The sequence below is a fragment of the Alligator mississippiensis genome, chromosome 15, assembly GCF_030867095.1.
Source record: "Alligator mississippiensis isolate rAllMis1 chromosome 15, rAllMis1, whole genome shotgun sequence".
NCBI classification, from domain to species: domain Eukaryota; kingdom Metazoa; phylum Chordata; order Crocodylia; family Alligatoridae; genus Alligator; species Alligator mississippiensis.
This window is the reverse complement of record NC_081838.1, coordinates 12,830,855-13,368,957: the sequence shown is the minus strand read 5'-3', so window position 1 is coordinate 13,368,957 and position 538,103 is coordinate 12,830,855. Positions and strand designations below refer to the sequence as shown.

The 538,103-nt window shown below is 56.5% G+C and overlaps 42 protein-coding genes and 2 long non-coding RNA genes across 107 annotated transcripts; 19 read left to right on the top strand and 25 right to left on the bottom strand.

The window, feature by feature from the left end:
* Positions 1-32,278: 32,278 nt before the first annotated feature.
* On the bottom strand, positions 32,279-41,470 carry PGLYRP4 (peptidoglycan recognition protein 4). Its single transcript, XM_006278519.4, has 6 exons — positions 41,368-41,470; positions 40,865-41,194; positions 37,019-37,105; positions 36,041-36,251; positions 34,880-34,998; positions 32,279-33,687 (listed from the first exon to the last, which is right to left on the bottom strand). The coding sequence occupies exons 3-6, from the start codon at positions 37,068-37,070 to the stop codon at positions 33,509-33,511; spliced, it is 561 nt and encodes a 186-aa protein (XP_006278581.1). The 5' UTR covers positions 37,071-37,105; positions 40,865-41,194; positions 41,368-41,470; the 3' UTR covers positions 32,279-33,508.
* A 15,179-nt stretch (positions 41,471-56,649) lies between these two features.
* LOC102559056 (protein MRP-126) lies at positions 56,650-58,765 on the bottom strand. Its single transcript, XM_006278518.4, has 3 exons — positions 58,658-58,765; positions 57,891-58,043; positions 56,650-56,941 (listed from the first exon to the last, which is right to left on the bottom strand). The coding sequence occupies exons 1-3, from the start codon at positions 58,664-58,666 to the stop codon at positions 56,753-56,755; spliced, it is 351 nt and encodes a 116-aa protein (XP_006278580.2). The 5' UTR covers positions 58,667-58,765; the 3' UTR covers positions 56,650-56,752.
* A 14,659-nt stretch (positions 58,766-73,424) lies between these two features.
* On the bottom strand, positions 73,425-75,284 carry LOC106738243 (protein S100-A7). The gene is made up of 3 exons (XM_014595786.3): positions 75,199-75,284; positions 74,269-74,479; positions 73,425-73,733 (listed from the first exon to the last, which is right to left on the bottom strand). Exons 2-3 carry the CDS (start codon positions 74,458-74,460, stop codon positions 73,569-73,571), a joined length of 357 nt encoding a protein of 118 aa, XP_014451272.1. The 5' UTR covers positions 74,461-74,479; positions 75,199-75,284; the 3' UTR covers positions 73,425-73,568.
* Positions 75,285-78,541: 3,257 nt separating this feature from the next.
* LOC132243313 (protein S100-A7-like) lies at positions 78,542-80,670 on the bottom strand. Its single transcript, XM_059718037.1, has 3 exons — positions 80,554-80,670; positions 79,391-79,622; positions 78,542-78,851 (listed from the first exon to the last, which is right to left on the bottom strand). Exons 2-3 carry the CDS (start codon positions 79,601-79,603, stop codon positions 78,687-78,689), a joined length of 378 nt encoding a protein of 125 aa, XP_059574020.1. The 5' UTR covers positions 79,604-79,622; positions 80,554-80,670; the 3' UTR covers positions 78,542-78,686.
* A 7,211-nt stretch (positions 80,671-87,881) lies between these two features.
* Positions 87,882-89,211, bottom strand: LOC106738689 (protein S100-A9-like). The gene is made up of 3 exons (XM_014595783.2): positions 89,119-89,211; positions 88,523-88,696; positions 87,882-88,238 (listed from the first exon to the last, which is right to left on the bottom strand). The coding sequence occupies exons 1-3, from the start codon at positions 89,122-89,124 to the stop codon at positions 88,032-88,034; spliced, it is 387 nt and encodes a 128-aa protein (XP_014451269.2). The 5' UTR covers positions 89,125-89,211; the 3' UTR covers positions 87,882-88,031.
* Positions 89,212-103,566: 14,355 nt separating this feature from the next.
* Positions 103,567-105,977, bottom strand: S100A6 (S100 calcium binding protein A6). The gene is made up of 3 exons (XM_006264347.4): positions 105,877-105,977; positions 104,780-104,932; positions 103,567-103,791 (listed from the first exon to the last, which is right to left on the bottom strand). The coding sequence occupies exons 2-3, from the start codon at positions 104,915-104,917 to the stop codon at positions 103,648-103,650; spliced, it is 282 nt and encodes a 93-aa protein (XP_006264409.1). The 5' UTR covers positions 104,918-104,932; positions 105,877-105,977; the 3' UTR covers positions 103,567-103,647.
* A 90-nt stretch (positions 105,978-106,067) lies between these two features.
* On the bottom strand, positions 106,068-106,985 carry S100A5 (S100 calcium binding protein A5). The gene is made up of 2 exons (XM_019499482.2): positions 106,806-106,985; positions 106,068-106,625 (listed from the first exon to the last, which is right to left on the bottom strand). Exons 1-2 carry the CDS (start codon positions 106,941-106,943, stop codon positions 106,482-106,484), a joined length of 282 nt encoding a protein of 93 aa, XP_019355027.2. The 5' UTR covers positions 106,944-106,985; the 3' UTR covers positions 106,068-106,481.
* A 1,933-nt stretch (positions 106,986-108,918) lies between these two features.
* Positions 108,919-110,723, bottom strand: S100A4 (S100 calcium binding protein A4). The gene is made up of 3 exons (XM_006264344.4): positions 110,617-110,723; positions 109,531-109,685; positions 108,919-109,197 (listed from the first exon to the last, which is right to left on the bottom strand). Exons 2-3 carry the CDS (start codon positions 109,669-109,671, stop codon positions 109,033-109,035), a joined length of 306 nt encoding a protein of 101 aa, XP_006264406.1. The 5' UTR covers positions 109,672-109,685; positions 110,617-110,723; the 3' UTR covers positions 108,919-109,032.
* Positions 110,724-118,316: 7,593 nt separating this feature from the next.
* Positions 118,317-121,541, bottom strand: S100A16 (S100 calcium binding protein A16). Its single transcript, XM_014595782.3, has 3 exons — positions 121,300-121,541; positions 118,964-119,144; positions 118,317-118,721 (listed from the first exon to the last, which is right to left on the bottom strand). Exons 1-3 carry the CDS (start codon positions 121,302-121,304, stop codon positions 118,557-118,559), a joined length of 351 nt encoding a protein of 116 aa, XP_014451268.1. The 5' UTR covers positions 121,305-121,541; the 3' UTR covers positions 118,317-118,556.
* A 3,637-nt stretch (positions 121,542-125,178) lies between these two features.
* On the bottom strand, positions 125,179-128,061 carry S100A14 (S100 calcium binding protein A14). The gene is made up of 3 exons (XM_006264342.4): positions 127,761-128,061; positions 126,561-126,707; positions 125,179-126,257 (listed from the first exon to the last, which is right to left on the bottom strand). Exons 1-3 carry the CDS (start codon positions 127,788-127,790, stop codon positions 126,141-126,143), a joined length of 294 nt encoding a protein of 97 aa, XP_006264404.1. The 5' UTR covers positions 127,791-128,061; the 3' UTR covers positions 125,179-126,140.
* A 2,183-nt stretch (positions 128,062-130,244) lies between these two features.
* S100A13 (S100 calcium binding protein A13) lies at positions 130,245-131,783 on the bottom strand. The gene is made up of 3 exons (XM_006264341.4): positions 131,664-131,783; positions 130,896-131,111; positions 130,245-130,451 (listed from the first exon to the last, which is right to left on the bottom strand). The coding sequence occupies exons 2-3, from the start codon at positions 131,046-131,048 to the stop codon at positions 130,314-130,316; spliced, it is 291 nt and encodes a 96-aa protein (XP_006264403.1). The 5' UTR covers positions 131,049-131,111; positions 131,664-131,783; the 3' UTR covers positions 130,245-130,313.
* A 3,194-nt stretch (positions 131,784-134,977) lies between these two features.
* S100A1 (S100 calcium binding protein A1) lies at positions 134,978-138,153 on the top strand. Of its 3 annotated transcripts, none has more exons than XM_006264340.4 (3): positions 134,978-135,077; positions 137,576-137,725; positions 137,880-138,153. In XM_006264340.4, exons 2-3 carry the CDS (start codon positions 137,585-137,587, stop codon positions 138,021-138,023), a joined length of 285 nt encoding a protein of 94 aa, XP_006264402.2. In that variant the 5' UTR covers positions 134,978-135,077; positions 137,576-137,584; the 3' UTR covers positions 138,024-138,153. The 3 variants fall into 3 exon arrangements, with proteins under 3 accessions (XP_006264402.2, XP_019353429.1, XP_019353528.1); XM_019497884.2 differs by lacking the exon at positions 134,978-135,077 and adding an exon at positions 137,052-137,155; XM_019497983.2 differs by lacking the exon at positions 134,978-135,077 and adding an exon at positions 137,126-137,195.
* Positions 138,154-139,843: 1,690 nt separating this feature from the next.
* Positions 139,844-149,693, top strand: CHTOP (chromatin target of PRMT1). Of its 4 annotated transcripts, XM_006264339.4 has the most exons (7): positions 139,844-140,024; positions 140,922-141,003; positions 142,574-142,727; positions 145,992-146,178; positions 146,361-146,498; positions 148,297-148,532; positions 149,296-149,693. In XM_006264339.4, the coding sequence occupies exons 2-6, from the start codon at positions 140,939-140,941 to the stop codon at positions 148,497-148,499; spliced, it is 747 nt and encodes a 248-aa protein (XP_006264401.1). In that variant the 5' UTR covers positions 139,844-140,024; positions 140,922-140,938; the 3' UTR covers positions 148,500-148,532; positions 149,296-149,693. The 4 variants fall into 4 exon arrangements, with proteins under 4 accessions (XP_006264401.1, XP_019354556.1, XP_019354698.1 ...); XM_019499011.2 differs by having other exon boundaries at positions 148,297-149,693; XM_019499153.2 differs by having other exon boundaries at positions 139,846-140,024; positions 145,995-146,178; positions 148,297-149,693.
* Positions 149,694-151,305: 1,612 nt separating this feature from the next.
* Positions 151,306-157,407, top strand: LOC102572775 (mothers against decapentaplegic homolog 4). The gene is made up of 12 exons (XM_019498826.2): positions 151,306-151,385; positions 153,081-153,326; positions 154,728-154,902; positions 154,982-155,002; positions 155,245-155,454; positions 155,541-155,666; positions 155,747-155,899; positions 156,017-156,070; positions 156,156-156,339; positions 156,429-156,597; positions 156,684-156,822; positions 157,004-157,407. The coding sequence occupies exons 2-12, from the start codon at positions 153,090-153,092 to the stop codon at positions 157,213-157,215; spliced, it is 1,680 nt and encodes a 559-aa protein (XP_019354371.1). The 5' UTR covers positions 151,306-151,385; positions 153,081-153,089; the 3' UTR covers positions 157,216-157,407.
* Positions 157,408-157,539: 132 nt separating this feature from the next.
* On the top strand, positions 157,540-159,388 carry SNAPIN (SNAP associated protein). Its single transcript, XM_006264381.4, has 4 exons — positions 157,540-158,039; positions 158,173-158,219; positions 158,382-158,500; positions 158,956-159,388. Exons 1-4 carry the CDS (start codon positions 157,648-157,650, stop codon positions 159,055-159,057), a joined length of 660 nt encoding a protein of 219 aa, XP_006264443.2. The 5' UTR covers positions 157,540-157,647; the 3' UTR covers positions 159,058-159,388.
* A 279-nt stretch (positions 159,389-159,667) lies between these two features.
* On the bottom strand, positions 159,668-166,959 carry ILF2 (interleukin enhancer binding factor 2). The gene is made up of 15 exons (XM_006264338.4): positions 166,867-166,959; positions 166,554-166,610; positions 166,048-166,090; positions 164,825-164,929; positions 164,346-164,423; positions 164,014-164,116; positions 163,863-163,928; positions 163,456-163,572; positions 163,209-163,287; positions 162,306-162,393; positions 161,965-162,026; positions 161,545-161,659; positions 160,906-160,996; positions 160,157-160,326; positions 159,668-159,814 (listed from the first exon to the last, which is right to left on the bottom strand). Exons 1-14 carry the CDS (start codon positions 166,869-166,871, stop codon positions 160,166-160,168), a joined length of 1,170 nt encoding a protein of 389 aa, XP_006264400.1. The 5' UTR covers positions 166,872-166,959; the 3' UTR covers positions 159,668-159,814; positions 160,157-160,165.
* A 2,063-nt stretch (positions 166,960-169,022) lies between these two features.
* NPR1 (natriuretic peptide receptor 1) lies at positions 169,023-179,783 on the top strand. 3 transcript variants are annotated; one of them, XM_019498651.2, is made up of 22 exons: positions 169,024-169,837; positions 171,461-171,660; positions 172,452-172,565; positions 172,763-172,898; positions 173,463-173,554; positions 173,676-173,811; positions 173,944-174,028; positions 174,246-174,366; positions 174,451-174,525; positions 174,615-174,692; positions 175,149-175,253; positions 175,816-175,887; positions 175,983-176,142; positions 176,234-176,389; positions 176,479-176,647; positions 177,606-177,773; positions 177,876-177,999; positions 178,191-178,259; positions 178,458-178,632; positions 178,850-178,948; positions 179,077-179,168; positions 179,325-179,783. In XM_019498651.2, the coding sequence occupies exons 1-22, from the start codon at positions 169,141-169,143 to the stop codon at positions 179,385-179,387; spliced, it is 3,186 nt and encodes a 1,061-aa protein (XP_019354196.2). In that variant the 5' UTR covers positions 169,024-169,140; the 3' UTR covers positions 179,388-179,783. The 3 variants fall into 3 exon arrangements, with proteins under 3 accessions (XP_019354291.1, XP_019354196.2, XP_006264442.3); XM_006264380.4 differs by having other exon boundaries at positions 169,025-169,837; positions 177,627-177,773; XM_019498746.2 differs by lacking the exon at positions 171,461-171,660 and having other exon boundaries at positions 169,023-169,837; positions 172,779-172,898.
* Positions 179,784-180,787: 1,004 nt separating this feature from the next.
* INTS3 (integrator complex subunit 3) lies at positions 180,788-215,298 on the top strand. The gene is made up of 30 exons (XM_006264379.4): positions 180,788-180,998; positions 185,291-185,374; positions 185,938-186,021; positions 190,392-190,505; positions 190,804-190,888; positions 192,363-192,429; positions 195,729-195,873; positions 196,773-196,902; positions 199,440-199,537; positions 199,720-199,911; positions 200,368-200,455; positions 200,696-200,775; positions 201,695-201,786; positions 202,233-202,339; positions 202,889-203,008; positions 204,135-204,264; positions 205,078-205,132; positions 205,823-205,926; positions 206,371-206,415; positions 206,939-207,058; positions 207,248-207,401; positions 208,792-208,860; positions 209,998-210,073; positions 211,426-211,539; positions 211,651-211,699; positions 212,173-212,340; positions 213,401-213,501; positions 214,014-214,086; positions 214,447-214,603; positions 214,867-215,298. Exons 1-30 carry the CDS (start codon positions 180,915-180,917, stop codon positions 214,942-214,944), a joined length of 3,063 nt encoding a protein of 1,020 aa, XP_006264441.2. The 5' UTR covers positions 180,788-180,914; the 3' UTR covers positions 214,945-215,298.
* Positions 215,299-216,118: 820 nt separating this feature from the next.
* Positions 216,119-223,070, top strand: LOC106737194 (immunoglobulin superfamily DCC subclass member 3). Its single transcript, XM_059719065.1, has 12 exons — positions 216,119-216,188; positions 218,009-218,317; positions 218,471-218,615; positions 218,731-218,861; positions 218,990-219,127; positions 220,102-220,260; positions 220,910-221,075; positions 221,152-221,402; positions 222,054-222,218; positions 222,316-222,504; positions 222,575-222,679; positions 222,931-223,070. The coding sequence occupies exons 1-12, from the start codon at positions 216,119-216,121 to the stop codon at positions 223,068-223,070; spliced, it is 1,968 nt and encodes a 655-aa protein (XP_059575048.1).
* Positions 223,071-225,054: 1,984 nt separating this feature from the next.
* GATAD2B (GATA zinc finger domain containing 2B) lies at positions 225,055-283,881 on the bottom strand. 4 transcript variants are annotated; one of them, XM_059718848.1, is made up of 11 exons: positions 283,801-283,881; positions 247,382-247,711; positions 240,961-241,090; positions 240,565-240,696; positions 240,113-240,244; positions 237,369-237,539; positions 233,395-233,710; positions 232,331-232,533; positions 231,315-231,425; positions 230,440-230,557; positions 225,055-229,771 (listed from the first exon to the last, which is right to left on the bottom strand). In XM_059718848.1, the coding sequence occupies exons 2-11, from the start codon at positions 247,708-247,710 to the stop codon at positions 229,638-229,640; spliced, it is 1,776 nt and encodes a 591-aa protein (XP_059574831.1). In that variant the 5' UTR covers position 247,711; positions 283,801-283,881; the 3' UTR covers positions 225,055-229,637. The 4 variants fall into 4 exon arrangements, with proteins under 4 accessions (XP_059574831.1, XP_006264398.2, XP_019353978.1 ...); XM_006264336.4 differs by lacking the exon at positions 283,801-283,881 and adding an exon at positions 263,222-263,452; XM_019498433.2 differs by lacking the exon at positions 283,801-283,881 and adding an exon at positions 261,714-261,840.
* A 3,362-nt stretch (positions 283,882-287,243) lies between these two features.
* Positions 287,244-297,832, bottom strand: DENND4B (DENN domain containing 4B). 3 transcript variants are annotated; one of them, XM_059718023.1, is made up of 28 exons: positions 297,740-297,832; positions 296,266-296,585; positions 295,900-296,152; positions 295,701-295,770; positions 295,437-295,606; positions 295,111-295,352; positions 294,923-294,989; positions 294,739-294,797; positions 294,453-294,597; positions 294,189-294,364; positions 293,744-293,844; positions 293,362-293,577; positions 293,131-293,276; positions 292,829-292,968; positions 292,628-292,751; positions 292,220-292,426; positions 291,818-291,946; positions 291,466-291,604; positions 291,220-291,387; positions 290,666-291,141; positions 290,304-290,432; positions 290,047-290,222; positions 289,747-289,918; positions 289,296-289,541; positions 289,111-289,210; positions 288,804-288,972; positions 288,648-288,712; positions 287,244-288,468 (listed from the first exon to the last, which is right to left on the bottom strand). In XM_059718023.1, exons 2-28 carry the CDS (start codon positions 296,562-296,564, stop codon positions 288,320-288,322), a joined length of 4,533 nt encoding a protein of 1,510 aa, XP_059574006.1. In that variant the 5' UTR covers positions 296,565-296,585; positions 297,740-297,832; the 3' UTR covers positions 287,244-288,319. The 3 variants fall into 3 exon arrangements, with proteins under 3 accessions (XP_059574006.1, XP_059574004.1, XP_059574005.1); XM_059718021.1 differs by having other exon boundaries at positions 291,220-291,604; XM_059718022.1 differs by lacking the exon at positions 297,740-297,832 and having other exon boundaries at positions 291,220-291,604; positions 296,266-297,671.
* Positions 297,833-297,953: 121 nt separating this feature from the next.
* On the bottom strand, positions 297,954-311,076 carry CRTC2 (CREB regulated transcription coactivator 2). 3 transcript variants are annotated; one of them, XM_059718024.1, is made up of 14 exons: positions 310,876-311,076; positions 308,323-308,424; positions 307,717-307,833; positions 307,459-307,520; positions 305,034-305,102; positions 303,501-303,604; positions 303,092-303,121; positions 302,710-302,792; positions 302,314-302,363; positions 301,958-302,202; positions 300,651-301,336; positions 299,699-299,968; positions 299,306-299,510; positions 297,954-299,038 (listed from the first exon to the last, which is right to left on the bottom strand). In XM_059718024.1, the coding sequence occupies exons 1-14, from the start codon at positions 311,059-311,061 to the stop codon at positions 298,836-298,838; spliced, it is 2,412 nt and encodes an 803-aa protein (XP_059574007.1). In that variant the 5' UTR covers positions 311,062-311,076; the 3' UTR covers positions 297,954-298,835. The 3 variants fall into 3 exon arrangements, with proteins under 3 accessions (XP_059574007.1, XP_059574009.1, XP_059574008.1); XM_059718026.1 differs by having other exon boundaries at positions 300,897-301,336; XM_059718025.1 differs by lacking the exons at positions 297,954-299,038; positions 299,306-299,510 and having other exon boundaries at positions 299,902-301,336.
* A 537-nt stretch (positions 311,077-311,613) lies between these two features.
* Positions 311,614-316,920, bottom strand: SLC39A1 (solute carrier family 39 member 1). Of its 2 annotated transcripts, none has more exons than XM_006264334.4 (4): positions 316,763-316,920; positions 314,975-315,340; positions 313,908-314,038; positions 311,614-313,479 (listed from the first exon to the last, which is right to left on the bottom strand). In XM_006264334.4, the coding sequence occupies exons 2-4, from the start codon at positions 315,171-315,173 to the stop codon at positions 312,790-312,792; spliced, it is 1,020 nt and encodes a 339-aa protein (XP_006264396.1). In that variant the 5' UTR covers positions 315,174-315,340; positions 316,763-316,920; the 3' UTR covers positions 311,614-312,789. The 2 variants fall into 2 exon arrangements, with proteins under 2 accessions (XP_006264396.1, XP_014451262.1); XM_014595776.3 differs by lacking the exon at positions 316,763-316,920 and adding an exon at positions 316,437-316,711.
* Positions 316,921-316,992: 72 nt separating this feature from the next.
* Positions 316,993-321,396, top strand: CREB3L4 (cAMP responsive element binding protein 3 like 4). 4 transcript variants are annotated; one of them, XM_019494042.2, is made up of 10 exons: positions 316,994-317,584; positions 317,947-318,108; positions 318,354-318,633; positions 318,886-319,025; positions 319,238-319,333; positions 319,594-319,700; positions 319,926-319,994; positions 320,153-320,237; positions 320,539-320,632; positions 320,775-321,396. In XM_019494042.2, the coding sequence occupies exons 2-10, from the start codon at positions 317,950-317,952 to the stop codon at positions 321,023-321,025; spliced, it is 1,281 nt and encodes a 426-aa protein (XP_019349587.1). In that variant the 5' UTR covers positions 316,994-317,584; positions 317,947-317,949; the 3' UTR covers positions 321,026-321,396. The 4 variants fall into 4 exon arrangements, with proteins under 4 accessions (XP_059574012.1, XP_019349587.1, XP_059574011.1 ...); XM_059718028.1 differs by having other exon boundaries at positions 316,996-317,584; positions 318,381-318,633; XM_059718027.1 differs by having other exon boundaries at positions 316,996-317,584; positions 319,241-319,333.
* A 679-nt stretch (positions 321,397-322,075) lies between these two features.
* JTB (jumping translocation breakpoint) lies at positions 322,076-323,596 on the bottom strand. Its single transcript, XM_019494400.2, has 5 exons — positions 323,340-323,596; positions 323,206-323,246; positions 322,995-323,080; positions 322,787-322,866; positions 322,076-322,644 (listed from the first exon to the last, which is right to left on the bottom strand). The coding sequence occupies exons 1-5, from the start codon at positions 323,396-323,398 to the stop codon at positions 322,488-322,490; spliced, it is 423 nt and encodes a 140-aa protein (XP_019349945.1). The 5' UTR covers positions 323,399-323,596; the 3' UTR covers positions 322,076-322,487.
* Positions 323,597-323,702: 106 nt separating this feature from the next.
* Positions 323,703-327,423, bottom strand: RAB13 (RAB13, member RAS oncogene family). 2 transcript variants are annotated; one of them, XM_059718030.1, is made up of 9 exons: positions 327,319-327,423; positions 326,886-327,044; positions 325,577-325,637; positions 325,352-325,412; positions 325,094-325,171; positions 324,906-324,995; positions 324,636-324,701; positions 324,340-324,390; positions 323,703-324,073 (listed from the first exon to the last, which is right to left on the bottom strand). In XM_059718030.1, the coding sequence occupies exons 1-9, from the start codon at positions 327,404-327,406 to the stop codon at positions 323,999-324,001; spliced, it is 729 nt and encodes a 242-aa protein (XP_059574013.1). In that variant the 5' UTR covers positions 327,407-327,423; the 3' UTR covers positions 323,703-323,998. The 2 variants fall into 2 exon arrangements, with proteins under 2 accessions (XP_059574013.1, XP_006264395.1); XM_006264333.4 differs by lacking the exon at positions 327,319-327,423 and having other exon boundaries at positions 326,886-327,095.
* A 316-nt stretch (positions 327,424-327,739) lies between these two features.
* On the top strand, positions 327,740-329,693 carry RPS27 (ribosomal protein S27). Its single transcript, XM_006264332.4, has 4 exons — positions 327,740-327,849; positions 328,064-328,172; positions 328,621-328,731; positions 329,454-329,693. The coding sequence occupies exons 1-4, from the start codon at positions 327,844-327,846 to the stop codon at positions 329,480-329,482; spliced, it is 255 nt and encodes an 84-aa protein (XP_006264394.1). The 5' UTR covers positions 327,740-327,843; the 3' UTR covers positions 329,483-329,693.
* Positions 329,694-330,059: 366 nt separating this feature from the next.
* On the bottom strand, positions 330,060-365,013 carry NUP210L (nucleoporin 210 like). The gene is made up of 40 exons (XM_006264331.4): positions 364,783-365,013; positions 363,093-363,229; positions 362,414-362,545; positions 361,243-361,336; positions 360,414-360,564; positions 359,338-359,470; positions 358,621-358,779; positions 358,012-358,080; positions 356,524-356,630; positions 355,592-355,732; positions 353,904-354,041; positions 352,690-352,845; positions 351,706-351,904; positions 351,216-351,361; positions 349,345-349,566; positions 348,541-348,714; positions 347,897-348,089; positions 347,441-347,529; positions 346,987-347,091; positions 346,041-346,142; positions 344,300-344,428; positions 343,804-343,931; positions 342,977-343,109; positions 342,325-342,387; positions 341,925-342,104; positions 341,128-341,208; positions 340,006-340,137; positions 339,188-339,346; positions 338,617-338,708; positions 337,682-337,856; positions 336,711-336,886; positions 336,215-336,435; positions 334,340-334,476; positions 333,672-333,798; positions 333,357-333,506; positions 332,848-333,098; positions 332,241-332,445; positions 331,289-331,393; positions 330,439-330,513; positions 330,060-330,192 (listed from the first exon to the last, which is right to left on the bottom strand). Exons 1-40 carry the CDS (start codon positions 364,947-364,949, stop codon positions 330,113-330,115), a joined length of 5,613 nt encoding a protein of 1,870 aa, XP_006264393.3. The 5' UTR covers positions 364,950-365,013; the 3' UTR covers positions 330,060-330,112.
* Positions 338,658-339,736, top strand: LOC132245512 (uncharacterized). The gene is made up of 2 exons (XR_009457247.1): positions 338,658-338,776; positions 339,379-339,736. It is a non-coding gene; the product is annotated as an uncharacterized LOC132245512 (long non-coding RNA).
* Positions 344,804-359,506, top strand: LOC132245511 (uncharacterized). The gene is made up of 3 exons (XR_009457246.1): positions 344,804-345,056; positions 358,616-358,767; positions 359,385-359,506. It is a non-coding gene; the product is annotated as an uncharacterized LOC132245511 (long non-coding RNA).
* A 1,629-nt stretch (positions 365,014-366,642) lies between the features above and the next one.
* Positions 366,643-392,637, bottom strand: TPM3 (tropomyosin 3). Of its 17 annotated transcripts, none has more exons than XM_014595790.3 (10): positions 392,509-392,637; positions 391,440-391,565; positions 378,218-378,351; positions 377,952-378,069; positions 377,098-377,168; positions 376,359-376,434; positions 375,147-375,209; positions 374,886-374,955; positions 373,485-373,563; positions 367,769-367,858 (listed from the first exon to the last, which is right to left on the bottom strand). In XM_014595790.3, the coding sequence occupies exons 1-10, from the start codon at positions 392,620-392,622 to the stop codon at positions 367,855-367,857; spliced, it is 855 nt and encodes a 284-aa protein (XP_014451276.1). In that variant the 5' UTR covers positions 392,623-392,637; the 3' UTR covers positions 367,769-367,854. The 17 variants fall into 17 exon arrangements, with proteins under 17 accessions (XP_019348933.1, XP_019348986.1, XP_019349273.1 ...); XM_019493303.2 differs by lacking the exon at positions 367,769-367,858 and adding an exon at positions 369,605-372,425; XM_019493350.2 differs by lacking the exons at positions 367,769-367,858; positions 376,359-376,434 and adding exons at positions 369,605-372,425; positions 375,770-375,845.
* Positions 392,638-398,394: 5,757 nt separating this feature from the next.
* On the bottom strand, positions 398,395-400,814 carry CFAP141 (cilia and flagella associated protein 141). Its single transcript, XM_019493231.2, has 4 exons — positions 400,060-400,814; positions 399,495-399,535; positions 399,011-399,140; positions 398,395-398,895 (listed from the first exon to the last, which is right to left on the bottom strand). Exons 1-4 carry the CDS (start codon positions 400,150-400,152, stop codon positions 398,794-398,796), a joined length of 366 nt encoding a protein of 121 aa, XP_019348776.1. The 5' UTR covers positions 400,153-400,814; the 3' UTR covers positions 398,395-398,793.
* A 106-nt stretch (positions 400,815-400,920) lies between these two features.
* C15H1orf43 (chromosome 15 C1orf43 homolog) lies at positions 400,921-405,835 on the bottom strand. 2 transcript variants are annotated; one of them, XM_059717953.1, is made up of 7 exons: positions 405,695-405,835; positions 405,040-405,141; positions 404,344-404,461; positions 403,772-403,825; positions 402,747-402,895; positions 402,543-402,601; positions 400,921-402,112 (listed from the first exon to the last, which is right to left on the bottom strand). In XM_059717953.1, the coding sequence occupies exons 1-7, from the start codon at positions 405,761-405,763 to the stop codon at positions 401,914-401,916; spliced, it is 750 nt and encodes a 249-aa protein (XP_059573936.1). In that variant the 5' UTR covers positions 405,764-405,835; the 3' UTR covers positions 400,921-401,913. The 2 variants fall into 2 exon arrangements, with proteins under 2 accessions (XP_059573936.1, XP_006264375.1); XM_006264313.3 differs by having other exon boundaries at positions 402,747-402,913; positions 405,695-405,832.
* A 92-nt stretch (positions 405,836-405,927) lies between these two features.
* UBAP2L (ubiquitin associated protein 2 like) lies at positions 405,928-439,185 on the top strand. Of its 21 annotated transcripts, none has more exons than XM_014595799.3 (29): positions 405,928-406,022; positions 410,184-410,313; positions 410,904-410,981; positions 412,751-412,861; positions 415,706-415,874; positions 416,533-416,628; positions 417,356-417,401; positions 417,740-417,852; positions 419,640-419,699; positions 423,305-423,357; positions 424,809-424,894; positions 425,633-425,804; positions 426,040-426,241; positions 427,579-427,856; positions 428,258-428,430; positions 429,072-429,261; positions 429,599-429,653; positions 430,463-430,637; positions 431,141-431,213; positions 432,371-432,566; positions 432,648-432,736; positions 433,741-433,794; positions 434,395-434,476; positions 435,950-436,167; positions 436,253-436,358; positions 436,691-436,758; positions 437,104-437,301; positions 437,725-437,775; positions 438,371-439,185. In XM_014595799.3, the coding sequence occupies exons 2-29, from the start codon at positions 410,224-410,226 to the stop codon at positions 438,464-438,466; spliced, it is 3,378 nt and encodes a 1,125-aa protein (XP_014451285.1). In that variant the 5' UTR covers positions 405,928-406,022; positions 410,184-410,223; the 3' UTR covers positions 438,467-439,185. The 21 variants fall into 21 exon arrangements, with proteins under 21 accessions (XP_014451285.1, XP_019348183.1, XP_019348048.1 ...); XM_019492638.2 differs by having other exon boundaries at positions 419,640-419,714; XM_019492503.2 differs by having other exon boundaries at positions 415,706-415,901; positions 419,640-419,714.
* A 733-nt stretch (positions 439,186-439,918) lies between these two features.
* LOC102570239 (pro-interleukin-16) lies at positions 439,919-443,987 on the top strand. Of its 2 annotated transcripts, XM_059717950.1 has the most exons (7): positions 439,919-440,382; positions 441,071-442,263; positions 442,603-442,783; positions 442,869-442,967; positions 443,056-443,272; positions 443,357-443,482; positions 443,807-443,987. In XM_059717950.1, the coding sequence occupies exons 2-7, from the start codon at positions 441,242-441,244 to the stop codon at positions 443,962-443,964; spliced, it is 1,803 nt and encodes a 600-aa protein (XP_059573933.1). In that variant the 5' UTR covers positions 439,919-440,382; positions 441,071-441,241; the 3' UTR covers positions 443,965-443,987. The 2 variants fall into 2 exon arrangements, with proteins under 2 accessions (XP_059573933.1, XP_059573934.1); XM_059717951.1 differs by lacking the exons at positions 439,919-440,382; positions 441,071-442,263 and having other exon boundaries at positions 442,451-442,783.
* A 168-nt stretch (positions 443,988-444,155) lies between these two features.
* On the top strand, positions 444,156-447,497 carry HAX1 (HCLS1 associated protein X-1). Of its 2 annotated transcripts, XM_019494585.2 has the most exons (8): positions 444,159-444,331; positions 444,780-444,982; positions 445,418-445,611; positions 445,805-445,850; positions 446,092-446,207; positions 446,506-446,641; positions 446,758-446,880; positions 447,403-447,497. In XM_019494585.2, the coding sequence occupies exons 1-7, from the start codon at positions 444,288-444,290 to the stop codon at positions 446,871-446,873; spliced, it is 855 nt and encodes a 284-aa protein (XP_019350130.1). In that variant the 5' UTR covers positions 444,159-444,287; the 3' UTR covers positions 446,874-446,880; positions 447,403-447,497. The 2 variants fall into 2 exon arrangements, with proteins under 2 accessions (XP_019350167.1, XP_019350130.1); XM_019494622.2 differs by lacking the exon at positions 446,758-446,880 and having other exon boundaries at positions 444,156-444,331.
* Positions 447,498-448,218: 721 nt separating this feature from the next.
* AQP10 (aquaporin 10) lies at positions 448,219-451,578 on the top strand. Its single transcript, XM_019494465.2, has 6 exons — positions 448,219-448,411; positions 449,756-449,882; positions 450,143-450,280; positions 450,441-450,559; positions 450,862-451,091; positions 451,293-451,578. Exons 1-6 carry the CDS (start codon positions 448,307-448,309, stop codon positions 451,576-451,578), a joined length of 1,005 nt encoding a protein of 334 aa, XP_019350010.1. The 5' UTR covers positions 448,219-448,306.
* A 663-nt stretch (positions 451,579-452,241) lies between these two features.
* Positions 452,242-464,774, top strand: ATP8B2 (ATPase phospholipid transporting 8B2). Its single transcript, XM_059717944.1, has 28 exons — positions 452,242-452,475; positions 453,939-454,005; positions 454,438-454,496; positions 454,823-454,936; positions 455,118-455,216; positions 455,507-455,568; positions 455,698-455,770; positions 456,004-456,074; positions 456,306-456,385; positions 456,706-456,864; positions 457,048-457,136; positions 457,419-457,615; positions 458,325-458,533; positions 458,678-458,721; positions 459,003-459,168; positions 459,311-459,499; positions 459,862-459,977; positions 460,125-460,289; positions 460,366-460,477; positions 460,593-460,698; positions 460,848-460,992; positions 461,335-461,518; positions 461,651-461,874; positions 462,194-462,277; positions 462,671-462,916; positions 463,180-463,318; positions 463,594-463,724; positions 463,998-464,774. The coding sequence occupies exons 2-28, from the start codon at positions 453,975-453,977 to the stop codon at positions 464,283-464,285; spliced, it is 3,582 nt and encodes a 1,193-aa protein (XP_059573927.1). The 5' UTR covers positions 452,242-452,475; positions 453,939-453,974; the 3' UTR covers positions 464,286-464,774.
* Positions 464,775-465,960: 1,186 nt separating this feature from the next.
* IL6R (interleukin 6 receptor) lies at positions 465,961-470,223 on the top strand. Its single transcript, XM_059717952.1, has 9 exons — positions 465,961-466,434; positions 467,797-468,042; positions 468,145-468,265; positions 468,351-468,532; positions 468,629-468,789; positions 468,883-469,027; positions 469,121-469,228; positions 469,365-469,473; positions 469,584-470,223. The coding sequence occupies exons 1-9, from the start codon at positions 466,311-466,313 to the stop codon at positions 469,768-469,770; spliced, it is 1,383 nt and encodes a 460-aa protein (XP_059573935.1). The 5' UTR covers positions 465,961-466,310; the 3' UTR covers positions 469,771-470,223.
* Positions 470,224-472,452: 2,229 nt separating this feature from the next.
* Positions 472,453-477,447, bottom strand: SHE (Src homology 2 domain containing E). Its single transcript, XM_014604290.3, has 6 exons — positions 476,747-477,447; positions 476,538-476,664; positions 474,947-475,261; positions 474,693-474,834; positions 474,400-474,519; positions 472,453-473,547 (listed from the first exon to the last, which is right to left on the bottom strand). The coding sequence occupies exons 1-6, from the start codon at positions 477,182-477,184 to the stop codon at positions 473,361-473,363; spliced, it is 1,329 nt and encodes a 442-aa protein (XP_014459776.2). The 5' UTR covers positions 477,185-477,447; the 3' UTR covers positions 472,453-473,360.
* A 217-nt stretch (positions 477,448-477,664) lies between these two features.
* TDRD10 (tudor domain containing 10) lies at positions 477,665-483,447 on the top strand. Of its 2 annotated transcripts, none has more exons than XM_014608589.3 (12): positions 477,665-477,872; positions 478,149-478,222; positions 478,726-478,784; positions 479,239-479,309; positions 479,702-479,846; positions 480,336-480,378; positions 480,489-480,585; positions 481,111-481,258; positions 481,780-481,925; positions 482,045-482,199; positions 482,845-482,915; positions 483,248-483,447. In XM_014608589.3, exons 1-12 carry the CDS (start codon positions 477,751-477,753, stop codon positions 483,284-483,286), a joined length of 1,170 nt encoding a protein of 389 aa, XP_014464075.1. In that variant the 5' UTR covers positions 477,665-477,750; the 3' UTR covers positions 483,287-483,447. The 2 variants fall into 2 exon arrangements, with proteins under 2 accessions (XP_014464075.1, XP_019342018.1); XM_019486473.2 differs by having other exon boundaries at positions 479,116-479,309.
* A 4,256-nt stretch (positions 483,448-487,703) lies between these two features.
* On the bottom strand, positions 487,704-496,599 carry UBE2Q1 (ubiquitin conjugating enzyme E2 Q1). The gene is made up of 13 exons (XM_019486472.2): positions 496,300-496,599; positions 495,091-495,195; positions 494,641-494,745; positions 493,980-494,030; positions 492,239-492,379; positions 491,588-491,672; positions 491,019-491,079; positions 490,686-490,776; positions 490,544-490,602; positions 490,002-490,050; positions 489,238-489,333; positions 488,726-488,792; positions 487,704-488,124 (listed from the first exon to the last, which is right to left on the bottom strand). The coding sequence occupies exons 1-13, from the start codon at positions 496,597-496,599 to the stop codon at positions 488,093-488,095; spliced, it is 1,242 nt and encodes a 413-aa protein (XP_019342017.2). The 3' UTR covers positions 487,704-488,092.
* A 1,026-nt stretch (positions 496,600-497,625) lies between these two features.
* On the top strand, positions 497,626-504,060 carry CHRNB2 (cholinergic receptor nicotinic beta 2 subunit). Its single transcript, XM_019497731.2, has 6 exons — positions 497,626-497,814; positions 499,670-499,815; positions 500,141-500,185; positions 500,490-500,599; positions 500,943-501,924; positions 503,183-504,060. Exons 1-6 carry the CDS (start codon positions 497,751-497,753, stop codon positions 503,351-503,353), a joined length of 1,518 nt encoding a protein of 505 aa, XP_019353276.1. The 5' UTR covers positions 497,626-497,750; the 3' UTR covers positions 503,354-504,060.
* Positions 504,061-504,607: 547 nt separating this feature from the next.
* ADAR (adenosine deaminase RNA specific) lies at positions 504,608-530,157 on the bottom strand. Of its 5 annotated transcripts, none has more exons than XM_006264304.4 (15): positions 530,033-530,157; positions 517,996-519,626; positions 516,315-516,501; positions 515,230-515,387; positions 514,681-514,822; positions 514,300-514,517; positions 513,894-514,050; positions 512,794-512,965; positions 512,012-512,105; positions 509,638-509,766; positions 509,181-509,314; positions 508,250-508,432; positions 507,734-507,846; positions 506,989-507,116; positions 504,608-506,301 (listed from the first exon to the last, which is right to left on the bottom strand). In XM_006264304.4, the coding sequence occupies exons 2-15, from the start codon at positions 519,525-519,527 to the stop codon at positions 506,061-506,063; spliced, it is 3,588 nt and encodes a 1,195-aa protein (XP_006264366.1). In that variant the 5' UTR covers positions 519,528-519,626; positions 530,033-530,157; the 3' UTR covers positions 504,608-506,060. The 5 variants fall into 5 exon arrangements, with proteins under 5 accessions (XP_006264366.1, XP_014458886.1, XP_014458887.1 ...); XM_014603400.3 differs by having other exon boundaries at positions 517,996-519,422; positions 530,033-530,156; XM_014603401.3 differs by lacking the exon at positions 530,033-530,157 and adding an exon at positions 523,872-523,961 and having other exon boundaries at positions 517,996-519,422.
* Between the last annotated feature and the right edge of the window lie 7,946 nt (positions 530,158-538,103).

The following is a 538,103-nucleotide window of genomic DNA, read 5'->3' as shown; positions in this document are numbered from 1 at the left end:
GAGAAGGTTCAGAAGCACTGTTCTAGATACTCCATGACATAGAAAACACTTCAAGAAAAGCTTCATGGAGGAAAATCCTGACCAGTGAAACCCAATGATACTAAAACCAAGTTTTCTATCATTTACCTATTTCTTCCAGCAGTTCCTGACAAATGATGCTGGTTCGCAGGTATCTTAAGGCTAGGCCCACATGGATATTTAGGGCCACCCTCAAGGCCACACTGGCTGACTTCTTTTTATACTGAAAACCCTGGAGCTTAATCCCCCAGTGACAGTCCAGCCTGTCCCCTCCCCACCATAGCGCAATACTCCCCTGAACATCAAGCCTCCTCCCAGCCCATCAAGTCTCCTCAGGTCAATCCTAAACACCAGCGTAGGCATCCCCTACATATCATACTGGGATACAGAAACAAAGAGACAGGGGATAGGAAGAGACCCCTCTGCATCACCAAAGCTCAGCCCCTGCCAACTTAGATGGCAGCATCATATGATACCCCCCGAGCCATTTCCAACCGCTGGCCTTACAAATGAGTCAGTAGTTGTCCTCACTCCAAGAAGCCTGCCTTTTCCAACTACTGCTTGCCATCCACATGAGCTAGGGTTGCTAATGGACATCATCATCTTCATCATTATCATGTGGCATCAAAAGAGATGAGAAGCATGGCATTGCATGGCATCACACGCTTCACACGCTTCACATGGACTGACTGACATGAGTCATTGGTGGGGAGTCAACTGGGCACTAGTGTACCTCCAGGGCTCCATCTGGAAGTGGAAAAACAAATGTTTTCTTATCTGCCTCACATATCTAATGTCAGGATTAATCAGATAATACCTTTGATTGTGTGTAGTATTCTTTAATTAAAATATAATTGCTTCTGTTCAGCATCTCCCCATGAGTCAAACAGGGGATGTCGCATGCTGGGGACAGCAGACAGGCAGGAAGATGTTCAGTCAGTAAATAATTAAGTTTTCATTCCTAGTGGGTGCCTCATTAGCATGGAGAGGGCTCAGAACTGTATAAAAACCTTGTACCCCTGCAGTCTTCACACCACTCAGCTTCACGGCTGCTCACCTGTCCTCACTACTCAAACAGGTAAATCAAACAGGGTAATTTCTGGCTGGGTGGGTGGATTCCTGTGTTTATTATGTGCAGCTCTTTATTGAGATACACAATTGGCTACTTTACAAGAACTGAGAAGGGAAACCAGGGTGGTTTGCATGGAGAGGAGAGTTTTAATGAGATTGCTTCAGTGGGGACTGGTAGGATGCTCACTGAATGAAGAACCCCAATTCGATATGGCTGGGGAAAAGTATCCCTTTCTCATGGGATTTCCCATGAGAAATCCGTTCCCATGGAAAGCCGAGGAGTGGAGGTTAGGCACAGTCTGGTCTTCCTGAAATGGCCTCAAGAATTCCTGTTAGATTTAAGGTTTTCCAGTTAAGAACCACAAGCCTATGCACAAAAAGTGGAGGTGAAAATGCAAGTACCTACCCCTGCTGCCCTTTTCTTTTAGATTTCCAGCACTGCAAAATGACCTGCTCTTCTGGAAGGGAATCATACTTCAACTTGAACTCTACCTGGTACGACCCTTCAGGCTCTTGGCTGGAGAACCACCGCATCCCCTTATGCTACGCTGATGACTCCTGCTGCGGAGGGTGTAACCCTGATGTAAGAGGAGTGGGGGGGCACAACTACCGACCCTGTTGGTATCGGCGGTCAGTCTGCTCTGAGGCAGAGCGTGGGTCTTCAAGTGGATACTGTGGAAGTGAAGACTCTGGCTGTGCCAGGAGGCCAACACTCGGGTACTCGGATGGATGTGGGGGTTATAGAAGAGGACCAGACCGTTGCAATGGAGAGTGCTCATCTCATGAATTTGGGAGGAGACCAACCTACCATTATGCAGCAGACGTGTACCTTGCTAATGAACGCTTAGCCTGTTCCGAGGGGTGCCATGGGTCTTCAGGAGGATTTTATGGGTCTTCAGGAGGATGCCACAGAAGGCGCAGGTGTGGCGAGCCGTGCCACGGTTCTGGATCTTATGGGTCCTCGCGAGGATGCCACGGCAGGCGCAGGTCAGTGTGTGGTGAGCCGTGCCATGGTTCTGGATCTTCCGGCTACCTCCAGCCTGTGTGTGTGAAGCCAGAGCCATGCATACCAAGGTGCCCCCCAAGGCAAAAGTATGTCCGTTCAACACAAAGCTGCTGCATTCCAGTGCAAACCTACTGTGCTCCAGTGCAAGTCTACTGCCCTCCAGTAGGGAAGTACAGCTCAGGCAGACAGCAGTGCAAGCAGACCAGCAAGCTGCCAACACTGAAGGCCAAGTAAGAGATGAGCAAGAGCAGCACAGGGAAGACCACTGTTATGAATTTAAAGAGAGCCCTGTGAGACCACAGAGTTTTGCATGTGTTAAGTTCTTCCCAAGTTTCACCAGAGACTGTATCTTCTAGACCCCTATTAGATAAGGCTTGTAACGTGCTTTCAAGATGCCACCGCTGTTCAAGTATTGCTATTACTTCTCGGGCTATGCAATAGGAATTATTTTCTGCTGGGATCATTTTGGCTGCTACTTTTCTGCTTCAGTCTCTGGTTGTAGAAGTGGAAAAATAAACATTATTCAATCCATAAGACTTCCATGGTCTTGGTGTTCCCCATTGCATCTCTTCCCACTACCTGCCCCTCCCTCTGTATTGTTTTTCTCCTATTCTAGGATAATGGAAGTAGGCAAATCCACTTAGGCATCCAGGTTTGTGGTTTGACAGTGAAGTAAACCCTCACCCCTGTTAACTCACTGCAACAATCCCTTTTTACACAGCCCTGAAAATTGCTTGTCAACCTTCTCTAATCTCCCAGGAAGCAGTTTTTGTTCAGGAAAGATTAACTGTCCTGGCTAGAAACTTTGTATGCAAGCCAAGAATTAAGATGCTGCTATGAAGAGTCTGTGTCATTCATTAGACAAACGTTACTCAGGAAATCATTTCAGAAATGCTTATCTCAGTCCTAGTAAAAAAGGCTTCTCATTGTTCCCTTGTCCTCCAGACCTTTTCAATTCACTGTCAGAAGCATCCTGCTACAGGATGCAGCTCCCAAACAGTTTAAATGCAAACCCAGAGAAAAGAGAAGTAGTGGGGCACTGAGTGCAGAGCAAGGGTGAGACACATGCATCCCAGAAGTCCTATGTCCTGCAGCACTCAGCTGTGTCAAGACTTGGGTTTGCAGCTAGAAGGGTTAGGAAATTTGGCCACCTCTGGTTTATTGCCTCATGGCCAGATCCACATCTTACTGGCATCAGTGGTAGGATTCACACTCACTTCAGTGCAGTTGGACCTAAACACTCAGGATCTAAACAGATGTCTGCTCTGAGAGGAGGAGAAGCTATGGCACACAAAAAAGACCCCCAGGAGATTATCAGACAATCTAACTAGAACAAACTTTGGAGTTGCTGGACTACTGCAGACAGAGAAAGGGGTTCGGGCAATATTGCCCCATTGACTTCTGCTGTCAGAACCCAGCAAGGATCTGGCTGGCACAGTCTGTGTTTCCTCTGAGGCTCTCCAAAAACATACTGGAAAGAGGGATTTGGAAAGGGAACACCACAGACAGGGCAAAGCAAGTGGACTTTCAGTGTGAAAGTATGAGTGGGAGCACCCAAAGGAGAAATGCTCTGATCTACACTCCACAGCTCTGCAGTAAGATCTCTACCATCAGCAACTTCAGCTGATATTCAGCTATGCACACGGAGGACTATGCTTACCAAAATGCTTGGGCAGCAATAAAGAATCCTCTATCTTATCCAAGGCAGCCTGCTTGAAGAAATTAGGCAGCCCAGATGGCTATTGGTTAGATTAGCCAGAATCCTAGATGTAAAATAATCCTAAATTACAGGATTATACCATGCAGGGGTGTAGGTTGTAGTTGTGTTGGTCTAAGGACATAGGAAGACAAGGTTCCTTGGGTGAATTTGATATCTTTTATTAGACCAACCCAAATAGTTGGAGAATAGTTATTAAGCAAGCTTTCAGGTTCAAAAACCCTTCGTCAGGCTAAGGAAGTGTCAGCAGTTGGTGTGTGCTCTTCCTGGATGGATGAAAAGTAAAGAAGCCAGGGGCTTGGCTGGGCTGGGCTGGGGACCCAGTTGCCAGGCAGATTATAATGTATCAAAAATCCAATGTCTATATTTAGTCCATGATCTCTAGTATCCAGGAGGTTGATGAAATGGAGCTCATAGGCTCGTCTCTGGGAAGTGTTGTGTAGGTTTCCTTTGAGGATCAGGACTGAGAGATTGGAGAGAGAGTGGCCCTCCTGTGAGAAATGTGCCCCCACTGGTAATTGGGTATTTCTGTCTTTGATGGATTTCCGGTGTGCGTTCATTCTGGTGCGCCGTTGTTGTTTGGTCTCTCCTACATATTTTCCATCAGGGCATTTGGTGCATTGGATGAGATATATTACATTTCTGGAGGTGCAGCTGTGAGATCCTGGGATGCTGATGGCTCTGTTGTGGGGTGCAGTGATAGTGGGGGTGGTGGAGATGTGTTGGCAGGTTTTGCATTTCTTGTCCTGGCACGGTCTGGATCCTTTTGGTGTGTTCTGGGCTTGAGGGAGTTTGCTTCTGGTGATGAGGTTGGCCAGGTTCGGTGCTTGTCTGAAGGCTAGGATGGGTGGCTCTGGGAATATCTTTTTAAAAATAGGGTCTCTTTCTAGTATGGGTTGCAATTGTTTGAGGATTTTCCGTACAGGTTCAAGGGAGGGGTGATACATCATAACCAGCGGTGTGCGATTTGTGGTGGGTTTTTTTCTGTACTGCAGCAGTTCTTCACGTGGTATCCAGGTGGCTCTTTCAAACGTGCGATCTACCTCTCTGGAGGAGTGTCCTTGCTGGGTGAAAGCCTTTTTAAGATTGGCAAGGTGGCGATCCCGGGTGTTCTCTTCAGTACAGATGCGATGGTATCTGAGGGCTTGGCTGTATATCACAGCTTTTTTGGTGTGTTTCGGGTGATTGCTGGTTCTGTGCAGATATGTATGTTGGTCTGTGGGTTTCTTGTATACTGTGATCTGCATTTTACCCTTCTGGATACTGATCATCGTGTCTAAAAAGGAGATGTTGGTGCTGGAGTATTCTAGAGATAGTCGGATGGAGGGATGGGGATTGTTGAATTTCTGATGGAACTCAATCAGAGATTGCAGGTTTTAGTCCAAATGATGAAGATGTTATCGATGTATCTTAAGTATAGCAAGGGTTTGATGGTGTAGTTCTTGAGGAAGTCTTCTTCCAGGTGGCTTATAAAAAGGTTGGCATACCGTGGGGCCATTTTAGTGCCCATAGCTGTTCCCACCATGCAACTTTAAATAAAAAGAGCCTGATGGTGGTAGATCTTAGGGTTATATCTTACCAAACTTACAGCAACTCTGACAGCCCTGAGATGCTTTGATGAGTCATGGACTCCCTAGGGGAAAATGCCAGCTATCGAATCATCATAACCATCAGAGCAGTCCCCAGTGATCTCCCAGTCAGTTATCAAACCAGGTCTACCCTGCTTAGCCTGTTGGAGCTGGCGTCCAATAGACCCTGGTGATATAACATAATGCTGAGGATAGAAAATTCCCTTTTGGCACAATCCTGGAGAAGTAAAGCAGCAAATGGAAAAAGCAGCTTCCTAATCCCCTAATAAAATCCGTGTAGATTTTTATTTGACTGCAAATCTCCTCTGATCTGATGCATACCCAGGGTGTCTTTTTCTTTGTTACTAAGAGCTGTACAATCTAGGTGCAGACACCTAGCAGGCAGTGATGTGGCCTGGATTTTGCCCCATGGCAAATTTATTCCGCAACAAGAAGTAGATATCGCCATCCCAAACTGGATGCGTGCAGAAGACGCTATTACGGGGCCTGCCAGTAGGTGACAGGAGAAGCCGCTTGCATTGATCAGGCAGTGAGATCTGGACACAAGATATTGGGACATCGCTACATGGGTAAATTACAGTATACTATTCCATTTGCTATGGACTAAGTGGCCCATGTGTCTGCACCCAGGTCTCTGCCCTGTGTTTTTCTGGATCAGCCTTTGCAGCCCCCAAAACAGGCAAGGGAGGTGCTGTCATCACCCCCACCCCAGAGTTTTCAAAGCAGAGATGCTCACTGTACAACTCCTAATACACCTCCCATTTAGAGCCTACCACTTCAAACCACAAGCCCCTAAGAAGCTGGAAAGCAACTCCAGCTTGCTCTCCACTGGCTTCTTCTTTCATCCTTTCTTTCTAAGCCACTCTTTTGCTTCCTCCTGAATGCTGGGGGCTGGCCGAGGGGCTGGAGGGACTTCAGCTGCATGCTGTAAACCCTGCAGGGGCAATTTTGGGGAAAGACTCACTTCTAAGCTCTGCTGCTGCAGGCCAGCCAGGCAGACGGACCCTTTGTCCTGTCCTGAAGCTTCCCCAGGCAAAGCTTTAGCCTGGACTTCCCAAAGCCTTGTCTTTCCTAGAGAGGGGTCTGAGGCTAGCCCCTGCCCACCTGGGGCTGAAATGCAGCAGTCTGCTCCCCTCCCAGACCACAGCCAGAATGGGGTAAAATCATAGAAAATGAGGGTTGGAAGGGACCTCAGGAGGTCACATCTAGTCCAAACCCCTGATCAAAGCAGAACCAGCCCCAACTACATCACCCCAGGCAAGGCTTTGTCTAGCCAGTAGGGCGGTGTGAAACAGAACTGTTCTGTTTTGACTGGCGTTTCGACGTTTCGACAGAACGGTGTTTCATTTTGACTTTTGTTTTGAGTCGAAACGGCTGTTCTGTTCTGTTCTGTTCTGTTCTGTTCTGTTCTGTTCTGTTCCGTCGAAACGTTTTGCCGTTTCAACCATTTCGACATTTCGCCCATAGGATATAATGGGAAGGTCAAAGCAGGCTATAACGCTGTCATTTCTGGCCTGATTTGGATAAAACTTCAAGAATGGTAGCCCCTTCTAAGGGCATGAAGCATGCCAAGTTTCAAGAAGATAGATGCATGGGGAGCAGAGAAAATGCACCCCAAAATCTTGAGAGTAACACTCATGTCATGTGCATGTGTTAAGCCGCAGCGGGGGTCAAAACTGCAGGGGTGGTGGCCCCTGGTGAGGCCACAAAGCCTGCCAAGTTTCAAGGAGATAGGTGCAGGGGTTTGGGGAAACTGCACCTCAAGCTGCAGACAAGTAAAACTCATGACATGGGTGACCCTGTGTGTGTTAAGGCACAGCAGGGTGAAAGCTGCAGGGATGGTGGCCCCTGCTGTGGTCACGAAGCCTGCCAGTTGTTGAGGAGATCAGTGCAGGGGGGTTCTGGGGCTCTGCACCTCTAGCTGCTGACAGACAAAACTCACGACACGGGTGCTTGTGCAACTGCTGCCTCTCATCAGGCAGCAGGACTGAAGACCCCCCATCACCTGGCACCAAGACCTGGGGTTAATAAATGACCACAGTATGAACATGAGCAGGCTGTGCGATGCTGTAGCCAGCAGGGCCAACAGTACGCTGGCATGTATTAATTGATACATCTCCAGCAAAACCATTGCAAAGAAGTGATTCTCCTGCTCTACTCGGCTCTGCTCAGCACTGGTGAGACCATAGCTGGAGTACTGCATCCAGTTCTAGGCTCCGCACCTTAACAAGGAAGTGGTAAAGCTTGAGAGAGTCCAGAGAAGGGCTACCCATAGGGTCAGAGACTTGCACAGCAAGCCATATGAGAAAAGACTGAGAGACCTGGGACTCTTCAGCCTGAAAAAGAGAAGACTGAGAGGGGACTTGGTAGTGGCTTACCGCTACATCAGAAGTGTACATCTAGGGCTCAGTGAATAACTGTTCACCAGGGCACCCTTGGGGAAAACTAGGAGTAATGGTCACAAACTCCTGGAAGATCATTTAAGGCTCGTTTCAGGCTCAACATTAGGAAAAACGACTTCACAACTAGGGTGTCTAGACTGTGACCATTACTCCTAGTTTTCTTGCTTGGCACAGTTATTACAGCTTTGTACTAGTCCAGGAGGTTGAGCGGGCTGGCAAACTATGTGCAACGCTCCCTTGCTGCTGCTTTGGGGGCAGAAGGGAGGCTGCTGCTGGCGGATATCATCGCTCCATGCACATGGGTTGAGTTCATCCAATATTTAAATCCACTCAGTCTCATACCCGGGGTCAGCAAAGGGAAACACCAGATCCAGTGCATTTATAGACAGAGAAGACTGGGGAATAATATAAACCAAATAAATACTTGAATAAAGTGTAATACAAAACTCTAAAGCTCTTGGTTCAGAGGTGATACCTTTTATTAGACCAACTAGAAAATAGCAAAAAAAAAAAAATCTTTCTTAATGTTGTTGCTATTTTCTAGTTGGTTTAATAAAAGGTATCACCTCTAAACCAAGAGCTTTAGAGTTTTGTATTTCTCTTGGTCTCAGACCAACACAGCTACAAAATAGATCCCTGAATAAAGTGTCAAATTCTTTCAGATTTTTCCTCCTGAAAGCTGCAGAATGAAAATGATTCAAAAACAAAGGTTTCCAATCACTTCTCACTGTCCTGATTTCTATGGCAAGAAAAGCTGAGCACTTATCTGCCTTCTAACCCCACCGGAGAAACCTGCTTTTGTGCACAGCCAGGTAGAGAAGTGTTTGTGCATGCAGTGATCTGATCCACTGATTAATCAGATCTCCTCCTCCTGTTACTCTAATAAGCCTTGATATTCAAGCAATAGGGAATGTCATCAGTTAGCTGTCACAATAAGAGCCTTCCAAAGGAAATTGTTCAGGGCTTACTGAGCTATAATGAAAGGTTTGGGTGACACACCGCTCAATTATCTCAGTAGCCAAACCTCTGTCCTACTGAGGTCCTACCTGGGCTGGTAATGAGATGTTATCAAGTCATGGGACCAAATGTGCTCCTGCCTGTTAATTGCCTGTTGCATTAACTACCAGGTGGTTGGTCACAGGATGAAGCAGGAGGCACCTCTTGGTCTGGATCTAGCTTCCATAGTCCCTGGATCACCTATACACTGGATTTTCACTTGATTTTCAACTACAAAAAAAGTAAAGTAATTTTTTGTTATCCAAAAACCCAGAATGCCCACATCTGGTCAGAATGCTTTTAACACTGTGGATTCCTAGTTGAAATCTCTGGGTTTATCTTGTGAATCATGTTTGCAAACCTACCTGTGCTTAACCTTGTATGGCATTCAGCAGCACCCCTGAAACCATCTCAGAGCATCCCAAGTGCTGTAGCACCCTGGCTAAAAATTACACATCTAAATATTGTGTTAGGTGCTGTACAGATGTGTGGAAAAAACTGTAGTCCCTATCCCCACACTAGCTCGCAAATGGAGCAGGTTGGGAAATTGGGTTTTCATTCCACAGACACTTGAGTTTTTGGATAGTATGTAGTCTGAATAAGGCCAAAAGAACAAAACCTTGATGTTTTCCATAGAAGTGAAATCCTACAATATGCCATTTTAGAAACAGGGGTGCTAAAGGCTCTGGGGTCAAAGACAAAATGCTTTCCAAAAATGTGTCCAGGCTGCTCCATCCACCTGAGCTCATCTCGCTCCTACTTCAAATGATGCTTAGAAAAAATACAAGTCTTGTTTTGTCTTTTTAACATAAAGTAGCATTAAATAAAATCCCTGACATAGCCCCGCTCATTCAGGAAAAAATCTTCCACAAAATGCTTCACACAAGGAAATAAGAGCTCTGCCCCTGGACCATTCCACAAGTTTGGAAAAGATTTTGTCTACGACTTGTTAGATCTAACTCCTTCATTGCAAACTTGTCCCTCTTTTGACTTCCTGAATTTGCAGCTCAAAATGAATAGCTAAATCTGGGCAACAACCATGCAGGAAAATGTTTTATCAGCTTTTGGGGGGGGGGGAGGGGGGGGAGTGTTCCTTCTCTTCAGCAGTTGAATGAACCATGAGCTTTTTTCAGTAACAACTTTGAAAATGTTTGTATCTTTTTTTCAAAGACTCAGAAGTTTTAGATAGGCTTTCATGCTAAGACCTCAACCACAGCAATGAAGCAGCAGTCTAACTTTTCATATGAGAAGAGGCTGAGGGAACTGGGCTGATTTAGTCTGCAGAAGAGAAGATTGACGCAGGATTGAATATCAGCCTTCAACTCCCTGCATGGGAGTTGCAAAGGAGATGGAGCTGGACTGGTCTCAGTGGTGGCAGATGACAGAACAAGGAGCAACAGTCTCAAGTTGCAACAAGGGAAGTTTCGATTAAATATTAGGAAGAACTTTCTCACTAGGAGAGTGGTGAAGCACTGGAAGAGGTGGTGGCATCTGCATCCTTGGAGGTTTTAAAACCCAGCTTGACAAAGCCTTGCCTTGTATCGTAGTTGGGGCTGGTCCTGCTTGGCGCAGCGGGTTGGACCAGATGTGACCTCCTGAGGGCCCTTCCAATCCTTATTTTCTATGATTTGATGATTCGATGATTCTATATTGAATCTGCTCCAGGGCAGAAGGTTCACAGGTGCCTCCGGGCTGGATTTGCCAAGGTGCTAAAGATACGCAAAGATGTTTAGCAATAGTTTCATAAACTTCCACTGCAAGCAGGGTACCCAGCCCACTGGGGCAACCCGGCATCATTTGGCACCAGCAAACCTTGGGAGAGTTGCTGCAAAAGGCCCACTGCTCTGCAATCCCATATACCCCACACCATCCCTGGCCTCACAGCAGCACAGCAAACATCCAAGCCACCCACATTGTTCCCATCTCCACTGAGGAGAGGTGAAGCCAACAATTACATCTCTGTGCTGCTCAGGAAAGGCACCAGATACGTAGAGAAGATGTCTATCACAAGCAAACATGAATCATGGAGGCACTGGAAAGAGTGGGTGGTCAAGGGATGCAAGTAAATGATTAGGTCTCTGTGCCAGAGGGGTGTCTCATATCCAAGGAACAGGCTCAGGGCCTGTATAAAAGGGGTCCTGCCCCATGGATCTTCATTCAAGCCTCATCACTTCCCTCAACAAGCGCTCCTCCTCATTCAGGTAAGCCTGACTCTGCTGGCTCTCACTGCTCAAAGGACTTCACCCTCTACCAGGGAATGCAAGGACACTTCTACAGGGGGCAGCAGCTAGGGCAGGATGAAGCCTGCTGAAATAAGTCACTTAGCTCCTGATGGGAAAGCACTTGCTAGCACGCGCTTGTGTCTTGTGCATTGCCGTGGGCAGGGGCACTGCTGGAATTGAAATGCTCCCTGCAATAGGAATGTGTGGAGCTCAGTGCTTAGTTTCCTGAGACCCGTAGCAAACTATACTAGAGGGTGGTTGGGGCACTGCTGATCCGCAGATAGGTCTGACTGCTTCCCCAGGCCTTTTCTCCCACATGTTAAACCCACGAGCTGAAGTCTCATGGAGGTGGGAGATGCTAGAACATGGCTCTGCTTTAGCCTGGCTTGTCTTCTCCGGGGGTCTTCCAAAATCAGTCGCAAAGTTTTTGATGCAAGAGAACAGGAATCATAACTAGACTGAGCTGCTCCTGCCACCACAGCAAGTAAGTGCAGAAATCCTCTCTGATGCAAAAAGCAGGAACAGCAGGGCAAGAGGCACTCAGAACCACCTTGCAGAGCATGTCATGCGGGTTCAGTGGCAAACAGCTCATGAGACGCTAACAGTGGCAGCAGGAAGAACATGGGAATTGCAGAGAGGTTGCCCTTGTGTCTGCAGCCACTGAGAGTTTCCTTCTTTCTTCCAGGAGTCCCCAGCCATTGAGAGATGAGCCAGCAAAGCCAACAGGGCTCCGGCTGCCATGGGAGTGGAGGCTGCCACGGCACACGCAGTAGCAGTGGAGGCTGCCATGGTGGTGGAGGCTGCCACGGTGGTGGAGGCTGCCATGGTGGTGACAGTAGTGGTGGAGGCTGCCACGGTGGTGGCAGTAGCAGTGGAGGCTGCCACAGCGGTGCAGGCTGCCATGGCGGAAGATTTTCCCAAGTCATCGGTGGGGGACATTCCCAGGGTTCCCAACAGTGCAAGCAAATCTCCCAAGTGCCATCCCAAAAGCTGAAGTAACTAGGCCCCGAAGAGACCAACCTAGGAAACCCTTTAGAACAGAGCCCAGGCAACTCCCTTCTGCTTCCTCCTGGTATCCGCAAAGCTTTGCCAGCTCTTGTCGGCCCTTGTCGGGGCTGTTTGTGGCCAGTCCTGTCCCTGGAGCTATCAGTCCAGGGAGGGGAACAGGGTCTGTGCTTTTATTCTCTGATTCTTTGATGCATCCACTGCTGCTTTCATCTCCTGTGGCTGAGAGACAATAAAACTTGAAGTGCACAAGACCTGCATTCTCCTTGTGTTTCCTTTGTACAATACTGTTACCTCTCAACTCTGTGTTCTTGGGGAACCCTGGCACAGGACGCAGCCTGTCTGACTCACAAAGAATTCCCCCCCGCAAACAAAACTGATTAAGATGCAGTGGGAGACATACCTAAAGCCCTCCAGATAAGGGAGCAACTGCCCTAGGTCTCATTTGCATCCGAGATGGAACCAGATGACCATTCATTTACATGGGAGATGGAGAACAGAAAGCCCAAAGCAAAGACTACAGTGAATTCTGGGATCAAAGAAGCAGGGGAGCACTGCACGATGGAGAATCTGTGCTCCAAATGCTAATCAACCCACATTTACATACACCCAGCTCAGCATTTATCAGACCAATTCTAATCTGGATTTACAAAGGACTTTCCCCCCCCCCCCCCCCCACACACACACACACGCCTCTAAGCAGAAGTAAAGTTTAATAGGCATCTCGGGCCGTACATTCCCCAGTCCCACTACGGGAAGCCTATTTAAACTTGATTGACTAAAACTCGGTTGCTGGATTAGGGAATGCTGAGGCAAAAGACCAAGTCAGAGGGGGTATGGGCAACATTTGAACAATGGTAAAGGGTTCATCACAGCATCCAGCCCGTTGGAGCCCTAATCACAGGTGTTGTCATACTTTTCCTGGGATGACTGGTGGAAGTCCTCCCCACAAAAGGTTATGAAAACTACAATAATTGCCTTAAGTCTGTTAAAAGACTATAGTAAGATCTGGAAAAGTCATGCTAAGCTGAGGCTTGTTCACAAGTAAAAATCCAAAACCCTGATGCTGCAAGCTATCTATTGTTCCTGAAGAAACAATGAAGTGTCCCAGTGAGTATATCTGCTATCCATAGGAATTTCAAGCTGGCTCCTAAGTGTCTGGTTACTCCTTAACCTTATGTTTTTCCTGATTATCAATCAGTTTCTTGAGATGTTCCAAACCAGATAAACCCTTGTCAATAAAAAAGACAATTATTTACACTATTAAGAATGCTTTGAAGAAGCTGAACTGAGAGTATAAAAATCTGTAAAAAAAAAAAAAATAAAGCAGCCAAGTGTGTGTGTGCTTCAAGAAGAGAAGTCTCTCTGACACCATCTGCTGTTGTTCCCGAGAAGCTGGAAGAACAGATCATCTGCCTTCAAGGATCGTGCTATGAACTTTACCTGTCAGCATTGCAACCCGAGTGCCTTGGACTGATGAGATCCCAGCTCTCTCTCTCTCTCTCTTTTCTCTCTAGGTATGGATTTCTGAACCTGAACTGTATTAGTTAAGCTTGAGCTCAGGTTCCCCAAATACTTTGTGAAACCAGGGTAATACTGTAATTGTTTGTGTTTGTTTTTCCTTTGCATGTCTATTACTACTAGTACCATTATATATTTCATATACTTAGCAATAAATAACTTTTATAGTCAAACTGGTAGTAATTGGGTATATTTTTCCTTCTCTGCTTCTCTTTCCTCCCGTGCTCTGCAGCAATGCTTCTTTTCCCTATGCTAAAGATCCCTGTGAAGCCTAAATTATTGTGGGGTTTGCTCATCAAGAGACCAAAGATTGGGACGTGCTGAGTTTGAAACACATAAGGGGATCAGCTTGTACAGGCTGATTGACCCAGTTTGACTCAGACGTGCCCTTATGAACTGAATGTTGGCCCATGAGGGTGTCAGCTGGACACCCAGCCGGATTCAGAGGGATTCTGTTCACCGGTGTGCTTATGTCTGACTGCAGTGTATTGTTGCTCTGATGAACTAATTCTTGGCATATGAGGGTGTCAGCCTGTCCATGCTGATCAACCCGGCTGGGTCAGGCGTGTCACGTTAATCTGTGTGTGTTTGTGTGTATGACTGATTTGGTGACTGGAGAAACCCAGCCCCATTGAGATTGAGTCCTGCAAGATCGCTCCACTGGGGGTGAGGGCTTGCAGAAGGGAGAGACACAGCTCCGTATAGAAGCACAAGTAACACAAGCAGCACGTTGATAGAATTACAAAGATCCTAGAAATGTATCCCTAATAAATGAGCACACCCCAAAGTGATGGGCAAATCTGGTAACAAAACCTAGCAGGCACATGGAACAGACAGGCTTCCAGACATGGGCACATGCATGATATTTAGATATAAATCAAACTCTACCCCGACTCAAGGAAACATAGAACTCCAGGTGGGATTTTCAGGGGCTCAGCACCCTAACCTGTGGTGTTGTCTGAGAAGGTGCCTGGTCCCCAGCACACACCCAGCACTGAAATCATATCCCAATGCTGCCTAGGATGTGCTCTGTGCCCAGCAGGATCACACAGCCTTGCTGAATGAGTGCTTGCAATGCTGTGTTGGGAGTAAAAGAGTCAAAATCACAGAGATACTCTCAGGGCTTTTCTTTATTTTTTGCTCAATTTGAATGCTGATGAGACCTGGTCAGGCTCTGTGATTCATTCATTCATTCACGTGATGTACATGCAGCCCTACCCAACAGAGGCTCAGGGTGGTTCACAATAAGAAAATAGAATTATTTAAAAACAGGAGAACAACTGGAGCCCTAAATTACTGGGTGAAAATCCCCAGTCTACATCATAGAAGAGCTGGGCCAGAAGGGACCTCAGGAGGTCACATCTAGTCCAACCCCTGCTCAAAGCACGGTCCCTATGCAATGCTACAGTTGTCAATGCTGGCCCTAGCAACTCCAGAACACAAGTGTTCATTGAGTGTACCACTGTCCCTGGTAGAAATACTGGATTTTCTCACATACCACACACACACAAAAATAAGCCCCCCTCCCCCACCCCAAATTAAGCAAGGACCCTGCTTTTCTGCCTGTGATAGAAGCACTCTGCTTTGATCCTTGCTCCACAATGCAGTAGCTGTTGCCTTAGTATTCAAGCAGCTGAGGGAGTCCGTTGACTTAATGGCCCATTGTTCTTCATTACAGAGGTGTTAACAACTGCCTGTCCTTTCTAATGGTCTTGATGGTCCGCTAGTGAAGCTAAGTTTCCTTAGAGCAATTTTGCTGTCTGCTAGCTGGTCTCTCACTTGTGTCACTGCCTTACGGACTCCTTAGCTCTTTTCAGAATCACAGCTCCACCCATGGAGACCAGTCTTCAGCAGCATCCAGGTTTCAGCTTTAATTAAGCAGGAAAGGGAGGGCCAGTTGCCTGAAGGTTTGGCTCTGTCACTGCTCCGTGCAGCCATAACGCTGGAAAAATGTTTTGCTCATCATTCTGCCTTTGAAAAGCAAGGTGCTTATTATATTGCAGGTTGTATTGTGCATGAGAAAATGTGGTAGTTTGTGGCCCTAAGTCACATCGCCTTGTCTCCTAGTCCTCTGGGGGTTTACCTTGAAACCTTGGTCTTGTACTTAAACAAGGCACCAACCCACACTGATCCGTGCTGCATATCTTGGAATCTCATCTCATCCTATATGAGTCAAAGTGAGTAACCACATAGGCGTCTTCAATCCTATGTTACTGCCGCAGTTAGGAAAGCACGTGGCATCAGCCTTACCAGGCCTGTGACTGCCTTACCCTTGATCCTATGCTGATAGGGTAAAAGACTCCAGGGTGGGCAGAAAAGTCCCTTTGCACCACTCTGGTGATGACAATCAGGCTCTGGGTGGCCAGAAGAGAGCTGTGAGGCTGCTGCACATGGTGTATCAGAGCCTCATGGTCAAGGAGATTCAAGCCCCAATGCAGCTGTCCTGGCTTTCAGCACAGGTGGCATCTGTTTAAATGACAGGTACAAAAGCAGGTAGCCAGCAAGTTATAGCTGTGGGCACTTCAGGTGAAGCATACCTGGTTACAGCAAGTGTGTCCATGAATAGAAGTGAGCCTGGGCAGTGTGTGTGTGTGTGTGTGTGTGTGTGTGTGTGTGTGAGAGAGAGAGAGAGAGAGAGAGAGAGAGAGAGAGACAGGGAAGGAGAGGGAGCAGGCTGTCTCATAGTGGCCTTCCTAGGGAGGGTCAGATCAATGGTAAAACTTCCCTTCAGTTCAGTAGGCTTTGGATCCAAGCCTTATAATGTGTAAGTTCATATAACTGGAAGATTAAAGTGGGCCTTATGTGATGCTTTGGTCTCATCCACAGCACAGGACTCCATTCCAGCACTGCTGCCCAGTTCAAAGGGCTTCGTATTAGTGTGTGTAAAAATGTCAAGTGAATGGAAACTGTGAATAGGCTTCAGGATGGGAAAGGCAGAGCTGAAACACTGCAGGTCTGCACTGCAGTCTGAACTCAGGGGAAGAACTGGGAGTTAACCCTGCCCCACTCCCACACCTGCATTTGAAGACCAGGACTCTGCACCTCCGCATCAGAAGAATGGCCTCAATCTTAAGAGGTTTTGGGTTAAAGTCCAACGTTAATCTCATGAGGTTCAACAAGGACAAATGCAAAGTCCTGCACTTAGGAGGAAACAGTGCCATGCACCGGGACAGCCTGGGGGCTGACTGGCTGGGCAGCAGCTCTGCCGAAAAGGACCTGGGGGTGACAGAGGGCAAGAAGCTGAATAGGAGCCAACCGGGTGCCCCTGTTGCCAAGAAGGCTACATTGGTAGGAGCATTGCTAGCAGGTCGAGGACAGTGATTCTTCCCTCTATTCAGCACTGTGGAGGTCACATCTGGAGTCCAGCAGAAAACAACGAAAATGGTTCGGGGACTAGGACATAGCACTTATGAGGAGAGGCTGAGGAAACTGGGCTGATTTAGTCTGCAGAAGAGAAGACTGAGGAGGAATTGGATAGCAGCCTTCAACTCCCTTCAGGGGGGTTGCAAAGAGGATGAAGCTGTTGAACCATTCTCGTTCATAAAACTTCCAGACAGACATTGCCTCAGTTCAGCAAAGCACTGAAGTACGGGCATGAATTAGTCATTTTGCAGCAAAATTATAGAGCCTGTTTAACTTTAAGCACATGCTTTATAACCATGGAAGTGAGTGGGACTGGGGCACATGCCTTAATGCTAATCACAAGCTTGTGCCCTTGGCTAAATCAGGGCCTGAAAGTTGGCCATTGTATTTTAGAAGACATGGGGCTTGTTTTATTTTGCCTTGCTTTACTGGTTAGTGTTGGAAGTGTCCCAAACCAGACCTGCTTTGGCTTATAAACACAGATCAGCTAAAGGGAAACAGGCCGCATTCTCCACGATCTGTTTTTCAACCATACGCAAGCCAGGCTAATTACATGATGCCGAGCTAGCAAGGTTGGCAGGAGCTGTGTGGGAAGGCAACCAACAAGATCCAGCAGCAGGTTTTTAATGAATAGCTGCTGCAAACTGAGAACAGCCTGACCTGAATGCTTTCATCATCATAACACAGGCTCTGGGATGGGAAAGTGCAGCTCTGAAACCCTGCAGGTCTGCATTGCAACCGGATGGAGATATAACCTTGCCCTACTCCCACAACACGCATTCAGAGACCAGGGCTCTGCACCTTCACATCACAAGAATGGTCTAAAACTTGTGAAGTGTGGGACTGAGGTCAAACATTTGGGGGTGTTTTGCTTCCTCTTCTGCTTTCGTAGCCTGTAGGATGTATCTCTATCACCTTCCCAGCATGCTCACTGCAACCTTTTAATTTCATAAAGCCTCCCGCAGCAGAGGGCAGGAATCGTGGCCTTTCTTCCTGCCTAAGTGACATTTCTAAGCCCAACATACTAGGACTCAGCCCCTTGTATCTTTGGATTCTCAACCAAGTGACTCCAAATAATGATGAATATTTCATGTCTCCTAAGAACCGGACCCGGTGATTCTTATTCTGGAATAGCGTCAACCTCCAGCCATCGGAGGCTTTCTGCCCTGGATTTGACTTTTTCTGCCTTGGGCTACAGATGAAAAGAGCTGGCCAAGGACTTCTGTAGGCTTATGCTCATTATGGGATGAGAAATGGGGTATTTACTGTATTTAAAGTCATACAGTAAGTGCGCTTAGGGATGAAAGCACTGGACTGGAATTTGAGCATCCAGTCTTCAGTAGCTGGCTCTGTCACACTGGTCAAGAACAGTTGCTCTGTGCCTCAGCTTGCCCAGTGCTAACATGCAAATTATTAAACCGTTTGTTCCCCATCCACTTGCCCTTTGATTCTTTGTTCACACATGGGCTTCAGTCCAGTCCAGGGGTTCATCTTTGTAGTCACCAGATTCATACAGTTGTGTCTGTGTAAACTCTCAAGCATGAACAGCAAAGATGCAATTTCCACAGGGCCATTTCAGCCCCACCTACGATAAAATAGCATGAAACTTTCCAAAGATTGTCCGTGGCAATTTGTAGCTAGACAAACCATCTCAAGTAACTGATCCAAGCCCCTAATCACATGCTCAAAATTAGGGATGGGTATTTGATCAGTCAAATACAGTTTGGTCAATTGACCAGACAAATATCTGTCTAACATTGTAAAAAATTGCCAATAGGTTCAAAGAACACACCAAAAAAGCACAAAAGTTCCATTAAGAAATGTGTCAGAAGCCAATAAAAAAATTATATTTCTGTGAGAAAACTACAAAGAAAATGTAGGGTTTTTGTAAAATTTCTCTCACCTTTGACCAGTCAAAAAATATGCAGTCAATTGACTGGTTTGACCAGCCAATTGACCAGCTTGCCAACCCTCCTCAGAATTAAGCTGGTCAAGATCTGTACCTAGAACGGAGCAAAAACAATCTATCCCCTTTCTTGGTTCCTTTGCTTCCATGCTTTGGGATGTTTGGATGATCCACATAGTGTTGAGAATAGCTCCTTGAAATCATTTGCGTTTCATCAGGTGTCAGCCAGCTCTCCGGCTGCCATCACAGCCCAGCAATTAAACAGTAATCATGCTCCATCGTTCTGCTCGAGGAAGGAATGTTCATCGGTGCCTGAGGGCTGGTTTTGTACGGCATTAAAGACACAGGGATGGGCTTAGTAGCATTTCTATAAGCTTCCAGTGGGAGCTGGGCCCCAGCCCACTCAGGCCCCTTTGTAAACCCCACTCCTTGCTTACAGCCATCATTTGGTGCCTGCAGACCTGTGGGAAGCAGCTGGGCATGGGTTAGGAAGTGGCAGAAGATAAATCCTATTGCTTTGCAAAAGCACCCCTTGGTCCAGAGCCCCAGCATGTGGATCCCACATGTCCCTGATAGCATCTCAACATGACAAACATCCCAGCTACCCACCTTCCCTCAGTGCTTCAGCTAAGCACAGCTTTATCCATGGCACAGGACAGACATGGGAGGCTCAAGGAGGATCGCAATCACGAGCGAGCATGAATCATGCCATGGGTGTCCATTGTGGGTGGTCTGAGCCGGATTTAGATAATAAATGCCCTCAACTGCATCCCATGGCGATGTCTCATTTCCCGAAAGGGTCCCGGGACCTCCCTATAAAAGGACTTCCATCCCTCAGTTCCCCATTCGTGCATCCTCTCTTCCCTTCAGAAGCTGTCCTCGCCGTTCAGGTAAGGCAGCCTGTGCTGACTCTCTTTGCTCTGGGGCCTGGCTCCTTTGCTCCATGGGTGGATGGAAGCTTTTCCACTAATACTAGGGGTGTAGCAGGGCACTTGCTTAACCTGAAGCATGTGCTTAGGTGACTACTATGGGTTTCTGCCAGCGCTTATCTTCCTAAGCCCTCCAGCACTGAGCCAGGCTGGGGCCCTGCTTGACGAGGAGATACTGGAAAGGGCCTGGTGGAGAGCAGCAGAAATGGGCAGAGAGCTTGGAAATGGAACATAAAGGAAAAGCTGGAAGACTGGGGCTTACTGAGTCTGCAGAAGAGAAGACAGAGATGGGATTTGAGAACAAACTAAATACAAAAAAGACTTGTATGAAAAGGAGGGGGACAGGCATTTCTCGGTGGCTGCAGCAGGCAGGAAAGGAAAGGACAGTCTTACATTTTACCAAGGAAAATCTAGGTTGGGTATTAGGAAACTTTCTCACTGGTTTGGAGCAGGTTACCTCAGGAGCAGGGTTTTAAGAGCAGCTTAGACAAACACTGAGAGAAGATGGGACAGACAGGGACCCTCCTGCCGGGAGCAGGGGGATAGCCCTCTTCTCCTGGGACTTGGAAGCATTTTCTCAGCATTGTCTTGAACTGGGAAGCCCTGCCGAAGAGGAAACCTGGTGCCTCAATGCCTGCTCCACATAGCACCACACAACAGAAGCTGTTTCAGAGCAGGGAGGGTCCACAGCAAGCTCTGATGGTCATCATGGGCCTTTCTGCTGGTGCCAAACCCATTGGCTGCCCTTGCATCTGCAGCCACTGACTTTTCTTCTTTCTTCCAGGAGTCCCCAGCCGCTGAGAGATGAGCTGGCAAAACCAACAGGGCTCCGGCTGCTACAGGAGTGGAGGATGCCACAGCAGAGGCAGTAGTGGTGGAGGCTGCCACAGTGGTGGAGGCTGCCATGGTGGTGGCAGCAGCGGTGGAGGCTGTCACAGTGGTGGAGGCTGCCACAGTCGTGGCAGTAGCAGTGGAAGCTGCCATGGTGGTGGCAGCAGCAGTGGAGGCTGCCACAGTGGTGGCAGCATAGGTAGAGGCTACTATGGTGGTGGAGGCTGCCACGGTGGTGGCAGCATAGGTAGAGGCTACTATGGTGGTGGAGGCTGCCACGGTGGTGGTAGTATTGGTGGAGGCTGCCACAGCAGTGGAGGGTGCCACAGCGGTGGAGGATACTACGGCGGAAGATCTTTCCATGTCATCAGCGGGGGACATTCCCAGGGTTCCCAGCAGCACAAGCAGATCTCCCAAGTGCCGTCCCAAAAGCTGAAGTAACTGGACCCTGAAGGGACCAACCGAGAAACCCCTCGGAGCAGAGCCCAGCCGGCTCCCTGCCACTTCTTGCTGGATCCGCAAAGCTTTGCCGGCCTTTGTCAGGGCTGTAAAGGCCAATCCTGTCCCTAGGGCTGTCAGTCCAGGGAGGGAGACGGGGTCTGTGCTTAAATACTCTGATTCTTTGATGCATCCACTGCTGCTTCCATCTCCATTGGCTCATGGGAGACAATAAAACTTGAAGTGCATGAGAGTTGTGTTTCCTTTCCTGTTTGACCATGAGTTTGCAAACAAGCAGCCCAGACCCACCTGCCGGAATGGGCCCAGGTGTCACATGTATATGTACAGGGAGCCTCATCATTAATTCAGGGAGCATTTAAGACATGCTCTGGGCCCAGGTTCCAGCACTTGTCCCTGCCACCCGCCTGATGTCAAAGCCCTGTCCCCACGGTGCTCGTGCATCAGTCTCAGCTGAAGGAGGTGCGTTAATCCAGGCTGGAGGCTCCCAGGGCAGCTGAGCGAGGGAGGCAGGGGCCACTTGTGCAAGGTGGGAAGGGGAAATGCAAAGCACTGAGACCAAGCAGATTTCGTGGCTGCAGTCTGGCCCACATCACAGCTCAGGCCCCTGTGCAACAAGGGCTATAAGGGCAGGCACAGCTGGGAGCCCACTGGCAATACAGAGGCTTCTCTCCTGCTTCAGACTTGGGCCGTAACCCATAACAGCATAATTGCCATCTTTCATGGCCCGGAAACTGCTGACATCACAACAATTAGCTTTGGGTGTTGTCTGAGCGCCCTGGGTGTGCCAGGCCACACACAACCACACTCCTCTGGAGAATGTGTCAGCCCTGGAGTCCATCCCTTTGCTCCTGGGGCAGGGCTTGCCCTGGCCTCACAAAGGATTGCAGCTCTCCCTGCTGATGCACCAGGGAATTGCAGCAAGGTGGGGGGGGGAAGACCCAACCGCATTGCTGATCCCAGCCCCCGGTCACAAACAGGACATAACAGTGGCGCACGGGCCAAGTCCCAGAGGACTGGAAAAGGGCTAACGTGGTCCCCATTTTCAAAAAGGGGAGGAAGGAGGACCCGGGCAACTATAGGCCGGTCAGTCTCACCTCCATCCTTGGTAAAGTATTTGAAAAAATTATCAAGGCTCACATTTGTGAGAGCCCGGCAGGGCAAATTATGCTGAGGGGAAACCAGCATGGGTTTGTGGCGGGCAGATCGTGCCTGACCAACCTAGTCTCTTTCTATGACCAGGTTACGAAACGCCTGGACACAGGAGGAGGGGTGGATGTCGTATACCTGGACTTCAGGAAGGCCTTCGATACGGTATCCCACCCCATACTGGTGAACAAATTAAGAGGCTGTGATGTGGATGACTGCACAGTTCGGTGGGTGGCGAATTGGCTAGAGGGTCGCACCCAAAGAGTCGTGGTAGATGGGTCGGTCTCGACCTGGAAGGGTGTGGGCAGTGGGGTCCCGCAGGGTTCGGTCCTTGGACCGATACTCTTTAATGTCTTCATCAGCGACTTGGACGTGGGAGTGAAATGTACTCTGTCCAAGTTTGCAGATGACACAAAGCTATGGGGAGAAGTGGACACGCCGGAGGGCAGGGAACAGCTGCAGGCAGACCTGGATAGGCTGGACAAGTGGGCAGAAAACAACAGGATGCAGTTCAACAAGGAGAAATGCAAAGTGCTGCACCTAGGAAGGAAAAATGTCCAGCACACCTACAGCCTAGGGAATGACCTGCTGGGTGGCACGGAGGTGGAAAGGGATCTTGGAGTCCTAGTGGACTCCAAGATGAACATGAGCCGGCAGTGTGACGAAGCCATCAGAAAAGCCAATGGCACTTTATCGTGCATCAGCAGATGCATGACGAATAGGTCCAAGGAGGTGATACTTCCCCTCTATCGGGCGTTGGTCAGACCGCAGCTGGAGTACTGCGTGCAATTCTGGGCGCCGCAATTCAAGAGGGATGCGGATAACCTGGAGAGGGTACAGCGAAGGGCAACTCGTATGGTCAAGGGCCTGCAGACCAAGCCCTACGAGGAGAGACTAGAGAAACTGGACCTTTTCAGCCTCCGCAAGAGAAGGTTGAGAGGCGACCTTGTGGCTGCCTATAAGTTCATCACGGGGGCACAGAAGGGAATTGGTGAGGATTTATTCACCAAGGCGCCCCCGGGGGTTACAAGAAACAATGGCCACAAGCTAGCAGAGAGCAGATTTAGACTGGACATTAGGAAGAACTTCTTCACAGTTTGAGTGGCCAAGGTCTGGAACGGGCTCCCAAGGGAGGTGGTGCTCTCCCCTACCCTGGGGGTCTTCAAGAGGAGGTTAGATGAGTATCTAGCTGGGGTCATTTAGACCCAGCACTCTTTCCTGCTTATGCAGGGGGTCGGACTTGATGATCTATTGAGGTCCCTTCCGACCCTAACATCTATGAATCTATGAATCTACGAATCTATGAAGTTAGGCTGGGATTTGATCTTATGTGCCACAGCTTCTTCCCAGGGCTGCTGTTCTGCATCAGGTTTCTTTTGGATGTGGAGGTTGACTGGGGAAGGATGGGGGGTTTCTTTTGTGGTGCTGCCTTGTTTTAATGTTTTATTCTGTTTTCACCACTTTTTGTCTTTCATTGTACGCTGCCCTGACCCTTTTTTTGGGGGGGCAGGGGGGAGAAGGGTGATATACAAATATATAAAGATAAGTATAATAATTATTAGGGGTGCACAAAGAGGGCCCTATTCGATTTGGATTTGGATTCAGCATGAATCAGACATTGATTCGATTTGTTGATTTGGATCACTGTCCCTGATTCGATTCGGCCAAATCCGAATCTGAAGATTCAATGCTGATTCAGAGAATCAGCACTGGGGGGAGGCGGCGCCATGTGCTCGGCAGCCCCCCCACACCTCCCTGGCTCAGCGATCGGCCACAGGGGGACCCCAAGTGCCCCCCCAGACCCAGGAGGCACTAGTGACCAAGCCAGGGTGGTGCGGGGGGGCCCCCAGAGCGCTCCCCGGCAGACCCAGAAGCGGAAGCTGTCTCTGTGTCTGAATCTCCAGATCTTTCCGAATCTTTCTGAATCAATTCGGAGAGTTCCAATTCGACTCGAAGAGATTAAAGGGTCTCCTGATTCGATTCGGATTTGGAGATTTGGGCACTGAATCAGGCCGAATCTCTGCCAAATTGAATCAGCGACTGAAGCTTCACACAGCCCTACTGCCAAGTCCCCTCTCAGCCTTCTCTTTTTTTTTCAGGCTGAAGAGTCCCAGGTCCCTCAGCCTTTCCTCGTACAGCTTGTCTTGCAAGTCTCTGATCATACAGGTAGCTTTTCTCTGGACCCTCTCAAGTTTTTATGTCCTTGTTAAAGTGCGGCACCCAGAACTGGACACAGCACTCCAGCTGCGGTCTCACCAGTGCTGGGTACAGTGGAGGAATCACCTCCTTAGTTTTGCTGGAGATGCATCGATTGATACATATCAGAATATTATTTGCCCTGTTGGCTACAGCATCACACTGCCAGCTCACATTCATACTGTAGTCTATTATTACCCCCCGTCCTTTTCATTTGTAGTGCTGGTCAGATTGGCGGTGCCAAGCCTGTAGGTGTGTAGGGGATTGTTTGTCCCCAGGTGGAGCACCTTACATTTTTCAATGTTGAACTTCATCTGGTTCCGATCTGCCCAACTTGCCACCCTGGCTAGGTCCGCCTGTATATTCAAGCGTGACCCCACTCCCCATAACTTGGTGTCGTCTGTGAACTTGGTCAGTGAGCTCTTCACCCCCACATCCAAATCATTGATGAAGATGTTGAGTAGCACTGGACCAAGCACCAACTCCTGAGGGACACCACAGGCCACTTCTCACAAAGACGATACGGATATGTTCATTAGGACTTTCTGGGTCCTACCCTGCAGCCAGCTTTTTACCCACCTAACTGTCTCGCAGTTAAGCCCCCTCCAACTTTGTCATGAGAACATGGGATACCATATTGAAAGCTTTTTGGAAGTCAAGGTATACAATGTCAACTGTAATAAATATACAATAAAGTTAAATATAATAAATATACACATACTTGAAGAATAGCATATACATCCATTAAATAAATAAATTGTGTCAATTCAATATAGGATCATTAATGCCAGTCCCAAAAACTACTGTTTATTAAATCATAAGATTGTCTTAAAAAGCACAAGATTTTTATAAAATACTACATGTAGGCATTTCTTATTTGCTTTTTGGTTTCCTGGTGCCACATGATGGCATCTCTAAATGCTGCTCTAAGTTTCTGAGCTAGAAACTTACTGTTGAGAGGTAGAAACATTTTTTAACAGCAGCTTAAAATGTTATATAAAATGTTTAAGGTATGACGGGCACAATAATGAATAGTTGCATGTTATGTTATGTTATATTATATTATGTTATACAAAGAGGATGGAGCTGAACCGTTCTCAGTGGTGGCAGATGACAGAACAAGGAGCAATGGGCTCCACTTGCAGCAAGGCAGGTTTAGGTTGGATATTAGGAAAAACTTTTTCATGAGGAGGGTACTAAAACACTGGAACAGGTTACCAGAGTGGTGGTGGCAGCTCCATCCTTGGAGGTATTTAAGACCTGGCTTGACAAAGCTTTGCCTGGATGATGTAGTTTGGGCTGGTCCTGCTTTGAGCAGGGGGCTGGACTAGATGTGACCTCCTGAGGTCCCTTCCAACTCTCATTTTCTATTATTATATTATATTATATTATATTATATTATATTATATTATATTATATTAGTAACTTGCCCATTAAAAATGATGGGGGAAGGGGGACCAGTGGGGACTGAATCCCGCATCGAGCCCCGGACCCCCTTGCCCCGCCTTCAGGTCCAACCCCACTCCCACCCCTGATTTGGGTCTGACCCCCCCCCCACCCTGCTTCAGGTCCAACCCCACCCCCCAGTTCAGGTCCAACCCCCCTCCAGTTTGGGTCCAACCTCACTCCCCAACCTGTTTGGGGTCCAACCCCACCCAACCTCCCTCACCCCCAGCTTCGGGTATGACCCCACCCCCCCAGTTCAGGTCTGACCCCACTCCCCCACCTTTGGGTCCAACCCCACTCCCACCCCCCGCTTTGGGTCCAACCCTGCTCCTCCTCCCCCCCAGTTTGGATCGAACCCCACACCCGACTTCTCCCCCCCCGGCTTGGGTCCAACCCCACTCCCCGTCCTCTGCCCCTTCAGGTCCAACCCCGCTACAATGGAGGGGCTCCCGCTTTTCCTCAGCTGGCCCTGCCACTTGTAAAGTGCTCTTGCCAATTTATTTTTTTGTCATGTGTGGAAGTGGGGCAGAGGGTGCCACCGCATTGAAGGCTGCAGGAGGAAGCAGCACCAGAGGAGGGGCTCCTGTTTTAACCCAGCTGGCCCCGCCGCCGGCCACCCAGCCATGCAGCCAATCGGCGCACGTGCAGTTGGGCAAAAGCGTTACAGACAGACACACAGACAGACAGACTAAGCATTATATTATATTATATTATATTATATTATATTATATTATAGTCTGGCTTGACAGAGAGGTACTTTTTTAGTAATTACTTATTTAATAATTATTAAATATTTATGCTTCACGTTTTGATTTTAGATTGATTTCTTAAAAGAGATTTTCATTGAAAATACCCAGTTGGTTAGGAAGCAAAACAAATAAGAATAAAACTGTATAATATGGCTACTTCCATAGCAGATGCTTCACATTTAACAATTATTTTTTTATTCATCCATTGAGACCTGTAATTATTTGAGGCCCCTACTCTTAGAACACAATATCAAGAGTTGCTCCTAATATAGGAAGCCCTACCCCACATAGTAAAGAGTCTGCGTGATCAGGTATTGGCAGGAAACACACGCATGCTTCAATGATTTTGTAAATCTTTTTAATTATTTATTTATTTTACAATTTACAAATGTGCTTGTTATGTATCATACGTGTACTATGTATATTTTAAATGCAAACAGGTTTTTTTTTCTTCACACCCCCGTCATCTTTACAATAAGCAGGTTGTTCTACAATGAAAACAATGTATTTGTGCACTTATAAATGGAGGAGAATGGTTCCTATTCCATCCTAACCCATTCAGGCATTGATTGAATCACAGCTTTTTTTAACCTTTTGCCATACTTTCAAGTTGATTAAAAATGGTGATAACAAGGTAGGAAATAGTATTTTAAAATAAAGTCCAGCCTTCCTGTAATAAAAAAAACCCCCATGACATAACCTCCAAGTAAAGCCGATGATGCATTTCCAGGCTGTGTGCTTTTCCTGTTAGAAAATGCAGATATGTCAAAATCTAAACTTTCTGTGGCAATGTATCAATTTTGGTGAAATTTCAACTGAAAAGAAAAATGGGGGGACGAAGGGAAAGTGTTTCAACGAAGTTCAGTTTGTTCTGTTTCAGCCTTCACAGAAGAAAACCTCTAGCCAGGAACAGGGGCAAAATCCTGAACCCACTGAAGTCAATGGGAGCATTGCAGATGACTTCAGTAAAGCCAGGATTTCAGTGCAGGTATGTTCATCCCAGGCAAGATAAGCTTTGGTAGGATTTAGCCAGCTTAAATGTCAAAGGTGGGGAGGTGAGGGGCAGGGCACTGTCCTGTGTTTAATACAAAGTGAAGCATCTCAGTCTGCTCAGGTACCCTTAACATTATATCAAATATCTACCATCCAGCACGGTGGCTTTCAACATTTTTTCATTTGCAGACCCACAAAAAATGTTGCATGGAGGCACGGGCCCCTTTGTCTTGTAAGTGTGGTTATTTCCCTACTTCTGATGGATCATAGTCATCTTCTGTGGACCCCTTAGATATAGTCGCATGTGGCCCTGACACCCTGTTTTGCAGGTGTGCTTGTGATGGAGGAAAGAGCGCAAAACAGCATCCTTCGGGGCACGCGTGAGAACAGAAGAGACAATCCTGGAGGTGGATGTGGGGATGGGGGCAGGACGTAGGAGGATTCAGGGCTTGGCCGCAGCGGCTGGTCAGAAGGCAGATGCTCCCTGTTCTGGGTGAACGGGGCAGGGATCTGTTTGTATGGCAAACATGTCCACTTTGGGCGGGAACTTCAAAGCATGGCATCTTTGGGAAGTCTCCAAAATAGGCGAAGCTGGGATGTGAGTCTGCTCAGGAATTGCTGGTTCCTTGGTTCTTCATTCCCTCAAGAGTTCAGCAATCCTGTAGGAAGCATGAGAGACATAAGGGACTCTGCAGTGTCAAAAGCCTACAAAATTCAGTACGCTGGTGGAAATCCCTCTGATTCTCATGTTGCTCTAGAGAGCAAGGCCCTTCACCTTTTTGGACATGCAATGAGGGGTGTTCCCAAAAGGCAAAACTCCACCCTGTGCAATATGTACCACTTATTGCCCTTTTCAACCCTGTTTTGGGAACTAAGCCAGACCACACCAGTTAGGGATCAAGAGACACTGTCCTTGGCTCCAGCATCACGCACAGGCTTTGCTTTACCTTGTGCCTACACTCCACGACTGCAGCGATTGCCCAGGCTTCAGTACACACAGTGCTTCACTGTGCTGATTTTTTTGTGATTCACCAGTTCTGTCTCAGACTCTGGCAAGCTCTTGATGTGTCTGTACCGATAGCTGGGTGACAGCTGAAATAAGAAACAAGAACACGTGAGGACGCAGGTGGAGAAATTCCCGGTGGTTTCCCCAACCCGCCCACACAAAAAAAGAACGTCAAAAACAAGGGAAAACTCGTTGACATTTTCATTCTGATTAGAAACATCTTTGAATTTTAAAAAGCAGCCCCTGCTTAGCAGATGTGGGGTTAGGCGAGCCGGCTGAATCTTCATGCAACTAGAAAAAAAAACAATTCATGTGTGTCCCTTTGACCAGGAAAAAAATCTGATAAATTTGGCTTTTCAGAACTGCTGGTAGAGTAGGAAAAAAATCAGCTGCAAGCCCAGCTCTCAGCACCAGGCATCCCCACGAGCTCTGCTTTACCCCTGATTCAGCAGAGGCTGATGGTGCAGAGGGCTTGTGCCATCCCCAGAAGGTGGTTGTGGTTGTAACCAAACACATTGCTCCCCTCCTGTGGAAGGAGCATTACCCTGATGGGCGCAAGATCCTGCTGAACCAGTTTCTTAAATTCACTCCTGCAAAACATCTCAGCTTTGCCCTCCTTTCTGGAGTTTCCTTGGTTGCTGTCAATCAAGTTGGTGATGGCTTTGAGGAGTTTAGACATCTCTGAGGGATGGCGCAGGGGGTGCCTGAAAGAAAGGCTAGAGACGGGCCAAGTCAGTACTGCAAATTTATGAAGATCTTAGACCCAGGATTAAACCTGGGGCACTGCCATGGGCTCAGTGGTGGTGAAAATCCAGCCAGCTCCCAGCTGGTCCCTCTCAGACCCCAGAAACAGGCCTCACCAGGCCTCTCCACTGAGCACCAGGATGTCTCCGTATCACAGAGCATCTTGCACCCCAGGGGCATGAAGCTTTTATAACCTGGGTGTAAAATATTTGCAATGTATCAGCCAAGCACTGTGCTCACCACACCTTGCAATACAACGTGCACCTGGCCTGTCCCCTCCCCTAGCCCTGGCACTGCCCCTTCAGTTGTTAAATGTGCAATTCCTTTGTAACCGATAAGCCTGTGGGCAAGGGGGTTTGAGCAGGGGTTGGACTAGATGTGACCTCCTGAGGTCCCTTCCAGCCCTCATTTTCTATGATTTTCTGTCCCCAGCAGGACAACAGACCCACTGGAAGTGAAGTGACTTGCTCAAGGCCACACACCCAGTCAGTGTCAGAGGTGGGACCGGGACTTGGAGATCCCAACTTTCATCCCTCGGCCCTGCCCTATAGTGATCATGCTGCTGCCTCCCCCTGCCAGAAAGAATCAGTCTCCAACTGCCCCCGAAGTGAAACCCCAGGAGCAGACTTACCCCGTTCACCAGCAGTTGAGTCAACAGCGTCTCACTGGAGTGGTGAGAGCAACGCGGTGCAGACTCACTGCAAACTCTCTTTGCAAGTAGGTGGAGGACAAGTTTTTCTTCTGGTCAATCCTGCTTTCCCAACTGCTCCACTTTGCAATGCAACCCTCCTTTATTAGCACATATGAAAACAACGTTTATGGACAACAGCACCTAGGGAGAGGCACAAATAGGCCAGTGGCAGAAGGTGCCAGGGCACCCAGGGCAAGGACAGGAGAGGGAGGGAGGCTGCCCCAATGTGGGGGGTTGCACAGCATACATAGATCCCAGAGTTGGGGTAAAACAGTATTCCCAGGGCAGTGACCAAATCAAAACGTTATGGGGTGAAAATATCTAGTTTGGGTCACAACAAACCAGGACATTTTTCAATAAATAAAAAAGGGACAGGGGTCTGCTCAGAAGGTTTCATTTGACTCTAAAGCAAATGGTTTGCTACATTTATAGCTATTTGGCCAATATGAGCTTCTGGAGAAAAAAAAACGCATCACAAAGGGCCATTAAAAATGCTGAGATGGAAATTCCAAAATGGAGATATTTCAGTTAAAAATTGCAGACAGGCATTGTTTGATCAAAATGACTCGATGCCCCAAACGTGTGAATTATTTCACTGCTGAAAGGCTATTTTGGCAAGTGCATTAGTCATCACAAAGTGCCGCCTAGTGTTATTAAATCCCCCGTCGGCCAATACAGACATAGCCAGTGCCTTGGTGTTGTTCTAGCCCCCTGCACAGGGGTCAATCTCATCTCCAGGGAGTCGGACTGTGGTTTACTCCACTGGCTGCCTAGAAGAGAGAAATCCAGGGTCTATTCAGACTGAAACAACAGCAGCTTCTGATCTAAACATGAAGGCACTTGTACAAGCATGCCGAGGCCCATAACCATCGTGCCACTGGTTTGCTCGTGGTCCCAAGTGATTGCCGGAACTTGAGACATTATTTCACTTCCATGGGGTTTCACTTCGAAACCCTGCTAGATGCCATCGTCAGGGGCTTATGGGAGGATGAAATCACTTGCCTGTGGTGGCAGCAAAAAGCTGGAAACAGGGCACATCTACCCACGTGCTTTAATGCACAGTAGCCTATTTTAATGTGCATTAAAGCATCACTAAGAAAAAGTGCTATTTAGTTCATTTACATTAATATAGGCTAATGAGCATTAAATGTCACTTAAAAATCGTGTGCTCTAGTTAATGTGTATTGAGACAGGCTAATGCACATTTTCTTAGTAACTCCCAACGGAGGTACTAGATTTAATATGCATTAACTAAAGGGCGTTAATGCATGTGTAAATGCACCCACCCAGTCTCAAACACCAGTAGGCAAATACACTCCACCGTCACATTTCCATATGTTTTAAAACTCTTACAGCTCTGAAGCCAATCTTATGCTTCTTGCAGGACCTGGCTTGTGACACTGGGGGCCTTGTTACATGGGAACTGTAGACAACTTCTGGAGCTCTTAACTCGGACATAACAGTGATGCTGGGGTGGGTGGTGACCTCCCTGTCAAGTGGGTGGATGGGTGGATAGATGGATGGAGAGGTGAGTGAGAGAGAAAACATTGCCCATATTTTGGAGGTGTTCAAAGCTGAAACATGTTTTGTTTTGCAAAATATTCAGATCCCAGCTTGGATTTCATCTCATGCTGCCTTCCTCCTCCTTGGCCCTCCAGGTATCAGGGGTTTTCAGAGCAGAGATGCAGCAGGCCCTAGTGGAAAGGGTAGGGAAGGGACTCATGGAGACAGGTGCCAGTTCTGGTTGTGTAAGTGACCACGCTGAGAAATGGGGGGAAAGGGCTTTGCTTTGAGGCAACCAGAAAGGGTTTGTTGCTGTTGGAACAAAGCAAGCAAAATCCGCCATCTCAGGTCAGACAGGACACTACGTTTCATTGCCCTGCTTCCTATCCCTCATCTCAGGCAAGTCCAGCTACATTTCAAAATGAAAACTAAAACACATAAAGAAGTTGCACTATGGAAAGTGTCAAAACAAAGCATTTCTTCTCCTCCAAAGCCCCCCGATCCCGTCTCCCAGCTCTCCCCCATCTCCCCCAGCCCTTTGACCAGCATCTCCTCAAATTCAAGCAGTTTTAATCAACTTAAAACTGCTTTTGTGTGTGTGTGAATTAACCATTTCTCCCAACCAGTTCACCCTACCGTAGTGATGGCAAGAGGCTGATGATTTCAGCCCCAGGATTCAGAGACCAGGAGGAAAAGGAGACTCAGTTAGCCTCAGGACCATCCACCCAGGGAAGCCACATATGAAAACCAGACCCTTGAATGCTGGGAATAGGGTACAAATACTATCTTTTTATTTACAGCTCTTTATGGTTTGGGGCATCAGCTCCCTTTCATGGGCTGGGTATCTATTACAGCAGCTTAGCTCTTCTCCAGGCAGAATTCGTGATGATCTCAGAGCAATCCAAAGGCAAATACACAAGTCCCTGCTTCTAGTCTAGGGGATATGATTAGCAGGTGCCCAGCACCGACCCTCCCTGGGATTTAGAGTTTAGCGCAAAGGACTAAGGAACCAGGACACCTGGGCTCTATTCTTGCCCCTTTCGTCAGTTCTTGGCATGACATTGAGAAAGCCGATGACACTAAAATGACTCATCTATAAAATGGGCCTAATTAGCCCGACCTCCCAGAAAGGGTGAGGCTCAATTTAATTATCAGCTTCTAGATGTCTCAGAGATCAGAAGTTGCAAAGCAGGGTGAGCTTAGGTTTCACACAGGTTCCCCAGATACTCAGAGTACTGGTCTGATTTCTTAGCTGTGGATTTAGTAGAGGAAGGAAAGCTGGAGCCGCTCAGGGCCTGATCCACAATACTGGCAGTTCCCCCTTGGTTCCCACCGCCCCTGGGCCACCGCATAGGGCTCAGTTAGAGTCATCTTTTCACATCAATGTTTGCTATGAGCCTTTTCTATCATGTGGCAAGACACAGGACACCTTTCTGTAGCCCTTTCTCACCCTTTCATTCTCACACAGCCTCAGATCCAGGCTGGGCACATAAGTCAGAGCAGCCTCCAAACTGCTCTAAATCACCAAGCTGGCTAGGGTTTCTGGCCACCAAGGTGTGGGGGTGCACAGCTGCTATTCAGAAACCACAATTTCCAATGATTTCAGCGGGTTTCAGTGGAAGTCAGGCACCTAAATACCTTTGTGGATCTGGCCCTGAGTGTAGGAGTTCTGAAGGATACTAATTCCCCTAGGCTCCTGGAAAAACTTCACCCCATCCACCAGCTAAAAACTGTTGTAATCAACTCCCATCCCACCTACCCCTTCCTGATATGACCCCTCCTTCTCTCACTCTGGCCATTGCCATGGCCTGTTGCAACCACATTGCTTCCCCTCCCCATCTCCTCAGCTAGCAAGAGCATGGCTGAAGGATCCAGCCCCAGACCACAGAGTCCCAGCGGCTCTGTTGGTGAATCAGTCCTTTAGCACTGGGTCCTGGAGCCTGAGCCCCGGGCTTTCTGTGGTATCACAGGGCAGTGCTGCGCTTCTCCAGACCCGGCCTCAGTGTTTGTAATGTGGCCACATCTTGATGGTTTCACGGATGAGCTTCCCCGGGGAAATGGTGTTGCTGACATCGCTGTGAGCCATGAGCAAGTAGTCGGAAGCCAGGTACCCACTTTGGACAGCATAGGTGAGCAGGTTCTTCAGGGTTTTCCAGGCAGCTTCATTGGGAGACCGCTCTGCAAAGGGGAGGGATGATATTTGGCTTGGATGGTTTGCAAAGCTTTTCCCCACAAGCACAGAGCTCTGTGTCCCCCCCTACCCCCTGCCAGGACTCTACTAGGACAGGCTTCGTCCATCAGAGATCTCCGCAGCAGTGTCCTCCAACACCACTCCTCAACTGAGACCACAGGAGTCACCCACACAGCCTTTCAGGTGGGCTAATTAGCACTGCAGCAATCCTGTCCCATGCTAATTAACCCACGGAGGGTGCCAGGCATACATACAGCCTTGGTGCTTCCAGGTGAGGAAGCTTCCTGAGGTCGCTGACCTAGAGCGTGGTCAGAGTACCATGCAGATGTGGCCAAGCCTCACCTGCCTCTCCTGAGCCTGCCTTGCAAAGAGAGCCAGGAAGGAGGACACAAGACAGAGCCTCAGGTGTGTTTTGGTTGGTATGGCCAAGGACCAGCCCTTCTCCATCTTTCTGGGCCCAGAAGCCTACCCCAGCTAGGCTCCCTGTCCTGCTCCCAGAGCAAGGCAGGCTCATCCAGCAGGATTTCCAGGGGGCTCGTGAAGCTGCTTGAAAGTGCTGTGACCTGGAATATGTGACCTCCTGGCTGAACTGCCCAACAAAAGCACTGTCACTAAGGAGTGTCATATAACTAGCTGGTTCCTCCATCCCACAGAAAGCTAGAAATGAGTCAGCTGGAATCTAGGACAGGCACAAGGCAAATGGAAATGCCTGAATGGGTAGACGTCCAAAGAAAGTTGCCCCTAATGGATTTCTTGGCTTGCAGGGGCTTTCTGGATGTGGGACGTGGGTAGGAAAGAGCTCAGGTCAGGGCTAGGCCTGCAGACACTGCAGAGGGGACATCACTAAAGTCATCTCTGTGTTGGTGAAGCAGTCAGCACCAAAGACTCATAATCCACAACTGTAAATGCCCTCTATGCAACTAATTAACAAGAAGACAGGGCTGAATTCAGCCCACGTGTGCTAGGAAGCACCCCAGCCTCACCCTGTCTGTCTGTGCCAGGGCAAACATCACCATGAGGTCTGCCAAGTGCCCTGAGATCCTTGCAGAGAGACTCCAACATCCCTGCAGTAGATTCTTTACTGCCGTGGATAAATCCATCTCTGCAGCCAGCTCCTGGACTGAACTCCACTCCATATGCCCTGTGCTGGAGGAGGTGGGTGCTCTGCAAGGGTCTTACCTGTAAAGTTACCAATAAAGGCAATGCCCAGAGATAAATCATTATAGCCATAGGTGTGGGCGCCCTCCAAAAGCCAGCCTCGGCCTTCATACACATTCCCGTCTTCACCGATCAGGAAGCTGGAGGGATGTGAGAGGAAGTGCATGTAATCAATAACTTCCCTTAACTACTAGTAGCAAGGCAGAGTAGAGACAGGGATATACGATCCACAAGGCAATAATAATAATAATAAAAGCAATAATAATAAGGCATCACTTATACTGTGAGCAGACAAGGTTCTTTGCATAGATGTGATATCTTTTATTAGACCAACTAAATAGTTGAAAAAAAATGTTCTTTGCAAGCTTTCAGGTCATTTATACTGTTGCATTATGGCATCATCACTGATATTAAAAGGAAAACACTAGCAGCAGTAATAGCATCATCTCCATTATTATTGCTGTCATTGTAGCTTTATTGACAATATTCATTTTCTTTGCAAATTCTTTTGGGAAGTTTTCCGCATCACCTCAGGGTTGTTTAGCAAAGTCCTGGTGGCAGATCAAATGCCCTTTTTAATGGCAACTATGAAAAGAGTTGGACCTCTGATCCGATATGGATATTCACTCTATATTTTTGGTGACCGGAAAATCATATGCCCACTGTTGTCAAACCTGGGTGTCTGAAAGAGCTGCTCTACCTGCTTCCACATGGAGCTGAGCACCTCAGTCTAGGTAGACAGGTTTGACAGCGTTGGTTTATCTTATTCCAGTTTTTCAGGCTTGTTTTCTTCCTTTCATGAACAAGGAAAAGCAAGAGCTTCTGTACAAATGGGGCTTTGCAGGACTCAGCATGTGTGATCCCACGGCAGTCACTGTGCCTGTCGGGTTCAGCAGCCTTTGGACCCAAAGCTGAGCCTGGAGTTTGCCCAAGTTATAATGCACAGTCCTTTCAGTAGCCTGCATCCCTATCCCTGCTATCCAGAGGGTCCCCGCTGCTGTCAGGGTCAGAGGCACAGAAAATGAAGAGCTGTGACCAAGGTTGGTGTGTCTGAGAGCAGGGCGCTATGCCCTGGGCACTGAGGGGCCTCTCTCTAGAGGCCAGCAGCAGGGCTTGGGCCTGGCCCTGCGTGGACATAGCTTGACATGAATGTATGCACCCATGCTAGCCTGCATCTCTTACTTGTAGGAGATGTCGCACCACTCCTTCATGTCCCGGTGGAAAACCTGGATGTTGCGCAACAGCTCGCTGCATTCGGGCTGCGTGTGGCAAGCGCTGCCAGACGTGTGGATGATGATGACATTGCCAGGCGGGACTTTGGAGAGAGGGGCAGCGCACTTGGCAGGCCGGGACCCCCACTTGGCCGGGGAGATAATGGGTGGACATGCCAATTCTGGGGAGAGGGGAAAAAGGATGAGCTCAAGGATCCATCATGTTGTGCCACTCTGGGGGCAATCCCACCTGCACCCTCCGCTGAAACTCCCACCGTGCCCTGGCAAGGCAATTTCCCTTCACGCTGCAGCAATTCCTTATTATTTAGGGCCTTATTTAGACAGCAGAAGAGAAGACTGAGGGGGGACTGAATAGCAGTCTTCAACTCCCTGAGCAGGGTTTGAAAGAGGATGAAGCTGGACTGTTCTCAGTGGTGGCAGATGACAGAACAAGGAGCAATGGGCTCCAGCTGCCACAAGGGAAGTAGAGGTTGGATATTAGGAAAAACTTTGTCAGTAGGAGGGTAGTAAATAAAACACTGCAACAGCTAACTCAGAGAGGTGGTGGAGTCCCCATCCTTGGAAGTTTTGAAGACTCAGCTTGACAAAGGCCTGTCTGGGATGATGTAGTTGGGGTTGGTCCTGCTTTGAGCAGGGGGTTGGACTAGCTATGACCTCCTGAGGTCCCTTCCAGCCCTCATTTTCGATGACTCTATAATTGCCACGCTCGGAAGCCCCTCTTCTGCCACATCAAACAGTCCTTCGACAGACTGCCGAGTTACGATCCCCACTATAGCTACAGGGAATCAGAAACCAGAGAGGTGAATTCCCTGGGGTCAAATACTGAAATAATGGTACCCTGAGAAGAGCATGCATATCTCCTCACTCCCAGTGCGCTGCTCTCCACCATATCCCGAGTACGCAAAGGAAAGAGAAAGATGGGACTCACGACATGAAGAGGCACAGAGAGCTGAGAAAAGCACAGCCAGCCTAAGCATCATGTTGCACCTCTGGTTAAAATCACCAGTTCAACGACCTGGAAACAAATACTGTGTTTATGTCAGGAGCAGAAAACAATGGATGAAGTTTCAAGGAGCTAAACTGGTACAGTGAAAGAAAATGGCCATGTGCCCTGTGGTGCAAACACATGGACATAGTTTCATAGTTGTTAGGGTCAGAAGGGACCTAAGCAGATCATCTAGTCCGACCCCCTGCCATGGGCAGGAAAGGATGCTGGGGTCAAATGACCCCAGCTAGGTGGCTGCCTACCATCCTTTTGAAGACCCCCAGGGTAGGAGCGAGCACCACTTCCCTTGGAAGTTGATTCCAGCTCCTAGCCGCCCCGACAGTGAAGTAGTGCCTCCTGATGTCTAACCTGAATCTACTCTCCATCAGCATATGGCCATTATTCCTTGTTACCCCTGGTAGTGCTCGGGGGAACAGAGACACTACCATAGCCTGCTGGTCCCCCTTGGCAAGTTTATAGGCAGCCACCAGATCCCCTTTCAGCCTTCTCTTGTGGAGGTTGAACAGGTTCAGGTCCCTCAGCCTCTTCTCGTAGGGCCTGCCCTGCTGCCCCCTAATCATGCAGGTGGCCCTCCTCTGGACCCTCTCCATGTTGTCCACATCCCTCCTGAAGTGCGGCACCCAGAACTGGATGCAGTACTCCAACTGTGGCCTGACCAGTGTCTCACAGAGGGGGAGGATCACCTCCTTGGCCCTGCTCGTGATGCATTTATGGATGCATGACAAGGTGCGGTTAGCCTTCCTGACTGCGTCCCTACATTGGCAGCCCATGTTCATCTTGGAATCAATAACGACTCCGAGATCCTTCTCTGCCTCTGTGCTGATGAGAAGGGAGTTCCCCAGCCTAACAGCAGCAGTTCCACCAAGCTTGGACTCACCATTGCCTTTCACACGGGATCCTATCCTACACTTCTGGTGGGCACGTCACACTGTGCAAACAGGCAATGCAAGGCCCATGCACCACTTATAACCTTCCAGATAGGGGCTGAAGAGGTGTTAAGTGGCACACGAGCTCTCTGCCCAACAGGGGAAGTTTCTGAGTGCCCAAGCTGGTGCCAGTATTAAACCTGGTATTAATAATGGTATTAATGTGCTAAAGACAAAGGGAGGCTATGGGCATCTGCTAGCAGCAATGATGGCAGTGGGACCTCACTGTATTCCCAGGGCCACAGCAGAAAACTACACTAGAAACTCCAGAGCTGTCCCAGGTGTGTGCAGTGAATAAACAACCACCACCCACCCAAATTGGAGCGGGTGCAAACATCTCCCTGGTCTGGCTCAGCCAGAATGCACTGGGATGAACGTGGGATTGTTACGGATGATAAGCAAAGTGGCAGCACCCAAAGGGCAAGCATGGGGCATATAGCACAGCCTCTACCCCACATGGATCAGCTCCAGGGCATGAGCTGGAGCTCACTGAGGACAATGTAGACTTCATTGGGGTTTGGGGTCAGACCTACAGCCTCATCCCTGAAGACCCTTCTCTGCCTGCACAGACAGGAGGACACCTGGTGACCTGAAACCAGGGGATTCCTTCTGTCAGGGCTACGTGACCCCGCTAGCAACACATGCTGCTGTAACCACAAACTTGGACTGGAGCAGTGTCTCAGGGTTCAGAGTTTTCAACAGGGGAAAGGGTCAGAAGAAAGGCCTCAGGGTTATCTAGAGAGTCAGTGGGCACATCTACACATGTGCATTTACTGCATAGTAACTGAAATTATTGCGCAGTATGGGTGCGTGTCTACACATGCATGCCCATACAGTGTAGTAAATATAGTGACTTATACCAGCTTGGGCATAAATTTGATACTTGCATCATGCTGGTATCAAATGTATGCCTGATTAGTTACTGTGCAGTAACACACATGTAGACACCTTACTGCGCAGTAACACTGTGTGTGTGGACTGACTTGGGACTAGCTTTAATCCCAAGTCAGTCCACACAGTGTTAATGCACTTTAATGTCTGCACGTGTAGACACTAGTCTATTCCCACTTACTGTGCAGTAACTTTAAGCCGGAGTAAATGCATGTGTAGATATGCCCAATGTCTCCAACCCTCATGCCTTTTTTTATCACAGTCACCTCCCACCCTGCCTGGCTTGTCCCGGTTCATGCTGCAATTGGGGCATCAGACAAGGCATGAAGCAAGGTGGGTAGGAAGATGCACAAACCCAAGTCACTGAAAACAGATCCCCTGAGTTTGGCTGCAGCATTTTGAGGCGTTGTGCCCTGAACCCACGGCAGTCACTGTGCCTGTCGGGTTCAGCAGCCTTTGGACCCAAAGCTGAGCCTGGAGTTTGCCCAAGTTATAATGCACAGTCCTTTCAGTAGCCTGCATCCCTATCCCTGCTATCCAGAGGGTCCCCACTGCTGTCAGGGTCAGAGGCACAGCAAATGAAGAGCTGTGACCAAGGTTGGTGTGTCTGAGAGCAGGGCGCTATGCCCTGGGCACTGAGGGGCCTCTCTCTAGAGGCCAGCAGCAGGGCTTGGGCTTACAGAGCCAAGAGCAGGGGCTCCTGGGGCTTCAGGAAAGGGCTACCCATTTAGCAAGGAGCAGTAGCTGGTCTGTAAATCACGCCTAGCAGCCAGGCACAGGAAGGAGACAAGGAGCCTCCCTCTGGCCTGAGTAACACACACGTACACACACACCCTTCAATGATATGCTCAGGGAACCTCCCTCTGGCCTGAATAATACACACACATGCATGCACACACACAATGGCAACTGGTGCCGCCATAGTCAGAGGGGACACATACCCCCCTGCAACCAGTCCTGCTGACCAGAGTGGGGGGTCCCCCACGAGCAATCCTGTGGTCCTGGGGAGTGGGGCAAGGCCCCACAGGTGATCCTGCGGTCTGGTGGGGGGCTCCCCTGGGCAGTCCCACGATGGCCAATTGCTGCAGCTGATCATTGCACTCACTGCATCTGCTTCCGGGAGTGGCTGTGGCCGCTTCTGGGAGCGAGCACCAGCCGATTGCTGCAGCTGCTCCCAAAAGGGGCTGCAGCCAGTCGCAAAAGTGGCTGCAGTGAGCACAGCGATTGGCCACCGCTTGCAGGTGAGGCACTAGCATTCCCACCTGCCCCTTGCCCATTGCCTAAGCAGCGAGTGCAACCGTCAGGGGGTGCACCAGCGCTCTCAGAGAGTACACATGCACCCCCGTGCACCCCCTACGCATCGCCGCTGCACACACATGTCCTTCAGTGATGGATTCAAGGAAACTCTTGGCCTGAATAACACATGCGTGCACGCGCGCACACACACACACACACATCCTTCAATGATGTGCTTAGGAACCTCCCTGTGGCCTGAATAACACGCACACATACACACACACATACACACACACACATTCTTCAATGCTATACTCAGGGCACCTCCCGCTGGCCTGAGTCCTGCACACACACACACACATGCACACGCATACATACACACACACACATTCTTCAGTGCTATACTCAGGCCACCTCCCTCTGGCCTGAGTCCTGCACGCACACACGCACACACACATGCACACGCACACGCACACGCACACGTCCTTCAATGATATACTCAGAGAACCTCCCTCTGGCCTGAATAACACACCCCCCCCCCCCCACACACACACACACACACACTCTTCAATGCTATACTCAGGGCACCTCCCCCTAGCCCGAGCCCTGCACACACACACACACACACACTAAACAAGGACAGGGAGCCAGGAGGGGAGGGAATGAACAGCCAAGCCGCGAGGGAGCAGGGAAGGCCTCAGCATTCAGTTCTTACCTGTGTCACAGTCTCTCCTCTGCTCTGTTCTGGAGGCACCAGGCCCTCATCTCTTTTTATGCACTGGCAGAGAGTGTTAGAGAGGAGAAATCCCCTGCCAAGGAAGCGGCCTACCGCGTGGCGGGGAGGGTGTGGACTGGGAACAGAGCCTGTTTTGAAACACTGATACTCCCATAGGTGTGAAGCACACCGTCACTACAGGTGCAGAGCAGCTCCCGCCAGGACTTCCCGATGGGATTTCCAGGCCCAGCCAGAACCAGGAAACAGCCCGGGTTGCAATGAACACTCTGCTCATCCTGCACGATGCAGGGCATTCCTCGCACAATGTCCCTGCAGGATGAGGAAGAACATTTCAGCCAGGGGGAAGCGGGAAGCTGCGGTCCTTTCATGCAGGGACCTTCTGACACTCCCAGAAGGGATGGTAGGATGGGGCAGAGGGGCCAGATTGCCCCTCCGTGCACCTGATTTCAGCCAACCAAACTCCCCCAGGGGGAATCGCTCACCTCGCCAGTTGTTTTCACCCCCAGGAATTTGGGAGTGGACCTGGCATTGCTTTGTCCTGCTTGGCCCCGGAAGCTCCCAGCTCCTTGCACATCAGGCCATGCACCCATGTAATAAAGGAGGAGGCTTCTGCTGTTCATGGTTGTGATGGTCTCGCACCAGAAGGCGGCAGCAGAAACCCACAAAAATTTCCCTTCTCCAAGTGACTGCATTATGAGAGAGCTCGCACCCAGCCTTCACTGCCAGGACAGGACTCACCTGACTGGTCCAGCCAGCTGCCTCCCAGGGCCCACACCAGTTTGGCTGCAGAGGGTGGAAGTCTCCCCACCAGCAGAAAGATCCTGCCTGGAGGTAGGGGTTGCACTAGGTGGGTACTGGAGGGCCTGGACAGCCTTATTTTTGTCCAAGCCTGGATCTTAGACTCCAGGTCAGGTCTAGGTCTGAGACAAAACTGTCCAGCTGTTTCCAGTCGCAGTTCTGGCTCATCCCTGTGATATTGGGATAAGTCATTAAAGGGGGTGCCTTGCTCCTTGAGACTAAAAGTGTTCATATACAGAAGGGATGAGTGTGAGATAGATAGATAGATAGATAGATAGATAGATAGATAGATAGATAGATAGATAGATAGATAGATAGATCCTCCAAAGACCTGCTACTGTGGTCACCAGGGGCTGGCATAGCATCCCCAGGCATCGTGGTGGGCAGTGCTCTCTGGTTGCCTCAGAGGTCCCTTCTGGGTGGGCAAACAGAGGCCAAGAGACTCCAGGGTCTTGAATCCAGCACCTTTCAGGGTCCAAAGGATCCCAGTCCCTGGAGGACTCAGCCCCTTAGCTTGGAGAGCCCTGGTGCACTCAGCCGTGTGTGGGGAGGATGCGGGCTATGAAGTCTGCCCCAGGGGAGAGGATGGGCAGGATGTGGGAGGAGCTGAACCTAAGCAGTTACCAGGGAGCCTCTGATCTGAGCTGCTCAGCTCCAGGAAACGGGTCCAGCTTTCCCCAGCATGTTGCCCCTCCAAAGAGGGGCAAGAGGGAGGGGAACCATAGTGCGTAAGGCACTGACCCAACACTCAGAGGGCTCAAGCCTGCCACCAGCTGGTCACTTCCTAGCACTATGCTTCAGTTTCCCCAGTAGAGAAGAAGGGGAGGCTGGGAGGGGGAATTCATGCTGACTGCAGGACCCAGATGTCACAGGGATGGGGAACCTCCTCAGTCACTACTCCAAACCCACCTGCATGGCCACCTCAGTCTAAACAGTATCTCAGACAGGGAGTGGCAACCTCCATCCAGTAACGCAGCATTCCTTCCTACTGCAAACAGGATGGGCCCTGCCCTGGGAGATCCCCAGCCCTGCTGATGAACACTTCCCCAACCAGCACTGGTGCCAGCAAAGGGGCCAGCACTCCTCCACATGGCATGGCTTTGCAGAGCCCCCATCCCAACATGTGGCAGTGCAGCTGCCCCTTGAAGCCCCCTGTTCCCCAGCAAGTGTTGGGGGAACCTACGGTCCTCACCCCACATCACAGGGAGGCGCACTGTGCCCAGGAGGCAGACCAGAACCTGGAGATGGTGAATGATGCCACTGCAAGCTGTGGGGCAGTGCCCAGGTCAGGGGTCTCCCCATCCCGGCAGGGAAGTGGCTGTGATGGATTCCCCTGCAGACGCAGCAGCTGGAGGCTCTGACCCTGGTGTGCCCTCACTAGGGTGGCAGGGAGAGGCCGTCTGTCCTTCCCCCCCCCAAGAGCATCCCCTGGCACTAGGCTGGCCTCACCATTTGCCCCTGGATGGGTCTCAGCCTTCCCCGGCTGACATGGATAGCTGCATGGAGAAAATTAGTCGGGTCCAGCCTGGGCAGGTCAAGAAGCCTGGTTTATTGGTCTCGTGGGCAGTCTGCTGCCCGATCCAGCCCCACCTGCCAAGGCTCCACCTTATGACTGTGCAAGGGGAAGCATTCTGCCTCCGTTTACCAGGGTGACACCTCAGGCATCTCTTGCCACATTGTTCATCACTGGGTTTCCTCCAGTCCAGCCCAGTAAGGGTTAGTGTCTGCAAACCCCATGCTCCTCCCAGAGTGCTCTTCCTCTCTCTCTGTCACTCTCCAGTCGATAAGGGCCTCCAAATCAAGCTCCTCTCCCCCGTGGTGGCTTGGGCCAGACTGCTCTGCTCTGCTCTGCTCTGCTCTGCTCTGCTCTGCCTAGGGCTCATTTGGCCTTCATCCTTGCCCAGCTCTGTTGAAAGTCCTGCCCCAGTTCTGGATATGCAGACCTTGGAAACCTCAGTGCCCAAGGCTCATGCATGGGTTAGGAAACTCCTTCCCCCCTCACCAGTGCTGTCAGGAGCACAAGATCCACTCCAACAGCTGCAGAAGCTGGAGCTGCTGTGCCCATGAGGCATGCTGCTTAATTGTCAGCAGGTGGCTCTGCTTCACAGCCTGTCTACAGGTGGGGGTAAAAGCTCAGCTCTCAGGCAGGCCAGCTCCATAGCTCCCTCTCCTTTTCTCTGATGCTGCGTCTTTCAAGCAGATACTCCCCTTATGCCCTCAGAAGCAAGACCAGGGCAGCTGTGGCCAGAGCATGTGTTAGTCTCATTGCCTGCAGAGTTTTTCTGCAAGAAAACAGGGGCTCTTGAGTGCCTCTGGCAAGAGCTTGGTGGTTCCCAGAATAAAAGATCAAGACAGTTTGTTATTTTTGAGGCTTACCGAAGGAAAGGGCTGAGGGCAACCACTAGTCTAGCATATAGCTCTTAAACCATCCTACCAGCCCAGCAGGGAGAGGAAAGGGCAATGCTGTGAATTAAGGCTCAGCACAAGACTTGACTCCGGGGTCTGCTTCACATAGTGGCACATCATGCAGCACACGCACACATCAGTCCTACCCAATGCTACTGTACAAGGGCAGACTAGGAATTTTGAAAGGGGAGATGCAGGTGGTGAGGGGCATCATCACCTATAAAACAGCACACATTTTTCCCCCATTAAAAATAAACTAATAGCTTTGCCAGCATGCCTAGGGATGTACTGTTCAGTTTAAGATTGAAGCAGCAGCAAAGAGAACTTCATTGCAAAAAGTTCAAAACAATGTGCAGGGCCGTGAAACAGGAGCAGCTAAGGGAGACAAATTATATTTAGCAGCTATAGGAGCAGAAAAGAAAACTAATAAAAGTTAAATCATCCATTTTCTTGCATGTGGTAGGGGAAGAAGTGCTTGAGGTATACAACTTTATATTTGCTTCTGGCCCAAACATGAAGCTAAGTGAGATATTGAATAAATTTGAAGAATATTATGTGCCAAAATGAAATGAGACTTTTGAAAGACATACATTTTTCACATGCACACTAAAAACAGATAAAAGCATAGAGCACTATATCACAGAGTTAAAAAGGCTCAGCAAGACCTGTGTTTTGGGGGACATAATAGATTCTCTGATCATCGATAGAATCATTTGTGGCATTATAGACAATGTATTAAGAGAGAGGGGCTATGGGAGGGAGACCTATCCCTAGAAAAAACTATACAGATTTGTAGAGCAGCTGAAACTGTGAAGGCTTGGTCCAAAGAGCTGAATGCAGCTAAGGGTGTTGTCCATGCAGTAAGTAGTAAAGACAGTCAGAAAAGGCCAATTCAAATGGAGTTTGCTCTAACCACCACTACTATGACTAAGGGACAGATGGAGTACAGGCAAGCATGCAGCCGGTGTGGAAAGCAGCATGGCTCCACCAGTGTGCTGTATTAGGAAAGCTCTGTTTTAATTGTGGTAGGAATAATCATTTTGCCAAATGCTGCAAAGTGCAAAATCCATAAAGTCCAGGTGCATAGGGTTGAAGATACTCCAGAGGGAGAGTATTATATCAATACAGGAGTATTATATATATATATACAGCAGAATCAAGCAGAGCTACTGAGAAGGACTGGATCCTGCTACTAGAAGTGCATGGGATAATGATACCATTTAAACTGGATACAGGGGCTCAGGTGAACATTTTACCAGACAAAGATTATAAAAGGCTGAAAAGTAAACCAAAACTGAGGCCAACAAAAGTAACAATAACTGCCTATTCAAGAGCAAAGATACAAGTCAAAGAAAAGTGCCCAAGCCTGCATCAAACACAAAAGTGTGGTATACAATCTTGCATTCATTGCAGTACCTAAGGAGGTGACACCTATTTTGGGCCTAGCAGCTTGGGAAAGCTCAATTTGGTTAAACAGGCGCTTGCATTACAACACTCTGGCTCAGGTTACAAGGACGTTATCGTGGAATATCAAGATTTTTTTCAAGGCTTTGGTTGCTTACCAGGGGAACATACAATTCAGATAAATAAACAGGTCCCCCCAGTTATACACCCATGCAGAAAGGTGCCTTTTGCCCTCTGTGATAAAGGCAGAGTTAAAAAGGATGGAGGAAGCCCAGGTAATACAGAAAATTGAGGAGCCAACAGAGTGGGTGAATTCCCTAGTTATTGTGGAGAACAATAATGGACAGCTGAGAATATGCTTGGATCCAAGGGATCTCAATAAGGCCATAAAAAGAGAACATTTTAAGCTGCCCACCAGAGAAGAGATTATGGCTCAGTTTACGAATCTGCAATTCTTCAGTAAATTAGATGCTTCTTTGGGAGTCTGGAAGCTGAAGTTAACAGGGAAGTTCTAAATTATGCACATTCAATACTCCATTTGGAAGGCATTGATTTCTGCATTTACCTTCAGCTTCAGCTCCGGAGGTGGATCACAAAATTATACATATGCTTTATGAGCATATTCCTGGTGTAGAAACCTCTATGGATGATATCATCATCTGGGGCTTCACGAAAGAAAAGCATGATTGTAGGCCTCGAGAGGTGTTGGAAGCAACTAGGGCTGCAAATTTGAAACTAAATAGACAGAAATGTGTTTTTGGAGCTACAGAATTGATATTTCTGGGAAACATTATTTCTAGAGAAGGGGTGAAACCTGATGAGAAAAATATTCAGGCTATTGAAATGATGCCACACCCCCAGTCAAAAAAAAAAAGCCTTACAATGCTTTTTGGGAATGGTAAATTATCTGGGAAGGTTCATACCAAGCCTGTCTACAACAGCAGCACCTCTAAGGATGCTTTTTGAGAGTAAAAATGAATGGTGCTGGAATCCAGAACAGGAGGAAGCAAGGAAGGCGTTGAATTAACAATATGTTGAACCTGTATTAAAATTTTATAACCTTGGGAAACCAGTACAGATATCAACAGATGCTTTGTAGTTGGGATTAGGTGCTGTCTTGAGCAACTGGTTTCTCCTGATACCTGGGGGGGGAGGGGGGGGCACCAGTGGCTGATTGCCAACCAGGGGGGAGTCCCCCAGCAGCCGCTTGCCAAAACCAGAAGTGCCACCAGCACTTCTGTCAGCACCCCCACAATCTCAGGGGGGCACTAGCTGTTGCCCCCCCCCCCCACTCTCCACCTGGCAAGGGCCAATTTCAGGGGGGGCACATGCCCCCCCATGCCCCTGCTATGCATCGTCTATGGGTGCTGTGCTACTACAGAATTTTGACAACCTTTGGCAAGCCATTGCTTATGCATCTAAATCTCTGACTGAGGCAAAAAGCAGATATGCTCAGATTGAGATAGAGTTGTTAGGAATTTTGTTTGCATGCCAGAGATTCAGTCAATATATTTATGGGCAGAAAGTGGGTGTAGAAACAGACCACAAGCCCTTGACAGCACTGTTTCATAGAATTTTTTTTTTTTTTTTTCATAGACATTAGGTCCGGACCTCGGAAGATCATCGAGTCCAGCCGCCTGCCCAAGGGCAGGAAGTCAGCTGGGGTCATAGGATCCCAGCAAGATGAGCATCCAGTTTCATCTTGAAGGTGTTCAATGAAGGCGCTTGAACAACCTCTGGTGGCAGGCTGTTCCAGACCTTGGGGGCTCGGACAGTAAAGAAATTCTTCCTTATGTCCAGCCTGAAACGATCTTGTAGTAGTTTGTGACCATTTGACCTCGTCATCCCTTGGGGCGCTCTGGTGAACAAACGTTCCCCTAGATACTGGTGGTCACCCCTGATAAACTTGTAGGTGGCCATCAGATCACCCCTGAGCCTGCGCTTTTCCAGGCTAAAGAGCCCCAGGGCTCTCAGCCTGTCATTGTAGGGTCTGCTTCCCTGACCTCTGATCATGCGCGTGGCTCTTCTCTGGACTCTCTCAAGCTTCTCCACATCCTTTTTGAAGAAGCTTGAGAGAGTGTGGAACAGGGTGAGGCTTTAGAGGTTTTGCCTACTGGCAGGTTTCGCAAGCCTCTGAATGACTGTACCTTCAGGATAAAAAGAATGATGATTAAGCTGCAGAAGTATGACTTAGTTGTGAACTACACACCTGGTCAGTTTACAGCAGATGTGCTGTCCAGGGCAATAGCCTCTACTGGACAAGCAGAAAAGACCTCTGAGACAGAGATGCAAACCTGTGTTGACTTGGTTCTCAGCTCACTTCCGATCAGAGACAGGAGGGCACAACACATAAAAGAAGAAACTGAGAAGGACCACTTATTAGGGATCCTGAAAGAAATGATAATTTCTGGCTGTCCAGAGGACATAAGTACCTGTGACTTGAGCGTGTGGGACTACTGGAATTGCCAACATGAGCTTTCACTCATTGAAGGAGTTATTTTCAAAGACAGTAAAGTCATGGACCCTCCAAGGAGGAATGCTACAGAAGATCCATGAGGGGCACTTAGGTATTGAGAAATGCAAGAAGAGAGCAAGAGTGGTGATGTATTGGCCAAGGATCAATCAGGACATTGCTAATACAGTTGAAAACTGTTTCATTTGCTTGAAATTCAGACCCTGCCAGTAGGCAAAACCTCTAAAGCCTCACCCTGTTCCACACTGCCTATGAGAGGGTGGGCACCGATCTCTTTACGTGGGACTCCAAGGTGTATTTAATAGTTACTGATTAATACTCTTTGTGTCCAGAAAGCTATACACTGCAATGTATCAGCAGTCGCTCAGTGATAGCTTGCTTGAAGGCCATATTTGCAAGGCATGGACTTCCAGATGAAGGATTCAGTGATAACAGGCCACAGTTCTCCAGTGCAGAGTTCAGGCAATTTGCCATGGACTGGGATTTTCATCACAGCACGTCAAGTCCAAATTATCCCCAATCGAATGGCCTTGCAGAATGATCCCTTCAGACAGTGGAAAACCTAATGAAAAAAGCATTGGACAGTGGAGGTGATATATATAAAGCACTACTGGCTTATCGTAGCACTCCTCTGGACTGGTCTCCAGCACAGTTGTTAATGGGCTAGTGGGTACGGTCAAATCTGCCCTTTACTAACACCTAATTGGAAAATCCTAACACTGTAGCCGTAAGGAGAAAGAAAGATCAGAAGAAGAAACAGAAATACTACTTGGATACAAGAGCTCGTGAGCTTTCACTACTAAAGTGATAGAGTTTGTCTGAGGAATTACTTGTCAAGAACATGGGACCAGCAGGGTACAGTGAAACAGCTGGTGCACCCATGGTCCTATTTCACTCAGACAGACCAAGGGGACATGCTTTGACATAATGGAAGAGACCTACTGATTAAGCCTGTGTAGCTAGTATGCGCTTCGAATTCGGCCAATTCAGGGGACAGCGATTCAATTAGGTTCTGGTGATTTGAATCACTGTCCTGAATCGATTTGGTCAAATCTGATTCGGAGATTCGGCTGCTGCCGAATCTCCCAGGCCCACCCCCTGCTGGCTTTCCCAGCCCGGCAATGACTGATCTGCCTGCCCCGGCTCCCAGCACTTGGTGCAAAAAAGCCCCAACTCGCCAGGTGCTGCCAGGCAAGGGGCAATCCCCACTGCCCCACACTGCGTGGGGGGCTCTGTCATGAGCCCCCAACCCCCACCCGCTGTCCCAGCCCCCCCTGCCCATGGCTGCCCATCCTGCCCCGGCTCCCAGCCCTTTAAGGAAAAAAAGAAACAAAAAACCCAACACACTGGCTCCTGCCCAGTGGGGAGTCATACCCGCTGCCCCCACTGCCCTGCGCCACGTGGGGGGCTCTTCCATGAGCACACCGAAGCCCCGAGGCCACTGCAGAAACTGGTGAATCTGGGGTTTTTTCAGTTATTTTTTCTTAAAGGGCTTGTGGAAGAGCCCCCCACGTGGCACAGGGCAGTGGGGGGCAGCGGGGATCGCTCCCCACCGGGCAGAAGCCAGTGCGTCTGGGGTTTTTTGTTTCTTTTTTTCCTTAAAGGGCTGGGAGCTGGGGCAGGCAGGGCAGCCATGGGGGGGGCTGAGACAGCAGGGGGGATCAGGGGGCTTGTGCTGAGCCCCCCACACAACATGGGGCAGTAGGGGGCAGTAGGGATTGTCTCCCCCCGCCCGGCAGCACCTAGTGAGTAGGGGCTGGAGCTGGGGCAGGCGGGGCAGCCATGGGGGAGGCTGGGGGAGCAGGCAGGGGATGAGGCCTGGCAGAGGCCCCCCCAATGGTCCTCTGACCCCCCTACCCTGACCCCTACTTGCCAGCTCCAAGTTGGACTCCAGCTCCCTGTGGCAGTGGGTGGGGACTGCCTGAATGATCGAAGCTCTCCAAATCTTTTCAGATTTTCATAGACATCCAGGCTGGAAGGGACCCTGGAGGATTGTTGAGTCCAGCCCCCAGTTGGAGAGCCTTGAATCAATTCAGACCTTTTTATTGGTCCCCTGATTTGATTTAGATTTGGAGATTCGGCCATCAAATCAGGCTGAATCTCCTCCGAATCCAATCAGTACCCAAAGCTTCGCACAGCCCTACTACTCATGCTTCCACTTAGCTCTCGGGCATTGGCAGGAGATACGGACTTGGATCAATCCCTGTTAACAGTTCCTAGTTCCTCCTCCTCGTCATCCTCAGAAGGTGAAGGTACTAATGATCCAACAGAAAGACCCCAAAACTCCATTGAAGAGCAGATCCTCCGGAAATCCAGGAGACAGGGGAAACAGCCAGAAAGGCTCATAATGGTCTGTGAAAAAGTTAAAGGGACCTGAAGAATAGGAAAATGGGTGGTAAAGACTCACTCCAGAGTGAAGTGCTGGTAACTGGGGTGTGCAAAATAGCACCATTCTGTTTCGACTTCCGTTTTGATGTCTCAGTGGACCAGTGTTTCAATTTGATCTTCATTTCATTTCAAAATCTCTGTGCCATTCTGTTTCATCTGTTTTGATGCTGTTTTGATGTTTCACCCATAGGCTATAATGGGGAAGCATGAAACTGCCTACAACATTGTCATTTCTTGCCTGATTCAGATGAACCTTGCAGGAATAGTAGCCCCTTCTGAGGCCACGAAGCCTGCCAAGTTTGCAGGAGATATATGCAGGGGTTTCTGGGAAACTGCACCTCAGGCTGCTGACAAGCAAAACTCATGACATGGGTGACACTGTGTGTGTAAGGCACACCCTCACTGGCGCTGCAGCCTCTACGTGACATGGTGGTGTGCCCCAATGAGGTCTCCTCTCCCTTACAGCCTCATCCTGGTCCATCACTTTAAATGACAACAGGTATAAAATAACTTAGTGAGCACAAGCACAGTAGCATCAGCAGCATCTCAGGCAGCCAAACTGTAACAGAGCCTTTCTTTCCTCTCCTGCAGGAGCTTCTTTTCCAGCATGTGTCTTAAGGCACGTCCTTACTGTGTGACTGTGTGTGTGTGTTAAGGTGCGCCCTCACTGATGCTGGGGCCTCTATACAACACAGTAGTGTGCCCCAATGAGGTCTCCTCCTCCCCTACAGCTTCAGTCCAGTCCACCACTTTAAATGACAACAAGTAATAACTTAGTAAGAAGCACAGTAGCACCAGCATCATCTCAGGCAGCCAAACTGTCACAGACTAGAGCCTTTCTTTCCTTTCTTACAGGAGCTTCTTCCCCAGCAGCTGTCAAAGAACTCTCCTTGCCAGCCCCAGCCCTAGGGCTTAGTTGTGCCCAGGGCCCTGATTTCTTCCGGTCAGGTGGTAGGGGTGTTGGTCTAAGGATATGGTACTGGAAGACAAGGTCCTTTGGGTCAATCTAATCTGGCATCTTTTAGCAGACCAACTGAATAGTTAATTACAGAAATACATTTTAGCAAGCTTTCAGGTTGAAAAACCCTTTGTCAAGCTGAGGAAGCACCTGCACTTGTCAGACTGAGACACACCAACTGCAGGTGCCTCCTCAGCCTGACAAAGGGTTTTTCAGCCCAAAAGCTGGCATTCCAGGAAGCTAAGCTGAGCTTACCTGGAGCCTCACAACTCCACTGCAACCAGCAAGCCTCAGGCCTGTCAAAGATGTGATGGGTCTGGGCTTTCCCCAGCCAGGACTGTGTGCATGTATGCACTGTGTGCAGCTGGAGGTTATGGTGCCTCCTACCCGCCTTTCACTAGAGGGATCATCAGTCCTGGCATTTCCTGGGGCTGCCGCACTGCCAGTAGTCTCATCAGGCCTCCCTGACTCTGACAGAGTGCAGTTTTAGTGGTCATGCCCAGGACCTGGGGTCTCCTCCTTCCCCATAGCCCCAGCCCATACCTCCGAGTTTTTCCCTGGCATGAAAGCTCAGCAGGAACATGTTCTTCCCCTGCTGGCTGGCAATGCAGTGAGTGCCCCCTCCAGCTCTGAGAGCAGGGCATTAATGGCTTTTAAAAAATGAAAAAGGAAATAGGTGAGGACAGAGTGAGGAGAGTGGCACTCAATCCACCTGCAGGTGGAGCTTGGGGACCCCCAGCAGCAGGAGGTTCATCTTGAGGAACACCAGCTGCTCCACCAAAACAGGATCCAAGCAGGTGTGGTGGGGTGTCACTACATCCCCAGCAATGCTGAACACCCTCTCGCTAGGAACACTGGTCGGTGGACAGGACATGTGTTCATGGGCAACTATGGCCAAATCCGGCCACATCTGGCTGCGACTTACCCTGTAGGCCAAGGGATCACACAGCAGCAGCTCCATGTCCTCAGCAAGATAGGCAGCCACCAAGGCCTGAGTGCTACCTGCCTGATGGTAGGTTCTGGTGCCTCTGGACCCCACCATTGAAGCCATGTCCTTGGCCCACATTGGCAGCACCTATGGTGGAGGAGGATACTGGCTGGTGGATGGCATGGTGGCATGGGACAGTGGCTCCCCCTCTTCCACATGCCCCTGCCTCCACCATTCTGCCTCTCTGACTCTCTTCCCAGCACCTCCATCCACTGATTCACCCTCAGGTCACACATGGTGGCCAGCACATGGACTGTACTGGACTGCAAGGGATCAAGCCATTTCCTGATGCCCTCCTTCAGCTGCCTCACCATTGCCTGCATGTCTGGTGACAGCGGCTTACCCCATCCAGAAACGCTGATCCCCTGAAGGCTCTCCATTTGGCTCTGAAGTTCCCTCACTATGGGGATCACCTGGATAAGGAGGGCATCACCAGTGCTGAGGGTCTTGGTGGCCTCGAGGAAGGGCTTAAGGACCACCAAGATCTGGGAGATGGTAGCCTGCTCAGCTCTGTTAAGGCGGACGTTGATCCCAATCTCCCAGAGCAAGTTCATCTCATGGATGGCCTCCTGTTGCTCCACCAGCCTCTCGAGCATCAGGTATGAGGAGTTCCACCGAGTCTCCACATCCTGCATGATTTTGTGCTGTGGGATGCTCAGCTCTGCTTGTTTGTCCCACAACATCTTGCCCCCCTTGATGCTCCAGTGGAAGTAGCCTGCTACCTTCCTGCATTTGGAAATGAACTTGCTGGTGGTGCTGGCGCCATCGCCAGCAGCCCTGTCCCCCTCCAAGGCATCCATGACAACGAGGTGGAACTTGTGCGCCACACAACAGATGCCAACAAAGTTGACATCACAGACCTCCTTGATCATATTGACCCTATTGTCAGTGACCATGAACCCGCAGGTGAGCTCACCCTGCCCAACGAGCCACCCCTGCACCGAGTGGGTCATGGCCCCCATGATCTTGGTTGCTGTGTGGGACTCATCCATCACCTCGGCTTGAAGGAGAGCCCACCAATGGCCTACAGGGTCACACCAGTGCCCTGTGAGGGAGAAGTAGGCATGATCTCCACCCCGGCTGCTCCAGATGTCCGAGGTGAGTGTAAGGCCACCTGCAGACCTGCCTTGGGCAGCACCCCCCTCAAGTACTCCCTGCAAGCCCCATACAGGGAGGGCACCACCATCCTGCTGAAGGTGGTGTGTGCAGGCACTTGGTAGGATGGGGCCACGAGCACCATGAGCCGCCTGAACCCTGGCCACTCAACTAGGGAGAAGGGCTGGCCATTGACAGAAAGCATCTCCCCAGTGCCCTGGGTGATTTCACTCGCCCTTGCAACGTGCCCCCCTTTCTGTATGCCTTTCCCCCACTATTCCAGGGTGGCCTGTCTCTGCTTTGGGGGGACGGGGGCTTTGGAGCGAGAGGGGGACTTCCCTTCGGGCATGCTCCCACTGGTGCCAGGCTGAGGAGGAGCAAGGGCAAGGCGCTGGTGCTTGCAGAGATGCATCAGCATCCCTGTGGTGCTCATGTGTTTTATTCCTTTGCATCAGCTGATTTTGGCTCAGCAATGTAGGCAGATAGAGTATGTGGGATCATCTGCCAGCTCAAAATGATCCCAGACCACGCTACCCACTCACTTCTGAGGTGTGGGTACATGTGTGGATGCTGCAATTTCCCCCTCCTCAGCAGGCAGAGGCACAGCAACAGGAGGAGTGGACTCAGCTGAGCCACTTGCCTCCACAACCTTTACCTAAGCCTCCTCTGAAGCGCCTTCAGGGGAAGGAGACCTGGCTCTAGGGGAAACTTGAGAGGTGTGGAGCACAAACTCCCTCTCCTTCCCCAAAATTTCCCTTGCTAGGGCACTGAGATCCAGATCCAGTGCCAGCTCTTCCTCTGGCACTAGAAGGCTCAGCATGGGAAGTGAAATGGGGGTGGAGGAGATGTCATGTTGGCGCTGGTGCTGCTGCTTGTTGTCATGGCGGTGGCGGGGCAGGTTATGGCTGGTGCTCTTGGAGGGGATGCAGTCTCAGGCACAGGCAGTGGTACTGGCACTCCTCCCCTCTCCTTGCTGCTTCTGGAAGCCTCATCCCTGCTAGTTGTAGGAAAGAGTCTGCGTCTCAGTTTGGGGGAGGAACTTACACCTCTCCCTCTACCTTCTCTTCTGCCCCTCCCTAAAGGCTTGCCAGCTGCCCTTCCACCTTGCTTCATGGTGTGTTTTATAGTGTCTTGCTTTTATACAAATACGTAAATGTATCCGCGTTCCTATATAAATTCTCTAAGGTGTGTAGTCTTCTATGTCGCAAGGTATAAATGTATAGAAGTAAAATATAAATGTATCTCCCTTCCTATATGAATTAAATTCTATAGTGTAGTATCCTATACAATATAATTATAAAATTGAAAAGAATAAATCAATGAATATAATAATAAAATAAAAGGGTCTAGAAGAAAGAAAAAGGTATTCTGGAATCCCTCTTGCTACTAGGAAGTAAGAAATCGTTCAAATCAATGCTAATAGTAGCCTTCATTGTTTAACGCGCCTGTGCTGCTAAAAGACACAGCTCAATAACCGTCAGAGCCCGAGGCAGAAAGCAGGCCAGTTCAAACAATGCTGCCTTTTAGGCAGTTTTTCCATCCCTCCCCCAGAGCACTGGGATTGAAAGGGAAATTTCGCACAGCCCTACTGGTAACCTCTCCCCTGTAGGTTATGGATTTTCTGTTGTTGTGGTTGTTTTGTTTTGCATTGTTGTTGTATCTGGTGTGTTGTTGTTGTGGAGTTTTTTTGTTGGTGTACAGTGATGGTTATTTATATAAAAGGGGAAGATGTAGTGATAAGGGTTAGACTTTGGAGACAGTTCCTTACAAGGGAATGTCTTACAACATAAGGAATTTGAACATGATCCTGGGGGGGGTGGGGGGGGGGGTGGAATGAAGGAAAATGTGCTGTGATATCATTAAAGGTCTGTTCTTTTCCTCTAGCTGTGGTTGTTCACTGCAGGACTTAAAACTATTACATTCAGCGCTGCCTGACTAAACTTTGGGTGGAGCAAGAGTGAAAGGGGTGCCAGTGGATCCATCCCTGCTGAGTAAGAAGTGAAAGCTAAACCCTGGGGCTTACTTCCATGGGGCTTGTTTCCTTCTCTTTGGCAGTGGGATATGTGTGGATCCACAGACAGGAGGCAGATTAAACCCCGTCCTCAAACTTGTTGCAGTGCACTGGTTTGTCTGCACTGGCAGCTGAGAGCACAGCCCTGCCGTGCAGGGTGAAGCACGAGCAGAGGAGACAGGCCCAGGTTCAGGGAGATCGCAGCCTGAAGGCGCAGGATGAGGAGAGAAATGTTCTTGCAAAGAAAGGTCCTGCCCCGGGGAGGCCTGGGCAAAGCTGGGAGCCCTGTGAGACCTGCACCGTGATTCAGAGCCATCTCTCCTTCTATCCCGATGGTGGGAGAGAACTATCTGGAGGAACCAGGCAGGGGCAGAAGGAGGTTGCAGTCATCTGTGCACCCTCCTGTGGGCTCCCAGTGCTGCCTCACTGACATGGGCCCTGTCTCCAGCCTGTGTTCAGCCCCTGCCCCATCGCAGTCCTGGATCCTGACTTCAGGATCAGACCCTTGGACCCCAGCTGGAGCTGCTGAACCTACTTTGACTCCCTCCGTGGCTGGGCTGTGTCAGAGGCTCCAGGACTTCAGGGTATTTTCTCCCTGCCTGGATGTTCACTCTCCCTTGCCCCTTGCCCCCAGCCCTTGCTCCTCTGCCTCCTTGCCTGGATGTGAACTGAAACATTTGTGCCGTGAGCCACACAGACCCCATCAGTAGTGAGCGCTAACCCTGCGGGGACTTCTGTGTGCACGGCGCCTGAGCCAGACGGAGCTGCGGCCCTGCACAGAGCTCTTTGCATTCACCATCCTCAACACCTCCAGGGACCCCTGCACCCACTCATCATGACATCTGAATGGGAGGGGGGCTCAGGCAATGCCACACACTGAGTGTGGACCATGGAGCGTGGTCTTGCAGCTCCCTGGGGTGGCATGGACCATGGCTGGGGAGAAGGGGAGGCAGAAGGGCAAGGGGCTTACAGCATCTTAGTGATGTGGCAACAAGGAGAGGCAGGAAGGGGCATCAGAGGCAGACAGAGAGGGCCCCAGGCTTCTGCCAGGCCTCGCAGGGCAAAGAAATCTCCCTGAGATGGCTGCAGCTGCTGGAATTGGCTTATTCTCGGGGCCCTTCACGCTCCTCAGGGCTATCAAGCCAAGCTCTGTGAGTCCCAGGCTCCTGTTCTGCATGATGTTTCAGGGGGCCGGCTGGCCTAGTGTCTGGGCAAGCACAAATGGAGACTGGCATGCATGGGGTATTTGGAGCAAATCTTTATTATTTAGAGGCCAAATTGAACATCAGAGCCCATGAAGGGGAATCCCCCATGGGTTTGGGCCCCAGCTCATGATCCCCTCTGCTTTAGTGATGATGATGCTCATCCTGATGATGATGTTGGCCCTCTTCCTCTCCACAGTGGTGCAGGTGCTCATGGGTCGCGATGGTCACCCTGGTGATCAGGACCATGAACTCCCCAAAGCTCAGCTGCTTATCCTTATTCTTGTCCAGATCCTTGAACAGTGCATCAATTTCGCCGGGCTTGGTCTGGTTCTGCAGGAGGAGGAGAGGGGAAGGAGCAGCAGGATGAGTGAGTGGGCTCCTTGCACTCAAAGAAGCAATGAGAATGGGGTCAGACCGACAGCCTTCCCACCCCAACCTCAGACAGCCCAGGGAAGGGGACAGGCCACTGCAGACAGCCAGATAGGACCCAACCCCTTGGAGATCTATGGGTTAAAATCTTCCTTAGACACTAGGCAGACAAGTAATATCTTTTACTAGACCAACTAAGACTATCTTTTATTAAATGTGATAGCTTTTATTAGACCAACTAAATAGTTGAGAAATTGTTCTTTGCAAGTATTCAGGTACAAACACCCTTCTTCAGGCACACAAAGCATCCTTAGACACTAGGCACTTCTGGCCACTTGTCTCCTGGCTTCACCCCTCACTGCAGATGGGAACGAGTCTCCATCAGGTCTGTAGGTCAGGGTGCAAGGGAGGAGTCTTGAGCTCACTAGATGGGGATGCAGGAGAAGGAAATGCAGCCCTGGACACAATTAAGATGCTGTTCTAGCACTGGCTCACACCCAGCATTTGCTGCTGTGCTTTCTTTCTGCACTAGACCTTTCTGGGCATCATCTCCTCCAGAGCTGGGTTCTGGATTAGGACCTCGATCAGATTCCTGCACAAAAAATCACTTTCCATCTGGTGAGATGGGTGCTTTAAAAAAAAAGGAAAAGCAATCTCCCCCACGCCCCCTGTATCCTGCCCTGGGGGTTCCTATTTGGATTGCACGTCCCCTGGATCTCATAGTTCTCTGCAACCAGCTTGAGAGGCAATTCTGAGGGATTTGGGGTGGGGAGAGGAGGCAAGTGCAGGGGCAAAGCAAAGGGGACAGAACAGCTCCATTTCCTTGGGAGGGGGCTACACAGATTGACATTGCTGAGAATCTCCTCCCCACCAGGAAGCAAACAGCCAACCCCAAATGGATTTCACATACCTTCATGTAGTTTGGAAGCTGCTTTTCAATCAGTAGTTTCATCTCCATCTTGGTCAGGGTGTCAAAGTGCCCCACGCGCACTGAGTATTGATGGAAAATGTTAATGATCGTCTCAATGGCCTTTTCCAGCTCGGTCTGAGCATCAGGGCATTTCTGGCAAATAGCAAGGAAACAATTGAGCCAGATTAGCTATCAGCAGCAACCACCTCATTGCTCTGCAGGGAGGACTCATATGGCGGGGCAAACTTCTGCAGTCTGTACTCATGAAAGGTCTCTTGCTCTGAATGAGGAGAGCAGCTCTCTGCAGAGAGATGCATCAATTCCTCTCCAGGGCCCACAGATGTGCAGCACTGCAAGTCTGTTTCCAGATGCTGGGACAGAGCCTGAACTTGGCAAAGCACTGAGCACCCACTGTTTGGAAACGAGGCCCCTAAAAGGGGTTGCAAGCCGGGCAGCTAAAAACAGTGGTTCCCGAATACCAACGGGCTTCTCAAACCTCAGCCAAGGAACTCAAGCTGTAATCAGGCCTAGGCAGCTGTCAGAGCAGAGCACAGCAGGGCTTCTCGCTTCTCAGGGGGTGCAAAAATCAGCAATGCTATGTCTGAAACCAGCTCAGCAACAAATATCCTCCCTGCATAGCCCTGCTCATAGAGAGCCTGGAGAAGAAATGGGCAGGGAAGACCCCAGCCTCCCAGCTCCCCTGATGCTGCACACTCATGGCAAAGCCTTCACAAGAGACTGAGGAAGCCCAGATGGCTGGGACTCACCTTGCTCATCTTGGCAGAAGAGAGAGGTGCTGTAGTTGAGATGCAGTCTGGTCGGAGGGCTCCAGCGGAGATGCGGACTGCGTGGAGGGCTCCGGCTTTTATTGTATGTCCAGGGTCCCAGCCCTTTCCCTGATTATGCAATTTCCCCCCTTCCACCTGCCTGCAGCCCCGCCTCGCACATACCACTGCATTACTCAAGGCTTCAGGGCACTTCCTTAAAAAAAGTTTCCTGGCGCTTTTTTCCTCATCTCTTGGTTAGATTCTTCATGCTGCTCACGCCCACTCTGGGGCCCAGGCAGTGCAGTCCTACACCTCCAAGCTGTAAAACCACCTCATTGCGGTGGCTTCTTCCTGGTTGAGGACAAATGTTGCAATTGCTTTATATGTGGCAGGTCTATGGGGGGTATTGGCTCTGGATCATGCTGGCCTGGGCATGGGAAGCCAGGTGGGGAGGTCTGGGGAGATGTACATGCTCCTCTCTCACTTCCGGAAACCCCGGGGCTCAGTGTTACAAGGGCATCAGGTGTGAGCGGACAGGTTTGTACCCCTGGATAAATGCATGCCTGGATCATCAGGTGAACCTATGATTCTCAACCAGGGTGATGCACAATCCTTTCATGGGTGCCACGGGATGCCTGCCATGCCATAGTGGCACTGTGAGGTGTGCAAACCCCTATGGGGAGCTCACAAGAGAAACCCAGAGATGTCAAGTCGGAACCAGGGCGTCAAAAGCATCTGCCCTGCTGGGAGCTTGAGGAGCATTTTGCAAGAGGAGAATTCCTCATCTAGTGTTTTCCTGTAGACAAGAAGTGAGTGAAAGCCAAGAGCTGGCATTTCCCAAAGGGGCCTGGAATTGAACCAGGTTGGTTTCATTTCAGTAGGACTGAGATGCCCCGAGGCCCAGCCCTCCATGGGCACAATGGCATCTGCAATATGGGCAAATGTGGCAGTTAGCAGGGCAGAAGAGGGGTTCTAGCTGAGAGGGACTAGATGCAGCACCCCGGACTCAGGCCTTCCTCTGTGTCAGACGAAGTGCCTCTGTCAGACCCCGTCCTGGCTGCCAGCGGATCGGGGTGCTGTCCCCCACTGTAGGACACTGGCCAAGTCACCAAAGGCTGATTCTTTATTTCCCTGCCTTTAAATGAGGTTCGACTCTTTGCTTTACCAGCAGGACAGCATCTCTCTCGCTGCGAGCACAGGAAGTACCCAGCATAGTGTGTACGAACCTGAGCGCCGAAATGCTACAGAAATGCATGTAATTCCCATCTCTGAGCTGGCTGCCAGCAGCTCAAGCCAGTAATAACACTGTTCTCTCCATCCAAGCTGTTCCTGACCCTGGAGGAGCTGGGTGGAGCTATAAGGTTGGCTTTCATTATTTAAAAGGCATATCCATGCAGTTTGCCAGCTGTGGGCCAACCAGGGTTTGCAAAGAGGAGACCAGGATGCTCACTTGGATGGGCTTTGTATCGAAGAGGATAAAGGATTTTCGGGCTTCTCTCTCAGAATGGGGATCATCATGGTGAGGGGACTCAAGGACAGAACCCCAAAGGTATGGAGGTCTGAGTGAGTACCCCATCCCTGGTACCCAATGGCATAGAGTAAACACTATAACGGTGAAGCAATGCATGATCTCGCCTTGCAGCAGTGCTGACAGTTGACCCAGTGTGTGCTGCAATGGAAGTTTCCCAACTTCCTAGAGCCAGCATCCTCCTTTTAGAGACAGGGAAGTTGGAGATCACGTTCTGGCCACACCACTGCTCATGAAATAGCCTGCACTCTGCAACCTGCTTTTTTTGGTCTGAGCAGGATCCTGCCACTATTTAGCATCATCTGTTGGAAAGGAAACATCCCTTGGCACACCCGCAGCAGAAATCAACAGAGCCTTTCATAGAAAATGAGGGTGGGAAGGGACCTCAATAGGTCACATCTAGTCCAACCCCCTGCTCAAAGCAGGACCATCCCCAGCTAGATCATCCCAGTCTTGCATTGGTGCTTTCCTCCTTGAGCAGGAGCACTAGGGCAAGGATCACCATCCAGGAGTCTCTCTTGCCCCAACTCTGAAGGAAGCTGTAGGCATAGAGCTGGTTATTTGGTTTGGTGCTGGAGCATGGGGGTAGGAATGCATGCCCTAGCCTACATCAGCAATGGTCTACTGAAGCAACAGGTCAGCCCCCAGCAGGCAAGAAGCCCAGAGGTAATACTATTGGGCTCTTGGCAAACACCCCTGAGCAGCTGGGGATGAGGTTCAGTGCTGGCCTCTGTGCTATCAAAGCAGCACTGCACGCTGGCAGACAGCAGAGGGTCTATGCCATGTACTTGGACAGGCCATTTGGCATGGATGGGGCTCCTGATGCCAGAGATGTTCAGGACAGAGGGAGACTGGCACAGGCATCGGGACAAGCAGGTTTTGTCTCTCCCTCGGCTTAGTGACTGGAGCCGAAATAAGTCACAGACCTCCTCTCCTGGGGGCCTCTGTTTTCAGCCCCTTTCTGCAGGCCAGTGGGGCCAGGCAGTAATACCCCCTGCACCCAAAGTCAAGGCCTGGTTTTCCCAAGAGCTCAGTGCTTGTATGCACCCAGTGCCCACAGTCTCAGGATGACCTGGGATTTCTTTGCAATGCTTCCCCATGTAGGAATATGAGCACCTCCAGGCAGGGTCAGAGCCATGGCTGGGCTCTCCCAGCACCCTGCATTGAGCAGGGACTGGCCCTAGAGAGCGTGAGGAATGCTGTTCTCCCCTGCATGCCTCGTAGGCGTTGGCAGGCTCCGGTCCTTAACACCAGGGCGGTGCAAGGGCCCCAGCCCTGTCCTGAAGCGTGCGGCCCTATTGCACAAGGCAGCCCTGTTCCCTGCCATGCTGTCTGATAACCATTGCAGCAAGTGGTGCTTGGACTTTTCCACCTTTCAACGTGCCCTGGGTGGGTGGCGGAAGATTTTCTGGTGCAGCAGCATTCCTGGCAAGGCTGAACAGGCTGGACCCCGGCACGGCCAGCATGTCGGTCTCTCCACCCTCCCTGCAATTTTTCAAGCTCTTCCACTTGCAGTAGACATGATAAACACAGGGGAAGCTCCCCAGTGCTGAGGGGAGGCAGTTTGTCTCCTGCCAACTGCATCCCATGCCCACGCTCTCTTCCCCACCTATGGCGAGGCCGCAGCTGCAGGGCTTGGCACCCAAACGTGTCTCCAGCATGCTGCAGACTCGCCCCTGTGGGCAGCTGCACCCCAAGAAGGCCAGTGAGTCTGGACCGACCTCAAGGCTTCTCGCAGGCTGGCTGGTCTGGTGCCAGCTCCTTACAGGCTGGGTTTACAAGCACCTCAGCTTTCACCCCAGTCAAATCAGTCGTAATCAGTGGGCCCTGAGTGCAGGAACATCGGCCCCTGCACTCTGGTGCAAACCTGGCCTCTCTGGGGCCCCTCTCCTCATTCCCCCTGGCTCTGTCTTCATGCAGCAGCTGGCAGCTGGGGGTCCTGTCTGCAGACTAGCAGCAAGGCAGGATTGTTAAGAGCCGGAAATTAGCAACCTCTCCTAAATTCCCTGTGAGCTGCAGCCTTGGGAGGGTCTTCACAGCTATTCCAGGTCCTACAGAGGGGTTGGCAGCTCAGTGCCAGGGCTGCCTGCACACCTCTCAGGACCCACAAGCACAAGACAGGACCAGAGGAGCCCTTGCTGACTGGCCCATAGTCCTCCTCCATCCACCATGTCAGTGCTAGGACCACGAGCCAGGAAGGCTTTGAGGTTGAATTGTGGTGACAGACATCGGGGTTGCTTCCAAGAGCACTGTAACAGAGCACTATTACCAGGTCACCTCCCTAGTGTTAGCCTAAAACAAAGGCCTCTTGACATAAGTAGCTTGACTTTCCCAGCAACGAGCCTTGTTTCTGTAAAATGCAGCTTTTCTATGTCAGGGTGAATTAAGAATACTAAGAAATTGGTTAAAAACAGGAAAACAATGTATGGTCTTGGACAGAAAGGGACCATCTAAGGCAGGGCAAGCCATAGAGAACTGGCTGTTGAGTGAAGTGAACAACCATAGGCCATAAGTGAACAACCATAGGCAAATGATGTGTTCGGATAAGAAATGAAGTTCTATAAACAAGACAGGTATAAAATTGGGAAGTAGCTTGGATTCAATGGGCTGCCCACTCTGAAGACCCTCCACGCTGATCCTCGGACCGGGAGAGCCTACCTTGTGCAAGAGCCTAGACGTGAGAGCTGGGAACCCCCAGACAAGACCTCACAAGCTGATCAACCACTAATGTCCTGTTCATTATGTCTGAAGGAGGTGAGCGTGGATTTGTTGACTTGATTATATTGCAGTAGAAGTTATTCATAGTGCTATTTGTATTAGTTGCCCAGCTCTGGCCCAGACTTCCAGCTCCCTATAGCTGGTAGCAGCCCTGCAAGGAGCTCAGAAGTTGTCCAGGGGTTTCTAGAGCCAGGCAAGCTCTGCTCAGTGCAGACCACGCCACTGTTTTGCACAAGCCCAAGGATAATAAACTTAGCCTTTATGCTAAGCCTGATTGTCTGCAGACTTTCCTTACCTGGTAAAAGGCCCATGCATTGAGGAGAGTTGATCCTTTTTGTTTGATACACAGATGTAACACTAGGAAGGGCTCATGGGGAGAGAGGAAGGTCTAGAGAAGCCAAAGGAGAGTCTACAATCTGAAATCTACCCCTCTCACATTTTTAAGGATTAATTCATGGCTATTCTTTGACGGGCAATGAGCTTGTACTAGGGAAAGGGGATCTGTTGGTGCTGATTCTCAGCTGGCCCCAATCATCCTAGCTGTACCGTTGCCATTACCAACACTGAGAGGTCACAGCTGAGATCAGGGCCCCCGTTGTACTAGGCGCTGTATATACACCTAGGAAGAGTCTAGCCTCATCCCTGCCCCAAGGGGCTTCCAGGCTAAGCAGGCAAATAAAGGCAGAGAGAGAAGAAGCAACCAGCCTCAGATAGCCCATCGGGCCATTGGCAGCGAACCCAGGCGTCCTGCACCCCTGTCTCATTCGCTAGTCACTGAAACATGCGGCCTTATTAAAACAAAAATGAACCTTCCCTGGGAAGCAGAGCTGGGAGGGACAAGACAAGTAATGTACCCAGTGGAGCATGAGTGCTACAGGTTAATTATACATCAGAGGTGAGAGAAAGGACAGTCCTCTGCCTGAGCGTGTCTGTCGGCCCTCCTACATGCCTGGATCCCTAGAACAAATTGCCTGGTTGCATAAGCTGGGCCTCCACCACACATTTATGGTCTAGTTCCTTTTCTGCAGTGCGCCCTGCAGAGCCAGGGCCTGATCTCACAAGCCCCACACACGCAGATGTAGTAGCACATGCTGGAGGTTTCTGGAAAGGAGCCACATTTCCATCTTCCCACTTCCAGCGGGATTTCATATGCAAGAAGGAAAGAAATCTTTGCAAAAAAGGTCCAGCACCTGGGCAGCACACATTCACCACACAGCTGGCTTGGCTCTGAGCCTGCTGTCTTTTAAATCTCCGCTGCACCAGTTCATGCCCCATTCCAGAGACATGCATTGCTAATGAAAATCATAACACACCCAGTGCTGGCAATTCCTAACAACTGGACTCAGCCAGAAAAGTTTAACAGAACTTGAAGAGTTAAAGATTAAATGTATCCACCCAGTCCATCTCTGAACATTGCCCATCTCTATTCATTTCTCCCCCAGCTTTCCCAGCAGCCACTCCCCCAACCCTGCATTGGGCAGCTTTCCTGGAACGAGCCCTGGTGCTCGCACAAAGCTCCCCATTTTTAAGAAAGTCTTTATTATAAATGCCCAAATCAAGACCAGGCTAGATGAGAGACCCATGGATGTCTCTGGGCTAATGCTGTCTCCATGCTTGGTACTGGGGGGGCAATGTTCTGGGCAGCATTTGGTGCCTTTTCCTTGTTGTACAATCCTAGAAAATGTGGGTTGGAAGAAACCTCAGGAGGTCACATCTAGTCCAACCTCCTGGTCAAAGCAGGACCAGCCCCAATTATATCATCCCAGCCAAGCCTTTGTCTACCCGGGTCTTAAATACCTCCAAGGATGGATATCCCACCACTGCTTTGAGTTAATCCGTTCCAGTGCTTTACTACCCTTCTAGCGAGAGTTTTTCCTCACATCTATCCTAAACTTCCCTTGCTGCAACTGGAGCCCATTGCTCCTTGTTCTGTCATCTGCCACCACTGAGAACAGTCCAGCTCCATCCTCTTTGCAATGCCACTTAGGGAGTTGAAGACTGCTATTAAATTCCACCTCAGTCTTCTCTTCTGCAGACTAAATAAGCCCAGTGCCCTCAGCCTCTCCTCATATGTCATGTCCCCCAGCCCCTCAGCCATTTCCATTGCCCTCCACTGGACTATCTCCAATGTGTCCACATCCTTTCTGTAGTGGGGGGCCCACAACTGGACACGGGACTCCAGATATGGCCTCCCCAGTGCAGAATAGAGCTGATTCATCGGTATTCATTCTGCAGGTGACAGCAAAGGGTACAAATGCTTTGCCCAGCTATGGCCCATATGCCCTGCTCCATCAGAGATCTGCTCAGTGCAGACCACGTGCCATCTTTGCACAGCCCCAAAGACATGTAGGGACCAATTCATCCCCCAGCACAAGTGAGAGCAGCCTCAGGGCTGCTATAGCTGGGAGCAGCCCCGCAAGGAGCTCAGAAGTTGTCCAGGGGTTTCTAGAGCCAGGTATGCTCCAGTCCTTGCCTGGGACATCTGCCACAGCAAGACCTAGCCCTGCTTTCAGTTCATAGATATCATAGATTTCATAGACATTAGGGCTGGAAGGGACCTCAGAAGATCATCGAGTCCAGCCCTCTGCCTAAAGGGCAGGAAGTCAGCTGGGGTCATAGGATCCCAGCAAGATAAGCATCCAGTTTGCTCTTGAAGGTGTTCAATGAAGGCGCTTGAACCACCTCCGGTGGCAGGCTGTTCCAGACCTTGGGGGCTCGGACAGTAAAGAAATTCTTCCTTATGTCCAGCCTGAAACAGTCTTGTAGTAGTTTATGACCATTCAACCTAGTCATCATCCCTCGGGGCGCTGTGGTGAACAAACGTTCCCCCAGATACTGGTGGTCACCCCTGATAAACTTGTAGGTGGCCATCAGATCACCCCTGAGCCTGTGCTTTTCCAGGCTAAAGAGCCCCATGGCTCTCAGCCTGTCATCGTAGGGTCTGCTTCCCTGACCTCTGATCATGTGCGTGGCTCTTCTCTGGACTCTCTCAAGCTTCTCCACATCCTTTTTGAATTGTGGAGCCCAAAACTGGACGCAGTACTCCAGCTGCGGCCTCATCAAGGCCAAGTACAAGGGGAGAATGACGCCCCGGGATTTGCTTGAGAAGCATCTATGGATGCAAGCCAGTGTTTTGGTTGCTTTACTAGCCGCAGCATCGCATTGCAGGCTCACGTTCATCTTGTGGTCAATGATGACCCCCGAGTCTCTTTCTTCCATAGTGCTAGCCAGCATAGCACTGCCGAGCCTATAAGGATGCTGCGGGTTTTTCTTCCCAAGGTGGAGAACCTTGCATTTATCGGCATTGAACACCATCAGATTCTCGTCCGCCCACTTGCTGAGCCTGTCCAGGTCAGCCTGGATCACCCGCCTGTCTTCTGGTGTGGATGCTTTGCCCCAAAGTTTGGTGTCATCGGCAAACTTGGCCAGTCCGCTTCTGACTCCAGTGTCCACATCATTAATGAAGATGTTGAACAGTATGGGTCCAAGGACAGAGCCTTGGGGGACCCCACTGGTCACAGGACACCATGATGAGTGACTTCCATCAATTACTACCCTCTGGGTCCGACCCCGGAGCCAACTTTCCAGCCAGTGGATCATGGAGGACCCAAGGCGACAATTAGCCAGTTTCTCCAAGAGGCGATCATGGGAAACCAGATCGAAGGCTTTTTTGAAGTCAAGATATATGACATCAATCTCTTCTCCCTTGTCCAGGTGATAGGTCACCTGGTCGTAGAAGGAAATGAGATTGGTCAAGCAAGACCTACCCGCAACAAACCCGTGCTGGCTATCCCTTAAGATGTTGGCGTTGGCCAATCCATTAAGGATGGCCTCTTTAATAAACTTTTCTAAGATCTTCCCCGGGATAGAAGTCAGGCTAATGGGCCTATAGTTAGCCAGATCCACTTTCCTCCCTTTCTTGAAGATAGGCACCACATTGGCCTTCTTCCAGTCTTCGGGCACTACACCAGAGCACCAAGAGTTTTCAAAGATCCGTGCTAGAGGCTGGGCTATGATGCTCGCCAGCTCCTTGAGTACCCTGGGGTGTAGATTGTCAGGGCCGGCTGACTTGAAGGTATCCAGCTTCTCAAGATGTTCCTTCACGAAGTCCTCATTAATGGAGGCAAATTAAATCCATGCAAACTGTCACAACCCAAGGGTATGATTTTTGTTTGTGTGTGCTTCGGCACTGCTAAATTATTTCCCGCCACTCGTAGCTTTCTTTGCAGGGTGCATTTCTTAGTTGCAAAAGAGAAATGCACAGTGCAAGGAGTTCCCGCCATTCGTATACAAATTTGTGTCCCACTATTGGCCAGTTCTAAATTATTCCCACATGGCGGCTAGCGATTGGCTTGCTAGCCGTATAAGAGGCTTGAGCGGTTTCCGCCCAAGTTGGAGAACTCCGAGGAGAACCCCGCAAGGGAGGACTCCACAACCATCTGGAGGAGAACTTCATGTCTCGTGAAGATCTCTAAGCGCTGCGGAGCCTATCAGACCCAGCGTGTATCTCAAGAAGGCTATAGGGGTCTGATCAGCCTCTCGCCTCTCCCCGTCACCGCCTGATCCCTCGATGTATCCTTCCCTGCACGCAAGTTCCACGGAGCCTAGCAAACTTCGTGTGAGTGTATTCAGAGCTCTTTGCTTCGAGTTACTTTCTTCGGTTGACACGACGGGCTCGCGGTTTAGAGCTTTCAACCGGATGGGCTAGAAGGTTCACGGGAAGGAACTCTAGTCCGCCTCTCTTCTTTTCTGTCTGTAACTGCAACTCAAGCAGTTTTCCTGCCTGCACCGCGACCATCTTCGGTGTAAGTAAAATAATCTTAAATCAACCGCTAAGTGTCCGTGCCTAATTCTAGCGTGCCGCCTGCCTTCCCCGACCCGGCGTGTCCGGGCTGCTGGCCACAGCCCTCCGAGTGAAAAAAAAAACCCCGAGGGCCTCGGACAGCTCCCGGCCCGCACACAAACCACCGAACAATAACCCCACCATGTCCCAGACTCTGCAACGAGCCTGGGACATGGTGTACACCAATAACAGCCCCCAGGGCTGGGAGAGGCTGGGTAGGGCAGGGCCAGGCAACAAGTCCCAGCATGAAGCACTCCCTGGGTTTCTTGCTGTTGCCTGTGGATCCTGTTTGTTCAGTGTGTGCACGTGTGATGTCAAGAGGAAGCAAAGCTGTAAGAGGATTATAGGGGCCTGGCTGGAGCGGGAAGCCGGGGCCAAAGGCAAGGGCGGGGAGGACACAGAAGGAGGCAGTTGAATCGAAGGACATGGGATGCAGCAGCCCAGCTCCTACATCGGTCCCAGGCTGCATCGCCTGCAGCACAGCACAGATCCAGACCCACAGCATCCAGCACATCCTCAGACTCCCGGATGCTGGGGCCAGTTCTGTGGCAGTCCAGGCCCTGGAGCAGTGTAGCAAAGGCACTGGGAAGGATGAGCTCGAGCTCCTCCCAGCTCCCCCAGGCCAGGGGAGTTTCTACCCATGAGGCCCTGGAAAGAAGCTGTAGGGAGCCAAGAACCAGGCCTGCAGAGGAGGGGCCTAATCCTGCCGAAACCCAGGTCCCAGGCACATGACACAGGAGGTGCAGAAAAGCCTGGTTTTTGATTTTTCACAAAATCCACCCCTCTTTGATGCAGTCCCTAATCTGCCTGCGCTCCACTCCCTCCTGTGTGTACATACAGCCCCGAGCACAGTGAGGCGCTGGTCTCAGGCAGTACCACTCAAAGCCTCCCCAATGCAGGTAACACATAAGAGGCCTGATGCTAGCAGCTGGCTTCTCTCTGCCATTCAGTTGCTTTCAACTTTTCCCGGTGCAGCCACATCTTGCAGGTTGCCAGGCTTGGTGCTTTTGTCACACTCCTTGCTTGTGAAACTGCCCTTGTGTAACACTGCAGGGGGCTGTAAAAGCCCCCACTCCACCCAAAAGGCTACGGTCAGGACTTGAGCAACCTGCTGAAGACAGCTGGACACAAAATAGCCCTGGGTAGAGGGTGGAGAAGGATCTTAACTAGGCCCTGTCTAGCCAGCCAGCGTTGTAGCGCAGTCATTGTAATCCCAAAAGTGGTGTGACTCTTGGTTAAACTTCTAAGGGTGTGACTCATCCTCACTGGCGGGCATTAGCTAATCCACAAGCAGCCTTCCAAGATCTGGGTTGTTGCAACTGGACTTAAAAGATTAAACAAGAGCTATGACAAAGCTCTCTATAACACCAGGAAGCTGCTGCAACCGGCTTTCACAATGTGTTTACTAGGGTGTAATGCCAAGGATGGATACCGCAAGCAGGCCTACACAGTTGCACCGAGTCCAGACCAGGGGCAAGAGATTTGAGGCGTTAGAGCTGCAACTTTAACTTTGGGGCTGTCAGTTTTAATAAACCTGTTTAGTTTAGTGAGGATTAAACCCCCATCATATGTACAAGCGCCCTAAGGCTCCAACTCATTGGATTCCTTGCACTAAAGGATTTTACCCAGCCACACACCCTTTTGCCATGCCCGTATTCTAGCAAAGTGATGCAAAATCATTAGCTGTAGAAGTAATAAGCTCGGGGAAGAGGATTTGAAGGGATAGGGTGGATTCACTGAGAGCTTTCGAAATGATCCCACCAAGTGCAAGGTTTTGCATGGCCATCATTGAGAGACTTTCTGGCCTTGTGACAGAGGAAGCCAAAGCGGGGAGGTGTGTCTGCAAAATCTTCTTATTTTTATTACCTGTTTTCTAGAGAATAAAATCCATGTCTCAGCCAGCTCCCCCCATTGGCCTACACGCGGGGGCTCTGAATCGGCCTAAGCCCTGTTCCTCTGATGCCCTGCATTCGTGCTTAGGCTGCTCCAAGTCACTGGCATGACAATTCCTTCCATGCGTCCAGAAAAATCAGTGCAGGAGAAATTAGATGAACTTCCATGGATTTCCGTGGATTCACAAGTGAACCCAAGCGGCACCTGGTGGTGCAATAGTGGCAAAGCAGGGAAAATCATGTTTTCAGGCATAAGTCAGATCCACGTTACAAATTAAAAACGATAAAAATAACTCTCGTAGAAGAAATTCCAGAGCTAAAAATAAAACGTGTCAGAGGTGTTTTAAACTGCCACGGTAAAAAAAATCTAAAACGATAAAATCAGCAGATAACATGGATACACAGATGCTATTTAGCTAGCTTAATGGCGATTTTTGTCACGTGGACACAGGAAAAGCCTAACATGGAAACAGGAGAGGTGTTATGTGGACAAGCGCCCTATCTGACATTGCCCAGCAGAGCAGCTCATTCTGGCACATCTCAGAGGGCTGAGGGTGCATGGGGGGATAGAGGCAGAGGACAGATCCAGCCGTTTCAGCAAACTCCCTTCTGCCGGCAATTTGTTCAGATCCTTCCCGCTAAGCTCCATCCTGCACTCCTCGCAAAACTGATTCTGTTGGGAGCCTCGTTAGTGGAGCCAATCCAGGTTGGCAGATGGACAGCACTCACATCTGGGCAGCAGAGCACCATGCTATGGGGGTCCCTCAGCTGAGCCCCCGGCTCCTAGGCCATGGGGAGGGTGTTCGCAGGTAGCTGGGTGCATTTTATAGCCCTGGCAGGATGACACCACAAATATCCCTGGCCCAAAAACCCAACCGGACTTGTCCATGCAACCCAGCCAGAGACTGTCTCATAGTCACCCCCTCCCTGGCTCCAGCAGCGCACAGATAAAATGCGGCACCTGGCTCTAGTTACTCAGAGGACATTCGAGCAGTCCTAATCTCAGGCCTGGTGCCCCGCAGGCTGCCCATCCCCTGCGTCTCCCACAATGGCTGAAGCCGCGCCAGGAGGCTGAGATGGAAAGCATCAGTGGGGGCGTCTCATTCACCACCCCCAGGCAGGGAGCAGATGTCAGTGGTCAGCAGCACTGAGTCCTGCCAGGAGCCTGGCCACTGAGACCTGGGTGTGCAGCTGTCTCTGCCACAGACTGGTGCTGGGCCCCTGGGCATGCTCCTTCATCTTCCCTGTGCCTCAGCCTCCCCTCTCAGAAGCCCTTCCTTTCTCCCAATCAATTTAGACTAAATTCCTCAGGGAGGCAAATGTTTCCTGCTGTGGGTTTTTGCCGCATATGGAGAGAGGCTCTCAGCCAGGGTAGGGGCTTCCCTCACCCTAAGCATGTGCTGTACCAGACATTATACTCAACGGGGGTAAGAGGCAGAGGGAAGGTGAGCTACTCTCCATGCCCCTAGACCCCACAAGAAAGCCTGTCTGTCTTGTCTGATTTCCTGGTGCCGCTACACTAGACTGCCAGAGCCAGCTGCAGGTGCGGGGCTGCACACTCAGGGCTTGCATGCCAGGTCCCTCAGCCAGGAAGCAGCCCGCTGATGTGCACATTTCCTGACACAGGCCAGCGCTGCCTGCAGCTGAGCTGCTCCTCTCCCTCGCAGGCCTTGCTACACCGCTGTGCTCTGATTCAGGGAAGTCTCTGCTTTATCTGTGCAGAGATGACACACGGCACTGACTTCCCCTGGCCTGCCCGGAGTGGTCTCGATGGGGGAGAGCAGCATGGTGCTGCCCGCTTACCTTCTGTGCATCCGGTACCACAAGCCTGGGGACCCCCTGGTGCAGCCCAGCCAGGGGGGGCCTCCAGGTTTTCCCACAGTCCCAGGGGTCACACGAGCTGGGGTGCCAAATGCCACCCCCTTCCAGGGGGTTCCATGGCAGGGGCATTATTAAAGCCATGGATGCTGGTAGGATCGTGTCCTGCTCTCTCTCCAAGTGGCCGGGAGCTGCCCAAAGCAGTGAGCCCAGCGCTTCTGCATGGAGAGAGCAACTGGGCTATTGCTGCAGCTCAGGACTGGCTGTGCGGGATAGGGAGCTCTTAGCCCCCCTCTGCTTCCAGCCGGCCGAGCCTAGATCTGTGGTTTGTGGTGACACTGAGGTCCTTGGCATGCAAGTGCCTGGCATAAGCTATGCCCCCAGGGCCATGCAGACATTAGAGCAGCCTCCAGCGAGACAGTGTAGGCCTGGAGCTGAGCCATGCCCTCCAGCAGCAGACATCCTCAGGCCTGGGTGTCTTGGCCAACTGCAGCATACTGCAGACTACATACCCAGATGCTGCATTCGCCTTTCTGGTGCTGGGCCCAGGCCCATTGCTTCCACCAGGCAGCAGCAGCTGAACGTTGGGTCCTGGTGCGTTGCATCTCCCCAGGTATTTGCAGCCTGAAGTGGGGGAAGCAGCTTGCTGGGGTGAGAAGAAGGCTGTGAGCCTGCTGGGGCAACTCTGGGTGCTTTGCAGCAGAGCCCAGCAGGGGATGGAGGAAGCCTGGACAAAATGACCTCCCCTGCATGAGGGTACCCCTGCGGGGGTCCAGGCCTTGGAAGTGGGAGCAAATTGCACCAAACACAGGCAGAAGGACCTCACTCGAGGCAGCTGGGAGAGTGTCAGAATCCCTTAGGACTGGTCAAGGGTTTCCTCTTGATTACTTCCAAAATGGATGCACCCCTCCATTCCTTTTTGCTCCATATGTTAGGGGGTTTTAAGCCTTCGCCAAGGCACTGAGTGCTGGCTGCAGCCTAGGTTGGGGATTTGGACTGGGCAGTGCCAGTGCTCCTGCTGGGGCATAAACCCTCTTCCCCTCCACTCAGGGTCAAACCCACTCTGCATTTGGGGTCAGGAAGGAAATTCCCCCCCCCCCCTTCGGTCACATTGGTATAGATGGGGGAGGAGGAGTTTGCCTTCCTCTGTAGTGGGGTCACGGCCTCCTCTGGGGTGTATTAACAACCTTTAATAAAAGATGGACACTGGCTGCCTCAACCCCCCTGCTTTCCTGGTAGCAGGAGCAGGCGAGATGTCTTGTGCTGTGTCAGGGGTGACGGTCGGATTAAAGGATGGATTTGTCCGGGGTGGTTCGGACAGGACTGATCCTGCCTCAGGCAGAGGTCAGACTCAATGGGACCGCCACAAGTCCCTTCCAGGATCCTCTTTGATCCTGTGTTTTGCCCCCCACTCCCAGGAGATGCAGCCTTTGGTCTCAGCCTAGCTCTCAAGTATAGGCTCCAAGGGGCCCCAGGCTGCAGCTCAGCTTTGCCTCCCTGGCTGCATTGCCCTGTGATGGCATCAGATCTGTCCGGGCAGGAGCAGCTTTGTGATCACAGCTCTACCGACTGAGTTCACTCTCCGGGCTGTGGCTCCCTGCCACCGGCGAGTGGAAGCCATTGATGGCTGAGCATGGACCCATGCACTGCAAAAGGCCCCCTCACCCCAGTGCCCCCCACTCCCATGTAGCCCTATGCAGATCTTCAGCCCGTGCACTGGTCTCCTCTGCCCCACAGCCCATCTCACCACTCCTGCTATCCTGTGTGGGCTCACAGCCACCCGCTGCAGGGGCTGCCCAATGCCCCATGCCCCAAGGCTGCAGGCAGGGTGGGAGCAATGCCCTGCTCTGGACCCAGGGATTGACCAGGCCTCCTGGGCTAAGCTCCCCCCAGCCCCATTGCCCCGGGGCATGTAGCATGATCCAGCCATGCTGCAAGAGGGAGATGGGCAATAACAGCACAAGCAGGGGGTTTCAACAGCAGCTTTATTGTCTCACATCAGGCCCCTGTGGGCAGACAGGCACAGGGGCCACCGAGCATGGGAGATTTCTGCAGGGGGGGCAGAGTCATTGGGTCCAGGGTCTCGTCCAGGCCAAGGCTGCACTTGAGGCTTTAGTCTTGGTCTGGGCCGCAGCGGTCATCTCTGTGGCTGATGCGGTGGGCGTCGTCGGTCAGCATGGCCAGGATCTTAGTGAACTCCTCAAAGCTCAGCTTCCTGTCTTGATTCATGTCAGTGTCTCTGAAGAGCATTTTGATGTACCCAGGTTTGTCCCGATCCTGGAAGTGGGAAAAGCACCTGTGAATCACAGCTCCCCATGGGGGGTCGCCTAGGATAGCATGTGACCTCGCTCACTGGCAGCTGGCAGCTGGCAGCTGGGGGAAGGTAGGCACCATGGGGCTGGGCATTGGTCTTCATGGCAGAGGTCAAAGGCACCTGGTTTCCTTGGAGTTGGCAACTGGGGCCTGAAACCAGAGCATACCTGGGCCCCGTCCCCTGAGAGTAAACCCCAATCTGGCCTGAACCCAGACACACGGGGAGTATCCCTGCTGCCAACCTATCCCCCCACCCAGCCCACCTCTAGCTGCCACAGATGCTCTGATGAACCTGGGGGTCTTAGAATGGGCCAAAAGGGCATTTGGGTGAGAGGGAGATGCATGCAACTGTTTGAGATGCCAAGCAAAGATAAGTCATGTGGCCCAGGCTACATGGCACTGAGCCCCCACCCCTCTGCTATAACCCATGCACCCAGTCATTGCACCCTTGCACCCAGCCCTGCTGCCCTGCCCCAGCTGCCTGCCCCGTGCCACTCACGCAGGCTGCCAGGAAGGTGGGTGCCTGGCACTTTAGGAACTCATTCAGGTCCTTCAGACTGAGGAAGTCATCCTTGCCCTCCCTGGCGCTGTACCGGTGGTAGAGGTTCACGATCATTTCGAGGGCGCTTTTCAGGGTGCACCCATGGTGGTGCATGGACACTGCCGTGGAACTGTGTGTGTCCTCAGACATAGTTGGGTGCTCAGGAGACCTGGGAAGACCAGCAGGGAAAGGCACTTGAGCCTCTGGGCACCAGCCATGCTCCATGCCAGGGGCAAAGCCTGCACCCCAACCTCCCCTCCCCACACATAGGCCCATGCGGACTCCTCCTAACTGAGCCTCTGCCCAGCCATGGTTGGAGCAAACGGCTGTTAAGCATCTGCCTGCAGTTTCACCTCAAAAGGAAAGGACTCGGTAATACTGAACGTGCAGTGGTTCTCACAGGCACTGCATTGTACAACCCAGCCTTGCCTGGGTAATTTTAGCTTCCTCTAAGATGCGTCTCATGCTTATCCCCTCAGAGGCATTCAACCTGGCAGCTACACAATGCACCACTGCTCTGTTCTGTTCCCCGCTCCTGGGGCACTAGCTGCATTGATGGTCCAGGGGTGCAAAAAGGCCTGGGGTTTGTACGACTGCAATGCACATTACAATGATGATGTGCCAGGACCCCAGCCTCGCTGCCCCTTGCATTCCTCTGCTGATAGGAACCGTCACTTATTTTCCATGAAAGGAACCAAAACCTCCCCATGATTCCTCAAGAGCAAAGACCCTGTCCTACCCCCAGCCTCAGCTGCACACTCAGCTCTCTGTCCTCCAGCTACACCATGCACATGCACAACAGGTATTAAAAAGGACATGCCAGGCATCCTTCTTTCCACTTGCAAGGCAGAGAACAAGGGTAAAAGAGCTGATTAGAAACAGACTGACCTGGGTCTGGAAAGGATTCACACAGGTGAGCAGAGGTGCTGTAATGAGCCACCAAGCCCAGCCAAGCTTTTATAGGCACCTTGGGCTCCATTTCATCAGCGATTGTGACATCCTAGGTGCGTGCTGCAACCTGATTCAGTCCCCCACCAGCACAGGAAATCACCAAATTAGTTCCTGATTTGCTGGAAGCGGACGCTCCTCCTGGAATCACTTGATCCGCATCTCCCACAAGTTGCCAAGCAAGCCGTGATTTCCAGCTACACCCTTTCTGGGATCCCAGGACATGTTGCAGCTCTTTTAGAAATTGGCATCTTGAGAACATTCCAAACCAAGTGTTGAAACCAACCCACCCACGTCTCTGGGTGTATCCAAGCAGGGAGAAGACGGCATGGCCTCCTTGGGATGGGGGTCTTTTACTTACTGTTCTCTCAACCCCTTGCTAAAACGGCTTGTAGTTGACTTGAGTACTTGGGTGACTCCTTTCCAGTCAGCAGTGGAAAATCTATCCGACTGCACACCGGCATCTGCTTTCATGCACTGGATTCCTCTCCCAGCTGCCCAACGCTGAGAAACTCAGGTGTGCACTCACATATGGTGTGGAAGCACACACCTGCTACCCAGTGCCCAGTGAGCTGCTGCTGGGGGCATCGGCTGAGCTGAGATCCATGCAAGATTTGGGGGGCAGGGTCTGAAAGCTTCTGAATGGGTTTTTAACCTCTTTCATTTCAAGACAAATTAAAAAACCAGCGGCCTGTTTTTACCAAACCATCTGCAAACCGGATTACCAAACCATGTGTGTTCTCAAACGATGCTCCAGGCAAAACTGCATGATTCTGGGGGGAAGGAGCCGTCTGCCTTTGCCATTTTCAATTCAACAGTTTCCACAGCATGGAAGTGCCTGTCTGATCTAAGACATCCACCCAAATCTTTGGCCCCAGCCAACATCCACCCACAGATTTTTACAGGTGACCAAAATCTCCCCAAGAGGGAAGAATAATTCAAATGCTTATTGTGGTGGCTGGTTCTCTGGAGATCTTTTCTATGGACCTTGCTGGTCCAAGAGGGGCTAAAGATCAGTGTTTGCTTGGCTTGTGATTCTCTTTTGTTCTTCATACATGATGGTCATGCAGATTCTGGGGGATACAAGACTGAGCCATGAGTTTCATCTGTGTTCCCACAACTTGGATTGGGAAAACAAAGATCTAAACCAGACAGAAACATCTCATCCAGTTCATCAGTGATTTGGCCTTTCATTGGTGAATGTTTGGTAACCTCACGCTGGTTGACTCAGTTGTTTTCTCTCCTATGTGAGTGCTCCCAAGAAGACGCTATAATAAGATATAAATGTTCATTGTAGGTTCTAGGAAGAGGGCAGGGAACAAAAACAGCCCAAGTGTAACTCAGTCCTGCTTCAGGACATTTCACTGTGCACTGATCCCAGCACCAGGGAGCGGTTGTACCACATGGATTTGGGGCCTCCTGACTCATCCCATTGTGTCTTTGTCTTGTGTTGCAGCTGGGACAGCGATGTTGGTTACCTGACCCTACATCCTTGTTCCTGGGCCGGGCTTGGAAAGCAGGACCTGGCAATACAACGCTACCCCACTTACTGCCATTCATCCTGCCACCTTGCTGCATTGTCAGGCACAGACTCATCAGCTCCACCTCTTCTGCTGCAAGCACCTGCCCCTTTCCAAGGGCCCGATTCTCCAAGCGCCAGATGCAGGCTGGCATCCAGGGGTGGTAAAGGCCATCACTGCCTCTCAGAGCCATGCTCTGCACCCCAGTGCAGGGCGATCTTGTCACCAGGACTGTATGAGCCCCCCTCAAGCCTGAGTATGAGCTATTCAGACTGTCGCTGCTTTGGGATCCCTCAAATTCCCATGTGGATCCTGGCATCCTATAATGTTAGTGTTGTTCCTATTGACTTTGCCAAAGGCAGATGATGCTAAAGTGTATTGCAACTCTCTGGCCCAGTGGAAGGCAACGATGCCTGACTGGAAGTCTCTGGTGGATCTGACTCTCCGATCAGGAAAGGACTGGAGACAGGGGATGCTCCCACATGGGCTGTGGGAAATGATGGAAAGATGCGTCAGATGACATTAACCCTTCAGGAAACCTGGACACTCGCCCACCGCTGCACCAAGGGAGCACAGCCAGTAGCATATCCCAGTAGTGTGTTGGATGGACAAAGCAGAGGTCTAGTTTGACTGTGCAGTCAGACATTTTCCATGGGAAGATCCCTCTTGGCCAGCCCTCCCCAGCCCCCACTTCTCTTGTGCCTCATCCCCAGCTTCCCCTCACCGTGACAACCTTCCTTCCCAGCCCAAATTGTCCCTGTGTTTGTGCAATTTTGGGGGTAGTCGTGCTGCTTGTGAAGTGGGTTTTTAGAGAGCAAGCAGAACAGGCTGCCAGGCTCCACACATGGGATGCAGCTTTCTTGTGACCAGCTCGGGTTGATCTTCTATCCTTGCCCATGGACCTTCACAGCTCTGGGGTCCATCAGCCCCCAGTTTCCCTTGGGATGGCATCCCAGGCTCAGATGACTCTCAGAACATGAATCTCCCCAGAACGGAGAGGCTTGTTTGCAGTTAAAATTAATTACCTCTGGCAAAAAGCCTTTTTTTTTTCTCCTGACTTCGTGCCTACTGGAAGCCAGAGAGGACAAGCGTGTTGTGACCTGCCGATCTGTCACCCGAGGCAATCACAAATGATATGTTTATTGCATAAGCCGAATGTTAATTGCCTTTAATGAGCAAATATAATGATCCAAATTTGCATATCTACCTAACAATACCTCCTCCTCACCTCTGACACCGTTTGTTCTTTAACCACCCCATTTGAACCTGGACTAGTGCATCCCTTTTAGGGAGCTCTCAGTTCCCAATTGACAAGAGATGGGACCTTCATGGCTGGAGGAATCTCCCACGCTGGCTGACACACCAGCGGAGACCCACCTGCCGGCTTCTCCTGCATTGGTTTGAGCTGCTTATGCAGGCACCCTGGGGTCCGCTCATACCTGGGACTCCCACCTGCTGCCACGATGAGCTTGCTGATGTACAGCCTGCCCCTCCACGGGCTCTTGGGTCCCTGAGTGTCTTTCCCTTACCAAGAACCATCACGTGGGGCGCTTGTAGACTGTATAAAGGAAACCCCATGTGCTAGGCTAGAAATTAAATCCAGGGGGAATATGAACCCTCTCTTTCTAAGGTAGGGGCCCAATGCCTGCTTTTGGGGGCCAGGATCCCCCCAGCTCCCCTCGGGGTGCAACAGCTCCACTGCCCCCGCCGTGCACATGTCTGCACTGTGGGAAGGGGAAGGCAATAAGAGCACAAGCAGGGGGTGGGTTTCAACAGCAGCTTTATTGTCTCACATCAGGCCCCTGTGGGCAGACAGGCACAGGGGCCTCTGAGCATGGGAGATTTCTGCAGGGGGGGCAGAGTCATTGGGTCCAGGGTCTCGTCCAGGCCAAGGCTGCACTTGAGGCTTTAGTCTTGGTCTGGGCCACAACGGTCATCTCCATGGCTGATGCGGTGGGCGTCGTCGGTCAGCATGGCCAGGATCTTAGTGAACTCCTCAAAGCTCAGCTTCTTGTCTTTATTCATGTCAGTGTCTCTGAAGAGCGTTTTGATGTACCCAGGTTTGTCCCGATCCTGGAAGTGGGAAAAGCACCTGTGAATCACAGCTCCCCATGGGGGGTCGCCTAGGATAGCATGTGCCTTCGCTCACTGGCAGCTGGCAGCTGGGGGAAGGTAGGCACCATGGGGCTGGGCATTGGTCTTCATGGCAGAGGTCAAAGGCACCTGGTTTCCTTGGGGTTGGCAACTGGGGCCTGAAACCAGAGCATAACTGGGCCCCGTCCCCTGAGAGTAAACCCCAATCTGGCCTGAACCCAGACACACGGGCAGCACCCCTGCTGCCAGCCTATCCCCCCACCCAGCCCACCTCCAGCTGCCACAGATGCTCTGATGAACCCCGGGGTCTTGAACTGAGCCAAAAGGGCTTTTGGTTGGGAGGAAGGTGCATGCAGCTATTCCTGAGATGCCAAGCAAAATCAAGCTGCGTGGCCCAGACTAAGTGGCACTAAGCCCCCACTCCTCTGCTATAGCCCATTATAGCAGGGCTGGCAGCACTTGAGGCATGACCCAGAGCCCTGTGGCCATGCCCCAGCCCTCTGCCCCATGCCACTCACGCAGGCTTCCAGGAAGGTGGGTGCCTCTCTGTTCAGGAACAACTTCAGCTCCTGTTGGTTGAGGGTGTCGTTCCTGTTCACACTGCTGCTGTATCTGTGGTAAATTCTCACAATAAGTTCGAGGGCGGTCTGCAGGGTACAGTTGGGGTCGCACTCAGATGCAGGCCTGGGGCTGGGCCTGGGCATGGGTATAGTCACAGGCGATTCAGACATGGCTGGATGCTCGGGAGACCTGGAAAGATGAGCAGAGAAAGGAACTAGAGCATGTGAGGCATCTGAGCCTCAGGGTACCAGCCATGTCCCTGGGAAGCTGCAAAGCAGTTCCTGGCCCATGCAGTCGTCAATGAAATCGGAGAAGGCAGAGCTTGCACCCCCAACCTCCCCCATGCATAGGCCCACACGGGCCATGGCCGATGGCTATTAAGCATCTGCCTGTAGTTTTGCCCCAAGAAGAAAAGACTTGATAGCAGTAAACCTGCCACAGGTCTCGCAGGTGCTGCACTGCATAGCCCTGCCCCACCCCTGGTAATTTCAACCTCCTCTGAGACATTGTTCATGCTTATCCCCTCTGAGGCATTCGACCTGGCAGCTACACATAGCACCACCGCTGTGCTCCATTCCCCGCTCCTGGAGCACTAGTCACGGATGGTCCAGTGGTGGAGGGCTGGGCTTTATTCCCACTCTGCCACACACTCTCTGGCTCACCTTGGCCCCATCCCTTCATCTTCCTGGGCCTTAATCCTCTACCTGTGAAACAGAGATGAGACGCTTTTCCCTGCCTTGTTTAGTTTGGTGGTGAGCCCTTGGCGTCAGCCCTGTCTTTTATTATGAGAACTGCCCGGCATCATAGGACCTGTGGGTTTTATGGCTGCAATGCGCATTACAATGATGATGTGCCAGGACCCCAGCCTCACTGCCCAGCCTTGCATTCCTCTGGACAGGAACCATCACTTATTTGCCATGAAAGGAAACAGAGCCTCCCTGTGATTCCTCGGGAGCAAAGAGCCTTTCCCACCCCTGCCTCCGCTGCACGCTCTGCTCTCTGTCCTCCAGCTCAACCAAGCGCAGGCTCAACGGGTATTAAAAAGGATGTGCCGGGCACCCTTCTTTCCACCTGCAAGGCAGAGAACAAGGGTAAAAGAGCTGATTAGAAACAGACTGACCTGGGTCTGGGAAGGATTCACACAGGTGAGCAGAGATGCTGTAATGAGCCACCAAGCCCAGCCTAGCTTTTATAGGCACCTTGGGCTCCATTTCATCAGCGATTGTGACACCTCAGATGCATGAAGCGACCTGATTCAGTCACTCACCGCACAAGAAATCACCAAAATAGTTCCTGATTTGCTAGTAGAGGACACTCCTCCCAAAATCGCTTGTTCTGCATCTCCTATAAGTGGGCTGTGATTTCCAGCCACACCCTTTCTGGGATCCCAGGACATGTTGTAGCTCTTTTAAAAACTGATATCTTGAGCATGTTCCAACCCGAGTATTGAAACCAATCCGCCCACATCTCCAGGTGTATCGGAGCAGGGAGAGGAGGGCACGGTCTCCTTGGGATAGAATCACAGAATCATAGAAAATGAGGGTGGGAAGGGACCTCAGGAGGTCACATCTAATCCAACCCCCGGCTCAAAGCAGGGTCATCCCCAACTAGATCATTCCAGCCAGGATTTGTCGATCCAGGCCTTAAAAATCTTCAAGGATGGAGATTTCACCACCTCTCTAGATAACCCATTCCAGTGCTTCGTAATATCCAACCTAAACGTCTCTTGCCGCAACTTGAGCCTGTTGCTCCTTGTTCTGTCATCTGCCACCACTGAGAACAGTTCAGCTCCATCCTCTTTGGACCCACCTGCAGGGAGTTGAAAGCTGCTATCAGGATGGGGGTTCTTTACTCAAGTTTCTCTCAACCCCTTGCTAAAACAGCCCGTAGTTGAGCTGAGTGGTTGTATGACTCTTTCCAACCAGCAGTGTCTGTACTTGTGGCTCAGTGTGCACCATTGACAGAGCTAAGGCCTTTTCCCAGGGGCACTTCCACAGTCTGCTAAAATGTCTTGAATTCTGCTTCAGTAGAGGCCAGAGGTCCTGGGTGCATGCTCCTAGAGAACCGTAACATCATAGAGGGTTGGAAGAGACCTCAGGAGGTCACATCTAGACCAACCCCCTGCTCAAAGCAGGCCCAGCCCCAACTACATCATCCCAGCCAAGGCTTTGTCTAGCCAGGTTTCCAAAACCTCCAAGGATGGAGACTCCACCACAGTAGAGTTTCATAGTAGCTAGGGTCAGGAGGGACCTGAACAGATCATCTAGCCTGACCCCCTGCCACAGGCAGGAATGAATGCTGGGTTCACAAGACCCTAGACAGGTGATCGTCCAACCTCCTCTTGAATTTGCCCAAGGTAGGGGCGACCTCCCTGGGAAGTTGGTTCCAGAGTTGGTTCCTAGTGAGAAGGTTTTTCCTAACATCCAACATAACTTTCCCTGCAGCAGCTGGAGCCCGTTGCCCCTTGTTCTGTCATCTGCCACCACTGACAGCAGTCCAGCTCCATCCTCTCTGAAATCAAAGAATGCAAAAATGCAAAGGAATGAATGTAGTCATGATGGACATAGGAATGGGGCCGGAAGGCATCATCCCACCTAGCCCCACACTGGCGCAGGCAGCTGCATGGCATAAGCCCACATCACCAGGCAGGATCTTCTCCAGCTCTATTCTAAAGTAGATTATTACTGGCTGCATCCTACGCCCAGTGAGGTCTGTTGTCCCCACTGCTGTCATGGGAAGGCAGTTCCCAAATCAGTTTGCTCTAACAGCCAGGAACCTTCTCATCTCCAGCCTGAACTTCTTCCTGGCCCAGTAACCCCCTTTTGTGCTTGGGCTACCAGCTTTCTTTTGCTAATACAGCTCGTCCTTCTCCCAGGGGGTTACCCCCTTCCTCTACTTAATAGAGAGGAATTCTCTTTCTCAGCCTACCTTTGGTGGCCTAAGCAAGCTGCAGTTTTCTTGACACCTCTCCTGTGACAGGCTCTCCCTCTCATGCCCTGCAAAGAACATCCACCCTATTGCACACCAGCATCTGCTTTCATGCATTGGATTCCTCTTCCACCTGCCCAATGCTCAGAAACTCACGTGTGCACTCACATTGGGTGCAAAACGACATGATTCAGAGGGGAAAGGAGCCGTCTGTCTTTGCAATCTTCGGTTTGACAGTTCCTACAGTTCTGGTTTTCTAATATTGAAGTGCCTGTCTGATTTAAGACAACCACCCAAATTTCTGGCTAGAGCCAACCATCACCAACACATTTTTACAGGTGACCAAAATCTCCCCAAGAGGAAAGAATAATTCAAATGCTTATTGCAGTGGCTGGTTCTCTGAAGACCTTTTCTATGGACCTTGCTGGTCCAAGAGGAACTAAAGATCAACGTCCTGTTTGTTTGGCCTTTTGATTCTCCTTAATTCTTCATACATGATGGTGACACGTGTTACTTTTGGATTAGATTTGTGGTTAAGAGTGAGATTGACTGATCAGTGAGACCATTGCCATCACAACTGGAAAGCTTTATTAGGATATGTGATAACAAAAATGTATTGGTACTTATAAGGACAATGCTTGTGTAGCCTTGAGTTCAGGAAGGACAGGTCTGCTGGCTAGGCCTCTGCTCTCCTGTGGACTCTTGCCGAGTTGTTTTTTTCCTGCTGAGCTTCAGGAAAAGTCTCATTTGTTGCTTGCTCCAGGTCCAATATTTATAGGTGTTGATTTGACATGTTAACAATTGATCTCTGATTGGTTTTATTTAAATTTCTTTGTTTCACTGAGACTTCTGGAACTGGATGGAACCTAGTGGCCCTGGGAAAGGGGGCAAGGGATCATCTCAGCTAAGGCTCTTTATTTTTGTTAATCATCTGGTAATATTTACTTTAATCAAGATCTTGTTAATCATTTGAAATGTATATTTTTGAGATAGCAGAAGGACAGATTTCTTGCTTCTTTATGGCTTGCCTTTTTTGCCCTTGGTCAGGTATTTACTAACTGTGGCCTGACACAGTTGCTTCTCTCTTTCCATCCTCAAGGCTGCATTTGTGTCTATAATCATTTGAACATGTTAGCAAAAATAGATTAAATACAGCAAAATAGCTATTAATATATTTGGTTGCCTTAGTTATTAATGTTTTACGATGCAATTGTAATACAGAGTCTGTAGGATACAGGCCCTTGGTTTGCTGTTCAGTCATTTCTGCAGTTTTGATTTAGGTTTCCTGAAAATGGCCAGGCCCAATATCCACACTTTCGCTGTAATTTGGTTATGCTTTGATTATTATGTGTTTGATTCAAGTTATAGTGCTTTTTGTGACCCATAGCTCATGCTGCACAGGCCTATGCATGGCGACACCCAGATTCAGGGGAATGCACGATTGAGCCATGAGTTTCATCTGTGTTCTCACAACTTGGATTGGGAAAACAAAGATTTAAGCCAGACAGAAATGTCTCATCCAGTTCATCAGTGATTTGGCCTTTCATTGGTGAATGTTTGGTAACCTCACGCTGGTTGACTAAGTTGTTTTCTCTCCTGCGTGAGTAAGCCCAAGAAGACGCTATAATAAGATATAAATGTTCATTGTAGGTTCCAGGAAGAGCTCAGGAACAAAACCAGCCCAGGTGTAACTCAGTCCCGTTTCAGGACGTTCCACTGTGCGCTGATCCCAGCACCAGGGAGCGGTTGTACCACATGGATTTGGGGCCTCCTGACTCATCCCATTGTGTCTTTGTCTTGTGTTGCAGCTGGTACAGCGATGTTGGTTACCTGACCCTACATCCTTGTTCCTGGGCCAGGCTTGGAAAGCAGGACCTGCCAACACAACACTACCCCACTTACTGCCATTCATCCTGCCACCTTGCTGCATTTTCAGGCACAGACCCACCAACTCCATCTCTTCTGCTGCAAGCACCTGCCCCTTTCCAAAGGCCCAACACCAGATGCAGGCTGGCATCCAGGGGTGGTAAAGGCCATCACTGCCTCTCAGAGCCATGCTCTGCTCCCCAGTGCAAGGCAATCTTGTCACCAGGACTGTATGAGCCCCCCTCAAGCCTGAGTGTGAGCTATTCAGACTGTCTCTGCTCTGAGATCCCTCAAAGTCCCATGTGGATCCTGGCATCCTATAATGTTAGTGTTGTTCCTATTGACTTTGCCAAAGGCAGATGATGCTAAAGTTTATTGCAACTCTCTAGCCCAGTGGAAGGCAACGAGGCCTGACTGGAAGTCTCTGGTGGTTCTGATTCACAGGACATCCATCCCAGCCAGGAAAGTTCAGGAGACAGGTGGCATATCCCAGTAGCATATTGGATGGACAAACCAGAGACCTGTTTTTACCATGCCATCAGAGGTTTTCCTTGGGAAAATCCCTCTTGGCCAATCCTTCCCCATGGCCACAAGTCTTGCAACTCATCCCCATCTTCCCCTCACCATGACAACCTTCCTTCCTGGCCCAAATTGGTGCTGTGTTTGTGCAATGTTGTGGTGGGGAGGGTTTGTGCTGCTTGTGAAATGGGTGTTTAAAAACAAGCAGAACAGGATGCTGGGCTCCACACATGGGATGCAGCTTGCTTGTGACCACCCTTGGGTGATCTCCCATCCTTGCTCCTGTCCCTTTACAGCTGCAGGGTCAGTCTGCCCAGTTTCCCTTGGGATGGGATCCCAGATACAGATGGCACTAGAAATATGAATCTTAGAATCATAGAAAATGAGGGCTGGAAGGGACCTCAGGAGGTCACATCTAGTCCAACCCCCTGATCAAAGCAGGCCCAGCCCCAACTACACCATTCCAGCCAAGGCTTTCTCTAGCCAGGTCTTAAAACCCTCCAAGGATGGAGATCCCACCACCTCTCTGGGCAACCTGTTCCAGTGCTTCACTACCCTTGTAGCGAGAAAGTTTTTCCTAATATCCAACCTAAATCTCCCTTGCTGCAATTTGAGCCAATTTCTTCTTGTTCTGTCCTCTGCCACCACTGAAAAGAGTCATCTTTGCAACCACCCTGCAGGGAGTTGAAGGCTGCTGTCAAATCTCCTCTCAGTCTTCTCTTCTGCAGACTAAATCAGCCCAGTTCCCTCAGCCTCTTCTCAGAAGTCATGTCCCCCAGCCCCCAAACTATTTTTGTTGTCTTCCACTGGACTCTCTCCAACTTGTCCACATCCTTTCTGTAGTGAGGGCCCAAAACTGGACACAGGACTCCAGATGTGACCTCACCAGTGCAGAATAGAGGGAAAGAATCACTGCCCTCGATCTACTGGCAACACTCCTACCAATGCAGTCCAGGATGCCATTAGCCTTCATGGCAAGAAGGGCACACTGCTGGCTCATATCCATCTTCTTGTCCACTGTCACCCCCAGGTCCTTTTCTGCAGAGCTGCTGCCCAGCCAGTCAGCCCCCAGCCTGTACCAGTGCGTCGGATTGTTCTCTCCTAAGCGTAGGACTTTGCATTTGTCCTTGTTGAACTTCATGAGATGTCTTGTGGCCCAATCCTACAATTTATCTAGGTGAATCCTCGCCCTACCCTCCAGCATATGTACTACAAGACTGTGGGGCTTGGTTGCAGTTAAATGAATTACCTCTGCAAAATGCTTTCTTTTCTCCTGACTTCATCTCCTGGAAGCTCAAGAGGACAGGCGTGTTGTGACCTGAAGATCTGTCACCCGAAGCAATCACAGACTGATATATTCTCTGCACAAGCCTAATGCAAATTTCCTTTTATTAGTGAATATAACAATTGCAATTCACACATCTACCAAACAATACTTCTGCCTCATCTCTGCCTCTGCCCAGCTCTGGCAAATACAGCACCACTTGTTCCTTAACCACTGTGTTCAGACCTGGACCAGTGTATCCCTTTTAAGGAGCTTGCAGTTCCCAATTAACAGTAAATGGGACCTTCACAGCTGTAGGAATTTCCCACGCTGGCTGACACACCAGTGCAGACCCTCCCGCAGGCTCCTCCTGCATCAGTCTGAGCCACTTGTGCAGACACTCTGGTGTCTGCTCATGCCTGGGACTCCCACCGGCTGCCACGATGAACTTACTGATCTACAGCCTGCCCCTCCATGGGCTCTTAGGTCCCTGAGTGGCATTCCCTTACCGAAAAGATGCCTGTGGAAAGGCAGCCCCAGACCCATGTACTAGGCTAGAAATCAAATCCAGGAGGAATATGAACCCTCACATTCCAGGGCAGGAGCCCAAACGCTTGCTTTTGGGGGCTGGGGCAGGGAACGTAGGTCCCTCCTCTATTGCCACCCATTTTGAGGAGGCTGCTACTTTGCACTTGATGCCCTTCTCTGAAGCAGATGGGGCTGGCTGCAGCCTCAGACAAGCTCCTGGGCTTGGGGGGCTTCTTGGTCAGGTTCACCATTGCTAGCCTACACCAGAACTGGCTCTGTGGGTGTCAATAAAATGACACAAGTGTGAAAGTAGTGCCAAGGAGAGGCCTGGGAGTGCAATGTGGGGTCCCCCAGGCTGCAACATGTGACTTGCACATTGGATTCTGCCGGGAAGGGAGCACCCTGTCCGGGAACTGGGCAGCCCATCCGGGACCACTGTAGGGTTGGGTTCATGACTCATGGGGCCAGAAGGCATTGGCACGAGGGGCAGGGCTGGTCTCATGCCTGGGTGGAAGACATGGGACCTCTCCTCTGCACTAGGGATGGTGGTATGTTTTATCCAATAGCTGGGCCTGGGAAAAAACCTCCCCATCTCTCACACCAACGAAGTCAGCAAGGGAAGCTGGAGTTGAGCTCTGCTGAGTGAGATAGCCCAGCCAGAAAGGCTGGTGAGCCCTGAGGGGAAGGGAGGCAGTGGGGAGAGGCTGGCAGCCAGACAGGACAAGCCCAGCATGCCAGGCCAGTGAGAAATTGGCCCCTGGCAGCCAGAATGGCAGAGCCCCAAAGGGCCTGATGACACCCCCAGAAGCTCGTTGTTGTGGCGAGGGCGGTTTTGGAGCCTCCTCCTGTCCTGGCAGGAAGCACTGAGGGCTCAGGACCCCCAGTCTGAGCTGTTTGCATTGCAAAGAGCCCCCCTGCACTGTGCCCTCACTCAGGGGAGCAGAGCCCCTCAGCAGGTAGAACAGGAGGGGCTGAGGTCTTGCAGTGGCCTTGCAACAGAAGGGCACTAGTCTGCCACATTTGATCTACCCCCTGCCCAAACCAGCCCAACCTTTCCAGGCTCTCTAGCTGCCCCACGACCTCTGCAGTGTCTGAAAGATGCCAAGAGCTGCTAACGTGCCCATGTTTATCCAGCTGGACTTGGATGGTATCAGGAAAGGAACCCAGGAATTGCAAGTCTCCCAGACCCGGCAGTGGGTACCCTGACAGGGCAATGGGCACCCGCCCCCAAGCACAGCACCCTGTTTTCCAACCCCTGCTATTGCTATTCCAGGAGACCTTGTGTATTAGGGAAACTCTGCAGGTCCCATCACCTGCAAACAGACAGGACAGACACACAGAAGTACTTTGGAAGGAGTGTTTATTGCTACGTGGTCAGTCCACAGAGGCAGTTTGGTTACATCAAGTTTTGTAGTTTGGAGCTGAGAGGCTCTAATTCATGGCAGTGGCTGTTGCCAGGGGTCTGCAGGGAGCACAGCTGGGTCAGGGCCACATCAAGCGTCGTGTGAGTGCCCATGTCCATGCCCATCGTGGCTGTGACCGTGGCCATGGCCAGGCACATCCTTATGCGAGCTGTCGTGCGCGTCAATGGCGATTCTTGCCAGCGTGGTCAGGAACTCGGTGAATTTGATATGGCCATCATGATTCTTGTCGGCCTTCTCAAAGAGGAGCTCTAGGTACTGTTCCAGGGTCATCTTGGGCTATGGGGGGGAAGAGCAAGAGACAGGTTGCATGAACCCAGGGAGATGCAGGCTGGCGCTGCCTGCCCAACAGCCCCCCTGGATCCTCACACACTGTCCCAGAGGCAGTGAGGAGCTAAATCCCTGGATTAGGGAGGGATTATTCAAAGCTCAAAAGCCACTCAGGGCCCCAGGGCATCAGGTGGGATCCAGGGCCTGGCTAGGTGCCTGCCCCCCCTTGCCATGGGCACCTCCAAGCTCCAGCACTGCTGTACATCGAGCTGGCCCAGCCCAGACCCACTTACCGGCTTGGTGTTTCTCAGGAAGTCGGCGGCTTGTTCTTTGAGCAGCTTCTTGAACTCACCCTTCTGCAGGTAGTCGTCTATGGGGTTCCGGAAGGAGTACTGGTGGTAGATGTCGACGATGCATTGCAGCTCCTTCTCCAGCTGGGTCTTTGGCTTCATGTGTGCGTGGGAAACCTAGGAGCCAACAGAAAAATACTTAAGGCTGAAAAAAAAGGGACTAGAGGTGACTCCATCCTGCCAGCAATGTCCACCCACCCTGCGAATGGACCCGTTTCTGGCGCAACCCTGAAACAGAGGCACCTCGGTGCTGGGCACGGTACATGCACGGAGCAAGCAGTGCCTCCCACCCATCTCTCATCTGAGCAGGGAAGAGGCAGGAAGCATTTCATGTCCCCACAAGACACAGGCACATTCTCAAGCTGCAGCATCATTGCCTTGCCATAGTCCTGGGAGAGAGCAGGGGCCTGGTTCCCAACAGACCTGAAGGGTCCAGGCACCCTCCCCTCTCCTGCAGCACCGTGCACAGAGCAACTGCAAGAAAGCCAGATGCAAACACAGGTAAACTAGCAACCGCGGCTGCTTCTGGGCGTACTTACTTCCATATTGAAGGCTGGGCAGGCTGTGGAGGACCGGCTCAGGAGGTGTGGTGCCTGCCGCACCAGCCAGGGGCCTTTTATACCCTCCTGGAGCTGTGAGTCTTGCTCACTATGTGGCACAATCGGCTTCTCTTGGCGGCAACACAGGGTGGTTGCACAATACTCTCGGCACTGGCACACCCACCCAGGTGTTTTCTGGAACTCATACGGAAACAGACAGCTCCAGGGATAATTAAGAGGCCTTGCTGGGGAGTTTGCTGGCTGAGTCTTGAGGAGCTGGCTTGGGGGACACCAGGAAGCGATGGTCAGGAGGGCTGCAGGATGGGAGTTTGCAAACACACCCAGTTCTCGGCCTGCAGCAGAAAACGAGTACTGCAGAGGGACACTGAGCACCACATCAGCAGGTGCCCAGCTGCTGTTGAGATCTATGATGTTAAGTGAAAGTTTTGGGGGAGAAAGAGAACAGGAGTCCTGAGTGCAAAACAAGGGCCAGACCGGGGAATGGGGCAAAAGAAGGAGCTTGCTCCTTTCGGATCCCAGAGCTCTGGCTTCTCCCAGTGGGTTAGTCAATGGAGACAAGCATGGGCTCCATTCTTGAACAACTTGGTGCTGGTTGTGGGATTCCTGATTCTCATGCACGGGCATGGAGCTGGGGAACACAGGGCAGCAAAGGGCCCCTTGGTCTTCCCAGCCAGGCCTCGCATACACCAGCACCTGGGCAGTAAGCGTGCGCCGAACGGGTCACACCCATGGGCCTGTCTGGTGCAGCTCACGGGCCCAGCTAGCTTTCCCCTGTCATAGATGAGGGTTGGAAGAGACCTCTGGAGGTCACATCTAATCCAACTCCCTGCTCCAAGCAGGACCAGTCCCAACTGCATCATCCCAGCCAAGGCTTGTCCAGCCAGGCCTTAAAATCCTCCAAGGATGGAGACTCCACCACCTCTCTGAGAAGCTTGTTCCAGTGCTTCACCACCCTCCTAATGAGAGAGTTTTTCTAATATCCAACTTCAACTTCCCTTGCTGCAACTTGGGCCCATTGCTCCTTATTCTGTCATCTGCCCCCACTGAGAACAGTCCAGTTCCATCCTCTTTGGAGCCACCCTGCAGGTGAATGAATTGATGGATAAGTTTTTCACTACTCTACATACAGCAGCAATGGACATTTAATAGATGAGAGCTAGATCACAGGGCTGTGCAGATGAACTGAGGGGGCTGCACGCAGATAGAGGTGACAGCCGGTTGGGTGAATAGATTTAATAGATTTCATAGACATTAGGGCTGGAAGGGACCTCAGAAGATCATCAAGTCCAGCCCTCTGCCCCAGGGGCAGGAAGTCAGCTAGAGGATCCCAGCAAGATAGATGTCCACACTTTTGTTAAAAGAGTCCAGAGTAGGTGCTTGCACCTACTCCCGTCTATTCCAGGCCTTTGGGGCTCGGACAGTAAAGAAGTTTTTCCTTATGTCCAGCCTGAAATGGTCTTGGAGGAGTTTGTGACCATTTGACCTTGTCATCCCTTGGGGTGCTCTGGTGAACAGGCATTCCCCTAGATCCTGATGCACACCCATTGTATACTTATAGGCAGTCACCAGGTCCCCCCTGAGCCTGCGCTTCTCCAGGCTGAAGAGTCCCATGGCTCTCAGCCTTTCATCGCAGGGCCTGTTCTCCTGCCCTCTGATCATGTGCGTGGCTCACCTCTGGACTCTGTCAAGCTTTTCCACATCCTTTTTAAATTGTGGAGCCCAGAACTGGATGCAGTACCCCAGCTACAGCCTCACCAAGGCCAAGTACAGCAGGAGAATGACATCCTGGGATTTGCTCAAGAAGCATCTATGGATGCAAGCCAGAATTTTGCTCACTTTACCAGCTTCAACATCGCATTGGTGGCTCATATTCATCTTGTGGTCAATCATGACCCCAAGTCCCTTTCTTGCCCCACAACCAGGCTAGTCCCTGGTAGTAGCCTCTCTGCTTTTGGCTTTGTTACCATCTGACAGGCGACCTGTTGCACCTGCCGAGAGCAAACCAAGGCCTTGCTTGCTAAGACCTCATCCCCAACTGGATGCAGGAACCACTCAGGCTTTAAGGAAAGGTAAATCTCAGGCCATTAGTGCTGTCTTCAGGCCGGTCCCAGGTGGGTCACAGGTAGCCCAGCTTTCCAGGAGAGCAACACCCAGCCCTCTTGCCTCAGGCCCTGCCCAGTGTTGAGTAATGGCCTCCGTGCCCCATAGGAATGACAAGGTTACCAGGAAGAGCACAGAGGTACCCCACACCCTTGGCCTCCAGACAGCAGGGATTGTGTGGGGGAGTTTCATAGGCCAGAAGTGTTGCAGCTCGTCTGGCTTCAGCTGCCACTGCTCTGTGCCCACCTGGGTAGCTCCATGCCCAGCCTGCTTGGAGGCAGAGTGCCAGAGCCCCCCACAGCTCCCCTGGGTGATGATGGAGCATGGGCAGGGGACAGCTGAGTCTCCCAGACCAGGCTCTGAGGCTTTCTGGAGAAAGCCAAGGAAAATGATGCCCCAGCAAAAATCAGCAATGAGGGCTGCCTGGGCCCATTATCAGCTGGTGCCCTGGCAGGGAAGGTCTCACCAGCCTCCCTGCATCAGCTAGGGGTGGCCCCACGTGATGCCCTGAGTTACAGGATGAAGGAGCCATGTAGGAGATGGGAGAACACTTGTCCTTGGTCTCCACTGCAGCAAAAGGAGGTTGAGGGGGGTCTGTAAAGTCATGCAGGGCATGAACCAAGTGAAGAGGGACCTGTGATGCACTGAGTCCCAGACCACCAGAACCCCTGATGTGAGCAGGAGCCGGGTTTGAAACACCCCAGGGAGGTATTTCTTGAGGCAGCATATCGTTAACTTGTGGAACTCACTGCTGCGAGAGGCTGTCGAGGTAGAGTGCAGCCAAATATAGGCACATTCATGGGTGATAGAGCCATTACACCAAACAGCCAGGTATGGTCCAGCAGACTGGGGTGGTGGGTAGAGGGTCTGCCAAGGGATGCAGCACTCCAGATAGACCTTGTTCACATACAGCCTCTGCTGTGATGTTCTGCTGATATCAGTGCCCTGCCCTATGACTGCCGGTTCATGCCTGCTACAGACCTGGCACCAAACCCCCGGGCTGCAATTCCAGCATTAACTATGCAGAAGCATCTGCAGATCCTGCCCCATGTGGGAGCAGAGGGATTAGTCCCTGCTTCCTCATTCTCCCCACACCCTTTCCTAACCACAAAGCTCCAGCTCAGCTTTGCACTCCCTGTCCCTCAAGCCAGGCCTTTCTCAACCGCTCTCCAAAGGCACAGAGCTGCCTTGCCTACACAGACATGTCTATGCTGGGGCCTCGCAATGTGGGTGGCATGTCCTGGCATTGTTCATTGTGTCCCTAATTGCTGCACACCCAAGATACATTTAGGAATTATGTCCTTGACTTTGCCTTGCTGCTGGCACTGCTGCCTCTCCCAGGACCAGCCCCCCATCCTACTAGCTTGGCAGCCCCACGCATCCCCGTGCCCCAACCTTTTCCAGCAACCTCCATGTATCCTAAACCCTGCACAGCCTGCAGGGAGGAAGCCAAAGGTACACTGATGGTTGCTGGCTCACAGCTGGCTCTTGCAGCTGCAGTGTGTCCCTTGTCACCCACACCCCCTGCAACCATCCAAATCCTTCCACGTGCTTTCTGGGAAGCAAGGGTAAAGGGAGCCCACCTGTGGCCCTGCCAAAGCTCTGCATCAGGTGGAGACTTTACTGGCAGCACTTACTGTGGTTGCTACATCGTCCTAGGCTGTTTCGTAGTGCCAAAGTCTGATGCTGGTGCCAAGGGCCCCAACTGTGCTGTGAAGCCATTGCTGGATACCCTTGAGGTTCCCAAGCCCCGTTCCTAATTCAGCACTTGCTTCACGGGAGCAAAGACCGCTCCGCACAAATATCTGCAATCGGCTTCCCTCAGTTTGGAGATCAAAGCACTTCCCCAAGTCCTCACCCCTTTCTGGCCGTTGTACACCCCTTTGCCCCTGGTTTAATCCCCCAAACCTGCTGCCACATGCCCTTTCCACCCCAGTGGAAGAGGAGCCTTCACATGGGAAGGTAAATGCATGCCTCCTGCTCCAACATGGCCATTAGCCACCAACCTTCCTGCCTTGCTTGCTAGGTCCTGCTCCCTAGGTTTGAAGCCCAGGAGGGACCTGCTGCTCTAATCTGTCCCATGTCACAGGGGAAGGCCCTGAATTCATGGCTGAACAAGACTGCAGCTCCTGGAAAGGCCTCTACCTTGCAAATGCACCATCATAGGGGAAGCCATTGCAATGGTGAAGATGCCCATACTAGCCGAGGCTAATGAAGGGCTTTCTGTTCTGCACCTGGCATCCCTCCTCTCTCTCTTTTGTCCATTATAGCCTAATCACAGCTCCTGCTACAACGGTGCTAACAGGCCTATTGGAACAACAAGGACAGGGCCTCGGGGATGGTATAAAGCTGCCAGCAACCATGCTGTAAACTTGGCCTTGAGTTCTCCCCTGCCGGGGCAGCGGTTCTCCATCTTTCCCAGGCAGCCGCCCTGCTCCTGGGCCCCCCATCCTACTTCTACTGCAAGCCTGACTCTTCCAGCTGAGTTGCTATGTAACAGCTGCATCCCACCAGCCCATGTTGAGAGAGATGCGATTGTTTACCCTGTCACAGAAACATAGAAAATGAGAGTTGGGAGGGATCTCAGCAGGTCACATCTAGTCCAACCTCCTGCTGAAAGCAGGACCAGCCCCAACTACATCATCCCAGCTAAGGCTTTGTCTAGCTGGGTCTCTAAGGATGCAGCATCCACAACCTCTCTGGGTAGCCTCTTCTGCTGCTTTACTACCCTCCTTGTGAGAAAGTTCTTCCTAATATCTAACTGTAGCAGAAAGCCCCCTTTTCCTCTAATGTAGCAGAAAGCCCCCTTTTCCTCTTGCCTGCATTTGCTCTCCCCTCTTTGGATATGTTTCTCTTTTTCTACCTTTTCTTCCTTCCTCTCTCTTTCACTTTAAGATAAGGAATTGTATTTTAAAATTTGTATGTGTGCATTTTGTATCTCCCCTTGTAGTTCGGTATTTTTATCTATTTGTGTGCCATGGCATTTGTAGCTTGTATTTTATACTCCTCACCTATCAACTTTGAACTAAATGTGTTTTAGTAAGTTATACATTGTAGCATTGTTAACAAAGGCAGGACTCAAACTGCTCTTGGCTGTATCAGGCTGGCCTCTGAAAGAATGAGTGAATCAGTGATTGAATGTGTAACATGGAAGCAGGCAGCAATTATCACCTGGAAGCTGAACTCAATAGAAGACAGTGTAACAACCGGGAAATCTCTATACCTCACTGATCAAGGGCTAGAAGCCCTGGCCTGACTTAATCAACACCAGAGACCAACTTTTGGGCTGAATATCTCCAGATCGACCACTCCCAGAGCCCTATTCTAAATTCATCAACGGACTCCCAAACCTGCACGTACATGCGGACGACCCCTGGGGCTGACAGATGCTGTCCAGTAGCCACCGAGGGGGGGGAAGTCCCACGAAGGTCAATGACCCCTGGATTGGGCAAACCAGAAAACTGGGGAGTCACCAAAGTCTGCCAGGGACAGATAAAAGGCAGTGAAAAGTGACCCTCAGTGGCGCCCTCTTGATCTCCAACTCGACCAGACCTGTCCAGCCAGAAGGACCAGCCGGCGACCCCCTTCTGGAAGATAACACCACACTGAAAGAAGCCTCAACGACAGACTCCAGTGCTTGTAGGATAGGTATACCCGACTCTGTAGCCTGCTACTGTGTGTGTGTGTATGTGTGTGCATGTGTGCATGTGTGTGTGTGGACCAGCCCCAAGGTTTATGATTACAGTGTTTCAATCCGCCTAATAAACTAGAGTTTTAAGGATCCCAAGTTGGACATTTGTAGCCAACATTATTTGGTGGAGAACGCGGGCATTATTCTAGGATTATTAGCGGATTGGTAATTGGGGAGACTGTGTCTCCAGATAGAACCCACGTCCACGGAGGTGGGTGGGCAATAGTCACCCAAGGGGGTAGATTAGGATTTAGACTCACCCAAGGGGGTGGGCAGACTCAAGGAGGGTCTGGGTTTAGTAGTCACCCAAGGGGGTGGATTAGGATTTAGACTCACCCAAGGGGGTGGGCAGACTCAAGGAGGGTCTGGATTTAGTCACCCAAGGGGGTGGATTAGGATTAAGACTCACCCAAGGGGGTGGGCAGACTCAAGGAGGGGTCTGGATTTAGTTGTCACCCAAGGGGGTGAGCATATCTCAAGGAAGGGATTTGGTTATAGAACTGCAGGGGCAGAGTTGGTTAGGAGCGTGAGGACTCAAGGAAACTGAGAGGCTTGAGGCATGTTGAGGAAAATGTCTTTGTTTAGGAAAAAAGCCCCTAAGGTTGGAGCAGGAGGCCAAGAAGATAAGTGGGTACGGAGGGAGGAAATTCCCCCTCTCCATAGGGAGATTCTGAAGGGTGGACCCAGCCCATGGAGGGAGGATGTGTGCACCCCAGGCTTTTCCATAGGGGACATTGAATCTCAATTTGAAAGATTTTGCCTTTGTGAAAAACCCTCGGTTCAAAGGCAACACAGTGCCTTGGTCTGGCTGCTGTGGCATGCTGTAAAAACAGCAGTTGAGGAAAAAGCTCAGCGAGCCTCTGAAATTGAGGAAAAGGAGGAGCTAATCCAAATTCTAAAAGATAGATGTGTCCAATTGGAAACCAGTAATCAGACTCTAAAGGGGTTGTCTCGAAATCTGGAAAATGAAAATGAGCAATTGAGAAAAATAAATCAAGACAATGCCCAAAAATTGGAATTATTGGACCAAGAAAAGGCTAGCCGAGAAGCCTTGCAAAAATTGGTAAAAATAATGGCTAAAGACCAAGCTGAGAAGGGAGCCAAGGTCAAACATGGCCCCTGTCTAAATACCATTAACCGTTTAAAAAAGGAACTCCAGGAGCGCAGCCTGCAAGTAGCAGCTGTCATCCGGGGAGACCAAGCCAGGGATCCAGACATCCCCTTCAATCCAGGAGAGATTTGGGGTGGGGAGATATGGGGAGATCCAGAGGATGCAGGGGAGCCCTGTCCTGAAGACCCTAAGTCTGATCAGGAAAGGACCCTGGTGCCTGAGGTGAGCGCAATCACGCGGACCTCAGTCACTCGGGATGCTCAGGGAAAACCCACAGAAACCACACAGGTAACAGTCCCCCTCGGCGGAGCTGATCTAGCAGCCCTGGGCAAAACCCTGGGATCTGCTAACATTAGGAATTTGGGACAGTGGTTGCAGAAATCCCTGAATGTAGTGGAGTGTGAAACTCTGAGTGTCCGGGAATGGCACCGCTTACTAAGGGCTTGTGCCACCCCAGAGATCCAGGCAGCTATGAATCAGGAGGACAGCTTTGGGGGAGACAATATTCTCCGGAGCATAGTGGGTTTGGGGATCAGTTTGGGAAGAAAGACATTTAAGGGACTTTTTGGGGCTAGCCACCAGACACCTGGGGAACCTGTTAGAGACTATGTGATCCGGTGTGTTATGCTGGGATTGCTGTCAGGGACAGTTCTGCCCCTAGACAAGGAGAACAAAAGGACATCAGACATAAGAAGTATAGATTACCCTCCTGGGTTTTGGAAGGAGGTACAGGAAGGCATGCATCAGCCCATAATTGGACTGATGGGGCCGCTCCGAGAGACCGGGAGATATGTACTGGGAGAAGTCCTAGCCCGGGCCCAGGATGCAGAGAGGTTAATTGGACGTCAAGGGGGGGGCGATTGCAGCCACCCAGTTCAGAGAAAAGCTTAATGACATACCGAATTATGCGGTTACCTATTCTAATGAAAGTGCACACCCCAAAACTTGATAGAGGGGTTGGGGGTCCAAATTATTGCCCCAGCCCACACTGGGTTAACCCCAGGGTATCAAAGGAAAGAGAGGGGGAAAATGGGATTCGGTCAGCAGTTTGGAAGTTTTTAATGCAGCATGGGGAACCAAAAGGGAGATGGCATGGAAAGCCTCTAGCCGAGCTGCTTATCAGAATGGCAGAGCTGACTAGGGAGGGAGCAGCACCTCCCCTTTCTAACAGGGTAGCAGCCTCAGCCCCGGTCTCCGAGGAGCACTGATGGAGCCCCCATAATGGGACCCCTGAGCAAAGCCCTGGCTCATGGGAGAAATTGGGGACCCTCATTTGGGATCCAGGAGGGAGACCCCAAATACCTGTTACGGTGGGAACTCAAGGGTATACCAGTGCACTCCTGAACACCGGAGCTGCACTAAATGTATATGGGAGGAAATGGGACCTAAATCAGGAAAATGGGTACATGTGTCCCAAGAAACTGTTTAAGGGGGCAAAATAGATCTAACCCTGAATCTAGCCTTGTTAATAGGATTCTTTGTGTCCTGAGGAGAGCATCCCAGTAACCCAGCTTGAAGAAAAGAAAAAAAAAAATGAGCCACCAACCACCTAACCCTCGAGGAACAATCTCTTAACCCTGCTGGCCACCTTTCTTGGCTAGCAGGAAGGAACGGCTCTGAGCCGTTGGAAAATACGCATTGGACGGGCTGATCAGTGCCCACCACAATGTTGAGGCAGGAAAAGGCCAGAGAAGTCTTTGACTTGTGACGGCCACCCTCCTGTAGGTAACTGCTCCACTTTTTCCCAAAAAAAAATAAAAAAAAAAATGGAAAATGCTGTGTGCACTGCCACTGCACATGTCAGCATTGCACTTTGTAAATATGAATAATCAGCCGCTGCAAGGAGTTTTCCTTGGCAGGTTTGTGTGTGTTTGTTTTCTTTTGCAGAAACCACAGTGTAGTCAAAGGTGACCGACAAATCATGAGGCCTCACTACTATCAGCAGCATCTTCCTCATCACAGCCATGGCAAAAATTGTCTTGTCTGTTTGTGGTGTCTTGTTATATGTTTTGTGTTTGTTTGTCTGGTTTGTTTTAAATTGTCAGTTTAAATAGATATGATATCATAAAGATATAATATGGGTAATTGGTAATACCTCATCTAAAAATTGGACCTGTCTGTGGATCCCAGACCAGAACACTTCCGTCCGGTTGGACTGGAAAGCTGTTCTGATATTTGAAACAAGGGCAGCAATTCTCAAAAGGTTTTATATTCCACTTGGTTAGCAAAAGGATATTTATTAAGGGTCATGTGTACTTTGTTGGGTTTTTTTTTGGTTTTGTTTTTTCTCTGTACTTCTCTTAAGGATTTAAATGCTATTTAGAATATCAGTATAATAAGATGTGTGTGAAAAAAAAAACTGCATTCAAAGTCATATTTTAATAAGCAAAGAGACAACTATACCATTGTAACTGTTCAAATCAACCTCGTTATGTTATTTTCTCTCTCCCACCCCCCAAGGCTTTTCTCTGTCAATATCTTTTAACTGCCTAAGTTTTGTTTTAACTTCAAACCAGCTGAAGATGACATACCTCCTGTCTATATAGCTGAACAATGGTGTTCAAACAGTATAGTGACATCACCCTTGTGTAAGGCCGATGTCAAGGGGGGGAATAATGTAGCAGAAAGCCCCCTTTTCCTCTTGCCTGCATTTGCTTTCCCCTCTTTGGATGTTTCTCTTTTTCTACCTTTTCTTCCTTCCTCTCTCTTTCACTTTAAGATAAGGAATTGTATTTTAAAATTTGTATGTGTGCATTTTGTATCTCCCCTTGTAGTTCGGTATTTTTATCTATTTGTGTGCCATGGCATTTGTAGTTTATATTTTATACTCCTCACCTTTCAACTTTGAACTAAATGTGTTTTAGTAAGTTATACATTGTAACATTGTTAACAAAGGCAGGACTCAAACTGCTCTTGGCTGTATCAGGCTGGCCTCTGAAAGAATGAGTGAATCAGTGATTGAATGTGTAACATGGAAGCAGGCAGCAATTATCACCTGGAAGCTGAACTCAATAGAAGACAGTGTAACAACCGGGAAATCTCTATACCTCACTGATCAAGGGCTAGAAGCCCTGGCCTGACTTAATCAACACCAGAGACCAACTTTTGGGCTGAATATCTCCAGATCGACCACTCCCAGAGCCCTATTCTAAATTCATCAATGGACTCCCAAACCTGCACGTACATGCAGACGACCCCTGGGGCTGACAGATGCTGTCCAGTAGCCACCGAGGGGGGGGAAGTCCCACGAGGGTCAATGACCCCTGGATTGGGCAAACCAGAAAACTGGGGAGTCACCAAAGTCTGCCAGGGACAGATAAAAGGCAGTGAAAAGTGACCCTCAGTGGCGCCCTCTTGATCTCCAACTCGACCAGACCTGTCCAGCCAGAAGGACCAGCCAGCGACCCCCTTCTGGAAGATAACACCACACTGAAAGAAGCCTCAACGACAGACTCCAGCGCTTGTAGGATAGGTATACCCGACTCTGTAGCCTGCTACTGTGTGTGTGTGTATGTGTGTGCATGTGTGCATGTGTGTGTGTGGACCAGCCCCAAGGTTTATGATTACAGTGTTTCAATCTGCCTAATAAACTAGAATTTTAAGGATCCCAAGTTGGACATGTAGCCAACATAACCTAGGTTCAATAAGGACAAGTGAAAAGTCCTGCACTTAGAGTGGAACAATCCAATACACTGGGACAGGCTGGGGGCTAACTGGGTGGGCAGCAGGTCTGCAGAAAAGGACCTGGAGGTGACAGTGAACAAGAAGCTGAATAGGAGCCAGCAGTGTGCCCTTGTTACCAAGAAGGCTAATGGCATCCTGGGCTGCATTGGTAGAAGTGTTGCCAGCAGATCGAGGGCAGTGATTCTTCCCCTCTATTTAGCACTGGTGAGGCCATATCTGGAGTCCTGTGTCCAGTTTTGGGCCCCCCACTACAGAAAGGAAGTGTACATGCTGGAAAGAGTCCAGTGGAAGGCAATGAAAATGGCTGGGGGTACTGGGGGACAAGACTTGTGAGGAGAGGCTGAGGGAACTGGGTTTAATTAGTCTGCAGAAGAGAAGACTGAGGGGGGACTGAATAGCAGCTTTCAGCTCCCTGCAGGGTGATTGCAAAGAGGATGGAGCTGGACTGTTCTCAGTGGTGGCAGATGACAGAACAAGGAACAATGGGCTCAAGTTGCAGCAAGGGAAGTTATTAGGAAAAACTCTCTAGGAGGGTGGTGAAGCACTGGAACAGGTTACCCAAAGAGGTGGTGGGAGCTCCATCCTTGGCAGGTTTTAAGACCTGGCTAGATAAAACCTTGGCTGGAATGATGTACTTGGGGCTGGTCCTGCTTTGAGCAGGGGGTTGGACTAGATGTGACTTCTTGAGGTCCCTTCCAGCCCTCATTATCTACAATTCTATAAACCTCCCTTGCTGCAAGTGGAGCCCATTGCTCCTTGTTCTGTCATCTGCCCGCACTGAGACCAGTAAATGCTTCAAACCCATTGACCCAGGGAAGGTGCGTTGACTAGGAAGTGAACGCAGGACTCCTGCATGGATGGCAGGAATCTGCAACTGACCAACCAATACCTTAGACAGGTCCAAGGAGCAGCCTAGCTCACGGCATCCACAAGAACCTCCTGGCTTGCTGCAGAGGCACAGGGTCCAGGGATACCAGAGTAGCATAAGCCTCTATGCTGATATATGGAAACACTGGTGACTATCATGTCAGGCCTGCGGGCACATACACGGGGACCTGCTGAGCCCTTGTGACAGATACAGAGGGAAAATCCACCTGCAGAAGCCAATGGCCAATGGGGCCAGGGTGTTGCCTGCAGTCACTTCCCTCCCAGATCTCCTGGCTGTGAAATTCCTAACCAGAGCCAGGCAGCTGCCCTGGCAGGTGGGGATTCCAGGCGTCTTGGCTACAAACTCCCAGTTGCAATTGCAGTTCATTGTGTGATGAGCTGGCTTCACCTTGCTGTATCAGTGAATAACTCAGAAGAAGCCACAAACTGATGCGCAAGCATTATTCCTGTGAACAGTATATTGCAGCGGTGCACTGGAGCTCTGTGAATTGAAACTCTTGGTAGAGGTGATATATGTTATTAAACCAACTAGATAGTTGCAAAAAAAATCTTTATTTGAAAGTTTTCGGGCACACATGCAAAGTGTGAAAGCTTTCAGGTATAGGAGAGTACAAAGATTGTAAAATTTTGTCTAGGTGGAAATGAAAATTCATATTCATATGGGACTCTATTGTTCTTGGCACTGTACACCCCTAAGAAGAGACGATCTCTCCCCTCAACTCAGCAAAGTTCCTTCCAAACTAGAGCAAGGACAGGAGGGGAAACTGAGGCATAAGGCAGGAAAGGGTGTTTGCTAAGACCGCGGCAGAGGCAGGAGCCTGCAATCCTGGCCTGTCCCCTGCTTTCCTGGATCACTTAATCTCCCTAACAAACAAGGAGGAAGGGTTGAGGCCTGTTTCCCAATTGACAGACCATGAACTTGGCAGCACTTGACCCCAATTGTCAAGTTCAGCTTCGTTTGGCATCAAAAGGGCCTCATGAAGGATAAGGACTGCCCCCTCCTGGCCACAGGGAACAGATCCGCTCGGCCATGCTGGGATGTGATGAGAGATGCATGCATCAACCATAACTATTTGAGGAGGTCTAGTAAAAGACATCAGATTTACCTAAAGAACCTTGTCTACCCATGGCTACAATCCATCCCCCTGCACCAACCACAGGCAGCTCTGGCATCAGCCCTCCTCCCTCCTTCCATCACCACCTCCTGCTTCATCCAAGCATGCACAGGCCGCTGGCCGTTGTGAAGGCAGGGAAGCCTTAATGCACACACCAAGATGCGGCACATCAGCCTGGGCTGCCGGGAGGTTGGTGGTGACTCCTCCCATGGCCAAAAGCCAAGAGCTTCCCTGCCCCCTGGACAGGAGCTATCACCACAAAGACACAGCCTGACCCATGATGCAGGTAGGTTCTCCTGCTGTGTTTCTGACTGGGGTTTGACCTCCCCATGCCTACTGAGTGCATCTCTGGAGCTGAGACCCAGGCTTGGCATGGCACCTTTGGAGGCTTCCTGCAGCCTGTTCTCCTAAAAGACCCCCAGCTCCTCTGCTTCTGGGTCCCCTGGTCCATCACCCTGCGGCGAGCTGGAAAGGGAATTGCTAGGCTTGAGATACTGCAGGGAGCATGTCTCTGGACCTTGCACCCCAGTCCCTGCCCCAGCCAACCAGCAAAGCCAGAACCAAGGGTGCCTTGTACCCCCATACTGCCCGCAGAACAGGCATACACATGGCTTCCACCACTGGGCAGGTTGGTCTCGGTGCCTCAGTACTCCCTGGTCCAGTTATGGCTCTTGTCTGAGCACCATGGGTTGGCCAGCACCTTGGCTGAGCCTGGTCCCCATCCTACTGGCTCCCCATGAGCTGACCTGGTGCGTTGCCCCTCTGGACCCGTCGTCTCCAATTCCATACTGAGTTGCTTTCCTGTCATGCCAGACACCGGGACCCCTCTGTGCCCGGTGCTGGACCAGCCCAGGACCATGCAAAAGGTAAGACACAAGACCCAAAGCAGGCCCAAACAGAACAGTAATGCCCAAGGGGCGCACATGTGTCAGGGCCAACTCACTGCCACTGCCAATGTATTGCATGCCCAACAGACATCAAGTTACAGGCAGCAATGCAAAACAGAACAGAGAGGGAAAGAGAGAGAGGGATGGAGTGCGGGAGTGAGGGAGGGATGAGCTGCTCTGCCCCCAGGTTCATTGCACTGCACCGTGCCCTGGAGGCAGCCGTGGCCAGAGCTCCCCAGGCCACAAGCGCCCTCAGAAACCAGAGCATCTGCTATCAACCCTGGGATCTTACACCGGCATCATGGTCCAGCCTGGGAAACGCCGTGGCTTCTCAGGACCATGGTCACCAGATCCGGGATGATGTGGGCAGTTGGCCAGAGCCCGGCGTAGTGTGAGCCTCCTGCAGAGCCGCAGCTGTTGCTCATCACCCCCCTACTCCCCCAGCTGCTACAACATAGGGGCAGAGATGCAGAGGGCATCAGGGCGGCCAGGGCACCCTCTAGCCCAGCCCAGCCCAGCCCTACCCCCATACTGCAGCCCCAGCAGTCTCAGGCATGCCCCCTTGCATTGCCAGGTCTCGGCCCTCCAGCCTCCTATGTGTGCTCAGTGCCAGAACAGTGAGGGGCTGAGGTGAGCTGAGCCCCTCGGCCCCAGGATGACATGCATCTGTCCAGGCCCCAGGGACATCAGGCTGTAGGGACCTGAGCCCGAGCTGCCTCCAGCAGTGCTGGCAACTGGGGCTCTGTGTGCATTGACCCTGGGCCCCCATGCATTGACCCTGCTCCATGTGCGCTGACCCTGCCACAGCCCCCGCAAATCATCCCCATGTCCCAGCATGCGGCACGGCCCCCCTCAATGCCCCATCCTGTCTACTTCAGCCATGCCATGCCCAGCAGATTCCCAGCGGGCACTTGCTCTTGGAAGGCAACAGAACGGAGACGGAGCCCAGGGCAAGGCGTTACAAAAAAGCATTTATTTTCCAGCTTGGTGCCCAGGGCAGGCCCCTCCAGGTTGCCCCATCCCCAGCTATGGCTAGCACTTGTGCTTGGCCAGCTCTTCATGGTAGATCATGGCCAGGGCTGCCAAGAAGGTGACGTACTCCTGGAAGTTCACCTCCTGGTCCTTGTTGCGATCCAGGTCGGCCATGAGCTTGGTGACGTCAGCATCCTTCAGTTTCTGGAGCAGGGAGGAAGCATTAGGTGTGTTAACGTGTTCAGCGTGTGACCCTCGACAGGCATCGGCTGGCCTCACCCTCCAAAATGCAGAACCTGGTGAGCGCTGCTAAGGGGCTCACACCCCCTTTAAAAGGATAGGGCCCTCATTGCTATACTCTGCATGGGAGCAGCTGAGAAGCTGGGCTTCAAAAGAAACCCAAAACATCCAACCCAGGCTCCCCACCATGCCCCTGCAGAGTATAGGAATGAGGGGACTCTCCCTTTAAAGGGTGTGTGAGCTCTCTTGCCCAAAAAGCTTGCAAAGAACTTTTTTCCAACTATTTAGTTGGTCTAATAAAAAATATCACATCTACCCGAAGAACCTTGCCTGCCTGAGCCCTCTGGCGGCACTCACTGGGTTCTGCACTGGAGCAGGGCTGTGCACGTCCTAGGGTTGCTAAGCCAGGCCGTTAGTCACCACGCGGATTCTTTGCATTGCTGTCCTCTGCATCATGAATAGGTGTGGCAGCCCGCCGCCAAATGGGGAGTGGGCCCACTGTTCTGGCCTTGCACCCTCATGCACACATTCAGACAGGTATGCACATACATGCATGCACACAGTTGCACACACAACTTCCTGAGCCAGACACTGATAACCCCGGGGGGAGCCTCTGCTGGGTAGATTCTCCAGCTGGGCCATGAGCTAGGGGCAGTTGGGACACTACCAAATCCCCAAATCCTACTGCCCCCCACATCCCCAAGGGTGTGATGCCAAGCTGTTGGCTGGAGCCTTGGGAAAGCAGGGTTCCTTCCCAGCTCTGCTACTGACTTCCTAGGTGACCTTGGGCAAGTCCCCTCGCCACCCTCCCGTCTCTGCCCTCCTCCAGGCCAGGGCCATCTGCGCTTAGCACCAGGGGGGCTGATCTGGGCCCAGGTGACTGGGCCTCTGCAGGTGCCAGGCTTTGGCCTCTGGGATGCTACCAAACTCTGCTGCCCCCAGCCCCACTCACCGGGCCAAGGCTGAGCTCCTTCTGGATGAGTTCCTTCAGCTCCTGCTTGCTCAGTGTGTCCTTATTGCCTTCCTTCCCTGAGTACTTGTGGAAGACATACACCAAGGCCCCGATGGCCTGGTCCAGGGTGCACGACATGGTTGCGGGGTGGATCTGGGTGGGGGCAGAGATGCCTGTGAGCTGCAGCAGGGGCCGGGGGGGCTGGAGATGGGACGGAGCAAGGACAGGGAGACCGCACGGGTGCCCATGGCTCTCTGGCCTGGCTGATCCAGGGATATCCAGGGTCTGCTGTGCAACCTTGATGCTCCCAGGAAAAGCGGGGTGGGGGCTCCAAGACACCCTGGGGATGGGCACGGGGAAAGGACAGGAGAGAAGGGGTAGGGCCTGGCTCTGAGCAGAGATCCAGGGAGTGCCACATGGATCCCAAACCGGGGCACCCTGACTGGCCGCAGGCCTTTGCGGACCGCAGGAAAGGGAGCGAAGCAGGGTGGAGGCACTGGGGAGCGGGAAAGGCAGACCCGCCGCTCACCCCCCTGGTTGCTCTCAGGCTTAGTGGGGCCCAGGCATGAAGCACAGGGCAGGGTGGGGACCAAGCCCTGAACCCTGTAGCTCCACATTGAGAGACAGCCGGAGCCAGTGCCTTCTCGCCCACTGCCACAGGGTGTCAGCCGAGACCTACTGGGACAGCTGCCAGCTTGGCTGTTGTGCAAGAAGCCACACCCCACACCGGGGCATAGCAGTCCCCCCACATCGCCCAGGCCCCCCCCAGGTTTTTGGGACCCTGCTGCCCCCAGAAGCACCGTCTGTGCCTGGGAAACCCAGGTACAAAGCTCCCACAGGTATTGGGGACTACTAGGGGACCCTGCAAACCCAGCTGGAGAGAGCTGGGGGGAGGACGGGGTCCTTTGGGGCAGGAGCAATGGGGTCAGAGGTAGAGGAAGGGAGTCCTGGCCTCTCTGTCCAGATATGGTCCCTGGAGCCAGCTCCAGAACTGCTGCCAGGGAGGGAGTGGGGCAGGGGCACAACTGGAAGAGAGTGCAGCCACAGCTGGCGGGGCAATGGCAGCACTCTGGAGGAAAGGGAAAGCGCCAACTTACCAAATGAACCGGAGAGAAGCGAGGAGAGGAGAGCAGAGGAGAGCGTGGGATGAGGCTCCAGGCAGCAGGCAGCCTTTATAGATCGGGCTGGGTGCCCCCCACACACACACCTCCCAGGACGCTGGGGAAGCCCTGCCCCTCTGCACAAGCCCTGCCCCTACTGCCCCGGACACTACCCAGCACCATGGACCCTGCCCCACCGCACCCAGCCCCCCACCACACACCGGCCCCGTGCCAACTGGGCTCTGGGGCAGGGCAGAGGTGGGTCCCCATGGTGACACCCTTCCCAGGCCACAAGCTAGTGCTGCCACAGAGCCCCTGCCCCACCTGTAGCAGCAGGGCCCCAGGAGTCTTTGCAGGGGCTGTCTCACTTGCCCCCCCATGCATCCTCTCATGTGGGGCAGGGGCATCACCCCCTGCTCTATCTGCCCCTCCCCTGCACGGGGGTTTCCTCTGTGTCCCTCCCCATGGCTCGGAGCCAGAACCAGGCTGGAAAGGAACCAGAGTGGAAAAAACAACCTCAGGCGAGCAGCAGGCGGAAAGCTCTTTATTGAAGGCAGCTGCGCTGCAGCCCAGGCCAAGGGACCTGGGCGTGGGGGGCTCTGCTACTTGCCATCCTGCTGGAAGAAGTCGTTGTAAGCCATGCACAGGGCAGACAAGAAAGCCGAGTACTCCTTGAAGTCGATCTCGTCATCGCTGTTCTTGTCCAGAGTCTTCATCAGCTCGTCAATGTTGTGCTCCTTCATTTTCTGCAGAGCGGGGCCCAGCCGATCACACGCAGCCCCTGGGCTTGTGCCAGGGACAGGGAAACCCGGGGGGGGGGGGGGTATGGTGGGTATAGCAGGGAGGACTTCACCCTGCAGCGTTGGAAGGCCCCGATCCCGGACAGAGAGGGGCACACCCGCTGCAGCCCCTCACCCAGCTCTCACCTGGCCCAGCCCCAGCTCATTCTTCACCAGTGCCTTCAGCTCCCCCCGGCTCAAGGTGAACTTGTCACCCTCTTTCCCCGAGTACTTGTGGAAGGTGAGGACCAGGGTGGCCAGGGCTTTCTCCAGGGGGGTCTCCATGCCACCTGCAAGGGAGAAGGGGACGCGGGGAGCAGAAGCGCGACACCGGGGTGAAGACCCTTGGGGCTGCTCAGCTCAGGAAGAGCAGCAGGATGCGGGTTGTGGGGAATAAAGCCTAGAGAGACCCAGGGACATGGCCAAGGTCATTGAGGGGGCAGTGGCAGGGCAGGGGATTGAGCTCAGCTCCTGGCCTTCCACCCAATCTCTAGACAGCAGTAGAGGTTTCGCAGGGCCAGGCCCCCCACCCCCTCCAGCACGGCCATTGTGTGTGCAGCCCCTTGCACCACAGCCTTTGGCCTCGGTGGGTGCTTACAGCAACGGGCACCAGATCTCCTGGCCCAGCTCATCAAAGCCCAGGCCCATGCCCCTGAAATCCACCACGTGGGTCCTTCACCGTTAGCAACGTGGTGAGCAAACAGCAGATGCCCACAAACTGCTGGGCAGGGTGTGGCTCCACTGCCCTGGGGCACCTGACTCATTCACACCCGGACCAGGCGGGTCCTATTGAGGAGGCCTTTCAAAGAGGCTTAGGAGGGATTAGGTGCCTTTTTGCACCTGGGCTTCTCCGGTAACAGCCTTTGCCCCAGCTCAGTGGGACAAAAGAACGGGGGCTCACCTCCCCCCCCCCCCCGCCCTGCAAGGCTGGGGACACAGGAAAGAAGCCTCCAGGGTGCAGGGGGAGGTGGAATTAACCTCATGCCCGAGGCCCAGGCACCACTGGGCGCTGGGGACTCTGAATAGGTGGGGGGGTAGGAAAGGCACAGCTGCCCCATCTGCCCAGGACCCCCTGGGTCATGCGGTTACCATCCTGCTGGACCAGCAGCCCCATGCAGAAGCATTAGAGTCAGCAGCTGCTGCACGTCTGGAGAAGGCAGGACAGAGAAGTCCCCAAGCCAGCCTATCCCCCCATCTCACCAGCCCAGCTGATGGCATCGAACCCCCCAACCTACCAAAGAGGAGATCACGGGTGCAGAGAGTCCAGGGCAGGGCAGGCAGCTCCTCTTATACCCTCCTGGCTCAGGCACCAATGGAAAGTGGATGCAGTTGCCAGGATCCTGGCTCCCCAGGGTCACCGCCTGCCCATGCTTGTGGGGTGCAGTCAGGGCACGGCCTTGGAGCCAGATGGCCCCTGCACCCACTGCCCGGGGTGGCCTGGGGTTACCCCTCAGCTCACAGCTCCCCCAAAGCAAATCCAGAGCAGAATCTGGCCCCATGCAGAGGGGATGGGAGGGAAGGGGGCAGCTGGAGCATGATGTAGAGGATGTTCCCAAGGACATTGCTGTCTCCATGGCAGTGCCAGCTCCTGGCACCAGGGATTTCAGCAAGCAGGATGCTCCAGAGGGGCAGAGCCCTGTTGCTTAGCAATGCCCAGCTGGGGAGATGCAGAGCCGGAGGCAGGGGGTGGACAGCAAGGGCCCAGGACAGGTGCCCGGCAAGAGCCAAGGGTTTGCTGTGGGGGGCTGCTGGGACTGTCCAAGCCCCGTCATGCAGCAGCCATGGCTCCATCCGGTGGAGTTGGACCACAGGCACTGCTGCCTCTCTGTGGGTGACCCCAGGGCCACACAGCCAGCTGCCCTGGAGTGCTGTGGCCCAGCCCCTCACCCTGGTCTTGGGACCCCATGGTCACTGAGCTGTGGGGAAGGGGCTGCAGCAGGCTCTGGCTCTGCAATAAACTCACCCAGGTAGGAAAGGACTTATGGGGTCACCTGCCAAGATGGATCCCCCTGGAGCGGGGTAGAGCCTAGGAGGAGCTCCCCTTGCTGCCAGCAGTTGAGGGCTGCTATCCTGGAGTTGGAAGGAGCAAAGCCCCCGACCCCGGTTTGCTGCACTTTTCCCTGCGCCTGGATCAGACCCCTGCTCTTTTGGGCAAAGCTGGCAGAAACCCTTGAAGACCCCACAGGGAACTTTACCCACCCCTACGACTCCATGTGCAACACAGTCCGGGAACCAGTTACACAGTCGAAGACACACACGGGACTCTGGAAGTGACTTTATTGCACGGGCTCTCAACGGGCTCTCGAGGCAGTGGTGAGCAATGCAGCGGGGGTCCCAGGAGGAACCCACGCAGGACAGCCCAGGCCCAGGGCAATCACTTCCTCCGTGGCATCTTGTCGGGGCAGCCCTCAAAGATGTCGTTGCACATCATGGCAGCGCAGGCCAGGAAGGTGGCATACTCCTGGAAGTCCACCTCGTTGTCGCGGTTGCTATCCAGGTTGCTCAGCATCTTCTGGAAGCTGGCATCATCCGTCTTTTTCTGCCAGGGGGAAGGAGGTGGGAGCAGGGTTCAGCCTAGCCCAGAAATGCTCTGCACCCCTCCTGCAGCTCAGGGCATCACCCACCTCCCTCCACCCCATCATCCGCGTGTACCCGCCCCAGGCAGAACTGTTTGGGACAGGACGTGGGCACCTCCTGCCCCCCTCCCCTCTTCAAAGGGGCAGAATAGATTTATCTGAGAATAAATCCCAGAGCAGGAACCGAGCCCCCTCTGCAAGAGGCCACTGGACCCCTTCACAGGGGCAGACAGGTCTCCTGTGCCCAGGTCCCAGCACCGCCCCCAGTGCCTGGGGGTCCCAGTCCCCCCACTCACACTGATGAAGCTGGGCAGCTCCTTCAGCATCAGGTCCTTGAGCTCTGCCTTGTTGAGCTTCAACTTGTCGCCTTCCTTCCCCGAGTACTTGTGGAAGGTGGAGACAATCACTTGCAGTGCCTGCTCCAAGGGATGCGCCATGGCAGATCTGGGAGCTAGAGACGTGGGGAGGGGGCTGCTTAGAGCACGGCCCGAAGCACAGAGCTCCCTACCAAGCTGGGACCAGCTGGCCCAGGGGTTAAGGGTGCAGGGACGGAAGCAGATTTGAATATATTTGAGTGCCTTTGCATAGGAGGAGCACAGGCAAGGTACCCGGGTCCTGTCTTTTGTGGTGTGCCCAGCTCTCCCAGCATCCCCACCAAGCCCTCCGGTCACAGACCCTTCACCCAGGCCCATGGGACAAGTGCTAAGTGCCTATAGCCTGGCCCTGCCCAGCATCCCCAGAGGGAGGGCCCCCACCTGCTAATTGCACCAAGGCAGGAGGATGTGTCACTGTTTCCTGCCTGCTCCCAAGCCTCCCCTGAGGTCATGTTGGCAGCGCAGATGGGCGTTGGTAGCCAGCGCCAACTGCAATGACAGCCCAGGGGCTGGAGGCTTAGCAGGAGCACAGCTGGAGGGACCGAGCGATGACAGCCTGAGGGCTGGGGGCTTAGCAGAAGAATGGCTGTGGGGGGCAAGCAATGACAGCCTGGGGGCTGGGAGCATAATGGGAATACAACGGGGGGCACAAGTACTGCAGACCCCAGCCAGGCTGCTGCATAAGCCCAGACTCCAGAGGAGGCATCACCCTTTGCGTGGGTCCGGGGAGGCCCTTTGCAGCCCTGGCTGTGTCAGAGCAGAGCCCCAGACCTCCACTAACCCCAAAACTGCCTGGATGCAGAGGGCAGCTCTGAGACCCAGGCTAAGTGGGGAACCCGTGGCCGCCTTCACCACCCCAGCTCAGGATCATGTACATCTGCTGCAGCAAAGGCAGCGCCCCCTTCTCCCAAACCGCAGGGCTGGCTGTGTCCCCAGCCCCCCATGCACAAACCACCAGCAGCTGGAGCAGCTGAAGCCCCAAGCATCTCAATAAAACAAACCACTTACCAAGGCAGCGAGGCAGGAAATAGGCTGACAGATGCTGGCCGGACAAGCGGCTGAGCAAAAACCCTCAGTATTTATAGTCAGCGTACATGACTGGGGACACCCCCTCCGGCTCTGGAAATTAAAGCAAGGCCAATGAGCGGAGGAGCACCCAAACGTCCTGGCAGGCATTGGCTACAAGGGGCTGGGGAGCCCTGGGCCCCATGTCCTGCCCTCCCCTCAGGCCCAATTTTGGGCAGAGAAGAATGGGCGGATGCAGCCACTGCCCCGGTGGGTGCAAGGGGCACCGACTGGCACCGGGCCATGGGGTGTATCTGCAGGGGAGGGAGTGGAACAGCCTGGACAAGAGCAGGAAACAAAATGAGGGACGAACTGGGGGAGTCAGAGCTTAATGAGTCTTTGCAATCCCTGGTGGGAGAGAGGAGGGGGGGGCGGGGGGGATGAGCATGGGGTGGATGAACACATGCATGGACATGGGACAAGGCAGCGTGGGATGGCTGCTCAGGTGAGTCAATGGCCATCATCTGAGATCTCCCTTACCCCTCTCTGTCTAAAGCACCCCAAATTGGATAAACCTGCCATGTGTCCAGGTGGCTCCAGTCCACAGCCATACTCCTGCCTGCCCCCCCCCCTCCCCCCACACTTTGCCCCGAGATGCTTCAGGGAGAAAGGGCCCAGGAAGCATGAAACAGTGACAAGGGCTTCATCAAGCCAAGGCATCTATTCACGCGTCACCTACCCTGGTCACGCAGGGGAGGAAACCCTAGGACAGCTCAATCACAGCTGCATAGGAAATGCCTGCCCTACCCGGCACGGCCTGATCATGGACACGCATTTGCTCCGAGGGTTAATCCCAGCGAGCATGAAGCGATGGGAAGCATCCGCAGCTCCATGACGCACAGTGCCCGAGCTGCTGTTTCGGAGTGTTTTTCATTTTTTTTAACTGAAATTGGAGGCAGCTGCCTTGCGTTTCATAATGGTGGGAGGGCGGTGCCGCTGAGTTGTGTAACCAGATGCTGGTCTGGCCTGGGCTGTATTCTTCCACTAAGTGTCATAGGCCCCACGGTCCCGGTCACGTGCCAGAGCATCCCCCTGAGCTGGGTGGACCAGGCCAGTGGGGTTGGAGCAGGGGATACAGGCTTGATGCCCTGCCAAAGCCTGGGAAGGTCACATCCCTGCAGCAGGGAAGTCCCCACAGCAAGCCACACGGGGACCACCAAGTCTTGCCCACCCAGGCTTGTCTTTGCCATTAGCCCCATAGGCAGGTCTCTGGGGTCAAACCCTGATGGTGTCCACACTGGCCCAGCATGACCTTAATCTGCATCCTCCTTCCTGCAATGTGGCCAGCTCAGAGCATAGGTGCAAGCCAGGATGAGGCGAAGTTGCAATGCTTGGAGATGCCCCGGGTGGATCAGAGGCCACAGGGCAAACTGCAGGCATGAAAGCAAAGCTGCTGCAACCTGGAGGCATCTCCCAGCACCCCAGCATCCTTGGAGCCTGGGTCAAGGCAAACTCCAGAGCCAGGGGCAGGCAGGATCTCCCAGGAGACAGGGCTGGGAATGGGCCCAGAGCTGTACCAGCTCTGCAAGGCTAGCAGGGAAAGAGTTGGCTCCAGGCCTGATTACCCTGGGGGCACAGGGCTTGGTTGGCATGGAACTGGCTGCTAAGCTAGCCCAGAGCCAGGACCCTGGACGGCTCAGCCCCTCTGCCACAGGGGCCATGCGAAGCCTCTGCTGCCAGGGAGAGAAGAGGCATGGACCCTACATGAGATGGGAGGCCCTCAGCTCTCCTGGGCTGCAAGCCCAGACATGGGTGCCCGATGCTGGAGCATCTTGGGGAGTGCCAGGCTCTGCACCCCGACCCCCCTGCTCCAGGAAGGAGAGTGCAGAGCGCTGTCAGCTGCCACCTCCCTGAGAAAGGACCCAGGACCCACAGGGCAGGGCAGCCCAGATGCCCTCCCCCAGTCACACCTGGGCCTGGCTTGGTCTTAATGGGTTCAACCTGTGCAGAGGAGGTGGCAAGCCCTGCTGCCTCCTGGAACAGCCCCACTCAGCCCCATGCAGGCTGTGACTCACATGGAGCTGAGGAGGGAGGTTTCCGGGTAGGGGAAAGTCCTGCTGCTTCCGGCTGGAGGAGAGTGGGAGGAGGGCGTGGAGCTGGGCCAAGGCCTTGTGGGTACAGGGATCTGAGCTGCAAGGGCTCGGGGGTTGCTCAGAAGCAAAAGGGACTAGACCCCTGACTCCCTGGGAGGGGTCTGGGAGTGCATGGCTGCAAAGGCAGTGCCCAGCACCATGCCGTGGGGCTGGGGTCAGTGTCACCACCTCCCAGCTGGAGACCCCAGGTCCTGGCAGCAGTGCCGGTGGGCAGTGGGGATCCCGCTGCATGCCAGCTCGAGGGTCCCCATCCCCCAGCTCACCCATGCAGGGGTCCTCCCAGCTCACACCCTGCACAGCTGGAGGGGGCTCTGCACAGCTGGCTCCAGCCTGGCAGGTCCCAACACCCCCCAGCCAGCTGCAAACCCTGACATGCAATTAAATAAAAGTTGAGTGGGGAGGATGCCGCCATGCAGAAGGGAAGCGAGCGGCAGGGGGGAGGGGGAGCAAGCAGCTGCTTCTCACTGCACAGCCAGGCCTGTGGAGACCTGAATGTCGGTGCAAGTGCAGCCCCATTCTGCCTGGGGACCATGGCTCAGCCCACCCTGCTCCCCAGCTCACAAGGCCCCAGGAACAAGCCTGGTCTCATCCAGCTGACAGCGCCGAGGATGCGCCTTCCCGCATCCTGCCAGAGTGGGGGGGCAGCAGTGGCAGGTCGCAGCACAATGGGGCAGGGGTCTGAGCCCCTGGGGCTGCCCAAAGGGAGTCTCTCCAAGCCCCTAGTAGCTCCAGGGGTCCTCATTGCTGGCCCCTTCTCGAACTGCCCAGAGCTGGGCCATGGCCACCTGCCCGTGTCAGGGTACCTGGGGGCATGGAGGTGGGGGGTACTGGTGCAGAGCATGGGGTGGGAGAACAGCCCATGAGCCCAGCACCAGGGGCTCAGAGCCACTGCGGTCATGGCAGGACAGCACGGACAGCTCTCGGCTAGGCCTGGGAACCAGGGCACCCGGTAGCAATATGCACCACATTCACCCGCTCCTGAACCCGAGTCCACATTGGCAGCTCTCCATCCTCACTGCAGGCCCTACCCACCCTTCCCCAGGATCTGAGCACCCAGGACCAGTTTGGCAGGCAGGGCCGCGCAGCTCTGAACCTGGGGGGAGGCACAATTGTTTGCTCCTGTCCTGTTTGCACTGGCAGGGACCGGATCGGCTGTTTGATTAGGGGGCAGAGCCCAGATGGCTCCCAGGGCTGAGGGATGAACCCAGGTTGCTGGGTCAGGAGAATGATCAGAGCTGGTGCAAGGGTGCCCCAGGCCCCAAGTGGGCTGGGGGGATTGCTCCTGCCCTGCAGCAACCCCAGAGATGGGATGGGAGCAGGTTTGCATCTCCATTTCCCAGGGAAGCCGTGGGATTTGCCCACCGCTCTGCCACAAGCAGGCTTAAGTTGCCAGTGCCCCCCCATCCCCAGGCCCAAGGGACCCCCTGCCCTGACCAAGCCCCCCTGCACCAGGGGAATCCAGCAGTTTGCAATGAGATCCAGGCCTGGACCCTGAGGTTCACCCCTAGCCCTGAGCCCTTCTGGGATGGGGGCGATGGATGGAGGATGCCCAGCTGCAAATGCCAAGGACCAGGCTGCAGGAGAGGCAGGACACCTTTCCACCCCCCTGCAGCCCTTTGCAAGCCAGGAGGGAGCTGAGAGCAGCAGTGCAATGCTGTTGGGGGGCTGGGGGCAGTTCCCCATCCCCAGGGGCTTCCAGCCACCAGGGTCAGTGCACAAATGGCAGCACCATCAGCGCATGCAGCGAGCAGCCAGGGGCAGGTCTCAGGGGTTCTCCCATCACAGCCCCATCCAGAGCTGTCCTATCCCTATCCCCATCCCCTGTCCCAGGTGAAACCATTCCCACAGCAGCAGGCAGGTGCGCCTGGGCGTGGGACACCACAGGGACATGTCTGCAGGGCAGATTTATCCATCCAGCTTGATGCTGTGGCAGGTGCTGCGAGCATCAGGCCTGGCCCACAGGCAATCAGAGCACAGGCAATCAGACCCGGACCCTGTAGAGGCAGCCCCAGCTGGGCAAGAAGGGGGGCTGAGAAGGGTTGGAGCAATGCAAGCAGGGGGAGGAGAGGGGTGCTGGGGCATCCTGGAAAGTAGCAGAGGGGCAGGGGTCAGTGGTCCTGCATCAGGAGCAGCCGGAGAGGCCCCAGGGTCTCGGAGACATGAAAGGGGAGGATGCTCAGCCTTGAAAATCGAGGCCCCTGTGAGCTCAGAGCCCCCAGCCCCATATGGGCAGGCAAGAGCGGGGGCCCAGACCACACGGTAAGCAATGCACTCACACATTTGTTCATAAGCAGTGCCCTTGCACATCCCCTGAGCACATCAAGCGCGCTCACAGGCTCACCATGCACAGGTAGCACACTGGCACACTCACCATGTACAGACAAGGCACTCGCACACTCACCGGGGACATGCAAGACACACACCCCTCCCCACCATCCAGCACCCGGCCCAAAGCCACTTCCTGCTTCCCAGCTTCTCTGGCATCAGCCCGTGGCACGGTGCCCAGAGCAGAGCGGGGCACGAGAGCCTGACTCATCCCTTGGCTCTGGGCTGCAGAGGGAGGTCCACCGACAAGCAGGGAGTGGCCGGGCTGGGGCAGGGTCTCCCTCCCTCCAGATGTGCCCTGCCCAAGGCTGGAACCTGCCAGCCATGCCCTGCTCCCAGGCCGCACCCGGACACCTGGGTCCCACAGGGAGTTTGCAAGGACCAAGCCCCGTACAGGCTGCCCTGGCACCCCAAAGAGCCCAAGAGAACCCCTCATCCAGCCACACCCACTCCCTATACAGGGAAAAGGGTTGAGGCTTTGCAAACTCGGTTCACACCAGCCCCATACACACAACCCAGGAGCCAAGGAACCCCCCACCTGCCCAGTCCTGGGGCTGTTCTTTCCGGCACCAGGCTGTAGGGCTCTGTAACCGCAGCACTGTGAGTCACTGCAGCTCCCTCCCCAGTGGAAAATCCCCAGCGGGGGCTGCTGGGCAGCAGCCATGACGGGCTGAGCATCCCAGCGGGTCCCGGGGCTAAGCCAAGAGCCGCGGGAACAAAAGAGCTGGCTGTGCACAGACAGGCGCCAGCCTCCGCACTGCCCCACGAACCTACTGATGGGTCTGGGCTGGGCTCCCCATGGCCGCACTGGGGCTGAGGTCCAGCCAGGCGTTGGCCACATGCTCCAAGCCACCAGGCAAACAAAGGGCCCAGTGTCTGGCACTTCCCCTGCCCTTTGTGGCAGCAGCTCCCTGGGACAGGCTGCAGTGGGACAGGCAAGCGGTAGGGGCCCATCCAGGCAGGCTGGGGCAGGGCTGAGCCCCAGAGCTGGGGGGGCACGGCAGGGTCCCCCAGAGCAGCAGCATTCCCATGAGCTATGTGGGATGGACGACGATGCCAATGGAGCAGCCGAACCCTTGGCACGGTCCTCGGGGTCCCTGCAGTTCCCCGGGCAGCTGCCAGCTCTGTGCACACCAGGCCCTGGAGTCTTGCCCTCGCTCGCACAGGTGCGACATGAGCAGAAGAGCCTTGCCCACACCCTTTGCTCGCCAATGGGCACAGGGTGGAAACGGATCATCCAGCTGCTGCCAGGGGAGCACACGGGGGGAATCAGGCCCGGTGCCCAATGCAGTTATTCTTGGGGGTCCATTGCCCCCCTAGGGCTCGGTGCCTCACTACTGCCCCCGCTGCACAGTCCTGGGGTCAGTCCTGCTTACCCCCCTGCTCCCCACCAGCTGGGATCTACAGGGAGCTCCTGTTTACATGGGCGCCTGTTGCTGTTTACTGGCAGAACCGGAGAGAAGCCGCGGGTGAGTCACCGGCTGCACCCTGGCACCTGCCAGCACTTCCTCTCCCCTCCCCCTGCCCTGTGGGGGAGGGAGGGGGGCCAGAGGGGCTGCTGCGCTTCACACACCGGAAGGATGGAGCTGTGGACATGGGAGCCGTGCCAGGGAAGGAGAAGGGCCATCTCTTGGGGCGTGCACATGCATTCACACACATACACATGCGTTTACGCACAAGTCCTCGCATGCACACCCATTCACACGCATGTCCTCACAGGCACATGCATGCTCACATGCATTCACACACATGCACATGCATTCACACACATGCCCTCACATGTACACATTTATACACATGCATGTGCATTCACACATGTGTGTATGCACATGTATAGATACATGCATTCATACACATGCATGTGCGTTCCCATGCGCGTCCTCGCATGCACATGCATGCACATGTGCATTCATACACATGCACATGCCTTCACACGCATGCACACACATTTGCACACATGCACGTGCATCCACATACGTCCTCACACGCACACATATGCATGTGTGCATTTGCACGTGTCCTGGAATAGACTCCCTCCAGAGGTAGTGCAAGCATCTACTCTGGACTCTTAAGAAACGTCTGGATGCTTTGTCCTGCTGGGATCCTTTGACCCTAGCTGACTTCCTGCCCCTGGGGCGGGGGGCTGGACCCGATGATCCTCCAAGGTCCCTTCCAGCCCTAATGCCTATGAAATTTATACACACGCACATGCCTTCACATGCATATCCTCACGTACACACACGCACTCAAGCATGCACCAGTGCTGTGCCCCAGTTTGCAGCCTGCTGCCAGCCCAGCTCTGTTGATGCCCCTCGACCACCCCTCAACCCCTCCATGCCAGCAGGCAGCCCCCTGCTCTCCCCCCACTCCCTCATGGGGGCTGGGGGCACATCCTCCAGCAGATCCAGAGTGGGTGGCCGGACAATGCCCTGCCCTGCCCCCTAGAAGAACCACCCCCTCCCTGAGCTCCATCAACCTGGTGCCCCCAAACCAGCCCCCGGCCTCTGCCCCATGCTATGCTTGGAGCAGAGGCCCCACTGCCACTGCGGTGCCTGGGAGGGACAGGGCAGCCCCTGGCCATGCATGTGCACACGCACTCCTGCATACACTTTCTCCAGGGACAAGCCCAGCTGCAAGACCCTTGGGGTCTCTGCCTCAGGGCAGCTGCAGGTATTCTACTGCCAGCTCCCTGAAGGCAGTCGCTTCCCTGCACCGTGCCTCAGTTTCCCCAGCTGCACAAGAGGGGTCCACGGTGCTGTCCAGGGGGTAGAAGGGCACTGGGGTTTGTTGAACAGAGAGAGGCAGGAAACAGGGCCATGTGGACCACCCCCCCCCCCCCGCATTAGCCCCCGTGGGTGCTGGATGGGACCCCCCATGGCTCTGGGCTGGGGGGGGCCAAGGGGCTGAGCCAGCCCCAGGCAGGAGTGTTGGACGCTGCGATGCAGGGACCCATGTCCCCCCCACCCTGGTGTTTGCTGACACCGCGTGGCAGGACTGCGCCAGGGCAGGGCCTGGCCTGTGCCTCCCCAGCGTGCACGTGCATGTGCATGTGCATGTGTGTGAGCGCTGCCCTCTGCTGGAGGGAAACCAAACTGCCCTTCAGTGCCATCCTGACCTCTTCTTGCAACCATCCACCCCAGAGGGGTCTGCGCTGGAAAAGCTTCCCACACCCCAGCTTCACGCCCCCAGCAAGACCCTCATGTGTTGCAAGGAGCACAGACACGCTGGCCCTCCATCCTTTATTGCAGGGACAACTCAGTCTGGCCTGGGCACCAGCCATCCCAGGCTGCAAGGGACAAGTATGCATGACCCACGGGCCCCGTAGGACCCATGAGGCTGGTGGCACCAGGGGAGGATGGGAGGGCAGCTCCTGAGGGACTTGGGAAGGGGGTCACATATGGCCCAAGGGGACAAGATCAGAGACTCTGGGAGGGTCTGGGCTGTGGGGTGCCTTCTGGGGAGCCACTACTTGGAGAACTTGATGCTTTGTTCCTGCTGACGGATGAGGCCGGCAATGGGGCTGGCAATGCCCCCAATCAGGGTCCAGTACTCCTCGAAGCTGATGCGCCCATCCTTGTTCTCGTCTAGGTCACAGATCAGCTTGTCGGCCGCGCGCTTATTCCCGGTGTCCTGAGGAGACAGGGCAGAGCTGTTCGCACAGGACCCAGAACATGGCAGGGTTTGGGGTCCAGTGCCGCCTGGTGGGACCAAACCAAGACCCCCATCCCCAACCCAGGAAAGCTTCGGGTCTCCCCCACCCCCAGCCAGCCCAGCACCGGCTGCTTCTCACGTACTTGCAGTCACACATGTATGCACATGCATTGCCACAAGTGTCCTCACATGCACACAGTAGTTCTCCTGCCCAGCCTCACCGTCAGCATGTGGTTGAGCTCACGGGTGAGCATCTTGCGGAAGTCCTTCTTGCTGATGCGGCGCGGCTGCTTCCGGCAGCAGCAGCCTCCGCCACCCGCGTACTTCTCGAAGTTCTTCACCAGCATCTCCACGGCGCACTCCAGGTCCGTGTGCTGCTGTTGAACGTTCGTCATCCCGGCACTGAGGGGGCAAGAGACCATGTCACGAACGTCCCAGCCTGCCCAGGCGGGCACTGGGGCTGGCGGGCACTGTCCTGATGGTGCAGCAGAACCCAGAGGACATCATGGGGACTGTACAGGTCATGCTCACACACATGTGCAAAGGCATGTGTGCTCACCATGGGCTAGAGAGTGCACAGGCCTGTTGCTAGAGTAGTGCCGGGCAGTTCACAGGGTTGGGGCCAGCTCAGATCCAGGCCCGTATTCCATCCGTACAGACCTGCCTGCAGCCACCAGTGCTGCTGCCCAGTACAGATCAGCTCCCTTACTGAATAGGACTGGCCCTGGGTGCAATGGGGTCGTTACGGACCTGGAGACAGGATGCTTGACATGCATCCCCAGCTCCCGGAGTCCCAGGATCATGCCAGGCTCTGCTAGGAGCCCCCTTCAGTGCTGCCATGCCAGGACCCCCGCCCCCAGCAGCTCTCCACTGTGTTCCACCTCATCCTGACACCCACAGGGTGCTGACAGGAACAGTCATTATCCCACGGGGTGAGGCTACACCCTGGAGCAGTTCCCCATTCCCAGCGTTCATGGGGAGGGAACACAGTGGCTTCCCCGTGGCGCACAGGATGTGGGAGGCAGAAATGCATCCAGGGTGCAATTACCTGACCATGCGGCATCGTGACACCCCAGCTGCACACTCGGGCACTTCTGGTGGCACCCCCAGGGCAGAACAGAAGGGGCAACTGGGCCCCAGTGATGCCACCAGAGATGGAGACGTGGCCAGGACCCAGCGAGCGCCTCAGCACAGGGTCAGGGCACTGCTCCTTGGTGCCACTGGGGCTGGACTCTCACCCCCAGATCCTTCTGGGGGGTCCAAGTAGCAGCCGGCGTGGCCGTATATGAATGCAAGGGGAGCCCCTCTCTCCAGGCCCTGCCAGCCCTGCCTTTTGGGGGAAAGGCCCAAGCTCCCCACAATATCCGGTGCCTGGAGCTCCCACACCAAGCGGTGCCGGAGGCAGGCACCAGCAGCCAGCCAGGCATCTCTGCGTTGAACAGGATGCAAAGGACAGGGCAGCGTCTGCTCGGCTCTGCTCTTCCTGCCCACTTGGCTGCAGGCGGGGGGTCTGCTTGGTGCCACAGAGGGTGGCTGATTTAGCCACCGGGCCAGATCCAGCGCTGCCCCATGACCTCTCCGTGGAGGCACCCGATTCACACAGGGGAGACCAGAGCAGGATGGGCCTTGTAGCGCTCAGGTCCATGGCCCCTGCTGCAGACAGCACCAGTCCCTGCTGGCACTGGGGCCTGCCCAGGCCCTGCCCACATCTCGTCTCAGTGCCCCCAGACCCCTACCCTGCTGGAGAGTATCTCCAGACACCTCTTCTGCTCTGGTCCCCAGCTGCTGCTCCCCTGCACATCTGGGCACCCCACCACTTTTGCCCAGTGAGATGCGGGGATGTGGCTCTGGGGGCACCGGGGGGTTGGCGCAGGCGGCCATTAGCAGACCCCTCCACCAGCACAGGCCAGCAGGCCCGGCGGGGCCATGAGCGGTGGCAAAGCAACTTGGGCAGCAGTTGGGGGAGACCCCAAAGCATCATGCAACTGCTGTCTGGCCCTGCCCCCTCCCTTCCAGCAAAGCCCAGCTCTGCGGTGGGGCCCCCTGTGCCGGGAGCACCCGCGCATGTAGGGGAGATGCACCTGGGCCCGATGGGGCGGGGGCTGGCACAGGCGCACCGCCCGTGTGAATTCCCTGGTGTGGGCGTGAAATGCAGCAAGACAGGGCTCGCCGCTCCGCTCCCCGGGGGAAGGCAGACTGGTTCCCAGCCGTCAGCCCCGGCCCGCTTGGCCCCACCCTGCACCCCTGCGCTGGCCTCCATCCTGCCCAACTCTCGCTTTTCAACAGCTGGTCCTGGCCACTCAGCACCAGGGCGCCCAGGTGAGCCCCTCTCCTGCCCATCCCGGAGCTGCTCCTTCCCCTGCCAGCCACCAGCTCCCCTTGGAGGAGCAGACCACCCGGCAGCGGTGTGACGAGGCCTGTGCTGACACGTCTGGGTGCTCAGGACCCGGCATCTGGCTGCTGGGTTCGACCTGTCCCGTGCAAATCCAGAGCCCTGGGGTCCAGGGGTGAAGGGGCTGGGGAGGCTGGTGACTCCCCGAGCTGCATGGGCCCCTACCTCATCGGTGCGGTGGTGTTCTCTGTCTGTCTGTCTGTCTGTCTGCCTGTCCCGCGCTTGCTCCTCCCGGCTTGGCAGCAGAGGCGACTCCTACTTGCCTTCACCTTGCACCTGAATCACGAGGTCTCCTGGCTTTTAAAGAGTCACGGCCCTGCTGGCCCCACGCCAACGCTTTTGGGGCGTGCCTGCCACCGGCGTCTCGACAGGAACACCAGGCCAACCCGTTGCAACACGCGGCCCCCTTGGCTCTCCTCCTCCCCTTGGGTGCCCCGGGACATCTGTCCCCATCCCCGCTCTGGGGGGCTCCCTGGGCAGCCCCGAATTAATGGGGGGAGTGGCTGGGAGACGCATCCTGCTGCCCCTCCCAGCACCACCATCCGCCATGGCCCCCGCCACAGCCAGTGGAGAAAGGAAATGGCCTTGGCTCATGTTGGAGTCAACAGGAAACATGGAGTCCAGCTCAGGAAGCCAGAGCCAGAGGCCAGGTGCTCCTCTGCTCTGGGTAGACAAAGGGCAGAGATGGACATCGGACTAGACTCTGACTTCCTTACAGAGGCCGGAGACCGGGCCGCTCCGCTGCTTCCCATGGAGCTGGTCACAGCTCAACCCACTTCCACATGAACCCCGTGGGACTGGGGAGACCCAGGCCAAGGGAAACCAGGGTCCAGGCCTGCAGACTTTGGACCTGGGTTGTAGTAATAGGAGTGTCGTTTGCATATCAATGGAGAAGATTAATTCTTCCCCTCGGTTCAGCATGGGAGAGGCCTCACATGGAGACCTGTATTCAGTTTTGGGCCCCACACCGCAAGAAGGACCTGGGCAGTTTGGAAAGAGTCCAGTGCAGGGCAGCAGGAATGATTAGGGGCTTGGGAGGCAAGAAAGGATGTGGTTATTTAATCTGGAAAAGAGAAGGCCAATTGGGGTTGATCGCAGCCTTCAACTCCCTGAAGGGCCATTGCAGAGAGGACAGAGACGGGCTCATCCCTATGGCCATAGGGGACGGGACTAGGACCAATGGCCTGGAGCTGCAGTGGGGGAAATGTAAGTTGGAGGCGAGGAGGAGCTTTCTGACCATGAGGGTGCACGGCACAGGCCGTGGTGGAGTCTCCATCCTGGGAAACTTTCAAGAGCAGGACGGCCGGGCGGGAGAGTCAGGGCTGATCCTGCCTCGAGCAGGGGGCTGGACTGGATGGAATTGTTGTGATACATTGGGGAACACAAAAAAACTCAAATATATCGATCTAGACAAAGTCACAGACATATACAAGCACCCGATGTGACCTTGAGAGGTCCCTGCCAGACCCACTTGCCTACCAAACATCTGTATTGCGGCCTCGATACTGCAAGCCCAGATGGCCGCTAGCTACTCCTAGCTACCATTGGAGCAGCTGTTGAAGTGAGCTTCAGCTCACAAAAGCTTGTGCCATATAAATAGATAGATAATCTCTATATATATATATTTGTGTGTGTGTGTGTGTGTGTGTGTGTGTGTGTGTGTGTGTGTGTGTGTGTGTGTGTCTACTCTGGTTAGTCTATAAGATGCAAATCTTCCCTGCCTTCTACCTGACTTCAAATTGACACCGCAAACTACCCATTTCTTTCCTAGCTCCCAACCAGGCTCCTGGGCAGTTAGGCGGCTAAGCCCAATTACCCCAGTTAATTGCACCCTCCCGTCCTCCCTTTGAAATGTCAGAGAGATGAGACAGGGATTAGATGACAGCCATTCACCGGTGCGTGGGTGTTATAGGTCAGGAGCCATTTACTAGCCGAGCCCCCTGGCAAAGACCCTGGGGTTTTCACTGGGACAAACCCTCCATTTTTCTTGTCTGGCTGCTCAATGGGGGGGGTGGGGGTTGTAATCCCAGGGTCGAGGCACCTGGACCTGCTCCCAGCCTGGCCAGCCCCAGCCACGCATGGTGATATCAGGCCAGGGCAGGAATCCCTGCCTGCCCCCCATGGGCAAACAGCTCCCGCCCTGAATCACGGGGCTTGTTACTCCTGCGACTGGCAGGTGTCATCACCGCACTAGGCCTGTTTCTTTACAAGCCAGGCGGGGCATGCATGTTCCCGGTGTTTGTCATGAGCTTCCCATGTCGGTGCCCGTGGCTCTGCCTGCCACACCTGGGGAGTCATGTCCGTGGGCAGTCCAGGAAAGATGGGAAGCAGCTGTGGGCTGTCACCAGGCTGCAGGCTGGAGTCAGGCCCCAGGGTCAGTTAGCACTGCCCCAACTCAATGGAGACCGGGAGCAGATTTTCAAGGAGCTCGAGGACCCATGGCCACGAGACCTGGCTCTCACCGGCCCCCAGCCCTGTGGGTCCCTGAGCTCCTGGGTCACAGTATCTCCTTCCCCCTCCCCAGCACTGTTCAGTCCAGAATGGGCAGCTGCAATAGTTTTTCCCAGAGGCTGCCATCGGTGGCCAGAACCCTGGGGTTGGATGTGCAGGGTTAGGGTTACAGTTAAGGTTAGAGTTAGGGTTACAGTTAGGCCAAACCCATGGCCAAATCCATGGCATCTCCCTGGAGCATGGGTGCCCGGTGGGCCTGGCAAAGCAGGGTTTTGCCCACGTGCCCCTGCACACCCAACCCTGGGGTCCTGCCCACTGATTGCAGCCCCTGGGAAAAGATACTGCAGCTGACCGTGCTGTACTGAATGGTGCTGGGGACGGGGAAGGTGACAGCATGACCCAAAAGCTGCCTGCACCTTGACCGGGAGTGACTCAGGCTGATCTGCTGATTGCCTGTGACAGGCCGGAAACTTGCTTTTGGGATCTCCAAGCGTTCCACAAATATTTATCAGGATGCCTCATGCCTTTGCTATGATCGGGCAGTGCATGAGAGCCAGCCACATGTGGCCGCCAGGGAACAGCCTGATGGGAAGAGGGCACCGGGGGCCGGACTCCTGGCCTTGCCCGCTTCCGCGCCGCTCCTAGCATCATTTCTCCCTCCCCTGCTCTGGGAAGCAAACCCAGGAGTCCTGGCTTTCTGTCTCCCCGCTCCTGACACACACGGCACTCCCCATTACATCATATGATGGGAAGACAACCCAGGCATCGGGGCTGCCAGTCCTTGCATGGAATCACTTGACACATCCCAGGTCTGTGTAATTAAACCAACGCCACACCTTTCTGCTTTATTTTCCTTCTAGTTCATTCCCATGGCAGCAACAATAAATAGTCATGCCCATTGTGAAATGCAGCCCATGGAGAGCAGGAGATAGCCGGCAGCCCCAGGCAGCAGGCCGGGTCCCTGCGCCCCTGGCCAGGAGGTTATCGAGGTCCTGTTGTGGTCTTGGGAGGGGGGGGGTTTCTCCCCTCCAAAAAACACCCTCAAAGGGAAAAGTGACAGAGCAAACGCTCCAGGCTCTCCTGCATGCACTCCCCTTCTCCAAAATCACCACCCCTGATCTACCCCATCACGAACTCGGAGCTTGAGAACGTGCTGCAGAGGTTTTTTTGCCACGGGGTCACCCGTAGCCATAGACCCTGGCAACAACCGGATGGGTGTCTCCAGGCCCAGGGACCCAAACACCAGCCTCAGATGGCTTCAGCAACCCCCAAGTTGTAGCTAGGACCCCTCCCTGATGCTCCATATTGGATGGGCTTGGGGCTGAGCCAGGAACATGCTGCCAGGTGGTCTGGGGAGGAGCACCAGCATTGGGGCAGGCGGTTTATTCCCTTCATCCGCCATTTATGTCCCCCCTGGATGAACCCAGAGTGAAAGGTACCAGCAATGGGCACAGATGGCATCCCACCTTGTGACCTATGTGTACCAAGCTGCCCCATCCCTCCCTCCAGGGGCACATGCCCTTCTCCCCCCCACCCGCCGCCCGAGCCCCGCATCACCCAGGGGCACAGACAGACACCGGGGCCTGCGTGAGATTCGTTCCAATTTAAATTTTATTAATTTATACAAAAACTTTTGCAAGCAACTCAGGATGATAATGCACCGACACCCAGCCCCAGTCCCATGTCCCCACCCCGGACAGACAGCAGTGAGGCAGGGGAGGCATGGGAAGGCTCCTCTGTCCCCCATCCCCATCCCAGAGACAGCTCTGGGGAGTGGTAGCAAAAACACTAACACCTCCATGCATTCACGGCGTTCAAATCGGGTTGGCACCCTCAGTGCACACTGCTTGGGGGCTCCCATGCATGGGGGGCCCCAAGACAGGAAGCCCTGCACAGTCAGTGCAGCTCAGTGCAGCCCGGAAATGGCAGACGCCCTTTCAGCATGGAGCAGGGTCCCGGGGCAGCAGCTGGGCCCCGAATCCCACCCCAGAGCCCTCCCTTCCCACCGTCCCCAGCTCTTCCCCCAGCTGGGGATGCCCCCGCCGCCAGCAAAGCCTCCGCTACCCAGCCCTGAGCACAACCCCTCAGTGCCCAGGAGGAAGGGGTCACTGACCCATCCCAGAGCCCCTCGACCCACAGGTGCCAGAGGAAAAGAGCCAAACCATGGCAGGTTCACAGGTGGAAACCCAGAGCTGCCAAGGCCCTCAAGCCAAGGAGCCGGGGAGCACAGCAGGTGAGACCCCCCCTCAAGGAAATGGCTGGGGAAGGGCGCTGGAGGGGTCCTGGAGTGGAGGGAACCCCCCACCTCCCTCCCTCCCAAAAGCAGGAAGGGGTCGAGAGTGAGCAAGGGGAGGCAGGTTCTCGAGCGGCCCTGGACGGAGCGGGTTCTAGGCTGACGGGGGGAGGAGAATGGGTTCCAGAGCTGGGGGGAGGAGGGGAGCCCCAGGGAGATGTAACACTGCGTCCTCCTCCATGCTGCGGCCCCCAGTGATGGTCAGTCTCTGGCGCGCCGGGACGGGGGGGCCCTGCAGCATGGATCTAGGCTCGCCGGCGCCTCACTTCTGGCAGCCCTTGGCGGCATCGCCCATGATGTCCCAGTACTCGCCGAATTCAAGTCGGGCCTCATTGGGGTCGCCCAGGCACTCGATCTTCTCTTCCAAGGGGCCGACGCACTATTGAGGACACGGGGCGGTCAGGCGGCTCTGGCATAGCCTCCACAGAGGTCCCGGCCCCAATCCAGGGCTGTGCGCTGGGGTCATGACCCCTGACCCCTAGACTCCACCCCCTGGCCATGATCCAGGGCCCTGCACCTGGGCCCTGTCCCCTCACCCTGGACTCCACTCCCCCGGCCCTGACCCAAGGCCCTGCACCCAAGTCCTGTCCCTCCACCCCCAGCCCCAATCCAGGGTCCTGCCCCGGATCTCAGGGCGAGAAGCTGCCTCCTGCCCCAGAGCGGTGCCACGCGCTGCCCTTACATTCCCAAGATGCGGCAGCTTCTGCCCCACCAGCTCCTTGAGCTCATTGGGGGTGAGGTACTCCTTGCGCCCCTGCACTGCGTAGCAGTGGAACTGGTTGATCACAGTCTCGATGGCCTGCTCCACATTCGTCAGCTCCTGGGAGTCCTAGAGCCACAGGCAGAAGCGGGAGATGGTTACCGGGGGCGTAGGGAGGGGACCTGGCAGGGCTGGATGCCGAGAGCCGGTTCGCAGCCTGGGAGGGGAACCTGCCAGCCCCGTCCCACGCACGCTGAAACTGGGTAGGATCAACCCCCCTCCCTGCTCCTGTACAGGCTGGCACCAGGGTCTCATCTTCCAGGGAGTGGTACAATGGGCCTTGCCATGGTCCATGAGGACTGGGGCACCCCGCTGAGTTCACGTTCCTTCCTGACCCCTGGAGCTGACTGGCTCAGGCCCTGAAGCATGGTTATGAATGGCCCTGAGCCTCCTAATCTGCTTCAGGTCCCACAAGGAATACAGTGCCCAGCTTCTCCACTGGCCTGAGCCCCTTTTTGGAGGCTGAGGGACCTCCAGCATCCCACAGCATGTCTGCAGAGCCCCCAGCTGAAGGGGAAAGCTGTTGGCCTGGGCTGGCTCCCTGCACCTGGGTCCTCTGCATTAGGAGCAGCCCCCAAAAAATCAGCACCACCAGCCTCTCCGGGAAATGCTGCTTCCAGCTAGACCCCAGGAAAGGATCTCTCATTTGGGAATGGAAAGCAGTAGGCTCCCAGCTCCGTCTCCTATTCCCTTAGTGAAGGCACTCGTCACCACGAGACCTTTCAGGAGAGCCCTGGGCAGCAAGCACAAGACCAGGCAGAGCTGGCAAAGCCTCCCTGGGCTCCCAAGTGGCTCCTGAGTCCTGTCTGTGCCAGCCTCACTGCTCTCTCCTGCACCTGGCTTGCTTAAGGGGCCCTCGAGAGCACACAGGCTTGGAGGGAGGGCTGGATCCAGAGCCCAGGGAAGCCCAGGGCTGGTTTCATTGGGCTTTGGATAAGGCAGCCCATTTGCAAGCAGGCACCACATTCGGGTCTATCCTGGCGTCCCACGGAAGGACTCCGGCCGATCCGCCAGCCCCTGTCCCCAGGCCCAGGCAGGATCACCCTTCTCCATGGCCGCCAGCCCAAGCACAGTGGGCATCCGCAATGGGACAGAACAAAAGCAAATCTGGCATCCATTGACCTTGCGCTTCTTGCAGCAGCACTGGCCCATGCTGGCTGCCTCCGGCTCCGGGGTCTGGCTCCTGCTGTGGCTGTGCCTTCACGGGGCTGCAGGGAGTGGTGGGCGTCAGGCAGAGCTGTCCAGTGGTGGGTGCTGGGTGCTGGGTCGCGATGTCAGGGGCACTGCCGACAGCTGATTGTGTATCCCCCACAGGGCGTTCCTAGGGCAGGAGAGACAGGGCCTGGGTGAGGACGCGGCTCCCCAATGCGTTCCCGGCTCCCCCCAGCCAGCCCCGATGCTCCACGAGGGAGGCCGGGAGCTGCCGAGGCATGTCCCGCTTGGCGCAGCACCCCTCCCTCGCAACGTGTCAGGGCAAAGCTGAAGGGGCTGGGCTGGGCCAGGCTGGGGGGGCCGGAGGGCAGGTCAGATCCCCCCAGCCAGGGTCGGGGAAGTCCAAGAAAAGCCCAAGCCACTTACCTGCTCCCAAGGCTCTTTTGGGCTGGGGAGGGCCGTGTCCCCCGCTGGGATTTTATACCGCAGGGAGGGGTGAGTGGGAGACACCTCACGCAGATATGGTGCAAGGTGTCTCATTTCATTGCCTGGCACGGGTCCAGCGTGGGGCCGGGCGCCACCCACTTCCAAGCGGGTTGGCCGTTCCCAGGCCTTGCAGACGCCCGCGCGCACACGAGACAGTCCACACCGGCCTGCACCCGCATCCATGCCACGAAAGCTGAGCATCCCTGCCTTGCCCCTGTAGCAGCAGGGGCTGAGTGAGCACCAGCTCCCACTGGCTAAGCTGGGTCAGCTCCAGGAGGGGAGACACGTGTAAGACCCAGTTCAGGGCTTGGTGGTGCCCCCCCTGACCCCCAGCTGCCCCTGAACAGTGATGAAGGACAGTGCTGACCCCCTAGCCCAGCCTGGCAGCAGTGCTTCCCTGGGCAACGCTGCTGGTGCTTTTATGAGAAGTGTAAACCAGTGGCCTTGGCCTCCCTTGTGCATTAATCCTCCCCTAGCAAACCCTGCGTGGGGACCCTCACTGGGCCTTTGTGGGAGAAAGTGCCTTAATTTCCAGCCTTAAGAGGGTGTGTTACACTCGAGCTGCTGTCATGACCCCCCCACCGCCACATCCCAGCAGGAGTGGGCGGGTTGTCGAGCGAGTAGAGGAGCAGGGCGGGAGCTGGATCGTGGCTTCCGATATCGGGCTTTTCTCCTCAGCCTCTCCCTCCTGCCTGCCCTGCATCCTGGCTGGCCCCAGGCCTGGAGTGGCTGGGTGGAGACCACAGGCCAACAAGGCTGAGGAGGGGGCTGCTGTCCAGCCATTCCCCCTGCAGCGCTGAGCAGCACAGGGAAGGTCCTGGAGCACCTGACACCTGGGTTGTGCCCTGCCTCTGGTTGGAGCATGAGCTCCAGCACTCACCACAAAGGCTAAGATTAGGCATAGTGGCTTCTTAACCTGGCAGAGGAAATACCATGTATCTGTGTCCAAGAAGGCAGTTTTCCTGAACCGGCTTGCAAGAGAACTGCTCTTCTGGCGTGGTTCGGTACCCACCAAGGTGCCACAGCTTTAAGCCCAGTTTGTGGAAATGGGAGTCTCTTCCCTAGCTTGCTCTGAGGGCTTTATGGCTGAGGGCAAGCAAAACTCGGGGGCATCCGAACCACAAGCCTCCGGGCTGGGGCCTGCAAGTAGGATGCCCACCAAAGGTTTTTGGAAACATCTGAAGCCCCAGGTGTGGGTGGAAGATGTCTGCCAGTAGTAGAGCCACTTATGGTTCTGGACTCTTGGATTTGGAATTAGTTTTGGCTAATTTGGCCTCAGATACAAATTTAAAAAAAAAGTCCTGGCAGGGGAAACACCATGTATCTGGGTCCAAGAAGGCAGTTTTCCTTAAGCCTCCTGGGGATAACTGTTTTTCTGGTGTGGTTTAGTACCCACTGACGTGTTGGGGCTTAAAGCCCAATTTAGGGGAATGGGAGGCTCCTCCCTAGATCGCTCCTGAAGCCATATGGCTGAGGGCAGGCGAAACTTGGGGGGATCTGAACCCCAAGCCTCTGGGCTTGGGCCTGCACATAGGATGCCTGCCAAAAGACTTTGGAAATATCTGAAGCCCCTGGTGAGGGTGGAGGATGTTTACTGGTTGTACAGCCACTTATGGGTTTGGACTGACTCATGGGTTTGGACTTGATTTGGCTTGGAACATGAAAAATTTCTTAAAAAAAAAAAAAGTCCTATTCCCAGCTTGGGCAAGGTACTTCTGCCCTGTTCCTTGGTGTCCTGGGGGTGACGTGGGGCATGGGGCAGATGCCTGCCCCTGTCCCCTGCTTCCACCCTCCCAGCTACCTGCACCCCTCCCTTGCTCCCACCCTTCCAGCTGGAGGCCTCTGGGTGTTGGTTTCATCCTGCTGGGTGTGGACCCGGCTGGGGGGCTGGAGACAGCATGTGCAGGGGGTTGTGCATGAGCCAAGTGCCCTCTTTGCCATCCCCCAAGCACTGAGGCAACGCCAGACTCAGAAGGGAACCTTTATTCATGCCCCCAATGCTGGCCAGACCAGAGCGAGTACCCCAGGCCTGCCCCATCACTTCTTCTTGCTCGTTTTCTCCCTCTTGATGTCCCGGGCCAGCTCCCCAATGAGTCGCCAGTACTCGCTGAACTTGAGCTCCTCATCACGGTTCACATCCAGGCTGCTCATCTTCTCGTCCAGGGATCCAACGTCCTGGGAGAAACGGGGGCAGGGGGTCAACACAGTGCTACCCACCACCGGGCACATCTAGGAGCAGCGTGCTCCGTCTCCACATCTGGACACGGCTCCCTGCCCTCCAGCAGCCACAACCAAGGCACAGCCCCTCCCTGTGCCCTGCTCCTGAGAAGGCAGCATGCCTCATAGCTGGAGCAGCTGGGCAGGGGACCCTCTGCCATGGTATAAGATCTCCCCATGCTTGTATTATTATTACTATTATTATTATTATTATTATTATTATTATTGTTGTTGTTGTTGTTGTTTCTCTAAAGCAGTTCCCTGCACCAAAGCTGGAGAGGGATGGATCCAACCCCCTGCCCCAGCCACCTTCCCCCTGGCCTGGGGACACACAGCTCAGGCCAGCAGCCCCCGGCCAGCTCCCCAGCACCCATGCCCCGTGCCCCATTGCACCCCCTGCACCTTCATGAAGTTTGGCAGCTGGAGCCGCACCAACTCCTTGAACTCTCCAGCAGTCAGCGTGCCTGTCCGGCCCTCCCGGGCTGCGTAGGTGAAGAAGATAGAGACGATTTTCTCGATGGCCGTCTCCAACTCCGTCAGCTCCCCCGTGGCCATGGTGCCGGGGCGGGGAGCTGAGGGCTGGTGGCACAAGAGCCGAGCTGGAGGGAATACCAGAGGCTGCAGAGAAAGAGGAGTGCAAGGCTCAGATTGACGGACAGATGGACGGAGGGGTGGAGAAATCAATGGACAGACAGCCAGAGGGCTGGAGAGACAAAAAGTGGGACAAACAGACAAACAGCTCTTCCCTCCTGTCACCGGGGTCCTGGGTGCCCCAACCCCCCATTCTCCATGCAGAGAGTTTGGCAGGTTTCAGTTGGATCCACCCTGTTGCTCACAGCTGGACAGTGCGGAGCCACCCCGCCTTGCAAACACGCTCCCCTGGGCCAGCTGAGTGCTGAGATGGGGGCAGGTGATGGCAAGGGACAGGACCAGCCTAGAAAGCGCCCTCACCCTGCAGCCCACCCCTCTCCTGGCATGGCCTGGGCATGCGGGCGGGTGCAGGAGAGGCCGCTGGCACCCAGAGCTGGGCGGGTGCAGGGTGGGGTTGGGGTGAGGTCCTGATCCCCAGCCCTGCCCTTCCCTCTGCACCATTGCATGGCTGCAGGCCCCGGTGCCGTGGCTGCAAGCAGAAAGCCTGGCCCCGGGGCGAGGGGCCAGGCCAGCACTTACCCTGCTGTGCTGCGGGGCAGGAGGCGGAGGACAGGGTGGCCGTGTGCCCCCACAAGGGCTTTATACCCCAGCCCGGGTGGGGCAGAGCTCTCCCCACCGAAGCGGTGTAGGGTTTCCCTGACACCGCCTACCCCTTCACCCCCCCTCACCAGCCACCTCCCCAGCTCGATGCACGGCTGCCAGGTTTGGCACCGCCACGGCGGGCACCAGGGCTCAAAGGGCCGTCTGTGCAGCTCGGCTCAGCTCCCCTCGGGCGGATCCCAGCTCCAGCCCCGGTGGAAGCGATCCAGGAAACTCTGGTCTGAGCCAGGAAGGAGCAGGGCAGCTGCCAAGACTAACAGACATGTAGCCTCTGGCCCCCTTGCGCCTCACCACACTCGCAGCAAATGCAAGACACCCCCATAGTCCTGCCCAGCACCCCCCTTTCCCCATGGGCTGCATGGGGACCTTGGCTTTGGCTGCCCCTCATGTACCCCAGCTCTGGCCTCATAGGACTGGACAGGGGTGGACACCACTAGGGTTCGCAGTCGGCAGGGCAGAGTCCCCCTGAAGCCTGGCACAGGCCCCCCTTGGGCTGTAACGGGGTAACAGGGATGGGGCAGCTGAGTGAGGGACACAGGAGGAGCCTGCCAGGGGCAGGACAGCTTGGGGACAAGCCAGCCTGGGTGCATGCATGTATGTGCGTATGCATGCATGTGCATGTGTCTGCATGTGTACGCATGCACATGTACAGTGCAGGGACCCAGGGCATGCTCAGCCCTCTCCCCCCCAGTTCCCCCACCACACCACACAGCTCCAACCGCAGGAAATTTTCCAATGTTTGTCATCCCAAAATGGAGTACCCGGCCCCTCCCTGCCCTCACTGCACAGCTCTCCCCTGTGCCTACCCAAGGGAAGGGAACAGGCTGCTCCCCTCAGCCTGGCCACGCAGGGAAGGGACATCCCACGAAGGCCTGATCCTGCCCAGGATCCAGTCCTCCCATGGTGCCAGGTCTCCCCCAAACCTCCTGCCTTGTAACCAGCAGGAATTGGAGCATTGCAATAGGCCACAGGGCAAAAAACCCTCAATGGCATATAAATCTAAATAATAATAATAATAGTAATTGATATCCCTGTTAAGCCTCTTCCGAACTGACACTGCTGGTGTAGCTGAGCCCCAATGCACTCAGCCCCCTGGCAGGGTGGGGTAGCCCAGGCACACGCAGGGTGCACACCCCCACTCCAGGAGCTTGTTGCACCTTGGTTGCACCCTTTGCTAACGAGAAGAACAGGCCTAACATGGGCAAGCAGGGGCGACGCTGGGGAAGCCGCTGGCAGGGAGTCGGGCTCCTGCTGGCTGGGACAGGTTGTACTGTGAATCACGCTCCCCATTCAGGGGTTGGCCTGTGAGTCACAGCCTCCGTCCACTGGGTCCCATGTCCCCCGTGTGCGTGGGGTACGGGGAGGGGAAGTGACACGGTCCGCAGGATGGCGAGGAATGTGCCCCAGGCGAGAGAGCACCCTCCTCCTCCCCGGATGCTACGCAGGTGATCCCCGGTCCGCAGGGAACCCCCAGGCCCAGGTGGGGCCGGTGCTGGATGCGAGTTCCTCCGGGATGTGGTACCTCCTCTCCTGGTCCTCTGGGGTACCAGCCCTGCCCCTAAGCACAGAAAGGGGTTGCATCCTGGCCTGGTGGGTCCCTGGCATCAGCCGCAGCAGCCTCTGGGCTTTTCTAGTGCCACGGACCAGGCACCGGCTCCAAGTACTTGTCTGTGAGCCAGGGGGGTTCTGGGTCCCAGGATCGGCAGCAGGCTGCACTGTCTACACCTACCCTGCACCCCCGGGGCATACAGGAGTGAGGGGATACCAGGGACGTGGAGTCTCAGTGCTGGGGGGCAGTCGTGTGCCAGCGGACGGGAACCTGCGGTGCAATGACCCATGCACAGCCGCAGGGGTACACCAGAGACACCTGACGATGGCTGAGCTGGGGGCCGCCGCAGGATCTCTGTTTCTGCTGGGGGTCTGCATGAGAGCCCTTCTCTAACCACTAGGCCCCACTCCCCTCCCTGAGCTGGGGAGAGAATCCAGGTGTCCGGGCTCCCAGAACCCAGGGCTCTGGGGCAGGCAGGGCTCCCCGGGCTCCATCCTGCCTTGTCCCCAGTGTCCCATGCCCTGGCATTAGGGAGTCAGACCTCCCCATCATTCCCCAGCCCTCTTCCCCTGTGCACGGCTGGAGCCACCGTCCCCCCCACGCCGGGATCTCGCTGCATCAGCACCTGCAGAGGCTTCACTGGGGAGACAGTCCCGCCTGCCCCGGGCCCAGGAACCAGAGCGACTGGTTCCTCCAGGTCCAGGCTGGGAGACTGCGGCCTGCTCCGCGCTGCCGTGTGTAAACGGCTTGGCATGTCGGGGGCCACTCCCAGCAGCTCCCCTAGTAACGGCATGGCTAGGGACCTGCCGGTGCTCCAGGGCAGGACCCAGAGACCCCCTGGGAGCCCAGTGGAGTTTTGGCTGAGCTGGGACAGGGGCTGGAGCACAGGTGGGAGGTGGGGAAGACTCGTGCACTCTGCTACTGCCTGCCTCTGAGACCTGGTCATGTCACTTAGCCTCTTAGGGCCTCTCACCCCACCTGATAGTGCCTGAGGGTATGTGATGCTTGGCCCTGGGGTCGCGACAGCTGGTATAGCCGGCTCCCTGCCCCTGTGCCATCTGCGGTGCTGTGTCTACACAGGGAACCTGGACCTGGGCACCAGCGCTGTGTACCCAATAAGACTCCCTCAGCCCAGAAGGGGCAGGAACGATCAGCCCTGGCAAAGACCCCTCTGCCCGCAGGGCCAACCTGCCTTGGCAGCTTCCCCCTCCACAGCAGACTCCTCCGCACCAGGGCCAGGACCAGGGTGAGCTAAGTTTTAATCCTGCCCTGAGATTGTCTGCACCCTCAGGCAGGTCTTTGATCAGCCCCGTGCCTCAGTTTCTCCCCGTGCATGGGTCACACCACGGCCTTGCAGCATGCTCTGCTCCCAGGGGCCTGCTGGAGCTCTCCAGGTGCCCTGACACCTAGGTCCCTGGTTACAATTCATGCCCCTGCAGGACATGACAAGACCCCATGCTGAGGCCACAGGGTGCAAGGCCAGGGATGAGGCTGGGGGTGCAGGACATGGCCCCTGAGGGGGAAAGCTGCACCATCACACCACAGAAACACCTGGTACCAGGCTGGGCCCCGAGCGCAGCGGGGATCATGAGGGTGCGTCTTAGGAAAGAGAAAGAAACAGCTGCTCTGGTTGCCTGGCCGGCCTTCCCTGTGCCTGGGGCGGCTGCCAGGGGCCGTCCAGAGGGTGGGCGCTCGTACCCAGCTCGCACAGGCACACACCGGACAGCGGGGCGCAGCGGCTGCAGGCTCCAGCAACAGCTCCCCACGCACTCCTGCATTCACCCGTAAGTGGTGGCTTTGCCAGCTGCCCCCAGGGGTGGGGAACGAGCTGGGGTGGGGGCAGCCAGCCGGGATGGGCTCGATCCTGCTCCGGCCCATGCTGGCGACTCCGGGGGTTAGCCCACCCCTGCAGCCCAGGGGTCAGCTGGCTATCAGAGTCTGCTAATCGATGTGCTAATTGGAGGGGGCAGACAGCACCCGAGCTATGGGGGGCAAGTTGGGGCCCCGGGGGTGAGCTCTGGGGGGGCCGGAGGGAACTCAAGGGCCAGGGTCCCGGCATGGGGGCAGGCAGCTCTTGTCCCCGAGATGGGAGCTAGTCTGGTGCCTGGGGTGGCCACGGGCCCCACCCTGCCGCATGCCAGCCTGCCCACGCCAAAGCCGCCCAGCCTGAATGGGCTCTCTGTCCAGCTGCAAACAGTTGTAAACAGCCCCCCCACCCGGCCTGTGGCCACGCCAGGACTGGGGGCTGGGCAAGCTGCAGACTCGGGGCCACATCCTGCCTGGCGTTGAAGCCATCATGAGGCCTCCACTTGCACCCCCTGCCCTCTCTCAGTGGTGCCCCACCCCGCACCCGGCTGCTCCCAGGGGTGCCCCAGGGGCCTCTGCAGCCAGGATTAGCGCTGGTGACTCATTGTCAGGGCCCGGGGCCTAGCAGCTGCCCTTGGTGTGATAGTCACAAGGACAGGCCCCGGGCAGGCAGACAGGAAGCCTTGCGTCACCCGATTCTGCTGGGGCTGGACCCCCGGGGACCCGGCGCTGAGGTCCAGCGAGGCTCAGCACAGCCCCGGGAGCAGAAATGGCAGCTGCCTCTGGGGTGGGGCAGGGCACATTGTACAGTGGCCGGGCAGCGGAAGTGAGGCCAGATGCCGCCCGCGACATTGGAACAAGCACCCCGATGAGCACCTGAATCGGCATCTGGGACAACAGTGGAGCCACGCCCGGGCTCTTGCGCAAAGCTCTGGAATCGAGACCAGGATCGGGGCTGGGAGGGGGTACCGGGGCACAGCCAGGCAGGGCCCCCCAGCCCGCTCCCAGCTCCAGGCCCTCCTCTAGCTCCCTGCAGCCGGGGGCCATCAGTGCCCCCTGCCCAGCCCCCGGCCCAGGGGTCCCACCCGGTGCCCCCAGCCAAGCACAGCGGGGCGGGGAGCGGGGCCGAGAGGAGCCAGCGGGACCAGCTGATCCAGCAGCACAATGCGGTGCGGCTGGCAGCCCCGCCATGCCCCCCTGCCGTAACCGGAGCTGCACCACGCTGGCTTTATCAGCCCGGGCCAGCCTGGGAATCCAGTTTCCCGGCTCCGGCGTTACCGCAGCAACCTTTCACCGAGCGATTCTTCAGCAGGACAAGGGGCCTTTCTGTGGCCGCGCCGCAACAGGCCTGGCGGCCAGGGGGGGCTCGGATGCGTCACCCGATAGGGCCCCCCTGGCCACCTCCCTTTGTCCAGCGGGAGACACTCGATCGCACGAGCCTTATCAGCTCGCCGGGTGCATTACAGCCCATCCGGCTGGGTCTGGCACGGCTCAGAGTGCCCTGAGTGTGCCCAGCCCTCAGTCTGGTGCCGGCTGGGACATGGTCCTGGGGTCTGCACCCCATCCCAGCATCGAGGGGACAGTGGTGGGCATGGGGGTCCTGGCCTGGCACCAGCAGTGACTCCCGTACCCTAGCCACGGCATGGTGCAGAGTCCACACCCCACAAGGCCACAGTGCTGCCGAGCCGGGGGGGGTTTCCACGCATGGAGATGCCAGTGACCCCCGTCCAGTAGAGCTGGGGGTGCAGAGGCATCTCCGGGGGTGAGAGACAAGGGCATGTGCATGTGCACAGGGTACAAGCATGCAGGCAGCAAGCACCGTGTGCTTCACCAGCCCCAACGGGGACTAACGGGCCCCCCAGGGCATTTATGTCCCTTTAAATCAGGTGATCGCAGCCAGCAGTGCCAGCCAGCCCGTCTCACCGCGGGTATCAGATCCTCCCGCAGGGAAGGGGGGCTCGGGCTGATGTACTTAAAGTCACTGACCAGCCACATTGCTCATTCGCGGCTGTCGGAGCAGGTGGCTGTGCAGGCAGCCCAGGTGCAGGGAGCCCAGGTGAGCCCAGGGGCCAGGGTGCAGCCCAGGGAGAGCCCAGGTGAGGGCCCAGCCAGAGCTGATGGGCAGTGGGGAGCAGGGGTATGGGGTACAGGGGCCAGGGGACGCTTCCTCAGGGCCCCTGGGATGAGACAGAGCAGCAAGGAGCTCAGACCTGGCTGCTGCACTCTCCCTGGGGGGCCCTGATCCTGCCCGCGGCCACAGCTGCATGCACCCCAGTGCAAAGCACCCTGAGTCTCAGGCACCCAGCTGCCCCCCAGGGCAGAATGAGGCCCCTGGTTACCCCAAGGCAAGGAGGGAAGGAGCTGCTTGGTGGCCTGGAGGGGACCCATGGCCACAGCCGCAGCACGAGGGGGGGAGCGTAGCGCCCCTGGGAGACCCACAAAGTCTGCCCCCTTAACCCTTCGGGCGCCTCTCCAGGCCAGCAGGATGGAGTCGCAGCTGGAAAGCGCCATGATGACACTGATCACCATCTTCCACAAGTACTCGGGCAAGGAGGGCGACAAGTACAAGCTGAGCAAGAAGGAGCTGAAGGACCTGCTGCAGGGCGAGCTCAGCAGCTTCCTGGAGGTGGGGGCTGCTCCCAGGGCAGCCAGGAGCTCGCGGGGCAGAGCAGGGGGGACGGGGGAGTCAGGGACAAGACCTGGGGTTCCCCTGCCATGGGCTGCAGGGCACGGGGGTGGGTGGGCATCCCTAACCCGGCCTGGGGGTGTCCCTGCCACAGGTGCAGAAGGACACGAGTGCCATGGACAAGATCATGCAGGACCTGGATGAGGACAGGGATGGCGAGGTGGATTTCCAGGAGTACGTGGTGCTGGTGGCTGCCCTCACCGTGGCCTGCAACACTTTCTTCTGGGATGACTCTTGAGCCCAGGGCCAGGCCCCAGAGCCCCGTGGGAGTCGCACTCGCTGCCCCATCCCCACAGCCCCCAGCTTCCCGGCTCAGAGCCAGCCTAGACCCTGCTACGCAGAGCCGTGCATTAAAGCCTCCGACCAGCCACTGCGTCACGTCCCTTCCCGTGCGCCAGGGAGGGGGCACGGGGACCCCGGGGAGGGAGCAGGGGCTGGAGGTGCCATGTATGGTCATGCTGCACCACAGTGGGCACCTGCCTGGGCTGCACCAATCCTGGGGGTCAGCCCAGGGCCATCCTCATCCACAGGAAAAACCGTTTGATTGAATGTGAGATACTGCAAGGGTGGGAGCATGGGCACCTGACGCCTAGCCGACTGCAGTCTCAGGCCGGGAGCAGGTGCCGCACCCCAGCGCTGGCTGGAAGAACTCGTTCCTATTTCCCGTCCCAGTGGGAAGGAGCCAGCGGGGAATAAACAGCCTCCTCCTGGTTGGGGCTGAGCGGCACCGCACTCATGTCGGGAGTGCCCTCTGCTGGGCTGGGCTCAGGCATTGGCACCGCGCAGCAACCTGCACCACGGGCTGGGAGGAGGCCAAAGCGCCCGGCAGCGCACAGAGGCGAAGTCTTTGGCAACATCTTTTATTAGAGCAACTAAAGAGTTGCAAAAAAAGGTGTTGTTTGGACGCACACATCCTTCCCAGGCAAACAAAAGACATTTAAAAGGGTGAGAGATGAAAGAGGGTCACCAATCCCCAGGGCCAGGCTGGGGCAGAGCAGAGCTGATGGGAGCAGGGCTGGGCCCAGGGCAGGTCTGAGGTGAGTGGGGAGAGCTGGGGCCAGACCCTTCCCTGTCCCTCACTGCCCCCCGCCTGCCCCCTCCCAGAGGAGGGAATTGCCCCAGCAGGGAGGAGAGCATGGGCTTGGGGGCAGCTGCCTGGGCCACAGCCAGGCTAGGGCCCAATGCCGGGGTCTCCCCCAGGTAGACGGACCTCACACCACGGAGCCACAGCAGGCCCTAGCCCCGCAACCCCGCCCCAGGCCCCGCCCCTTGCCTGAGACCCCTCCAATTTTCATAGCCCCGCCCATTCCCGGGCCCGCATATCTCCGTTTAGCCCCGCCCATTCCCCCTACACACCCCTTCCATTCTCCTGGCCCCACCCGTTTCCCCCTACGCCCGCCCATTCCCTACCCCCACCTGTTTTCAAAGAAGATAACACCGCCCCGCCCCTTCCTCTGGCCCCGCCCATTCCTCGGGCGCGCCCGTTTCTCTTTAGTCCCGCCCATTCCCCTAGACACCCCTCCCGTTCTCCTGGCCCGACCTGTTTCCTTTAGCCCCGCCCATTCCTCAGAGACCTCTCCCGTTCCCCTGGCCCCGCCCACTTTCCTTTAGCCCCGCCTATTCCCACCTCCCTCTGCACCCCCCCAGACGTCACATGGTAGGGGAGGAAGGAAGGCGGTCACGTGTGTCAGGGGCTCCCCGCCAGTATGTCGTGTGTTCTAGGACAGTGTCACGTGGCGGGGGAAGCTGTCTCGTGCCTCAGGGGGCTTCCCGCGAGGGCACGTCACGTGCTGTGGGGATCGCGTGTGTACAACCTACACCCCTACACAAAACTAGGAATTCTTGCCATAGGGATAGCGTCACGTTCTGCCCGGGCGGCGCCTGCGCAGTGCGGCCCGTGAGGCTCCCGCCAGGGAGTGTCACGTGTCGCGGCGCTCCGGCGGCACCTGCGCACTCCAGCTTCCGAGGCTCCCGCCGGGGAGCATCACGTGGTGCCTGGACGGCGCCTGCGCGTTGTGGCTTCCGGCCGCCATTTTGCCCGGCTCGACGCGGTGAGCGGGCGGGGGAGGGGCAGTGAGCGTGAGGCGGTGGCGGCCATTTTACCTCGGGCGCCGGAGCGGGCGGAGGGGAGCCGCCCGCAAATACTCACCCACTCCGCCCTGCTCAGCCCAGCCCAGCCCAGCCCAGCCCCGGCTTCCTGCCCCAGCGCGGCCCGGAGGCCTGACCACCGGCTCCTTCGGTGAGAGCGGCGGGGCGCCACGCGGGAGGGCTCAGGAGGCCGCCATTGGCCTGCGGCGCGGGCTGTCGGGGGCGGCGGGGCGCCGTGTCCAGCTCTGGAGAAGCCGGGCTGGGCCGGGCCGCGCGCCCGTTCCCGCCATGGCGGGCTGGGCCCGAGCGCCTGGAGGGGGAGGGGTTGGCTCCGCGGGAAGCCGAGCCTGCAGATTATCGCCGACCGCAGCCGGCTTCCCTGCCCGGGGCCGGGGCCAGATGGCGTCTTCGTGAGGCCTGAACTCGTCCAAGCGGTAAATGCTGTGATCCCCGTCGGGGCAGCCGGGCGGGTTTAGGAGCCTCCTGGCAGGTGCCGTCTGCCTCAGACCTGGCGGACTCAGCAATCCCTGAGCTGCGTGCGTCTTCCCGACGTGCCGGTGTGGGAGTTGACCTCGGGTCAGGCCGCAGCCGCCTTAGGAGACAGATCGTCTCCGAGTAGGGGAAATGCGGCACCGAGCGCGCTGAAACGGGGCGCGTTGGGCTCCTCCGGCCCTGTGAAGATGGAGGAGCGGTGCCTGGACGCAGCCGTCCATCCAGGAACCGCCGCATGCCTGTGGGGGGTTCGGTGGTTAGTCAGGCGCGTGGGCACGATCGTGGCTGGTGCTGAAGCGTGCCGCTAATCGGCTGCATCGTGAGTCTCTCCATCCGTTACGGGGAGCAAGGCCGCGTGTTGAGAGGAGGCGACGCGCGTTTCTAGCATTGCGAAGCGCGAGTCGTTCGGGTGGTTTTTGTCACGTCCTCGTGCCAGCCCTTCTTGGGCTCGTGGCTGTCTCCGCAAAAGGGGCTGTGGCCGTGCGGCGAGGTATGTAGCGAAACAAGCGCGTGGTCTTGCGTCTTGCTGCTAAATCTGCCCCTCGTTGCTTTCCAGATTCTCTCACCCCGAAGATGGCTGCGCAGTCGGCGCCAAAGGTTGTGCTAAAGAGCACCACCAAGATGTCTCTGAACGAGCGGTGAGGAAGCCAACAGCAACTTCAGCTCATAAGAAATTTGTACTTAATTTGTCACTGTGTCCAGTGTCAAAAACCAGCGTGGTTTCTGCCCTGTTTTAACCTAACTAAAAACAAGTAATGGCTATGCACCTCTGTCTTAAGTCTCGACACATGTGGTACACGAGGTTAAAAGGGCAGTTATTTCGGAGGCTTGTGTCAGTAACTGTTAATAATTTGAGACATAACTATGGTGGGCTGTGTTGTACAAAGAAACCTCGCACACTCCCTTTTTCTTCCACATGTTTTTACATTATATAGTTGACGCTGCAGCATGGTAGCATGTTACCGGAGCTGCAGGAGGCTTGCTGCTTTGTCCGAGGTGGACACGCGTGTGGTGTCACCTGTAAGAGGCATGCAGCAGGCCACAAAACCAGCCCAAAGGCCCTTTAACAATGTTCTTGGACCTTGTAAGAGGCAAACGCTTCGCTTCATCTCCATCTCTCTCATTTCTTGGCTCTGCTTTCTTATTTCCTCTGTTCAATACTCTGCTGCTCTCTCTCTCTCTCTCTCTGTCTGCCATGAAGCTTTCGCCAATATAATATAATATGATGAACTAACAGCGAAGCTCCCAATCGCATTTCACTTCCTTACTAAATCACTCTTGGATTAAGTGTTAATATCATTAAGCCAAGGAGAAATGAAGTCATTTTTTATGCAGCTCCTGTTCTAGCAAGCACTGCGTGAGACGTAATCTGGGCCAGTGCTTGGGGCTGGCTAGCCAGAAAGTTGGCGCCATGCCTGCCTGCCTGTGGTGGCTGGGCTAGTCCATATCCATAATTCTGTAAAGTTTTAACTTCATCATCTTGTAGAGCTCTCTGAACACCATAGAAACCTGACCTCATACTGATAAGGAAGCTTACTTCCTGGCAGTATGTACCCTCCTGTATAATTTTTAAAGGTGGAAGATCCTTAATATGCCAGAGAATATCCTGGGGTCGGACTCAATGATCTATTGAGGTCCCTTCCGACCCTAACATCTATGAATCCTGAATGCAAAAGCAATCCTACTATAAACTAATATATTCAGATAGCGGCATCTGGCATCCTTAAAAGCGTTGTCCCCAAGGTTTGCTTTTCTGGTGTCAAGGTGACAGCACCAGCTCTACTTACGAGAGACGTCCAGTTAAACAAGTCAGTTTTCTCCCCTTCTTCCTCCCTCCTCCCCCAAACCAGTTGTCTTGGCTTTGCAGTCAGACTTTAGTGGGCTTTGCTGTTTCTTTGTAATGTCTTCTCCCATCTTTCATGGTCATCACTGCTTGTTGCTTGTTTTTTTTCATACCTTCTTCCACCTTTAAAAGCAGTAACTTTATCACTTTTAAATTAATGTGCTGCACTTTATCCATATCTAAGTTTCCGATTCTTGCACGTTTATGGAAAACAAGGATACGTAACTCGCATATGACATGATCTGAGTGTACCACTTCTTACTTAAGGTCATGGGATCTGGCGATCCAGTCTTGAGAGCCATGAAATGCCAATAATTGTTTTTATTAAAACTTTATTTAAACACCCATTTTGTTCGACCTTGAAGCTTTACTAATATGCTGAAGAACAAACAGCCGATGCCGGTGAATATTCGGGCAACCATGCAGCAGCAGCAGCAGCTAGCCAGTGCCAGAAACAGAAGACTGGCCCAGCAGATGGAGAATAGACCTTCTGTCCAAGCTGCCTTGAAACTTAAACAGGTGAGAGAGGGGGTCATATTCCACTGCAGACAGTTGGTGGTACCTGTCAGCAGCTGGTGACTTTTCAGGACGTGATGGATTTCAAAAGGTGTTCCTGAAAATGAGAACTGAAAATTTTGGGGGGACACGCGGAGAAGTTAGAACCTCCTACTGCCACTGAAGAGCAGTAATGCTTCCACAGCTTGTCACTAGCTAAAACCCCTGAGTGAAGCTGGCCTACCTGTCATGCCTTTACCTTGCTTATTGTTTAAATCTCCTCCTTGCTGTCTTTTTCTCTTTTCCCAGACAAGAGGGGGCTACTGCTGGGATTTACCTGCTTTCATTCCCTGCCCTCCCCCAGCAGAAATATTCTCATGCTGGTCTCTGGATCTGCTGAACCCTTCATTCCTTAAACTACATGTTCTTGTACTGCAGGGTGTGGCTTCCAGTTCTGGGTTACCCACTTGATGCTAAGTATCTGCCTTTTGTTTTCCTCAGTAGGTCCTGTTGCCAGCAGTTGTCTCGGTACGTTTTGTGGTGTTCGTTGCTCAGTAGACATGCCAGAGTAACAGAGGATCTGTTCTAGTTCCTGAAATTTAAGCACATTTGACCTGGTTAACCCAAAAAGTCATTTAAAATGTACCTTTCCACTGCTTTGTTTTAAAGCATGGGGTTTGCGAGATGTGAAGCCTTGCTAGGGTAGCAGTAAGTACACAGTGCACAGAAAGAAATTTAGCAGCACTGGTAACAGCTCATTTGAGATGGGTGAGAAACTATGTTAGTTAATGGTTGTGAGTGTATGTTGTCCCATGATGACTCTGTGTTAGAGCAAAGGGAGGCTTAGAGAGTTCCTCTTGAAGTGTGTATTCACGCGCACATAGTGCAAGGGTATAAGAGTATATTAAAACCTGGGCTTGCAGGGTGGTACCACATAGCTGTGTATTAGCTTTAAATGGCACCACTCTCTGACTCAACCAGAGCAGTAGTTTAAATATAATCCCTGGCATCATTTAGCACACTAGGAGAAAACCCTGGAAGGTTAGTGGTTGAGCGGCTCTGTCACATCGCTAGAATCTCTCTGGGGCATATGCTGGGGTTTAGGGCTTACATTCTTCTGCATGAAAAAGCAACTGCATAAGAAACAGCCTGTGAGCCATCTGTCCTGAAATCAGACCCAGGTGTTGGTTATGTTCATAAAATCATAGAAAACAAGGGTGGGAAGGGACCTCAGGAGGTCACATCTAGTCCAGCCCCCTGCTCAAAGCAGGACCAGCCCCAGATCATTCCTGGAGCTCCTAAACAGAAGCTGTACGAGCAGCTAGCTGAAGGCTCCAGCAGGACAGCCTTGGAGTATAATCTCATAAGGGTTTCCACCTGTGATACCTTGAACATTCCCTTTGTTACTGGCTGAATTGGGGACAGGAAACAGACAGTCTCATTGAGTGTCATCTGTTTACAGTCCAGCAAGTGTGCTTATCAGCTTTCAGGATGAAAGGCTGCTCTGAATCTTGCTCAGGTGTTTGAGCATAAAATGTAGGGTGAGGCTGTGGATGGAAGAAGCCAGTAGAATGCAGCTCCGTTTCAGTCGGCAGAAAACATGGCAGTCCAACGAAGCCTGTGGAGGCTGAGGGCAGAATCAGCCGATTAACTTCATGTTGAGTACCTCAGAAGGCATTCTGGAAATGCATGTAATCTAATGTGCAGGTGCAGCCAGAAGGTGGGTAGCTTGGCGTGCTGAGACTAGTCGTCTTCCCAGCTCATCTTAAAGATAAGGACAGCTGCATTTTTGTCCTACTGGGGAAACTTGAGCACACTCATAGTGCTGAATTGCTGCTCAGAGGTTATCACCCACTTTGACTCGGAAAGTTCAGGTATCTGGCATTCAGAGGAGCTTGGCTGGGCTCTGCCTGTGTTGAATGTCCTGGCCAGGATGCCCCCCCAGAACCATGAACAGCTTGGTAATTTCAATATTTCTTCAGGCCAGCCAAGAACAAATCTTAGAGGGAACTTCCATAGTCTTGGTACAGCCTGGCTGGGTGGTCCCAGGAGAAGTTCCACAAAGGGGATCTTGGTATCGTAGGATTCCATCTTGCGGGGATTGTCCTGTGTGCACTGTTGAACTGTTAGAGAAGCCACATCGTCATAGCTATGAACTGTCAAGTCCTCTTTGCTCAGAACAAATGTGGCCCTACTGCGTGCTCCCACCCCCAGGCTCCCCCGAGCAAGCAGCTTTGTGCTGTTGCAGAGCCCTGTCCCAGTGTGAGCAGTGGGGAAGTGCAGGCTGTGCGAAGGTGCACACATCCCATGCAGTTCTTATCTAATGGCTATTATTCTGGCTAAAACAATGAAATGGGAAAAACTTGTGCCTGTAACTGAAGACACCAGTGTACTTTCTCTGTCATCAGCTGATGTGGGATTGGACTGCTGTGACAGCTGCCCAGAGACATTCAGCCATGCAGGCCTTGCATTTGTTAACATATTTTTCCAAACACACAGAACCCAGGACAGGGTCAGATGCAAACGAACAGCAGAAGTAAGGCTGAAATGGATTGAGATGTCCAATATAATCTTAGTCCACGCATTCCTTGGACTCGTTGCGTTCAGAGTGAAGGAACAGTCTTTGTAGCTGTCTTTGTTTCTTGCCTCTTCTGCCTCCTAAGTGAGTGTGGTGGTGAGGGCAGAATCTTAGTTACGTAAGAACCCACAACCTTGTTTCGTGCCTGAGATGCAGGTGCACAATAGGCTTGTTGCACTGAGATCGCTGGAACAGAAACTCTCAAGTGTCTGACTACTAGAATGCAGCTGTACAAGTCTCGTGTGCTTCTAGAGCCCTGGCTTTTTCTGCTGCCAAAGCAACTTTGTGTCTCGAAGCACCCATGGGGCTCCTTGCTGGTATTAAGCCCCTGCCCCACGTGGAACGCAGCAGCTCATCTAAGTGATGAAGCATTGGCTTTGCTTGCAGCCGCAGTGGGAATGTCTGCACAATGAAGGTACATCTTGCCCTTGGAACTCCCAACTTTGAATCTTTTCACCTCTGTTGTCAGCAGGTAGTTTACAGTGCTCTGTGCTTTGCGAGCGCTCTCTCCCTGGCAAGAACTTTCTTTCTCTAGGAGCTGAACACACGCAGTGGATTTGTAGCCCTTCAGAAGATTGTTCCTCCTGTGCTTTTGGAGGTTCTTTTCCATCTACACCAGTTACCTTAGTCCCTGATAGCTACATGACTTTTGTCTCTCTTTTTTCTTTCTTTTTTTTTTTTTTTTTCTTTTAAAAATCCTTCCATTCTAGAAGAGCTTAAAGCAGCGTCTGGGTAAAAGTAATATTCAAGCACGATTAGGCCGGCCAGCAGGACCCCTCGCTCGAGGTGCTATGGGAGGAAGAGGGCTGTCTATGGGTCAGAGAGGCTTGCCGCGGGGAGCTATGCGTGGCGGACGTGGAGCAAGAGGATTGCTGAGAGGAGGCATCCCCCTCAGAGGTCAGTGCACTCCATGAGTCCAGGCATCCACTTTAGATGTTTGACAGCAAACGAGAGCACCCATGGGCATCGTGGGGTCTGGGGTGGGGAATAATCCTGACAGCTAAGCAAAGCTTTGTTGAGTTTTGATGCCTTTCTGCCTACTCATGCTTTCTTTTTATCATCCTCTTGCTGCATCAAAGGTGGGAGTTTACTTCGGGGAGGACGTGGTGTTTCCCCTAGAATGGGCCTGAGAAGAGGTGGCGTCAGAGGTCGTGGTGGACCTGGGAGAGGAGGCCTGGGCAGAGGAGCTATGGGTCGTGGAGGAATTGGTGGCAGAGGTGAGTGCATGTCATTTTGGAAGGGATGAGGGGTAAAACAAGCTGGAGCATCTTTTTGTTTTAATCTGGGTTAAATTATAATATGCATATGCAACTGCAAACTAGAATTCCCTTTGTACCCAGCATGCAGCCTCATGTTACATGCATCGCATTTCCATTTGCTGACATGTTAATAGTAGCAGTGTTGATGCTGATAAGATCCATGACAGTTTCATTGTTGCCTGCAGGGTTCTGAAAAGCAGCCATGAATTAGACCAGGGCCTCGTTAGTGTCATGCTGCCCATTGGGTAATGCTTCAAGTAGTGGCAATCATATTGGAGTAGAACCATAGATAATGAGGGTTGGAAGGGACCTTGGGAGGTCACTTCTAGTCCAATCCCCTGCTCAAAGCAGGTCCAGCCCCAACGACATCATCCCAGCTGCAGTAGCTTATCTACGTGATCTGGAAAAAGCTCTCCTATATCTGCCAGCTTTCCAGAACATGAAGGAAATGTAACCTTTGTAACTATAAGTGCTAAAACATCTGTGTTTAAAATAAGAGGCTAAAAACTTCATAAATGGGAGGCTTTAGTCCTACACCCAACTAATAAGTTTCTTAAGTTTCTGCTTACCTGGATTCTTTTTCTCTCGCGTGCCCCCTCCCCCCCTTGAAACTGAATCTGACTTTTAAATACTAGGTGCTGTTCACAGTGTGAAGTACTACATTAGGGAAGTCCCCAAATGAGAGAGACTGGTGCTGGAGCAAATATAGGATGTGACTCATGGAATGTCACTGAAAGTGAAACTCTAGTCATGGTTCAAGCAAGAATCAGTCAGTGGGACTTTGGATGTCTGTGGCTGGCCTTGTTACTTGGTGCTACACTGTGCAAGAACTTGAACTTCCTTGCTTTGTGAATTAACTTTGGGACATGAATGTACTTACTTGCCTAGTCCCTCTGGGTTCTAATGCTGAAACTGGATGTGCACTGGGTGGGGTGACCTAGGCTAGGCAGCAGCTGATTGCAATCCTTTGTCACATCTCGCTGCAAAAACCGACGTGGTTCTCTCATGGTTGATGTAACTAGTCAGCGCTGTGAAAGCCAACTAGCTGAACTACAGTGATACCATTACCGTGCTGTAACTACTGCTGGTTGGTTTCCTGTAGACAAGTTCTAGGCTTCTGTCTCAAATCAGACTATCCTTCGTACTGGCCAGTTGGTCTGATAGCCATACAGAAATCTGTATTACCTGTTGGCTCTGTTTGAACGGCTCTTGTTGCAGATCTCACTAAGTCTAGATTTCTAGACGTTGCAGTAGCAGAGTCTTGCACAACAGTAGATGCCTCGGATGTCTGGTTTAAGGGGAAAACCACTGCTTCGTGTCAGTCGCCACTATATTAAAAAATCAGCAAGATGCTCAAATAGCAAGTCTGCAGTTTTTGCAGTGCAGTCATGTGGCAGCATGCATTTAGAGTGGTAGACATGTGGTATTTGACAGTGCGTTACTGTGCCTTAGACAAACCTGGTGCACAGGGTGACAGCTGAGGAGTGTGAAAGTCTGGCAGGGAGACTATCAGAGGCTTCATGGGGGTGGATTTGAAGGAGGAAAGGACAGTACTTCTGGCTCAGGAAAGAGGCAGCCACTCCCAGCCCAGGGGCAGCACAGGAGACAATGCCCCATAGATTAGTGCAGTGAGCTTGATGGGGGGAGGAGGAGGCCGGGACTTGGCCAAGTTGAAGGCGCAGGAGCTAAACCAGCGGGATCCTTAATGTGCGTCTCTAGGTGCGATGCAGTATGTAACAGCTCTTGTCTCTCTCAGGTCGTGGCATGGCAGGCCGGGGACGAGGGGGCTTTGGTGGCCGGGGCAGAGGCCGAGGCCGAGGAAGAGGATCCACGCGCCCTGCGCTAACCAAGGAACAACTGGACAACCAATTAGATGCTTACATGTCTAAAACAAAAGGACACCTCGATGCCGAGCTGGATGCGTACATGGCTCAGACAGATCCAGAGACCAACGACTGAAGGGCCGTGTGAGAGACTCGTTGAAGTTGATGTGTATGTCAATACCCATAAGCTAAAAACGGAAACCCTGATTCCTGCTGGAAGGAGCTGCAGGAGGGGGGGCAGCCCTGTCCTACTGAGAGATCCAATTTTAGTGTGTTCCTTTTACATTTTGATACTCTGTGTTGTATGAAACCTTTTCCGGATTGTGGTTTTTTGGTTTTCTTGTTTTGTTTTGTTTTTATATACATATATATATTTCTTTTCCAAAGTCCTCTGAACATGAATGTGACAGACTTGCAGTCATCCACTGGATCCAGTGCTGGGGATGCTCGGCCTACCAGCCAGCACTGGCGCACACACTTCCTCAGTGCTCGTGGAGGGGGGTGGGGAAGCGCTGCACGTCTGCTGTGATGCATGCTTTTTAGGGGAAGTGCTCCCTGGTGCTGAACACAGGCTGCGGGATCCCATGGTTACGTGCCTCTTCCACTTGACGGTTCTGTTCAGGTTCAGAGTCAATCCTTTAGTGTGGCTCAAGTGGGAAATTTTCTTGACATTTGCCATTTTGTCTTTTTTTTAATTGCAATAACCCACCAAAGGTACCAAAATTCCTCCTCCCCTGTGCCTGTCACACTAGTCCAGTCCAGGCTTAAGGATGTAGTGCTCTCTAGACATGTCATGATTTAATTTTGTATCAAAACTCTTCCCTCCCTCCCCCCTTCTTCCCCAGCTATGGATTTGATTGCTGGGATTCTATTACTGACAGCACAGAGGACTGACTTTTTTTTTCTTCCTTTTTTTTTCATTTGGGGTATAGTTTGAATTTCTTTTCTATCATGCCTGAAGGGACAGCACTACTGGTTTCTACATACCGGAACCTAGAAGAAGACCTAGTTCGTGCATTAAGGATGTTGAAGCAGGTCCACGCACGGCACCTATGAAAGGAAATCATGGTAGAACCGTCTCGGAAACACTGGGTCCACAATTGGTTGGAGTGACAAGCGTAACCAAAACCAAGCTTTCGGTCCAGGTTGACTCCAGTGCCTCCTGGGCACTTTTGAGAATGCGGCTGGTTTTAGACGTTGAGAACGGGTTTGTTCTCCCCCCTCCTCCCCCCGAAGTTTTAATTTACCACCATTCTGTGAACTGTTCCGGTTTCAATGGAATCTTGTATTTCTGGTTCGTTGTAACAATGGAGAAACAATGACAAAAATCCCCGGGGCTCTGGAGCTTTTCTTTTGAGCGCGGTGAGGGGTAATCCTGAGGGGGTCAAGCACGGCTCATGCCATCCTTGCCCCAATACAGCTGAGTGCAGCTCTTGCGCTCTGCCTTGGGGGGTCAAGCTGCTTTCTAAGCAGTGGCGGCCTTTCCTGTGCTGAGCAGTCACTGCTGGAAACCACATTTATTGCTAGAAGGTGGGTCCAGCTACCCCTTCCTCTGCTGGCTGCTGGGTTGGGCTGGAGCTGCCCTCAAACTGAGAGTGGGGAGTTATGGGTGGAGGGTGCTCTCAGGGCCTCAAGAAGGTCCAAGCACTGTAGGCCAAGCACTGCTGCATGTGGGGAGAAAGAAGGGAACTGCCCTCCAGCACCATGGCTTTCCTGGCTCATGCCCTGCCTGGAGCTGCTGGTGCTAGTGGAAACTGTGAGGAGCTCCTGCTGCAGAGCTCGCCTGGTCACGTGGCAGCTGAGACCTGCAGGGGGCCAACGCAGGCTTCCTGATGCCAGCCTGGAATTTGCTGTCCTGAACCCCCCCAGCTCCTCTTTGCCACTTTTGGTCTCTTCTGCAGCTTGTGGTGATGGTGCTAACGAGTCTCATTCATTTGTTAACTGTGTGGCTTGAGTGAGCTTCGGCGGGTTTTCCAGCCTCCCTGTTTCGAGGTTCAGGGGTTCGGGTCTGGGACGCGGGGAGGTGTTGGTGCCGGTTGGAGGCCTTAAACTCCAGCTCGGGGCTGGACGGGCCCCCAAATCGCTTCCGTTGCTGGGATCTCTCTCCACCACGAGGTGGTGCTGCCGCCGCGTCATGCAAGGGGGGGGCCCGATCCTCACCCTCGCTCCCGGCGCTTTCCGCACAGCCGCCGTCCCGAGGTTCGTCACGGAAGCACCATCTTCGCCCTTCCCAAGGCCACGTCGTGCTGCAGCCTCCGGCTTGGTCCACAGCCCTGACAGGCTTCCCACGAAAGGGAGACGGCCGCTCCGGGCTGGGGGCTTCGGTCTGCTCTCGCCTTACCTTCTCCACGCCTGCCCAGCTCCCGTCTCCCCGAGGCGCGGAGCCCTGGGCCTCGATGGGCTTCAAGTGGGCCGGGCCCGTCCAGCCCAGGGCTCGCGCGCTGCTACGGCCAGCACCTTGCCTGCACCCCGCCCGTGTCCGACCCGCGGGCAGGGCTTGTGCGTGGGCCGGCGAGTCCAGCAGCAGAGAGGAGCATCCCTCTCCGGCCTGCCCGGAGCTTGGCCCCCGAGCCCTTCCGTCGGGGAAAAACGAGCTGCTTTTCACCCCCTGGGCCGGCTCCAGGCTCCTCGCCGCCCGCCCTGTGCAGAAGCACTGCAGCGCGGTGGCGCCTGCTGATAGTTTTGCTCCCCGCAGCCGTCCCGGCCCCCAGGCCACGGGCTCTCCCCGCGGCCAAGCGGCCCCAGAGCTGCCGCGGGGCAGCAAGACGCGGCCGCCAGCGGCCCGGCCCGGCCCGGGGCAGCGCCCCCCCCGCCCTCCCCCGCCACGTGCGGCGCCGGCCCCGCCCCCCAGGTGTCAGTCTGGGGCGCCGCCGGGCCCGCCCGCCCGCCCTGGGAGCGCGGCGGCGATTGGCCGCGGGCCGCGCCGCCGCCTGTGTCGGCGCCCGCCATTGGCCGCCGGCGCCCCAGTGCCTCACGCGCTCCGGCTTCGCCTTTTGTTATTGTAGCGGCGCGGGCGGCGGAGGTGAGTGCGGGCGGCGCGGCACCCCGGGGGCACCCCGCACCCCGGGCCTGCATCCCCGGCTCCCGTGGCACCCCTGGGTCCCGCACCCCGCTGCACCCACACTCCCGGGCCTGCACTCCGCACCCCCGGGTCCTGCGGCACCCCTGGGTTCTGCACCCCACTCCCCCGAGGCGGCACCCCCGGGCCTGCACCCCTCACTCCCGGGTCCTACGGCACCCCTAGGTCCTGCACCCGGCATTCTGCTGCACCCCGCACCCCCGGGTCCTGCACCCCACGGCATCCCAGAGCGACACCCCACACCCCCGGGTCTTCCTCTCCCAGCATCCCGCACCCTGGACCTGGCTGCACCCCGCAGCCGGCCTCAGCCCTGAGCTGCAACCCCCAGCACGGACCCTGCAGCCTGGCCGGGGGCTCCAGGAGTCTCTCCCAGGCACCCCCTGGGCTGGGGGACTGCCGGTGCTGCCCTGCCCCAGCCGGACGCCCCCGCCCCCTGGAGCCCAGTCCCTCCGGCGGGGACGAGACATGGGGCCGGGCTGGTGCCAGGCTTGTGGGTGGCAGGGATGCCCGTGGAGCTCATCTCCTCCGGCAGTGACCGCAGTGGGGTCCAGCCATGAAGACACCACCGGTTTTCACCCGCCACAGGGCGAGCTGGGGGTGGGAGACACAAGGGGACACGGTGCCTCCCTGCCCAGGCACGTGGTGGCAGACAGGGCAGGACGTGGGTTGTGAGCCAGGTCCCGGCATGAGCGGGATTGGGGCTGGCAGGGCCCTGCACACTGGAAAGTGGCTGCAGACGTGGAGGGGCCGGGCGGGGACTGGCAGGGCGCCGGCGCCGCTTGAGGCTGACGGTTTGTTATGTCTGCCGCGAGCCCAAGGATGTTTCCCAGGGCTGGAGCGGGGCCGTGGCGCCTGCCCTGACTCACCGCCCTGCCCCCACCAGAGCCAGGGCCACTGCACACGGAGCACACGTGTGCACAGATACGGCACATGCATGAAGCGAGTACATGCATGCAGGCCATGCTTCCACGTAGCTCATGTCCAGGCATATGTGGAACATGGACATGGCACATGTACACAGCCAAAGCACAGGACACACATGGTGCATGTGCACAAGGCACACGTACACACAGAACACGGGAATGCACATGTGCACATACGCACATATGCACACTGCACGTAGACACACCCTGCACACACACATGCATGCTGCACATGGACACATGAAGCCTGCACAAGGCATACACACATGCATACAGCACACGGGCACAGCACTAGCGTGCACAGGCCCATGGCATGCACATGCACAAAGCACACACATGCATACAGGAACACAAAGTGTGCACATGCGTGCCATTCTTTCCTGACATGGCAGGCAGCTGTGTCACGTGTCACTGCACCACGCAGGGGTGCAGGGCCCCAGAACCCTCCTTCCCTGTCACCCCTGGCCCCCATGCTTCCCTGTGACCCACTCATGACCCCACAGTGACCTGGTGGGGTCCCGCCAGTGGGGCTGGGGCCTCATGCTGCCTCCCAGAGCCGGGAGCACTCCCTCCCCACAGCTTCTCTCGGTCCCAGCCAGGAGGGAACCCAGGAGTCCAGGTGGTTCTGGGAAGGGCCTGGGGCTGCGGGTCAGGAGTGAGGGGCACCAGCTAACCCCTGGCTCAGGGCAGGGGTAACGCTGTGGCTCACCCACAGGGTCCGGCCATGTCGCTGGCAGCGCCCAGCAGCAGCGACGCCTGCCTGAGCATCGTGCACAGCCTGCTGTGCCACCGGCAGGGCGGTGAGAACGAGACCTTCGCCAAGCGTGCCATCGAGAGCTTGGTCAAGAAGCTGAAGGAGAAGAAGGACGAGCTGGACTCACTCATCACAGCCGTCACCACCGGCGGGGCCCACCCTAGCAAGTGTGTCACCATCCAGCGCACCCTGGACGGCCGCCTGCAGGTACCCCGTGGCCTCCTGCAGCTGGGGGTACCCGGGCGACCCCATGTCTATCCCGGAGCTGGGGGGAACCCAGGTGTTCAGGCCCTGCTAGACCCCCTGCCCCGTCCCTCCCAGAGCTGGGAGGGACCCAGCCATCCGGGCCTGCTACACCCCACGTCCCTCCTGGAGCTGGGGGGAACCCATGTGTCTGGACCTGGAGGAAACCCAGGCGTCCAGGCCCTGCTAGACCCGCCATGTCCCTCCCAGAGCTGGGAGAGAACCCAGGCAGGCGTCTGGGCTCCCAGCCCCACCTTCCTGAGCTCCAACCCAGAAATGCCCCACCCCTGCCAGCACTGGCAGAAAACCCAAGCATCCCAGCTCTGGCTCTCGCTGGCCAGGCCCCGCACCCTCCCGAAGCCGGGGTGGGACCCAGGCATCCAGGCGGCAGCTGGGGGGGCCAGGGGGGCTGACGTCAGCGTCTGGGACCGAGCTCCTGGGAGCTGCATTTTTGTGGCTGAACCTGGGGGGGGCCTGGGCCACAACCCCCTCTCCCTACCCCCCTGCAGGATGGGGCCAGGCCTGGGCCAGGCGCCCACTCCCCCTGCCCCCCCCACCCCCGCCTGCTCCACTCCCCCTACCCCTCCCCCCCCATGAGTCACCGTCTGGCAGCATCAAAAGGGCTTGTTATGTCTGGAGCCTGTGGCAGCAGCAGCCAAGGCTGGGGGGGGAAGGGGGGAGAAGGGCAGCCCCTGCCCCCACCTTCTGGCTCCAGGGCCCCCGGGTTCTGCCCCTGTCCCCTCCTGTGCCCTCCAGCTGCAGCCCTGGGGGGAGGAGCTGCAGGAGCTCCCCGGCAAGGGTTGTCCTGGTGCCTGGGGTGGGGGGGTCTAGCTGGGGGCAAATTTTGGGAGGGGGGCTTCTTCCATGTGTCTCGCAGTGGGGGTGGCGGGGCATGGAGCCTGCCCTGGTGCCCAGGCTCTGCCCTCCCCCTGGACACAGACCAGCCCAGGGGGGCCCTGGAAGGGGGCACCTGCCCCCCCCCCGCAGCAGCCCCACGCTCTACTCCCCTCCCAGGGCAGGGAGAGAACCCAGGCTCCCGGCCCCCTTGCTCTGACCCCTGGGCCCCTGCCCTGGAGCCCAGATGGGACCCAAGTGTCTAGACTCCCAGCCCCTTCTCTGACTACCAGATCCCATGCCCCTTCTTGAGCTAGGGAGGGAACCCAGGCATCCAGAATCCAGGTGTCTGGGCTCTCGGCCCCTTTGCACTGACCAGCAGGCCCCTTTGTGCTGACCACCAGGCTCCCCTGGAGCCTGGATGGGACCCAGGCCTCCAGCCCCCCAGCCCCTGCTCCCACCACTAGGCCCCACTCCCCTCCCCAAGCAGGCCAGAGAGATGACCCACGCGTCCGGGCCATCCCCCCACAGGTAGCCGGGCGCAAAGGCTTCCCTCACGTGATCTACGCCCGGCTCTGGCGCTGGCCCGACCTTCACAAGAACGAGCTGCGGCACCTCAAGTGCTGCCACTTCGGCTTCGACCTCAAGTACGACAGCGTCTGCGTGAACCCCTACCACTACCAGCGCCTCGCTGCGCCAGGCGCCGGTGAGCGGGGGGGCCGGAGGCAGGGTTGCGGGGGCTACTGGGGGGGGGGCTCCCGCTCACACTGCCTTTCTCCCTGCAGGTCTGAGCATCCAGAGCGCAGGTGAGACCCCCTCCATGGGGCATGCGGGGCCGCAAGCTTCTCCCAGCAGTGCCCTGCAAGGCAGGGGGCATCAGGGCGGGGGGTCCGGACACTTGGGTTCTCTCCCCTCTTCAGAGAGGGGAGCGGGGTCTAGTGGTCGGAGCAGGGCTGGGAGCCCAGACACCTAGCTTCTTTCCTCGCCCAGGGAGGGGGCAGAGCTGGGGGGTTGGAGGAGCAGGGTGGTGACCCAAGCTCTCCCCCAGCACCCCCCGCCCGCCTGGTGAAGGAGGAGCTGCCCCATGACTGCGTGCAGATGGAGGCACCCCTGGGGGGCTGCGGAGTGCCCCCCGACCCCAAGCCCCGCGGGGCCCCCCCCAGTGAAGCCTACGGCACCCCGCTGCCCCCCCTGCGTCTACCTGAGCCCCCCTGCGCCCCCCTGAGCCTCTACCCCACGCTGCCTATGTCACCCCCAGGTGAGTACACAGGGGAAGAGGGGGTCTTTGGTGGGGGGCACTTGAGCCCCGCCCAATGGCTTCATCATATGTCTCCTCCTCCCCAGCCGTGGCCCCCGGCCCCCCTCTTCTGCGCCTGCCCCCCGGCCCCGGCCTGCTGCAAGTGGCCCCCCCAGCCCCAGTGCCCCCCCCGCACAACGGCTGCCTGCCGCATCCCCCGCCACCATGCCACAGTGAGTACCAGGTCTGGGGGTATGAGGGGGGCTTGGGGGTGCCCCCCACTCTCTCTTTTTCTCTCTGTTTGCCCCCCCAGACACGACCGCCGGTTGGACAGGGAACACGGCCACCTACACCCCCAGCCTGGGAGGGCAGCCACCGCCACAGCCCCCCCCACCGCAGCCCCCTCCGCCGCCGCCCCGGGAACGGAGCCACCCGCAGCCCCCACTGCACCACCCTAACCACTGCTGTATGTCACTGGGGGGGCATTAGGGAGGGAGAGATCCCAGCCACGCGTCCTGGTCCCCAAATGCAGCTGCTTCTGGGGTGGACCCGAGCCCTGACCCAGCCCCTTCTCTGCCCTCAGGGCCCCAGCACCACAGCACAGCGCCGTACCCACAGCCTGTCTCCAGCCACCCGGGTAAGTGCCCCCCGCTTGCGTCTGCCCCCCCCCCCCCCATGACCTCTGCACCCTGTGACCTCTGCCCCCGACCTTTGCCCTCCAGGCCCTGAGTTCTGGTGCTCCATCGCCTACTTTGAGATGGATGTGCAGGTTGGGGAGATCTTCAAGGTACCATCCAGCTGTCCCGTGGTCACCGTGGATGGCTATGTGGACCCCTCAGGTGGCGACCGCTTCTGCCTGGGGCAGCTCTCCAATGTGCACCGCACTGATGCCAGCGAGCGTGCCAGGTTGGGGCCAGCGTGGGGCCAAGTGAAGGGCAGAGTGGGGAGATTTGGGGGCCCTGGTGGGCGCAGACTGAGCCATCTGTGCCCCACAGGCTGCACATCGGCAAGGGGGTGCAGCTGGAGTGCCGGGGCGAGGGCGACGTGTGGATGCGCTGCCTGAGCGACCATGCCGTCTTCGTGCAGAGCTACTACCTGGACCGCGAGGCTGGGCGTGCACCCGGTGACGCCGTGCACAAGATCTACCCCGGCGCCTACATCAAGGTAGGGGTGCGGGAGGACCCGAGGTGCCCAGTTTGGGGCTGAGCTCGCTGTGGCCCCCCCTCCCCAGCGCTGAGTCTCGTCCCCAGGTGTTCGATCTGCGGCAGTGCCACCGGCAGATGCAGCAGCAGGCAGCCACGGCGCAGGCAGCAGCTGCTGCTCAGGCAGCTGCCGTGGCTGGCAGCATCCCAGGGCCTGGCTCCGTGGGCGGTATCGCACCGGCAGTCGGTAGGTGCCAGGGCAGCGGGAAGGGCACGGCAGCCCAGTTTACAGGGGACTGTTCCTCAGTTTGTGGGAGCATTGGGGATGCTGGAGAGCCCCAGGGGATGGTGCAGGGAGCCCAAATACAGCTCTGGCCATGGGGTGGGGGCTGGGAGAGCCGTCTCCCCAGCAGCTGTGCCGTCCCCAGGGCTCTCGGCGGCGGCCGGCATCGGAGTGGACGACCTGCGGCGCCTCTGCATCCTGCGCCTGAGCTTCGTGAAGGGCTGGGGCCCCGACTACCCGCGCCAGAGCATCACGCACACGCCATGCTGGATCGAGCTGCACCTGCACCGCGCGCTGCAGCTGCTGGACGAGGTGCTGCACACCATGCCCGTGGCCGAGCCCGCGCCTGTCAACTAGCCCCGCGCCACTGCGGGCCCCCGGGGCTTTGGCCCAATTGTACGGAAAAGCCAAATAGCGGAAAGTACCAAAAATCCTGGCAAAGCAGGGGGGGCAGGGCGGGGTTTGTGCCCCCGGGCCCCCCCGGGAAACATGACCTTCGTTTGCTCCCGGTGGCTCTTAATCGTTATTTAAATGCTCTTGTGTTTTTTCCATGTGGCTCCTGCCTGGTCCTTCCCGCCGCGGCATCTGGGGGGCCGGTCGCCCGAGTGGGTCCTGGACTGGAGCCCCCTGATGGGAGGGGACAGATTGGGGGTCCGGGCTGTGCTCAGCGCTGTACTTTGGGGGCAGGGTAGTGCAAGTATTTCCCATAAGCCTTTGCGCCAGGCTCTCCCGTGATGCTTTGCAGCAAGAGCAGAACAGCGGCTCCCGCCAGCCCTTGCGCGCGCCAAGATGGCGTCTGTCTCGGGATGTCGTTGGACTACTTTTCCCATCTGCCCTTGCGCCAGATCCAAGATGGCGCCTCCCGGGACGTTTCGGGGGACTACATTTCCCGCCAGGCCTTGCTTGCGGCCCAAGACGGCGCCTCCCGTGATGCCCCGGGCTTCGCGCGGACTCCATCCCCCACAGGCCCTTGCGGCGGCGGTGCCGCCTGACTGCGCTTCCCGGCGTGCCCCGCACGGGCGCTCCCGGCAGGCGCTGCAGGTCATGGCGGCGCTGGCGGGCCCGGGCCCGGGCGGAGCGGGGACGCCGGTGTCGGGCGCTCGGGACGTGTTCGCCGAGGGGCTGCTCCGCTTCCTGCGCCCGGCCGTGCGCCAGCTGGATGCGCACGTGCACGCAGTGCGGTGGGCGTCTCGGGGGGCAGGGCCGAGGGTTCAGCCCCGCTGGCGCTGAGCCCCGGGGTGGGGGGCGGTGGGGCTGGGGGCAGATCCTGGGGGGTCCCCAGCGCCCGCCTGTGACCTGTTGCTATGCCCGCAGGGAGAGCCAGGTGGAGCTGCGTGAGCACATCGACAGCCTGGCCACGGGTGAGCCGCGGGGGTCGGGCGGGGTCTGTCTGGGGGGTGGGGACAGTGACTCCCTCGTGGGGGTGTGCTGCAAGGACCATCCTGCCCTGGTCCTGGAGGGGCCACCCAGGGAGGGGAAGGGGGTGGTCCTTGCAGGGTGCTGCAGCGCTGCTCCTCCCCCAGAGCTGTGCCGGATCAACGAGGACCAGAAGGTCGCTCTGGACCTGGACCCGTACGTGAAGAAGCTGCTGAACGCACGGCGCCGCGTGGTGCTGGTCAACAACATCCTGCAGAATGCACAGGTAGGTGCAGGACTGGCTGCCAGGCCTCTCTGGGCAGGGCTTGGGATTAAGGTGCCAGAGAGGGACTCCCTCCTGCTGGGAGCTGGGCTGCTCTGCTCCCTTGGTGCTGGTGACAGGGCTCAGGACAACAGCTGGCATTTGCACCCCTGGGTGAATCCCCCGCAGGGGCAGGGGAACTCTAGCAGTTATGGCTTCCCCCAGAGAGGATAGTGCGGGAAGATGGAACTGAAGAGTTCTCTCCTGCCTGAACAGCACTGGTGCTGTTGGCATCCTGGGCACCGTACATGCGCCTGCCTTGCCCCAAGCTCGGTCAGTCTCTGCCAGGCCAACAGCCTCAGCACGTCCCTGTGTGAGTCAGCTTCCAGAGCTGTCTGCTCTGCCAGGCAGCCCTTGCAGGGTCAGGCTTACAGCCCGTGTAGTTCTGCCTGCCCTGATGACCATGCTCTCACCTGCAGGAGCGGCTGCGGAGACTCAATCACAGCGTAGCCAAGGAGACGGCGCGCAGGAAGGCCATGCTGGAGTCAGGGGGCTACCCGCAGGGCTCCCCCAGCAAATGATGCTGCTGGGCCCAGGCTGCCGTGCTGGACTGAGTGGATTGCAGTGGGACCTCCAGCTCATACTTACTGCCCCAAGGGCTGGTCCAGGCCCACAAGCCAATGGCTGAGGAGAGTTGGCTCCCCCCAGCTCCTGCTGACATTAGTGCCAAGGATACCTGGGCCAGCAGCAGGCAGCTCCTTGCTCTGGGGCTTGCCCGCGTGGAGGGAAGGGGAGATGGTTCTGCGTACCTGCCCCCTGGGCCAGCCGAGACAGCACACACTAACCCCAGCTCCATGTACTGCACCTCTAGGCTCCAGGTGGCACAATAAAGTGACCCCCCCCGCTTGCAAACGCTGAGTGAATAGTGCCCTGCCTGCGCCCGCGCAGCCCCAGGGGCTGGCTCTGTCCCTGCAGCAGCACCCACCACTGCAAGACCACGTGGCCCCCAGGTCCGCTTCCCCCACAAGTGGCTGCACCGCACCCATGTCACAACCCCAGGCTCCTCTAGAAAGGACTGCACACCCCGCTCCAAGTCAGCCACAGGGGCCTGAGGCCAGACCCCCAAACCCTGGCTCCTGGAACACAGAACTGTTCCAGGGCCTGCTCCTGCACCCAGATGTCAGAGCCACATAAAAGGGCAGAACTTTTTAATGTTAAACTATAAAAACCACAACAAAATACAAGTGTTGGTTGAGGTGAGGTGATGCGGTGGGATCCGATGCTCGCTGCAGGGGAGGACAGCCTGGCCTCTGTTCCTGTCCACAGGCTGGACGTGCCCTGCAAGAGAAGCAGGCAAGTGCCCATTAGGGGAGCTGCAGGGCAGGCTGGTAGCTTCCCACTGCAGGAGGGAGGTGGTGGCTTGGAGGGGATGGGGTCGTCCTGGAGCTGGTGGGAGCCCAGCCACAGCCCCAAGGGACATCCCCCTCACCACAGCACAGGACTGAAACCAGGTTACCGAGTCTTGTCTTTGCCCCCAGGACGAGAGGAACTGCAGTGGAAATGGGGTGGGTATCTAATGCTTTCATGTACAGTGGCCTGGGGAGCCACAGGAGGGAAAGCTCTGTACCCAGCACCTCCATGACAAGGCTGTACTGCACCCATGCTTCAGTCAGGCTTTACCTGGATGGTTTATTCTTGAGTCTCCATGCTTTCCTCCTCTTCTCCTGCTGCTGTCTCTTCTTGGTTCTCCTCTTCCTCTTCTCCTTCCTTCTTCTCCGGGGGCTTCTCATATGCCTTCTCAGAAGGCGTCACTATCACGCCATCCCAAGTGGACATTTCCGAAGCCAGGTCTGCAAACAGAAGCAGCGTCAGCAGGTGGTGACCCATCAGCGTGGCCCCCATTGCCACGTGCATCCTCACAGCATTCACCAGAATAGGGAACTAACAAGCACTGCCAGGAAGGAAAATAGAAGGGCATAACCTACAGAACCAGGCTTCACTCCTGCTGGCAGGGCTCGCAAGGAGGAAGCTGAGGTGGCGCCCGAGCCAGCCACACATGCTCTGGGCAGCAAGCTTTTTGTGCCTGCCCACTTCCTTCCTGCCTCAGTGGCCAGCTCGAGTCACAAGGCAGCATTTACTGCAGAGCAGCAGCCTGCACCTAGCAGGAAACTTGTACTGATCCCTGGCTGCTTGCTCAGCCTCCTGGCTTGGCCCATCGGGGACGGCCTCTTCCGCCGCATGCTTGTGTTGAGCCTCTAGCCACAAACCCTTTGCGTGGAAGGGCTCATTTCTCCATCAGTCTAGTAAAGGAGCAGTGTGCTATTGTCCCCACCCCCCAAAAAACAGGGTGTGACACTCCCAGCAACAGCCCTCAGGGTCCCTGGCACACACTGGTCCTGCCGATCAGCAGTCATGACACACTAACTTACAGCTGGCATCGCCCTCCTGTCCCAGGATCTTCCTGTAGCCTCCATGCGAGAGGATCCGGACGAGCGTCTGTGCAGTGTAACACACCATGTCCTATGAGGGGTAAGTGGGAGAATCTGTGTGCTAGAGTCCGCGCACTGGTCTGGGACAGGTCTCACACAGTGTCACGGTCAGAGGCTGTGCTGCCCCAGATGTGTGTGTGGCCAAGACTCTAACCCATCCTGCAGAGGGTGGGTCTACTCCAGCCCTGGGAGGAGGCAGTAGCCCTCTAGCACTCTCTTCAGTAGACTAGTTCGTGAATCAGAAATGAGGGGCTGTGGAAATTTCTTATTCCAAGACAGTGGGTTCCACCAGTTCCTGCCCCATCCCAGCAATCAAAGCACCCTACTCCGAACCAACTACAGCAAAAGGTGCTCACGCCCTTGCGCCACTTCAGCTAAACTAGCCAAGAGGCCATCTAAGGCACCAGGTACGTTTCATACTGTAAATACATCCCCAAAGCCCCAGCAACCCCTAGTCTGTAAGAGAGGCAGGGTACAGACTGGGGTCTAGGCAGTTTTGTAGGGGTGCAGCACTAGCAAGCTGCATTGACCCTCCCCATACTGCTGCAGGGGGACTGCACAGGCACAGGCTTTCCTCACCTGCTGTTCAAGGGTCATGACTGTGTGGACTCTGAAGTTCCCACTCTCGCAGGGATCAGTGATTCCGACAGAGCCGGGGAGGAAGAGCCCGGCAGCCAGGATCTGAAGGCAGCGCCTACAGGACAATTAGAGATTAACAACAAGCGGGTCCATTTTAGACACCACACAACCCCATATATTGGCTCGGTGGTACAAGTCCACTCTGCTGCCCCAGCAAGTCACTGTCATGTTTGGTCCCTGCGTTGGGAGCTTGGGCAAGGGTAGCAGCTAGCTAGAAGCATCTGCTTTGGCAAGTAAATGTGTCAAAAGGCTCTGAGTTCTCTCAGCCTGGAGTATGCTCAAGGTGGGAAACTCAGAGCTCTAAGCAAATCCAGAGGAAAGTTTTGGTTTCTGCAAGGTACTGTGCTGTAGCTGCCATACCTGTAAGCCACATTGAGAGCCAGGGGCTGCCTGGTGGGATTGTTCATCACAGCGTAGTGCCCCTACGGGAAAGGGGAGAAGAACGTGGTTAGATACAAGGCTTTAATTTTAGGAAAGGACAAGTTTAAGCCTCCGCAGTCCTGTGGTGGCAGAAGTTATACGTCCCAGGGTTTATTCCAGACTGGGGCTGTGTCTTTCAGACTGGAGGAATTGACATGTTCTCTCCATATCCTCCACAGAATGGAAGCGCACCCCATGCTTGGCTGCACTGGCCAGGGAAGCCCAATCAGGTGTCAATCAGACACCTATCAGCACGCTAGTCCCCTCTTCTGCACACGTACCAGCAGGTCAAGGATCCATGGAGTGAGGGGCTCGAAACCAGGGAAGCGAATTCTCAAATCCTTCAACAGTCGAATCAAGACTTTCACGCTGGAAGAAGTTTTATAAGGACAACGTTTAGAGGCTGAACAGGACTGACATGGCTGCTAAAGCATGTCCTAGTGCACTAGGAATGACCTTGCTTTTGGGGCTGGAGTGAAGACATCTCCTGATGAAGCAAGTCAAAGGGGGCTGTGTAATCACCTCCCAGAGAACCAGCAGCTCGTTTCCCACCAGCCACCCCACAAATGAACAAGAGCTGACCCTGTAGGACCACACCACTCAAGCAGCAATAAGCTCCAAGTAAGTGTGAAAGAACCAGACAAGTGAGAAGTCAACAGTGCTTGTGAGGCACAGCAGCCCAGTATTTCATAGATTTCATAGACATTAGGGCAGAAAGGGACCTCGGAAGATCTTCGAGTCCAGCCCCCTACCCCAGGGGCAGGAAGTCAGCAGGGGTCATAGGATCCCAGCAAGATAAACATCCAAATGTCTCTTGAAGGTGTTCAAAGTAGGTGCTTGAACCACCTCCAGTTGCAGTCTATTCCAGACCTTGGGGGCTCGGACAGGAAAAAAGTTCTTCCTTATGTCCAGCCTGAAACGGTCATGGAGGAGTTTGTGACCATTCGATCTAGTCATCCCTTGGGGCACTTCGGTGAACAGACGTTCCCCCAGATCCTGGTGAGCAGCCCTGATAAACTTATAGATTCTTATTTGGCTGGCTAGAAAGGAAGCCCCCACGGCACTAACAAAAGGACTGTCAGACTGAAGGATCAGGGGTTAAGCTCCAAGGGGACACCCCCACACCTCATCGCATACAGCAAAGACTATTATTTTAGTGCGACCTCAGGGCTGCCATCACTTACGTGGACTGGGAAGCATTCTCCTCAAACCAGCGAGCATGCCTGATAGCAGCCAGGGCACTCTGCAGCACTTTGATATCCACTGAAAAAGGATCCAGAAAGACAAGATTTAGGCAGTCAGAACTTTTGAAGACAACCAGCCACCCAGGAGGGTCACTGATAGGGCAGGGGGGACAGAGTTAGCACAGGCATCAGTACAGACAAACCGCACGCACGCACGCACAGAGCCAGGCTTTATGAGACATCTTACAATGCAACTCTGGGTCCAGTTTGCGGAGGTTGGGTGGCACAGTTGTAATAAGGATCTTCACTGTAGCATCAGCTGAGCTAATCTCAAAACCAGTTTCGTTGGTTAGCATGGTCAGGACTGAGGGAACAAAAAACACCACAGCTACTTCAGTGGGGTGGGAGCAGGGACACTACCAACCCCCACAGGCAACCCCAGGACACAGAGTAAAAGGGGAGTGGATGATGCCAGACTCAGCTGTGGGGCTGCAGCACTAAGCTGAAGTCTCTTCCGCGACATCAGATTTGTCCTGAAAGTAGTAGTCCTGGCCAGAGGGACTGAATCTGTCCCTGTTTACTAGGAACAGGCATGTCACTCCACTACTTGTTCTACTCATCTCCATCCCCACTGCCCACAGCAAAGGGTCCAACCTTCAGTAGGATCCTGGGCTCTTAGACTTTCCACCACTTTGTTTCCCAAGGCAGCAACTGCTTCCACTAGAGACGGAAAGAGAAAAAAAATGAAGTGAGACATTGGAGTGGTTCTGACTGCCGCACCCGATCAGGAGCAGAGGACACTTACAGGTAGGCAGGATTTTCAGGATCACCACCAAATCAGCTACATTGTGCCCTGTCGTCATGGTGCCCTTCTTGTAGGATCCCACCTGGCGGACTTCTTCAATTTGCTATTTCAAGAGAACAAGCCAAAAAAGTTAATACAAGCCAAGAGCACACAACTCAACTTCACAGCCTCCCTCGAGAGGGAGCCTCTAAGGGCAGGAGCAAAGAAACCAACGCTGTAAAACTGATCTGCCTCATCAGGACAAGGAGACACCCAACCAGACTAAGGCAGCCTCCGAAGAGCTGCACCAACCCTGCAGACCTGGCACATCTCGGCAGACAAGACTGACTCACCACTTCAAAAGTTCCTGGCGCCACTATCAAGTTGTCAATCACGTTGTTTATTTTAGTCACCAGAGACAGGATGGATGCCTGAAAAATAAGAGAGCACGCGGTGATGGCAGCAGCAAGTGACCGTTTCAACTAAAGCTGAGATACAAATGCATGCCTTTGTCTCAAAGGCTGGGAAATTATGGGATTTGGATAATCCTGAGACATGCAGAGGAACAGACAAGTCAGGAAAAACAGATTTAAAACCACTTTCCAAGCAACATAGCCCTTTTCCATCCTACAGCAGGCTGGAATTAGCACCCAGCCATGGTTCTGTCCCTTGGTCAAGTCGAGAGACATGCAAAGCTAGGTCTCCCTTTGCAGGAAGATCATTTCTGGTGTTTGTTACAAAAGAGTCTACACTGAATTAAGAGTAACCTAGCACCAGTCTGAGTTCAGGAAAGTTTTCCATAGGAAGCACATGGGAAGCAAGCTTTATTAACCTGCTCGGCTGCAGTTGGAGCCAGATCCTGGTTTCTCTTCAGCAAGGCTTCACTGAATGCCGTCTCATCAGCTGCAGGCTTCACGCGAGGGAAGGCCATCTCACACTGCAACAGGAGCAAACGTTAAAGCAGCAGCTCCACAGTGATACAAGATCTTTGGTGCAGCACTTAAGAAGAAAACAAGCTTATCCTAGTTTTCCTCTCCACTTTCCCTAGTAGCTTCCAAATACATTTTCTTGCTTACAGCCTTTTGGACACGGCAACCAGGCTGCACATTCTATTTCTACTAGGTTCAGTGGAGTAAAAAGAACTTCCCTTCCTACCCACATCTTTACCGAGGCTCCAGCATCAGGAGCAGGTCTCTGAAAACTGCACCTTAGTTACCAGAACCTGCAGCAAGGCATTTATGCATGCTCTGCACAGAAGCTTTTTTAGTTTACAAGCAACAAAATGACATAGAGAGGTAGGACTTAAAAGGTATATCTCTAATGATGGATCCAGCTGAGTACTAAAAGGCAGTAAAGCATCTGAGACCTATTAGATGACATACCGAATTTCCTAATGAGACCCTGTAGTTACTCAAACCGCTTGAATTGTTGCAATGGGAACAAAGATCCTGGCCTTGTAAGGCAAGGAAATGGTTAACCCATTTTCCCTGAGAAAGCCACACCTGTGTGTCCCTACACCAGACAGGCTCAATGAAGGAAGGAAATGAGCTCCTCCTCTTCCTCCTCTATAAGAAGACAGAGAAGAAAGTCATTCCTGTTTAGGCCACACAGAAACCAAGACCTGGAGGAAGGCCAGACTCTACTGCTCTGGGAACCTGGCTAAGGTAATGCACACTTTGGGCTACTAGCTGCAGATCTGGGAGAGGATTTTCATTTCCTGTTCCACTCTTTAACAGTGGGATAGGTTGTGATGCATGTTAGTGATAAACACCAAGGCTTTCCATACTACACGTCTTCAACCCTCTGTCAAACGCTGCATGGACACTGCCTCAAAGACCTACTTGCCTCCCGCTCACTTGAGCAGGCCAAGAATCAGACGTACATTTTTGGTTTTGAAACTCACTATTTCCTATGGCCCCACAGGATGTTCTGCTATTACATTCCCTTTCTTAAAAGAAACAAGCAACTTTTTTTACTTCAACAAAGTGTTATTTCCACTACAACCCTGCTGCTGTTTTATACAGCCGGCACCAAGCACTGCGAGAGGTTACTTACCACATAGAAGTCAAAGGGAATGTGTGGCACGAAGGGCCTGAATCTAAAAGGAAAAAGTGGGAGAAAATGGAGGTGAGTTCTCATTATATGCAAAGGACAAGAATATTCCCCCCCCCCCTGCCTGGACAAACTTTTGAGAAGCTTTAAAATGGGTGACTAGACGCATCCCTCTCCCTAGGAACCTAGGCTGGAGAAAAATCAGAACTGCCTTTGACTGGGTCAGACCACAGGCCAGGTCCAAGCTGCGCAGCCTCCCGTCAGAGGGGCAGAGAGCGGAGCTGGAAGGGAGAGCGAGCTGCATCTGACCAGCGTTTTTACCGCTGCTCTCTCGCATGCAGCCTCCAGCACTGAAGGTCTAGGAAGCTTCGCTTCTCACAGAGGTTTAGGGCAGGAACAAGCTAGAGGCTGTTGGCCCTGCAGGGCCCCCTTGGCAGCCCCTCAAAGTGGGGTCCCAGGCTAGGGAGGCAGCGCTCCCACCAGCACCCTCTAACAGAGACGGCGCTCACCCGCTGCCAGGGCCCCTGGACCCGAAGCGCCCGCCACGGCCGCGACCTCGATCACCCCTGGGAGAGAGAAGAGGCAGTGAGTCACAGCTGAGCAAGGCCCCGAGCCCCTGCCCCTACGGCCAAGCCCTCTACCCCCTTCATCCTCCCCGCGAGGCGCCCCCACCCCCCTTCAGCCCTCCCTTGCATCCCCCGCACTCACCCCCTCGACTGCAACCCCTGTAGGGCACCCCGTCCTCCTTCCCCGCCCCGCCTGCGGGGTCCTCAGCCCCTCCCCACATCCCGACCCCCCCGGGCCTCCCTAGCCGCCGCTCACCTCATGGCGCCCGCTACCCCCGAACAATGGAACCCGCCGCCGCCGCCGCCGAGAAGAAGCCGCCGGCCAGCGCTGTCCACTCCGCAACAAGCGGCCCGGCGATTGGTTCTCGCACAGCCAACCGCGGGCTGGTATTTTCGCTCGCTGTTTGGCTACTGGGTTGCTTCCCCATCTATCTCAAACGAGCCAATCGGAGAGGGAGCGCTGGGCCAGTTACAGGCCCGGGGGGCGGGAACAAGAAGGCGGCCGTTGGCGAGCGGGCCCGTGCTACTGCGCATGCGTCTTGCAGGGCGCGAGCGGGGCCGCAAGGTGGCGCGGGACGTGCGTAGAATGGGTGCTGGGTGGCAGCTCATGGGCGTCTTCGCTGCGCATGCGTGAGTGGCTGGAGGTAGCCTTATATGGAGTCATCAGAGCTCTGAATTCAAGCAGCAGAGTGGCGCAGCGGAAGCGTGCTGGGCCCATAACCCAGAGGTCGATGGATCGAAACCATCCTCTGCTAGTTGTTTCTTTTTTGCTCCTTTTGGGTTAATTAAAAAGCTGGGTAATTAATTAATTAGCTGCTTTTCATTAGTACCGCCTGCCTGCTTTTTCCTGCTGTCCTATGCAGCCTGAGGGGCCTCCCCACACCTGGGGGGGGCACATCCAGGGAGCACGTGCTCTCCCATACCAGGGAGGGGGCAGAAACAACCCACTGTCCCAGGGCCTGCCCTGCCATCCCTGGTACCCCCATTCCTGGGGGTGCTGCTGCCCCAGGGCTAGGCCTGCTCCATGCCCCTGGGCTCCGGGAGGCCCTGCCTGGGCCTTGCCACCCTTGTAGCCCCCCAGCTCTGCCCCCCAGGTCATGGTGCCCAGGCCCCTGCTCTCCTGGGGGCAATGCCCTCCCTGACTTGTTTCTCATGACTGCCCTGTCTGCCCAGAGAAAGGGTGGGCAGGGGTCTCAGGACCCTGCCCCAAAGAGGCAGCGGGTGGCAGGGACCCCCTCCCCATGTGTCAGGGCCCCCACCTACCTGCCCTGCTCTTTACCTGGGTAATGGGCCCCATTAGTGCCCCGGTCACGGGAATGCCCGATTGTGGCAATCCCATGTCCTGCACTAATGAAGCTGCAAAAGCACCTCCACTTATCCCAGCTGCCAGGGGGCGTGACCCAGCAGCTCCCCTGCGGGAAAGCGGGCTGGCAGGATGTGCCCAGGTCAAGGGTGCAAACATGTCCCCCAAGAAGCTTGCCTGGGGTCAGCCGGCAGGGCAGGATCTGGGCTGTCAGGGGTGAGTGCATGACCGGCTGCTCATGGCACCCCCCCAGTGGGGCCCGATCCTTGGCCCAGGCCGCTGGGGTCCACCCTGAGCAGAGCAAGGGAGAGGGCTGGGGGCCACCTGTCATCCCCTGACTCAGGCAGCTGGCACTTGGTGGAGTGGCATAGAGCCTGGCAACACTGGACGGGGGAACATCTTGGGGCCCGGGGGCTGTTCCAGGATAGGGCAGGATCAGGCCCCCAGCTGCTGGGATCAGGTCCAGTGTGGTTGCGGGGGCGGGTGCTGCATGCTTGGTGTTTTTCACCCATCGGTGTTTTTCCAGCTGGATCAAACCCTTTCCCCTCCCCTCGTCCCCCCCCCGCCCCGGCTGGGGCAGGCACTGCCAGTGTGGGCCATGGTGGGTACCGAGGTCCCAAGGGGCTCAGGGGGGGTCAAGTGGGATACACCTGGGAACCCCCAACCATGTGCAGAATGAGCCCACTGCTCCCGCTCCACCCCGGCCCCCCAGCTGCCTCCTAGCTGCCAGGATGAAAGGGGGGAACAGATTCCCTCCCATGCAACCCCAGGGCTCCCCCAGCCTGCCCCATCCCCTCCCCCAGCCTGGGGGGCCAAAGGCACCCACTGTCCCATAGCCCCCACTACCCCCCACCCTCCTCTCCTCTAATTATGGCAGAATGCCCTGGGGGGGTAATGCATACAGCCTGCATCGCCCCCCTTTGTACCCCCCCCCACCCCATTAAGATGATAGATTTGCCCCTCGGGGGGCATCTCTTCCTGCCTCCCCCTGCGGGCACGGGGGCGGGGCAGGCCGGCAGCTGCAGGCAGCAAGGGGTTAAGGAGCCGTGCGATGATAACAGCCCTTTTGTCGTTGAATGAGGGGAAGGAAAAGCACTGCCTGCCCGGGAGATAATCAGTCGCTCGCTGGCGCGGCACCGAGAAGCAGCGCCGGGTGGCGGGGCCGTGGCAGGGCGCGGGGGCGCGATGCCACAGGCCTAGGGCAGGCGTGGGGACGGCAGCGACGCCATGCGGCGGGCACTCGTGGCACTGCTGGGCGCGCTGCTGAGCGCAGTGGGTGGGGCGCGAGGCCACGACGCCAACCTGACCATGGCCGTGGTGCTGCCACACCGCAACCTGAGCTACCCGTGGGCCTGGCCCCGGGTCGGCCCGGCCATTCAGCTGGCCATGGAGCGGGTGAACCAGCGCCCCGACCTGCTGCCGCGGCACCGGCTGCAATGGGTGTTCGGCAGCAGCGAGGACGAGCACGGCGTGTGCTCCGACTCGGCCGCACCACTGGCCGCCGTGGACCTCAAGTGGGCCACAAATCCCAGCGCCTTCCTGGGGCCCGGCTGCATCTACGCCTCAGCGCCTGTGGCCCGCTTCACACGGCACTGGCGCCTGCCCCTGGTGACGGCGGGCGCCGAGGCGCACGGCTTCGACGACAAGGCAGACGTCTATGCACTGACCACACGGGCTGGCCCCAGCCACCGCAAGCTGGGCGCCTTCGCTGTGGCCCTGCAGCGCCACTTCAACTGGACACGCCACGCCATGCTGGTGTACTGGGACGACAAGCTGGATGACCGGCCCTGCTACTTTGCCATCGAGGGCATCTACGTGCAGCTGCCCAGCTTCCACAACCTCACCGTGCTCGACATCCCCTTCAAGGACCAGGACAAGGCCAACTACACCTTCCTTGTGCAGGAGATCAAGAGCAAGACACGGAGTGAGTGCCCCCAACCCCTGCCCCATGTGCCCCACAGGCCCCAGGCCCACTCTGCGCAGTGAAGGTTTGCCCCAGCGCCCCAGGCCAGGCTGGCAGTAGGGGTCAGGGTACAGGTGAGAAGGGGACACATCTGCCGTGACCAGGGTTGGGGAGACCGTACTTCTGCCTTGCTCCTGGGGGGCTCGGGAAGAAGCAAAGCCCCACATGGGTCAGGGGGCAAGTGCATCCCCCTTCCCCGTTCCCATCCCTCCAGGGCGGGAGCTCCCAGCAGCTCCCCCAGCCTCCAGGATCGGGGAAGGGAGCAGCCTGAGGATTGGAGAAGGGGGCATCCTCAGGGAAGGGGTCAGCCCCCCAGTCCCAGCTGAGGTGGGGGGGCCAGGCACAGCCAGACGGGGGTGCACCCAGGGCTGGGCACCCCCATGGCTCCTCCTTTCCCCCCCGGACCCAATCCTGAGTTGTTGGCCAGCCCTTGGAACGTTTCCCCCGATGTCCCTGGGCTTTGGATCGAGCCCTAATGTGGTACAAGAGTGTGTGTGTGTGTGTGTGTGTGTGCGTGCATGCGTGCGCACGCACGTGTGTGCATGCACGCACAACAGTGCACACAAACAGACATGCCATGGCAGAGCCCTGTTGCACAAGCAAAATTGGTGCCAAGTCCCCTCCAGTCTCCATTACCCCTGGCATGTCTCGGGTGTCCTGGCAGAGGGTCCCAGCCCTGACATGAAGTGGGAAGCATGATGGAGCCACCCGGAGCCCTGGGGGGAAGCACAGAGCCATGATGGGTCCCCGGGGTCTTCTCGGGGTTGACCCCCCAGGGTCCTCTCACTAGCTGCTGTCACTGGGACCCTCCATTGCCCCACCCTGGGCACCCCCTCCCTGTCCACCCCCCACAGCTGAGAGCCCCATAAACAGCTGCAAAGCTGGGGCAGCTCCATGGCCACGGAGCCTCGCGCCCCTGGGTTTCCACTGGGCCCTGTGGAAGCCATGGTGGAGGGAAGGGCGAGCGCCCGCCCAGCCCATAAATCACGGCAGGATCTTGGCAGTGGGAGAAGGAAACAGAGTCCTCAAAACAGGACGTGGCAGCCACAGGGCGGGCAGGCAGGGCAGGGCAGGCCACGCCGCACGGACCGGCCCTGCTGCAGCCCCGGGGGGCACGTGGCCCCTCACCCAGCTGGGCAGGAACACGGCGTCCGCGCGGCAGGACAATAACAGGATGTTCCCTGCGTGCTGGGCTGGGCCAGGGGGGCAGGGACGGCTCTGCTCCCCTCTGTCCGGACACGGCCCTCAGCCGCCCACGCTGGCATGACCCTGAGATGCCCACAGCGGTTCCTGGCACATGTAAGGAGCAGCCCCCATGGCCACCGCTGTGGGGTTGCCCCCATCCGTGGGGGTTCTGTGGACCCCCACGCCTCTACAGTGCCTGTTGCTAAATGGGGCAGGTACCAGGTTGTGGGGAGCCTCCGCCACTGCTGAGGTGTGAGTCCCTGCCCCTGGCCCTGGGCCAGAGCTCAGCCTCATGCACCGTGCCCCTTCCCAGCCCTGGGGTAGGTGGCACCAGGGACCCCAGGGGTGGGACACAGCCAGGAAGGGGTGCCCCCAATAACCGTGCCCCCTGCCCCACAGTCGTGTACGTCTGCTGCTCCCCGGACACCTTCCGGCAGCTGATGCTGGAGGCGCGGCGCGAGGGGCTGACACGGGGCGACTATGTCTTCTTCTACATTGACATCTTCGGGGCCAGCTTGCAAGGCACCCGCTTCCCTGAGCCCCGGCAGCCCTGGCAACGCAGGGACAAGCACGATGCCAGCGCCAGGGAGGCCTACAAGGTATGGCCCACCCAGATGCCTGGGTTCTCCATCCAGGGAGCTTGGCAAAGTGCAGGGTGGCTGTGCCAGGAGGTGGCACGCAGTGCCCCAGGGCTCCTGGGGCTGGCCAGCATCCTGGGTTGGGGCGGCAGGTGCGACAATGAGGCCTTGTAGGAGTTGCTGAGCTCCCGCCAGCTTCCCTCAGGGCTCAGCGCCCAGGCGTGGGGGGGATGCTTTGTGGGGGCTGCACCAGCACTGGAATCTTTGCCCCTAGCAGGGGGCACGAAACCTAGGGTGGTTCATGGGTGTCATGAGCATACGGGGGCTCAGCCATATGCCTGGCCCCTGCAGGAGGGGGACATGCAGCCCTGGGCTCCCGTGGGGTTTTGCCAGCAGCTAACGAGGAGGAAGGAAGCCGGATCATTTTCCTGGGGCCGAGTGAACGCTATTAATAGCCCCGGAGCGGAAAGTCGCCCCCACCACCGCCGCCGCCGCCACTGTCCCTAGGGAGACCACAGCTTGGAGTGGCCAGAGCTCCCCGGCAGGGCCCGATCCTGGCTGGCGCAGGGACCAGTCCTGGTCCCTCACCCCCTGCCCTGGCTCTAGCACCTGGTGGCAGGTGCTGTGGCTGGAGCCTAAGGGCATCTCCAGCTGCCCCCAACTCCATCCGGGTACATGGGGTGAGGGCAGGAGATTTGCCCTCTGCCTCCCAGGGCTTTGGGGGGAGGGCATCTGGCTGCAGAGAGGGGCAGGTGACCTGCTCTGGGGGCATTAACCCCTGCCATGCCCCCTCCCCATCCCATGTGCCGCAGGCCGTGATGATCATCACCTACAAGGAGCCCGAGAACCCCGAGTACCAGCCCTTTGTGCAGGAGCTCAAGACTGCAGCTTGCACCCGCTTCAACTTCACCATGGAGGACAGCCTGGTAGGGGCCCGGAGTGGGGAGTGGTCTGGGGGGCAGCAGCCCTGCTTGGGGGGGAACAAGGTGCAAGGTAGATCAGAGCTGGCAAGGTGCAGCACAGCATGGACAGAGTGCAGTGCAGAGCATGCACGCACACGCAAACACGTATGTGCATGTAGCCTGGCACAGCCGGGGGCCCTGAGCCAGTGCACGCCTTACAGATGAACTACATCGCAGGCGCCTTCCATGACGCCGTGCTGCTGTATGCCCAGGCTGTGAACGAAACCCTGGAGCAAGGCGGTGATGTGGGTAATGCCACTGCCATCACGCGCCAGATGTGGAACCGCACCATCTACGGTGAGCGCTGGGCCGGGGGGGCGGGTTAGGGTCTCCCGCCCTGCCACGCCCTAAGCCGTGTGCCCTGCCCCTGTCCCTGGAGCTGCTGCCAGACTGGGAGGCAGGGGGTGACTCTGGCCAGGAGTCCCTTTTTCCAGGGTGCCCTGAGGACGAGGGCAGGGAGCCCCAGCCCTACCCTGCCCCACCAGCCGGATTCTTTCCCACGACGCTCCCAGGGCTGGTATTTTTAGTGGCACTGGCGCCATGTAGGACTGGAGCCACTGGGTGCAGATTTATAGCCGGCGGGGCCACAGGGTGGCGCGGCTCTCCCTGCTGGACCTGTCATGCACCCCCCGCACTGCCTGCCCTGGCAACCCCCCAGGCCCAGTAACATGCTGGCCAGAGGATCCCCTACAAACAGCTCCCATATCCCACGAAGGAGGCTGCATCCGCACAATGTGACATGGGCGAGGGGTCTCACTGGACCCTGACACCACCCCAGAAGCAGCCGCATCTGAGCCCGGGGTTCTCCAGCTGGGAGCCACAGGATCCGTCTGCCTGAGCCCAGCTCTCCCCTTCCCACAGGTGTTACTGGCTTAGTGAAGATCGATGAGAACGGGGACCGGGAGAGTGACTACGCGCTGTGGGATATGGACCCTGCGTGGGGCGAGTTCCAGGTCTGTGGGGGCACCAGGCCCTGCCCCATGGTGGGATCGGCCACCCAGGATGCGCTTTGGGGGGCGAGTGAGTTGGGACCCCAGACCCGCCTACCCTCCCATTTGCTCTCCCCCTCCTCAGATCGTGGCCAGCTATAATGGCACCAGCAAGAAGATCCGTGCAGTGCCAGGCCGGCACATCCACTGGCCTGGGAACGTGGTGCCCCCAGACGTCCCATTCTGCGGCTTTGACAACAGCAATCCCCTGTGCCACCAAGGTCAGTGCCAAATCCCTGCTGGCTTCCTATTGGCCCCGGGGCCCATGCCCAGTCCTGTCCCTGCAGCCCCTGGCCCAGGCTGGATCCAGCCCTGTGCACAGGGTGGGTCCTGACCCCAGCTTTGCCTTGCAGGCAGCTTCTCCACGCTGGAGATCCTGGCGCTCACGGTCAGCCTCATCTTCTTGGCCATTGCCATCGCCTCCTTCTTCGTCTACAGGTGCGGGGGCGGGCAGGGGGCTTCTTCTCCGGCCTACACCCCCCAACCCACTTGGCATGTGGCCTCCAGCATTAGGGTCTGGGGGGGGGGGTCTCCCAGCCCTGCTGTGGGGAGGGGGTGCAGGAGCAGGATAGGGGGAGCTGGGGGGGTGGGGATGCGGGGCAGCTCTGGGGGCACCTGACCTGACCCCTGACCCCACTCTGTCCCGGAGGCACAGGAAGCTGCGGCTGGAGAAGGAGCTGGCGGCCGAGCTGTGGCGCATCCGCTGGGAGGACGTGCAACTGAGTGGGCTGGAAAAGCACCTGCGCAGCGCCGGCAGCAAGCTCACGCTATCCTTGGTGAGCATCGCGGGGACCAGCCCCGGGGCTGGGGGGGCTGGGACAGTGCCGGTCCCGCGGCTGACGCCCCCTCATTCCCCGCAGAGAGGCTCCAACTACGGGTCCCTGATGACAACCGAGGGGCAGTTCCAGGTCTATGCCAAGACGGCCTACTACAAGGTGGGGGGCTGGGCTGTAGGGGGGAGAGGGGACCCCTGGGGGACCCCTGGGGGACCCCGACACAGAGCTTCTCTGCCATCTGCCCCCAGGGCAACATCGTGGCTGTGAAGCACCTGAACCGCAAGCGAATCGAGCTGACGCGCAAGGTGCTGTTCGAGCTCAAGCATGTAGGTACCAGGGGGTTGGGGGGAGGGAGGCACATCCCCCAGCTCCCCCCCCAGCTCATTTGCGTCCAATTATGCAGCTCTGGGGGGGAGGGGGCAGGCAGGCTGGGCTCCCGAGCTGGGAGTGGGGGCATTGGGGCAACCATGTGCCCGCTCCCTCCTGCCTGGACCACACCAAGGCAACACAATGGTTTCCATCCACAGCCCCCATAACAGGAGCACGGGGTCCCCTGCCTGGCCTCCCCCCCCCAGCCCCATTGACCCCTGTGGCCAGTGTGGGGGGCGGGGGTCCACAGGCCAAACAGCCCCACCCATCCCATGGCTGGTTCCAACAAGGCCTCGCTTCTGCAGCGCTGGCCAGGACACCGTGTCCCGGCATCAGCGCGAGGCCTGAGAAGGGACTGGGGGTGGGGGGATCACACGTGCACAAACAGCCCCCCTCCAAAAAACCCTCCGCAGATGAGGGACGTCCAGAACGAGCACCTGACTCGCTTTGTGGGCGCCTGCACTGACCCTCCCAACATCTGCATCCTGACCGAGTACTGCCCCCGCGGCAGCCTCCAGGTACAGGACGGGGGTGCAGGGTGCCCGAACTCCTGGTTCCTCCCTGGGGCTGGGGTGGAGTGGGGGGCAGTAGTTAGAACAGGGCCCCTGGGGAGCCCAAACTCCTGGGTTCCTCTCCAGGGTGGAAGGATTTATTCATTGAGAAGCGGGGGCGTGGGGGGAGGGGTGCGGCGGCCTCCCTCTCTGCCCCCCTCCCCCAGGGCTGCAGCCTTCCAGGGAGGAGCTGCTTGCCAGGGGGATGATTTATGGGGGGGCCTCTTCTCCTTCCCCGGCCCCCGCCAGCCCAACTCCTGGCGGCCTGCCCTGCAGCGCAGGCATTTCCTCTCCTGGAGGGGAGAGGGGGAAGGGAGGGCGGGAGCCAAGAGGTGTGAAAGTCCAGGGAGCGACAACCCCCCCTCCCCCCGCCCCAGCGAGGAGGGGGGGGAGCGGGCTCTGCCCTAGTGTAGATGCTGCCCTGGGGCCGGTCCCAGCCCAGGGCAGGATTATCCCCTTCTGAAATCCCATTGGGTTGTCAGGTGGGGGGAACAAGGGTCTCAGCTCCCTTGTGTTGCGCCCCCCACAGGACATCCTGGAGAATGAGAGTATCACTCTGGACTGGATGTTTCGCTACTCGCTCACTAATGACATCGTTAAGGTAGCTCCCCCACAGACTCCCCCTTTACCCCTCCCATGGAGCCCTCAAACCCGGGGTCCCAGGGGTCGCAGCACCTGACCCTGTGTGCCGTGCAGGGGATGCAGTTCCTGCACAACGGTGTGATCGTGTCCCACGGAAACCTCAAGTCATCCAACTGCGTAGTGGACAGCCGCTTCGTGCTCAAGATCACGGACTACGGGCTGGAGAGCTTCCGCACCGCGCCCGACTCCGACGACTCCCACGGCCTCTTCGCCAGTGAGCACTGTCGGGGCCTGGGCTGGGGGGCCAGGAGTCCCACTCCAGTGTAGGGTCCACCAGAGCCATGCTGACCCTTGCCCTCCCACAGAGAAGCTGTGGACGGCGCCTGAGCTGCTGCGCATGGAGGTGCCCCCGGCCCGTGGCACACAGAAGGGCGACGTGTACAGCTTTGGCATCATCCTGCAGGAGATCGCATTGCGTAATGGGGCCTTCTACGTGGAGGGGCTGGACCTCAGCCCCAAAGGTGTGGCTGGGGGATCCCATCCCTGGGGGGACAGCGTGGCGGAGCCGGGGGTCCTGGAGCCCTCCGGGCTGAGCCTGCCCTCTCTGCAGAGATCATCGAGCGGGTGAAGAGTGGCGAGTGCCCCTGCTTCCGGCCCACAGCCAGTGTGGGCTGCCACGTGGAGGAGCTGGGGCAGCTCATGCGGCGCTGCTGGGCCGAGGACCCACTGGAGCGCCCCGACTTCAACCAGATCAAGGTCCTGCTGCGCAAGTTCAACCGGTGAGGGCGGCCACGCGCCACATGACCCACCATGGGCAGACCCCATCTGCAATTGCAGTCAGACCCCCCCCATTGCAGCCAGATCCCTTCAGTCATCGTGGTCAGACCCCTCCATCCCTGCTAGACTCCCCCCATCCTGGCCAGACCCTATCAGCTATCCCTGCTAGAGCCCCCATCACAACCAGACCCCCCCATCATGTTCAGGACTCTCCCCATCATGACTGGACCCCCCCATAACAGCCAGGACCCATAAGCCATCACTACTAGACTCCATTGAATCCTGCCCAGACCCCATCCTCTATCACTTCTAGCCCCCTGCCATTACAACCAGACCCCATCAGTCATCTCAGTCAGACCTGCCCCCCCCCAAATCCCTGCTGGACTCCCCCCATCACGGCCAGATCCCCCATTACAGCCAGACCCCAGCTCTGACAGAAACACCTCCATCATAGCCAGATCCCATCAGTCATCATGGCCAGACCGCCCCCTGCCCCACTATACTCCCCAAATCCTGGCCAGAACCTATCCGCTATCACTGCTAGACTTGCCCATCACTGCCAGAACCCCACCCCCCATCATGGCTGGACCCCCCCCATACCAGCCAGACCCCATCAACTAACACTACTAGCCTCCTCCCCATCAGCACCAGAACACCGCCCCCATCATGTCCAGACCCCCCATCAGTCATCACAGCCAGATGCCCCCCATCCCTCCTACACTCCCCCTATCACAGCCAGACCCTATCAGCTATCCCCCACCATCATGGCCAGACCCCCATCAGCCACCCCCCAGGCTCTGCCCCCCGACCACCATCTGGCTCTGGAGGGTACACGGGTATCCCCAAGCGCCGTCCATGTGTAAGCAGGGCCATGCACCCCAGCCTCGGGGAGTCAGGGCAGTGGTTGGGAGCAGGGGGGATGTGAGCGAGAGTGGAGGTGTCCTCCACCCATTTGCCCAGCGCTGGCCCCATGCCTTGCAGGGAGAACAGCAGCAACATCCTAGACAACCTGCTGTCACGCATGGAGCAGTATGCCAACAACCTGGAGGAGCTGGTGGAGGAGCGGACACAGGCCTACCTGGAGGAGAAGCGCAAGGCCGAGGCTCTGCTCTACCAGATCCTGCCCCAGTGAGTGCCAGGGGGGTTTCTCTGGGCCCTGACTGCCCCCCACACCCTTCTCAAGCAGAGCAAGGGACTTGGCGGTACCCCCACTCACCCATTCCCTGCCAGCCCAGTGGCCGAGCAGCTGAAGCGCGGTGAGACGGTGCAAGCCGAGGCCTTCGACAGCGTCACCATCTACTTCAGTGACATCGTCGGCTTCACAGCGCTGTCGGCTGAGAGCACACCCATGCAGGTGGAGGGGCAGGGGAGCACCCTCAGGCAGGGAGCTGGGGGGTTGTTTGGTACAGGGGTCCTGGAGGCAGCCAGCTCTGGGGTGATGCAGGGAGGGCATAACACCCTGCCTCAATGCAAGGCAGGAAGGGTAGGGGGTCTTGGGCAGGTGAGGGGGTCTCACAGCTGCACCCCTTCCCCCCTTGGCGACAGGTGGTGACGCTGCTGAATGACCTGTACACCTGCTTCGATGCCATCATCGACAACTTCGATGTCTACAAGGTGAGGGGCGGAGAGCTAGGACACCTGGGTTCTCTGCCAAGGCACTCGGGACTCCTGGATTCAGTCCTCGGGGGCACCAAGGTCCTCACCAGGAAGTGCTGCCTGAGGGGCAGCCTGGAGGTGCCGAGGGCCGGACCCTGCAATGGGGCTGGGGAGAGCAAGGGGGGTCCTAGCAGTGTCCCCCTCGCCCACCCACAGGTGGAGACAATCGGCGATGCCTACATGGTGGTGTCGGGGCTGCCTGTGCGCAACGGGAAGCTGCACGCCCGCGAGGTCGCCCGCATGTCATTGGCGCTATTGGACACTGTGCGCTCCTTCCAGATCCGGCACCGCCCTGACCAACAACTCCGACTGCGCATCGGCCTCCACACTGGTGAGTGGGGTCAGCTCAGTGGGGATCCAGGGACCCCCACGATTCAGGGCAGCCCCGTCCCCATGTCTTTGGGTATAGCCTGGACCCTGGTGGGTCAGAGCTCTTTGCATGGGTCATGCACATGTATGAGCATGCAAAGCCCCGGGGAGGAAGGGAAGTGTTAGGAGCCCCGTGCCAGGACCCTACCCAGCACCCCTATCTGTGTTCCCCACCCCAGGGCCTGTGTGTGCGGGGGTGGTAGGCCTGAAGATGCCGCGTTACTGCCTCTTTGGGGACACGGTGAACACGGCCTCGCGCATGGAGTCCAACGGGGAAGGTAACAGGCCGGGGGAGAGAGCTGCAACCCAGACCTGGGGGGAGATGGGGGTTGTGGCATGGTACTAGGGTGGGAGGCAGGCCGGGCAAAGCCACCCCACGGTGCTGACGGACTGTGTCTGGGTCCAGCCCTGAAGATCCACCTGTCGGCGGCGACATGCGATGTGCTGGAGGAGTTTGGCTGCTTCCATCTGGAGCTGCGCGGAGATGTGGAGATGAAGGTGATGCTGGGCATTGCCCCCCAGCCCCACCCCCACCCCGGCCACTGCTGCCCATGAGGGGGTGCCCTGGGGTCCCCTGCCCCGCTCCAGGCTCCCTGGGGGGAGGGGCCCTGCGTGTGGGGGGTCTCTCCTGCCTGACCTAGGTGCTCCCCACAGGGCAAGGGCAAGGTGCGGACGTACTGGCTGCTGGGCGAGTACCTGAGCAGCACCCGAGGCTGAGCCCGCCGGGTCTAGGGGCTGCCTGGGACCCTCCAACAGGACCCCCTCCGCAACCCCAGGATCCCGGCCTGACCCAGCGGTGATGGGCACCCCATGGCCTCTGCGTCCCCTCCCTGGTGCCCAGGGCCCAGAGGCTGAATGCAGGCACCCTGGGGGAGTGCAGAGCCCCCAGCTTGGCCCGCGGCCCCGCCTGCCCCCCTCAGTGCGGAGCCTGCAACCCCTGCACCGAGCAGCGATGGCTCAGCCCTGTCCCCGGAGCCGGAGCTGTGCACGCAGGAGGAGGCGCGGTGCGTGGACGGAGCCGGCGGGGGGCAGCCCACCCCTGTCCCCCTGGGCGGCCACACAAGGACCTTATCTGTAGAGCTCTAATTTTTGTAATAAAGCCTGTGTATCGCACCCGCCTGCTCTTGTGGCTGGGGTGGGGGGCGCGGTGGAGCCCCTGCATGTGGGGAGATGCGGCTGGGGGTCCGGGCTGGCTCTGAGGATCCTCTCCGGGGGGTCCTGCGTCCCTTCCCGGCCAGGCCCTGCCCAAGCCAGGAAGCCGCGGCCCCTGCCAGGAATGCGCGGGAGGCAGGGGCCAGGCCGGCACGGCCCCCTGCTCCCGGCAGCGCTAGGCAGGGCCTTCCTGGGCCTCGTCCATCAACGTCAGGCCCAGTGGGGAGGGAGCGCCGCGGGGGGGGGGTGTTGGGGGTCACCCCAGACATGGGGGGAAGCTGGAGGGCAACAGATGGAAACCCCCAGCTCCTGGGCCAGGCCCATCCCAGGCCACCAGGTGTTCCCAAGCACTGACGCCCCCAGCCCAGGGTGCAAGGCCTGGCCTGCTGGGCCCAGTGTGCAGGGGCTGGTCTTGAACTGGGGGGATGCAGGGGGAGGGAAGGCAGGTTCCTTAGCACAAGGGCGTGTGTGCACACGCAGGGCGCGGCTGTGGTGTACACGTGTGCAACGAAGAGGCAGGGGCGGGTGCACGTGCAACGGCGAGAGCAGGTGGGCAGCGGTGCACGTGTGTGCACGGGGGATGGATGCCTGGACGCTGGCGCGTGATGCGGGGAGGCGTGCAAGCACTCGTGCAAAGCACTGGCACCCAGGGACTGGCGCAAGCGCGCGCAAAGGGCCGACAGCTAGGGCAAGGCGGGGGCCCACGGGGCAGCCGCGCCAGCCCCGCCCCACCCCCCGTCATTGGCTGCCCGTCGGCCCCGCCTCCCACCGCTAGGCCCCGCCCCCCGCCGCAGCCAGCCGTTGACACCCGCGCCCCGCCCCCTCCCGCCCCGCCTGTCCGTCAGCGCCAGTCCTGCGCCGCCATTGGCCCGCGCGCGTGGAGGGGGCGGTACTTCCTGTACTGGAGCCGCTTCCTTCCCCCCCACCTCCTTTCTCCCGCCCCTTGTTCCTGGGCACTTCCGGTCCGTCCGCGGCGCTGGGCGGTGCGAGGCCCCCGTGCCCCCCCGCACACCGCACCCCCCCGCACCCCCCTCCCGGCCCCGGGGCAGGCGCTGGGGGGGTTCCCGGGCGCGGGGCAGGGCCCCCCCCGCCATGGACATGCCCAAGGGCAAGGGGGGCGCGGGCGGGAAGCTGCTGCAGTCCACCATCCTCGACGCCAAGGACGAGCTCGAGGAGGTAGGTGCGGCCCTGCCTCAGTTTCCCCGGGCTGGGGGGGGTCGTCTCCACCCCCTGCCTCAGTTTCCCTATTGCAGGAGCACGAGGGTCCTCCTGGTGGACTTGTCTGCATCCCCTGCCTCAGTTTCCCTGTGGGGGGAGGGTCAGCCTGGTGCGAGGGCAGAGCTCAGGGGGGTCGTCTCTGCCCCGCTTCAGTTTCCCCCGTGGAGGGGGCGTGCGGGGCTGAGCCAGGGAGAAGGAGCAGGGGTCCGGGGCCGGATCCTGGTGTTCGGCTACAGCAGCTCGGCCGAGCCTCGGGCCCTTGGATGTGTGGCCTGTGGCTCCTCACAGCCTCTCTCCGTGCCACGCCTGGGTGCCCGCCCAGGGGCCATCACTGAAGACCGCTTGCGTGAAGCTGTAGGCAGGCAAAGGAGCGTCACTTCGGGCCCCACATGAGCCGCCCCCTTGCACCAGTGCCCGCGTGCCCCTCCCGCAGGCTGGAGCTGCCCCGACCCAGGGACGGATGCGTTCGGGGGCTCTTGGCTGCGGCGGGGGGGTTGGCAACAGAGGAAAGCAGGAGGCGGGAGAGGAATGACCTGTTCTTGGGGCCAGTCCCCTGGCGCTGGGCGCTGTCCTGTGCCACCAAGAGCAGGAGCCGAGTTCGCCTGGGCACGGGGCTGCCCGAGGTCCTCTCGCTGGGGAAGCATCAGAAACTGGAAGAGAACCCCGGAGTCGTGACACGCTGTGTTTGGCGTCAGTCCTCGGGCAGTCGCTTCTCGCACGTTTGTGCATTTTAAGTCACGGACGCGTTTTTGAAACCGCTGTCATCGACTTCAGCTTCGATCCATGTTGAGACATGGGTTCAGACTGTGCTTGGCCGCCCCCCTCCCGCTTTCCCCAGCTGCTCGGAGCACTCTGCCGGCCTGTTTTCCCATTTGCGTTCGCACTCCTGCGTGTGAGACCCGTGCAAACAGGAAGCGGGGGATCCAGGGGAAAGGGGACTGCGTGCACGGCCTGTTGAGTGACCAGAGTATGCGCTTCTTGGCTTGCAAGGAATTTCTTTCCCAGTCTTCACTGTTAACCATGCTACTTGCAGCGCAAGTACAGGCGAGGATGAGAGCCGGGCAGCCCGGCTGTGTCCCTTCGGAATATGTTGTGTCCAGTGTGAGAAACCAAAACTCCCCTGGTGAGCTCGCAGTGTGCAGGCCTCTGGTCAAGAAGACGCGCTTGTCTTTGGGCAGGTCACTTGGAAGCAGAGTTCAGGCTGGGAAGAAAGTGGCTTCCCTCACAGCTGCCATGCAGGGTGGTTCAGCTGGTGTTTCAGATGGCTGTGGGTTTTTGTATCTGAATGTCCCTCCCTGCGAAGAGTCGAGCAGGAGGAACCTGCTAACTCCATTCTGGGAGAGAGAGTGGGGTTGTTCATCACCAGGAAACTTAATGTATGTTCCCACACATGCGTGCAAGTGCTCACACACTAGTGGGCCCACAGGTGCACGAACATGCATGCAGTTCACATGCGGTTGGGCACACTGGTGCTCACACGCAGGCAGGCCCGTGGGTATGCATGCAGTTCACATGTGGGCAGACCTGCAGATACGGCGCACCAGTGCTTTCACATGGGCAGGCCCACAGGCACATGGAGAGTGTGTGTTTGTGTGCGCGCACGCGCAGTTCCTTCTGTCAAAAAATGACTGTTCTCATTCCCATCCTGCAGCTGCTCTTCCATATACCCTTGGTGCTCCATCACATCGCAGTTAACTGTGGGTTCGGGCCATAAAGTAGAACCGAGGCCACATTCTTGGATTTCCCCCCTAGTGTTAGGTGTGTGTGCAAGAAATGGCTCTCCAGGAGCTAAAACAGTCTCTAGGACTAATGGTAGATTTTAGCATCCTTAGGAAAGCTGTGGTCATGTCAGCTGACCCACAGTGCATGGAATTATTCTTCCTTTCCATGTAAGTGCCTCTGTCAGCCCAAGAACTCGTGGCCTTGTGAATATACACCAGTAACTCCTATGAGCCCTGGTGAGCAGGCATCTGGGTCACCTCTGACAGCTCCCCCTGACTGGGATCTGGCACAGCTATGGGAGCAGGATGGGGCCTGCTGATTTGTCCCAGGTGAAGCAACTGGCTGCTGGTGGTTGTCAAGTGTTTTGTCTCTTCAGCAGCAGTAGAAAAGGGGGAGTTGTTCCATCTGGGGCTTTGGCTCCTGTGGCATTTGTGGCACTTGGATCAGGCTGAGCTTAGCTGCAGCCCTGGGGTCATGTCTCCCTGGGCAGGGCATCACTTAGCCTGGCTTTTTGCCACAAGTTGCAGACCATGTAAATGAGCCCAGAATTAACCAGGAGCTCTGTGGGGGCTTTACACCCTGGCTGTGGCTGCAGGGACAAACTGGCAGACACATTCCCCCATGTGGCACCAGGGTGGAAGCAGTGGGGGTACAGGCTGGGCTGGGCCTCAGGCTGTGTCATCCTGTGGCTCTGCCTTGTTCTGAGTTGGATTTGGTGCCACGAGGGGGTGCCTGAGCCTGCGAGCCCCATAGCGCGCGCACGGCTGTTTTGGCTGGGCACTGGGTCTGGATTTGCCATGGGAGACGGACCTGGTGCCAGGCTCTGACTGCAGCATGTCCTCTCCTTGTTGCAGTGCTTGCACTCAGCCTTGTTTCTTGTGCTTGTCCCCTATAGAGCCAGAGTTGTTAGGTGTTGTTCTGGGGAGGCAATTAGATTGCAGACATGCAGCTACAGAGGATCCCTCAAGCCCCTCTGGGGTTGAGAGGAGGCTTTGGCCACTTGCCTTCTGGATTTCTCCCAGCTGTGGCCAGGTGGGTTTCATCCTGCCAATTTGGAGCACATGGTCAGGAGCAGTCTGAGGAGCTGCCTGGGTTGGGGCTCTTCTTCAGTACTCCAGAGCGGGTCCCAGATAGCATGTTAATGTGGAGCAGGAGCCTGGCCAAACAGAGTTCTCCCCTTCGTTTACCAGTCTTGGTTCTTGATGCTGCTCGTGATGGCACAGAGCAGACATTTAGAAGAGGGAGCCAGGGGGCATTAAGCTTGGCAGGTATTCAGGCTTGTCGTGTTTGCCCTGCAGTGGATACCTTGAGTGGCTGTGTGTGACCCCCTGGGGGCACATGGGGTGAGGGGGGGTGTTAGCCAGTATTCCTACACCAGCCTGCAGGAGCTGTTGGGACAGGGATACCAGTCCCAGCATCACAGCCCCTTTCTTGAGCTTCCACAGTGCTGATGGAGCAACCAGGTGTTGGCTCGCTTGGCAGCTCTGCTCTGGCTAAGCTGGCTTGACATCCAGAGGATGGGAGCAGCAGCTGCCTCCGCAACCTGCCACAGCTGTACTTGGTCAGTCGCACGAACTGGAAGCTGTCACACGGGCATGGCCTTGCTCATGATCAGGGCTGCCCAAGTGCTGGCTCTGTGCAGCTCCTGCAATCCCTTCTGTACTGAAGATGCCAGCCCAGACACAATTGCTCCTGCTGTTTGCTTTCATCAGAAGCTTATCTGAAGCTATGAAGGAATCGGAGCAGAGGGCATCCGCTCCTGGGCGGGCAGCTCAGCGCCTTGCCAGCACAGTGCCCACCTGCATTTGGAGGCAGGGGCTTCTGCTTGCAGCCTGATCACCTGCATGTGCCAGCTCCAGCCTCACGGCATCAGTGGGCTGGGGCCAGTTAGTCATTGAGGCAGAATGTACCTATGTCCCAGCTGGCAGCTCCAGGGAGCACAGGTCACTGCAGCTACAGCTCTGCTCTCATAACGGGGATTAACTTCCCCGGTTCTGTCTGACTGTTGTGCAGGGCTTCCTGGATCCAAGGGATGCTTGAGTGATGCTCTGCCCGGAACATCAGCATAGGGCTTAAAGCAAATTTGGGAATAAGGAAGCAGCTCTGAGGCAGTCACTTTTCCAGCCAGTGGGTGGTTCTGGGGCCTGGATACCTGACTTTCATACCACGCTGGCTTTTACTTTGCTCCCATCACCACAGCACAGGCCGTATCCCAAGCATAGTCAGTACTTCCCTTGGCAGCATCTCCTATCAGCCTTCCCCCAGCAGCGGGGAACAACCAGGATTTTAGATGCTGATCAGAGCTCCGCTTGTGGGCCCACCTGCATACATGTCCAAGGAGCCTAGCAGTGGTGGCTGGGAAGTCACCTTCCCTACCGGGGTCTCAAATTTGGCTCCCGGAACCGCTTGTGGGGACATTGTGGCCCGAATGTGCTGTTTCTGGCCTGGCAGGTCAGGTGGCAGGGGAGATGGGTGTCCAGGGCCACATTCCCGCTTGCTGATGCGTCAATCCGTTTGGTCTGTTTCAGAGACTAGAAAGATGCGTTGGCATCCTGACTTCACTGACCAGTGGGCTGTCGGAGAGAGAAGCCAACGATGCCTTGAACGCGCACGTAAGTGCTAGGGCCTCAAGGGAAGGGGCAACCTGGGCAAGGAGAAGGGACTCCCTCCTGGAGAAAACAGGCATGTGGGCCATCAACCAGCAGCAGGAGCTGGAAGGGTCTAGGCACTGATCAGAGGTTTCCTGTAGTCCATTAAAACAAACAGATTAAGACCCCTTGTCTAGTAAAACCCCCTGGAAACGAGTGCTCAGTGTGGACTGGACACTGCCCCTTCTGTGTCCTCTGAACTTCTCATCCCAGAGCCCCGTGGGCACATTTGCTATCGTGGCATTGGCCTGGCTCTCGGGAGGCATTGAAGCATTTTCTGACCAGAGCACTAGAACTGATGAGGGTCTGTGCGAGACACCTGCATGGAGCCCCATGGCCTCTGCAGGCCGGTGCAGCCTCTGGGCTCTCTTGCCGCTCTGTGGCGGGGGTCCCTGCGGGTGGCTGATCCCTAGTGCTGAGCCTCCCTGTTCTGACCCTGCCAGAGCATTGGTGCTAAGGTCATCAGTGAAGGTCTCCCTGGGTACTGCAGGGGTTGCTCATCCATGCTGCTTCCTTCCCCCTCCCAGGTGTGTAAAGGCCCTCCTCAGCACGAGGAGATCTGCCTGGGCCTCTTCACCCTGGTCCTCACTGAGCCCACGCAGGCGCAGAAGGTAAGGCCAGTGACCTGCTCATCTGGGGCAGCTGTATTCGCTGCCTTCCACTTCCCAGGTGGGCATTTCTCAGACCTCCCCTGGTAGTGAGGTTTGAAGACCTCAGCCTGGTGAGCCTGGCTGCTCATACAGGGGAGACAGCTGCATCGGGTTGTGGTTGGGTTCCCAGGTACAAAAAAGGCTCGGCCTTGCCAGTGTCAGTCCTGGCTTGGTGCCAGTTCCCTGCTTGCCCGTGACCTTTGGGAGCCCAAGGGTTAACGTATTTGCAGGGGGCAAGGCGAGTGGATGTTGATTTCTCAGCTGCAGGGAGGGCTGCTGCGGGGTCCTGTGCTGGCTGGCCAGATGTGATGCTTACAGAAAGAATGACAGAAAACACATTCCGTTCACAAGCAAAATAACACTGGGCTTCCCCTCCTCCCTCCCTCCTCCCCTGTCACTCTGGAGGCTGGATTTCATTTTTAAGCATGTCTTTCTCGCTTAATAATGCTGAAAATTGCAATTAAGTTTCTGCTTGGTCTCCTACATGGAAGCAGCATCTGCATCCCCAAAGTTCATTATTGTTCTCTAACGTCGCAGCTGTGGGGCTGGGGCTGGCTCCGAAGACCAGAGCTTTCAGGGGAAAGAACAGAGCAATTTGTTCTCCAGGATGTGGCAGATAGATAGAAGGGGCCTGGGGAGGGGGTTTGCTCTGCCCTGCACGTTCCTTTAGATGCAGGTTGCACAGCTCCTAAGGGCACCAGCTCTGGCCTTCCTTGTGCTGCCAGCCCCCTTTGCTGATGCAGGCTGGCTTCTGACCTACCTAGGAGTGCCACCACACATCCAGAAATAAGTCCCCTGGCAGGGTATGCTGCTGTCGCTCCTCTCTGGATTGTGACATGAGGGCAGGGCTGTGCGACCAGCCCCCAAAGCAAGCAGGGTGTGAAGGGTCTTTGTGGGAGCCTACACCTCTAGAGAGGCAGCACAGAGCAAGGAGAGCCCTTGGAACAAGGCGGCTCATGAGGGCATGGCAGAGCCCCCGGCTGCGGGGGATGTGCTGCAGATCCTGGCACAGCACTGGGCTGGGGCCAGGTTAACTCATGCTGGAAGGGCAGAGCTCCGGTCGAGCAGTGGATCTGGGGGAGCGGCTGCGGTCAGAGCCGGCTGGAGGCCATGAACTTGGGCGGCATCTCCTGGAAGGCTCTGGCTGTGCCTCTCCTGCCGAGCAGACCAGCCAGCAGGCTGCCTCCCCCTGCTCACTGATACAGGTTCCCTCTCAGCCTGGGCTGTTCTGCCTCTCACAGTTATCCTGAGCTCTCCCGAACCCAAACACCAGGGTTCCTGGTGCTGGTACCATCCAGATGTAGCCCAGGTCTCTTGCAGTGTTGGTGGAGGTGACAAAGCCTCCTATCACAGGAGATCCCTTCAGGAGCCTCCTTGGCCCTTTGCTGCCCAACCATAATGAAAGGTCGCTCTCTCGCAGCCCCCACTTCCCCGGAGCCTGGGCTGTGTCCCCAGCTGCCTTGCGGCAAGGGACAGAGCAAAGCCAGCCCCCCCGGCTCTCCTGGGACTGTTTTCTCGGCAGGTTCCTTTGTCGGCGTGGGGGGGGAAAGCTGTGTACCTGGAGCTGCCTGGCTGAGCCCTGCTTGGGGCCCTGCTAATGAGGCACGTGGCTGGCTCCCTGCTCTTGTCGGCTCAGCTCTTCAAAGCTTGCTGCATTTCTTGGGAGTAATTGGCCCTGCTGCTTTGACGAGCTGCTTTGGTCGCTCTTGGTTACTGCCTTTCCTCCCCCCCCACTTGTCCCCACATGGCAACAGGAGATGCAGGGCTGCTCGTCTTGTGGCTGTGCTGGTGCCTTGCAGCTGGCCCTGGGGCAAGCTGCTCCCTCCCCCTGCTCCCCCTTTCCCTGCCTGACCAAGGGGATAGCAATGCTCACAGGGCTCTTTGTGAATGACCCCGAATTGGCTGGACTGCAGGTCTAAGGGGTTCCCATCGCAGGTGCAATGTACGTGCCAGCAGGGGCTGGGGTGAGTGGCGTGAGGCCTGGTTTGGGTCGGGCACTTGCTAAAGGATAATGGGGGTCCCCAAGGGCTGTGCCGTTCTGTCCCCAATGTCATGCAACTTCGGGGCCTGGGAGGGGGCCTTGGGGGTTGCCTCTTCCTCCCCTTTGTAAAGGCACCAACTTGCCGTTGGGCAGTCATGCTCACAGCTCTGCCCTCTGTCTCCCTGCAGCGAACCGAACCTTCCTCTGTGCTGCATCTACACTGGGCTGACCACAGACCCCTTGTCCCAGGGACTGCTCTCCGCAGCCAGGCCAGAAGCCCCCTCTGCTGGGGTTCAAACTGCCACTGGCACCCGTGCAGGGAAGAAAGCTGCTCAAGCATAGCCACCTCCTTGCGGGGGATCAGCTGAGAGATGCGCTCCCCTCCACCGCCTTGTTGTCTTGACCCCAGAGCCAGGAGAGATTAGTTGAGCTACATGTGCCCAGCTGGGAGCAGGGAGGCTGACGTGCAGATATTGTGGCAGTGGAGAGGGCAGGCACTGCCTCCCCCACCCTCTCACTTTAATCAATGCCCTGCTCTGGGGCCAAGGGAGTGCTAGCCGCCCCGGAACAACCCCCCCATTTCACATGCCCGCTCCACCGCCCAACTGAACCGCAGGGAGGGCGTGCTCCCTCCCGCGCCGGCTGATTTATCTCGTTAAATGGCCCATCCATCAGCCTGATCCTTCCTGTTAATTAAATGGCCTGCGTGAGGGGCAGCCTGGACCTGCCGGGAGCAGGGAGGAGATGATGGATTGCTTGTATCCTCCAGAGTCATCAACAAAGTTGAGTCCCTTCCCGCCCCCTTCATGCTGGGGCCAGGAGCTTTTACCCTGAGGCTCCCATCCAGTGGCCAAGGACAGGTAGAGGGGAGGTGGGATTACTGTGAATGATGATGCCTGGTGTCCCGTGAACCCAAAGCCAGCTCTGAGATGCTGAAGCACTTGTCCCTGCCCCCAAACTGCCCGGCTCTTGGGGAGGGAGGAGGGGAAATGGCAATTGGTCTCGTTTTGGAACTTTCCCAGTGTCCTTCCCCATCATGCTGAAATATCGGGCAGGATACCAGTCCAACCAGTCCCCCTCTATGAGGACTGCTGGTCGCCTGGGTCACAAGCAGCCTCTGCCCAGGCTACCATACCATTGGTGTGTCTTGTGCCATTGGTCTGCCCCCAGGCTTTGGGCCTGCTGCTGCCAGAGAGCAGGAAGGCTCCGGGCTGTGGCCATTCTGTAGGGGTCAGAGGGCAGCTGCCTGTCAGTCCCCTGTGGGCTTCTCCTCAAGCAGCTCCCAAAACCCCCAGGAGAGCTCTGCACTGTCCCTGGGTTGGACCACAAGTCCCCACAGCCTCTTGGCCCTCATTAGCATTTCAGACAACAGTGAAAGGCCAGACAGAGCCTCCGCCTACCAGGCACTGTTTGCATCAGGTATCTGAACGTAGGGAGCTACATCAAAGGGACAGTTCAGGGCCTCATTAGCTCTCTGGAGGAGGGTGGGGATGGATCCCTGCTCTCTGGAAGAGCCTGGCTATTAGCAGTTCAAATTAACACCCATGCAGAAGGATCTGGCAATGACTTCTCCTGGGCTCCCCTCTGCCTCCTGCCAGGCCAGCCAGGGCACAGGGAGCTTCTCAGGGCTCTGGCTGGAGTGTGGCTGGCTGCTGGCAAGGGTCCTTGTTGCCCCCTCTCCACTGCACAGAGCCTTCCTGGGGCGAGCTGCAGTCTGAGCTGGATGTAGGGCTCTGGGCATCATCAGGGCTGGGTGGGCTGGAAGTGGAATGAGGTTGATCTTTGCAGCTGCCTCCAGGAGTGGAGCAGCAGGGGGGCAGCCCCTGTGCTGCTGCCTTTAGGGAAGGGAGTGGGGACTCGCGGGCCCAGCCTGCCCCTCCTTCAGTGCATCCACGTGTAGCGCATAGCTAGGGATGCGATCCTGCTGTTACAGAGCAGCTCCAAGCCACATGCTCAGTGCAGCAATCCCCAGTTGTTCTCGGTGCACAGCGGGAGCCCCTGGGGATGGGGAAGTAACTGCTTGTTAGCATAGACCTTGTGTACTGCCCCTTCTTACCCCCCTCCCATGGAGCAGTGCAGGATTGTAGGGGCTGGGCCCAGCACCCCATTTCTACTCTGGGCTGTCCAGGAGATGTAGAAGCCCATCCAGCTGCCCTGGCTGCAACCTTCCTAGACCCAGAGGCCTTTTGCCTCCAAGGCTGCTGGTCCAGCGCTTCCATCCATGTCTGAAGTGCAGCCCCAAAAAAGGACTGTGGCTGGGCCAGGTCTGAGCAGGACAGCATGCTTCCTGTTGGGCCCTGGCTCCCCAAAAGAGCTCTGCCTTGACTAGTTGTGTGACCCTGTGCCACAGTGCTACCGGGACCTGGCTCTGGTGAGCAGAGATGGCATGAACATTGTCCTGAACAAGATCAACCAGATCCTCATGGAGAAGTACTTGAAGTTGCAGGACACCTGCCGGACACAGGTGAGCAAACAGGGCTTAGCCTGGCAGTGGAGCCCTGCCAAGAGCTGGAGGGGACTGCATCCGGGGGGCTGGGGGTTGCAAACAAGGCTGGGACCTAGGCTGGGAGGGGGGTTTGCGGGGGCAGCATCAGTAGGACTTGCTCAGCATCCGTCCTGGGTAGCGCACCCCATCTGTGATGGGAGCAGCACTTCTCACCCACAAGGGGAGTCTCCAGGGTTGTGGGCATCTCAGGCAGGGCCAGGGTCTGTTTTGGGCCTCACCCCTTGTCTCTCGTGCACTCTACCCCTCTCCCATCCAGCTGGTATGGCTACTGCGGGAGCTGGTGAAGGGTGGCGTGCTCGGTGCCGATGGTGTCTGCATGACCTTCATGAAGCAGATAGCAGGTGAGTGCTGCCCCAGTGGGCCTTGGCCCTTTGCTCTGTGCACACCCTAGGCCCCTCTGACTGCAGCAGCACAGAGCCCAGAGCCATCCTTGAGGTTCAGTCCAGCCCCACCTCGCCTCTGTCCCAGGTGGGAAGAAGTAGGGGCCCGGGACTGGTGGATCCATGCTCTCTCCCCCTTGTGTTGCATCCTCAGTGACTGTATTGAGCTGTGGCAGGGCTGTGCTGGAAGGCCCAGCCAACCAGGCCTCTCAGGGAAGGTGGGCTAGTGGGGAGGACTCAACCCATTCAGTGCCAGGGAAGCAGCTGGTACAGTGGGAAGGCACTTGGGCAGCACCTGGCCGCACAGCAATGCTCAAATAGTTTCCGCAGCTTCAGTGCACCTGGCCCCTTCATGCCCTTCAGGCTGCAGGAGCAACACTGCCTCCTTCCCTGTGTCCTGTGCTGGCGCCAGGGCCAGGCGCTGACGTCCATGGTGGAGAAATCTGCCTCGCACCATCAAACCTGACATTTCGTTTTATTGCCATGCGGTGACAGAGGCTGGCTGGCTGCAAATGGGAGCTGGCACCTCTGTTCCCAGGGGGCATCTGGGCCTGAGGCATGGGAATGAGCCAGTCTGCCCCCTCCTCAGTCTGCATGGGGTCAGCTCACAATAGTGTGAAAGCCCTTGGCAGGTACATGACTGCTTTTCCCCGGCCGCAGCTCCCTGGGCTGGGCCCCTGCTGCAGCCTTGCTCAGCTCTGTTTTATGAGGCCTGATCACAACACCTATCGCAGTGGCTTGCGTGCCCCTTCTAGTCGGTCCCCGGATCCACCCTCGGGTTCCCAGTGCCCCTAGTAGAGATCTCCTGCTTCAAGCAACTACAGACCTGTTATGGAGCCCAGCTAAGGCTCTCAGCACCTGCAGGGAGCCTTTTTATTGAAGCTGTCCAAGTGCTTTAGAGTGAAGCCTTGCAGATCCAAGGCAGTGCTCCCAATCTAACAGGTACTGGGGGGAGCCAGGGACATGTGGCACATTGGAAATGCAACCAAGGCTGTGGTGCCATGCTGTTCCCAGATCCAGGGACTTTCCTGGCCCAGTCCCTTTCTAGAGCTGTGGGTCTTTGGCTGCCTCCACCCTAGGTACAAAGCCTCGTCCCCCTCTAGCTCATTTCCTTTTGGCAGGGGTATCGGCATTGTGACAGTCCCCTGTGCTGTGACCAGAAACCCTCTTGATTTCCTTTCACGCACCAGGAAGCGACAGCATCTGTCGCACTTGTCTGGGAACATGCTGAACACATGCTTGAGAGCAGCCAGGCGTCTGTGGCAGGTGGCATGAGACCAGGCAGAGAGTGCAGGACTTTAATTACAGCCTCTGCCTTGCCGGGGCCTGGCGGTCTAGCTAGGCAATGGCTCAAATAATGCCGACCGCGGAGAACGTCGCATTGATTAATCTAACTTTTCTCTCCTGTGTTGCGTGTCCATTGTCGTGGTCTCAGGCGGGGACGTGACGGCAAAGAATATCTGGCTGGCAGACAACGTCCTTGACATCCTGACGGAGCAGAGGTACGAGCGCAGTGACAGCCAGCTGGGGTGGGCAGGGCTGGGGAGTGCCAGGTCTGTGCCCCTTGGCGAGGCTGGGGAAGCTTTCCCTTCCTGAGCACAGAGCAGGGTAGATCTGGGGTCTCTACACTTTGACAGGGTGGGCAGGGGTGCGCTGATGGATTCCCTGCATGCTGCGGAGGTTTGTTACTACCAGCTTGAGCATCCCATTGAGACCCAGCCAGCACCCTGCAGGGCTTGCCTTGTGAGACCCAGGAGCAGCGCTTCTGGCAAGGCTGCTGACCCAGCCAGCTGGAACCATCCCAAGCAGTTACCCGTGGCCACGGCGCTCCAGGCCAGTAGTGCAAGCCTTGATATGGCTGCTTCCTCTGCAGGCAACTGCTCACCCTGAAACCATGAGGCTGGGTCATCTCCAGCCACCCACAGGACATTAGGGACCCTCCCCCCTGGCAGGGGAGATTCCTTTCCCTGCCCAAGCTGCAGGCTGTCAGCGTCCTACGCAGGGCTGGCCTCAGCAGGGCTGCAGCTCTCCTGTGCAGTGGCAGGCAACCTGAGAGCATTGTCCATGTTGTGCTTTGCTGGTAACGCAGCAGCTAGTCAGCTGTGAACAAGTTGTGTGGTGTCGGCTAGGCAGTGGCATTGTGCGCATGATGGCAGTTGTCCCATGGTGGTGCTGGCTGCGGTGGTTAGCAGTAGTTAACAGTGACGCCCCATTAATGGCTCTGCTCTTCCCTAGCAGGGCTGTGTGGTCCCAGTGGTGCCATCTAGTGCACATGCTGGGGATGCCACACAGCTCCCCACTAGGCGTTCACCTCACCGCCCGCTACCCCCCAGCGCTGTTCTTGCTACCCCTGGCTGCTCCCTGCCCCAAGCCCAACCTAGGCACTCCCCACCCTAGCCCTGGCAGCACCCAGAGTAGCTCCCCTAGACTCTGCTGCTGAAGCAGAGGCTCATCTTGCCAAAACCTATTATGGTTTTATCCTGCAAACAAATAACCAGGGAGCACTCTGCTGCAGAGAACAGCATCTCCCTTCCTCGCAGTCCAAGTCCACACTGGCCCCAGCACCACAGGGGCCCACCCAGTGCACTAAATCACAGCTCCAGCAGCAGGGCTTTGGCAGGGAAACATGCAAGGGGGAGGCTTGGCCCACAGCAGAATGCTGGTGCCAGGCTGCAGTGGGTTGGGAGGTGTTGAGGCATGGGGTGAGCTGGGCTGGGCCAGAGGGAGGGAACCTGCAGAGCCCAGTGCCCTCGGATGGCAGGGACGGGAAGGTTTTCATGGAGAAGCAGGCGTGAGGCCCGGTGTCACAGGGGGGTGTCAGTGTCTTGGCTTAATTAAAACCAGTAGAGCAAAGCTGAGTGCCGCAGCCTCCGCAAGCTGCAGGGAATGGCCGCCGAGGGCTGAGCCAGCGTACAGCTGCCCCGTGGGGCCTCTATTTGCTTGGCCTGTTGCATGGACGCATCCCCTGGCCCTGGGCTGCTCCCCGTGGCCTCGTTTGACAGCACTGTCATTGCTGCAGCTGACCTACCCTCCCCTGGGCTCCACTCCTTTGTCATTCCCACGTCCAGCCCCCATGTGTCCCAGCGGCTAATTAAGCTCCACGCTTGCATATGTGAGGCATGGTACCGAGTGCCTGGGAAAGCAAATACTTGTCATAGCATCCCGGCGCCCTCGTGATTTAGGACAGGTGACTCGGGACAGGTGACTCGCTCACCATGGGGATGTTATCTCCCCGGGGGGCGTGGCTGCCTTGCCCTGGCCCAGCCAGGATCATCCATTGTGCCAAAGGTGCTGAGCTGTTCCTTCCCATTCCCAGCACATGGCTGTGTTGGTGGACGGTTTTAGGCCAGCAGTGCCGCAGGGCTGCAATTAATGGAGCTGGTTCCCCATGTTTGGGGCAGCCTGGTGCAGGGCAGCAGCAGGGAAGTGTCCCAGTGGCCCTTGATCTTCAAGGAGCTGCTGTTTGAGAGAGTGGGGAAGGCTTGGGATTTAGCACCTGGGAGGGGCCCAGCTATGTGCGAGGAGGGGGTTTAGTTAACCCAGCTGGTGAAGCAGGAAGTAAAGCCCAGTCAGCTGCCAGCCTGGCGCACGGCCTGTTTCTATACCCTTCCACCAGAAATGGATGGATGTGGATTTGTGAGGTCGTGGACTCGGAGCATCTTGGCTGCTCCCTACTGCAAGCCCAGACCCCGCTGGGGAGGAGCAGACCCCTGGGGCAGGCTGCACCCATAGCCCATCACCTTCCCTGCCTCCAGGCTGGGGTGGGCAGGGGCGCTGGGCTAGGCAGCTGCCATGGCTCTGCTCCCGGTGTACTGGTTGCAGATAAGGGTGCAAGTATGGCTGCCCCACTGCCACCTCCAGCACTTGCTCATCCCAGAGCTGTGGCAGCACCGAGCTGAGCCCGCTGGAGCAGCAGTTCAAGCGCTGGAAGTGCTGATTACCATGCAACTTGCTGCTAATCTGCTCTAACAGGCCCTGTTGTGCCTAGAAGTGAAGGCCTCTCTGAGAGAGCGGGGTTCAGCCTGGTACCTGGCCAGAGCTTCTGGCTCAGCTCACCCTCCTCCAGCCGTCACTGTGCCTGGTGATTTCTGGCTTGTGATGCACTTGGAGTAGCGGGATCTCACGGGTGATGGCATCGGGGCTGCCCAGCAGCAGCTGCTTCTTGTTTCTGGGCACACACGGCCTCCCCAAGTGGGTCCCTGCCCCCACGGGCTGATCACAGAGCAGCCCCCTGCATCCACACATCTCGCACCCATCCCCTTCCTGCCCTACATGGCTTGGAAACCAGGCAGAAAGAGCCAGGCAGTAGCTGGTGATAGAGGGGCTGGACAGGGCCTGTCAGGTGCCTATGGGAAGCCAGTTGTCCACAGAGGTGTTGGCTTTGACCCCCTGGTACAGTGCAGCACCAGGACGCTGTGCAGAGCCCGGCGACACAGGGAACCAATACTGATACCCCTGACCATGGTGATACTTGGCCAAGACACATGGCATGTGCCTCCTCTCACAGAGCAGGGCCGACCCCACCATGAGCCTCTTCCAGGTTGGGATGGAAGAGAAGCCAGGGTCACGAGGCCTCCAGCCCGGTGGGAGCGGGCTTGAGGCTGGAAGCAATGACTGACTCCAGCAATCCCAGGTTTGGGGGCAGCCGGCAGGACATGCAGGGCAGGGCTGGGAGTTGGGACCTTCGTGGTCCTGTTCCTGCCGTTGCCCCTCAGGGCTGAGTACCGCGTGCATAGATGGCCAAAGGGCCTGGGCTCCTGCTGCAGTAGCAGCTGATGGCAGTGTCCCCTCTTCCCCACAGAGAGTGGGTGCTCAAGAGTAGCATCCTGATCGCCATGGCAGTGTACACTTACCTGCGACTCATTGTGGACCATCATGGCACCCCACAGCTCCTGGCCCTGCGCCAGAAGGAGGTGGACTTCTGCATCACCCTGCTCCGGGAACGGGTGAGGAATGTGGGACAGGGCTGGGGATTGCTCCGTTTCTGACATAACTCGCACTGACATGTGTTCCTCCCACTATGGCCAGGAGCCACGGACCCCAGGGAGTGAGATGGCCAGGTTCTCAAGGATCTCCAAGCCCATGGTGCATGGGTATGGGGGGCAGGGAGAGCCAGGTGGCAGCTGGACTGCATGCTCCTACGGGCTCCTTTAGGGCCTGTTCCCAACATCCAGGCTGTGGGCAGAGGGGGTGGAAATTTCCCCCCTGTCCTCCCTGCCTGTCTCACCCCATCCCAGGGCCCAGATGTTCCCAATCAGCCAGTACCAAACCCTGCAGGATGCTCATGACAAGTGCCCTTGCAAGAAGGTGCAGAAAGAGCGTGGGGACAGGGGGCATCTCCTGCCACCCCCATCCCTGCCCCATGGAGAGGTCCCAAGAAGGCAGTGACCCCAGCACATTCCTGCAGTGCTACTGGCTTGTCTTGGTCGCACGGGCACTAGCCACTCTCTGCAGCAGGGAGGGGGCCAGCCCTTGAGCAACCCCCCAGCTGAGTGCCACTTCCCCTCCCCTCCTGAAAGAGCAGATGTCAAGTGCAGCGCTTCGGAGATAAAACGGCAGCTCCATGCCCGGTTGTTTGCTCTGTAGTGGAGGCCGTTTTAAAATAGCCGCTGACCTTCCTCCCCCATCCCCCTGACAGCAGCTCCCCCCTCTGCCACCGCCACCTTCAAACAGAGTGGCTACGCCTGGGGCAGGGGGCCGCCGGGCAAGGACTGAATCATCCGGAGCTGCCTCCACACTTGGGAACGGGATGTTCTCCCCCCCCTTCACCCCACCCGCATCCCCCATTCCTCCCCCCACAACCCTGTAGCAGGTGAACAGTGCGCTCGCTTCTCTCCCCCCCAAGTTCATGGACTGCTTCATGATTGGCCGGGACCTGGTGAGGCTCTTGCAGAATGTTGCTAGGATACCGGAGTTCGAGCAGCTCTGGAAGGACATCATCCACAACCCGCAGGCCCTGAGTGCCCAGTTCACAGGTAGGCAAGGCGAGGCCTGGCTTGGGAGTCCCGTTCCCTGCTCCCCCCTGCCCTGCTCAGGGAGCAGGACAGGGTGCTTTCTTGCAGGGCTAGTACCGGACATGACCTACAGACCAAAGCCCACCGTCTAGGGCTTGGCCTGGGGCCAAGGTCTGTGCGCACCCCCACCCCAGCCTGCCCTGTAGAGCAGCTGGGCTGTAGCACCATGAGGTTGGGAACAAGAGCTTGTTCCCCTGGCTCAGGCGGGGAGCTCTGAATGCAGAGGGGTCTCCAATGCGTGCCAGGCTGCAGCACGAAGCTGGGTAGGAGGTACAGCACCTGAGATGCCCTGGAGGAGACTGTTTCCCTGTCCGCATGTCTCAACAAGCCGGTTGCAGGCCCAGCTGCTGGTAGGGCTGAGCTTTGGCCTTGGCCATGCAGAAAGGAGCCCTCTGCCCAGGCTGAGGCCTGGCAAGGCTCCTGAAGGAGGCTGGGCCTGCATGGCCTCATACTCTGCTCCTCAGCAGAGCGCTGCTTTTGGCACCAGCCCGGCCCACATCTCCTCCATGTAGGACCCAGACTTAAGACTCCCTTTGTTGTAATGGCTTGAGCTGAAAGCTGATGCTAGAGCGAGGCCCCAGTGCTGGACAGGCCGGAGCCCTCCAGCTGCCCCAACAGAGCTCCCTTAAGCGGAGTACACCGGGGCCAGGGGCTCCTGTCAAAACCTCCCTGTGCAGATTCCCCACTCCCTGAAACCGCACAGCGGGAACACGCTGTGCCCAAGCCCTGCACAGGCTGGCATGAAACAGCCCTGGCAGAGAGCCTTGCATCCAATCCCCTGGGATTTTAAATCTGTATCAATTATTCACTGCTTTGGAGGCCGGCACCTCATTATCCATCTGCTAACAAGCTTTCCAGAGCAGAGCTTAAAAGTGCTGCCCCGACATCTTCTCTTGGGCTCTGGGTTAATGCTTCCTCGAGCCCTTTGTTTGCACTGGGGCAGGCTTGGATATTGGTCTCATAATGAAGAATTAACCTGCATGGCCCATGGACAGCCCCTCCTCTGCCGTCCACAGCCCCTGCAGAAGCTGGTAGCTGATCAGCTGCTTTCCCATGGGAGAGGGTGGGCTGGGGGGAAGCAGGGGCCCTTGTGCTCTGGGGCTTCCAGCCCTACCTAGCCCATCAGGAGCGGTGTAACTCCCAATGCTGTCCCCATGCATGGTGGGGCCAGGCCTGGGGTTTCCTTTCTCCCCAGGTTCACCTGGACACGCTAGAGGAGAGGGACAGGCTACAACTAGATCTGGATAGGTTACAGAGGTGGGTGGATGGGAACAGGATGGGTTTCAATACTGACAAGTGCAAGGTACTGCACCTGGGGGAGGAAGAACCAGCAGCATACCTACAGGCTGGGGAACTCCCTTCTTGTCAGTGCAGAGGCAGAAAAGGATCTTGACGTCATTACTGATTCCAAGATGAACATGGGCTGCCAATGTGAGGATGCAGTCAGGAAGGCTAACTGCACCTTGTCATGCATCCATAGATGCATCACAAGCAGGTCCAAGGAGGTGATCCTCCTCCTCCATGCGACATTGGTCAGGCCACAGTTGGAGTACTGCGTCCAGTTCTGGGTGCTGCACTTCAGGAGGGATGAGGCCAGCATTGAGAGGGTCCGGAGGAGGGCCACTTGCATGATCAGGGGGCAGCAGGGCAGGCCCTACGAGGAGAGGCTACGAGACCTGAACCTGTTCAGCCTCCACAAGAGAAGGCTGAGAGGGGATCTGGTGGCGATCTATAAACTGGCCAAAGGGGACGAGCAGGCAATAGGAGAGTCCCTGTTCCCCTCAGCACTACCAGGAGTAACAAGGAATAATGTCCGTAAGTTGATGGAGAGTAGATTCAGGCTAGATATCAGGAGGTGCTACTTCACAGTCGGGGTGGCTAGGATCTGGAACCAACTTCCAAGGGACGTGGTGCTTGCTCCTACCCTGGGGGTCTTCAAAAGGAGGCTAGACTGCCACCAGTTTGACCCCAGCATTCTTTCCTGCCATGGCAGGGGGTCAGACTTGATGATCTGCTCAGGTCCCTTCTGACCCTACCAACTGTGAAACCTAGATGCACTGTGTTGTGCCCAGAGGACCCAATCAGCCAGAGCCTGGTGGGACAGGGTCTCTTGTCTGCCCTAGGGGAGGTATTTCACTTGGCTCGGTCGGTCTCTGCCCTTTGGCCTGCCTGGGCTCCCTATTGGAGCCCAGAAGCCTTTGGGCCTGGGTTTTTAACTCCGCTGCTTAGCGTGAGTCCAGGCTCTGACAGTTTTAACCTTGGCTTCAACTAGCTGCAAAGCTACAACTCAGCAGCAAGATATGGCATGAGAGTCACTTTAACTATGATCTGTTCTTGGGAAAGACAAATGACTGAGCAGTATGGTGCATGCCGCTGCCCACAGGCAGGTGAAGCACTGCCCTGGGGTTCCCTGGCGAGAGGTGGCTTCTCCCTTCAGTGACAGTCCACGCTGCACCGTGGGGCCAGGCAAGCACAGACCTCAGTTCTCCCTTCCCCAGGCGTCCTGCAGCTCCTGCAGTCGAGGACGTCTCGCAAGTTCCTGGCCTGTCGGCTCACCCCTGACATGGAGACCAAGTTGCTCTTCATGACCTCCCGGGTAAGGAGGACCCCCAGCTGCAGGGGGATGGGACCCAGGCCCCCAGGGAGAGCGGCCTTGTGTGATCTTCCTGGTTGCAGCACAGCTGGAGAGGAGCAGGCCCAGCGAAGCTGGGTACTGGGGCTTCCAGTCAGAGACACATGCTCCAGTGACACAGCAGCACTTCCTTCCCTCCCCTGCAGGTGCGGTTCGGGCAGCAGAAGCGGTACCAGGACTGGTTCCAGCGGCAGTACCTGTCCACCCCAGACAGCCAGTCACTGCGCTGCGACCTCATCCGCTACATCTGTGGCGTAGTCCACCCATCCAACGAGGTGCTCAGCTCTGACATTCTGCCGCGCTGGGCCATCATCGGCTGGCTGCTCACCACCTGCACAGTGAGTGGAGCCAGGCCACGGGAGCTGTGGCTCGTTAACTCCAGTCCTGCCTGCTGCAAACAGCCCATCTTTGTCAGCTGGCACTCATGGGCCCTGCCTGCTGAGAGGCGGTGTAGTGTCTGCCTGCTGCTGCCTCTCCTTCCAGCACCCTTGCAGTACCATGGCCCTCTCACCTTGCTGGAGCGGCCTGCCCTGCGCAAGTGAATGCAGACCTGTCCCCTGGGTTGGCAGGCCACAGGCAGGGATGGGTGGGGGGCAGACTGTCCTGTCATCCAGTCAGGTGCCTCTCTGCTGGTGATGATAACCCAGAGGACAGGCACCTGGGAGCTGATGCCAAAACCCAAGAGTTCCCACTCCCAGGCCTATCCCTTTTGAAGCCGGGCTGTGGCCGGATGCAGAACTGGGGGGTGGAGGGGTGCAGCCAGGGCACTCACGTGGCTTCTCACCCTCTCCTAGTCCAATGTCGCAGCTTCCAATGCCAAACTCGCCCTGTTCTATGACTGGCTCTTCTTCAGCCCTGAGAAGGACAGCATCATGAACATCGGTATGGGGGGCACACACAGTGAGACCATCCCCAGCTCAGTCATTAGCATGGGGGTTGGAGGTGGTGGCGGTTTGGCTATGTGGAGCCTGTCACAGGGTGGGGGAGAATGGGTTTGGGCAGCAGCTCTCCCTGGGGTAGGAGGCCAGGATACACTGGGATGGAAAGGGGGTTTCATCTGGGCCTGGCCCTGCCCTTCTAGGGCTGTGTGTGTGATGGGGCCTCCCACTCTCTGCCTTCTAGAGCCTGCCATCCTGGTGATGCACCACTCCATGAAGCCCCATCCTGCCATCACGGCCACACTGCTGGACTTCATGTGCCGGGTGAGTAGCAGCATCACCCCCATTGCCAGGTCTGGGAGGAGCTGTGATAGGCTCCAAGCCCTTTGGGTAGGAAAGGGTGCTTGGCTGAGCTGCAGGACAGAGCCCTGCCCTCCACCCCCTCCATGTGCCCCCGCCTTCCGCCTGAATTGTCAGGGCTTGCACCCCCTGTGTCCAAACTCTCAAACCCCATCAGACTCGGAGCTGCTCCCTTGCTGAACCGGGCCAGTCAAGAGGCCGCCAGCCTCGGGCCTGAAGTGCCTGTCATTCGTGGATGCGGCTCCAGGGAGCACATGTGTGCGAGACTTCCCGGCTCCAAAAATAAGCCCTGCGTTGCGAATGCCAGTAGGGGAAAGGGGCTGGGGCCTCCGCATGGCTCCTTCAATGTGACATGCAACATCTGGCCTTGATGTGTCCCTCCTGGGCGAGCAGCATGTCATTGCAACATCCTCTGCTTAGGGCCAGATTCTGCCTCTGGACAGGGGGATCGCTTCCTGAACTGGGGGGCCCACCACGATAGGGGAAGGGGTGTGGCACCCCTGGCCATGGGAACACCTAGTTGTGGCACATGCGGTTCTGGTAGCACAGTCCCGGGGAGGGCTGGGGTGTTCTGGAAAGGTCGGGGCTCTGCAGGGGTGAGCGGGGTTGCATCACTCCTTTGCAAAGCACGCAACGCGCCCAGTTTCTCCCCCGGGTGCTGATTCCAGGAACAGCTCATTGGAACGGCTCCTGGCTCCTCCTGACCAGAGAACTAGGCCCAAGGTTCTGGCTTGGCCCCGGAGCCCAGGGAGCCATCCTGGCCCCTCGCATCCCAACACAAGGAGGGGCCGGGTGCGTGGGACCAGCCTGGGCCCTCATACACAGCCTGGGGCGCTGGAGTCGGTCGACACCCCCCACTAACGCTGCCTTTCTCCCCTTGCAGATCATTCCCAACTTCTACCCCCCACTGGAGGCCCATGTCCGGCAAGGCGTCTTCAACTCCCTCACGCACATCGTGGAGAAACGCGTCCTCGCGTAAGCAGACACTGGGTTCCAGATGTTCCCAGCCCCCGTCCACAGCCCTGCCCAGGCTCCAGCTCCTCAGGGCCTAGCAAAGCCCCTTCCCCACCCCTACCTCTGGAAAGCAACCCACTGTTTCTTTACCTTGGGGGCTCTTGGTGCAGGCCAGCCCCAAGTGCCCCCCAGCAGCTTTCTGGCTGCCCTCTGTCTTCACGAAACCAAGCAGGAGGGTGTCCAGAAGTTGGGGCTACCTCCAGGCACCAGAGCTCAGGGCATAGCAGGAAGGCCTTGGTCAGACAATCTTTGTTCTGCACCAAGGCTGATGCTTCTCTGGACACAGGTGCTGGGACTCTGCCCTCAGTGGAAGGAGGGGTCACTAGTGGATCTGGCCTGGCATGTGGGCAGAACAGGGAAAAGCACCTGCTCATGGTCTTGTCTCACCCCGTCTTAATCCCCATCAGGCACCTGGCTCCCCTGTTTGACAACCCCAAGCTGGACAAGGAGCTCCGGGCTATGCTGAGGGAGAAGTTCCCCGAGTTCTGCAGCTCACCCTCGCCTCCCATCGAAGGTGGGTGTCAGCAGGGCACCCAGCGCTTTGGAGGCCATGGCTCCTGCTAGCTGCCCCTGGCTCTCTGATCGAGCCAAGAACCAGGGAAAGAGGGCATCACGCCAGCTGAGGGACAGACCACAGAGCTCGGCCAAGCTGGAGGCTCTGTGTTTTTCACACTTGTGCATTGCAGGTTCAATGTCCAGCCCAGATCTGGCTATGGAGCAGTCAGGGCACTGGCAAGAACCTGCTTCCCTCCTGCCCCTCAGCTGCTGCCAGCTGTCTGGCTCTGGGCGACGGGAAGAAGTGGCAGGATGCTGCTGGCCTGGAGTACATGGTGCCATGGGCTGGTGGAGCTCCAGGGCACTTCCAGGGCTGGTGATAGTTTGGCGTCTCCCCCTGCAGTCCTAGCCACGCTGGGCAAGATCGCTTGCTGTCATGGCACCTCCCCTAGTCGGTCTCCTGCTCCCCCTTTCCCCTGGGAGAGGCCGCCCATGGAAATCTGCCCTGCCCTGTTCCCAGCTGTGGGGACCCCACACGTGCGCTGACTCCTTGGCCCGATTCTTGCAGTCAAAATCGAGGAGCCGGTTTCCATGGAAATGGACAATCACATGTCTGACAAGGATGACAGTTGCTATGACAACGCAGAGGCGGCCTTCAGCGATGACGAGGAGGACTTGAACAGCAAAGGTGAGGTGGCCGGCACAGCGCAGCCCCGCTCAGCCGGTGTCAGCTCGCTCCCCAGTGCCACTAAATTTACCCAGCAGGATTAGCTACAGTCACGGACCCCCCAGGCTCTGTTCAGAAACCTCCCAAAAGAGCCAGGCAGAGGGAGCACGCTGGGAGCACAGTTCCCAGAACGCTGCATCTTCCCAGGCAGCTGCGGGGCCTGTGCAGCCCTGTCCTGCAAGGGGATGGCACTTGCCCAGAGCTCTGCAGCCACCAATGGCTGCCCCAGGGCCTACTGCCATGGGGAGAGCAGCTTGGGCCACATCTCTCTAGATAGCTACTTCCAAGGTGGCCCTTTCTCAGCTGCAGGAGATTCCCATGCTGCCCCCCAGTCTGGCTCATGGGTCCACCTTGGTTTCCAACTCTCCTGGGACCCATAGGTGACAAGCCTAGCTCACGTGCCCGGTTTGGCTGGGGGGTTCCCTGGCAGCAGCAGTACAGACTGGCTGGGCTCTGCACAAGCCATGTTCATGACATTTGGGCCTCATGCACTCAGTGAGCTCGCAGTCAGGCGCTATGAGAAGCTAGGTCTCGGCCCCTGAGACACCTGGCCTGTCTGCAGTTGGAATTTCTGCTTTTGGGAGCCGCAGACCCATGGGAGCCTCAGTGTGGTGACCCGTCCCTTCAGCTTCTGACATGCACCGCACTGTGAAACAGCTGTGGGGGCTTCAAGTGCCCTGGCTGGGGGTCGTCTGGGCTGGGGAGGGACCTGAGAAGCAGCATTTGCCTGGGGTGCTGGGCCCAGAGGAGTGACCAGGACCCCAAGGCCACATGCCTGGGAGGGCAGGAGGCTTGAGAATGGGGCCAGTCACCTTGAACAGACTTGTGCACACAGCTCCTGAAGGACCCGTCTCTAGGATGCTGCAGCAATGGCAGCAGGGAGAGGAGGCAAGGTCTGGGGCATGGTGGTGGGGTCCTGAGTCTTGAAACAAGAGGGTCCTTGGCCCAGCAGCTCTGCTTCAAGCCTCTTCCCCAATCGGAGGTCCAGGGTCTGTACAGAGCTCAGGGTCCATCTCCCAGGGCACCCAGTGCTTGCAGACCTATCACTCAGGCTGCCCAGCCGAGTCATCCGTTCCCCTCTCTCCAGGGAAGAAGCGGGAGTTCCGGTTCCACCCAATCAAAGAGACCATCGTCGAGGAGCCTGTCGACATCACGCCCTTCCTGGACCAGCTGGACGAGTCTTTGAAGGACAAAGTTGTGTTGCTGCAGAAGGGCAGGTGGGCATTGCTGGAGGACTCTCACTCCCACCTCTCCCCCCACCACCACTTGTTCACCAGGTGCTTGGGGTGCAGCTGCCCACCCCAGATCCCCAGCACTGGAAACTGGCTCAGAAATGTTCATGGACAGATCTGACTGCGAGGTGCCCAGGCAGACTGTCTTCTGCCACCAGTGTGCCTCTGGCCCCTCACAGATGGGTGCCTTTGGGGGTCTCTGTCCCTGAAACAAGCGCTGGCAAGGGGGCAGTGCTCTGTGTCATCCTGCCCACAGCCTGCTCCTTCCACCCTCCTTGGAGCAGCCCAGCCTTTGCAGCTGCACCCAAGCCTTAGTAACTGGTGGGAACCAGGCCATGCCAGCCCAGTGGGCTTCTCCTAATGGCAGCACCTGCCTGAGAGGAGCTGGCTGGTCCCCATTCCTGTGCTTTAGACACCTTGGGCTGAAGGGGTGCCACATGTCCCTGGAGCTCTCCATAGTCTTCTCTTCTATCCTTGACCTTGGACTCCCCCTGCCCCATGGCACCGCAGGCTACAGCAATCAATGCCCATGTACCTCTCCATGCATTTCATCTCCCGCTTGAGTCACTTAATTAGTTTGCTGTGCGTGCGTGCCCGGGGCAGCGAGCACCAGGTGCTGCATCAGCCCAGCGCGTGTTCGGGCCTCTCCTTCCCGTAAGCACTGCCTCATCCGTGCCCCCCACCAGCTCTCAAGCCCTCTGCACTCCCAGGCCAAGCCAGCTCAGCACAAAGTGCTATTGTCCCCGTGCTCAGTATCTCCCTGCATAACTTGGATTTCCTCTTGTTGTTGTGCTCCAGCGACACGGAAGCCCAGTGTGAGGTCATGCAGGAAATCGTGGATCAAGTCCTGGAGGTAACGACTGGGACCCGGAAGCCATGTTCCCACCCAGCGCGGGACCCCAGCGCGGCTGTGCCAGCCTGCTTGGGAGGGGGCCTGAGCAGAGACCAGCCTGTACTGGGCCAGAACCAGGGCTACATTCACGGGCTCCATTAAAACCCTGTCACTGGGTGAGGGGGAACTGGGAGCCAGAGGCTTGGCAGAGCCCAAAATGCTGCAGCCCCAGGTGTCTGCTAAGTGCCTGTCTCACTGGCAACCAGCTATGACAGCAGCTCTCTTCACTGTGCTATAGCAACAGGGCGATTACCAAGGGGGTAGAGAGGGGCTCTTCTCTAGAGCCGTCAGGCACAGGCCTAGGAGCCGTGGCCTCAAGCTGCAGCAGGGGAAACAGGTTGGAGACGAGGTAGAACTTCTTGCCCCTGGGGACAGTCAGGCATTGGAACAGGCTGCCCCCAGCAGTAGGGGAAGTTTCCAAGAACAGGTGGACAGACACATGGCTGAGATGGTTTAGTTGAGGATGATCCTGTCTTGAGCAGGGGGCTGGACTAGATGTGGCCTTGTGGGGTCCCATCCAGCTCTGCTTGCCTGTGAACAGAGTGAGCCCAGGTCCCACCCACACGGTGCCATGTTCTGGGCTCAGCACGACCCGCTCAAATCCAGGTCGGGTGGTAAAACAACTTCCCCTTCTCATTCTTTCTCCGCCAGGAGGACTTTGACTCAGAGCAGCTCTCAGTGCTGGCCTCCTGCTTGCAGGAGCTCTTCAAGGCGCACTTCCGCGGGGAGGTTTTGCCAGAGGAAATCACAGAAGAGTAAGGAGGGCTCTCCTCTCCCTCTCATTCCTCCATGCCGGGAGTCGGGTTTCCACCATTTCCAGCACCCTGGCACGTGGAAAGCTTACGTAGTCTGGCCCAGGGAAGCCACGGAGCAGTAGGGGCTGACATCCTGCTGAGGCAGGCAGCTGGAGGATGCAGCCTCCAGTGAAACCATCCATTCCCCCCCACTTCTTAGCATGTGGGAAGTGAGAGCAGGGGCACTCATTGCCTAGGGAGCTCCTGGGGGCTCCCATGTCCAAGTGCCCTGCTTGGCACCTGCGTTTTGGCCCCCCGGGCAGTGTCCAGCCTTGGTGCACGGAGAAGGTGGGGCAGACACTTGCTGGGAATGCTGAGGGTCTGTTCCACAGGGCTGGGCCCCAGGGACTGCTGACCATAAGCAGCACGTGCTGGGGCCTGTCTGACCTGGTGCTTTCCCCGCAGGTCTCTGGAGGAGTCGGTCGGGAAGCCGCTTTACCTAATATTTAGGTACGTGGGTGAGAGCTTGGACCCACGCTGATGGGATGGAAGGGAGGAGTGCTTTGGGTGCCCCCACTTGCTCACTGCAGGCTGCCTCAGCTCCATCCTGGTCACTCTGCTTTCTCTGCTGCCATGTGGCCTCAGCTGAGCATGCCACACACCAGGGGCTACCTGCAAGGGTGCCCCAGGTCAGGAGCACCAGGGCCAAGCCCTCAGCTCTGTCCCCACAAGCCTCTGTGACAGCTGGGTCCTGAGAATGCCTTGCGGGGGATTACCTGGAGCCCATCGCCTGCCCTGTGACTCTGCATAGCCCCAGCCCATGGATTCCTGGCTCCTGAGGCTGCTTGCTTCTGGGGGCTCCAGGAGGGGACATCAGACTAGCCAGAGATGCCCTGAGTTCCTTGTATCCGCTGGGCCCCTTTCTCCTGGCTGCACAGGACACTCCTGTCTGAGCTCATGTACTGGGCACTGGCCTGTCTGAGATCCATGGTGGCATTCTCTCCTATCTCCCCCTTCCCCAATACCCTTCAAGGAATCTCTGCCAGATGCAGGAAGACAACAGCGGCTTCTCCCTACTGCTGGATCTCCTGTCCGAGCTCTACCAGAAGCAGCCCAAGATCGGCTACCATCTCCTGTACTACCTGAAAGCCAGGTAGGCCTATGCGGGCAGCGGGGCCAGGCACTGGGGGCAGTCAGGCTGCAGCTGGGACTTGGTCAGAACAGGACATGTGGGTGTTAACACCGCCCATTGAGCGTGGGCTGGGGCAAGTGTTTGGTGCCCTGGCGCCAGCTGGCACGGTGCCTGTTAACCAGCGCTCACGCCAGCCCCTGCCCCTTGCAGCAAAGCAGCTGCTGGAAAGATGAACCTGTACGAGTCCTTCGCCCAGGCCACGCAGCTGGGGGACCTTCACACGTGCCTCATGATGGACATGAAAGCCTGCCAGGAGGATGACGTGCGGCTGTTGTGCTACCTTACCCCCTCCATATACACAGAGGTAAGAGCCTGGCCTGCTCCATTTGGTTGCCTAGGACTGGGGTCTCTGCCTGGGAGCACAGGCCCCACTGGCCCCAGTCCTGGCCCCTGGGACGTTCCTCAGCCGCCACCTCAACTTCCTTTCCGTTACTGCCAAAGCGAGATCATGTTAGGTCCTAAGTCAAAAGCCCTGTGCAGTGCAAAGCTGGCTGTCCAAGGCTCGGAGAGGGCTGTGCTCACTAGCTGCTGTGTCCCAGGGGCCAGAGAAAGCAGCAAGGGAGGGGGCCTGCAAGGGAGCCCTTGGGTTAATGAACATCTCGTGGCCTCCATCTGGAGGCAGCCCGCCTGCCTGCTGGGCCCCATGTGGTGCCCGATCGCAGAGCATGCTCCGAGGGGAGGGGGGACGGCCCCAGCCCAAGGCTGCACCATAGGGCTCAGGGATTAGGGCTCCCACGATTCAACATGGTCTTGGGTGGAGCTGCTGTTCCCTCTCCCTTGCCAGGATGTTAATGTGCTAAACTCTCGCCTCCAACCCCTCACAGACTCGTTCCAGCCAGGCCCTGGTGGGGTGGCGTGGGCTGCAGTCCAGTGGCCATCCCAATCTGCCAGCTTCGTGCCCTCCAAAAGCCTGCAAGGGTTGTGGCATTGTGCAGCACAGAGCGGGCTCCCCCTGGCCTTCTCCCCATACACTAGCTGAGGGGAGCAGCCACAGATCCCATGAGTGCTGCCTGCAGCCAGCTGTGGCAGCAGTGAGCACAGCAGGAGACGCAGCATTTCAGGTCGGCCTCAGACAGTGGCTCCTGGCTGAGAGCAGCGGTCAGCTCTGGCCAGGGTCCCTTGCATGGTGTTGCTATTCCCACTGCCACGGGCAGGCCGGGCCAAGGCCTGGGGGCCAGGTTCTAGGGGCTGCCATGCTTTCAGCCAGCTCTGCCTGTGTATCATGCCCCTGCCCCACCTCTCTGCCCTGTTCCCTGCAGCTTCCTGCAACCATATGCAGCCCAGGAGCTTTTAGCCAAGTTTGCAGCTATGGGGGAAGTGTGGGCTTGGCTCCAGGGGTGCCTGGCCCAGCTGACTTCCGCCCTGTGAAACAGCCCCCTTTCCACTGCTGCTGTGTCCACAACACCAGAATCAATGGGGGCCATGTTGCAGGAGGCCCCTTGGCACTGGGCAGGGTTCCCAGCACCACAGCCATGCTTTCGCCAGTTCCAGCCTTGCGAAGAATGAGCAGGTTTGCTCAGGGCTGGGTAGGCTGCAAGGGAGGGCCATTGCAGAGCTGACCACAACGCGCACACAGGGTGGCAGCAGCATCTTGCTGGATGTTGTTGGAGAGCTCATGTGGCCTCGGACACAAACCGACAGGGCCAGCTCCGCTCTCCTGGCCGTCCCCTTACTCTGTGCTTGGACTCTTCCAGTTCCCAGATGAGACCCTGCGGAGCGGGGAGCTGCTGAACATGATTGTGGCTGTCATCGACTCGGCCCAGGTGAGCGGGCAGTTCGGCCTCCCCGGCAGGGTAAGCAGGGCACAGAGCCCTGGCGAGACCCTCCTGGCAGGGGCTGCACTGCTAAGTTGCCATGACGCCAGCCAGAAGGACCCAAAAATAGCCAGTGGGAATGTGGCAGGTGCTCAGAGCCAGGCGCCAAGCTCTGCTCTGTCTGGGCACGATGGTCTGATAACCCCTCACTCACCCTGTTTACCCAGCCTGGGTTGGAAGCAGTCCCAGGCATGCATGCTCCCAGCTGGCCTCTCCTTTCCTAGTGTCTTTCTGGGATCGGGGTTGTGTCCAAGTTGCAGGGGGGGGCCCTGACAGGCTCCCCTCACCTCCACACTGCTCAATCACCACCCACAGGGCACAGGCTCGGGCTGTTCCTGGTACAGCGTTTCCTCTCCCCTCTGTCATCTGCTCTGTCCATCTCTTCCTCTCATTCTTCCCTGCTGGCTTCATCTTTTTCCCTGCCGTGTTCTGGCCATGAAGCCAGTGGTTCCCCCTCCCCACAGGGTGCAAAGGAGGTCTAGCCTCTCCCCAGCTGGCAGCTTGTGCACCACTCTGAGCCAGCCCCTGGAAACAGCCACAGGGCAGCATGTGCCTCCATCCCCCCACTCCACCCTTCCCAGAGCCCGGGGCAGGGGCTGATGCTGGACATCCCTGCTCCTAGGCTTGTGTCTTGCTTGTGACTTCCCTGCTAACCGAAGCACTGTGGTCCTGGCTGGGTGCCTGGCCTGGCAGCCTGCACTCTCCAGATGGGCAGCCAGGATCCAGATGCCATGTGGTCACTCCCTCCATGGCTGGGCGGTACCCTGGCCAGGCCGTGTGCTGTGCACTGCTCTACCATCCCTGCCAGCCTCGTGTTGATGTGTGAAGCTGTTAAGCTCTGTATCTGCTCGCTTCTGACAGCTGCATCACCCCCAGCTCCAGCTGCTCTGATTTACAAGCCACCTGCAGCTGGCTGGAGGGAGGAGGTGCAGCTTCCCACAGGCTCCTGCTTACACGGGGCCCTGCTCACGGGGTGGGCAGTACTTGCCATGCCAGGCCTCTGTCTGAGCTGTTTGCCTGGCAGGCTGGGAACCCTGGGGCATGGAGCCACTCCCCCCTGCTCACCCATGGCACTCTGCCTTCCAGCTGCAGGAGCTGGTGTGCCACGTGATGATGGGTAACCTAGTGATGTTCCGGAAGGATTCGGTGCTCAACATCCTGAGTAAGTAACGCCGCGTGCCGCAGGGGAGGGGCAGCGCCAGCCATGTCCAGCAGCCCCCAGGCACCAACTGCAGGCTGCAGGTCCCAGCCGGACCCAAAGGCACGATGGGAACGGGGCTTTCTGTGCCCTGAAGCCACATGGGTGCTAGCATAGGCTGGGGGAACCACAAGGACTGCCCAGGGGCTGGCCCCGGTCTCTACCTGGCACTGGGGGCTGGGCTCCACATCATCTACCTTGGTCTGGGGCTGACTGTCCCTTCCCCGCTGCAGAGGCAGGATGCTCTGGCCCCACTATAACAAAGGTTTAATTGCCTTTGACTGGCAATTAACCCTCAAGCCACCAGCCTCATGCTCCTAAGGTCTATGCCTGGTAGAGCTGGCAGGCAGCACGCGTACGGCATTGGCCACCGTTCCCCGGGCACGAGAAAGGGCCTGGGTTTGGGGGTACAGCTTCGCAGTGTGTGCTTGTTGGTGCACACCGCCAGGCTGGGCTTGGCCCTCTGAGACAGCATGGGGGGCTGGGCATGGAGAGGTTAACAGGCCTGTGGCTCCCAGTCCTGGTTCGGATGCTGTGGGGCTGGGGCTGCACCACACAGCCAGCTCTGAGCAGTATGCCAGCCCAGGGATTAACAAACCTCATTAATGCCCTTCCCCTGAGCCCTTGCAGCTGCCCACACCCACGCCAGCAATGGGGCTCTGGTGTCAGCTGCCAGAATCCTGTCTCTTCTGCCAAGGCACGGTGCTGGCAGCTGTACAGAAACCAGCCCACCACAGCGGAGAGGCGTCGCCACTCCCTACCTTGCTCAGGCATCCCCAACAGCCCCACACTGCCCCTGAGAGGCTACAAGTGGTAGGGGACAGCTGCCAGGCCCGACAGAGGGCACCAGGCTCGGCCCCATGCCCCTCTGCTCCATAAGCAGCTGCTGGCAGAGCTGGGGCAGCACGCCAGGCTGGAGGCAGCGCCTGGTGCAGGAAGACAGCTGGCTGGAGCTGGGCATGGGCTTAGGGCCACCTGCAAAGGCCTTGCTTCCTCTGTGGCAGCTGGAGATGAGCAGGAAGCCCAGGACTGGGTTGTGGGCAGGATTGAGGGACCTCAGCAGCACAGGAGAAGGAGGCAGGGGCCTGGGGCTGGGCTGGCAGGACCCTGTGGGGTAGAAGTGGGGAGCATGGGGAAGACCTGGGGCCTGCAGGATAGGAGAGGGCAGATCAGTAGCTTGCCCAACTCTTCCCCCACCCCCACTGGCCCATCATCTGCCCAGCTTCTAGGCAGGGCTAATTGAAGGAAGTTCCTGGCATTTCCCCCCCAGCCTGGCAAGGTCAGGCACCCCTGATGGGCCCTTTGCTCCCCTCTAGTTCAGAGCCTGGACTGGGAGACGTTCGAGCAGTACTGCACCTGGCAGCTCTTCCTGGCACACAGCATCCCCCTGGAAACCATCATCCCCATCCTGCAGCACCTTAAGTACAAAGGTGAGCCATCTCAGGGGCAGCCTCTGGCCTGGGCGGGGCAAGCCTCCGTGCGGGAGCAGGCCGGATGGGGACTGGGTGGGGATCAACTGGTGACCCCGCTTTCCTTTGCAGAGCACCCTGAGGCACTGTCTTGTTTGCTGCTGCAACTGAGGCGAGAGAAGTAGGTGCCCGGGACCACGCAGGGTGGGGGGATCTGTGGGGCTCTGGCAGCTGAGCCACCATGACCACCGCTCCTCCAGCTTGTTAATCGGGCTTTGAGCGGTGACATGGCTGGTGCCATTCGTGTCCCAGCAACACACAACTCCATGTAGATGCCATCAGTAAACAAGGTGCCGCCTGCACTGGGCCTGCCAGTCGGCACAAGGCAAACGTCCCAGGCTGCGTGGTCACGGCTGGGCGTGTGGGTGTTGGCGGGTCGGGATTGGACTCTGCAGCTCCACCATTCCCACGCCCTCCCCTGGGGCCAAGGCTGCATGGCTGGATGGCTTCGTGTGCGCAGGCCTGGGTGGGGCCAAGGGCAGTGCAGACCCCTGGGCCTGGGGTCTCTAGGCAGCCTCATGGGCAGGATGGGGGACAGGGGCTCAGTCCTGGCCCACTACAGCCTCTCCTTCACCCCCCCTGCCCCTCCTGCAGACCCAGTGAGGAGATGGTGAAGATGGTGCTGAGCCGGCCCTGCCACCCTGACGACCAGTTCACCACCAGCATCCTGCGGCACTGGTGCATCAAACACGATGACCTGCTGGCCGAGCACATCAAGTCCCTGCTCATCAAGAACAACAGCCTCCCGCGCAAACGCCAGAGGTGGGGGCAGGCGGGGGGGCAGGAGAGCTGGCAGTGGACTGGTCCCAAGCCTCTCCTCCCACTCTGGCTCCGGGTCAGAGGAATGTGCTGGTGTTGGGAGGGAGCTGCCCATCACCAGCCAAAAACTCGGGAACAGACACCACCACCCCCCCCCCGGCACAGCCAAGGGGATGCTGAGGGGGGCACAGGCACGTTAGGGTCCCTTGTGCTTTGGCCACATCCATGGGGTGGGGCCTCAGCATCCTGGATCACAGCAGCCCCCTCTGCCCAGGCCCAAGGGCTGATCACCTGCCCTCAGGTGCAGCCAAACCAGGGTGAGCCCTCAGCAGGGACTCAGCACCCGCCTTGCCCCCCAGCCCTGCTACCTCCCGCAGCCGATAAATAGCAATAAATAATGGATCCCAGGGAGCATGTGCCATAAACAGAGTACCCCCTTCCCTGGTGGCACATGGGGACCCTTGTCCCATTCCTGGCTGCGTTGCCCCAGGGCTCCCTTCCCTGGGGTGCCTGGAGAGGGGTACAGCCAGCACCAGGCATGGGAGCAGGACCCAGTGCTGCTGGGACACTCGACTCTGAGGCAAATCCCCAGCTTCACTGGAGCCCGTGGCCTGGGCAGTCTGAGGCCTGTGCCCCCATCCACTATGTCAGCCCTGGTGTAAGGCCCCTTCCCCACAGGGCTCTGCAGGACACAGGCAGCCCATGACATGCTAGGTTTCCTGGAGCACAGGGGCCATCTAGCGTCCAAGGGAAGCCTGGCAGCCCCGAGCCGTGTTCCATCTCTCGGCACGAGGAGGGGTTGTTGGCCAAGCCCTGGCACGTTGCTGGTGGCGCCTGGGCCTGGCCAGGACCCCGCTGTGCTGGGCACTGGGCCAAGGCCACCCCCTCCTCCTCCTCCTCCACATCATCTCATTGCCGGCTCTTCTGTGCTCCGGCACGTGTCCAAAGCTAATCCCCACTAATGAGCATGTGGCTGCCAGAGTCCCGCTGGGCTGGTGGAAGCGCTCCCTGTGGGGATGTGGCCCTGGCCCTGGGCACTGATGCGGCGCCTTCTCTGTCCCAGTTTGCGCAGCTCCAGCAGCAAACTGGCCCAGCTGACCCTGGAGCAGATCCTGGAGCACCTGGACAACCTCCGGCTCAACCTGACCAACACCAAGCAGAACTGTGTGTACCGGGGGCCCGTGCAGAGCTCGAGCTCAGGGAGGGGATGCCTGGGGAGGGGGTAGGTTTGGGTCTGCTGCTGTGCTTGGAGCACTGAGGCTGGAGTGTGGTCTGTGGGGCCAGGGCTTCATCTCAGCCCATCTGTAGCACCAGGATGGTTGGGCCTCGCACTCGGGATCAGGGCCTCTCCACCTATCCACTGCTGAGCTGCACCAGCCCGGAGCTGAGAGACCCAAGGGCCCATAGGCTGGAGCTCCCCCGCCCTGTCCCCCAGTGCCTCCTCCCTGCCCCCAGCACCAGTGTGTTGGGACTTGGCCCCTGTGGGTCCTCAGGGCACCTCAGCAGCCTGCTTCTGCCAGACAGGGGAACGCTGAGGCCAGGGGGAAGGGAATGAGCAGGTGCTAGAGCTGGGGTGGGAGAAGTTTCTGACTGGCCCAGCATGTAGGGGTGGCTCGGGGCGGCTTGAGCAGCGCTGGCGGGTGCCAGGCTCTGACCAGCATCTCTGCTCCCGGCAGTTTTCAGCCAGACGCCTATCCTGCAGGCGCTGCAGCATGTCCAGGCCAGCTGTGATGAGGCCCACAAGATGAAGTGAGTGCACTGCGCTGCCTACCAACGGGTTTCTGCCTTGGCCCCCTGCCCTGGGCATAGGAGGAGGCTGGGGACTCTGCACAGGTGGCTGTAGTCCCTGGCAGGCAGCTCCTGCCACTTCATGCTGTGACGCTAGAGGGCAGCAGGCAGGAGCCTGAGGAAGACCCTTGGCTGAGGGGGTTTAAGGTCTCCCTGCCCCATGGCAGGGGGCTCCAGCAGCCCCTCAGTTGCATCTGGTCCAGCCCCCAGCTCTGTCTACCTGCTGCTGACGCCCTGTGTGGTGCCGACTGACTCAGGGTCCCAGGGGAGCAGGGTGCTCAGCCCCTAGTGCTGTTGCTCACCCAGACTCTGTCCTGACAGGTTCAGTGACCTCTTCTCCCTGGCGGAGGAATACGAGGACTCTTCTAGCAAACCACCCAAGAGCCGCCGGAAAGCCACCCTGTCCAGCCCGCGCAGCCGCAAGAATGCAGCGCAGCCCCCCAACAACGAGGAGGAATCGGCCTCCAGCAGTGCCTCGGTGAGAGCGGCCCCCTCGCGCCCCCGCCCCACACTCGATCGGGGCAGGCACCGGGAGCGCGGAGCCACCAGCTGGGACCGTTGGGCCCCATGGCACTCAGGGAGACGGGCTGCGCCACGCCGTCAGGGCTGGGGTATGCCCCGTGGGGGTCCCTGGCCCCCCAAATGGTGAGGGAGGGGGCTGCCTTGCTTGGCTCTGAGCACACGGGCTGGCGGGACGGCCTGGTTGGCCCTACGCTGATGCCCTCCCACTCCCCTTGGCAGGAGGAAGAGGACACCAAGCCCAAACCTACCAAACGGAAACGGAAAGGCTCGTCAGCCGTTGGCTCGGACAGTGACTGAGGCCCCCACGGCCCTGTGCTGGCAGCAGCCCGCCAAGGGCCTGGAGCGACCCAAGCCGCGGCCTGGAAGGCAGCACCGGCAGCTCGTGTCTCCGCGCCACTCCATGCTGCGCTGGGAGGGCACCCGCCAGCCTGCGCCGGCTGCCACTTTTAACCCTTTTTAACTGCGGAGCTGGGGTAGGGGCTGGCACCACTGCCGCTCTCCGGGCACGGGGCCCTTCCCCATCTGCCTCCAGCTCCAGCCCCAGGGGCCCTGCCAGGCACTGCAGCCGCGGCAGGCATGGGCAGGGGCCCCGGCCCTATCAGATGCCCCCTATTTTCATACGAAGACTGTAAATAAACGCTGAGAACCGCCTGTCCTGCTGTCCCGTGCCCGCCTGCAACTGCCCCCTGTGCAACCAGCCCAGCCTCCCTGTGGGCCCAAGCACTGGGTCTGAAGGGCCTGGCATCCACCCTGGGGCATTTTTAAGTGTTTTTAAGAGACTGGTAATAACTATGTCACCTTTTGGTACCTGTGGGGGGAGGCTGCCCCTGCCCTGTGAGCCATGCCCCCCCCCCCCCCCCCCATCTGCACACGGGCTCACAAGTCCTGGGACCTCCCAGGCCTTTGGGCCCCTCTCCCTCTGCTGCTGCTGTACCCCTCCCTGCCTTGCTGGGGGGCCGGGTGCCCCCTTGCCAGGGGGACCGATCTTGAACCCTGGCTCGGCAGGGCCTGGTGGCGGGGTGGGCTTGGGGGGGGGGAGGGGGAGCCGGCCCGGCCCGCCCCGTCCCCTCCCGCCGGCCCCGGCCCCTTTGTCCCGGGCAGAATAGAGGCAGCAGCTTGTGACAGTGACACCATGAATGGGCGGGGAGGGGGAGGAAGGGTCGCCCGGGCAACCGCGGGGTCTGCTGCGGTCCTGGGCTGGGGGCCGAGCCCCCGCGGGAGCCCGCACCCCGGCAGCCCGCCCCTCCCCGCCGGGCCCCCGGGCTGCGCCCCCCGACGCGTGGGAACCGGCCCCGCGCCCGGCTCCGGCAGCTGGGGCCGCCCCGCCCCGCCCCGCCCGCGCCGCTTTCAGCACCCGGGACAGCGGCGGGGCCCGGCCGGGCCAGAGCGGGCGGAGCGGGGCCGAGGCAGGACGGGCCCCGCGCGCCGCGTCCCCCGCCCGCGCCGGCACCGGGAGCGGGAGCGGAGCGCGATGCTCCGCGCCGGCCGCTGGCTGCGGCTCTGGCTCGGGCTCGGGCTGGGGCTGGCGGCGCTGCGGGGCGGTGAGTCGGGCCGGCCGGCGGGCGGGCGGGCAACAGGTGCGGGGCCCGGGGCAGCACGAGGGCGGGAGCCCGGACGCCCGCGTCCTCCCAGCCCGGGAGGGAAAGGGGCGGGTGGCAGCCCGAGGGCAGGAGCCGGGACTCCCGCCACCTCTCCCGGTGCAGGACGCCCGGGTCCTCGCCCAGCCCGGGAGGGGCGTCGGGACTGGGAGGTGGGCGCCGGGCCCCGGAGCAGGACGGCTGGCTGCTCTCCCGGTGCTGCTGGGTCCTCTGCCGGCCCAGGGAGGGAAAGGGGGCCGGTGGCAAACGGAGGGAAGGAGCCGGGACTCCCGGGTCCTCTCCCAGTGCAGAGGGACATTTCCTAGCTCTGGGAGGGGAGCTGGGACTGGTGGGAGCTCGAGGGTGGGAGCCCGGTCCTCTCCTGGCCCAGGGAGGGGAGCAAGGGTCAGGGGCTTCAGCGGCTGAGTGCCCACGTGGCAGGGCCTCACGGCTGCCCGGGACCAGGGTCCCGCTCTGCCCTCCCGGGCCATGGGCACTGGTTGCTCCCAGGCCACAGCCCCGTGGTCAGAGGTGTCCTGGAGCTGGACTGGGGGTGGCCTCCTGGCTGCACCCGATGACCCCCAAGCTGGGGCCGCCGGGCAGTCCCTTGGGCCGTGGTGGCTCCTGTCCCACGGGTGCCAGGGCCCAGCCTGCCAGCGGTGGGAGTGAGGGGGTTGCAACCCCTGGCCCAGGCCGGGGCAGCGAAGGGGTGACGAGGAGGGGCCGGCGGGGGCCCAGGAGGCGGCCGAGCTGTGAGTGATGCGGCGAGTCATGGGAACCTCACCCCGCGCCGTCACGTGGCGCCAGAGCCGGGCAGATGGGCCGGGCGCGGAGGCAGGGCCCATTGTGCCTGCCCCGGCACAAGGCGCGCGGCCTCCCCACCCCGTGCCCTGGCCCTTTGTTCCCCAGCCCCGCACCCTCCGATGCCACGGCCCGGCCTCCCCCCGTCCTGCCGCGGCCCCCCGGCCCCGCGCAGTTGCTACGCAGGCCTGAAAGGCCGCATCAATCAAGATGTCAGGCCGGCAAAGCCGAGGCCGCCCCCCTGCTGCTCCATTGTCACCAACAGTTAACTTTGTGACGTCCCCGCCACGGTGCCTCGCGGGCAGGAGGCCCCCGGCTCTCACACCCCAGCCTGGGCACCCCCAGCCTGAAGGGCTGCCCCGTACCCGCCTGTGCCCGGGGAGGGCTGGGGCATGGCGCACAGGCCTGGCCATGTGGCATCTGTGTACGGAGCTTTTGGCCTCTTCGTGGTGGCTGTATTGTCTCCCTGGGGGGCTCCCACAAACCCTGTCTGTCCTGTGGGGGGTTGTAGGAGCTGCTGAGCTCTCTACAGTTTATCCAGGGACGATCCTGCTCAGATGCAGCAGGGGCTGGGCCAAATGTCCCCTCCCAGGCCCCGGGGGGGGGGGGGGGGCCACATGTCCGTGCCACAGGTCCCCGTGATACCCGTGCCCATGCCAGGCACTGGATGGTGCCTTGCAGGTTGCTGCGGGACGAGGGGGCTTCACTGGCAGCTCCTGCTCGAAGCCTAAGAGGCCTCTTGGTGGTACCGTAGGCCCCACGTGGCCTCGCTGTCCTCATAGCCTGGCCACAGGGGGAGCAACTGAGTGGGAAGCATGCTGCTGGAGGAAGGGGCCTGCATCCCCTGGCCCTGGCCCCCAGCTGCACCCGGGACCCTGCATCTGTATGGGGGGGGATCCTGGAGGCCGGGAGGTTGAGGGGTGCTGGGGGCTCTCAGAGGCCTTGGCATGGGCCCCAGGGCTGATGGGCACCCCCCTGCACAGGGCTGGGCCGCGCGGCTGAGCTGGCCTTCCTGCTAGAGCCGGCGGATGTGGTGGCAGTGCGGGACCGGCCGCTGGTGCTGCACTGCCTGGTGCAGGGGGAGCCGCCCGTCAGCATCCGCTGGTTCAAGGATGGGGCAGCGCTGGGGGGCCCCGCAGCCGTGCTGGCCAATGGCTCCCTGCGCCTCGAAAGCGTGCACCGCCAGCCCCATGCCGGGGGTGCCACGGATGCCAGCGCCGGCGAGTACAGCTGCGCCGCCCAGAACCGCGATGGGCTCCTGCTCAGCCGCAAGGCCCGGGTCCAGCTGGCCAGTGAGTGCAGGCAAGGGATGGACTTAGGGTTGGGATGCAGCTGACCCTGTGCCCCTGCCTAAGAGCTGGCAGGGGCTCAGGGGTGTGGGGACCCCCAGGGCCGGGCTGGGAGGCTCAGGGCAACCCCAGCCTTACCCCCGACTGCCCCCCCAGCCCTGTCGCGGTTCCACATGCACCCCGAGTCCATGGCAGTAGAGGAGGGCGGCGTGGCACGCTTCCAGTGCCTCATCCAGGGCGTCCCTGAGGCCACCATCACCTGGGAGCGCAACAGCACAGCACTGCCACCTGATGACCCCAGGTGAGCACTGCGCACCGCCCAGGGGACTGAGGCACCCACCCTGAGCCCCAGGCTGTCCCCAGTGGAGCCCAGGGCATTGTGGAACCCACCACCAGCCCTGCTGTACCACCCCCAGGTTCACACTGCTGCCGGCCGGCGTCCTGCAGATTATGGGCGTGCGGCGCACAGACGTGGGCGCCTACCGCTGCATGGCCACCAACATCGCGGGTGCACGCTGCAGCCGGGAGGCCTGGCTGGGCCTGAGCGGTGAGCGCCTGAGTGGGGTGGTCTGGGCCTGGGCTCCTGCCCAGCCAGGGAGTGATTTGGGGAGGGGGGGGCAAGGTGTGACCATGACCACCCCCCCACCCCACCTCCTCCTCTGCCCCATGGTGCAGTCACTGCCCCCAGGCACGACCAGGAGCCAACAATCCTGTCGGGGCCACAGAACCTGACGCTGACGGTGCACCAGACGGCCATCCTAGAGTGCATCGCCACGGGGCACCCGCGGCCCATCGTCTCCTGGAGCCGCCTGGGTGCGTGGCTGGGACTGTAGTGGGGTGCGGGGGGCGGTGAATGGGAGGGTGTTAGGGGTGAATGATCAGGGGGGTGGGCGGGAACATAGGGAGGGGAGACTGCAAGAGACCTCAGAGGTGGGAGGGGGCATGGGGAGGGAGGGTCACAGAGATGGGCGACCAGTAGGAGTCAGGGGGAAGGGGGGCACCTGGGGGCATTGGACTGGTCACTTGGGTAGGGTCAACTGTGGGGAGGGAGGGCTCAGTGGGGGGGTGCACAAGCATGTTCACTCTCATGCTCTCTCTCGCACACACGCATATACAGAGCCCAGCTGCGGGGTGGACTGTTGGGGGGAGGGGGCTGTGTCCCACCCCTTTGGCACCCCAAAAGCACTGCCCCCCCTCCCCACCCCCCAGCCGGGGAACAGTCCTAGGGATAAGTGGCCAGGGGGAGGTAGGAAATCATAGGGCTGCTGGGGGAGAGGAGGGGGCAGTTCATAGCACTGGGTGCCCATGGGCTGGGGGCCCTCATACAGGTGGGTGACCAGCATGGGGCGGGGGGGGGGAAGCTAATACAGCTGGGTGCCTGTGGGTTTTGGGGGTGGGTTCATAGGGTTGTGTGGAGAAAGGGGGTCGGGGGAGGGCGTTAGGGTGGGTGACTGGTGGGGGGGGTCATACAGCTGCGATGGGTGCAGTCATATATGTGGGTGACTGGCCAGGGCCAGGGGCGGGGCAGGCGAGTCCTATGGATGGCAACTGGGAGGTCTGGCAGGTGGGGCTGGATGACACTGATGTGGGCAGTAGCAGGTGGTCAACTGGGTGCGGGGAGCAACAAGGAGGATTTTAGGGGAGGGGGGGGTGCACAAGGTAGGCCAGTTGGGATGTATGCGTGTGTGTGTGTGTGTGTGTGTCATACACCCACTGGCTGGTGGGGGGTGGCAGAAATGAGGGGGTGCTCCCCCAGCCCCCCACTAGCCCTGCCCCCCCCACCCCAGATGGGCGCTCCATCGGCGTGGAGGGCATCCAGGTGCTGGGCACAGGCAACCTGATGATCGCGGACGTCTCAGTGCAGCACGCGGGGGTCTACGTGTGCGCAGCCAACCGACCCGGCACACGCGTGCGCCGCACAGCCCAGGGGATCCTCATGGTGCAGGGTGAGGCCTCCATGGGGCAGCTCCCCCCCCGCCACTGCCGCCATGCAGATAGACAGACCTCCTCCCGGCCGTAGCCTGGCTGGACACCTTACAACAGCAAGGCCGGGGCTGAGGGCGGCTCCGGACAGACAGGGCTGGGGGACAGATGGGCACATCGCCTTTGCACTTGGCTTTGTGCATGGAAAGAGCGGGTCTGCGACCCCTGACCTCTGCCCCTGGCCAGCTGCAGCCAGGCTGGGAATAGGCCTGGGGCCAACCTGGGAGGCATCAATCAGCTTCCCAGCCTCAGGGCGGGGGCAGGGGGTGGCCCAAGGGGTTGGGAAGCCTTGGAAGTCCCCCGCAGCAGGGTCTTGGGGAGCTGCATTGCACCCCAGACCCCCCCAGGTCACTACAGCTGGAGCCAGGGACCCCTATCCCCTCATCCCCCCCGCGCCTGTGGGTAATGAGATGCAGGCGCTCGAGCAGCTGCGTGGCCGTGACAGCCCCTCAATGAGGCATCTGGGGCCTCTATTGTGCTGGGGGCTGCACATCTGATACAGGGGCTGGACAGGGTTGCAGGGCCCTCGGCTCCTCCTGCTGTGGGGGTTGGAGCTGGGCAGTGCAATGCCCAGTGATCCCCCCCCCACCCCACCCCACCCCACCCCACCAGCACCCCCCGAGTTTGTGCAGTGGCCGCAGTCAGTGTCGAAGCCGCCCGGGGGCAGTGCCATCTTCACCTGCGTGGCGCAGGGCGTGCCCGAGCCCCGGCTCATCTGGCTCAAGAACGGCCGCCTCCTAGCGCCCAGCGAGCATGTGCGGCTCTCGCACAACAACAGGTCAGGACCAACCCCCTGGGCAGAGTGGGCTGGGCATGGCGGGGGCAGGTGGCTGAGCCTGTCTCACGCCTCCCAGCACGCTGATGATCCAGCGCGTCGCGCCAGCGGACGAGGCCATCTACCAGTGCATTGCCGAGAACAGTGCTGGCACCAACCAGGCCAGCGCCCGCCTGGCTGTGGCCCCCGCCCAGGAGCTGCCACGCGCCCCCGAGGGTGTCCGCGCCGCCGCGCTCTCCACTACTGCCATCCAGGTGGCCTGGGCCGAACCCGCACCCGAGGTCACGGACAGCATCATTGGCTACGTACTGCACATCCGCCGCGCGGGCGGTGAGTGCCCCCGGCTTCAGGACTGCCTCCTCCATACACCCCCCAGTCAGTACCCCGGGACCAGGCAGGATCCCAGGGCATGAGCCCCCAGCCCAGCTGGACCAGGCCTCTCAGCAAGCTTGGACATCAACTGAGCCCCCACTCCGTGCCCCCCAGCTCTGCACCCACCTGCAAGGGCTGGGATGTGTGATGGGGGCCACGAGGCAGGCTGCAGGTTCCCCGCTTTCTCTGTCATTTATTGTGGGTTTGATTGTATTCCAACATCTCTGCTTCCCACGGGCTCCACCCCTCAGGGGTCCCGGAGCTGCATTCCTGCCCCCATGCCCTCTGCCTCGAATGGCTTTATGACCCATGCTTACAGGGCTCCGGGCGCCATGGCCGAGGCTACTCACAGCTGCAGTTTTAGGCCACGTGCCTGGCCCCATTCCCATAGCCGCAAAGCCCAGGCAGATGCTGCTGGTAGTTGGGCCTGGTGCCAGCCCAGGCTGCTTGTCACTCTGGCTGTCACCATCACTGCATGGCACCCACTTGTCACCTCTAACCTGCACCTCTGCCATGGACCCCCAACCCCCCCCCACTCACTTCCAGCCCCTGAACTGCCCACTCCACCCCCCGGCTCCTGACACAGCCCTGGTCTGGTGCCACCCGCAGAATCGGAGAGCCGGGAGCTGCAGGAGGCCGTGAGCAAGGCGACCTTCCAGCACGTCTTCACCAACCTGGAGCCGTCCACCACCTACTCCATCTACCTGCGTGCATACTCGCCACTCGGCGCCAGCCAGGACTCCCAGCCCATCCTGGCCACCACGCTAGGCAGCAGTAAGGGCACCCGGCAGGCGGGGTGGGGGCACCCTGCAGTGCTATTGGTGCTGAACGTGGGAGCCGGGCCCTGACCCCTGTCTCCTCCCGGTCTCAGTCCCCGCAGCGCCCGGGTTCTTCACCAAGGTGCTCAACGCCAGCGCAGTTCAGGCCTTCTGGGAGCTGCCATCCGCACCCGGTTCCATTGAGGGCTTTAAGCTCTTCCACCGGCGGCTGCCAGGACCCTGGTTCGAGGGGCCACAGGTGCTGGGCAGCACAGCCAACTCCTACGTCTACAGCGACCTGGGTGAGTGCCCCCTCAGGCGTCCCCAGCCACCCTGACCCCCCCCAATCTCTAACCCCTCTCCACCCCACAGAGCCCTCAGCCACATACGAGATCAAACTCCAGGCCTTCAATGGGAATGGGGATGGGAACAGCAGCCTGCGCCTTGTCTCCCTGCAGGATGGCATGCAGAAGCCAGGTGAGCCGAGGGCGGGGGGGCGAACACGGAGCAGAGAGTCCAGACTCCTGGGGTCTCTTGGCAGCCTGGGAGGAGCGGGACTCCTGGGTTCCCATCCCTGCTCTGTGCGGTGAGAGGGGCCTACAGGGCAGAGGGAGCCGAGTGCCAGGACGCCTGGGGTCTGCACTGGCCGTGGCCCCTGCGCTGGGGCAGATGCTGTCTGGTTGCAGCACTGTGCCCTGGAGACACCAAGCGCTCGGCTTTCTCCACAGACACGGACCCTGCGCCCCCTTGCCCCTGCAGCGTGGAGGGGGAGAGCTCGCTGGCTGGCATCGTGGTGGGTGTCCACATTGGCATGGCCTGCATCATCTTCTGCGTCCTCTTCCTCATGTTTGGATACCGCAAGAGGTGAGGGCCGGGTCCAGCCTGGCCCCCTGGCTGTCCAGCTGCGGACAGCGCTGGGGGCAACACCGTTGGCCCATGGAAAGACCCAATACTTCTGTTCCTGCGCGACACCTCTCCCACCCCATGCCCTCTGCTGCAGACCTCCCAAAACCTTGGGCCAGGGCCACCCTACCCATAGTCTGCAACCACATCCCCAACTGCTGTGGCCTTCCCTGGCCCCTGCTACCTCCCACCCCTTGCATTGCAGCCTTTTCTGCAGGAAAGGTGCCCAGAGCAGCTGGACAGTGCCACAGGGGGCTGAGCCAGGGCAGCCCGGCACCCGTGGGGCCAAACCCGCTGAGATGATCGAGCTGGTCACCCAGGTGAGAAGGGGGCAGGGGCAGCACCACGGAGGGCCCCGAGCCTCGAGGAGGGGGCTGGGCTCTGTGCTCCAAGTGAGGCCGGGACCCCTAGCCTTCCCCTGCCCTGACCCCCTCTCCCCCTGTCCTGTGCAGGCTGCCCCACACATGGCGGTGACAGTGGAGCGGTGCCCAGCGCAGCAGGCCACGGACTAGCGCGTGCCTGAGGCAGGGCCACGGTGCTGCCAGCGCCTCCTGCAGACTCCAAAGAACCTACCTCAGCCCCCGGGCACCAGCCCCAGAGCTATTTTTGATACAGAAACCAAAACTACCTCGAGCCCCTGCCCCCCCCCCCCCACTGCCAAACAGCCCTGGGGGCAGCATGGGGCCTGGGGGTCTCCTCCTGGGGGCACCCCCTGCCCCACAGTCCTTACACAGCAGCTGTCCCTGCGTGGCCACAGGGGGGAGGGCAAGGAGATGCCCCCCCCCCCCCATGATACCAAATATCTCCAAGCCAAATAGGATTGGGCGCCCGATGCCGCCCCCCCCCCCGCCCTGCGGCTTCCTCCAAATGTCTGTCTCTATCCAAATACTTTCTCAAGCCACAGAAGCTGGAATGACCCCAAAGACTCAGAGCTTTAACCCCCACCCCCCACCCCATGCTCTGCTTCCTGCCAAAAATACCCACCCCAATTAGGGCCCGGTGCCAAAGGTGCCAGCTGTGAGCTCTGCCCCTCAACCCCCTCCGGGCAGCCCCTCGCTCCAGGCAGACACCAAGCAGGAGCCCCCCTGCACCCGAGCAGCAGGATCAGGGCCAGCCCCCTTCCCCCCCAGCCCATGTGTGCGCAGTAGCTAGAGGCCACGGGTGCTTTCTAGGAAGACCCGGAGCCACCAGTGCCCCCTTGTCCCTCCCGTAGCGCCATAGGCGGCGACGCATTCCTGTAGTGGAGCCCAATCGAACTCACGTGCGAACGCTGCCCCTGCCCCCCCCCCAGGCCAGGCCAGGCCAGGCCAGGCCAGGCCCGGCCCCTGCCCCACAAGCCAAAGATGGGTCCGGTCTGGCCCCTAGGGAAGGCATCTAACCCAGCCCCATGCCCGGCACCCCTGGGCAAGCTTTAACGACCCCCGAAGTGGGGCTGGGAGATGCCCCGGCCCCTTTGGCCCCCCAGGCCGGGCTGAGGCAGCCGGGTGCAGGGTCTGTACCAGAGTCACTTGCGACTGTGTTAGCAATAAACCAAGGTGGAAAAGGCCAGTCGGTGCCATGTGTCTGCTGGGGCTGGGGAGGGTGGCTGGGCACAGGTTGGGAGGTGGGGTCTGGGGCTGCCCTGGGATGTGCACATGGGAGCCTTGCAGGGGGAGGGAAAGGCTTCAGTGACCCCATTGGGCTCAGGGCCGGCCTGGCCCTGTGGCCAGAAGGCCCACGCAAGCACTCAAGGAGCATGGGCGAGACAGACCCTCGGTCCCCCAAACGGCTCAAGCCCAGACCCCCTGCCAGCTCCAGAGCTCAGCTCCTTGGTGCAAAAAAGCCAGAGGGGCGAGACCCCCAGCCCAGCCTCAAAGCAGGACCAGATGCCCTCCCTGCTCAGCTTGGCTCAGCCTGGCCCACCCACCCCAGCCCAGACAGGACTGCAAACGCCATGCACCAGCCGCATGAAAAGTTATAAATCATTCCTTTCTTTATTAAACATAGCTTGCAAGTGATAAATATTACAAAGTTTTTTTTTTTTAATCCTTTCTCCAAAAATTAGCTTATTATTTTTAATCAGTCACTGCATAATCCCGCTGGCAGTATTTAAACAGCTTTGCTTTTTTTGTTTTGTTTGTTTTTTTGTGGTTTTTTTTGTTTTTTCTTCTCGTTTGTTAAACCGGATGTCAAACACAATGCCAAAAAAAGGAAAAGAAATTAAACCCCCCAAATAATAATAATAATAATAATAATTAAAAAAAATTAAAAGTTGTGCAAAAGGGCCTGGTTTCCTGCGCGCCCCCCCCCCCCCCCCCCATGGACTCCGCTGCGGGGACCCCCATGCCCCTGGCAGGGATCGCGAGTTGCTCGGGGGCTGCAGGGCTGGGAGATGCTGCCGCTGCACTGAGCACGTGGGGCTGCGGCACGTGGTGGGATAGGCTGTGCAGGGATGGGGTGTCTGCAGCCCCCGCCCGGACCCCCAGGCGTGGGGCAGACAGACCTGGGGGAGCTGGGAGTGGGGCCTGAGGAGGATAAAAGCTTCCCTGAGGGGCCTGGAAGCCCATCCTGCAGCAGACAGGATGGCACCGCAATCACTTCCATGCTCCCTCGAGCTCTCGGCGCCACCAGCTGCCCTGCGCCCCCGGCCCTTTCCGCACCCTGACCTGGCCCTGAAGAGGCCCCCCTGGCCCCAAACGCAGGTCCAAGTCCCCCAGCGCAGTGCACGCTGTCGGGATACATATGGCAAGACGCTGATGCCACCAGGACAAGAGGGCACAACTGCCCCGCGCCACCAGGATTGGGGTGGGGGTGAGGGAAACAAAAAAGACCTTCCTGCCTCCGCTGCGCTGGGGGTGCTGGTTGCTGTAGGGTCCTTGTGTGTGTGTGAAAGGCACAGATTTGGGAGGTGGCGTCGCCACCAGTGCATTGCTGCAGGCAGGGGTGAGGGGAGCCGCCCCCTGGCATCTCTGTCCCCTGCAGCCACCTGCCCCCACCCCGCGGGAAACCACCCTTTTGCACGTTTCATGTCATACACGAGAGGTCACATTACAAAAGGACGCAACGACGGTCACAATACCCATGGCTAGGCTGTTCTGGCTTCGTTTTTCTACACAAATGTACAATTTTTTTTCTTTTTCTCTTTTAAATGTGTCAAGAAATAGCTTATATACATGAATGAGTCCTTGTTATAACATGTCGGCAGCAATATCATAAGCTAATTGTCAGGGGGCGATGGGGGGTGGGGAATGAAGGGATGGGGGGTTAGAGAAAGGAGGGGAGGGGGAGATGGGTTATGCCTCTGGAGGAACGGAGAACAAAAAATAAACCCCGATAAGCGTCTTCACAAGCGGCTTCTACACCTAGCTGTAAAAGAAAAGCTAAACAAAAGCAGGAAAAAAACCCTTATTTCTGTATCTAAAAAAAAAAAAAAAAAAAGAGAAAAAAAAAGAAAGAAAAAAAAAGACGATTTTCTACCATACATCACATCCATTAAGAAGGGAAGGGGGAGGCTGTATGGGGTGGGGGTGGGTCGCGTGCCGTGGTCAAGACAAAATAAATCGAAACCTGTGCAGATCACAGACAAAGCAAGCATCTTAATTCCCCTTAGACAGAGATTAATAGGCAGGGCAGGGCAGGGCAGGGCAGGGGATGGGGAACAGGCCCCACCGTGCCCTCCTGCCCACAGGGCATTGCTACAGGCCGAGGCAGGAGCAACGAGCAGGGCCTGGGCTATCCCCGTCAGGACGGCGAAGGGCGGCCACGTGGGACAGGAAGCACTCACCCCAGAGGTGCCCAAACTCCTGGCCCCGCAGTGCTGGTGGAGCCATGCCCGCTCCTGCGGCTGCAGCAAGGGCGCGTGGCCTCTGCACCCCTCAGCCACGCAGGCAGGACGTGGCACTGTGAAGGGACGGCACAAGCCTGACCTGTGAATCCACGCTGGCTCACGGAGGGAGAGAGCACCCACAGCCTGGGGCCCCACCTTGGCCCTGCCGCCCACTTCCCATGCTCCCCAGTGCCACACAAGGCTGGGCCACGCCATCTCCAGGCCTAGGAGGGAAATGGGGTCTGGCAGCAGCAGCTCAGGCTGCACTGGCAACCGAGGGCCTGGGCTGCCGCAGGATTGGGCCGAGGGGAAGCCTTTTTTGCCACCTGCTGCAGCCGATGGAGGGGGTCAGGGTCCGGGGGCCTCTGGGCCCTGGCCCAGGAGCATTTCACTTAGCACCACGATCAGTATCTTGATCTTTGACATTAAACGGCCTCCGCCAGCCCCACGGGAGGGACTCGTCATGAACTATTGCACATTTCTATATAATTTCTTTTTTTTCTCTCTTTAAACTTTCATCTCAACCAATACGCCCGGGTCGCCTCGTACCTCTTGGCAACACCTGATTGGGGGAGAATGGCACTTGAACAGGGGGAGGGAAACGAAGAACAAGTGGGCGAGAGCGTCTCAGGGCGACTGACGGAGAAGGAACAAGTCAGCAAAGTGCTTCCGTCCGAGCTCGGCAGGGAGAGAGAGAGACATCTTTCGGGGCAATGGCCACCTCCTGGGGCCAGCTAAACAATATTCTTTTAAAAACCAAGAACAGAAAATATAGATTTATATATATACGTGCCACTGCGCCTCGCATGCCCCCAGGAACACCCTCACCTCAGAGGGCCCCAGCCATGAAGGCATCCACGTGCCACGGCTGGGTAAGTGCTTGCAGAAATCAGGAGAAAGGGGAGTGGTTCTTGGAAGCAAAGACCTGGGGGAAAGGCCTGTGGTGCCAGCAGAGCCCTGGGCCGGAGATGATGGGACACAAGGGAGCTGGTGCAGGCGGGTGCCCAGTGCTCGTGCTGCGGTACAAGCCCTCTTCTCCAAGGCAGAGGCAATGCATGCTGGGTTTTGGGGAAGCCCTGCTGGCTCGCAAAGAGGCAGCCTCCGAAGCATCAGCAGATCCTCCCCCAAGGCAGCTGCCCCTTCAGGAAGCCACGGAGTTTGGGTCTCACAGCTGTAACCATGGGCGGGGGGCAGGAACCAGCCCCATGAGCCAGGAGGGATGGCACCAATGGCTGGGAGCTGCTGCAGGAAGAAAGGTGCCGGCAGAAGCTTCTACGGGCTTCATGCAGAATTTCACGATTCATTCGACGCCAGCAAGGCCCGAAAATGTTCAAGAGCTTCTTCTGGCTGAACGCAGGGCTCAGGCTCCTTCCCTCTGCACCAGCAGCTGCAGGCACATCCCTCACTGGGATCTGTAACTGTTTGGCCAACAAGGGTCTCCCCATGATAACCAGAGCAGCCACGGGCAGGCTTGAGGAGCTCCACATCCTGCCTGCATCACCCCAGCACCCTGCACAGCCGCGTCCTGGCTGGGGTCAGCGCCTCTGCTCCGCAGCACTGGGCAGCAGGGACCTCTGCCACGGAAGTGAAGTGCAAAAGGAGCATTTTCCAGACCATGTTCCCAGCTTGCTCGTGCCTCAGGTCAGCTGACACCATTCTTGTCCAAGCCTCCATGCAGGACGCACACCCGGGCTGCAGGCCTTTGCTCTGACCCTTGCCCTGCATTTCTACTTGAGTCAGGCCTGGCTGTTGCTTCCACGTGGGGGAAGTGACGTGGAGCAGCTCTTGGGCATGCACCGAGGCCATGGTGCCCTTTGGTAGTTCACAATCCACAACGGACCTTCCACCTCTCCACTTTTTGATGCCACGGGCCGCGGTACTGGAGGCTCAGGACTGTGGGACGGCGAGTTCCTGGCACTGCCCACACCCGTCGGCTTGGCTGTCTGACAGGGAGCCACCCAGCTGGCCCTGCACCGCTTCACTGGCACCCTCTGCACGAACACAACCAATGGGACCTCTAGGCGCTGCCTGCCCACGCCTGAGCTGATCCAGCGAGTTCACAGCTTGGCCGCATGGGGCAGATGCATTGAACTGAGTGCTGGCTCCTTCCTGGACCAACCTGCCTTCCTCCAGGGAGACCACGTGCAAATTGGGCCAACCTGTCACAGCCTCGCCTGGGGTGGCTGCGTCCAGCACCTCTCCTTACCTCTCTTGGAGGACGAGTCCCAGGTGCCCCCCATGCCCAGGGCAGAGGGCAACTGTCCAGGCTCCAGCACACAACTCCCACTCCCCCGCCTTCCCTCGAGTCAGCATGGCTACCCTTTACAAATGGTCATGTTACAGGGGATGCCCTTCAAAAAATAAAAAAAAAAAAAATCTCTGGAAAGGAAAAAAGTTTTAACTGTCCATTGAGCAACGAAAAAAAAAAACCCAAAACGAAAACACAACACAATGAAAAATTCTAGGCTTTGTCATTACAAAAAAAATAGCGTAAAACAAGCAGGAACACGTCCAGTGCTGATCCAAGCAGACACTGCTCTGACCTCTGGCAAGGGGAGTGGCCTCTGACTGCGGTAGAAACCCAGAGAGGAGCTGGGGGGGAGGACAGGGCGCTCAAGTTTGGGTTGTTTTCGGTTTTCTCTGTTGTCTGTTTCCCCATGTATGGTAGGCACCAGTACAGGCACTGCATGCGACGGATGTGGGGTGGGCAAGGAGGGGCAGCCGGAGTTATTTCTGTCCGCTGATGGACTGCGATATAGACCGGGGTGGGATCATATCTAAAAGATACTCCCGCTGCCGATCCGCCAAGCTCGACGCTTTGTGACCTCCAATCCCGGCGTTCAGGTAAGCGATGTTAACACCTGGGGGGGGAGAGAAAAGCAAGGGGGAGGCTACTTCTCCTCTATTGCACTGGGCTCAGCCTGAGAAGACGCTCCAGCCCCTCCGCCCATGTGGCCGCCTCCTTGACAATCTGCCACACCGACAGCCCCGTCCTGCCACCTAGTGGGGCCTGCGCCACCCTCAACAATGCCATCTTTGCTGCAAATCTAGAGAACGCCACCTCCTCAACCCCCCCAGCCCCAGCCTCACAGGGTAAAGGGGCAGCCTTGGCAAAAGCTGAGCCTAGCTGCCAGGCAGTCCTTGCCTGCTATGTCCTGGGGTCTAGCTACGGTGCGGCTCCCGGGACACACAAGTCATGGGCCAACAAGGAGCAGGTCTAAGTTAGTGGTTTCAAGAGTGCCCCATGCCCTTAACTAAGGGGCAGCTGAGACATTCAGTACTAAGTAGCACAACAGACACCTGTTCATTTGAAGGCCAAAGGGCTGCAAGATCAAGAAAAAACAGGCCCCACCGACAGTTCTTTTGCCCAGCATGCCCGACACTACCAGTGGTTAGTCCTGTACAGGGCCTCTATGACAAACCTCAGCCCATGCCCCCTCCAGCCTCAGGCCGGGCTGCTCCCATATTCATAGCAGAGTCTGGAGCCCTCCTCCCCCCTCTCCGCTGGCGGTGAGCTTTTAGATCTTACCTGGCATACCAAGAAGACCACCTGCCACAGAGAGCTGGGGGCCCTGGGCAAAGTTAGAAAGCATGGAGCGGGCAGATGTGGGGATGCCACGCTGCAAAGTGCTCTGGGGCTGCGGGGCCTGCGGGAGGAGAGCAAGTGAGCTGGAAGCAAGCTGGGTCCCCACAAACCAAACACCATGGGCCCTGAACAGGCTGAGAGGGGAGCTTGGCCACAACCTGCATGTGCTACCGTGCAACGCCTGGCTCCGGGGAAGAGGAAGTCAGGTTCTGTGCTGATGGGGAGGGGTCCAAAGCAAACGCAGGTCCCATTTCCAGGGAAAGGAGGAATGGAGGAAGGTTCCCAGAGGGCAAAACTTATCTCAGCAAGCACAGCTAGCATGTTGGGAAGTAGGGGCTCCAGGGAATGTGAGCAGGCGGCAACCAGGCACCAGGACAGCAGGATGGCTGCCAGTGCCCAGGAAGCACAGACCTGGCCGATGGCTCAGTGCCAGCCCAGCTGAGACCGCTGGGCTGTGTCGCCTGTGCCCCCTGCTGGGGGATCAGGGGAGTGGCAGGGATGATCTGCAGGAGGCCTGTACCAGAGCCGTACAGACCTGCACGTGGCCAGGCTGGTGCCGGTGAGACTTGGGCCCACACTAGGGCACCGACTGCCTGGTTGCAAGGCAGGCAGAGGGCTCCGAAGCCGAACGGACAGCTCCCTGCTGTGTGGTGGCAAGGACGAGGCCCCCAGGCAAACTGTCTGGGAGCCAGGCATTCCCTACCCTTTGCATCGCAGTGCATCCAACTCGCTGTGGCCCCAGGCACTGGGGCCTGACCCAGAGGGATGTGTGGTCCCATGCCACCAGGGGTGTGGAGCATTCTGATGGGGCTGCTCACCTGTCGGAGCGTATGGTGCCTCATGATGTTTTCCTGCTTGCTGACACTGGACACAGCAGGTGTGGCTGTGGGGGACAGGGCCGCCTGCTGCTGCAGCCTCTGCTCGATTTCCTGTGGGGAAGTAGAGGCACATTAGCAACTTGCATGCAGGAGCCTGCTCAGGACATCTCGCTGGCTTCAGTGCCAAACAGGATCCATCCTTCCAGTGTCAGCAAGGCCAGCGGGTGACACAGGGCCTGCAGCACCCACTGCTCACCCTGCCAGGCTAAGATCCCTTGTGAAGAGAAAGGTTTGTAATGGGCACAAGCCAGACCAGCAGCTTTCTTAGGACCCTCTCCCCCCATGCACACGCCGCAGAGATGAGGGTGGTGGAATCAGAGCTGGATCGCCGCACACCTGGCTTGGGAAGCCAACCCCTCTGGAAGCTATGGTGCCATGGGGAAGGTGCTGACAGGCAGGCGCAGAAGGCTGCTCTGTGGGAAAGCAACGCCAGACGTCATGAAGCCTGATGAGTCACCGGCTGTTTATTTTCAACTCTGAAGCATCGCTGCCTCCCTCATCACTAGCCAAGGGGTGCAGATGTGGCCACCTCAGAATCAGGGAACAGCAAGGTCTTAACCCCCAGCTTCAGGCATGGGAGTCTTGGGAGCACTGCCATTGCAGGGCCTGGGCTAGCCTGCCTGGCAGTGCTCCTGGCCTACACTGGGCTTTCCACACCTGGAGGCAGAGCTCCAAGGTGACCAGCCCTCTGGCAGGTAAAGCCCCCAAGAAGCAGCTCCCAGAGCTCAGAACAGGAGATGTGGCTCTGGAAGCCCCTGCCAGCCCTGCAAGACCCTCTCCCTTCTCCACTGCTTTCATATGGCAGGTATTGGCACAGCCCAGGGAGTCTGGCTCATCTCATTGTTCTGCACCTGCCTATCAGAGCGCACAGCTCCCACATCCCCCAATCATGGAGTCACCCGCTACTGCTAAATAGGCAACTAACTGTCCCAATTTGGGGGAGCAGGGGTACTTGCCTGCTCCTGCTGCAGGGCCTTCACGAAGGCGTTCTTGAGCCGGTTGGTGTGCTCTGCTTTCAGCGCCTTCTTCTGGTTGGAGGTCATGCACTGCTCACACAGGATCTTCCCATTCTTCTCTTGCTTCCAGTGCGGGGTGAAATCCGTGCGGCATTGAGCACACACAAAGGGCTCCACGCGCAGAAGGGAGGCGCAGCTTTTCCCTAGATGCCACCAGGAACACAGGTTAACGGGGAAGATGGGATCTGCCTCCCTCCACGCACATACACATTCCACCCCCCCCCCCCCCCCCCACACACAGTGGTTGCACAGCAGGGGCGGAGAAAAGCAGAGGAGACCCCCGCACTAGGCTGACACCATTATGTGCACTCCCCAGGCAGGGCTAAGCTCCAAGGGGTGGGTAGTGGCTAGAAAGGCACCATCTGGAATCAAAGCCCCTACCCCTATGCAGGCTCCATGCCCCGGCAGCCCATCTGCAAGACAGTAGACAGCACCCCACAGACTAGATTTGCTCCCTGCTCTTCCAGGTACAGAATGGGCAGGAGAGGGATCTCCTGCAAGGCCCTTCTTCCCCACTCCACAGGGCCCACACTGCAAGGGCTCACCCTGCACAGCCAGTCCCGGGGAAACATGCACTCGGGTCCCCCAGCTGGCGAACACAGTTGGTGGCCAGCCTGGGGCCTTGGTACTGTGGCTTGTAACTGCCCTGGGTGCCCCGATGCAGTGTTGCTCAGCGCTCGTCACAGAATCCTAGAGCAGTGGGGCTGGAAAGGACCCCCAGAAGCCATCCAGTCCAACCACTGCCTGAGGCCTGATCAGCCTTGTCCAAATCGAAGTACTGCAAAGTGCTTTGGGGATGTACACCCTCAACAACACTGGGGAGGGCACCTGGCACTGCCTCCCCGTTCTCAGTGGAACGAAAGAGGCTAGGGGAGTAACAAAGCCTGGAGTTGCCAGAACCTCACGAGGAAGCCAGTCTGATGGGGTTTTACAGAATGGGAAGACACGAGGCCAAAGTGAAAGCCCCCCGCACAACATAAAATTCACAAGTCCCACATGCTTACCTTGGCTGTCGATGACGCTCTGCACCACCTCCTCCAGTCCCACCATGTAGATGAACTCACTGTTGGCCGCACTGGGCAGGAAGTGCAGCAAGGGCGCTGGTGGTTTTGGGGGTGGAATCTCCAGCAGCGTCTTTTCCAGCTGCTTGCGCAGGGCAAGCTTGGCAGCAGCCTGCGAGTTGGCAGCGTCGTTCAGAGCACTGGGGCTGGGCAGCGGAGACGAGACCCTGTTCACGGTCCCGGGCTGAATGTGAGAGGCAAGGTTCATGTAGATGGCTGAAGACGACGTGCGCTGGCAAGGAACAGAAGAACTGGACTGCTGCAAAGGGAGCAGAGAGGACGGTCAGTGCATGTCTGCAGCAGCCGTGCCAGAGATGGATGTGACAAGTGGACAGGCAGGAAGAGGGCAGAGGGGGGTACTTCATTCCTTCTATGAGGACTCACGCTGTGCTCTGCCATGACTCTGGGCCATTTTAAGAGGCAGGGCATGGATCCCTCATAACCCTCCTCCAGCTGCAGGCCATATGCCAGGAGTTCAAGGCTGCAGTCAGCCCCAAGGAGCGTGTACGTGCATGTAAGCCTCTGCCACAGCCCCCTCAGCAGGACAAATGCCCAAGCAGCAGGAGACGTGACTCCACTGCCCCCCAGTCTGAGGAAGGCTGCAGCCAGCTGGGAGGATCCTGCCTGAATGATCACAGCCGGCCTCCTCCGGAGTGGAGGCAGCCCCCTGCATGGTGACTCATTTGCTGGCACCACTGCACCCTCTCAAGTTCTGCTCCTCCACCTTGGCAGATCTGGCAGGCACCCAAGCGGCATCATGGCTGCCAGATGGTGTCCATCTCCTCCCACACAGGTGCTCCAAACATGCCAGCTCCCTCCTCTTCCATTTCCAGCAGCTTCCTTCGGTATCCTCCATGCCATGAGGGACACTCAGCCCTCGTTTCCTCTGGCCCGTGACGGTGACAAACCACAAAGACTCTTCTGCTGCCCTGAACTGCAGCTTTCATGCTGCTTGAGGGGAACCTGCCCCAAGTCTGAGTGTGGGGTAGTTGTTGTCACAGCCAACCATGTTCAAGAGGGCTTCCCTAGTCCGGATGTCTGAGCATCTTGACGTGGCAAAAGGGACAACACTCCAAGCACCAAAGCACAACCAGTGGGTCACAAAGGGCCCAGTCCCCAAAGCAGAGGAAAGTCAAGAACCACTTTGGGGAAAAAAAAGAAAGGAAACTCGAGTTTAAGACAAATGGATTAGATATCCATGAAGCCATGAATCCACAATCAAAGGGACCATGGTGCTGGAAGACCATTCTCATTTAGTAGGGAAGTAAAGGAAGGCAGCAATTAGACATAAGGAAGCAGCATGTAATAAATAGAAAGAGAGGGAGGGGCATAGACAGCAATCAATAAACACTTCAAAATTATTAAGTAACAGAAATTGATATGGGAAGCTAAAGGCATCAGAAAAAAAAATCTCTATAGCTGGGAGGGGTGAGAGAAGTAACGAGTTTAAGTACATTCAGAACAAAAGAAATCCCAGGGCCACAACTAGCCAGAGACAGAAAAACACAGACACATTCACTAATTATTTTTGTCAGATACTTGGAGCCATTCAGGGCAACATGCTCACAGAACACACAGGTGATGGGAGTACTTTCCAGTCCCTTCGCGACAAGGACATCAGGCAGGATCCGCTAGGAGCAGGCATTTGAATCAGCAGGCCTGAGTAACTTGTAGGAAGTCCTTGAAGAGTAGGCCAAGAAACATCCCTGGCCTGCTGATGTCACATTTTAATAAACCTTGAAGTACCTGGGAAGTTCCAGGGAGCTAGAAGAGTGAAAGCTGTGCCAATATTCAGGAACAGCAGGTAGTGTGACCTGGGCAAACATAAGCCGTTTAGCCTCACACCAGTCCTGGTAAATAATGGAAAAGCTGATACGGGACACAACTGAGAAAGAATTAAACATGAGAAAGAAGAAAAGAAAAATGTGGTGCCTGGCATTCAGCTGAGGAAACCATGTCTTGTCGAACAAGACTGATTGAGTTCTTTTGAGATTGCATGTCTGCAGGATAGCAAGAGCTGCACAGACAAGACCTCTGGGTTACTAGCATGTGGCGTTCCAGCTGAAGAATTAGCACCAGCCCCTAAAGGACACTGACTGGATTAAGGATTGGTGGGCAGATCTCAAGACTACGTCACCAGCTGGGGCTTTAGAGTGGAGATCCGCACCCACTTGGTGCCACATAACCTTTTCCTCAATACTTTGGAAGGGAACAGGAAAAGTCAGCTGGAGAAGGTGCGAGCACAGCTTTGTATTCACAGATGGGAAGGGTGGTAAAGGATGAGGACATGGCAGTCAAACAGGCAACCCGTATCTTTGGGGAAGCTGGGAACCCCCAAGCAGCGATTTGTGAAGGCCAGGGGTCCCAGCAGACAAGCACCTGCCCATGAGGTCCCAAAGCAAGGCCCTGGAACCCTTGGATGTTTAAGTGGGGAGCAAGGAGGAGGAGAGAATTTTTTCCTCTGATGCAGTGTAAAAAGGAATCAGACATGCAGTTCTGCTGTCCCCATTTTAAAAAGGATGCTGTCCACCTGAACAGGGGGCAGAGAGGAGCCCAAGGAGTGACTCCCAGCTGGGAGCAACTGAAAATGCCTAGTGTTTAATTTAGCGCAAGGAGACTGAGCAGTCAGACTTGATTCCTGTGTCCAAGGACCTTCACAGGGACACAATTAAGAGATGTTAGAGGGCTCCAATTCAGCAGAGAAGAAAAACAAGCAGCAACAGCTGGAAGCTGAAGCCAAATGCAGATTAGGAATTAGGCCACCTTTGTACACAGCCAGGGCAGCTAGCTCTGGAAACAAAAAATCCTACAACAGGAGGCAGTGGGCTCTCCTACCAATGTCCTCAGGGCCAGACCGGCTGCCTGTCTGGAAGATCTGCTATAACCATGCTACTAGGTTCCACATGGATCTGAGCAGCCCACACCAAAGGGCTTGTGATGTACAGGAGATGATGTTGCAGCCCCCTTTGGCTCTGAACTTTGGATTCAGGAACAAGATATGCCACAGTCCACCCTAAGCACTGGGGAGAGTCGCTGCCATCTCAGCACCTTCACTCCTTTAGCCGTCTGCGGCATTGTGCTCCTAAAGCACTGCATCCCTGTGCCCTGAATTAGCTTGGGCCAAACCATTAGCCAGAGATAAAGCCACTGCCAACAAATAGAGACTGGCTGCTCAGATGGCAGCAAGACAAAGGAGTGCAGTGCAGTTCAAGGAGCTGAACCAACCACTCTGAGACTAGAGGGGCTTGAGCCTGTGTTCATCGGCTGCATCTGCAGTAGAAGCCCTCGTGTCCTGTGAAGCACCAGAACTAAAGCGTGGCAGAGTCCAGACGTGCCTCATCTCACCTCTCGTCCTCAAATATCCATCGTGGTGCAACTTCTGGGTACCACCCCCCCACCCACAGAGTTGTCCTGAATGGGACAAACCCTGGCTGCAAGTTTCTTGCCCTCACACCACAGACCTTAGCACTCTTCTCTATCCCTGCTTTTTGACCAGGGACGAGAAGGCTTGGATTGCCCTACACCAGTCCTCTCATTAGCTGGCCTGCCAAAGTACCTATGGGTCACGGCTCCGGCTTCCACTAGCATCAGGATCTTGCTCCCAGATAACACCTTGGCATCTCCCTACATCAGGAGATGAGTCCTCTGCTGTGGCATCACTGTGAGGATCAAGGTCCTTTGCTGCTGGCAATGCCACCGTAGGAAGTCCCTCAACTGGTTGCTGTTCAGCTTCTCAGGGGGGGGGGGGGGGGGGGGTGTCATGGTTGTGGGTCTTCATCCATGTCCTTCCCTGTGGCACCTTCTCCTGGAGCTCCACCCTTCCTAGTGAGCCCATAAACCCACCCCCAGAGCCCTTCCCTGCTTCCCTGCCACTGGGTTCCTCTGCAAACAGGAGGAGGAGAAGGAGGAGGTCTTACCGGCTGGTAGTTGATGGCTGGATTCATGCTTGGAGTTGTAGTGCGGATGAGGCCAGGTTTTGGAGGAACGCGCTGACCCTGTAACTGGGCAGGGTTTGGAGCAATCACACGCTGCGACATCAGCATGTGAGGGAGGGTCGTGTTTGTGGCAGACCTAATGACACTGTGACCCTGGCCAGGAAAAAAGGGAGAAACTGTCAGGCCGACTATTGTGATCTTCAACGGGTCATGCAGATCACATTGAGAACAGGTGGGAATAAATGTTAACTGGTAACATCTAACATGACCCTTCCTTGAGATCCAGCCTCCAAACCACTGCACACATTCTACAGGACTTGACTGTGTGAGGATAGGAGCAAGGACTGCTCTGAGTTCTGACACAGGTCCTGGAGGTGAAGTGCCAGGGACCTACAGCTGCTCCCAGTGTGCTGCTTCAGAACCTCACATCCAGAAGTGGAGGCTTCCTGCAATACCATCTGGACCCTAATCCCCTCATAAAGCACACTGGGTTGCTCTGATCATGTGCAAGGTCAAGGACACACAGAGCATGCCAGGGAGGTGACCAATTCAGCTAAGCAGAATCAACTCCCCGCTGACTGCAATGGTGTTGGCTGTTAAAGTTATAGTAGGCAGGATTTCTGAGGAGTGCCGACAGGCTCATCTCTGGTACTAGTACAACATAAAGTTGCACCAGAGAGCACGTATGGAGGACTCATCTTTAGTGTGAACTGGCTAGCAGAGTTCACAAAAAAACTGTCCTGGTCCAGAGAAAATGTGCTATCAAAACAAAGTGCGAGTCCAGGCTGAACCCAGGACGGGCTGTGACCCTGATTTTCCAGGATAAAGGTCACGTGCAATACTCAAAGTTCTCTGCATCTCCGAGCCACTGCAGTGTCCAGACAGAGGGAATGAGCTGCAATTAGGGGATGGAGCTCATCTAAAAGGCATTTAAAAAGCACTGTAAATGACCATCCCTAATGGAGCTCTCTTGTTCTACATGCTGCTCTTCACTGCACAGTAAAATCCTTCACAAAGGGTGTGCACAGTGCCTTTCCCTTCCCTTGAACACATTTTCTTTGCCAGTCTGATCCTTCTGCTAAAAAGTCACAACAGACTTGACCCCAGCATCATTACCATAGTAAGGAAAACACATGCCAGACAACCAGCCTGGAGCTGATCAGTGAGATTTAGACCAAATTATTCCAGGATGGCAAGAGAAAAGAGCTACAGGCATTCAGAAAGCACCAAGCCCCACTTATCCAGCCAGCACCATGCTGCCCAGCCTCTCTAGCCACCCAAGCCTACGTTACCAGGGCTTCCCGCAATACACTGTAGAAACAGACAATGGAAAGCTGTCCTCATCTGATCACACACATTTTCAGATGAACTAACTTTGCTTTTCTGCTGCAAACGAAGAACCCCCACAGGCTCAGCCAAACAGGGCAGGCAGGCAAAGTTACTCTATCAAATACAAATTGGCTAGGGCCAACCCAACTGCATGCTGTACCATCTCCAAGGGAAGGAAATACACCAGTCTCCCACTCTGTCCCACAGCAAAAGCCAGCGAGAGGCAAAGATGCTGAATGGGCAGCGATTCTGGAGACTAGTTATCGCTACATGTCTATGCAAGGAGCATCTTGAAGCCGGTGCCTTGACCTGGTGGCAAGGGGAAGGGACGCTGTAGGTTTTGACAAGGAGCCTCCCATGAAGATGGCGGCGCAGCCTGGGCTAGAAAGCGCATGCGGCAGGGGGAGTAGGGTGGCTTCATCTGAAGTTATCTGCTCGTGAAAAGAGACATATTGCTGGTGGGCGTGCTTCAAGATGGCAGGGAGCACGAGGCCCTACAGCAGCGCCGGGTGAAATGCCAAGAAAAAAAATCCCTATCGCTTGGTAGTGTAAACATCCCCCTCCACACGCAGGCTCAGAAAGCCCTGGGCTGGTGAGCTCATACTGTTGGCTCTTTGTTTATCTACACAACATTAAACACTGTGCGACATCTAGGATTCATGTCCTTCCAGCAAACAGGCAGGAAGGTGTCCCTGTCAGGCAGCCCTGGCTCTGCTTGTATTTACCTTCTTTGGGAAAGCAGGACTCCCCCTGCATCTTTTGTTTGCATTTCCCTTTGCCCTCTTCCCCAGCCACACTGGATCCTCTCTGGACCCAGCAGCAATTCTTGTTGTTATGCACAAGCTAGTGATTTTTTTCAACACCCCTGCAACTTGGATCCCAAAGCTTGCAGCTCAGCACAGGAAACCAAGCTGCTGTCATCAGCACCATCACCATCAGCTTCACCTTCCATTGCTTTAGGTCTTTCAGCCTGCAGGATTCCCAATAATAAATAATGTGCACAAACTGCTTTATTAACAAGCATCCGCCTCTAACACAGGAGGGCAGAGCCCGATGCACCCATTCATGGCGTGCTGCGACTCCCAGGGAGAGGGAGCTTCAGGCAGGACACAGCATCCTGGAAAAATCTGTACTTGTTCTGAACAGACGGACTAGCACCTTCTTATGGGACTGCCTTCTAGCCCTGTGAGCTCAACCCTGACAACAGTCACTGCATTTTGTTTTGTGACTAAGCAAGAACTTGCACTCACCTAGTTTTTGGGATAAGCATCTCAGCAGCAACACTCTGAAATCATCCACTGGAAGAGGGGAATCATGTTCATCTCAACACAGCATCAGACAGAAACACACAGGGGCTTTGAATCCTGTGTGCAGAGTGCCGTCTCAAGGATGCTTACCTGCAATGTTCTTAAATTCTGAGGCTCGACCCCCTGAGCTCCAGGCCTGGAGGGAAGCTTGGACAGTCCCTGCTGCCCCACATGAGCAGGCGATGGCTGGACAATAGATGCCGCATTCTGGACAACAGGAGTCTAGGTTGAAAGAGAACATAATGGCATCACTGTGGAGCATTTGGGAGAGACAGAGGCATAAATGGCCTGATGCCGAGCCAGTCCTGACCACCCATCAGATGCTAACGCTCCCAAGCTACATGTGCTGATCCTCAGCTGGACACGAGGGCAGGGAGCTGCACTGGACAATGGACACCACAAATGCTGCCCAGGTAACAGTGAGCATCCATCCCGATAGGCCTAGCTGGCTCTGACATGCTCCTCCTACTGGGCTCCTGCTGGCCCAGCTGAGCATGCAGCCCCACCCACAGACACACAACAGCTGCCTGCCCGCGCTTCACCTTCTGTACAACATTCTCCTTTTGCAGCTGACTTTGCCTCAGCTTCTTCAGCAGCACCAGCCTCGCCTCTTCCAGCCGCAGTTCATCCCGGAGCTGCTTGATGAGCTGCTGCCGCTCCTCTAGGCTTTTACCCTGAGGACACAGAGAGAACTCACTCAAAGCTGTGCCCTGCCGCTGCTTGCTGACGGGCTCTGGGAGCAAAAGGTCCACAGCAAACATGATCAAGCGGAGCCTCGCACCGTGAAGGAGTTTGCATGGTACCAAGCTGAACTAAACAGAGCTTGGGGAAGACTTGGAGGATGACCACAATCACTGCATTGTCCAGAAAGTCTTCATGACTTCCGGTACTTAAGAGCCCGTCCCCAGCCCACCCAAGAACAGGGGGGTGCTCCTCACCTTAAACATTTCGAGATTTGCTGCCTTGAGTCTTTCTTCCATCCGAGAGCTGGAACGGGGACTTGATGCTTCATTATCGGAAAGGACAATTATGTCTGGTGAGGGGGTTAACCGACCCCTGTCCTGGTCACTGCGTAACAGATGGGGGGAGGGAAGGGAGAAAAAAAGACCACTGAGCCACGACGCTGCTCCAAATGTGAAGAGACTGACTAGAAACTTGTGCCCAGAGTAATATCCCCACCCCCCGAGATTCAGATTAATGCTTTCCCTGTATCCCCAGAGATGAACACGCCTGAGCCACTGTCCTCAGGAGGAAAAGGTCTTCTCCGCTCACAGGTGTTCATGTTTAAAAATGCAGATTCACAACAAATGATTTCTGCACTGGGGAAAGGGGTAGGTTTCACCAGGGACCAGCTCACCTCTGAGGTAAGACGGCATGGGCAATCCCGACTCTATAGACAACTTTAGCCGCCTGTTACCCAGAGGTACCAAAAAAGGCAGCAGCTACTCACATAATGCTCAAGATGACAAAGGGAAAGTCCTCAGCTTAACATGCATGTAAAATGCCCTACACCCATATTCTGGCAGGTCTGCTTCAGAGGCTGCCCATAAAGAAAGAGCAAGACAAATACTTTGCTCACAGCTGAAGGATGCAATTGCCCCAGGACCTGAAAAATCAATCAGTGAGAGGGGGCACAACTACAGCTGCCTGGCACCGGGCAGTCGGTGCTCCTGGCCAGCGCAGCCAGGCGCCGTTCCCTCATTATGACGTCACTCAGAACAAGGGGGTTGCAAGACAAGCCTAATGTAGCTGAGCTCAAGGAGGTTTGCAGAGTGCTGGCAGGCCAGCAAGCTCGGGAATAGGCGAGCATGTGGGTCCAAGGCTGGGGACATGTTGTCACCGAGTGGCCAGCCGGCCGGCCCCAACAGACTGTCAGGACTTTACTCCGAGCCTGCTGCCAAGGGCTGGGATAGGGCACAGATCAGCTTATCCAAAACATTAACCAGATAAACCCAGAGGGCAGAACTCACCTCAAAACAAAGTTAAGCACTGGCCTGACTGCTCAAAGCCTTTGCTTTCTGGCTGGCAGCTAGAACCCAGACAGGCTCGGGGGGGACCTTTCTGCACGAGGCCTAGAGCGCGTTCTGTCTGAGCAAAAGTGAGTTCTTCCCAAAGCCAGCTCTGAAAAGCTTTGGACCCCACCTTGCAGACTCCTGGGAATCCAGGGCAGCTCCGTGACAGCATCACCATGGGTAGTTTCATCCCAGAAACATTACGGGCTGCTGCAGCTGTTCTCACAGGAACCCCTGCATGAGGCTGCTCTGGCTTATGCAGCTCCCTTCTCCCCCTGTCACAGTTCTGGTTAGCTCACCTTGAGTTTGGTTGCCCATCACCATTCATCGACAAACACTAAGGGATCATTTAAGGCTGCAGGACTGTGCCCCAGTCATGCCTCCCCCGACCCGCTGTCCCTGGACTTATCCCCATGGACAGCACAAGCAGCTAACCTGGCAGGAGAGCACAAGCAATGCTAGTCACCCTGAATAAGAGAACCTCTGTAAAGATAGAAACACACTGTGGAAAATGGCAAAAGGGCAAAGGTCAGGGGGAAACGGGGTCAGACAACAAGGGAGGAGAAGGCAGTACGATAAGAAAGCCATAATGGAGGGCTCATTCCTGTCATCAGAGATGAACGGCCTGATCTTCGGAAGAGCAGCTCAGCATCAGGGAGTGCATGGTGCTGCACTGGGGAACTGAGCAGGGTAAAGGCACAACCCACGGGTGTTTATGCCTCTTTGAGACACTACAAGGGCTGCATCCTGGTCTGACTTGTGTGCATCTTTGAATCCTGGCAAGCCAAGCACAGACGTTAGCACCCGCTACATTTGGGTGCAAGTAGTTGCCAGGTTCTGCTGAATCTGTCTGATTGAGGACAGCAAGACAAAACTTACTGATGGCTGTGACACGCAGAACCGCTAGCTGCCCAGCACAAAGCTGGCTCCAGTACATGTCCTGCTGGCCTACAGATCCAATTAAGTACAATAAACCCAAGGTCTGATCCAGCATTTGTGATGGCTTGTTCATTCAAAGAAATAACCTGCTTCCAAGAAGTCAAAAAAATCAAAGCCTTACAAGCAATTTACTGATTCTGTGCACACAGGGACACTTCCAGATGAGACAAGGACAGTGAAAAGATGCTTGTCAATCAGTAACCTTTCTGTGGCCTGCTACATGCTCACAGTAACACATGAGCAGCACTCCACAACACGTAGGGTATACCAAGACAGCATGGTGTATCAAACATCAGCCAACATGACTTATTCACAGGACCAGAATCCAGGAGCCCTGCACTCCCTCTGTGGTGCTAAGACTTCTCTGCTTCATGTCTCCTAGTAGGTCTTGCAGGGGAGTGGCGAGGGGGAAGGCACAAAGCATAGTCTATATGGCCGAGCACAATTCCCTGCTGGAGTATCTGCAAAGTAACACAACAGACTGGTACAACAGGTCACCTGGACTGTGGGGCCATGACAGCTGGAAGGCTATGGAGGGACAGGAAAAATTTGTTTCTGCCAGTTTGCCTCCGTACTCCTGTGCTCAGGCCCATCTCCAAGTTAAAGACAAGACTTCTGGCATCGTGCATCAAAGCTGCCTGCCTTACTTCCACCCTCTGCCTGGGCAGTACCCTCAGGCTTGCCCACAACACTTCCGTGGGTGGGAGCTTCCCCAGCAGTCCTCGGGGTCAGGATCTGACCAGATCAGATGTCACTCCCAGTGGCTCTGCTGGTCTGGCCTAGCACCTGTCCTGTTAGTGAGGAGCAGATCCACACTGCAGCTCCCGCGAGCAGGCATGTGGCAGCTGCAATGTCCTGGGCACAGGACTCTGTGCCTACGAAGTTCCAGTGGGCTAAGCTGCCCAGTCGCTGCTCTTGGTCCAGGGCATTTCAGATGCATCCAAGAAGCTCTGAGTTAGCGGTGCCTGCCTCGAAGAGCAGGACCTCACCGAAAGCACCACTCACTATTGGGCACACCAAACTACAGGAAGTGAATGTTACACAGCTGTTCCAGAACACTGCGCACGCCACGCACACTGATCAAGAAGATATCCAGTTGGGGATGTTCCTATTCCTTGGAAAACAAACACCTACCCTCATAACGTTCTTTACTATTCAGAGGTGTCTGGGTCTGGCTTCGAGATGACTTGCCAGCTGCCCTGCGTGGCTTGCCCTGACTCTCGTCTGCCATCAGGGCTAGTCTAAACACAAGCCTGTACGACTTGAACCTAGTTACCTAAACCTGACTTGCTTATTTTGGAGCAAGGCAGTGGATCCTCCAAGTCAGAAATGCAAGGCTTGAAGTCATTTGCAGGCCTCAGAGTACAGAGGCTGAAATCTGTGACAGGCTCGACACTCGTTTGTAACTACCTGCCTCAGCGCACAGGCTTTGCACCAAAACAAGCCATTTTAATTCACACCTTTCACTGCTCTATGCAAGTGGGCGTGCGGATGAGTACTCATCCCACTGTGCCTGAACCAGTGGTCCAACACAGGCAGGATCGCCCTCTCTTACAAGCCATTTTCCCTGACTTTCTGCTAAATGCCGTCGCAGCTTTCCATGCTCCAGGAAGGATCAACCCCCTCACATCCACGGCCATCACTTTGCAGGCAGGCACACCCAGACAAACAAGGCACCACGCTTGGGCTCTTCGGAGGCTTCCTCAAGTTCAGGCTACTGATCTAGTTCCTCGCGATGACTTTGGACAAGAGTTCAGATTTGTCTGGGGCGTTTTAATTTACATTCCATTGACAAAAATCAATGTCAAAGCCAGACAGGGGAAAAGGGGCCATCTGCAAAGAGTTACTAAATCTGTCAGGACTGTTTTATTTACTTTTGTGGAGGCAAGAATAACGCTGCAGCAGCTCCTGGAAGGAAAGCTGCCTTGAGCATGCAAGAGGCAGGCAGAGTTGGATGAGCATAAGGCAGATCCTCCCAGGCCAGTCCTTCCACTTCCCCAGCCTGCTGGGAGAGTAGTCTTGGCGCTATTGCTGCAGCCTTTTCTCCCTAAATTATGCTCATGGTTGTGGAATGTGTTCTCCCCTTTTCTCCAAGGTTGTCTCTGCTTAATTCATCACTATTTGCTTGCGAGACCAGAGCTTTGCTAGGAACATCAAGCTTCCAAAGTCTTGGAAAGGATTTGTCCGAGGAGAACACCAAACCCCACACCAGCTGTGCCACTTGCAGTCTGGTTCTGCAAAGGCCTAGGCCCAGTCAGGTACTAACCGCCCACTCTCATGCAGGTCAGAGTTAGGTCCCTTCCTGCTCATGTAGCAAGGGAGCAACTCAGCTGAAAAACTGCAATGGATGGAGAACATAATGGCAATGCATGGAAAGTGTGTTCCCCGCTGCTGGCTTCCAACTCTGCTGCATTCCCCCAGGGCTCTCCCCAGGCAAGGGAGAGACGGGGAAATCCCTAGCATAGGACAGACATTACCCCTGGAGCAGGCAATTCTCTCAGGACAGTGGGGTGCCCATGGTAAGCCTGGAGGGGGCCAGTGGAGGGCTTCTATGATACTGGTGTTCCATGCGACCATCACAGAAATGACACAATACTAGCTCCATTTCTCATCAAAAAATGGTTCTTTGTAACAAAGCAAGCAGAAAAAAAAAAAAAATCAATGGAAGAAGCAGCTGGAGAGATGGAGCCATACATGACAGAGAAAATTAAAGGCAAATGTACATTAAAAACCCTTTCCCCTCCCACTTCTGGCATCTCCTGTCTACTCACCACTCATGATTCCCTGCAAGTCAGGATCTGACAGATAAGCAAGCATCTGCAAAGGCATTAATCTTTATAACATACAATACACTAGTACCTCCCACGTACTGTAGCAGCAAGAGGCATCGTGTGCTCAGAGAGCCAGCGCCCCCGCCTGCATTCTGGTTCTCCTAGCATGGAGGAGTCCTCCTGGAATCTGGAGAGCAAGCCCGCTTCAGCCAAAGCCCCACAAGCAGAATCCCAGGAACACAGTAACAAAAGCCAGTTGGGGTTTTGCTGAATCACGATCCAGTTGCTTTTGCCTCAAGGAATGGGAGGCTGAGAACAAGCAATGCCTGCAACGCAGATAAGTCCCCTCACCAAATGAGGCACCGTTATGGGGAACAGAACCATGAAGAGGCATTCGCCCTGCCCTAGGACATCGTATTTCCATTTTCAGGATGCAGGGAAAAGAGTTCTTGGAGACAGGGAAGAAATTGGACTCGAGGGGCAATACCTCCTTCAGACAAGCTTAGCTCTAAGGGTCCAGCAACTGGCTCCCAGGTACAAACCAACCCCTTTCCACAAGCATGTGCCAATGCATGTCACGCACTGAGATCTAGGCACAAGAACGGCTGTCCCTTCAATGCTTGTGAGGGCCAAGATGGTTTTAACAAAACCTTATCCTCCACCAAAGTTTCTGAAAGGCCACAGGATCACACAGGAGGGTATGCGGAGCATGGGGCCTGGTTAACCAAGGGCTCCCCCCACCTTGTTGCTTGCCCACACCTGTGACTGCAGGCTAAGCAGGCATCCACACTGAACCAAACATCCTCCCCACCCCTGCTTGCTGCTCCCTCCCAAAGGAAGGACGCCAGAGTGGTGGCTGAGAGGTGCAAGTTATGGATGCAGAAGCAGGAGGGACAAGCCCACTCCTTGCCAGCACCACTGCCACAAACACACTCCATGCACATCCTCTGCCCAGGCCGAGGTGTGGGCTGAAGTGATTTCAACAGCCGGGGCCCAATACTATGCATAGGCACATACTATGCATGGGCAGAGCTCAAGAGCGTGTGCTGCTGCACAGACCCTCGCTCCCCCAAAACAGACGTGCCTACCCTGGGCCCCGACAGCCCTGGCAACTGATGTTCATGCACAGTCTAGGATTCGGCCAGAAAAACAATTACTTCTTATTCCTGGAATCGTGAGTCTTGCCAGGGCCAGGGCTGAGATCGATTGTCTGCGCACTTACAGAAGACTTGGCCTTCGGCTAAATAAAGGACTTGAACTGTCGCTTCTTCAGGAGCTATTAAAAGCCTAAATAGAGCGGGACTTCCAGCCCCCCCAATACAAACTGACAGGGACTGTGCTGCAGCCACCTTAGTACTGCTGCATATGCTCCATACACACAGCTTGTGGGCAGAGGAATCTGCCTCTGGGGTAGCAAAAAGACCTGGCCACAGGGGGAGAGCACAGGTGACTGCTCCCAGAGATCCTTTGCTGGGAAGAACAGGGACCACTGTCCAAAGGTGAAGCTTCACAGGCCAAGGTTCAGAAGCCAAGATCCAGAGCATTCATGGCAGCTTGGATTTCTGACTTGTGGACCTCACATGGGGCTGAACAGAAGGAAAACCCAACCCTCTAGTGCCAGTGGCTCAGCAGCCTACCTTCTCCTTGCGCTCATGTCCACTGGCTCATCATTAATGTTCTCCTTCCCCGGCCTCCCTGCAGTCCTGACATCTGCATGGGGCCTCAGGCTCCCATTCAGCTTCTCTTCATATACTTTCACCCCATCCTGCTTCACCGGGAGCTCATGGGGGACGTCAATGCCTGATAGGTCCTTGCGCTTCAGTAGGGCCAGCATTTTGAGGCGCTCCATGGCCTCATGGCCCTCCATTTTCAACCTCTTGGCCAGAACATCGTCCCGGTCATCGGCTTGGTCCAAACTCCGCTTTAAAAGGTTCAGACGCAGGGCATCTTCTGTCATTCTGTCCATCCTGCAGGGGAGAGAACACAAGGGCAGGGTCAGTATCAGTGCATCTGAACGGACAAGAGTCTGCTGCTAAGATTTTTCATGTGCAAGTGCCAAGCTGCAAGAGAGCCCTGACAGCAGCTCATCTGCCTGCAGCCTGACCCAGGAACACCCAGGCACCAGTACTGGAGTTGACATTTCCCCCTTACCTTATCATTTGTCCCTCCCCACCCACCCCCTTGCACGGCCCGCTGAGCCCAGCCTCCCTGCTAGGCACAAGGGCACCACTGAGGCAGTGCCCACAGTGCTAGCACCTAAAATACCTGTGCATGTTAACCCACATGCCATGGCACTGTGTGTATGGCTGAATCGGTGGCAGACTCAAGGACAGGGAATGAATCCCAAGCTCAGTGCAGAGGAAGTGGCTGACAACTCCCACAGATCTGACTGGCAACTAGAGGGATAATGTTGCGGAAACCACTTGGGGTGTAAGGGAAGGCGCAGCACCCTTTAGCATTGCTTGGGTCAGCTTTTGTGAGGAACTCTACCTGCCCTGTGGTTACCCGACAAACCGGGCCTGCAACAGGGCAGGGCATGCAAGCCAACATGAGCAGCACCGCTGCTACCCAGCACCCCCAGCCCCTCCGGCCCTCTGCCACAGAGCAGGTTATAGGCTGTGTATGGGGACCTCAAGTGGTCCTGGCCCATGAGGGTCTGAACACAGGCCACAAGGGAGAGAAGTACAGATGCCAAAGAAGACCCGTGCCAGCCTGATGCCAGGCCTCGGAAGGCCAGCTCTGCCCACGGAGTGCACTGGCTGCATGGAAAGCACCATCACCACAGCTCCTCCCCAAATGCACCGTACTTCCGCCAGGGCAGCAATCCTTCCTGTTCTCATTTTGTAGCTGAGATGGGGCTTCCTTCTCTCGCATTTCCCCTCTGGGGTCCAACTGGAAGCAGCCCGAGTGGGTAAGCCAGGCGCTGCTCTCAGCCCCTCCATGACACAGCATCTTGGGAGGAGAAGGGATTTTGCTTGGGGAGGAGTGGCTGGAGCAGAGCGGCCGAGTGTCTGAAGAACACTCCTCCAACCAGAGAGCAAAAAACACTTGAGTCATCAGGTCAGAGAAGGGAGCCAAGCTTCCTCTGCTAAGACTAAAGCCTTATATGGAGCATGTCATTTTTCCTCAGTCACCTGCTTTTCAGCTATGCCATCCTGTTAGTCTGTAAAAAATGCGATGCATTTAGAGTAACAAAGCGGCGCTTCTTGCTAAAGAAAGGTTAATCCATACGAGACAATTCCCGCCCACCCCTCTCCACTTGTTTCTTGCCGCAGCGTCTGCCATCCACTCCAGGTGCAAAAAAGCCCTATGGCTAATAGATGCAGTGGAAAGGGGAATGAGGCATGAAGTCAATTGTAATCAGTGATCTCCTCTCCTCCCGGGCTGACAAGCAACCAACTACAAAGAAACCAACAAAAAGCTACTTGGGAAGATGGTCAGTCTCCTAGGGATCGCTCATGGGAAGGCCAGTTCTGCAGCGCCTTTTACCACTGGCAGAGAGGTTAGGAAGATGGACACATTGAGGAGAGTCTGGTTAAGCAGTTTTAAAAACCAGGTGTCCAAGGCAGGGTGGGGCAACAGCACTAGTGTTCGTGGACAGCCAAATGCAGTAAACCCCCACCAGCGAAAAAAGCACAGCAACATCAGAATATGCGCCTGAAGCTATACTTTTCCCCTGGACCGCTGCAAACGCCTGGGACTGCAGAGCTGTCCATCTCGAGGTCCCTGGCATCTGTCAGCTATGATCACAGTTATTCATCTCTCTTCTAACATGAAGCCAAGTTGGTTACGTGGGAACATGAGATGACGCATGCTGTTCATCTCTTTGTTTTTGTTTTTTTTTTTTAAATCAAACTGGTCTTTGCTCCAGCACTCCCAACACTGGCAGCTACCCCATGCCAAGCTCATCCCCTTTGTGGTCATACCCACAAACTCTGCTTTAAAGAAGGGTGGCCAAGTAACTTCCACATAGGCTGAAGACCTTGTAAGCCAAATTTCTGCCCAGAATAAGCTGTTTTGGCCCAATTATAAATGCCTTGTAATTACACATCTTTAAAGTAGAGCCCCAGCACTGGATCAGCTAGAGCTTCAAGATGAAGCGGCAATACGATGATGAGACAGGTTTGGCTCTGCCACAAAAGCATCACTCCCTTAAGGAAAGGCTACTGACACCTTCGCCAGAAAGGGAGGCAAGTGAAAGTCTTGAGCTGCGATTTAAAAAGGCCAACCCACCCACCAAAGCAGGTCTGGTCTCGAACAGGCTGCCTTATTAAAGGATAAGCACCAGGCTTCCTACTCTATAATCGAGCTTCTCGGCAGGATCATTAACATCTACTGCAGCCAAATATAGAAAGGCAAGCACAGACACGCCGAGAGCATGCTGCGGAGATGCGTGAAATGCAGATCCCCAATTTAACCTGGGGTCACGAGAGAAGAGAGAATGTTCTGGGAGTCTAGGTGGGTTATTTAAACGCTGCCATGTGCAGGCAGCAAAGCATGTCCCACCCAGCGCTGCAGCTGCTGGGAAAGTGCCTGGCTCCAATTAAGCTTCCATGAGAGGGCTTCACAGCACGTTTCCTCCACTTGATGCTCTCGAGAGATGAGAGAGGGGACGACTGTGAGGTCTACACACTTAGCAGACAAAGGCTGGCACAAGACACACTGTGAGTGAACTAAATTCCGTCCTGATGGCCTCGCACTCGGTACAACCCAACGGCAGCCCTCGGTAGCTGCTTTACAACGTGACACGCACCACCAAGCCTTGCCGGGCAATGGATCCTCCTTTGGAATGGAAGACCAGATACTGCAGATTGAACATGCTCCCGTCTGTAATGGAAATGGGGCGCAGTATGGGGAAACCCCTCCCCCCCAGAAGCTGATGCCCCCTAAAATGATAAGCCGTCGAAAGCCATTTTGCCGAATGATGTCATGGTGCTCCAGAACCGTGTGCTGCTTCACACACAAAAATGTGTCATGGCTTGTGACCTGACGCCAAGACAAAATGCAGCTATAGTAGTTGCTGGCGAGCAGAAAAATAAAATAATACCAGAAGGTATACAGGAGACTTAGGCCTCCTGAAGGCACGACAGTGGTGTCCTGGGCTGCAGAAGGGCAATGAGCACATTATTCACCCTGATAGATTTTCAGCATGTTCCAGTACTTTTCCATGCTAGCTGGGTTTTTAAAAGGGATGCAATAAACTTTATCTGCACCTGAAGTATCTCCATTGTCCAATGCTGGAGCATGGTGACATGCTCAGGGACGGGCAAAATGCGACTCGGGGGCTGGATGTGGCCTGCCAGGCCATTCTATCTGGTCTGCAGGGCCCCTAAAAAATTTAGAAAATTAATATTAATCTGCCCTGGGTTGCCTGTTATGCGGCCCTCGATGGCTTGCCGAAACTCAGTAAGTGGCCCTCTGCCCAAAATAATTGCCCGCCCCGTGCTAAATACATCAATGGGAGCCTCACATTGAGCTTTTCCCATCTAAGCTCACACTTCTTGAAGCATAAAGTCTTTAAAGGCAAAATCAAGTCACTGCTCATTTTGACATCCTAAGGTCTCCGACTCTCTCTCCCTGCTTGGGTGCTAGAAGCCAAGAGTCAACTGTGCAAAGTCTGAGCCTGACATAGCTTTTTCTCACCACTAATCCTAAGTGCAGGAGCTTTGGGTGCAAGAAGGGTTAATGACCCCTTCACATTAGTGGTGGGGGCATCCCAGCCTTTGTCTGATAGTGTGACAGCCATTTCTATGGCCTCCTGAAAGCAGGGGGAGGGGTAAGTCACAAGGCACCTGAATAAAGTCCTTTCACAGTGGTGAAAGCTTCAAGGAAAGACCACCGTGCCCTGTGGACCAAGTCAGCTGGATCGGCACAACTGGTTCCGAGATGGATCCGTGCACCTCTGACTACAGCACGCAGTGAACTTCCAGTCACTGGAGGAAAGAACGGGGAAGCAGAAAGGAAAGGGAAAATGTAAGTGGGAGAAACAAATGAAAGAGTTTCTTTGGTAGTGGGGGCAACTACAGTGCAGCAACAGTGATATGCTGCTTAATAGTAATAATATCTAACAAAGAATCAGGGGTACACAACCAAAAATGTGTGGGAACCAATGGACTACACAAGTCATTCTCAACCTTTTTAGATGCAAGACACCCTAGTTAGACTCAAGCACCCCTCAGAAATGCCAGCTCTTATTTTTCAGTAGCCAAACTACTGATCACTACACCAGAGAGGTTTTTCTGTTGTAAAAACTCAGGAAGACCACAACAGGTCAAAACGGTTTTAACACTACAGACTTCTATTTGAAATCTCTGGGTTTGTCTGGTGGATCCTGTTTGTGCACCTACCAATGGTAACACTGTGTAGCACCCTTGAAAGGACTGCAAGGCACCCCAGGGTGGAGAACTCTAGTTGAGAATCGCTGGTCTAGATGCCTGCCTTGTTGAAGGCAGCTGCAAACGCTGCTACGCAGAGTTGAGAAGCGATGGTGAAGCAAACAGCTTCCAGGAGGGCTCCCCGAAGAGAAAGGGGGAAATCAACAGTGCTGGAGGTACTGGCGCCAGTAAGGCTGAGGAAGGCTCTCCAGTAAAGCCATGCCACTAAGAGCCCAAGAAGGAAGCATGCCCATGGTGGGCACGGACGGCAAAGCCTCTTTTCACAAGTAGGGATGCTCCCTTCCTCCAGAGCAGGACCCTGGGCAGAATTGGATGCCTGGCTTTCTGTTTATTGCTTTTCTGGACAGCAATCTAACAATGCTGGAATGAGTCTCTGGTGCTGACTATGTGGTCAGCACCAATTGCACCAATGGTGTGCACTGTCTGACGGTATCTGTGGTGCCAAGCGCTTGCTTTGGAGAGAGACACCTCAGGCCAGGAGCAACCGCCTTGCACCTCTGGTACTGGAACACCGTGACTGACAGCTCCCCTACGTCACATGTGCCCAGGCTGAAAGCTTGAGGGCACAAATGTGGCTCATTGTATGCACGCTCTTCTTGGGCACATCTCCTGCATGCCCATCTCGGGGAAAACTGCTGAGCTGACTGCGCCTCTGCAATCGGGGACCCATCACGCCCCCGGGAAACAACCGGTCTCAGGCCCCCACTGACCTCTTTGACAGGACTAAGTACCCAGCCCTGCCAAGGAGCAAAGCAACTGCACAAGCTCTCTGTGGAAGTAGCTAGGTACACTTCCTTCCATACAAAGAGCCAGCAATCCCCCGCAAGCGCTACGACAGTGCCCAAAACAGTTCTGTAGCTCAGGGCTGCAAGTGTTAAAGCCCATCAGCACAAATGCAGTGGTCTTAAAGAAAGAAGGTGTTTCACTCAGGAAAGGTAGAAGCAGGACCTCAGCCAAGGGGACCAGAGGAGGGGGACATTTCTGCTTTGGCTCACGAAAGCCAAAAAACAGCCGCTCGGATTCAAAGACAACTCAGGATGTGGACAATATCAGTTCCCGTATAGAAGCCCCTTGCTAAAGGAAAAAGGGTCTTAAGCCTATTACAGCATCAACCCCAACTTGCACAGGCATGACCAGATGGCTGCTGAAGACTTCTAAGATGCTGCTGATTCGATGTAAATGGCCTCGCAGCTAGGAACAGAAATCAAAACCACAAATCGCCATCACCAGATATTGTAACATTTTAATCCTCTCGACAGGGGACGTTACTGGCATGGTAAATAGCGCGCACTTTCAGCCAGATTCAATAAAAATTAAATTAGGCTTCAGAGTTTTTATTGAATGGGGCCCTTCAGCGTTAAAATTCAGTTGCAAAAGCAAGCACAGGGGAAGGGGGAAGGAACTGCAGCTTTATTAGGAACTGTAGGAATTTCCAAAATACCCTTCCTCTTCCCCGCTGCAGCAAAAGAAGGAACCATAGGAGCAGCTGAAGTATTTTTCTCCTCTAACTTGGCGGGAACGAGAACAGTTCCTTAATACTCAAGTCAATCTGACAAAGTCAGAGAGTTCAGAACTAAAATAGTGCTCTGTTTTGTGTCAGAATAACCCAGGTAAAAACCAGAAACACACCTTCCTATCCCGACTCAGGACTGAGCAAGACATGGAGGAGCCTTCAGGTTACCTTTTGCACTAGTCAACTGCAGGAACACAGATTTTCTTTTTCTACTCCTAATTTGGTATCTATAAACTCATGCAACAGAGAAAGTCGGCAGAGTTGGACAGCTCTGAATCTGGCCAACAATACAATTATTTTAAATTGATACACACAAACACCCCAGAAATGATTGCTAACAAAATGTGTGTTTCAGGGTCACACCTGCATGCCAAGCTTCATTAAACCAAAATATGAATCAGATGATTCAAAACTTTTTCTCCTGCCATCTAAAAGAGCAATCCCCCTGTAAATCACGCCCAGCAATTCTGCACACCCAAGGAAGCAGACTCTCCATTTCACTTCCCTACAGGAATTTTTTTTTTTTTTTTTTTTTTTTTTTTTTTTTTTTGAGAGAGAAACAAAATCCTCAAATGGTGGCAAAGTCCCCTAAGGGAAAACAAAAGAGCTATAAAACATGTTTTGTTTCAGACTTGATGCAGGCTGTAATTATCTCCACCCATACCTCTGTAGGTGAGCAAGCTTTACTGACTGTGTCAAAAAATACTGGGTCTCGGCTGACACCAAACGCTGAGAAGTTAAGGGACTCCTGAAGAGAAGGAAACCAAAAGCAGCCCCCCTTGGCCCTCTGAAAAGCATGCTGAAGCGAGTTCACGTGGCAAAGGCTAGACCAGACATGTAGCAAGTTTTTTTGACGTAGAGATTTTCTCTCCCCCATTGAAACCTATTGATTTCTCCTGCTGGCTCTCCAGGTCTTTGGCTCCATCACAGTCACCCCTCCAGAGAAGGGCCCCAGAAGAAAGGCAATGCCACTGCCTCAGCTGCATGGCCTGCAAGATGGGACTTCTTCCACTCCCTTTCCCTCGGGCATTTGTTTCCTCCAGAGGCTGCAGTACAAATGTGCTTTCTTTTTGGTAAGAGTGAAAGTTGGGGGGGGGGGAGGAAGAGGAAAAGAGCTTGTCCCTGCTGTGAGGCCCTTCTCCATCAGTTGCAATTAACTTTCTGACAAAGGGACAAGTTCATAAATCCAGCTGAGATTCCTGCCGGCCCATCCAATTCCCACAACCCCCTTCTCCAATACAGCCTCAGACCCCAGCTTGGACTACAGCTTGGGCCAAACAGAATAACAGAGGGGAGAGAGTTATCCATCCAAACTCCTCTGGTACCAACTCACACCCTACACATGCACTCATTCCCTCCCAGCTTCTTGACCATGAGCTCAGTTTTCAACATCTCCACCATGCTGATAATCCAGCTTCTCTGGACGTATCCCTTTGCTCTCTGCCAGGCCTCAAGGGGCAGAGAGAAAACTCCTCTGTCACAGAGTTTGTTCTAGTTAACACTAAGTTCCTGAGCACAACGTACTATACTGTACGCTGTGTTATTCTGCTTCGGTTCAAGATGAACGTGCAACAGTAGCTACAGAATTTAGAGGCCAGCAAAGAGAGGACAGAGCAAGGCTGGTGGAGGGAAGTGTGCGTTTTGCAGCCCGGAGCACCAGGCTGCAAAGGAGCCAACCTGTCAGTCTGTTTGGGTCGCTCGGCACAGGTTCGGTGCAGACAGGTGCACACGCAGTGCTGAAGCTAAGGGCAAGCTTGCTCTGCTCCGTGCATGTTTAGCTTGGGCAGTCTCACTTCTCTGAGCCAGGTTTCCACTCTCAGAGCAATGCGACCAACTTCTCCTTTGCACTTATAGGGGGAGCATCCGCAGGTGCAGCACAAATGAAACAAAGGAGAACAAAAAGCTTATCTGGAAATGAGTTCATTTAAGCACTAACCACAGACGTCAGCAGACCTACGGATTAGGCCAAGATGTGAAATGCACGTGACCCACGACAGTCTGCGCGTGGGAGGTGGACAAGCATTGTTTTGTGGCCAAGGCGATGAGATAACCGTGAGCAGCAGGATCACTGGGGAAAATCAGCTAAAGCTCATTTGCAAGAACTTCTTCAATGATGGTGGACACGTGGGGACAAAATGCACAGCTGTAGCTGGGAACCACATTCCTCCAAAGCTGTTAAAGGGGTCCCTTCACGCCACGGTCCCCCAAGTCTCTTGTTGCAAAGAAGCAACCAATATCTTTCTAATGAAAACCCAAGCAAGCTATGCTTTGTTGGCACAGACGCACCAATCTAGGTGGAGGTCTCAGAGATTCAAATCCAATGAGGGTGTGGGAAGCTTTGGGCAGTGCCAAGTGGATGGGCTATTCTAACCCCCTGGTTTCACATTCAAAACTCTCAGAGCTTCTACCAGGAGAGCCCTACAAGCAAAGAAGCCAACATGCATCACAAGATCTTGGAAGAATGGTCCGGACTGGAACATGCTAGTGCAGAAAAAGGTGTGGGTAACCAATTCAACGTGCCATCCCCTTGTACCAGTGATACAACTGGCACCCCTGCCCCCACCCAGCAGGAAGAATGAGAAGGCAGTACAGAATACAAGGCCAAGGCCAGGACATCTCAATGCTGCAACAGATGGCAAAGGGACCTATAGCAGTAAGGCCTCGTGGAAGAAATATGTAACCTGAACATTACACCTTCCTTCCAGAGGCTTCCCCTTTACAAATAAAATGCGGCCCCAGTACCTAAGGAACAGCAGCACTGGCCAACATACCCCGAAGTATCTCTGGGCTCCTCTTCACTGGCCAAGTCTCTAGCTGTGCTTCCACAGAAGGATTATCAAGCGTAGGATGAGTGCTGTTGCTTCATCCCCACCCTAAGAGCAGGGCAACAGATGTCTTCCTGTATTGGTGTTATACCACAGGGGAGGTTCTGAAACCTCCAAAACGTTGGCAAGGAATCTAGAAAAAGGAAAAGCCGCACTTCCCGGGCAAAGCATATTCTTCAGAGACACGGCAGTGGCATCGTTAACATCTTTCAAAGATATGCTCAGCTTATTTGCACTTGCACAAAACCTCTGATCCAGTTTCAAAGCACCTGACAGCAGTGCAAGACCTGCCCACGTACCATAGAGATGGGGGAGCCAAGCACACAGTGTTTGAGTGACATACGTTTGTTAGGTCACAATGAGTCAGCAGCAAAAAGGGACCCAGGAGTCCTCACTCCCAGTTTCCTGCTGTGAATGAAGAGACCGCCAAGCTGGATTAGATCTGAAGCCCATCTAGTTTCATATCATGTCATGAACAGCAACTGGGACAGATGCTCGAGGTGCTTGAACTCAACAGCAGACAGATGCACCCACCCCACACTGTAGGTCTCCTCTATTTACAGGTGGGTTTAAGCCTAGAAGCACAAGGTTTTATGTCCACCTAGTGCTTGTTTGAGAAGAGGCTGTCTTGATTTATCAGCGCAAACACCCACACTTTTCAAGTCCTACCAAGTTCTTGGCAGCGAGTGCTACAGTCCGATTATCTTGTGTGTAAAAACCCCATGCCCATATCAGTTCTAGGTGTCAATGGAAAGATAAAAGATGGCAATGACCCCCTTATTCTGGTATTATGAAAACAGACGAACAAGAGCTCTTAATGTCCCTCCTGCCTACAGCTCATTTTAGGTATCCTTTTATGTAATAACCCTTGTCCCACACTCTTGCCATTAACCTCAGAAGGTACCTGGCCCTTGGCTCTAGCACCCCACCCCACCTTAACATCTCACTTAAAGGGGGGAAAAAACAAAAACAAAAAACAGACAGACAGACTGCCTCAGTTGTCCAGGAGACTGCCCAGCAGACTCAGCTCGAAGCCAGAAAGCTGGCCTGGAAATTACAAATTGAAATCCATCCCCTTCCTCTATCCCACTGGATTTAATTCTGCCGGGTGCCTAAAGAACCACTTGCCTGAAAGGTCTTCTTACCCCACATTGTTTACATGGACTCTGGCTAGCTGTCAGCCATGGGGAGGATTAGCAAGCCATGCTGCAAATCAAAGGCTCTTCCTCATCTACCTCACCAAGAGGGTCCTGCAAGACTTATCGCCAAGAGCACCAATGCCATGCTGGCAGGCCGGCCGAGCCAACAGCATCAGCACTGCCATGGAGGCAACCTGGGCTCCTAGCTTCAAGGGAGAAAACGTGACAATTCCAGGAGAAAGAAACACAAGTGAGAAACCTTTCCCTACTGCTTCTGCTCGCCGAGGCCCTGAACTCCTTCACATGTCCGGATAACTCAGAAGATACGTTCATACTTCCTGGCACTGGCAGAGGAGCAGGTATCTCCCATGCAGGTGTCAGTCCTTTTGTTCCTTCCTCCCATGTTGCTCCTTCTAACACCTCAGCCCTGTGAGCAGCAGATGTGCAACTGCCCATGTTGACTTGAAGAGACAGCGCTGGGCGTCTAGCACCCAAAACCAAACAGGTGCAGTTTCGCTGGTGTCACAGCGAAACATTTGCAGCAAAAGCTGTGATCCCTCAGTGCAGATGGGTGGACAAGAGCATTGGCCCAGCTAGTCCTTGGAAGAGGCCTAAAAGCCCAAGAGAGCCATTGAGTTGCTCAAGAAAAATCAAAACCTGACACCATTAAGAGGCAGCTGAATACCCTGCTGGTTTGCAATGAAACCCTCCTGCAGTAAGGGTCAAGCCAAGCACAGTCAGTCAAAGGTTTCATCCCACTGCTGGGGCTGCGGGGGAGACAATCTCAGACCCTGGAGACAGATGACTCTCAGCAGGAGCAGCCCAGCACCTCAGGCTTTCGAGGGAGATGAGCGGAGCTGCATGGCAGTCTGCTGCAGAACAGCCAGGCCTCCCACTTGCTTCACCTTCCGTCTCTGCTGTCTAGGCCTTTGTGCCATCCCCTCCCGCGCCTGCCTGCCCATCACCTTCAGGGCCCCATTGTGCCTACCTGTACCTTTCCTTTCACCTTGACATGGGACTCCCAGGTCCCTCATTTCCCTAACATGTGAGATGTTAGCAGCCACCAGCTTCAAGCAGGAAGAGCATGTTAGCGACTCCACTCCTCCCCACTCCAGAGCTAGCTCCCAAGGACCCACCTCCCTTAGCAGGAGGTGGGAACAGCGCCTGAAACCCTGCTGACCCTCCACTGTGCATGTGTGCTAGGAACGCAGGAGCCTTCCAATCCCCCAGGCACCTAGACCAGCCTGACACGCTGCCCACTTCTCCTCTCCCAGCAAGAGGAGGGAACACAGCCCTGGAGCAGTGGGGAGGGAGGTCCTGGCATTCCTGACTTTCACGTCAGTCGTGTGGATGCTCATGTGTCCTTCAGAAGGCAGGTACCCCTTGATGCCAGGTAGCCCAACACTTCACCTGTGCATACACCTATAGGTCAGCAAGCACCACAGCAGCTCCTAACTATAACCACACTGCCCTGTAACAGGGCACAACTGACATCATTCAATCGTGCACAACGGTCAGATGCCCTATGGCCAGCCACATCCAACTATCGTGCACAAATGCACAATGGTCAGACGTGGCTGGCCCTCGGGCAGCCGCTGTATGTACAGTAAGATCCCTCAGGAAACAAACGGGTTGTGTAGAGTTCAAGTGAAAAGAGGAAGGTCCTAGAAGTAGTGAGGTACTATTCAACTGGGGAGTGCATCTACAGTACTCTAAAATTGTTTTGTGGGACTTTTCGGGGCAGGAAGTAGTGGCAAAGGAGAGCTAGCTGCATTGCCAATGGAGAAGTGAGACAAGAGAAGCAACTGAAGTGGCCCCTGTAATAATTTCTGGATGCTGGAAGCATCCTGAGCACTTGCTGAGAGGCGAGATTAAATCTGCGCTCTACTCTTCCCAAGTGCAATGCACATGCACTTGCACACAAACTCCATGCCCCAAGTTGGCAGGCCCCGGACAAAGTGGGACACCATGCCTCTTACCCAGCCTCAGCACCCGGAGCACGATAGGGCAGAAAAAGCCAGCGTCTCCAAACCCATAGGGCACTGCAGAGTGGGACAGTCCAGAACCTAAAAACCATTTCCAGTCAAGCAAGAATAGTCTTCAAGTAGGCGCAGAAACCTGCTCCCAACCCACCCCACTTCTCTGTTCCTCAGTCCAAGAGAGAACATCTCAAGCAAACAAGATGTTGGTGTTAAGAAAAATCCCCTCCAACCGTATTTCTCTTTCCGCACTACCCCAGCTGGCCCAGGCTCTCTGGTGCAGAGACCAATTAAGAAAATTAGTCAGAATGAACAGAAATTCATTTCTTCCCTGCTCCTTGTCATAAGCTACAAATTCTGCTCCCTGCCATGCCATTCCACTCCTTCCCAGATGCATGTTGATGTGCATCTCCAAGCAGATCTCCTTCTAGAAAACCGAGAACATTGCGCCAAAAGGCATCCAAGGCCAAGTGTATCAAACCACATGGGGACAAGGGCAAGATGGTGAAAAGCAATGCGAGTGCATGCACACACACACACACACACCTGATGAAACAGACCCCAAGGGAAATCAGACACTTCCAACACAAATCAGAAACACTTGGAGCTGCGCTACCTCAAGAAGTCCAACAGGTTGGATTACCAGAACAAGAACAAATACATTTATAGTGCAGAGATGTGAGCATACAGATGTGTGCCTGCTCTTCTAATGCCGAGTGCCAGCAGCTTCCTGGGGCAACAGACTGGTTATTATGCTGCAGGGTCCAAACTGAAGACATGTACAACATCCCAACACATCCACAGCCTTGCCAAGAGAGACAACCAGGACTAAGCCCCCAACCTCAGCACTCATCAAGCTACAGGCCAAAGACATTCAAATCCATTCCTCACTCCAGCAAACAGAGATCACACAGGAGTCAACCCAAGAAGCCATCTGCCATTGTCTTGGTATCTAGAATGGCCAACAGAAGTCTTGCTATACAGGCATTAGCATCCTTAGAAGAAATGCTTCCTTGGGGCAAAACACATACAGGCCAGACCCAGAAAACATCTGGTTCAGTAGTGGTTCTTTATTGGGTAAATTCTGTGGACACAGAGAAGGCCAGGGTCCGGCTTACCTTGGGACTCACCACTCATGCTGCCCAAGAGCCTCTTTAGCACATCCGAATTCCTTGACTCCAGCTGCACACTTAAACAGAACAAGCCCATGTGTAAACTAAAGACTTCACATGGATCACGGCTCCTCACTCCAAACCTCCCGGGGCAGACACCCACCTCTGCACGACAAAACCGTTTGTCTCCAGGCTCAAGAGAGCTTGACACATGCACTGCTACGACGTCTTAACTTCCATCTATGCTGAATACAAACCAACATCTATGTCGTAAAATGCATTTCAACACAGCACACACAAAATGGCTGGCTCCCAAGACGAGCATTTCCATACAATACTATAAAAAGGATAATAACCTAAAAAGGTAATTATGACTTAACAGCTAAGCAGTCTGAAGAGAGACCTGCACGAACACCGATGCAAAAATACTATAAAATAGAAACGTGCCGCTCTCTGGAATCCCGATACTTCAGATTGTAAAATGACAAGAAATATTATACTCAATTCACGCTATTGTGCAACTTGCGGAGAGACTATGGTGTGACGGGAGGGGGGTTTCATGCAAGCCAGGAGGAAAATAAGTAGGCCTATCATGTAGATTTTGTTGAGATCAGAATACGCATTTTTCCTTAAACAAACATTCAACCCCAAACCCACCCTGACAAAGGAAACATAACTGCAAGCACACATATTTTTTACATATTTCCAAATACTAAAAGCCAAGTGTCATTCATAAATCGGGGGTTTAAGCTAAGGTTTTATTCACTGGCCATTCATATTTTGCAAGAGTAAAAAAAACCCCAAGAAAACCCCAGTAAGACAAAGATAACATTTAAGACTACAAACCGTAAGGCCAGTTTTCAACAGAACCAAGGAGCTGTCTCTCGATTGCAGCAGACCATAAATTCTTATAGTCATTTCAGCGCAAACTCGTTAAACAGTTCTGCTGCCTTCCCTTACAAACCGGCTCTAGATCTGAATGATCAGAGCAAACGTAAGTACTCACATAAAGGCAACGGTAACATTACGACAGCTCTATTCATTAATGTACACACTTAATTCTCGTTTCTCCGATGCAAATTTGAGAGCCATGCGTACAATGCATCTAGAAAGCAAATTACAAAAAAAAAAAAAAAAAAAAAATGAATGGGGGGAGGGGGAAAAAAAAAATTGGCGTGGTCAGTGAGATACTATTACAACTTCTCAATCAACTCGCTGTCTCACTGAACAAAATGCCCATAACTGCAATGGAGTATAGGAAACGTAGAGCAGTTAACAGCTAATGAAACACAACACCATCCCTACCAGACCCCAAAACTGCAACTGTCCAGATGCCGGGAAGCTCAGAACGTTCTTTAATTTTGCTGCCATGTGTTGACTTTTGTACGGTACAAATCTCACTGTGTGTAGCAGATGGTAGGGAAAAAAAAGTACTTCTACTACAACCGTCAAACCCTAGCAAGGAAGAAGAGCAGAAGGCGCAAAGATAGTATTTGCTCTGCTATCTGACATTTCATTCTTAAGGCATTTTGGCAAGGTTAAGTTATTAGAAACAGCTCAGGATCGAGAGAGACCTTAACTAACTGAGGGGGGCTTTCTGAAGAGCTTCCCCACCAAAATGTTTGAGATGTGGAGACGCAGGGAAAAATAAGCTGCTTCCCCTTCCCACCACCCCCAAGGGGGAAGGAAAAAAAGAAAAAAAAATCTGCCTTCTTCAAAAGGAATGGGGCTGTTTTGGGGAAGCCAGCCCTGCGCGCTGGAAAACGCTGCCCACCCTGAATGAGCTGGTCATTTAAAAATAGAGAAGGGGCAAAGGGGGAGTTTTCTTCTTGCTAATCCTCCTGCACCTCGACTCCCCACCCGTCAGCCTGAGCAAGCAGAGATGACGCAGGCTTCCTTATATAATAGCCTGTGATTTCCTAGACTGCAGGCCTTCCCTTTGTGCTCTGTACACACTTACACTCGCACACACAGATTCACAGCCCCTGGCACCGTGCCAGCGCTAACCCTCGTCAGCTGGTTGACTCCATTCACAGAGAGGGGTTGGAGCTGACATGAAAAGGAAGGGGGGGGGCGAGCTATTACATCAAACCATCAGCACGACAGACAAAAGAAATTTTTTTAGACCCGAAATAAGCCTTCCCTTGCAGCTCTAGACCAGGGAGGGTCGTATCTAGTAATCCCACCAGAATACCAACAGTAGGAACAAGGCACCTACACAGAGGTGGGTTATTTTTTTTTTTTTTTTTTTTTTTTTGGAGAGGAGGGGTGGGGGAAAAAGGGGGAAAAAAAAAAAAAAAAAAAAGAGAGAGAGAGAGAACCATTCCAACAGTAAACGCAAGCAACAGTGCTATTTTTCTTCCTTAAAATACGCTGTAAAAAGGTATTAACATTCAGCCTCCCAACTCATATAAAAAGGGGGGGGGGGGAAACAGATCTGATCATCCTTAAAAAGAGCCTTTTGTATGTTTAAAAAACAAAACAAAAAAAAAGGACAGTCTAAAGAATACTTACAGGTACAATATTCCTGCTGCCTCCTCTAGTTGTCAAGAAAATTAGAGACAGAGAGGAAAGAAGGGGGGAAAGAGAGACAGAAAGAAGAGAAGACAGAGTGGGAAGGGGGGAGGGAGGGAGAGAAAGCCGGATTTTTTTACGAGGAGCCCTCCCGGTAGAACATGGGCGGCCCCGCGTGCCATCCCCCTCTAGGGACCTGCAGAAACCCTGTCTCAAAACGGGCACTTCCCTGCCAATCATGCGCCGTACTGTTATATTAAACAAAAGGAAAGGGGGATGCTTACTTTTACCCATGATGCCTAGCGGGGGCAGGGAAAAAAAAAACCAGTTGCAGCCGGTTTGTAACCTCAGGACATGGAATTATCTCTTAATTTTTTAAAGTCGTTTGTGGTATAAAAGTCAGTTAGCTGCCTCTTCCCCCTCCCCCCCCCAATCCTGGCGCTTCGCCAAACTTTGTCTTCATTCATGAGAGCCCGTTATTATTTTAACTGTTTCGTTCCCAAAACAACGTTTTTATGAAGACCCCATCAAGGTGGAGACGTAATTTATAAAGATGCATCGGGGAAGGAGACGGCCGACTGTCTCGCCAGGCTGTGCCTCCTTCGATGCAGGCTTAACTCCTACGTGGCAGGTCCATGGGCACAGCCCAGTCCTAAACATCTCAAATGACACGAAGACGCCAACCCCCAACTTCCTTCCCTCAGTCCCGGTGGGCAGATCGGGACCTGCAAACACCCCGGGCCAGCTGCAAGGTGGACAAAGATAGGCCGGCGCAGTCAAACATGTCCCATAAATCCAGGAGCATTCATGCTGCCATCCGAGGCAAGCTACACCCTGACCAAAAGCTGGAAGCGGTTCACATCGCCCTCGTCTTCCCAACAATGTCCCCGAGAGGTCTCCTGTAGGCATTTCCCCACACGTAAGGGTCACTCCTGCATGGCGCTGGGCTCTAGAGGTGCGCTAAGCACAGCTGTCCCAGGCTCCTGACAGTCGCAGCAGGCAGCATTTCCATAGATGAGGTGCCTTGAGAAGAGCTACATGAATAAGAGATGGATGGCAGTGTAAGTCATCCTTATTTTGAAGTCCACATGCACCAGCCCAGCTTGAAGCACTTGCCAAATGCTTCCTAACCTGCCGTCTCTGCCTGTCACACCAAAAGACCTCAATCCACACAACCCCACAGCAAGTCTGAGGACTGGGAGCACATTCTCACAATGCTCCGGCAAGGAAAATGAGACAGTTGGGGAGAGTCCAACATACCTCCCCCTTGACATCTCACCTGCCTGCTCTCGGCCGAGCTGCCCACCTGCTCCACAGTCCAATTACTGGTCTGTCCTCTTCTACCAGCCCTTCCGCTGGGCAGGTGCCCAGCGTGCTTCAGGCCTAGATGCCGTGGCTTCCCAGTAGTAGAGTTCCCTTCAGCCCGTAGCCTCACCATGGCTTGAGTCTTGAGATCCCAGCATCTCAGTGCTAAATGGCCCCTACAATGTGGGCCTGAAAGTTCAGGTTCAATCTAGAGGGCAAGGCCCAGACCTCCCCCAGTCGGCTTCCCACTGCAATCTGGTCCTTTGGTACTCTGCCATGGCGTTCTGGTTGGCATGCTCTTGCCTGCACTGAACTCCTCCCTCTTCACCACACTGCAGCCGATGCCAGGCTCTCAGCCTTCTCTCGATGCTCTCTGCTGCTCAGGTTATGGGCTGAGGTTGGCTTTCGTCTACAACAAGGTAGGTCTGGGCATGCACGTAGTTCCTTTGCAGGAAAGCCCGACTTCCTTTGCCTCGCAGTAACTAGCTCATCTGCCCATGCCACGCCGGTGGAGACCACCAACTCACGTTGCAACTATGAGTTGCCAGACCTGAATGCTGACCCCCTTAGCCCAGCCCTTCACCCAGCATTTTCTTGCTTCAGGAGAACAGGTTCGTCCCACCCCATGCCAAGGTACCATCATCACCACTTCCGACCCAACTGCACATTCTCTACAACGGGCTCCTACAGCCCCGTGCTCCACAGCACCTTGCAAGTATAAAGGAAGGCAAAGGCCCTGCCCAAAGGAGAACTCGTCTCAACTGCAGATGGCAACAAAGGCTAGTGAGAAGAGTCAAAGAAGCAAGAACGGGCAGAAGAACAACTTGACAGAAGATGTGACAGAAAAAGAGAGAGAGCAAGCTCCATGAACAGGGAACAAATGGTACAAACTCTGCAGGTTATTGGGATCTCCTGACCATTACAATTTTATTCAGTGGAGCAAAAGATCTCCCAACAATAACACGACTGATTTCCTTCCAGCCACTGAATGCCCAACAGCTCAGGCTCTTGTAATTGAGACCATTTTGAAACACTGCCATGCAACCACCAGAAGCGCATCCTGCTAACAAGATGACTACATCCTACAGCTATTTGCCGCAAAAATACCCTGAACTACCAAGTGTTTTCAGCCACCATGAGGCAACATAGTGCGAAGTAAAGAAAACTCGTTTTTAACAGCTGTTCCTGGCAAACATCTGCTGGCAGCTTCAGTCCTTCAAAGCCCTTTGTCCTGGAATCAGACATTAATTCAGCAACATCAGAAATAAGAGGACATCAATTTGTGCTGTACTTACAATGGAGGCCTATGGAAATTTGTCATCTTTCTGAATATCCAGAACATTCAGGCAGTGCATGGCTGCAAGAGACTATTGTTAACCTGATTTCTTCTCTGAATTCACACAGGCATGCCACACCACTGGAAAGTGCAAGTCACCAGTTCCTCTGGTATAAACCAAGTAACCGGGGCAAGTTCCACTTTCCGACACAGGTAACCCAGCTTCCAACGCCGTCAAGGTGTTCTGAACGCCTGTGTCATGGCAGTATTTGGACTATTGCGTTTGTTCAACAAACGGTCAATGGAGAGTTCTTACCCCCTTACATTGTGGGTTACATTTTCAAAGCTAGGTCTGGACTAATTCATCCTCAACACAACCCCTAGGGAGATAAAAAGAGGAAATGCTATTAAGCCTCGTTCTCCAAGGTCAACAGAAGAGAAAGGCAAAGGACCCATGAGTCCCATCTCCCAATTCCCTGCTCCATGCTGTACCTCAGAGACTGCTGTTCAAGCTAATGCTCTTACGCTTTGAATACTGAATCCTTGCACCCGCGAAGATCAGCTTCTGATGAATTCTCAAAGAAATTCAGCAGAGATGCAAGAGACTTGGAGCGCTCACAAAATGGTTTTCATCTCGGTCTCCTGAATACTGCAACAAGGAGGCCTACGTGTTATTGGTGCACTTTTACCTGAATATTGCAAAGCATGTTCCAGGAGTTGTGTGGCGACTACGTGCCAAGCACTTGTAATATCACATCCATTTTTTGGCCCAAGTTAACTCGCTTTGCCAGACAAAGTGTCCCGCACACCTCCATGGAAAGTATTTCCTTAGGCCCTTAAACTACACGAGCAGAACTGCCTCAAGGGCAAGGGCGTAAGCATCACTCATCTCTACGCAGTGGTCTCTAACAAAAATTTCAGCCCTGGTACAAAACATGTTGGCAAGGCTACTGCCACAGCCTGACCTCTTCTAGTACCAAGCTAAGATACCCTGGCGAGCAGTGGACATGTGGCCATGACAGCTTCAGGCCTTCTTAAAGAACAAGGCTGAGTTCGAAGTGTCAAATCCTACGTTCATTTCTTCTGGAAAGTGACAAGGACAAAAAGCCATTCATGCTCGACTTGGTCAGATTTTGCTAAAGAAAACGGTTGGGGATTTTAGAAAATTGGGACTGAATGGATCCTTCCCAAAAAGATCCTGGAAATGTTTTTCAAATGGACCATTTAAAAAGCAACAAAAAACAAGCTAACGTTGCCCTGCACTTGCAAGCCAGGCATTACATAATGAAGAATCTGAAAGTGAAACTACCTAGAAAGTGAAACCGGCCCCAGGTTTTCATCATGCACAGTGGATGGAAAGGCTAAGCGGTTTTCCAAGATCTGCTGCAATCATTTTAAACATGACTATAATAAATGGTTAAGAATGCATTTAGAAGAGATTATTTTTAACTGGACAATGTGCTTATGGTTACATTTTCAATTCTGCCATTTAATGCACAATATTGAAAACTCAGAAGGACTGCAGGTTAACCTCCTGCTGTTTTCTCGTTCTCTAATCCGCACCACTTCTTGGAGAAGAACTGCTATACAGTCTTAGTTAAACCTAGCCCATTAATGAGTACGTGCAAGTATTTTCAAAACTGGTAAACCAACAGATTACACCAAAACCTAGTACTACATTTTGTTCAGAAAACAGAACAGAAGTGCCGTGTGTCGAGAGCTAGAAACGGGATGTAAACTGTTTGTTTCTTGTGTTACTGCTGGGCTGAAATATCTTTCAAGATAGGATGCTCCATTCTGGGCAGCAAATTATAAAATCATGATAATCAAAATGTTAACCAGGGGCCTATCATGAATTTGGAGAGACTTCCCTCATGTAATTAGTATTAGTACAATGTTTAATTTATCGGTGGAGCAAGCATAAATGACCGACTTAGAAGTGACATCTTTTGCAAGACAGTACAGGCAGGTTTCGTTGGTTTGCAGGCAGAAAGTATTATCAAATCATCTTCTAAAAATAAGCCTATTACACAGCACATAAATAACCATGTAATCTATAATACACAGTAACTATCGTGTATTTAGTCAACCTAGGGGCTGCAGAGAATCTGGTAATTATAGCAGAGTTTCCATGCCACTCCAAGCATCCCAGTGTCTGAGTTTGCCTTATTAGATAATGTGGAACAATTTGGTTTACATAGAGAGAAATAGCTAATTAGTCTGTAATTACATGCTAGTTACCAAAGATTATAAAACTAATGAGGTAGCTGTTTTGGCCCCAATAAGATGTCACCACTAATTTTTACTCACAATGTTTCTATTGAAAGTGTCTAAACAGGAAGCATAGAAAGGATACACCAGTGAAGAGCAAGGCTTGGAAGGGGTCAAGTACAGAGCACATAAGACAGTAAAGCAGGGACAAATAAGCCACAGAGGCAAGGAGCAAGAAGGACCTCAGTGCAGCTGCTGACAGCATAATATGCTTCAAAAGACCCAGATGATGCCCCACTGTGCTGGCTGCAGAAGTCTGGTTTCATCCAGCGTTACTGGAGAAGGAAACCAAACCCTTCTCCTGCAAAGAGACCACATCTCCAGGAACCCATCACCACCCAGCGCATGCCTTTGCTAGTGGCTGGCACTGAGTGCCAAGATCCATCTGTTTGGAGACACCATTTTTCTGAGAGGTCTTGCTGATGGAAGCAGTTTCCCTTCCCTTCAGTGAGAGTTTTCCCCACTTGTCTTTCATGAGGTGCCTGACCTACACAAAGCCTCTTTGGATGCCAGAAATCTTGTGTCCAGATAGCAAAGCAAAGGCACTACAAATGCTTCCTCCCTCTCCCAACGGTATTCCATAGCCCAGGGGGCTGTGACTTCTTGTTGGATTCATGCTTGGTTGTTGTCATCATTCATTGACCGCTCCTAAAACAGGACCTGCACAGCACGTCACACACAATCACTGCCGAACACCACTTGGGAAGTGCAGCTGCTGTCAGACACAGCTCCCGGTTCCATTAGCATAGAAGCACTGCATGGAGCACAGGCAAGAAGCTAACCTGGCTTCCCACTTCTTTCTAGGGAACGCCTAGTTTGATTTTCAGTGCTGCATGCAGGTCCCGGTGACCCTTCTCTTCACGTTTAGCACTCGTGCCGACACCCACAAGAAGCTTGCACATCTTGGCACAGAGCACTCGGGTAACAGGGCCTTCGTATCTGAAACCATGCAGACCTTCAGGGCACATGGCAAGCTTTGCCTTCTCACCCTAGGCAAGGCACCAACCCCCCCAACAAATCCCACCAAGTTCACTGGATGCTTAGACTGCTCAGCCCTTCTCAAAGCCACATCTAAACACAGACTTTAACCCAAGGCTTCTAACTACAGACTACCAAAAGACAGGGACATTTTGGAAGCATTTGTTAGGGGCCTGTGAAGTCAGCATTAATTCACGCAGCTGTGCAATTTGTATACTTGACCCTAGATGTCTTATTAAGCATGCTCAAGAAGTGCTGCAAGGCAACAGATAAGCTTTCCATCATCCCTGGGATGTTCTCCCCTTGGCCTGCCCTATAGGGAAGTTAGCTGCAGTAAATCAGAGCAGTGAGCATCGCTCTCCTATCTTGAACATCCAGCTTGCAGATTCTTCACCACATGGCAAAAAGCAGCGAGCTGGCAGACAGAAGGTGTTTCCAGGGCATGTATCATCTTCCAAACACCCCTCTTCCTCCCATGTTACTTGCCAGTTTGGACTTCACCTCATTTCCTCCTCTGCAGTAGCATGTTTCATTTCATTTGGCCCAGACAGCAACTGCTTTAACAGCGTCTGCCACCTTCAGCCTGCTCAACTGCGGGTTTGGACCCTAGTTTTGTTTTCTCTACACTCTAGCCCTTTCATTCCCGCTTTGGGGTCTTGCAGCAACTCAAAAGGTGAAAATGTGTCCTGTAAACTGAGGGGGCTCATGCATGCTGCATCTACGCCAATGTCTCCTCTTGCTTCCTTTCAAGGCTTCTGAAGACTCCCCATAGCCTGGGGAAAGGTATTGCCAGGATGTCAATGGACAATTCACTTCAATAAATTTTAGGATCTTTTCCCACAGGCCCATCCTCTGGCTGCTTCTATTTCTACTTAGTCAAAAGCCTTTTCATAACCAACAAAAGTGACAACAATGGCTGCTTTTATGCACCACTCTTTCCAAAACTCAATTCATTATCTGCAGGTGATCCATGGCTGAGAAATCTCTCCCGAATCCTGCTCTGCTGGGTGATTAAAGTCCACAAGTGTCTGTATGCTCCTCACTCCTGCTTTTTAAGAGGTGCCAATATTAAAAAAAAACCCTCACAAAAGACAGTGGCAGGGGTCTATAGTCTGACAGCCTTCATGTTACCTTTCTTATTAGTTATCTGAAGAAAGAAGCAGGCAGCTGACCAGAAAGGTAGGAAATAATGGCAAGTATAATGACTTTGAGAGAGAGATCTGAATAAATAAATCTGAATTAACATTTCACACAAACTAATTTGTGATTGATCATCACTCTAAGGAGGAAAGACTCAGCGCATGTGTAAGCAGTGACAGGACACAGCCTGGACACCGCAGCCCTACCCCACACGTGGGGACAACAGACATCCCCAAATGGGTGGCAGAGTTTGCTTTGCCTTGGGAACGCAAAGCAAACTACAGATGGATCAGAAGGCACGCAGTCCAGCACTGAACCATCCTCTTGGTTGAGGTTTCCCATTGCTGACAGTGGGAGAGAAGTGGCAGGAAGGTTCATAGATTTCATAGACATTAGGGCTGGAAGGGACCTCGGAAGATCATCGAGTCCAGCCCCCCGCCCAAAGGGCAGGACGTCAGCTGGGGTCATAGGATCCCAGCAAGATAAGCATCCAGTTTCATCCTGAAGGTGTTCAATGAAGGCGCTTGAACAACCTCCGGTGGCAGGCTGTTCCAGACCTTGGGGGCTCGGACAGTAAAGAAATTCTTCCTTATGTCCAGCCTGAAACGATCTTGTAGTAGTTTGTGACCATTCGTCCTCGTCATCCCTTGGGGCGCTCTGGTGAACAAACGTTCCCCTAGATACTGGTGGTCACCCCTGATAAACTTGTAGGTGGCCATCAGATCACCCCTGAGCCTACGCTTTTCCAGGCTAAAGAGCCCCAGGGCTCTCAGCCTGTCATCGTAGGGTCTGCTTCCCTGACCTCTGATCATGAGCGTGGCTCTTCTCTGGACTCTCTCAAGCTTCTCCACATCCTTTTTGAATTGTGGAGCCCAAAACTGGACGCAGTACTCCAGCTGCGGCCTCACTAAGGCCGAGTACAGGGGGAGAATGACGTCCCGGGATTTGCTTGAGAAGCATCTATGGATGCAAGCCAGCGTTTTGGTCGCTTTACTAGCCGCAGCATCGCATTGCAGGCTCATGTTCATCTTGTGGTCAATGATGACCCCCAAGTCTCTTTCTTCCATAGTGCTAACCAACATAGCACTGCTGAGCCTATAAGGATGCTGCGGGTTTTTTTTCCCCCAAGGTGGAGAACCTTGCATTTATCGGCGTTGAACACCATCAGATTCTCATCTGCCCACTTGCTGAGCCTGTCCAGGTCAGCCTGGATCATCCGCCTGTCTTCTGGTGTGGATGCTTTGCCTTAAAGTTTGGTGTCATCGGCGAACTTGGCCAGTCCGCTTCTGACTCCAGTGTCCACATCATTAATGAAGATGTTGAACAGTATGGGTCCAAGGACAGAGCCTTAGGGGACCCCACTGGTCACAGGACACCACGATGAGTGACTTCCATCAATTACTACCCTCTGGGTCCGACCCCGGAGCCAATTTTCCAGCCAGTGGATCGTGGAGGACCCAAGGCGACAATTGGCCAGTTTCTCCAAGAGACGATCATGGGACACCAGATCGAAGGCTTTTTTGAAGTCAAGATATATGACATCAATCTCATCTCCCTTGTCCAGGTGATAGGTCACCTGGTCGTAGAAGGAAATGAGATTGGTCAAGCAAGACCTACCTCCAACAAACCCGTGCTGGCTATCCCTTAAGATGTTGGCGTCGGCCAGTCCATTAAGGATGGCCTCCTTAATAAACTTTTCTAAGATCTTCCCCGGGATAGAAGTCAGGCTGATGGGCCTATAGTTAGCTGGATCCACTTTCCTCCCTTTTCTTTGTGTTAGAGAAACACAAGTGTGTTTGAGGAACTATGGCTGAGAAGCAGTACCTGCAAGTGGCCTCAAGTGCTTTATATGAGACTTGCAAGCAAGAAAAGGGGTGTAATAAAGAATTTAATTGACACGAAGTCCTGGATGATTTTTTTTTTTGCATCTCTCCCCCACTCCTTTACTTTGCGCACGCAATGCACGAGAGGAAGGACTTCAGGTTCGGTGATCTTTAATGAGCAAAATGAAGCACCCAGCACCAGAATCCCCACCTCCAGTTTCTGGTGAGTGTCGCTGCTTTTCTTATGCTTGCTAACAGAGCAATTCCCATGACTGATGCCCTAAAGCCCGATCTTCAACATCACCAACACACAGCAACATGGGTACTTTGAAGCTTAACGGCTACTAATTCTAAGGGCTCAGCCCCAGGTTTGACTCCAAGCACTCAATGCAATCAAGTGCTGGCTGGAGCAGAGCTAACAAATACATGTCCTTGGATTTGAGAACCTCATTTTTTTTAAACCAATAAAATGTTCTTATGTCAAAGTGCAGCTCTGCATTAGGATGGGGCTCATGGAGGACATCTGCTGCCATGCTACAGCCAACTCAATCTCCACAACAGCACCATCATCTGCAGTAAAGCAATCTAGAGGAGTACCGGGTACATTTCATGAGGGTTCACCTGCTCCCTTGTTGTGCATTCCTATGATTTCAGCAATGTGATGCTGCTCTTCCAGAAGAGAAAGCTGGAAGTTCTCCCTCATCTTGTTTCAAGTTTTGCAAAAAACGTTGTTGGGACTTTTTTTTCTTATATTAATTGGCTTGCAAGTAACTGTTCCTAATGATGCCATTTAGAACCAACAGCAAATCCCGTGGAGAGTCTTTCGGAAGAGCAGGAATGCAGTTGCGCTGCAGAAGGTGAGAAACATTTCTAAATTGGAAAGCCAAGCTTCTATTCATCATCACATACAAATGTGTTCTCAGTCTACAGCCTGCTACCCTCAGGAAGATGGAGAAGAATGGAAACAACCCAAACAAGAAGCAGTAACCACAGCTCAGCACAGTCAGAGGGCATGTCCATCTCTAGCAACTGGGATTACCTAAAGGACAAACTAACTGGAATCTAACTGGGCCCAAAAATATGAAGGTCTATATAGATCTGGGGTTAGCCTCCCAGAAATAATGCGGTCTCTCTGTATATAAAACACAGGTAAGGCTGAAACACATAGGAGGACTTGTTCACCTCCTTCAAAAATTACAAGAATGCTAAAAGTAGCTCCCCACCACCACGCCAGGTGTTTTCAGTATCCAAGACACTGTAGATAGGTCAGATCCAAAAAAGTATACTGGATTCTGATGGTCAAACTTAACAGAACTTGCTTGCCTGGGAAAACTTTTATGCTAGTATTACCCAAGACTGAAATGAGTAGATGGAGATGCTATTTCTGGTCTCCGGAGGTCATGGTGACCAATAGTTTCAGAAAACAACTGGATCCAGGAACCAACACAGTCAGAGTTGAAGTGCAGAATAAGCAACTCTGGGCCACATCTTGGGAACCTGGCATCACACTTGACTTCCACCACAGCATGCCCAGCCTGCAGGGCAGCAGACCACTCTGGGGTAATGCAAGGGGCATGATCAGTCAAGCATGAAAAAAGCAGGCACTGAAAAAAGGAAGTGGACAGAAGACACGGAGCTGCTGTTGTGAAGTGATGTGATGGGAGTTTGTCCAACCCGTCATTAGGAAAGCCACAGCCTGCCATGAGACACCGGGAGTTGCCCTGCAGTGCTCGACAAGTTGCAGAACAGATCCTCAGCAACTGGAGCAAAGGTCTTGACCTCCCATTGTTTCAGTTCCCCCTCAATGGAAAGCCAGATTAGAGAGAGCCCAACCCTCCCTGAAGTACACATTTATAGCTAAACCCAACATGAACCAGTTTAAGATTCTGCCTTCGGGCAAAGCGTGTAGAAACTCAGATTCTGACATGTTGTTAAAATATCCCAAAATGTATCCTGGTGTCCATCTCCTACCTCAAGATCAAGGCACTGCGATGGGAGGTGCTTATGTGCTCCTGCTGGATGCACTACAGGATTTTGGGTATACAGCATTACACTGAACTATGAAGAATACTAGAAATCATGCACCCGAATTCAAAGCAGAGACACTCCAGCAACCGTGCTGGTGCATATTTAAGTGCTGCATTCTTCCATACTGCTGATAGTTTGTAGAAAATTGTTGTGAAGACCAAAACAATAAGCTATTGAAATGCCAATTCAGAATCACACTGCACTAGTAGGTATTTAAAATTGTCAAGCCTCCAAGATTAAATTAGAATCAGGGACTTTAATAATAAGCAAGTTAAGGAATGATTCATAGAGGGGGGGAAAAATGCATTAGGTTTGGACTTATTCAACAACAAGGGACTATTACTAAGCAACCATTTTGAAACTCCCTGAAAGTCAGCATCTGTCTGATTGATTTCCTTTCACTCAAGATCTTCTCTTAAAAACAAAGTCTGAAGATTACAATCTCTAGCTTGTTGCAAGTGTGAGACACTCACATTGCTATACCTCACATTAAACCGGAACCATCAAACATGTGTTCAGCAAACAGATGTAATTTCTTTCCAATGCAGGAGCAGTCATCTTCACCTGCACGGGATTCCAGCTACACCCCATGGTCACACCAGACCCCTCCGCAAACACAACCGGACACCACTTAAAGAAGAGAGAACTTAAAATTTAGGGGAACCCAGGTGTTCTGATCTTAGCACAAGACTCAGCCTCTGAAAAGAACAAGAAAACTAACTGTATTTTCCTCAAACACAGCGATTCTGCTGCAGAGAGAAGGGGAAAAAATGAAGACTCACTGTAGTGAAACAAGTTTTATAATTCATTAAAGTGAATTATCTTACTTCTCATACAAACAGTGTTAGACAGTCAGGGGAAGAAGAAAAAAAGACAAGCAAACTGTTAAACAAAGAGCTCATCAGCAGTAAAAATCGTGTCTCTTGGAGAATTTCAAGTTATCCATCTCACTTAATGTCTTCCACAGTTCTTGAACGGAGGATACAGTATCACAACTGCAAGTATCTACATGAGAAAAATTCACACACGGAATTGAAGAATAAAGAGTAGGAGCAACTGTCCCCATATACGTGCATGTTTTGGGGGAAGGAGAGAATGATGCTTAGGGCTTAAACAAGAGGTGCTTTGAACCAGACAAAAGCAGCAGCCATGTAACTGGGAAAGGGAACTCTGTTTAGGCAGTTTCCTGGTGGAAGGAAGCAACAACAGGTATTTGGGATGGATGATAGAAAGAGGGGGTCACAAGACAGCCCAAAACAGGCTGATTCTCCTAATATTGCGAGGAGGGGACTAGATCCCCCCCACTCTGGAAACCTATTTATCTGCTTCTTATGACTTTTCTCTGGGGAGAGGGTAGATGCACTAATCTTCTTCCTACCTTAAAAAAAAACAAAACACCCAGCCACAGGACTCCTGTAGCTTCAGGACCACACTAAGTTTGGGCTAGCTGAGATTTTAGATGTGGCTGCACTTGTCTTCATGAACTAGCATACCCGCTGGAGAGCAAACTTCCAGACTCAGGAACATTGTTCTGTGTTCTGGGCCAGGGGAGTGGGGACAAGCAGAGGAGAAAAGCCCAACTATAATATTAAAAAAAAAAAAAAAAGTTACATGTACCCCAAAGTCCTCCTGCCAATTCTGAACATTTTCACAATCACTTTTCTCCTTTTTGGGCCTCACTCTCCTCTGCTGTCATGTCTAGGACCCAGCTAAGCAAGAGAAAACTGCCCACCATAAAACTGGAAAAAGAACCCTACTCTTGTAAAGATCTTCTCACTTTGGCTGTTCCTTTTAAGAAACCACAGAAAGACATTTTCAGACTTAAGGGGACTTTGCTACTCAAACCCACATGTTTCTTTCCCAGCACAGGGCTCAGGGATATCTTGATAGCAGAACAAAAAAACTTTCACAAATTAAGCACTGTGCCTTCATGTATTGGAAAAAAAAAATGAAGGTTTTAGTTTAATTATGAAATCTTTCTTATAGGACATTACAGAGCAAGTGGTGCTCATGGGCAAGAAATGGCAGATAGGGCTTTGGTTGGGTACATTTAACAAAAAGAAATAGAGCCTGCCCATCCTCTAGTAAGGCCTAAGTAAAGCCAGGGCTGGTGCTACACCACCAGAGTCACAGGTGAACCAGAACCACTTGGACAGAGGGTGTATAGAGGACCAGTAATGCACTGGCCTGATGACTGCTCACCCCTGGGCTGAAGTCTCATGGCTCTGCTGAAAACATCCCCTCCCCCTATTTGGAAGGTGCTCGCATCAGAAAGCACAGGCCTTGCATTTGCACACTGGTTTGCTCCTGGGCACTATGCAGTTTTTGTGGTTCAGTACAGAAACTCGAGACCTGTTTAAGAGAGTCAACCCTGCTAGAGGATGTCCCCCCAAATGCCAGGTTTCGAATTAAATCTTAAGAGGTTCGGAACTGACACATGGCCAAAAGAGGAAAAGTTTGGAGAGTTCAACATCTTGACCAGGGCAGTTAGCAAGGCATTGCTCTTTGACAACAAACACGCTCAGAGAGAGCAGGCAACTGCTGTATCTAACACCACCTAAAGCGTAATAAATTTGGGTACTGAACAGCAAGACTTCTTTAAAGCAAGGAAACATGAAAAATGTACACAGAAAAGGAATGGCTCGGAGAACGCCAACTGCTGGGATGAAAACCAATAAAAGCAAGGAAATGTACGGTCAGGGGTGAATTCTACCACATCTCCTCCAATGCCTCTGCACAACAGGGCACCTTCCCCTCCTTCCTTAATGCTCCCTGTCGCGCAAGGTACTGGTGGAGACACAGTTCATTTCATCCCTAACTGAGAATTCCTCTGGCTTTCGTTTTCTGCTGCAACCTTAATGTTCTTTTAATGTATCCCCCCATCCCCACCCCTTGCAACTCTCAATCATGCAGTAGGGTGCTTCAACCTTCAGGAATTAGGCAGGTCCCATGGACACTGCTGGCGGGCTGTGCAAACGAAGATCATCTCCAGACTAGCACTGGGACCATGTCCTCAATAACGTGGAATACACAGCTTATGCCCAAGAAAATAACCATGTTCCAAAAAACTGGGGGGGGGGGGGGGAAGGAATCCAACATCCCAAGCAACTATTAAACCACCAAGTCATCGGGGAGACTGTCAGGAACACCCTGTCACTGGAAATAGCCACCACCACAGTGAAAATGAAATGCCTCCATTAAACATAAATCAAAATGGATGTGGTTGTGCAGAATTCCTAGACTTAGCTTCAGGACTGAAAGAATATGGTCATATTGACTCTCACTTGGCTAAGGCTGACATGGGAGGGAAAAAAAAGCCCCAGAGAATCTTTATAGATTTCTCTGCACTTCAAAACTGTTCTTCATTCTAATTTTAGACAGAAGCTTTGGAAGCTACTCTAACACCCTCACACTTACATGGCCCTTGAATGCCAAATGCCAATGTTTACTCAAATTCAGAAGGATTTCAGCAATACCCTGGATGCTGCTATCGCGAGCAGCCGGTTTGTATTGCATTGCCTAGGTTATCTGCATAACAACCTATCCCCTGTGACCCAAATTAAGTTAGTCATCTCCCTGTTCTCCATGTTCTTCCTTAAACATACCTTTCTTTCCAAAATGTCTATAATCTCTAGTTCCTTCAAACCATCAACCATCTAAAAAAAAAAAAAAAAATCAGGAGAGAGAATGAGCTGCAATAAGTAAAACAAACCCTTCTGTTGTATCCTATTCCCCGACATCTTTTATATGCTCCTTTCCCATCAAGGCTACAAGCTTGCTGGAGCAGAGACTATGTCATCTATGAAACACTCTGCAAACTTTAAAGCACTTCCATGGATAAGCACTAACATTGTTTTTGGAACATGCAAGATAGCAAGAAGCAAGCGGAGAACACAGTCATAATAAGAAAAACGGTTTTAAAGGGATACCATCAATCGGCAAGGCAAATTTCTGTCTGAAAATATGATTTTGCATCATTAAGTTAGCACCCAGGATGGTTAAAACAGATTAGAGCAAGACACACACACCACGCTATCTGCGTTGTGCCTTTGACTCACTTTCCATACAGCCAGTTTCCGCTGTTTATGCGGAAATTTAGGAAGAAAGAAACTAACAAAAAATTAGCCAAAAAAAACATAAAATATTGACAGCAGGAGTCCAGGGTCAGTGGGGAACCTAAAATTAATATTCTTTTGTTTTAATGAGTCAGACATTAACACCCCCGCCCCCAGATTTAAGACATGCTTTTCTCTTTAGACATCTTGATGAAAGGTGGTCTAGGCCGAGAGCCCTCTTAAACAATTATTTAGTATGAAAACAGGGTAAACGCCAGGACTGTGGCTAAGGCTCTCTCTGAAGCTTCAATCGCCTTGACCACAACAAGAATTGTAAGTAGCTCTCCCTCCCCTGCCCAACCTCACAAACATCCCAATCACACCAAGAACGCTAAATCCTACGTTTTTGAACAGGCATAACTCGGCTTCCCCGATCAGTCCCACCGGCTTCAGCTAGACTCTTTGCATGGGGAATCATATGCATAACTGGGGCCTAGGCATACACACCAAGGGGACGATGCATCGGGAACCTCTGCCCCGTTACCAGAAGCAGCATGCCGCCATAGTCAAATCCACTGCACTTCTAGAGCTGTGCTTGAAGTCCCCATTTCAGAGCAGGCTGGGAATGAGTACAAAAGCACGCTTTCCAGCTCATGTGTCCACCACATAAGTGACACCTTATGGGTATGTGCTATTGAGTTTGGAATGCAGGAGAAAAAGAGTTAGTATTACCCTGGGTTATTTTTAAAATAGCCAGAAAGTGCCAGAACCACCACCAGGTATACAGCTCTGTTTTAGGTCAGCTAAACATTGCACTCACTAAATCGACACAGCTTTAAAAAGAACCCTTCCCCCTCCCCGCAGGTTTCCCCCTCCGGTGCTGGAGATGGAACGGTGGCTGGAAGGTTTGCTGTCTCCATGGGCCACCAGCATCTCTCCGGAAATGAAGGTTTTGTTGCTCCTGGCCGAGGCCCACTGACAAAGCTGAAACCTTACTCTCCTGCTTCCACTGTGTCAAAAGCAAGAAGGTGGGGCAGGAGCTCAATTACACCAGCCACTCCGGAGAGCATGAAGAGAGGGGCCCGGGCCAGCAGCAGTACAAACAGCTTTCCTGGAGAGACACCGCTGCTCCGGAAATAGTGTTGTCACAGTAAAAATATGGTAGTCCACCCAACTTGCACCGAAACATGCTGTGCAAGCGGAGGTGAACGAAGAACACTAGTAATCCAGGCCAGCCAGTCCCACCACCACCCTGGCACGCTGCAGAAACAAGACTCATCTTCTTTCAGGCCTTACGGTGCAAGAGCTCTTGGAGATCCCATCTTACAATATCTCACTGTCAAATGAAACAGCTCCTGAAGGGAAAACCTTTATTTTCCTTACACCCTACTCAGATGAGCATTGCAGCTCCACACATTACAATGGATATGTGCCACCGAAAGTCTGCCAGCTCTTCCACAACATCTAAGGCTTTTTCCACACACACATCCTTCCATTCATAAACAGCACAGCTCCGTGGACGTTCACTACTTGCCCATAATCTTCCTCTCAACAAGCAGAGCTGACAAGGTGGCTAAAAATGCCTGTGACCTAGAAGCAGTCCCCACTGATAGGGCTACCATAGCACTAGAAAAGTGAGGCATTGGTAGGAGCGTTGCCAGCAGATCAAGGGAAGCAATTCATCCCCTCTATTCAGCACTGGGGAGGCCACATCTGGAGCCCTGTGTCCAGTTGTGGGCCCCCCACTACAGAATGGATGTGGACAAGTTGGAGGGAGTCTAATGGAAGGTGACAAAAATGGTTCAGGGGCTGGGGGACATGACATATGAAGAGATGCTGAGGGAACTGGGCTGATTTAGTCTGGAGAAGAAAAGACTGTGTGTGTGTGGGGGGGGGGGGGGGGGGAAGGAGGATTTAACAGCAGCCTTCATCTCCCTGAAGTGGGGGGTTCGAAAGAGGATGGAGCTGAACTGTTCTCAGTGGGGGCAGATGACAGAACAAGGAGCAGTGGGCTCCAATTGCAGCAAGGGAGGTTTAGGTTGGATATTAGGAAAATCTCTCTCGCTAGGAGGGTGGTGAAGCACTGGGACAGGTTACCCAGAGAGGTGGTAAAGTCTCCATGCCTGGAGGTGTTTAAGACCCAGCTCGACAAAGCCTTGACTGGGATGATATAGTTGGGGATGGTCCTGCTTGAAGCAGGGGGTTGGACTAAATGTGACCTCCTGAGGTCCCTTCCCATCCTCATGGTCTATGATTCTTGATGAAGGGGCTAGCACAGATAAACAGTGATAACTACCCAGCAACACCATCCTTACAGAAGTCCCCAGTCAGGTTCTCTTACTACTGTACTTAGCTTTGCAAATGCAAAGCAAGAGAAGGTTTGGTACATTCTGACAAGGACAGAATTGCTGAAGTTCAAAAATTAAATAAATAAGCAAGCCAAATTATCCCAATTACCACCGTGACATTTAAAACCGATTAAGAGCAATGACTTTAAGTTTCAGAGAGAGCAACGGATGCAAGAAATGTGGGAAACATGGCAGAAGCATCTTCTCCAAGTACCCTGCTTGGGGCACTGCACCAGGAAGACAAACTAAGAGCAGCTCTGGATTGGCAGCTCCTCACCCTGCACATTTCAAAGGGCTATCCCAGGCAAAGAGTACGCGGTTTACATGCAACGCAGACCCCTTGAGATGAAAACCTGATGGAGAGGAGCAAGCCTACAGAACAGTGATAACGGGTCCTTAGGCTGTTTCTGAAGTAACCAGAAATCTGCGCCTTCTGTGAGGGGGAGTTGCTGGAAGTCTTCCGAGAGTTACAGTTTTGGAAGGAAGCAATGGAGCCCCGAACCGCACTCACACTTCATATATACGGACAGCAGCAGCAGTAGTGAGGTTACCACACCAACAAATGTACTACAGCTCTATGCAAAGGAAGTATTTTTTTTTTTTTATGCATCTTTCAGTGGGTTTATCCAATGCTATAAAACTGCAACTGCATGTGGCATTGTCTGATAGGTTGAATTTTTGCAAGCAAGAGGTGGATAGCCTTACACTGGGATTAGATTTATAGCCAATCTGGTTTGGTTTTTTTTTTACTGCAACAGAAACGCTTTGCTGCTGTGCCTCAATATGAACATGACGCAGAGCTTCAAGTTCAATCCTTGTTATACAAGACAGCTTTAGATGGCACCTGGCAACTCCCGAAGTAGAACAGTACTTTATGAACCAGACGCCTTTTTTAAATATAAAAAAAAGTCATCCTCCGCAACACAGTACACTGGGCTGCAGAAAACATGAGATTCAAATAAGATATGTTAGAGAGTGGCTACAATTCCAACTTTGCTCTTTTTCCAATGGCAGTAAGTCTTCGAGCTTAAGCTGCTCCAAGACTAGTTAAACTTCAGTCAGGATGCTGCAAAATGGGATTCATCCTAGCCTGGGACCAGAGGGGCTGCTGGTGAGACAAAGCCTGGCATTCCTCACAAAGCAGCTACATGTCCAGAGGCTTATAGAGGCCTTAACCTAAGCCCATCATCTGTATACATCCATCTCTGACCAGGAAGCAACTGGGAGCACAACCAAAAATGGGATGGGAAATAGCGAGCAGGGTCAAATTTTTAAAGCTTCAGTTAACTTTCCTAAAGAGACGGCAAAAGAGCTGTGAATAACAGTGGAAGAAGCCAAAGTGAATGAGTCCACAACCATGTTAACCCCCATGTGTGTTCTGAGTCCACAACCATGTTAACCCCCATGTGTGTTCTGGGCACCTCACCCCGAGGACCATAACTGCTTCTCAGCAAGACACACGGGTAGGCAAGACACTTTCACGATCCCCTTAAATTTAATTAATTCAGTGAAGCAGCAATTTCTCCTGCCCCCTCTCAACAGTGCTTAAAAGTAGACACAAAGAGCAACACCTTTTTTTGAGCAGCTTCGAACCTAACACAAACCCAGTTGCTCCAAGGCAGTTACCCAAATTCACAGATGCCATTTAGATCTCTCAAACAGGAAGTCAGACTACAGTAGGTGAAGGCAAACCACAGCCTTACAAAGATGGATGTTCCCTGTCTGCTGCATGTTGCGTTCGGTTTCATGTAGCCACGTGATCAGGGAGCATCGAAGAAAAAGTGCCACTTGGTATTGAAAACCTCAAGCTACTCGGAAGCCAGGTCATCCATCCAAAGATGCCTTCTGAGCTTTGGAGGCAAGGCACAGGCTGAGGATGAGCACCTTGTGCATAGCCAGGAGTATGCACACCTGTGCACAGAGGGGAACACGTTGTGGCCACATTTAAACACGTGGCAACTGCAAGACAGACCCCTAGCATGAGCAGCACCACACAAGAGGTGCCGAGCTACTCAGCGCTCAAATCATTGACTAGACATCATGGCCTGGGGCACGAAGGACAAGTAGCATGTGGGTGGCATCGCTTGAAATAAAGCAACGTGCTATTCACCTGAGCAGAAGGGAGAGGAGGAATGGACCCAGGGGAGCAGAGATTCAAGAGAAGGGGAACGCTCCCACCACACCTAGACAGATAAAGAGCAATTGCTCCCTGCACGGCACCAAGAAAGAAGTCTCACTTGCCGCAAGCAGCCACGTAGGATCCCTAAAAAAAAAAACCCCATTGTCCTCTCCAACTGCCGCACAACAAAAGTCGGAACCTCCCACTCCTTCAACAAGGACACGGTCCCCACGCTGCCGCACTCCCTTTCCTCCTCCAGCCTGTCAGCATCCAAGACGCACTCAAAATGCTGTTGCGGGGGGTGGGGAGGGTGTTAGGCAAGTAGACGGCGATGAGGAGGAGGAAGACAGAGATGGCAGATCGATACGAAAGCATCCACAGGATCTTTTTCTGCCTTCTGCTGCATCCCCCCTTTGCCCAGAGCATCACCCTCTGCACCACGCAAAGCCAAGACCCTTGGTCCTGGCAGGGAACAGAGGATGGGAAGCTGTGGGGTAACGGGTCTCTTCCTCAGCCTCTGGGCACCACGAAGGGGCACATGCCCAGAGCAAACTGGGGGGGGGGGGGGAAGAGGGGACTCCTCCCTGCTTCTCCAGGAGGAGAAAAGCTGCAGTGCCAAGAGAGCCCCTGCCTTGCGCTCCTGGGCGACCGCCTCCCTCCCAGATAGGAAGGGCGTGGACGCGCCTGCTCGTGCCACCCACATGCTGGGCAGGGTGCAAAGCTGAGGGAGGAGAAAGGCCACCGGGTGCAAGCCCCCGCGCGGCAGTGGGAGTCCAGCCCGGCCCACCCCGTTTTCGGTGGGGAACGGGCACAGGCACAAGCACTCACGCGCCAAGGCTTCCCCAGGGAGCCGGGGGCACAACCAGCTGCGCCGGGGACGCCGGGCCGGGCAGGGGGGAGCCAGGGAAAAGCCGCCTGGCAAACAGCAAGGAGGAGATGGAGCTGTGGGGGGGGGAGGGGGCGCTCACAGCGGGGGGAGGGGAGCAGCGAGGACGGCACAGACCGCCCGAAACGGGGCTCAGGTGCGGGGGGGGCGGCAGGGCGCCCCTATCCTCGCCCCGGGGGCCGGCGCTGCATCCCCCGCCAAGCGGAGCCCGGCCCCCAGGGCCCCGCCAGGCACGCGAGGAGGCGCCCCATCACCCCGGGTAGGCCCGGCTCGCCCCGGCCTCTGCGCCCCCCTGGCCGGGCCTGGCACGCGCCCCCCCCTCCGTAGTCCGGGGCCCCGCCCCCGCTCACCTGCCGGGGCCGGGCCGCGCCGGGCCGGGCCGGGCCGCGCCGGGCGGAGCAGGCGCCGCGCCGCAGACACCAGCCGCGGCGGCAGCAGCAACCGGCACCACCACAAACAATGCCGCTGATTGGGCAGCGGCCCCGCCGCGCACGCTCCGCCCCCCGACCCGCGGAACGACGCCCATTGGTCGGCGGGCCGGAGCGACGGGCGAGGGAGCCCGTGCGAAGCGGAAGGCGCCCCCAGGCTCCCGCCCTCTGGCTTCTATTGGCGGGCTGGCCCGGTGATAGGCGTGGAGGGCGGCCAATGGCGAGCTACGGAGCGCCCCACGGGGAGCCTGTAATGGGTCCCTTAGCCTGGACATCCGGGTATCCCGTGGCCCTATTATGTGTCGGCGGGCAAGAAGCAAACTTTGCTGCCATGGGGGAGTTTGGGCCCTTGGCGGTCACCGTACCCTAATTGCCCCCCATTTGCCCTGGGGTCACAATGGGGTGCTGGCCCATGCTTGGGCATCCATGCTAGGCTGGCCCGCCCCATTCATGGTGGGGTCAGAGGGCACTGGCTTGACATGTGGCCACAGGGTGGCACTGGGAGGGTGCCAGCCTGTGGGGCCCTTGGCAGTGGGGGCCCCTTGGTCAGCCACGGTCCTGCCGGCATTGGTTCCCAACTGCAGACACGGGAGGGACAGGGCACGGCCTCTGCAGGAAGCCAACCATGGGCAGCCACGGGACCCCCAGGGCCAGTGCTGCACGTGGATCTGCCCCACGGCCCTCCCACGAAGCCCACGGGTCGCCCCGTAAGACAAGAGGCGATGGGCAGCTGCAGCCCGCGGTTGGGGAAGCGCCCGCTGGCCACGAGAGCTGTGAATGGCACGAGAGCCCTAAGAACCCAGCTGCGGCCGAACACGACGCCTCGCTGATGCCAGATGGGGCAGCACCGCGGTGTTGGCACCTCGCTGCCCAGACAGCCTCGCATGGGGTGCCCCAAAATCAGCACCACCTAGCAGGCCAGCACCACGTGTTAGTTGAGTGCAACATCGCGTCCCCTGGGCAGGCGGCTGCACTGTCCCATCGTGGCCCAGGGGCGCTGGGTGCAAGCAGCGTGTAGCAGGGCCGGGTGCTGATTGCAGGATGGCGTCTTTCAGGTGCTGGCCTGACCACAGTCTCTGGCCTCATGCTTCGCCTGCGAGCCCTGGGGCAGGGGCTGTCTGTGCAGTGTGTGGCACAACACCTGGCGCTGCAGGATATTGGCCCATGACCGGGAGTCCCAGGTGCTGGTGCAGCGTGGTGGGGCGGTGCCGTGGTGCCACCTCCCTCTTACCAGACAGGGCAGAGCTTGGGTGTCCCCTTGACACAGGCTGGTTGGGAATTGCTCCCGGCTGCGATGGGGGAGCAACCCTGCACTCCTGCAGGGAGGGGACACAGGCCATCAGAGCAACTCGGGCATTTGTTACGGCCCTCTGCTTACAGCCACAGCCCTAGCCCTGAGCGTCAGGCTCATCCACAAAGCACCTTCCCACCCCCTATTTCTAGCTGCTGCTCACACGTCACCCCTCGTCCGCCGACTTGGAGCAGGACAAGGGGGGAGAGGGAACTTCCTGTTGCAAATGAAAAGCCCAAAGTCTCTCTGGGCCAATTCTCTGTGGACTCGCATGGGGTTGTGCAGCTGGGCCTGACCCCAGGCCTGGGCCTGTGACCGGCAGCAACGCGCCGGCGCCTTCCTGCAGGCACCAGGGAGCCGCCAGGGTCATAAACCAAATCACTCCAGAGAGCAGGAATTTGTGGCCCATGAACTGTTCTGCCAGAATTCAAGATGGCTGCCAAGTGGAAAACATGGCGTCAAGCCAACACTCTAGCCTTTCTTGTCCGTGATCTATGGTTTATTTCCACGGCCTTCTGCTCATTGGGTGGCCGCAGGTGATTGACATAGGCCCTGCTGCAGAGGCGTGCCCGCCGATTGGCCAAAGCAAACCGAGCAAGGAACTTGTCAGCCATCCCAGCCAATCAGGGTGCGGGGACAAAAAACAAAGCAGTAACCTATTGATTTCCTCCTGGGGCTATTTCTGGAGAGATTAAGCAAAGCAAATGTAAAATGTCTGGGCTGGCGCTCCCGGGGGAGGCTGGCAGCGCTGTTAGCTGACCATTAAAAACAGAAGTGTCAGTTTTCCCCGTGCCGTGCTCTGTGGCAGCGCATTCAAGGCACTGTAATTGGTTTTGCGTTGGCCCCGTGCGTTTGAGCTCCGGCCAGGAGGAGCTGGGAGCCCCGCGTGGGCTCTGCATGGAGGAGAAGCCAAAGGGCCAGGGGCCAAGGCAGCCCCAGCTCGGCTCTGATCGGAGGTCGCACCCACACACTCCCCGGCTCATGCACTGGGGCTCCTTGCGGGGAAGGGCTCATGCCCTGAGAACGCGGGAGATGGCTGCAACTTGGAGCACTGTCCCAGGGCGAGATGCCGTGGCTGCCTTGCAGCTGGTGTGGCCTCTGCTCTGAGCCAGAGACGCGTCATGCCCCAGCTCAACACGAGGGCTGCAGTCTGCAGTGCCTGGCCTGAGCCAAGGCTGCGCAGCCTGGACCGCGCAGCCGCCTGCCAGCCTGGCCCCCCGCCCACACCTTTGCAGCCCCAGCCCAGGCAGGGACCACCGCCTGCTGCAATCAGCAAAGGACAATGACAAAACACCCGAGGGAGGACTTTGGGCCAGGACCAAGCAGTGGAAATGCTGCCAAATTAACTGTACTCTGGCCCCTCTCCCAGCTGGTGGGTGCAGGAGGGCTGAGACCCCCAGAGCCTCAGGTTGGGCGCAGGCTGCTGGAGTCCCTGCCTGTGGCTGGTTCCAGTCTGCCAGCAGGAGCTGTGCGGAGCCAGAGCGAGCCCCTGGCCCAGCCCCACAGCCCCCGGCTGCAGCGCCTGGTGCAGAGCCCCCAACCCGGCAGGTCAGGTCCCATGCTCGCAGGGCCAGCCCCAGCGTTGGCTGCAGCAGGGGCTGCCGCTGGCAGAGAGCGAGGAGGTCCCCTGGGGCAGGGTGGGGCTGGTGAAGTCACGCTGGCTGTGCAGAAAGGCCTCCTTTATGAGTGGCCGCCCGGCGTCTGGAGACATGTCGGGCCAGGGCTTTGGGCAGTGGCACGGGGGCGGCCCGGCTGCACACAAGGGGTCAATTGTGCGCGCAGCCCAAGGCCGCACTTCCTGCCCCACAACAGCCAGCAGGGAGTGGAAAGGGGACAGCCCAGGGGCTCCCCACCCCCCCCAGCATACCCAAAACAGGGCAGGAATGGGGCTTTTGCAGTGGGAGCTCAGAGCCAAGGGGCATGAGGGGCTTTGGAGGAGTCTGGACATGAGTAGGGGGTGCCCAGCAGGCCAGGGGCTTGGCTGCCCAATCCAGCCAGATGCAGGTACTGCAGGGCAGGCAGACACAGCAGCTGTGTCCCCGACCTGGACAACAAAGGGCACGGGAGCCTGGCGGAGAAAAATACTGAAGCGGCTTTATTTACAAACCCAACCAAAACCCACCATAGGGGCGGCGCCGTATTGCACAATGTGAACCCCAGAGAAAGCCCCCAGCACGACCCAGCCTCCCCCAGCCCCTTCCCCGCCGCGCCGGGGGGGAGGGAGGGGGGTTCCAGTGCAGAAGCAGACGGGGGGGGGGGGCGCTGAGCTGAGGGGTTTCAAGGCCACTGGGTTGGGGTGTCTCCCCCACGCCCCGCCCCTTCCAGGAGGGAGGCTGCGGGGGCCAGGGCAGCATCCCAGCTGTTACAGCACAAGCAGGGGCAGGCGTGGGGGTTGGGAATAAATAAATTAAAAAAATATATTAACACCGACGTAAAAAAAAAAACAAAAAACCAACAGAGAGAGAGAAAACCGCCTCCCCCCAAAATAACAGTGTCCAAAAATAGAGAGCTCTGGGGGCTGGGGCTGGATGCCGCCCATTCATGTGTCTGTCCAGTTCACTATCAGTGTGAGTGTCACATGCAGGGTGGCTGGCAACGGGGCCATGCCAGGGGCCCTGGGGCCTTGCTCTGTCCACCCATGGAGCTGGGGGGCAGGGCAGGGGCTGCACAGGGCTGCCCCATCAGTGTACAGTGCAAGGGGACCCCAGCAGTGCAGGGGAGGGTGCAGCTGCCTCTGTCCCCACCTGAGGCAGGGGGGGCTTCACTCAGAGCAGAGTCTCAGCTGCCCCGCTAGGCTGAGTACAGGGCCGTGGGGGGTGGGCAGTGGAGCCCGGCAGGCATGGAACGGGCTGTGCCAAGATTCCCCCGGTCGCCGCAGAGCCAGGCTAGCAGGATGCTGCCTGCCAGGCTAAACTGAGGCTAAAGTGCCATCTGGGTGTGGGGGGAAAGGGCAATCCGAGGCCCACCCCCTCCTGGGGCAGGGGATGGAGGAGCATGGCCCCTGCCCCAGGAAGGCAAGAGGCGGCTCATGATTTGGTATCAACTTTGCCGTGGGCCCCAGCGTCCTTCCCCTGGGCCAGCCCCTCCGGAGCCCTCAGGGCAGTCCCTGAATTCCTTCTGGCGTGTGGCAGGGAGGGGGCAGCCATGATGCTAGCACTCCAATGTGTGCCCAAAGCTCTTGCGACAGTCAATGGCCTTAGAGCTGGGCGGCTGTGCCCGCCGCCTCCGCAGCTCCTCCTTGCCCACGCTGCCTGCTGCCAGTTTGCTGCAGGCCGACTTGTACTTCTTGTCGAAGGCAGCTACAGGGGACAGGGGAGACCATCAGGACTGCGCAGTGGGCACTGCTACCAGGACATACCACAGCCCCTTCCCACCCAGCAGGTCCTCAATCCTGGACAGAGCAGAGAGCCCAGCTATGTCCCACACGCCAGCCAGCTGTGTCCCCTTCCCTGCTCTCATTGCCCCAGCCTGCCCCTACCGATGTCCACGTGATCCTTGCCCATCGCAGCCAGGGTGAGGAAGAGGATCTCTCGGTAAATGCTCCTGGGGAGGAAGGGGAGGGGAGGGGGTGAGACGGGACTGGTGGGGTCGGGGGAGTGCTGCAGCCAGGGCCAGGGGAGGGTGCAGACAGTACCTCTGCATGCGCTGGGGCGGGGGCTGGGCCTCCAGGAAGAGGGCGATGGCCTTGTGCACTTCACCCAGCCCCACATGGTTCAGCACTGCCTCCAGGAAGCTCAGTGTGAAGGGGTGGTCACGATTAGGGTCACGGTGCTGCCAGCCTGGCAGGCGGGTGGGGATGTGGCCTAGGGGTACAGTGGACATCATATCAGGGGTCTGTAACCCCCAGGTCTCCTGCAGGCTGCCCTTCCCCCCCGTAGATAGCCCCAGTGCCCCCCAACACCTGCCCTCACCAGTGCCACAGCCCCCCTCCCCCCACTCACCGTGGAGCCGCCAGAGCATGTAGAGTGGAAGGCAGCAGCTTGGGTCAGGGGTCAGGACATCCCAGAGCAGGCGCACGCACACTGGGGGCGCATCCAGGGCCTGCAGAGAAACCCTAGGGAGTGAGTGCCAGGAGCAGGGCTTGGCATGGCAGTGGGGCTGCCACCCCAGCTCGAGCGCCCATTACCTGGGGCACAGGCGCAACATGTTTGGAGGCCAGGACCAGCTGCAGCAGGTTGTTGGGCAGCTCCAGGCGCTGGAAGAACCAGACCAGGTTCCAGTAGATGATGGGGTGGCTGTCGACCAGCTCAGGCTGGGCCAGAAACTCGCTACCCTCGTTCTCCAGCAGGCTCTCTAGCTCCTTGCGCAGCACCAGGGGGCTCAGGTAGGCCAAGTTCACCACCTCTGCCCGCTGCGGGGGGCCCCTTGGCACCTGGGGGAGACCTCGGAGGTCTGAGCAGCGCCCAGGCCCCAGCCCTGCCAGCCCCCTTATTCCCCGTCACACCCTGGGTCCCCCAGCCCTGCCAAGGCCAATGCCCCTCAGGCCACAGCTCCCCCCCAAGACAGACCCCTCCCCACCCAAGCTGGGCAAGAGCAGGATGCTTGTACCCCACCCCCACCTGCAACCCACCCCCTACCGGGTACTCGGCGCAGCCGTTGCAGAGCGTGCGGGCAGTCCCAGGTTCTGGCTCAACCTCGTCCAGGGCCAGGCAGTGGTAGCGGTCACTGAGCACCGGGCCCTGGCCCCCAGAGGGCAGCCCTGAGCCATCCCGGTAGGTCCCGGAGGAGCCGGTGCAGCTGTCAGAGATGCTGGGAGAGAAGAAAGGGAAGCTGATTACTGAGGGGCCTTTCAGAGCCACCCCCAGGTGCAGCATTGGCCCCAGGGGCAGAAGGTGGCTGGGACCAGGAAAGAAGGGCAGCGGGGGCAGGGCTCTCACTCTTGCTGCTGCTGGAAGTCCTGGATCTCAATGCTGAGAAAGGGCACAAAGGAGCGGGTGCAGAAAGGGCAGGCCGTCTTGAGGTTGGAGTCATCCGAGGTCCAGCCAGCCATCACCTCCTCATCGTACACCAGAGCGTCACAGCTCTGGCACAGCGAGCAACTGGACAGCAGGATCTGGGGGCGGCACTGGGGTCAGCCATGTCCCCACCCCCTCCCTCTCAGCACCTTGAGGCAGGGAGCAGCCTCAGCACCCACCTCCACAGGGGGCCCCTCGGGGGCAGGCGCCGGCACTGGTTCTGTCACCAGGTCCGAGGACTTGCGGAGGCTGAAGCTGCCAAGCGACACATCCGACAGGTCGAACTCGCTGCCCAGGGAGATAGAGCTCTGTGGGGAGATGGGCCCTGAGCTGGGGTCAGGCAGGGACCCCCGTTCCCATCAGGAATCCCCTGTGCACGGGACTCCCCAGACCTGCTCCCTAGCACAGACCCAGGGGGCTGCAGAGGCACTGGGTCCTGGGCATGAGGGTCTGGGGCTGCTGGGACTGGGAAAAGCCCAGCCAGGAAGCAGCAGGGAGCTGCAGGGAGTCCCCAGCCCAGAGCAGGCAGCCCCCAGCCTACCTCAGAGGCAGTGGAGCCGGGGCGCTCGCGGGGGTGCAGCAGGCCATCCATGGGGCTACGGCGGGGCGGTGGCTCCCGCTGCTCAGAGGCGCGGCGCAGGGCCCCGGGGTCGCGCAGACTGCTTGGCTGCTCCATGCTGGCTGTGTGCCGCAGCGAGGGCCGCTTGGCCGGGGACAGCAGCTGTTGCAGCTTGGCAGCTAGCCCTCGACGTGGCGTGCCCCCTGCCAGCCTGTTGTGGTTCTCATCCCGGCGGCCCGGCTTGGAGCCCCGGGCACCTGACATCTCCAGCCCCTCAGCACCCGGCAGCCCCTCACTGCTGTCCAGTGTCAGCCGGTCGCTCTCATCCGTCAGGAAGCTGATGTCCGACAGGCTCCCATCCTCCGAGCTGGGGGCTGCATCTCGCAGCTGCTGCAGCCAGGGAGGCAGGGCGGATGGCCCATCGCCGCTGGGCTCCAGCACTGTCAGGGCCTTGAGCACTGTGAGCAGGGAGAGCGGGATCAGGGGGTCCAGCCCTGGGGCTCAGCCCCCCCCAACCCCACTGCTCCTTGACTCACTGTGAGCCACGCCAGTCTCCAGCGTGGAGGGCTCGCTGTGGGGGAAGCTGAGGCTGCCGCTCTTGGTCAGGGAGGCAGCAGGTGGGGGCTCACGCAGGCTGCGCCCGGCCCAGGTGGTCTGACGCTGCAGGCTGGAGTGTGGGCGGACAGGGGCAGGGGCCTGGCACTCTGAGAACAGGCCAGGAACAGGCCGTTGGGCATCGGCTGGGCTATGCCCCCCCATGGCCCTGTCCTCCCCCCACACACCTGCCTGTGACGGTGGCGGCTGCTGCCGCTGGCGCAGGGGCTGCCGGAACTGCGCTGCACCCAGCACCACGTTGCGCAGCTTGGCCCAGCGCATGCGCCCACCCTGTGAGCTTGATGGCCACTTACTCTCCAGCACTGCCTGCAAGAGAGTGCATGGGGGGCACCCATGCCCCGGTCACCCATACAACCCCATGCTCCCAGCCCAGTCCCCCCAACCCATTCACCCAGCCCAGTCCCCCCTGCACAGCCCACTCGCCGCCTGCCATAGGGGCAGGCTGCAGGAATCTTGCCCCACCCCCAAGGCCTGCCAGGGACCCATTGGGGGCCCCCCAGGGTGGACAACGACTGGTACCTTGTTGTAGTAGCCGTAGGTGATGGTGTTGGGCACAATGCCCGCCCGTTTCATGTCCAGCAGGACGCGCACTGAGAGCACCGGCTCACCGTACTGCCCGCACAGCTGCATCAGGATCCGGTAGCACACCTAGGGGGGAATGGGATGAGCAGCCAGGGGGGAGTATACCCCACACCCAAGGTCAGCTGGAGTCAGGTGCATGTGCACTCCCCACTGGGGGTCAGGGGCATTTGCACCCCCTTCCTGGGGTCAGGGTAGGAGGCCCCGATACAGAGACTGGGTGCACTGGCGGCACAAAGGGCACATCCTACCCTGGGGAGGGCAAGATAAATCACACCCCAGGGCACCAGTGGTGGACTCAGAGGGGCAGGGGCAGGGCCTGGGGCCGGGCCAGGGCCGCACCTCGTCGGGCAGCACCACCTTGCGGGCCTCCATCTGCTTGAGCACGTCGTAGGCCATCTGCAGTGCCCGCACCTTGGAGGGAGCGGCCCGCACGTAAGTGGGCAAGTAGATGAACCAGAGCCCGTAGCAGTGCCCCAGCAGACACTTGGCCCACATGTCAGGCACCGATGAGTATTTCTGGGCCACACGCTGCGCCACCTTCATCTCCTGGAGGTGGGGGACAGGACATAGGGTGAGGGGGATGCAGCTCCCCACCCCACCCAGACCCCCGGCCTGCCCAGACCCCACCTCCGGGCTGTCTCTGCCCCTTGCACCTCACACCACACCCAATGCTGGCACTGGCTCTTACCCACTATGGGAGGACCTGAGCCCGGACCACTTGTCATGGAAGTTAGACTGGGGCCTCACCTGCTTGGTGCGGCGTGGGGCAGGGCTGCTGGGGGCACTGGTCTTGGCCTGGCACAGCTGAGCCATCAGCTGGTCCTGGGGGCGCTCGAAGAGCTCAGCCCGGAGCACAGGGAACCCATCATAGCTGGGGGGAGAACAGGCGAGTGAGCGGTGTCAGGGCCAGGCGGGGCTGGAGTGGTCGGGGAGTGGGGGTCGTCTCACTAGTAGAGTGCTGGCAGCTCGGCACCGTCAGGACCCATGGGCTCCTCGGGGGGCATGATGAAGACGGTGTGCTCGCTGCCCAGGGAGTCGTCCAGCTCCATCAGTGGCATGTCCTCTGGCTTCTCCAGGTCCACCTGCACCTGGGGGGGCAGACACAGCTGGATGGGGTGCAGACACAGCTCGGGGGTGTGCTCATGACCCAATAGCAATGCCCAGTGCCAGACCAGGGAGTCCAAGCCAATGGGAGCTACTGGCCAGACTGGCCCTGGCCCACAGGCAGCCCCAGGCATGTAGAGTCTGACCTTGTCAACACAGGTGTCGAAGAACTCGAGGCCAGTGTGGCGGTCACTGACAAAGGAGCAGTCCTCAATGAACTGCGTGAAGAGCTGCGTGCGCAGCAGCTGTGTGTAGAACTTGTGGTAGGCTCGGTCCCGGGACTTCAGGAAGCCTAAACGAGGGTGTAATGAGGGGGGTTTATGCTGGGGTCCCACCCAGCCCAGGGCTGCCCCCACTCAGCTGCCCCTGGGACTCACCCTGCAGATAGAAGAGGTTGCTGGAGTCACGGGTCTTCTCGGAGGGTGCCTGGGTGATGGGCAGCAGGTAGGCACGGTAGCCCTTAAGCACACAGGCCATGAAGCGCAGGAAAGCCGCCCGGATTTCCAGCTCCAGCTGCTTGCGCCGCCCATACACCAGGTCGTAGTCGGTGAGCAGGAACTCCAGTGACGCCTCCTCCACTGGCCTGTTGTACACTGCAGGGAGGGGCGTGACGGGCAGCTTGGCAAGGGCAGTCTTCCCCTGGCCCCAGCACCCAGCCCTGGAGAACCGCCTGCCCTGGGCTGCTCAGCCCCAGGTCCCCTCTGCCCTCCTGTACCTCATCCCCCAGGGTTCCTTCCCTTCCCCACCCACCCCACTCACTCTCATCCAGCTGCTGGAAGTGGGCATGCAGCGAGGCCAGTAGCACCTTGCAGGGCTTGCGAGGCAGGGTGCGGGGGGACAGTGCCTTTCGGTCCTCGCTCCTGAGGGTGGAGACGAAGAGAAGCACAAAGCAGAACTGCCCTTGCCGTCAGCACCTCTCCAGCCCCCACCCAGGGCAGAATTCCAGCCCCCTGCCCACCAGGCCTCACAGGACCCCTCATCCAGATGTCTCCAGGGCAAGGTGGGGTACATGCAAGGGCTGTTCATACACCTAGCACTGAGATGCAGCCTCCTCTAGGGGGCACGTCAGGGAGGCTGTTCCTGCAGAGGCCCCATGTCTGGGCACAGATGCAGCTGCCTCTGGGGTGAAGCTGCCAGGAGAACCCCGTCCCATGGGCTCAGACCCCCAGGGGGTCTCAGAGTCTGGCGCAGTTGAGGCTCTTACTGGAAGATGGTGTTGGTGTCGAGATCGACGCAGACGACATCATGGGGCGGGTCATAGAGATCGAAGTAGCTGGAGTGGATGCCCACGATAAAGGGCACGGGCGCGCAAAGCACGTCAGCCAGTGTCAGTGGGCACAGTGGGATGTAGGGGCACTGCCACCGCAGCGGGAAGATCATCTGGAGAAAGGTGCGAGGGAAGGGGCCGGGAGTCAGCACTGCACAGCTTAGGCAGCCCAGCACCCTACCCCAGCAGGCCGGGCCTCACCGAGACAAGGGCCTCGCCCACACTGGTCAGCACATCGGGGCGCAGCGAGTGGATAAGCAGCTTCTGCTCAGTGAGCACAACCAGCAGCAGTGCCACCGCATTCTCAGGGCCCAGGTTCTGCAGCAGTGTCAGGAAGCTGGCACCGCTGGGGAGAGAGCAGGGTGTGAGCAACAGGACCCTCACCCAGCCCCACCACACCCCTGAACCCACCATGAAGACCCCCAGCCCCTGCTAAGGGGCACCCAGCACCCCCCGCTCAGGGGCACCCAGCACCCCCCAGCAGTACCTGAGGGGCAGAGGGGAGGAGACGGGTTGGCATAGCAGCAGGTTGTCATACGGAGACATCTAGGGAGATGAGCAATGGGTCAGCGCACTGAGGGGGACTGAGGCAGACTGAGGAGCCCTGCAGCACCTTTAGTGTGGGGCTGCCACAGCTGGTGGCAGAGCTGGGGGGGGGAGGGATGACTCACCTGCACCAGGATACGGGGGCGCTGGGGAGATGGGAAGGGCACATTGTGCATGAAGTGAGAGATGTGCCTGGAGAGGGAAGGGTTGTCAGTGCCATGGAGGACCCAGGCCCCCTGCACCCCATCTGGTCCATGCCCGCCCCCACCCTGTCCACCCTGGGCTCAGCCCCCGGACCCGCCCAGGTGCTCACGTCTCAAGGGGCAGAACGTGGGGCCCTGAGATGGAGTAGCGGTAGATGAACATGAGGAACTTGCGGAAGACATCGAAGAACGGCCAGTGTGAGAGCACGCAGATGCTCTTGCGCATCTGCACCGACCTGCTGGCGATGGGGCGCCGGTCGACCACGCTGAGCAGGCCCAGCCGCAGCCCCTGCTTCTCAGTCAGCCAGTCCCGTGGGTAGGGCTCATAGAACTGGATGGCTGCCCCATACACCTGGTGGAGGGGCACTGTCACCGCCGGGACCAGCAGAGACACCTCCGTGCCCTGCCTTCGAGATCGCCCACTTGCAGCTCCTACCTTGTCGCCAGAGGACCCGGTCAGCACGAAGGTGGAGAAGACGGGCAGCTGGTACTTGGTGTTTTCGGGCCAGCTCTCGATGGTGGCACCCATGGGCAGGCAGAAGACGGGCACCGACTCAGGCAGTGGGAACGACTCGCTGTCCTGCTCGGGGTAGCGGCTCAGGAGCCCTGGGGGGAGACACATGGCTCAGGCAGAGGCTGGGGGAATGGCGGGGGGAATGCAGCAAGGCACCCACCAGCTTCCCAGGCAACAGGGACGTACCTGCCTCGTAGACCAGGGTGTTGGCTTTGGCCATGGCAATCTTGTAGCACAGGAACAAGGCTGGGCCCCACTGCACAGAGACCAGAGGTCAGGGCAGCCTAGCCGGAGGGCAACCCCTGGCCCTGTTGCTCCTTCCACTTCCCGGGATGGGGTGTCACAGCACCCCACACCCCACCCCGTGGTCCAGCCCTATACCCACCATGCCGGTGTTGAGGTTGCGGTCCACGCGGCAGAAGGTGTGGGGGGTGCTCTCGCCCTTGCTGGGCATGATGAGGCAGATGTCGGTGACACCCAGGGTGTTGTGGCCCTGGCTCTCGGCTGCCCGGCGGTAGGCCACGAAGGTGCGCTGGTGCCCAGGACCACCTGAGGTGAGGTTGGCCGAGCGGCTGTAGGGCGTTGTGTCCACGACCTTGTAGCCTGGCTTTGGGTGCTCCTTGCCTTCGTAGTGCACCCTGCCAGTAAGGATGGCATAGGCAGGGGTGAGTGGGCACTGCCAGGGACTCCCACCTGCTCCCAGGTAGAGGAGGGGGCACAATGCCCCCCAGCATCCTGCCCAGGCACCCACCCCAGCTCGATGATGGGGGGCTTGTCACGGCCCCGCTTGTAGCAGAGGTACATCTGGGGGTTGTTGAGGAGCCCGGCATTGAGGTCGACGGGGTGCCCGGAGGTGGTGGTCTCGATGCAGGTGAACCCCTGAGGCACCTCCTCGCCCTGCGAGCGGATGATGACAGCCACCTCGGTGATGGGCTCAGTAGGCCGGGCTGGCCGCGGCTGCTGCGTCTCCTCCTCTAGCAACTTGGAGGCATCTGTCAGCCCAGCCACCACAAAGTAGTCCACCAGCTGCGGCGGCTTCTCGTCCGACATGGTGGCGGTGTGTCACGGCATCTGGGGGAAATGGGGACCACGTCACACGGGCCGGAACCACGGAGCACACGGGGGCCGTGCCCGCAGTGCCGCCTCCAGGCTGGAAGGCCCAGCCGCCCGCGGCGCAGCGGGAAGCCGCAGGCCAGGCGAAAGTGCCGAGGAAGGGAAGGGCCTTCCTGCTTCCTGCCCCCACCAGGGAGCTCGGTGGGAGCCTGGCTGGGAGACAGCGGAGTGGGAGCCGAGGGACACCCCACCCCCTGCTCCGGGGTGCACCAGGCTCCCCCAGACCTCAGGCAGCCCCCAAGCCAGGCAGGACCCTGACGCATGTCCTTGGCCCCTGGCGAAGCACCGGCCCCTTGCTCACAGGCCCCTGCCCACGTGCCCCGGACCCCCGCTTGCCCAGGCAGCTCCCAGGCGTCCCCCAGGCCTAGGCTCCGCTCCGGCGAGTCGCAGCAAGTGAGCAAACAGAGCGAAAGGGGAAGGAAGAGGCCGCGGCCGCGTGCGTCACACTCGCTTCGCAGCCCAGGGGTGGGGAAGGTGCCAGCGCAGGGCGCGGACACGTGCAGCACCCCGGGGCAGAGGGAGAGAGGCCGAGGGGCCGGGGGAGCTGCTCCCCCCGCCCGGCGGCTCCGGGCCCCGCGGTTCTTAGGGCGAACGGAGCTGAGCTGGTGGCAAACCGGTCCCCGAGCCCAGCCGGTGCCGCGCACAACGGGGCATTCGCGCCCTGGCACCGCAGAGCAGGGAGGTGGCGCAAAGACCCTGTCAGTCGCCCGACGCTGTCCCTGCAGAGCCCGACGAGCACCGCCAAAATGCAGCCCCGGTCCCGGTCGCCATGGTGACGAAGATGACCGGAGGGGACCCGCGTGACGCCAGCAGGGACGTGTGGTGCCCGGGCCAGGCCTGGCAGCCGTGGGGACGGGGGGGGGGGGGGGCACGTGGCTGCCCCCGACCCCGCTATGCCCCCCCCCCCGGTGCCGGGACCGGCGCTGCGCGGAGCCGGCCCCGCGAGGGGAGCCCGGGGCACCGGTGGCGGGCCCGGGAGAGGCTCGGACCGACCCCCGGCTCCCCGGGCACGGCGGAGGGGGCGGCCGGACCCTGCTCCCGGCGGGGCGGGGCGGAGCGGAGCGGAGCGCCCGGCCGCCTGCGGCCCACCCCCGGCCCCGGCCCCGTGCTACCTGCGGCCCCGCTCCGGCCCAGCGGCGCCGCTGCCCCGCTCCCGGCATCGCGCCCGCTGCGGCCCGGCCGCTCCGCTCCTCCGGGCCGGCACCGGCACCTGCCGGCGGGGAGGACGCTCTGCAGCCGGCCCGGTCCCGGGGGGGGGGGGGGGGTCCCTGCCCAGCCCCCGCCCCGGAGCCCCCCGAAGTCGCCCACACGCAAGACACGCCGGGGTCTTAATGAACATAGAATATATTTAAAAAATAATAATAATAATAATAATAATTAATCATAATAAATCGCTCTGGCTTTCTCCTCCCTGGCAGGGGGCCCCGGGGCGCCCCCTCCCCGCGCCGACGCAGGACGTGACCTCACGACAGACAAGGATCCAAAGTTACAAGTGCTTTATACAGGAGCCGGGGCCGGGCCGGGCCGGGCCCCCGCGGGGGGACGGGTGCACGGGGGCTACACGGCTTAGTGGGGAAGACGGGGTCAATTTTGTCTTTAAACATGATGATTAGCAAAAAAAAAAACAAACAAAAAAAAACCAACCGCGGAAGGGCGGGAAGAGGAGGAGGAGGTGGGGAGCCCGAGCCGGGCACAGGGGGTGGCTATGTACAGGGCCGGCCCGGCGGCCCGCGTGCGCGTTCAGTGGAAAGACTTTTCTTTCGAGAGCTGGGGACGGAGACCCCCGGGCCTGCCCGGCCGTGGGGGAGGAGAGCCCAGGGTGGCCCCTGGCTTGTTCCCTTCCCTGACGCTTCAGCGCGAAGGTCCGGCCCGGAGGCAGGGCGAGGGGCTGCGGTCTCTGCTCTCAGGGGTGAGGCACCCTGGGAGCCCCCCGCGGCGCGAGGCTGTAGGCCCTGATGTCTCTGGACTCCCCTGGGCCGGGGTGGGGGCAGCACAGTGAGGCCGGTCTCGCCTGGCTTTGGGCAACGCCTGCAGCCCGGGTGCAGGCGGGAGCTGCCACCCTTTGCCTGGGGGCGTTTCACCGCAAAGAAGACAGGGCTGGTCCGCCAGGGCCGTGGACGTCCGGCTTGTTTGCCATGTTGGCAAAGACTGCTCTCTCCCCTCCTCCCCGCTCTATTGCCACGTGCCCTCGGGCAGCCGGCGCCCCCACTACAGCCGGTCCGTGCGGAAGGAGTCCTCCACGGCCGGGTCGGTCAGGAGGGCGTAGGGGTCGCTGAGCATGTTCAGTCCGTCCAGGGTGAGTGGTTCAATCTTGAGATCCTCCTCGAGTCCCAAGGATGTGTCCACCTCGAAGCCAGGGACTCCAGCCAGCGCCGTCGCGATCTCCTTAGAGATGCCAGGTGGAGAGTCCCCTGGGGGGTCCAGAGGGAGGGGTCAGGGCCAGGCCAGGGCTGGGGTATCCCGGACCGGGCATGATAGGGAAGGGGTGGGGGAGGTCTACAAGCCACCAGCGCCCTCGGGCAGCCCCAGAGGCACTCAGGGGAGAGGGGCTAGCACCGCCCCAGCCAACGTGCTCCACGTCAGCCCCAGTCCAGAGAAGCCCTGGCTGCACCCATGGGGGCCTGCTGCGGTGTGGCATTACTGCCCCCCACCAGTCCCAGCCACCGGCCAGGGCTCACCTGTAAGGATGATGTTGGGGATGGCGCCGTGGCGGCTGCAGTTGCTCAGGTTCTGGCGGTTCAGCGTACGGGGGTCATGGAAGCCACCCCCGCCCGGCAGGCTCTCGCCCGAGGGGTAGTTTAAGGCACCCAGCTCCTCGGCGAAGGAGCTGCTGTTGTTGAACGGGAGGCTGCCCATGGAGCTCTCCATGTTGAACTGCTCGAACTGCGGAGACATTGTGGGGGGCAAGTTACTCCACAGCCCCTTAGACCAGGCAGGTCCCCTCTGGGGCACAGCTCCTGGGAGCCCAGACACCTGGGTTCCACTGCCACCCTGCCGGGGTTTGAAGTTGTGGCCTAGCAGGGAGGCAAGTCCAGGACCCAGCTGCTGCGTCCTGATCCCACAGTACTCACACTGCCCAGGCAGAAGTCTCCCAGTGGCTGACTGAACTGCTGTGGCAGGTAGGAGTTAGGCTGGTACTGCGGGACATAGTGCCGCTGTGGTGGCCCGGCAGGCTGGGGTGGCGGCTGCTGGTGCTGCTGGGGTGGCGGCTGCTGCTGCTGGGGTGGCGGGTGCCGCGCTGGGGGCTGCCCCGGCTGGTGCAGGGGCATGCCGGGCTGGCTGTAGGGGTACGGTGGGAGCCTCTGGTCGGCTGGCAGCTTGCTGGTGTCCAGCGGCACTCCCTGTGGGCACACACAGAACGTGCGGTCAGAGCTGGGTGCCCGTGCAGGCCAGTGAGGATCGGGCCCTTCTGCTTAGACCAGGCCCCTGGGGCTGTGGCCCCACCAGTCAACCCACGCATCTCCCTGTCCTGGAAGGAGGGAGGACGCTGCCCAGCAGGGCCAGATCCAACCCACTGCAGCCCTGAGAACAGCCAGAGGAAGGCGTAGGGGCCTCTGGCACATGCTGCCAGGGTCCAGCTTGTGCCCTGCAACTGGAAGCCCCCAGCCCTGACTGCGGTGTGGCCAAGGATGCTCTCAGGCCCCCCAGAAGCGCCCGGCCCCCTTGCCCATCAGATCCTGAGGCCATGAGTTCTAACAGGCAACCGTGCTCCCCCTCCCCTGCTACGCTGAGATGCGGCAGGCTGCCCCACCTTCCAAACAGGGAGGTGGGATCACCGCAGTCAGGCAGGGTTGAGGCAAAGGCACCCACTGATCTAAACTTAGAAGCAGGAAGAGACAGCTTGACCCCACTCCTAGGCATGTCCCCTGGAGCCTGCCAGCCCCCATCACCCAGAGCCCCCTCCTCACTGTTTTCAGCCAGGTGGGAGGAACTGAGACCTGTGTTCAGTGCCTGCTCTGCCCCAGGCCCCCCTCCAGCTCCTGATCTGTGGGATGGGGAGAAGGATGTTTCCGAGCCTCTTGCCTGCCAGCTCCATGCGGCAGGCACCGGCTCCGGGTCCTCTGCCCCTAACAGCCGCTCCAGCTCCACAGGGGAGCCCCGAGACGGCCGGGAGGGGGCAGTCCCTTCCCCCAGCCAGGGCTCCCCGCCCGGCCGGCTGGCGTTGCACGGAGGATGAGGATGGAAACGACAGACAGGACGGAGGGAAGAGAGGAGCGGAGGGGGCGCCGGGCGGGCAGCGGTGCCGCGGCGGTGATGGATCATGCATACCTGGGTGATGGAGGACAATGTGGGTGACATTGTTGGTGAGAACTGTTTGGGGTGCTGCCTCCTGGCTTCGCCGCCCGCGGGGAGGGTGAGGGGGCTGAGCGGGACCCGGCGCCGGGGCGACGTGCTTAGGGCCGCCTGTCCCAGGGGGGCGTAGGAGGACGGGCTGCCGAAGCCGGACTGCAGGCCGGGGTTGCCGGGCGAGGACGGCAGGGACTGGCTGCTCAGGGAGGTGGGGAGCGAAGGGGCGCTGAGGGAGGCAGAGAGCGAGGGGTTGGCAAGGGACGAGGGCAGGGAGGAGCTGCTGGGCGAGGACTGCAGCGAGGGGTTGCTGAGGGAGGACTGCAGGGGCTGGGCGCCCAGGGCAGCCTGCAGGTTGGGGTTGCTAAGCGAGGGCTGCAGGGAGGGGGCACTCAGGGAGCTCTGCATAGGTGAGGTAAGTCCTGTGGGGACAAAAGAAAAGAAGAGACACCACTGTTACCCACGGCCACTGCCCCCCCCACCCCCACCCACGGCCCCGGCCCAGGCCACAGCCCCCCCCACAGCCCAAGATGGCATGGAGGTGACGGGAGACCAGGACGATGGAGGCGGCAACAGAAAAACAGAGGCCAGCGATGGAATTGGGGCCGGGCGGCGGGGTCCAACCCGGGGCAGCCTAGCCAGGCCCTGACACCTGCAAGGGGCACACCTGTTCTCCCCACAACCCCGGGCCAGGAAGACTCCCCCTCGGGCTGGGGCAGGACGAGAAGCAGGTAGAGGTCACAGCAGCCTTCGGGGTGGCCAGCAAGGGCATCCCCAGACGAAAAGGGAGGAGCCCTCAGACCCCAGAACTCCCACTATGTCCCAGCTGCGTGCCCAGGATGCAGAGAGTAGCCCCTACGCCCCGCTGCAGCTCCAGGCTCTGGCCAACCCCCGCGGCCTGGGTGGATTACCCTGGGGTCCTGGCAAGACCCGGTAGGGCCCAGCCTGGCCTGCATATCCACAGGGAAGGTCATCTTCTGGCAGGGAGCGGCGCCCCCTGTCTCGGCTGCCTCCGGTGCCCAGCAGCAGCACAGGGCCCTCACCTGGCAACTCGTAGCCCGTCCCCAGCCCCATGTTGCCGCTGATGCCTAAGTGCGTCATGGTGTTGGCCAGGTTGCTGGTACTGTTGCCCCCGCTCAGGCTGGGGTAGGCAGCCTCGTCAGGGTCCAGCGGGGTGGGCAGTGGGGAGGGGAAGTGCAGGTTGGTCAGGTCCGGGAGGGAGCCGCCTGTGTTGAGGGCCGGGGGAACGAGGGGCATGTTGGCGGGCTGGTCCGGGGATGGAAAGATGCTGCAAGAGACAGAGAAGCCGCTCAGCGAGGGGAACTTCTGCCTCCACTGGGCACCTAATCAGAGCTGCAGACTGGGAGCCAGGACACCTGGGCTCAGCCCAGCCACTTACTGGATCCCAGGGACTTCACAGGACCGTGGACGGGCCGAGGAGGACGAGAGCTGGGAAAGCAAAGACAGAGATAAAGACCTCAGCTAGGGCAGGAATGCCAGACCTCCGTCTGCTCTCATCCCCCACCCCTGGAAAATGCGGCCACAGCTTCTGAGCAGGAAAGAGGTAGAGACGGGACATTGCAACACACCAAAGACAGGAAGCAGGCGGCCATGGCCCCAGCAATGGCTAATCGTGCAAGCTGCACTGCGCCATGGCCTTGATCCCGTCCCTTCCCTGGGACCTTCCGCTCACCAGTGCAGGCTGTGCTGAGGCCCTCCCACCCTGCCCACCAGCCCCTGGCCGGGCTGGGGCAGCACAGACCAGACCCCCCAGGCTCTGGAACTCCACATTCACCTTCTTGGTGTCCCACGGCTTCAGTAAGTGCTTGTTGTCATCCAGGAAGTTCTCTTCAATGGGAGGCACTTGGAACAGAAACACTGGCGAAGGGAGAGGGCACGTGTCAGGCCTCTGCGGCATGGCCAGCCCAGCCCCCAGGTGCTCTGAGGTCCACTCAGGACCAGCAGCACAGGAATGCCAAGGTGATCCATGGGCACTCCCAGGAGTGACATGCTGCCCCCAAGGTATCAATGGAGCTTGTGCAGTGCTCCCCACAGCACCCGGCCTGCCCACACAAGAGCACCCTCCCCAGTGGACCTGCCCTGAGCCACAGGACGCATGGCAGGGGGACCGCTCTGCTTGGACTTTCAGGGGGGTTCAGTGGGGGACAGGCACTTACCTTTACTGTCAGAGTCCCCATCCAGAAAGCCTGAAAAAGGAGGCAGGACCAGGTCAGGAGAAGCACTGGGGGCTGCTGGCACTGAGCAGCCAGCACAGCCCCACCAGGCACGGGGCAGAGCCACATGCTCTGACACAAGTAGACCAGCCAAGGGGCAGGCAAGAAGGGAGAAACCCCAGGGCAGCAGTGCCTGCCACAGCAGGAGAGGAGCCAGGAGCTCTCTGGGGCAGATGCAGCTGCACAGGGGACTCAGCCTGCACTCAGGCTGGCACCCCAAGGGGCTGTATGGGTTTGCCGGAGGCAGCTGGGGGGCACAGCCAGCCCTGATGAACACCCTCAGGCAAAGAGCCCAGGGCACGGGGGTGGGGGGCAGCATCAGGGTAGAGGGTGCAGGGCTGAGGGTACTCACCACTGCGGCGGCTGGGTGGGGGGGCGCCCTGCGAAGGGCCCAGGTAGGTGTCCTGGGGCGCAGGGTTCATCACACTCGTGTGCAGCGCCGAGTCCGAATTTGTTCTGGTGGCAAAAGAGGTGGCTCCAGTCAGCCAGGCCTGGGAGGTGGAGGGTCTGCATGCACCCCCCACCCTGCCCTGCCTAGGGCACTGCACACCCCAAGCAGACCAGGGCCCCACTGGCCCATAACAGAGGGGAGCACCAGATGCAATTGGCACCTCCTGTTGCTTACTCCCTCTTGGATGTGGCACGAGGGGGCAGGGTGCTGGGCAGCGGCAAGCTGCAGCCACACTGGGCAGCAACAAGGGACAAGCAGGCGGCTGGGACAGGGGCAGCGCAGGGACACAGGGTGGGTGGGGCTGGAGGGGCAGGGATAGCTTGGGGCAGGTCTCATGGGCAGGGTGGAGTGGGGACGTGAGTGCTGCTTGCACTGGACTGGCCACAGGTCTGGCAAAGACCCCCTAACTGACCCTCCAGCATCTCTGAACCTGTCCTGCCAAAGGGTGGGGAGGCCGTGAGGGGGGGCAGCGGGCGGAGGCAAGGAAGGATGCTGGAGCTAATGATGTACCAGGGGACGGCACAAAGGGACACTGTTCAGTGGGCTGGCTCCCAGGCAGGAAGTCGACCCAGCTGCTCAAGGAAAGGTGCCTCTAACGAAGCTCCTGGGATGCGCAGGAATGACGTCAGCGCAAGGCCTGCTCACCCCTGGAAGTGAGTGAGGCATTACGGCTGCAGCGCGTGCAGCCAACCCGGCCCATCACTCGAGACAGCCGTCACACCAGTAGCACAGCAGCAAGGGTGACATGCTCCTGTCCTAACCCCGCCTGCGAGTCAGCAGAGGGGCCTGTGGGCCAGGATGGAGGTGTCTGCACAGAGCCCTGGCTCTATTCAAACAAGGCTAACCCCTGCCAGTATCCCAGCCAGCAAGCAGCAGGGGTGGGGGATGCCACTAAGCCCTCCTGCTACGGGGCTCAGGGCAGCTGCACCCAGCTCAGTGGCGCCAGGCAGCCTGTTACTCCACAAAGGTTGGGCAAGACACAGGCACTTCACTGGCATCAGCAAGGCCCCGCACCAGGCCAGGGAAGGGGATGGGACCCAGTCCAGGCAGGCTTTGGGCGAGGGCCAGGGCTGCGCAGTGCTGGGGGAGGGGCATGGGAACAGCTGGGCTAAAGCAGATGCAGGATGCTCCCTCCCTCCCCGGGGGTTTAGAGCCTTTTTGCAGCCTGCGTCTGATTTGCGCAGGACTCCCCCAGACTTCAGGCTGGTGCTGGCTCAAGGGCCCGGAGCTGCAGCACATGCCCAGCCACCAAGGCCCAGAGTGGGGCAGCAGATGGGCCTGTGGGCAGGGGACAAACCCTGGCTCGGGTCTTCAGCTGATGGAAGCCTCAGAAGGACGGGGGTCATGGCCACTGCCGCGTGAGGCCTGAGGGGCAGCTGGGCATGAAGGGCTCAAAGAAAGGTAGAGAAAGAGAAGGGAATGGAAATCAATCACCTGTTGAGCGCTGAAGGCAGCCTAAACAAATGTCCTTTCTCCATAGGGAAGTTACCCCAGGGCATGGTCCTTTGTAACAAAAAACAGCAGGGTTACTCGAAGAGGGAGCGGGAGGCCAGGGCCCCGGACAGCAGAGAGGGGACTGGTGACAGGGAAGAGACCCGCAGCTGGAGGGAGGGAAGGCAGGAGGCTTGGGAACAGAAGGGAGGGGAGAGGAGGGATAGCCCTGCTGCTATGCCTGCTTCTCCAGCACCCCTGGGTCCCGCTGGGCAGGTCTGACCTGAAGGAGCCACATCCCCCCCAGTTCCCAGGACACCAACACCCGAGCACTCAGCTCTGAGCCCCAGCCTGGGCTCACCCGAGGCTGGATGATCCCAAACAAGGCAGCAAGGCCCGGCTGCCCCAGCCCCCTGGGACATGCCCAGGAACAAGGCGCTCTCTCCGTATTTTTATCCTGAGCTCCCAGAAGAGAAAAAAGCTTTGAACTGCAGAGTCAACGAGGCAGGAACAGCCCTGCTGTGGTAAGGCCTGGCCAGAGCACAGCCCAGCCCTGCTAGCATGGCCCAGCTTTGGAGATGCCCCTGCCCTTGCCCTCACCAGGGCCTGGGAGATGAAGCTCCTGGTTTAGGGCAGCCACACGGTCCCACATGGGATCGTGGAAGGGTCCTGGTGTCCCGGCACTGGGCGCACAGCAGGGAACGTGCTCAGCCCCATCCTGGCTCCCAGCCTCAGTGGAGAACCTGAGCTGGGGGAGATCCCTGCCCCTGCCCTGTGGGAAGTTGTGCTGGGCCTGGCCTGTCAGCTGAGCCTCTGAGCTGAGGCTCTGGGGTGGCAAAGACGCAGTGGGGTGGACCCCAAAAGTGCAGAGGGTGCCTGAGCCAATGCACTGAGGCAGGGCTGAGGCAGGAAGAGGCCAATGATCCAAAAAAAGGGCAGTGAGATTCAGGCTGCCAGCCACCCTGCCCCACACCCCGTGCCCTGCCTCAGGACCCCACAGCCCTGGGCCCCCTCCCTTAGGCTCGCAGGGCCGGCTGCCTCCCTTCCTGCCCAGTGGCAGGGCAGGCACTGAGCAAAGCGTGTTTGAGGGGCTCAGGGGACAGGCAGAGAATGGATGGTACAGAAAGGATCGAAGGCAGCAGTTTCAAGGAGGAAACAAGCAGTGCAGATCAGGGGGAATTAGCAGCAAGACTTCACTGAGATGCTCTCCATGGCACCTGGGCAGAGAGGAGCAGAGCAGCCCTGGCTGCTCCTAACAGGGCCAGGCTACCTGGTGGCAATTCCCTACCCCAGGGTCTCGGGTCTGGTTCCCTCCACTGACCCAGCCCCCAGCTGTTCTTGGGGCTAACTGTGCTGCCTCATCCCTGCACTGGCAGCTGTCAAGGGCACTGGCAGTGGTGCCGCAGCACTGGGGAAGGGGGTAGTCACAGGGCTTTCATTGCAAAGGCCCCAGCTGGCAACAGGTGGCTCTACAGCACGCTGCTGAGCACCAGGTGTTCTTCTGGAAACCACCAGGCACAGGGTAAGCAGCCCCTGCCTTCCTGAAGGCCCCAGGCAGCACAGGCTCCAAGCACAGCTCTGCTCTGCTGCCGCCAACTCTGGACCCCCTACACCCACCAACTGTCCTGAGCAGCCCAGTCTCATGCAGCAGCCTCTGGGCAACAGACCACACCTCGCCTTTCCTGCAGGCTGTGGGATCCCAAACATGACCACAGCGTGAACCTGCTGCACCCCTTCCTGTGCCCAGAGAAGGAGTATTTGGGCCCTGGAGATGAGGCACAGCCCAGCTCTGGGGAGGAAATGCCACACAAAAACCTATCCTCCAGCGCTGGAGACTGCCATGAGGGAAGGAAGGTGCATGCAGCAGATACACTCACACAAGTGACGCAGTCACTGTCACCCCTGTGCTGTCACCCCCCGCCCCAGGGCTAAGAGCCCCACGCAGCCCAGGGACAATAAACCAGAATCACGTGGGGGGTTGCCTGAGCCCCCAGCCCACGCTCAGCCTCCAGAGAGACTCTGGCCCTAGGCCTGACCTGGAAGAAGCAGAGGTGCTGGTGAGCAACTCTGGGCTCGAGGCCCAGGGTCCAGCCAAGGCCCCTTGGGAGGAAGGAGAGCCATGAAAACAGAAAGCCTGGGAGCACCATGGAAAGTGCCCAGGGAACCGGTGTCTGGTCCTTGAAACCCATCCCCACCACCAGCATCAGTGACAGAATAGGACACCTCTGCCCCAGGAGCACGCCAAGTAAGAGCCACCTGTTTAAAGGGGCCTGTTCCTCAAACTAGGAAATGTTTGAGGGCATGGCAGCTCCCAGCGCCTGGGCTGCAGGAGCCTCTCATGGTTGGCACCGGGGACCAGGCCCCAGGGGACAGGTGGGAGGTACAGGGAAGACCCTGCCCCTGGACTGCACGCGGGCACAGGGTTTACCTCCTCCAGCTGGGCTCCGGTGGGGGTGACAGATAGGCTGGGCTGTAGGGAGAGCTGTCAATGTGAAAACAGAGTTAAGGACCACATGGGGAGAAGTGGCGTTGGGCAGAAGAGGGGGAAGGGGCCATAGGCACAGTGCATCAGCACGTGACCCCAGCCAGCACTCTGCCCACACACATTAATCCCTGAGACCCAGAGGGGAGCCGTACACATGAGGAGGCAGCACCATCACCCCCCACAATGCATGTTAAAGGATATCTGCCGCATGTATCGGCGCAAGGGCGACATCATCCGGCGTGGGTCCCGCTGCACCCGCTCCACCAGGCCGTGGTGCCGCGTGCTGCGGGCCGAATCCAAAGGCGAATGCAAGGGGCCCTGCGGGGACACAAGGGGATGTCAGAAAGGGGGAGTCAGAAAGAAGGCATGGCCACAAGGGTGGGGGCCACAGCAGAGGGACAGCCGCTGCCCCCCCTTCCCATCCTCTCTGCCAAGGAACATTGCCAAGGCACCTGCAAAAGACCTCTTCTCTGCTCCTACCAAGCACACGCCATGGATGGCAGCACCAGGCCCCACAGATGCAGGGAGTAGGGTCATGCCCACAGAGGAAGACAGGGGAGTCCTGGGCCCTGCGGGCACCTCCTCCCCAGGCTGGAATTCACAGCTCTCTCCAGGCCTGCCCCTTCCCCTCACTCCACGCTGCCAGGTCCAGCAGCACATGACCCTACCCGGAGCCCCTCCATGCAGGCCTCCAGCCCTTCACTGCTGCTGGGTGTGCTCTTTGGGGAGGAGGGGAGTCTGCCAGCAGCAGACAGTGTAGGGCCTGCCCATGCCTGCACAGGAGCCCTGGGGCCCAAGAGCGCTTACCTGGAACTCAGACACGCCGCTCCCGATCTGGTTGACATTGGGCAGTGAGCCACTGTAGTAGGGTCCCCGGCTGTGAGCCAGCCTCAGCTTCTGGGCCTGCAACTGGACAAGAGGGGACAGGGCTTAGGTTAGAGTGCACAAAACGCAGCATGTGAGGCTGCCCCCCAGGACCACCGTGCTGCGGTGCCTTTGCCACCCACTGCCCATTCAGAAAGAGGAAGTTGGGCTGGGCCCTCACGTCAGTACCCGCGTGGCTCAGCCAGGCAGCAATCCATAGACAAGCACGCAGAGGGCCTGAGAGCAGCTCTAGTTCCTCCTAGAGCCAGGAAGGAAATCCAGGCTTTCTGACCCCTGGCTGGCAGGTGGCAGCACCCTGTGCTGGACCTGCCCACCAGCCCCTTGAAGCCGCCTCCCCATGGTGCTGGTAAGCCTGCAGCAGGTGGAACAGGGGACTCCCACTTTTAAACTTTGGAAGCTACCCGAAGAGTGAAGAGCAGGGTTGGGGCAGGAAGAGGCTTCACATGCAGAAGCCTGCTCTGCTCCTGGGCACACAGGCCCAGGGCTAACATCTTTTCCCAGAGCTGCGGCCCCAGGAGCCCCAGGGTGGCACGCAGGGGAGCATGGGGAGAGGGGTGCGTCCGGAGCAGGCAGATGGCACTAAGGAGGCCCAGGTCTGTGTAGCCAGACCCCACCCCCAGCCCCAGGGAAGGCCACCCAACTGGGCAGCCAGATAACGGGCTGGCCTTCGGGCCTGCTGTTCGGAACGAGCCTACGGGGAGGTTCTGTCCAGGGCTGGGCCCAGCCTCACTCCCTTGTGGGGCAAGTGGGAGACAGCATGTTGGCACAGGAGGATGCAAACCCCAGACCCACCTCCAGCCAGACCAGATGTATGGGTAAGTCCAGAGCCCAGCTGGGCCCTCTGCTGCTGAGGGGCTGACCCCCTAGCCCCCTCGTGTGCCCCTTCAGCCCATCAGAACTCCCCAGAGGTAGGCACACCACACACTGTGGTGGCCCCCAAGCCCAGGACCCCTGTGCAACACCCCCTCTGCCTCGCTGAGCAGAAGAGCTTGCTGTAGCCACATCCACTGTCAGTGGAAGCCCGAAATCAAGGCCGGGCGAGGGCGGGGAAGTCTGGCAGGAGGGAGTCATTGCAAAACCACAGGCTGGAGATAACGGAGTCCATGCCCGGGAGGGGGAAGCCCAGAGGAAACCAAACGCCTGTGGTGCCATTTCCAGGAGCAGGGTAGGACCTAGGGCACCCTAGGCAAGGAGCTCCCTAGGCAGCCGCTGCCCCTGGCCTGTCACAGGAGAGCTGGGCAGCACTGATGCAGGTCAGGGGCCACACCTGGGCCCCATGTTGAGGGCATCAAGCTGTGGGGCAAGGGACAAGCCTGGCAGATGCCACATCCCCAGTAGGGACACTTTGCTCTGGGAGCAGCCCCTTACCAACCCCCTGGGGCCATGCAGGCAGCCAAGACAGGCCTGAGCAAGGCACGAGCATGCAGGGCGAGCCAGGCTTCCTGGACCAGACCCTCTCCTCCTGGCCACCGGGTTATGGCTGTGGGGGGCGAGAGGGAGGGCCCAGCCGCGGCTCTGGAAGGGGCACGCGCTGCCCCGAGCCCTGCACACAACAGACACTGCACCACTGCCAGTGCCCAGGCCAGGAGGGAGCCAGCACCACTCTGCCCGCACGAGCAACACCAAGATCAAGCGTGACAATGCCCAATTCAGCCCGGGGTCTGCCAGGCACCCGCTCGGGGATGCTGCTGTCTGCACACAGCCCCAGGGCCAACTGCAGAGCCAGCTCTGCTCAGTCCCGGCCCAGACAGTCCTTAGGGCTGGACATGGGGCCTGAGCCCCCTTCCCGCGGCTGGCACATTCCCCATGCCAAGCCCGGCAGCCCCTCCAGCCAGGCGAGGGCCTGCCCCTCCATGGAAGACAGCGACTTCCTCATCGTGAGAAGCAGGAAGGCGTTTGCCGTGACCCACATCCCGGGACGCCGCGGCTGCCGCTTCCAGGGCAAGCTGCGGAGCTGCCATTGGGCCTTGCCCGGTGCGCGCCCACCTGCGTGGGAGGGAGCCGCTGACTCCCCCAGCGCCCACCCACTCCTCCGCCTCGCCTCCAGCCCGGCCCCACGGCGCAGAGCTCCCAGCCAGGATCCGGACCCCGGCACGGGGAGGTTTAGCCGCAGCTGCCTCCGGGGGACTGGGGGCCGTGGGGGGTCCCACGAGTTGGGGAGTCTTGTCCGGAGCCCTAGACGCGGCTTAGGGCAGGGTCCCAGCGGCGGGTCCCGGACTGCCCCGGGGGGCGCCGCCACCGAGCTGGTGGAGGATCCTGGAGGAGCACCCCCGAGCCCGAGCCCAGGCGGCCAGGCCCGGCACGTGGCGGGGACACCTGCCCGCGGCCCCTCCCCGGGGGCCTGTGCCCGGCCGCGGCGGGCGGCCCCGGGCCCCACGTGAGCGGGGGTTGTTGCGCAGCCCCGGCCCGACCCGGCCCCCGCGCATCCGCGTTGCCATGGCAGCGCCGCCCCGGCCCCGATCCGGCGCCGCTCACCCGGGTGGAGCCGATCTCCATCATCACCTCCTCGAAGGCCGCGGTCTCCTCCGCTTGCCGCTGCTTCTGCAGCGCGATCTTCTCGCTGAACTTGCGCGGGTTGGAGGCGCCGGCGCCGGCCGCGGAGCCCGGCCCGGCCCCAGCCCCGGAGCCCCCGGCCCCGGCCCCCGCGCCCGCCGCCGCCATCTTCCCTGCTCGGGCCGCTCCGCCGCCGCCGCTCGCAGGGCCCAGGCCGCGCCGCGGGGCACGACGGGAGCGGGAGTTCCGGGCCGGGGCGACCCCACCCGCGCCGCGGGGCCGAGGGGCGGAAGCGGACTCCGAGTCCCAGCGGCCCCCGCGCGCGCCGGAGGGAAACACCGCGGGGGCCGCCGGGAGCCGCAGTGCGCCGCGAGGGGAAGCGCCTGGGCCGGGCGGGGCGCGCGGACTACAGCTCCCGGCGTGCCCCGCGCGCCCGGCCCAGCACGGCGGCCTGCAGGGGGCGTCAGACCGGTGTTCGCGGAACACCACGGATACAGCGCGAAGTGGGTGCAGCGCCGAGCACCCCACCCGGCTGTTAGGCGAGCCCCTGCCTGCACGGCTCCTCGGCCACACCGAAGTCCCCTGGGGCAGCTGGGAAGCGACCACCCCCCACCAGCCCCGGTGCCCCCCAGCCGGGCCGGACTTCACAGCCAGGAGCATCCCCTGGGGCTGAGCGCAGGCGCTGGGCTCCGCGAGGCACAGACACGACGGAGACAGCAATGCAGAAAGTCATTTTATTGGCACCCCCGGGGCTGTCGGAGCAGCCCAGGGGCGGAGAAGGGTGTTAGTAAAATAGACTCTGTGCCCGCACCTGGGGCTTGCTTAACAAGGGGCAGGCTGGAAAATAGCCTGGGAAGGGGACTGAGAGCGTAAAAAAATAGTGCCGTGGGCTCCCAAGGGCCACGGCAGCACTTCCACCAAGGGCAAGAGCCCCCGGGGCCTGGGGCTTGCTGCCAGCCGTGGGTCACTGCAGCGCGGGTGGGACCTGGCGGGGGGAGCAGGCGTCGCCTGGCTGATTCCCAGGGATCGCCCCCACCGCGGCTCCATAAAGTCTCCACCCCAAAGCGCTTCCCAGAGGTCAGGATCGTGGGCCCCATTTTAGAGGGGGAAACAGGCCCAGAGCAGCGAGGGGACTTGCCCAAGGTCATCCTGTGGGCCGGTGGCAAAGACGGGGGAGCCCAGGTCTGCTAAGAGCCAGACAGGGACCCAGCCAACTTGTTACAAACAGCACTCAGCTCTGCCCGGCTGCCACCCTGACCAGCCTGGCACGTTCCCCGCCCAGCCCAGTGTCATTGCAGCTGCCAGTGAGAACAAGCAGAGAAACCAGCAGCTGCAGCTGGTGTCCTGCCTCCTCCTGTGTTATTGGACAGCCTGAGCCGAGGCCCGTGTCCCAAGAGAGTCACAGGCCCCGATCCTGGGCTCAGGCCCTTTGTCCCTCTGTCAGTGGCCCCACATGGTCCGCAGCTTTGGGAAGGGCGAGGGAAGTTTGGCACTTAAACACGAAGGGTACAGGGGTGGCTGGGCAAAGCCCACAGCGCGCACCAGACTCTGGAGTGCTGCTGTGACCAGGGCTGCTCTGGCCCTGGGGGCACTGGGTCTGGCCTGCGCGCTGCAGGGGCAGGCCCCTGAGCCCCCAGGGTGATCCCCCACTGCAGGCAGGGGGTGATGGGCCAGTGAATGGCCCGACCCTGGGTCTGTGGCCCTGGCTTGGGAATCCCCTGCCCATGGGAGTCTGCGGGGAGGGGATTCCCAAGCCACAGGACAGGTGACGTAGGCTCCCTGCAACCCCATCGCGCGCACACACACACACACACACACACACACACACACAGCTGACTGCACCCCCAACCCTTGGTGCTGCAATGAGCTGTGTGCACTACCCACAGGACCCTCCAGTCAGATCTTGATGAAGAGGATGCCGGTGACGAGGGCAAAGCCGGCGATGAGCAGGATGACCTTGAGGATGCGCTGCTCCGGGGAGCCGAGCTCATGGGGCAGGATCTCCAGGAAGGTGATGTAGACGAAGGTGCCGGCTGCCAGCCCCTCCAGCACGCTGCGTGAGAGCTGTGGCAGTGCGGCCGCTGTCTCCGTCAGTGCCACGCCCAGCCCAATGCCCAGTGGGGACATTAGGGCGAAGAGCAGCAGGCAGCCGACCACGGCGCGCGGGTGCAGCTGACCTTGTAGCAGCTTCAGCGAGAGGCTGAAGGCCACAATGCACTTGTGGACCAGCAATGCCAGGCAGATCTCGAGGGCCTTGGCACCAGCCTCCTGCAGCCCCACGGCCAGACCCTCAAAGACTGAGTGCAGCGAGAGTGCCAGCACCAGCGCGAAGGACCGGATGGCTGAGTGCGCGTTGAAGTCGATGTGCACGTGGGGCCGGTCAGGGCCAGGGCCATGCGCTGAGCGCAGGGGCCCATCCGACCAGGGCTGGGCCTGCACAGAGCCATCTTGCGATGAGCCCCCCAGCAGCGCCTGTGTTTCCTCCAGGGAGCCTGCCTGGTCCCTGTAGGCCAGCACGATCTGCTCCATCACCAGCACCAGGAAGAAGCCCATAGCCAGGATGAATTCCTGCAGGGGGAACTGGAGCTGCGAGGGAAGGGGTAGGAGCCACATCAGCAGGGGGAGCATGGCTCAGCCCTCGCAGCAGCCCCTGCACAGGGAAGGGGGAGCAGAGGGGCCAGAGCAGCCAATGCATCACTGCTGAGAAGCAGAGTCCACCCGGGGCTGCCAGGAAGCTGCTGGGAGAAGGGCGGGGGCGGGAGGCAGCTCCAGTGAGTCACCCTGGAGAGCGGCTGGAACAGGGCCTCCTCCCAGCCTCCACCGGGGATCGCACCCGGTCAGGCAGCAAGCTGGAGCCGACAGCCGTCCCCAGGGCAGCCTTCCGCCCCTTTCCTGCCCTGCCAACCCCTGCCCAGGGTCCTCCATGCCCCTGGGAGCCCCCTACCCCACACACACTGCCCCAACACACATAGCCCAGGTGCAGGGAAGGGGGAAGCTGCTCCGCACAGGCTCACCGTGACTCTCAGGTTCTCCAGCGCCTCATCAATGCCCTCCAGGTAGTCGGGGATCAGGTCCAGGAGGCAGGTGGCCAGAAACACACCACCCGCAAAGCAGCTTACCAGGCTCAGGAACCTCCTGCGTGCGTCTGTCCAGAAAAGGGTTGTGGGGGGATGCTGACGCAGTTCACTGCCCCCACCCCTGAGGCAGCCAGCAGCGAGGTCCCTGGCCAGGGATCTGGCTGCAGAGCTTCAAGGGCCTGCACCCTTCACCTGCCCCCAGGGCCAGGGGAAATGCCCCAGCCCAGTGTTACCCAGAACACAGGCCATGCATCCACAGCCTGGGTGCAAAGCGGTGCCTCCTTTCCCTAGTGATGCCTGGCACAGCACATGCTGTGGGCAGGGGGGTGACCCCAGGCAGGGAAACCCAACACACAACCCCACTGCACCCCGGGGTACGGGCCAGGTTCTGCTGCTGACTCTGCATGACCTGGGTCACACCACTCCCTCCCCCACTCCCAGGCCTCGCTCACTGTCTGTGTAATGGGAGCGGTGCTCCTGCTGGGGGCAGGTCCCCTGCTGGGGCCAGGGCTGGCTCTGCCCAGTAAGCACTAGCAGGATGGGGCCCTACTCTCGAGAGCACCCAGCATTCCCAAACCCGCTCTGTCCAGAATCATGACCTAGAGGAACCCTGGTTCACAGGGTCCAGAGCCTGAGGCCCCTGGACCAACAGCCTAGCCCCGGTTTCCTTCAGGGCACAGGGGCCAATCCCTTAGGGCTCATCTAGCTCCCCATGCACTAAGAGCCCTTCCTGCCAGCGGGGCCAGGTGCTGCTCTGCTGGGACCTCTGTGCTGCAGCCACAGGCATGGGGGCTGGCTCAGGACCAGCCCCAGCTACCAGGACCCCGAGCCACCATGCCTGTCTCTTGGGCTTGGCAGCCAGACATGGTTTCCCTGGAGGCCCAGGTGGTAAAATCATGGCCTGGTTCCTGACCGCAGTCATACCCCCTGCCCTCCCGCTGCCGGCCAGACAGGCCTTGTCCTGGAGACTTCTGGCCCCCCAGGAGCTCTGGCACAAGCCTCACCGGAGGAGCCGGCTGCACTACCGGGGTGCCGGAAGATGCAGAGTGGGGCCAGGCCACAGACGATGGTCAGCAGCAGCAGCGTCACCAGCGACCCCAGCTTCACCTCCAAGCCTGTTGGAGAGCGCTTCACAGCCACGCCAGCACCGGGGCTCCATGCCATCTGCTCTGGGTTAGCCCCAGGGCCCAGCCACACAGGCATGGCTCCAGAGGGAAGGTGGGCAGCTCCCAGCAGGCTGGAAATCTCTTCTGCTGCCGAGCCCCCCGCAGTCGGCTCTGGGTGCCCTCCACAGCCCTGCCCTTAGCTGCCAGGAGCCTTCACTGCCACAGGGGTGTGTCTCATCCTCAGCGTGGCATCCGTCTTCAGCCCTGCAATAGTGGCAGGGTCAGTGGGACCTTTGAGGCCAATGATAGCACTGCCAGGAACGGGCCTGGGTGCCCCAGCCTCCAGCTGCGTGAGGGGTGATGCTGGGGTGGCCCCCCTGCCCAAGCCAGATAAAAAGAGCCAGGCAGCTCAAGTTTCTTCCCAGCATCCTGCAAGAGCAGTGGACACAGCAGGCCCCCCTTCTCCCACCAGTGCTGCAGCACCAGGCGCTTCCTGCCCTCATGCTCCCAACCCAGCTGACTCATTCTGTTCCAGCCACGGCCACCCATTCCCGGAATGTCCCTGTGGCTCCATGACCCTCCCCCCAAGGACAACACCGGACCTGGGCCCCTGACCCCAACACAGGCCCCAGAGCAACAGGGCCAGCCCAGCACCCACAGGGTGGGTCCCTGGACACAGGGAACCCCAGTGACTGGGGGGCATGAAAGTCAGGGCAGGGGCCTGCCAATGGGCGCACACCTGTGCACATGCGTGCACACGTGCATGCCTGTGGACCCGTGCACACATGCCTGTGCCCCACACACATGCATGCACCCCTATGCACATACAAGTGCCCGTGAGTGTACACGCACATGCCTGGGCATGCACACACACACACATACATGTACACACTCTTACACATGCATGCAAATGCACATACACACACACACCTTGGCCCATGCACGCACACAGGCCCTCCAAGCTGCCTGAACATACCAGGACCCCCATGCCCTCCTGTGGGCACTGCAGGGCACAATTTGCCAGCACAAGCAGCAGGCAGGGATGAGCCCCCAGGACAACCCGCGGTCTCAGGTCCCCTCTGCACATGGGCAGCCCTGGGGCCCAGATGTGGCACTGCCCGGCGCCCCAGGGCACAGCTGGCACTCACCACCCATGCACTCCAGATGCCTACTGAGCTTAAAAGAACCAGCCCGGCCCCAGTGCCTGAGGCAGTGCCGCGCCTTCCCGGGACGTGCCCGCAGCCCCGTGCCTCGCTCCCCCTCTGCTAACTGCTGGGAGGGCAGCACGGAGCCACCTCCACAGCGCCCAGCACCGCCGGGGGGCTCCGGCCCACTGCTGCCCGCCCCTCCCCCCACACACCTCGGCCCCTGCTGCGGATGAGGAAACTGAGGCACCGGCCGCAACCCGCCCGGAGATGCGCCCCGAGCCGCAGCTGCTCCACGGCCCGAGCCCGCTGCCCCACGGCGGGCCCGCGACACCCGCTCAGATGGGGGAAGGCGGGGTGGGTTCAAAGGAGCCCGGGACTTGACCGTCTAAAAATAGCCGTGGAGGAGGGAGGGAAAGCGGCGGCCGGGCGGCGCCGATCCCCGGGCTCCGCGCTCGGGGCGGGGGCCGGGCGGCCGGGAAGGAGAGGCCGGGCCCGGCCCGGGACCCCCGCGACCCCCCGGGACCCTGACCGCACTCACCCGCGCGCGCTACATTGTATCCAGCCCGAGCGTTCCAAGGGGCGGGGCCGGCGGGCGCCTCCCACCAATGGCGGCCCGGGGCCGCGTGACTGGCGCCCGCGGGGACCAATGAGAGGCGAGCAGCGGCGGGGCAGTCGGTGTGGCCCGTGTCGCGCGGCACGTGCTGGCCCCGCGCGGCCGCGGCCGGGAAGCGCCGCCCGCGGCGGGACCGAGCGGCCTCGACCGGCCCGCGCCGCCCTCGCCCCGCTTAAAAGGGCAACGCGGCGCTCGGCCCGGTCCGGGCCCTGTGCCAGAGGCAGCGCCGCGCCTTCCCGGCCCGTGCGGACCCGGATCCCCTGCAGGGTGGCGCCGGGTCCCGTCCGCCCGGCACCGGGACAAGCGGCCCCGCCCCGCACACAACCGCTGCCCGGGCCCGGGGCCAGTTTAAGGCGGGGGTGGGACTCGGCCGCGCGGGTCCAGGATGCGGATCCTGGTGTGGGCCGGGCCGGGCCGGGCGGGGCCGGGCTGGGCGCTGCCTGCCCGGGCAGCCGGGCTTCCTGCTCCTGCTCCTGCTCCTGCTCCTGCCCGCAGCGCCGGCCCGGTGCCCCCGCGCCTGCGAGCCCGCCACGGCTCAGGGTGAGACGCGCCGTGCCAAGGGCTGGACACGGGACGCGCCGCCGCCTCCCAGCCCGGGGAAAGCGGGGCGCACTCCGCTTGGGGAGGGTCAACCCCCGGCTGGGCCGAAAGCAGCATCCCTGCTCCCGGGGACCCAGAGTCACAGCCCTGACGGTCACCGAAGCCGCCCACCCTGCGTCCCAGCCCTGGGAGCGGCTGTGGGGCCAGGTGACAGCAGCTCTGGGGCACTCGCAAAGGGGATTGGACACGTGCTTGGGGGAAAGGGGCACGGGGTGCTACAGGGAGTGAGGGGCACGGCCAGCATCAAACCCACCTGGACCCTCAGTGCTGGAGGCACGAGGGAGAGACGAACGGGACAACCCTGAGAGGGGCCTGGGCTCCGACCCAGCCTGTGACAGCTCTGATCACACTTTCCCAGGGCAGCCAGGGTCAACAGGTGCTCTGGCATCCCCAGTTCAACTCAGCACCCAGCCAGGCCATAAGTGTCTCCCTCCAGGTGCCGGGGCATCGTCTGCACACAAGCATTACATGTGCACCTGTGGGCATTTAACCCCCTCTGCCTCTCCCAGGCAATGGAGGCTGGCAGCCCCGCACTCCTGGACATGCTCTTTGAGCAGGGGGAACTGCATCCTGGTGCCAAGCTGCCCAGCCCAGCCCCCTTCCCTGCCTTGGACCCAGGTCCCAGGGGCTCCGAGAAAGCACTGGGGGAGTGGGCAGCCAAAGGAGACCAGGTGAGCCAGGACTGCGTATGTGGGAGCAGGGCAGGGGTACAGTGCATGCAGGACTGCAGCCAGGGGCCTGGGGGGGGGCAGAGGCTGCAGCCATTGCTGTCGTGTGGGGAAAATGCCCTGGGCACGGGCAAGCAGGACCTGGCTTTCCCTGCCCCCTGCAAGGCAGCAACACCAGGGTCCCAGCCCCCCAATAACCACAGGGGTCACCCCCGCATCACCTGCCAGCCCTGCACTCCACCCCCCAGCTCCCACCCCTGGCATCCCCTCTACAGGGGCTGAACAAGAGCGAGCCCGAGGACGTGCTGGGGCTGCTCATCAACCCCAATGCCATGTACCACGCGGGCAGTGCCTTGGGCTCCCCGGGCAGCGACAGTAGCATCTCGGACGAGCCCCCTGCCGGCAGCCCCCCACACGCCATGGCCCACCAGCCCCAGGGTCCCCCGGCTGCTGTTTACCAAGTGGTCTGTGACATCGGGGAGCTGAAGAGCGAGCCCCTCCGCACCAGCATCATCTCCATTCAGCTGGGTCAGTGGAGCTGGGCTGGGGTGGAGACCCTGGTACTGGTCCCGCATAGGGGCCAGACAGGCCCCTCACCTGTGGTGGGGGGTGGAAGGGGCAGGTCCTCCCTGCAGTGGGGGCATAAGGAGCTGCCCTGAGGCTGGCACTCCCCATACAGCCCCCACACATGGCAGGTCCCTGGCAGGCTGTGCTTCCATGCACCCCCCCCCAGCAGAAGCCATGCCTGCCCTGGGTGCTGACCTGTGTCTCCTGGCACAGATGACTGGTCTTCCCCAATGCTGATCCCCGATACCTGCGTCGTGGAGGAGCTGCCTCCCATGCACACATTGGACTCAGCTGGGCCTGACGCAGTTCCTGGGCTGGGCAGTACCAGGGACATGCAGGTGCCTGAGGTCCTGGTGAGTCCAGCCCCTCTTGAACCCCCTCAAATCATAGGGAACTCCCTGCATGAACATGCCTGGCAGCTAGAGCCCTTGGAGATCAGCTGCTGCCCTCTGTGCTGAGTCAGCGCAGGTCCAGACTGACTGGGGATGCAGCCCCCCTTAGAGGCCCCCGAGCTGGGGAGGGTGCCCCCCCTGCACCCCCACCTATAGCTCCTGCTTATCTCCAGCAGCTGCAGTTCCCAGATCTGCTCCTGACAGAGGAGGAGAGGCGGCTGCTGACACAGGAGGGGGTGTCACTGCCCAGCGGCCTACCCCTCACCAAGGTACACAGGCAGGGGCAGAGCGTAGCACGGGTATGCAACCACTAATGCAAGCTTGCATGTGGCCTGGCTCCCACACTCTGCAGCCACCAGCTGCTGGGGGCAGGCTCAAAAGGAAAACAAGACTGGGCCTGGGTTTGTGCCCCCACTGGCCCCATATCTGGAACCCCCGAGCTGTGGGGAGCAGAGGCATCAGCTTGCTGGGCAGCACTGCAGAGCTGTGGGGCACCGCGTGGGTGCTGAGGCCGTGTCTGCCCCCACAGGCAGAGGAGCGGATCCTGAAGAAGGTGAGGAGAAAGATCCGCAACAAGCAGTCAGCCCAGGACAGCCGGCGGCGGAAGAAGGAGTACATCGACGGACTGGAGGGCAGGTGGGCCAGCGCTTGCCCCTCATGCACCCACACAGTGGGCACACACATGCGCTCGCTCACACTCCCATGCACACAGAGGGGCCCAGCCTGCCTTGTCTGGAGCCCGATGGCCTCAGCCTCAGCCCTGCGACGCCAAGCAGCCCCCCTGCTTTGCCTGCACTGACGCACCCAGGCTGGGCAGGGGGCACTGGCAAGAGCCCTGACCCTCTCCCCTCTGCCCAGCAGGGCGGCCGCCTGCTCAGCCCAGAACCAGGAACTGCGGAAGAAGGTGCAGGAGCTGGAGAGACACAACGGGTGAGTGTGGGCCTCACTCCCATGCCTGGCTGGGAAGGAGCCCTGGAATCCTGGCTCCCTGGTCCCTGCTCCCCTCCAAAGCAAGGTGCATTGACAGAGCGGGCAAGAAGCTCCCAGATTTGCCCCTAGGGCCCTGCCAACACAGCATCTCCCTGCAGGGCCCTGCTAAGCCAGTTGCAGAAGCTGCAAGCGCTGATCAAGCAGACGTCCAACAAGGCAGCTCAGACCAGCACCTGCATCCTGGTACTGGGTGGAGCTGGGCACACGGGCACATGTGGGCTCACATGACCACACCAGACACATGCTTCCTCTCCCTGCCATGCCACTCCCCCAGCTGGGCCTGCATGCCCCCCACAACAATAGACACAAGCCACAGACGTGTGTCCACACGTCAGCACAGCCAGGCTCAGCTACAGCCCAGCCACACACTGCCTCCGGGCACAGTGCTGCACACGCACTGATGTGCCCTCCCCATGGGCACGGTTCACCACCCACTCCGGGCCTCTGCAGCTCCATCCCCCTGTCCCCACCATATCTCCTGCAGATCCTGCTCTTCTCCCTGGGACTCATCGCCTTCCCCAGCTATAGCCTCTTCCACAGTGGGAGGCAGGCAGGCGAGGCCTACAAGCCCAGGGGAGGTAAGAGGCAGGGAGCCTGGAGAGAGCAGGGGGCTTGTTCTGAAATAGAACCAGGGGGAGGCAGAGCTACCTGGGACCCAGGGGGTCTCCACGCTATCCCCTCTGCCCCAGCTGGGCCCTGAAGACTCTGCTTCCACCACAGTGATCTCCAGGAACATCCTAGCCCAGGCAGATCATTCGGCCCCGGTGGAGGAGGCACCTGAGCCGCCCCGCAGGGAGCAGCCAGCACTGGAGGGGGCAGCTGGGAACCCCGGCCTAGGGCAGGAGGTCTCCAACATCTCTGACACGGCCCCACCTGCAGACCCCCGGGCTCAGGCCTGGTTGCAGCAGGCAGTCCCTGCAGGGCTGCCCCAGGGGCAGGCAGCCAAGCTGCTTCACGCCAATGAGATGTGACGAAGCAGCCAGAGCCCAAGCAGGTCCTGCTGCCTTGCTGCTTGCAGCCATGGAGAAGCGTCTCCAGCCCAGCCCACAGCCCCCAGTGATGCCCAGAGCCCCCCAGGAGCAGTAGAGTCCACAGGCCCCAGGGTACAGCACAGCCACAAAGCCAGAGTCCCATGACCCCGAGCTGTGACGGGCCCTTTCAGAGCAGATTTCTGCCCAGCAGGACCTGTCAGCTCAGGCTGGGCTGAGCCAGGCCCCAGCAGCACTGAGGGGCGCTGCAGCTGGCCTGGCGGCCCAGCCTCTGGGAAGGTGCTGGGAAGGGCCCTGCTCAGGGGAGAGGGAGGCAGACTCATTTTTAATAAAACATCATTTGGTTCTTCCTGGCTCTGACTCCATGGACAGTGCTGGGGCAGTGGGAGGGATGTTGGGTTCCTGGCCCTGAACAGGCATGAGGCAGCCTGGCTCCAGCCCTGAGCACAGCACCCCTGGGGTCCTGCCTAGGCCACACCCTTGTGCTCTCAGCCCTGGAAGCCCCATGTGGCTTGTGACTCAGCCCTGGAAAGAGACAGCAAGAGCCCCCAGCTGGACACCCTACCCCCGGGGCTAGTCTGCGGGCACCTGGTGCCGGCGGAGGGGGGAGCTATCCACAGGGCGCCAGGCCGAATGCCTGCTCCTGCCCTCCTCAGCCCCCACTGAAACTACCCATGGAGCAGACCCCAACAAGATGCTCTACAGAGGAGCCACAGCCCCCCAAGCACCACACCCAACCCACTGCTTCTGGGCCTGTGCTCCAAAGTAAAGGAGCTAGGGAGGGGCCTGCGTCACACCCTGAGCAAACAAGCCAGTGCCTGGAAGGTCCCTACCCCCAGGCCTCGCTGCTGCTGCCTCCACCCTTTGGACTTCACCCTCCCTGGCTTCGTTTCCCCTCCCCCTTCAGCCATCAGGTCACCACAAACCAGAGCCCACAGCCGCAGCAGGTTCATCCGCGCTAACCCCAGGACGCTGGTGAACGCCTGCAGCAGGGAGGCGTGGGGCCGGCAGTCACCGACACGCCAAGCAGCGTTTCTCGCAGTCAGAAGCGGCGTTTATTGTGGGGACTCCTGCCTAGAGCACATGGGCACCAAGTTGGCTGCCAAGAACCCAGCGCAAGCCTTGCCCCCTTCCACGGCCACCAGCCAAAAGGGAAACAGGGAGCTACAGTGGGACAAGACTGCAGCTGCTGCACGAAGGCCAAGACAGGCCAAGGGGGAGGCCTGCTGGGGCAGGCTGCCCTTGTTCAGTGTCCCAGGGCTGAACTCCTATAGTCTCCAAGGAGCAAGCAAGGCAGCTCCCAGCATCTTCAGTCCGTGTTAGCAGCATGAAGTGCTCCCAGAGAAGCGAGGAGCAGAGCTGTCCCCAGCATGGATTCCCTGCCACCACGGCTCCTGGGCACAAGCAGAAGGCAGGGGCAGCCATGGCTCCCAAGGTAGCAACACTAGATGGACTCGATCTGCTTGCGGACCTTCTCCAGGGCCTTCCTGTCCAGCACCCTCTGGCGGCACACGACCAGCAGGGCGAAGATCACGGCCACACCAATCATGGCCCCCTCGAACCTCCAGAAGGCGCGGGCTTCCATCACCGCCGAACGGCAGCTGCCGAGAGGAGACACGCTGCAGGGCCGGGACTTCCAGGGTAGGGAGACAGATGCCCCCGGCACCCTGCCGAGACTTGCCCAGCAAAGCTGAGGGGCCGTGGCCCTCGGCCAAGCCACGAGGCTCCCTGGGCTCCACTTACCTCTTGTACTCGTCCTTTTGGGATGTGGCACAGTTAATACGCTCAATGAAGCCGGTCGGGCTGCACTCGGGCATCGTCTTCTGCAATCAGAGCAGACCCACGATTGCGGTCAGGGTGGGCCAGGCGCCCCCTCCTCAGGCCTGGGCCAAGCCAAGCAGAGGGAGAAGCCGGCACCAGGGCAGGCGGAGCCCCCTCGCCCGGCTCTCACCGCCTGGAAGGTGGTGCACTGGGTGCACTCCTGGGCCACCACGAACTCCTCCACGTGCCAGCACGGCGTGGCCGCCACGGGGCTCGCTGGGGAGAGAGAGGGGACCTCAGCGCTCCAGCACCAGGCAGCCGCCCCCGGGGAAGTTTCGCCCCAGGATCACGGCCGCGCCGGACTGACCCTGCCCCGAGGGAGGGGGCGGAGGGGGACCCACCTGAGCGCTTGTCGCTGCCGGGCCCCGTTGCCTCCGCGGGGCTGCGGGGAAACAGGTGGTCAGCGGCGGCCCGGGCCCGCCCCCGGGTACCGGCCCCCACACCTCCCGGGCCCGCCCCGGCCCCGGCCCCGCACCCGAGCCCCCAGGCCAGCGCGGCGCACAGCAGGGCCCAGCGCAGCGGGGCTGCCGCCATGGCCCGGGCGGCTGCGGTTTCGGCACCGGCTCGTCCCGCGTCGCTCACGGCGCCGCCATCTTAGCCCTCACGGACTTCCGGGAGCGGCGAGACGCCGGGGCAGAGCGGCGCCGGCGCAGAGGACGCCGGGAAGGCAGAGAAGGGCTTCGGTGGTGGCTGTGGCGCCCCCTGCAGCTGAGGCCGAGCCCTGCACGCGCGCGGGGACCGGAGCCCTGCCCCGCTGCCCCTCCAGCGCCAGCTGCCCACCCCTCCCCCGGTGCCGGGACCCCGCCCCACGGCGCAGACACGGACGCGGACACGGACGTGACAACCGGGGGCTTTATCACAGTGACTAGGGACCGTGGCCAGCGCTGCTGCAACAGGCAGTGGCCGGAGGCTCCCGGCCCCACGGCGGGGCTGGCACCGGGGCTGCTCTGCTCACGGCCCCCCTCAGTCCGTGGGCGCCCCGGCTTGCTCTGCTCCCGCCCCGCACGGTGCCCGGGGGCTCCAGCCCCCAGCGTCGGCCCGGCGGCTCCGGGGTGCGGCCCGCGCGGTCCCGGAGCGGGCGGGGGTGGCACAGGGCTGCGGTCTCGGGATTGGGACTCCAGGTGGTGGCGGGCGCTAGGCCACAGAGCATCTGCTGCCGCTCTTCTTCTGCGAGGCTGCCAGGTCCAGGTGCCCCTTGCTGCTCGCGCCCTGGAAACACAAGAGGCGGAGAGAGGACGCTGATGCCGGCCCTGCCTGTCCTCAGCAGGAGGGGCAGAGCCGGGCCTAGGGCCATGCTACGGGGCAGGCCGGAGGGGCTCTGCCTGGCACCAGCTCCTGCTCGTCAGCCTGTCCCAGCCCCGGTCCACTGGGCCCTGCGCGGCTGTGGGGGGCTGGAGGCCCGTGCCCTGGGCCGGGCCCCTGCACCTCTGCAGTGCCCCCAAGTGAAGCTGCCCTGGGCCCGTCCCCGTACTCACCGCTTTCTTGGTGGACTTCAGTAGGATGTCCCGGGCCAGCGTGGTGAAAGCCTGAGGTGGGGAGAGGAGCTGTCAGGGGCTGCCTGGCATCAGCAGGGGGCGGGGGAGCCGAGTCCTCAGCGCCCCTGGCCCGGCCCAGGGACAGCCCAGGGGGCAGGAGCCAGGCTGCCCCCAGGGCCTCAGCACCTCATTTCTAGCCCTGTCTGGGCCAGTGCGGAGCAGGCGCTGGCCTAAGGTCCCCTCCCCTGCGCCATGTGGAGAGCCCACAGGGCTGAGCCCTGCCCTGCTTCACTCACCTCCTCCACATTCAGGCTGGACTTGGCGCTGGTCTCAAAGAACCGGATCCCGTGCTCCTTGGCCAGCTGCCGTGAGAGAGGGACCCATTGAAGCAGCGCCCCCCACCCCCGCCCTCCCCCAGGGCCCAGCACAGCTGGGGCAGCTGGCAGGAACGTGACCGAATCCAGCAGCCCTGAGCCCCAGGCGGCGGAGACGCGACCCACCCACAGAGTTGGTCCTAGCCCTGGGGCTCTGGCGCTGCCCCACCGCACTCCCCTCCCTGGCCCTACCTTCTCTGCATGGTCCCGCTGCACCTTGCGCTTGCCGTCCATGTCGCACTTGTTCCCCAGCAGCAGGCGCTCCACACCTGCTGAGGCATTCTGGGCAGAGTAGAGCCAGCAGTGAGTGCTCCCCCTCAGCCCCACATCCTGCCAGCACCCCCCAGCCCTCAACCTGTGCTCCAGTGCCCCACACCCACCTCCCTGATGCTCTTCATCCAGTTCTGGATGTTCTCAAAGGACTTCTCATCTGTGATGTCGTAGACAAGAATGATCCCCTGCAACACATGTGCTCTTAGCAGGGCCAGCCCCTCATCAGCGGTGGAGCCCAGTGCTCCCGGAGCAGTAGGAGCTAGAACAGGGCCTTCCCTCCAAGAAGGAGCCTGGAAGGAACTGCACCCCCTGCCCCACCCCCTGTCCAGCTCCAGCTGCACCCCCTGCCCCGCCAAGCTCTCTACCATGGCTCCTCGGTAATAGGCCGTGGTGATGGTTTTGAACCGCTCCTGTCCCGCTGTGTCCCTGCAAGAGAGTGTGGGGAGCAGGGTCAGCTCCTGTCCGCTGGCACCCTGGGACCTGCCCCTCCCGGCCAGGGCTGCTACCTGGCAGGCAGGCCCCCTACACCCCCTGGCAGGGGCTGGCTGGTGGGTACCAGGTGGGGCAAGGGGAGCCAGGTTCCCACTTACCAGACCTGGAGCTTGATCTTCTTCCCCTCAATCTCCACAGTCCGGATTTTGAAGTCGATCCCTGGGAGGCAAGAGGAATGCGGGCTGTCAGGGATACGGCACCAGGGGTCACGTGCGTCTTGGGGGCTGCTGAAGAAGCCACAGGCACCGGTGGAAGGGGCAGGATGCCTGGGCAATGCAGGCAGGTCAGCTCAGGGGCAGCACCAGCCAGGGAGGGGCTGAGAGGTTGCATCCCCCAGGTCCCAGGGCTGAGGGCCGGTTCCTGCTGGCTCAGCTTGGCCCCCAGAAGGGTCCCCCAGCCCAGCAGGGAGGTGGCAGCTTGCCAGCCCAGCACACGCTGGTCCCAGCTACAGGATTGGGAGCAGCTGGGAACAGAGCTCTCTGGGCTGGGAAAAGAGGGGAGGGCCTCAGAGAGAGGAAGGCGTGGGGGGGACAGACCCCAGCCCCTGCCCAGAGCACAGGCACCAAGTTCAGGAGCAGCCTCATCACTGGAATTCCCCTCCAGGAGCTGAGCTCCGCCAGGGCAAGCTCCCAGCTGGCAGGCAGGAGGGAGGGAGCGCGAGTGTCTGCGTGTACAGAGCCCCGGCCACACACGCACCCGGGCTGCCGAGCCAGCCTGGGGCCAGGACGCTCCGTGCCAAGTGGGCAGAAGCCAGGCGCCACCGTGGGGGCCCCAGCGCTGGGCTGCAGGGACGCCAGGAGGGGTGGGGGCAGCACAGGCACAGCTGAGGCCTTGCCCAGGGGAGGGGGCAGGGGCACCCCCCCCCCAGAGCTGGCAGGGGCTCCTGCCTCTCACCAGCAGGACGGGGCGGGGGGCCTTGGGACAGGGTCCAGGATGTGCCAGGGCTGGGCTGAGCCATGGGACGGAGACACTGCTGAAACCCAGGGGTCCTGGGCTCTGGCTTCTGCCCCAGCGCCAGGGACAGGATGTGACCCGGAGGAAGCGCAGGGTCACATCCAGCAGCCAGGCTTGGAGCATACCACCACAGGCTGGGCACACTGGGGCCACCCTGAGCCCCCCTCCCCAACCCCTGCGCTTTGGGAGCTCGCAGGCTGCTCTGTGCCCAGCCCGTGAGGCTGCCAGCGCCAGGCACAGCCGGACAGGCGTGTCCACGGGACAGTGTCGCTCTGCTAGCGAGGCGGGGGCGTGACTGCCCCTGACGGGGCTCAGGGCAGGTCCTGCCCTAGGTCCCCTTGCCCGAGCAGGGCAGGGAGATGCCCGGGGCCAGTGGCAGAGGCAGGGGTTGCGCTGGGGCATGGGCCGCTCCGTGCCCGGGGAGCTGTGGCGGGGGCTGGGCCGGGGTCTCACCAATGGTGGAGATGTAGGTGCTGCTAAAGTTGTCCTCGGCGAAGCGGATGATGAGGCAGGTCTTGCCCACGCCGCTGTCCCCGATCAGCAGCAGCTTGAAGAGGTGGTCGTAGGACTTGGCCATGGCCCCCGCCCGGCCTGGCCCAAACTTTTCTGCTGCTGGAAAGAGGCGAGAAGCTGCGGCGGCTCCTCCCCGCCCGGCCCCCGCCTCCTCCGGGTGCGAGGGGAGGCCCGGCGCGCGGACCCTCCCCCTGCCCTGGGACGCGACGCGACGCGACGGGGCCGATACCCCGCGACCAGCCGGCGGGGCATCGCTGCGGGTGGGGAGGCAGGGGCACCGGCAGGGGCTGTGCGGGGCACCGAGCTGCGGGGGGACATTGCTCCCCCATTCCCTGCCTCAGTTCCCCCTGAGGAGTGGAGGGTTGGTCCCTACTGGTGCAAGACCCTATGCCAGACCCAGCCAGCTGCCTGCAATGGGGGGCGTTGGTGGGGGGGCGCCTTGTGCCACACAGTGACATCATCGCCTCGTGCCATGACATCACCACCCTGTGCCATGACATCATCCCGCCACGCCACAGGCAGATGACCCCTGTTCACCACTCCAGCACAGCAGGACCGCCCTCACATCACGAGGCACCCCCGCCATAGTGACGTCACAGGGGCGGGATGACGTCGTTAGCCACAACAGCTCCCAGTCACCTGACCAAGATGGTGGCCCCAGCCCGACCCTCTCAAAATGGCGGCGCCCCCGCCACGCCAGGCTCCTGACCTCCTCAAGATGGCGGCGTCCCCGCCCACGTACGGAACCCGGAAGCGGGGCATGGGTTTGACCTTCCCAGCATGGCAGTGGGGCAGAGCCACGGCCCCACTTCCGCCCGTGCGGGAGACCCCGGAGCGGATATAGCGGCCCCTGCTTCCGGTTTGACTCCTTTTCGGCCGCGACCGCCTCCACGCGAGCATGCCTGTGAGTGTCCCTGGGCCAGACTAGGCCGGGCCTAGTCCCCCTCTCCACGCCCGCCCGCTCCTCGAGCTGGGGGGTGGTGGGGCCAAGCCGCTCAGGGGGAGGGGCGCGTGGGGGAGATGGCGGAGGAGGGAAGGGCCAAGATGGCGGCGGGGGGAGCTCTGGGGGGGCGACCCGGTCCCGCGGCCTCACCCGTGCCCCCCCCGCCCCTCCGCAGCTCGCCAAGGACCTGCTGCATCCATCCCCCGAGGAGGAGAAGAGGAAACACAAGAAGAAGCGCCTGGTGCAGAGCCCCAACTCCTACTTCATGGACGTCAAGTGTCCCGGTAAGGCGGGCGAGCGGGCCCGAGCCGTGCAAGCGCCGGGGAAGCGTGCGCGGGGCCCTGTATCTGCTGTGGGGACAGCTGGAGTGCCGGAGCCTCCCCCTTCCTTGGCAGGGTTGGTGCCAGGCAGGTGCCAAGGGGCTTGTGGTCTGCTGCTTGTTCCTGCTGGTAGTAGGCCCTGGCCCAGTTAAAATGCACCCAAAATTGGGTAGATGCAATCTCTTTGATTAGACCAACTGAATAGCTGACATACCAGTTTCCAACTACTCTGTTGGTCTAATAAAAGATACCACCTTTATTCAAAGAACTGTCTGCCCATGCCCACAGACCAGTGTGGCTGTAACTGCTGCTAAGAGATGCAACTTGTCGCTTGTGTCAGCAGTGAACACAGCCCTGTTGCCATTCCCTCGCCAGGAAATGCATGTGCTTCAAGGTTTTGCTTTCCTTTCAGGTTGCTATAAAATCACCACTGTCTTCAGCCATGCTCAGACTGTGGTTCTGTGCGTGGGCTGCTCAACTGTGCTGTGCCAGCCCACCGGGGGAAAGGCAAGGCTTACAGAAGGTAAACGGCAGTCTCCGGCAGTCTCCTGTCTCTTATAAGAGCTGATAATGTGTGGATGCTCTCTTAGTGCCCAGCCCTGATGGGTTTTTTTCCTCTTGCATAAACTAGGATTTAAAAATCTGATCGTAAGCTTCATTTGGACAGCAAAATAGCCTTTCTGCAACAGTTGATTCCTTAGCGAAGGCCAGACAAAAAACTCCAAGTCTTGTTCTAATAAGCTTTTCTTGGATAGGGTGGGATATAAGCCTAAAAAAATGACTACTAGGTAGTTACTACTGATAAATAGTATCATTGACCTTCTTGCTCTAATGGATTTGCCACTGCCTTGTGAGATGTTGTGGGTTTTGGAACTGTTGACAGCCCCAAAGAACACCTGGCTTGACTTGCCTTTCAAAGCTGCCCTTCTCTGAGCAGTGAAACTGCTTATCACCCTCCTACTCTTCCTGTACACCCCAGAGCTCTTACTGTTGTCACCTCTCTGGTAGTGTGTTCTGACTACCCACCACTTCAGATAGGTGAAGTGGCCACAGGCCAAAGTAGGGAATCTGGGGAAACCTCTTCTGCTTTGGAGGGCTGAAACATGGGTGCACCTCAAAAACTGAGCTTCTGCTAATCAAAGTTTCTGAGTTTTGAAAGAACCCTACCACTTGGTCAGTTCTGCTAACTTACCTGTGGCCCGGTCGGTGTTCTCAAGTTGCTTATTGCCTGTTCTTCCCATTCAGGATGTTCCTTCAGACGAAAGCAGCACTAACCTAAACAAGAGCATCTCTGAGATGGGTGTGACTACCCGCACAGTGACCACATGCAGGTACATGTGTCCCTAGGAGCATAGGACTCTACCTCAAAGCACTAGTGTGAGGCAGGCTAGGTGCTTTGCAGAAACAGAACGTGGTTGGAGAATGTGACTTACTGTCCATGTAGCCTCTCCCATCTCGCTCTCAATAAATTTTGGATAAAACATACACTGTTCAGTTTCTTGTTTTTCCTTGCTGCTTGTTACCAAGTAATGCTCCTGTGAGGGGAAAAGGGTGCCTTGCCAACTAGAGTGAAGCCTTATACTTCATGGGGGGTTGCAGTGTTGATGTTGACCAGCATAAGGCTTGTATATATGCTCAGATAGAGGAAACTAGTGTTAAAGATGGGTAGATCTTGCTGCTTGGTAGCTACCAGAGTACTCACCCTCCCCTGCCCCCAAAATGGGGGAGTTCCTGATGCAAAATCTTGCAATGAGCAAACAGCATGCTACTTCACCCTGTACCCATGACAACTGTGTTATTCTAAGAAGTCCATTAATCATTAGTAAAAGCCTAGTGACAGGAAAAGACCAACACACTTTGTTTCTGGTTTAATTCCATACAAAAAGACACTTCCTTCCATTGTATTATCTCCGCATGCTCCAAAGCCAGTGCTGCATCCTATTTCTTCCATTGTGATGTTGAGGGTTCGTAGGAGAATAATATCCTGAAGAAAAGGGAAAGCAGATGGTTCAGACTAGAAGCTGGAGACTAGGTCGCTGCAGGGACCTTCAGTAAATTCCTAGCTTGTCTCATTGTCATGGGAGGCTGTTACTTTTTTGTACATGAGTTTATGCAGTAGCTGATGAGGTCACAAAGAGACACCCAAAACAATACAAATACAACAATACATGTGCCAGAGCAATGGGTGGTTTTGGGACTGGTAAATAATTAAAAAGAGGGTCCAGCTTACCTGTCTGAGAAGCAGCAGAGGTGGGAATGTACACAATGGGCACAGTTTGCACTCTTGTCAGAAAGGTGTTGTAAGCTGCAGAAACAATCCAAGTTATGTACGCTCATGCCACATGCAGCTCTAGCTCCTTACTTCAGATATTCTGGTTAAGTCTGCAAAAAGCTGCAGGGACACTGGATTCATTTAACTTTAGGTCCCAACTGACCAGTTTTAAGATGAACTGCAGTAAGAGTGTCTACCACGAGCACTAGTCTACAGTAATGGAAGCTTGTATATCCATGGCTTACATGCCTGCAAAGCCAATTTCCTTAGCTTAGGTGGGTCAAAACCCTACAAACAATGACATTTTCCATGGCTTGTTCCCTGCACTTTATGGAGGAAGAAGAAAATGTGCATTTTTGGGAGAGTTGGAAAAGCCTGATACAATAGATCAGAATGCCAGGCACTAACAATGTTAACAGGTGAAACATGCAAATGGACTACTTCTACATGACTAAAGAATTCAGGGAAGGATCTAACAGTTACCATGGACTGAAGCTGAATAGGAGTTAAATGTAATATTGGTGTGCAAAAAGAGCTTTAATAGGTAGGGCATCAAGGAAAAAATACTAACTGTAAGGGTGGTTAAGCACTGGAACAGGTTCCCTACAAGTGGTAGAATCTACCCCATTGTGAAGTTTTAAGTGGAAGTAAGCAAACATCTGTGTGGGATGGTTTAAACAGGCATGATCCTACCTTGAACAGAGAGAGGGCTGTCCTATTATTCTATGAAAGATCACATGGGAAAAAGTAAAGAGCCCGATTTTCCTGGAGTTTAATGATTAGCTGCACACCATGTGTTTTTACTTACTAAGAAAGATGACAGCTGTTGATGCTAGAACAGCAAAAAGGGTGAAGAGAAGGATCTGGTAAGAGCTCATTAGCTGTTGCACAATTCCTGCTTCACTGCACTGACCTTACGTTTAAAAAAAGAAAGAGGTAATACTTAGGCCTGTGTGCCTGCTGTAACAAGAAAGCGTAACAAAAAACACGTTCAACATTTTTGTTCGACTTCAGTTAGTTCACTCAACAAAACAAACGTTAATGAACCTTTTCAAAAATCACTTTCTCTTTTTAAGGGAAGGTTGCTGCTGAAACCCAGAAGCCCATTTCTAGGGAAAGGGCACATCTAGAGCAGCTCAAGGGAAGCCTTCCACCACAGGGCTCTGGTCCAAGTGCCTCAGCCATGACTTGAGGGGCTACTGCCTCTGGGAAGGGGGTAGTTTCATTTCTCTGCTGAGGCTGCCCTCTGTTTCTTAAAGATGAAGACACTGACTGCACTTGTAGGCGCCTTGAGAACAGACAGATGGGAATTGCTTCCCTTCATGATCAGCCTGGGACCCAGCTGGAACCAGTGACTTAGAGGGCTAAGACTTACAGTTCAGGACAATTCCTCCTCTCCCTCTCCTTACTGCCCCATGCAACAAGTTCAGCTCCACTCCCACAGAGCAGGGCTGGGTCCAGCAGGGCCAAGAGTTTTCACTTGAAGTGAACACAGTGGCAGGCCCATGGTTGCTGCATTAGCATCCCAAAGGCCTGTTCCTGGGCAACTCAATTCCCGGGCAACTCAATTCCCTCTATAATCAGTGAGAGCTGTAGGGGCACAATGCCCCAGCAGGGTCAGATCTGGGCAGGGTACTCATTTCCCTTGATTGCCCCAGAGTGGAGGCTGGCCTGGGGAAAAATTAGACTACATCCCAAAGCACACAGCTCGGACAGAATTGCTGCATCCCCTTGGACCCACCAGACCAGCGGATGCTCACCAAACATGTGCTGTTCTGCCAAAACTTTCACTTCTACTGCATCTCTTTGGCCTGTGAGGACACAGGAGATGTTGATGAAGATAGGTGCTGCCCTCTGCCGGAGAGATGTGAGGTTGGCCACATTGATGGGGTAGGAGACAAGCCCAGGCATGTCGGGTGTGTATTCGGGATGCCTCACTATTATTGCAGGAATGCTGGGATGAACCTTTGATAGCAGAGAAAGAAAGGTATTTAAAAGGAAACACCAGAGAAGGTCTACATCCATGTACGGGACAGAGCAGTGAGGTTATTTACAGTAAAGCAACAGTTCTCTCACATAATTCCCATGGAGTAGGGTGATTGTAACAGGGGCTTCTTGCCTAGTCCCCACCCTAAATTCTTAATATGAGAATGGGAGTTCTCAATTCCTCCAAAAATAACTGCTTCCAAACAGTGTGACGCAATCCATCATCTCTTTATGTTGATCCCGTAGGGCTAACTGCTCAGACTAAGCCTTGGGGACGTGAGATACTTTTATTCCTTCTGTTTAGCATGCATATCTCTTCCCCAGGAATAGGTAATGTGTGTTCCCAGGAATGGTGACACACAGAGAAAAGGTCTCATGTACCTCCAGCTTTTCTAACACTTTCTCAGTTCCCAGCACTTTTATCTCGCCACTGAGCTGTTTGCTGCTAAAAACCAATTCTGAATGGTTGATGTAAAATGCTGGAAGGAAAGGAACCAGGATTCTTTGCGTTCCGTCCTTGCTCTGCTGACTGGAGAGAGAGACCATCACATACACCGAGGCCTCAGCAAAACTCAAAGCCAGCCGGACTTCATCAGACTGGGGCTTAGCAGTGATTAGACAGGCATACAGACCTAAAGTCAAGACCAAACAATAAGCATTCAGAGGGTTGTGTTTGATTACTTCAATAGCCCTTCTATCAGTAGCGAGGACTACACATTCTAACAAGGGGAAGGAGTGTGATGGGAAGGGAGCACTGACTTCATATATTCTTAATCAGAGCTAACAAGTGTGCTGAGGTGGTATTTGCAAGGAAAAAGGAATGTCATGGGAAGAAAAATCAAAACATTCACAATTTCTTTCCCCACTCAGCTCAAGTGGGTCCTGCCTACCTCTTTCAATGCTAAATTTCGACTGGATACTAAAGACTTTACTTGCTGGAATGTCAAACATTGGGTTGCTGAATTCAACTTGACACATCAGGTGAGACTCTGGGAGAAGAAGATTAGAGATTGCATACATCTGAACTGGGCTGCAGGGGCCTAGAAAAGAAACACAGAAGACCGAATAAGCCAACCTCACAGCAGATAGTTAAGAAGCTTAGCAGAGAAGTTTCCCTTGGTAGATAGAGTGGTTCAGGTGCCAGTCTATAGTTTTTACCCATCCTACACCTCCCATAAAGGTGGTTCTTTCTGAATAACTCTTACCTTTGAGGGTTGATTCTGCACTGCTCGTAGCAACAAAGACTTGGAGTTTAGAAGAGTCAGGCGTGTTGGTCAGGTAGCCTTTGGGACTCAGCTGGGGGCTTAATCTTGAAGAACTGTTGACAACTACCTGGAATATTGTAACAGGGCACGTGATGGGACAGCAAAGAGGTTACTGTTGGAACTTTTCTTCTGCTACTGAGTCAAGCAAGTTGACTGTATGTGGGGCTAGATTCTCATCTAGGATACATTCTCTAAATGTATTACTCTATCTAGAATAATACAAAGGGTCCCTTTTACTGTATTAGAGGAATGTCTAGGAACTTTCATGTATAGAAGAATCAAGCCCTTGCTGCCTCATATTTTTAAAAGATCCTTTACTTGCAGGACATATTTTCCTACCTAGGAACTGAATCAAGTTTTGGCAATTATCCCATCTCCAAGTTACAGTAAAAGCTCTGTATGCTTTTGTAATAGCACATTCAGTCTATGGCTTTTATATTAAACTGTGCCTCTTTCAGTGTCTGCACACTCTTAAAACAGAAAGATTCCAAGATAAATGCAGGCTGACTATGGATGCAGCTCACAAACTAATACACGTGAAGAATTTCCTTGGCATGAACAATAATAGCAAGCTTGCCTCTCCAGCTGGAGTATGCTGCAATGAATACCTCTCTGTATGTTTTCCCTATCCCTGGAATGTCATGAAAGACTGTAGCAGTCCCAGGGCTCTTCACAAATGCTGCTCCACTCACTGAGTCCATCTCAAGAATGCCACTGGGGGAGATATGCCACATCCCAGGTTCTCCTATAAAAAACAAGTCACAAATTAGATTCTGCCAGTTGGTCTTCAACGTCATGAAAGAATTCAGTGGATGTGCTGGGGAAAAAACTTCAGACACTTCTTCCCTACAGCATGTTCAGAGAATTTACACAGTGAATATCAGCTCATGGACCTCATGTTTTTGGAGCTCATAAAGTGAACCTTTTAAATATTCACACTATGCAAGTGTCCCTCCCACACAGTGGAATACATTGAACTACTGTCTGCTTGTGCTCCAAGGCAGACAGATCATAAATCATATTTACTTGAATAAAACAGGACCATAAACCTGTGGGTTAATTTTTGGGGTCATTGGGTTAGGAGAATGCTCAGCTGAGGTTTTACAGGGTGAAGGAAAGGTTTTTTGCATTCCTGGGAATGCTCTCTGGTTACCTTTGTTCTAAAAACGCTATCAAACTTTAATTTACCATGCACACACTAATCAGACTGGAGCTGCAGCCACACTGATGCTGTTAATTATGAATCAAGTCTTTTAATACAGCTGCTAAACTCTTTATATAAGGAACACAAGTAGGCAGCCTCTATGCAGCCTGTCCTCTTGCAGGGCTGTAAAGTGTTACATTGGTGGGTAGAAAGAAAAGATGCAAAACATTCTTTTTGAGTCAAGGTCAAGAACAGCAAGGCTGAGCTCACATCTGAATTCTGGAAGCCAGAGATAATAAGAGGCTTTCTCTTGACAGCAAACCTGGGGTCTGATGCACCAGTTCAGGCAGTAGCAGTTACTCAAACAGACCCATTGAAGCTCATGCAGTCATAATTGTGTAAAAATAGTGCAAAAGGCAAGAAGAGTTATGCCCCTTGTCATCAGCTGGTTGTTAGAGCTTTTGTGTTAGGGTTTCTGTGCTAGTGTCAAGAGCAGATGCCATGTCTTTTCTCTTTAGTGAAGAGTACAACAGTTCTTCTCTGGTCCTGGGCAATGATTCAGCCAGTCCTTTGTTGCATTACAAGGTGGCTATACTGGCAGGGATCAAGTTTTCACCAAGCTCAGCACAACTTCCTTCTGAATCCCAGAGAATGAGCTCATTGCAGAAGCTAGGTCAATTCCCTTCACACAGAGCCTTATCGATGACAGTGTGACCAACCAGTTCAAACACACTTCATGTGCCCTTCTGTACTACTGGAAATCAGGTAAAAGAGAAAGCCTCTTCCTGGCATGTCAAGCTGAAGGAGATCCACTTTACCATGCACTGACGGACCCACCTGGTACTAGACATTGTTCAAACTCAGATCCAGGGCTATGACTTTTACACAGGCCCATATCCTGTTGCAGACTTAATGTACCAAATAGAAGCATTACTAACTTGAATGAGTCAGGAAGTTAAGGAACCAAGGCATGTCTGAGTTAGAAGGGGGTCAGTATGCTGGGGGTAATACTTTCATTTCTGTGAGATCTTCAATTAAAAATGAACCTCTGATGATTTTTTGTATGCCACCTGAAAGTCAGAACCTTCAGCTGTGCAGGAAACCTTGACACCACACTGGGTTATCAGGTCAGGACAGGCTCTGAGGAAGGAAGACAGCCCTCCCCAGAATCCCCAACACCTCTTCAGTGTTCACTAAAGACCCCCTGTGCAACACAGCCAGCCTCAAAGCATTTGGCTTAGCTTGTAAAATGTAAGAGGATCACTGAGCAAGGTCACACTACTGAACACCACAGTAGTCAGAACTGATGATATAAGACGAACAGAAAAATGGCACATACCTTCTTGGTTTACAAGGGGCGTGCTGAAACAGATCACATCTCCTACTGCAGAGGGTTTGGAGATGTCTGGCTCAATGGCATACTCCACAGGCACAGGGATGTAATCAGCCATGCCTGGATGCTTCGCATCCCAGATTCCCAGCAGTGTCACTCCTCTGTTCACTGCCTGAGCAATGTATGTATAATTCTTGCTCCCAGGTCTGATTAGCAGTAGGTCATCTCTGAAAGCAAACAGTGCCAATCAAAAGAAAACTAGCAGAGCTTCACATGCCTGGAGGAGACAAGAAGCATATTTCAAGTATACAGTCCCAAGGGCCAGTGTGGTATTGTGAGCAAAGTGAACTAGCTATTGACTTCGGAACAGCTGCCTTCACATATGGCTCTGGCCTGAGATGCAAAACCTTTTACCTCTGCCATGACTTGTAAGAGTAACATTTTACCTGTGTTTTTTTCAGTTGCCTTAGGCAGTTCTGTACCGATGCATTCAGGACTGTACCTGTTCAAAGCCAGGTAGATCTGTGTGTTCTGGGCATGGAACTTCTCCCCAATGTTGTTGTAGAACTCAACTGTGAGAGTTAGGGCCATTCCGAGGGGGAATGCCACCAGGGGTGTGCTGCCAGTTGTGTAGAGCTTGGGACTGGTGCTGATCGTCATGTATGACACTGGTGCTACCTGGAAGAAGCGACGTTTCCTATGCTTCGCTTAAAACAATATTTGACATTTCAGTCTTTCCCACTTACTCACAAAGGTTCAGTGACCTGGAGCTTGATCAGTTTACAGAAGGGAAAGATAATACTGGCTTTTGAATGCAGGGGACTGGACTTTATGACCCAGCAGACATACAGTTCCATGGTTTCATACAGATTCAGGATGAGTGCCATTTATTGAACCACTCCTATCACTGAACACCTGAGTCTTCCTTGGTGGTCTTACATCAATCAAAGCATTTAAGACTCCTCTTAAATTAATACTGCTAAAAGGGTACAGCATATTAATGACAAAAAGGTCAGTACTGTACCTTATACCTTATTTAAGCCTTGGTAAATAACAGATAAGAAGGTACTTTGCACTTCCGTGGGGCTTTTAATCTAACAAGATGATTTGCAGACATTAAGTCTCTAATGTGTTATTCCCCATTTCACAGATGTGTACTTAAGGCTCAAGAGAAACTTGTTTTAAAGGTCATAGAGTTGAGTCAGTGGTAAAGTTGAAAACAGACCCTGGGATACCTGGCTTCTAATACACAGGACCTCTAAGACCTTCGTGTTACACGGTCCCTCCCAAATCCAACCTTACAATATACCTCGCATCCAGCTCTTTTCTATTGCTCCTAAACAATGCTGAGCCAGAAAAAAATGATAATACATGATCTTTCTGGATCAGATTTCATTGTTGTTTGAGAAATAAGGAATCAATGCTGTTTTTAAGCCTGCAACAACACTGACAAACGCCTGCAGCAAATCTTACCCGGACACCAGTTATGACAGTCTGATTGACTCCAAAGAGTTCCACAGAAGTTACTTCTAGCACAGCAGTGCCTGTTATAGCTCCCGCTCTCAAAAGACCCTGACCATGGTCCTCAATGACAGAAGAGTTGGGGTTACACTTCAGGATCCGAGAGCTCACAAAGGCAGCCCCCTCCCTAAACCAAGAACAGAGGAAAGACACTATTAGACTCTAAGTGGCTGAAAGCACATGAGAAACCTCAGCCAATGGCATGTTTCTTAGACAGTGCAAGCTACAACCAGCAACTCACCCAGAGTAGGGTGCCTTCCAGCTCTACATAGCTGAATGTACATTCTCATTATTTTAACAGGACAAAGCGCTTGCCCAGCAGATTAGGGGTCAGCTTTATATATTCCATTAAACTTTACAGATGCTCAGATCCAGCCCCACTTATCAGTCCCCTTAGTATATCACATTTGTCAGGGGCATGATGCCACAGGACACACCTCAGAAAGTGTCTGATATTCCCAATAAAAATGCCAGTTTTGGGTGCTTGTATAACTGAGGCCCATAAAAATGACCCTCTCAGAAATTAGCATTTGCAGCCCTCCACTGTGCCATTTCTTACACCGAATAACAGTACAGAGCTCAATTTGGTGTTAATGCTAACTGGTAAATGCTATTCCTGTGCATTCAGTCAGTGCCAAGGCATCAGCATCACCTACTCCCTTCTGAACTGGGATACACTTCACTTAATAAGCACTTGCAAATGCTTCAAAGAATCAGGTTTTGAGGCAATCTGAGATTGAACATGCCCAAAAGGTTGAGAAGCTGGTAAGAAAACCTGACTACACCACAAAGACAGATAGTTCCGTGCCTGGAAAGAAGAGTGCACTTTGTAAATTGTTTCCCTGTTCTGTACTTTCTGTGTTCTGACTGGGATATTCCTTGTTTACCTGTTTGTGAACAGCTTGAGCTGAGAGTTCGTTGACATCAGAATCTGTTCTGTGGGGCACTCAGGAGAGAAAAGTAGCAATTTATCGAACACCTGCAGGAACAATCAGCATTTCATAAAAGCAATTTCAGAAAAACATATCTGGATTAAATTAATGGCAGGTAAGAACTAATGGAAGGCAATGCTTCTTCACACAGCATGTGATCATCCAGCATTTAGGTGATGCAACCAAAATGCGGGGAGTAGATAATTTCCTATTGGTGATATTTTACATGCCATAGTAAGGATTAACACATCTGATGCTGATGGCTACAAGCTGATTGCTGCCAGAGGAACCCAACAAATCCCTCTGTGCAGTCCTGAGCAAGAGAGGAGATTTGGAAGGGGTGGGGGTATACCTACCTAAGCACATTGACCCAAGCTCACTTCTATTCATGGTTTACCTGTCTGTATGACTTGGTATCTTCCGCAGGCTTTGGTTTCCTTCCTTCCTTGGTTCAGCTATGAAATCCTGCCTTGTCCATTTAAATAAGAAAGTAACAATCTCCTCTGGAGTGACTGGAGGCACTTACCAGTATTTGTATTTCATCTGAGAGTTCAGCTAGGTTTCCTTCAAACTGCCCAGCAGACACATTCAGGCATTGTACCGTCACTTTAATACTAGTTCTCCCAGCCACTTTTGTATAAATGACCATAGCGAAATTATTCTCTGGTAGTAACTGCAGGGAAACCTAAGAGAGTAATGACAGTGTTTTCATTACAGGCTGTTCATCTTTTTGATCAACTGTCCATTTCAAGCACTGACAAAATGCAGAAAAAAGAAAGGAACCTGTCATACGTGGGGTTTGAGAGATTGCTTTCCTCCTGGGATTTTGTTCTTTATGATGGGAGATGCTACTATGAACTAATTGCCTCTAGGGGCAATGAGCAACTTCCTCTCGAGCCTGGTACTGCTCTTCATAAATATATTAAGATAAGCATCCAGCTCAGTACAGTTCCCACCGGCTCTGCTAAAAGACTGCTAATGACATTCTCTGCCCCCCACAGTATGCTATCTAGAGCCTACCCACACACACAGTATACCAACCAAACCTGCCCTTAATAAATGTAGTGCAAAGTCAGCACAGAGGTTATTATTCAAAGGCCTTTGCAGAAGACTCTATGAAACGCCTGTTTTAAGAGAGGATTTAAAGGGTGAAGGGGATGTCATTGGGTGTCCAAGTATATTAAGCTAGCTGAACCAGAGTGACAGGGATGCTACCCCTCAAATCACCTGGCCCACAAAGCCACTCTAATCTACCTAAGAAAACAGCCTGCCTGATCCACTAAGGATTTTAGCCACCTGCCACACAGTGGGGGTTAATCCCATTCTCAGTGGACAACTCCATACCTCTGAGTGTTGTGGAAGAAGGTCCAGAACATCCCGTTTGCTCACTGACCACTGAAATATCAGCCCTGCTTTGGCACTGCCAAAGGAAAATGGAGTCTGCATGCTGGTCATGCCCTTCACATAAACAGGCATCTGCAAAACAAGAGTACTGTGACCATGGAAACGTGGGGCGCTCTCTGGTTTCCTATATTATGTTCTGGGCTTCTCACCCCAACACTATATAAACAGCGGACAAATCATGAAGGGCTATTACCATTGCAATTAGAAATCAAGTGTAAACCCTCCAGAAATAGTTGGGGTTTGCAATACATGCATCATGAATTGGGTACCAATGGCATTTCTCTGAAGCTCCATAATAAAACCTTGTGCCCCCTTCTTACAATTATTCTAGCCTAATGCCAGTGAAATATGCTGTAATGGAAAGGATCTAAATTCAGTCCCTACCTCCTGGACTGGTAGAAGGTGCAATATTACAATCAGTGTGTTATATTTGGACATGCTCAGATATTCAGCACCAGCTAAGCAATTCACCTTTTCAGTATGCATCCTACATCTCCCTGCATACAGCTTTCTTCTTCATTTTTCTCATTTACACATATGTACACAAAAAATGTGAGTGACTTTCCACTGTCTAAGCACAAGACAGTCTTAGAACTCACCCTTCACCAGTGAACTAGGTACATGATTCCCAATCAAAGCTGCCACTTCATGTATTTGGGACCCTCTCTTTTCCCTTTAAAGTTATATCACTGGGATTTCACAGTTCCCTTTCAACTGGGCACAATGCTGTAACCCATTGTAGAGTGTGGGTGGATTGCAGCTGTATGAATGGGGTTTGAAGCAGCCTTAGCTGAAGCCACACAGCTAAATGGGGATCATCTGAGCTCTGTTTGACAAATCAGTGTCACCTTCTTTAAAAAGGTGGGGAATTACTGGTCTGGATAATTCAAGAGATCCTCTTGCTTACAGCATCATTTTAGTAAACCCAGTGTCAGGATCCTAAACCCTCTTTTGGGTCATACCTGGAATCATATGAGCAGACTGGAGTCCCAGTTAAGAGTGTGAATGTCATTCTCTACTTGACAATGGCAGTGGAGTTGACTATATAGCTCTGATACCTACCTCAGTGGCTGTTATAAGCCTGGTGGCAGGCACATGAATTCTTACTGCTCTTAGCTGAACTACTTCCAATTCTATTTGATCCTGAAAAATAAGGCAAAGAACAAGTCTTGAGTTGTCTGAAAAGATGAGCAGTCTGAAGAAGTAGACTGGAGTCCCACTTTTGAAATAAACAGTTTATAGGCTGGTTAAGGGCTTAGCCAGGAGCTTTACACAAGAAGCATACATTTGCACATGGCCTTAGCAGTACTGTAGAAGAGACAGTCTCTGAAGAATGATAAGCAAATATGGCACTAGGAGCACTTACTTGAAGGCTGCAGGAAATTATTTACTACCCAAGCAGGAAAAGTTTCCAGTGTGGGGGGCGCTAGAGTTATTTGGTGTCTACTGATTGGTGTGAATTAAACATCTGTTTTGTTTCAACAGCACATTTCCCACTAGGGGTGCTACAAAGCAAAAAAACAAAACATATGGGTATATCTGAGCTGACACGACAGAATCAAGCATTTCTCTTTCCAACAAGCAAAGGTGTCATCTTTCATTTTAAATGGAGAACAAATGAACAAGCTGCAACAGCAACCTTACAATAACCTCTACTTCTTGCTACACATGGCAAGCCTCTGGGGTGGTATCTTGGTAGCCACAGTTTTTTCTAAGTAAGGATTTTCAAGATCAACTCTGCCAAGTTGACCAGAGTGCCTGACAAATCCACCTGCTCATGCACTTCTTCAGCAGAGGTCAATACAAGAAAAATAAATCATAGAAAAAATGAGAAAATATGAAACAAAATGGAAAGATACCTGTGAGAAAACAATTACTCTTCCTGTGTCTTCACTGACTGCCTGAATAGTGCCCTGTATTATGGCTGTTCCCACTGTCTTAGCTGTTACCTGGCCAAGCCTGTTAACTACAGCCACAGTCTCGTTATTGATAGAGAAATGAATGATGGACTGTGGCTGTGGGCCACCTTCTGACATCACCTGAAATAGTTAAACGAACAATAGGATAGCTGTCCACTGAAAGAAGCAGTAGTCTCTGAAAATGAGGCAAACAACTAAGGCATACATCCAATCTGTGCTTTTTTTTTGCCAACCTACAGGAAGCACAACTTCTATTGGAAATAAATATAGTGGAAAAGAAAATAAGGGGCAAAGGGAAATGCAGAATTTTTTGGAATAACTAAAATCTTTCAAAGCTCACCTGCATCATGTTGTGTGGAATGAGAGTCATTTTCTTTGGGATAAGTTTGAATGGAGGAAAGACCTAGCAAAGGGGAAAGGTAGGAAAAAAAAACTCTGCTGTTTTATTTTTAATGGAGACAAACTTTAAAGCAAAAAATATCCTGTCCTTAGCAATGCACCAGTGAACAGGTACTGAGCCAGTCTGTACTTGTTCTCATGGAGGTGTCACATAAATCTTACCTACCAAAAAAGAGCTCAAATTTAGACCCCAATCAGTTTGCTACAAGTTATTAACTGATTTATTTGCTAATGCCTACAAATGCATCCTAGATGCATCTCTAAAGCTGACTGTGTCACATCCCTTTGAGACCTCTACATCAAAATGATGATGCTCCCACAGCTAGCAAAAATACTCTGCCTTCTCAGCATCAGCTCTACAGCGGCATTTCATGGGACAGCTTGGTATAATATGTAAATTACCGCAAAAGACATTACAACTTGGCAATGGTAATAAAATCTTCCCATTTTTATGACTATCGGAAACATTTAAAATTCAAAGTATTCAAGCCAGTGTTATGCAGAACTTCTTTTTCCCCACAGCAAATTGAAGGAAAAGATTTGATAAATGATGAGACACCCAGACATTAACTGATATAAATAAGGACTCTTACCTCAACTTTACGAGGTGGGGAAGTAAACTTTCTTCCCATCTTGTCCCAGGCTATGGCCACCAAAGTTGTCTGGCCTACTGCAACTGCTTGAAGCACATGAATTTCAGAGTATTCACCCACTTCCTCCATTTTCCTGGAAAAGCACTTTACAGTTATTTTAATTTTCCCACCCTGCATTAGAATTATATGATGGTGGGGATAGAAGCTTTCTTCTACTAGTCAATGAGCATGCAACAAGCCATCTTGCTTGTGTGGGGGCAAGATTTAAAAATCCAACACGCTGAACTTCCTTTCCAATCACTGCCCATTAAAATATTTGCATGCACGCTGATATATCTTTGGCTGTCTCCACAGTGAGGCAAACAGTGGAAAACAAAAGACTACACAAGGATTCCAAAGAAACCTATTTCAAGCCAGAAGTGTTGTAAATTTATGGGCTGAGCTACCATGTCGGAAATAAACTCATTTAATCAACTGGTAAGTATGAATCAAGGATCTCAAAGAGCTTTGCACATATGAACTGAGCCTGGAACCCTGCCCTACGAAGTACTTGCATGTCATCACCATTCTACAGAAGGATAAGTGGAGACGCTGGGAGATTAAACAACATTCCTAAGATCATTTAGCGGGATGGTGACAGAACTGGACAGGAATTCAGTAGTCCTGACATGTACTCACACACTCTAATCACAATGCTCCCCTAGTCTGGGGATGGTAGAGGTGCTGGAAGCAGATTTTTCTCTGTAGTTATTAGCTCTTTTGCAGTATCTGAAAAGTATCAGCTGCTGTTGGAAAAGGGAGTGCACCAGCCTGCCTGCGCTACTCACGCAAGTGTAAAAACAGCAGATGCCGCCTGCAGCTTCAGTTTCATGTGCTTGAAGTATTTGCTCCTGAAGGGATAGTGATGAAAACTCAGCACTCGCACAGTGATGAAGACTGATTTGCCAATCTCAATCTAGATAAAGAGAGAGCACTTTTACAAGTGTGAATACAGGCTGTGCTGTCACCCTGGTCTGCCAGCATACTCTGTGCTTGGGAACCATTAGTCTGGCAGTCTGGAAATCCTGCTAGTAGAGGCTGAGAGAAAGGGCCATATCAAGAGTGCCCTTTTCTTTTTGTGAGAAAAAACAATTGCACCTAAGTTTTCAAACACAGTCAGAACAAAACAGTGTATATGTCAAAACATTCTTTCCTTTCAGCAAAAAAGTAAGTTCCACAAAGTCTAGATAAAGTGACATACACAGAAACAAGAACTACAAGAAATATCACATCCCACCTGGCTATGTTCTTACCAATACTTCGATCTCCTGAGGACTGTCTCACCTTATCAACCAGGTCCACCTCCAACTCATAAATGTCAGACACATGGAGATAGGTGGCAGCTGGTCCTAGGAAAGCCAGGCAGAGATCATAGACTGCCATGGTTAAAGACCCAGGTTGCAAAGGGATGACCTGCAGGGAAAGCATAGAGGCTCAGACAAGGCAATTGCAGTCATTTGCATCTCTCTGACCAAAAAGCTAAGCTAACTTGTGAAGGTGACTAAGTACTGCACTCTGCTAGGAAGTCATTTCTCAAATCATTAGGGAACTGAAAGGCAGAAAAGGCCCGTGGCAGAAAGCCACCTTCGTTTCTCCCCCCCAAAACTCTGCTTTGTGACGATTTGATTAGGATGGGCCCAGCAGAGGATACATACCTTTACCCTATCTCTTTAGGTAACCTGAGCTGGGTACATTCCTGAGGGAGGGGGGAAACCTGCTCCCTCTGCCTATGTGACTAGTATCACATACCTGGGTGAGGGGCTTCCCCCTTGGTGGGCTAGAGTCTGCCCAGCAACTAGTGATGTATTTCAAATTGAACGCCTGACAGCCAACAGGTGCTGGCCTCCATTGGACCAGGTAAATGAGGTCACAAGGGCTATATAAGTGAAGGACTGCCCAGGAGGAGGGGACAGCAGCCATGAGGGAGACTCAGAGACAGAGAAGAGCTGCACCATCTGAAACTTGCTCTCGCTCTCAAAACTCATGATCAAGGAACTGCCTGCCTCCAAAGGGAATCTCCAACTGCCTCTGGATGATACTTGTGAGTAAGCTACCTGAGATCTAACTAGATATATAGCTTGCAGTAACTCAGATGCGTGATCAAAAGGCTACCCAGCCAGGGGAGTTTGCTCTATGGGACTTCTCTGATATTGTTCTACCCTATACCCTATTCTAACCCTACCTTTTGTAACCAACAAAGGTCTCCTTTGTACCTAGTGTGGGAGACTTATTGGGAGTGGGTCTAGATTATGCCTTGGGGTCCCCTTGCTTCGGCTGACTAAGGGAGACGGCTACTTGTGCTTCCAACTGAGGGAAGCATCCTAACTTCTTGAAGTGAATCAAGTACCCCTGAGGGCTACTAGCCCTGTGTTTCCCAGGGTGCACAGAGCCAGAATTAAGTCCAGAGCCTTGGGTGGTGGCAGTGGAACCCCCAGGCTAGCAGGTGTGCTCCAGGAAGGGGGTTGGCCAGACGTGAGGTGCCCCCAGGGAAGCACTTGGAGCCTGGAAGGTGGTCAGGCGCAGTGAGGTGGGTGGCTCAAGGCCACTTGGTTCAGCCCTCAGAATTCATCAAAAAATTGTTCCCTGCAGCAGAGGTGGAAGTACACTGTCCAGTCAGGTTGTAAAAGTCCCAATAGTAAGGGGCTTTTACCACCTCCCTCAAAGCTACACAGTTCTAGGGTTTGAAGGTCATTCATTTCCCTAACCTTGTAACAAAACCCAAAATAACATCTATATACAGTACGTTTGATACCACCTGGTACCAGGAGGTCTTTAAATCTAATATGTTTTGTTTTACCTCAATAAGATATCTGTTTCAATAAATATTTGGCCCACTTCACACACCTACTTGCATTAATGAAATCCTGAATTTTGTAGTGGAATGTATAAACAGTTATGAAAGTCAAAGAAATAAGGGACAAGGGAACAAAGGGAGAATTTTTCTTCCTTTCCTGGAAGGTGAATCTTACACCGAGAATTTGAACTCAGGCTTTTCTCCACAGCCAAACATTCCCAACATGCTCACCTCAATGGCACTTTCTGCTTCCAGGTACGTAATATTTACTATATCATCTTCACTGCTGTTGACTAGAAAGTACCCAGATCCTTCCACTAGGTCAAATATCTCCTAGGAAGGAAAATAAAACTGAAAAAAATTCCAGCGCCCTCATTTACCAACCATTTCAGTTTTGCTCATGAAAGAGAAAGTTACCACTGCCTTTGGGGTTCAAAATTAGCCTCTAAGGGAGATTTTATCAAGTATGAATTGAGCAAATAAATAAATAAGTAAAGACTTCGACACTTAGCAGATGCACAGTGATGCTGACATTACAAAGAGCAAGCTCTAGTATACAAGGTCATGGTCCTCCCAGCTGATTCTGCTCACCCAATAAAGGAAGTTCAAGAGCAACCATTACTTCCTTTTGTTACCCAATAGAGCAAATACTATTAATTCCATTAATTTAACTCTAAGTGATGCAGCCTGATGGAAATCCAACAATGATTTCTCATTATTCACTGGCAGATGGGCAAGGATTGGAAGTGGGGCAGACAATGCACAGAAGGCTGTTTTAAGGCAATGAATAGTCATTCTTCTATGTAAAATTGCACTGTCCCTTCAGTTTTGCTGTGCCAGAACAGAACCTGCCCTGTGCAGTGTACTGTGAAGAACACTTCCAAAAGAATGTTAAGAAGGATGGTTTGAGACAATGGCATCCTTTCCAGAAGCACTGCTACTGCAGCATATAAGCAACACTTGCTCTGTAACACAACCTAGCATTTCTTTTTCAATGAACAGATAAGAAATGTCAAAGAACTGATCATTTACTGCAGTGATGGTCAGTTATATGGGCAAGAACTTTAGACAGATATTTTTCCCACAGAAGTGAAAAGAAGCGCCTCGTCTCAGTAAAAGTCTACACAATACATCAAACAGTGATGTGGCACAATTTAGCCATGCTAAATGTTCCTACCTTTATAGCTGGATGATTATACATAGTGATGTTCTCTGGCACAATGGTCACATCCTCTACCAGTATCAACTCCACAGCTGCGGAGTTGAGTAAGTTAGATACTTCCTAAATATGCAACCAAAATCAGAGAGACATTATATTAGTGTTCTTTCAAGTCACACCAGCCCAAACGACTGACACAGGATGGACTGATGACTGTGGTGGCCTCGTATTAGTGCTTGTAACTAGCACTACAGTCCAAATAGGATTTACCTCTTGAGATAGTAAAGCTCTCTCTTTTCAGAAATTAACATAATTTTTAGGTGAATAACCTTGGCCTACTCAGCTCAGATTATCAGTAGAATGCAATAGTTTGGTAGAGAAATCAGTTGAAGGTTAAAACTATTAAACAATCTCTACTTTACACATCTCAAAAAGGTTTGAAAACATGCCCCAAATATCTCCCTTCACTCACTTTTGGGCTGCCTCTCTCTGAAAACTTAACAAAGCTGACTCTTATCAGAACAGTCCCTTTCATTTGGTGTACTTCTAGCAGCTGATGCCCTATGAATGGCAGAAACAGAGTTATTACTAAACATAAGATGGTATTTGGAGAAAAAAAAGGGGGGGGGGGGAATGACCCAATTTTACTTTTAACTAGAAAAAACAAAGCAAGTTGAATGCCATATTTTCAAAACAGGTTCATAAACGATCACTTCCATTTTAAGAAGGGGAGGAGGCTGGCACTAGATTTGTTATGATATTTCAATTTCTCCATTGACAGTTAAATCCCAGGAATAACTTGAGTCACAGTGATGCACACATGGACAGATTATATTAGGAGGAAGGGAGAGTGAAACTGGGCTAAATTCAGTCCTGGTATAACTCTTAGTGACTTCACTGCAATTCACTGTATAAAAGGAAATGGTACCATGCATCCTGATCTGTCCACTACCATCATTCTTTGCTACCATCTGCATAGACTTTGCGTCTGTAAAGTGTGCAAGGGTTTCATTGGATGATTTCCACTCCAGCACCAAAGAACTAAAGTTGTCAAACTTTCGCCGGTGTTGATCAAATACAGCCAACTCCAAAACTGTATTCCTCAAACTGGACACAGGGATCTACACCAAAAATAACAGAACTCATTAATAACCCAGAATCTGATCCCAGAGAAACACCAGCTCCCTTCAAAACATGGGCAGCTAACTGGACCTTTGAACTTTTCTCATGCAGCTCATAACAACCATCATCTTGACTGCAGAGGTGCAGTCCAAACAGACAAGAGAGTCTAGCTCATTATGATTCCTCTCTGGAGGCTGTGAAACACAACTAGCTTAGCCAGTTTTTCGGAGCAGAGGGACTGTGCTAAGGTAAAAGTCACTTAATATGATTGAGATCATTCTATTGTCAGATCATGTCTTTCTGATAAAGGGTTATTTGACTAATGGTTAATGCTACAAAAGCTTCAACTTAGTGATAAAAGTACCATACACATTTTGAGTTCCTACTCATTCATCCAGCAGCATAGGAGAGTTGTACTCTTAGTTTTGTGTCAAACAGGTAAATCCTTACCAGCTGCTTGTTATGTTGAAGTAATGGGCAGGGCTGGGCACCTGCAGATACGTTGTAAACTGGAGTCACAGACATACTGGCTGGATGAGCACAAATGAATATCACCTGCACCATCTCCACTGCAGGATTGGGGTTCAGGACACCTGGCTGATTACCTACTCGGAAGGTCAGCACCTTCAAAGACATGCCAAAAGGATAATTAGCCAGACAGTCTTCACTTTGAGTTGCACCGAATACTTCATATTGAATAGTGTTCCAATATAGGACTATTTAAAGAAAACTAAGGCAAGTCCACACCTACATTAGAGGCTGAGAGAAAGGTCTAGTCTGTGATAAAGCATATTCTGGAAAGAAAATTTGATTTTTATGGAAAGTTTTATGCAGGCACTGCCACCCCCTTATTCCTTAGCAAAGTGGGCAGTACAGTACATTTCTTTATGGAGTAATTCACCCCTATGGTTTAATTCACAATTGTTCTGATTCCCTACCAGCAGCCCCCCTCCAGCCACAATTATTAACTCCTGATAACTGGTCACTACTGGAAAATTCACCATTATCTATATTCCCCCTGGAATGACAAATAAACAGAAGTTACTGTAGGTGTTCCTGAACTAATAGTTAGGTACAATGGAATCCATCTGACCCTTGCTTAGCCTGTCCTAACACAAGCCAAGTATTTTCCTGTCAAAGGAAATGGAATGTGTTTTCTCACAGTTACTGCTTTAAACTGCAAGCCTGTGCCTGCTATACTCTCCAACTTGCTTCCAGTTAGTCATTAAATTGCAGGAAATGTGTTTCTCCTACCTGTTCCCCCAACTCCAGGCACACAATCCGGTAAATGTATTGGTTTTGTTTCCTTTTGGTTGGCAGACGGACCTGAGTAACTTTGATTTTTTCCTCATGCTCCATAGTCAGTTCCAAGAAGAAACGAGATGGTTCCAAAATCCATGGACCTGGCCCTCCCTCAAATACCACCTCCTTCAGTGACTGCCACGTCACCAGTGCCACTTCCACAGGGTTTACTGCCTGGTTAAGTAAAGAAACTGTTAATAGAAACTGCTATTTTTATATAGTTTCTCAGTGAGACTATAAAAAATGAAGTCTATAAATTATAGACACTGTGCCTGATTCTCATTTAAATGCCCTGTTAGAAGATTCTAGAGCAGGGGCAGGCAACCCTCCGCACGGATGCCAGAGTGTGGCACTCAAAGGTGTTTTGCTTGGTGCACGTGCCTCGAGGCGGATGGCAGGGAAGGGGCCAGGGCTGCACTGCCACAACAAGGATTGGGTACCTCGTGGCTCCCCCAGAATTTGCCCCGGCACGCCAACTTTTTACAGGTCAAGGTTGCAAGTGTTTTTGGCACTGACGAAAAATGTTGCTGGCCCCTGTTCTAGAGTTTAAGGGACCTTTAAGTGAATGTAGATTACATTAAGATCCCTTTACATGGCCAGAGTGATGTAAAGGGGCATTGATATGAATAAGAATTCAGGCCCTGCTTGTTGGAAACTACACATTATTATAGGAATTGGCCTTTGGTTATTGAATCTGGATTGGACAATACTGAGATACCTGTTAGAAGAGTCACATTAAACAGACCAGTAATCTGTACCAAATAAAACATTGATCCAGAGGTAAAGCTTAGGTAGGAAAAGTAAAAGTACTACTGAAATAAACCACCTACTCCTTTGTAAATTCTGGTTTTGCCCAGCAAGTACAAGTCAATTCAGAATCCAATTAATTGCTATGGTTAAAATTACTTTAGTTGGAAATTTTGATACCAACAAAACAATATTTTTACTAGTGACAATTTCTACCCTACAGTTACGTCTTAGGACCCAGTTGGTTTCTAGGGGAGATGATGCAGGATTTAGCACTGTGTAATAAACCCACCGACTCCTACAGTTTTTACAGTGTTTAAGGCCACAATCCTAGGAACAGGCATATGTAGAGTTACTTCCAGATGAAGGCCGACTGAACGTATTCAGACATTAATTTCTGAAGAACTAAGCAGTATCTACCAATGATAAAATGCATCTCAGCCTGGAGATGTAGTGACACTGTTTTGCACAAACTTCGTTTTTACTGATAGGAACTGGCAATTCCATAGGGTCAGGATGCTCCTCCCCTAGGGGCAGGAAGTGCATCTGGCTTTTCAAACGTCCAACCAATGGAAGAGCCATTGTCTAAACTTCTAAGTCTTGAAAATGAGTGGGCAAATTGTGGGCAGGTATAAAGCCAAAGAAATACAGGTTTGGGAGGAAACTCCTTGTCCGAGATGAAAAAAAAATACATTTCAGCAGGACAATATATCTTAAACTTCCTGTTTAAAACTTGACAAATATTAATTAACAATGCTGCACAGCTCCCCAGTAGAATGGCGTAAAGTGACTACCATAATGTTATCTAGCTAGTCAGCAACATAGATGAGAATAGAACCTAGGAGTCCCAAATCCCAGACCCCTTCACTACAAGCCCAGGACAACACCCTCTTACTGCAGTTCCACAGCAACATGGATATGAGCAGGCAGCCCACAACTGCAGGAAAGCATGCACTATGGTTGCTGCCTCACTACCATCACCAGGCTCACTATAGAAGCCAAGATACAAGGAACACAGAAACAGAATTACAGTAGTGCTTCAGGTAGAAGGGGATGAAAGTGGAGCACTTTCTCACCTTGAGAGGCTCATAAGTAGCAAACGTAGCACTGGCTTCAAAATATTCCTGGTAAATGGTAGCACTCACTGTCACTAAAGTATGTCCCAATGCCTTTGCAGCTAACTGGATGCTGGAGCAAAATCTCTGGCCAGGTTTCTGAACGCCTGTAAGACAAAAGAACTTTTGCAGCATGCTTTATGTCATTGACAAGCAGAGCTGAAATGGAATCTCTCACTTCTCCATTTTTTAAGTGTGTACCAGACCTACCTTCTATCTAATTGTCCCATCCCCTTCAGCTGTTGGAAGAATCAAATTATATAGTGTTGCACCAGAAACTGACATAGCAGTTATCCCTCTGATTGGTCTTTGTGGTGACCGATGCAATATTAGTGAATGGGGAGGCAGAGGGAAAGGAAAGGGGGGAGGGCAGTACTTTGGAAAATATATTAAGTGCATTTTGCGAACTGCTTTTTAAAAAGCAATTAGACTTGGAGCTTCGCTACTTTACCTTCTTCAGCGGGGGTGAAGATGCCTTGCTTATCCGTGCTTACGTCCAGCTCTAGCAGGGAACAGTCAGTAAAAGCAACGGTCTCCCTCGTCTCTCTGTCTATGTAGTACATCATGAGTGGAGCTTCTAAAACTTGTCCAATTTCAATGTCTGCATGAAATGGCAAAAACTCCATCTTCGTTGGCCTCAGCACATACACCTGGATTGGCAAAGTTCGGTAAAGAGCCCCTAACAGCAAAGTACCAAGGGCTAGTTCACCCTGGATTAAAACTGTGTTATAATCAAGCATTTCAGCTTCAGGAAAAAAAACTTAAGCAGTCAAAGCATATGAAAATGGAGTCCACACCTGACTTGGCAGCTAGATTCCTATTTGCAGTCTATTCACATAAGCAAAATTTACTTTGCAAATCTAGACGTTTTAGCTGGATTTTTTTTTTTATAGTTAATATACAGCCCCAGGTACACTAACATATAGGTCAGCATAGAAATGTTCACTGAATGTCTGTGCTTAACAAATAGCTTGAGCTAGTCAGAAGTAACATCCCTGACACAGAGAACTGCACTTGAAGGACAACAGCACATGAATAAGTGCCCACAGGATTACTAACGGTGAGATTTTATAGCGTGCTCACTGCACTCCGATAATTATAGCAGAGCACTGGATGCACTATAAAGTCTCATCCTGTGGCAAATTAAAGCTAACCTATGCTATTTGACCCCTCCTTCACTGCAAGGGAATGCTGCAGTGTGCTACCTTTCATTTACCCCAGTAAGATCAGGCACACAGGCAACTGTTCTGCAGCAGCTGATGCACATTTACTGCACAGTTAGTTGTTTGCATGTCCTGCCCCCAAGTGAGAAGAGAATCAAGCCCAATGTTTTTAGGCAGTAGCCTGGCACCAACATTGCTCAAGATGAGTCTTAGATTTCCAAATCTGGATAAGGAGCACCCTTGCCACCGAAAAGCATCAGGGAAGTACTTACCTGAATTTCTCCATAATGGAAGGGATTCTGCACATCTCTGGCCTGCACTGTGCTCTGCCCCCCAACCAGCCCTGCTGTCACTACTCCTTTTATGGTGACTGTGACTACACTCTGATTGGAAGAGGTCCATGTGAAATTGCCACTGCCTCCCTCCACCTATGGATGAACATAAGACAGAAAAAGTAAGCGGTGCAAATTACAAACAACCAAAGCCCTAAAAACAGGAGGATGATTGTATGCGTTGGTGTTACTTTAGCAAAATGTGAGCTTGCACAGATGTGGTTTGGAATAACAATCCCACAGTGAAAAATATTAAGTGAAGTAATACCATAATAACAGCATTCCACAGCTCCTTTCATCTGAGAAACTAAAACCACTTTACAAACATTTATTAAGTCTCATGAGTCCCCACCACCACTACCAACTAAGGAACATTATTTAACTCATTTTACAGTTTGATAAAAGTGAGACATAAAAAGATCATTTATCAGTTAAGTCAGTGAGTGGCAAAGACAGCAGTAAAGTAGGGATGGGCAATGTCTCACCTCTTCTTCACTGTATACAGTAGTTTTTAAAAATAAAAGAGACGTTAAGACTGTGTTGCCAGATTACAGAAAAGTGCTGCTGAAATAGATGAGTATGATCAATGAAGGGCACAGAAAGACATGACAGAAGAAACAGACCCATAGAAAAGCTAGAGGAATCGGAGGTGCCACTCAGTATAGTGTTAAGCAAGCGTGACACTTAGGGAATTAAAGAGCAAACTCATCCTACCAGGGACGGGACCTAAAAAAGTGATCAGCCAACCATGTTCCTAGCATGGGGTCTTCTCCTGGCTTCACTGTGTTCAGTGAGGTTTTGCCCTTTATTTAAATGGACACAGAATCCGACCCAAGACTAGACTAGCAAAGAAAAACAGATTGATGTTTCCCCTGCTTCCGTACTGACAATGCTCACAGGGTCTCTATTAGCTAAATATTATTAATTAGCATTTTTCTGGAAGGGGCTCTCATATCATATCTTTTCTACCTTGGCAACCACAGACAGCAGCAGTCTCCCAATGCCTGAGGAAGGGTGTTGGTACCTGAAAGCTTGCAAAGAACTGTTTCCAATTATTTAGTTGGTCTAATAAAAGATATCACATCTACCCAAAGAACGCTGCCTGCTCATATCAAGGAGGCACTCATGAATTTCCATGTCACGGTATACTTCACCTGAACTCTATGTCGATACAAAACTTCCATATGGTGGTGTGGAAAAGCAAGGAAGGAAGGTGTCAGCTTGATTCGAAGGTAAACCCTTGCCTCCTGTTCATGACTAATTGGGACAGGCAAATATGCCTCAGATCCATCCTGCACACAGAAAACAAGGATATGTCATCTTTAGCTAAGTGGCCCAGTCACAAAAGGGACAGTCAATGATCTTGAACTGCTAAATAAAGCACCTCCTTTCAGGTTGTACTTCCTAGCAGTTACTTGAAAAACAAGTCTGAAAGGAGGAACACTGTTCTGCCTGAAGTCTACTGAAGGGTTTTTTTGGATAAGCTTAATCAAAATTCCCCAACAACAGTATTATCATCTCCAGTTGTTCCCACAGGATCTTGCCTTAAGCATAAAATTAGAAGAGAAATATTAATTCCACTGAGAAACTCACCAAGCAAAAGAATGCAAGACAAAACTTAAATTTATAAAAGGAAGACACCACTATGGTCATAAAAAGGAAAATAACCACTAAAAGCAGACTTTAATGCATCTGCTCTGCACAGAGACACACTTGCTGCCAGAACCAAAATAAAGCATCATGAACTAACACTAATAGTTCTTGCACTTGCATTTCCATTATGCTAAGGTGTTAAGTTTAGAAGGGTATAAGAATCTAAGATACTGTTACATCAGTGCCTCTCACCATTCAAAGCCATTTGAAAGGCAACAGCAATAGAACCAGACAGAAACAACCAAGTGGCTCCAAAGATTAATCCAGAAAGGTATCTGAAAAATCCTGAACAATGTACCTTTCACCACTTGCCTTTCAAGACTACCAAGTAGTATAACAGATGTCCCCAGTCTGAAGTTTTTTTCTGACAAGCAATCTAAATATTTTTATTTATTTCACTCTTATTCCTGCTTCTTCCTTCTACAGAACTCAGAATAGATAGGTGATGTCATGGCATAAGCACATACACTCATATGAGCAGCTTAGTGAAACTTGTTAATCCTCTAGACTGCCTGGTTCAATTTGTCATGCTATCTTCCCCCAGTCCTTAGATTCTCATCTCTCTGAGGAAATCAAACTCTCCTTTCAGGGAGTGCCCATTATCCCTGGAGATGTAGAAGGGGTGTAGGTTGTAGCCATGTTGGTCTAAGGACATAAGCAGACAAGGTTCTTTGGGTGAATTTGATATCTTTTATTAGACCAACTTAAACAGTTGGGAAAAAAAATTTAAAGCAAGCTTTCCGGTTTAAAAACCCTTCATCAGGCTGAGGAAGTTTCTGCAGTTGGTGTGTGCTCCTCCTAGATGGAATGAAAAGAAAAGAAGCCTCTGGCCTCTCTACTTTTCATTCTATCCAGGAAGAGCACACACCAACTGCAGAAACTTCCTCAGCCTGATGAAGGGTTTTTAAACCTGAAAGTTTGCTTTAAATTTTTTCTCTCAACTGTTTAAGTTGGTCTAATAAAAGATATCAGATTCACCCAAAGAACCTTGTCTGGAGATATAGAAGTTGTTCATCCACAAAAAAATGTATGGAGGACATGCTGCTACAACCCAAAGTAAATAGTACGTAAGCAAAACTTCCATAATTTGAAACATGCAGCAGTTCAACTTATTCTTTTGTGAACAGTACTCTCATAGGGCCTCAGTAACTGCTGCTGGTAAGGGAATGTTGCAACCCTTACCTCTTACCTGTAGAAGAACAGAAGTCAATGCAGCTTTTATTATTGTGATGCCACCTTTCAGGACCTGAACTGTATGGTAAGAACCATTAGCAGAAGACATTATCTCTTCAAGATATTCCATGGGAAAGTGATAAGTTATTCTTATGTTCTGTAAATCAACAATAAAAAAAAAACAGAGAAGGATCTATCCATTTCCTAAGAAAACATAATCCACTTCCTATCAGAAGGATTTTGAAACATACTATAAGTGAACTTGGCACACCCACAATCACCCAGGCACCTGTTATGCCTTCTCAGTTCAGAAGCCAACATGGTTATCAGAACAGCTATGGCTTGAAGTTGATTCTTGTCATGGCTGGGCAAGTGAAAGCATCAATCATTTTATTTTGGTTCCTGTACTGCACTGAAGTCATTTTTTCCTAAGAGAGATGGCCTGCAAGGATAACTATTGCAATAAATCTCACTAAGTTAGGGAAATGTTGTCACCACCGTGTTAATAATACTAAAACTAAGGCTCGGAGAAGTTTAAATGACTTCCACAAGGTCACATGGTGATCTGAGTCCCAAGCTTGGACTGTAACTAATAATTAATTGTTTCTTTTCTCATAAGAGCCACTACCTTAGTTTTGAATCTACTTTAAATATAAAGAAATACATACTGGGGAATTAATTTACTGGAAAACTACAGCATCTAAATGAAGGCTGTAATCTAAATTTTAAAATAAGACTTATGCTTTTCCCAACTAAAAGTACACTAAGCTAAATTCTAGAGACCAGATTATTTATCAGCCATAAACATCTGAAGAATAAACTGTTTTCAGTAAACTTGGAAAGGACATGAATTCTTTTATTATTGCTGTTGAGGGTGTGTAAGAGATATGGCACAACAGATGCTTCCCTTTGGCAGCTGCCCAAGTTTTTAACTTTACACATGCTTACATCAGATAAATAAACTTTGGTGCTGGCTTTATCATATACTTCAACAGTGATTGTATACACTCCCCTGACTTCTAGAACCCATCTGTCTCCTGGTTGGATAGTGAAACCTGCAATAAAGCATAAAAAGGTGGCTTGTTAAAAGGATTTTTTTTTAAAAAGGGTTTTATTTTGTAAATTGAATGTTGGTAAAAGGTGCTAGATTAACAGCTTTGAGGGCTGAATAATCTTTTTCAATTCCAAAACAAATTAAGTACAGGCAACGATAGTATTAGTTTTTCTGCATTGCTTCTTACTTTTATTCTGCACCATTTATAGGAGCTAGAAAGAAGCCTGTAATAAATTCTATCGAAGGCAATAAGGGTATGGATAGGTACAAACAGCCATTAGGTGGTGATAATTTATGGCCACTATGAAACTCCTCTCTATTAGAACTCATGAGCTAAAAGGAAAGGATCCATTTCCCATCTCCTGAACTATCCAGTGACGCTTATCCACACTTCTTGAACTCCTGAAACACTTAAAAAAATACAGTGCAGTAAGCAGCCAGCCACTTTTGCTGATGTACCATAACAGCGAAATGATCTATGAGGCAACTATGACTTGTTCTTTCTGTTTCTGGTGCCCCCTGTGCACTGTTATTCTTTAGTCCAATTAACTCTTCTGAAGTTTAGAGATCACTAACTAGATTTCTGCATTGTGACTATGCAAGCGTTAATTTTCAAGCCTCTGCTGGAAGAGGAGAATTCAAATAATCTGACTCAGTAAGACCTGGGATTCATTCTACTAACAGAACTTATTTCTTTACAATGTGAGGCTAACCAGCGGCAAGAACAATCTTCCTTTTTCATCATGCCTTTCATACATGTGGTTTAAAAGTACTCACACAAACCATGTGTGTATTTAGACATACATCACTTTGTCTATCAGTTAAACTCAGTCATGTGCAAAGCAAAGTAAGCATTTGAGTGCAGCAAAGCTTGCAGGGCAAGAAGTGGCCTACTGTATCCAACCAAAAATACAAAATACTTCAACTAAGTAATGTTACTACCTATATAGAATGGGTTTGGCCATAACATATACCCTTCAACCTCCAAAACAAAAAATGTTTGAAAATAACCATGAATGAGGCACACAACAAAACAACAACAACAAACATGCAAGAGTTAAGGGGGGAAGGGGAAAGCAAAACAAAAATAAATGTGTTAAATAAAAACTAACAAGTTTGAAATAGCATGGGGCTATTTTCTTTAACTTGTAACCTTCCTACAACTGATATGATTATAATATTAAACAAACAAACTGACCTATACATTTACACCAGATTCTGAGAACAGGTTTTTGCATAGGGGAGGTAAGAAGCAGCCCCATGCAAGCTGTACAGTCCTATGAGTTAGTCTCTTAAAAAACCAAATAAAACAAACATTTTATTGATTAATAACACAAAGCAATAAGAGTTTAAAATCAAACTATCATCTTCTGAATAATTACCTAAAAATGCAGCCTCTACAACATAGATAGTACAGTTTGGAAGTCCAGATGCAGCTCGCATGTGGATATCTTAGTTTTTGCATAAGGAAGGAATTTAGTCTTTAAATAAGACACATAACCTTAGGCTATTTAAACTCAAAACAAATGTAGGAACTTGGGGCCTTATCCAATTTCCACCAATATCAAATGGTGTCTTTAAATTGACTTGAGATTTGGATCATGAACCTGGATAGATAACTCATTCTCATCGCAGAAGAGTCAGAGGTAAAGGAGCTGAGTATGTCAAGGTGAATGACAGTGCTTGCTGACTGGCTACCAAGAATGAATAGCATTGACTTTAAAGTGGAAGAGTGAGCATGCATCATACCCAGTTAGAAGAAGTAATGGTTAGGTACTGAAGGACAAGTTGTTTCTTCGAGTGCAGGTAATGCCCCAAGATATCACAGAATTCTGAGATACTGCAGGACAGGGCTTCAACTAATCTGCTTTGCTTATCTGACCCATCTAAAGTATGGCTTTACTAGAATTCAGCTTGGTCTTGCTCAGGAAAGAGAATGGCTACACAAATAAAGAAGACTGCTATGTTTTTTGCTTTATTTTAAAGGATACTTTTATGAACAAACACAAGATTAACCTGTCCAAGCTGCACTGCTGTTACAGTGGCTGTGTTCACATCCAGCTGAGCCACTGGAAGATGGTCAGACCCACCAGCTGCACTGATTTGATCACGCAGTTCAAGCTCATAATGTTCAAGAGGTAAATCCACTTCTGCAAAGAATAAGTTACTGTACAAAACAATGCATATTTCACATTAGTGCACAGTTGATTTTTCCTTTAGAAGGGCATGAATACAAGCTCATGACAACAGTCAAAGAAGAGCTGCAAGGTTAGGAGCCTAGATGAAATGTTACTAAAGTACATGCATGTTAGTCCTAATATCTCTCAGTGTCGAAGCTTGCACACAGACACATCTTAGCAATATCGTCTGCTGGTTAGTCCCAAGCATAACCAGTATCCAGAGTTTGACTTTTCTACTACCCCAGACACAATACAGTCACCAGACTCTATAGAGTATCCTCTACTAAGAATGACATACAAGCAAGTCTTTATAAAAAAGACGCCCATCACAAGGAACATTAGCCATACAGGGAAAGTTTTTACACTGTGTGAGTATAGGTTTAGGCTTAACCATGGTTCCTCCTGTAGTCTGGAATAGGTCTATGGGAAGTGAAATTACTGCCGGTGTGAATTATCTGCTTCAATTTCACTTAGGAAAGATTAGTAAAGATTTTGGTAAACTCAGAGGCATTAAAAGAACAACTTTACCTGTAATCTTTCCCTGTACAATTTTACCAACTTTGTACTTGATGTAGGTTCCAACCAGAAGATAAATATCATGGGAGGGTACAAGAAATACATTCTCCAGAACCAGCAGACGTACCAGAGCAGCAGATATTTTCTAAGGAAGGAAGAATAAAAAAGTAACTTACTATTAGTACCTGGCAACTATGTCATTTTTTCAGCAAGAGGATCACTTACCAGCAGGAGGCTCCAAAATGCCAACTGTAATTAATATTACTTTAACACTACATTTTAGTCACTAACAGGAGAAGGTCTCTTTCCTCCTGAACCTTTTGACATGTGGACACAATAGAATGGCAGTTTTCTTTTAACGGGGCAGTCAGCTTGAACCACAGTGTGTATCAATATTTTTATATTTTGCTAAATTAATTACGTCTGCCCTGTGTCTCCTTACCAGTTTTGGGAGATTCTACTACCACATGTTCTTATTTTAAAATGTTTTCCTTTTTGGTGGTAGTGGTATGTGAAATGGAAAAAAAAAAAGTACATTTTTCATCACTTAGGGGAAATAAAAGTGAAACTGACCATGCATCAAATGTTAGCAAACACTAGCCAACTGAAAAAAAAAAAAATTATTTAATCTTTTATTTATAGTTGTCTTAGATGTTGCTGGTGCTAAGAGCAAACAAAACAAAAATTCAGGAAGAAATATGACTGAAGTTGACAGCATCTTCTCCAACTCAGCAGGGGTGGCTATAATAGATTTTTGGGATTTATAAACTGACTTCCATTAACCCTAATGAGAACTGCATCTGTAAATAACTTATTACTGGTAGAAGACTAGATCCTTCAAAGCAATTTTAAGGATTTTTCCCCCCCTTTTTAATATTGTACTATCAAAGCTGGCCAAATTTAGTTTTTAATTCCAAATTTCTGACTGGAAATTAATCTGAATAGTATCATTACTGGTAGCTTCTGAAAGATATATGACAGTGTTGGTGGTGCTTAAGAAAACAACAGTTTTAACAAGGAAATGCCTAAAACTGCAACCCAAGTTACAAGTTCTGTTTTAAAGGTGGAAATCCATAGTAAGGCTTCACCTTGTAAACTGGTTCCTGTATTCGGACTTTTACAACTGCTGCGCCTGTTTTGATTCCTGAAACCAGAATCCTGTCTCCTTGTTTTTCTGCTCTTTCTAGCTCAACAATATAGTCTGGGGGAGAATACTCTGCCTCTGAATACTTTAAAATCCTGAAAAAACAAAATCAGACAGAAAAAGTTATCTGTGATTGTTTCAAGTTCTATTTTTAATCCATGTAAAAATGATAGTGTAACTGAAGGACAAACATTATGGGATGACATGGTGTGAAGAGAAATGTGAGGAAAAAAGGTATGCAACTCCTGTGTTGATCTGCCCACACAACCATTCACTGCTGACTTTGAGATGTAAGAGGCCTGCCTCTCTATGGCACGTCTGGTGATAAAACAAAGTAAAGGAGAGTTTACACTTTGGCAATCTTAAACTAATGTACCACAGAACCCTCCCTTTGTACTAAGTATTACTTACTATATACTATAGTATATAGTATATATACTTGGCTATATACTATAGCCAGGGGAAAGGCATTCTTTCTGAGAACTGCTTCTGCAACTAACTCCACTATCAAAACCAGTGCTGCATAACCTACCAGTCAGTGCATAAGACTGGAAAGCTAAATTGGGTTATATCCCCATGTCTACCATGGATTCACTAGTACCTAGGGAAAAATATTTTTTCCCTCTCTCTCTCAATGTATGCATAAGTAAATGGAGATAATACTACTTCCTATCTCCCCTACTCCCTGGGAGTTCTTGGAATAAAAGGTACTATAGAAATGTCAAGGGTGGAGGGGGTTGGGTTGTTTTATTAATGATTCAAAATATAGTTACCTAATTTTGCTAGAGAGTTCTAAGCTGTCCATGTCATCATCCTTGGCAATGTTCCACTCAAATGTCATTCCTGACAAGCTACTGAATGTGTTTCCTGAAGATGGAAACTAAAATGAGTATGGACATTACAAGTTCAGAAGTATGCACTGGTGAACGTATATTATGCTTTTATGCGTAGGGGCGGGCATTCATCTCTCTTTTGCACACGTCTAGGAGAAAAGGTAAAAAGCTGCAGCATTGATATGCCATGACCAAGTGTCCTTACTGTCTGCTGCTCACTATGCCTACCATTATAGAGCCATGAAGCAGGAGGCCACAAGCTCAACAGGCTTGCAGTGTTTTTAATAAGCTCTCTCTCTCCCTTCTTAATCTTGTACATGAACCCACACCACAAAAGCTACATATTCCAGAGAAGTTTCTGATCACATCCAAACTCTCCTTAGTCATAAATGAAAATCCACGTACATGCAGAAGACAAACTGGGATGAAAAGTAGAACGGTGCTCATTTTATTTTCATTTAGTTGGGATGACCATACAACACATTTAACCAATCATTAATATATCACTTTGTGGCTGGAATTAAAGTTTAGGAAGCAAGAATTCTGCATAATGTTATTTCACACCTTATACAAGCTTCATTACCATGGCACCTGAGCAGCTTGCAACACCAGTTTTTACACTCACCCACGCATCACTCTTTTGCTTAGCATACCCTGATTGAAAAAGAAATACAAATTCTCATATAATTCCTCTGTTAAAACATTTAATGACTAGAATAGAATCAATCAAATACTTTCTGTAGTTGAAAATGAGAAATGTTATAGAGTTCATGATATGGCCACATTTCCCTATATGGAGCAGAGGAACAAATATATTTTACATAGGATAATATAAGCGAACATAAAAAAGGCACAATAAGATGAAACTGAATTTCCTTTCTCTAGCCACCATGTTAGGTCAATTCTCCAAGTCTGCATAAGAGAAAGAGATCAATTGTTTAAACATGTGAATTCTTCAACATCTTGACAACAAATATCAACAGCAAATTAATAAATAGATGCTACCTATATAAGATCAATAAGAATACAGGAAGAATAAGATGTGTTTATTTCTAAGAAGGCTGAGTTAAATCCTGGCAGTTGCTCCAGCAGTTTGTCCTGCACACAGTACCTTCTATATCCAGAGCCCTCACAGTTAACTCCAACGGAGCATCTTCCACGTAGATTTCTCGAGTTCGTGAGATAATTTCAATACTGTCTATCACATCAACAATGACATCACAACGTAGTAAATGGCCTGTCACTAAAATAAGAAAGTGCCCTTTAATTCATATCCCATAAGTCTATTTTGGTTTTCCAAATCTGGAGATGCTAGCACTAGTGATAAAACAAAAAGAAGCAAGCCATGGATCTCAAGGCAATGGGAGGGGAACAGACCTTACTAAGAAAGCAGAGAACCCTCCCAATCTCCAATACACCCAGTCTGGGACTCTGAAGCATGGATGCTGCAACATTATACACTTTTGTTGCTACCTTTTTGAAGTCACATGCAAACTTGAGGTGCCTAATGTGCATCACAGTACTTTTGCATAGGTCTTATGCTGTTATCTGTGACTGCGAAATGAACAGTATTTTTTAATTTAAAAACACAATATACCATAATTCCACACCTTGGACTATAAAACTTAGATGAAATAAGATGGCCAAAAGCATACTATTGTAAATACTGGTCCAAGGTGGACAGACTAGCTTAATAAGGGGTTTTCCCTTGATTTATTCTTCTCTACAGCTTTGGAATTTAATTTTGAACCCATGATCCCTTCCTGTCACGTTACTCTTTGTCTACGTACCACGATCTTCAGCTATAACAACACTGCTTAGTTTCGTGGCTTGGGTAGACTGAGCAAACAGCAAAGCTCTTTGTGAACAAGTGGTACCATTCTTGTAAATTGGCTCAACAGTGACTGTATCCTGACGGGTAGCATACCTGAAAAAACAGAGACATTTGGATGTTTCTCCCTCCTCCACTTCGCAACATAATTTGCATTATCTGGGGTAAAATAAATATGTGGTATATTACAGATTGATTCACTGTTTTATTACAAAAGAGAAGAAAGATGTGTTCTAGTAGGGTAGTACCTCTGGCATGCGCGAGAGAACATATTACCAAGGGGATATACTGCAAGACGTTTAAATGCTAGACTGGATCAGATTCGGCATCCAGATAGCTTAGCGGCCCGTCACCAGAGCCGACCCGAGCAGGGTGCAGGCCCTGAGGCAAATCAGCCCATGCCAGGCCTCGCCTCCACTCTGATCCCATGCACCCTGAACCCAAAGAAGCTGCCGCTGCCATTGGCAGTGGTGGTGTTGGCGGTGGGGAGGGGGGTAGTGAGCGGCTAGACGCAGTGGCGATGCACAGGGGGTGCACGTGCACTCCCTGAGAGCACCAGTATACATCCTAATGGCTGTGCTCACTGCTTAGGTGATGGGCAGAGAGGGCAAGCAGGAGCGCCAACGCCCCCCCACGAGTGCAGGCTGGGGAGCAGGGCTGTCAGGTGCAGCAGCTGCGCTCACAGCAGGTGCACAACTGCTGGCCGGGGAGCGGGGCTGCCAACAGAAAAGGCCGCGGGCACTTTGGGAAGCGTTGCAGCCACTTTTTAGCGAGTGAGATCTTCTGCAAAGGGGACCTCCCCAGCAGCATAGACAGTGCAATCAGCCGTGGGGAACGCCCCCCGGTCATGGCGATCAGCTGCCAGAGGATACCTTCCCCCAGTTGCTGACTGGTCACTGGGGGGGCATTCGCCACCCCTGACTCAAGAGGCACCAGTTGCCCGTGGCTGGATGCGAAGCCAGCAGCAGCCGGACACCCGGGACCGTTGCCCTGATTCACGCCCCGCCCCGCCCCACCCCCAGGGACGGCTCTGTCCATCACCAACTGCTGGTACCAGGTGCCGCAGAGGATGATGCGAGAAACAGGCTCTTGCAGAATAAAACCCTCCAGGGAAAACGAACTGAGATTAGCTGAAGGCCTAGAAGTTGCAGGTTTGCATCCGCTCCAAAACGTCAGGTGTGTTTTGGCTCTTGCAAAACCCTCCATGTCCTTGTTATTCAGCCACACATTTGAGCCCTGCACACAAGCACCTTAAACGTGTCTTGTGGCAGCGATCTCCCCGGGCTACCAAAAAGCCAAGGGCTTTTTTAACTTGTGCCGGTTTTGACTCGGATAAGCAATAAGGGCAGGGCTCGGACAAGTAAAGACAAAGCAACCTGAACCAGATCAAAGGGCCAAAGCAGCACCCCCTGGTCTCCACCGTGTCCAGCCACAACACCTCTTTTCCCCACAGAGGCCCAATGCCACCATGCTCCCAAAGGAGGAGCTGGTGCCTCTCCTGTCTCCCACGACCCCCATCCGTTGCCCTAGGCCCAGGTTACCTGTGCTGCAGGCTCGGCTCCCCCATCTAAACCTTTGCCCATCCCCCCGGACAACCTTTGCTCCCATCCCCAAGCAGAGGCCTGCCCCCAGGCCCAGCCCTCCCTCACCAGGAGTAGCAGCCACCCTCGGCCTCCAGCACAAAGGGGACCCGCAGCTCCCGGCTGACAGGCAGCAGCACCTTTGGCACGTTAAGCTTATAGGGCCAGGAGGGGGCCAAGAAGGCAAGGAACGCGAGGAGGAGCAGAGCGGCCCGGCGCGGCCTCGACAGCCTCATAATGTGAGAGGCGACAAAATGGCGGCAGCCGCAGAGCGCGGTTGCCGCCTTCCAGAGCGCGGGCTCTCTGCGCATGCGCGGCGGGTGCCACTCGCATTCCCACCACACTTACCATTCTGCGCATGCGGCCCCGCTAGGGACCCTCTGCGCATGCGTCACTCGGCTCGCCTAGCTGGTCAAGTCCGACGTGTACGCATGCTCTGACTTTTCTGTTCTACGCATGCGCAGCCGGTAGCTCGTTGAGCTACGCCCTTTCCGTAGTGTCAAATGTTCGAGCCCTAGTGCCGACTGAAACTGACGGGGGGGAGGGGCGAACAGACAGCGGGGACTTCCCGGGTCAGGTGCCTTTGCTGGGAATCAAGAAGCCGGGCGTGATTCCCGGCCCAGGCAGGTCCCAGCTCGTTTCCCAAAGGGTAGCCCAAACAATTGTCTTCCATACATTAGGGTGCAGGCTGGAAGCCCAGCGGCCCCTGCATGCATGGGGCGGGGAGGAAACGGGGAGAAGTGCACAAAGCCGTGCACACACCTGCAGTCTCGGGAGGAGCAGCCCTGAGCAGCATCTGCTCAGTCCCCTCCCGTGTCTTGGGGCTCTACCCCTTCCCTGCTGCACCCCTGCTCCAGGCAACACTTAAACCTGCCTCTGCTCTGCAGCAGTAACCACTGTATTCCCTACAGGAAGCAGGCTTACTCAAAGGCACAGGACAAGTGGAGATAAAACCAGGGTCCCATACGCCAGCTGCACCACACAGCGACAGATGACGGTTATTTTAAGTGCTATGCCTCCATAACCCATCAGCCCCTGGTTGATAACAGTAGACTTATTTTTAATTTACTGTTTTCTTACAGCAAGATAGCACCAGCCTGCATAGGAAAGACAATGGGTAATAAAGCATTAAGATCTTTGCATGTGAAAGGCTTCGCCCTGGCCACCTCTTTAGCAAAAGCAATTAATGAACCCACTTTCTTTCACTTCAGGTTGGAGAAAGACCAGTATACAGCTTCCTAAAGAGCAAGGAAGAGAGTGGGTAGGTTCAGTCAGCAGATAAGAGGTTTTTGCCCAGACTCCATTATGAAGACATCCCATCACAGGCACTGGGAACAGATGGAGAAGCAGAAGCACATACCAGTGTAGTCTTCTGCTCTTCTCACCCCAACATATGTATCCCCTTTGTTATGCAGGCAGTTTTGGAATGATTCTAGTCTAGCACCAATTTGTCCCTTCTGATGCTTGTTACTAGAGCCATCTAATTCCAACACCAAGACCAAGCAGCAGCTGAATGCAGGTAGTTCAACACATAAGAAAGGGAAGAGACTTCAGCCCAAAGCCCAGATCTAGACATCCAGTCTTTTGAAAGAGGGGAGGATTAGTTTCCCCTCTTCTGTTTCTGGGATGTACCAGACAGCTACAGAGCTTGGTCTCTGCAGGCTGCATTCCACTAGTGGGAACGCCAAGATTAAAAGGTACCTTTAATCTTGTGATTTGTGTTAAGCCAAACTAAAACTCCACCATCCTCAGCTACGCGCACTTACCCTTCTCTCTCCAGATTGCTGTTATTCCCAGCAAGCTTCAAGCTGGGGTTTTATTGCTAGTGCCCTTGGCCACATCCCTCTGCACAGAAGGGACCGTGAGCTTACCAGAAGCCATCTACTGAAAAATAAAGCAAATAAATACCACTACACCTGGAGCACAGCATGGAGGGAATGGTTCTTTTATTTCAAAAGACATTAAGACAATTTTCAAATTTTAGTATCAAAACACTTGATATGGTTCTTCTGCAGATTGGCCCCTAAAACCACGAACAGCCAAGGAGCGCTCGAGCCGACGAGCTACACAATGCAAACCTCACACCGACCGCAGTGCGTGCACCTCACAACACAACTGAGCTTCAGCAATACGCTGCAGGATGGCTTGTACCCAGTTAAGACATCAAGAGTGCTCCTGGCTGGAAAGGATCCCCTCACAGAAAAGCAACTCTTTGAACAAGAGACATTTTTGTATTTAAGCTATGAACATGTTTGCTCAGTGATGAGTGACAAAGCTTGGTGTCACAGCACTTAATGAAGGCAAATTCAGCCCCAGTGGCAGCAACCAGCTAGAGGAGCTGCCTGCTTTTGTTTGTTAGTAGCCTACAGAGAGGGGGACTGGGCCACACAGGGTATAAAAAAGGTCTATGCAACTAGGTCTCATATGTTTAAAGGACAGGTTTGGTCTTTTAAAAAAAAAAAAAAAAAAAAAGAAAAAAAAAAAGAAAAAGAGGAACCCCCACTTGCCCGTGACCCCTGGCTCTGGGACAGGAGGGGAGTTACCTTAAAGCTGAGACTGCACTGCGCTTTTTGGCAAACAGCTCCTGGGAGTTCCAATTCCCACTAGCCATACGGAGGTGGAGCATGGCTCCCCAATGGGGCCTGTGTTTCCAGGCAGGCTTATAGGAACAGTCCCCCTTCCCCTCCCTGCTGTAGAGGCAGAGAGGAGCAGAGCTGACTGACAAAGTTAGTATCAAATTGTAAAGCTGTAAGCTTCCCCTGTCGCTTGTGAGCCCCCTCCCCCCAGGCTACGCAGAACATTTACAGTGGCCACTACAAAAGAGGTTGTTACAAAACATGTGCAATCTCATACGTGCTCTCCAAACATTATTGCATTGCTTTATTTCCCTTAATGAAGCTGTTTAAGGCTCTGCCCAACCCGGTGACCTTTAACCCTTGGGCAAGCTGGCGGAATGTGTTTGGCTGAATTGGCAACAGGAAGGTAAACGGTGGAGCCCAGGGTTACAGGTCAGCGCCGGATGGGCTGGCCCAGCAGCGTGGCAGAGGCGTGGCAGGAGTCCTTTACATTTCGTTCAGGTCTAGCAGGGTCTGGTCCAGCATTCTTTGCGTGCAGAGATGCTCCTCTTTGGTGGATTTCAGTTTATCTGGCAGGAGGCAAGAGTCAGACAGTTAGAAATCAATTTAAAACTGCACAGACCCAGCCAGAGCTCGACCTGTGCCCAGCACAGCAGCCTTGCATTAACTCCTCCTTACATGGTGGCTGCAGGACTCCTTGTGACCACTAACCCTCGAGTTACCCAACTCATTTGTGCCCTTTATCTCTAGAGAGGCTGGTGCCCACAGTACTGCTGCAGCTGCTGCTCAAAAGGTCAGTGTGTTTAGCTAGTGCCAGCACCTGGACTGTGTGCGCAGAAGCATCAGTGACACCAGCCTCCCCCAATGCTTCAGGGAGCAGACCTCAGCCCAGTGGCCAAGCATCCGCCAGCAGGCACCCAAGTTGCTCCAAGCGGTGTTCAGCAGGTCTCTTCAGCCAAAGAACTGCACCCAGTGCCTGCCCCTCCCAGAGTTCACACTGGAGGCATTAACTGCTCATATATCATAGGACCAGCAGCCCTGCAAAGGTGGGACTCTGCAGCAAGGCCTCTTAGCAGGGGTAGAAGCCAACCAGGAAGCTGCTCTCCACAAGCAGGAGACAGTGGCTTAGCAAGAGCATGCATGCTCAAGCCCACCCAGAGGTCATGACATGCTCCCTGGGCCAGGGGAGCCCACATTAGGCGCCAGGGTTCTTGCTTAATCATGTTGCCCTAGCAAATCCCAACATGCAGGAATACCGGACAGACATGCTGCAGGAAGAGAGTACATCGATACAGGTGGCCTGTTGGGGCATGGCCAGAGACACAGTGCATTCTTCTGGAGCACCCTGGAGGTCAGACTGGGAGGAAGGCTGCTTCCTGGTGCAGAAGCCAGGGGTCCTGCCCATGAGCCCACAGAAGCTACCTCTACACCCCCTGCACCAACCCACACAGGATTCCCATCCTCAGGAAGGCATCTGGTGACAGACACTTACTTCCAAGAGGATCATCCCCACACCAGCTGGGGTCCTTATGGACCAGCCCCCACAGCTGTCCAAGCCCCTCCCCAAACTTTCTGGGTTGGAGCTCGTCTATAGGAAAGTAGCACAGGGTTGCAGTCATCTTACAGACCGTGAGGTCAGTGGTTTATTGTCAGAAACAGCCATCAATCCATGCAGCAGGAGATCCTACAGGCATTCAGGGGACAGCACTTACATATACACATTGGTCTTCTCTACAGCAGCTTGCCTAATAGGTACAAGCCTCTAAATCAGCCCACACCCACAAGCTGGAGGGGACTGCTAGTCTGACTGCACACAGAGCCCTGCAGTGCCCAGCAGGCCAATAGGGCACAGCTGCCCAGGCGCCGGCCTGATGGATTCTCAGTCCTAGGGATTTACTGCACTGAAGAGAGGTTAAATCTCATTAAAAAGAAGAAATTAAAAAAAAAGGAATCAGTACATTAGATACAGGACTGCAACTGCCCCCCCACCCCCTTAGCAACAATTGCACTAGGTGGGCAAGCTGCACGCCTGGTAATAATGATCAGAATTCACTGTGGTCCACTGGGCGGGTCTCGCAATAAGCTTGTTTTTATGTCATTAGTGGGGCCCCTCCTCAGTCACACAGATCATGCAGCGTTAACTTCAGCTCGTTAGAGAGCAGGCGGTTTTTCTCAAGCTGGCTGTACAGGCGCTCTGCGGCGGCAACAGGAGGATTAGGGAAACAAGGAGAGAAAGAAAGAGAGAGAGAGAGAAAGGGAAGGTTAGTAGAAGACCAAGGCGAGCACGTTAAACAACCTGTCTCAGCATCTCGTGGTTTTATGACTTCCAAGCCATGGATGCCTCAGCCTGCAAACAGGAAGCAGACTGGGTCAGAGAAGGAGCCAAGTACAGACAGAAGTGTTGCTGTGCATCTGTAGTGATACAGGAAGGCAGAGGACAGTGCTGGAGGATGAAGCCTACATGCCAGCCCGTTTCTTATGCCCCAACACCAGATGACACTTGGAGGCACCGTGTTCTGTATAAGCAGAGTGCAAGAAAGTAGACTAGTTGTCAGGGCCATTTAGGGCAGCATTTATGTGGAACTAGTGCTTGTAAGGCTGGGTCCCAAGAGCTAGAAGGATCACCTGCAGGGTGAGACTTTGGCCCCCCACAAGCTTCCTACCAGGTCAGCAGTACAAGGGAGCCCCAAAGCCTTGCCTGCTTTCAAACAGTATTAGCGATGAGCCACCGTGGAAGTCCCTTGGGGACAGATGTGTCAGGACACCTAGCAAGGATGCCCTGCCCATGCTCCTGATGGAGCACATGCTACCCAGCAACACCAGCCAGGCACTCCAGGTAGCAGAGCAGAGCTAAGTCCAGAACCACATGGTCAGCTGGCAGGACAGGGACAGATGCTCTAGAACAGGACCTGCCTTTGGCATGCTGCATTTACATTTCAGCCCTGGGGATGGTACAGCAGCGTGCTGTTGCCTGACGCAGAGAGGCCTGTTCTATCGGCTAGGACTGGGCCAGCAACCTCAAAACTGGAGGGGCAGGCATCTACCGGCTCAGCTTCCCTGCCAAACAGGACAGAAGGCATGCAGCCTACCTGCAGTATTCTGGGGTCAGGGGGAGTAGGCAGCTAGTGCACACCAGCCACCACCCAGGGGGAAGGAAAGGGGGCCCAAAGTCAGCAGCAGGTGTGACCAGATGTCTATGGGGCTGTTGCCCCATCCTTGGGGAGCTGTTGCTTGCTCCAGCAAGGGCTCCACTCATTAGGTATGCATTCTCTGGGCTTGAAGGCTGCTGAACAAACCACCCAGTGACTGGTCTAAGCCTGAGGTTAAGTAGCAGTTGTAGAAGCAGGAGAGGGACAGGGCCCCTGGTGTGGCACCTACAGCAGAAGTAACATGGAATTGCAGCCTCAGATCCCCACAGATCTCACCCTCCCTTGGGGCCACTGCTCACTGGGACTCTGTCCGTATCTGCAGAGACAGGCAAGGCTCCAGGCAGACGGCAAACACAGCCCCTGCTTAGGCAGGAAGAGCTGGAAGCAGAGCTCCTGTACCAGGGGATTTAGTGACAGCACAGACCTTCTCAATATGACAGTGCACTGTGGGACCATCAGCACAGAGGTCAGCGCAACAGCTTACAGGAAAGGAGCCTGGCGCCAGCCCACTAACTAGCCAGTTCCCAGGAAAGGGGCTCTGTATCCAACTATGCTGCTTTGTTCTCGAGCCCGCTGGCTTCAAAAAGATCCCCCTCCCCCAGGGCTAAGGAAGGATGGTGCCAGATGGCCTGGAGGCTCAGGATTGCATTTCAAAGGGATTTTATCTGTGTTTATGGCACCCCCAGCCAGGAGCCCAGCCCACTGCTAGGCAAGAAGCCCATCAGGCTACAGAGTGACTAAGCCCCAGACCAGACATTGCCTCACCTGGGCACTAACCATCCACCTCTGGGCAGGGAGGTCCTGCCCATACCTCCCTTCTTCAAGGTCATTTCAGAAGCACTTCTACCCACCATTCCATGCAGATTTAGATGGAGTTAATCCACTCCTAAGCAGGTCTTTCTAGGCCTCCCTGCCCCAGGGGACAGCCTCAGATCTAGGACAGGATGTCTTACCCCGCTAAGTGCTGGCTCAGCCCACCCCCCCTCCCCAGACCAGTTGGGATGTCTAGGAGCAGCACTAAGAGGATAAAAACAGGGGCCATATCAGGCCTGAGATTGCAATGTGATGCCGCTCATGCTGGGGAGGCGGCAAGTTTCTTAGCTGTGGCAGAAGCCAACAAGCAGCTTTGCTATGGAGGATATATGACAGTGAGAGTGCCTTCATAGGATACCTTGCACCTTTCCAAGTCCCCACGAATGCCCAGCAGCAGGGCTGACTGATCTGGCAGGGATGGCTTTTCGCTCTGCACCATGCCCCGACATGGTGCAGGGTGCCCCCATGCCAGAAAACGATGCCAGAAAGTTCCAGGTTGGCAGTAAGATGTGGCACTTAGAGATGTGCCTGCAGCATGTGTGCAACCATGCAACCTCCAAGGACCAAGTAGATCCCACCACAGACCTGCAGCCAAGGGTGCCCGTGACCAGCTCTGCATTTTGATGCCAATAGCATCCCTTTTGTACAGACACACCCACATCTGGAAAGCAGAGGCAGATGCCTCACCTCCAAGCAGGCACAGGTCAGTGCAGAAACTTTACCTCTTACCAATACCTGTCCAAAATTCAGCAGGCATTTAATATGAATGCTTTGATGGGATATGGAAGCTAATGAACTGAGAACCTCTGCACAGCACACTAGCACAAAACAGTTCCAGCACTATCTGCATGGGCTTAAAATAAATAAATAAATAAATAAACAAACAAACAAATAATCGGGGTGATCATGACCAAATGCAGCCTCAGGATTTTTGCTGCACCAGGAGGGCTCTTTAGCAATGTCACGTGAACACTTGAGGCAAGAACACAGACAGCCGCACGGAGCTTGGTGCAACATTGATGTATTCCACTGACAAGGGAGTTGCACTGGGGCAAGACACCAGAGCTCTAGGATAGAGCAGCCACTAGATACCTGTTTTGAGAGCAGCTGTTTCACTCACCGTGAATTTACACATGTAGGTAGTTTTTTCCCCCCTTAAAAAGGCGACTTCACGCTAAACCAAGAGGCAAGAGAGAAGTACAAAAGGAGCTTTATGACTCTACACAGAATAGGCAGATGACAACAGACACTCAGCCCCACACCCAGACACACGGTAAGGGCAGCCCTGGTGTGCACCACAGTGTCTGGCATGTCAATCATACACAGGAAGCTTTGTTTAGGAACAAGTGCAGTGCACCAGGGGCTGCAGCCACTGTCAAGTTTCACAGCATCTTTACAGTGTTGACTCCCTGGGCTGCCTTGCATACAGTCTAACTGGACAAGGGCCCTGGAAGGCACAGTGAGCAGGAGGATGAGCACGTGAGAGTGAAGGTTGCAGATGCAGAACAAGTGATCAAGCAGAGAGGCAAATCCAAAGTGGAGTTTGGAATCACAAGATTTATCTGCGTGAAATAAAGAAGGAGACACGCATTTTAGGAGGTGTGTGCTGGCACACGGCACACGCGGGGCAGCAAGTGCTCAGGTGCCAGAGCCAAGGGTCCTTACTTCTATGAGGTGAGCGCCTGCCCACCCCCGGTTAATGGTATGGGAAACGCACAGAGTAGCTGGTTAGAATCCACAGCAAGTCAGAACAAAGCCAACACAGCTGGTTATGCCAACAGACTCGTTTGGCTACTTCCACAGATCACTTATCTACTCAATCCAGCCTCACAGCAACAGTCCCTAGGTTTAGCCAGAGCCACCTGCCACCTCATCCAAACCCAATCCTTGGAGCCACCCTGCTTCAATGGCCTGCTACAGGGATGGCTGTCCCCAGCATAATGGGAACTGCACTACTCAGATCAACAGATTCATGCTAGTCCCGTTGAGCACGGCTTTACGCCAGCCCTACTCAGCACCATACATGCAGATCGCAGGGACCCGACGCCAGCGTTAGAGTTATGGCATGCTGCGAGAACCTCTGCCTACACCCAGAGGCAGAGATCTGTAGAAGTAACCGACACACGCAGTTAGTGTCACTTCTGTAGCCAACATCTCAATCGTGGCAAACCAAGCAAGCGCTGGCCCAAAGGCCTGCTCAAGCGAGGACAAACACCAGCCAACTCATATTTACATGGAAGTCATGTCATTGAGGGCGTGGTCCAATTCCTCACTAATTGCTTTGTACTTCAGTTTCTGGGCATAGAGCTCATCTAGAAAGGTTTGGAGAAGAGGGAAACAGTGAGGGAAAAGGAAGAGCTGATCAAAACTCCAGGGGGTGGAGCAACAGCAGAGGATCTACCAGCAGGAAACAATGAAGCGTGTCTGGAGACCCCACAGCCAGGTCACATCAAGAGCCTGTTTTGTTGAAAAGGACAGCTTGAAGACAGAGCTGGGTCCAAACGAGCCCTGCAGGCAATGCACCCCAGTGCCAATGGAATCGACTCCAGGATTTTAAGAATTAAAAATATTTCAGTGGCTCTAAATTCACGTGCAAGACTCAGCTGCCCTGCTGGATCCGCAGGGACCAATGCTGGATTGTGAGGAACACAGGTGGCTGGAAGTGAAGGCACAACCCTTTTCAGAGGGAGTGGAACAGGTTTCTCTAGCTAAGAAGGGCAGAGAGCAGCTAGAGCACTTGTATTGCTTCTCTCCCCACCCCGCTTTCAAGCCCAAAACCTGTTTTGAACTGATTCACCAGCAGACCCTAGGAGGGACTCCCACTCCAAGATACATGTACACCTGGGCAGGAGGAGCTAGACAGATTGCACCTGCATTATCTACCAAATAATGAAGCAAGGCAACAGACCCTGCCATCACTGGCTGAGCAGAAGCCAGTGTGCAGGAACACACCAACACACTCTCATGGCTAGCAGGGACTCCTCCCCCATGGCCATCTATGCTACAGAGCAGCTGCTCACAATGCAGCGATTGTCTGTACGGCCTGCCACACCGGCCCCCAGCTACGTTGCTGCAGCAGCAGGACAGCTGGAGCCAGCCACCCAGCTGAGGGACAGGCTGCAGCATGCAGCGCTGTCTCCATGAGAAGTCATGCAGCTCACAGCCCTGTGAGAGTCGCACCTCGCCCTGGATCGCTGCCTGGCTTCATCCGCCTGCTGCTTGGCTGCTGTTATGGAACAAGGCTTGGGTAACGCCCAAAACCAGATAAGCTTTTGCAAAGAGCTGGGGAGGCTGGTGGCCTTGCTGTCTGGGGTCACTCAGACCAGGCTCCTCGGGATCCATGCCCAGGGCAGCTGGGCAGGCCAGGAAGTCTGTTTTGCATGGCCTGCTATCACCCAAGACCACACCTAGGACAGCACTCCAATGAACAGCCCAGGCTGGCATGGAGGGGTAGCATGGGAGCTCGGACCTCCTTGGCTCAGGTCTACCCAAGTCTGATCAAGAGCACAATGATGTCCCGAGCAGGGGGCAGCCTGTCCTCTCCCTCAGTTCCAGCCCCAAGCCCCACAGCTGCTGGGGCAGAGTCCATTAACACTCCTTGTGACAGCATGGCTTCTCCAACCCCACAACATACCTTCCAAGTCATCAATGGTCTTCTCCAGTTTGGCTACTGATCGCTCAGCAAATTCGGCACGGGTCTCCGCCTGTCCCAGGAGAGGAGTCAGAGTTGGTCAGCCAGCAGGATGGCAGGCACACAGCCACACGTGGCAGTGCCATAGGACTGCAGGCATCAAACCAGGTGCCCCCCTACAAGCTTGGCCCCCCCCCCCCAGGTCTGCCCAAATCCTGCATGCCAAAAAGCAAGTTCCCCTACCTGAAGACTACTGCCACTCACCTCCTTGAGTTTGTCGGTCAGGATCTTGATCTCCTCTTCATACTTGTCCTCTTTTTGGGAGTACTGTGGAAGAGGCAGGCAGTGAGGCTCCAGCTGTGCCCAGCTCTACTCACTACTGTCCTTCCTGCAGGCAGTTCAGAGTCTGCCAGTGAGTTACCAAACCCTCAATGAGCAGCACAGGAAGGAGGGATTCACTTCTGCTTCTAGATGTGCCATGAAGTTCCCCAGCCTAGAGGACCTGCCTCTATTCTCAAGAGCCATGTCTGCGTGGCAGGAACCCAGCTAGGATTCTGGCTCCAGGCCTCTCTCATGATAGCAGAGCACACAGAGGGGGCTGCCAAATCCACACCCAGGCAGCCCAAACAGTTGGGCCCAGGTTCCTGGAAAGAGCTTCACAACTCATCACCAGACTGACCCCCTGCGAGGCCAGCACTACTTGCTAACAGCATTTAAAAAGGTTGGTAAGCCTGGGTCTGCAGTATCGAGGAGCACAAGCAGCATGCTCCAGGCAAAGGCTGCAGCAAGGCTCCCAGCTCTTGGAGCATTCACCTTCTGGGATGTGTGGGAGCCAGAGCCCCTGGCCAAACAGCAGGCACATTCTGGGCCCTCCAAAGCAGCCCTACCTTCTCAGCCTGGGCCTCAAGAGACTTGAGATTGTTCGTGACATTCTTCAGCTCCTCCTCCAGCTCGGAACATTTGCTGCGGAGGTTTGTAAAGAAGGCAGGAGAGAAGGACAGAGAAACAGGAGGGAAAGAACACGGGGGGGGAAAAGAGAGAGAGAGAGAGAGAGAGAGAGAGAAAAAAAAGAAAAGCGAAGTGAATCCACATGTAGAGAAGACCACAAGGAGACAGGGCTCCTGGGAGCAGGCTGGGTGAAGCCAGCACTTGTGCAGGTAGTGAGCACCACTCAGGTGCTTAGACCAGATGCCCCCTTTTAAGCACCTTGTAAACGCTGCTGCAACATCGACAAGGTCTTAAGAGGGGCTGGATGCAGCACCTTGCACACAGAATGGGATTATTGACCAGTATAGTGGAGAGGGAAGTGAGCAGACAGCTGCCCCTAATCTGGAAGGAGGTTGCCAGCTAGCAGGAGAGAATGGAGCATTCCAGAAGGGAGAGAAAGGAGAGATGCCGTTAACAAGGAGGGAAGAGCACAGTGAGGAGGCCGCAGGACCTGCAGGTGTCATAGTCCAAGGAGGGGACAGTTAGTACCTTTTCTTCGGCCACAGCCAGACACTTCAAGTTCTGGTCCATCATTCGGATCTGCTCCTCCACCTCCCGGACACGACTGTTAGTGGCGGTCACATGATGGCACAAGCCAGGTGGGGGCAAAAGTCAAAAGGAGCACCAATAACACAGTAAGCAGAGCAAAAAAGGGGGAGGGGAAACAAAGAAGAGTCTTGGTCATGACATGCATGTCAGGAGGGAAGCAGAACTCTGCCTGCTGTGTGCACGGCTGACTTTGTTACACAAGGCCCAGAAGACCACAGAAAGGCCCGACTGCCCCTGAAGATCTACTCGGACGCCTCCACATGTGTGCATTCCTTCTGACCAGGACTTCACCTGCTGTTCCCTGCCCTGAGACCACCCCCAGTATTGCAGAAGCCTGCAGAGGTGGCGGAGTTGTGGCCGCTCGTGCTCTGCACCCCAACCCCAGCCAGAGGACCATGTGCCCGGGTGACCACACAAAGCTGTGCTGTTGAGTGCAAAGCAGGAGTGCAAGGGAAGGCCATTAGCCATGTATGCTAGGCACTAAGTGGGCCCAGGCAGGCTGCAAGCTCAGTCCCTGTTCCAAACACAAGGTGTGTGAAGCTCCTCTCCTCCCTCACCTGCTGGCCTAGCACCCCACCTCCCTCCCCCGGGCCTTGTTTAACAAGGTTTGGGATGCTTTTTCTAGGTTAGTTTCCGTGCAGTGGAGTCATGCAGGCAAGAGCAACGGTGAGATACTCACGACTCTGCAAGCTCAGCCCTCTCCTCAGTGCGCTCCAGGTCTCCTTCAATGATCACCAGCTTCCGGGCAACCTGCAGAAGGGGAAGCCAGACCCTGAAGATGGGAGAGAGAAACAAGCTTCCTCCTCCTAAGCCACACAGCCCAGAGGAGAGCACCAGGCAGTCCACTAGTTCCTTTGCAAGGAGAATAGCACATCTGCAGTACTGTGTCCAGTTGTGCCCCCCTCCCCCCACCCAACTACAGAAAGGATGTGGACAAATTGGAGAGTCCAGTGGAGGGCAACAAAAATGGTTTGGTGGCTGGGGGACATGACTTGTGAGGAGAGGCCGAGGGAACTGGCCTTATTTAGTTTGGAGAAGAGAAGACTGAGTAAGTATCTAATAGCAGCCTTCAACTCCCTGAAGGGGGGTTCAAAAGGAAGATGGAGCTGGACTGTGCTCAGTGATGGGTGATAACAGAACAAGGAGCAACAAATCTTCAGTTGCAGCAAGGGAAGTTTAGGTTAGATACTAGGAGGAATTCTCTCACTAGGAGGGAGGGTAGTAAAACACTGGAACACGTTAGGTTACCCAGAGAGGTGGTGCAAATCTCCATCCTTGGAGGCTTTCAAGATCTGGCTAGATAAAGCCTTGGCTGGGATGATCTAGTTGGGGTTGGTCCTGCTTGAGGCAGAGGGCTGGACTAGATGTGACCTCCTGAGGTCCCTTCCAGCCCTCATTTTCTATGAATACAAGATAGCGGCTGGGAGCCAGCCTGTCCTCCAGCACCCACACCAGCAGTATTTCCCAGACAGAGAGAGGGAGAAGTCTTTTCCCCAGGCAAGACCAGATTGCCAGAGCTTCTGCAGACCTCACCTCTTCATACTTCCTGTCAGCCTCCTCCGCAATGTGCTTGGCTTCCTTGAGCTGGATCTCCTGCAGCTCCATCTTTTCCTCATCCTTTAGGGCTCTGTTTTCAATCACCTTCATGCCCCTGCCAAAGAAGCAAAAGCGAGGGTTATACATCACTGTTATTCCCCCCACCCTCAAGCCACATAGAAATGTGGATCTCCAACCCATGGTGGCATTTGCCAGGTCTCACAGAAGCACAGATAGCTGGCCAAACCCTGGGCTCCACTCACCGCTCACTCTCGTCAGCAGCTTTCTCAGCCTCCTCTAGCTTCTGGAGCGCTGTGGCAAGACGCTCCTGGGCTCTGTCCAACTCCTCCTCAACCAGCTGGATACGTCGGTTCAGGGATGCCACTTCTGCTTCAGCCTAGGGAGAGCCAAGCGCAGCAATTAGCTGGTCTGGAGCAGCATCTGACAGCTGCTGAAGGGAATCGACGTAATGCCCATCACCGAATGAGACGCCCACTAATCAGCAGATTATACCTGGCAGTGCACTGTGGGACTGCCCAAGGGTCAGGAACATGTGGCATGTTAGGCAGCATCACACAGCCAGGCCACTCCACATGCATTCCCAGCAAGCGGCACCTCAGGTCAGAGGGCAGTCAGATTATCTAAGCAGCCTGGCTAAGTGCTCCTTCTGTTAGAAGCCTCTGCCTTTGCAGTTCTGGCCACTGGGAACAACCCCCTCTACCCCACTGTGAAAGAAAGGCTGGGGAGGGGGCTGAAGTCTCTACAGCAGGGGCAGGCAATTATTTTGGGCAGAGGGCCGCTTATTGAGTTTTGGCAAGCCATCAAGGGCCACATGACAGGCAGCCAGGGGCAGATAAATATTAATTTTCTAAATTTTTTAGGGGCCCTGTAGGGCAGATAGAATAGCCTGGCAGGCCACATTTTGCCCACCCCTGCTCTACAGACTCTGCCCAGGAGCTTCTAGCCCAGGGGGCCACAGCACTAAGAGCAATGATAAACTCCAACTTCTTCTCTAGCCAGACGGAACAAAACCAACCCCAAGTCTGCTCTCAGTGAACTGACAGGCACCGAATGAGAAGGGAGCTCTGGTCTCCAGAAGGGCTCTCTGGAAGACCATTCAGAGAAGAGTCCCTACAGAGGCCTTGCAGCCTCCTGTCTGAGCCAGGAATGACCTGTTTGGAGGCAACTTTTGTCACCGCTCCTGCTGCATCAGCAGAGCACCCAGGAGCCCTCCTGAGATCTGCACACCAGGCTTTCTATACACAGTGTAGCCCGTCACATGTTGGTCAGCCCTGCTATGGGCCCATGCCCATGGCCCCTCCTGGGAATCTGGTAGGAAGTCTGCAAAAACTATAGGCATCGGCTCACTGCTTTACAGCAAGCACAACATGCCCCACCCGCCCCCAACCATCTTCAGAGGAGTCTGGTCTCTCCTGATCAGACCAGAAACCCTGTGGGAGAACAGCACAGCAGGCCAGCCGCGATCCAGCACAGCTGTGCTGCCATGTCACCCCGTGACCACGTGCCTCATCCTAGAGGCCTTATTAGGCTTGCTTGAAATAATGCCCTAACCGCCACTTGCGACAAAGCAGCCTGCCCAGGCATGTGGTCCGAGCCGGCAGCTTGTGCCCAGGGGGCAGGGCAGCAGCCTGCTGTAACCGTTAAGCAATGAAAGAGGCCAGTGTCAGAATAGGGCTCCATGCAGTTCAGCCTTGGTTTTCCCCTCGGGAATCTGCTCATGCGCCCCACCCTTGCATGGCAGCACAGCCGGATGCTGCACTCAGTGTAGGAAGGCCACACCTTCCAGGGGCCCATTTCTCAGTGCATGATGGGAAAGAGATTTCTCATAGGAAAGTGGAAGACCCTTGAGAGTGCTTGGAGGCCTGTGCTGTGGGCCACAGCAGCCAGCAGCTCCTGGTGCTGGAGTAGGGAAGTGGTTTGTTTGAAGAAGGGCAAAAAATCATAGGTTAGAGATAGGTCTGGAAAGGCAGCAGCTCAGCTAAAGGTCTGGCTGGATCTTCGGCAGTCAGAGAGCCCCAGCAAAAGCCAGAGAGCCATAAGTCCAAGCACAGCCTGGCACTCAGCTGGCACAAGGCAGACAGAGCCCGAAGCCTCCCTGCCACACCAGGTTGTGCTTAGCTGGCAGGTCCTGCTGGATACAAGCCCTGCTGATGCCAGGAGATCCCTTCCCACGAGGAAACCTGCTTTTCCACCCCACCCAGCCACAGCAAGGCAGCCTCTGCCTTCTCTCCCCCCCCCCCCCCCCCCCCTTTCCCTGAGCTTGTAGCCTCAAGGCCCACCCCCCCCTCACCACATGGCAAAGAGACATTCCCGGCAGCCTTGAGGACGTGTCTCTGCTGGTAACAGGGTAAGGAATTTGAGTGCCCACTGGCTCCCTGGGACAGGTAGGAGCAGCCAGCGTAGAGCCCCCTGCCTGCTGGGGAATGCCCCGAGCACATTTGTTCTGGTATCACTTCCCCCACTGGCAGGGCCCCACAGAAGATACCACCTGGAGGGGGGCTGCCTACCGCTACAGGGCCCCTGCCCAAGCCAGAGCACTAGTGAACATCTCATTATGCTGCAGGGCAGCAAGAAGCCCAATGGCCGTGTGTGTTCCTATGACAACCGCAGGCTTCCCTATACCAGGACAATGCCGCAATTACAAAAGAATTCCTGGGGAGGCTGCACATGAAAGCAGAGCCGAGGGCTGGGAGGGGCCTTGTTCTACTGCAGAGCAGAGCCTCCCCCACCAGGGGCCTGGGGCTCATACCTGCTACCTTCCCTTGCTTTTCTGGGTGCCTCCCTGCACATGCAGTGCAGGCTTGGCCTTTCCTGCCCCAAGTCCAAGTTCCTCATTAGCTACCCACCACAAAGCCTGGCCATGCTCTGCCTTGCTTTGCATGTGCTGGAGCCAGAGCATGAACAGGCATTTCCGCTCCCCCCTCCCCCCGCACACTAAGCAACAGGCCACCAAGCAGAGCAGCAGATTGGATTGGCACCGAGCTAGAAGGCAACGTGGCCCATGCTGGGCATTAGACCGGCAGGCTGGTTACTCTGTGCATGGTCCAGGCCATCCCACAGCCTCTTGTTCACATCTGTACAGCAGCAGTGCAGCTTCCCTCCCAGCGAGGCCTAGACAGAACTATCCCATCCTCACAGGCTTACAGCAAATCCTGGACAAGCCTGCCTCAAGGATTGGGAATGGAGAAGCAAGGCCAATAGCTCCCTACCTCGAAGGGCCTGGGGTCTTGGTCACTGCACCCCCAACCCCTCCCCCCCCACAGGACAGGATACATGCTGGTGTAGGACTTTGAACCTGGCTGCTCCTTCCCCAGCAGGATGCCAGGACAAGACCTCAGTGCCAAACCCTGGAGTTCCCCAGTAATTAAGCCTCCATTTAATACTTTCCAACTTGCTTAGTTTCCTTGCACTGGCAGCATCACCAGTGCTGTCACTTCCACTTTCCCAGAACATGCCAAGAGCTGCCGACACCTCTGTGTTGGACTGTGAGCCAGGCAGGATTCCTGGAACCCTTCCCCCATTTCCTCCACCAGAGACAATGAAATACCCTGAGCAGCAAGGTGGTGCCAGTGCAGGGAGGGGTTTCCTTCATGCTGCAGTCTCACTGCCCCAGCCCCACAGCATTTCAACTCAGCCCATTTGTGAGAAGAGCAGCAAAGCCAGGGGAAGCCACCAAGCCAGGAGAACTGTTCCCCAGCTCTTGTTACACAACCCATGGGAACTCTTAGGATGCAGCAAGGGGGCACAGATCCTGCCTATCACCTGCCCCCTCCCCACAGCAGAGACTCTGTCTAAACCCAAGCAAGTTCAGTGGAAGAGCAGCAGAGTAGAGAAGCTGATTCGTTACTGTGCACAGAGATCAAAGCAGCAGTGATTGAAGTGTGGGGAGTCCAACAACGCCCCCTGAAAGCACATGCCAGATCTGCACAGCAGCCCCCCCCCCCCCGAATTGCAACCCTCCATATTCATGGAAGCCCATTTTGAACTTTCAGCAAGAGACCACTCAGACATAGGCTCCATCCCAGGTACACTGCCATCCAGCAGCCAGCTTCCCGGAGCTGCCCATGCCAGCTCCAAGAGAGAACCCCACCTAGTTTTAGACACAGGCCCAGCAGGGAGCAGCCTGGCTTCCAGATAGTTGTGTGCTGAGGTAATGCTGGAATCTGTAAGGACCCAGACTAAGCTTATGCAGATGTTCAGTCAGGCCCCAGCTCCAAGCTGCTGCACAGGCCTGGATTTCCAGATTCATCCAAGCCCAGGCATTTGGTAGCCATGCATGTCCTACAGCACCTGGCTGCAGCTTGCCAGTAGTGACCCCCTCCCCACCAGGAAGTTTCATAGATACGGAGCACAATGAAGGGAGCCAGAGCCCAGTACTCTGGAGTCCAGATAGCCATGGGTGTGGCCAGGCAGCCCTGCTGTAGGTACAGGAAGCTATTCAGCACAGCTGAAACATCCTGGACTCTAGGGCCCTGGAATGCAGCAAGCCACTCTCAACACACACCTATGCAAACACAAGCCAGGAGACAAAAGGAGGAAGGAGGGTGAGAGGAAGTCTAGGCCAGGGAAGCACTTTGGAGGTAGGTGGAGGTTTCCCTTCTGCTTAGGAGGTTAACCCCACAAGTGTTTGCAAGCCCATTTCTCAAGGGACTGCAGACTCAGAGTCCGCTCCTCCCCAGAATGCCTCTGGGTAGGGCAACTCCCTAGTAAGGAGCTGGCTCCCTGGGGGAAGGCTACTGCAGAGCCGCAGCTGTGGGTTGGCCAAGGGCTGTGGCACTCCCAGGCCCAGCAGCGCCTGGGCTCACAAGGGACTAGAAGAAAAACAACATGCAGTCAGGCAGCCCGAGCTCTGGGAGGCAGCTGCAGGTATCAAGCCACTTCGGGTGTTCAGCCCACGCAGAACAGTGCAGGTCATGGCATGCTGCTTTGACAAGTCCCCTGTCCTCATCCCTACCTACTGGTTATCACCGGAGTGCTGCTTCCTCCACCCCCAGCCTTTGGGAAGGCAGCCCCAGATGGATGGTTTAGTCACCGCCCAGCTGAGATGAGCCTGTCTTGTGCCTGGCACATCTCAACTAACCTGGGCAGTGTGCTCCCCAGCACCTTTTCTGCAGGACACAGCCACCAGAGTACACAGGTAGCTAGCAGGACTTGGGATCAGTTCCCCTCCCCCGCCTTCCCCCCATCCTTAGCCAAACACCACTCCCAGAGCAGATAACCTGCAGGAATAAAGCACCCAGGGAATGGCATTGTTCAGCAAAGGAGGGCCCTCCCTCTCAGAAAGATTCAAGCCATGCCATTTAGGCAAGGCCACAAGGGAGTTGCCCAGTTCCACACTGGGAATCCAGACAAGGCCCGGCTTTCCCCAAGCCAGCTACTTCTCAGGGAAGATAAACCTTCCCTCAGCACCATACAGCAAACATGCTCGCAGACAGCTGGAGTCTACAAGGGAGATCTGTAGAAACAAATTGCTAGTCCCCAAAGATGCAGTCGGCTGTCCCTGCACTGTACGTGCAAGGGTAGGTCGTCATCATTCTTACCCCGCTTGCCCAGCTCAGTAGCAGGAAAGCGGCCATTCCCACAAGCTGGGAGGAGCCCTGCCCACTTCCACCCCAGGTTTTAGTGCCCTGACCAGACTAACTAGCATCAACTCCTACCACATTTCGAGCATAGGCCAGTAGTCAGAAAAGCTCATAGCACGATGAGCAGGCTTATTCAGACTACTTTGGGATCAAATCTATCCCCGTCTTATTAGATTACCAAGGCATGAAACTTCTTCCAAGAACAGTAAAGCTTTGATTTCAGTCACTCTAGCACAGAGCTGAAGCTAGAGACTTCCAGAAGCCAGGGTATTAAGTCTTAGAAATTGGCATAAACACCACTCCAAGCGCTGCTCTGATCCAGCCAAATCACCATATGTAGAGGCTGAGCGCACACAGAGCTGATTTTACCAAGGATGCAGCTCTGCAAAGGATTGCTATAATCTCAGCCAGTCAAAAGTTACCAAAGCAGCTCTGAAAGCAAAGCTGAGCCTCTTGCTCAGTATCTCTGGTGCTGGCTTTATCTGGACTGTGCCCCAACAGTGAAAGCACACAACCAAACCCAACAGAGCTGAAAGCTGACAAGCCTGGGGGCGGCACGCAGAAGCTGTGGCCTGCCCTTGAAGTCTCAGAACATCCTGCTTTCAGCCTGGAACGAGCTTCCCACAAGACGGAGCTGCTCTGAGCATTGGCTGCAGCAGGGAACTGAATTCCCATGTTCCACGCAGATTTTTCCAACCACAAACCAAGAGCTGGGATGAGCTAGCAGGGCTGCTATTCTTTCAGCTCAAGTTGCAAGAACTTGCTTTGAACTGAAAGCCCAAAGATTCCCTTATAAAGCCACCGCACGCCAGGGGCACAGCAGCCTTGTGATCTCGTACTGGGAAGGGCCTGGGAGCCCAGCGAAGACGCCAGCTCTGAAAGGGAGCTGGCAACGGCCTCCCCCACCCGGAGCTGCCAGCTCAGCAGCATCCCAGGGCCTGCCAGTAAGATCCAGAGGGGCGCGCTGGCTACCCTGACATGTGCGATGAGCAGCCGAGATAAGAGCAACGCCAGGCCGGCGGAAAGCGCAGCTCATCCGGGGAGGGGCCGACGCACCTCTTCCCAAACCGCAAGCAGCACCAGGACCTCCCCCATGACGCCTGCAAAGAGGGCGCCAGCCTCGCCTGTACCCCTGGCCACCCCCTGGCACCAAACAAAGCAGCCACATCAGGGCATGCGGACCCCAGGCTGGGGAGGGCAAGAGGGGGGAGGGGACCCACTGGCCGGCACTGACCCTGGCACCGCCCCAGGGGGGAAGCGCTTCCGCGAGCCAAACTTGCTGCTTCATTTCCTGCAGCGCAGCGGAAGAGCCGCCCCCCCCCGCGGCCCGGCCTCCGCCCTGACACCCCCACGTGGGAACGGACCCCATGCCCTGCGCCACCCTGCCCTGCCCTGCCCTGCCCGGGGGGGACGCACACCGCGCCAGGGAGCAGCTCCCCCGCCGGGCCCCGATCCCGATCCCCCCCACTCCGCCCTGCTTTCCCCCTTCCCCCCACACCGTGGTCCTGCCTGCTCCCCCGCCCGGACCCCGCTCCTGTTCCCCCGCGCCCGCTCCGGGCCGCACCTGCTCGCGGTTGTGGCGCTCGGCCTCCACCTCGCGCTGCAGGCGGTCCGCGCGCTCCTCGGCGTCGTCCGCCTGCTGCTGCAGCACCTGGATCTTACGCTTCACCGCCTCGATCGTGGTAGCCCCGGCCATGGCTGCAACCCTGCTCTGCTCCACTCCCGCGCCCGCGCTACTCGGCCGCTTCCGCCCGGCCACGCCCTGAAATACCGGAACCGCCCCCTACCTGGGAAGTGACTTCACTTCCGCCTGCGGCGGGAGAACCCGGATGAGAGCCGCCCCGCCCCGCCCGGTTGCTATGGTTACCGGGCGGCGCATCCCTCGCTGCCCGGGCCGGGCAGGGGCGCTGGCGCCCCCTAGGGGGTCCCGGGGCCGAGCACAGGCCCCCAGGGCGGCCCTAGGCCCCGTGAATTGGGGGTACCCCTGGGGACCCCAACAGTGGGACCTGCCCTGCAACCCTCCGGACTACAGCCCCCCGCCGTGCACCCCAGGGTGGGAGCAGAGCCCCCAACAATGGGCAGCTGCCCTGTACCCCGAATCCCCCACCCCGCCAGACCGCAGTCCCTTGCCGCACACCCCGGGGTGGGAGCGGAGCCACAGGGGCCACGGGGTGGGAGTGGAGCATCTCAGAGCCACCAACAAACCTCTCCTGTACCCCTGGGCCAGGGCGTAGGAGCCACACGTGGGCTCCAAAGTTGTCTCCCTGCAGCCCCTCAAGTCCCAGCCATCCCTCAGTGCCCACACAGGCCATGAGGAAGACCCCCCCCCAAGTCCCCAGGCTCAGGGCTCAAACCCCCGACGCAGCGGACGCATGTATCAACCCCGGTGTCCAGGGATGTCCTGGCCCTATGCAGGAGCCCACATACATATATGGGTACAAGGACCAAACGCCTCATCGCCGCTTCCCACAACGACATCATCCGTTTCTGCCGGCTCAGCTCGGCATTCCATTCCGCTGAGCTCACACGGCCCACGTCTCCCACGCCTTCCCCGGCAGGACGGCAGACATCCTGCTCCAGACGGGACTGTCCAGAGATGAAGCAAGGAGCCCGTTTTCTAGGTTAACTGCGTAGGTAACTGGGTTACTCATTGGCACCGCGTGATTCAGCCTGCCGCACCACCTGGGTCCACACTGCCAGAGTCTGCAGCTCTGCTCAGCTGAGGCAAAGCAAATGGCCTCTTACTTAGTACCTCAGCCCCTGACCTGGAAGGCCAGGCCCAGTAGAGAGGGGGCTGTCAGGGCCTGGGCTCCAGTTCCCTGATGTTCTCCCACCTTCACCGCTGGGTACAGGGTAGAACAGTCTTGGGGTGGCTCTGACCTGTGCCAGCTGGCAGTGGTCTTTGGAGGACTCTCCACCCTCTGAAAGCTGCTGAAGTCCCTTAGCCCGAGCCTGCCCACCTGGTTCTGCCCCCAACCAGCTGTGGGAAAACACAGCGCCTGAGAAACGTATCACAATGCCCGACTCATTCTACAGGGCTGTGAACCAGCCGCCAGCTCGGGAATGAGTTGCAGGGCCAGCAGTGCTGCTAGGTACCATAACTATATCACCAGTGTTGCAATATCTGGTGTCCTCCTTAGCCCTCCGTTCAGTCATGCGACTGGGGGAGAATTGCAGCTTTCACATTAAAAACAAAAAGTTCCAGTCCTCAGGAAAAGGCTCCAAATGGGAATCCTGAAGGCTCAGGAGCTGGAGGCAAACGCCAAGGACCCCCAAAGGGGTGATTGCTAAGACTCTCATGACACATGAATCACTCTCATGATTCGTGGAGCCCGCACTAGACTTTTTCCCTGTGGGGAGGGCTGGGTTCTCAGTGGGGGCAAAGTAGTGTCAGGGGAGCCACAGCAATTTACAGTAGCTGAGAATCTGGCTACGGTCACTAGAGACCAGGGTAGCTGGAAGCAAAAGGATCTGGAGCTTGTAATAGATCTCCTAATCCAGTGCCTTCCCCTTCAAGGGTCACATTTTTTCCACTGTAATTTGTGGCTTCCAAGTCCTGGGCTCTAAGATGCCCCAGGACAGGATATCTCTGATCCTCCCCCGCACACATGTCCAGAAGCACACTAGCTGTAGCTGGTCCTAAGTCCTCTCCACACGCCTCTGCTCTTAGAGGCACAGAGCTGGGAAGAGCTTAACTTTAAGCAGCCTTCCTCTGTTTTGCAGATTTTGCAGAGAGAAGCTAATTTTCAACACGACCGAGGCCACTGACTGCTTTCCCTCACAACAAATCCATTATGCGCAGCCTGTGCATTTGCACTTAAAAATTAAAAGTTCCTTAGCAGACACCTTAGCCCCAGAACCCTGCAGCTGCTGCTGCCACATTGCTGCTTGCACAAGGCCACACACATTTGCCCTGGTATCTCCTGTGCCTCCTCCACAATGTGCCAGGGCTGTATCCAAGCTGTACCATTCAGCTAGGCCCATGCAGCTTTGCACAGGGACAGCCTGAAATCAATTCCGAAGCAGCCCAGATGAGGTTCGTTTGTGCTGGGAAATGTCCAGGCACAAACAAAGCCACTAACGGGCAGATCTAATCTGATGTGACTGCATCCACCCATCACTTTCCTGGTATTGCGTTTCAGAGGGACTGAAGTCAATCCATGTGCAGAGGGACTCAAAGGAACTGCCCTTTTTCTGTGAGGTCAAACCCAGCTGTACTTTGTAGGGTCCAAGTCCTGGAGCCTTTACCCCATCCCCATTCAGGGAAAACCCCTCTTGCCTGAGCTCAGACCAGCCCCTAGACTAGCCCCACGTTGCTGCTGCCGTTCACACTGACAACCAGCCCCTGAGAATCCAGAGCCGGTGGGCTGTGCAGACCTGAGGGAGGACCGGGATTCCTTTCCTCAGTGCATCTGTCCATTCTGATTCCCTCCTGCCAGGCAGACCCAGCATTCCCCCATCCCCTGCCTGTGTCACAGACAACAGCAGCACAGAGGACAGAGCCCTGCACAGCTGGTTTGCCTGTGATAATTACTCACACCCCGCAGGTCTCTGGACAGCCTGTGCGAAGCGCTAGCCAGGCCTGATCAGACTCTCCAATTACCTGACTCTTGCCAGCCTCACCGGGCCCTGCAATGAGCCTGTTCTATTAGTTGAAGTCTGGCCATCCCTAGCATGTTCATGCAGATCTAGGTTCTCCCGAGGGTGCATGTGCCAGGTGCAACCCTCCCCTAACTCCCCTCCCCATGGGCAGTGGGACAGAGACACGTGCACTTGGGCCATACTGACCAGCATCATCCAGGCCAGGGCAGCACGGCCAGTCAAGCCAAGCATGTGGCAGGGTGAGGGACTATCTGGCCTGGGCTGTTCATGCTAACTGGCTAGTGCTACCGAAGAGGTCTTGGGCCCAGCTGCTGCACTGCAGGAACTCGGGCAGGAAGGAAAAGGAGCAGAGGGGAAGCAAAGAGAAGCAGGAGGAGGGGAAGGAAACCCCAGCACCCAACTGAACAAGGAAGCCTCAGCTTCCTGACTGCACTCTGATGAAGTCGGGTGCTTGGCTAGCATGAAGGCTGAGAGGAGTGCACTGAGACTGCTTGCATCCTTCAGGGCCACTTTGGACTAGCCCTGATGGAAGAAGCTCTGAGCAAAGAAACCTCCCCCAGCGCAGAGGCTGAGGAGTGCAGGGGATGAGGATCCCTGTTCACGCACCTGTTGCACCAGTGTGGGGCACTGCGAGAGCTCCCCTAGGGCCAGCTCTGCCCTCTCCTAACCTGGAGCCAGGTCTCTGAGGCTACCCTGAACTTTTGGTCCTAGTGCCAGATTTAACAGAAGGGGATGGGTCCCCACCTCCAGCTGCCCTGTGATGCAGCCTTGAGTCTCAGCACTGGGCTGGGAAGCCGGCAAGGCCCCTACTCTGCTTACTGTTAGCAGGGGACACACTTTGTCCTCCTGGCTCCAGCCCCGACAGAGATCCTTGGGCACTGTCTCCCAGGGGCTCATGTTCCCACCGCGGGCAGGGAATGCGGGTGCTATTACAGGGTGCTGAAAGCTCTGTCATCCCTCACATATCTGTGGATGATAAATATGGACAGATAAACCCCTTCTAATTCCCCACAGCAGCTGCAAGGGGCTCTGACAGCCCTTAGCTGCATGATGAATGGGCAGGCGGGTGGCTGGGGCACAGCCCCGCGCAGCTTGTGCCATTGTTTTCCTGGAAACCGCAGCCAACAATAGCAGGCCTGTGCAGTTGTCGAGGTGGCCGCCGTGCTTTCATCCCCCATCAGGCCAACAAGGCTTTTTATGTCTGTGGATCCCAGCTCCTGGCCAAACCATCCCTGCACGGGTGACTCATGGAGGCCGAACGCTGCTGATGAGCTGTTCCTGACCTGCCTCCCGGGCTTGGAGCTCAAGGACAGGGGCTTCCCAGTGGTGTCACCCTGTGGTCCTTGTGCCCCCACCCTGGTGTTGTCACTCCTGTCACTGTGCTGAGCCCCTGAGCATGGCTCTGTGGAAGCTGCTTCCCACCACACCAGCAGAAATCCTCCAGGGGCTTGTGACTGCTCCCCACAGCTCAGCTCCCTAGGCCAGAAGTAGGGCAGGCCCTGGGAAGGAAGAACCCAGCTCAGAGAGCCTGCTTGCATGCCCCAGTTGCTGCTGCAGTGAGGCACAGAAAACCTGTGCACAAGGCTTTCTCCGCCCTGCTACTCTGAACATGAGCACAAGTCACTGGGGACATCCTGTCCTGAATGATCTCTGCACCCACCCATGCTCACACCTTCACCCCTGCATGCAATGGGGAGCACCACAGAGACTTTTTAGATAGACTCTGTGCTGGAGAGACAGGTCCACTGATAGCTCTGAGGACAGGGTGGGGGCAGCATGGACAGTAGCAACAATGGCCCCCAGTACCAGGCTCCCCCATGCCTCCCACCCCCTCTGGTGTCACCAGATTCTTGGCCATGAATGAGCCTGGCCAGGATGCTCTGGTCTACTAGGACCTGCACTGAGACCTGAGGCCATGGGCTGGACATTGGAGGGGCTGACTGCCAGTGACTCAGAGCTTCCCCTCACTGGAACCTGAATCCTAAGTAACCTCTCCACTAAGGCGTGAGCAGACCAGAGCCAGGCTTCCCTCTTGACTCGCTCCCCCGCTCCCAGCACAGAGGCTGGAGCCTGGCAGGACTGAAGCTGGGATGGACCCTCGCCAGCTCTGATGACGTTCTCCCTGTTCTCAAGGGATGCTTTGTGTTCTGGGGCTGGGTGCGAATGCCACTGTCCCAGGGATGCACCGCCTGGCTCCGGACAGTCGTGCCAATCAGGGGCAAGGGACGAAGCCAGACTCAGCATCCTCTCGCTGCAGAGCTGACCTCCCCGGCTGCCTGCCCCCTTCTCTCATCACCACCTTGGAGTAACTTAGCTGAGCCAAGTCCAGTGACAGCAGGAAGGCCTCTGCACATGCATCAGGTCATGCATTTCCCAGGTACATGCATGAGAGCACACATGCACACACACCAGCACACATATATGAACAGGCATGTGGACGCAGATACTTTGATGCACAGACATGCACCCTGGCACATGCAGGGCTGACCCTTCACACCCATCCACCTCTCACTGCCTGGCCTGGGAAGTTGCTGACCACTCATCCTATCCCCAGACTCAGCTGCAAGCCTCAGAGCAGGGGTGATCCCCCAGGGCACAGGGCAGGCTCAGCCTCTGTGAGGTGGTGGCTGCAGTCCCAGGGTGAGGACCTGCCAGGGGAAGGTGACCCATGCCGCTTGCTTGCTCTCCCCTGTGGATGCCAGGGGTGATAGCCCATCGGCATGAGATGTGCTGCCCAAAGCAGCACTTTGGTGCCATCCCTAGCTGCAACCAGCACAGGGTGAGCTCCTCCGGTGTCAACCTGAAACCCAAGCTGTGCTTGAATAGCCAGGTATGCGGGCGGCCTATTAATATCCACACACGCTGTGCTGGCAGGCAGCCAACATGCAAGCCAAGGGATGGGGGGGTGTGAGCTTCGGACCCAGGTCCTTGGGGGACAGCATCTGCAGGGTGAGGGCAAAGCTCAGGGAACCCCCCTGGGGCTCCCAGCCTAACCCCTGGCCCAGCCCAACCCTGTCTGATGTGAGGAGATGCAGCCAGGCTTCCCCCCCACTTCCAGAACAGCCCCGGGCAGCTGGGTGCAAGCAAGAGCAGCCCCGAGGCTGCTCCAACTTATGCTTGGGCTGTGTGCGTCCCAGCCAAGCCTAGGAGCATAGAGACCACATGCGTATGTGATGGGGGATGCATGCGCCTGCATGACCTGCTTATGTGTGAAAGCATCTGTGCGTGTGCCCCTCTGTGCTGTGCCCCACCGTACATACACCAGCCCTGCCATACGTACATCGGCTGCCTTCTTCTCCGCCAGTTCCAGCTTCTCCTGGGCATCCTTCAGAGCCTCCAAGTATTTGTCCAGCTCGTCCTCAGTCCCCTTCAGCTTCTTCTGCATGGCTGCCAGCTCATCCTCCAGCTGCAAAGGCAGGAGCAAGAGGTCACATTGCAGCAGATGCCCAGGACCTGGGCAGATCTGGCTGCCTCAATTTGCTGCCACAACCCTTGGGGTGCCAGAGCCTGGGCAAAACTCCCCCAGCAGCCAAGGGCCAGCTGCACAGATCCTCACTCGTATCCCCCCACCTCCCTGCCAGATGCAGGGATGTTTTGGGGACCTTGGTGCTGCAGGGCTGGGCTTGGAGCTTCACCTCACTGGGGGGATCTGGGACCGATCCAGCCTTAACCCAGTGTATGCAAGAGCAGTGCAGTGCCCCCAGCTGGCACCTGGCTCTCCTCGTGCATGTGTGCAGTGGGACAAACTGCTTAAGGAGCTCCCACCACCCACCTGGCTTCTCTTGAGCCCATGATGGCTCTGTCTCTCCTGAGAGCTGGATGTGGTCCTACTTGGACCAAAACCTCTGACTGCTGTTTAAAAGAAAGGGCCGGTTTACAGCCCCAGGCATGAAACCGCCAGGAATGAAGCCCTGATGACCTTGAAGCAAGGCAGCTGAAGGAGGAAACCTCCCATCTCTGGGGTTCAGAGGAGGAGGATGAATGGAGTCAGCACTCTGTAGATGCCCCTCAGCAGAGAAGACACCCTGGGAGCCCCAACTCAAGCTGCTCAAGACTGCCCGGGAGCAGGGGTCCATGCAGCACCCTTCTCTTTTAGGAGACAAAGCCAGACTCAGCTCTGACAGGAACAGACAGGAGCTGAGGAACCCTGAGCACCCCTCCAGGCAAGAGCCAGTCACACCATGGAGCAGCTGCTGGACTGGACAGACAGCTGCATGGGGCTCCCTGAGCAGCTGCCTTGGACCAGGCAAGGTCCCCTGGCTGCCAGGAGCAGGGCAGGGAGTGCTGGATCTCTGGCAGGGGCAGGAGGGAGAGAGCTGTCCAGGCTGGTGCTGGCAGCCCTTGCCCACCTGTTTGCTCCTCTCCTCCGCCTGCTTCTGCTCAGTCTCAGCCTGCTCCGCCCGGTCCAGGGCATTCTCCTTGTCCAGCTTCAGCATCTGCATCTTTTTCTTGATGGCCTCCATCTTCGCTGCAGGGTTGGGGTGTCTCTACCCTCGGGGACAAGCAGACGGGGTGTGCAGCGGTCTAGGTTTCGGGCTGCCGAGTGCTGGGCACGTCCCTGCCCGGCTGTTTTATCCCAGCGCCCCTGCCAGCTGGCGCCGGCCTTTACCTTTCTTGGGCCATGCCGCCTCCCCGCACTCCCAAAATGTCTCTGCTCGGGGCCCATTGTTCCAGTGCCTGCCCCGGGCATGGGGGGGATGCCTACTCCATGACTTCATGGGCAGGGCCATATTTGGGCTCCCGTGGGACAGCTGGGAGCCGGTTATAAAAAGCACAGGTGGGGGTGAGAGAAGGGGGGCTCCGCTTTGTTCCAAGGGGATTGTTTTCTCCCCCCTGCAACAGAACACCCAGGGCTATTTTCACACGGTAAGACAGAGAACGTGCCTGCCCACGCCAGCCCCGACAGCAGGACCCGCAACCTGCGCTTGGCCCAGATGCCTGGGTCCTAGTCCTGCCTCTGCAGCTGATGGGCTGTCATTCGCAAGGCCTGCTTGGGAACCTGTACCCATACCCAAGCACCCAGGCAGCCCTGGGCACAATGTGCATGGAAACGTTGGGTCAAGGCTATTCTGGTCCTGCTGCCCCAGGGGACGTGCCAAGGCTGGGATCCGATCCTGGGGCCCAATCTTGCTCTCAGGGTGCTGGCACTGGAGTGGTGGGGTGGTAAAATGCCCTCCCCAAAGCCAGTCCATTGCTCCTGCCCCTTGTTCAGCACCACCAGGGCCTGATCCCAGGGACTGGGGAGCCTGGCAGCTCATGGGCTCTGTCGCCATTCGGTGGGGATCTGTCTTGTCCCTCCATGGGGCCAGAACCAGTGAGATCGGGGTTCCCCCCATCTGGCCCCTGTGCTGGGGGATCTGGGGCTGTGGAAAGAGGGGACCAGGGGAGCTGTGGGAAGGGAATCCCTCGAGCTAGGAAAAGGGGGAGCTGCACAGGGGCCTGATGGGAGGGCTCCCAGGAGAGTAATGCATCTGTATTAGGGTCATATGGAAAAGGGCCTGCTTTAGTTGGGGGTCCTGGGTCAGGACTGATCTGTCTGCAGCCCCAAGTCTCCCCCATCCCCTCCTCTCTGCCCCGTCCATGGCCCTGGCACTTTGGGACTGTTACTCGAGCTGCTCCAGATCTTGGCCCGGGCTTCGAAGATGCGGCTGGAGAGAGAGGAGCAAATCCCAGGGGCCAGCTCAGGAATTCACGGCACTCCGTGAAGACAAACGGAAGGGCCCGAGCCCCTGGCCCTGACCGAGGGGGGGTGGGTGGGGGGGGAAGCAGCTCACAGGCTGCCTTGCCGATGACCCACCAGTGTGGGACCTGCCCCCAGCTGAGGTCCATGGCTTGGCCCCAGCTCGAGCAGGGGCACAGGGCAGGCAGTGGGTGTCCCAGCTCCAGTTCGCCCTGGCTCAGCTGTTTGTCTGTCCAGCGAGGTGCACCAACACCTTAAATAACCGCTTGGCACTTGGGCAAGCCCCCCTGGCACAACGCCCCCATGGGGGCTGGGCGCATAGCCATGTTTATTCAAAGCCAAGCTCATTCCATTCCTGACACTGATAGCTGACAGCTGGCGCATGGGGCATGACCACCATCCCAGCCATCCGCCCACATGCCCCAGGGCGCAGGAGACCCTGCCCAGCTTGTGCCCATGGCAAAGGGCAGCAGGTGCCCTGCCCTGTTCGGAGGGGGCCAGGAATCAGAGCACCCCCCTACCCCCCACCCCAGCCACCGTGCATGAGGCAGTGGGGTGCGAGGACAGGGGCACCTTGGGAAGGTTGGGGTGGATCCTGGGCCTGGCTGCTCCCTGCCCCACAGCGCAGAGCCTGGTGCCTGGACAGCCTTGAGATGTCAGCCTGACCCAGACCCCAGCCCAGTGAGGGCCATGGCCCACCTGCCTGGTTGCTTGGGCCCAGCTGGAGCTAAGGAGACACAGCTCAGTGCATGGGGGGGAAACACTTTATTGCAGCAGCAGATCCTGGGACAGAGGCCAGGGGGGTAGAAGCAGGCGCGTCTTGGGGAAGCGGGTGCCGAGGGGCCCTGGCGCTGTAAGAATATGTTTGATATTTAGTTGGCTTTCCAATAAAACAACCTAATATCAAACATATCAGACAGAGGCAGGTGGGCAGGCAGGCAGCAGCACAGACACCCTGCAAGAGAAGAGAGAAGGAGGGTGTGAGGGACCAGGGAGACATGCTAACCCCTGCTGCAGCCCCAGTCCCTGCCCAGGGCCCCTGCCAGGTGCCAGTGCAGAATGGGCAAGGGAAGGAAAGGCTGTATCCACCCCCTCTGCTGTCCCTGGCCTGGCTGACAGCCCTCTTCCCTTGCCCCCTCTCTACTCTGCACCTTCTCCAGCCCCAAACAGCCCAGCTCACCTGCCCTGAAACACACACACCCTGCCGAGCTCCAAGTCCATGCAGCACGCAGGTGCATGATGACAGGCAGACCTGGAGCCTGTATCGGAGCTGGGGACTGAGAACCTCACAACCAGTTTGGGCTGGGTGAGCCCCCCGGCACCAGGAAGGTGCCTGCATCCTGTGGCACCTAGTCCTGGGGGCTTGGCTACTCCCTGGTGCAGCCCCTGGGAGCCTGGACCTTACCCCTGCTGCTGTCAGAGCCTGGTGTGGATCCCGTGGGAAGGCAGGGCCCCCGCAGCATGGGCTGAGCCTCTCCAAGCCCTGCTCTGTTCAGGAGGCCGGAGGCAGCAGGCAGGTGGCTGGGCACTCCCACGCGGTCCTGCCTGGGCTGCACGCGGCGCCGGTTTATAAAGGCACCGGCTGTGCCCGGCAGGGGGGCTCGGCCCCGCACACGTGTCCTTGTTCCCATTATCCCCCTGCGCCCTTGGAGCCCAATCAGCCCTAATCAATGTGGTCGATCGGGCCGCGTGGCTGCCTGCTGCCCCCAGGCACAGGCCTCGCTCTGGTGCTCAGCCGTGGATGCTGTGAGCACCAGCTGTTAGACGGATCCCTGCCCCTTGCCGCAGCACTGGGGAGCACCATGGGCCCCAGGGCCAGGAGCAAGAGTGGGGGTGTGGGGGGTGGGAGGGCTGAACCCTGCATGTAGCTAGAACAGGGCTGTGTCCCATGGCCCTGCTCCATCCCCAGCACCCGCGGCAGCACCATCCCCCTTTCCTGGCACCTGGGGGCCCGAGCGGCCCCTGCCCTGCATGACCTGCCCCAGGGACAGTCTCTACACAGTGCTGGGCACAAGTCAGGGCAGAATCGGGCCCACAGCATTGGAGTGGGGCCCTGAGTCAGTTCCTCCCCAGTGTCCCGCTCCCCAGTGGCCCTGCCCTGCCCTGAGTCAGTTCCTCCCCAGTGTCCCACTCTCTGATGGCCCTGCCCTGTCCTGCCCTGCCCCGCTGGGAGCGGCTGATACAGATAATGATCATAATGAGCAGTGATTGAGGAGGGGCAGCCCTGCCTGCCTGCCGGCTTGGGACTCTGGGGCAGGCATGTACCCTGGTCTTCTGCTTGTCTGTGCTCTGGTATGGGAGGACCTTTCACCTCCTTGGCTTCCCAGGGAGAGGAGGCTGCTCCACTTCCTGTCCCAAACAGCCCCCATGCTCCAGCCCAGAGATGGGTGCATCCTCACGCCCCACCCCAGAGCCAGCTGCCTCTCCTTGAAGGTTGAGCAAACACTGGATAACTAGCTGTGCTCCACCCCAGAGCCAGCTTCACCCTAGGAGCAGACCTCAGGTGTCTCTAGCATTCACATGGGCTGGGTCTGTCTGGTGCACTGCTGGCAATAATCCAGGTGCGGGGCTGGCTGGGCAGAGGTATCGCAGCTCAGAGTCCAAGGGAGCTGAGTGGGGGGGGCGTCCCCTAGGCCTGCCTCTCCAGGGAGCTCACTGTATTTCATGGAGGCTCTGCCCCCCTTCCACTGCTCCCACCAGGCCCATTACCCCTCCCTGGTCCAGCTCATTGATTCCTCTGCCCTAATGATGATGTTTTCCCTGCAGCAGGACATGCTCCTTCTCTTGCTGACCTTGGGAACAGGACAGATGGCCCGGGGCAGAGCCAGTGCTAATGGAGCTGCAGAGCAGCCCCCAGCTACCCCTCCTCAGCCCACAGCTCTGTGGGGCGCTCAGGTCCCCCCTCCACTGCAGCACGGAGCTCTGCTGGGCATGACTGGGCCTTGCCTTCCCCCCCCACCCCTGCTGTACCTGGGGGGTGGGGGTCCCTCAGTGCCAGCCACCAGGCCCTCTGGATGCACGTGCCAGGGTAGGTGCAGGACAAAAACCACTGTGATGGGCACAGCTGGGAGCATCTGCCCCCCAAGTAGGAGCACACAGCTCCCTGTGCCCCAGGCCTGTGCAGAGCTGCTGGGCTGTGCCCTGCTGCAGAGAGGCAAAAGGTGAGGGTAGCAGGGGCAGGTGCAGTGTGCGATGGGTCTGGGGCAGCTTGGAGCCCTGGGTCCAGGAGTGTGCAGCCAGCAGCTGACGTGATGTGAGCAGACAGGCTCTGTAATGAAGGGTCATGGTGGAGGGGGCCAGCCCCGTCCTGTCAATAACTGGAGCCAGGCTGCACTGATAGCCCCTCAGGCAGGGAGGCTCCAAGGTTAGGTGGAAGGAGCAGGGGAGGTGGGTAGCAATGGGTCTGGGGGCGGGTAGGACCCCAAACTCCAGTCTGTGGGTGCAGGAAACCAAGAAGCTCCCTCTCCCCTGGCAGAGCCCGGCCCTCTGCCCCCCCCCATCCCCAGCAGAGCAGCAGCTGGGGCAGAATTGGGCCCAAGGAGCTGTGGACCTGGTTAGAAGTTGCCCCTGTGCCCTGATCCTGGCTGCCACCCACACACCAGGCTGAGGGAAGCTGGTTACAGAGCAAGGGCGCTGCTGTCTGTAAGGGCCCAGCAGGGCAGGGGGAAGCCGGGCTGGGGCTGCAGGCAGGGAGTGAGCGCTCAAGGGTACTGGCATCAGGGAGCGTGGGTGGCCTGGGCCCATTGGCATCTGCCCTTTGGGCTGAGCAGCTGCGCTCCCACGAGGACCAGCCTGCTCCAGGGGCTCCTGGAATGGAGATGCACCCCCAACATGGAGTGTGTGAGCAGGTGAAGTGGCTGTGCAGGCGGTGGTGCTGGGCTGGCCCACGTGTGGCCTGGGACGCAGTTGTGTTTTGCATGTGTGTGTTGCAGGGGAGAGTCATATTGTGAGGGGGTTGAGGGTGGACAGGGCAAGTGTGCAAGTGTGCAGTACACTGCGGTGCCCAGCTCGGGGCGCCCCTCCTTGCCCTGCCTGGCATCTCCATTGTGGTCAGTGCCCCCAAGCTCCAGGGACACGCAGGACCGTGGCCCTAGGGGCAGGTCTGGAGTGGGGCTAGGTTGGGCACCGGGCCAGGCCGGGCTTCTCCACAGTGCCAGGCAGTGCAGAGCAGGCGTGTGCTGGGCCAGAGGCTGTGCGCGCCAGGGTCCATGCCTCTGCCATGTCAGCATGTGCAGGGGGGGGAAGGCAGGTTTGCATGTGCTGGGCACACATGGATGTGTGTATGCCTGTGTGCACGCCTGCCCATGCCCTCCCAGGAACTCCTGCTCAGGTCTTCTCTGCCAACCACTGATGCTCTTTTGGGTGGTTCAGGCCAGCTGGGGCTAGGACAGATGGGATTCTCCCATCAGCAATCAGGGAGCAGAGAGCTCAGGCCCAACTTGGTCTGGGTTGAGGCAGGGGTCAGGAAGCCCTGGAGCAGCAGCTCTGAACCAAGCGCTGTGAGGATCTGCTGGGGGCAGGTTCAGGCCCTGGGAGCAAAGCGACACAGGCCACAGAGCTGGGGAGCCTCTCGACCCTGATTTAATGGTAATTAGTTGACACATTCATGACAAGACAGAAGAGTGACGGCATCTCTATGCGCATCTGACTGCATTTTCCATAGCTGCTCCTGGTTCATAGGGCACTGCTTGGCTCTGGTGAGCGAAGAGGGGGAAGTGCCGGGATGCAACGAAGGCTGCAAATCTGGAGGCACTGAGTGTGGAGGGGTAGAAATGGGCAACCCCACACAGGTCACTGCAGTGCCTGAGCCATTGGGCAGCTTGTGCTGCCACTGCGGTCACTCTGCCCAGTCTGTGCCCCTCTGTGACAGGGCCCCCAGGAAGGCATCTCCTGCTGCCTACCCCAGTATGACTCTGCACACGCAGCCAGCACTGGGAGGGGGTTTCTTGGGCGCTCAGAGCCGCTCTGTGTAGAAGGCCCAGCCGAGTTGTGCCAGCTCCTGTTGATGCTGCAGCTGTTCTTGCTGGAGCAGGGAGCACAGGGCTGCGCGCCGCACCTGGCAGGAGAGCACCACAGCACCAGGATCAGGGCACCTTCTTCAGAGCCAGGCTGGAGCCTGGGTCTCTGGGTCAGGACCTGCCCAGCCCTGGCCTGGGCCTCATTGCCCTTACCAGCACAAGCTCCTTGCTGGCGAGGCGCAGCTCCTCTGCAAGGCCGTGGCGGAGCTGCCGCCAGCTTGCGACCAGGGACCGCTGCTCCTGCTGCACCCTCTGCAGTGCCTGCTGCCGCTCCTGCTCCCACCTGCCAGCCAGAGTGAAGGCACTGAGTAGAGGCACCTGGCTGGGCACCAGGGAGGGCCCCTGGGGCCCGGGCAAAGCCAAGAGGGGACCAAGCAGCCTGTGGAGTATCTCACACCAGCAGATAAGGGAGCAGCTGCCCAACCCCAGCAGGGCCAGGCCTTGGCTGAAGGAGAATGGGGAACAAACCACAGGGAGGGGGGCACCCAACCCTCCAGGCCTGCCCTGCTCAGGGCCCTGGGCTGGGCTGAGCTGCTCCCAGTGGTGTGAGCCTGGACAAGCCACTGCTGCCAGCTGAGTAAGTGGGGCTGCACTGCAACAACCCCATGGCAGGCGACAGCGGCCAGAGCCCCTTTACCTTTGCACCAGCTTCTTGTAGTCCTCCACCTTTGCCAGCAGCTAGAATCAAAGCAGCAGTCAGTGGGAACCTGCCCCACGCCCAGCTCAAACCGCCAGCCCAGTCCAGTCCCTGCACTGCCCTGGGAGGAGCCGAGCTGATGAACCATGCAGGTGTCCCAGTTTGGCAGCGGTCACTGCCAGGGGGCGAGTGGTGGACTGGGGCAAGGGTAGGATGCCCCTGAGCAGGCTGGAGCACGGCCAGGATGCAGGGTTCCCTGCACAAGCAAAGGTGATGGTTCGATACCTGCTGTAGCTCTAGGTGGAAAACACCTGTGGGCCTCGGTTCTGGGCAGCAGCTGGCCCAGGACTGGCCTGGTAAGGACAGGCCCCAGCCCCTCCACTTGCAGGGGTCCAGGAAGATGCCCTAGCAGACCCACCCCCACCCCAGGGATACCAGGTGAGCCTCTTGTGGGGAGCGCCTCTGCTCCTCTCTCCTGGCTGCCATGCAACAGCTGTAGTACCCAGGCAGTGTGTGCTCCCAGGGATTTGGGCTTCCCTCCTTGCTTGTTCCTGCCCTTGCCCACCTCCTCCTCCTTCAGGATCTGCTGGAGCACAGGGATGGGCCTGCTCCTGGCCCTCTTCCCGGGTGCCATTGCCAGGGCAGGTGCAGGCTCCATGTTCCCACCCAGTCTGTTACTGTTTGCATCCTGTCACCATGGTAGCTACAACCTGGAAACAAAGACAGAAGCCCTGATTGGACTGTCCTGGTTGCCTTGGAGGCAGTGGGCAGGGAGGTCAGAGGTCAGCACTCACATGGCTGAGTATGCAAGGACATCCATAACAGTACCATCCCCAGCACCCTGGCCTGCCTACTCAGTCCCATGTCTTTACTCGGAGGCAGCTCCACCTCCCCTGGCTCAGCCTAGACCTCCGAGCATGGAGGTTTGGGGGTGCCCACCCCACACTTTGCAGGCAATCGGCCCTGGGGACACTTCCAGTAAGGGTAGGAACTGAATTGGGGTCCAGACTACATAAGCCTGCCACACAGAAGCAAGTGTGGAGAGTGACGATGCTGGAGGTCAGGCCCTGCTGCACCAGTTTATTGTTTATACCCTCACCTGCTTTGGTCCATGTTAGTGAAGGCAGTGAGCTGTCCCTGACAGCCGCAGAGGCAGCAGGCTGAGCCCCAGGACTCCCTCTCTGACTCGACTGGCACAGCTGGCCAATGCCCCAAGCTCTCAGTACAAGAAACAGCTAAGGGTAAGGGTTGGGTACAAAAGGCCCTGCCAGGCCCCAGCTCTTCCTGCTTCCCAGGTGAAACAAGGGTGCTCTCTGCCCACACGCTCCCACCCAGCCAATGAATTCATCACCCCACAGCTCCCACCATACAGAACAGAACATAGCAGGCAGGGCTCCTGGGGAAGGCTCCACACAGACACCAGCTCTGGAGGACCATTGGTTTATTAAACAGCGATTTAAAAAGAGGGGGAACACGCACGCATGGCAGCTGGGGGCATTGTGTCCTGCTCACACTACGGTGAGGAGGAGCCACCAGCCCAGCCCAGGGGACTGGCACACAGGAAACACTGCGCTGAGTCCCTGCCGAGAGAGGGTTTCAAACCTCCAGACGTTGCAGCTCCCAGCTGCTGCGGGCCATCCTGCCCCTAAGACCTGCAGGAGGGGCTCCTGCAGCAACATCACACAGTCCGGTGCGAGCAAGGAGGGCAGCCCTCAGCAGGGCAGGCTGTGCTGGAAGCAGGTTTCCGCTCTGCTGTAAAGAACAGGCAGCAGCCAGGCCCTGGCCCTGCCAAGGGAACAGGCCACCCCCAGCTCCAGAGCAGACACAGAACTATTTACAATGATTTACTTGGGTTCTCCAGACTCAGATCCTGGTGTACCAAGGAATACGTAAGCACAATCGGCTGATGGGCAAGGGGTTGTCCACAGGCCCCTGTTGCAGTAGAGAACCAGGAGAAGCATTTCCCCTTTGGAAGGAACAGGTCCAGAGAGCCCCATGCCCGCAGACATGACAGATGGAGGATCAGCCCTGCCGGCCATCCCTGGGAGTGAGGGCACAGGCAGAGGCAAGCACTGACCCAGATCATCTCATAAATAAGCTAAAGCTAATCAAGTGGTCTATGCACAAGGCTAGCACCTGCAAAGCCACTAGCTGAGAAAGGGAACGAGTCTGGAATCTCTTCGGAGCCCATGCAGGGGGCTGGTCACCTTCCAGCTCTGCAGCCAACCTGCTGCTTTGGGAGGAGCTTCCTGGCCAGGGGACAGGCTTCCCCCACCCAGACGAAGCTTCCACGGAGCCACCCGTGACATCCAATACCACGTGGCAGGGAGTGATCCCAGAGCCCTGCAGCCTCCCCGCTGCCAGGACACCACAGTACCCTGCCTGGAGAGGAGTTCTCTTCATGGCAGGTCCCGGGAGCTCACAGGGTGCTCTCCAGCGTGTTGTAGTTGTCCTTGAAGCTCTTCAGCTCCAGGAAGTGTTTGGCACGTTTGCTCTTCTGGCTGGAAGGCAGGTAGGTGACCTGGATGGTCGCGGGGTTGGAGACCTCGGGTGAGAGCGTGAGGTCCTTGGCTGCCGATTGGTGCTGCCGCTGGCTGCTGCCTCCTCGCGCCTTGATGCTGTGGAAGAAAAGAATGTGACTGAATCCAAGAACGTGGCAGCCCTCCCTGGGGCAGGTGCCTGCTCATCTGCCCCCACACAGGGACAGCTTGGGGCTCTGCTGTTTCCCCACACACAGCCTGTCCTTTCTTGTGCTGGACAGACAGGTTTGGTGTCTGGTACCACTGATGTTCAGAACCACGCACTTTGCTCTCAGGGCCCTGGAGCCCCTGGCACTGGCCTGGTTGTGGGAGAAGCCTCGCAGGCCCCTGCTACCCGAGTAGCATTAATGGCTCTAACACTGAAACCGCAAGAAGCACGAAGGGATGTACCATAAGCTTAAGTAATGGGCACAGGTTCTGCGCATCCCCTCTCCTGCTGTGCAGAGCAAGGCTCAGAGTGTCATGTCCCCCCACCGCCTGTTGTCAACCAGGTACCAGTGAGACTCACATGTTTGCTAGCTCAGTCAGGGCTTCCTGGTACTTCAGATACTCAGTCTTCCCAAAGACCTGGGCACAAACAGAAGAGCTCCTCAGAGATCCTGTCCACTGGCTGGGTTCTGCCCAGGGCAGGAGTGGAACAAAGAGCAGGCGTGAGCAATGCTGCCAAGGCAGCAGCTGGCTCCACTGAGATCCACCCCGGGCCTGCGCTTACCCCCGTGCCGTAGCGGGCGCTGTCATACCCGTCCAGCAGGGTGTCCACCAAGGTCTTGCGGATGCCTTTGAAGGGAGTGCTGGAGTTCCTCAGCTCCAGCAAGTAAGCCCGGAAGCTCTTCCCTATTAAGGCCTTGGGGTATCTGCCATCTGCATAAAACGGGATGTCTGGAAAACCAACAGGCATGATGACAGGCAGGGCACTGGGCAGCATGCCCAAGTGCTCCTGCAACCTCTGAAGCAGCTCCTGCTGCCTGCCCTGGAGAGTAACTGCAGATCACATGCTGCTACCTTGATGGGGGATTCCCAGCCCCTCTGCAATATACGTGAGCCTCTCTCACGGAGCAGCAGAAGCACAGGCAGATCCCTGGTCAGAGCGCAGAGCTCAGCCTGGCTCCAGCGGGACTCCTGGGGCAGAGGCTGGAAGAGACCTGTGGGTCAACTTAGCCATGATAACCCCCCCGCACCGTAAGCTCCCTGATCTGCCTCTGCTGGAGCCCTGTATAGCACAGACAATGAGTCAGGTTTGGGAAGCCCTGCACCTCGCTCAAGAGGAGCTTCAGCTACAGAAGGCAGAAACAGCAAATAATCTGAAAGTTTTCCTTAAGCATCGGAGACCAGGTGTCTCAGCCTGGACCTGGCCAAGCTGCGAAAAATACTTTCAGGAGGGTTCCCGATGCATTTCTTGCAACTCTGTTACACTGCATACACACTGAGAGTGAGCAAGTTCAGAGCAAATGATTCCCCACTGATTCTGCCGCCTTGTCTCCAGCCTTTTGCTCAACCTCAATAAAGGAACTAATGCATCTGCTCAGATAGTTTCACTCCGTGTCTGGTCAGTCCCACTGCCAGCTAGTCCTGTGCTAGTGCAGAGGGTCCTAAGCCTTATGCAGCAGCACAGACCCCTACCCCATCTGGCTGGGATCCTCTCCCACATAGGCGAGAGGGAAGGGATCAGCTGCAAACCATAGACTGAGAACATTCTGGCCACTCCTGGACTCCCCACCCAGCAGTGCTCTCTCTTACCTGAAGTTCTGATTGCATCCAGTGCCTTCATGCGGTACAAGTAGTTATAGCAACCTGGGAAAGAGAAAACACAAACTGATGGCTCCACATGGTCTGGAGAGAGACAGGACATGCTCACAACTGTACGCGGGCACAACAGCACTGCAACAGCTGCCAATTGCCCTGTTGGAGCCTTTCCCAGTGCAGTGAGGACAGCCCCCAATTACAAGGCTAATCTGTGCAGGCAGCATGACTGGTAACTGACTCTCCATCTCCTCCATGTGGCGGATGATGCGCAGGCTTGGAGTGTCAGACTAGGGCTGGCCTAGAGCCATGTTCTCCCTGGGTCACATGCCCCGTAAGCCTTCCTCAGACTAGGAGCCAGAGTCCACACAGAGAAGGCAGGCTGCAATCTGCTGCTTTGTGGGAGACTGGGGGGAACCCGGGGGCTAACCCTGGTTAGCCTTTGCAATGGTATTGCTTGCCCCTAGGTGTAGAATGAAGGGCCTAGGGAAAAGCAGGTGTGTTGTAGGGGAGGCCCCAGACCCTCCTCCACCCCTCCATTCCCCCAGGAAGAAGGGAGGGTGCAGTACACTGGCTGCCAGAGGTCTCTAGCTGCAGAAGCCTGGCATCGTCTTCGGCCAGCAGCTGTGGCTCATACTTAATGTCCTGTACTCTGGACAGTCGAACGTCGATCTCCTCTTTCAGGTCCTGTCCAGAAAAGAAAACAAAGCACCCTGCATTTAGAGCCTGCCATCCTTTCCAAAGGGCCTCCTGGCGTGAGTAAACCAGTATGCCAGAATCACTTCACCCAGCACTGCCAAGCAGCACTGGGGGAGGCTGGGGTTTTCTAGCAATTATAAAGCAGCAGAAAATAAAGTCCCCCTATGCAAAGAGAAGTCGGGGCACAGCTGTCGGTTTATTTAGCCTTTCAGACCCAACAAAAAGTGTCATGGATTTTTCACGCTACCCGTGGGTGTGGCGGCTGGTTTAAAGTTAATTTAAAGACACGCTCCACTGGAGTAAAGGATTCCCATGCACCCAGCTGGAGCCCTGGGCGTCTCTGTAGCTAACCAGAGAGCAGTGCTGCTCCTCAAGCCATCCAAACCGTTCCCTGCAGCCTCTGTGACCCCCAAAGGTCTGGGGGCTGCCCCTGCCCATCCCCACTCAGCCTGCGAGATGCAGCAGAGACAAATACCCACATCTCACTGCACCTTTCACCTCCCCCTGACAAGAGACCCCGGCCCCGCGAAGGGAAGAGACCCCCCTCTCCCCCCTGCTGCACCCACCTTGGGGGCATGCTGCCCGACCGGCACGTGGGGGCCACGGCGGGACTTCATGGCGAAGCGCATGATCTGCCTCTTCACAAAGATGAACAGCAGCACAAACACCTGGGCCAGGCAGGAGACAGACCGTAAGCCTGGCAGGGCTGGGACCCTTGCATGGGAGCCCCCTCCCCCTTTAAAAGCAGGAGCCCCTCCATGCACAAACAGGGAGACAGAGACAAAAGACCCCCACATGGCACAAGACCCCCAGGGGGAAGCCCCAGACCACTCCAGGGGCAGGAGACACCCCCAGCCCAGCCCTGCTAGGTGCCTGCACCACCCTCCGCTACAGGGCCTCCCCTGACGTTCCCCCTTCCCCACTGCCCCACCCAGACCCCCATCCTCCCACTGGGACCCTCACAGCTCCCCCGGCCCCCCATCCTCCTCACTGAGGCCCTCACAGCCCCCCCAGTGAGGCCCATCCCACCCTGGGGCCTTCACAGTCCCTCCAGACCCCCATCCTCCCCACTGGGACCTTCACAAGCCACTCCCGGACTCCCATCCCCCCTGGGGTCCTCACAGGCCCCCAGGGCCCCACACAGCCCCGCCCCCGGGACTCCCCGCCCCGCTACTGGAGTGCTAGCTCAGCCCCGCCCCCGCCGGGCTCCCCCGGGCTCACCAGGCTGCTGTAGGCCATGACCAGCACCACGTTGACCCCGGAGAGCCAGTTGCTGCCGGTCGCCGCCATCCCCGGCCCGGCCCGCGGCCCCCCACAACATGGCGGCCGGCGAGGTCGGCGCGCGCCCCGCCACGTGATGCGAGCGGGGCCACGTGACGCAGCGGCCTCTGGGCGGGTCGGGTCACGTGACCCGGACCGGGGAGGGGAGGAGGGCGCAGCCACGCGGGTCACGTGGCACCGGCGCTGAAGCCTTCGCGGTCCCGCCCCCGCCCGCGTCACGTGATGGGGGCGGGCGCCGCTGGGCAGTGTCAGTGCGGTGGAGTCTCAGGTAAAGTTGGCTGCGCGGAGGCGGCGGCGCCGGGCGTGCGCGGCCCCTTTAAATCCCGGCCCCCCCCTCCCCGCTCCCCCCCCTTCCCACGCCCGGGGCTGGCGGCGCTGCCCCGCTGCCCCGGCACGGCCCGCTCCTCCCCGCTGCCCCGGCCCGGCCCTCCCCGCTGCCCCGGCCCCTGCGCCGCGCGGCGGGTTTTGTGGCCGCTCGCGCCTCGCGGCCTAGTGGGCCCGGCCGAGCCGGGGACTCGCGTAGCGCGCAGGCCGGGGCAGGTGAGGGGAAGCGGGGATGGCGGCCCCGGCCATGAGGGCGGAAGCGGCGCGGCCTGGCAGCACGGACCTCGCACAATGGGCCTGCGGCCGCCCGCCACCTCCTTCCCCGCACAATGGGTCCGGCCCGCGCCACGTTGCCTTCCCGGCCGTGGGGGCCTGCCCTCCGGCGCCCGGCCCAGCCCCGCGTCGCAGCACCCACGTGCCGCTGGCTTGTGGCCGGCGGGAGCCGTGGGGCAGCCTCACTCCCTCGCTGCCCTCCTTTGTTCAGCAGGGCCGGGCCAGCCCTCGCCTCTCCGACCTTGCAGCCCTCTCTGGGGGAGAGAAGGGCGGCCCAGACAAGGGTTTTTTTTGTCTGAGTTGAGGCCCTGGCCTGTGACCCGTCTTGCACCGCCTGCCCCCGTCATCCAGGCTGGCCCAGAGTCCTGCAGGCGACCCCGCGCCGGTCTGGAGCGATGTTTGATTCCTAGTGAGAGGCTTTCCCACTTCGTTGGCATCTGCGCCGCTGTAGAAGGCCTCACTGCGGTGTGTTGACATAGGTTTGGCCTCCGAAGAGTCCCGTTCAGAGACCCACGTTGGTACCGTGCTTGGATCCCTGCCATGCCTTCTGCTGCAAAGCTTTGTCAGACAGAAATCTGTCGTCTCAATACACGGATTATTTTCACGCACGGCCAAAGCACTGGGTGAAGCGTAATGTAGCCCTTGTAGAGTATCCCTCTGTGTCAGGCGCTTTCCGGTACGTGTTCTCCCCAGCTCTGCAGAATAATCGCTCCCAGCACTCTGCCCTTCTGTAGTCCTTTCATCTGAAACCTCAGAGTCTGGTTTGCAAATGTTAATTAAAGTGTGTGGAGGAGGGGGGGTGTGAAAAGATCATCTCTCCCTTCTCACAGAAGGGGAAACTGAGGCTGAGACATGCTGTGACATGTCGAAAGGGATCCCAGTAATGGCGGCAGAACTGGGGTTAGGATCCAATTCTCCTAAACACTGGTTTTGGGCTGCGAGCACTTTTTAAAAAAATAATGGATTTGAGCGACAGATCCTTGCTCCACAAAACTGCAATGGTTTGAATTTGTAGTTCAGCAGGTCGATTATTAAAAACTTAAGTTTATTGCCCTTTTTCCTTGAAACCCCACAGAAACAAATAGCGTGTAGACGGATCTCTGTTCTACCTATCGAGTGAATAGTAGTGGCAGTTTAGCACTGAAAGGGAAGAGTAACTGTGGAGTAAATTAAACTTCAAGTTCTTGCAGGTAGAAATCGTGTGACTTACGACTGTGGAGCTCCTTGCTTGCTGCTGCTGCCTTGCGAGCACTTTTGCTTCCCTCTTGGGCTTGTAACTGAAAAGTCAAATTGATTTCACATTTTGCTCTTCCCTAGCATATTTCATTCCAGACTCTTTTCATTGTGTCCCTGGCTATCTGCAGTCATAATTTTATTTATACAGCACCTGCGCTGGAGCGTGAATTGCTTTATGGTTTAAGAGGAAATACATGGATGGACTGCATTTAAAACATGCCCGATGAAAGAACAGTTCAAATCAGATTGTAGCCGTTTCTGTGCAGTCATGTTCAGATGCTCAAGAAGTTGGCTCTGTTTTGCATTTTAATAGTGCCTGAAACCTGTCTGTTCCCAGTGGCTGTGATCTGGCAGCGAGTGCTTGGTGGCTAGTTACCCATACCTACGCAGAGCCCTGTGACTGGTTCACAGAGCACTGTGGGGGTTCAGGCATCCACCTGCCTATAGCAGTTGGCAGCATTAAGGTTTGGGCTGATATTTCGGTATCGGTGGATAATTCCTGAGCTTTATACATAGGGGTTATTTAATCCATTGGTAGAGTATAGCTGGGCTAGCAGCGGAGCATGGCAATTGTTAAACAGTACCCAATAACTGTGCACAAAGGTTTAGGACAGCAAACTAATAGAACTGTTTCCTATTGAAATTGCAGATTAAGTTACTGCAAACAGGCAGTATTGCTTCCCTCTGGGCCGGCAATTCTGATGCCAAATTGGTTTAATATGACAACTTGTTTGTACGTGAAATACTGAGAACCAGAATAGATGCAGCAGTGGGGAACAAGGATAATACCACAGGGAAGAATTGTGTATAAAGTGCAGGAAGGTTAGCTATGTAGCTTAAGAGGCTTTTCATTTTCTGACTTCTGGGGAAGTTTCTGCTGCATATTCCTTTTTAAAGTCCCGTTCTGCCTTGTTAAATCTACTGCTGGATGCTCTTTTGGCAGGCTGAGATAGATGGTACAGATTGTGCTTTCTAATAAGCAGAGATTTGGTTTGAGGTACAGAAATAGTCGTCTTTGTTTTTAGATTGTTGCAAGACAGTCATCACATGAGGTGGGTTTAACTTCTGGATGTTTCATGAGAAGTTCTATGATTCTGTGAATTTACCGGAAAGCCTTAAAACTTGGAAACAAGTGAGCTATAGGAGCTAATCCATGCATCTTGCTGGAGGAGTGCTGTGTTTATAATTGCAGTGTAGACCTAATTTGAGGGGCCTCTTGCACTCCAGAGGAGTGGTTTATAGCCTCAGAACTGTCTTTGAAGATTTAGATCTTAGCTCTGAGCCCGGCTACTTTTCAACTTTTCCCACCCTATTCCCACTTTGCGGAGCAGTGCTGAGCTTCGTGGGGACGCTGGCCTCTTGATTGTCTTGCTCTGCTTTCCTAGCCAGATACCAGTCTGCATCTCTACTCCTTGTTCCTTCTTGGTTTAGGGAAATCTCGCATGTTGCATTAGCAGTTAGCACAGGACCCATTGCTCTTATTAGCAGAGTGCCTAAGTATTAATTTCAGTATTGTTTATTAGCTTCTGATCTTTCCTGGTGCTTTGAGATGTATATCACTTTCCTTGCTCCTGAGGGCAGGATGGGTGTGGCAAAAGTGTCTGCTGCCTTGCTGTCACTGTTGGACATTCCTTGCAGTGGCAGATTTGGGATCTTCAGTTTTACTTGGCTAGGATATTCCCTGTGCTAAACTTGCTAAGGTTCTTGCCCCAAACTATTGTGCAACATTGTTCTACACTTCTAGTTAGCTCCTATGTCTTGTGCAGGTTGTGAGTGGACTGAATTAATCCTGCATTTATTTTTAACACTATTTGGAAATTGGTGTTTGTAGTGATATTATGCAGCATACTGTACTGTAGGAAAAAGTAGCATTCCTACACCAGGACAACAGTCCACATAGATGGAGCAGATTCTTTATGTTGGAGTGCAGGCTTTGTTTAAACAAACTAAATGCACCAACCTGTAACATCCTGTCTGATATTTGGGAATTATCTTCAGTTGGATTGATCTACTTCCTCGACCCTTCTCTGGGATGAGGGAAACGGGATAGAGCAAACTTGCAAGGAGCAAAGGGAGCAGGCAACTGGAACAGAAAATCAATTGATGAGCTGAGGGCTTTGAGCTGTTTCTGTTGCGATGTGGCATCTCTTGGGAGCATGCATTAAGTGTCCCTCACCGCCTCTCCCATCATTTTTGGACCACTGCAACTACAACATTCTTAACCCACAGCTAATTTATGCTAATTTATGCTTTTTGGTCTCGTGTGTCGGCCATGGAACATTCAAGTCCTCCTCCTACCAAGAAGAAAAGTATTTCTGCTTTTAGATTTGGGGGTAGGCAAGAGGGAGCAGGAGGCAATGCACTGTCTACTGGCAGTAGGGATGTTCCAGTTCTGGAGTTGCTTGTTAGTGGTAAAAGAAACTTAAAAGTTGCCTTTTAATCCTGCCCTTGTCTGGGAAAGGTGCTGGCATGCTAGGGAATGGCACGTGGTAACCAACCCCCCTGTGGTCCCACCCACTCCATCCAGCCTCTGGGTGCTGCCTTTTGTTTCCAGTTTCTAACCGTCTGTTCTCTCTCCTCCCCTGCCCCACCACAGAGTTCTACCTTGTAAATACTGTTATTTGTATATACTGTAAATGATGACATCGGTGGGCACTAACCGAGCCCGGGGGAACTGGGAGCAGACACAGACACAGAGCCAGACACAGCACAAGCAGCGGCCACAGGTAAGGGGAGCGTCCATGGAAACCAGCTAGCTTGGAGGTGGAGACCTGGCACTCCTAGCTGGTCAGAGCAGTTATGAGTAATAGCTGGGCTTGGCTTAACGCATCTCCCAGAACCACTTCCTGTGTGTTAAAGGGTGCCGCTGCTCAGGGCAGGGCAGGGGCAGGCTGCTTGGGCTGTTGCTGGTCGCACAGCTACTTCATTAGTGTTCCCATGTGAGAGCTGGAGCTGAAACCACTCTGCTTTCTCTGGGCTGCTCCCTGCCCCTGTTAACAAACATGGATCGCTGATGTTCCACCTGCAGAATGTGCCTGGGAGTTGAGATCTGCCCCAAGAAGAGAGAGGGCGGTGCCTGGTGAGCCGGTTGGCTCATGTGCATGGGGGAAGTGTCCAGCAGGGCCTCGCTCTCCTCCACACCTCCTCACTTGGCCCTTTGTCCTTCCTCCCCTCTCAGACCCACGTTTGTTCTCCTTTCCCCCCTCTGCACGCTCTGTTCCTGTGCTTGCAGGGGAGCTGAACATTGTTCTTTGGAAAGTGGCTGCTTGGAAAAGCACTGCTCTAATCCTGCACCTCTTCCACCTTTGCTCTTTAGGCTACTGCGGAACAGATTCGACTTGCACAGATGATTTCGGACCACAATGACGCTGACTTTGAGGAGAAGGTGAAACAAGTGAGTGTGGGGGCACGGGCAGATTGGGGGGCATGCAGGATCTCTGGCTAGAGCACAGCCAATGTTTGGGTTGTGAGGGATAGGAATGGGATGCCTCCTCTGTTACACGTGCCTTCGTTTCCAGGAGCTTAAGTGCCAGCTGTGTTGCGCCGGGGGCTCAGACGAATGGTGGTAACTGAACTAGGCTATTTACAGGAACTGGCTGTGGGTTAGCGGTGCAGGGTTGGAGGGAAGTGAGAAGGAGGGCAGCTAGCTTGGATAGTCTTGCCAGCTGGAGACCTGCTTGCCTGCTGAGTCTGCCTGTGTCTGCACAACTCTGCAGTTGGACAGACCAAGGAAAGCTTCTCTCATTGCAGCAAGCCAGAGGAAGTGATAGGTGGCACTTGGCTGTTGTGAGCTGTATTTAGAAGGCCAAGTGCATTCCTGCTCATCCAGTAACCACGTGTTTAGGTGGGAGCAGATTTGGGGAAGGGTTGTCAGAATGGTTGAGGGGATGGAACATTTTTCTCATGAGCTTGGTTGCTTGTGAAAGCCAGGAGCTGGATTGACTGCCTTAGGGGATGCCTCCCTGTCCTGTACCTGTGAGCTGCAGAAGCTGTATTGTTCCTTCTTGCTGCTGCTTCTCTCCGCCTTGTCAGAGGTGCTTCATCTGTCTACTTTTTCATCTGCTTGCTTAGACTGTGCTGTGCTGAGGTGTCGTGAGTTGGACCCACTGGGGCTGAGGTGCTTCCTTCACCTCTGTAAGCAAACGTGTGGAGCTGTATTGGGTGCTGCAACTTAAGCTCAGAGTTCGCTAGCTCAGCTACACAGCAGCCAGATCTGCTGCAGTTGGTTGCCACATTGGCCTTGAGCTTAGATGTGAATGCGTAGCGATGGCTTCTTGGCTCAGCAGAAACACTTTCATTAAACTGGAGGTATTGGGGGGGTGGGGCTCGGTATAATCTTGCCTATGGATGAAGCAACTGTATCCACCAGTTAGAACAGGATTGTGACCTTGGGAGCTACTTTGGGCTCTGCCACTGGCTTTCTCCATGACCCTGGGCTAGGCATTTCTGGGCTGCTTTGTTTTCATCCCTAAAATCAGGTGTTTCATTGCTTCCTTTTGAACTGTGGCTGGTGCGCTACTTTGCTTGCCCCTTTGCTGGCTGTGCTGCCTGCTAAAATACAATCTTGTAGATGCATAGGGAGAGGCCGTAAGATGGTCTTGTCTGTACAAGGAATGGAACCAAGTGCAGTTCCCAGAATAGCACTCGAAATGCAAGTGTTTGGGCAATGCTTGTCTTTGCTCATGGTCTTGTTGCGTTGACATGGCTGCTGCAAACCACAAATCTGTGTTAAACTTTGACAATTGTCTTTGGGGTTGTCAGAATTTGTCTTCTACTTTATGCATTGGCTATTGCCTGTGAACACCTAGTGTGTACTAAACAACAGCAGTGGGTTCATCCTGTGACGTGCTCTTCCAGGGTCTGGAGAGGCATACTCTCCAGTGGGTTAATAGCTTTCCACAGTAGTCATTGCATCTAACCTGGCCTTCCCGGTGCAGGAGAGTCCTTGTGGTCGACCAGATATCCCCTCTGTCTCCTGCAACTTAGAATGCTTGGATTTCTGGTTTTGAGAGGACTGAATTGTGATGCTGCAGTGATCTGCTCTCCTCTAGTAGATCACACAAGAACTGGAGTGTGTCCTTAGTCTGGAGCCTGGGGTATGCCAAGGAAAACCTGCCTCTTGTCTGGGCTTGGAATGAGCTCTTGGTGTCATTTTCTCCACAGCTGATTGACATCACGGGCAAAAACCAGGATGAGTGTGTGATTGCTCTGCACGACTGCAACGGGGATGTTAACAGAGCCATCAACGTACTGCTGGAGGGGAATCCGGACACGGTAGGCCTGGCTCCTTCCACTCATAGAAAAAGGGTGTCCCCGTGAAGGCTCTGTATCCAGAGCATGAGTTGGGGAGGTGATTTTCCAAGTGCTATCTGCACAGATCTGCTATCTGTTCATTTGGGACATAGAGGTCCTGGTAGGTGGTTGTGCCTAGTTGATATGCCTATGGCTTGTGCAGACCTAGGAGAGGCTTAAAGGATGAAGGTGAAGACTCTTCTACTCTTTCCTGTTCCTCCTGTCTTGTGGTCTACAGTGCTGGGCTTTCACCTCTTAGCTAAGTGCAGTCCTGCCTCGTATCTGACTGGCCTGCCATGGCTTGGGTTCTTCATGCTGTGTGGCATGCCCTCACAGGCCCTAGTGCCCAGTGCTGCCACTTGCAGTGTGCTCTGCCGAGCTGGATTTCATCCCTGTGGTCTGCACACATGCCGACTTCCCAAAATACTCTTACTGCCCTGAATAAACCCTCGGAATAGGTCTGCCTGCAGGGAGCTGCCTGCGGAGCATCTCGGAACGTGGGTCCCCCTCCTTTGGGACAAAGGCAGCCACACCTCAGTCCTGATACAGTCGAGGAAAGCTCTAGGTGGATGATGTTGAACCCCTTGGGACCACAGCGAAGATAAGGCTTTGCCTCCTGGTATTGCCTGTGACATTTTGGGTATGGGAAGGCTGATGGTAAGCAGTTGTTTGACTTCAGGGGCCTGAGGCTCTGAAAGTCACTTCCTGAGGACCTTGAATGGCTGCTCTAGTTACTAAATGTGAGCCCAGACAGTACTGTGTGGCCCTGCCAGATGTGTTCTGCATAGCAGCTGTCCTGCAGCCTGGGCTCCAGTGAGCCTTGTTGGTCTTGGCATGTGCTGAGCTATGTGCATCCTACCTAGTTTGGATTCCATGCCTTCAGTGAGCCATATGGCTTTATGGTTCAGCCCTTTCCCATTCATCAGTCGGTGGTTAGTTGAGCACTTCCTGTAAAAGAGAATAGTATCAGAACCTCTCACAGGCAAGTGTTGGCATCCCTGCCAGGAGCAGTTTCTGATAAGCAACAGACAGTTAGAATCTGGGCAGTTGAATTTCTTAAATGAGCAACTGCCCCTGGAAATTGTAGCGAGGATGACACACGTGAAGCCCTGTGTTGGTGTTTCCTCTCTATGGTCAATGGGGACATCCAGCAGCATGGGATGCAGAACACGGTCGCTGCTGTAGCTAGGTAGTGCCTGAACCAATGCTGGCAGAGTAAAGCCCTTGCCGTGCCAGCTATTTCAGTCTGCAATGCCATAGGGGGCCTGCAGGTTGCTACCTGCAGCATTATGAGCTAGGCTGTCATTTGCATTGCATTTGGCAAAAGCTTTCTGAGCTGCTTCTGGTCAGAACTCAATTGCTGTCTGATGACACTGTGAAAAGATGCCTGTTTTAATGGCTTAGACTTGTTCTTATCTCAGGATCCTCAGAGTAATGGGGGGTGGCTCAGCCAAACAGGAAGAAGAGACTTTCCACATTTCAGGGGACAGAAGAGTTGAGGTAACAGCGGTGCTTGGTTTGATGTAGTTTATAATTGCTCTGCACAGAGTAACTTATCTTGAAGTCCTTTCCAAGCCAGTTGGCTGTGGGAGACGGTGGCAAAGACCTGGTTTGAAGGTGGCTTGTGCCAAAAGCTTTTTTGCCACCATCTCTGCACATTGCTATCCAAGACTCAGCTGTTCCTTTAGCTTTGAGTCATATTTTCAGGTGTTTGTCAGTGACTTGTGGCTGTGTCTTAATTATGCTAACAGTGTGCAGCATCAGTTAGTGCCAGTGTGAAACCACTGTGGGCTGGCAACAAGTATGTCTGGGAAGCAGGGGTGAACTGATGGTGTATTTAACTTGCTGTAATTATCTTGGGGTGACTTGAGGTCCCTTGTTCAGTGCTTGTGTGTTCCCCGGAACCAGTCGAGGCTGCGTGGTAGCAATGACAGTTCCTGGCAAGCTTTGTGTAAGTTTGACAATGAACATGGTTAGTAAATACTGCCTCTAGACCTGGGGTCTAGACAAGTGACACCCTTGAGCATTGTCTTGATGAAAACATGGGCAAGGTCCTTCTTACAGCCCAACCTTGTTCAAATGAACAAGGTAACAGAGTATTTTGTAACAGTCCTTTGATCCCACAAGTGACCTAGCACAGATCTTTCTGAGGAGCTGAAGTGATCACTGGTATTTTTAAAAAGACCCTGCTGCTATTGAGAGAATGTTTCTGTTGCCTTGAATGTGGCCAAGTGATGTTCTTTCTGCCTGTGGGGGCTTGGAGGGATCTAGGTTAGTACAGAGAATTCAAATCTAGCTTCCACATGGGAGCTTAAGGAGTGATCCATGTGACTGGAGGTGGTGGCTCTCCCTTCAGTTTGTAGCTAACAGCTTTCTGCCTTGCTAGAGCCAGCCCACTTCAACTGGCCTCTGCAATGAGCTCATACTCAACAAGCATGGTGATTAAGGGATATGTCCCTGGAACCCTCCTCACTTGGTCTGCAGGCCAGCAGTGGGGGAAGCCTGCCTGACCGCAGCATACTATCAGTTTTGAGGTCAAACAGAAAAACTTTGGGGCTCAATCCAAGAGCTTTGTGCAGTCTCTCACTTAAAGAATGAATGTTGCTGGTTTGGTTGGGTAACATATGACTGAAGGCTGCAGAGAAGGAAGAAGACACTGGTTGTTATGGGAAGCTGGGTAAATGCAGGCGGATGGACTCTTATTTCCTGTTCTGTTGGAACCTTTTTCTGGCCTCCCTCATTACATTTTCTGCAGTTCCCCGTGTAACCTGTATCCCAGTGTTGATCAGCCAGCAGCTAACTTCTTTGCCCTCTTCTTTCCTTCAGCATTCCTGGGAAATGGTTGGTAAGAAGAAGGGTGTCTCGGGACAGAAGGAGAGTGGACAAACGGAACCCAGTGAAGAAAGCAAAGAGAACCGGGAAAGGGATCGGGATTACAGCCGGCGACGTGGCGGACCACCAAGGCGGGGCAGAGGCGCCAGCCGCGGGAGAGAGTGTATGAGCCCGTACTTCAGTCGCAGCTGTAACTATCCTGGGACAGGGGAGGACACTTCAGGCACGTGTACACCACCCCCAACCTGTGCTAGGCAGTGCCACCGGGAATCGGGGCAGGCCTGTTCTGCACTTGCTAGGCCTGGGAACAGATGCAGCGTGGTGCGGTAGCATCCCAAGGACAGAGCATTTCCTCCCATGCCATTTTAAGGTGGCTGCAGCACTGTAGCATCCATTTCTGGATTTGATGTCTGTAGACTGGGGGCACCATACTTCACCACAGAGCAGCCTGGCATGGCCTGGAGGTGGTGTAGACGTGTCCTTCACACACTGCACACAAGTTCCTGGCATATCCTTGAGCCTGGCACAATGACTTTAAAAGTGTTGTCTTGTAGATGCACAGACCTCTCTGGTGCTCTGCTACTGAGTTAGTGGGGCTGCCATGAGATGGTCCTTGATCCTTTGGTCACTGTGCAAATAATTCAGCCCAGGGCCACTCCATGTCACCAGTGGGAGCAAAATAAGCTGCTGTGACATCTGTAGCATGGGGTTTATCCCGCCAGCATGCTCTAGGGCTATTATGTATTTCACTTGGCCTGCATCCTTCCCAAGCCTGTAGTGATGCTAGAAGCTATCCTAGTGTCATGCTCCATGTCTTTCAGTTCGGGGCCAGGAGAATGGGCTGGATGGTGGTAAGAGTGGAGGATCTTCTGGAAGAGGCACGGAGAGAGGGAGACGAGGCCGTGGACGAGGCAGAGGTATGGAGACAGCTTCAGGTGGCAGAGGGGAGGAGGTGGTGCACCACTGTCTCCACTTTGGTGCTTCCACACAGGAGCCTTAGCTTCAGCACTTCAATGCATGAGCAATTACTGCCCACAGCTTGCTTAGTGCCTGTGTATCGCTGTACATGCTTTCAGCCTGTTGGAGGTTTTGCCTGGCTCTCTTTCCCTATCCCTGGTAGTTAAATATTATCCCATCTTACTGAGGAGGAAGGGGGAGAATTGAGACAAAAGTGGTTATTGTAACCTTGGGCAGGTGGCTCGTTAGCAGCAGAACCTGGGGGCTTCCAGTCCTGTGGTTGTCTCTGGGCAACTTTACTGGTTCTCTATAAGCAGAACAGACTTGATTTTATTTTTAAAACTCTGTGTCAAAAATCATCCCTCCATGAAAGAACCTGAGCTCTTTGGAATTGCTGATGAGAACACATCCTATTGGAATTGGAATCTAGTGCCTGATACCTTTTACCTGGTGACAGATGGGGGAACTAATTTGTGGCCGAAATCTTTTATCACTAATCGTGTTGCCAGCTAACTGGGGTTATTCACGTGCATATAAAGGAGCAGTCTGAAATCTTATCAGGAGGGGAAGATACTTGGGCCTTAGAAACTCTGCGTTGGTAAACTCTTAGCTCCAGTGATGCACAGCAAAGCAGGCTCCCCTGTTCAGCTGCAGAAATACGATGAAGGACCATTGTGTATCTTGCAGGTGGCTCTGGAAGGCGGGGGGGAAGATTTTCTGCCCAAGGCATGGGGTAAGTTTCACTGAATCCAAAGCACAGGAAACGCAAAATTCCTTGCAATTTTTTTCTTTTTTTCTCTCTGCATATGGAAGCCTCTATAGTAATCTTGTTAGTAACTGATGGCTTCAGTCATTCCCCATTGACTTATGCTGGTTTATCTGTTTTCATGTCAGCATAGCATTGCACTCAGGTACATTTGGAATAGCTAAGTCAGCTGTAGCCTGTCTGTAAAGGGGGTTGGGTTGAGCCTGCTGGGAATCTTCCAGCAGTGCCCTTATTTAAATGCAGTTGATCTTCGCTTGTAACAGTTGCGAGGAAAACTAAACCTGGTCCCCTAATCTGTGCTGCAGAACTTTCAACCCAGCTGATTACGCAGAGCCAGCCAGTACGGAGGAGAACTATGGGAATAGCAACAACAACACGTGGAACAACACTGGCAGCTTTGAGCCCGACGATGGCACGAGTAGGTGACCTCCATGCTTCAGTCCCGTTAAATCAGACTTTGATTTCTTGCAAGTCTCCCTCAGTCTTGTGGGCTGAGTGGAAGAAAGCCACCTGTAGATTCAGGGCTGGAATTCAGCAACCTGAGTCCATAGCCTCTGGGGCTGGCATTCTGTAAGACACTTTTAGACTATCATTTGAATTGTCATGACTGCTCTGCTATGGTGACTACACCAGGCAGTAAGTGTCAGAAGCGCATGGGTGTCCTGTAGAGAGGCCACTTGGTAACCAACAAGGCTGACCATTCCACTTTCCATTGTGCATGGTACATGAGCTGCCCTTTGAGTTAAGATGTCATCTTGCTCTTGATTTGGGTATGGAAGCACTGTGCTTCCTATCATTTTTCTTGCCCAAATGGTTTGCAAGGTGAGATCTAATTGGAGAGACCAGGTCTAAGAGTATTGTCTACTCATTGCTTCCCTTTTTATCCAGTTCTTTCTTCTTGGGGAGATCTACATTTTTTTTCTTGCCTTTGCCATTTTCTTGCACCATGAAAATGAAACAGGACATTTTCATATAAACATTGAGGGTAGGTTTGTGACACTCCGGAGAATGCAATTTTGCCGTGCAGTGACTCGGCATAGTCTCATGGGCCCCTTTTTCTGACTAAAACTTAGTAGTCTGTTTTGAGGGGAGGTTGTCTTCTGGAGCAGTCTCCAAGTTTCACAATTCTTTCTCTGAGATAATCAGGTGACCTCAGCATGTTTTGTTATAAGAATTGGCCACAACTGCACATCAGAATCTGAGACTATTTTCAACTGGCCCTTCTCTCTGCTTTTGTCAGCTGCAAAACTTCTTTGGTAATGGTAGTAGTGATGGTGGGACTGTGATGGTCCAGGGATGCGGGAAAAGCCAAATTTGTGAGGTGAGGGGGTATATCTTTTATTGGACTAACTTGTATAGTTTTGGGGCAGGAGACGAAAGCTTTTGGGCTTCTAGAGACCTGGTGAAGCTGTTTCCTCACCTTGCAAATCGGACCACTTTTGACCATTTTAGAAAAAAAAAATTAAAATCTGTTGCTTGCTACTGATTACGTGCTGCCTGCCCAAGGAATGGGTTAATAAACAGTATGCTATAGCTACCATAATTTCTTGGATCATGTATAACTAACTTTAGGACCATACAGTTCATTTTAACAAGCCTGGGCACCATGCAGCCCTAAATATGTTCCGTTTTAGAAGATGGGGATGGTGTCTCTAAAACAAGATCAAACAAATGGTGTATGGGTGTTTGTCTGAGCTTTTTTGCAGATTATAACTGCAGTGGGTGATTCAGTGACATGTAGCCAATAAATCTTGAATGTCAGGGGGTTGGATTGAGGATTTGTACTTTTGGGGGGCAAGGGGATGTCCTTATATTGCAATATGTAGGATAATAGAGCCAGATAGGAATGCTTCAGTTCTACTTACTTGGAACTTGCAGCTTTTGTGTCTGAGGCAGGTGGTTCTTGGGAAGAGTAGATAAAAATGTTCTCATGGTTTGGGTGAGAAATTGTTCCTCTCTAGGTGAAGGGGTCCAGGTTTGCTTCTGTGCTGTAGTGTGCACATTGAGCTTACCCTGAAATTTCCCTATTCCAACACACGTGTCATGCATGGTCATCTGGTTTCCATTGTAGCAGCCTTGAGTGTATCTTAATATTAACAATATCCACAGGTACCGTGTATCTGATGTTCATGGGGGCAATGAAACTCGTTCTCGCTTCTCAAGCCAAAATGTCACTGGTTCTTTTTTTCTTTTTTTTTGTTTCAGGACTTGATTTCATTGGGGTTGAGGGGGCAAATTATCCCCGAAAATTTGACACTGCTCCTGGTACGATACATCCAGGTGCACAAACTGCCCCGGATACCTTTCCTCTATAGCTTTTTTTAAGAAACTGAAATATCTGTGGATATGTCATTCTTTTCTCTCTCAACTTGTTCATATTGACAAGTACTGGATGTTTGTTCTGACTGTGCTTTTACTAATGCTGACCCCTGACATGTGAATTGGGCAAGGTGAAGTCCAAAGGCATGTGAAATGTGTGAACATCAGCTTCAGCCCCTGTTTGTCTGCACTCCTTGCAGTACTGCGTCCAGGTCCCTAACCATACATGACCTCCTACCCAGGGCAAGGAAGTGCTAGCAGCTTGGGCTCCTGCTGTTCTTCCCAAGCTCTGACTCTGCTTTCTCTGAATGCTGCATGCTTCCCTCACCCTTGGCTCTGGCCTCTTCATAAGTTTCATAAGGGGATAATTAGTCCTGCTAAATTATCTCAGCACTCTGCTTCCATTTACAACTGCTTCTTGATGAGCTTCTTTGGGGTGCTTTTGCTGTGCAGCTTCTCTTCTTCCTGTGAAGGGCTTGCCCTGAAATTGAAATGTTCATAGATACCAACCACACGTGCAGCCATGGAAGGAGGTTTAGACCCTTGTCACTTTGTTTCTTAGCTCTTGCCCTTCCTGAACTCCAGGGTACAGGGACATGTAGCCTTGATATACAGTACAGCATTGGCCCCAGAACATCCTCCTCTTTCTCCTGCAGCCAGCCCGGTAACTGGTCTGACTTCAGCTTCTCTACCACAAAGGCCTCCAGTCTTGATGGGAAGACTCCAAGGGATGAATAATCTGCTACTGTAAAGTAAAGCCCCAAGTTCTCCCATGTGCTCTTCAAAGTTGCAGCCTGCCCCAGGGATAGGGATGTAGGGATTCATTGGGGATCTGAACAGAGATTTGCTTTAAGTTCCTCTTCCCATTCTGTGGGCTTTGAATCTCTCTTCCCAATTTTCTCCCTAGTCTGAGTTTACACTTGCCTGTTCCTTAATATCTAGGATACAGCTCTGAACAGGGAGCTCCAGCTCTGCTGGTGTGAGCAGTGGGTAGCACACAAGTAGTTAGCGTGAGCCTGGCTGTTGGAGATCTGCTATGCAGTGGTGGGGAGGTGCATCTAGATTTACATTTCATGAAGCAGTGCACAGCCAGTGTGGAGTGTTGCAGAGTTTTTCCCTGGAGCCCAGCGGCACCCTTCTAAGTTGAAGCAGTGAGTATCTGTCTAGCTACACGAGGCATCTCATCTGCAAGCTTCCCAGTCAGTCCAGGTGCAGCTGACTTGGAGGTTAGTGTTACAGGGACAGTGCCCTTTGCCCTGTGCTTAGGGGCAGAAGAGTTGAGGTGCCAAGGCTTCCATGTCTGGAAGCTCTCCAAGGAGAGTGGCTGTCCACTGTTTGTAGCACGTGTCCTGCCTCTGGACTACCTCTCTTGATGCTGCAGTCATTGCCCTCAGCTGCCCCGAAAACATCCTGCACATACCAGCATGCTTTTGAAGAGAGACTATCTGCAGCTCTGAAAGAACCTTCCTCACTGGGGCAGAGGGAGGAGACTACCCAACTCAAGGCTGTTCTAAGCAGGACAGTCTGCATCCTCCTGCTAATGGTGAGAGCTAGGCTCACTGCAGGCCTTGCTATTCCAGGAGCCCGTAGAGATGTTTGGCATCTCCAAGCAGGGTGGGAGCTATTTGCTCCCTTTCTGGAGAGCCCCAGGACAGGCAGCTTCTTACTGCCAGTCCTTCTTTCTCTGTCCACTTCTCTGCATTAAAAACACAGGACAGGGCTGCCCTTTGACACTGCTAAAGCACCAGTTGGGAGCTTTTCTGGAATGTAGGGAGAGCCCTTTTAGTGGGCAGTGATCCCTCATGGGGCTTGTGTCTCACTCTGATTTTCCTTCTTTTTCTAAAATGCTGTACTTAAGCAAGAGGGGAAATGAAAGTGGGTCCCGTGCTGTGTCCGTCAGCACGTGCCCTCCTGAGCTCCTCCTACTGTGCTTTGCCAACCTGCAATCTGACAGAGGTATCTAGACCTTCCACTTCTCTCTGGGTAGGGGAGCTGGGCACCTGAGCAGCTTCCAGTCCCTGAAAGGCTGGAAAGGAACCAGCCTGCTGCTGCTGAGAGCGCAAGCAAGCGAGCAGATAGGGAAAGCTGGCTTCAAAAAAAGCTAGCCCAGCTGTGTAGCACATACTTGGTTCCCCTGCCTGATTGCTGCCTTCTGGGGGACAAAGGGGATTCCTGAAGGGTGAGGGGCTTTGGGTCTGTTAAGGCTCAGAGGGATTAAATTGTATTCGTGTTTGTATTTCTAATAGTGTTTAGACACTAAGGTCTTTAGATTGGCTCAGCTCATTAGGCTCTGCTGTAACTTCCTTGGTGCTCCCAAGCAACTACATTTCTGGAACTGGGAAACTTAATGGCAGCATACCTAAAAGGATCTGCTGCCCTTAGACCATGCCCTTTAAAAGCAGGGGCCCAAAATGCTTTTGTACCTACAGAGCTTTCCCAACCCAGGCTAAACCTGCCAGCTGCTGAAGTTGCTGATGCCAACTCATCCTAGCTTTGTAAATGTCTCCAGAATTAACCCCATTGGCTGTGTGGCTTTTAATCTGGTGTGTATGGGCTAAAAATGACCTGCAAAACAAAAAAGGCAGTTTTTGTGCCATGGATTTTTTCACATGTGAAATGTTCCTCCTTTTCTCCCACCACCCCAGAACTTTAAAGTTCTGTGGTTGAAAGATTCAAATGAGCATGTGTCATTCAGGATGCTTGGTTCAAACTGATACGGTGGAATTGAGGGACTTGGAACTGGCTGGAAGGTGACACAGTCAGGTTAAGGATAGGTTTTCTTAAGGATATCTATGTTTTACAAATTGCACCTTGATGCGTTGAAACTGAAATGCTGCACTGCGTGCTGCAGTACTTCAGCATGCTCGCCTTCCGCATCTCTCTGAAATTGGGGGCAGAAAAATTCACTCATCAGTTGTAGGGTAGCAGAAAATTCGGTTTTTGAATTCTCACATGCTAATTCAGACTGCTGGATTTCGAATCCTGCAGGGAAACATTGGTGTGTTTTAAAAAAAAAAAAAAAAAAAAAAAAAAAAAAAAAAAAAAAAAAGCCCAGCAAATGGCTTGGTTATTTGTGGGCTGTTTAAAATAAAGTTTGACAAAAGTGAAGCTTAAAGCTAAACTTGACTTGAAGGTACCCCTTTAAGAAAACCCACTTGATATGGTGGTAGCTGCATGGTCATGCCCCCTTACAAGCTGGCAGAGGCACATCTGGAGCCACTTTTGGCCTGTGCTGCTGGGATTAACCTGGCTGATTGTAGGAGCAACAGCTTGCAGTAAATGCAGCCAGCGTAGCATGAGGTAGGAGCAAGAAAACTGCCGGCTCAGAATGCAGGGGCTTAGGGGGAGTCTGGGGAGCCCTGTTTCTGCTTTGGTGTTGGGGAGTGTCTGCGCAGCCTTCCTTTGCCTCTAGCCTGTCTGGTTGGTGAGTAAGCACCCACCCTGCTGCCTGCAGTGCCCCCAGTGCTTCCCTGGCTTGTGAAAGGAGTGGGACTGTGATGTGTGCATGCACCTGCACATGTACACATGTGTAACTCCTGTTATCCTTCTAGGTGCATGGAGGACAGCGACAGAGGAATGGGGAACAGAGGACTGGAATGAAGATGTAGGTACTCTCCAAGCCCCTTCTCACCATGTTCTCAGCAGGCTGTCCATCTGTGGGGTGGGCAAGGCCTGCTGGTAGACAGCAGAAGTAACCTTGCCTGCTATTGCAGAGAACTCCATGCCATGGTCCTTTTCATAAGCTGGTCAGACTCCATCTTGGAAATCACTGGGTTGTTTGCCCCAGAGCTTCAGCTGTGCTACAGCAGGGAGAGCTCTGCTTTTGGTTGGCCACATACTTGCTGGGGCTTGGGGAGGGGAGCACATCTTTTTTGTCAAGGCTGCGGGTCCTGTGACTTTGCAAAAGGGCTGGGTTTTTCCTTTTGTGTTGGTCTGTGGCTTGTCTTGTTTCCATGTCCCTGCCTCCCCTCTGCTGCTCTGGAGGCACCTTAGCTCCCACACTGACCTGGGATTGATGTCCCCCAGCATTGAGCCCCAGACCCTGTGCTGTGTGAGTCAAAGAAGTGATTTGCAGTGTTAATGGCAGCAGAATCGGGGTTTCTACAGCTTTTTGCTTCCCTGTGTCTGAGCTTTTGTGGATCTGAAAACAAAGGAAGAGCTTCCCTCTGCCTGAAAGGAGGCAGCGCTGCTGCTGTTAGAGCAGCCCCCCAGCTGTGCTGGGGCCAACCTTAGGTCTCCACCTTGTGCTATTCTTGGTGCCCTTCTTGTATTGCACTTCCCAGCCTGAGGCTCTTTGCCCATGAGCTAAGCGTTCTGGCCTGTGCCCCTGCTCTTTGATTGCCTATTAGTATCAAGGTGCTAGCAGCTGCTCTCAGGTTTCACTCTGGGATAGAAGCTGTTCGTACGCTGGTGTTCCAGACTGGATTACGCCATGGTCACTAGAAAACTTCCTGTTACTTAAAACTGAAACAGTCCTTACCTGCCCTGCAGGAGGCAGGCTATGCTTTATTTGCTAATTAGTCCCAGCCCTGCAGAGTACTTGCATTGCCTTGCCTCCAGGGAGGTGTAAGCCTACGCCTTGAGGCTTTGCTTAGCATATCCACTGCTCTGCCTAAGCAAACCTGTTGCTGCCCAGCCCAGCATTTAGATGCCAGTCTAAGTTGGGTAATTTCAGGCTCGTCTGCGAAACCAGATCTGAGGCCTTTTCTTCATATGGCTTTTGGCAGATATCACTTCTCACTGGAGTGAGTTTTGTTGGTTGGGACTGCACGTCTCCAGTTTGGGCACTTATGTTACTCCTCGGCATCCTTGGAGATCTGGGGGTTGTTCGGAATGAGGAACAGACCTTCTTAAGCATGCTGCATTGTTCAGGGGTCTTGGGGTGGTCAGATGTGGTCTGATTAAAACTACGTGTGGAACCCATGCTGGTTTCTTGGGGGATGCTGCGAGTGGAGAGTAATCCCCAGCCTGAGGTGCCTTGTTTTTTGCTTTGACTTTGGAATCTCCCTGGCACATGGTCCTGACTCTGGATTGCTCCCCTCTTCTGTCTTCCAGCTTTCAGAGACCAAGATCTTCACTGCTTCCAATGTGTCCTCAGTACCTCTGCCTGCAGAGAATGTAACAATCACAGCTGGACAGAGGTGAGGGCTCAGTTTAACAATGCTGTTCCCCAAAATCAGTGGGGCAGTCTGTAGACAGGAGATAACTTCACTCCTGAGCCGTCACTGAAAAAAATCTCAGTGGCATTTTGCTAACGTGGCTTTGACATTGGAAGCCAAGAGGTTCCGCATTCCCCTGGGTTCAGCAAATCCTGTATAAAACAGGTGTCAGATTTCTGAGAATCTTTCTGGGGCTTGACATCTCCCACTGATTTAAATGGAAGGCATGCACCTTGGTCCATTAGACTGACTCAGACCTCAGTGAAGATGCTTAGATGATTCACAGGACATGCAGGTGATTTTTGGTATTGGCAGGGAGCTCTTCCAGAAGGCACTTAGATATTCAGGGAGTTTGCTCCTTTCATGCAACTGAAATGCATTCCTGCAGAAAATGTCTTGCACTCAGCCGTGTCCAGCATTGCCATTTCAGACCAGCAGCATGGTCAGCAAGCACTGCAGTTGTCTTGTGTCCTGACACTCAGCAACTGTTGTTATGCCCAGTTGTTCCATTTTTTATCTGCCTGCAATAGAGGCTGGGAACAGGTCACATCAGTGAGTTGTTTGAGATTGCTAGAGACCATGTGCGTTAACATCCATGTCATCTAGCCCAGTTCTCTGGGATGTGGATCTCTGAGGATGTAGTGTCAGGGATAGGAAGCCAGAGTAAGGCACTGAAGGTCTTAGTAGCCTGGGTCTCATCCTCTCCCCTTCTCCCCCCAGAATCGACTTGGCAGTGCTGTTAGGAAAGACCCCCTCTTCTCTGGAGAATGAGTCAGCAAGCTTGGATTCATCACAGGCCCCTTCCCTGGCCCAGCCTCTGGTGTTCAGCAATTCCAAGCAGAGTGCTCTATCCCAGCCAACCTCTGGGAACACCTTCTCTCATCACAGCATGGTAAGTGGGTGGGCCTGTCCCCATGGTTGGTTGTGACTTGCTCGCTGCCCTTGTGTGGATCCTGAGGCTTGGTGACTTGCCAGCCTCAGTCTTGCTCTTTGCACAGGCGTGCTTCTCACTGCTGCCTCGTGTTAGGTGGGGAGGGGCCAGGCTTGTCCTTAGAGACCAGAGCCCCAGGCTGGGGCAGACAGTGTGACCCCCCCACCCCCGCACCCCTTCCCTGTCATAACCGCAGGTGAGCATGCTGGGGAAAGGGTTTGGAGACGTCGGGGAGGCCAAGGGCAGCAGCACCACAGGCTCGCAGTTCCTGGAGCAGTTCAAGACCGCGCAGGCCTTGGCTCAGCTAGCGGCTCAGCACACCCAGCCAGGCGGGAGCACCGCTGCCTCCTCCTGGGACATGGGGTCCACAACGCAGCCCTCGGCCCTCGTGCAGTACGGTAAGGCGCAACTGCTGCCGGGAGGCAGTCCGCTGGGGTGGCAGGCTTCAGAGCCTTTCAGAGACTGTAGCCAGACTGTCAGAGCTGGGTTTTGTGGGGATGTAAATCTACTTGCCCTCTGGATGGAGAGAGTTAGACTCAGCAGACACCAAGCCAGAATCTTTTCCTCCACCCTTCCTGCCCCTGACAGCAGAAACGAGCCTATTCAGAGTGCCCGTGTTACCAGTATCAATCTTGGCATGGCTGCAGGTACTGGGGGTGTCAGACCACTATGGGGTGTGCCTCCCTGCCTTACCTTAGTAAAGAGGAGCATTCTCCTCAGCACCGACCAGAGGAGCTGTCTTGTGCACTAGATTTAGAACATGCGCACATTTGCCACTCTTGGACGTGTGTGCTGCTGACCTAGCATAGCCTTTGAATAGACAACCACCTACTTCCCAGGTATCTTTCATGGTAGAGACCGATGTACACACAGTGATTTCCTTGCCTCAAAAGGTCTGGCCTGGAGGAATGGCCTGAGGGCCCTTCAGCCCAAGTTCTCATGTGCTTCAAAGGCCACACTGAGCTCTGCTGTGATTGAGCATTATCCTGCTCCTTCCAGCCTCTGTTTTGTTTTTTGCACTGGGGAAATGGCTCCAGTTCAAATCTGAGCTGTGGAAAAAATTCAGCCCTGTTCTTGCAGCAGCCAGTGTTGGCATCGCCTGGGCCCTTCAGACAAGGGGCCATAGAGGAGAAGCAGAGAATAGGAGCTTCTTGTAATAAGTGGTGGTATTGAGTGGGCTGGAGCAGGGCAGTGTGTAGTGGAGTGGTGGCCTGGGGCTGTGTGGAGGAAGGGCAGGTGCTGCTGTGTGCAGGGCAGGAATGGGGCAGTACGAGGCAACCTGATGTGCAGGGAAGGGCAGGGGGGCAGAATCAGCTCTGTACAAGGGTCAGGTGTTGAGCCCTCACCTGCGCAGGGCCCGGGGTGAGCCTAGCCCTTTTGCGACAGGGAAGGAGTCCTGCTGTCTGGACTTGTCTCCCCCTGCCTCTGTGGGGAGAGTGTTTGGGGGCTAAGGGGGAAAGGGGGCCATTTGCCTGCAGGGCTGGGAAAGGGTTTGGTTTAATTGGATGAGCCTGGGATGAGGTCGAGTGCCAGGTCAGGATGGTGGGGCTCTGCTTTTGCACTGCCACTGACTCCTGGGCAAGCCACTCATCATGCACTCTCTCCCCACTTCGTGGGAGGGAAAATATTTTGGCTCCAGACTGGGGCAAAGGCTGGTTGTTTGAAGTGGAGAAGCACCTGAACTTATTTTGGCTCCGGGGAAACAACCACATTGGTCCAACCTTGTTTCCCTTAGATCTAAAGAACCAGACGGACTCCTCCGTCCACAGCCCCTTCACCAAGCGCCAAGCCTTCACGCCAACGTCGACCATGATGGAGGTGTTCATGCAGGACAAGCAGCCTGTGGTGACGGCCCCTGCAACGGCACCACCGCCCCCTTCCTCTCCCCTGCCCAACAAAACCAACCCAGTTCCCCAGATGTCCCCAGGGTCTTCAGACAACCAGTCCTCCAGTCCCCAGCCAGCGCAGCAAAAGCTCAAGCAACAGAAGAAGAAAGCCTCTTTGACATCAAAGGTATGGACTGTGGAAGGGGGAAGGAGGCAGTGTTGTCTCAGAGCTGGGGCAGGCTCTGTTCGTGTCACGGAGAGTGAGGCTGAGTTCAAAGGCCTTTCATAGGACTGATGAAGACTAAACAAATCTAGAGTGAACAAACATATTTGAGTGGGGTGACCACGGGGAGGGTGTACTGGCCACGAGGCTGGGGAGCTCACCAACCTTGTGTCTGATGGCATCAACCCCATGGATGTCAGAGCAGGTGATGGCCTGATCACAGTATTCTGTGGCTTCCAACTGGCTGATGTAGGAAGCCTGTGAGCACTGCAGTAGTGTACAGGCTGAGTCTGGACCCGTGGCATGCCCAAGGAGGTTCACCTGGCAGTGATGGGCCTCAAGCTCGCACCCTCCTTCCCCTATAGATTCCTGCACTTGCCGTGGAGATGCCTGGTTCAGCAGATATCTCAGGGCTAAACCTGCAGTTTGGGGCATTGCAGTTCGGCTCTGAGCCCGTGCTCTCAGAGTATGAGTCGACACCAGTGACGAGTGCTTCGGCAAGCCAGTCTCAGAGCAGCCTCTTCACCAGCACTGCGAGGTGAGGCTGGGTTGTGCTGCAAACTGCTGTGTCCTGGGAGGAAGGCACTTTGGGAGGCAGGCGGGTAGCAGTTTAGCTGCTGGCCCGGTATTTTTGGCTGGGGCTGAGTGGGCAACTTGCAGGCAGCCTCCGCTTGCCTCACTGGGGGGCGGGGAGGGGAGTAGCCAGGGGGAGTGAGGAGTGCTGGGAGCTCCCTTGGTGCCTAGGTGACCTGTGTAGATGAGCAGTGATCCCAGGTGCTGGGAAGCGGGGGGGGGTGTGCATGCGCTGCTGAGCCCCTTGTTGCACTGCATACCAGTAGACCCTTTCCGACTCTGCTCATAGCCAGAAAGGGGGGACAGCGTATGCGACAGGAAACGGCTTGAGCGCCAGCAGACTCCTTCAGGCCAGCTGTGCCTGCTTGGCCTGCAGTGCTTGAACAGAGATCAAGATGGGGGCAAGCTTCCTGCTACCTTTGCAGTGAAAAAAGGGGAGTCTCACCGCAAGCACCCCTTGTTTCTCTTCCTCCTCCACTTTGGCTTCCTTGGCTTGCTGACGTCGGAGAAGGATGGGGTGGACAGGGAAAGCTGTGATCTGGGCTGGTCAGCAGCTCCCTGCAAGGCTGCTTGGGTGAGACCCTAAACTCTCTTCATTTTTTGTAGTGAATCTTCGTCCACGATTTCGTCCAATCAAAGCCAGGAGTCTGGTTATCAGAGCGGCACAATACCGACGGCAACGTATACCTCCCAGAACAGCGCTCAGGGACCACTGTACGAACAGAGATCCACCCAGACCAGGCGATACCCAAACTCCATCTCCTCCTCGCCCCAGAAAGACCTGACCCAGGCCAAGGTACGGCGATGGCCCTGACTCCTGCCTGGAAAGCAGCTGCATCCATTTTTGCCAGTGGTGCTGCTCTCAGTTTGGCAGAATGTGGACAGCAGGAGGGTCCATCATTAGCCTGTGGAACTCACTGCCTTGTCCTGGGGGTGGGAAGGCCCTGAGCAGGAAGGTCAGAAGCAGTTGGACACGCATATACATCTTGATTGTCAGTTGGAATGAAGACTGGTAGTGTCGATGCTGGGCAAGAACACCAGCCTCCTGCTCAACACTTGAGGAAGAGGGGTTGAGAACAGATTTGTCGGGAGAGGAAGCAGATGCCATACTGAACTCTCCTTTTCTCTTCCAGAATGGTTTCAGCTCTGTACAGCCCACGCAGCTACAAACCACGCAGGCCGTTGAAGGTGAGGGTCTCAGTGACACGTGAGGTGCCTGCTCTCTTCAAGCACAGGAGTGTTGGGTTCTGAGGGAGGGTGAGCAGCAACTGCCCTGACGAGATGACCAGGGCTTCCGGAAAGCTCTCACCTAGCTGGGCAGTCTCTGCTGCTGCTTCATTTGCTTACACAAAAGCATTCAGCTTTTTGATACCCAGAGGACCATAGGCAAGTTAAGTCCTGTAACATCTGTGCCTTCTTTGCCCTCTGCCAGATGGGAGTGATAGTATTCTCCAACTGTCAGGCAGTGGGTTGGCAGCACAGCTTGGGCCCATCCCATCTCTCCCATCCCCTAGTCCAGTGGTTCTCAACCTTTGGTACCTTACATACCCCCTGCTGATCGACACGGCAAAAGTGAAACCGGAAGTCCCACTGTGGCACTTCCAGTTTTGCTGCTGCGAGCTGAGTCCTACGTTTTCCACTGTGGCCTGGGGCAAAGCAGCCTGTATGGGGCCTCCCTCCCCTATCCCCCAGCACACTGACACTGGGGAGTGAAAGCTCCGGTGCACCGAACACAGTGGGAGGAGCAACAACTGGAACTTCTGGCCCGAGCTGGCAAAGACCAAAACGCAGTACCTGCGTACCCCCTGCATGTCTCATGTACCCCCAGGGGTACATGTACCATAGGTTGAGAAACACTGCCCTAGTCTGTGCATATCTGCTGGTGTCAGTTGCTGCCTCTCCTCCAAGGGCTGGTTGGAAAGGGTTCAGCCTGCAGTTACATGCTGATGTTACTGCAGGCCCTTAGCAGTCCCCTAACCAAAGTGGTTTCTTCCCAGGTGCTACAGGCCCTGCAGTGAAGTCGGATTCTCCCTCTGCCCCCAACATCGCGCCTCTCAGTGACGCTGTCTCTGCATCGTCTCTGCTGACAACAGCCAGCCAGCACTCGGCAGCCTTGGGCAGCCTAAGCCACAGCGAGGAGCTTCCCAGCACGACCACCACCCAGCTCAGCAGGTGAGCTTGGTGGGGCAGACCAGGGAAACTCAGTCCTGGGTTCCACTCCCTTCCTTGGGCAAGGGGGAGACCCTTGCACCTGTTCCTTGCTATTGCTGCCTCCCCTTGTAGTGGGGACCCCAGGAGCTCTGTTCAGATGTCATATATGGGTGTTTTAGGTTGGGCCATCTCCTGCCCAAGCAAGGCGATGACTTAGGGAAGGTCTCTGGAGAGCAGTGTCTGGTGCTTTCTGCTTGCCTACAAAGCAGCTTCAGCCTTGGCTCCAGTCCTGGGCTGGGCATTCCTTTCCTTCCCATCCCATCCTGTCCTATTGGCTTGGTGGGGACACCCAAGCACAGCTGCATCTGGCAGCTGGCGCTTCCCACAGGGGAAGGGCGATCTCCATCCTTCCAGGTAGAAGAGCTGTGAGGGTGTTGCGCTGACCCAGGTGGGCCATGGGGTGCACTGCTGTCCCCTCAGAACTTAACTCTGCTGGCTTCATGGCTTTCCTTCTGTCCCTGCAGCACGTTACCCACGCAGCAGAACAGCCTCTCCTCATCAACATCCTCTGGGCGCACATCCACATCCACTCTTCTGGTAAGTGTGGGGGCTACCGAGTGGACCTGTCATGGTGCCAAGTGCCACTGCTTGAGTTGCTAGGCTGAGGCTGCTCGCGGCATGCCAACAACTCTTTAGCTTGCTGTAGCTATTGAGGGAAGAGTGTGTGCCGCAGAACAATCTGGAGATGCAACCAGATGCAGTCAGACCAGGCTGGTGGCTGACTGAACTGCACTACTTCGACATGCCTGTGACTGGAAGTGCTAGGGTGGGAAGTACAGTGTTAGTCTTCAGCGTCCCCTTGGACACCACTCTCTGCAGGTTGCACTGTAGCCGCTCTTGGCTTGTGTCAACAACTTGCCACGGGCCAGGATCATTTGGTTCTGTGTTCGTGCAGATGGGAGAGGTGGGATGCTGGGATGGGTATGTCAGCATTGGAAGAGTCAGGAGTTCTGGCTGTGATCAGGGTGTGGGGCTTCACCCCAGGGCATGTTCTGCGAGTGGTTCCTCTCTTGGTCCTTTCCTAATGTCTCACTCCCTGTATTGTCTTCCAGGCCTGGACTTTCCAAACCCTGGGGCATCTTTATCCTGTTTACTGACACAACAGGATTCCTGTGCTAGGCTGAATTGAGGGGGAGGGGAGTGGGGGGGCTTTGGTTTCAAAACCTGTCAGGTTGCCAGTTTGCTAGTAGTTGTGAAGCTGCAGCAGCCACATTACTGATGACCTTGCCCCTCAGCCTGACTGCATGGGGCATCTGCCCCAGGGCTGGCTCTTGAGATGGGTAACTGTACAGAGCAAAGCAGCAGCATGCTTCCCCCATGTCTCTTGGGTGCCTTTAAAACAGGCTTCCCTTCCATCTGCCATGTATACTTGCTCCTAGGCCTATTTTGTGTGAGCTGGTAGGTTTGATGCCGCTCAGTTGCTGTGCCAGGTGTCCTGAGCAGGCCTGTCGGCCTGCCACTGCACGGTGCTTGCTGGATAGCAGAAGATGTGTCTGAGCCTGGTCTGTTTAAGAAAGTGTAGAGGCTGGAGGCAGAGCTGGGAGCCCGATGCAGGACTAGGTCACTGGCCAGGCTCAGCAGCCAGGCTTGCAGCAAGCAGCTGGGAAGCGCTGGATGTGGGGTGCCTCTGGGTCCCAGTAGGTGATGCAGATGGCCTGGCCCCAATGCCTCCCATTCTCTCTCTCCTCCACTAGCACACAAGTGTGGAGAATGAAGCGAGCCTCCATTCTGCTGCTAGCACTTTCTCCACCTCCTCCAGCACGGTCTCGGCTGCCCCACCTGTGGTCAGTGTCTCCTCCAGCCTCGGCAGTGTCAGCAGCCTGGGGCTCAGCCTCAGCAGCAACTCCACGGTGACGGCCTCAACGCGCAGCTCAGTTGCAACGACATCAGGTACTTCCCAGGGTGGAGCAGGTACAGGCGGGAGCTGTGGGGGGGACTCTTCAATTCATCATGGCTTCTGTCCTCCTTCAGGAAAAGCCCCTCCCAACCTCCCTCCTGGAGTCCCACCGCTGTTGCCTAATCCGTACATCATGGCTCCAGGCCTGTTACACGCCTATCCGGTGAGTAGGGCAGCAGCTAGCTCACTGCAGAGTCGCAGCATGCCAGTAGATCCTTCCTAGCTCTCTCCCTGGCTAGGAGGGAGGGACAGCGCATGCTAGAAGAATCAGAGTCATACCAGATGCAATCAAGCAGACTCCTCCTGGTTGACCTTGCAACATCAGACTCTAACAAGCCTGGCCAGTGGGGCTGCCTTGGGCTGTGAGTCTGGGCTCCCCTCTCAGTGAATCCATGTAGCATGAGGCAGAGCAGTGCCTTTGTACACCTGGGTCAGGTGCTGCACTGTGCATGCATGACATGGGCTGGCAGCCGAGTCAGTGCAATGCAGTGCAGCAGTGAGAAGGGTTGTGGAGATCCTCCTGCCTGCTCCTTCATGAAGAGCAGTGGTAGCAGCCCAAGACCAGAGTACCATCCTCAAGGGGCAGGGTTTGGAACAGATCTAGCAACACTGCAGGTTAAAGGCAAAGGAGTGATCTATGGCAGGCAGTGAGACTAGGGCACATCACTGAGCTTTCTCCTGGTGGCAGAGAAGGCAGGAGGAGGCTGCAGGTGCGAGCTGCAGCAGCTGTCTTGGAAAAGTGTCTCTGGTTGGCACTGATGCCTTTATAGAAACATTTGAACAGATACTGTGGCCTGTGGGCTCAGCTTCCTCCATGCCATGCCCTCTTGCCCTCTGGTCACGAAAGCCCATCTCCCCCAAGAACCCAGGATCTTAGCCAGACAGCATACCTCTGTCTGCATAGCAGAGTGGTGCAAGGGACCCAGTGCTGTGAGCCGCAGACATGTTGGTGCCTGTACATTCCCATGCCAAAGCAAGTTTTCTTAGTCTCGCCTCTCAGCAGAGAAATACAGGGTTTTTTCCAGGTTCCCAGGTGGTCCCTGACATTCGCTGTTCAGTCAGCTAGCACGTAGCATAAGCTTGTTCAGATCTGCCTCCATTACCATGATAACGGGGCAGTTGGACCTGCACGATTAACATCCCTAACGCAATCTCCTCCTTTCCCAGCCACAAGTGTATGGGTATGACGACTTGCAAATGCTTCAGACGAGATTCCCGCTGGTGAGTCCATGCCTCTGGGGAATGTCTTGCTGTTGGCGTGCTAGCGTAGGAGGCTTCTGTGGGTCCAGTGGGGGGCATGTGTTAGGCTGCAAATGGTTTTGCTTCTCCTTGTGTTCTCTCACTTTGGATCACTTGGGAACTGGTACATTCAGGCAGCAGTGGTGTTGGGGGTGAGGAGCATGTGAAACATGTGTTGCACAGCAAGCAGGAGACTCTGTTCTTTGCTTGTGGGATGTCAAGTTCCTGCAGACATGGAGGTTTCCTATCTTCTGCAGATAGAGCTGGCTGTGATTCTAAGGAGCAAGGGGGGGCTGCTTTTGTCTTGGAAGGTGGGCTGCAGTCCCATGGCTGAGCCTGTGGGTCAGTACCGGGCCTGTGAGGTGCCAGCATGGCAGTAGACCCTCTCTAGCTTTTCTCGTAGCTAGACGGGGGGGGATGGTCATGCAACAAAAACCCGGAGTCACTATCAGATGCGATCAGCCTGCCTCCGACTGATCGAACTGCATTGCTTCAACATGCCCTTGCACGCTGCCCTCCAGGGGGCCTGTCCTCACGGTGGCAAACGCAGCTTGCTGAGCCTTCCCTCCGTCTGCCTTCTAGGATTACTACAGCATCCCATTCCCCACGCCCACCACCCCCCTGACGGGAAGAGACGGCAGCCTGAGCAGCAACCCGTACTCTGGTAGGAGCTTGTTCCAGCGTGGGCTTGGCAGGGCTATTGGGGCTTGAAGCAGAGCCTTGTGTGGGAACCTGTGGCCAGAGAGCCACGCTGTGGGAGCCGGAGCGCACTGGTTGTCCCCCATTCAACAGGGCAGGCTCCAAGGGAGGCATCATGTTCCCTTTGCTTCCAAAGGCACTACTGCTTGTGCCCCTGGGATTTGAGGCAGCAAAGCCTTCAGTTTGCAGCTCTTTCCAGCTTCATAGCTTTAGTTTCTGTCTGGCAGAGCCCATTGAGGGGTGTGACTGGGTCAGGCACTTTCCTGTCGGAGCAGCATGAGCGAGAGGCAGAGTAACCAAGCTAAGGGAAGGCTAGGCTGTGTGCAGGGGCAGGTCAGGGAGTGCTGCACTGTGTTCAGGCTGAACCCCTAAGAGAATGTGGTGTTGGGTCATGGAACAGTATGGAGGGGAATGGGGACTGGACAGTGCGTTCTGAATCCTGACTGGCCGCATACTGGCAAGTGCCCCTGATGCTGGGATCGGCCTCTGCCCTGAAAGGTGCTTTGCAGCCTGACCTCTGACATGGAGCCCAGGCCTGAGGTCCCATGTGCTACTTGTTTCTTTCCTTCCCCTTCTTCAGCCTGGGGCTGGTTTGTGCACAGTAGCTTGGCCCAGCATGCTGCCTTAGCACCCAAGCCAGACCGCAGTGTTGCCATGTGCGTTTTATTTGCCAAGTTCGCCTTGGCACCCAGAATTAGCAGTTGCAGCCATCCCAGCCAGGCTGCATTGCTGAGATCGTGCAGAGGAAGTCGCTGTCTCACTGTGCCACACTGAATGGGGAGAGTGTTCCCATGAAAGGGCCAGGCAGGTGCTCGCAAAGAAAGGCGAGCAGCAGCTCCCTAGCCACTGCCCTGGCACCAGGGCCGGCTGCTGGCTAGGAAAGAGGAAGTGAGAGTTCTGAGCATTTTCTGCAGCCCCTGGGCCCTGCGGGGGCACTTGGTTGTGTGTGGCGGGGGAGGGGGGTGGGGTGGGGTGGGTTGGTTGGTTGGTTTGTGAGCAGAGCTGCAGAAAGGAGTTATTCACAGCACCCTCAGTTGGCAAAGCTCTGACTCCCGTGATCTGAGCATGCTGAGCCCCTTGCCTTGGGAGGAGAGGGTGGCTGCTGCTTTTGTCTAGTCCTCAAGGAAGGCTGTCCTGAAATTGCTGAGCTCAAGGATGTGGCTCAGCAGGCCCTAGTGCTCCCAGGCTCGTGCTGCTGACAGGGCTGGCTGGAACCTCCCAGACTGGCAGTGCTAGGCTTCATCTGCCCTCTGTCCACAGCATACCATTCAGCTGCTCTTGGTCAGAGCCCTCAGCCCCAGGGAACATGATGCCTGTTTGCGAAGCATTTGGGAATCGCTGGGTGGGACACATGCAAGGCACAGCTGACTCCATCTCCCCCCAGTCCCTAGGCCGGTGTGCGCATTCCCACCTGTCTCCCTCCATCCTCCCACTTCAGGTGACCTCACAAAGTTCGGCCGAGGTGATGCCTCCTCCCCTGCTCCGGCGACGACCCTGGCGCAGCCTCAGCAGAGCCAGACGCAGACACACCACACCACGCAGCAGACATTCCTCAACCCGGCCTTGCCTCCTGGCTACAGTTACACCAGTCTGCCATATTACACAGGGGTCCCTGGGCTCCCGAGCACCTTCCAGTACGGGCCTGCCGTGTTCCCTGTGAGTGTCCCCCTGCGCCATGGGCTTCAGGGTGGTAGCCCTGGGCAGTCTAGTGCTCACTGGCCCGGCCCACTCCTTTCTCCAGGTTGCTCCTACCTCTTCCAAGCAGCATGGTGTGAATGTCAGCGTGAATGCATCAGCAACCCCGTTCCAGCAGCCCAGCGGCTACGGCTCCCATGGATACAACACTGGTAAGGGGCTGGGCTGGATGGATCACTCCCTGTCACCTGTGACCAGCTAAGCCTGCAGCACTCTTTGCCAGCGTGCTGGGCCTGGTGTGCTGCTCACTGCTGGAAGAGAAATCTCAGCCTGTCTGAGGGGTCGTGCCTCTGCAGGGCTGGTTTCCTGCCCACCAGCCTGCCAGCAGGGCCAGGGGAGTTGGTCATCGCCAGTTCTGGGCTGAGCTCTAGTGAGCTTCATCCCTCTCAGCTGCCATAGTGGGGGCTGCACTGCACCTTGCATGGCTTGCAAAGGTGGGAGCTTGTGGCTCCTGACTGACCCTCCCTGGGCCCTCCATCCCTAGGTGTATCTGTGACATCCAGTAACACAGGAGTACCAGACATCTCGGGCTCAGTCTACTCCAAAACTCAGGTTGGTTTCTTCTCTCTGAACTCTGGGTGGATGGGAGTTATGTGGTTATGATCTGTGGTGGGGGCAGGGGGGCTCTCCTGCCCTTGGCAGGGGCCAGACCCGTAAGATTCTGCAGGAAGATGGTGTATTTGGCCCTGGGAAGGGCTGGCAGACTTCTGCCCTCTGAGCCAGGCAGCACAAAGGGGCCAGGGCACGGGTGTCTCTCCTTCCCTCCCTCCTCCATTCTGTCTCTGGCACTGCCACATGTCCTGTGTGCGGGGGCGGCATTGCCGTGTGCAAATGGACAGCCAGAGCAGCACGCAGCGCCAGCCATGCCTCACCTGTCTGCTGGCTTCTTCTTGGCAGCAGTCCTTTGAGAAGCAGGGATTTCACACTGGAACCCCAGCAGCCTCCTTCAACTTGCCTTCGGCGCTGGGCAGCAGCGGCCCCATCAATCCTGCCACAGCTGCGGCATACCCGCCGGCCCCCTTCATGCACATACTGACCCCACATCAGCAGCCCCACTCGCAGATCCTCCATCACCACCTGCAGCAGGATGGGCAGGTAAGCACCCCACTCCCGCCGGGTTATCTCCTAGGGCTCTTGCTCCCTGGCCCCCTCCCGCTCGCACTCCACAGCGGACACATGCAGACACGCGGCGACACGCACATGCTCTCACTCATGCCTGCACATACATGCCCGGCCTGAGAGGAAGAGGTGAGGAGGGCCCGGGGCACTCTCCGCCAGGGGCTCGGCGCCGCCCTGTTGCTGCTGGGCTGTACCAGGTCCGTTCAGCCGGCACCCCTCCCCTGCGAACATACCTGGTACGGCCTGACCTCCCCGTTCCCGGGAGGGGCGGCGTCGCAGGCTGGCAGTGAAGGGGTCAATCGCCACCTGCCATGAGCCCACCGTAGCTTTCAGGTCTAACCGTGGATTTCTATTGTCATAGTTTGTCCCTTTATTTTACATATCCCGGTACTGCAACAGCTTCCATATTTGCAGATGATACTGTGCTGCCAACGCCAGCAGGAAGACCAGGTAATGAACCTCTGAATGATACTGCCTCGTGCCCACCCGCGCTGCCCCGGGGTCTCGCCCCTGCGCCCAGGCCCTCCTCCGCCCCCACCTTAGCCCCAGCCCGCAGCATCCAGCCAGGCAAGGAGGGAGGCAGCAGCCAGGATGTGCACACACACACCCGCGCGCACACACATCCCCGTGCTCACCCCCCTGCTGGTGTTGGAAGCATTACTGGTCTGGTGTATGACGGTAGAACGGCTCGTGTGGAAGGAGAGTGGGGGCAGGGGGTGGGGCAGCATCTGGTGTGGGTTGTTTGACAACTGGGGTGCTACTTGCTGCTGCCACAGGCAGGAAGCCACTTTCTCCCTGGGCTCAAGTGGCAACGGTGGAGCTGGCATTGGCCACAGCAGGTCAGTGGCAGCCATGGAGTACAGCATGGAGCTGTAGTCTGGCATGGCCTCGTGGGCCTGCAGTGTCAATGCGGGGCGGCTCAGCTCCCAGGACTGAGGCTCTGCCTTCCTTTTGGAGGCTGCACCACACCACACCGGCTGGGCACGGGACCCCGGGGCTCAGAGGCACCTGCTGCCCTCAGTAACCATCCATGTTCCCCCAACAGAGTGGCACCGGACAGCGCAGCCAGGGCAGCTCCATCCCCCAGAAGTCCCAGGCCAACAAGTCCACCTACAACAGCTACAACTGGGGTGCCAACTGAGCTGCCGCCAAGAGCAACAACCAACCCAACCTGCCACCCCAGGGAGAAGCGTGCACCACCCACGTCCCAGCCGTCTGGGCCGTGCTGGGCTCTGCGTCGTGTCTGTTTGCAGCCACCTTTCCTGTTATATGTAATATAGAATTTGTATTTTTTTTCTCTCTCTCTGCATTCGGATTCTGAACCGTTTGCCGTAGGGGCCTCTCTTGGTTTTTACTCCTTGCTCCCTGCTCATCACCCTGCGCCCCCGACCCTGCCGGAGCCCAAGGAGTGGAAGGCTGCCAGCCCGCCTACAGCAAACCCCTTTACTATTAGGAATAAGAACAGTAATTGATATGAACAGCATTGTAAGATGAATTAGTTGAAGTGTTTTTGTACCGTGTTCCAAATTCAATGGATAAATGTGTCTTGTATATAAAAACGAAAACCCCACGCCGTCCTCTGGGTCTCATTTCCACAGCTGCTGGGGGAGCTGGGCAGAGCTACCCTGACTTTCAGTTCCGTTCCCACCCCACTGCCTGCCCCCTTCCCCTCCTGCTGTCTGCTGTAAGTATATTTTGCTTTCCCCCATTTTTTTTTCCCCTTGGGGTGGGGGTGGGGGAGAGTTTCTATGCAGTTGATTCTTGTATTTTTTCAGTTCCACCCAATCCCTTCAATAAGCCCCCAAATGGGTCGATGACTAAAAAGAATAAAGGTCACAACGTGCTGTGTGTATTTTTTAATACTGACATCCTGAGCCTGCTTCCATGTCCTGGCACAGGGTATCGGAGGGGGGGGGGGGGGGGGGGCATGGGGTCAGCTTGCCCATGCCTGGGGCCAAGAGAATGCTAACAGGGTTGATCCCTGGAGCTGCTCATCTCCCTGCTGAGTCTGGGGTGGTTTCTTAAAAAAATTGTTTAGCTCCTAGCTCTACACTACATCTGGTTCCTCACCCGAGGGGCCCTGAGCAGCTCCAGTTCCCTAATGCTGGCTTAGCAGGCCCAGTACCCCTGTGCAACTGATGCCCAGTCCAGGCCTGGCTGCCTGCCTGACCCACAGGCTCAGCTCAGGGAAGGAGCCAGGTGCCTTCTGCCTTTTCCAGCAGGCTGGCAGGGGAGGGCCTGGTCCTGCTGTTCCCCAGCCACCATCCCTAGTTCTGCCAGGCCTCTGGTCCTAGCCCTGGCTGCCCTTGCTCTTCTGGGCACAATGGGGGAATGTGCTGTGGGGTGTTGCCACTGCATGGTGCAGAACAGACTTCCAGGTCCAGGCAATGCCCCCCTGCCCTAACCTCTAACCTTAACACCCCCCCCCCGATTGCTCTACCCGGGGCGGCAGAGGTACAAATATTCAGCTCAGGCTTGAGTGGAAGGTGCTGCCATCTCTGGAGTGAGGTGGACTCTGTTTGGCCCTGCCATGGTGACCCACTTCCCCTGTAGGCTTTACTTCACTCCCCTGGTGCAGGTCAGGCAGCAGCAGCAGTAGCCCTGTAGGACTAGGGAGCTCCGGGCAAGGACTCAACCCCTTTGGCTGCCCTGTTGCTTTTGAGGCCATGTGGACAGGGAGCTGAGCTCTGCTCCGTGCATGCTGGCCCCAGGGCAGGAGGGCTGGATGAAGGAGGGTGGTGTGGCTGAGGTTGCATCCAGTACAGGCCTTGACCCTTTCCTTGGCCAAGGGCCTCAGCCCCTTGCTCACCCCCCTACCTCTGTGGAGCAAAAGGAAGTGGCAGCTGTAGCTGTGAGCTGCGCTCCCCAGGCCCAGCGGAAGCAGTGGGGCAGGAAGCTGCCTTGGCGCCTTTTTTAGCTGCCCGCAGGCGCTTGCTGCAGCGGCCCCGTTCCGGCTCCCTGCTTAGGGGACGAGCCCCTTCTGACTGTGTCCCCTGTGCCATCCCTGCACCAGCCTGCTGTTCCCCACATCCCCTACGCTGCTCACCACAGGGCCAGGTAGGACCTGCCTGATGGATGCTCGGTTGGGGGGGGGGGGGGAGGGCACTTCAAGGGACATTGCACCCCTTCCCAGGCAGCAGCCCCTTCCCCACAAGACATCCTGGTGCACCTACCTAGGTCGTGCTCCCAGAGGTGGATCTTGGGTAGAAGCCTCCAGACATGGCACGTCCTGGTGCTCCCCAGTTGCCTCTGGCTCCCAACAGCTCCTCAGCACTTCCGCTCTGGGCCCCAGCCCATAAAGCACCAGCTTCCCTGCTCCATGACCTGCAGGTCCCCTTGGCTGCCAGGTCATGCCCCAGCGGTGCCCACATGTCCCCTGCTGTCTCAGCCGGGTCTGCAGGCACAGGCACGGTTGACCGGTGAGATGTAGTGGATGGGAACAGGGCTCTGGCTCCCAGTCCTGTGCAGCTAGTGCTGGGGCTGCCAGCTCCGCCCTGGGGATTTGTAAGCAGCAAAAACCCTCAGGGTGGCTGGGCCTTGGCCTTGCTGGGAGCCTGAAGACGCTCCAGGAAAGGGCCGGTCGCTTGTGCCATAGCCTCCCATGCTGGGGCTGGCTCTGCCTGAACACCTGAAATAACTTGCCCGCCTCAACCTGACGTGTTGGGACAGGAGCAGGGGGTGGCAGCCACGGCAGGCCTTGGAGCAGGATCCAGCTGCCAATGCAATTCGTGCTCTGTTCCAACAGGCAGGGAGGAAGGGGCAGTGGCCCCCGCTGCGCACTTTGGCCCCTGGGGAGCACCCCAGGATGGACGTGGGAGCAGCTGCTGGGGGGAACTGAAGGCATCAGTGGAGCCAGAAACCCGCTGGACTCATAAAGCCTCCACGTGACCCAGTGGCCTAACCCACCGCAGCAGGGATGCAGTCACCTGCACACCCACGAGCCCGGAGCTGTGAGATCCCGTGGGGGCCAGACCCCACCCGGCGCTTCTCTGTGAGGCCTCTGCAGGCACCCACAACCCCCCGGCACCGCGGCCTGCAGGAGCTGGTCCAGCTCTTCGAGCAGGGCACAGCCACAGAGGGCAGGCTCCAGGCTCCCCACAGCAGAGCCCAGACCAGACTGCAGAACAGGGGTCGTTCCCCCGGCCTGGGTGGCAGCCGGGCAGAACCTCCCGGGAGAACACAGCCTCCCCTGAGCCAGGTGCCCACAGGGCAGGGGGGGCCTGGTGCCTGGCCCAGCTGCTCCGTCAGGGAGCAGGTTCAGGCCTTTGAGCTGCGTTTTGGGTCCCCACAGGCCCCCTGCACTGCTGCAGCCCCTGACAGCAGAGGCGGGCATGGGGAAGGCCCAGGGCCAGCCAGAGCCCACCAGAGTTGGAGCGGGAAGCAGGAGCCCCGGCCCCCATGGAGAGGGGGGCAGCTCCCAGGACCGTCAGCCCCCAGGCAGCCACAGCTGGGCAGCTTGGGGGCTAGCAGAGCCCTGGGCCTGACGGCAGCCAGGGCAGGAGCCCACCCAGGGGGGAGGGGCCAATCAGCTCCCTGGGGGCTGCCCCAGGCCCCCTCCGCTCCCCTCACTCTGCAGCTGGGGCAGGCGGGCGGCCCCCAGGCAGCTCTGGAGCTCAGCGCTGATAGAGAAGTAGGGGCCTCCAGGGAGGGGAGACTGCGAGGCCTAGCTGCCTGGGTACCCCACTGCTCCCTGGCACCCTCAAGCCCAGTGGCCCTACATCCCTGGGAGCCCCCCTGGAGTGGCTTGGCCCAGCCGGGCCCCTTCACATCCTCCCCAATCCCCACCCGGCCACCCCCAAATGCCACCACCCCCAGGCACCAGGCCCTGGGGCCGCTTGCTGCTGCACACCATGGCCTGGGGGAGTCCGACGGGGAAGACTCCGACTCGACAGTGCCAGATGGGCAAGGCCAACCTGACCAGAGGAGCTTCACCCTCAGGTGGGCCAGGGCCAGGGCTGATGTGTGAGCAGGCCTGTGGGGCTAACCTGGGGCAGGTGTCACCCACAGGCCAGCTCAAGGTCTTCTCTTCGCCCTCTTGCAGGGGTCCTGCAGGGAAGGGAGGGGCGTTCTGGGCTGGGCAGAGCTCAGAGGGGCCCTGTATTGTTGCTGGGCATAGAAAGAGGGCAGGATCAGTGCCTGTCTGCTGAGGGGTTGGGTGTGTGCTTGGTGCAGATGTGTAGGCTGGGTGCATTGGTATTGGGTTGAGGGGAGCAGGGAGTGGGGCAGGGCCTGGGTCATGGGGGTACTGCCATGACCTGTGTTCCTCCCCGTGCCCAGCCTGGCCGAGCTGTGGGACTGGGGCTTGGACGGGAAGGAGGCTCCACAGGACAAGGGCGCCAGAGCCAAGACCTGCTCAGCGCCGCTGAACTCCAGCATGTCCAGTGCGTCGCTGATCCCAGCCGCTGACCTGGAGCTGATGCTGGAGGAGGCAAAGGGGCTGGGGGAGGAGACGCTGCAGGTACCGAGCCCCTAGGCTGGGGCTTCCTTTGGTCGCTGTGGCCCTGGGAGGTCCCCCGGTCACAGCCGATGCATCCCTTTGGCAGTACCTCGAGGACATCCACGTGGTCGTGCTGCACAAGGAGGAGGGCGCTGGGCTTGGCTTCAGCCTTGCAGGGGGCACCGACCAGCACCGGCGGGTGACGGTGAGCGCCAGGGCCACATGTGCAGCTGGGGGGTGGGGGGGCCACCCCAGGGCTCTAGTGCCTGAGGCTACTCCCTGGGTCCCCTCAGATCCACCGTGTCTTCACTGGCGGCTTGGCCGCGCGGGACGGCTCCCTGCACCTGGGTGACGAGGTGCTCTCCATCAACGGGCACCCGCTGGGGGGCTGCAGCCACGCACAGGCACTGCGGGTGCTGCATGGGGCCCGAGCCGCCCGCCAGGCTGTCGTGGTGCTGCGCAGGGGCAGCAAGGACGTGGCCCCCAACGGGACCCCTCCGTCTACACCAGGTAAGGGGCAGGTGGGATCCGGGGGGGGCCATTCCCTGGAAACGGTGGGTGTCTGACTACCCCCTCTGTCCGTCCTCCCTGCAGAGGAGCCAGTCACGGTGCTGTCGGTGCAGCTGATGAAGGACTCGGGGGGCCTAGGCTTCAGCCTAGCTGGGGGCCGGGGCTCACTGCGTGGGGACCAGCCGCTCACTGTCCAGAGGGTCTTCCTGGGTGAGGCGCTGGGGGGCAGCAGGGGTGACCGGCCAGAGGGGTGATACCAGATCTGGGGGGAGGGCAGGGCAGGGCAGGGCAGGATGGGTGCTGGAGGGCAGTCTTGAGGGTGCCTGGGCGGGGCGGGGTCCAGGGAGGATTGGAGGCAGAAGGGCAGAGTGGGGGTGCCTAGGGGCAGTCTTAGGGGGGCGGGTCCAGGGGGCTCTGGGGGGCGGGGCAGAGTGGGGGTGCCCGGGGGCAGGTAGGTGGGTCCTGGGGGGGCAGGGGGGGAAGCCCGGGGGTGGGGGGCCCCTCCCTGACGCTCTCTCTCCCCTCCGCCCTTAGGGGGCCCGGCGGCGCTGGTGCGGCCCGGGGACGAGCTGCTGCGGGCCGGCGGGAGCAGCCTGGCGGGGCGGTCGCGGCTCGAGGCCTGGCACGTTCTGCGCGCGCTGCCCGCCGGGCCCGTGCGGTTGCTGCTGCGGCGCCGGCAGGGCAAGGGTTAACTCCCGCTCATTAAACTGCTGTGACGTGACTGCCCGCGTCCGGAGTGCCTGTAAGGGGCGGGGGATCTTTTGCGACACTCATCCGCTGCGCTTGACGGCAGCGCGTCTGCCCTCCTGAGGACAGTAAAAGCGAAGAGGTCGCCATGACGTTGCGGCGTGACGCTAGGCGGCCATACTTGACGGCAGCGCGGCGCGGGGAGGGGAGGGGAGAGAGGCTCTCGCTTAACGGTGGCGTGGCCTCGGGGCAGCGTCGTGATAGCGGCGGCCGCGCTTAGCAGTCGCGTAGTAGTACCGAGCGCGCCGCGCTTGACAGCAGCGGCGGGATGAGCTTTTACGACGTCTTCCGGGGCCTCTTCGGGTTCCGCAGGTGCGCCCCTCCCCCTGGGGCCTCCGGCCAGAGCCGGGACCCCCCAGGCACCCCCAAACCGGGACCCCCCAGTCGCATTGACCCAGTTGAGCTCGGATTTGTCCCAGCCAGGACCCCCGACCGCCCCCCTGGGCTGGGAACCCGCTGGGCGCCTCCCAATCGCGACGCCCCAGCCGGGCTCAGCCCCCACCATGGGCTCCTCCAGGCAGGACCCCAGGGACAAACCCCTGGAAAGCCTCCCCCAACCGCCCCCTCCCACGGGGCACAGACCCGGGTGGGAGCCCCCTGTGGCACCCAACCAGTGCAGCCCCTTGTCCTGCTACCTCTGGGCAGGGCCTGGTGCCGTGGGGCTCTGCCGTCCCCACCAGGCCGCCCAGCACTTGGTGTCCCCCCTGGGGCTGATCATCTCCCTGCCACTGCCCGGTGCTCCTGACCCCGCTCCCCCCAGGCCCCGGAACCCCTTCTTTGGGGGCATCATGCGGGACGAGGATGAAGACGACGATGATGATGCGCTGGATGCAGAGTGGGGCCCCGCCTTTGGGGCCGGCCCCGCCGGGGAGTTCGGCTTCAGCGTCGGCCCCGGCGGGATGCGTTTCCACAACGGCCTCAACTTTGACCAGCTGTTCCGTGAATTCAATGAGCTCTTCCATGGTATGGGGGTCTGGAGGCGGCCCTTCGGTGCAGGCAGCCCCGTTGTTGCACTGGGCACATGGGGCTGGGATCTGGGCCCTGGGGAGATGCTCCATGGGCTGCCCTGTTGTGTGGGCTGGGATAGGGGGTGCAGGCAGGGCTGGGGCTGTGTGGGGTCATGGGGACAGTGAGTGAGGGGTGCTGGCATAGCTGGGAGCCACGTGAGCGGGAGCAGGGGGCTGGACTGGAGAGCTGGAGTGGGGGCATGGAGAGTTTGGGGTGGGTATAGCATGTTGTGTGTGTGTGTCCCTCCTCCTCCTTCCCCCCCCCCCCCCCCCCAGGTCAGGCCCAGGGGGATGCAGGTCAGGCCCTGGAGCTGTTGGCAGAGCAGGGCCCTGGGTGTGCCCAACGCCACGTTGGGGAATCCCGGCTCCACCTGCATCCTCTGCTCCCCAGGGCTCCCCGGCATGGAGTCGCCCCCGCCTGCTGCTGGCGAGAAGCACAGGCAGTCGCTGCGGGACTACATGCTCAAGTACCCGGATGGTCCCTGCCCCAGGACCCCTGTGGAGGACCCCGACTCAGGCGGGGGCTTGGGGGATGGTGCTGGCCCAGCAGCCCCAGGCAGGAGGCCCTGGCAACCATTTGCAGGGGTAGGTGCAAGGGGAGGGGTGTCTTGCCTGCGCAGTGTGAGATCCCACGGGTAGCTTGCAGGTGTGTGTGGGGAATCACCTGCCATGGCTCCTTGTGAACAGGCCCTTCCCCAGGGACTGCAGCTCTGTGAGGTTCCCCTGGACTGCGCAGAGCTGCTCCAGTCTCTGGTAACACCTATGCTTTCCGTCGCAGCTGGAGGATGCCCACCCGCCGCCGCCTGCTCTCAAGGAGGATAGAGGTCCGTGCCTGTCAGGCTAGAGGCAGCCCTCCCTCTGGGAGCACAGCCAGGGCTGCCTGTCCTGGGGCTGCTCTGGACAGCTGGGAGGGGGTGGCTCAGCCTTGGACCCAGGTCCCCGCTGCTCTTCCTGTGATGTGGGGCTTGAGCCTAATGCCTGTAGCAGCAGCATGACACAGGAGTGATCTTGGCTGGGGTGGGGAAGGAGAGGCCTGTGCCATCTCATGCTGTCTATCCTCCTCAGATCTGGACTCCCAGGTCTCCTCAGGTGGGCTGGAGACAATCCTGAGGCCAAGTGAGCCGAAATCCCACTCCTGTTTCCAGAGCGTCTCCATCACCACAGTGACCAAGCCTGATGGGGTGAGTGATCTGGGTGTAAGGTCTGGTCTTGGGCACAGGGGACATGACTCCCTGGAACCCCTTGCTCTTGGTGGTGGGCTTGGACTGGGGTGGGGGCAGTGTCTTTCTACTCCTCCAAGGCTCAGATGTCTGGCTCTGGGCCTGGGGCTGATCTTGGGCCGTGACGGAGCAAGGGCTTGCTGTCCCGGGGAGGTGGCTACACAGGATCCTCACTCTGGGCATGGCAGGATGTGGGTCTGGGGTGCCTGGGCCTGCCCTAGGCTCCAGGGGTGACCAGAGTTTGTTGTCACTTGTGCAGACTGTGGAGGAGCGTCGAACAGTGCAGGACAGCCTGGGCCACCGGGAAACAACGGTGACCCAGTGGCACAGGGACCAGGCTATCACCACCATGGAGCCTGGGCAAGGCAGGGACAAGGCAACCAGCATGGACAACTGTAAGTGTGAGCTAGAACCTCCCTGGGGCTGTGCCAGGGGTTGCCTGGGACAGGGGCTGTCTGGGAGACACCCCCCCCTCCCTCCCCAAGTGAGCCAGCTCCCCTCTGTTCTGCAGGGGAACCGGCATGGTTCACAGGCATCTGGCAGCAGCCGGGAGAGCCCCGCATCCGGGACCTGAGGGACTCCTCTTTCCTGGGTGGCTTCCTGCGCCACTGGTTCTCAAGCCGGTAGCTCTGGGGTCTGTGTCCACATCTGCGCTGCAGGGACAGGGGCCAAGCGCTGTGTGCTGGGGGGAAGGCTACTGCCCAGGACATGTCTCTCTAGTGCACAGTGGCAGTTGCTCTGCTGCTAAGAGACATGGCATCCTCTGCCTCCCCGTGACACCTGTCAGAGGGGATGAGGTGACCCTGCTTCATGCTGCAGTGTGCCTTGGCTGACTGCCATGCAGCTGGGCCACCTGGCTGGCATCCTTGCTGGAGATGCAGTAGTGCCTGCTGCAGTGGTCCTGGGGGGTGGGTACCAGAGCCTGGTGTGCCAGGGCAGAGGCTGCTTCATGGGCTGTGCTGTGGGAAGAGCAGGGCCAAGGCAGAGGGGAGGCACTCAGGCCTGGGGCAGTATGTGCTCTCAACCTAGACATGGGGCCTGTCCAGGGGGGCCTCCCTATTCCACCTCTCCTCTCCAGCTATGGTTGGGGTCACCTCTCAGTAGGGAAGGGCAAGCAGGCTCTGGGTCAGTCTCACAACTCTGTTCTCACTTGCAGGTGTCTGATCCTAGCAGGGAATGCGGGGGCTGTGTTGGGTCGTCTCGTCCTCCTGGTACTGGTGTGCACAGAGTAATAAAGTCTATTTATGCTAACAGTCATCTTATGGCTTGTCTGTGGCTCCTGATGCTAGGCTGGGTAGAGCCTGGGGTAGTTCCCTGTTCCGAGCCAGGAGCTGCCCCCCTGACCAGCCTTGGCGCTATCCCCCTTGCGGGTGCAGCTATCCGCAGGCCCCTGGCTCCGTGCCTTGCCCCGCCCTTCCTGCTCCACTTCATTACATCCCCTCATGCTGAGGCCTCCTGGGGCTATTCCCAGGGGCTGCTGCTGGGAGCCTTTCCAGGGCCATTTCATTAGCACTCATTGCTGTGCCAGAGCTGCCCGTGCCTGAGCATCTTGCCAAGAGGAGAGCCCTCCCCATGCCAGCGCCAGGCTGGAGAACAGGGTCTTGGGCACTGCTCTTGCCCTCTTGGGGGCTTTTAACTGCTGTCTAGAAGCCCCCTCCTTCCCCACCCTTGTTTTCAAGGGTGATAAGTGAAGGCCAGGCCCATGCGAGCATCTGCCACTCCCTGCTTTGGTGCTAGGGGGCTGACCTGGGGAGGTGGCATGGGCTGGGCCTCTTCCCCTTGGGCTGAGGCAGGGTTATTTACCATCTGTGTGGTCCTGGCAGTCCTGCTGCTAGCCCTGGGGTGAGGAGCTGTGGGCTCTGGCAGTCCCGTTGCTGGCTATGGAGAGGGTGGGGGCCTGATCCTGGTAGATCTTGATCCTGGGGGTGGGGGCTGCCTCATGCCCACTTGATTGGAGTGAAAGTCTGTGCCTTATCACTAGCTGCAGATAGGAGCCCATGAGGCTCAATAAAAGTGCTGGGCTAGCATAAAACTCCCTCTTGCTGCTGCCTAGGACTGCCATGGTCTCTGCACGCTTCCTGGCAAAGGCTGGGACTCTGCTCCATGTCCGCAGCCGCTTGGTCCGGGAGTGCCTGGCTGAGTCGCTTGCTGTCTTTGTGCAGATGGTGAGTGCCATGGGGGAAAGGCTTGGGCCCAGTGAGGGGAGCCCTGGGCTGGTAATGGGGATTACAAAGCAGGCAGGGGGTGCTGGCAGGGCTGGGGGCAGCAGGTTGGAGCTGAGGGGCACCAGCAATGCAGAGATTCACAGACTTTTACCCCAAGAAGCTGTGATGCAGGTGATGTGGGGTTGGAGGGGTGGGATGGGCTGTGGCTCCCCCAGCCCTACCACCAGGTGTGGGTGGGGGCTGGACCGGAAGGAACTGGACCCAAGAACAGCTGCTGGGAGCCAGCAGCCCACCCAGGCCAGCCATGCAGCCCCAGTGGGCTGCCTGGCCTCAGCTTGTCTGAGCTCCAGCAGCTGGAGGGCCTGAGGGAGTCTCGGCCCTGCGCCAGCCTCTGGACATCGACACCAGCACTGTAGTGAAAGCAGCCGGGACTGAGCGAAGCTACAAAATGCAGCAATGGAAACCTCTGAACCAGTTACAGGAAGTGGAGCAGAGATGGGGCCAGGACTCCTGGGTTCTCTGGCCAGCTTTGGGGAGGAGTGTGAGGTCTAGTGGTTAAAGTAGGGAAAGGCAGGACTCCTGGGTCCCCTCTCCAGCTGTGTGTGTGTGTGGGGGGGGGGGGTGATCATTAGAACAGAGGCAGGTCCCCTGTATTCCAGCCCAGCCCCGCTCTGCTCCATGTCACTGCAGCTGGCCCTGCTGCACACTGACCCTGTTAGATCCCGCGCAGCTATCTGAGGCTGGGAGGTTTCCAGAGGCTTCGTGGCTCATTGGTGCCCTGGGGTGGGGGAGGTGCAGGGGGCTGCCAACCTTTCCCCAAACTGGGTGTGCAGCTTGCACCATGCCCTCCCCAGGCAGGCAAAGGTTGGGGTGCAGGACCTTTGTGTTACTTTTGAGGATGATAAGGGAGGCCAGGACCACGTGAGCCTTGGGCACCGCCTGCCTTGGAACCAATGGGCTGGTCTGAGCAGCTAGGGGAGCCGGCCCTGAGGCACCAGCCTGGAAGGATCTGGCTCCGTTTATTCCTTGTAGGCAAGTGACCTTATCAGCAGAGCCATAAACACTAGGAGCTGAGCGTATCGGCATGTCAGGGAAGCCGGCTCCCAGCCCTCCGCTCTTCAGGAACTCCTTGGGGCTGTGCATGGCCTGTGCTTGGTTTGACCCAGCCAGCACCATAGAGACTGCACAAAAGAGAAGCCAGAGCGGTCATGAGCTGCCATCTTGGTCTGGCTGCAGTAGGCCTTGAGTGACAGGAGAGCCTTTGGCCTGAAGAGCGAGGGGCCACAGGGCGGCGCTGGGGGGACCAGCTCATGGATAGCCACATCTCCTCCCTGCTTCCCCTAGCTGATAACCCTGGGCGCCGCGGCACAGACCATCACCAGCCAGGGCGCGAAGGGTGGGTATGTCTCCTCCTGCCTGGCCGGGGCCGTGGCCGTCATGGTGGCCATCTACATTGCTGGCGGAGTCTCAGGTGAGTGCAGCAGTGGGACTGGGCTCCAGGCCGGCAGGTATGGGAGGCTCTGGCCCTGGATGCCCCTGACTCAGCCTCTCTCCATCCCCTTATCTCCTGACTGCTGCTGCTACCCTGATCTCTGCCGCTGCCCTCAGCTCCCAGCCACACACTGCTGACACCCCTGCAGCTCAGGGGCCCGTGGGGCAGGGCTGCCCTGTGCCCCTGCCCTCCCCCCACATCTCAGCCCCATCCCGGCTCCTCCTGCTTGTGTCTTGCAGGTGCCCACCTGAACCCTGCCTTCTCATTGGCCATGTGTGTGCTGGCCCGGTGCCCCTGGTGGAAGCTGCCCATCTTCACTGTCGTGCAGACCCTAGCAGCCTTCCTGGGTGCCGGTGCTGTCTATGCCCTCTATTATGGTGAGAGCTGGGTGTGCGGGTGCAAGGGGTGTAGGCAGCATGCATGCATGTGTGTGTGTGTGCCCCATGCCTAGATGCAACGCCAGGCTCGGCTCTCAGGCTGCTGGGGGCTGTCCAGGCCTGGGTGCCTGAGCCCCGCTCACACCCAGCTCCTTTGCAGATGCCATCCAACACTACAGTAATGGGACCCTTGCAGTCACGGGTCCCTGGGAAACTGCCTCCATCTTTGCCACCTACCCCGCACCCTACCTGTCCCTCCAGAGTGGCTTCCTGGACCAGGTACACCCCTGCTTCCCTTCCCACCCCCTTACCTGGGCAGGTGAGGCTGGGGGTGCAGGGTTTGGATTGGTGGGGCTCTGGGGCTGGTGTTCCTATTGGCTGAGCCCTGGGGCAGGTGCGGTCCTTAACCCTGTGGCTGCTGGAAAGAGAGGGATGCCCCAAACTGTGTGTCAGGGGGCCGGTGACCCCCAAGCCTGGGCCCATGGTTGGCTGCCTGCCCCTGGCCCCCCCAGGCCTGCTGCTCTCCCTTGGGGGCTGGGGGCAGGAGAGTGCCCCTCACCGTGCCTGGCGGCCCCTTGCAGGTGATGGGCACAGCACTGCTGCTGGTGGGCATCCTGGCCATCGTGGACACCCAGAACAAGGGCATCCCAAAGGGGCTGGAGCCGGTGGCCGTGGCCATGCTGGTGCTGGCCCTCAGTCTCTCTGTAGGCTCCAACTGCAGCTGCGCTATCAACCCTGCCCGTGACTTTGGGCCACGGCTTTTCACCTATGTGGCAGGCTGGGGCCCCCAGGTCTTCAGGTGGGTGACAAGGTGAGCCCCTCTAATCCACAGGGGCCACCCAGGCCCTCTCCCCACTGCGGGGTCAGACCCCAACCATGGCCTGGCCAGGCAAAGCCTGGGCTCTCCCATCCTCCACCCTCACCATGTCCCTGGCCCCCTGTGCGGCCCTGTGAGACCCCCCTTCCCCAGCCTCTTCCCTCTGGACTGACCTGGCCTGCGCTCTCTCCCCAGGGCTGGCCATGGCTGGTGGTGGGTGCCGGTAGTGGCTCCCCTGGTAGGGGCCGTGGTGGGCTCCATGCTCTACCAGGTGCTGGTGGCATTTCACCACTCGCCTGCCCCAGGAAGCGCCCATGAACTGGAGGTGGAGAAGCAGAAGGAGATCCCCATCTTCATCATCAGCCCTCAGGCTGAAGAGCAGCTCAAGAAGGCCACAGTCCTGGAGGAACCCTGGCCGGTGACTTCTCTGCCTGGGCCCAGTACAGACAGAGAGGGGTCCTCTCCCCGCCACGCTATGTGAAGTCTGGGCCACGGCAGCACTGGAGTGGACCGGCTGCTGCAGCAGACAGACAGACCGAGGGCCCCAGTGGCCGTGGCTCGAGCTGGGCCCCGGGGAGAAGGGGTCACCAGCAGGTAGTGCAGACCCAAGCTCTTGTCTCCTGGCCCCACGCTGGCAATGATGGAGCCTGATACTCTACAAGCTGCTGGCTTCTTGGGTGTCCAGGAGAGAAGGGCGAGCTGCTGGGGCAGCTTGTGGGGCCCAGTGGCAGCTGGTGCAGGACGCTGGGGTCCCCTGGCCCTGTCGCGTGAGCGGATACAAGGACTCCTCTTTCCCTCCTGTCGCCGGCAGAGGTGGCCCAGGGAAGGTACCGAGCCATGCACAGCGCCTCAGAGACCTGTCCATCTCGGTGCCATTAAACGCGTTTGCAGGGGCTGGAAGCGCCTCTCGCACACTGGGTTGATCCAGATCCAGTTTGGGCCCCGGTGGGAGGGCACGGGCAAGGGGCTGCTGCTCCGGAGCCCACCCCAGCCGGGGCTGCGGGAGGCCCTCGGCTCCTCCGGGCCCCGGGGGTGCCGCGCTCCGCCTGGGACGAGCCCCGCGCAGCCGCCGCATCCCCGCCCGGCCCCGGGCTCGGGGGGGGCTGGACGCCGCCTCCTTCCCGCGGGGGCTCGGCCACGTCGCTCCGCTGCACGGGCCGGCCCGATCCTGCGGCGGGGCTGGAGGCGGGGGGAGCCCCCGCCGCCCCCCGCCCGGCGCGGCCCCTTTCATCACTTCCGCCCCGCGCAGGAGCCGAGCCGAGCCGGGCCGGGCGCGGGGCTGCGGGCTGCGGGCTCGGCGCGGCCGGGCTCCCTCGTCCGCCGCGCCCATGAGAGCCCGGGCCGGGGCCGCCGGCTGCGCGGGGCGCTGCGCGCGGAGGTAGGCGGCCGGGCTGGGCTGGGCCGGGCCGGGCCGCGCCGCGCCGGGCCGGGCGGGACGTGCCCCGGCAGCCCCGGGAGGAGCGCGCGGGCCCGGGATGGGGCGGGATGCGGGTTCTGCCCCGCGGTGCTCGGCGCTGCACAGGCCAGAGTGAGCGGGATGCGGAGGGGAGGGCAGAGCTAAGCCCGGTGCCCGGGCAGGAGCAGGGGCAGCGCCCTCCCCTTCTGCCCCGTGGAGCCGCGAGTCCTCCCGCCAGCCGCCTCCTTCCTCCGAGCCGGGGCAGAGCCCGAGCACTGCGGCCCCTGCCCGCTCTGCCCCGGGCCCCTTCTCGCAGCGCAGGGCCCCTGGCTGCTGCCTGGATGACAGTGGGACCAGCCCTTGGGCCCTGGCTGCCCGCGGGGATGTCGCCGCTGGCCGGGTCCTGCTCCCCTTGCATCCTCCACCCGCAGCCCTTCCGGCCTCGCCAGGCCTGGCTGCAGGTTGTGATTGCCGGCTCTGCTCCCTCTGGCTGCTGTGCTCGGAGCCAGCTCCGTGCAGCCTGTAGCCATGGACACCCCTTCCCTGCTGGCACTGGCATGACCCACTGGCCAGGACTCCTGGGCTTTCTTCTCAGCTTGGCCCAGCTTCCCCCCTGTCTGGGCCACGGGACTGTCTGCACTGGGGGCACTAAAGGAAATGTCTCCCTGAGGAACCGGGCCCGTGGCCGGCAGAGGGGCAAAGGCCTTAACGGGGCCAGGAAGCCTGTCTCTGGGGCAGGGTTTCTAACGTGGCAGCAACCGAAGCTGGTGGAGACCACGGATGGGGAGTTTCGCTTTCCGTTTCCCCACCAAAGCAGCGCAAGGAGGAACACTGGGCGCGGGGAGGGTCTGCAGAGATGGGGGGCTGAGGATGCTGGTTGTGGCCTGTGGGGTGGCTGCAGAACCTGGGGATCAGGCCCCACGTGGAGCTCACAGGCTGGGGAGACCTGATGGGGAAGGCAGGGCCAGCACCCCCTTCCCAGCTGGGGGCAGGGACCTGAGCTCCGGTCTCCTTGTGCCTTCCTTCCAGCATGGCGCAGGGCTGTGGGGCACATGCCCTCCCAGCTGGGCCTGCACGTGCTGCTCTACCCCCCAGGTTCAGGGCTCCACTTCCCCTCGAGCATTCGAGGTTGGTCCAGCACAGGCTGAGCCCAGCGGCCTCTGCCTTGGCCTGAGGTCCTGTCCCCTGGGGCTGTGGCCGTGCAGGGCACGCAGGGGGCTGGATGGGCAATGCTGTTGCTGGCTGAGGATGAGCTGGCAGGACCTGAGTTGCAGGCCTAGCGCTTGGCCGCCCCATCCAGTGCCCTCAGCTGGGGGGGGTCTCTGGGCAGCCCCATCCCAGTCCTGCTGTGGGGGCCAGGGTGAGGGGTGCAGGCAGGGGCAGGGTGAGGGGGGTAGGTAGGGGCAGGCAGGGGATGCGGGGCCCTGACAGGTGTCTCTGCACAGGGTCTCCCATGGGCTGGCCTAGCCCTTCCGGATGCCATGGAGCTGTGTGCCCAGAAGCGCCCCCCAGGTAGGGCTTGCAGGGGGAGGAGGGGTGCTGGGGACCCTCAGCTGCTAGCTTGTGGCCTGGCACCTGCACTCCCTCCACTTGCTTTTTGGGGGTTCTGTTGTCCCGGCAACGGCAGTGCAGCCCCATTGGCCAGCTCATGGCAGTGGGTGGGCCAGGCCCTGCGGGGGGGGCGGGGCAACCGCATGTGTGGGGGGGATCACGGGGATGGGGGTGGACTGCGGGGCCATACACGGAGGAATGCCTGCCAAGGACCCCTGGCCCTGGGTGCCCGGTGGGGGGGGGTGAGCAGCTGCTGTCACTGCCCCCTGGTGGCTCCGGCTCCAGCTCCATCATGGGAGGCTGCAGAGCCAACTCGACGTGAGCTTGTCGGGCCGTGCTTGGCCACCCCTCCTGGGGGTCCTGGGCCGCGCTGACCGCACCACACTCTTGCAGAGGACGAGCGGCGGGTGAAGGCCAACGCACGAGACTACAACGAGAAGTTCCAGTACGCGGTGAGTGCGGGATCGGGCCCCAGGGCAGCCTCTGGCCATGATGCCCTCCATGCTGGGAGGGTCCGTGTAGCTGTGGGTCCCGGTGCAGGCGCAGGCACTGGCTTGTTCATCCAGCTCCTTTCTCCCAGGGTCCTCCCCCCCACAACACCCTGTCCTGCACCGTGGGTGCCTGCCAGAGCAGCCCGCCCCATGCTACAGTGGGGAGGAGACCTAGGAGTCTGGGGCAGGCAGGATGAGCCCATCCTTCTGCCTGGGGTAGGGACGCAGGTGCTGAGCCCATGTGCCCCAGGCCCTGCCTGTGTCTCACCCCCTCTGTCTCTCCCCAGAGTAACTGTATCAAGACCTCCAAGTACAACATTGTCACCTTCCTGCCCGTCAACCTCTTTGAGCAGTTCCAGGAAGTGGCCAACACCTATTTCCTTTTCCTCCTCATCCTGCAGGTGGGTGTGGGGGTCCCGCAGGGCAGGGGCTGGCCTGGGGTGCCCCGTGGCAAGGGAATGGGACCTGCTTTGGAGATGTCCGGGGTCCCTCGGGTGTGACGGCCCCGTATGTATGCAGCCTGCCCTTCCTCCCACAGGGTGGGGACACGGGCATTTCTGACACCCTCCCCCCTTTCTGCAGCTGATCCCCCAAATCTCCTCACTGTCTTGGTTCACCACCATCGTGCCTTTGGTTCTTGTATTAACCATCACGGCTGTCAAAGATGCCACCGATGACTATGTGAGTGTCCCTGGCCATGCCCAGCGGTGCTGGGCTGTGGGTGCTGGTCCCATCCCGGCCAGGCTGTGGTGTCAGCAGTGCTGCCCCAACTGCCTGCTGGGCCAAGGGTGCCCAGGCTGGCATAGGGGGCAGATGGGATGCAGGGGCTGGGCCTGTGCTGCTCAGCACTGCCCTTGTTTCTGTAGCTCCCTGGAAAGAGCCAGAACCCCATGTCCTACATCATGGGTCCAGCCATGGTGCCTAGGTGCGGGGGAACAGGGCCCTTTTCTGAGCCTCTCTCCTGCCCGCAGTTTCGCCATAAGAGCGACAACCAGGTGAACAACCGCCAATCTCAGGTGCTGATCAACGGAACGTGAGTATCACTGGGCCGGGGTAGCACGGCCGGGGTGAGGGACTGGGGGAGGCCATGGGCCCCTAGGCTCGGCCAAGCTAGCACCAGGGGCACCAGCCCTGCCCTAACTCTGCACTGCACCCCCTGCAGCCTCCAGCAGGAGCAATGGATGAATGTGCGCGTTGGGGACATCATCAAGTTGGAAAACAACCAATTCGTGGCAGTGAGTTTGGTCCTGGAGCAGAGGGGAGCATGCAGAGGGAAGGCTTCAACCATGGGGTCCCACAGACTCAGAGGCCATCCTGTCCCTGGGAAGGGCAAGGGTTTGGCCTCTAGCATACAACCCAGAACCCAGGGTCCCCTGCCCCATACCACACTGAGGGAGGTCCCAGCAGGAGCAGCCATTTGGGGGCCCCGATCCCAGCTCAGCCCCGGCCCCGCCTTTCCCCCCGACAGGCCGATCTTCTGCTTCTCTCCAGCAGCGAGCCCCACGGATTGTGCTACATAGAAACCGCAGAGCTGGATGGGTAGGTGACCCTGGCCATGCAGCCCCAGGCATCCTGGGCTCTGGACACTGCAGGGAAGTCGGTGCCAGTGCCGGATCTGAGGGAGGGGAGGGCTCCCCAGACGCGCGTGCTGTGTTGGGTGGGGAGCGACTTACTTGAGGTCACTCATGGAGAAACCAGTGGTGCTGGAGGTAGAACCCCGGTGTCCTGGGGGCTAGTGTCCAGGGTGACACCGCGTCTTTCCCCTGCTAGGGAGACCAACATGAAAGTGCGGCAGGCCATTCCTGTGACCTCTGAGCTGGCAGACACAAGCAGGCTGGCCCAGTTTGACGGTGAGAGCCCAGCACCAGGCAGCTGATGGTAGCCTGCCCCGCCCTGCGCTGGCCATGGGTGCCCAGGGCTCAGGGCAGCCTTTGTGCCCCTGTGACTCTTACTCCTTGATCCAGCCTGTGCTTTGCTCCATGATCCCCACAGCTGGGACTGGAGTTGCCCTCTAGCCTGTGCTCCTGCCCCACTCTCCACACCAAGTGGGTGCCCTAGCCTTCATGGAGCTTGTGGGCCGGGACAGAAGCGGGGAGCTGGGTTCCCCCCCTGCTCCTTTCTCCTGCGCAGGGGTGTGAGATGCTGCCTTGCGGCCCCTCTGCCTCCTCAGGTGAGGTGATCTGCGAGACCCCGAACAATAAGCTGGACAAGTTCAGTGGGACCCTGTACTGGAAGGAGAACAAGTACCTGCTGAGCAACCAGAACATGCTGCTGCGCGGCTGCGTCCTGCGCAACACCGAGTGGTGCTTTGGCCTCGTCATCTTTGCAGGTGGGTGCCTGCAGCCGGGCTGGGACCTTGTGGGGAGGGAGGCTGGGGTGCAACATTGGGGTGACAAGCTGGAGCCCAGTAATGCGGGGGGGGGGGGGGAGAACCCCCCCAGTTGGGGGGCATGAGGCAGGAGGCTCCCCAGGGCTCTCCCTGATGGTCATGGCATCCCCCATCTGCCCCCAGGTCCAGACACCAAGCTGATGCAGAACAGCGGCCGGACCAAGTTCAAGCGCACGAGCATTGACCGACTGATGAACACGCTGGTGCTCTGGGTACGTGGGACCCGGCATCTGCTGCTGGGGCTTGGAAGGGAGGGAAGAGGCCTGCAGGCAGGGACCCCCCGCCTCTTGCTCCTGGGAGCTCTTCCCTCCTGCCTCAGTTTCCCCCTGAGCAGCACCCGTCTCTGAGCCCAAATCCTGCTGGCTGCCCCCTGGTGGTGGGTGCTGCCCCCTGGTGGTGCCGAGGCAGTCTCTCTGTGGCAATTGGGGGTGCTAGGGAGGGGGTCCCTGCTGCCCCACACCACATCTGACCTGGCCCTGCCTGCACTGCTGCAGATCTTTGGGTTCCTGGTGTGCATGGGAGTGATTTTGGCCTTCGGCAATGCCATCTGGGAGTACAAGGTGGGAGCCCGCTTCCAGATGTACCTGCCCTGGGACACGGCGGTGGACAGTGCTGCCTTCTCCGGCTTCCTTTCCTTCTGGTCCTACATCATCATCCTCAACACCGTGGTGCCCATCTCGCTCTATGTCAGGTAGGCCAGGGCCTGGGGCTGGGGGTTGGGGGGCAGTTCCACAGGCTCCCAGCTACTCTGGGCTGGGGGCACACCCACAGTGGGGTGCTGGCGGGTGGGGGAAAAAGCAGGGTTGGATGACTTGGGGGAGGGGGCTGGCCTGGGGCAGGGGGGCTGCCACCTTTGGCTGCGCTGGAGGCTCCTAGGTAGAGGCTGTGCCGCCATCTCTGTGCTCTGTCCTGGCCGCCCGGCTGTCCCCTTGCCCTGCCCTGCTGCACGCTGGCTTGTTTGGCTCTGCCCAGCCCTTCTTCCCCCCAACCTGCACCCTTCTGCCCTGCCCCCTTCTCTCTCTCTTTTAATTTCTCTCTCTTTTCGTTCCCCAGCATGCGTTCTCTCACCCCTAGCCCCGAGGTAAGAACGGGTCACGCTCCCTGCTAGCCTAGGTGCTTTTCTTCCTCTTCCTCCTCCCTGCTGTGGGGGAGTGGGTACTTGCCCAGGAGGGTGGGGGTGACCCTAGTATATGCCCCTAGGGTCGGCTGGCCCTGTCCCCTGCTTGTGGCCCTGTCCTAGGCTCCTTGCTCGCTGCATTTGGGGGTAGGAGGTTCGTGGGCTCAGGCTGGGGGCAGGTGGCCCGGGACACCTGAGTTCTGTCACCAGCTCCGTGGGGGTCTGTGCGGCAGGGACAGGCCCCACACTGAGCCATGACGAGCCCCCTCCCTCCATCCCACAGCGTGGAAGTGATCCGCCTCGGCCACAGCTACTTCATCAACTGGGACAAGAAGATGTACTGCGCCAAGCGACGCACGCCAGCCGAGGCCCGCACCACCACACTCAATGAGGAGCTGGGACAGGTGGAGTACATCTTCTCTGACAAGACCGGCACGCTTACCCAGAACATCATGGTCTTCAGCAAGTGCTCTGTGCATGGCCGCAGCTACGGTGAGCAGCAAGGGACAGGATGGGTTGCAGGGAGGGGGCAGCACAGGGCTCTCCGGGGGGTGGGGGAGTGGGGTGCAGCTGGCCAGTGCTTCCCCAGGCCATGTGGGCAGGCAAAGTGGTTAACCCCTTGTGCTCTGCTCACAGGTGATGTCCAGGACATGCTGGGACACAAGGCTGAGCTGGGAGAGGTAGGACCTACCTTCTCCCACCTGGCCCATCTTGGCTGCATCATGCCAGGGGAAGGCAGAGGCACCTGAGGATGAAATGGAGCCACGGTGGGGGGAAGGAGGGGAGGGGCAGGTCCCAGCATCTCAAGAGGAACCTTGCTGCCTGTGCAACTTGCGGTGGGGCAGGACGGGCTGTTACCTGTCCCTGTCTCTGGGGGCCCATGCCTGGGTGCTGGGGGGGCAGGGCTTGAGCTCAGTGTCCACGGCAGCCAGCCGGGTGCTCACCATGTCTCCATCCCCAGCGTCCAGAGCCGGTGGACTTCTCCTTCAACCCGCTGGCTGACCCACGGTTCCGGTTCTGGGACGCTGGCCTGCTGGCTGCCGTGCAGCTGGGCAACCCCCACGTGCATGAGTTCTTCCGCCTGCTCTCGCTCTGCCACACTGTCATGTCTGAGGAGAAGAATGAGGGTGGGTGTCACACAGCTTGCAGGGGAGGGGACTGCCACAGGGACTGGATCCCTGGGTGGGGGTTGTGGCATGGGAGGGTGAGGGGTGGCCTCCATGCACTGTCTCTGCCTCTGACCCCATATCCCTACCCGCTGTGCCCCAGGGGAGCTGTACTACAAGGCGCAGTCCCCAGACGAGGGGGCGCTGGTCACAGCCGCCCGGAACTTCGGCTTCGTCTTCCGGGCGCGCACACCCAAAACCATCACAGTGCACGAGCTGGGCCACGCCATCACCTACCAGCTGCTTGCCATCCTGGACTTCAACAATGTCCGCAAGCGCATGTCGGTCATTGGTGAGCTGGGCCGGGCTATGGGACAGGCGGGTTTCCAGGAGCCATGGGCTGAGGGAGCTTGTGGGTGCATGGACACAGTCCTGGGGTGGGGTGGTGGGGCCAGTGCTGGACAGCAGGTCAGCTTCAGGGGCTGCAGCCTTGCCCTGGCTGGATACGGCCAGTCTCTGCTGCGCTGGCCTGGGATCTGGCCCTCCAAACACTGCTGGGGTCCAGGGCCTCTGCTGCAAACCCCTGCTCATGGTTGCTGGCAAGGAGGCAGCTCAGGGTCCTCAGTCTCTGTCGTCTCCTCCAGCTCAGGGGTCCTGAGCTCCCTGTCCCTGCTTGGCTGTGGGGGCTGGGACTCATGGCACCTTCCCCCGCAGTGAGAAACCCTGAGGGCAAGATACGGTTGTACTGCAAGGGGGCTGACACCATCCTGCTGGAACGGCTGCACCCGGCCAACCTGGAGCTGGCCAGCATTACCACGGACCACCTGAACGTGAGTGGGGGGCAGGTCAAGGGAAGGGGTGCCTGCAGCACTGGGGCTGGGGGAAGCTTGTTGGGGGGGAGGGTTATGGGGGTCCCCGTGTCCCTCCTTCCCCGTCTCCAGGCTCCTGGTCCTGGTCCTGATGCCTGGTGCCCACAGGAGTACGCTGGTGAGGGGCTGCGGACACTGGTGCTGGCCTACAAGGACCTGGAGGAGGGGTACTACGGGGACTGGGCAGAGCGGCTGCGGCGAGCCAGCCTGGCCCCCGATGCCCGCGAGGACAGGCTGGCCCGGCTCTACGATGAGGTGGAGCATGACATGATGGTAGGTGCCAGAAAGCTGGCCTGGCAGGTGGGGTGTGGTCCCACAGCACCCCTGGGCTCATACGCATCTTTCCCAGCTGCTGGGGGCCACAGCCATTGAGGACAAGCTGCAGCAGGGTGTGCCTGAGACCATTGCCATCCTCACGCTGGCCAACATCAAGATTTGGGTGCTCACAGGTGACAAACCAGGTGAGGAGGCAGGGGGGTAGGGGTTGTTTTGGGCTGAGGTTTTTACCCCCTGGTTTAGTCCCCAGGAGTGTTGGGGGGCCTGCTTTGGGACTCAACCTGCCTCTGTTCCCTTCAGAGACAGCCGTGAACATCGGCTACTCCTGCAAGATGCTGACGGACGACATGACGGAGGTGTTCGTTGTGACGGGGCACACAGTGCTAGAGGTGCGCGAGGAGCTCAGGTGAGGGCTGCTAGCAGTGGCTGGCACAGAAGAGTGCTCTGGGTCGGGGAGTGGGAGCTGGCACAGGGGGTGCTCTGAGCAGTGGGGTGGAGGGTTTCCTCCCTGCCCCCCTGGTGCCCATGCAGCCCCTGACAGCTGCCCCCAACCAGGAAAGCCCGGGAGAAAATGATGGATGGGTCACGCTCCATGGGGAACGGGTTCTCCTGCCAAGAGAAGCTCTGCTCCTCCAAGCTGCCCTCCGTGCTGGAAGCCATCGCCGGCGAGTATGCCCTGGTCATCAACGGGCACAGCCTGGTACGGGCGCATGGGGGGAACAGGACAGCTCATTGCATGCAGATACCTGTAGATGCTGCCCCTCCCTGGTCCAGGGTGGATGTTAAGTCCTGCAGCCACAGCATATAGAGCATATGGACAACTGGGGAAACTGAGTCATGGACCTTTTAATCCATAAGAACTTTGCAATGGGACAGACCCACATGCTGCCCCTCCCCAGTCCTGGCAGCCTTGCTCTTGCCCTTACTAAGCTAAGGGCCAGGTGCTTTTGCAACACCCCCCCCCCATTCTGGGACAGTTCTGCTGGGACCAGCAGGTCTGGAGTGCTGCCCTGGTGCTGATGACCCCTCGACCCTCCTACAGGCCCACGCGCTGGAAGCTGACATGGAGCTGGAGTTCCTGGAGACAGCCTGTGCCTGCAAGGCGGTGATCTGCTGCCGTGTGACACCGCTGCAGAAGGCACAGGTGGTGGAGCTGGTGAAGAAGTACAAGAAGGCTGTGACCTTGGCCATCGGTGATGGCGCCAATGATGTCAGCATGATCAAGAGTGAGTGGGGGCAGGGGGGGGATCTAGGCTCATCCTTGAGAGCTGCAGGGATCCCTTTGCAGGGGTGTGGATGCCCTGTGGTTCAGCAGCTGGGAGTGCCCTGCTGAGCCCACAAACCACTCCCCTCTGCAGCAGCCCACATCGGCGTGGGTATCAGTGGGCTTGAGGGCATCCAGGCAGTGCTGGCCGCGGACTACTCCTTCTCACAGTTCAAGTTTCTGCAGCGACTCTTGCTGGTGCATGGGCGCTGGTCCTACCTGCGCATGTGCAAGTTCCTCTGCTACTTCTTCTACAAGAACTTCGCCTTCACTATGGTTCACTTCTGGTTCGGCTTCTTCTGTGGCTTCTCTGCCCAGGTATGGCCTGGGCTCTGTGGGCAGGGAGGGGTTAATCCTGCCAGGGCTGGATTCAAATTTGGGTCTGAACTCCATCTGTGTGCAAAGAGCTCAGTACCAGCCATTAGGGGGCAGCACAGCCCACACCAGCCGTGGGTGAGGGCTGCAGGATCGGGTCCCTGAACTGGGTATAGAGCCTGGGCCTGTGGCCTGGCCAAGACAGGGGTCAGAGGGAGGCAGAGCTGGGGGTGGGGACTGGGCCGGGGGCTGTGCTGGGGGGAGGGGGGGTGGACTAGGGCCCCCTGCCCTTGCCCAGCGCTGACCTCTCCCTTGCCGGCAGACGGTTTACGATCAGTACTTCATCACGCTCTACAACATTGTCTACACCTCGCTGCCTGTGCTCGCCATGGGTGTGTTCGACCAGGTACGGGGCTGGGGCATCTTCACCCCCATGCCTTGCATAGGGGGCAGCCTGCAGCAGGGGGTGGATGGGCAGCTGCTTTGTGCTCGAGGATAGCGGGGTCCTGACCTGGTAGAAGGATCAATCCTGCTCTTGGTGGGTATTCACACCCCAGTGGTCCCTGCCTACCCTGGTCCAGAGACAGCTTAGCCCCATGTGCTGGGGGATGCTGGGCATGGGCTTCCCCTTTGGAGGGGGGCAGATGTCTTGAGCAGGGTGGAGAAAGCCCAGCTCAGGGCTGGATGGGAGCTCAGACGCCCAGCCTGGTCCCTCTCTTGGCTTCTGTGCTGGGGACTCAGTCTGATCATGACCTGGCTGCATGGGACTGGGCCCCTGCCTGACCCTCCCTCTTCCCAGGATGTGCCGGAGCAGCGGAGCATGGAGTACCCCAAACTGTATGAGCCAGGGCAGCTCAACCTGCTCTTCAACAAGCGGGAGTTCTTCATTTGCATCGCCCAGGGCATCTACACTTCCGTCCTCATGTTCTTCATCCCCTACGGTGTCTTTGCTGATGCCACCCGTGGTGACGGGGCCCAGCTGGCCGACTACCAGTCCTTCGCCGTCACTGTGGCCACTTCCCTGGTCATCGTCGTCAGTGTGCAGGTTGGCTGTGCCCCTGGGGGCAATGGGGGAGTCAGGCTGCTTTGCTTCAGCTGCTGGCATGCCTCCATGCCCCACCCCAGAAGTGGCTGCATCTCCAGGCTCAGGGGATGTAGCTGCAGATCAGGATCATGAAGGGTGCTGGGCCCGGGATTACTGGCTAGGAATGTATCCTTGCTCCCTGGTGCCTGCCCCAGCCCCCACAGAGCCTGGCCCCTGGCTTGGCCTGTCTCCAGCTTTCCCATGACCTCCCCTGCTCTCCCCAGATCGGGCTGGACACAGGGTTCTGGACAGCTATCAACCACTTCTTCATCTGGGGCAGCCTGGCCGTGTACTTCGCCATCCTTTTTGCCATGCACAGCAACGGCCTCTTCCAGATGTTCCCCAACCAGTTTCGCTTTGTGGGTGAGCCTGCGGGCAGGGGAAGGGGCTGGGGGGCAGAGACTGGGCAACTGGTGCTGCTGTGGAGGTGCTGCTGTGTCCCCGGTGCCCAAGGGAGGGATGTCCTGGGTCCTGCCCTGGCCACTGTCCCATGGCTTGTCCTCCTAATCCTGACTGTCCTGCCCCTTGAGAGCAGCATCAGGCTGCAGTGCCCTGGGAGGTCATGCTTGCCCCAGCTCTGGGCAGGGTCCCTGCCCCAACTGCTGCTTTTCCTCCCATGGCTCCTATCTCCCCTGCAGGGAATGCGCAGAACACACTGGCCCAGCCCATTGTGTGGCTCACTATTGCCCTCACCACTGTGGTCTGCATCATGCCTGTCGTCGCCTTCCGCTTCCTCAAGCTGGACCTGAAGCCTGAGCTCTCTGACACGGTGAGTGCCTGGGGGACCCCCACATCCAGGCCTGCTGTGCTGTGCACAAGACAGTGCCAGATGGGCCTGGCCATGGTACTAAGGTCCCGAATCTCTCTTGGTACCTGGAGCAGGGAGGAAGATGTGCATATGCCCCATATTACAGCATGGCATTTGCCTGGCCCTGTGACATTGTGGGGTGGGGAGCTAGAGCTCTGTCCCCACAAGAGGCTGGGGGGTGCCATGTCCTTGTGCCCCTGCCCAAGCTCCTGACTCTGCCCCCCGGCTCCCCAGGTGCGCTACACGCAGCTGGTGCGGAAGAAGCAGAAGACGCAGCACCGGTGCATGCGGCGGGTGGGCCGTGCAGGCTCCCGCCGCTCGGGCTATGCCTTCTCACACCAGGAAGGCTTTGGTGAGCTTATCATGTCCGGCAAAAACATGCGGCTCAGCTCCCTGGCGCTGTCCAGCTTCACCACCCGCTCCAGCACCAGCTGGATCGAGACCCTGCGCAAGAAGAAGGGCGGTGACAGCAGCAACGCCAGCAGCCCCAGTGGCGGGGCCGACAAGACGCTCAAGGTGTGAGGTGGCGGTGGCATCCCTGCACACACCCACCAGTGCCCCACCGCTTAGGCTGCTGGGCCCTGCAGCAGATCCCACTGTGGTGGCAGGGCTGGGGGTCCTGGGGGCACTGGTCACCGGCACAGGGCCATCCAGGTGCTGTGGGGCGGAGGCGGAGGCGGAGGCTGGACCACAACTGTGCAACCAAAAATCACCCCCCTCTGCGTGGATGATGGACCCTACGCTGTGCGGCGGTAGTTTCCCTGGCCGGAGCCCAGGAGCGGGGGCCCTCATGGAGCCGGTGCGCTCAATATCCACACACACGGAGTTACCGCTACCCGGAGTCACACATGAATGTATCACGCTGGAGACACAGAGACATGGAAGGGCTGGGCCGGGCCAGGTAGGGCCCCCCGCCCACTGTACACATCTTTCTTTTTTATATATAAATATAAATATATAAATATATATATATATAAACAAAAGGAAATGGAAAAAAAAGGTAAAATCCAAGCTCACACAGAGCCTCTTTTCTGTCCGTGGGGGTGGCAGCCATTCCCAGGGCACTGGCTACTCATTTGGGGGCTGTGCTGAGGCTGGGGTCAGCAGTGGTTTGTGCCTGCTGGTTTGGGGGGCAGTGCCTAGGCCACAGGCATGGAGGGTGCTAGGAAGTTCTCTGCTCCGGGTGCCATTCAGCAGGGCACAGGCCCAGGCTGGGGGTGGAGGTTGGGGACACAGGATTTTCCCCACCCCACACCATGGGCACTTTGCAGGGGTGTGAGAGCTTGCTGTGGGGTGGGGGGAGGCAGTGTCTCTATGGGGGATGTGGAGGCTGCTGGCACCCCTGCACTTAGGGAATCTAGTAGCGTTGGAGGCCAGCGTGCCTTGTTCCCACTCAGCCAGGCTCAGAGGCAGCTCTTGGGGTGCTTGGCTGGGGTGAGGGGGCTGGCCCATGCTCAGAGGAGCAGAGCCCCTGTATGGGCCCCCTGCCCAGGGTCTGACCAGCTGGCTAGTTCGAAAGGGGAACCGGCGGCTCCCAGGCCTTACTGCCTTCCTCCTTTTCCCTGCAAAAACAGCTTGAGCAATGTGCAGGGGGCTGGGGTCGGGTGTTTACAGGCAACTCGTGATTCATGCCCATGCCCAGCAGGCCTTTCCCAAGGGTCAGCTGCCCTGGGGTCAGGGCCCAGCTCCACTCCGGCCTGGTGCAGGCCTAGCCAGGGCAGCATCACAGCCTGGCCCCTGTGAGAGAGGCCCATGCCACACATGCCCATGGTCGCTGTTCCAGCCCAGCCCAGCCCCTCTGGAGCTGCAGGCCTGAGTGCTGTGGCCATGGGGTGCAGCAGCCCATGGGAGCAGAGAGTGAGAAGGAGCAGGCCAAGGGAGCTGGGTCCAGGAGTGTGGAAGGCCAGGGTGTGGCGTGGTCAGTGGGGTCTGCCCTGGAGCTGCAGGCTGGGTCCCTGCCCTTCGTCCTGCTCCGAGGGGCCAGGGGCGAGTCCTGCTGCCTCTTGCTGCTCCTTCCCTTTGCAGCAAGGGGCCTGGCGAGGGCAGGGGCCAGGGCTGCTGGATGCCCCAGCTGGGCCGGGCACAGCCTCCAGCTGCGGGGAAGGGGCGGGTCGCGCCCGGAGAGGAAGCGCTGCAGAGATCCGCGCTATTTTGGGCTCTTTCCGTTGCTGGGGAGGGAGAGGCCGGGCCGAGGCCCCAGCGGTGCGAGGTGCGGATGTCCCCGCAGTCCCGAGCTCCGTGTGCGACAGGCGGCCCGGGTCCGCTTTCTGCGAGGCAGCCCAAAACACCGCCGCTCCCCCGGGCAGAGGCTGCCCGAGCTCCCCGCGCCGGGGAAACTGAGGCAGAGCGCGAGAGCGGCCCCGCGCCTCACGGGCAGGGGAGGACCTGGGACTGCCACGTGCCCTGCCCGCCGGTTGCTCAACCCACGCCCGCCCCCACCCGCCCCCGCAGCCGCTTTCACAACTCCGGCGCCAGATTGGAGCGGCAGTTCCTCAAATGCTCCCGGGGCGCGTGTGCGAGGGGTGCTGAGGCCGGGCCGGGCCGGGGATGCCGGGCGGAGCCGCCGCCTGCTCCCCGCGCCCGCGGCTCCCGGCGCTCGGCGCCGCGCTCCTGGCCTCGCTGCTGGTGGCGGCGCGGGAGGGGCCGCAGCGGGGCCGCTGCCCGCAGCCAGGTGCGTGCCGGGCCGGGCTGGGGCCTCGGCAGCGCGGGGACCGGCCCGGGGGGCGGCGGAAGGGGGGTAGTGGTTAGAGCAAGCCAGGGAGCCTGGATTCAATGCCCTGCTTGGAAGGGGCGGACACCTGGTGTGTGTGAGTGCGCGTGCAGCGGGTGGGAGCAGCGGGACGGGACGCCTGGGTTCCGACCCCGGCTCGGGGAGGGAAGCGGGGTCCAGCGCTTCCAGTGGGGCTGGGACCCCTGGGACCGAGGGGGAGGTCCGACGGGAAGGGCCAGTGCAGCAGGGAGCCCGGACGCCTGGGTCCTGCCCACCCCCCGCGCCGGGGGCTGCGGGCGGCTGCACGGGGCTTTCCAGAGGGCTGTTCTCGCTCGCTCTTCCTCCCTCCCCAGCACCCGGCTCCGGCCCCCCGGCCGTGCCCCGCACGGGGTCCAGCGGGCAGGGCACGGGTCCAGCGCGGGGCCGTCGGGTCTGGGGGCGGATCCTCTCCAGCTGTTGTGCTGCTGTGGGGCCCTGGGCCCGGGGATTGCTCTGCTCTGCGGGGGTCTGGGCAAGGGCAGGGGTAGAGGCAGTCTCGGGTGGGGGCAGCCCCCGGGCTTGGAAGCGGGCCCTAGCCGGACTCCTGGGTTTGGGGTGTCTCTGGACCCGGGTGAAGGGCGGGTGTCCCGCCAACGGTCCCCCAAGGGGCTGCCGCCCCCCAGGGAGGCCGAGGGCTGAGCAAGCGAGGCGCAGCCTTGGCCCCCTGCCTGGCTGGGAGGACGAGGCGGGGGCAGCGGAGGCCGCCGGGCCTCGGGGAGGTGCCTGGGGCCCCCCGGGCGCCGGGGCCGAGATTAGCTGGGGATTAGCAGGCAGCCGCCGGTTCTGGCGAGGGGCTGCGACATGCAAGGGCTGCTTGGAGCCGGCTCAGCTGGAGCTGACATTTGCAGTGGGGAGGGGAGGGGCAGAGCCACCAGTCTGTGACCTTTACCCACCCCACCCCACCCCACCCCACCCCACCCCCCCGGCGCTGGACCCTGACTCCCGAGCTTTAACCCTTGGTGGCTGCAGCCCTTCCGGCCTCGGGCTCCGGGCTTTGAGCCCGGCGGGGCAGGGGTTCCCCGTGCCCCGCTGCCCGGGACCAGCCTCCCCGGTGCTTGCGGGCTTCATCTCCCTGGCAGCAGCTGGGGGCGGGGGGGGACAGGGGGGGCTCCCGGCGGCCTGGAAAGCGCTCGCTCAGCGCGGCCTCTCCAGCAAATATTGACACAGGCCTAGCCCGGCCGCTGCTCCCACGAGGCCTCTGCGTGGGGGAGGGGGAAACTGAGGCACAGGGTCCCTGGTCCGCCCGGCTCTTCCGTTCGCGGTAATGTGCCCCCCATCCCGCAGCCGTCCCCCCCGGCACGGTGCTGAGCGCGGCGGGAGCCAACGTGACCTTGACCTGCCCACGGGCGCTGCAGAGCAACGGCTCGGTGTGGTGGCAGCCCGAGGGCCGGGTGCCGGGCTGGGCCTCGGGACGCAGGGAGCTGCGGGACACCAGCCTGGTGCTGCCCGCGGTGCGGCCCGAGGACTCCGGGCGCTACGGCTGCCGGGCGGGAGGGCGACTGCTGCACACCGTGCATCTGCTGGTGGACGGTGAGTGCGGTCCCCTTTCCGCCTCCCCTGTGCGGAGCGGGTGCGTGGCTGGCGCTGCCCCCGCCGCCGGCGGCCCTGACAGCCGGCGTCTCCGCCTTGCAGAGCCCCCGGAGCCGCCTCGTGTGTCCTGCTCCCGGCGCAGCCACCAGAAGGACATCCTGTGCGAGTGGCAGCCACGGGCCAGGCCCTCGCCCAGCACCCGGGCCGTACTGTGGGTGAAGAGGTGCGGAGAGGGGTGCGGGGCGGGCGAGGGGCACCGTGTCTGTCCCGGGCCGGGCTCGGGGCTCACCCCGCGCCTCTCTCCGCAGGGCCCCGGGGGCCAACGCCACGGAGCAGCGGTGCCGCTTCTTCCCGCGGGCGCACCGGTTCGTGTGCCGGATCCCGATGCCGCCCGTGGACGACGACAAGCTGCTGCACGTCTCGGTGTGCGTGAGCAACGGCGCAGGCAGCGCGGCCAGCGCAGACCGGCTCTTCTCGGCCAACAGCGTCCGTATGTCCGACCGACCCCAACCCCTCCCCCCCCCCCCGGCGCCGGCGGAGCCCCCCGCTCCCCCGCCGCAGCCAACCCGCCCCTCCCGCCCCGCAGTGAAGCCGGACCCGCCCGTGAACTTGACCGTGGATCCCGTGGAGGCCGCGCCGCAGCAGCTGCGCCTGAGCTGGACCTACCCCCCGTCCTGGGACGCCAGCTTCTACCAGCTGCGCTTCCAGGTCCGCTACCGCGCCGAGCCCTCCGGAGCCTACGCCCAGGTGAGCCCTGGGGCCCGGAGCTGCGGGGCTGTGTGGGCAGCGCCTCCTTCCCCTGTGCCGGGGGCGTCCAGGCTCACGGCCCGTCGCTTGCAGGTGGACGGGCTGAAGGACACGTCCCTGGTGATCCGCGATGCCCTGAGGGGCGCCCGGCACTGGGTGCAGGTGCGGGCCCGGGAGGAGTTCGACCTGGGCGAGTGGAGCGAGTGGAGCCGGGAGGCCGTGGGCAGCCCGTGGGCAGGTAAGAGCGGGCAGGGGGGCCCCGTCCCACCCGGGTCGTGGGAGCCACTGGCCCCGGGGCCTGCTCGCGGTGTTCACCGTTCTCCTCTCGCAGACCCGCGGGAGCAGGAGGCGATCACGGCGTGGGATGAGGGGCTCTACGGCGCGGGAGGGTCGCTACTGCCCGAGCTCCTGGGGAGCGCGGACGCGGAGGACGTGAACAGTAAGGAGAGCGCGGGGGTGGTGCCCACAGCAGGTGCCCGCGGGGGGTGGTGCTCACGGGAGCCCGGCCCGGGCAGCGCAGACCCCGACCCCCGCCCGGCTCCGGCCTCAGCCCCTTCTCCCCCCTCTCCTCGCAGCGCCCGAGCCCGCGCCCGACGGCCCCTCGGCCGTGTCCCTGTACACGCTGCTGGCGGCCGGGGGCAGCCTGCTGCTGGGCGCCGTCCTCTTCACCGGCATCGTGCTCAGGTGAGACGTGCCCCGGGCCGGGGGCGGCGGGGAGCTCCTCATCTGAGCTCCATCCTGGCTCCCTCCCTCCCCCGGCCCAGCCCCGCTCCTGACCGCCGCTCTGCCCCCAGGTACAGACGCCGCTGGCGGAAGGAGCCCCGGGGCCGGGGCAAGCCAGGCACGGAGGCGCTGCCCGCGGAGCCGCCGCCCAGCCCCAGCTCCCCGCTGAGCGACGTCCCGCTGCTGCTGCCGCTCGCCTCGCCCGGCCCCTACGACGTGGCCAACATGGACTATTTCTTCACCCCCCGCGCCTGGTGAGCGGCTGGCCGCCGTCGGGGCTGTGCGCGCCGCGCCGCGCCGCGCCGCGGGGACCCGGCTCCCACTGCCCGGGCCCGGCCCCCGCCGCCCGGGCCCGGCCCCCGCCCCGCTCCGGTCCCCTGGGCCTCGCTGCTGGGGCTGGAGCGCCTGCCCTGCCTTGGTACTGCTTGCATGGGGAAAGAGCTGGTGCCGACCCGATGCCTGCGCTGGGGCCCGGCCTGCCCCTATGCTCCGAGCCCCGTCCTCCTCCCCTGTTCCTGCAGAGCCCGGGCGGGCACAGAGCCCCCGGCCGGGGGCAGTGGCAGGGCTGAAGCCCGCAGCACTCCACGCGTGCTCGGCTGCTGGAAGGGGCGGCGAAGGGGGCCCGGTGCTCCCTGAGCCGTCGCGGGGTATTTTCGGTAGTGATTTATTTTTTTACGGGGGGGCGGGGAATAAAGTGCTGTGAACAACCAACGCTGCTGCGTGCTGCTGAGCTGGGGGCTGCTGCCCCGAGGGGCAGGGGGCGGGGAGGGAGCCCCAGGCCCAGCTCCCCCCCGGGAAGGCAGCCAGGCCCGGGGCAGCCCCGTTCCCCTGGCAGCACCGGAAACCGCCGCGGAGGCTGGCCTGGGGGCCGCGCAGTTCCCCTCGGGGCTGGCCCGGCCCGGGCAGGAAGCAGATGTCTCTCTGGGGGCTGCCTGGCATAGCCGGGCCGGGCCGGGCCGGGGCCGGGGCCGGGCCCAGAAACAGCGCCCCCCCCCCCGCAGGCTCCCCCGGCTCTGCCTCGTGCCGGGCGCGGGCGGGGGAATCCCGGGCCCGGCGCTGCCTTGGCAAAGCGAGGCCCGAAAGTACCTGCTGGCATCAGCGCGGCGGCTCTGAGTCACCGCATCCGGGGGGCGGCCAGGTGAGCGGCCCCCGCCCTGCCACAGGAAACGGGCACGGGTGTGAAACCAGTGCAGCAGGGCGGGGGGGGGCAGGTGCTGCAGGTGCGGGGGGGCACCAGACACCGCAACACCTGTCCGAGGGGGTCCTCCCTGGGCTGTGCACACCAGGCCCTGGGTTGGGAGCCCCAACCCTGAGACCAGGGGATTTAATCCCCCCACTGTGTGCCCCTCCACACATGACCCCTTTGCAGGCCTCCCCCACCCCGATACACACGCTGCAGCCCGGGGATGCCCCCCCCCTCCCCCAACACACTGGCACACCAATGTCTCCCTCACCCCGTGACCATGGGAGTCTCGCCTGCCCCCCATAGACTCAGTTCTCCCACAAAACCATGGGTGCCGCCTATACACCCGCCAAGAGCAGGGGTTTCCCCCCTATAAACCCACCCCACCCCAGATGAGGGGATGCTCCTCATGCCAGCCCCCAATATACACCCAACCCCTGCATGGCCCCCCCAAACTAGGGTCACCCCTCCAGACACTCCCCCCCCAAATCAGAGGCAACCCCCTGCCTCCAAATATCCTGCAACCCAAGAGGGATGGTGTGTGTGTGTGTGTGTGTGTGTGTGTGTGTCCACATCCAGATTAGGGGTGCATTGCTGTGTGCGGGGGTGGATGGGCTGGGGGGATGAGGGTGGTCATGGTTTGGGGCTGGGAGGGCAGGGGCCAACCAGCTGCATGATCATTCATGGTTGGGGGAGGGGGAGGAAGGGACTGTCACCCCAGTCTGGCAGGGGCATGCTCCTAGTCTGTGTAGATTTGGGGGTTGGGGCAGGGGATGGCCTGGTTTGGATGTGTGTGCGCGCGCTGGGGGGAGGGCATGTCCCCCTAGCCCAGCGGTTCTTAACCTTTTTTGTATCAGGACCCATTTGTAAATATCGATGGCTAGTCCCAACCTGCTGCCCCTCAGTCTGGACCCATTGCCCCCAGGCCCCAGCCCCACAATGTGTGGGATGGGGGGGCAAGCAGGACCTCACAGACTGGACCTCTGGCAACCTGCAAGGGAAAACCCCCATGGTTTCCTGTGCTTTCCTCTTTAAAAATGGCCTGTTTTTTAAGTTTGTTGATCCATTTTTAAAGTTTGTTCCCAACACTTTCATATATTCTTGTGACCCACTTTTGGGTCACAACCCACAGGTTGAGAAACTCTGCCCAAGCGCACCGGGGGTCGGCTGGTCTGGGTGGGAGTGTGGGAAGGTGTGTGGAGGGGAGTGGGTGGGTTGCCCTGGTCTGTTCCTGCCTGTCTTTGCTTGGGGTATGGGAGAGGATTATGCCTCGTCTTGGCATATCTCTGTGTTCACCACTGTCCCCATGACGCCCCCCCTCCATCTGGGGCACTCGAGGGCAGCTGGTGCTTGCACAACCTCTCTGGGCGCAGCAGCGGCAGGGACTGGGTGTGCTGCCAGGGAGCGGCGGGGGGGGGGGGGGGGGGCGCACCACCCCCTTCCAGCTCACAAATGTTAGCCGAAGGCCAAAGGTTGCTCAGGGCAGTGCTGGGACAGGGCTGGCATCCACTTAGGGGGTTCATGCCAGCCTTGTCCTAGCATTGGCTGGACCCTGAGCAGAGCCCAGGACCTCCCCTTCCCCCAATGCTCATAGGACAGTGTTGTTACAGGTTAGTTCCCACAGGCACCCTGACAGGGGGGAGGAGCTGGTGCAGGCAGGGCTGAGGCAGGCGCAGGGCCAGGTGAGCACAGGCAGGCAGCAGCGACGCCTGGCCTGACCACAGCCACCACCCCCACCCAGAGCACGCAGCAGGAAGCATTGTCCACAGTGACATTTATTTTGCTCCAGGCTGCTGCCCTGTCCATCCTTCAGCTTCCTGGCAACTAGACTGCAGGCCCCGAGCAAGCCCGTAGCACCTGTGGCTAGGCTGCAGGCAATGTGCCCATGGGCTGGGTAGGGGGGGCAAGATCCCACAGGCCCTGGGTGAGCTCCCTGCTCCCCACGTCCAGGGCAGGCGAGCAGAGCAGGGCAGTGGTCCAGGTCTCATCCCTGGGGCAGGCCCAGATATGTGGCCACATGAGTCTCACAGCCGAAGCCATGAATACAGTGGGCCGCTGGTGCTACTGCAGGTGCACGCATGTGGGGACAGGAGAGAAGCAGCTCAGCCCCTGCTGAGGCTGGAGCAACCCTGGACCCTGCCCCCTCCAGCGATCGCTGCCTCTTCTGCCTAGGCACAGCGCAGTGCTGCAGTGATGCAGATGGAGATGGGACTGGGCCTGGCCCTGGACAGGGTTGGAGCCACGAGGTGGCAGCATTGGCTCATGCACTGCAGGGGGCCAGGCCCACTGCCTGGGGCACCCAGGGTGGAGCTGGAGGTGCAGGGGCAGTGTCTGGCCCTGTCGCCTTGTGTCCAGGAGTTAAATCCATCCTTCCTTTGTGTGCTGGAGGCTGGGAAAAAACCCTGGGGCTCAGCGCTAGGGGCTGTGCTGACACGCGCAGCTCTGGTGCCAGGTAGCCACCCTCTGGCCTAAGCTGTTCCCAGTCAGGATGAGCAGCTCCTGCTTTCTGTCAGGGCCTCCTGGGGTCAGGTCTATGCCCCCTCCATGTGGGCAGCTGGGACCTGGTTGCAGGGAGACCAACGGTGCCAGGGCAGGGGGCAGCCCATCTCCAAGCTCCATGTCTGTCTAAGCCCCGTACGGGTGGGGGGGGCCTCAGGCCCAGCCACTAGTGCAGCTTGCTGTGCACGGGGTAGAGCAGCGCCATGTGCTCAGCCCCCTTGAATGGCAGCTTCTCAGTGGAGTAGTGGTGCACAACCTCAGGGACACTGCCGAAGACGCCACTGGCCTGGTTCAGCGTATATTTGTTGTCCTTGGTCTGGGCCACAATGATGTGGACGCAGCCCTGACTGGTCCTGGAGGCAGAGGAGGCCATCAGCCCTGGGCTGCTCCCAGATCTCGCCCTTCTCCCCCCCACCCAGCACTAACCCCAGTTGCACGGAGGGGAAACTGGGGCATGGGGCAAAAGGACCACAGCATGGGTAGAAAAAGCACTTAGGAGTCCTGGCTCCCAGTCCCTGCAGCTCTAATCACTGGGCATCACCCCTGCCTGCTCCATGTGGACACTGGACATGAGCATCCTGCAACCTTTGCTGCTTGGTGCAGGCCAGCCCAGCCCAGCCCAGCGAGCTTGGTCCTAGGGCAGGCGTTTGCTCCCTCCTCCACCCCCTGGCCGATTGTTTCAGCTCCGGGGGCTCTGCTTCCTCAGGAAGGAAACGGCCAGCACTCAACAATGATCTGCTGTGGCCACACCAGCGCCAGGGCACGCGAGGGGTGTGGGGCCTTCCCTCCAGGCTTAACCCTTGGGCAGCTGATGTGCCAGCTCTTCCCTTATGGCTCCTGCAAGGATGGTCCCACAGACTCCACCTGCCAGGAGTTAGCAGAGGCCTGGGCATAAACTGCGCTTATCCAGGGGCCCGGATGCCTGTTGGGGCTTGGTGGGCGAGAGCAGGGGTCTGGGAGGCAGGACACCTGGCTTCTATCTGGGGGTCAGAGGCCTCGTGGAAAGGGCAGGCTGAATGTGGCCCCTCAAGTGGGGGGTATCCCAACTACCCTTCATCCCTCTGGCTTCACAAGGGTTCCCAGAGGACAGGGGCCTGGCTCCAGAGAACCAGAGGAGATGGCCAAGTCATCATCTCCTTGGAGGAATACCCCCGGGGCAGCCACAGGCCCCCAGCCCCCCCACCGCTGGCACCTTGAGGACTCACTTGAGGGCGATGGAGTACTTGCCGCTGCCTGTCTCGCTGGTCCGCACCAGGTAGCCGGCCTCCCTGCAGGCCTGCAACCGGCTCTCAGCCTCGGCCCGTGTGATGGCTCCATGGTACCAGCTGAGGAGAGGAGAGGAGCATCCAGACTGGGCTGTGGGCCTGGGGAGCCCTGCAGCATGGCGCCAGGGCAGAGCCCATCTCCCTGGGGTGACATCAGCCCAGCTCCCCCTTCCAGCACCCAGCAGGGCAGTGAAGAGGAGTGGGTCTAGCCTTGTGCGGGGCATGGGGCTTACGGCTGCTTCTCCAGTGCTAGCGCAGGGTCCACGCGTTCGCCTTCGCTGTGCTCTGGGGTCACTGGCTTCAGCATCTTGGGGGCCCAGCTCTTCTGGCGATGGTGCTGCCGGAGCGCCTCGTCCTTGGGGCCCTCAAACTGGACTGCAAGGAAGGGCTTTGGTGAAGTCATGGCTCTGCAGTGGGGGCGGCCAGACAGGCTCTGGCAGCCCAGGCCCTGCTGGCACCCCCAAGCCCAGCCTGGGCCTGCCCCTACCCGACAGGGCTTTGACGATCTGCTCCTTCTTCCACTCCCAGGGCTGCTCATACTCGCCCGCTGGGCGCTCGTCATTCTCCGGCAGCCGGCTCTCAGCTGCCCCCCATGCCTTCCTGTCAGGAGTGGGGGCTTCAGGCCATGGCGTTCCCTCACCAGGCTCGTAGGGTGTGTCGTACAGCTGTGGGCCCTTCCCTGGAGGCTCCTTGACCCCGGGACGCTTGGCCCCACTCTCCGGCTTGGCCCCACTCTCGCTCGGCTCATCCAGCAGCAGGATGGCCTTGACCAGCGGATCCTTGGAGCCCCTGCGGCGGATCTCTGTAGGGAGGGGGCAGTGAGGCTGAGCCCTGCAAGGCTCCCCCCTGCCAGGACCTGCCTGACACCCCCATCCCAGAGAGGCTCCCTGCAGCCATCCTCCAGAGCCAGCTCAGGCCCAGTGCCCGTGTGAAGAGGCAGATGCCTCCCAGCCCCTGGCCTGGGGGCAATGCCTTGAGAGGGGCTCGCGGGAGAAAGGCCGAACTGTGTTGGGGGCGACGACTCCAGGCCAGGAAGCCAAGGGCCAAGGCCTGGAGGAACCGAGTGGCTGAATAGCACCGAGGCTGTCTGGGCACCAGGCCCAAGGCATCACAAATCCCAAGCTGTGCATGGGGGGAAGCAGGGCAGGAGCGACCCCCCTGGATGCCCCAGAGCAGCCCTGGCCTGTCTGGGACCCCCTGCATGCAGCCCTCCACGCGTGTCCATGACCACGAGGCCAGGCACAGCCAGAGCCCCACCTCCCGGGGACAGGACTGAGAGGAGAGCATAGGAGTCAGACCCGGAGCTCCCCTCGCACCCAACTCTGGTGGTGCCCCCAGGCCGGACCCCCCGGTCTGATGTTCGAGGCCGGCGTGTCCATGGCGCCTTCCACCTGGGCCGGGCCCACGGGAACCGCGCAGAGGCTGCGCCAGGCCGGGGCTCGGTGCGCTCCGGTGCAGGGGTAAGAGCGCCCCCGGCCGAGCCGGGCTCCCGTCTCCGGCCGCGGGGTCTCGGCACTGACAGCGGCCTGTCGGGGTCTCCCCTACCCGGGCCCCCGTTCCCCCGGCCCCGAGCACCGCACCGGTGGCCGGGGGTCGAGCCCCGCAGGGAGCGAGCCCGGGGCTGCCCGCTCCTCCCTCCCTTCGGGCCCCGGCGCTCCCCGCCCTCTCGCCCGCTCCGGCTTCCGCTCATTCAAGCCTCCGGCCGAGGTCGGGGTGCGCTGACCCGGCCCGCCCGGCCGGAGCTGCCCCTCCCCGACCCGCTTCTTATCTCACGCAGCAGAGCGGCAGGAAACAGAAGAGCCGGAGCCGCCTTCCTGTCCCAGAGCCCCTTCCCAGCCGGAGCCGGAGCCGCCTGGGCTGGGCGGGCCCCGCTCCGGCCCCAGCCAGGCCTGCCCCACTGCCCCGGAGGGGCCGGGGGTACCGAGCACCCCCAGGCGCCCGACCGGCCTCCCCCGCGTGAGCGTGGCCGGACCCAGCTGCACGCCCCGCCGACACTCGGGGGCAGATCGGACGGCTGCAGAGAGCCCCGGAGGGGCCCTGCCCTGCCCGGTCCCCGAGCCCCCCCAGCGCCCGCCTACCCGTGATCATCTGCTGCGCGTCGTAGGGCTCCATGTAGCCGTCGTTCTCCCCCAGCCGCTCCGCGTCGCGCTGCCCTTTGGTCCGCTTGGCGTCGTAGGGGTCGGCGTAGTCCTCCAGGATGATGAGCTGTGGGGCAGACGGCTCCTGAGCCCCCCTGGCACGCCCCGCAGCCCCCCGCCGCTCCCAGCGCCGGCCCGCCGGTCCTTACCGTCTCCGGCTTGACCCCTTTGCCCTTGTCCGGCTCCGGCGCGGGGTCCGGGGCGGCCGGGGGCGCCGGGTAGCCCTTCCCGTTCTTCTCGGGAGCCTCCACCTTGATGAGACGGTTGATGTAGGTGCTGCAGCCCGCGCCCTTGGCCCCGTCGGGGGTGCTGCCCTCGGCCCGCGAGTTCTTGCGCATCCGGCCCGCGGCCGCCTGCAGCAGCCCCTGGAGGTTGTCCCGGGACAGGCGGCTGCCGCCGTCCTTACCGGGCCCCGGCGCCGCCCGGCAGGCGCCCAGCTCGGCCGCCGAGTTCTTGCGGGGGTCAGCGGGGCCCGCGGCTTTGCGGGAGGCGCTGCACAGCTTGCCCAGGCTGGCGCCGCCCGGCCGCGCCCGCTCCGACACCGTCTTCAGGTTGGACGGGAACTCCTTGAACCACTTGGCCGCCATCGAGGGGGCTCGGCCGGGACCGGGGACCGGAGACCGCTCCGAGCGGGCTCAGGGCAGGCCGGGCCCCGCGGAGGGGCGGTCTCGGCGCCCGTCGGGTCCCGCTCCCATGGGCGCGTCGCGGGCTCCGGGGTCCCCGCCCCGCCTCGCCTCGCCTCACCCCGGCCCGCGGCGCCCCATGCAGCGCGGCGGCCCCTGCTCCGGGGCCGAGTGTGTGCGGCGCTGCGGGGCGGGGCGGCTCCGGGCTCCGCTCTGCCCCCGCCCGGCCCGGCCCTGCCCGGGCTCCCCGCCCAGATCCGGAGGGGGCGGCGCGGCCCGGGCCCCCCGGCGGGGCTGTGCGGGAGCACCCGGGACTCGGACGGCTGAAGCGGGGGCCGCGCGGGCTGGAGCCCTCGGGCCAGTCCGCAGCCGCTCAGCTCGGCAGCTCCGCCTGGCGTCGGGCACGGAGCTCGCAGCCGCGGGGCGGGGCGCAGCGGGGCGGCAGGTGCCGGGGGCAGGATTTAAGGCAGCGGCAGCACGTGCGCCGAGCCCCAGGAGGAGCCGGAGCTGCGACCCGCTCGGCTCCGGGAATGGCGCGGAGAGGCCGCCCCTGGTGTCCGGCCCCCGAGCCGGTGGGCTCGCGCGGGCCCTGGCCGCTTCAGACCCTGGCGGTCTCTCTGCAGGTCTCCGGGCCCCGCTCTGCCCCGGGCCCGTGAGTATATGCGGGGGGGGGACTGCCCTGCCCGGGGCTCTGCAGCCCTGCGGGGGAGGAAGGATTCAGCGGCGCCCCGGGCAGGGCCCTGCAGCGAGATCCGGGGCTCTTGCTGGGGCTGTGGGGAGCGCTCCCCCGGTCACCCGGGGAGCACGCGGCCCCCGAGGGTGCGGGGAGCGGGGCAGCCCGGGCTGCGCCTTGCCGCAGTCCCCGTAGCACCGGGCCGTGGGGCCTCCCCTCGCTGCAGCCCCCGCTCCCTCCTCGGCGCTGTTGCAGGTCAGGCTGCGGCAAGCGCGGCCAGGCGCCGCCCCACAAGAAGAAAGGGAAACCGGAGCAGCCGAAGTCCTGGGGTGAGTTCCCGCCCCAGCGCCGGGGAGGAAACAATCGAGGTCGGGTGGATCAAGTGAGCCCCGACCAGCCCAGAGCAGCAGAACCCGGACCTCAATGCAGCTCCTACTTGGCCTGCACCTGTCTCCTGCTGGGCTTTGGGTGCCTCGGGCTCTCGGTAGCCAGAGAACAGGGTGGGTGAGGCACCTGGACTGGGAGAGAAGAGATATGGATCATGAGCCCCGAGGGCATGAGGAGGCAGGCTGGCCCCCAAAGCCTCCCACGCTTGGCTTATGGTGAGACCGTGGCAGAGGCGCAGGAGTAGCTATGGCATTGGCAGTGCCTGCTCCTCTGCAGCCCAAGCATGGCGATAGAAGGGGGGACCCTAAAAAGCAAACTCTGCTGCCTGCCCCTAGCATCCCAGTTGCGAGACCAGGCTGGGGGCTCCAAATAGCATTGGGCTTGTTGGGGCACAAGGCCTGTGAAGCCCCTGCTTCTCTTGAAGTCTCCTTGCTTGCTCTGTCAGGTGCCTCCAGGAAGGACTGTGAAGCCCAGGGGGGAAAACCTTTGCCAGATGTCACAGAGGTACGGGCCCAAGCCCCTGGCCAGAGCTTGCTGCAGTGGATCTCAGCACAGCTGTGGTGCTCAGGCCCCCTGCTGTTCCTCCCTCCCCTTGGAAGGCTCCTGGGTGGCAGTGCCTGCAGCTGGCTGTCAAGGAAGCCCAACATCCAGGGAGGGGGCTCTGGTGGGGAGGGACCTGTTCTGGCTCCTGCCCCCAGCAGTCTGGGTGCCCTGGCTACATGGGTGTCATGCCCAGTCTTGGGAACCTAGCACCAGGGTCCCTGTGCCTGGATGAGTCCCTCTCCAGGACCCTCCAACATAACCTGTGCAGCAGGTTCTCCTCTCTGCGCACCAGGGGTCTCTACGGACCCTCGTAGAACCAAGTGTGCCCCTCTGCTGGGAGAGGAGGACGAGCTCTGGCTCCTGTGGGCTCACCTCCGGGACCCCCTGTGATAAGGCCTGCCCTGGTCTCTGCCAGGAGGACGTCCTGCTCTGGCTGAAGGACTTCAACCCTCAGCACGTCAAGAGAGGCCAACCTGGGTTCAAGAGGTGGGTCTGATTGTCCGTACTGTGCCTGTGCTGGCAGCTTGGGGAGGCAGAGGCTTTCTAGCTGCAGGCAGCATCTCCCCCTGATCTTGCCAGGAGCACTGGACCATGGTCCCAGTACCCTGAGCTGCCCCCTGTGCTGGCTGGACATATGGGGAGCTGAGCCCCTGGGGGCAGCACATTTCACTGTGGAAGAGCTCAGGGCTGAACAGGGGGCTCCTGGCTGTGGACAGAGCAGAAGCTTTGGGGCTTTTGGGGGCTCCCTTTTCTCTCCTCCCTGTTTGGGACCAAAACAGCACTCTCCCCTCCGCTCTGGCCAGCAGCACTTGCTGCTAGCTGCTGCCCTCTGGCTCTTGGATGCAGCAGGACCCACAACCTTGTGCTTCCACTCCCAGCAACGTGCCTGTTGGCTTCAGCTGCCCAGAGCAGGCACAGTGCATGGTCCAGCCACTTGGCAACTGCACCAGGATCCTGGGCAACACCGACATGGGGAACAGCATGAGGGGCATGGCATGGCCGAGGAGTCAGCTGGAAATGCCGGTAAAGCAGCGTCTGCTCGCATGGCTGGCCCTAAGGGAGGCCTGGGCACTTGTTCTTTCCCTGGGAGAGGTAGGGGTGAGGGGGAGGGTCTTGGGTGGGTCCTGGGTTGGCTAGGCTGTTTGCTCACCTTCCTCCTGGATGCAGGTCACTTGCTGTCTCCTTTCTCTGTCACCTTTAGTGGTGACCACTGCACAGCCATCCAGGGGGCTGCAGGGCTGAGGTACAGGGGGATGGATGGCAGGGTTAGGGCCTGGGAGTCCTGCTATCCCTGCGGTGCTTGGCTATGGGCAGGTCCATGTTCCAGCAGGTCCTGGGAGGAACCAGGTATTGCTTCTGCAAACCATGTTGGGGTCTCAGGGCAGTGGTCCCTGTAGGAGGGTGTGGGCTTCATCTTCAACCCGGATCCTGGTGCACTGGGGGAGCTGGGTCTGTTGGGCTGCTGTTTCCTGAGCCCTGCCTCTTCTGAGATCTGCTCTTTCTGGCTTGCAGGCTCTGGAGAAAATTCCTGAGGGAGAGCTGGGGCTGAGCAGTGGTGAGTGTGGGCAGGGGTGAGACTGGCATGCAGCTGCCTGGGGTGGGGGGTGTGAACCTTGATCCATGCTTGCCTGGGGGTGTCAATGCTGAACTGTCCTCTTCTTGCAGGAATTGGGCCTCAGCACCTGCTGCAGCCCCAGCAACAGACTGCTCCCCATGCAGTGAAGCATGAGCAGGTTCGATACGCTGTTCCTATGGAAATGAGGTGAGCAGGAGCCGCTTGGGGCTGGGCCTGCACTGCTGTGATGGGAAGGGACGCTGGCATCTCATGCTCTGGATGTGCCTGTGTGCCGCAGCCTTGCTGCTGCATCTGACAAGGCCTTGGGTCATGTGGCTGCCCTGACCCCTGGATCAAGAGTCCAACCTGCTCATCTCCCACCTGAGGGGCTGGTGGATTCATCCACAGTCTGACCCTGACTAGTTGCCATGAGAGGAAATTGCTCCCCCCATCCCCCTTGCTGCTCCCTGCCAGACTTGTCCCATCCTCAGCTTTCTAATTCCGGCCCATTGCCAGGCACAGGCTGGTCCTCTTGCTCTTTACTTTGTGTTCACTCAAGCTACTGAGTGGGTGAAGGAAGGAGCTGCAGCAGGATCAGCCTAGCAGGGCACTACCTGGGGTGCAAGCATGTGGGACCTTGCAGAAGCGCCCGCAAGGTTTTGCCCAGCCTGCCCGTGGCTGCACCAAGCCCGGTTCTCCCTGACCTGCCTGGCACCTGACTTTCCTTTCCAGAGGCTCCTTCCTGGTGCTCATGCTGCGGGACTGCTACAAGGACCTGAGCTGGCTGGCTGTGATAGCCAAGACCTACGGAGATGTGGGGCTGCTGGTGACTGACTGCCTGCCACAGACACCCTACTTCTGGGCCATCCACCTCACAGAGGTGGGGGGGGGAGCTGTCTCAGGCTAGGGGCAGAAAGCCCTACTCCTGCTCCAAAAGAGCTTCTTTCAAAGCCCCCAACTGGGGCAACAGGCCCAGCTACGAGAGCTTGCGTGTGCTAAGGGACAGCAGTGCCTTTGCTGCTAGGCAGCATTCAGGTGTTGGGCAGGAGCCGGGTCACGCAGGGCCTCTGCCTGAGAGTGGGCAAGCCAGAGCCAGGGCCCTAGTCCATGCTCCCACAGGCTCCCCCAGATCTGCACGCCCCCACCCCTTGCTGGCTTGTGCTTGCTCCTAGTCTGTGATGCAGCAAAGCACTGAAGTGTGGGCCTAACCGGCTGAGGGCAATGACCTCCAACTCAAGGCCTGCTGAGTGTCTGTGGTACTGTCAGGGTAGGCACGTGCAGGGGCTTGCATTGCCCCGGGGGCAAAACTAGCAATCGTGGGGCTCAAGAAGGAAGGGTACCTACAGCCTTGGGGCTCTGGGGCAGACATAGGGGCCATGGGTGACAGTGTGTCCATGGCAGGAGCGTCACCTCCACATGCAGCAGTTGCTCGGGGCCCTGGCACAAGCAGAGAAGCAGCAGCCCTACCTGGCCAAGCAGAAGGTGAAGCGTGGGACCCGCTGCCTGGCCCAGTGTGTCCTGGGGGCTGACAGCAGAGCCTGGAACAGGTCTGGGAATGGATGCTCTGCGGGGCAGGCAACACTTTGCCCATGGGGCCAGGGGGCTCCTACCCCAAGGACACCCTTGCTGCTACCCTGCTGGGCTCATGCTCTCACTGCCTTCATAGGTGCTGGGTGCTGGATAAGGTGGAGGACCTGGCCGTGGTTTTTTTTGTGGACTTTGGCTGCTCAGCCACCATCCCAGTGAGCTCTCTGCGGCAGCTGGACGACGATGATTTCTGGGCCATCTGGCCATTGGCGCAGCCATTCATGTTCCAGAAAGGTACCTGCCTCAGGCACCCAGGACAGGCAGGGGGTGGGTGCATCTGGGCTGGACAAGACGTGTGTGCTTCCCTCAGGGCCAAGATGTTGAAGCCTTGGCTTGTTAAGAGCCGCTCATGTCTGTGCCTCCCCGGTGCCATCACCACCTCTGTGCACCTCTGGCTGGTCTCTGATGCTTCCGGCGGAGGCTGCCTGGGCAGGGAACACTTGGGGGTTGTTCAGTGGCCCAGGGGTGGCTGCCATCTCGCTATCGTGCCAGCTCTGTCCCCATGTCCACCTGTACCCTGGAGAGAAAGGCAGCCCCCCAACTCCCTTGAAGAACACTTTGATATATGGACAGGGCCCTTGCCCCACTAGCTTCCTCTCCCCTGCGTGGGGCTGAAGCAGGCTACCAGCTGTGCTCCTGCTGGGCAAAGTGGAGCCTGAGCAAAAAGCCATGCTCAGATGCCACCCTGGGAGGCCCCCAAGTGAAGGGCTGGGGCCGTTCTCCTGTGCGGGTGAGTGAACAGAGCAGAGCTGGGGTGGGAGGGAGCATGCAGCCGCTGGCTTGGTGATTGGTCTGCGCTCCTATGGGTCCAGATAACCCCCCCTGTGCCATCTCTGCATCTGCACTGTGCCAAATGCTGAGGCCCGTCTGTTCTTGCAGCGATTCTGCCGCCAAGATGCATTGTCCAACAGGTGCTGAGAGGGGAGGTCGTCGGCCCCTCTCCAACAGAGGTAATGTATGAGCCAGGCACCTTTTTTGGGGTGTCTCTTCCCCTGAGTCAAGGCACCCTGCCCCTGTGCCCTCCAGGGGAGGCTCTCCCTGTCTGGGGCCAGGCAGCTGCAAGGCAGAGAGCACCTGCCCTGCAGCTGCTGTGCCGAACTCCTTTGGCTCAGTAATAATTTTGCTTTTCACAGACCCCTGGGCTAGGCTGCAGCAGCAGCCATTGCTTGTGTGACCTCCCTCAGTGCGGTGGGGGTGGCAGGGAGGGGTGAAGCAGTCTAGCTGAGGGGGCTAGACCTGGGGCATCCTCCTCCCTCACTGATTCAACTCGCCTTCTTTGCAGCCTCACATCCTGCAGTTCGCTGTCTGCATAGGGGACTAGTAGGCAGCTCCTGTTCAATCTGCAGCGATGCCCAGTCTTCCAGGCAGGTGCAGCCTCTGGAATGAGAGACCGGAGCCCTGGCACCAGGAGGGAGCTCTGGGTGTGGGGGGAACTTGCTGTAACTCATGTTTCATTTAAAATAAATAAATAAAATTAAAGTCTCTGGGGTCTGTGTGTGCACTGGAGGGGCCTAGGGAGACATAGTCCTGCCTAGAGGTTCAGTGAGGCTCGCATAACTTCAGGGCCATGGCAGCAGCTTGACCCACTGTTGGGCACATTGGAGTTCCCAGTGGGTGAGGGGACCCTGCAGTTACTTGAGGGAGTGCCTGCCCAGTCTGGATCCCTTGGTTGTATGTGGAGCAGGGCCCTGCCTCTCCTATCTGTTGTCAATCTGTAGTGGGCACTCCTGCATTGAGCCCCCCACCTCACTGTGCGTGGCCACCTACCAAGCTCCACATGCCTCCCTGGGGTGCCTCACATCCGGCAGACCCCCCCCTGGAGCACACCTGCAAGCCTGGGGCTACCGCATCCACCGGCCAGGGGATCTGGTCCATCTTCTACTAGGCCTGTGGGGCACAGGGCAGATGTAGAAGGTGCTTAACCCTCTGTGAAAACTGGGGCTGCTTTCCTTAGCCTGAAACACCAAAAAGTAGCCTCCCTTGGTGGGCTGACTAAGGCATAACCCAGTCCCTCTCCCAGTCAGTCTAGCACGCTAGGAACAGTGGAGAGCTTTATTGGTTAAAGAGGGAAGACTTGGGGAAGGGTACAGGTTAGATAAAAAGCAAAGAACCACCATAGAGCAAACAGTGGGGCTAAGTAGCTGTTGAGCATGCATCTATATCACAGTAAACTATATGTCTAGGTGGGGTTCAGTTCAGTTACCCACAAAGATCACCCAGAGGCTGATTGGGCTTTCCTCTGGAGGCAGGCAGTTCATGGAGTCAGCGAGTTTCCAGAGAGATCCCCACCTCTCTCTGCCTGCTTAGTTACTCGCATGTTCCTCTCCTCCAAGAAGGGGCTCTTAAATAAACTTTCCTGACCACACCCTCCAGGTCCAATCAGGGCTGGTGTAGTTTGAGGCTAACCAACCAATTTAAAAAGCATCACTGGCCTACTCAGAGATGGACATCTCTGGGGCCACTACCCCTTTGCCATGAGGTCAGGTCACTAGGCAGAGCTGGTTGCTTGGCAACCGGAATGATAGACAGGTAATAAGCCTGATAGAGTTTGGGAGATACTGCGATGGCATTGTCACACTTCCTCCCCTCTCTCCCCACCTCCTCCTTTGGAAGCTGGGGCACATGGCTTCTCAGAGCCGTGGGTACAAGTACGGTTTGTCTGAAAGAGAAATCATGCAACACGTAAGACCAGTTATAACAACAATACACATATGACATTAAGGTATGTTGGGGTATCCCCGTGCCAGCGCACTCTGGGGGTAGGCCTGAGTCCCTCTGACCTGTTACCCAGAGTCTCCTTGTGACAGAGGATCCACTCCCCAGTGGCTTTCCTTGATGTGGTCCATCGTATTCTGGACGTTCTGCTCAGTTGCCACTTGCAGGCGCTCCCCGAAGAAGCTGTCCAGTTTGCACCGGTTGGCTCACAACTGCTGCAGCACTTGGGTCTCTAGCTCCTCCTGCAACTTTTAGATTTGCTGCCTCAGGTGCCCCCCTCTGCCCTGTGGGCTGTGGACTGCTGGTGCAGCTCCTCCTGGTGCCAGTTTGGTACCCGCAGCAGGTGTTTCCTCACCTGCTGGGTCTCATCTTCCTGCAGCATCTGGCAACCAACAGGGGGTTGGTCCTGGTGCTCCTGTCCAAACTTTCCCCCATGGAGGTGGTTCTCAACTCCTCCCCGAGAGTCTCGGTTTCCTCTGCCACTGTCTAACAGGGCTCCTCCCTGGGGCAGTTCCTTGGCCTGATCTCAGGGCTATCACTTTTCTTAGCGGCCAGCTGGCTGTCAGTTAGGGGAATTCTCTTCCTTCCTCCCTCCTGCCTCCACAGCCACCTGAGTTACCTTACTCTGGGTGGTTTCCCTACCTCCCACCTTCACCTTCCTGCTCTGTTGGCAAGTCACCACATTAACGTGGTAGGGTACTTCAAAGCTGTCCTGTGCCCCTTTCAGATATGCAAGCTCCATAATATCCCTCCCTACTAGTATGGGGACAGGGGCCTCTTCTAACACTCCAAAGTCCACTCAAGGGGGAGATGGGCAACCAGTACCTCGAATGGCCAGCGCCCCACCCCTGCTATGGTAAGTTTTCCCCGGGAATATATCCCGAGGTGAAACGAGGTTAGCATTTATGAATGACACACTGGCCCCTGCGTCCAGTTCCCCAACGAGGATTTTCCCTCTAATTTTTACGTCAGTCCAGTGGGTAGCCATCACCTCCTCTGAGTTTGTAATCCTGTAGCACCAGGTACGCTCCTCAGCGTGGCTCTGGTCTCCCCACTCACTGCTTACAGCTGGAGCCTGGCAGATAAAGTTAGTGGCATTGCTTGAAGTGGCCAACCTCCCTGCAATTAAAGAAACCCTTCTTTTTCAAATCAGGTGACTTGACTGAACCTGGGGCCACCCTGTGCTCAGCAGGAGGTAGCCCACTTCCCCATTTGGGGACTGGCTGTCCCCTTCCCCGCTTTGGGGAACCCTTTCTGTTCCTTCCCAACGTGGGGGGCCTTCGGTTCAGATCCTCTGTTCAGCAACATCTGCTGAGCAATGTTAACAGCTTCCCTAGTGTTTTTGGGATTCCTGGCCCTGACTGGGTGTTTAATCTCTCTGGGGCACCTGAAATAATCTCACAGGGAACCTGGCCCTGCTGTGAGGCCAGGTCACTAGGCAGAGATGGTTTCTTGGCAACTGGAGTGATAGACAGGTAATAAACCTGACAGCAGCTTGGGGAAATACTGTGGTAGCATTTTATCACAGATGTTGCCCCCAAAGGGAGGTCTGGGGTGAGGGGCTGAGGCCCATTTAACTCCATTTAACTCCAGCATCAGAGTCTCAGGCCCTGAGCCTGGGCTGCAGGACAGGTCCCCACCAGGTGCCTCCTATCCCTGCAGGGGCAGTGGCTGCCACGTAGAGCAGGTGCATGAGCCAGCGACACAGCTGCCACCAGGCTCAGGCCTGGGACGGGCCCATTTGCAGAGGGAAGACAGACCTGCTGCCAGCAGTGTTTCCCCAGCCTGTGGGCAGGGCCTACTGCTTGCTCTCAGTGGTGCTGGCCCAGGGGTACAGCCAGGATACTCCAGCATTTCAAGGCACCTGCAGGCCTACCCTCCTTGCTTACCAGGACAGACACGGCACCTGGCCCAGCACCGAGACACCTGGGCATAGTTCCTGCCATGAGCCACAATCCCTTGAACAGCACGACAGCAGCCCAGCTCCTCCTCAGGGGCTGGCCACCTCCTTTATCTGGGCCCAGAGGATAAGGGGGATGGAAACACAGTAGGGCTGCTGCCACCTCAGATAACCAGCTTGCTGGAGGCTCCTTGCTGGCTCAGACTCCAGGCAAGACAGCTGAAACGCAAATACTGCCTGGGAGCTGCAGCCCCAGATTTCACACGGGAAGAGGGCAAGAAACCTGGCGTGGAGACAGGAGCAGCAGGGAAGGGGAACAGTACAGAGCCTCCAGGTCCCCCAACAAGACAGGAGGGCAGCAGGAGCTACACCCATGGGGAGAGGTCACAAAACTGCCCATACGCCACCCTTGCTGGACCTAAGACTGCCTGGGAGGCAGATGGGGAATTCTACTTCCTGTTGCCAACTTGTCCTCCCTTGAGACCAGCCTGCCCCCGGCACTGGCCCACACTCCCATCCCCTGCCCAGGGTCTACCTTGGGCAGCAGCTTCCAGCCCTGGGCCACGAGGCAGGGGTCAAGCATACAAGGCTGGAAGGGATAGAGAACTTCACTCGTGCCTGAAATACAGTCCGTGCTACAGGCCTCTGTGCTGCCTCCTCTCGAGCTGGTGCCAGTGCCCCTTCCCAAACCCCCCTGCCCCCCCAAGTGTACCCCACCTGTTAACACCTTAGTTGCTGCTGCCAACCTCAGGAGAGGGTCCCACCGCCATTGCGCACAGCCACGGACAGTCGAACTGCTTGCAGGGAGCTGCTCCCAGTGCTTGGCTGCAGCCAAGACGCAAGGAGCACTTACAGCTCCTTTGGCCTCCATCGACCCCCAGGAGCACAGGACTCCACCACTGATGAGGATAGGCTGTTCCTGACGGAGCGGAGAGGAGGGCTGGAAGCCCCCCCACCCACCACAGAAACTCCCTTGCTTCCATACAGCAGGTTGACACCAGACTTTGCCATGCTGGTCATCACTGGGGCGGGCACATGTCTTGCCCTTGTGGCTGCCCTCAGCAAAACCCAGCCCAGAACATCACGCAGCTCAGCACAATAATGACTGCGGCAGCCCGGGCTCTTCAAATTACCAAACTGTAATGGTCTCCAGAGATCCCTTCCCGCACAGCCTGACACTGGAACAAACAAAGCAGTGTACATGAAATAAGAAAATAAATTAAATCCATAGCATAGGTAAGGAGATGCTCTAGACCAGAGCAGAGCGGGAAGTGGCCAGCGATACAAGAGGCTCAGAGTTTGTTTTAATAAGAATGCTGCTAGCGAGGGTCCAGCGAGTGTTTCGGGTCAGTCCAACTGCACACACGGCTCGTTCCTTAGAGTTTATCGCAGCCGCTATTGTCCTGCAACAGGCAGAGCCATCCCATCCCAGGAGAAAGCCAGAGGCATTGGCAGATCCAAGTACAGCATTCCAAGATTGAGTGGTCCGGCGATGCCTGGGTGGCCGACACGCTAGCCATCCTCCTTGGGTGGTGTGTACCAGCCTGCAACAAGAGCATGATGAGGTGAGATCAGTCCTGCTGCAACTACAACACTGCCACAACCTGCGCGTGCACTTGAGCTTGGCCTCATGCCACAGGAGTCTGGGCCTGCAGCTTACAGCAGCTCCAAGCCCTGGTGGCTGGTGAGGCCCTGCGTAGGCTGCTGTGCTCAGGGTGCTTTTCCTATGGCCTTGGCAAGAGGCTCTACTTTTAGTGTGACCTCTACATCTCAATGGTGACCATGCCTCATACAGGCTGGGGGAGATGCTGGACCCCTGCCAAAAGGCATATGGAAGCCACACCTGGAGTGTCGGGGCTCAGAAGCCAAGCCCAGTAGTGCGATGCCTGCCTCAGCTGACCTGGGCACCATGCAATCCCCTCTGCTCTGCTCTTCCCTAGTGACTGACAGGGTGAGGCAGCCACCCAGCAAGCCACACTGCACCAGGGATGGGGGTTCTTGGGGGTCCCCGGAGCAATTCAACAGTCAGACACCCTGATGCACCCAGTGTCACCCCACTGCAGCCAAGGGATGTTGCCTAGAGGAGATTTTCAGCCAGGGCAGTAAGACCCACCCCTACAGGGCTCCTGTTAAGACAGAACTTACCGTTCTTCTCATGGATCTGTACCAGGGACTTGTAGGACTGCTGTGCTCTGGTCAGGCTGTACTGATTCTGCCAGAGAAGCCAGAGGGGTCAACAGATCAATTCAAATCCCTGTAGATCTCAAGCTAGCGTTACCCAACCCTCAAGCACTTCACTGCCCGGGACATCACCGGATACTGCTTCAAGCACTGCCCACTGTAGCGGGCAGTCTCCCACAGCGTGCAGGCCTGGCCAGCTGGTCATCTTGCACTGCAGGGTCTCACAGGCAGGCCGGGACAAGTGCAAGGCCCTGCTTACAGCCCTGCTGTTCTGTGAGTCCACACAGAGATACTGCAGCCTCCCAGGTTCTCTGACAGACTGGCTCCATGGCACTGTTCTCTGGTGCCAGCCCATTAGAGGGTGTTCATAGTCTCCTGCTCCAAGTACCTGGGAGCCTTGGCCAAGGGCCCCAAAACCAGCCTGAAAGCTGGGGCTGTGGTGGGCTCCTCCCCCAGCTGCTCCATGCCAGTCCTACCTTATTGGCTCCAAACTGCACACGCGCCTTTCCTTTCACCAGTGTGGCACTGATCTGCATGATCACTGACTCAATGGAGTAGGCGCTGCTCCAGCCCTACAAAGCCAGAAGAATACAATGAGGGGGTAGTCAGGGCCTGTGCTTGATGGCACCCACCCAGCCTTGGCTTGGGGGGGGGGGGGGGGGGGCGCGGCGTGACACACGGACGGACAAGGACCAGACACTCCCTCCCGTGCTCTGCTCAGGCAGAAAGCCCCAGCCTGTGCCCACCTGGGACACCACCACTGCCCTGAGCAGCCACTTACAGCCTCCGCAGGCTGCCAGCCCCCCCTTACACGAGGTCACACATTCTCAACCCTCTTCCCAACACTGAGTTGAGTAGGTGTGGGCAGGAAGGGGTCGACAGGACACTTGGCCTCAAAGGGGCAGGGCACAGGGTTTGTTCTGTTGCCATAATTTTGGTGCCCTTCCAGCAGTCACTTCCTGCCCCTGGGGAAGCAACACTGAGGGCATCATTTCCACCACCCACCTCCCATGTGTCCAGCTCTGCCATTGGCAGCAGCATGTTCCCTTAACTTGTTCTGTTCTTATAAACAAGCAACCACCACTGCCCCACCAGCCAAAGGAGCAGGTTGCACAGAGTGCAGGGCAAGGCTTGGCCGTCAGCTACAGCTTCTGGTAGGACTTCCAGGTGCCCAGCACTTGGCATCCAGGGTATCCGAGTGTCAGCATGGCCCCCACCTGGAGCCTGCCCAGCTGCTCACCTGTTTGGTTAGCAGCTCCATGCAGATGGCACCTCCACCCAGAACATACCTGCAGGGCAGAAACCGAGTCAGAGGCCTGGGATGTTCTGTGGCCCCAGCCAGCACCACTGTGGCTTTGCAGAAGCATTGTCTGCTTGTGATGGAAGATACCTGCCAAGTAGGTCCATGCCCCCTCCCTGCCCTTTTGCCCCAAGCTGTACACTTCTGTACCCGCCTCCCCCACCACCACCCATGTCTTTCACAAAGAAGAGCGAACACTTCCAAGGGAGAAGAGCCATTCTGCATTAGCCCAGGGTGAGACAGCTGCCTCAAACTCTCCCTGCCGACATGGACAGGTGAGGTGTTGACTCTCCAGTCAGGGAAACCCAGAAAAAACAGCATTGTCCCAGCAAATCCCAGCATCCTCCCAGGGATCTATTTAGGTCCCTTCTGACCCCTAACTACTATGAAACTATGAAATCAGAGACCCAAGACTGTCCCTGCAGCAGCTCCCAAGACCCATGGGAGTGCAGCACCCAGAGCAGTATGGCGCAGTCACTCACCCCCCTGAGAGCACAGGGGACACGACCCTCACAAACGGCGGGTCAAAGGGAAAGTTGTCCTGAAAGAGACAAAGCCGTTCAGAAGCGCTGGTCCCAGCTGCTAGCCCGAAGCAGGTGCTAGGCAGAGTGGGGCAGGACTCACTTTAAAGGAGAAGTTGAGCAGGATGAAGTCAGTTCCTTCCTTCTCTTTGAGGATCTGGAGATCATTGTGCAAAGCGCTGTCCTCGTCAACCCTGCGAGGGAAGCCCCCACCCCGTCAAATGGAGAAAGCTGTGCCAGGGCACCAGCCTCTAAAAGGAGCCCAGAGCACCGACAGCCCGCCTAGCCCAGCCCTGTGCCCCAGGAGAGCAGGCCTGCAGCGTCCTTGCCAAAAGAAGGGAGGAAATGGCCATCACTCAGCAAGAAACAGCGCTGCCAGTTTCCAAAGGAAAAAGGTGGGTTGGGGATATCAGGGCAACTGCACCAGGCCACTTACTTCAGGAGTTTGACGTTCCAATCGTACAGGCTGTCGTTCACGAGTTCCACTGCATAGTTCCCTGTGGAGGATGTGCAATGGGTCAGAGCTGTGGCAGGAGGCAGCTGAGCTGTCCAGAGAGGAGCAGTGCTCGGCGCTACAAGTTGCCCCCAGCCGGACACATCAGCCCAGTGCGGCAGCTGCTCCAAGCCACACAGGCACTTGTCCCACCTACTGTGCCCAGCATCCAGAAACAAGATGGCCCTGGGACCCACCCCACCCAGGACCAGGGGCACTTAGCCAGCAGCACAGGGAACAGCCGTCTCCAAAAGCCCTCCCCTCCCCTCCCCCTCCCCCAGCAGTGTCGTCCTCTGCTCCAGTGGTGGCAGTGAGCAGGCACCTCTGGATCCAGCTCTGCCCAATCTCCTGTGAACCCTGCCCATGCCTTTCTGCTGTGACAGTAAAGGGAGGTGCCTTTTCCCCCAGCTCAGCTCCTAGCACCTGCTAGGCCCCCCAGGGCCCCACAAAAAGCAAGTAGGTCGCAGTCCACCCCCCCCCAGCCTTGCTTGCCAACTCTCCGCTGTACTTACCGCCCTTGAAACTTGGTGATCGGTAAATATCCCTGAGCTCCTTCATTAGCCGGTCAGTGGCCTGCACAGACCCAGACACTGCACCCTGACAGGGACAGGGAGGGAAAGGCACTGTGACCCCAGTTGCAGGAAGCAAGCCAAGGTTGATCAGAGCACAACATCCTGCAACCCCAGGGGAACTGGCTCCTGCACCCAGCAGAGGAACTGAGGCCCCCTGGCTAAGGGGTAGGGTGACTCCACACCAGCTCAGGGAGAACAAGTCCAGGGTAGTGCTAACTTGGACACCCCTGCTGCAGCCTGTGTCCCTGGGAAGGCCCAGTGACTGTGTGCCGGATGTGGCTCTGTCCCCCTGGGAGCTCAGGTCCTCTTGGCTGGGGTCAGAAGCCAACATCCAGCCAGGAGTAGGGCATGCACAGCAGTGCTCTAGCCAGTCTTCTCTGCTGCGCCCCCCCAACTCAGGTCCTCTGCTGGAACCCACATGGCTGGCCGTGGCCTGTTGGTGCCTTTGCAGCTTCCCAGGGCAGCAGGCTGGGCACAGACCTTTCAGGGATGGGGTGCGAGGAGCCAGACCACTGATCAGACAGAGCAGAAGCAGGTTGCCCTTGTGGGGGTCCCTGGGCCCTCCCCCCCCCGCCCGCCGGCGACACGTACATTTAAGTAATCTTGCCTCTGGTTCTTTTTGATCTTCTCTAGGATGGCCAGGTTCTCCTTGCCGATGCCCTCATCCTCTGTCCTCTTCCCATCGGCCGGCTCCTCCTCCTTCATCTCATAGTGATCCAAGTCCTCTGTGTCCTGGCAAGGGGCAGAAAAGCCTCAGACAGGAGGCCCTGCTCCACGCCGCGCTGCCCTGCGCAGCTGCAGAGACCAGGTGCAGGCAATTGAAACGAGTCAGGCTGAGACCCGTCCAGGCTGGCAGCTCCCTCAGCTCTGTATCCAGCCCATCTCCCCTCCTGGATTCCATGTGCCTGCCTATGCTCAGCCTTCAGTTCCCAGAACACACAGGCATCAGGCACAGTACTTCAGCAGGATGCTGCTGCATGCCTTGGAGGCAGTGTCTCCCAATCCTGCCCCTCTCCACTTGCCTCGGGACGACGCTGACGGAGGCTACCGGTGGAACCTGCAGCACTGTCCTCACCAAGGCCCACACCAGCTCCCTGTCTCTCTCAGGGCAGCCTGAGGCTGCCAGACCCTCAGGGCACCTGTGCACAGCAGACTGCACTAGTGCAAACCTCCACCCCAGGCAGTCTTTCAGCCAGGAGGCTGGAGCACTATGGCTCCTGTCACTAGGGAAGAAGCTGCTAGCAGGGCTTTGTTGTCTAGATGCCAACACAGAGCCCTGAGCTGGGATTCATCCTCTGTAAGCAAATGCTCACAGACTCTCCAGGGCAGCTACTGTTCTTCAGGATGAAGTGAGCACTTGGGGAAGGGTGCAGGGGCTTGGAATTCCCCAAGCTGTTCAATAACTGGCACTCACAGCCCTGCCCCGGGGCAGCTCCATGGTGCCAGACCCAGGGCCCAGCTGACATACCACCCGCACAACAGAGCCCTTGGCTCATCTGGCCAGCCTGTCGGTAGCACACCAGTGCAAGCCCCAGGCCCAGGATGAGAACATGATGCCTTCCTCTAGCCTTTCCCATGCTCTGTGAGCAGCCATGAGCTCCCAGGCTGTTTACCACTAAGGCTTCCTGCCCACCGCAGCGAGGAGACCCACGTGCTGCCTCCTGCCAGGCCTCCCTGACTGCGGCTCAACAGGATGCCCTCTGCCCTGTGCACCCCTAGTATCCTGGATCCATGCCCTGGCAGCCAAGGGCAGAGAACCCACGTGCCCAGCTCCCCGAGCAGGGCATTCAGGAACCGTCACCATGGAGACACTCTTCCATTCCACCCACGTCAAGAGCTCTTTAGACCTCAAAGTGAGCTGCCAAAGCCCGGGAGCTTCGCAGCACGCGGATTCTCAACCTTTGGCAGAGCCCAGCCGCCCACATGCCCCCATGGTGGTGCGCATGCTTTGGATCCCACCCTGCCCTCTTTCCTCAGGTGGGATCTCCTTGTGTTTGCCACATCAGCTCAGAAGACTCAACACCAGGCAAAGCAGAGCCCAGTGGGTCAGTGTCAAGCTCTGGACAGTGGACCAAGCCAAAGGACCTGTTCCCTGCCTACCCAGTATCAAGCCTGGCTACTGCCAGCCTTCATAACAGCCAGATGCAGACAAGCAGGCCACTCCCTTGAGGTTCTCGGTGAATAGGCCACAAGGAAACAATCCTGAGTGCATGCACTCAGAAACTGCCCCAGCCGAGCCAGCACCAGGGGCTTGTGCTGCACTGCATGGACTCAGTGCCTCGGCTCCTTTCATGATCCCCCAGCCCCACTGGACACAGAAGAGCTCCCTTACCTCTGGCATTTCCTCATCTTCCTCTTCAGAAGATACTTCTTCCTGTGTGCTCTGCAGCAGTGGGGTGACAAGGGTAAGGGTCAGACCATCCTCCTCTGACATGTCCCAGACCACTGCCATCCTGGTGGGGAGAGCTACCCACCCAAGGGACTGGCAACCTGCCAGCTTCTGTCCCAAGTAGCTGTGCCCAAGCTCAGGCAGTGCCCACCTAAAGGAGGCCCAGGAAGAGTCAGATGTAGTCCTGTGCCTCACTAAGCCTGCAGCAGGCCACAGCCCACCCCAGTCTGACTGGGGAGTCATGCCAAGAGCTCAACTTCACCAGCTGTTCCGTCCAGGGAACTGCCTCCCTAGCTGAGCCTGGGCAGTATCAGGAGAGGCCCAGGAGCGCCCCTCAATGGTCACAACACGCAGAGTATATCAGGGAGGGAACAGATGCTAATCTACCCACCATGCCCCTCAATGAGCTGGGAGATGCCTTAGCCCTGCAAAAAGACAGCATTCTGGGAAGACTTCCCAAGCTAGAGAGCTGCAGAAACACCTCTGGAGAGACTGCAGGCTTGGGCTGGTCACACCCAAGAAGGCTCACAGCAGCGTGGAGCTGCAAAGAAGCCACCTGAACAGCCACATCTCTCTCGATGCAGCCTGGTGGAAGCCGGCTCACCTGTTCTGCCGGGAGAGGCTGGTCCAACATCTCAACATCTGGATGCTGCGGGAGGTTGTAGAGTTTGCACAGGTCCGAGATTATCCGCTTCAGGTGCTGCAAGAGCTGCCCAGGGAGGAGAGACCAGCAAGGTGAGAGGAAGCCCCAAGCCCCAGCCATGGAGCACAGCCAATGGCACCATGCTTCTCTGCAAACAGGCGAGGGCCTGGGGACAGCCCAGAGTTGCATCCTGCTGAACACGGCCCTTCCGAGGATGAGCATGGTGCTGTTGCAGCCACTGTGTGAAGGGAACCCACGTCCTAGCAGAAGGCAAAGGCCTGGGGGTCCCAGCTAGACAACCCATCTCCTTCCAGCACAACAGACAAGCACTGGAGAACAGGCAGACAGGCAAGCAGCAGCCTGAGGAGAAGAGCACCCAGGAATTCCCCGATATCACAGTGCCCTCCTCACCAGGGTATTTCCTTTCCTGACTTCCACTAGCCTCTCCAGGATAGCTGCCAGGTTGGGATCATCTGACTCCACGGACCATATGGGGGGAACAGCTGGGTAAGACTCCTGCAGGGAGAGGAACCCATGAGCTGGCTGCACTGCTGCAGCGACCTCTGCCCAGGCAGCTGCCCTGCACCTCCCACAAACCAGCCCCATGAACCACACAGCACAAGGAAACGCTCTCCCCATGCCTCTGCTGATCCTGGGCAGAGGCAGAACCAACCGCAGCTCCGAGAGCACAAAGTTGCCGGCTGCTCGGCTCCTTTGACCCCCAGATGGGGTTATCTGCACCTCACCAGGTGCCCTGCCCTGGCAAGGGGAAATGACCCAGCACCCTGCTCTGCAGACCTCGGTGCCCAGCAGCTCCCAGAGGCACGCACCAGGAAGGCGCCTGTTAGAGCCCAACAGCTGAGAGCACCAAACACGACATCCTCTGGCAAGTTGTCCTGATCCTGCAACGGGGCCACCGGCTGGTGGGCAGATTGTGGCTCCCACCCCAACCCTGGGTCCTTCTAACCCGAGCTGCAAGGCCCGGCCAGGCAGGACGGATGCTGCACGCGTGCACACAGCATGCCGGGGGCTTCCCAAAGAGCTCTCCCAGCCTGGCGCTCACCACCAAGCAGTGCTGGCACTCGTGGCAGCCTGCGCCATGCACCCGCCTGCCTCCAGCCCCAAGACAGCACAGTGCCGAGGGGCGGGTGCTGGGGCTCCCAGGGGAGGGCACGTGGGGCAGCCAGTGCTCCCCGAGCCACCCTCGTGCAGGCAGAACTCGCACCCGGCACCACACACGGGCCTGCCAGACCCAGTTAGCCCAGGTCAGGCACAGGTGCACGTGGGTGGCTCTTGCCCTCTCACTTCCCAGCTCCCAGACACCAGGAAAGTGCAGCCCCCTCCGCCCTGAACAGCCTCACCCCCTGCCGGGAAAGCGGCATCAGAGAAGTGTCGGGGTCGCCGCTCACCTCCAGCGCCCAGTCCAGCCCGCACCGCGGCGGGAAGTCTGACCTGCAGGGCTGACCATGGGGGACACCCCTTCGCCCTGGACCCCCGCGCCGCCCCGAAACGCCTGCCCCCCGAGCGAAGGGTGGCAAGACCCTGCAGGGGCCCATGGCTGAGGGGCAGCCTGGGGACCCCCCCCCCGTCGCCCCGCCCCCCGCGAGGCCCCGCCCTCACCGTGATGTTGCAGTGGATGCGGACGGGCCCCGGCGGCGGCCCCCGCGCCCCGGACCCCCCCGCGCGGGCGCCGGGCCCCGGCAGGAACTCGCAGCTGATCTCGTCGGGGCAGGCGCTGCCGATGCGGAACCGCTCGTGGCCGCGGTGGAAGATGGACTCGAGCAGCCGCAGCTCCCGCCTCAGCAGCCGCCCAGGGGGCGCCGCCGCCCCGCCGCCGCCGCCGCCACCTCCGCCGCCGCTCCGCCCGGGCCCCGCCGCCGCCTGCGCCCCCGCCGCCTCCGCCGCCCCCGCCCGCTGCATCTTCCCATGGAGGGACCCGCGCGCCGCCGCCGGCCCCGCCTCGGCCCGGAGCCGGCCCAAGATGGCGGCCGGGACGGCCCCGCGCTCCGGAAATGACCCCTCCCCTGCCCGCCCCGCCCGGGGGGGCGGAAGCCCAGCGCCAAGGGGAGGAGTCACAAGGCCCGGACGTGACGTCCGACAGCCGGCCCGGAAGGGGAAGGGCGGCGGCGCGCCCCATTGGAGGGGCTACCGGAAGTTCCGCTGGGCCTCGCGTCTCCCTGATGCTGCCCCCTGGGGGCGGGGCCTGAGCCTGGGGGCGGGGCCAGGGCACGTGGCGCCCGCGGCCGAAGTCTCCAGCCCGGGGCCGGCGAAGGGCCGGTTCCCAGTTCCCGCCTCCCGGGCGCCGCCCCGGGGCGAACTGCAGGGGCCGCGGGTCGGTGCCTGGAGCGGGTTGTCCCGACCAGGGCATTTCCTGGACAGTCCCCCTCCCTGCTCCGGGCTCCGCCAGTGCCCCCAGCCCCCGCTCCAGCCGCCTGCCAGGGGCGTCCTGGGCTCCCCGGCCGGTGCCGGTGCCGGTGTCCCTGCGCCCCGCGCCGCCGCCCCCTGCTCTGCTGCTTGGTTTGCAGCAGCCTCCCGCCGGGTGCTGCGGCCCTGGGCGGTGCTGGCTGGTGCGGAGAGGTGCCCGGGCATGGCCCTGCCTCGGGGCCGGGGGCCGCCCTGGAGCTGAGGGGCCGCCTCCTGCGCGGAGCGGAAAGCTGTGGCCGGGGGAGCTGGTGGCAGGAGCCAGGCGGCGGCCCGGGGCGCGGAGCCCAGGCAGGGGAGTGCGGAGGCCCCGGGAGGCTGGAGGGAAGAGCGCGGGCCGGGGGCTCCCCTGCTGCGGCCTGCCCGCTGCCGCCTCCGGCAAGGCCGGTGCGCCGGGTGCGAGCCCCGCGGGGCTCCGTGTGCGGGCTGCGCGGGGCCTGGCGCTGCGCGGAGCCGGGGGCGGGGAGGCCGGGGCGGCCCAGGGGGCGGCGCCGGTGACGGAGCCGGCGTCTGAGCGGCACCGGGGCAGCTCCGCCCGCCCAGCCCGGCCCGGCCGCCGCCAGGGCTGCAGCACCGCGGACAGCGCCGCCCGGCCCGGCCCGGCCCGGCGCCGCTCCGCTCCGCCCCGCCATGCCCCGCTCGGCCTGAGGATGCCGCGGCCGCCCGCACCCATGGCCCTGCTGCTCTGCGTCTGCCTCCTCGCCGGGCTCCGCCGTAAGTGCCGGCTCGGGCCGGCCGGGATCCGCTCCCGGCGGCACCGTGCGGGCGGCTCCGCGGGGCTGGGGCGGGCGGAGCGGCACCGGCCTGGGCTCCTGCTCCCCGTTGCGGGAGATGCGGGGACCGGAGGCGCGCGGGTGTGCGTACGTGTGTGTGTGTGTGCATTCCTGTTTGTGCACGCGTGTGGGCGTACATGCGTGTGTGTGCGGGAGGCGGGGGTGTACACGCGTGTGTGTACGTGCGTGTGTACGCGCCTGCTCGCGTGCGGCGGTGTGTACACGCGGGTGCGTGCGTGCACGGGTATTGTGCGCGGCCCCAGCCCAGCTGCACCCCCCCTTCCATGCGGGGTCCCCGCCGGGCCGGGCCGGGCCGCTGCTCCACTCCCTCTGTCCGGGAGACGCGCAGCGGGGAGAGCCGCTCGGGAGACGCTCGCCACCCCCCGCCTTGGGCTGCAGCCGGGACTGGCCGGGGCCCGAGTACCCCTGGCGGCGCCGGGAGCGGGGACCCGGGACCTGCCAGCCCCTGCCCCGAGGTCGTGCCACAGGGGTCCTGGCTCCCGCTCCCACTCCTCCGCCATGGCCGCAGCCCGGAGCCGCCTGGGGCAGAAGCGGGAGCAGCCCGGCGGGATCCTGGCCCAGCAGCGGGGTCAGTCCCTGTGCCCCTGCCCAGCCTCGCCGGCCCCGGGGGTTCACGGAGCCCCCGCCCGAGTCCCGGCCCCCCCCTGCCTCCCGCGGGCCAGAATGATGCACCGCGACCAGGTGCCCCTTCCCCCCCGGGCCAGGCTCGGCCTGTGCGCGCCCCCTGCCTGGGGGAGCTCCGCGCTGGGCACCAGGAACCGGTCCAGCCTGGCCGCTAGCCGCCCTCCCCCCGCCCGGCCCTGATGAAACACAAGCGCCTGATGAAATATTCACGCCGGGCAAGGAGCTGCCGGGATCCGGCAATGGAGCTGGGCGGGCGGCAGGGAAGCTCCAGCGTGGCTGGAACCAGAGGCAAAGCCTCCCTGGAGCTGCCCCAACAGCTTGGGCACTGTCCCCCTGGCTCAGGCACTCCCCTGCCCTTGCCCCTGCCCCAAACCCTCCCTCCCCGGGCTGCTCCTCGTCTTTAGGCTGCAGCTCCCCCCCTCCCCCCTCCAAGCCAGCACCCCTGGGACAGCAGAGGTCCCTGCCCTGGTCCTGCCCCGCTCCTGCCTGGGACTGAGGCTGGTGCTCGGCCCTGGGCACGGGCTGCCCCAGGCCCCAACGTGGTTCTGCCCTGGCAGGAGCAGTGGGGGACAGCTCTGGACGCCTGCGAGCGCCCGGGTGGGCCCTTGATACTGCTGGGACCAGGCTCCTCTGAGGCCCATTCAGCAGGGCATCCCCAGTGTCCCCTGGGCCCAGCCCCGGTGTCGGGGCCCGGCAGCATCCAACATTTCACCTCCCACCCCGTCTGGGCTGAACAGCAGCTCAGGGCCAAATTCCTGGTGCAACCTCCTGCAGAGCCTCCCTAGGCTCTTTGGCCCATCTCTCCCCCCCCACCTAATTAGTGTCAGGCCTGAGCCATCAGCTTCCCTTGGCAGTACAAAGGCAGCTGCCTCAGGCGGGCGCTGGGGGCAAAGGTCCCGTGAGCACAGAGCTATCAGCGCTACACAGGAGGCGCTGAGATGAGACATACCCGCAGCGCCAGCCCTGTCCCCCACCCACGTTGCCCACAGCCCAACCCCAGGGCAGGCTGGCACACGGCTGGTGGGGGCTCATGTGGCTGCGCACGTGTGGAGGCACCTGGAGGCACAGGGCACAGCTTAGGGCCAGGCCAGGCAGGCAGGGGATGGGGGCACAGGCCTGGGGGCTTCACCACTGCTACCTGCTACCCACAGGGAGCCTGGGCACTGACACAGAGGAGCGTCTGGTCGAACACCTCCTGGACCCGTCCCGCTACAACAAGCTGATCCGCCCGGCCACCAATGGCTCTGAGCTGGTGACTGTGCAGCTCATGGTGTCGCTGGCCCAACTTATTAGTGTGGTGAGTTTGCCAGGTCTGCACCATGCACCCTCTCCTCCTAGCCTCTGCCTAAGTTCCAGGGGGTGCCAGGATGGGCCAGGGGGCCCCAGTGAGCTCTGGGATGTGCTCAGATCCTTCCACCACCCACGTGGGGGCACAAGGCCCTGCTGTGGCCTGCACACCTCCACTTGTGGCATTGCTTGTCCATGCTGATGGAACAAACCCTCAGGGCCCTGGGCCCACCAGGGCAGAGGGGGCTTCTCCCCTCTTGTTGCCCCCCTTGCTGGAGCTGCTGGGTGCCCTGGGCCCCCTGGCTGCTGCTGACCACTGACTCATCTGTCCACAGCATGAGCGGGAGCAGATCATGACAACCAACGTGTGGCTGACGCAGGTGAGAACCCAATGCCTCCCCTGGGCCCTGCCCTGGTTACACAGGGTAGGGGCAGGCTGCCACCTCAGTGCTCCAGCTTGCAAGCTCCTGGGCACCGGGTTGGCAATGGCTGGTTCCACAGGCCGAGGCCCCAGTAGCCCTGGGCTGGGAGCAGGTGGACTGTGGTTGGAGGGATGATGCCTCTGCAGCCCCTCCTGCAGCAGCATGGCACTGGGGCTGGGGGTGGTCTGGGCAGGGAGCAGGGCGCAGACTGGGCAGGGGTCAGGCAGGGCTGAGCCGCACTGCACTGCACCCCTCTTGCCAGGAGTGGGAGGACTACCGCCTCACCTGGAACCCCGAGGATTTTGACAACATGAAGAAGGTGCGGCTGCCCTCCAAGCACATCTGGCTGCCTGATGTCGTCCTCTACAACAAGTAGGTCCCCCTTCTCTGCCCCCCATCCCCCACAGGCAGAGCCCTGGCCCTGGAGGTGGGTTCCAGGGTAGGCCAGCACCTGTTCCCCTGCTCCCAGGTGCCCCACAGCTCAGCACACAGGAGAGCCGGGCCCCTGGGGCCTTGCCAGATGTCCTTGGAAAGCCTCCACTGCAAGCATGGGGATGCAGCACTAAGCCCCCCCCCGCCACACACACACACACACACACACACACACACACACACCCCCCACCCCAGCTCTGTGGCAGGGAGACAGAAGGGAGGTGGTGTCAGGGAGCAGGACAGCAGGGCCAGCCCAGCCTGATGGGTCTCCCACCACCCCTAGTGCTGACGGGATGTACGAGGTGTCCTTCTACTCCAACGCGGTGGTGTCCCATGATGGCAGCATCTTTTGGCTGCCGCCGGCTATCTACAAGAGCGCCTGCAAGATCGAGGTGAAGCACTTCCCCTTCGACCAGCAGAACTGCACCATGAAGTTCCGGTCGTGGACCTATGACCGCACAGAGATCGACCTGGTGCTCAAGAGTGACGTGGCCAGCCTGGACGACTTCACGCCCAGCGGCGAGTGGGACATCGTGGCGCTGCCGGGCCGGCGGAATGAGAACCCTGAGGACTCCACCTATGTGGACATCACCTACGACTTCATCATCCGCCGCAAGCCACTCTTCTACACCATCAATCTCATCATCCCCTGCGTCCTCATCACCTCCCTGGCCATCCTGGTCTTCTACCTGCCCTCCGACTGTGGCGAGAAGATGACACTGTGTATCTCAGTGCTGCTGGCCCTCACCGTCTTCCTGCTGCTCATCTCCAAGATCGTGCCACCCACATCGCTGGATGTGCCACTGGTGGGCAAGTACCTCATGTTCACCATGGTGTTGGTGACCTTCTCCATCGTCACCAGCGTGTGCGTGCTCAACGTGCATCACCGTTCACCCACCACACACACCATGCCACCCTGGGTCAAGGTAGTCTTCCTGGACAAGCTGCCCGCCCTGCTCTTCATGAAGCAGCCGCGCCAGAACTGCGCCCGCCAGCGGCTGCGCCAGCGCCGGCAGCAGCAGGAGCGAGCCGCTGGTGGCAGCTTCTTCCTGCGCCGGGGTGCCCGTGCCGGCACTTGCTACGTCAACCCAGCGGCCGCCAAACCGCTCGGAGCAGGAGGCGATGGGGCCAATGGGTTCCGGGGGACGGGGCCAGGGCCAGGGCCAGGGCCAGGGCAGGCCCAGTGTTCCTGTGGCCTAGAGGAGGCGGTGGATGGGGTACGCTTCATCGCTGACCACATGCGGAGCGAGGATGATGACCAGAGCGTGAGTTGGGGGCGGTGGTACATGGTGCTGCATGTGTGTGAGTGCATGCAGGCATGGGGGGGGGGGAAGGGTTGTGTGCATGCATGGGTGCCAGGGTGCATGGCTGTCTACATGAAAGGACATGCACTGGCATGCATGTCACCTGTGTGTAAGTGCTTGGCAGAGCTGTGGTAGCAGGTAGAGGCACATGCATGTTGCTGCCTGGGCTGGAAGAGACCAGGGCTGTGGAGCAAACCAGAAGCCTGTGCCCCTCGCTGGGGGTTGCTCCCAGCTAGGGTGGGGCTGCTGGAGCCCTGCAGGCCCCAAAGACCCTGGGGCAGGCCCAGGCAGGGAGGGAAGACCAGGCTGTGTTCCCTTGGCAGTGGGAACCCCGTGCCAGCTGATGCCCTCAGCGTGGAGCCTGGGCTTGCTGCCAGCATACAGGGGCTCTCGGAGCGGCAGCGCCGCAGTAATCCCCGCCTGCCTGCACTCAGCATCCACCTGCACTCAGCATCCGCCTGCACTGCGGCCTCACGAGACCTTCAGCCCCTGTCCTGTGTCGCTCCATTGCTTTCTGCCAAGTTTTAAGCAGTTGCTATAGTGACCGGAAAGTCTTATCCGAGCACGTCATCTCACTTCGAAGCTGCAGTTTTCACCCAGGGGTGGGGGAGGCTCTGGGGCTTCGACATCCACGGCCATGTGCCAGGAAAGGCGGCAGCCCTGGTGGCTGCACCCGCATCTGTGCTCCAGGGCAGATCCCCCATCCTCCCCCCACTGAATGCAGCTCAGGGCTCTAGGGAGCTGGGCTAGCACAGGATCAGCCCTGGAGCAATGGGCCTGCCCCAGCTGCTGCAGTAGCCAGCGCCCTGCTGCCCCACAACCCTCAGCCTGATGCTGCAAGGCCCCAGGTGCTGGCCCTAGGCAGCCGGCTCTGGCTGTTGGGTTTTAGCTTACTGGCTCCTACTGTGCTGCTCTAAGTCCTGTCCCACGCACGGACCTACCTCCAGCTTGGTCTGCATGGCCCATCCGTGGCACCACTCGGCACCTTGCTCTGCTCCTGTCCCAGCCTGCCAGGCAGAGTATCTCCTGCTTGGGGGCACAGAGATGACAGGCCAGGCCAGGCCAGGCTGTAGCAGATCCTGGCAGGGGCACATCTACACCAGTGCCCTTCTCTGCCTCTGCACGACTCAGCACTGGGTTCCCCTGGGCTGGGACCAGGCAGGGCATGGGGTGTCTGCACTGGCAGCTGGTGACACATGGCCCCTGTGGCTCATTGCAGGTGAGCGAGGATTGGAAGTACGTGGCCATGGTGATCGATCGCCTCTTCCTGTGGATCTTCGTCTTTGTCTGTGTCTTTGGCACCGTCGGCATGTTCCTGCAGCCGCTCTTCCAGAACTACGCCTCCCACTCCCTGCTGCAGCTGGCCCAGGGCACGCCCAGTGCCAAATAGCGTCCATCCTGCCTGCCCCCGAGACCCTCCCAGCTGAGCAGCAAGGGGCCAAGGGCAGGGCCAAGAACAGCGCTCAGGGTGAAGCAGATGGGCCATATGGGGTGCACTGGGCAGGGTCTCCATGGGGCCTGGCTGCTGCTTCCAGCCCTCCCCATGCACCCCCGTGCATCCCGGCTCATGCTGCTTCCAGGGAGGTCCACTGCAGCCACGAGGGTAGAAGGGGAGGTGAGGGGCTAGGCCCTGCTCTGCACAGCTCCAGCCTGGGGGTGGGTGGGTGCAGAGTCAGCCTCACCCTTGCCCAGGCAGAGGGACCTCACCACCACCTGCAGGGACAGATGGACTGACACAGAGGACTTTGTTCCTGCCCCTGCTGGGACCACGGGGATAGCTAGTGCCTCCCTGGCACGTGCCGGTGCCACTCATTTCAGCTCAGCCCCAGGCCATGAACACCGCTAGGTGCTCTCCACCCTGCACTGCAGAGCTGAGGGGCAGGGGGCTCTGCCCTTAGCGCCCCCATGCAGGACACTGCCCAGCCCCATGCCCGCAGGCACCATGGCCCTGGCCTGGACCCAGCCAGGCCAGAGGCTCGGGAGGGGGTGGGCTTAGGGGGCGCCAAAGCCTGAGGAGGCGGCACTGTGATGTCTGGCCTAAGGGCGCAGCTGCTGCTTCGAGCGTCACCGCAAACCAATAAACACTCGCACAGACCACAGCTGGTGCCTGCCTCCTTCCTTTCCTGGGGCAGGCAGCAGAGATGGGTGCAGTCCAAGGGGAGCACAGCAAGTTGCACCCAGCCTGCAGGCGAGACCTAGGGAGGGTGGGGAACAGTGGGTGTGGGAGGGAAGGTGCAGACTGCCCCAGCTGCGCAATTGGAAACAAGCCTGGGTGGACCCCAGGGAGGCCTGGCCCTACAGTACTGTGGAGCTGCAGCAGGCCTCTGCCTAGCCTAGCCCTGCCCCTGGGCATCGTAGCACACCCTGCACCCAGCTCTGAGTGGGCAAGGCACATGCATCACCAGTCCTATGAGCCAGGAGCCCTGGCCAAGCCTGCTGCGCACGGCTGCCCAGCTCCATGCTGGTTTTGCTGTGGCCATTTCAGGGTTGCTTCCCCACACACCCAACACCCCCATGCGTGACAGCAGAGACCAAGGCTTGGATGCCTTGGAGCTGCCAAGGCCAGGCTGGCATGTAGCTGGAGGCCTGGCTGCTGGAACCCTGCTCCCACCCCACCAGACAGAAGGGGACCTGCAGGCCAAGCCAACTAACAAGACCGAAAAGGTTTATTTCTGTGGAATGTGGCGGCCCTCACCAGCCAGGCGCTCACAAGCAACGTACAAAAAAAACTGAGGGTGAGGCAGCCTCCTAGGGGGCTTATGTATGGAGCCTCTCTCTCACCCCAGGCTCAGCACAGTGCGAGGAAAGCCAGCCCTGGGGCAAGGGGCAGCTGGTGGTGGTGGTGGGGTATGCAAGAGCTGCTCCCAAAGGACAGGTGCTTGTTCACTCTTCAGCACCAAAACTAGGATGGGCAACAGCTGGGAGCAGGGAGGAAGAACCAGAAACGTCCAAATGGAGCAGACAGGCCTGGCTTTGTGCCCCTCCTTCCTGGGACAGCTGAGGAGCCTGGTCTGGCACCAGAGTTCCCTGTCCTGTCACAGCAGGGAGGGGCTGGTTGGGAGGTGACCAGGGTGCTGGTGCCTGGCAGAGGTGGCAGCACATGCAGGCAGCCTCAGTCTGTCCCCGAGTGGCTGTAGCCACAGCCTCCAGTGTCCCAACACGGCCTGTTGGTGCCCCTGGGCTACCACCCGCTCCATGAAAGGGCCCACAGGGGCATCCGAGGCTTATACACAGCCCTGAACCTCTTATACACAGCCCTGAACCTCGCTGGCTTCTCGGTCTTTTTTTCTTTCTTTTTTTTTTTTTTTTTTAAAAACAGGGAAGCATAAAAGCAGAGAGGATGTGGCCCAGCTTAACTAAAACCACGCGCACAACGGCTGACGGGAAAGGGCCGGTCTCCAAGCCCCCGGCACCAGCTCCAGTGAGAGGAAGCTGCTCCGGCATCCGCAGAGCCAGCCAGAGGGGATGCCTGGGGCAGGGGAGGCACCACCAGGCTGACAGAGACAAAACCTGTCCCTTGGCAGCCAAGGGGAGCCCCCCACCTGCCTGCCCTACAAAGGAAAGGAGATTAGAACTGCCACTGGCAGGACCTCCACCTGCAACTAATCTGAGCCACCCCTGGGGTCACTGCAGGTCCTGACAACAGGTGCAGAGGTTAAGCAGCAGCTGCCAGGGCAGAGCGCCTCCTCTTCCACCCACCCCACCCCAGCCTGTGCAGCTAGCAGGCCTACGGGGAATGAAGTGCCCCAGAGTCCTGCCAACTGCCCCAGGACCCAGCATGCGAACTGCCAGGAATGCTGCCAGGGCAGGGGTGGGAGCTGGATGAGGCTCCTGCTAGAATGATGGAGACAATGAGTGACGAGGCGAGAACCACATGCCCCCTCACGCACATGGACTCTCACACCAGTGCCTGCGCCAAGGCCATGCTGAGCGTCCATCTGGAGAAGGAATCAGAACGGGCGCAGCAAGGCAAGGCCCTCCCCGCTGAGCCGTGCCAGGCTGAGCAGAGGGGGCATGGGGATGGCCATGGCCCCCTCAACATTCCTGGCTCCCGTCACAAAATGAGAAGGGAAGGAGCAGGCGGCTGCAGGGCAGCGCTACGCCTCGCTGAGGGAGAAGCTATCTTCCTCCTTGGGCTTGCGGATCCAGCTGCCATAGCCCATCTCCTCCAGTGCCTGAAAGAAGCGCTGCTTCGCACCCTGGTAGGCCGAGGCTGCCTCCTTGGCGTCCGAGTACAGCGTGAAAGCCTGCAGGTCCTGGCGGCTCCTCATGGCACAAAGCTGCTGGAACAGGTTGAACATGCGCCGCTTGGACACGCGGGACACCTCCAGCTTTGGTCTGGGAGGAGGGAACATGGGTGAGAAACACAGCCCCTGGAGGAAGCAGCTACTTGGGCCTCAAGCAGGAGCCAGCATGTTGGAATTACCCTCCAGCTGGAGCAGGGGCTGCATGACTCATGAAGGAGATGCCAGGACAGCCCAGGAGTCCCCATTCCCCACCACACCAAGTCAGTGGAGGCCTTCTGCTATAGGCAAGTTATATTCTGCCAAGCTCCCAACACAAGGCCCCCTTGCTGGTACCTGAAGTAGTTGCAAAAGGCAGCCACGCTTCCTAGGAAAAGTCCTCCTGCAAGTTTCTCCCCATAGCACTTCTGCTTGAGGGGATGGGGGGGCCAGAGCAATGACCTGGGGGGGCTCTACCATGAGCAGCAGCTCCAGTCACGCAGGCCTGGCTGGAGTCTGTGGCGCTGACGTGAGGTTGGAGGGTTCTGGCTGCTGAGGCTGGAAACACAACTTGGGGACTGAGAAGTCACCAAAAGGCCTGCTGCACAGGGCACTGGCAAAGCCTGGATGACGGGGACAGACTGCCTCAGAGGCTGCAAGCAGCAGCCTGGCCCCAGGTCTGAGTGGGGCAAATTGCCTATTTATCCCAGCTGGGGATTCTCCTCTCTTGTGGCCTCCTGTGCCTCAGGACACTGCAGAGGGAGAAAGCAACTCCCAGCCAGTCAGGAGCAGCTCCTCTTACCCATCCACTTTGCCCTTGGTCCCATCCAGGACTTCCACCTCGCTGTGATCAGCCAGACACCAATTCACACTGGACTCCTTGGTCTTGCCCGTCTGCCTGGCGGAGTCGTACACGCTGACTCTCCCCACCTGGGCAGCCGGAGAGAGAGACAGGAGAGAGCTCAGGGCGGCTTCAGCCGGGGGTACAGGCATGGCTGGGTGGGCACACTCCAGATGGGACGTGAGGTGCCTTGTGGCTCAAAGGGCCCAGCCCAGCTTGCATTCCCACTGCCCCCAAGCACAGTGCTTCTCGTGCTTTTCTTTGGGCTGTGCTGTGCTCAGCCTGCTCCTAGCTCCCTCCCCTTCCCTGCCTTGGGGTAGGTGGGTCACTGCTGCCTGCTCAGAATTGTGGGACCGCAGACTGTACAGGAGACGCTCAGCCCTCCCAGGTGCCACGGGAATGGGGAGGGAAATGGCACTATCAGGCAATGAAGCAACTGCTGGCACCTGACCAGGCACAGCACCAGGGAAAGGCTGAGGCAACACAGAAGCACCAACAGCCTCTCTGCCCAGCCCCTGCCACTGCTTCAGAATGGCTCCAGAAGGGAGTTTAAATGTTCCTCTACGCTGGTCAGCACCAGGCTTGCTGGCTGCGCAGCCAACACACTTTGGAGCCTCCCAGAAGCGACACCTGTGTGGGGCACCTCGGCAGACACCCAGGCCTGGGCACAACAGCATGGACAGAAACGCGGCTAAGTACAGGGTACCTCAGGGTGTTCCACATGGTACGGCGCTGGGAGGCCTGCCTCAATCGTGCTCCCGTCTCGTGTCAGGCGGCAGCAGATTGCACGTGTCAAGTGCCCCTGGCTGTACAGGTAACCTGGGGAGAAAGCCAGGCAGGTGTCAGGGTGCAGGATGGCTGCGCTGTGAACGGGCAGGTGGGAACCTGAAGAGGGCAGCACTCTGCTTGAGACGGGGCAGTGATTTCCTCCATACCAAGAGCTCCCTCAGACATGAAAGGACTGGGGTTACCTACTGCACCTTCACAGATGCATCACTCCCACTCCCCCTACACACCTCGCAGGAAAAGCCCTCTGTTCTCACTGGTTAGGACTCCACGAGCCCCATCTGCATCTGAACTGCATGGCTCTGCAGGGGCTGACACGCTAGCCCTGTGGCTCCCACAGCCCCAGCCCCAAGTCCCTTTCCATCCCTGCAGAGAGGATCCAATCCACTCCCCAAGCCTGCCAGCACAGCCCCCAGTGTGGCTGTGGGTCTTGTACCAAGTGTGACGGAGCGGAGGTAGACAGGCTGCATGAAGTGCGAAAGCAGCGCCCCTTGCAGACCCAGCACATTCCAACGCAGGATTTTGTCGCTGCAGGACATGGTGCGCAGCCGCTCCCCGTGCTGGATCCCGTCCCACGTCGGCACGATGTCGCTTGAACCCACAGGGATGGTGCCTTCCCCTGGGAAAGCGAAACGGAGCTAGTGGGCAGAGTTGGGCATGCCACTGGTTCAAACTCCCCTCCCTGCTGGGCATAGGCCTCAAGCTCAGGGTGAGTGACCCGCAGGCCCCTCAAAGCATGCATTATCTGCATAGATCAAAGGAGAGCCCTGATCTCCTGAGCCCTGTCCCTGGACTCCCACACGGAGGAGAGCAGGAACTGGGGACAGATGGGACGCAGGTGATTTTTCACATGGCTGAAGCAGAATTGAATTACTCTTAGAAAGGAGGTCAGAGCCATGGGAACCAGGCCAGGAGGCAGGCAGAGCTCTGGAACAGCAGCCTTGCTCTTTACCCTCTGGTGTCTCCCAGGCCCTTCCATGCCACCCTCAGGCTCCAGAAGGTGCCAGCATGAATGGGCAGTGGGCAGGCCAGACAACGCTGCCTCCTAGGTCTAGCCATGAGGGCACTCAAGCTCGTGGGGAAACCCACCACTAGATACCACCCTGCCAGCTCCCCTTGGATGTGGATCCCTGCCCCTGTAGCCTGCTGCACCGGAGCTCTGACACAGGGAGAAAATGCTGGAGCTCACACCCTGATCCCTTCCTAGAGGGGTCAGCAGGAACCCCCCAGCCTATGTGAACAAAATGTTTTACCATGGAGGTCTGGCCCCTCTCATAAGAGCTGCGTCATGCAGCTGGGTCTGGAGTGACTGACACATACTGGCGATAAAGCCAGACAAAGCTGCTCACGAGGCCTGCAAGACTCACCATTCTCCACCTTGGTGCGCAGTTTGCCTTGCTTGGGGTTCTCAAAGAGCGGTTGATGCTGGCTCTTGCCCACCGTGCTTGCCTGGTCACTGCAGGACTTGTCGAAGAGGGCCCCGTCTCCGCAGGGTGCAGTGCTAGGAGATAAGCCCGTGTCTGAGTCAGCACAAATCTGCCAAAGGCTCCAGAAGTATCGATGCAGAGCTGCCCCGACTCGCACGGCATGTCTGCATTGCAGCTCTCCCTCATGTGAGGAGAATGCTCCATGAGCTTCCTCTGCCATGGGCCTCCCCTCTTTCAAAATGACCCACACCTTGGAACACAAATGCTTTAGCTAACAGTGTGGGGGTGGGCAGCACAGAGCCCGGGAGGAAGGCAAGTATAGGGCATGGCTGTGATCTTGTGGCTGGGGTGGAGCAGGGACTGAGCAGAGCCTGGCAGCAGCCTGGCCCATACAGACCTGACGTAGAGGTGAAAGGTAATATTATCCTTTATTTTGAGTCTGTTGTCTCCTGCTGGTTCAAATATACTCTGCTCTGTGGAGGAGGGATAGGAGGGATTGTACTTCATCAGCTCACTGTAAAGAAACCTGGAATAAGAAAAAAGGGTTAGGGAGCAGTCTCTCTCTTGAGATTAAACACCCTTTTCCCCCCCTGCACATGCCCACAAACAACAGCCTTCCATGTTCCATCACTGTTGACAGTGAAGATGAGCTTCCAGGAACCACAAGATACAGTGAGCTGGTGCTCAACACACCTGGCACAGATGGAAGGGACTGAGGAGAATGCACTGGGCACGAGAGGGGTTAGACACTGGTGAGGGACCAAAAACAAGGCCTGCTCGTTATTTTCTCACGCTGATGTGACCCTCAACTGACAGCAACTTCACGAGGGTCCTGACCCCACCACTAGTGAGGGACTGGAGCAAGTGTGTTCTGTGGTTTCAGTCCACTTCCCAGTAGAATGGTGCATGCGACTCCCCACTCCAAAGTGATGCCTCCATCCTAGCAGCCTCACCAGAGTGCTCCTGGGCTGAGCAGGTAGCCAGGGAGAATGCCCGTTGGATTCAGTGGAGCAGGACACTGACAGGGGGGGCAGTGTTCATTATCTGCTGCCTGTGTGCACAGGCTCTGCGGGTGAAGAACACTCCAAGGTTGTCAGCCCAGCCCCTCTGGTCAGCAGCGGGCTCAGGTGAGACCGCACAGATTCAAAGATTCTCCTGACAGAGTCTGCCGAGAGTTCTTCCATGCTGTATGAGCCACGGCCAAGTGCATCTTTAACTCCCCCTCTTACTCTCATGTTTAATGAAACGTGCCATGCCAGAGATGACAGGACAGCCTGGCAGTCGCAGCTCCAGGGATTAACGGGAAGGACAAATCAATAAGGAAGTTGAAGAACACAAGCATGTATTGGGCTGATAGCACAGCTTCCAGGGGACCTGCTCCCCTCTCACCTGAGGCTGCAGAATCACTGGCACAGCGTGTGGCAGACAGGCCAGCACGCAGCAGCCGGGTTTCTCCTTGGGGGTGGCAGGGGACATGGATAAGAGTGGCCCAGATTTACGAGCACCTGTCCCTTTATTAGAGACGAGGCTGAATGGTCAAGAGAGTGCCGCTGGGAGCAAGAAGCCCCTCCCAGTTGTCTGGGCTGGGTCCAGAACCTCAGCAAGCAGCCACCACAGGTTCACCTAGGCCATGGCTAGGCCTGGGGTAGGGTGGCCATGCTTAAGACCACAGGGGAGCTGTAAGTACAAGCACACCATGGCCCCATGCTCCACCCCACCTCCCAGGGAAGCCACCTTTAGCTGTGCCCCTGAGAGGGGGTTCTGTCAGCCAAGCCCTGCCCAGAATGACACTGGAATGTACACTGTCCAAGTCTGTGGATGATACTAAATCGTGGGGAGGATGTGAACACTCCAGAGGGTAGGGAATGATTGCAGGCAGACCTGGACAAGTTGGATAAGTGGGCAGAACACAATCGGATGCAATACAACAAGGACAAATGCAGAGTGTTGCACCTAGGGCATAAAATATCCAGCACACCTACTGGCTGGGGAGTGACCCTCTCAGCAGCACAGGAGCAGAAACAGATCTCGGTGTCATAGTGGACTCCAAGATGAACATGAGCCATCAGTGTGACGAAATCATCAGCAAAGCTAACTGTATTTCATCATGCATCAGCAGATGCATGACAAATAGAACCAAAGAGGTGATACTTCTCCTCTACATGGCATTGGTCAGACCGCAGTTGGAGTACTGTGTCCAGTTCTGGGCGCCGTACTTTAAGAAGGATGTGGATAACCTGGAGAGGGTCCAGAGGAGGGCCACTCGTATGGTTAAGGGTTTACAGGCCAAGCCCTATGAGGAGAGACTAAGGAACCTGGACCTTTTCAGCCTCTGCAAGAGAAGGATGAGGGGTGATCATGTGGCCACCTACAAATTAATTAGGGGGGCGCAGCAAGGAATGGGAGAGGCTCTGTTTGCCAGGGTGCCTCTTGGGGTAACAAGGAGCAAGGTCACAAAGTGACAGAGCAGATTTAGGTTAGATATCAGGAAAAACTTCTTCATGGTAAGGGCAGCCAAAACTTGGAATGGGCTTCCAAGGGAAGCGTTGCTCTCCCCTACCTTGGAGGGTCTTCAAGAGAAGGCTAGATAAGTATCTGGCTGGGGTCATCTGACCCCAGCACTCTTTCCTGCCCAGGGCAGGGAGTTGAGCTTGATGATCTGTTGAGGTCCCTTCTGACCCTAGCATCTATGAATCTATGGAGCTTGTCTTTCACAGCCCCCCCACCCCATAAGCCCCCAGGCAGGAAGCACAGGGCCCCTTGCCCCTCACCTTACAAAACCTCTCCGGGAGATGATTTCTGCATGGCAGTCATTCACCGTCTCTCCCTTCAGGCTCAGCTCCTCACCCTTCACACACCGGTTACCTGGAGAGCAAAGGAGAGCAGGAGGTCTGATAATACCAGCTCATGCATGCTGAGGAAGGTAGCTCTGCCCCTCCAGGCTCCTGGGTAGTGCCAGTCTGGTTATTCTGACCCTCCCCACCCAAAGTGGGGCAGGATATGTCCCGAGTCCCCGCCTCCCTGGGAACAGCAGGCATCGCTGTCTGCACAGGGGCATGCCAGTCTCTTTCAGCCCAGGGCACTGCTCGTCCTGCTGGACATGGGGAGGGGAGCATGAAGTGGGGTTTCAATGAGGATGGAGCTGGACTGTTCTCAGTGGTGACAGATGACACCACAAGGAGCAAGGGGCTCAAGTTGCAGCAAGGGAAGTTGAGGTTGGATATTAGGAAAAATTCTCCCACTAGGAGGATGGTGAAGCACTGGAACTGGTTACCCAGAGAGCTGGTGGAATCTCTATCCTTGGAGGTTTTTAAGGCCCAGCTTGACAAAGCCCTGGCTGGGATCATGTAGTTGGGGATGGTCCTGCTTTGAGCAGGGGGTTAGACGAGATGTGACCTCCTGAGGTCCCTTCCCACCCTCATTGTCTATGATTTTATGAATGCATGAGGTGATGCCCAGGCTGGTGTGGGGCAGTGCAAAACCAAAGGATAAAAAGCCACAGAGCTTGCTCCATTCTCCACTTTTGACATTGGGGCCTGGAGGGGGCTCGTACCCGTGCCAATGCTGACAACAACTCCCAGGTCCTCTCCTCCTCGCCGCATGATGATGGCAGCCAGAATCTTGCGCCCCAGCAGGCTGTGCTGGATGCGTGCAGTGAGGGCATTGAAGCGTTGGTGGCTCAGCATCGCGATCTGGTCATGCAAGGTACTGCCACTCATGGGGAGCTGGGGGAACACAATGCAGGCATTGCTAAGAGACCACAATTGGGGAAACGAGCTGCCTACATAGGGGCTCAGGAAGAGGGTGAGTCTGGAATGCAAGTGATTCAGGGCAGGGAGAAGCTGAGACTGCAAACAGCAGCAGTAAGAGCAGGCGATTGTACAGCGAGGTGTAACTCCTGGGAAGGCTGACACTAAGTGACTGTCATCCATTTGCTGATTGGGGGACCCTGCCCCACCTGTCGCGGTCGGGTACCCTGGCAGCAAGGAGACAATTCTGGGCTGGGGCACAGTCTCCCCAGGGAACATACAGAAACCCTCAGAATGCTCAAACCCAGCCAGCATGCACTGATCCACCCCTGATCACAGGAGCAACCAGCAGGACTTCTCTCACAGAGGAGTGCACCCAGAGGTTTGTTCCAGGGGATGCCTGGCTCCTCTGTGTCACTCTGAATGACACATCAACCCCATCTGCTTTGAATACTCAAGACCCAGCTGCCACACTCAGCCCTGCAGCAGAGAACTGGCACGGAGAAGAATCACAGCACTCAGAGCTCACTTCAGAATAAAGCTGAATAGGGACAGCAATTCAGGGGGGCTGGTTCAGGGGATGCTGCACAATCTGCCCGTGCCAGGAGCCTGACAGAGCAGGAACTGGAGCTGAGGCAGGAGCCTGGGCATGCTCTAGCCCTGAGCTTCGGTTGCTGGGGGATCGGGGTACAAGGCTAGCCCAGACCAAACCCAGATGCTGGCAGGGGGTACATATACACACACATACCTTGAGGAACATCTCTTGCCCAGGCCTGCAAAGGCTCAGAGCACCAGCCGTGAGCAGGATCACAAACCCAGCTTCGTACTACCACCAAAGAGCTCTGCCCACTGTGGTGCAGCCCCAGGACAAAGGCAGGCCTAGGTTCTGGGGAGGGAAAGTTACCTCTGTGGTGTTCAGTCCTTCGGTGCGCTCGGCCTTCTCCGTCTCCCCAATCAGGACTCGGAGGGCTGCGTCGGCTGCCTCCTGCTTGCCCTGCTTCTTGCTGTGTGCTGTGACGGCAGGGAACCAGCGGCCCCCCACTTTTGCTTGGTAGATGAACCTAAAGAAGCAGCAGTGCATCACCAATGGAGCTCCCTGCTGCACACTTTCACCCTCAAGGCACAAGCATCTTTATGCTGAGTGGACATGAGGTCCAAGAAGGGGCAACATGGAGTGGTGACAGGAGCAAGCTCTCTTAGGTCACCAGGACTTTGCAGTACCTGCTCCTGCTTCTGGTAACACAGATAACTGTGTTACCAGAAGCAACTTGACAATGGCAACTTCACATGGGATAGACACGGTTACTTACTTTGGGTCATGGGGAGGCCCAGACTGGTCAATCATCTTGAACTCTGCTGCGAAGCCATTGGAGCGGGCATACTCTAGCAGGCCACTGATGGGATTGGCATTGAGGTATTTGATCAGCTCCCCGATGCCCTTCGCCTTTGCGGCCTTGGACTCATCTGGTGTTGGATGCTGGATGCCAGACGCATTTGAGAACTGATTGCTCTGGGGTTCTACAGAGGGCTGGAGGACGGGGAGACAAGAGGAGCCTGTGAGATGTTCAGGAGTACATACCACATCTGACCCAGCGCCAACCCTGGCTCTGACCAGCTGCCTCCAGTGATGGAAGAAAGCAGAAAGGCTACAGGAAAGAACCAGCAGGTGAGACAGAAAAGCTGCTCTCTACCTTTTCAGGGATGAGGTGCGGCACAGACTCTCCACTGAGGATCTTCACAGCAACCTCGGCTGCCATCTGCTTTGTTCCCTTCTTGCTGTTGCCTACCACAGCAGGGAAAACCTGGTCACCCATTTTCACACAATACTTGAACCTGGCAGGATGTTACAGCACATAAAGAGAGTTAACCCAACAAACTTCACTGTGTTATTTACCCCCCTCGCAGTTCAGGTGGGCCTGGGAATGTACAGGGAGCATTTCTGAGCTACCAGAAGGGCTGCAAGCACCCCGAAAACACTGGAACAGCAGAGAGCTCGGATCAGTGTTCCTGGGTTGGCAGGGCCAGAAGAAATATGTGCAGCTTTTCAAGAGGAAGGATCATTCCTCCACCCTTCTTATGGGGCCTGAGGTGCTGAGGGGTCCACGTCCATGCACACTGGACAACAGGAGTTACCAGGGAAAGGACCTGGATATAGGAGGACCTTGGGCCAGCCCCACTGACTGAAGGGAATGAAGGGGAGGAATCCCTCTTCCCACCCGCCTGACAAGGAAGCACTGTACTTGGGGTCATGGGGTGGGCCTTCCTGTGACAGCAGCTGGAATTCAATGACGCTCCCCGACTTCTGCCCATACTCCATCAACACACTGATGGGGTTCTTGCCAGGAAGCAGGTTTAGTTGCACTGCTGCAGACGGAGACTCCAGTTCTGGGGGCGGGGGCTACAGGGAGACAGCAGAGACAAAGAGACTACAGAGGCCACCTAGGCTGAGATGTCACTACCAGATATCACTGTGGGCCCTGCCCACCAGTCTGAAGAGCTTGGGGCCCTTCTCTGAGCCCCTGTGCGCAGCGGTATCAGGTATCAACCCCCACAGGAGGCCTAGGCACAGCCAGACAGGGGCATGTGGAAGACACAGACAGTTCCTTCACATCACATTTCCCTCTGGGAACAGGCACACCTGTGGTCCCAGCACCCCTTCCCCATAGCTAGCAGAAATGTGCCATCTCCGGTGTCGCCTGTGCCCCTGCAGGTCACCAAGCGGAAAGACTCCACAGCAACAAGACCAGCTCTTCAGGCAAAGGTATCAGAATGCAAGGGAGCTGGACTGCTGCTTGGTGGAGACAGAGGAGGGGCTGGTTTTAAGAAGCAAAAGGATCTGCTGAGGGCATTCCAAGGACCACCAAGGACCAGTGACAGGAAGAGAATAGGGATGGAGCGTGTGGGCACCACATGACCTGCCACTTGCCTGGCAGAGGGCTGTGCAGTAGTGACTGGCACATAAGGCAGTTACAGGGAGATATGCTATGATGCAGCAAGTGTGCACTGGAAGTATGGAAATTGCTTATGTGCATGATCTTACCCCAGTGCAAGTGCGAGGGGCAGCTCCCCACACAATGAAGTAGGGCCAGGCTTGTAAAGTACAACCCCACTCCAGGTCTGATTGCGAGGGCAATATGGGGGAAAGGCAGAAATCTCTGCCTCATCTTATCACTAAAATTGCTGGCCAATGGCAGGGTCAGCACAGCTGAGAGTTGCAATGACAAGGCACCAACTCATCTGCATTTTACACCCATATCTGTTGCTCTAAGCTCCTTGGGGCACTGGCTACAGGCCAAGCCCATCCCAGGAATGGCACAAGACTCACCAACTCTGCTTCCGAACTGTCTGGAGCTAACATCTCGTTACCCCCACCAACATCCTCCTTGTTGTTCTCTGCCTCGTGCAGCAGCACCTTCATGGCATTAGCAGCTGCTTCCTGCTTGGCTAGCTTCTTGCTACCTGCTTCTGCTGCTGGGAACCGACGTCCATTAATCACGACTTGGAACTTGAATCTTGGTAGGAAAGAACAGGACAAGTGCATGAATGGCCATCCCGTGGCCAGCATGCTCCTCGTGTCCCAAGCCCCTTGGAATTCAAGTAGGAATCACCACGAGCTCTTGAGGCATGGAAGTGAACGTAAGCCTTGGCCTGCAGAATGGCCACATGTGCCCAAACTGCTGTCTAGCCCTGAAGGCTAGCCCTGACACTGCAGAGTAGCCAGCCCTGGTCCTCAAGCACCAGCTACTGCCTTACTGGCTGTTCTCACTGCGTGAAGCAGAGGGTGATGAAAGGTTGCATGGCTCTTGATGCAGCCTGTCTCCACCAAGTCATTGCATCTGCCTGGGGAGCTGGGAGCTGCCAGCCAAGGTTGTGCATGGCACCCTGGAAAGGTGTTGCCTCACTTGGACCTTGTCTCTCCAGCAGATGCACTCACTTCTCTCCCAGGGACTCCACTTCAGATCCCAGTGACCTCCAGGGTTGGCAGAGGAAGGATCCTCTGAAAGGCCATGGGTCAGACTAGGTCTTGGGAGGGCCCTTGGGGCTAGAAATCCATTCTGACCCTTGTCTGCAGGAGCTTGGATCATGCCTTTGTGAAGTAGGGCAATTTTCCTGTCTGTCAGGTCTACTGACATGGCCCATCACAGCACTCTGCACAGCTGCGCTGGGGCTCAGGTGTGGCTGAGACCTGAGGGTAAATGCATCCAACAGACTGGCTATAAAAAGCCATTGGAAAAACCTCCTGCTCCCATGAGCCTGCAAGTGCCAGGTTGCGTCTGCGCTTGCGTGGGCAGCATGAGCTCCGAGTTGCTACACTGATGAGCCACGAGCCACAGAGCTCCCAACCCTGGGCCTCAACAGTGCAAATGTCCTGGGATAAGAAAGCCTGAGGCACAAAGCTGCTTGGGATCCTAGAAGGCAATTTCATTCTGCAGGCTGCATGGGATTTCCTGCTCCCGGCAGGAACAGCAGCTTCTACCTGCCCCCTCCACAACAGCTTGCTCTCCAGAAGTTAACACCCCACCTTGATTTCCTTTCACTGAGGTCCTCCTGCTGGCATCTCTAAAAGCCAGTGGAAGCTGCCCCTGGCTGAGCTATGTCCTGTGGTGTCACAGCTGTTTCTAACTCCGCTTCCCGGTGAATGATGCCCTGCACACTCCACTGCAACCTCCACCCCCCCCAAGGCTGCTCCTTTCCTTGCTTCTTTAGATAGTGCAGCATCTGCAGCTGGGCAAAATACAAGGCAGGGCAGTGCTGCGCACACCCATTTTGCTGTGCTGTCGGCTGTAAGGTTGTAAACAGCAGCCTGTCCCCACAGTCAGGCACTGCTAGCTAAGCTATGCACCCAAGCCCTTGGGGACTGAGTTCCCTGTCAAGACGTTACACTGGTTCTTGCTGAAGTACAAGTAAGATACGCTAGCCCCCTTACAGTTTAGGACAAGACCATTGAGCAGGAAGTTAGTTGAGCTTAGATTTTTTAAACAAAAGAAATCTGCCGTCTTTCTTACCGTGGCTCATGAGAGGGTCCGCTCTGCTCCAGAAGGGCAAACTCACAGTGCTGGTAGGTGTACTGGGTGTACTCAATAAGGCCACTCACAGGGTTCTTCTCCTGACAGGCAACCAGCTTTTCAAAGGGCGTGCACTGGAAGGCAGCATCAAACTGGGCAGCATAGCTGGGGGAAATGGGAGATTCCATGATGCACCTTGACTCGTTGGCCTGCTTGTGGATGGCATTCAGGTCATCTGGAATGTCATCTGTGGCCCACCTCCCATTTTCAGAGTTGTCATAGTTCATGACCCTCTGGTATTTGGGCTTCTTGCCAGACAAGCCCAGATCAGGAGCCTTGGCATTGCTCTCTTTCATTGGCTCTGCTACTTGCTGTCCATTTTTTACATTCTCCCTTTCTTCTGTCTGTACTGCTGGGGGAGCCACCACACTCTCCTGCGGATCAGACCCTTCACAGGATGCTGCTAGTACTGCTGGGAGAGCCACCACACTCTCTGGCAGATCAGGTACTTCACAGGCTGCTGCTAACTCTGGCTGGGGGACAGGAGGTGCCACTTCTAATACCTCACTGGCTTTCATCTTATTTTGCATCCGCTCACGTTTCTTGGGAGTAAGGGACCACCTGGGGGGGTTTGCATTCTCCTTGCGGACATCGCCTCTTTTCTCCAGGTCGTTGAGAGAGGCATTAACATCCTTGGCCTTCCCCAACCCGATGTTCTTGGCAATGTTGAGTGGCGTGGACTGTGGAACAGTAAACAAGTAGTTGCAGATTTTCTCCTTGGTTTCAGCCATGATGGGAGAGTCTGCGCTGTCCTGCGAGCACCCTGCGGAACCTTTTTCCTCTTTGCTCTCCAAGGACGGACCTCTGGGAAGAGTCCTCCTGAACACAACGTTGCCTTTACTCACTGTCCTGGATGGCCCTGGTCTATCTGCGATCCTCCACAGTGGGGGCGTCTCTTCTCCTTTGTACAGTTTGCCTTGTTCAAGAAGCTTGTACAAGGTACGATTGATGTCTTTCTTCTGAAGATGAAGTTTACGAGAGAGATCATGCACCGTACACGATGTCCCCTCCTTGAGCTGACCTAAAACTGTCAAAACTTCTTGCTCCAGGTCTTGTACGCACATCCCCTGAAAGCTCACGCTGAGGGGGTCAAGCTCTCTGCTTGGCTTTGGGTAGACATGACGACGACTGGGGTAATAAACCGGTGCACTGTGCTCATGCCAACTACTATAAAAGGATCTAGGTCTCCCAGCCGTGCCCCAGTTATTGTGCCCTCTCCCTCTAGGAAATGATGCAGCTGCTCGTGGACTCCTGAAGCGTTGCTCTACTTGTGACCTCTGTTCCTGAAATGGATAGAGTGGAGCCTCAGGAAGCTGGCCTTTTAGGAACTGTATCTGCTGCTGTTGGAATCTGCTCTGATTGCTTCCCTGCGAGACAAGAGGATTGTTAAAAGATGCTGGACTAGGGTGGCAGGAGTTATGTTTTGTGGGTGTCTGATATGAGCCTCTGCCTTGGCCAACACCTCTGTTCATAGCGCGCTGCTGGAACGCAAGTGGGAATCTGAGTTTGTGCACACCAGGAGAGGGGCAGCTGTGTTTCACGCTCCACTCTCACAGCTGCTGCCCAGAGGCCTGCCAAAAGGAAAAAACAGGAGCTCAGCACTCAATGCCACACCCCAGGGAGCCCCAGATTCCCTGCAACATACATACACACACCCTGATCACACTACTCATGAAAGCCAGATCAGTGCAGCTGCAGAACAGGTATCTGCTCAGACCAAAGCAGAGCACTGGGCTTGAAGAACAAAGAGGAACAGCCTCATTAGGAAAATCTCACCCTGGGGCTTTCTAGGCCGAATTATGCCAACAGCACAAACCTGATAGTGTGGCCTTTGTGCAGTTCCTTCCATGCAAGGACTCAAGGCACTTCTGAAACATTACTGAGTGCCTCCTCGCAAAACCCTGGGAGCTGGCAGGAATAATCCTCCCATCTCTCAAATGGGGAAACTGAGGCACGTAGAGGGAAAACAGCAGAGCTGGGGAGGGAATGGACTCCCAATCCTCCCTTTATACTGTGTGACCAAACAGCCACTTCTGTCCTTCCGTGACATTTTAGAGACATAAGATCAAAGGAACCAGATTTCAGAGGTTTGGCAATGGGATGTGGAACCTTCCTGGACTGCAGTTCAAATCCAGCTCAGACGAATAACAAGCTCACCACTGTCAGTCACTGCACTGGGACTTGGCCTGACCCGTCAGTCCCTGACAAACATAGCCACCTACTATTCCCTGGGACACTCATCCTACATGAGTGATGACAAGAGAAGAACTTGAAATGACAAGAGAGACAGACAAAGACTTTCTTGTAAGAGTGACAAAACAGGCAAATCACTAAACTTCTTAAAGCAGCAGGTATAGGGATGTAACGGATGCTTTGCACCTAAATGCAGGGAGCCATCCACTGAGGGAAGTGGGGGCAGTGGTGTTCATGTCCCTCTGCTTCCAAAGGACAAAAGGCGTAAAACTATGGAGAGACATGGAGGAGACTGAAGTGCTGAAGAATAAGAACGCACGCTTCTACCACATGCTGCCAACTGTCAGCCTGAATATGCAGAATCAAGGAGGTTCTGAGGCGTTTTACATTTCACTTGCATTGAACTTGATTAACGGTCTCCGACTGTCCTCAGCTACAGCCAAGGTGACTAATTTTTCTCATCCAAGCACATCTGATCCCAAGTGACATGCCCAGGGTTCTCTGTGCGGAAGGCAGACATGCTACAATTCCTCCCTGTCCCCTCAGGGAACCAGGACATGCAAGCCTGCCCAGCTGGCCAATTTTTCAAAGAATGCCTGCAGGCCAGGCATCACCCAGTGGGCGAAGAAAGGGCAAGGAAGTCACTCTTACCTTGCACATGTCCATCCTGATGAGCATAACTCATTTCATTAACTGGAAGGCAAAGAGGAACTCTCATTCCACACAAACTAGTTGCTCTCCCTTTTGGCAGACACGAGGCTGCTGGGAGGAGGGGCCAGCCGGGAGCAGGAAGGCCAGCAGCCCGCAGCCCACCCTGGAGCTCTAGCACAGCACAGTCACTACCTTACAGCACCTCAGTGCTTTTCACACAACAGGAACAACCTCCTGGATGCCTACTTGCTCCGCCAGAGCTGAGTTCTGCTAGGACGCCAGCTGCTAAAATGGTTGCAAGTTAAGTTTCAGTTTCATTTTCTCTGACCTCACTGGTTCTCCTTCTGCCTAGTCTCCAGTTTCACAGGGGGCGGAACAGGACGGCTCTGTCCTGCAGTAGCCGCTGGGCTGGATCCCAGCATGCACGCCCCCTCCTGCAGCCCACTCTGCTTGTAGTAGCCTGCATTTAAACAACATTTATAGCTATGTCCCTCACAGTGCACTCGTCAGCTGCTGAGAGGTACTGCTGCCCCTTGGGACTGTGGCCGGTCCAGGAAGAAGGGATAACAAGGAGGGCCAAGAGCAGGGATTTCTCCAACAAACGGGAGGGACAGAGACTCCAGAAGGCATTTCTGGTGGCAAAGCCTGCTTTGCCCAGAGTTAATTCCATACACCCCTTTCTTTCTTCCACTCCAAGTACACTTATGCCTGTGCTTCTGGACCACGGTACAAAACTGACTAAAGTCTGGCTGGAAAATTAAGTGCCACTGGGGAAACAACACCCCACAATGAAGCCCAGGAATTCCTAATGCCGAGCCCAAGTGCTGAGGCCTTGCCCAAGCTGTTTTCTCCAAGCCTGCTTCCCCATCAGCACAAAGGGGCTCACAGCTCCTGACCTGATGAGACAGCTGAGAGATTTGTTACCCATAGTCAGGAAAGTGCTTTGAAGAGGAAAAGCACTGGAGGGGTGCAGAACTGTGTCTGCAGTTTCTAAGTGCACGTCAAAGCAGGTCAGTGCAGTGTGGGCAGAATAGAAACCAGACAGTAATTCTCCTCCATCGTACCAGTATCACATAACCCGCTCACCCCTCAGCGTGGAAATAAGATGTGCTGAGCACAACTAACTTATACCTCCCTCTAGGCGGTCAAAAGTTTCCCTCCTGTAATTCTACCCGAGATGGCACAATTCAAGCCACTGCAGGCTGCTTTTCTGTTAAGGCTGAATAAGAATGAATCCCAGTACTACTTTAGAGTGCAATTCCTGGGTCCCAGGAATGGGGATACCACACCAGCTCTCACAGGTCTCATCTATAACAGGGATGTGGCACCAGCTGAAGGTGGCATTTAAATCCAGCTGGTTAAACCAGGGTATGCCCTTTAGGTGGACAAACTCAACTGATTTGAGCAAGCACTGCACTAGGTTCAGCTTCCAGGGGTAAGTTATAAGGCCCTTAACTTGGTTTCACCTTAAGGTGTGAGCTATGAAAATGGTGATTAGCGTTAGTGCTACTTGAGTTTGGAGCAGTTGCACCCTGCATCCAGAAACCTCCTCTGACTGTCCCCCCACCTGCACAACTGTGACTTGCATCCATTCTGCACAGAGATAAGTAGTGCACTTGACACTAGACTCTGCAAAGCAGAAACTTAGTCTAAGGAACTTGAAATCTGAGATTAAAACAGCTTGCTTGGGGCCATGACCTAGCCAATGGAGGAAAACTGAAGTAAGTGTGGGGGTAAATGAAATGTTCATTCCATTACTCACCTTTGGCGTTTTTTTCCCCTTGCTTCCACCCCCCCACTTCCCTGCTTTACCTTTTGTCTTTCTAATTTCTACCTATTTCCATTCTCACCAGCATCCTGCCACACTTTTAACTTCACTCACTCCTTAGAGTCTCAAAACAGCAGAGACTCCCTATGCCTGAAGGGTGACTGCACCTGAAAGCTCGCTAAGAACTCCCCCCCCCCCCCCAACTACTCAGTTGGTCTAATAAAAGATATCACATGTATTCAACGAACCTTGCCTGCCTATGTTCATTCTCAGAGGTTTTGCAGCACCAAGTACACAGAAGCTGTAGGAAACCTGCTGGACAAACAGCCTACTTGAGCACGGACGCATTGTAAAGGAGGGGGAAGATGAGCAGCAGCAGCTTTCCAGCAGAAAAGGAAGTTACTAGTGAGGACATTAGCTCTGGGGGAAATCCAGAGAACAGATCAGCCCCACCTGCTTTCAGCTCCATCCAGGGATTTTCTCACTGTACCAGCCGCAAAGGGCAGCTATTCCTGCCTGAGCCCAGCAGGGCACTAACAATTTCAGGAAACCCCCGGGAAGCAGTACTGCCCTAGAGGCACGGGACAAGGGCGGCAGGGAGCTTTGGGATCCATTTTCAGTTCTGCTGCCGATTTGCTGCATGACCCTCAGTGACTCTGTCCCTTTCCCCCGGCCTCTGTTTTCCCCACCAAGCCCATGCCTGGTTCTGCCTGCAGACGGGCACACAGGGGTGTAATGCCCAGAGCCCAGCACAGAGGCTCTCCCCCGAGCTGGAGCCCCTGGGCACCGCAAAGGCAAACGTGCGTTTTGGGTCACCGGCTCCTGCGCCGTTTGCTTCCTACAACCCCCTCGGTCTGTGGCGAGGCGAGGACGAAGCTTTTCTTCCACCCCAGCGCCTGTTCCCTCGTCCCGCCGAGCCGAGGGGCGGGCAGGACGGGTGAAGCCGGCCTGCCCGGGATCCCGACAAGCAGCAGGCCCTGAACCCGCCCCGGGAGCCTGGGCAGACGCGCAGCATGAAATTTCAACCCGGCCGCAGCCCGCGGGGAAGGCAGCCTTGGGCCCGGCCCTGCTCGAGTGGACACTAGGCCGCGGCGGGAAGCTGCAGCTCCCAGGCCTCCAGGAGCTGCGAGAGCTCCGGAGCAGCGAGCCGGAAAGGCCGCCCCGGCAAGGCCGGCACCCACTACCCCCTCCCCGCTCCCCTTACCCGCGTGGCCACCACCGCCGCCGGAGCCGCTTCTATTGTGCGGGCCGCGGCCAGGGGCGATGACGTGCTACGCGAGCGACTCCCCCGCACGTGACGGCGGTCACGTGGGAAGACGCGTCCGCCATCTTGAGTGAGGGCAAGGCGGCTCCTCGCCGAGGCTCGCTAAGAGGTAGCGGACCCAGCCCGCACCGGCCCCGCTTCGGGTAACGCGGCAGGTTGCGGGGCTGCGCTTCCCGCGGCGCTTGGAAACCGGCCCGGGGGACCCCTGCCTGGGGCTCCGTGCATGCGGGGGTGACGGGGCAGGTCCCCCCCCAGGAGCTGTGGCCACCCGGGCAGTGGCAGTGCAGGTCCCGGCAGACAAGGTCCGTGGATAGATGGGATCTCTTTCATCAGACCAACTCAGTCGTTGGAAAACCCTTTTCTGTGCATGTTCTGGGCACAACCGCCCTTCTTTGGGCACTGAGGAACTTGCCTGAAAACGTGCAAAGAACAATTGTTTCCAGCTACTTGGTCTGATAAAAGAGATCACATCTACCCACAGGCCGGCCTGCCTCTGTCCTTAGACCAGCATGGCCACAACCAGCATCCGGTGCGGTGCTTGCTGCGGGCCTGAGGCTGTGTGCATCTGGCAGGGCCACGCTTTGCCATGAGATAAAATGCTCCCCTTCAAATCGAATCAGCGCCTGGTTTTAACTCGACAGGCCAGTCCCTGGAGCTGATGGCAATTGAATTGACGGAGCCAGCATTCATTTAGGGAGGTCCGCAGCGCAGAGAGAGAGAGAGAGAGAGAGTGTGTGTGTGTGTGTGTAGCAGCGAGGGAGAGTATTGGTACATTTTCCCCCTGGGACTTCACAGGTACAGAACAAAAGGCTCTCGCCCAAGAGCAGTGGGATATCTGTCCGTGGGCCTGTACTATTTAACATTTTCATCAATGATGTAGACATTGGTGTCAGAAGCAGACTGGCCAAGTTCGCCGATGACACCAAACTCTGGGGTAAAGCGTCCACACCTAAGGACAGGAGGGTGATCCAGGCAGACCTTGACAGGCTCAGGAAATGGGCGGACAAGAAACTGATGGTGTTTAACACTGAAAAATGCAAGGTTCTCCACCTTGGGAAGAAAAACCTGCAGCATCCTTATTGGTTTGGCAGTGCTACGTTGGCTACCACTACGGACGGAAGGGTCTTGAGGGTCATGACTGACCACAAGATGAACATGAGCCTTCAATGTGATGCTGTGGCTAGTAAAGCGAGCATAATGCTGGCCTGCATCCATAGATGCTTCTCAAGCAAATCACAGGACATAATTCTCCCCTTGTACTCAGCCTTGGTGAGGCTGCAGCTGGAGTACTGCGTCCAGTTTTGGGCTCCATAATTTTAAAAGGACGTGTAGAAGTTTGAGAGAGTGCAGAGGAGAGCCACACGCATGACCAAAGGTCAGGAAAACAGACCTTATGATGAGAGGCTGAGAGCTGTGGGACTCTTCAGCCCAGAAAAGCACAGGCTCAGGGGTGATCTGGTGGCTACCTATAAGTTTATCAGGGGTGCTCACCAGGATCTGGGGGAACGTCTGTTCACCAGAGCACCCCAAGGGATGACAAGGTCAAACAGTCACAAACTCCTCCGTGACTGTTTCAGGCTGGACATAAGGAAGAACTTATTTACTGTTTGAGCCCCCATGGTTTGGAATAGACTGCCGCCGGAGGTGGGTCAAACACCTACTTTGAACACCTCCAAGAGACATTTGAACGTTTATCTTGCTGGGATCCTGTGACCCCTGCTGACTTCCTCCCCCTGGGGCAGGGGGCTGGACTCGATCTTTCAAGGTCCCTTCCAGCCCTACTGTCTATGAATCTATGTTTACAAGTGAGATTTCTTCTGCTGCTGTTTGAGGCCCTCGTTCCTAATCCTACCCCCTGCAGCTGTAGAGAGAAGCAATCTCCACCCTCTCTGGCTAAAAACAGATGTGATGTTTATCCCAGATCTGTTTTTCCCTGCTCTTGACCAGCATCACAACAGGCTGGGGACAGTCCTTGATACCAGCATTTTTCAACCTGCGGGTCATGACCCAACAGTGGGTTGCAAGAATATATGAAAAGGTTGCAAACAAACTTTAAAAAAGGATTCTCTTTTTAAGGAGAAAAACCATGGGAAACAGTGGCTTCTTCCATGCAGGCTGGCAGAGCCCCAACCTGCGAGGGGCTGCTTGGAGCCCCCCTGGCCTACACAATGGGGGGCCGGGCCTGGGGGCACTGGGTCAGGACTGGCCACCAATGTTTACAAATGGATCATAGTATAAAAAAGGTTGAGAACCGCTAGTCTATACATACAGCTTGAATGGCAATGAACTCCTTGAAATATCCCAAGATATATTTTTTCCTGGGACAACAGGGGCTATCTGTAGGATCCCAGAATAAAGGTTTTGTCCTGAGAGAAATCTTGTTTTAGCCTTTGTAATAATCACCCTTCAGGTACCCAAAGATGGTACTCAAATAACCTAGTCTTTTCTTCCCCAAACTACATAACCCTACGTCTTTCAGACTTTCTTCAAAAGTTTTGCTTCCCAAGCCTCTAATAATTTTTTATCACTCTCCACCAGACTCTTTCCAGTCTGTCCAAATCTTTCTTGAAGCACAGGGTCCTGAATAGGACACAGTACTTCAGGTGAGGCCTCACAAGTCCTATGGACTTGAGGAAAAAGACCCCTTGCTTTTCCTGCCAAACATTATGCTTGCTTCCTGGGATGCAGGTTGTAGCTGTATTGGTCTACAGGCAAAAGGAATCAGAACTCGTGCTAGTGATATCTTTTATTAGACCAACTAGATATTTGCAAAAAAAGTCTTTATTTGCAAGCTTTGGGGTGCACACACCCTTCTTCAGGCACTGGAGAATGCAAAGATTGTACAATTTCTCCTAGGTGGAAATGTAAATTCGTATTTTGCAGGATAGCTGAAGGTGTTGTAAGATCTCCTGGTTGGAACAGTTCACATTTTGTGCAAATTAGGCTCAGAGAGAAGGTAGAACAGTCTTCTTACCTCAGAGCTGTCTGGTGGCAAAGAGGATGTAGAATTATGTTTCTATGTAATGCTTGCTTCCTGGCATCTGATAACCCTAGGTAACCTCTCTATATTTTACCACCTTCATTTTCTCACCAGATCAACATTCCCCCTTTCCCCCAACCCCATCTACCCGTCTCATGCCTATTGTCTCCTGTGGCCTCTGATCCTCACTGCCATGCATTTGCATTTTCACAGACCTGTATATTAGCTTCTATCCCATCCAGGCAAACATAAAATACCAGCAGACTCCCTATGCCTGAAGAAGGGTGTTTGTACCCAAAACTTGCAGAGAACAATTTTTCCAACTATTTAGTTGGTCTAATAAAAGATACCACATTTACCCAAAGAACCTTGTCTATGCTTGCTTCCTGACACTTTCCACATCCAGACTGGGTGTTTCTTCCATTCATTTCAGAGCCAAACAACTTCATGGACAGCCAAGTGTTTCCACTGCTTGGAAACTATCTAAGCAAGACAATGCAACAGGCAACACCCTTCTTGGTGGCTAGTGATCAGCTAGAAACATGCTGCCCAGAGAATGTTGTCTGGTTACTGCCAAATCAGTAAGTCTCCTTTCTATATGTCTCCATCTCAAGAATAATTATCTCTAAAAGTCTCCTGCTACGTTGTTCAAACTACATACAACCACAGCACAGTGCATCACAGACAGCTGCCATTTCAGCAGCTGGCATGCTTCTTTTCCCCCACTTACCCCAGAATTTAAGTTGAGCCCTTACAGTTGTGTCTAGTAGGATACAGAACAAATCTATTCCCAGTAGCTATTCTCTGGCCATCTCACAGCACTTGAAGTTTCTGCAATTCTAGAATTCATGGGAGAGTTTTTAATGTTACCAAGAGATTCCACATCCTCCCTTTCAGCAGAAACAGGAACAGTGGAGAAATGGATATAGATTGGACTTCTGATCAGAGAATAGGAAAATGTGTTTGGTGGAAAACATCCTCAATTAAACATGAGATTCTGTACTCAGGCGGACAGCAGCGATGGAGAAAGTGAAGAGCTGTGGACAGGAAAAGGAACACTGGCAAGACAGCACAAACCAGCGACAGCAGGAAACACTGAACTCTAGAAATGAAAACCATACGTGGAATTTGTAAGCTTCAACTCGAGAGAACAGCAAAGCAGTCAATTGCATTGATAGGAAGAACAAATAGTGTGAACAATGAGGGAAACCCGTGTGAAGGATTTCTCTAAGAAAACAATTGTTTTGTTGATTTTTACTTTCAGTCTAGCCCATCAGAGGATGGAAAAGGTAGAGAATGCTTCTGTTTAGTTAAATGATTTAAACCAGTAATTAACATGATGATAAGAGTTTCCCTTATGTGCCTCCACTTCCTTTCTTGTAAGACGGCTAGAAGAAGGAAGTAGGAATACTTACACTCCACTTAGAACATATTAAATTACATGTGTTGTTGTAGCTATAGCTTATTTCCAGTGACATTCCTAGGAAAGGTAGGAGGACAAGCAACACAATGCAGCTGAAGCCACAGATTTGGGGAGACAGCCTGCTTCAGGATCAGCAGCACACACAAATGCAAACAGAGGTAACATGCATTTTTACAGCATTAAATTACTGATCACTTAGGAGCAGGGAAGAGAACTGGCCACTTCTGGGGTGGAAGCAGATGACAGCATCCAAGCCTGCCTGCACACAGCAGCCCCTGGCTTGTCCCTTCATCCTCCTAAATGGGATTCCCGGACTTCCAAATCGAGCAGCTGTTCCCACAACAGCAAGGTGCCCCACAGGCATTGCCAGGCAATGGCACGAGGGCAGCTTGGCTTGCAGTGCCTGGCTGCACCACCAGCCCATGCATGAGGTACCTTCCAGTCCTATTTTTCCTAGGATCCTATATATATGTATGAGAGTGTATACCCTTTATATATGCATGCGTGCACATGGGAGTCAAGGATTTTTCTTAATGATCTCTTTTATTGGGCCAGCTGTATAGTTTGAAGAGACGTTACTCCCCACCCCCAAAAAGAGTCAGATCCTTTTATCAGAACTAAATGCTTCTATCAGCCTGAAATACATTTAGCCTGCTAGCCTTTGTGGGAAGGGGCCTTTTTTCTGATAGGTCCATAAAGTACGCACTCGCCTATAATTCCATAAAAATGGCAGAAATGAAATGATGGCTCATAATTAGCTTCAAGTCTCATTTATACTTATCTTATTTAAAAAAAAGCAAAAACACCCCAAACACCCCAAACAGTTTTCTTAAACGTATGAATCAAAAAAGTTGCATTACAAAGCTAGCCATCCTTTCAAAGGAAAGATCTTTACAGTCCCAACTGCCTTTGGAAGCTCCTCAGTAAGCCCAAGCTATTAGTGTCACTTACTTAAGGACAGGAGATAAGCAGCCTTGTAAAAATAAATAAATAAATTAAAAAAACAACTTACAACACAATTAATTAATCTATTGTGAAGCCAGCCCTAGCCCAGCTTAGGGAAGTGTATGAACAGCATCTTTTGCAACACAAACATTGCTCTTTTGGGCTTCTTGTCATGAAAGGAGGCTCAAGACTATGGTCCCTGCTCCAGCTGGTGTCAGGAGAAGCCAGGCAGGATGAGCAAAGCTCCTTCCTGGCTCAGGACAGTGGCTCTCTCAGGCACCTGGGCCTGCTTCGTCCCACTCCACAGGCCAACCAAGCTGCAACTGCAGCCCAAATGCAACCAAGCCAGAGCAGGGGACAGCATAAAGCCCTGCGGCAGGGAAGGGCTCTCCAAGGGGAGACAAGCTTCTGATGCCTTCAGAGTGTAAATGATGCTTTGTCCAGGACTGGATTATGTGACCTCCGCAGCTCTGGTTATGACGGTGGAGGCGCCTCGCCTCGAACTCGCGTTAGCCACGTAGCCCTGCCTTCCCTACCCGCCACTGCACACGCGCCAAACCAGCTACCACGTTGCGCAAGCGCAACGAAAGATGCCACCCCTTCACACTGCGCATGCGCCACAACGGCCGGGAGCTTCCGCACTACGCATGCGCTATCCGCCGCGCTCCGGCTCGTGTGTTCCCCCCCCACAGTCGTCCCCCCCCACCTTCCCCGCTGCCCTGCCCCGCCCCGCCCGCTCACTCACTCACTCACCGCTCCGCGTGTCTCGTCCCGGAGCAGCGCGACTGGCAGCGACCGCCGGCCCTCGAGACCCGCGCCCTCCCTTTCCCGCTCCGAGACCCCACACGCCTCAGCGCCCCGGCTTCCTGGCGCGGGGTGATGACGTAAGCAGGGCGACTGCAGCCGAGGGGAGTGTCATGTGACTCTCCTTTCCCACGGAATGGCGCCCCACGTGACCCGGACTTCATTCTTCCTCGCACGTGGGGCTCCCGCTCTTTCTCGGCGAGGCCTCCCCGTCGGGGCCCCGGGCAGCCCCTCCGACCCCTGCCCCGCCTCACTGCTGCAATTGCCCCCAGCCCGGCTGGGCCTTAACCCTCTCTGCCCCCAGGGTCGCGCCTCCCTGACCCAGAACCTGCCCAGCTCTGGCTCGGGCCTGGGAGAAATTGAGGCTCTTCCACCAGGGAGAGTCCCGGGATCCCCCTCCCCAGTCTCGGAAGGGAGCGATGAACCGGACGGAGACCCTGCAAGACCGGGTGCATGCAGGGGTCAGCAAGAGCTGTCACCTCTGATGGGATAAACAGGTGTGGGGTAGACATGCCTCTGGGCTCAGGGTTTAAACTGCTCAGCAGGGTTCGAGCAGGTGATGGCAGAGCTCCTCTGCAGTCTTCAAACATCAGTAGAAACCAGTTGCAGGGGGGAGGGTGGGGAGCTTCCTGCGGGCAGACTGCTCCTGTGGCTATCCACCGCCTAATTCCTGGCACTGACACCCCTGGTACAGGCTGCTGATGGAGAGGAGACTGGAGTGAAGCTTGTTGAGAGCTGACAGGGCAGTTCACACCTTGTTACACTTCTGCGTATAAAGGGCAAGCCCCTCGGTTGCTGTGAAGCAGGGGGTGCCAGGCACTTCATTCCACGCTGGCTGCAAATCAGTCTAAAGGATGAGTTGCCTCCAGATGAGCCTGTAGGCTGTGGAGTGGCCTGTGCTGTCAAATACACAGGTTATTTGTTCAAGTAATTAGGCAATGGGCTTCACTTCGGTGTACATGACCTACAAATGCCAGGCACAGGCAGATCCTCCGTCACCTGACATTGTGGGTGTCATGCCACAGACTGGGAATAAACTGTGCTCTTCGTATAACAGTCCTTTAATCCCTTAGCACCTGGGCGGGAATCCAGGGACAGGATGTGATGGCAACAGCCAGGCACTTTGCAGGACAGCATGTACCCCTGTACCTGGCCATGATCCTTCCACTCGCTGCCTCCTCTGCAGGTCTGAGTCCTCACACAACATGCATACTTTGGGTCTTGGGTGTGTCCCTAAACTGTATGTCCCTAGCAGTGGGGGAAAGTGGTGCCGGGTCATGTCCTGCCTTACTGCTGCGTGCACAAAGCAGTATGAATAGACATGAAAGGGCACCTCTGGAAGGGAGGTTAAGGCCCCGCTCCAGCCTCTCTGGGCTAGTGGGCCTGCACAGTGACCAGACAGGTAAAGGGCAAATGCAGTATTTTTGCTGGCAGCTAACAGAGATCCGACCTCCAATCAGCCCATTGAGGTGCTGGTTTGGGATCCCAGATGTAGCTGGCCCAGATGCATCAGTGCTGCCAGCAGCCTGCAGGGCATAGAGAGCTCTCAACTCAGACTGGCTTTGGTAGTGGTCCCGGGTGTGTGGGCTATAGTTACTAGCAGCAAAGAATTTCTGAAGGATGGCAGCTGGCAGGGGAGGGTTGTCCTCAGCTCCAGGGGCCCTGGCTTCCCATTCTGCTCTGCAGCATGGCTCAGAAGAGCATGGCTTTGGTGCAGTTCTTAGGTTCACTCCTCCAGAGCTGTCCCATGCAGGTCTCTGTCCTGCAGCAGGCAGAGGATGGTCATGCCGATGGCACTGGCTCTTAATGTGCATCCCATGAAATTAAATCCTTTGCTTGCTTTCCCCACCTCGCTTCCCAGGAACTCTAGGATAGACTCATCCATGCTGACTAATAACTGTCCTCTACTTGCTGTGGATATTTCATCTCCAAAGGTAATCTTAATTGCATGAGTATAAAAACTACTGGCAGGGAACAGATTGTTCCTGTCTGTTGCTTTGCTGCTTGCCTGTAAATAGTTGTATGTAATTTACCATCTGGCAAAGAGATCAAAATATCTAGACAGTGACTCCTCTGAGTGCTGAGTGAGAGGCAGGGAGCTTGCTGCTGCCATGAATTGCTTTCACACCTGACGGGACCCCCCCCACCAAGGGGCCAGCACAGTGTCTCCAGGTGCTGGAGGATAACCTGCAGCAGGGGCTGCCACTGAACAGTGATTCCAACAGGGAAGTCAATGCTCTGATTCTGCCATGGGTGCCCGGTGGGCATGACCCCTGCCCCCCCACCTGGAGGTTATTGTCGGATCATGGCCTAAGGCAGTGAACACACTTCATGGCAATGCCCTTCTCAAACCTCTGCACCCTCATTGTAACTGACCATGGGCACTTCCTCAACACCTGACTGCATGGGCAAGTGGATAAACAACCCAGAGACCATCTGCAGGGGCTCCGTGTAGGCCTGGTCTGCACTGCCTCTGCACCCATACCCTGCTCACTTATGCCTGCTCAGGGCACACAGAGGCCTGGAAGTGAGGAAGTGTGGCCAGCTGGGAGCAGCCCCAAGTACACGTGGAGCAGTGCGCCCAAGACAGCCTTGCTCTAAGCCAGCAGTGCTGCATTGGGGACAGCTAGGTGAGGCGTGCCAGCCCTGGGTTTGACACGTGGCTGTAGTGACCCCCAGCAAACTGCTGGTGGTAGAAAGGTGTTCTTGGTGCAACAAGACCAGTTTTGTAGCAAGGCACTAAACCCAGCAGCTTGGAGACCCTGCAGCCCACAAGTGCATGTGCAAGTCCCAGTGCTGCAAAGACCCACTGCAGGAGTCCCAGGCCTGTCAAGGGCCCACCTGTAATAGCCAGGACAATGACATACAGGAGCCTTGGCAGGATTGGGACCTTGTGCATGATACCTAAGAGGTCTGACTCTTCGTGGCTTCATGCAGCCAGGACCCCACCCTTAACTGCCAGCTCCAAATGGCACATCAAGGCCCTTCCTGCCCCCCAGCCCTGATTCCCATTTGGAAAAGGCCCAGGTTTCAAACCAGCACTGGATCCCCTCCACTTACCTGGATTTCGGGCCTTTGCAGCTTGGGCTGATGAACTCTCACCAACACATGAGAGTGAGAGACATTGGCACTGCAAAGACCTAAAGCCAAGGAGCCTGTGTGGTCTGCCCAGGAGTCCTGAGACTTGCAAGGGCTAGTGCAACTGGCATGGGTGTGGGTAGCTCCTTTCGGAGCCAGGAGTGGTGCACACCCACAGTGTGTGGTTGCAGGTGGTTGTGAGGGGGCCACCCCACACCAGCTCTGCCATGGCTTGGGTTTGGAGCAGCCTTTTCCACCAAGTCCTGGTTCCCTGCTCCCAGGCCACAGGTCCAACTCCTGGAGCTGTTGTCTGCTGCACCACAGTGCCCGCCTGTGCCTGGGGAAGCCTGAGCATTGGCCTGCAGCAAGCATTGGAGAAGCATCAGGCTCCCTCCCACAGCCGTGGGCCGCAGCTTGGAAGCAGGCACTGCCAGCAGCACAGCTTGTCCCTGGGCTTCCTCTGCCTCCTCTGGGCAGGAGGGAGAGCCTGTGACAAACACCTCTCAGCACTGGCACGGGACCAGGCTGCAAGCCAGGCGCTGCCTGAGCAGCCTGGGCGCACGGAGCCAGGGAGGCCGAGGGTGCACGGGGGTGGGGCTGCGCCCGTTGCCCCTGCTCACCGGTGGGTGCGGCTCCCGCTCTGGCTCCCCTGGCGATTGCACTGGCCGCCCCGGCCCCCGGCGGGGAGGGAGGACAGGACTCCTGGGGCAGGCTCCGAGGAGCAGCCCTGCCCTCCGTCCTCCCGGGTCAGGGAGGCAGAGCTCCGTAGCGGCGCTGCCCGCAGGGTGGCAGCATCGGCTTGCACGGGCGGCCGCAGGGCTCCTCCGGCGGGTGGCACCAGCGGAGCGCAGGGAAGCAGTGCCCGGTTCCGCCGGGAAGCCAGGCCCGGTACCGGGCTGTGGTTCTCACGGAGCCGCAGCTTTTGCTGCTTCCTGGCACGCTAGAAACGCCCGTTCCCCGCTCCCCAAAGGAGCCCGTTCCTGCAAGAAAGGAGCTGGCGGCTCCGCTCGGTCCTGCGGGTCGTGGGCGCTGGCTGGGAGCAGCCTCAGCGGCTCAGCCAGCGACGGGGGCAAGCTCCTAGCAGGCCTTTGCTCGGGGAGGCGGGAGCCACGGCCCCGGGTTTCCCTGGAAAACGCCCAGATTGCAGCGGGTTTTTCGTCGGTGACGTTAGAAACAGCGGAGGGCGCGGTGCGGGGTGATGCGGTCCGTGGGCGAGCGGGTCCGGGGGCGGCCTCGCCACTGCGGAGCCAGTGTCCCGGAGCCCCGCCAGCGCGCGGCTGTCACGGGGCTGCCGGGCGAGCGGGGTGCTGCGCCGGGCCGTGCAGGCAGCGGGCAGGGAGCCCCGGCCCGGCCGCACCCGGCGGGGAAGCCGCGGCTTCACTCCCGCTTTGTCCGTCTGCCAGGACTCCTGCTTGGGCGCGGGGGGAAAGGCCTCCGGTTCCTGGAAAGCGCCGGATTGCTGCTCCCGGCCCCCGGTGTTGTCTGCGGGGAGGCGCGGAACGGAGGCGGCCGCGGGATTCAGGGCACCAGGTCCCCCTCCTCCCCCCGCATTGCATCAGCGTTTCTTCCAGGGGCGCCGGCTGCTGAACGAGCGGCTGAACCTGCGCTTTGATAGTGCGAGGCAGCTGCCATGTCTGTTCTCCAGGGAAATGTCAGCCGCAATTACTCATCTCCCAGCTCAAGGTGCGGGGAGGGGGGAGGGAAGCCAGGCCGGGAAAGCGGCAGCCTCCTCTCGCAGCACCTCTGCCTGCCTGCGCTTTCCAGCCGGCTGGCAGCGGGCGCCGAGCCGAGGAGATGTCCAGGGCCTTGGTCCAGTTCAGAAAGGATAGGGAAGGAGGGCAATGCCCTCAGGGAGCCGGTGCCCGGCAGCCCCGCAGCCCTAGCAGGGGGAAATTCCAGCGCTGGTAGGACGTCGCCCCTGGGGCATTCCCGTGAGGATCCTGCGCTGAGCCCGGGGCTGCCCTTCGCTGAAGAGGAGGATACCCCGTTCCTCTGGGGTGCAGGGGGGCACAGACCCAGAGACAATGAGGGCTGGAAGGGACCTCCGGATGTCACATCTAGTCCAACCCCCTGATCAAAGCAGGACCAGCCGCAACTACATCGTTCCAGCCAAAGCTTTGTCTAGCGGGCTTTTGAAACCAGGCAAGGATGGAGCTTTCATCCTCGTTCCAGTGTTTTACCTTGTTTCAGTGGTAACCTTGTTCCAGTGTTTTACCACCCCCTGATGAGAAAGTTCTTCCTAATATCTAACCTAAACTTCCCTTGTTGCAACTTGAGCCCATTGCTCCTTGTTCTGTCATCTGCCACCTCTGAGAACAGTCCAGCTTCATCCTCTTTGGAGCCCCCTTCAGGTAGATGGAGGCTGCGACTCCCCCCCCACACACACAGGGTCTTCTCTTCTCCAGACTGAATCCGTCCAGTTCCCTTAGCCTCTCCTCACAAGTCATGTCCCCCAACCCCCCAACCATTTCCGTTGCCCTCCTCTGGACTTTCTCCAATGTGTCCACATCCTCTCTGTAGTGGGGGCCACAACTGGACACAGGACTCTGGTTGTGGCCTCCCCAGTGCTGAATAGAGGGGAAGAACCAGTGCCCTCGATCTGCTGGCAATGCTCCTACCAATGCAGCCCAGGATGCCGTTAGCCTTCTTGGCCACAAGGGAGAAAGAAGAGGACAGTGACGCAACTGGACCTGAAGACAGCGAGAAGGACAACAACAGGATCAGAAGCAGTGGAAGAGACAGTGACAGTGACATCGGCAGTGATAAGGACTGTGAATGAACTGAGAATGTAAATCCTAAATGGGGACCTGGACTAAGGGATTGCCTTTGGGTTAGGGAAGGGAAGAGGGTGGGAGGGTGCAGGGGAAAGGGTGCCTTTATTGTAAGGGGTGCATGGGTTTCTTAATGTGGTTTAAGAGGTGTGATGGAAAGCCTATGACAGAGGATTTATATATACAACTCTCTATATAGAGAGAAATATATTTAATTTTTTAAAAAGAGCACACTGCTGGCTCCTATTCGGCTTCTTGTCCCCTGTCACCCCCAGGTCCTTTCCTGCAGAGCAACTGGCGTGCCACCTCCAACTGTAGGTAGACGGGCAGCCCCCTTGCTTATCGATCGTGCCACTGAGAGCCGAGGGACTGCACAAGGTTTGTGTCCCGCAAACGTGGGGCTCGCGGGTGGAGGAAGGCAAGGGAGCCGCCCCCCCTCCGGGCCCGCGGCCGGGGCCGGGCTCCAGCAAGCCGCCTTTGTGCGTCTCTAAGAGCAAGCGAGAGCCGGGCGGCCGCAGGGAGCGGCTTTCCCAGCGGCCCTGGGGAAGGAGGAGGAGTGGGGAGAGGCGGCCGAGGCACCAGGTGGTAGAGTGGCCACCAGTCTAATTGATTCCTCCTTCATTAGCAGGGAGGGAACCTGTTGCTCCCGACGAGCCTCAGGCGCCAGCTGCGGCGCTCAGAGCCCGGCGGCCTCGCACAGCCCCCTGTGGCCCCGCACAGCCCCGCAGAGGCGGGGGCGGGCCCGCACTGGCAGGCGGCTTTGCTGGCTTCGCGGCTTGTCTGCGACCTACGGCTGGAGGGGAGGCCGCCCCACCGCCGCCTGTCCGCCCTGCAGCCTCGGCCTCTGCCCGGGTGTCTCCTTTCTCCTCCCGCAGCAGTGTTGGTGCTCGGTCTGGGGCAGAGCCGTGGGCCCCGGGGAGGCCCCGCGCCGGGACTCACCTCGCTCCGAAAACTGCTCAGGCGACATGCACCGCGGGGAGGAAGGGAGAGGCCCTTCCGCGGCGCGGGGCCGGCGGGCTGGAGCCCGCGCACCACGGCCCGGCACCGCCTTGCGGCACCACGCACGGACGTGCCCTTCTGGTGGGCGGGAGCGGGGCGCGGAGTCCGGGGACCTTCTGGCCCCGGACAGAGGCCCACCGAGCTCCGCAGCCGCGTGTGCAGGGAGCAGGACAGGGCTCGTCCCCTGGGGCCAAGCGCGGAGGCCTGCCGGGCTGCCTCCCGGAGCCGGGCCCTCAGTTCCCAGGCGCCGGCCTGCAGCACCGAGTCCCCGGCGGGCGCCCGGGGCCGCCAGCTGCGGCGGACCCCGCTCCTGGCGCTGCGGCCCAGCGGGTTGGATGTGGAAATAGCCGCGGGGGCCCGAGGACTTTCCAGGGAACCGCAGTGCGGGGCTGAACACCCGGGGCGCCGCGCACACGGCCCGCACCTAGGGGCCTCGGTGCGGGCCCCAGCGCCCTGCCAGGAGCCTCCTGCTTTAGCCCGGCCGCCTGCAGGGAACGGGGCGCCGGGGGCTGCGGCGAGGACCGCAGACACTTCCTCTCCAACAGAAGCTCCTGCTCTCCAGGAGTCGTCGTCCTCTCCCCCCCTCCCCCCCCGCACCAAGCTGCTCCCTCAGCCCTCGCCTTCCTGCCGGGAAGAAAGCACTGGTGCCTCCCCGGGTAAAGGCGCCATCTGCTCCGCAGCCCGGGCTCCCAGGCAACTCCGAGCGAATACTAATGAGTCACTTTAGGCCTGAAACCCTTGCCCGGCCCCCTGGAGCAATAACGCCTGAGCCCCCCTCCCCCCCAAAGAGCCCGAGGCTCCAGGCACCGAGGCGGACCAGTGCCGAGGTCCTGGAGCCCCGGTACCAGCCGCCCGGGGTGTTTCTCCTTGAAGAGTCCTCGTTGATAAAAGCAGATTTCTGGCCGGCAGCAGATTAAGCGCATTCGCCCTAATCTCGGCGCAGGATTTCCAGGGGGAGCGGGATTAGCACAGCAGGGCCCTGCCTGCAGATCTCTCTGCTCTGGAAACAGCATCCAGAGGGGTCGACTCCCCACTGGAGCCGTTTGAAACCCACAGGCCCATCGGACTGGGACACCTCAGGGGACAGGTTCCCTGCCCCACAGGCTCCTCTCTGCCCCCCACCCCCCCCGATCCCCAAAAATAACCCAGGGTCACTAAAGACCCCAGCACGG

Bases quoted from the DNA above. Each gene is read 5' to 3' on its own strand.
- LOC106737194 (XM_059719065.1), top strand. From the start codon at position 216,119: ATGCTCCGCGCCGGCCGCTGGCTGCGGCTCTGGCTCGGGCTCGGGCTG. The intron at 219,128-220,101 runs GTGCGTGGCTGG...CCCCCACCCCAG, and splicing joins CGTCTCCTGGAGCCGCCTGG to ATGGGCGCTCCATCGGCGTG. The intron at 221,403-222,053 runs GTGAGTGCCCCC...TGCCACCCGCAG, and splicing joins GCACATCCGCCGCGCGGGCG to AATCGGAGAGCCGGGAGCTG.
- S100A16 (XM_014595782.3), bottom strand. The intron at 118,722-118,963 runs GTGAGGCTGGGC...CTGTCTCCTCAG, and splicing joins AGCTCAACCACATGCTGACG to GACACCGGGAATAAGCGCGC.
- UBE2Q1 (XM_019486472.2), bottom strand. From the start codon at position 496,599: ATGCAGCGGGCGGGGGCGGCGGAGGCGGCGGGGGCGCAGGCGGCGGCG. The intron at 495,196-496,299 runs GTGAGGGCGGGG...CTCTCCCTGCAG, and splicing joins GCATCCACTGCAACATCACG to GAGTCTTACCCAGCTGTTCC. The intron at 494,031-494,640 runs GTGAGCCGGCTT...CCACTGCTGCAG, and splicing joins AGCCTCTCCCGGCAGAACAG to AGCACACAGGAAGAAGTATC.
- S100A6 (XM_006264347.4), bottom strand. From the start codon at position 104,917: ATGTCGTGCACCCTGGACCAGGCCATCGGGGCCTTGGTGTATGTCTTC. The intron at 103,792-104,779 runs GTGAGTGGGGCT...TCCCTGCTCCAG, and splicing joins AGGAGCTCAGCCTTGGCCCG to AAACTGAAGGATGCTGACGT.
- LOC102572775 (XM_019498826.2), top strand. From the start codon at position 153,090: ATGTCGCTGGCAGCGCCCAGCAGCAGCGACGCCTGCCTGAGCATCGTG. The intron at 153,327-154,727 runs GTACCCCGTGGC...ATCCCCCCACAG, and splicing joins CCCTGGACGGCCGCCTGCAG to GTAGCCGGGCGCAAAGGCTT. The intron at 155,667-155,746 runs GTGAGTACCAGG...TTGCCCCCCCAG, and splicing joins TCCCCCGCCACCATGCCACA to ACACGACCGCCGGTTGGACA.
- INTS3 (XM_006264379.4), top strand. From the start codon at position 180,915: ATGGACATGCCCAAGGGCAAGGGGGGCGCGGGCGGGAAGCTGCTGCAG. The intron at 207,059-207,247 runs GTAGGCCTATGC...TGCCCCTTGCAG, and splicing joins CTGTACTACCTGAAAGCCAG to CAAAGCAGCTGCTGGAAAGA. The intron at 214,604-214,866 runs GTGAGAGCGGCC...TCCCCTTGGCAG, and splicing joins CGGCCTCCAGCAGTGCCTCG to GAGGAAGAGGACACCAAGCC.
- CREB3L4 (XM_019494042.2), top strand. From the start codon at position 317,950: ATGGAGGCTGGCAGCCCCGCACTCCTGGACATGCTCTTTGAGCAGGGG. The intron at 319,701-319,925 runs GTGGGCCAGCGC...TCTGCCCAGCAG, and splicing joins ATCGACGGACTGGAGGGCAG to GGCGGCCGCCTGCTCAGCCC. The intron at 320,633-320,774 runs GTAAGAGGCAGG...CTTCCACCACAG, and splicing joins GGCCTACAAGCCCAGGGGAG to TGATCTCCAGGAACATCCTA.
- S100A4 (XM_006264344.4), bottom strand. From the start codon at position 109,671: ATGGCGCATCCCTTGGAGCAGGCACTGCAAGTGATTGTCTCCACCTTC. The intron at 109,198-109,530 runs GTGAGTGGGGGG...TCCCCCTGGCAG, and splicing joins AGCTGCCCAGCTTCATCAGT to AAAAAGACGGATGATGCCAG.
- S100A14 (XM_006264342.4), bottom strand. From the start codon at position 127,790: ATGGGCCAGTGCTGCTGCAAGAAGCGCAAG. The intron at 126,708-127,760 runs GTCAATGGATGC...CTGTGGCTCTAG, and splicing joins GCTGCTGCAAGAAGCGCAAG to GACTCCCAGGAGCTGACGAA. The intron at 126,258-126,560 runs GTAAGGGCAGCG...TGTCCTCAATAG, and splicing joins AGCTGCCGCATCTTGGGAAT to TGCGTCGGCCCCTTGGAAGA.
- ATP8B2 (XM_059717944.1), top strand. From the start codon at position 453,975: ATGGAGCTGTGTGCCCAGAAGCGCCCCCCAG. The intron at 456,075-456,305 runs GTAGGTGACCCT...TTCCCCTGCTAG, and splicing joins GAAACCGCAGAGCTGGATGG to GGAGACCAACATGAAAGTGC. The intron at 460,993-461,334 runs GTACGGGCGCAT...ACCCTCCTACAG, and splicing joins TCATCAACGGGCACAGCCTG to GCCCACGCGCTGGAAGCTGA.
- LOC106738243 (XM_014595786.3), bottom strand. From the start codon at position 74,460: ATGTCTGAGGACACACACAGTTCCACGGCAGTGTCCATGCACCACCAT. The intron at 73,734-74,268 runs GTGAGTGGCACG...TCCCACTTCCAG, and splicing joins CCACCTTCCTGGCAGCCTGC to GATCGGGACAAACCTGGGTA.
- NUP210L (XM_006264331.4), bottom strand. From the start codon at position 364,949: ATGAGGCTGTCGAGGCCGCGCCGGGCCGCTCTGCTCCTCCTCGCGTTC. The intron at 346,143-346,986 runs GTAGGAACATTT...TTTCCTTCCTAG, and splicing joins ATAATCATCCAGCTATAAAG to GAGATATTTGACCTAGTGGA. The intron at 333,507-333,671 runs GTAAGAGTTATT...TTTCTTTTCTAG, and splicing joins TGCAGAATCAACCCTCAAAG to GCCCCTGCAGCCCAGTTCAG.
- C15H1orf43 (XM_006264313.3), bottom strand. From the start codon at position 405,763: ATGGCGGCGACCGGCAGCAACTGGCTCTCCGGGGTCAACGTGGTGCTG. The intron at 404,462-405,039 runs GTGGGTGCAGCA...TTTTCTGGACAG, and splicing joins TCGGGCAGCATGCCCCCAAG to GACCTGAAAGAGGAGATCGA. The intron at 402,602-402,746 runs GTAAGCGCAGGC...GTTTGTGCCCAG, and splicing joins GCGCCCGCTACGGCACGGGG to GTCTTTGGGAAGACTGAGTA.
- IL6R (XM_059717952.1), top strand. From the start codon at position 466,311: ATGCCGGGCGGAGCCGCCGCCTGCTCCCCGCGCCCGCGGCTCCCGGCG. The intron at 468,043-468,144 runs GTGAGTGCGGTC...TCCGCCTTGCAG, and splicing joins CGTGCATCTGCTGGTGGACG to AGCCCCCGGAGCCGCCTCGT. The intron at 468,266-468,350 runs GTGCGGAGAGGG...CTCTCTCCGCAG, and splicing joins GCCGTACTGTGGGTGAAGAG to GGCCCCGGGGGCCAACGCCA.
- CHTOP (XM_006264339.4), top strand. From the start codon at position 140,939: ATGGCTGCGCAGTCGGCGCCAAAGGTTGTGCTAAAGAGCACCACCAAG. The intron at 141,004-142,573 runs GTGAGGAAGCCA...TCGACCTTGAAG, and splicing joins AAGATGTCTCTGAACGAGCG to CTTTACTAATATGCTGAAGA. The intron at 146,179-146,360 runs GTCAGTGCACTC...GCTGCATCAAAG, and splicing joins AGGAGGCATCCCCCTCAGAG to GTGGGAGTTTACTTCGGGGA.
- SNAPIN (XM_006264381.4), top strand. From the start codon at position 157,648: ATGGCGTCTGTCTCGGGATGTCGTTGGACTACTTTTCCCATCTGCCCT. The intron at 158,220-158,381 runs GTGAGCCGCGGG...CTCCTCCCCCAG, and splicing joins CATCGACAGCCTGGCCACGG to AGCTGTGCCGGATCAACGAG. The intron at 158,501-158,955 runs GTAGGTGCAGGA...TCTCACCTGCAG, and splicing joins ACATCCTGCAGAATGCACAG to GAGCGGCTGCGGAGACTCAA.
- RAB13 (XM_059718030.1), bottom strand. From the start codon at position 327,406: ATGATGTCACTGTGTGGCACAAGGCGCCCCCCCACCAACGCCCCCCAT. The intron at 327,045-327,318 runs GTAGGGACCAAC...GCCTCTTTCCAG, and splicing joins TGGCATAGGGTCTTGCACCA to CAGCAGAAAAGTTTGGGCCA. The intron at 324,702-324,905 runs GTAGGGCCAGGG...CTCTCACGGCAG, and splicing joins AGCGGGACCATGCAGAGAAG to CTGGCCAAGGAGCACGGGAT.
- CRTC2 (XM_059718024.1), bottom strand. From the start codon at position 311,061: ATGGCGGCGGCGGGCGCGGGGGCCGGGGCCGGGGGCTCCGGGGCTGGG. The intron at 303,122-303,500 runs GTGAGTACCCTC...CTCCTTTTTCAG, and splicing joins CCCACCCAGCCGCCGCAGTG to GCTTTCTGGATGGGGACTCT. The intron at 302,364-302,709 runs GTGAATGTGGAG...TTGCTTTCCCAG, and splicing joins AGCCGTGGGACACCAAGAAG to CTCTCGTCCTCCTCGGCCCG.
- S100A1 (XM_019497884.2), top strand. From the start codon at position 137,066: ATGTACTTAAAGTCACTGACCAGCCACATTGCTCATTCGCGGCTGTCG. The intron at 137,156-137,575 runs GTGAGCCCAGGG...GCGCCTCTCCAG, and splicing joins CCCAGGTGCAGGGAGCCCAG to GCCAGCAGGATGGAGTCGCA. The intron at 137,726-137,879 runs GTGGGGGCTGCT...TCCCTGCCACAG, and splicing joins AGCTCAGCAGCTTCCTGGAG to GTGCAGAAGGACACGAGTGC.
- HAX1 (XM_019494585.2), top strand. From the start codon at position 444,288: ATGAGCTTTTACGACGTCTTCCGGGGCCTCTTCGGGTTCCGCAG. The intron at 444,983-445,417 runs GTATGGGGGTCT...TCTGCTCCCCAG, and splicing joins ATTCAATGAGCTCTTCCATG to GGCTCCCCGGCATGGAGTCG. The intron at 445,851-446,091 runs GTCCGTGCCTGT...TATCCTCCTCAG, and splicing joins TGCTCTCAAGGAGGATAGAG to ATCTGGACTCCCAGGTCTCC.
- S100A13 (XM_006264341.4), bottom strand. From the start codon at position 131,048: ATGGCCACGGGGGAGCTGACGGAGTTGGAGACGGCCATCGAGAAAATC. The intron at 130,452-130,895 runs GTGCAGGGGGTG...CGTTTCTCCCAG, and splicing joins AGCTGCCAAACTTCATGAAG to GACGTTGGATCCCTGGACGA.
- CHRNB2 (XM_019497731.2), top strand. From the start codon at position 497,751: ATGCCGCGGCCGCCCGCACCCATGGCCCTGCTGCTCTGCGTCTGCCTC. The intron at 497,815-499,669 runs GTAAGTGCCGGC...TGCTACCCACAG, and splicing joins CCTCCTCGCCGGGCTCCGCC to GGAGCCTGGGCACTGACACA. The intron at 501,925-503,182 runs GTGAGTTGGGGG...GGCTCATTGCAG, and splicing joins GCGAGGATGATGACCAGAGC to GTGAGCGAGGATTGGAAGTA.
- PGLYRP4 (XM_006278519.4), bottom strand. From the start codon at position 37,070: ATGATGCTTAGGCTGGCTGTGCTTTTCTCAGCTCTCTGTGCCTCTTCA. The intron at 36,252-37,018 runs GTGAGTCCCATC...CCCTCTCCCCAG, and splicing joins TCTCTGTGCCTCTTCATGTC to AATTGGCATGTCCACCCATT. The intron at 33,688-34,879 runs GTAAGACCCTTG...TCCCCTTTGCAG, and splicing joins CTTTATTGGTAACTTTACAG to AGCGGTCTCCCAATGAAGCT.
- LOC132243313 (XM_059718037.1), bottom strand. From the start codon at position 79,603: ATGTCTGAATCGCCTGTGACTATACCCATGCCCAGGCCCAGCCCCAGG. The intron at 78,852-79,390 runs GTGAGTGGCATG...TCCCACTTCCAG, and splicing joins CCACCTTCCTGGAAGCCTGC to GATCGGGACAAACCTGGGTA.
- AQP10 (XM_019494465.2), top strand. From the start codon at position 448,307: ATGGTCTCTGCACGCTTCCTGGCAAAGGCTGGGACTCTGCTCCATGTC. The intron at 449,883-450,142 runs GTGAGTGCAGCA...TGTGTCTTGCAG, and splicing joins CATTGCTGGCGGAGTCTCAG to GTGCCCACCTGAACCCTGCC. The intron at 451,092-451,292 runs GTGAGCCCCTCT...CTCTCTCCCCAG, and splicing joins GTCTTCAGGTGGGTGACAAG to GGCTGGCCATGGCTGGTGGT.
- LOC102559056 (XM_006278518.4), bottom strand. The intron at 56,942-57,890 runs GTATGTGAAATC...CTCCTCCTGCAG, and splicing joins AGCTTCCAAACTACATGAAG to AACCAGACCAAGCCCGGCGA.
- SLC39A1 (XM_006264334.4), bottom strand. From the start codon at position 315,173: ATGCCTGTGTGGCTGGGCCCTGGGGCTAACCCAGAGCAGATGGCATGG. The intron at 314,039-314,974 runs GTGAGGCTTGTG...TTTTCTGGACAG, and splicing joins TAGTGCAGCCGGCTCCTCCG to ACGCACGCAGGAGGTTCCTG. The intron at 313,480-313,907 runs GTGAGCCTGTGC...CTTCCCTCGCAG, and splicing joins TGGAGAACCTGAGAGTCACG to CTCCAGTTCCCCCTGCAGGA.
- JTB (XM_019494400.2), bottom strand. From the start codon at position 323,398: ATGGCGGCAGCCCCGCTGCGCTGGGCCCTGCTGTGCGCCGCGCTGGCC. The intron at 323,247-323,339 runs GTGCGGGGCCGG...GTTTCCCCGCAG, and splicing joins GCGCTGGCCTGGGGGCTCGG to CCCCGCGGAGGCAACGGGGC. The intron at 322,867-322,994 runs GTGAGAGCCGGG...CTCTGATTGCAG, and splicing joins AGTGCACCACCTTCCAGGCG to AAGACGATGCCCGAGTGCAG.
- DENND4B (XM_059718021.1), bottom strand. From the start codon at position 296,564: ATGTCGGACGAGAAGCCGCCGCAGCTGGTGGACTACTTTGTGGTGGCT. The intron at 293,277-293,361 runs GTGAGTCCCAGG...ACCCTCGTTTAG, and splicing joins CAACCTCTTCTATCTGCAGG to GCTTCCTGAAGTCCCGGGAC. The intron at 291,947-292,219 runs GTGCGGCCCTGG...ATTCCCCCCTAG, and splicing joins AGGTGGTGCTGCCCGACGAG to GTGTGCTACCGGATCCTGAT.
- UBAP2L (XM_019492320.2), top strand. From the start codon at position 410,224: ATGATGACATCGGTGGGCACTAACCGAGCCCGGGGGAACTGGGAGCAG. The intron at 429,262-429,598 runs GTACGGCGATGG...TTTCTCTTCCAG, and splicing joins AAGACCTGACCCAGGCCAAG to AATGGTTTCAGCTCTGTACA. The intron at 432,567-432,647 runs GTACTTCCCAGG...GTCCTCCTTCAG, and splicing joins CTCAGTTGCAACGACATCAG to GAAAAGCCCCTCCCAACCTC.
- RPS27 (XM_006264332.4), top strand. The intron at 328,173-328,620 runs GTAAGGCGGGCG...CTTTCCTTTCAG, and splicing joins CATGGACGTCAAGTGTCCCG to GTTGCTATAAAATCACCACT. The intron at 328,732-329,453 runs GTAAACGGCAGT...CTTCCCATTCAG, and splicing joins AAAGGCAAGGCTTACAGAAG to GATGTTCCTTCAGACGAAAG.
- ILF2 (XM_006264338.4), bottom strand. The intron at 162,394-163,208 runs GTAAGTGATGGC...AACTTCTTCCAG, and splicing joins GAGAATGCTTCCCAGTCCAC to CGTGAAAGTCTTGATTCGAC. The intron at 161,660-161,964 runs GTATGGCAGCTA...ATTGTCCTGTAG, and splicing joins GCTCTCAATGTGGCTTACAG to GCGCTGCCTTCAGATCCTGG.
- CFAP141 (XM_019493231.2), bottom strand. From the start codon at position 400,152: ATGGAGCCTGCACCTGCCCTGGCAATGGCACCCGGGAAGAGGGCCAGG. The intron at 399,536-400,059 runs GTGGGCAAGGGC...CTTTGATTCTAG, and splicing joins AGATCCTGAAGGAGGAGGAG to CTGCTGGCAAAGGTGGAGGA. The intron at 399,141-399,494 runs GTAAAGGGGCTC...TCTGGCTGGCAG, and splicing joins TACAAGAAGCTGGTGCAAAG to GTGGGAGCAGGAGCGGCAGC.
- SHE (XM_014604290.3), bottom strand. From the start codon at position 477,184: ATGGCGGCCAAGTGGTTCAAGGAGTTCCCGTCCAACCTGAAGACGGTG. The intron at 474,835-474,946 runs GTAGGGGCAGGC...CCTTCCTTGCAG, and splicing joins GATCGTCAAAGCCCTGTCGG to TCCAGTTTGAGGGCCCCAAG. The intron at 473,548-474,399 runs GTGAGTCCTCAA...CTCTGCCTCCAG, and splicing joins AAGTACTCCATCGCCCTCAA to GACCAGTCAGGGCTGCGTCC.
- LOC106738689 (XM_014595783.2), bottom strand. The intron at 88,239-88,522 runs GTAAGTGGGTCT...TCCCCCCCATAG, and splicing joins TCCTGAGAAACACCAAGCCG to CCCAAGATGACCCTGGAACA.
- LOC102570239 (XM_059717950.1), top strand. From the start codon at position 441,242: ATGCAGTCACCTGCACACCCACGAGCCCGGAGCTGTGAGATCCCGTGG. The intron at 442,784-442,868 runs GTACCGAGCCCC...TCCCTTTGGCAG, and splicing joins TGGGGGAGGAGACGCTGCAG to TACCTCGAGGACATCCACGT. The intron at 443,483-443,806 runs GTGAGGCGCTGG...CTCCGCCCTTAG, and splicing joins TGTCCAGAGGGTCTTCCTGG to GGGGCCCGGCGGCGCTGGTG.
- TDRD10 (XM_019486473.2), top strand. From the start codon at position 477,751: ATGGCGCGGAGAGGCCGCCCCTGGTGTCCGGCCCCCGAGCCGGTGGGC. The intron at 478,223-478,725 runs GTGAGTTCCCGC...TTGCTCTGTCAG, and splicing joins GGAGCAGCCGAAGTCCTGGG to GTGCCTCCAGGAAGGACTGT. The intron at 481,926-482,044 runs GTCTGGGAATGG...CTGCCTTCATAG, and splicing joins GACAGCAGAGCCTGGAACAG to GTGCTGGGTGCTGGATAAGG.
- ADAR (XM_006264304.4), bottom strand. From the start codon at position 519,527: ATGAACAGAGGTGTTGGCCAAGGCAGAGGCTCATATCAGACACCCACA. The intron at 512,106-512,793 runs GTACGAGCCCCC...TTTGCTCTCCAG, and splicing joins TGTTGTCAGCATTGGCACGG to GTAACCGGTGTGTGAAGGGT. The intron at 509,315-509,637 runs GTCTGTATGGGC...CTTATCTCCTAG, and splicing joins ACCTTTCACCTCTACGTCAG to CACTGCACCCTGCGGAGACG.
- TPM3 (XM_059718998.1), bottom strand. From the start codon at position 385,253: ATGGCCGGGGCTACCACGATCGAGGCGGTGAAGCGTAAGATCCAGGTG. The intron at 378,352-385,121 runs GTGCGGCCCGGA...GGCTCTCCCTAG, and splicing joins AGCGCCACAACCGCGAGCAG to GCTGAAGCAGAAGTGGCATC. The intron at 374,956-375,146 runs GTGAGTGGCAGT...CTCCTGGGACAG, and splicing joins TGACCGACAAACTCAAGGAG to GCGGAGACCCGTGCCGAATT.
- GATAD2B (XM_019498433.2), bottom strand. The intron at 240,245-240,564 runs GTGAAGCGCGGG...CTTTCAACCTAG, and splicing joins AGGAGAATGTTGTACAGAAG to ACTCCTGTTGTCCAGAATGC. The intron at 232,534-233,394 runs GTAAGCATGTGG...GGTGGCATCTAG, and splicing joins GAGCGTCATCGACAGCCAAG to GGAAAAGCTGCGCCTCCCTT.
- S100A5 (XM_019499482.2), bottom strand. From the start codon at position 106,943: ATGGAGACCCCCCTGGAGAAAGCCCTGGCCACCCTGGTCCTCACCTTC. The intron at 106,626-106,805 runs GTGAGAGCTGGG...CCCGCTCTGCAG, and splicing joins ATGAGCTGGGGCTGGGCCAG to AAAATGAAGGAGCACAACAT.
- NPR1 (XM_019498651.2), top strand. From the start codon at position 169,141: ATGCGGCGGGCACTCGTGGCACTGCTGGGCGCGCTGCTGAGCGCAGTG. The intron at 169,838-171,460 runs GTGAGTGCCCCC...CCTGCCCCACAG, and splicing joins GATCAAGAGCAAGACACGGA to TCGTGTACGTCTGCTGCTCC. The intron at 175,254-175,815 runs GTACAGGACGGG...CGCCCCCCACAG, and splicing joins GCCCCCGCGGCAGCCTCCAG to GACATCCTGGAGAATGAGAG.